The sequence below is a fragment of the Dasypus novemcinctus genome, chromosome 8, assembly GCF_030445035.2.
Source record: "Dasypus novemcinctus isolate mDasNov1 chromosome 8, mDasNov1.1.hap2, whole genome shotgun sequence".
NCBI lineage: Eukaryota > Metazoa > Chordata > Mammalia > Cingulata > Dasypodidae > Dasypus > Dasypus novemcinctus.
Window position 1 is genome coordinate 44,245,268 of NC_080680.1, and position 576,716 is coordinate 44,821,983.

Here is a 576,716-nt window from a genome sequence, read left to right on the forward strand (position 1 = left end):
ATTTTGCCATGACTGATAACTATTGACTTGTATTTTTTAAAAAGCTGCTTTTGAAATAAAACTACATAGGAAATTTTAATATGATGGTGTCATTAATCATTTGTAATCCTTTCCCTTTGCCACATTTATTAATCCTTGAACATTTTTAGAGAATGGTTCTATTCCAATGTTCTTCACATACCATCTGTTCAAGCATATTCCTTATAGTCTTACTAGATTTTCACAGATGCCGCTAAGTCGGCAAATCTTCTCGGGAGCTTCATCTGGCTCCTACCACCCACCACCCCTCCTCCTGGGAGCCCCGTCATTGCAGTAAGCCAGTGTCAGAGCAGATGTGTCATAGTCCCTGGCATATTTCCCTCCCTTGGTATATTTCTTTTCTAATGCAAATAAAGATTTTTTAAAGAAAGCTTGAACGAAACCATTTTCACCAAATGCTATAACAACTGCGGTGCTGAGGAGCACGGTAGCATTAGTTCAGCTCCTTTGGAGGCTTGGTGAGAGCCTCTTTGCTCAATACAAAAGAAACAGGTCCCTTAAGATAGAATGAGAAAGGACACTGGTAAACCAAAGGAAGTTATGGGCAAAACTGCATCAAGTCAGACAAGGATAAATTTTGTAAAGGTCAACTGGATCTGCTCCTCACTGGAGAATGAGCAAGGCTCTGGTCTGGGCAGAAGTAAAAATACTGCCTTTTGAAGGTATGTGAAACATAACTGTGACTAGTAGGCAATAAGAATTGGCGAATTGAGAAATTTTCCATGGTATTGGATCAGTGAAGGCAATTTGTGCAGATAACTGATTCTCACTTTAGTAAAAGACAGAATTGAATATTTAAATTACTCAAAAACATTCCTTTCAGACATACAACTTGCTTGTTCCACACAGACACAACTTGAAAGCCAAAAGTACATGCAACAATGCTGCAGCAATGTCAAGTTAGAAGGAAAGGGCACTGGCCCTGGAATTGGGAGAGCAGGGTTCTAGAATCAGGCGTGCTACAAAGCAATTGGCAACTCAGTTTCCTTAACTGAAAAGTGAGTGACAAGATGACTACTTGGGTCAGGCCCCATTTCAAAGAAGCATAGTGCCTTGTTGAGCAGGTACCTTCAATTTATGTTGAATTAGATTGAATCTACTTCCAAAGGAGCAATAGTTATAAGATCTGTTGCATCAGCTGTGGCAAAAGGAAAAAAAAAATGGCAGACTGTCTATGTGTGTCTAGGAGGAACACAGAAGTCAAAACTAAAGTTTTCTAAGTAAAGGACATCTGGGTAGGAGCTGCCTATTCTAAGAAAGTGCCGGGAGTGTCAGGTGGACAAGTCCTAGTTTCCAGATCCAGCTCTTCAGCAACTCACTGAGCAAAATCAGGGAAGAAACCCCATATCTGAATCTCAGATTCTTTATCTAAAGCAAAGGGAATTAAAATGGATGGGCATGCTTTGAAAAAGGGGATGCACCCTCCAAATTTAGTTCTGATTATAAGATATTGGTGAAAAGAAGGTTTACTTACAGCCTTATCTTCTCCCTGTCACTCACTCTTCCTTTTTCCAGACTCAGCCAACTGTAATTTTGTCAGCAAGGCTTTCAAGTGATGAGACACTTAGCAATCAATCCCTCGTCCCATTCATTCTACATTTCACCTATGGCTAGACAGGCAAATTTAGACAGGAGGTGGACAGACACCTACCTATTGGAAGAAATTCAGCTGGCTTAACGGAGCCTTTGGAAAGCCAACAAGAATGTTTCAGAAACCTACTCTTTTTTTCCCCTTGGGAGTTAGGATGATTGCTTTTTTGTAACTTCTTAGCTTTGGCTTGGGCTTGAATTATCCAGATGCTGATCTTAACTCCCCAATTTACAATTAAAAGATTAGATATTTACTGATAGCGACTTCAAAGGCTTGAAAGGAAATGCCAAAGCTCCTCTCCCATCTATGACTTTCAAGTCTAGGTCTGGGTAAATTTGCAGAGGTGTTTATTTTCAGCCCCCTTGCTCTTCCTAGCACTTGCCTTAGTTTCCCCCTTTTAATATTACTCTCTCCCAAGCCATCCTGCTCTGTTCTGAAATGGTCTTATCCTCAAGCCTCTCCTATGCTTACTCAGAGGCTTTTGCTCACCTACAGGCATCTCAGGCCTATTGGGCAACCGCATTCATTGTCCTACCAAAGTTACTCTGTTCCTGTCTCATTCCTTTCAGTATTAGAGTGGTAGGTGGGTTTATGCTGGCAAACTCATTTGACTAATATCTTAAAAGTTTACTGCTCTTAGGGCACAGCATTTGTTTTATTTTTTAAATTATCTTTCTTTTTTTAAAGATACATAGATCACACAAAAAGTTACGTTAAAAAATATAAGAGGTTCCCATATACCCCCACTCCCCTCCCCACCCCCACTCCTCCCACATCAACAACCTCTTTCATCAGTGTGGCACATTCACTGCATTTGATGCATACTTTTTGGAGCACTGCCACACAGCATGGATTATAGTTTACATTGTAGTTTGCACTTTCTGTGGTTATGGCAGGATATACAATGTCCTGTATCTGTCCCTGCAATATCATTCAGGACAACTCCAAGACCCAAAAATGCCCCTATATCATACCTCTTTATCCCTCTCCCTGCCCTCAGCAACTCCCATGCCCACGGTCTCCACATCAAAGATACAGTTTCTTCCATTGCTAGAGTCACAGTAATTCTATAGTAGAATACCAGTAAGTCCACTCTAATCCATATTTTATTCCTCCATCCTGAGGACCCTGGGGTGGTGATGTCCACTCCACCTCTAAATCGAGAGGGGGCTTAGATCCCACATGGCTGATGGATGGGATTCTCCTGCTTGCAGTTGTAGACTCTCTTGGTTCCCTGGTGTGGTGGTTGACCATCCTCACCTCCCTGTTAGCGGACCTGGGTAAGTCCAACAAACTGAAGAGTAGGTGTTACAACTCTGCTGAGGTTTAAGGGCCCAGCTGGCACATGGACGGTCCAGAGATTCAAGTCTCCTGAGCACACACTAACCCCAGCACCAACCACAGGTTCAGTAAAAGTGACAGAAGAGGCATGTGTAGAGAGGTCACATCTGAATCCAACTAAATCACACTCAGGAGCACAAGTGGAGCACTTCATTTTAAAGAGTCTGATCCAGCCAGATAATACCTTAACTTTGCCCAGACAGGGAGCCATGAGCCACACGTGGCTATTTATGTAAGTTAACTAAAATCAAATAAAATTTAAAATTCTGTTCTTTGGTGGTAGTAGTCACATTTCAAGGCTTCAGTAGTTAAACACATTCCATCAACATAAAAAGTTCTATTAGTCAGCACTGCCCTGATATTAATATAAAGGAAATAATCACAAATAGCTGTGAATGTGAGTATTTCCATGCTGAGAAACTCCACAGGTTCTAACAGTGAACATACTTGGGTGTTGTAGATTAAGAGAAGAAATAAAATGAAATGGAGTTAGTAGGGCTAAGAGACTTAAAATGGAGATGGGAGGCCATTCAGGAAGTGACTGTTATACACATCTCAGCCAGGTATCACAAATTACCAAGGTGTGCAAACCAAAAGCAACAATGTTTCTCAGTACATCTGGACACCTTGAACCAACCACAAGATTAAGAAATCAGTAAACTATCCAACTTGAAGGACATTTGAAAATCCCCCAAATATCCCCAAATCATAATTCTTTACAAACAACTTTATGTAATTTTTTGAAAAAAAAGTAAAAGGAAAAGAACCCTTGCTTGAAAGCTGTGAGGTTGGGTAGAATAGGAACCTAAGGAGAAGAGGCAGAAAACCTAGTAAATTTCCATACAAACACCATCCAGTAGAAAAAACTGGAGTGACATCCTTATGGACTCAGGTAGTCAGGTTATCAGAAGGCAGCTGCTGCCTGCTAACATGCACCAAGAAGTTACGAGAAGGAAGCTTATGCCTGTTAATGTGATGGGCATGCAGCTTGTACAATTCACCCATCAGCTGCAGAAACACCACCAACAGCAAGTGCTCGTTGACAGCACAAACAAGTCATGGGAATGCAGCTTGCAATGTCCACCCCTCAGAAAAAGGAGATAAACAGGATATTCCCACTCTACCGACTATTTCCATAAGCCTCACCTGCAGCAATTTCCAGCAGGGCTCAAGAGCAATAGCCAGGAGCCAATCACCACCAGCCACCAACTTCTGAAAGTCAAACTACCAATAAAGTTCCCACACTTTGTCCTAAATATTCCAATCATTGTCCTAATCAATCCCCAATGTTAGCTAATAAGGCCAGAAGGCCCTAGAGAGGGAGCACACATCTCACCCTGTAACACACCTGCACCCAAGTCTCAGGTCGCGGAGTATCTCTTTTCTTGTTTCTTAACAAACTCTTTACTCTTTCCTACCCTATGGTGTGTCCTTAAATTCCTTTATGGGACATAGCCAAAAACCTAGACACCATCACCGATAATAGCTCCAATATAGGACACGTTTGGTTTACTACCTGTATCTGTGCTCCCCAAATTGCAATTCTAATACCTCAAATAAAAGTTTTTGTTGCCTTGCTGCTTGATCTGTGATTCCTTGGTTAACAAGGTCTATAATCAGGAATTGGGGCAGAAGGTGACTGGATGCTGGAGGGAGGACTGTATTTTGATGAGTTCTGTGAAGTGAATTGCTATATCGTATGTCATGGGAACACAGGCTCAGGCACAACAGAAACTCAGCAAATGCCCAGCACAGAGGGTCCAAAAGCATGGGAAAGAGATCACATCACAGCCGGTCTCCCAACTGGCCAAATGTTAGGGTCAGTGTCAGCGGACAGGAGCTTGGCAAGCCTGGCTTCCGTATCAGAGAGGAGAGACAAATCTGTGCCACAAGGGCAAGGTATTTATACAATTTGGGGGGGGGGGGGGGCGGCAACATACCCTGACACAGAGAGTTCTTGCCCTAAGCAGCAGCTGGGGCTGCCTGTTCCAGGTTTCCAGGTTTAAGATATGGGCAGGCCTTTTCAATAGACCTAAAAACTCCCCCGGGGTGTGGGTAATGGAAACATTCTGAAACATCAGCAGACAATTGTAAAGGAGGCTTGGGTGGATGGGGGCTGGGGGAATCCCTAACTTCCCCAGCAAAAACCTTTCATATACCAGGGTTTGGGTAAAGATAGGCAAATTGAAGATAAAGCAGAGGGGCATTCTCTTTTTATATTAGCAGGAAATCCTTCAGCAACCCATTTCACAGGTGATAAAACTGAGACTAAAAGATGTTAAAGTAATCTTCCCAAAACGTTGAAACCAAAGGTTCCAAAATCAAGTCTGTTTGACCTCAAATGCTCTTTCTACTGTACATGCTGCCTGCATTAGTCTGCCAACGGGGTGCCAAGGCACAGTATCAGAAATCTGTTGGCCTTTATAAAGGGTATTTGGGATAAAATCTTACTTACAAGGCCCAAAAAAGTCCAACTCAGGTTTGTTTTCTCTTCAGTCAGTTGCCACATGTTTTGAAGCAAGATGGTCGCTGATCTCTGCCTGGTCTCTCCTTCCTAGGTTTCCTCTTCCTCTTGGCACAGGGCTTGTTTCTTTTTGGATTTTCTGTATCAGTCTCCGGTCCCTTCCCAAGGTCTGTTGTAAGCTATCAGGCAAATAGCTCATCTTGCTTCCTGAGGCTTCGGGATCAAAAATGACAGAGCTCTCTCTCTTTCCATGTGTCTTCTCGAGTGAGTGTCCATTTAACATAGGCCCCCCAAGGGGGCGGGGACTCCACCTGAGTCACGCCTTCCAAAACCCTAATCTTAACAGGTAATTTAACCAAAGGGTATCACTGCCAGAGGAACAGATTAGTTTATAAACGAATCTTTCTCTTTTGGGGATTCAGAAACATAATCTCAGACTGTCATACTGCCTATAAATCTCTGTCACCAAAGCAAGCAGGTGGGACTCCCAGCTCTTCTTCCTCAAAGCTCAGTAGTTTCCCTCCCCTTCAAAGTGACTTTGAGCTGTGTTAGTACAGAACAATGAATATTATTTTTTTGCTCTTTATTTTGAGATCATTGTACATTCACAGTTTTAAGAAAGAATATGAAGAGATCTTACACATTCTTAGATAATTTTGAAAATCTGGTATGTACTAGCCCCTGTACTTGGTGCTGTGACTACAGAGACAAGTTCACCCTTACTTACCTTTAAAGACCTGACAGGTTAATGGGCAACATGTAAATGAATAAGTAATATGGAGTTGCAAAAATGCAATGCTATTTTCATTTATCATTTGCAAATAATATTATGCCAGCTAATTTCCTGTGAAATAGACTTCCATACTTTGCAGGTGAGAATATAAAGTGAGATAAACTGGGAAGCAAGCTGGCAATATGCATCAAATATTTCAATCTTTTGGCTGCTATTTTTGGAGTGCCTGCTATATCCCAGGCACTGTACTGGGTTCTGGGAAGAAAATGGTGAATGAAGTGAACTCTGCACCCTCATGGAACACAAAGTTTTGTCTTATTTATTGGCAGATAAGCTGGTGTGAGAAGTGCTGTGATAGGTAAAGTAAAATATTTTATAAAAGCTCAGAATTCAGATTTAGGTAGTAGGGAAGCCTATCCTAAAGGATAAGAAAAAAGAAGAGTTAGCCTTCCATCTATTAAATGATAAATAGGAGTTAGCCAGAAAAAAAGTGTGGAAAAGGGATGTCCTAAACAGAAGGGACATCATGAACTGCACATATGAACACTCAAAATTGACAGAGAGAGAACAACTTAAAAACTGGCAAAACTCTTTCAAGGAATAATCCAGAAGACACACACACTAAATTTCATGCACCCAGAATTTTGTCATGTTGGGCTTTTATCCAATTTTCCAAATTAGAGAAGTTGTAGATTTACTGAAAAATCACGTAGAAAGTACAAAGTTCCCATATACCACCCTATTAATAATACTTTGCATTAGTATGGTACCTTAGCTACAAAAGATGAAAAATTTTATTATAATTATACTATTACTACAGCCCATAGTCTACATTCGGGTTTCCTGTTTGTGTTGTACAGCCCTATGGATTTTTAAAATTTTTTATTCTAGTAATAAAATTTTCCTTTTAATCACATTCAGATATACAATTAAGTGGTATTACGTTCACAGTGTTGTGCTACCATCACCACCATCCATTACCAAAACTTTTCAGCATCCCAAACAGAAACCCTGTACCAATGAAGCATTAATTCCCTATTCCCTACCCCCATGCCAACTTCTGGCAACCTGTATTCTAGTTTCTGAGTCTGTGAATTTGCTTATTTGGATTATTTCATATCAGGAATATTAGACAATATCTGTCCTTTTGTGTCTGGCTTATTTCACTTAACATGATGTCTTCAAGGTTCATCCATGTTGTCGCATGTATTGGAACTTCATTCCTTTTAACTGCTGAGCATCACTCCAGCATATGCATATACCACATTTTGTTTATTCATTCAATGGTTGATAGACATGTGGGTTACTTGCATCTTTTGGCAATTGTGAATAACGCTACTATGAACACAGGTGTAAAAAATACCTGTTCAAGTCACTGCTTTTAATTCTTTTGGGTAGCTACCTAAAAATGGGTTGCCAGGTCATTTGGTAATTCTTTACTTAACTTTCTGAGGAACCACCAAACTGTTTTCCAAGTGAGACTGCACCATTTTGCATTCTCATAAACAATGAATGAGTGTTCCTATTAATCCACATCTTCCCCAACACTTGTTATTCTGGATTTTTTTTAATAGTAGCCATTCTAATAAGTGTGGATGGTATCTCATTGAGGTTTTGATTTGCATTTTCCTAATGACTAGTGATGTTGATCATCTTTTCATGTGCTTATTGGCAATTTGTGTATCTTCTTTGGAAAGATGTTTATTCAAGTCTTTTGCCCATTTTTAATCAGGTTGTCATTTTTTGCTGTATATTATTTTTTATAATACTGTAAATTGAAAAGGTTTTTTTCAATAAAAGATTTGGTTAAGTTCTATATGGTACACTCACAATATTTCGTAACCATCCAAAATAATGTTTACAAAGAGTTGTTAAAGATATTGAAAATGCTTATGTTAAAACATTGAATGAAAAGGACAGGATACATAATTTTATATCCAATATTATTACATCATGTAAAATATACATAAACAATAACTGAAAGGAGACCACATTAAAATATTAACAGAAATTGCCTTTGATGTTAGGATATATATATATTTTATAGCATGATGGTTAGTCTGGAACAAGACCCAGCTCCACTATTTACTTTTTTTTTTGAAGGTTTATTTTTTATTTATTTCTCTCCCCACACCCCCACCCCCCCCCCCCCAGCTGTATGCTCTCTGTGTCCATTCACTGGGTGTTCTTCTGTATCCGCTTGCATTCTCAGCAGCACTGGAAATCTGTGTCTCTTTTTGTTGCATCATCTTGCTGCCTCAGCTCTCCGTGTGCGGCACCACTCCTGGGCAGGCTGCACTTTTTTCACACCGGGTAACTCTCCTTACAGAGTGCACTCCTTGCACATAGGGCTCTCCTACACAGGGGCACACCCATATGGCACAGCACTCCTTGCACACATCAGCACTGCACATGGTCCTGCTCACCACACGGGTCAGGAGGCAAATTTGAACCCTGGACCTCCCATGTGGTAGGCAGATGCTCTATCTGTTGAGCCAAATCCACTTCCCTCCACTATTTACTTTCTGTATAACAACCTAGAACAATTTCTTTGTGCCTCAGTTTCCTCATCTGTAAAAATAGGAATAATAATAGCACCTATATTATAGGGTTTTGTAAGCATTAAACATAGTACAGTATCTGGGCATTCCAGCTTCTACTATTATCAGTATTACTGCTGTATCTCTATTTTTAAATTTTTCTATAATGCACTTACCTTTTATAACAGGAAAATTTTTAAATCACTCAGTTAAAATAAGCACCTCATGTTGTAAGCTAGTGGTATGCTGCTCTCTTATATGAGATTACCGAAAAGGGGCAACTAGCTCATCTTGGGGAAACATTGAGTGATATCAAAGCAGGATCACTGAAAGAGAAGGATGATGCCTAAGCTGACTTTTGAGAAACAAGGATTTAGAGAGAAGAAAGAAAGAAGGGAATTTAAGACAAGTGAACACAAGCAAATACCTAGAATCCTAGTAATTTAAAGGTAGCAGAGGACTTGAAGATCATTTATAATTAGTAGCACTAATATATGGGTATGATAGTGGTTTGTTTTTTTGCTGTTTTTCTTTTCTTTTTTTTTTTGGGGGGGGTAATGAAAATGCTCCAGTATTGATTGAAGTGATGAATGTGCAACTCAATGATTATACCAAATGCCATTGATTGTGCACTTTAGATAAACTGTATGGTTTATGAACAAAAAATAGTAAAGTGGGTTGGGGGATAAATACACCAATTGTAAGATATGGCTATAGTTAGTAGTAATACTTTGATGATGCTTTTTCACAATTTGTTACAAATATTTCACAACAATGCAAAGTATTTGTGGTGGGGTGACATATGAGAGCCCTGTGTGATGTTATGTATGCTTGTTTTGTAAGTTCAGAACTTTTACTATACACTTATTATGAATGATATACTTCAATAAATTGTTTTTAAATCAAAAAATAATTTAAAAATTAACCAGCATATCATTTTTCCCTTATAAAATTGGCAGAGATCAAAAAGTGTGATAATTCACTCTCAAACACTGATGGTGGAAAAAAAAAACAACACTGATGGTGAGTTATAAATTGGTAGAAATTTATGGAGGGTAATTTGTCACTATCAATCAAAATGACAAATATTGAGTCTTTGAACAATTCCACTTCTAAGAATGTACCTAGGTTTTTGCTTGTACATGCTTAGAATGTTTTTGGAAGGGTAGCTAAAAAGTAGTAAGAGTGGTTGTCTCCTTGGAGGTATATTGGCTGGTTAAATGTCAGGGCTGAGAGAGAAAAAAAACACTCCCTACTTTAATTTTTGTACTGTTTGAATTTTTTATCATGAACACATACTAGTTATTCAAACTATATGGAATTTTTTTAAAATACCCAGCTCAGAGCAGATCCCTTCCTCTTCTCTACTACCTCCATGTTGCTTATTTACCCCTTCCTTGTGCTGACATATTTATATCCCCTACAAGACTGTGAGCTCTTGAGGACTGCAGCTGTGTCTTAATTATGTTTGCACCTTCAGCATCTAGCACAGTGCCTCCAACATGAAAAGGCATATTTTTTTCAAGTCTTGAAGGACCTTGGAAGGAAGTCTGGCTACTTGTAAACATGTCCTAATATGGCACTTGAGCACAGCTGCAAGGCCCTAAGAATCTCTTCCAATCAGTCCTGGCCAGCTAGTCCTGGGATTCTACCTTGAAACCTGCCACTATCCTTTAAGAGAGGGAGGGGGAAAGAAGGAGAAAGAGGAAGAGAAGGAAGGAGGGAGACAGAGGAAGAGGAGAGGGAAAGATGGGGGAGAGAAGGAGAGAGAGAAAGAGATGGGGGCGGGGAAGGGGGCAGGGAGAGAGACTTCAAGATCAGACTGGACTCCAGAGCAGTGCTGCTAAGGAGAATCCATTGGAATAGATGTGCTCTTGTGAACGGGTGGGAGGGAGATCACTTGAGATCTCCTATTATCTAAGCAGAGTTATGCTGAGAAGGAAGCTGGTGTCGTGAAGTCAGCTTCTTCTCTCGCTGTTTGTCCTGCCTGTCAATGGTGGGTATATCCAGGGCAGAGGCCGCCATCTCCACCATTAAGCATAAAGACACGGGCATCCACATTCATCCCGGCACTCGCACACTGAGCACCTCCAGAAGGCAGGTCGGCCAACATTTTTATTAGCAGTAATCTCTCCCTTGTGATTATCTACAGATTTAAGACACGTAATCTCCTCCACGTCACAGAGTGGAGGACGAGGGGGGAGGGAATAGGCTAAGAGGCTCTCAATCCCTCCTAACACTGGCTTCTTCCTGATCAGCAAGATCAGAGCAATAACAGCCATCTGCGTATGCGTTTCTGCGTGCGTACCCTGCACCCAGGCCCAGGGCCTGAGGAAAGGCAGCTCTGAGGGCGACGCCTGGGACCCTGCATGTGACGGTCAAGGCTGGCCTCTTGAAAACAGAACACGGGCCGGGATCCCTCATCCTCCTGGCAGTGAGTAGGCCAGGATCCTACCACAGCCAGGGAGGAAAAGCCATGCTGAAACAGAGCGCGAGGAGGCTGTCTCGGAGCTTCAAATCCTGGAATCCCACGGAGAGCGAGGATGCGCCCCCAGGAGACAGCCAAGGCCGCGGGAGCTCCCAGGCCAGCATCCCACTCTGGACCGCGGGCACCTGTAACTACTACATCGAGGAGGACGAGGACGGGGAGGAGGAGGATCAGTGGAAGGACGTCCCAGCCGAGGAGGACCAACAGCCCCAGCCGGACGGCTGCACGGACCGGGCGGCCCCTTCATCCACGCTGAACGTGAACGTGGGCGGCCACACCTACCGCCTGGACTTCCGCGAGCTGGCCTGCTACCCCAAGACGCGCCTGGGCCGCCTGGCGACCTCCACCAGCCGCAGCCGCCAGCTGGGCCTGTGCGACGACTACGAAGCGCGAAAGGACGAATACTTCTTCGACCGGGACCCTGCGGTCTTCCAGCTCGTCTACAACTTCTACGCGTCCGGGGTGCTGCTGGTGCGCGATGAGCTGTGCCCGCGCAGCTTCCTGGAGGAGCTGGGCTACTGGGGCGTGCGGCTCAAGTACACGCCGCGTTGCTGCCGCATCTGCTTCGAAGAGCGGCGCGACGAGCTGAGCGAGCAGCTCAAGATCCAGCGCGAGCTGCGCGCACAGGCGCAGGCGGAGGAGGCCGAGGAGCTCTTCCGCGACATGCGCTTCTACGGAAAGCTACGGCGCCGCCTCTGGAACCTCATGGAGAAGCCTTTTTCGTCGGTGGCCGCCAAGGCCGTACGGGTGGCTTCCAGCCTCTTCGTGCTCATCTCTGTCATGGCGCTGGCGCTCAACACCGTGGAGGAGATGCGGCAGCAGACGGGGCAGGGCACGGGCGCAGGCGACGCGCGGCCCATCCTGGAGCACGTGGAGATGCTGTGCATCGCCTTCTTCACGCTGGAGTACCTGCTGCGCCTCGTCTCCACCCCCGATCTGCGGCGCTTCGCGCGCAGTGCCCTCAACCTGGTGGACTTGGTGGCCATCCTGCCACTCTACCTGCAGCTGCTGCTCGAGTGCTTCACGGGCGAGGGCCAGCAGCACGGCAAGGGCTTGCCGCGTGAGCACGACCTCGACACGATGGACCGCGTGGGCAAGGTGGGTCAGGTGCTGCGTCTCATGCGCCTCATGCGCATCTTCCGCATCCTCAAGCTGGCGCGCCACTCCACCGGCCTGCGCGCCTTCGGCTTCACCCTGTGCCAGTGCTACCAGCAGGTGGGCTGCCTGCTGCTCTTCATCACCATGGGCATCTTTGCCTTCTCCGCAGCAGTCTACTCCATGGAACACGATGTGCCCGGCACCAACTTCACCAGCATCCCCCAGGCCTTGTGGTGGGCCGCGGTGAGTCCCACGGCCCTCAGGCCTTCCCACTCACCTCCCCAGCCCCACAAACTGACCCACCCTTTTCTTAAATATCGGCTCCTGGGACGAAGGCCTGATCTTTTCCCTTGCTTTGCAGAATGACCACTATTCTCTGTACTCCATATTTGCCTCCAGTTTACAAACCAAGAGGGGCAGTGCAAGTGCTGTCAGGGGCACTTCTCTTGGAAGCAGCAGTGGTGTTAAAGGGTTGGCAAAGCATAGACACTCTAGTCCAGTAAGTAATTGAATCTGTTTGGATCCTAGGAATCTCCAAATCTAGATTTAGTCGTAAAACCTTTGATAGGTGCATTTTAAGGAAGATGATTATTCACGTATGTGGGAAGCTTTATCATCATTGTCTTTTACCACTAACTGAGTGCCTTTGTGCTAAGTAGCTTATAAAGCTTCTTGCAACTCAGCATCACCACCTTTGCCGTGGTTACCATTGCCATTTAAAAATCAGGGAACAGCCAACTAGAAATGGCTTCAGTTTTTTTGAAGAAAACTGGAGTCCAGGGAGGGAATATGACTTGTCTTGTCCAGGGTCACATTTCAGTAGTAGATTAGGCAGAATAAGAAGTAAAACTTGGTCAAAAATGTTAATACTAACTGCAAACCTACTGCCCCCACTTCTAGCTAAACCTGAGTGTGGAAAGAAGCATCTAAAGCTGAAAATTGCTCCAACTTTATTAAACTTCTTTCAGGACCAGTTATTAGGACCCTATTTTACAGTGAGAGGAATTGAGGTACAGACAGTTTGAGTGTAGACATGCAGAGGTGGTGGAGCCAGGATTGAAGCTGAAGTCTGTCCAACCCCCAAACCCATGCCTTTTCCACATCCTTCTTTTGCATGCTTTGCTTAATTTTTACAGTTATTGTATCAATAATATATTTGTCGTTATTTTCTTTGACATTTGCCCTTTTATAATAATTTATGCTATTTACTCAACTATTCATATTTCTGGTATGCTAGACTGAATCCCTGGAAATAAGATGTTGATTTGGATCTTTTCAAATCAATGATTAAGTTGTCATGTGTGCACAGGAAAAAAAAAGGATGTATTATTTCTTTTTCTTTTTAAATCTAGATTATTTGTACTTTAAAGACATTAAACAAATAAAACCAGTTTTCCCATCTTAGAAAGTAGATGTTTTCAACATTAACATTGCTATGTCAGAATCCACAGTTCGGAGTGAACTTCTGACACAAACCAACCCACGGTTATTCACAGTGCAAGGGAAGATTTAGAGCACCTAGATTCTAGTCCCAGAACTGCCGGTAGCTAACCGTGACCTGAGTAATTTACTGTGACACCTCATCCACCATTCCCCGTCCTCAGTCTCCTTCTCTCTAAAATGGAGGTTGGCCTTGTAGACCTCAGCTATTCCATGAGTCTGCCTTCCTTGAAAGCAGAGAGCTCCTATGTCCACCAGGACTTAACACACTTTTTTCAGAGACAGGGTGACATTAAGCTCCTGCTAAAGACCTACCCCAAGTGCCATTTCTCTGATCATATTCCAAATGGCAAAAGGTCATCCCCACAGTAGATAAACTTTGTCTACAGCTGATGGAGGATGATTTGCCCCAGCAATGACATTTACTTTGGAGGTGAGTAAATCAGGAAAGGAAAAGAGCAAATCCACATGCTAACAATATAATACAAAGTTTTACGGAGTCAAATTTTCATTCATCAGAGTATCTTAAAAGACTAGCATATATAGACATTGGACCTTGTGAACTATTTAAACTCTTTGAACTACAGTTTTAACCTGTAAATTTTTTTACTTTTTTATATTATATAAGTATTTTGATAAGAATTCTATTATGAATATTGGGTTTTACTTTTAAAAATATATAATTTCCTGAAGTGAATGCCCATTGATCCCATTTAATTTCTTGATCTTTTTAGCACACAAAAAGTTTAAAACTTCCCTAAGTTTACCCATTTTTATTTCAACCAAAATCATTTTACTCAAAATAAATGTTTTCCATAGATTTTATCACCAAAAATTGATTCACCATTCAGATTTTATCTATAACAAATTTTGCCAGTTATAGCTTTTGCCAGCATGAGTTTTCTTTTGAGGCCATTATCTCTATCAGGCACAATTTTCACAGGCCAAATTGTGCAATTCTAGCCTTCACCCATTTCATTCTCTGAGAAGTATTTATACAAGTAAAAGGTCAATAAAAATAGATAAGAGAGTGCTCACTTGGGCACACATATACTAAAAGTGGAACTACACAGAGAAGATTAGCATGGCCCCTGCACCTAAATGACACATGAAACTTGTGAAGTGTTCCATATTTTAAAAAATTAAAAATATATGAAAGACTGATGATTTGTATTTATTTTAAACTACTCTGTTAGAACAGTAGGAGAAATTCCTCTAGAATATTCTAAGACTGCCCAATCCCCAGGACTGATATATTATTACTCCAGTTCTTCTCTGAACTTCTGATTACATTGCATATTGTGTAGTAAGGGTCTGTAAGCTCAATAGAACAAAGAGAAAAGAATACTGACCGAATGATATGGACAAAATGTCTTGTTTCCTATATATGGATGCAAAGTGAAAAGATGCAAAATATTAGGGCCAAATCCTCATGTAACCCACCAAAATCCATCTTATTTATTCACTGAGCAAGAAATTTTTTTGAGAACCTCCAGTATGCTAAGTGGTGTTCTAAACACTAAGGATACAGAACAAAGAAAAACATGAGTGAGGTTCCTTCCATCATTGAGCTTACATTCTTGTGGAGAAAAACCAATAATTAATAATTTCAGAGATTGGTGTGTCATTTGTAGGATAATAGGATAGAGAATGACTTGGATGGTAGAAATCTACCTTTGATGGGATAAATAGAGAGCCTTCTTGGAGAAGATGACATGTGAATTGAAATTTGAAAGATGAGAAGAAACACATCTGAATATGCAAGACTAAATAGACATGAAAATTGGAGAACTGGAATTCTGAAAGTTACTCTCACCCAATGGTATCCAACCATTTTATTGATCATACACTTCATAATGTAGAAATTTCAAGTACACACCCATAATAAATATAGATCAGTTATTTATAAACTGTATAATTTATCAGTATTTTATTGCCACAGTAATGCTGCATCACACCCAAAAACTTGGGGGCTTAAATGTTAAGCATTTATTTATTTTTTAAGTTTATTTATTTTTTATTAAAGTTAATAGATCACATAGAATGTTACTTTTTAAAAAAATTATTTATTTTTTATTAAAGTTAATAGACATTAAACATTTATTTAGCTCATGAATTTGCAAGTCAGCAATTTAGGCTGGGATCAACTAGAAAGTTCATCTGATTTGGCTGGTCTCACATGTCTGGTGGTAAGCTGACAACTGGGATGAAGCAGGAGATGGGACCACATGCTTCTCATTGTCCAGCAGGCATGTATCTGTGGCAGTGGTAAAAGGCAAGAGAGAGGGTGAAGCCCAATTATGAAAGCACTTTATAATCTTCTGTTCATGCCATTTGCTCAACCCATTGGTCAAAGCAAGTCGTATGACCAAACTCAAGGGGCAGAGCATGTTAGCCTATCCACTATAGGAGGACACTGGAAAGTTATATGACAAAGAGCTTGAATAAAGGAAGATATAAAGAACTGTATACAGTAGCCCAACCATTGTACTGCAGTAGTACAGTACTGCTCAAATACATTATGCACATCAGAAAACAAACTCTCATAAATTGAAATTTTAAAGATGAGATAAAGAAAAACATGATTGGTATTTTCTTCTGTCACTCTAGTGCTAGATCCATTTAGAAATATTCACCCTACATTGAAGACAGATTCTCTAATTTATTCGTATATGTTTTCAGTACTTCGTTTTTAGTATTATTTTTCATACTTTCAAACAATTCCAGATCTCATGTGCTTTTCATGATCTCCTCTATCTCTACGTCAAGGATCCTGCAACCGTCCGCTGTAATTCATATCAGGATTTTAAGAGAAGTTTTTGCGAATTTCCCTACAGCTGCAAAACAAATCCCTCATGGACAGTTATGTCTGCAACAGCTCATGCATTAAAATATAATCTTACTTGTCTGTCAAGTGGAGGTTATTTATGAGCATAAATGTAATAGGAAACATATGTAAAATGCTAGCTTGTAGTATGTCCACCATGAATAGAGGCTACCATATCTGAGTGGTTGATAGTCCTTATCACATGGAAGCAATAACCTTTGCTTCCAGATTCATTTGTGGGGAAAATAAAACAGAAGTGATTCCTTCTCTACTGGTTAAAAGAGAGAGACTGTAATAAATACAAAAGGGCCAGCTGTTCTGCCTTGGGAGAGCCTCTGAGTGTCCAAACAGGCCTATGCCTGGAGCAGATCCAGCTATGGTGGGGCTGCCCAGCTTGCATGGGGGTGGGAAGTGCATGGCACAGCTCAGCAAGAACAATTGGCTCTATGATGAAGCTGTAATCATTGGCCTCCTGTGTGGGTATGTTTTGAAGTAGAAAAGGGCAATTGGACTATTCAACAAACCACTTCCTTCTGAGCTTTCCAGAACAAGTTAAAGCTGTAGTAACCAAACAGGAAACTATGCCATGAATTCATTCCTTCAAAAAACGAACAAAAACTCTTTTAAAAAATTACCTTTAGCTGAGGCATCAGGTACTTGTGCCCCAAAGACCTTTCTACCATCTAGTGTTCCTAAAGTATGTTATTATTCCCTTGTAAATAGGTGACCCTTACAGGATTACTGCAATACTTTTTTTTTTCAGTTGTTGATTGCTTTGAGAAGACCCATTTGAAGGTCAATCTATCAGGTTACAGTCAGGAGAAAAAAGTAATAAAACTAGGTGTTTCAAACAGGGAATTTAATACAGGGAAATAGATACATAAGTGTTAGGCTGGAAGAGTAAAGGGGGCTGAGATAACCAGATTGGTAAATGCAGGAAATAGCTATCAGCCCTAGACTCGAAGGAACAGAGAGAAAGGGTAGTGTTAGCAGAACCAAAGAGCACAGAGGAGAAGCCACTGCGGAGCTGCTGCCGGGATCCCTAGGAGGGACCCATGAGGCTGGTGCTGGTTCTGCCAAAAGCCGCCTGAGCCTTAGCTATATTCTGTTATTGGAGGGGTGATGGCAGAAACCAGAAGCGGAATGGAGACCCTTATTTCCTCTTCTGGTTTCCAATTTCCTAGCCCCATCTCCCATTGGCAGAACATAACCAGAGGACAGTGGACAAGGGAGTCTGGGAAATGTAGTCTGCAGACCTGTGGTTGCAGAATTACAGGAAAGAGTACAGAAGGATGTTGGATGTGGGATGGAAGGAAGACAGATAAATACCTGGCAAAGGAGCCATTAAAATTCTGGCAACTTCAGAAATAGCACAGGAGCTATAAATGCAGCATGACTTTTGATCTAGTAAGATCTGGATTTTGGGGTGGCTGCCTTTTATCTCTTTAAATGATGCTGTTCCTGTTGGCCCAGGCAGGATGGAATTGTAGAGGGCAGAGAGAATTACCAAATAAGCTGACTGTATCATTATTGTTTACCTTGCTATGAACAGATTAACACATCCCCAAACTTGAATTTGTGGTTTTGCCTTATTTGCACACTTCCCCCTTATGGTGCCATTTATGTCAATGCAAGGTCTTTAAGATATAGATGAGGGTTTTCACCCATCAAGGTGGTCACACATCACCTCATTTTAAGAGTGCTTCCAGTGATCAAAAGATACTTGGAATTCCACTGAGGAATTATCTTCAGAGCCTGTGACATGTCCATTTGCTTCTTCTAAATCTTTACCTTTTTTGAGGATGGATTCAATATTTTTTAATTGTCAAAGGCCAATTGAATTTAAGATTGACAGCAAGAGTTAACCATCAAGGTGCATAAGACCACTTGTATCAAGGGCATGTCCTGCACATGAATCTTCTGTGCAGATTATAGTTCACAAGAAGAATTCCAAAAATATTTGTAGCAACAACAGAATGGATAAGTAAAGCCTTTGCAACTGAATTCTTTGAAGGACAGTGTGCATTTAGGTGTGTAATAATTTTAGCTGAATTTATCAATCTTTACCATCTCAAATTCTTTGGGAAAATGAGGAGGATTATTCGCTATTTTTAAAAACTCAGTTTTATTTCCTAGAATCATAATTCCAAAAGGCATGGGCTGCTGGGTGCCAAGACTTAATCTCGCCTAGTTCATTATGAGGGAAACAGACATTCCTTGTTGCATGAGAAATTCAAGAGTATTTATTCTAAAAAGTTGGAGAAAAATTGGATTCTTGTCCTCCTTGTAATGTTTGGCAGGCCAGAATTTGCTTATTAGAACTGGCTTTTGGGACACAAAGGCTGGGGGAAATATTTAAGTTTTCAACCAAATGGTACATTTCTAGTTTACAGAGTAGTTGAGCCATCCAGTTTTTTCAGAGTATTAAGATGGATTGCAGAAATTTTGCTCATGGTTCCAAACTCAGCTCCTGCTAATAGGGAACTCACTCTGTGAGCTCACTTGGATCAGCCTGGTGCCTTCCATTTTTAATGCTCATCTGGGGAGAAATGGCTTGGCCTGTGGAACATGGGGAAAAGGTTCCTAAAACCAAAGAACCCTGACTTCCTTTCAGAGCTAAGGAATGAAAGCAGATCATTTGTTGAGTCCACAAAACAGACAATGCATAAAAAATCATTGGGAATGAATTCTGGGGACAAGTCACACAGAGCCTCCTAGCAGAAGATTTTTTCTCGAAAGCAGAGAAGAAATCCAAGATGTACAAAGATTTTTAGACCATTCTCTGCAGGTCAGATATTTACTATTCTTTAGGCCAGTTCTCTTTGCTTTTGGCTTTTCACTCAAGGATCAGAAGAAAAAAAAAGAAGTTGGGCTTGGAGGTAAAGTGAAGCCAGTGTGGGGTTTGACCAAAATTTTAAAAGAGGCACTGTGGCAGTTTGATATGGTTATGAATTCCAAAAATAGGTATTGGATTATGTTTATAATCTAGTCTGTACCTGGGCAAGATTAAATTATAATTAGAGCTTTTATTGGGCCACATCATTAGGCCCTAATAAAAGACATGGCAAAGGACAGAGTTTGAGGGTTTTTGATATTGGAGTCTTGATGTTGGAGTTTGATGCTGAAGCCTTAAGCTGGAGCCCCAGGAAGTAAGCCCACAGAGGAAAGAGAAGCAAGCCCCAGGAAGAGAGGAACCCTGAACCCAGAGAGAAGCAAGACCTGGGAAGAGAGGAAAGCAGGAAGCCTGAACCCTGGCAGATGTCAGCAGCCATTTTGCTCCAGCACATGAAAATAGACTTTGGTGAGGGAACTAATTTATGCTTCATGGCCTGGTACTGGTAAGCAACTACCCCAAATAAATACCCTTTATAAAAACTAGCCAAGTTCTGGTATTTTGCATCAGCACCCCTTTGGCTGACTAATATAGGCACTTTGTCTTAATTATTTTCCTTCCTTTCTATCACCCCTTCTACCCGCCCACACACATACACATCTTGGACCCTTGAGGGGCAGGCTTGCTCTAAGACCTCTATTTTGACCTTTCATGAATGCCTCAAGTTCTAAAGCTACCCATTCTTGACATTCACCCATATCCAAGCTCCCTTTGGGCCTCTTCCAGAGAAAAATAGGCTGAACTAAACATTTGTACCAAGGTGTCAGGGATGGTGTTAGTGATATATGAAAGCTATTATTCAGCTCACACATCTGGACAGAAATCTGACTCGGGTTCTTTTTCTTTGGGTGGTGGCCAATGAAACAGGCATGTGCACACATACACACATACATAAAAGTGCAAACAGATTTTGAGGTTAACCTATAATTGACTTTATCACTACCTCTCATCACTCTTTGGTCCAGACTGTAGGAAAAGGAGATTCTCTACTCAAGTTCTAGGGCATCCCACCCAATCTCCCTCACAGCATTGGGCAGTAATCAAGGAGGAGCCTGCTTCCAGAGCCTGTGGATCTAATAAGCATAAGAACTAACATCATTGCTCACACTCCCTGTGCTAGGCTTCCTTTAATTGCCATAACAATCCTATGAGGTAGGTACTATTATTTCCCCCTCATTTCAAAAGTAGAAACTGAGGCATAGAGAATTTAGGTGATTTTCCCAAGCCATATAGCTGGGAAGTGGATTCCGACCCACGTAGTCTAGTGCCATACTAAATCCCTTAACCTAGTCTTCAGCATCCTGCCTCTCTTTGAGGCTTGCTTGTATTCTACCACCATGGGAAGAGGTTGCACATCCCGCAGTAGGTCTCTTCCCAGAGACAGAGCAGTGAGAGATAGGGTGTCATCTGCCCCAAAGAGGAAATGCAGCCTTTCCCTGTTTATGGGCTAGATGTAGCTGTGGTTCTTATCAGGTCCACCAGATGGGCCCAGGTAGCTCATGTCTCCATTCTAAGCACACTTATTGTCAATCATACTTATTCTAAATTTAAACTTTCATCAAAACAAAAATGTTTACATTTTCAAGCTAATGGCCATTATGGTACTGGTCAATATGGTGACTTTGTACACTGCCATCTGCTGGAAAAGTCTGGCAATAACTAAACAAATCAAAGAAGCAAATAGTGCCCCCTGGAGTTGGGCAATGCACAACTGTTGTAAACAACAGCTCTGCTAAAGGCTTCTATTAATTTGGCCAACAGTCTGGGACCAATGAAATCTTAGTACATGAGGCATTAAAATCAGGCCCTGAGGGATTCTCCCAGGGTTTTCTCTGACTCCGCTGACTGACTAGTCCCTCTGGTAACTGCATTTTAAAACAGAAGTTTGTTAATAAATCTCTAATTAATGGAGTTTAAAGCAATGGGCCTAGAGCAATGGGAAGAATTTCATGGGAGTGAACATCTTTTTTGGTCAGCGATGACTCACAAAAGTCCCTTTGCAAAAAAACAAGTGTGTTTTTCCAGACATTTGCAATTAAAGCACCTTCGTATAAAATATTTCATTTCAACAGCATAATAACTCTGGGGAGTATTATAATTATTGTTTAGTGGCTTCTATGTGCTTGATACTGTGTTAAGTGCTTTATATTCATTGTCTTATTTGGTCATTATGAAAATCCTGAGAGTTTGATATATCATCCTGCTTTAGAAAGAAATCAAGGCTTAGAGGTTCTGATGGTTTTGGACCAAGGCCACTCATCTGGGAAGAGTCAAAGTTAGGAATTGAACAAATCTGACTTATTCTAAGCCCAAGCTCTTTCTAGGGCATATATCATGTAAATAAACCCCAGAGACCCGTCCTAAAGCTGTCTCCAACTGAGAGGAAGCAAGGACCAATGTTAGCAAATTCTTTACCAAGCACTTTATATGTGTTACCTTATATATTCTTCACAGCAACTCTTTAAGTAGGTATTATTTGCCCTAAAACATTGTATATAAGAAAACTTATAAAGGTTTGTCAGGATTTAAATTCAAGTTTTCCAGCTCAAAATTTTATGTTCTTTCCATGGTACAAGGCCTGCAGATAAACTTTCTGATACCTCCTAAACTTGGCTCCATGAGGAGCTTTATACAACCCACATATATACCTTCAGAGAGAAAGGCAGTTCCCTTTTCACTTCTCCCTCACTGCGCTAACAGTTCTGTTCTGCCTTCCTTCCTATACAGGTGAGCATCTCCACCGTGGGCTACGGAGACATGTACCCAGAGACCCACCTGGGCAGGCTTTTTGCCTTCCTCTGCATTGCCTTTGGGATCATCCTTAATGGGATGCCCATCTCCATGCTCTACAACAAGTTCTCAGATTATTACAGCAAGCTCAAGGCATATGAGTACACTGCCATACGAAGGGAGAGGGGGAAAGTGGACTTCATGCAGAGAGCCAAGAAGAAGATGGCTGAGTTCTTGGCTGGAAGCAACTCACAATCCACCCCAAGGCTAGAGAATTAATATTTCATAGGACACTTAGATCCCATGAACTTTAAACCTGCCTCGTTCTCTCTTTTTTTATCCTCAGGATTAGCAGTTGAAACATACATGAAAAAGACATACATAAAGGGCATTCATATGGCAAAGTTCTACCACTAGAAAAGCTCATTTTAGGGTCAAACTCACTCTCGTATTGTTCTCAGCTGTGTTGTATGTGCAAGTCTAATCTTCACAATGACATTGAAAAGTCCTTGACGGGAACCACATCTTGGAATTCTTTTGAAACATCTCACGACACCTAGCTCAATAAATATTTTTGGATTTGCATTGACTTGAGACTATTTACCTGGCTTTGAAGAAAAAAAAAATCTTTATTTTCCAGAGAGAGGGAGTGTTGCAGCAAGAACTCTTTGGGCTTTGGATTAGGTCAAACTTGATCAGAATCCCAGATGGACCAGCTATACAATTGGGGCAAGTTACTTTAACACTCTGAGCCTCAATTTCTTCAACTACAAAATGTAGGGAATAAAGCCTACTTTATAATGTGATTATGAGGATTGGAGGTAATATTTGTATAAATGCTCAATAAATGGTAGCAGTTAAAATTATTTGAATGGGTATTGTCTAGTTGATTCTCTAAACCATGAGGTGATATTGGCCCCAGGGAACATTCAGCAATGTCTAGAGACACTTTTAATTATCATCATTATGGGGAAGTGGTTGGGGGTGCTGGCATCCATTGTGTAGAGGAAGGGATGTTCCTTAACTTCCCACAATGCACAAAACAGTCTTCCCCTCCACCCCAACTTAACAAAGAATGATCTGACCCAGATGTCAATAGTGCTGAGGTTGAGAAACCCAGATCTAGACATAAGCCAGGAGCCCCCAGACTTGACTATGAAATAGTCCAAAGTGTGCTATTCCCTCCTTCCCTTGAAAGGAACTCCCGCATTGTCCTCACCTCTTAGTACCCCTTTCCAGGAGGAAAACCCTGTATTTTGGACAATTGCTCTGGGCCAAGCACTGAACAAAGAATCACTTAGACACATTCCTCTCTTTGTTGAGTACCCCTTGTTTGGCCACAGCTATTATAGATTCTGTAACACGTTACCCTCCTCTTGTCCCTTCAGACCTTGGAGTGGGAGTAGTCTCTACTGTTGCTAGTCACTAAGTATTTCATCACCCCTTGTTGGTTCCCTTAATCCTGACCACACTTCTGTAAATGGAATCTTTATTAGTATTGCTTCAATTAAAACCTTTGAGTATACTGTCTATTTTCTGTTGGGAGCCTGATTAATACACTTTGTCTATCTTAAGAAAACATAGTGCTTATAGTCCCTAAGTCACTGTAAAAAAAAGATGAAACACGTTTATCTGAAAATTCATGCCTCCCCAACATACCACCCCAGACAGAAATAGAGTCCCCATGTTTATAAACCAAGAGGTGTCATCGGCACAAAGACTATCAAATGATTGATAGGGCAGTGATGATTGGTACCCTCATGTGCCAATACATGACTTATTCTTCCTGTCAAGGGCTTCCAAGCTTTTTCCACTCAGGAGCAATTTTCAATGGCTCAGTCCGTTAAGTTGCCTTACCCAACCCCATCCCAACATACAAATGGATTTTCATAAATACATGATGGAATAGTGTGCATAAAATAAGTTGGAAAATATGCAGCAAGGAACAGAAGTCAGTGCTTTCTGAGAACCTCAAGAAATTACCTTGTCCAGGCTCCGGGCTTCATCCAGGCAAGGTATTATTAACCTTATTTTATAGGTGATATAACCAAAACTCAAAGATGTTAAGAAAAATGTCTAGAGACAGCAAACATCTGTTTTCCCTTCTGCCACCCCGCTTTCTATGCCCACAGCAGACATTGTTCATCAATCACATTACTCTTTCCTATGGAAAGTCTTCTCATACAGTTCTCCAGCAGCCAATACAAATCTATCAGAATTGAGACTCAAAACCTATTTGCCATCTTGGCACATGCTCATACTTGAAAAATCAGTAAATGGGACTAGAATTTAGGTTTCTAGTCTCTTAGTGCATTGTTCTTTTTGAAGGATTTTCCTGTAACTCCAGAAAACCTAAGCATATTATGCCTATATGTCCTTAAAACATACTAATCCTTTGTAAGTCAAGTTCCCTGAGCATTTTTTCCACATTATAATGTGGAGAGCATTAAGACCTTGCAAAGACTTCTGACACTAATTATCCAGAATTAGGCAAAACTTCACAGATTAAGGGCACAAGACTGCCCTCGCGTCAGACACCAGTCACAAGTTTGGGCATTCCCAGGGCCACCTTCACCTCTAACTGGTTATGTGCTCAGGAATTCCCACTGCTGCCTAAGGTTCAATAATTCATGAGAACACCTCACAGAACTCAGGGAAAGCACTATGCTTATGATTACAGCTTTATTGTAGCAAAAGGACACAACTGAGAATGAGCCAAATCAATAGACACCTAGGGCAAGGTCTAGAGCATCCCCAAATATGAAGTGTCCATTGTCCTTTTCCTGTCAAGTCAAGATGTATCACCTTCCTGGCCTACCAATGTATGACAATAGTCAAAGGGCATTACCAACCAGGGAAACTCACCAAGCTTTTCATGTCAGAGTTTCTGTTGGGGTTCCATTAGATAGATATGATGGATTGAATCATTGCGTACATGGTTGAACTTGGTCTCCGGCCCCCTTCCCTTCTCTGGAGGTCAGGTTAATTCCATGTGGCTCAAAGCCCCAACCATCTAATCACATGGTTAGTCTTTCTGGAGTTGCTGCCTTCTACCCTAAGACCACCACTGTGGCTACCCCACCCTGAGTCATCTCATTAGCATAAATTATCAAGTGTGGTAGTGGTAGAGGGCACCATACAGAGGAACTCCTACCACTCAGGAAATTTCAAAGATCTGAGGTTACAAGGTCTGAACCTCCTCTTAGGTGAGGCCAAATTCCTTATCATACAGACTTCCTTGTTGGGAGAATTAACACACACACACACACACACACACACACACATATATATGGATGCAAAGTACCTGCTACAGTGACTCTCATATAACAGGTGCCCAGTTCATGGTAGCTCATATTATTCATTCTTTAAGACTAGAATGCCAGTGATATTCACCAACCAGCACATGCCTTTCCTTGGTCATCATTAGGGTCCAAAGTCATTAGGCTTCTCACAAATATTTTAATTTTCCTGGAACATGAGCCTGGTACATGGCATTTTCCCACTGATTTGAAGTTATGTGTGACTAACTGACTTGTTTTGGCCAAATAAATGTAAGCAAGAGACATGTAGTACTTCTGGATGGAAGCACTTAATTGCTACTTCTCCATTCCACTCCTCCTTTTTTCTGTCTTGGTAATTGTGGAAACAGATATCAAGATGGAACATCCATCAACCAAAGGCCCTGAGTGACACTGTTGAGCACAGAACTACAGACACTGACCCCGCTGGACAGGTAATGTAAGTGAGGAATACATCATGATTGGGTAAATAATAATAATGCCTTTCACTGTGATTTTGAAGTTGTTTCTTACTGCAGCATACCTTAGTCCATCTTGATGGATACTTCTTTCTATATCAAGGTTCCAGGAAAGCTGAAACTTCTCTATCTCATAACAGAGAGGTGACCTGAAATTGTCACATGTCTTGAATGTTCTGGTCCCCAAAATTCATTTTCTCTTTGCTACCCAATGCTGGATAATAATTCATCTTATAATGTATTGAATGCTACTTATGTGCGAACCATTGTACTGGCCATTTTGTGAACTAATGTGCACACTTAGCACAATGATGCACAGTAAATGATCAAATTCATGCTTGTTATTGTCATTACCATCATTGTTGTTGTTTGTTATTATTACTTATCTCTAAATCTTACAACAAACCAGCGAGGTAGTGTCTATTATTATCTTCATTTAATGTAAGAGGGAACTAAGGTGCAAAAGTGGTGAAGTTACACTTAAGAGGTTGAAAATAATGCAGCCAGGAATTGAAACCAAGTGGGCCTGAAATCAAAATCCTTGTCCTTCCCATGCTGCTATATTTCCCAACAAAGACTGCCAAATTCTGAGTAGTGCACTTTCTGGGACATCTCTGCTTCCCACTAGTGGTGGAGAAGGGTGCCCCAACATCAGAACTGTGTTCCAGATTCCACCCTTTATAGCCGTTGTATGCTAATACACTTAGGAGGGAGAGAAACTGGGCTCCCCTAGGCCAACCCATCCACGGAAATTAAAACCTGGCTTTCAGGAAGAGGATTCTTTTTTCTACAAACTACAAGAGCAGTCTTTTCACTCCCAGTGGGGCTTCTTCCCACCTCTTTCATGTTTCTCTAAATCTCTAGGCTCAACTGTCATTTATTTCTATTTCTGAAGTCATGTACGTTGAAGGGCCAGTGACAAGCTTGCCCCACCCTACCCTGTCCATTCCCCTAGAGCTGCAGAGGCCAAAATGGGAGGGAGAGAGGGATCCAGACACAGACAGAGCCACCATCCAACTTCTCACCACGTCTTCCCTCAGGCCATTTATTTCATTAAAGCACAGGGTGCTCAAGGGAACTTCGGGAGAGGGGGCAAGTTCATTTTCACACACCTTGGAAGTTAAAACTCTTTCCAGAAAATAATTTGATTTGTTCTTTAAGACAAAATGAGAAATGAGGCCAAGAAGTGAGAGGTAAGAATGTGAAAGGCAGAGAAAAGAGAAAGTGACATAGAATAGGGGAGGAAGGAGATAAAGCTGGAGAAGGACGGAAGAGAAAGCAGAGCAAGAGCAAAGTAGTATGGCAAAGATGGGGTCTGTGCCTGTATCGGACCAGCAATCCATCTGAATTTTCATCTTTGTTCAAAATTTAATTTGGTACTGTGTTGCCATTTACCCAGGTTTGGAGTGTTTAGGGAATCCCTCTGCCTTGCACTCCCATCCCACACCTTCAGAAAAGCCTCTAACTCACTGTCTCCCCCAGTCTAGCTCCTAACTGTGGTTGTCCGGAATTGTCCTGAATTGACCTGAAGTAATGAGTAGGAGGGACTTCCCATTCCAACTGTTCAAATCACAACCCTAGCATATTTCACTCATTCACCAAATACTTATTGATAACCATATATGTGTCCCAGGCACAAGGGTTACAGCAATGAAAAAAAAACTCCTTGCCTTCATAAAGCTTCCATTTTAGAGAGTCTTTTTAAATGACACACACATGTTTTTAGTGATGAGAACAATGGAGAAAAATAAATCATGGAGGAAGATAAGGAGTAACAATGATGGACTGAGAGACAATTTTAAATAAATGATCAGGATAAGCCTCCCTATGCAGGAGTTCCCGCCAGCAAAGACTTAAAGATGTGAGGATTTAACCATGCAGGTATCTGAGGGAAGAGCAACTACAAGTGCAAATCCCCTTGGGTGAGAGCACATGTGGTTTGTCCAGGAACAACCAGGAGCTACACATGGGATGAGGAACAGGAAAAGGGTAGAAGGAGCAATGAACTGTAGGTCCTGATGTAGCCAGAGAATTGCTGGAGTTCACATACTGGAGGGAGTGAATGGGAAGGTCAGAAAGTGATGATCAAAAAAGGAGACTTTTGAAACCGACTTTAGGGGATAGTTGTGTTTCCTTAATGGTGATTTCCATGGAAGTATCATCTATGGAGAGATTAAATCACCAAGAAATAGATGGAGTGGTACTGGAGAAAATGACAGTGAGCCAGGTCCTAATCTTCAAGGAATGAGAGAGAGGATCTGGAGATCAGTTGATGATTGTAATAAGCCTTGCAATTCAAATTTGGTTTGGAGCACTTAGGGAGGAGGGAGGTGGAATGGTCTAGAAGCCGGAATGTGGAGCAGAACACCTGCCGAACTCCAGGCTCCGGCAGTAAGGGTTGTTGGAGAGAAGACAAACACTTGAGAGGAACAGGGCCCTCAGGGGAGAGCCAGGTATCAGATTCATTGCCCTGTCACTGGGAACCACAACTACATTTAGTGGGCTGGTGGACCAAAAATGCTGCATGTCCTACAAAGCATAGAATAATCCCATAAAATTAAGACTGTTCCATTCAACAGTACTCCCACTGCATAACGGTAACACAGAAAGTGAAGGGAAATTCAATACTCAAAGGAAGAGGGAGGCAGCACAGACTGGAGTTTGGAGTCAATGTTGGGCAATGGACAGCCAAAACCTGGAAGAGGAGAGGTGAAATCCCTGAGATGGGAGAGAGGGAAGCCTGGATTCTGCAAGTAGTGTGGCAGAAATTTAATAGCATCCTAATCAGGCTCAGGTAGAAGTAGCTGGGAGGACTGCTGCTGGGAAGGTGTGTTCAAAGTTTTCATTTCTCTCTATAGCACCTTGACTTTCACAGCTGCTTTTACATCCTGTAAAGTCAAGGGCACCAAACCTTATGTAGAAACAGCATGTTGCATTTTTTTCCATCTTGCTCTTGGCTCAGAGTACAGCAAGGCCACCTGCTTGAGCCACGGTCAGATAGCACTTGAGTCAAGGTCACCCTCTGCACAGGTGTCCCTGTAGGTCATGCCACCCTTTTGATGTGGGGTGTTTGGCAGACTGCCTTGCCAAACATTGTGGGAGGCTGGGATGAAGATACCTTCCATATGGTGCCTCCTGCTTCGCTTTACTCTCAACTTGGCCTCCAAATTTCAAACCATCATTTTCCACAAATTCCTTGATTGACTCATGGCCAATCATTCAGGCAAAACTGGTTGCAGATTTATTTCCTCTGTGAAAGGGAATAATCCTGATGGCATAGGATTGTGCGAATCATAAGGATAATATATGTAAAATCCTTGAAATGGTGGTGGTGGTGGTAGTGCTAATAATACTATAGAAATAGTAACATTATAAAGATAACAGATAAGAGACCTTGCAGCTAGCCCAGCTTTAGGCAGTCCTTAGGTAGATAGCAAGGAGACAAGAAAACACTCCAAACCAACAGTCGTAAGAAGAGTGTTCTGGTCCCAACTTTGCACAGACTGCTTGGTAATGATGGTTTAACCTCCAGGCCTCTGCCTTTGTTTCTGTATCTATCAAGTGGGGAAATTTCCATCCACTTTAGAGGAAAAAAACTGCATTTGGAAGGGTCCTTAGAAAACATCTACTCCAAACCCTTTCTCCTCTGCATGTTATTTTACACAGGTAAAAATTGAGAACAAGAATGTACAGCAGCCTACCTAATTAGTACAATCAATACTGTTTCCAAATCAATAGAAGCTTGGTTTTTTATTTTTACTTTGTTTTGTTTTGTTTATTGCTATAGGCTGGGGGGGGGGGCGGAAGAGGGATTGAGGGGGAAGGAAGAAAAGGATCTGGAAATGTGAAATTCTCTTCCTTTGAGTAACTTTTGATTTACCAGGAAAACAAGAGAAACTCATGCTTAAAAAATGTTTTTTAAAAGGAGATAAAGTATGAGAAGTTCTATGGAAAACAGAAAATGTTTGTGTAGACAAGTGTGGTAGCAAGCCTGCAAGATGGCCCCAATGAACTCGTCCTCTGGTCTTCACCCTCTTTTGTAATACTCCCCCACATTGCACCAGGACTGGACTGGGTGACTAATTGAATAGGGCCGGAGTGAAGGTGGCCACTTCTGAGACTAGGTCATAAAAGACTGCAGGTTCTGTCTCAAGCAAGCTCTCTTTCTCGGACCACTCACTGTGGGAAAAGCCAGCTGCATGACGAGAGGACCCTCAGGCAAACCATGGAGGGACCCACGTGACTAGAAACTGAGGTACCCAGCCAAGGGCCAGAGAGGAAATGAGGCCTGACAAACGACAGTGAACTTGGAACGGAAGCAGGCTCTCCAGCGCAGGTGACTGTAGGCCTGGCTGCCAGCCTGCCTGCAGCCTCCTGGGAGACCCTGAACCGGAACCATCCAGTTACATCTCGCTGGATTCTTGCCCCGCGGGAACTAGGAGATAATAAATGTATGTTGTTTTAAGTTGCTGGACTTGGGTAATTTGTTATACAGCAATTGTTAACTAATACACAAACACAGGCCATCATCATTCTTTATAGAGCACCTACTGTGTGCTCAGTCGTGTGCTCCCCGAAGAAGAGTAGGCAGTACAGACTGAAGGCAGAAACTCTGGGAATTTTTCTACCTTGGGCTGAGGCTTCAAGGAAGGAAAGGAGGTAGAATGCTGAAGGGGTTGCCTATCAAAGTAAAGCCATGGCTTGTATAACAGTCTGAAGCTTTTGTGAATCCCAGAAAAGATCATGTTCTTGGAGCTAATCCATTCTTGGGGCGGGGGGGGGGGGGCCGGGAGCGGAGTACCCTTTGTTTGGATTGAATTCAGGAGGCCTTTGATTGGAGTTCTTCAGTGAGGTGTGATCAGGTGGGTCTCAGGCCCCTTGCTGAAGTCTTACATGAATGGAGAGCTGAAAGCAGAAACACACAGAGAAAGAGAACTGTAAGCTTTGACCCTGCCATGTGAGAGAGGACTCCAGGATTGCCTACAGCTGCAGAAAGAGAGAAACCTTCAGAGGCTGAGAGAGAGGTTGGAAGCTGGAATCAGCCAAGCAGCCTAAAGCTGAAGCACCTGTCTGGCTGCCCACAGCTGAGCTCAGGGAGAAAGTGAGCCTGGAGGAGAAGACAGAAACCACACAATTTTGCCTTGCCAAGGGGCAGGAGGCCAGGATCGCCAGCTGACGATGCCTTGATTTGGACAATCTCACAGCCTTAGAACATTAAGATTTTACCCTAATAAATTTCCACTATAAAAACCAGCACATTTCTGGTACTTTTGCATTGGCAGCCTGTGGCAAATGAAAAAAGTTTGTTTCCAAAATTGAGTTCAGGGTCTTTCGTGTGTGCCTGTATAGATGTTTCTGAGAAAGAAAAACATGTATGTGTGTCAGGATGCCTTCCACCTGGGCTATAGAAGGAAGCAAGTCCTAAGAGGTCCCCAACAATCCACAGGATTCAAATGTTTCCTCTGGAGAAGAGCTTTGGCAGCTCCCATGAGAGGCCTGGCTGCTTCTGTGAATTAGGTTTCAGTCTCACCTACATCACATACTGTGAGCAAGTCACTTCCCCAGGGCAGAAAAGAATCTATCCTCTCTCAAAGGGGTATGGGGAAGATCAGATGAGAAAATGCTTTGCAAACTATAAAACACAGCAAATGTTAAAAATGGTAATGAAGATAAAATGAGATCTTGTATATAAAGTCAAGAACAGGGCCCAGCAATAAAAGCTTAACAAATAGTAGTATTATTGATAGGCTCCATCTCGGGTAGAATGAGAAAGAAGTGACAGCAGCAGGGGGTTCCTGACTTCTGGCCTGTGCCCAGATACCACTTTCCTCCCATCAATGCCCAGGGCCCCCCACTGGACCCGCCCAATGGGAACGGGCAGCCTCTCCATAGCTCTGCTGGGTACAGTCAGGATTTGAATCACAAAGCAGGGGGCAGCAGGCCGGGAGGGTTTGACAACTTCCTCTCCTTGGGATCTGAGGAGGCTGGGGCAGCCTAAAGGCATCTGATGGAGCAAGAAGGAACAGGAAGACTGAAAGGGCAGGCAGAGAAACACAAAGGTTCCTTTTATCCCTCTGCCCACAGCCTGGGGACTGATTTCAAACTCTGGAATTAATGAGGCAAGGCAATACACATTGGCAAACTGGTGTGTTTCTGGCCTTTAAGGTAAGCACTAAAATCTGAGGACTTTGGATATCATCAGCACAAAACCACAGAGCCTGGCGCACTCAGTTTGAACCTCTACACTGCCACTTACTAGCAGCATGACTTTGTGTCACTTACTTGCCCCATTGGGCCTGAGGTTCCATTTTAAATATTTAAGATACATATATTTAGATGTATATATAAATATAGATCATATATAGATACAGATTTATGGATATAGATATATAGAGACATAGCTATATCAATATAAATTATATGCATAAGGATATATAATTCATATACCTGACAATAAATATATCTTAAGGATAGTTGTTGAGAATTAAGCAAAGTAACAAATGCAAAGCAACCAGTTATAATGCTTGGCTCAAAATAGGTTATCATTAGCAGTGGTGACAATTCAACTCAAATTCCCTCACCCTTCTAAGTTACTCTGCTCCTCCTAAGGAAAACAGAAGGCCACCATCCTACTACTTTGTGAAAACACGGAGTGCTATGAAAGCAAAAGGCCCCAAGACCTGGCTATATTAGTTTTCTTTTGCCCTGTTTCAAGTGGCCACATATGTCATGGCTGAAAACAATACCCATTTATTGACTCACAGTTCTGTTGTTGTGGAATTTAAGAGAAGTTCAATTATTCGAGTATAGAGAGGCCAGGACTCAGGAATGATTTTGAGAAGGAAAAATTGGTTTATTGACGGCCGGCCGGACTCGGGAGCTTTCTGTTTGAATCCCGAGCCCGGAACAAGATTTTCAAACGTCTTTTATACAGAGAGGAAAGGCCAAATGGTCCCTTTGTTTCAGTTCTCAATAGGCTTCAATTAGCATATATCTCTTTCACATCTTAGGTAAGCTTTTAGCAAGGACTCCAGACATTTTAGATAAGCCTTGGTTTTTGCATTTCCCCTAAATACTTAAAGTTTATAGCCCTTGCTTTGTTAAACATTTCCTGGGACTGGAGCCTGCTGGTCCCTAAGAGCAGGACTGCAGCCTCTTACCGTTTCACACCCACAAGTCAAACAACTTCGTTATCTCTGAAGAGACAAAGAGCCTTCCACCCATAGCCCACATCACTGTAGGTCAGAAATCCATTTGTGCTTGGCTGGGTTCTGTGTTTAGAGTCTCACAAGGCTGAAATTAAGGTGCTGGCTGGGTTGAACTCATACCTGGAGGCTCTGAGGATCAGCTTCTTCCAAGCTCGCTCTGGCAGTTGGCTCAGTTCCATTTCCGGCATGTGTAGGACTAAGGCTCCTGTCTCCTTCCTGGATATTAGCCAGGGGCCAGTCTCAGCCCCTTGAGGCCAGGCTCAAGGTGGTCCAGTTGCCCCTCTCTCTTCAGCAACAGAGTGCCTCCTTCCTGTCAGAGGCCCCTTATGTTTTGACTCTTTCTGATTTCTTTTTCTGCCACCAGCCAGAGAAAACTCTCTGCTTTTAGCATGCTTGTGGGATTGGATTAGACCTACCCCAACATTCTCTCTCTTGCCACGTAATATAACATAACCACAGGAATAATTGCAGAGACAGAGGTCACAGGGGCCATTTTGAATGTCTGCCTACTGCACTGGGTTCTTTTCCTGACTCTCCCATTCTATGCATGAATAACTTTGGATGAGTACCTTCTCCTTTCTGGACTACAATTTCCTTTTAACTCTAATCATTCGGTAACTCTCCCCATGATGAAATCCCATTTTCCTAACTTCTATAAGATATGTATCCCTGCTCAGGGATTACAAAGAAGTTTAAAAGAAGCCTTTGCTCTCAAAAATGTTTTGCCACTGAAATGCAGCTTGGGTCAACCTTGAATGAAAATGAGAATCATCTGGGAGAGCTTTAAAAATACTGATGCTGGAGGCGGGGCAAGATGGTGTCTGAGTGAGTGCACCTCATAATCTCTCCTGCAAAGAAGCGGCTGAGTAGGGTCGGAGTCCTGTTGGAGTGGGCTGTTTCAGGGCTTGCAGGGCAGGAGGTGTCGGGACATGGATTTGGTGAGACAGTGACAAAAGAGATTCTTGCAAGAGGTAGAATTTTGGGTTTCTGACATGGAGGTCAGAAGTTGTGGGCAGGACCCTCCCCCTTAGGGCTGGCAGCCTCCCGCCGCGATCCCTGAAAACTTTGTTGTGCTGAGGTGATCCCAAACCCTGAGCGGGCTGTTTAGGGGGATTGCAGGGCAGAAGGAGTCTGGGTGTCGATTTGGTGAGACAGTGACAGAAGAGATTCTTGTGAGAGGTGGAATTTTGGGTTTCTGACACAGAGGTCAGAAGTTATAGGCAGAAACCCTCCCCCTAGGGCTGGTGGCCCGCTGCGGGATCCCTGAAAACTTCATTGTGTTGCGGTGTTCCCAAACCCTGTGTTTACCAGATGCGTGGTTCCCAGGTCTGTATCCCCTAAACCCTGGTAGCCCACGCTCCAGAGACTTACATACCTTGAGTCTGCAATATCACGGACTTCCCATTCCCAAATCCACTGCGCCCTGAAGTTCGTCTGAGGTCCTTGATTACCCTAGCCCTCCGCATTTTTTAGTGTTTTTTTTTTTCCTCCTTGAGCTTGGAGGAGTGTACCAGCTGACTTGGGGAGAGTCTGGGAAGAAAGGAGAGGCGAATCTGCTGAGAAAGCCCAATTTACCTAAATGTCCTGGGATAGGAAACTTCGTCTGGGAGAAGGTGGAGTCAGAAAATCAATTAGCCCTCCCCTAGTACACCTAAGGGGGAGGGACAGTAGGACGTGCTATCCAAGCTTCCAATAGCATATTTAGGGTTCTGGTGAGGTGTAGGTGCTCTCATGCTGGAAATAAAGAGTCACTGTCTTCTGTGTTGAGTTGGTTCAACAAGGACCCACTTGGATCTCCTACCTCTCAGGCAGCTTTCCTGCTGCCCTGGGAGAGAGAGAAGTGAGGGAGGAAGAAAGGGAGAAGGTCAGATCCCTAAGCATTTTTATTTAACTGCAAAGAAGATTCCTAGCTTGAAACGTTTGTTCTTTTGTTGATGTTGTTGTGGTTGCTACTATTGCATTGTCTCCTGGTCTTTTCTCCCATTTTCTCCCCAAGGTCCTTTTTCATTTATTTAGTTTTTTTCTCTTTTTATTTTTCTTGCATGTTTCCTCCCTTTTCTTTGTCCCCCCTTTTTCTCTCTTTTTTTTCTCCCTCTTTTTCTTCTTTTTTATTTGATTTTCTTTATATAATAGGTGCTGCAGGGAGCGCCTCACATTTGCTGTGTTTCCTCATCCTGCATTTCCACTTTTCTGCATGTATTGATTTTGACCACCCGCACTATTCCCTTTCCCCTATATCTTTCTATCTTCCATCATCTACTGTTTCTCTTACATTCCACCTCCCTTTCTTTGACCCCCATATTGTCTGACTTTTTATTTCTAATACCTTTGTTCTATTTTCTTTTACCCACTTCTTTTATTTTTTATTTTTATTATTTTTTTAAGATTTATTTTATTTATTTAATTCCCCCACCTCCCCCTGTTGTCTGTTCTCTGTGTCTATTTGCTGCATCTTGTTTCTTTGTCCACTTCTGTTGTCGTCAGTGGCACAGGAAGTGTGGGCGGTGCCATTCCCGGGCAGGCTGCACTTTCTTTCACGCTGGGCGGCTCTCCTTACGGGGCGAACTCCTTGCGCGTGGGGCTCCCCTACGCGGGGGACACCCCTGCGTGACACAGCACTCTTTGCGCACATCAGCACTGCGCATGGGCCAGCTCCACATGGGTCAAGGAGGCCCGGGGTTTGAACTGCGGACCTCCCATGTGGTAGACGGACACTCTAACCACTGGGCCAAGTCCATTTCCCCTTTTACCCACTTTTGATATTATTGTCTTTCTTTTCTCTTTCCCTCTCTCATGAAAACACTGGCCTTTTAATTCATAGTATATTCCTCCACATATTCAGTTGATTGTCTCATTATAGGTACTCTACTTACTGCTATAACTCTACACAACTTACATGACTCTAATATCCATTCTCCTAGATTTCACACTGTTGCTCTGTTAACATTTATTACCAATACTACTTTATACATTTTCTTTTCTTACTCATTTTGCTTTCCCTGGCCCTAATATTTTCCTTCAAAGTGAACTTAGCCAGCAACAAGAAAATAGAGTAAGAAGAACAAAGTGACAAAGAGAAGACATAACACTTATGCACGGACAACAACTACTTGAACCCCAAGACTAGACAAAAAAGCTAAGGAACTGATTGAACCCATCAAGATAAAATGATGACCAGACAGCAACAAAAAACTACAAACCAAACCAATAATCAGGAAAACATGCCCCAATCCAATGAACAAACTAAAAATCAGGAAGAGGAGGAGAACATTGGACAAAATTAAAGATCTCAAAATATATTAGAGACCAACTTAATGAAGTAAAAGAAGAGATTAAAAATATGAAGAAAACACTTGGAGAGAATACAGAAGAAATTGCAGTCATACACAAAAAGATAACAGATATGATGGTGATGAACACCACAGTTCAAGAAATCAAAAATACACTCTCAGCAAATAAAAGCAGATTAGAAGAGGCAGAGGGGAGAGAATTAGTGAGGTAGAAGACAGTACATCTGAAATCAAACAGATAGTAGAACTGATTGATAAAAAGATAGAAAAAATCCAACTGGGACTTAGGGACCTGAATGACAATGCAAAATGCACAAACATATGTATTATAGGCATCCCAGAAGGAGAAGAGAAGGGAGAGGGGACAGAAGGGATGTTGGAGGAAATAATGGCTGAAAACTTCCCAAATCTAGTGAGGGACTTGGATGTACATGTCCAGGAAGTAAAATGTACCCCAAACACCATAAATCCCAAAAGGCCTACCCCAAGACATAAACTTGTCAAATTATCCAATTCTCAAGACAAAAAGAAAATTCTAAAAGCCGTAAAAGAAAAGAGAGCCATCACATACAAGGGAGGCTCCATAAGATTAAGTGCTGATTTCTCATCTGAAACCATGGGGAAAAGAAGGCAGTGGTATGATATAGTCAAGGTACTAAAAGAAAAATATTTCCACCAAGAAATACTCTACCCAGCTAAGCTAGCATTCAAAAATGATGGAGAGTTCAAAATACTCACAGATAAACAGAAATTAAAAGAGTATGCCAACAAGAAACCTCCCCTTCAAGAAATACTAAAATTCTTCTGCAGGAAGAAAGAAAAAAACAGGAGAGGCAGAGTTGGAGGATAGTTTAAGAGCAACAAAAAAGACAAAAAGAGAAGGAAAAAAACAAACAAAATATGACAAATGTAAATCCAAAGAAAATATGGCTAACATAAATAATTCCTTGAATGTAATAACACTGCATGTCAATGGATTAAACTCACCTGTCAAAAGATTCAGACTGGAAGAGTGGATAAGGAAATATGACCCATCTATATGCTGTCTACAAGAAACACATCTTAGACCCAGGGATTCAAGGAGGTTGAAAGTGAATGACTGGAAAACAATTTTACAAGAAGACAATAACCAAAAAAAGGCAGGAGTCGCTATATTAATATCAGACAAAATAGGTCTTAAATGTGAAACAATTGTGAGAGACAAAGATGGATACTACATACTAGTGAAAGGGATAATCTTTCAAGAAGAATGAACAATCACAAATATATATGCTCCTAACAAGGGCGCCTCCAAATACATGAGGCAAATACTGGAAAAACTAAGTGAAAGAATAGATGCCTATACAATTAAAGTGGGGGACTTTAATATACCACTATCAACTTTGGACAGAACATCTCGAAGGCCCAAAAAAGAAACAAAAACTTTGAACAGTATATTAGAGGAGCTGGACCTAATAGACATATGCAGATCATTACACCTGAATACAGCAAGATATACATTTTTCTCACGTGCACATGGATCATTCTCCAAGATAGACCATATGCTAGGCCACAAAGAAAGGCTCAATGAATTCAGAAAGATCAAAATCATACAAAATAATTTCTCTGACCACAGTGGAGTGAAGCTGGAAATCTGCAAAGGCCAGAGGCCCAGATTTCACACCAGGATGTGGAAATTAAACAGCACACTCTTAGAAGAACAGTGGGGTGAAAAGGAAATCTCAAAAGAAATTAGTAACTACCTTGAAACTAATGAAAATGGTAACACAACATACCAAAACTTATGGGATGCAGCAAAAGCAGTACTGAGAGGGAAATTTATAGCCATAAATTCATACATCAAAAAAGAAGAAAGAGCAAAATTTGAAGAACTAACTGCATATTTGGAAGAATTTGTAAAAAAACAACAAAGTAAACCCACAGGAAGAAGAAAGAAAGAAAGAACAAAGATAAAAGCAGAACTAAATGAAATAGAAAGTAAGAAAGCATTTGTAAAGATAAACAAAAGCAAGAGCCGGTTCTTTGAGAAGATCAATAAAACTGACAAACTCTTAGCTAGACTAACAAAGAAAAAAAGAGAGAAGATGCAAATACACAAAATAAGAAATGAGAAAGGAGATATCACCAGTGACCCCACAGAAATAAAGACTATCATAAGAGGATATTTTGAAAAACTATATTCCAAAAAAAATGACAATTCTGAGGAAATGGACAAATTCCTAGAAAAACATAAGCAGCCTATATTGATAAAAGAAGAAATTGACAATCTCAACAAACCAATCACAAGAGAAAGAGAATCAGTCATTAAAAATCTCCCAACTAAAAGGAGCCCTGGACCAGATGGCTTCACAGGTGAATTTTACAAAACATTCTGGAAAGAACTAATGCCAATCTTGCTGAAACTCTTCCAAAAAATTGAAACAGAAGGAACATTGCCTAACTCATTCTGTGATGCCAACATTAACTTAGTACCAAAGCCAAACAAAGTCACCACAAGAAAGGAAAATTACAGACCAATTTCTCTAATGAACTTAGACACAAAAATCCTCAACAAAATACTTGCTAACCATATTCAACAACACATTAAACAAATTATACACCATGACCAAGTGGGATTCATTCCGGATATGCAAAGATGGTTCAACATAAGAAAATCAATCAATGTAATACACAATATAAACATATTGAAGGAAAAAAAATCACATAATTTTATCTATAGATGCAGAAAAAGCATTTGACAAAATACAGCATACTTTCTTGATAAAAACACTGCAAAAGATCAGAATATAAGGAAATTTTCTGAACATGATAAAGAGTATATATGAAAAACCTACAGCCAACATCATTTACAATGGTGAAATCCTAAACTCTTTCCCTCTAAGATCAGGAACAAGACAAGGATGCCCACTATCACCTCTTCTGTTTAACATTGTCTTAGAAGTAGTAGCTCAAGCACTGAGGCAAGAACCAGATATAAAAGGCATTCAAATTTGAAAGGAAGAAGTCAAAATTTCATTATTTGCAGATGACATGATCTTATACATAGAAAACACTGAAAGGGAAGTGGACTTGGCCCAGTGGTTAGGGCGTCCGCCTACCACATGGGAGGTTCGCAGTTCAAACCCTGGGCCTCCTTGACCCGTGTGGAGCTGGCCCATGCACAGTGCTGATGCGCACAAGGAGTGTCCTGCCACGTAGGAGAGCCCCACACGCAAGGAGTATGCCCCGTAAGGAGAGCCGCCCAGTGCGAAATAAAGTGCAGCCTGCCCAAGAATGGCGCCACACACATGGAGAGCTGACACAACAAGATGACGCAACAAAAAAAAAACAGATTCCCAAGCTGCTGACAACAACAGAAGTGACAAAGAAGAACACACAGCAAAATGGACACAGAGAACAGACAACCTGCCATTGTTGAACCTCTCTGTGATCCAAACTTCTTCAAAAATGAAACCCAATATATTGACAGGTTCCATTAATAGTAAAATGGAATATAGTGATGAGTTTAAAGGTTAGATATAGAATACATATTAATTTAGAAAAATTAATGTAAAAATAAATTGGGGTATCAAAAAATTAAAACATGTAAAAGCTTTGTTTTTGATGTTTTGCCCTCCATCACTGCAGTAAGTGTTGCTCTGTATGCAAATTGCCAAGGCAACTTCTTCCATCTTTTCCTCAGTGTCTACATCCTTTCTTTTTCTTTTTTTCCCCTAATTCTTAAGCTTGTCTTCACAAAAGTTTTAGATCACCGTAATTCATATATACAATATACAGTACTCCCACATATCCAACATAAAACCCTTTTCCCTTCCACAGCAATAATCTTTTTACATGTTCATACTATATTTACTGAAACTGATGTACAGATATTGAGACAATAGCTTTCAAACAAGGTAACATTTGTGTGTACATTGTGGTTTATATTTTAGACTATACAATTTTCTAAATTTCTAGTTAATGTGTTTTACATTATGATTTACATTTTAGCCTATCAACCCCTATACATTTTTGGTGTTTTTAACATGTCTTATATCCATATTTGCGTTATCTTGTGGAACACTTCTATATCCCTCACAGTTACATTGATCCCATCGATTCAATACCTCTTTCCCCCTCCCCTCAGGGCCCACAGTGACAGTCAATCTTCATTGCTTGAAGGGCCATGTTCAGAGATACTTGCAACAGTGTTGAGGGCTTGACATGCTCGACTGCCCTAATGCATTGGGAGCCACCATTTCTCTCGAGAGATACAATTCCCTCCATTTGAGAACATCAGTCCTCCCCAGGATGTGGGCATAACTTCACTCTCATTATATGGGTCTCTATCCAACCATATAACCCACTATGACAAAATGAGCACTCACACACTCCCGAGAAGCCTGTCCTGCATCAGATTATCCCCTTTAAGCATCTTAAACAGGTAACCTTCCTTATTATATTTTTGAAAAAGTTTTCTTAGCATTATACTCTCAATCAAATACCTGACAATCTCCTATGTTTGTATGTTCCCCCACCATCCCCCCAATTTCTTGGGCAATATTACCCCTCCTCCCATCTCTAGCCCCCCTGAAGCCTGCAAAGCCCCACCCAAAGGTAACCCTATGCCCCCATTTTACCCCTTCCTTGTACAAATACTTACCTCCAGCTTATCATAGATTTCACCCATGTAGGTGTCAGCTTACATCCTTCCTCTACCCCCCAATTTCCTTTAAGCCTATCATCCAGTCTCTAGCTCTCTGAGGCAGCTTGGTTTACTTATTTCATATCATTGAGGTCATGTAGTATTTGTCCTTCAGTGCCTGGGTTTCTTCACTCAACATAAGGTTCTCAAGATTCATCCATGCTATCAGGTGTGTTTGTAGTGTATTCGTTCTTAAAGCTGAGTAGTATTCCATTGTATGTATATACCACATTTTATTTATCCATTCATCTGTTGATGGGCATTTGGGTTGATTCAACTTTTGGCAATAGTGAACAATGCTGCTATGAACGCCGGTGTGCATATATCGGTGTGTGCCCTTGTTTTCAGTTCTGATGGGTATATACCCAGCAGTGAAATTGCTGGGCCATAAGGCAAATCTATAGCTAGTTTTTTTAGAAACTGCCAAACTGTCCTCCAGAATGGCTGGATCCTTCTGCATTCCCATCAGCAGTGGATGAGTGTTCCAATTCCTCCACATCCTCTCCAGCATTTGTAGTCTTCTGTTTTTTTCATAGCTGCCAATCTTATGGGAGTAAGATGGTATCGCATTGTAGTTTTGATTTGCATTTCCCTAATAGCTAGAGATTTGGAGCATTTTTTTCATGTGCTTTTTAGCCATTTGTGTTTCTTCTTTGGAGAAGTGTCTGTTTAAATCTTTTTCCCATTTTTTAAATGGGTTGTTTGTCTTTTTATTTTCAAGATATAGGAGTTCTTTGTATATGCAGGTTATAAGTCTCCTATCAGATATATGGTTACCAAATATTTTCTCCCATTGTGTAGGCTCTCTTTTCACTTTCTTGACAAACTCCTTTGAGGTGCAGAAGGCTTTAATTTTGAGGAAGTCCCATTTATCTATTTGTTCTTTTGCTGCTCGTGCTTTGGGTGTGACGTTTATGAAGCCATTTCCTATTACAAGGTCCTGTAGACACTTCCCTACACTGCTTTCCAAAGTCTTTATGGTCTTGGCTCTTATATTTAGGTCTTTGATCCATCTTGAGTTGATTTTTGTATAAGGTGTGAGTTGGTAACCCTCTTTCCTTCTTTTGCATATGGATATCCAGTTCTCCAGGATTTGTTGAAGAGGCCATTCTCTCCCAGTTGAGAGGGTTTGGTGGCTTTATCGAATATTATATGACTATATATATGAGGATCTATATCAGAATTCTCAATTCAGTTCCACTGGTCTGTGTGTCTATCCTTGTGCCAATACCATGCTGTTTTCACTACTGTAGCTTTGTAGTATGTTTTGAAGTCAGGTAGTGTAATTCCTCCAATTTCATTTTTCTTTTTCATTATGTCTTTGGCTATTTGAGGCCTCTTTCCTTTCCAAATAAATTTCACAGCTAGTGCCCAACCCACACACTGCAATGCAACATCTTAAGCAATTCAATGACTAAAATGAAATGTAGTCCTACCAAAACAAAACATTTGGAAAAATTCAATGGAAAAAATATTTTACACTGGCTCTGTTTTAAAATTTAAATTAATTAAAATGAAATAAAATTTAAAATTCCGTTCTTCATTTGTACTTGCCACTTTTAAAGTGGTCCATAGCTAAATGTGGCTAGTGGCTACTGTGTTGGTCAGTGCAGCTCCAGAGTTTAGAAAGGAGAGAGGAGAGCTTTGTAGAGCTATTAGGAGGTGTGGACCCTGAGAAGAGGGAGCAATTGCTAGAGAGGATTTTAAAGTTCTGTTTTGCTGAATTAGCCTCACTTTGCTAGTCCCCCAGGAAAACTGACAGAAAATTGATATATTTTTCAAGGACCTTAGAATCAGATCAGTGATTTCATTTAGTTATGCAGACCCAATAAGGACAGTCATAAAATTTTATTTTAGTCACTTACTATGTCAAATATTAGAAGTTTTGTTTTGTTTTGTTTTAAAGAAGTTTGCTGTAGTCCCAGGGTTTCTAACAGGATTGATTGATATCTTTTCAGCACAGATTCAAATTAGCTAATATGTAACTGAATGTTGCTTGCTCTTAATCACCATATCCCCTAACTAATTTCAGGTAACTCTTGTACTTCTGGTTTAAGCTCAGTCTTAAATGGGAAAATACTGATGGGTTTGCATTATTCTCTGCCTTGCTCTCCTCCTAGAGGTGACACCTGGGCTCACAGGAGGCTTATATAACACCATGGCATGGTAGGAATGGGAGCTAATGTGGGCATCTAGCCAGGGGTTCTTTCTCTGCTGGTGTACTCTGCTGAAGTAATTCATTCCATCTGTTCTTCACTCCTCATCAGTTTTCCTCAAGGTATTCACTGCTCAAGTGCCCTTGGCCTTGGAGTCTCTGTCTCTGGTTGACATAGGTTGCTCTGTACCTCCCTCATCCCCACAACAAAACATCTCTGACAACCCACAGTCATTTTGGCTGCAGTCCTATTGTCACAGGAGAGCTGATCTAGGGTGTAGACATAGCTTGGAGAGATTGCAGGCTTGGTTTCAGACCACAGCAATAAAGTGAATATTGCAATAAAGCAAGTCACAAAGATTTTTTGGTTCCTCAATGCATATAAAAGTTATGTTTACACTATACTGTAGTCTATTAAGTGTGCAACAGCATTTTGTCTAAAACCAATGAACATACCTTAATTTTAAAATGCTTTCTGCTAAAAAAAGAATGCTAACCATCATCTGAGCCTTCAGTGAATTGTAATCTTTTTGCTAGTGGAGGGTCTTGCCTCAATGTTGATGGCTGCTGACTGATCAGGGTAATCGTTGCTTAACGCTGGGATAGCCATGGCAGTTTCTTAAAATGAGACAATGAAGTTTGCTGCATTGATTGAGTCTTTCTTTCATGAAAGATGTCTCTATAGCCTGTGATGCTGTTTGATACCATTTTACCCAAATTAGGACTTCTTTCAAAATTGGAGTAAGTCCTCTCAAATGTTGCTTTATCAGCTAAGTTTATACAATATTCTAAGTCCTTTGTTGTCATTTCAACATAGTTCACAGCATATTCACTAAGAGTAAATTCCATCTCAAGAAACCACCTTCTGGGAGCAGAAGTTGCTCAGTGGTTGAGGGCCTGCTTCCCATATATGAAGTCCCAGGTTCAACCCCCAGTACCAAAAAAAAATTATATATATATAAAGAAACCATTTTAGTTTTTCATCCTTAAGAAGCAACTCTTCATCTATTAAAGTTTTATCATGAGAATGCAGCAATTCAGTCAAATCTTCAGGCTCTACTTAACTAATTTTAGTTATCTTGCTATTTCTACCACATCTGCAGTTACTTTTTCCACTGATGTCTTGAACCCATCAAAATCATCAAAGAAGGTTGGAATAAACTTCTTCCAAAATCTTGAGAATGTTGATATTTTGACTTCTTCCTTTGAATCATGAATGTTTTTAATGTCATCTGGAATGGGGAATCCTTTCCCGAAGGTTTTTAATTTACTTTTCTCCAATCCATCAGAGGAATCACTATTTATGATAGCTATAGCCTTATGAAATGTATTTCTTAAATAATACACCTTGAAAGTTGAAATGACTCCTTGATCCATGGGCTGCAAAATGGATGCCGTGTTAGCAGGCATTAAAACAACATTCATCCCATTGTACATCTGTTTCAGAGCTCTTGGGTGACCATGTGTATTGTCAATGAGCAGTAATCTTTTGAAAGGATTCTTTTTTCTGAGCAGTGGGTAGGTCTCAACAGTGGGCTTAAAATATCCAGTCAACCATGTTGTGAACAGATAAACTGTCATTCAGACTTTGTTATTCCATTTATAGAGAACAGGCAGATTAGATTTGGCATAATTCTCAAGAGCCCTAGGATTTTCAGAATGGTCAGTGAGCATTGGTTTCAACTTAAAGTCACCAGCCGCATTAGCCCTTTACAAAAGAGTCAGCCTGTGCTCTGAAGCTTTGGAGCCAGGTATTGACTTCACCTCTCTAGCTAGGAAAGTCCTACATGGCATCTTCTTCCAATATAAGGTGTTTTGTCTACCTTGAAAATTTGTCGTTAAGTGAAGCCACTTTCATCAATTATCTAACTAGCTCCTCTGTATAATTTGCTGCAGCTTCTCCATTAACACTTGTGACTTTGCCTTACTCTTCTATATTATGGATATGGTTTCTTCCCTTCAACCTCATGAACCAACCTCTGCTAACTTCAAACTTTTCTTCTGATGCTTTCCCATCTCTCTCAGCCTTCATAGACTTGAAGAGAGTCAGGGTCTTGCTCTGGATTAGACTCTGGCTCAAGGGAATGTTGTGGCTGGTTTGATATTTTATCCAGACCATTAAAACTTTCTCCATAACAGTAATAATGATATATCTTCTGTGACCTGGAGTAGCACTTTTAGTTTCCATCAAGACTTTTTCCTTTACATTCACAACTTGGCTAAATATTTGGTACAAGAAGCCTAGCTTTTAGCCTATCTCAACTTACAACAAGCCTTTCTCACTAAGCTTAATCATTTCTAACATTTGATTTAAAGACCCACATCTGGATAGGTGTATACCCTCCCGGAATATCAGGACTTGACACCAACAGTTGTTTAAGGCCACATACATCACCACCTTTGCTTGCATTTCAGGCTCACAAAGCAGCTTTCTGATCATAAACTGCTTTTTGTCTGGCATTTCTACTGGGAGAAAATAAACAGACCAACAGATGCTAACTGTGAGAGGGCAGAGACCCTGTTTGTCTTGTTTACTGCTACATTCCCAACATCTGGTGCATTCATTAGGAGAGACTAATGAATCTTCATTAAGGCACTGAACACAAGCTATGATCTGCTTTACCACTATATATTCATGATACGAATCAGAAGTTGGTATTATGGCTTATGCACTGGGCTCAGTGAGCTTTGTTAGCAATCAGTTGGAGAGATCAACAATGCTCTTGATAATGGCAGAACTGTGAAAATCATGAACCTTTCTGACATCACCAAGGTCATGCCTCACTAGTGTCCCCTCTTGGTCACAGGCTGGCCTCCCTCTATTGCTTTTCTATTTGCCTCATTTCTCAAACTGTTAGACAGGTCACCAAATGGCATGTTTACCTTATTTGCATTTATTTGTATGTGTCAAAATAATTTATTTTGATAATTTTTAAACTTTTTTTTGCTAATGTAGGAGACTCTGAGAAGAAGGAAAAGGTAATTTGTGCCACTCTTCTCCTCCTCCAAAGTAGGATACTAAACATTTGTTTCTTGTTATTATTACTGTTTATTATTTAAGTTTTATTCTCTTGAGGCTATGGATTACTTATGACATTTTATTTCAGGATCAAAATAAAGAATTGCCAACACGCTCAGCACACAGCCATACAGGCTTTCATTTTCAAGTCAAGGAAGTGCAATTATACTGGGACCCAGAGAGGAAGAGGATGAAAGCTGGTGCTTTTAAAAAGGTGCGACTGGTTAGTGTGGTGGGGAGATAACTTCCTAAGAGGTTTGGGAAGAGAGTGAGTCCTGTGTTTCCACAATTCAGTTCCTGCATGCAGAGTCTAATGGGGGTCTCCTATGGAGTACTTATAACATGTAGGCTCTTAGCACTGAATCTTGAAAGCAGCTTTAAAGGTCAGAGTGGAGGTCTGCTGAAAGCAGCCTCCCTGGGCCCCCTGCGAGAGTAGAGCCCATCAGTCAACAGAGCACTGTGCTCAAAAGCACCACTCGCAACAATGGTGACCACTATGGGCCTAGGACCAGGATCTTCCCTAACTCTGCCATCATGTTAGTTGAGGAATCTTATGTGAACTCAAAGTTAAGATCACAGATCCCTAATAATGGCCAAAATAAAAAATCTTGTCTACCCTAATAACTGCTTTAATTTATTTTAGGAAAAAATATTTCTTACAGTGTTGCTCAGATTTATTTCCACCACGTTGTTTAAACAACCCAGTGTGTGGTATTTGTGAAAACAGCTCAGGAAAACTAAGACGAAGATGATAAATGTTGAAAATGCATGATACATGAGGGGTTCATTTTATTATTCCCTCTACTTTTTATATATGTCAAGTTTTCTATAAAAATATTTATATATTTTTATAATATTTGCATAAAATCTGCAGATTAAAAGGTTGAACTAATATGTCACAAAAGACCCTGACATTCAAAATTATACATTCCTGGGTGGCTTCCTACTTACACGACCTCATTGTCCCTAAAAAAAATTCAATGGCAGGAGCAGATATGGCTCAAGCAGTTGAATGACTGCTTCCCACATGGCAGGTATCAGGTTCAGTTCCTGGTGCCTCCTAAAAACAGAAAAACAACAATAAAACAAACAAAAAAATGAACTCACAGGAGCCAATGTGGCTCAGTGGTTGAGCACAGGCTTCCCACGTATGAGGTTCTAGGTTCAATTTCCCAGCTCCAGTACCTAAGGGAAAAAAAAAAAAATTCAATTGCGTGAAAGATTTTATTTCTTCCTACTCTTCCAAGAAAAGGCAGCCAAATCCAGTGTGACTGTGCATGGTCTTTATCAGCCAAAGCAAGATTAACAAGACAGAAAATACTTGACATGGTCACTTTGAACACATTTGCTTAGGTCTGGAAAACAAAGGTACAAGTACACTTGGGGTCAGAATTATCCAGTTAATTCCTGAAGAACAATTTAATCAGAGAAAGATGGAAGGGCATTGGGGAAGATGGAGTAAGGAGCTCCATCTGATAGTCCTTTTATCAGAACAATTATTAAATAGGCAGGAAGTGTCTGGAAAAACTACTTTGAAACTCCAGAGGCCAGAGTAACACTGTACAGATTCCAGGAAAGTGTGGGAGGAAAAGGTTGATAAATTATGGTAAATAACAGTAAACTGCTCTCTCCATGGCAGCAAGTACTGGTGCCTATCTCACACTCTCATGGCAGGCCGCCATGGGGCCCAGCCCCTGGATAGCTTGCTGGTGACAGAAAGGGACATAAAAATCATCTTCCCCAAGATCAGGGGTGGGCATTGCCAATCACTGATGATGGCTTTTGATAAGCAATTTCAGATTACTGGGGGCCAGGTGAGGTGAGGCAGGCTAAAGTCTGGCTGGCAAGCATAGCCGCGCCCAGTGGGGGATATGCGCAGCCCACCACGCGGGTGTAGGGTGGCTGGAACAGGCGCACTGCCCTCGGCCCCGCCCAGGCAACCAACACCAGCTTGCTGATAGCCAGCAGGAGCTGCCTACGCTCACATCCCCCCTCCCGCGCCGTCAAGCCGCAGCACAAGCCGCACCATAAAAGGCAAGGAACTAGTCCCTACCAATCACTCCCAGCCCCGTTCCCCTTTCCCTCCGGTGCCACCCCTTCACCAACCTAGAATCTGCCTCTTCCCCCACCAACTGCTCGCCACCGCCAATCCAATCCCCCTTTGGCCACAGCCAATCAGTCCCCTGCTCACTCCCCCATAACCCTATATAAACACATGTACTTCCCTTAATAAATTAGACCTGCGTGCTCACCTCGTCTCCGTGGTGGTTTCTCCGCCACGCGCCCTCCACGCCTGCGAGCCCCCGCAGGAGCCTAGGCCTCTCCTGCCCCATCGTCCACCGGACAGGACGTACCGACCGCAGCCAGGCTCTGAAGGCAGTCACTGTTTCAACTCATTCTAGATAAAGGCACCTGCAGTCATTGTTTCAACCTTTTAAGGAGATTTAAAGACACAACACTTAGGGCTCTTTGGGACAGTTAGTGAAGGCCTGCATTTGCTGGGCAGGCCAAGAAACTCACCTTTGGGGAACTATGGAAGTAGTTCTTGGTACCTCTACTGATCCGGTCCCTGGGGCACTTTGGAGCCAGTCTGTGGCACCTCATGGGTCCCCAGCCCTGTTTAAGCTAGAAAGGCTGATGTTGGAAAGTCTTCTCTAGAGTGCCCCTCTTCCTGGAATTTGCCCTCCAGGCAAAAGCAGCATGAGCAATAAAAGGATTATAAGAAACTATAGAGGTGGACAATCTGGGACAAACCTTGCCAGCTTCAAACAACAGGAAGTGGAGGTCTGTTTCCTGGGAAACAGAGGGGACAATCAAACTCCTGTAGAGAGGGGAACTCTTAAAAAACTAACAAGCAAAACAGGACAAAACACAGGCCCAGAAAGACAGGGAAACCCCTGCAAACTGCATTTGCATTGGGCAGAGCTTCCTGACAAGAGGCTGAAGCTCAAGAAAACCTCTGCTTTATCACCAGCCAGCCCAAAATCTAGAAACAGATATCTCATGGAATAAATTCCAGCGCCAACATTTTAAAATGTTAAAATGTACACTGCACAACAAGAGTACAAGACAACAACAACAAAAAAGACACAAGACATAATGGTTTATGGGTTCTAGTACATTTAATTCAGAAATGTGTGGTTTTATTCAACTGTGTTTTCTTTTTAGTTTTTAATTGTTTATACTTTCAATTATTAAATGCACAAAATGAGGTTAAAAAAAAAGAAAAGAAATAATGGCGCATCCAAAGAAAGAAGATAAAAATCCAGAAAAACAACAATGAAGAAGGCCAGAATGTGGACATACCAACCAAAGCCTTTAAAAATATGATCTTAAAAATGCTCAAGGAAATGAAGGCAAATACAGAGACAGAATTAAAGGATATCAGGAAAACAATTAATGAGCAATATGAAAGTCTAAATAAAGAGACAGATATTTTAAAAAGGAACCAAACAGAAATACTAAGTCAAAGACCGCAATAAATGACATGAAAAATTACCAGGAAGATTTCAAGAGCAGATTGGAGCTGGCAGAATAAAGAATCAGTGAACTTGAAGACAAGATACTTGAAATGAATCAGGTCGAGGAACAAAAATAAAAAAGAAGAAAAGCAAAAATTGCTGAAGACACTGGGGCACCATCAAGCATACTAATATACACATTATGGAAGTGCCAGAAGAAAGAGAGAAAGGGGCAGAAGGAATAGTCAAAGAAACAATGAAAGAGAATTTCTCAAGCTCAGCAAAAGATATGAAGCCCAAAAAACAAAAAGGATAAACATGAAGAAAAATACACCGTGTCATAAATTGATCACACTATTGAATGCAAAGGAAAAAGAGAGAGTTCTGAAAACTGCAAGAGAAATGCAATGTGTTACGTATAAGGGAACCTGCTTAGATTGAAACCCATTTTTCATCAGACACTATGGAGGCAAGAAGGCAATGAGTTGAAATACTTAAAGCCCTGAAAGCAAATAACTCCATCCAAGAATTTTATATCCAGTGAGTTTTTCTTTCAAAAAATAAGGGAGAGATTAAGATAGGTAATCTCTCCAGATAATCAAAATAATCAAAAGCTGAGAGAGTTCATCATCCCTAGACCTGTACTACAAGCAATGCTTGTAGTTCTTCAGACTGAAATGAAAGAATACTAGACAGCTGTTCAAAGTGGCATAAAGAAATAAAGACCTGTGGTAAAGGTAACCATTTGGGTAATTATAAATGCCAGTATTATTGTATTGTATTGTTTTATATTTAACTTTACTTATTACTTCCTACAGATACTAAAATGCAAATGTATAAAAAAGTAATGATACATCTATGGTTTTGGTCATAAAATATACAAAGATAGAAGTGGTAACAAGTACAAAAAATGATTGGGGGATGGAGCGGTATAGGAAAGTATATGTGCATCCTATTGAATTTAAGGTGGCATCAAACTAAATAGGATTGTGATATATTAAGGATGTTAAATTTTAACACAAGGTAATCACAGGAAAATAGGTGAAAAATATGTCCAGATAGAAAAGAGAAGTCACTTAATATGGTACAACCCAGAAGATCAAATAAATATAGAAGTAAGCTTTAACAGAAGAATTGAGGAACAAAAAAGACATAAGACATATAAAGGTTTATGCAAAATGCAGAAAAAAGTCCTGCATTAACAGTAGTGATGTTAAATGTAAATGGATTAAACTCTCCAGTCAAAAGGCAGAGATTGCAAAATGGATAAAAACAGAACCCAACTATATGTTGTTTACAAGAAACTCACCTTAAATTCAAAGATGCAAGTAGATTGAAAGTGAGAAGTTAGAAAAAATATACCATGCAAGTAGTAACCAAAAGAATGCTGGGATTGCTAGACTAATATCAGATAAAGTAGACTTTAAGTAAAACACAGTTGAGCATGTTGAAGACAATCATTATATACTGATAAAAGGGACAATTCAACAAGAAGATGTAACAATTATAAATACATATGCACCTACCAGCAGATCCCCCAAATATAAGAAAAAATACAAACAGATTTGAAGGAAGAAATTGATGGTTCAATATTAATAGTAAGAGGCTTTAATATACTACTTTCAATAATAGACAGAACATCTAGACAGAATATCAATAAGGAAATACAAGACTTAAATGATAGTGTAAACCAATTATACATAACAGACATATAGAACACTTTACCCAACAAAAAGAGAATATAGATTCTTCTTGAGTAAACATGGATCATTCTCCATGATAGATCATATGCTGGGTCACAAAAAAGTCTTAATAAACTAAAAAATATTGAAATCATACAATGTATCATCTCCAACCACAATGGAATAAAGCTAGAAATCAATAACAGAGGGAAAAAGGGAGAATTCACAAATATGTGGAAATTAAACAACACACTCTTAAACAACCAATGGGTTCAAGAGGAAATCACAAGCAGAATTTGGAAACTTCTTGAGGTGAATGAATATGAAAATACAGCATACCAAAACTTATTGGATACAGCAAAGGCAGTGCTAAGGGGGGAATTTATAGCTCTAAATGCTTACATTAAAACAGAAGAAAGATCACTTTTAGGTCAGGCCCTCAGGAAAGATGGCCACAGTGCAGGGGACTAAGGTGAATGTGGATGATGATGAGCTGAAACTGAGCAAGAAGTGGTCATAATCATTAGTCCAGGGTATTCTGCCATGGTGATACAAGTGGCTCTAAGACTTATTAGGAGGTGCCTGTGCCAAACTTCCTGGGCATAGTGAGATAAGAGGAAGCTATGAATGAGTCAACTTACTCCCTTCAAAATGCTTCACAAGGACAAGCTACTTTCTGATAAAAGAAGTAAGCTAAAGAGATGTCTGAAAGCTGAAAAGAAAGTAGCAGAGAAGGAAACCAAGCAGAAGGAGCTCAGTGAGAAAGAGCTAGGCCAGGTTGCTGCTGCCACCACCAGCCACACCAGTGATAATAGTGTGGGTGCTGAGGAGGAGAGCCTGTACCCAAATCAATACTATAAGATCTACAGTCAAGACTTTAACCAACTAAAGGTCAATGAGGAAGACCTGTATATACAAGTCCTATGTGCACATCTCACTCACTCACTTCATTCAGGTGTGCAATCACCTGCTGCCTGGGGACCACCTGATTGACATCACCATAAAGGTGGCAGGTAGGATCCATGCCAAAAGAGCTTCTGGGGGAAAGTTCATCTTCTATGACCTTTGAGGGGAGGGGGTCAAGTTGCAAGTCATGGCCAATTCTAGGAATTATAGATCAGAAAAAGAATTTATTCAAATCAATAATAAAGTGCATCAGGGAGACATAATTGCAGTTCAGGGTAATCCTGGAAAAAACAAGAAGGGTGAGTGAAGCATCATTCCCTAAGAGATCAAACTACTATCTCCCTGCTTGCATATGTCACCTCATCTTCACCTTGGCCTCAAAGACAAGGAAACAAGATATTGTCAGAGATACTTGGACTTGATCCTGAATGACTTTGTGAGGCAGAAATAATTATCTGTTCTAAGATCATCATATACATAAGAAGTTTCTTGGACAAGTTGGGATTCTTAGAGATTGAAACTCCATGATGAACATAGTCCTAGGGGAAGCTGTGGCCAAGCCTGTCATCACCTACCATAATGAGTTGGACATAAACTTATATATGAGAATTGTTCTAGAACTTTACCATAAGATGCTGATTGGTGGTGGCATTGACTGGATATATGAAATTTGACACCATTTCCAGAATGAAGGAATTTATTTGACTCAATCCTGAGTTCACCACTTGTGAGTTCTGCATGGCTTACACAGACTATAATGATCTCATAGAAATCACAGAGGAGATGATTTCAGGAATGATGAAGCAATTATAGGCAGTTACAAGGTCACCTACCATCCAGATGGCCTGGAGGGTCCACCCTATGAGATTGATTTCACCCCCACCATTTCAGAGAGTCAGCATCGTAGAAGAACTTGAGAAAGCCCTAGGAACGAAACTGCCAGACATGAACCTCTTTGAAACTGAAGAAAAATGCAAAATTCTTGATGATATCTGTGTAGCAAAGACTGTTGAATGCCCTCCACCTTGGCCCACAGCCAGGCTCCCTGATATGCTTGTTGGGGAGTTACTGGAAGTGATTTGCATCAATCCTATATTCATTTGTGATCACCCATAGATAATGAGCACTTTGGCCAAGTGGCATCACCCTAAAAAAGGTCTAACAGAACACTTTGAATTCTTTGTCATGAAGAAGGAAACCTGCAATGTCTACGCTGAGCTGAATGACCTCATGCAGCAGCAACAACTTTTTAAAAAACAGGCCAAAGCCAAGGCCACTGGTGATGATGAGGCCATGTTCATAGATGAAAACTTCTGCACCATCCTGGAATATGGCTACCCCAACAGCTGGGTGGCACATGGGCACTGACTGTGTTATTATGTTCCTCACGGACTCCAATAACATCAAGGAGATGCTTCTGTTTCCTGCCATGAAACCCAAAGACAAGAAGGGGAATGTAGTATCTGCTGATACACTGAAAGTACAACAGTTGGCATGTCAGTCTAGAAATTAATAATTTGCAAGTCATGTAACTCAGGCATCTTTGCATTCTGAGAAAGGTCAAGGTCTGTAAGAGAATTCTTGTGTATTACAATCCATTTGATTACCACAGTTCAGTTCAGCCACCAGAAAAGAGGAAAGGAATTAAGAATTCCTTTTTATTCCTTGCCATCAAGTAAACCAGTTGTCTCTAAAAAAAGAAGAAGAACAAAGACTTCAGAGATCTAACTTCAAAACTGGAAGAATCTGGGGGTGGGGGGGTGGGGGGGGTGCAGAGAGCAAACTAAACCCAAAGCAAGCAGAAGGAAGGAAATTACAAAGATTAGAGCAGATGTAAACAACACAGAAAGAAAAAATTAGAATCAACAAAACAAAAGTTGGTTCTTTGAAAATATCAACAAAATTGACAGACCTTTAGCTAGACTGACAAAAAAAAAGAGAGGATACAAATAATGAAAATCAGAAAAAAGAGGGATATTAGTACCAACCATGCTGAAATAAAAAGGTCTATAAGAGTATACTATGAACAACTTTACACCAATAAATTAGATAAGCTAGATAAGCTAGATGAACTGAACAAATTCTTAGAAAAACAAAAACTACCTATATTAATTCAAGCAGAAATAGATTTCAACACACCCATTACTAGTAGAGATATTGTTAGTAATCAAAACTTCACAACAAAGAAAAGTCCAGGACTAAATGGCTTCACAGGGGATTTCTACCACACATCCCAAGAAGACTTAGCTCCAGTTCTGCTCAAATTCTTCCAAAAAAAATTGAAGGGAAGGGAAGACTTCCTAATTCATTCTACAAGGCAAACATCACCCTCATACCAAAGCCAGATAAAGATACCACACACACAAAAAAACTACCAACCTATATGTCTTATTAATATAGAAGCAAAAATCCTCAACAAAATACAGCCAACTTGGGGAGCAGGTTTTGCTCAATGGTTGAGTACCTTCTTCACAAGTAGGAGGTCCCAGTTTCAATCCCTGATACTTCCTAAAAAAAATACCAGCAGACTGAATCCAAATGCATATTAAAAGAATTATACATCATGATCAAGTGAGATTTATCCCTGATATGTAAGGTTGGTTCAAAATTAGGAAATTTTAACGTAATATACCACATTAACACAAGAAAGGCAGGAAAACACATGTTCATTTCAATTGATACAGGAAAGTCATTTGACAAGTCCAGCACCCCTCTTGATAAAAACACTTAGAACACTAGGAATACAAGAAAACTTTGTCAACATGGTAAAAGGCATAAATGAAAAGCCCACAACTAACATCCTTCTTAATGGTGAAAGACTGAAAGTTTTCCCTCTAAGATCAGGAACAAGTCAAGAATGCCCACTGTATTAGCCAGGGTTCTCGAGGGAAACAGAACCAACAGGAGTTGTCTGTAAATAGTATGAGATTTTATAAAATTCTCTCCTGTGACCATGAGGCTCTGATGAAGGGCCTTCATATCTTTCCTGGAGGTGCAGGCTGTCTGAAGGAGTGATGGGAATTCTCTCTCTAAATGCTGAAATCACTTCTCCTTTTATGGTCTTCAACCAATTGGATGACATATCACTCATGGCTGATGGCAATCTCTTAGCTGATTGTAGATACAACCAGCCATCTCTGCAATCAAGTCACCAATGATTAAAGTCCATGAAATGCCCTTGTATTACAATTAGCCCAGTGCTTGCTTGACCAAACAACTGGGCACAATTTCCTGGCTGAGTTGACACATTAGCCTAAACATCACAGCCACTGTAGCCACTGTTATTTAACATCGTACTGGAAGCTCTTGCCAGGACATTAAGGCAAGAAAAAGAAATAAACGGCATTCAAATTGGAAATGAAGAAGTAAAATCTTTCCTATTTGTAGATAACATTATCCTATATACAGAAAATCCTGAATAATCCACAGCAAAGTTCCTACAGAAAATAAATGAGTTCAGCAAAGTAGCAGGGTACAAAATCAACACCCATAAATCAGTAGTGCTTCTATACACAAGCAATGAACAATTAAAAGAAGACATCACACACACACAAAAATTCACAATAGCAGCTAAAAGAATCAAATATCTAGGAATAAATAAAACCAAGGATGTAAAAGACTTGTATACAGAAAACTACAAAACATTGCTAAAAGAAATCAAAGAATGGCGGCGGACTTGGCCCAGTAGTTTGGGCGTCCATCTACCACATGGGAGGTCCGCGGTTCAAACTCCGGGCCTCCTTGACCCGTGTGGAGCTGGCCCATGCACAGTGCTGATGCACGCAAGGAGTGCTGTGCCACGCAGGGGTGTCCCCGGTGTAGGGGGAGCCCCACATGCAAGGACTGTGCCCCGTAAGGAGAGCTGCCCAGCACGAAAGAAAGTGCAGCCTGCCCAGGAATGGTACTGCACACACACAGAACTGACACAACAAGATGATGCAACAAAAAGAAACACAGATTCCCGTGCTGCTGACAACAACAGAAGCGGATAAAGAAGAGCAACAAATAGACACAGAGAACACACAACCGGGGTGGGGAGGGGGAAGGGGAGAGAAATAAATAAATAAATCTTTAAAAAAAAAAAAGAAATCAAAGAAGACCTAAATAAAGGGAAGAGCATTACATGTTTATGGGTTGGAAGACTATCAAGATGTGAATACTACTCAAAGCAATTTATATATTTAATGAGATCTCAATAAAATTTCAACAACTTTATTTTCAGAACTGGAGAAGCCAATCATCAAATTTATATGGAATGGTAAGGGACCAAATTGCTAACATCATCTTGAAAAAGAAGAGTGATGTGGGTGGACTCATACTTTCCAATCTTAAAACTTATTGTAAAACCATAGTAATCAAATCAGCATGGTACTGGCACAAGGACAAACATATAGACCAATGGAACAGAATTGAGAGCACAAACCTCACATCTATGGTCAACTGATTTTTGACATGGGGGCAAAGGTCATTCAATTGGTAAAAATTAGCTTCTTCAACAGATGGTGCTAGGAAAACTGGATCTCCATTTGAAAAAAAATGAGGACCCCTACTTCATACCTTATACAAAGTCAACTCAAAATGGATCAAAGACATGAATATTAAAAGCCAGAACTACAGAATTCCTAGAAGAAAACACAGGGAAGCATCTTTGGGATCTTGTGTTGGGCAATGGTTTGTTAGATTTTATACTCAAAGCAAAAGCAAAAAAAAAAAAAAAAAAAATAGATAAAAGTGATCTCATCAAAATTGAAAAGTTTTGTAGCTTGAAGGCCTTTATCAAAACAACAACCTACACAACAGGAAAAAATATTTGGGAACTTAATACCTGAAAAACATTTAATATTCAGAATATATAAAGAAATCTTTCAAACTAACAACAAAAAGACAAACAACTCAATTTTTAAAATGGGCAAAAGAGTTGAATAGACATCTCTCCAGAGCAGATATGCAAATGGCTAGACAGCACATGAAAAGATGTTCAACATCATTAGCCATCAACAAATGCCAATCAAAACCACAATGACATTCCATTTCACATCCATTAGAATGGCTATTACTAAAAAACAAGCAAAAAACAGGAAATTACCAATTCCTGTGGAGAAATAGGAATATTCATCCATTGCTGGTGGCAATATAAAATGATGGAAGCACTGTGGAAGAGAGTTTTCTGGTTTCTCAGAAAGCTAAATAGAACTACCATATGACCAGGCAATCCCAATAAGGTACATACCTAAAGAATTAAAAGCAGGACTTGAACATATATTTGCACAACTATGTTCATAGCAGCATTATTCCCAATTGCCAAAAGATGCAAGAAATCCAAGTGTCCCCTGATGAATGGATAAACAAAATTTGATATATACACACGATGGAAAATTATTCATTTGTAAAAAGGAATGAATTCCTGATACATGTGACAACATAGATGAACCCTGAAGATGTCATGGTGAATGAAATAAGCCACACACAAAAGGAAAACTATTGTATGCTCTCACTGATTTTAAAATAATTGAAATAAGCAAACTCATAGAGTCAGAATCTAGAATATTGGTAACCAGGGGCCAGGGAGGGGACAGGGAATGGGAAATTAAGGCTTAAAATGTATTTGGAGTGATGGAAATATTTTGGTAATAGTGATGATGATGGTTGACAACACTGTAAACATAATTAACAGCACTGAAACATATATCTGAATGTGATTTAAAGTGGAAATGTTCAATTGTATATAGGGTAACAGAATAAAAATTTTAAAAAAACACATCATGGAAGTATACTACACAAACAGTGAACCCTAGGTTAAACCATGGACTATAGTTATTAGAATTATAAAAATGTGCTATCATCAATTGTAGTGAACTGTTTCACACTAATGCATGTTTTTATTCACAACAGGTTGGTGTGTAGGAATCTTGTATTTTGTGCATGATTGTTCTGTAAACTCACAACTTCTCTAATAAAGTAAAAAAAAAAGAAGGATATGAGCAAGGACCCAGTCAATGAGAGCATGCCTTGTCATTCTCAGTCCATTTTATAATAATACATGATAGAGTTCTCACTACCATCAAAACATTGCCTGCGACTAACTTGGAGTCACACCTCCCTTTACAGACCATGAATCTCGTTTTGCAGCCTGTAACAGCCATTTAGAACTAATAACCCCTTCATTGCTCAAGAGGAATGAGGCATAGGAAACAGCAAGAATAATTTTGACCAACAGTGGCCAGGCACATTGCAACTTACAAAGTATTTTCCATTGGAGAGTTTGGTTCATCCAAGATCACAGAAGGAAGAAGTATTTTTTTTTTTCAGTAATATATTTTTTATTTTTTAAAGATACATAGATCACACAAAATGTTACATTAAAAAATACAGGAGGTTCCCATATACCCCACTCTCCACACCCCTTACTTTTCCCACATTGACAACTTCTTTCATTAGTGTAGTACATTCATTGCATTTGATGAATACATTTTGGAGCACTGCTACACAGCATGGATTATAGTTTACATTGTAGTTTACAGTCTCTCCCAGTCCACTCAGTGGGTTATGGCAGGATATATAATGTCCTGCATCTGTCCCTGCAATGTCATTCAGGACAACTCCAAGTCCCGAAAGTGGCCCCATATCACACCTCCTTTTCCCTCTCCCTGCCTTCAGCAACTCCCGTGGCCACTGTCTCCACATCAGTGATATAATTTAGTCGATTGCTAGAGTCACAATAATTCTAAGTAGAATAGAGTAAGTCCACTCTGTTACCTATTTTATTCCTCCATCCTGAGGACCCTGGGATGGCAATGCCCACTCCACCTCTCAATTGAGAGGGGGCTTTGATCCCACATGGCTGGTGGATGGGACTCTCGTGCCTGCAGCTGTAGACTCTCAGGGATCACAAAAGCAGGACATGTCTTAAACACCCAACCATCTACAGGCAGGAGCTGTGTATGCACAACTCAGAGATAGAGGCCACAGAAGTAATGTTTGACCCTCTTGGGGCAGTATATATCAAGAGTTACAAATTTACACGTGTTTTCCTCCATTGCTGCAAAAGCTAAATTGGATTGCTTATGCTCCTGTTATTTGCAAAAAGTAAGTTGAGTAACAAAACATTGATCAAATGTTCAACAGGAAGTCATGGATATTAAGTAACAAGTGCTAGTATACTGGCCATCTACGTGGAAGAGAATAAAGTTAAACCCACTCTGTCACACCCTACAAAAATTTCCATAAGATTAAATACCTAAATGTAAATATTTATTGAGTAAATAAATATAAATTGTTTGAAAAAAATCTTGTGAGAAGATCATGATAAGTGCGCATACAACTGTTTGTTCTTCAATCAAAATTTAAATGTGAAAACTGTAAGAGGAAAGATAAAGTAATCAGACAAATGATAAACAAAATAATATGACAAATGATCCATTGAGAGAAAATTTTCAGAAACCACCTATCTGATAAGGGTCTGATCTCCAAAGAGCATCAGGGAGACCAGCGCTGTGTGTGTGGAGCAGAGGGAGGAAGCGGGAGGGCGGGCTGAAGTCAGGGAGGGAATGGGCTGGGCGGAGGGTTAAAATGTAGAACCTTGTAGGACTTGGCTTTTATTTGGGGGTAAAATGGGAGCCACTGCAAGATTTTGAACAGAGAATAACATGATCTGACTTATGTTTAAAAGGATCATTCTGGATGTTATTTGAAAATAAACTATTATTCATAGTGTCAAAAAAAGAGGAATAAGATAAATGTTCATCAACAGGGAAATGATTGAGTTATACCCATTGACTGAGAAGGATTTTTAGTGAGGTATTGTTGAGTACCTGTTTCCTCACCCTAACAGCTTTCTCACAAAGAGCAGCCCCACTGGACTAATGGGATTTAAATTCTCCATCATATTACATATTAGTGTATCACTCTACAAACCCTCTGAGGGAGGCTGGGCAAGGATTGTTACCTCTCTTGTAGTAGGATGGTGAAGAGTAAATTATATTTTGGTAAAACAAATAATAACCACCAAAGTGTCATATATGCTATTTGGTATATGAGGGAAGAAAAGAAAAAGGCAGATAAAAATAGACTACATCTTTTTTAAAAGCAAGCATGATATAGTCACATATATATTTTTCTGCTAAAATATATATCTTTGTATGTATATGAAGAAAATTTTGAAGTAAAATAAGGGCAAGAAAAGACCAGTTTATTATCTATGGATAGTTGATTTCACAGGAAGAGAATGTTGATTTCCTAACTCCGGCAAAAAATGAAAAGCCTACAGGAGCCTAAATTTGAGATATTTGTTCAATCAATGAAAGAATGAAGATTATCATTTTTCAAATAAGAAAACTAAGGTTCAGCCAGGGCATTTATCTTGCCCATGATCACATGCCTAGTAAGTGGTAGAGGCAGACTTTGAAATGGCAGATAGTATCCTGTTTTCACTATACCATGCTATTTGACTTTCAAGAGGTAAGTCTAAAGGTCACCAGAAGTGAAATAAGAGGTCTAAGGTAATACTACTACCTCTTGAAAGCCTTTGTTAAATGCCAAGTGAGGGAAGCGGATGTGGCTCAGGTGATCGGGCTCCCATCTACCATATGGGAGGCCCCAGGAATCAAACCTGGGTGAAGGCAAGCTGACCCATGCTGCGGAGAGCTGACAGCCCATGCCGGGAGAGCTGGTGCAGCAAGATGACACAACAGGGAAACGGACTTTGGCCCAGTGGTTAGGGCGTCCATCTACCACATGGGAGGTCCGCGGTTCAAACCCCGGGCCTCCTTGACCCGTGTGGAGCTGGCCATGCGCAGCGCTGATGCGCGCAAGGAGTGCCGTGCCACGCAAGGGTGTCCCCCGCGTGGGGGAGCCCCACACTCAAGGAGTGCGCCCTTGAGGAGAGCCGCCCAGCGTGAAAAGAAAGAGCAGCCTGCCCAGGAATGGCGCCGCCCACACTTCCTGTGCCGCTGACGACAACAGAAGCGGACAAAGAAACAAGACGCAGCAAATAGACACCTAGAACAGACAACCAGGGGAGGGGGGGAAATTAAATAAATAAATAAATCTTTAAAAAAAAAAAAAAAAAAAAAAGATGACACAACAAAGGGAGATGCAGAGGACAGACAGTGAGAGATGTGGCAGACCAGGGAGCTGAGGTGGCTTAAGCGACTGAGTCCCTCTCTCCCAGGTCAGAAGGTCCTGGGATCCATTCCCAGTTCCTTCTAAAGAGAAGACGAGAAAAGAGGACAAGCAGACACAGAAGAACATGTATGTAGCAAATGGACAAAGAGAGCAGACAGAGAGTGCAGGTGGCAAGGGGTGGGGTTAACAAATAAAAAAATTTTTTTAATTAAATAAACTCTTTAAAAATATTGCCAAGTGAAGATCAGAGGATTGCTATGGGGTTGAGATGGTCAGTGGAGGCTGCCTGGAGGAAGTCAGGTTTGGGCTCTTAAAGAACGGATAGCATTTTGCATAGCAAAGATGCAGCCTTATCCCCCACCTCACATGCCCATATACAGCCTCTCGAGTGTGGACCCCCATATCTCCTGCAAAATTAGAGATGTAATCAGTGAGCGGTGAAGAGGATGTGATGATAGATCCATGGTCAATGAGTTCAGAGTTACTGAAGTGCTTCTAGGGGGAAGAGAGGATATATATATATATATATATATATTTTTTTTTTTTTTTCCCCATGTCCTATGATTCTTTGATAATCATTTGTCTTTCTGAATATTATTCTCCTAATATATATTCACATGTAATAAACATATATTCACAGATTATTCTCATGGAATAACGACTTTTAAATTACTTTTCTTTAATTCATAAACTCTGTTTCCAACAGTCTTTATTTCAAACTGGTGAGGAATTATGGCTGTAGGCCAGGTCCAAAACTGGCCAGCATGAGACTGGCACCTCTCCCTTCCATGAGACTTTAAGGAACCAGTGGATTCTGAACAAACCTTGTAGACAACCCACTAATAAGGGCACCAATTTCTTTTATCAGTTATAAATTACCAACATTCAATTACCAACCAGAGAACAAGCCATTATTTTTCTCTCTCCCCCTCCTCCTCCTCTCCCCAGGGGCAAGGAAGGGATGGAGAGGAAGGTTTGTTTAAAGTGACAGCTAAGCAGTTAATTGCAGTGCTTATCAGAGGCCTCTGTTTTACTTAGGCTTGTACAAAAGTAAAAACAATTCCACTAGTCCTAATGCTTATTTGCTCTCAGTTTTGGTGGGTGACTTTAACTAGAGATATCAACTAAAGATCAAATGAAGATTGAGTACTGCAAATTGGTTAGTCTTTTTTTTTCCCTTGCAATGTTGCATCAGTGAAGTAAGACCTTCAGATCATGAATGGCTGATAATATGATGAAATTCCACAAGTCTGATTCAATTTCATGTCCTGCATTTCACAAGAAGTCTTGGTAATGCCACTAATAGTATCTCACCTGTGTGAAACACTCAGTTCACAAATCTTTCATGTGCATTCATTTTATTTCATTCTTAATGTAACTCTGAGATATCGGAAGAGCATGCATTACTATTCCTACCTGTCAAGTCAGAAAAGCAAGGCTCAATGGGCTAAAGTAGTTTGTCCAAGGCCACGGAATCAGTAAGAAGCTAAGGTGGGACTGGAATCCAAGAATGACACCATTTTGAATGGTACAGCCCTTGATTGGCAACTGAGGGACTTGTTTGCATAGGTCTTATTTTCAAGTCCTTCTCACATGGTGTAAGGAGGATGTGGGAAGTGAAAAGCTAGGTGAGTAGATTAAGTCAAGGAACAGGATTTTGGCTATCAGGGCAATGGCTGCTCTCAGAACTCTGGGTTCAAAGCAGAGACAGAGGTGCATCACTAGCAGATCAGGAAGAATGCATTTGTCAGATCGTGATTTCTAACCTGAAGCGTTCCTTACACTTAAAGGTGAAAGCAAATAAGAAAAATGATTAAATAAAAGAGCAATAATTCTCACTAGGAAATCATGGAGAACAGGTTCAGTATAATGCTTACGATCTTGGAGGTCTTTACGTTGATGCAGCTAGAGCAGGAATGAACATAGTAAGCATGGAATGTTACTCCAAGGAGGTTACTACAGTGTTACAAGTTTCAAGGAGATTTGAGGGATTGGGGTTCTCACCTGAAATTCAACCTAATGGAAAATTGGATCTTTATTATTATTATAGGAGTTGTAGTTTTATGGAAAAATCATGCAGAAAGTACAGAATTCCCGTATATTTCATACCGAGACTGGGAGAGGGTGGGATGGGGACTGCAAAGGCTTTATGAGTGCCTGTCACCATTCTTCAGGATAAATGTTCTTGATTCACTCACCCAGTTACTACAACACTTTAACTGCTTTCCAGGGTTTTGAGGAAGATGGTTTTTCTAGTTGTTCAAAGCTTCTGGGGGGGAATGGAATTCTGGGGCATCTTACACTGCCATCTTGGTCCAGAAAGTTGGACCTTAGTTAAGAAAAATATCTAAAAGAAGGAAAAGGAGAGTTACACGAAACGCTAAGAGTATGTTTTGTTAGGTGGAAGCCATAGACCTAAAAGCAGCCTCATAGTAAAGAGCCATTAGATGAGGCAAAAGCATAGAAAAACAAATTCTGCCAGTAAGATTATGCTTATTATCAAAAAACAAGTACTATTAGGAGAGATACAAATCTCAAGATTGGAGAACAGAGAGGGAGAGGACTCCAGTTTCTTTAAATAAGTCCAGGCCTCTAGATCCATAGGAAATGGCAGATCTTTTGAGGTGGGGATGGGAGAGATCAACGACTGTTGACAAAATTGCAAAAACCACGAAAAGCAACAAAGGATGGACAAAATTCCAACTCCAATAGTTTCCAATTTCTCAAATGGCTCATATACAAAATAATCTGTGAAAGTGATGAACAAGTGCATACAGGCAAGTTGTCAGACAGGGGAGAAGGGCAGACTCCAAAAACAATAGACCACTGGTATGCATTAAAAATCCTACCCTGGAGTATTTAGCAGATGGTTTGCCACTAAAAATAGAAAGCAATGATTTTCTAAAGCCAGCATGAGGTCACTAATATTAAGCTTTGACACAGTGACCTCATTTCTACTGACATTTACTGGACAAAGCATTGCGATACTATGGACTTGCTCTTAGCAAAGTTTCTAATACTCTGTTATGATTTGGACAAGGAAGAAATATGGGCTGGATGTTAGTTTAAAGAGGGAAATCTGGATAGTGTTTTTCCAAAGGGTATCAATTCATGCCAACTTGGGCAACAGGGGAGAGTTCTCTAGTGGCTGCTTCTGGCTTGGTTCTTAGTCTGATCTTGATCGAAATTTTTATTAATAACTTAAATAAAGGCATAGAATCAGTGGTGTACTGAATGAAGCTGGCTTGTGAGAGCCAATGTTAAATTTTCAGAAAATTTGTGAACCAGATGACATCACATTGTTAGCTTGAAATTGGCCAGGATGGGAGTGTTTAGAGTAAAGAAATGAGCAAGCACTGCAAATCATGGTCTTTCTTTCTCCTTTCCTCCAGCAACTGTTGTTACCACCATACCATGGCATGGAAAACAGGTAGTTAGGACTCTCGACTCAAACTAAAATTGATTTAAATAAAAACACCAGTAATTTGTTGCTTCAAATACCTGAAAAGTCCAGGTTAGGGTTGGCTTTAGGCACAGTTGGACACTGGACTCAAATGAGGTCACAAAAACTCAGTTTCTCTCTGCATTGCTCAGTTCTGCTTTCATCCAGGTTGGCTTCATCATGGAACACCAGGTTTTCATCTCATCACCATAGCAACCTCAGTGGAAGGAGAACCCCCCTTTCCCAATAGTTTAAGCAAAAGACCTGGTCACTTGATGTAGAGGAAATAGAATCCTCTGATTGTTCAGTCCTGGTCATGTTCTCATCTCTGGGCCCAGAGACAGAGTAGCAGGGAAAAGTGGCTGGCCAAAGAAAAACCATGCCGCGGTGGCCAGAAGACAGGGGCGGGTGCTGAGCAGGCAAAGACCAAGCTCTATGACGAATGTTGGAAGAAAGCAGAGAGAAATGCTTTGGAGAAAATGACGTCTTAGGGGTATACAAGAACTTTGTCTTCAAATACTGAAAGCCCCCCTGAGTATCTAGAGTAGAACGAGGCCAGGTGAGAAGTCAGAGACCAGCTTTCTGAATCAGGACCTGGCCCAGGTGGCAGTATCAGCATAACAAGAGGAGCACGTGAGCGAGCAGGCTGCTGGCCTGATAGCTGAGGCTGGTAAGAGTTTTCTTTTCCTTTCTTTTCTCTGAGAGATGTGAATCAGAACTATTCACTGCCAACTACCTAGCAATTTCAGTCCCAAAGACAATGCACTGTCTTCCCCGTCCCTTCAGTCAGCGGCCTAACAGCAGCAGCACTCAGCCCGAATGCAACATCTATTCACAGGCCTTCTCATTTCCCGGGAGCTGCTGCCCTGCTCCCTTGGCAGGGAGGGGCAGGGATTGAATTCCTGAGAGTAGGTTTGGGATCAAGGGTGGAAGTCATAGCAGGATCTTCTCCGCCGAGTGTAAGGAAGAAATTTCTGAGTGAGGGGCTCCTCAGGAAAGAGAGAGCAAACACCCCATTACCAACAGGGTACAAGCCGAGGGGCTCAGCCACCTAAGGGGGATGAGTAAATGAGGAGTAGTGCATCCCAGGTTGGGGGGACACAGATGTCATCTAAGTCCCTTCAGCTCTGACATCCTCTGGGTCTAATCCAAAACTCAAAGAAATGCTAAGAGCAATAATCCCATATAAGGCATCTTTTCAGCTGTGTCTTTATGCCAGTTACTGCTCAACAATAAATTCCACTAGAATATCTCCTGCATGATGTTATTCAGGGCAATTAAGGGAGATTTTGAAGTTATTTTAATGTCATTTAAATTCATTATCAAATGCTAATTAAAAGGATCTATTTCTCTGTCACCAAGGAAAATCTTGTTAGGAAAACAGATGAGCTGAAGTGCACTCTGTGTTACTGAGCTGGGAGCGGATGCAGCTTACAGCACCAACAGGCCTAAGTCACTGACAATTAAGGGTGAGGGACAATTAAACTGGTGGTGTACCGGACCAGAAATCAGAAAAGCCCTCAACTCACAGCTGGAGACCTTCCCCTGTGTCCGTGCGTGCCACCTTGGGGTAGTTAACCTCTCCAGACTGGGTTTTGGGTTAGATCAGTGGATTCACACTGGAATTCTCCAGGTAACTTTTAACAATCTAGATATCCAGGCCCCACCTCAAATGAATTAAGCAAAAAATCTCTCTGGGGAGGTAGGTCCCAGACGTCAGTATTTTTAAATCTCCTTAGACAATTCCAGTGTGTGAGCAAAATCGATTCTCACTGCACTTGATGGTCTTTAAGAACCCCTCCAGCCCTATGTCCCTGTGTCCCTCCTCAGCACAGACTAATTGGATGATAAGAAATCATTTGCTTTGTACATCACTCTCTCACAGACACTGGTGATAATAAGTCTGTCTCAACTCAATCTCTGTGGGTATCACTGGAAGGTAACTGATGTTCATTTATGGTCTATGTATTTAATATTATTGTATGTGCCTAGCACACTGGAGGTGCCCAATACCCTTTTGAAGAATGAATAGAGGCCAACAATTCAATTTGCCATTTACCGTGTCGCTCTGTTCACTCTGAGCAGCATTTTAGCCATTTTACTGGGCATTTTTGTATCATCTAGTTCAAAAAGGTGAGGTACTGAAAATAAATAATATATTAGAGTCATCTTTAATAATAGAATAGCCCAAAATGGTAGTGGCTTAAACAAGAGAGAAGTTTACTCCTCTAACATGAAGCAGTGACATTCAAAAGGTGGTCTCTAGATCAGCAGCATCACCAACAGCAGCACCTGGGAACTTACTAGAAATGAAAATTCTTGGCTCCAAACCAAACTCATTGAATCAGAAATTTAGGGGTGAGGCCCAGCAATCGAGAAGCACTGCCAAAAAGAGAATTTGAGTGCTAAGCAGTCCAAGGCTGGTGCAGCAGCTCCATGCTCCTTCAATCCCTAGGTACAGAACCTTGGGCAAAATCCAAGATGGCTGTGGAAGTTTCAGTCATCAAATCCAAGTTCAAAGGAGTAAGGGTGAAGAAAAGATCAGAGAAGGGCATCATTCTCTTTTAAGGTGCCTTCTTGCCTAATACAACACTTCTTCTTACATCTTATTGGCAAAAACGTTTCTGTGGAGAAGGCTGGAAAATGTCTTTCAGCTGGGCACATGTTTGCCCAGATAAAAATCATGGTTCTGTCACTGAGATATTGAGTTAGGAAATCAGTTCATAATGATGGTATTGAGGAAAACTAAAACTTGCAAGTGTTTTCTATGTGTCCAGGCACTGTACTGAATACACTGTATGACAGGATCTTGTTTAACTTTCACAACTCCATGGGTAATCGTTATTCTCATTTTGTAGATGAGGAAACTGGGTTCTGTCTCCACAGCCATCTCTCTCCCGTGTCCAAATGTCCTCTGCTTACAAGGACTCCAGTCAAGTTGGATTAAAGCCCACCCTGATTCAATCTGGCCCCATCTTAACTAACAGGATAATTGAAGATCCTATTTACAATTGGGTTCACGTCCACAGGATCAGGGCTTAGGACCTGAACATGTCCTTACGTATGATTCTGTCCCAAAACAGGGCCTGCAAATCCTCCTGTCCCCAGGCACTTGTGCAAACAGAATGTCTCAAATGCCTCACTGTTGTTCCAATGTACATACCTGATGTTTTAAATTGTGAAATGTATCTTTAAAAGTGGTAATGAATCATGGAAGCTTCTATGTAATTTCTTAGTAGATGCTCAAAAGCACAACTGAAATATTTGGAGTGGCAGGGGTCCCTGAAATGTTTGATAATAAAATCTCAAAGATGGGAAACTTCCTTGCTTTCAAAGTCAAAATGTTCAGAGTTGGCACAGGGCCTTTCCAGCAGTGTCCAAATCTCTTGTGATTTTACAAGATTGGCCTTGGAAGTGAGCCCTGTGTGCTGGGCCCAAGGTATAAGTACTTTATGTAGAGAAACCATTTAATCCTCACAAATTCACAGTGAAGTGTGTACTATCTTCATTTTATAAATGAGGAAACTAAAGCAGAGAGACTTTGCAACTGGCCTGAGGACATCCAGCTACAGAGACCAGGCTTCAAATCACAACACTGTTCCAGGGTCTACTCTCCTAGTCACTTCCCCATCCTGTCTCTAAATTTACATGCTTTTCATATCCCAGTGAGGTGTGATTTGCATGCAAATGTATAGCAAAAAATTCCTCATGCTAACATTGCTCACCTCTAGAAGGGGCCAGTAAAAAACAAAACAAAACAAAAAACTTTTGAGGGGTAAAATGCTACTACAGAAAAGTAAACCAGGATTGTACGGGTTTTGAAAGACTAAGGTGTGTTAATTTCCTGGTTGCTAAAACAAATACTATACAATGGGTTAGCTTAAAAAATGGGAATTTACTCACTCAGTTTTGAAGCCAGAAGTCCAAAATCTAGGCATCGGCAAGGCAATGAATGCTTTCTCCCAGAAGATAGTGGCACTCTGAAGCTGGCTGCCAGAGATCCTTGGGCCTTAGCTTTTCTATCTCTTGGCAATGCACATGGTGCCTTTGTTGACTTACAGCTTCTGGATGCTCCCATGGCTTCCTTTCAGTGTCCAATTTCCCTTGCTTAAAGGAGTCCAGCCATATTGGATTAAGGCCCAACCCTATTCAGTTTGGGCACACCTGAACTAATAACATCCTCAAAGGTTCTATTTATAAATGTGTTCACAGCCACTGCACCAGGGTGGGACATGAACATGCCTTTGGGACATGAACATGCTTTTTGTGGGGAACATTCAATCCCCAGCAGAAGGGAAGAGACGGGATACTGTATTTACCAACTGGAACATGCCTTGATGCTAAGACCCACCATTATTTTAAGTATCATTAAGAAAGTTAAAAAAAGGTATTAATCATGGCCATGCTAAAATGTCATCAACTCTCAGATGCATCCTTTCAGATCTGTTAAAGTGTGAAAAAAAAAAAAGAGACATGCATTTTAACATCAATGAAATACGGTAGCAGGCAGGTAGGCAGCTTCAGACCACGGTCCAAAAAGCTTAAGATCCCAGGAGAAATGAGAGTAACTTTCATGATTTCTCTCCCAGAAGGCCCAGATTTCTAAGTGCTCTGGTTTGGTCCTATGTCAAATCCTGACTTGATGTTACGTATTAATCAGAGTATTCCATTCATTAACTAATTACTGTGGCCAAAGAAATGATGTGCTGTGATTTGGGAGACTTGGGTCAAGTCCCCGTGGTAAGGCAGGTTATGTTGGGTTAACCTCTCCCAAACACGATGACTGTGCCATGTGGGAGGAGGGGAATCCCCAAAGAAAGAGGTGTCAGCCAGAAAAACATATGCCCACTAGGTTATTATTACCAGGACAGTGAATCCTGACAGATTTATATTTAGAACTACACTTAATAAACAATACAGATCAGGCAGAATAGTTGATCTGGTAAGAAAACAAAACCCAAGTTTTGACCATTTTCTCAGAAGTGCTTTCTTGCTGTTACATAGATCTGCAAGATTCACATTTCTCCTTCACTGCCTACTGTTGACCACAGTAATAGCAAGTCAGTACGTATTTACTGGTAGGTGAATCAGTATATATGAGCTTAAATGCAAGAGGATTTCTATCTAAATAAAAAGTCTGTTTTCAAGCATCTTAAAACCATTAAAACTATCTATTTATTATGCCTAATTATAGTCATCAAGAGTAGAGTCAGATGATATTCACTACCTTACCAGATTCCTATTACCTTTCACTCAAGTGGTTGTCACAATCGTTTTCCCCCAAGATATAATGAGAATGAGAGAGCATGGACCAGAATCTTTCATTCCCGCATTTTTGCAGCTCTATTTGTCCACTTATATTTAGCAGTGGGCATGCACCATGTTTAAAATTTGGATAAAATATTTGATTAATGATTCCAAACACCTTCCTTTATAGGGATGACAGTAGAAACAGCAGTGGCATCTTCCAAGGCAGTGTTTTGGGTACCTGTATGTATACACCAATCAGTTTCTGTCTGCACACTTTAGAACAGAGAAGTCACTTTAAAATTATTCATAAAAGACTTGCAATCCAGTGAGTATACCGTATCTCCTAAGAGTGTTGATTTTAAAACCGTAGGAACTTTCAGGAAAAAAAGATTAGGAGCTCTGGGGCACTTTGGTGGTATTCTTAAGTTTAGAATAGAAAGAAAAGGAAAAAGTGATATATGAAGTGTTACTAGGTTTCTTAGATTAAGCAGTATCATGGAGAAAAAAGCACAAGTAACAGATTTTTGTTTATTTAGTTGTGGTCTAGAAATAACATAATAACACAATAGCAATCGTAGGATTACTGCCTCAAAATTAATTGCTGCTGCTTGAGACCTTGTGTTCCCTTAACCATTATTCTAAAGGCATACACACACACACAGACCTTTGTGAGACTTAAGAGTGACTAATTTGCTATAATTAGGATGTAACCTTTTTCAAAATTTCATTGGAAATAGAAATAGAAGTGCCATCTCATATTTTAAAGAACCCTTTGAGTTCAGTCATGCAGGCAACCATATTTTCTGAGGCCCTTAGTTATGCAAACGCTTATTACATCACTTAAAGGTAAATGAGGTTTCTCCTTCTTTCTAAGCAACATCAGACCACTGGGGAAACAGGGATGGTGCAAATCGAAAACTACAATAAGCAAGATTTAAAATTAAGGACATTTTCAAATCCAGTAATGATTTGAAAATGAACCCTACATTCAGCCAGGAAGGTTGTTTTCAATTTGGTTAAAGCCACTGTAGACTTTGCCTAAATCTGGTGTATTGAACAGACGAGTTAATCTCTACTCCCAAAAATAATAATATGAAAAACAAAAATGGTATAAACTCACAAGAAAAAAGGAAACAGAGAATCCTAAGAGGTTGGGTAATAGCAACAAATTTCTGGAAGAAGAGGAAATAGTAGAAAAAGCAGAGTCGAGAAAGTTGAATACCAAGCACATCCAGGGAAGCCAAGCCAATTCTCAACATGATTCACCAAAAAGTTCCAGGAATTAGAGGTACTTGGTCCTGGGGAAGGCTGGGCTGAGCCTGGGAAGGAAAAACGGAGAACTGATTGAAATGCTAAGCAGGCAGGCTGACTACTTCTCCCCACCATGGCAGAAGGCTGTTTATTTTGTGGACCCATCTGGTTTAGTTTCTCCAGATTAGGGGGCATCAGGTATGAGAACTCGATAGAGAGGCTTTACTAAAAATGGGAGTTTATTTTAGTTATTTATTTTTAAGGAGGTACTGGGGATTGAACCCGGGACCTCACACGTGCAAAACAGGCACTCAACCACTGAACTACACCCACTCCACTGAAAACAGGGGTTAAAATCCTGCATGCCAAGTGTTGAGCGCCCCGAACACTGGCTGCCAGGTAGACTCCTCTCTGGAGGCAATGAATGGCCCCAGTGAAAAAACCAATAGATACTGACATCTGGGGGACCCCAGTGAATCCACACCTGAACATCTTGTACACTTAAGAGTCAACAGGAAAGAAATGAAAGGCCTATAAGTATCTTAAATGTAAGGTGAGCTTCAAACATGAGAGAGAGACCAAAGCAAACAGAATGGACAAACAACAGAAGAGAGAGACAATGCAAAGTAAAGTGAATCAAAATAATAAAAAACATGTAAAAATAAATTATCCCCAGAGACATAAGATATATTGCATCTAGGAAACAAGAAAAGGACATTTCAATGGAAGTGCTGGCAATGAAAGTGGAGGAAATACCTCATCCAGAAAATAAGACAAAAAGCCAAAGAAATGAAAAACAGGAGAAAAGAAAGAGGATTAAATTGGCATTCAAAATATGAATAATAAGAGTTCCAAAAAGAAAGAACAGAAAAAACAGATGGGAAAAACAATCAGAAATAATACAAAAATATCCCTCAGAACTGAAGGGCTTGGTTTTTCTAAAATGGTTCATCAAATGCCCAGCATGAAGAGTGAAATATGACATGCACAGCACATAATGTATAAGATTCTGAAATATGAACAGGCTGGGGATTAAAAAAGTCCTGAAACCTCTGAGAATCCTCTTCCAGCCCTCCTTCCTGTCCCCCCAAAAAAGCCACAAAGATTGAGAATAAGGAGAACATTGGACTTCTACAGCGACTTTACAAGCCAGACAGTATTGACCAATGCTTTCAAAATTCTAAGGCAAAATTTATTTCAAATTAGAATTAAAAATCCGTCAAACTAGGTACCCAGGTATGCAATGATAGAATAAAGCCAATCAGACTTGCAAGACCTATACAATTTTACCTCACATGCCCTCTTTCTCAAGAAGCGACTGGAGGTTGTGCCTCATTCAAGAGGGTGTTAGGCAAGAAAGGGGAAGTTTCCTAGAAACTGGGGCCTTCCTTCCACAGGAGAGAAATGAAGAGAAGATCCAGGATGACAATGATGGTTTGTGTAGTTCTGTGGGATGTCCAGAAAGTCAGCCGGCTCCAGGGATGTCTTCAGGAAAAAAAGGAAATGCTGGTGACCTTTATGTGAGAGTGTGGAAATCAGTCTTCAGAAACGTCAGTTTACCAGGTTCTTGGCTGCCAAGTTTCTAAAGACCCAATCCAAAATGGCCTAAACAATAAATGGGTGTTTATTCTCTCCATAAGAAGTCCAGGAGGCTGGGGCAGCTGGGGGTGGGGTGTGGGGTGTGGGGTGGGGGGAAGAAGGATTGATTTCTTCAGCAGTTCATCATCAAAAGTCCAGATTCTTTCCACCCTTTTACTTGGCTGTCCTCAGCATGCTTGCTTCCTCAAGGCTCTAAAATGGAGCAACAGCTCTGGGCATCTGATCTGCACATACCTAAGTCCACTGGCAGAAAAGAGACTCTTCATTGCATGTCTAAGCCCAAAGAAACCTTTCCTAGGCAGGAATGCTTCTTTCAAGGTTCATGGGTCAGGCTCCTTCCTAAATCCAGCACTGACTGAAGAACAGGCCCTCAGGATTAGCTCACCTCCACCAGTACTCTTTTATATGAAACACACATGGGAAATAACTTTTAAGACCTGGTGGAGAATGAATGAGGCTGCTGGAGGCCAGAAGCAAGCAATCAGTCCAGGATTGCCTCACTCAAGGTCCCCTGAGGGCTGAGGTGGTTAGTATCTTAGCATCTCTATGACCCATCCAAGGCACATTGGTAAACCCTGTGTCCATCCCTTTAAATGTGGCTCAGAGAAGCCCTAACTGGTATCACTAGAATAACCTGAGAGTCTCACCAAGCCAGGGGAGATGGCTATTTGGTGGCTGCCAATAGTGCCTGCTAGAGAAGAGTTTAGGCAACTCTAGTGAAAAGTGTAAGAAAATGAATAGGAATGTAGAAAATGAAAATAAATGAGACAATAATTAGTTCCAGGGTAAATAAAATGGTATCAAAAATGTAATTGGAGTTTACCACTTGATTCTATATTTAAAAATTTATGTAGGCCAAGTACTATAAACCCTGAACATGGATTTATTGAAAACAAAACAATCCTATCAAGAAAGGAAATGTGGAAATGATAGTGATTAAAGTTCTAAGTATGTATTTTCCATAACAGGGAGTCCAAAGAAAATGCTTAAAACTGACAAATGGGGAGGGGGGGGGGGGCGGGGGGAAATAGCTATATATTTAAAATTTAGCAGAGCTGAAAGAATTGGAAGTAGTTGCTATCTGAGGATGGTAAGGGAGGGGTGTGAAAGATAGAACAGAGGATTGCTTTTGTTATGAGCTTCATAGTACTCTTATTTTTTTAGTTTCCAAGATGGAATCACAGGGTTCCCTTCCTAACAATGGGTCCTTTATATGGAAAAGACAAGATCACCATGTATCATTGGTTAAACAAGAACAAGCTCTAATGTCCCCTTCCCCCCATTCACCCCGTCTTACCCCATCCCCAGTTCCCCCAACTGTTCCACTCCTACCCTTAGACCCATTGGAGAACCATGCCAAGAGTTGCAGGTATTAGCTCTCTTGCACTCTGGGGAGGATTCAGTGCATCCCAGCAGGACAGAGGGCTGGAGTCCTGGTAGACTGTAGGTTAGGAGTAGTCCTGTGAATCTGTGGACCAGGGTGGCTGTCCTGTCATATCAGGTTTCTTAAAGAAAGGACCGGTGAGCAAGGACATAATCAAGGCTCTGCATGAAAATCTGTCAGCTATTCAGACAGGGTTACTACAGCCCAGCTGATCTGCTGCTGGAGGCTGAGTCAAGTCCCCCAAGAGACATGTTCAAGTCATAACCCCTGGGCCTGTGGGCGTGAACTCTTCTATAAATCTTTGAAGATCCAATTAAGAAGCCAAACTGAACCAGGGTGGGCCTTATAAACCTAGCTGGAGCCCTTATAAATAAAGGAAGGTTGGACATTGAAGTAGAAGCCACAGGAAGAGACTAAAGATGACAGATCGCCATGAGTCAGAAGCAGAGACTGAGGGCCATCAGGCTACCACCAGAACATCACAGACTTTGGGAAACCATGGCTGCTGGTACCTTCATTCTCTACTTTTTGCCTCCAAAACTGAGACAACAAATCCCTTATGTTTAGTCCACCAGTTTGTGATGTGTTATAGCAGTTTTGGCAAACTAAGATATCTACCAATCTTTTTCAAACAGCCTATCTGCATTTAAATTCAAACTGCTGCACTGCAACAAATTTGCATCTTCTTTCTTCTAATTCAAACCCTAGAGGCTTAAACTACTTTGGGAATAGTCCCAAGGGAGAAAGTCTCACCACAGGAGCCAATTACTCAGACAGATTTTCCCAGTGACCTGCCCCTATACTGATACCTACTAGATCCCCTAATTTATCTAGCATGTTTTCCCCTATGAACCTGAATTGACTAAATGTGGCTTTCAAACAAAATCTAGCATGGACCCAATCCAGAGGGAGCCAGGAATGCAGGTGCCCTGGTTTTAGGGTTTCCCTTCCCTGTGCCTATCTAAGGTACTAAGCCTTCCTAACGTGCAGTGCAGAACCACTGACTTCCACCTCATTGCTCCCACCAAAGACTCCCCCCAGCTCTTCTTTTCCACATCCTGCCTTCCTTTTGTGGTGCTGTCAAATCCCACCTCCTCCATGAAGCCTTCTCAGAATAATGCTCATTGGAGACTGCTTCTTCCCCCAATTTATATAACCACACTTTATTTCTATAACCTGGTTGGTCCCCTCCCCATATGTGATTGTTAAATCCTCCACATTACTGCCTTACATTGTCATGTCCTACTACTCAATACAATAAGAGGAGCCTGCTGGAATTAAAGAAGAAAGAAGACCATTTTTAGAAACCAGTTTATAAACAGATTCTTACACAAAGAAGAAACACATATACAGAGCACCCAAATTGCCAGAAAAGTGGATTCTAATTCTTCTTTCCCACATTGGGAAAACAGACCAGAACCTGAAAAATGATTCCTTCTTGTTCTTAACTGTTTTCCACCTATGCTGTCAGCTTTTCAAGAAGAGTTTCTATTCCTTTGCTGGTGTTTTTGTTTTTTTCCAATGTGGGAATGAGGCTTTTCAGTCCAGCTTTGACTTTATTTGCAACTTCTTGATCAGAACTCTGGAGAAGACTGAAGAGCAAGGGGAAAAAAAGATTAATGAAAAATTAATCAAATTTCATAAAACTCCCTTTTTGATTATCTACAAATATCACCTATAACCGCAGCATAAAAAACTTATTAACTTGTGAAACAAGTCTTGTAACTATGAAGATTTTGTTTTCATTCACTAGATGATGGGGAACCCAGCAGCTCGTTATTCTAAAGCCACACAGAAAACATCTTAGAATCTACTAACAGCCGATGGACTCACTCCAGACATTCGTAGGACCAGCTCTGTTCCACACAGGCCACACCCTCACTCTGCTTATGTTAGGACTTATTTACATCTGGCCTTGGAATCATTTACTGGTCGCTACATGTATTCTATCTTTTCTTCCCCATCTACAGCATAAGCTCCAGAGTAGAGACTCTGTGTTTTTTCTTTCAGGCCTCATGGCACCATATGCACAGAGCACATGACCAAGAAACGCTTTGAGTGACTGAATTTAAACTGACTGAACAGGAACACAAAGTGGTAAGTAGAAGGCATGACAGGTAAGCAGTTAGTAGTGGCCTTTCACTGAACTCTGTAGCTGTGGCATTTAGTGAAGGGATGAAGAGCTTTACCTTGGAGCTTAGCTGCCTTGGTTTGAAAACCACCTCTGAATGTATAACCAAGAGTATGCTGTTTAACTTCTCTAAGACTCTGTTTTCTCATCTGTAATGGATCAAAAACATCTACCTTTTACCTTCAAAGGTTGCTTGGAGGCTTACATGCTCTTTTATCTGAAGCAGCTAGCCAGAGCCGACACTAAGTGCTCCATAAACATTAACTGGTAAACAAAATACTCGCAGCCTCTGTTTTCTGAAACTCTACCTGGGTGCTCCATCACTGTAAGTGAGCAGAGCCCTGGAGGCTGGTAGCAGGCTCGTTTCCCTTTTTAAACACAGGCTGGGTGACAGGTACTTGACCACAGAACACCAAGTCTGACGTTCCTGTTCTTCCTCCTGACCACATTCAAATACAGCTCTGAAAACACATCCTAGGAAGCCATCACTTGGCATTTTCTAAAGTCCTTGGCCCCAGTAACTTCGACCATGCCAGTAAAGAGAACACATTGTTAATATCAAGCAGCATTAGACTGTTTGTGGAAGACAAGCAACAAGTACCACTTCCCACCTGCAATGATGAAAACAGAGAAAAATTCCCTTTTAATAGATTTGTGACTCACCAGGTGTTATTTTACACACCTTGGCTACAGTCACATAATGCAAAGTAATAATAAAGTTAACATTTTTTAATGTTAGCTTTAGCATTTGCTATATATTAGACATAATGCTAGGCATTTTGTATGAATCACCTCATTCAGTTTTCCTAACAACCCTAGGATTATCACTGATCTCATTTTACAACCAAGGATATTAAGGCTCAGAATATATGAATGATTTGTCCAAGGTTCAACAGCGAGCCAGGACTGGAATCTGGGCAATATGTCTAGATTTTTTTTTCTTCTGAGGTACTGGAGATGGGGATTGAACCCGAGCTTAAATGTGAGATGCCAGTGCTCAACCACTGAGCCACACTGACTCTCCAGAGTTGTTTTTTTCGTTTGTTTGCCTGCTTGTTTTTGGGAGGCACCAGGGACTGAACCCAGGACCTCCCATGTGGGAAGCAGGTGCTCAACCACTTGATCCACATCCATTCCCCAGAGCCCATGCTTTTTAATGCTAGAGTATTCTTGCTTTCCTGAGTGATTTCTCAGACTGTGTGAAAATTTCTCAGCCAATTTTCTCTTTTCACCCAGAATGCTTGTGTGCCTGTCAAAAGGTTTATCCTAAATAAATAAATTAAAATGCATGTTTTAAATAAAATATAAACAAGCAAGGAATTTTACCAAAGACACCAAGCATATTACAGTATTCCAAAACCACACAAAAACAAATCTTGTATTAATCATCTATGGTTCAGCTTCCCTTTGTAACCTCAAATATTTTATATATTCCTGTTTCAATTCTAAGTGGTGCTTCATAGTAAACCTATGGTTCCTCGATTATGTTTGAAATTTACCCAAGGGTGGATCTGATTGATGAGCAATCTTTATAAATTAATTTCACGGCATCACTGAAAATTTTAGTTAACTGAGTCTAATGAAAGAATTTGTCAGTAGGTGTGAACATTGCAAATGCCTCATAAAGAAATTCACATCAAGAAAGTTCATGCTTTAGCTAATGGATCCTGGCTATTCAACATCAACTGAAAAATTAACTAATTTTTAAAGAAATGAACAAAATGATCTGCATTACCCACATATTTGGGGATATTAATATACTTGAAGAAATGATTGCTTATGTGAGTGTGTGTGTGTAATTGTGAGTCTACTTGTGCCAGTTCAAATTATACAGTGATGAAACATTTAACATAACAGATTGAATTGCACAGCTTGTTGCACAAGAAATATTGTGGGAAATTCAAAATAGGATTGGTATCTATTTTCTGGAACCTGCAATAATACAACAGGGAGAAAAATCAACAGAGATATTTCAAAACAACACATAAATCTATGTGAGCTGTTTTTAATAGGAAGATTTCATCTATGCATAGAGAGCATGGAAATTTCAATGACCTGCAGATTATATATTCAACATAACAATGTCCAGATAATACTATACAAATATGCCACAATTCACACATCATCAGTTTTCTACCACTTTAATTAGAAATAAACCACTAGCTGGCAGACTTCAGCAGCAAATGCTTTTCCTCTGAAATGGACTCTTAAAAGGAGAATAATTTCAGAATACTTGAAAACAATGAAAGAAAATTACATGTAAATTCAGTCACATTTAAAAACCAACTCTGTCAGTTTTCATAGGGAAAAGATCATTAAAAATAATACAGATGAGTTTTGGTCAAAACCATAAGTGTGGTGAACAATCATATGAAACCTTGTGAATCTCATAATTTTAAGATCCTTGACATCCAAAAAAAAGAGGGAAGTTGAAAAAAAATTTAAGAACCAATTGAATTATATGGGGACCATGAGTGACTGAGTGTGATATTGGGACACTAAGGACAAATATTAGAACTGGAAAATAAATGCCAAGGAAGTGTCTTTCGTATGACCAGGCACTCAGGACATGGACCTTGAGCTGAGAAAGGCACAAGGTATACATACCTAGAAAGAATAATGGCACCTCGATTTACACTAGCCCAGGACTTCATCTTCTTTATTCCAACATGCTCTATGAGTGTTTTTGCAAAACAACCTGTAAAATACATTGAAATGTAGTGAACATTATATACCAAGATTTAAACCCCCAACCCCTCTCTATTGCCTTAAACCTGCAGTTGTTTTTTTTTAACTAACACAAAAAATTTCAGCTCAGGTTTACATAACGCATTTTTAATACAGTCATTTCTTTCAACTTTGATCTAAATCCTAAGCCATGGTAGCAGTAATTAGTCAAGAAAAACAATGAATCCTTATAAAACCCCCAGTTGGTCATGTTTGCATTTCTTTGTACTATTCAATTATTTAACCCTGACCTGAGAGCTATTCAGGAAGTAAATGTTTGACAGCAACACCTTGTGTTTGGCTGAAATCAAGCTCTATCTCAAGGAGGAATGCTCGCCTCACTCTGAAGTTGCCACAAACACAGCTAGTGGCCAAAGCATGACCATTCTAGCTTGCCCCTGGCAATTTCTCTCTATAGTACTGAACGACCACTCATCAAAAACACCATACATTTTTTTATTATTCCAGTACTTCTGATTCCTAAGGACTTAATGTTTTATCTTGTTCATTGTGCCATGTTAAGGGTAACTAGGTTCTTGGAAAAAACAAACTGAAGGCTAGAATTTAATGCAGATGGAGGTGGGCACAACCCACCTGGAAGGCAAACGTTTTGATCTTTTATAAACTAGCCTCCCTGCACCAAGAAACAAAACCCCAATAATAACAAAATATTTTCCCTTTAAAGTAAATTTGGGAAGAAATGGGGAAAAATTATAAATCTAAATGTAAGGATGAAACAAAGAGCCAAAAGACCTATGGCCATTCAGTACTTCATGGTACCTGCTAAAGAGGGACATAGCTGAGAAGTGAGACATACTGTATTTTCCAAAGATGACCACAGCATTATTTCCTATCCTTTGTGCTCTTACAGAATACTGGTACTCCTTCAACAAGAGGTGGAATCTATGCCTTCTCCATTTGAATCTACATTGGTCTCTGTGACTGATTTGACCAAGAGAGTAAAGTAATCAAGAAAATAACTTGGGAGCAAATGTATTTAATAATTCAGTGGTTGAGCGACTGCGTCCCAGGAACGAGGTCTCGGGTATAATCCCTGGTGCCTCCAAAAACAAACAAACAAACAAAAACAAAAAAAAAAACCTTGGATCTGCCTTGTTCTTTGGGGATGCATACCTCCTGGAGCTCAGATACCATGTTGTAAAGAAGTCTAAGCAGCCTAAGAAGAATTGAGGTTGTTGGATCCTAGTCATAGAAAGTAACAACTTGCCTGCCATGGGAGTGAACTATTGTAAAAATGGGTCCTCCAATCCTAAGCTGAGTAGACCCAGATGACGCTAAGTGAAATAGAGACAAGCTACACCAGGTCCGGACCAAATGGCTGTTACATAGCGGCAGATAACCAAAACAACTAGACACGCTCATCTGATGTGCCATGAAAATGACAAAAGACACTAGGACCTTTATGGTATGTTTTAGGGCATTCAGGGCATTGTAATTAAGAAAGAGAAAAATCACTAGAAGATTCTTTGGACCTTAAGAGTAAGCCAGACAACTTTTGTTGAAATAAATTTGGCTCAACTATGCATCAACTTATTAATGAAAAAGATGATTCAAAACATTGTTGTTCAATGCTTATCACAAGCTCAGCTTCATCTTTTACAAAAAATTAATAGTGAAAAATTGCCCCAAGTCCCTATCCTTAAGGGGAGAGTAATAAGTGACAGCTCTACTGCTACACTGATTGCCTTACTAGCCTTTAGAATCGCAACTTCCCTCAAGACAAGAATTCATGATCTGCCATCTTTTGTAGAAACAGTAATAAAAAGCCCAATTGTTTCAATTCAACTCAGTGGGGGGAAATTGTGTTAGTGACTAAAATACCAGATGTAGTTTGAATTTAGTTAGACAGAGTCTGGTCAAAGACAGACTGAGAGTGCAATGGTACACAACTTTTCAATGAGATAAAAAATGCTGTCCTACTTGTTTGAAAGTTGAGTTTCCAGGGAGCTGCTCTAAATCTAAAAACGAAAGGAAGGAAGGGAAGGAAGGGAAGGGGAGGGAGGGAGGGAGGAAGGAAGCCCCAAGGACTGGCTTGCTTTTTGGTCACATGTATTTCAATGCCAAATAAATAAGACACCAGCCCAAAATTCTCTGAGGAGGATACTTCTGCTTATCCTTTACTCAAAACTGGAGACAAATATTGTGCATTTCAATTGAGGTAAAGATACTTACAATTAGACTCCACCCTCCCAAGCACACCCTTACTCTCACCTTCCCCAAGGATTATTATGGCATTTTAGGGACTTGGCCAAGCCGAGTTGGAAGTGTGAAGTCGCAATGTAGGGAGGGAGTATGGGAGGGAAGAGAGGTGGGGAAGAGGAATAAAATGAAAGGATTCTAGGACAGAAATTTCAAAGGGAATAAGAATGATTTGCTACTACTGAATCATCTCTAAATCCTTGACAAAATTTCATTTGAACTTCAACAGGCAACATAAAGTTCAGGGAAACCAGGCATATCTGAAATTCTACATAAGACGTGACCAAAGGTCAAGTTTCACAGCCTACCTTCTTTTCCATTTTCTTTCATCTTTTCATCTTGCTCTATTAACCACTTCAGAACTAGATGTCCTGCAGGGTGTTCTGCAATATGAAGCTATGAGATAGGAACACATGTATTAGTTTAAAATGCTTTTCTTATCCATGTCTTGGTCTATAATCCACTCCACAGACAGGTAAGTACCCAGCCAAGTTTGATGTTCCGCAAGTGTTAAGGATTTGTCTAAAATGACCACTACACTCAGAGGGACCAGAGGTCTATTAAAAAACTCAGACTGAAATGAAAATGGTTATGCAAGATAACGCAGCCATTGAAAAGCAGTTAAGACTCAGCTGCCAGTTTGAATGGCTCACAGAGTTATGACCTTAAGATCATGCCAACCACTTTAAGATTGTGGTATGTAGTTCTAAGCACAAATAAACCTATAAGAGATAGAACACCACAGCAAACATTAAAACCTAATTCTGAATGATGTTTAGTTACATGTGAATGTAATAAGGAGAACTAACTGGTAGGCAGGCCAAGAAAGCAACTCTTCAACTCAACCTCACTCCTTTTCAAGGGCCATGTTTAGGGGCTAGGGTCTCTCCTTATTATGTACAGGAGACAAAGAATCCAGTTTCCTTATAGGGAAAATTTTCATTATACACTATCTTTCTAATAAACTGCTTCATGAGATCCATAGTCCATATCTCTTTCTCAATTCCGTATATCAGAAATACCTATGGCACTCAATATTTGGTAGTGATTTTATTCATATATAAATATATGTCTGTGAAAACCATTTCTGAGGCAATGCTTTGACCCAGATAGTCAGAGGGAATCAAAGGTGAATAACATAATTGCTACAGTAGAAAAGGCTCTTGATTGTTTATTCAATAGAGATCTTCCTGCCCCAGCTTTCTTCCCAGCTGAATACCTCCTTCCCCTCAAATTCAGTTGCTTTCAAAAGGGTCCTCCCCAACCTCAGGAAATACATCAGATTGGCCTTAGCCAGGTCAGGTAATTTTGTTTTGCCAGTGATTGGTGCAGGAGTGAATACAGGACTCAATTGTGACCAGTAAAATGTAAGGGAAGCCTGTCTGGAGGTTTTCTTCCCAGTAACAGAGGATATGTGGGACATTGGTGAAGGGATGTATGTCTAAGGCTATGAAGCCAGCTTGAGACTATAACATGACAGTCACAAAGACAGCCCAGCCAGAAAGACAGAGCAGGCCAGGAAGCTAAGAGTGCTGAGCTGCCGCACCACATTTGGAATCATCTACCACCATTTTTCTTATTGTGGTAAGTAAACATCTTAAATGCTACTATTAGGAGTACTATTATTAATATCTGCAGCCAAAGCATTCCTCACTATCATAACTGTCCACAGTAATATAGTTAGAAGACCTTAGATTTGGGTAAAATTCATGTTTCCACTTAGTTCCCTCTGCATCCTGATCATGATTTGTTATGTTGTATTGTAATGCCTTGCTTGCATGTATCTTTTTGATGGCCCAAGTCCTTTAAGGCAGGGACCCTGTCATTTCATCTCTGAATACTTTTGTAAGTATTCAATAGGTATTTATTGCCTTTTTCATTAATGAATGAAAGGCATGGAACTTGAATAAATGATTACATATCCTCAAACTGTAACAATGGGGTTAATGATGAAAGGTTCTTGTGAGAATTAAATGAGATAAAGAAGTGAAAGCCGAGGCTGTGCTATCTGAGAAAATAGTAGGAACTCCATGCACATGTTTGTCAAGCTTACAAGCCAGTGTAGGACCAAGGCCCAGTGTGACCTGGCCTCTGCTTTCCAACCCCCTAAACCTTCTCCTCTCAAATATACCGAGATCTTTCCTACCTCAGGGCTGCTGCACCTGCTACTGCCTCTGCCTCTAATGTTCTTCTACCATCTTCACTGAGCCACTAATCCGTGGGGTTCCAACTTAGTGGTCCCTGCCCCAAGGAAGGCTTCATTTGGATAGGCTGGCTCCAACTCTTATACAATCTCACAGAACTTGTAGTTTTCCTTCACAGTACTTATCTCAATTCTAACTTACATACTAGGGTAAATATTTATTTAAATACTCTTCTCCCAAAGATGGTAAGCTTAGATGACGCAATGGTGACCAATGTCTAGCATGCACTGGGAGCATAAATCAATGAAATTAAGATTCAAGGCAGAATAATATGAGGCCCAATGAAAACAGAAAGGAGCTATCAGAAGAAGCAAATATATTTTAATGAGTGTAAATTAGGGAAGGTTTCACAGAAGATTCTGAAGACACTGAAGGATAAATAAGGCTATCGACAGATAGAGAACAGGGAACTCGAGAAATGGGCAACATTCTAGGGTGAGGGAACAAGTATGTGCAAACACAGAAAGGTGCAAAAGTCCAACACTAAGCTGAAAATAGAGTTAAGAGAACAGAGGAAGAATACGCTAGAAAGACAGCTGGGACCAATCATGGACAACTGAGCCACGTTCAGAGGATTTTGGTTTTACTTTGTAACTAAGATAGAATCACTGTAAGTTTTTGGAGAGACAGAGATGTCATGACATCGTATAATGATCTGATGTGGGGATGGGGTGAGTTTTGAGATAATTATCATTAAAACTCTTTACAGGGAAGCGGATGTGGCTCAGTGGTAAGGCCTCAGCCTATCATATGGGGGGACCCAGGTTCAATCTCTGGGGCCTCCTGGTGAAAAAGAAGAGGAAGCATGCTTGAGTGGCAAGCCAGCGCCTGCATGGCAAGCCAAGTGCCCACTCAGCAAGTCGACTGCCCATGTGGGTGCCTGTGCAGCAGGCTGAGTGCCCACATGGTGAGGCAAGTGCCCCATGGTGAGGCAAGTGCCCAAATGGAGAGCCAAGTGCCCAAATGGAGAGCCAAGTGCCTGCGTGAGAGCCAAGTGCCCACGTGAGTGCCCATGTGGTGAGCCAAGTGTCCATGAGTGCCTGCGTGGTGAGCCAAACGCTCATGCAGTGAGCCAATGCCCACGCAAGCAAGTCACGCAAGATGATAACACAACAAACAAGAGACAAAGGGGAGAGTCAAGATGAAGTGCAGCAGAGACCAGGAACTGAGGTGGTGCAATTGACAGGGAACCTCTTTCCACATCAGAGGTCCCCAGGATCAAATCCCGATGAATCCAAGAAAAGAAAGATGAGAAGAGAAGACAAAAAGAGAAATAGATACAGAAAATCACACAGCAAATGAACAAAGACAGCAAAAACAGCAGGGTCGGAGAGAGGGAAAGAAAGAAAAAAAGCTTACAAAAAAAAAAAAAAAAGATTTTTAAAAAATATTCTCTTTCCAGCAATTTTCTGACTAACTGGGGATTTGGTAGACACTGCAGCTTCTCTGCCTTGCCTTATAGTAGCACAATTACCTGTCCATCCTTGCCACCAGGATGCAGTTCTGCTGCTGCCATACTGGCGATGGCACTCATGGCAGGCTGAATGTCTCCAATGGCAGATCCAAGAATGGCAGTCACCAACACACAGGCCGACTTATCTAACACCACCTCTTGGGCATGTCCTTGCAAGTAGCTTAACAAGGCTGGGGAAATGGATTCTAAGAGCTCTCGCCGGCGGATCTCTGTGTCTTTCTTGCTGTCAAAATATGTTGGGTATTGTATTAAGGAGAGAGAAATGGGAAAGGAGATATGGTGGTCTGAGGTCAGTAAAATCTGTGTTATATTCTATTGTAATTATCCACCTTTCTGATGTCCATGTAAATGGTGAGTGATGATGATGGGCTCTGTCTGGCTTTCATCTTTGTGTCCCCAGAATCTGAACAGTGCCTGGCACAGAGCAAGCACTCAGTAAGCACAGCTTGCCTTACATAATAAATATAAAACAAAAAACAACCAACACCAAACCTCAACAATAAGAATCCCATGTTTAGAACAACAAGAGAACACATGTTTAGAATACTTTAAGGACTCTACTGTTTATTCTTTAGAATATTTTTTACTTGGGAATGGTAGCTTTAAAAATTAAGAAAAACAAACAAATCAGGGTATGGACCTGAATGCCTACTATATGCCAGGTACTCTCAGTATTCTTTTGGCATGACACTATTTTTATTTCCTTCTCAATATAAAACTTTAAGAACTACCAAAACTATAGGCTTAAAAATGAAATTCATCTTTTGGGAAATTTTAGAGGAGCACGAGAGAGAGAACATGATGAGTGGACTTCTGGAAGCATGTGCTACTCAAGCCAATGAGCAAATCAGAACAGAGGAATAAGGGATTCAAGCCGTTCTACTTGCTCTTACCTGTGTGCATTTCCATCTCCTTTCCGCAGAACTTCAATGATTTCTCGAACCGTATGTGAAGGGTCTCTGGGGCACAGTAAATACAACAGGACCTTCCTTCCATATTTGTCATTTACTATGTTAGGCAGGGAACTGATAATTTCCTGTAAAATCATGCACACAAAAAATTATATCTACATGATTAAAATAAAACAGACTTGGGATATGAATGGTAAGAAAGAATACTGAACTATTTTCCCCAGTATATGTAATGAAAAAATGTGGTGCTAGTTCTGAAATCATCTCACTAAAGCCCAAAGAGATTTACACTTGTAACAAATAATTGATTCTCTACTGACTAGCATTACTGAACAATCCATTTATTTTTAACTGACCAAGCTCAAGTACTTAAAAAAAAAATGTTTAGGGAGTTATTTTCCTTCATTCAAATACTTCTTGGGCCACTCTTATTTCAGATATTGCTTGCTGGCATCACAGAGCACATACAGTTAATGTGCAGCTGCACTTAAATGTATTACCAGGCGATGAAGAACTTTTCTTTTAGAATGTCCCCACTGGGATGTATGTGAGGAGAGATAAAGAAACTCTGTTAAATAGAACAAGTGGCTAAGGCTTTTAAAGTTAGGTTGCTTATTCATAGCAAATAAAGGCCGTTCAAGCGTTGCGTTGAAAAACAAAAAACAGAGGGGGAAGGGAAAATAAATCCAAAAAGACCTTACTGAGCAGTTACCAATTATACTATACGACATTTTCAATCAACTTATCCAAGAACAGTAACCTCCTTTTCTAATTGTTTGAGCTTAAGTGACAAAGGCAATGTCTTCCCCACCCCAACTAAGACCTTGTGTACATTTGCTGATGCTTTCAAAGACAGAAAAGTCACTGTTTAAAAATTCCTTTATTTCTAATAAAGAATGTATGTGAGAAAATCAGTTTTTTTCCTGCTCTAACACTTCAATTTCTTGTCACAAACCTTACAGATATTCAAATGCACATGTGTCTGAGCACCAGAGATTCTTTAGAACTGACTGGGAACACAGAAAATTCAGGTGCACTCCCTAGGTTTACAAATGAGGATTCCAGAAAGGCGAGAGATGGCTCACCCGATGACGTACAGTACCAGTGGCAGGGCTCCAACTAGTCCTGATCCCTTTACTCCCAACCCAGTCTCTTTCCAATAAAATACACAACCTTCTCTTAAGGAAAGAAATTCTCTATGAGATGATGTACGCAGACTTTCTATCCTTTAAAGAAATGCTCTCATTTTTATGAGAAAGGAAATCTGAGTATGCACTGAACACCTATAAATGGCTGCTCTTTATTTTTATTTAAACATTTTTTCCCTTGTTATGAGGAAAAGGGAGTGGCACGAAGTGGGTAATACATTCCTCAATGTACTTAACTGTCATTGTGAGGACTATTCCAACACATATGGCTTGGGCAGGAATGGTTTTGCCTTAACAGGAGAAACTGGGACTTCAAGACACACATAAAGGACTCGCCCTCGAATTTACCCAACTTTAGTGCATGAGAGTTTGTCATTAAGGAATTCAGAATCACTACTTATCTTTACTTAAGTCTTCTAAAAGAGCACAATGTTTGTAAACTAACAATTTTAAGGAACTGAAAATGTTTATTTAAAAATGTAATGTCATTTCATTCTTTTTGGGAGTGGCCCCTTCTTACCTTTGTGCCAGCTTTCCCCTCCCATCCAAAGCATACATCTTTGAAAAGTAAAAAATAAAAGGAAAAAGGATGAGAGCTGCTGTATTATGGAGTACTAATCCATCTCTCTTTAACCTGGGTTACAGAGGAAAGGGAGAGAAATCTAGATACCACCTGTAGAGTACTAACAATTACAGAAACATGTAGGAAGAGGTTAAAAGGCAGCTATTGTATAGTAGATTTGTATAGTAGATTTTGTGCTCATTTTGGTCTCTGGAGTCTTGAGTTCAACTGTATAGCTTTTGGCAAGTATTTTAACCTCTCTGTACACCAATTCCCTTATCTGTAAAAGGAAATTACATGCCTACCTAAACTATGGGAAATTACCAGGAGCAAATAAAAAATGCACATTGTAAACTGTAAACCACTAGAAAATAAATATTTTCAAATTAAAAACTGGTCTTCTGCTTCACTATCCCCCTTACAAGAAAAAACTTGGAGAAAATCACATCAAAGACAATTTGTTGTAATTAATTCCTGTGCTCTACAGCAGGTATGTGAACAGAAGCAGCACAGGCGGAACAAAAACTTGCTTTCTGAGGATATTTTTGGCCAGTTTTGACCTCCTTATGTTAAGCCCTGGCCAGACTCCTTAGCATTCGTGTTTTGCCAACCCTCTTTTAAAAAAGAAAGGTAGGTCCTGCCCATATCAAGATGGAGGTGTGAGAAGCTTCAAAGCTCAGTGCACTTCAAGAAGCTTTTTTTTCCTTCATTTTTTAATTATCTTTTTTTTTCCCCCTCCAAGAAGCTTTGAACTACCAGCAGGCACTGGCAGAAACATCTTGCTCAAACACAGTTACAGGGTGAATACCGACTCAAGAAAAAGGTCACTTAAAAGTGGCAAGATCTCATGGGGTCCTGGAAGTCTCCTCCACCACCCCTCACCAGCTGGGTGCCGAGCTGGCCCAACACGCCCAGTGTAGGTTCCTGCTCCCAGTTCCAGAGGGAGAAGAGTATCCCCCATGGAAATACTGAGAGAATGTATGCCTGGCCCAATGTATCTGGTGGCCTAAGGGACTTGTCCCAGAACTTGCCTGGCAAGTTCACAGAGCTCTCCTGCAGAATGCTGTGGGACAGCAGTCAAGTGAGTGCCTGAGGCAAGGGACTGCTGACAGCAGGCCACACAGTGCAGCGCCTAGCACAGCGAGGAAATGGTTTCCTAGGGTAGAGGGAACATTCCTATCTGTATAAATAGGGGAATTTCTAGGGCCAAACATGCTTGCCCAAGATAAGTTACAGCTGCAGTAAGAACCAGGGAGGCCCCTACACTTTGGTCTAGAGTTAGTCTCTAAACTCACTAGTGTATGGTTAAGCCCTAAAGGACAGCACACACACACTCGGGTCAATGTGTAAAGAATGGGAAAGGTGGTTTCTATTTTTCTTCTTTTTTTAAAATCTCCTGGCATTCAAAGATAGCTCTGTCTTAATAATAGCTGGATACAAGCTTAACAAACAGATGCCTCAGAATTTAAATTCCAGTAATAAAATATCAAAATGTCCAGGTTTCAAGAAAAAATTACAAAACATACAAAGAAACTGGAAGTGATGGCCCAGGCAAAGGAGACGATTAAAGCATTAGACCATCAATGAGGAAGATCAGACCTGGGACATTCCAGACAAAGACTTAAAAAAAAAAAAAGTCCTAAGTATGCTCAAAAAACTAAAAGAAAACATGGACAAAGGACTAGAAGAAATCAGAAAAATGAAGAAAAAGAGAATATCAACAGAGAGATGGAAAATATGAAAAGGAACCAAACAGAGCTAAAGACACAGTAAAAGAAATTAAAAATTCCTGAGAGCAGTTCAACAGAAAATTGGGGCTGGCAAAGAAAGATTTGGAGAACTTAAAGGTAAGACAACTGAAATCTAGTCTAAGGAGTAGAAAGAAGAATGAGGAAAAGTAAATATAGACTGAGGACCCTGTGGGAACAACATCAAGCACACCAATACACACTGTAGGAATTCTAGAAGAAAGAAAGAATATTCGAGGAAATAATGGCTGAAAACTTCCCAAATTTAATGAAAGACTTGTCTATACACACCCAAGATACTCAACAAATTCCAAACAGGGTAAACCCAAAGAGATCCACACTGTTCCATATTCTAATCAAATTATCAAATGCCAACATAAAGAGAAAATTCTGAACATTGCAAGAGAGAAGCAATGTGTGAGCTACAGGGGAAGTGCAGTAAGATTAATTGTCAATTTCTCATCAGAAACCACGGAAGCAAGGTGGCAGTAGGAAGACATACTTAAAGTGCTGAAAGCAAAAGACTGCCAACCAAGAGTTCTATATCCAGCAAAAGCATTTTCAAAAATGAGGGAGGAATTAAATGACATTCCCAGATAAACAAAAACTGAAAGACTCTGTCACCACTAGACCAGCCTATAAGAAAATGGTAAAGGGAATTCTGCAGATTTAAAAGGACACCAGACAACTGACTGAAACCATATGAAGAAATAAAGATCTCAAGTAAAGACAAAGACATCGATAAAAATAAGTACCAGTACTACTGTATTTTTGGTTTGTAATTCCACTTTTTTTACTTTACAAGCTCTAAAAAAACAAATGGATAAAATGTAATGATAAAGCAGTGGTTTTGTATAAACATGTTAATTTGTGACAACTACAAAAAGGTGGGGTAATGGAGGCTATTAGGAACATAGGGTGTGCATGCTATTGGTATTAAGCTGGTATCAAAGCAAACAAAACTGTTATAGATTGAGGATGTTCAGTTTAAGCCCCAGAATAATCACAAAGAAAATATCAGATAATATGCAAACTCACAGACACAGAAAGTAGAGAACAGACTACCAGGGATAGGGGGAATGGGCAACGGGCAGTTAACACAAAATGAGTGTACGGTTTCTGCTTAGGGTGAAGGGAAAGTTCTAGTAATGGATGGTGGTGAAGGTACTGCAACATTGTGAATGTTTTTAATCCCACTGAATTGCATGCTTAGGAGGGGTTGGGACGGAAAGATTAAAGTTGTTTATGTTTCCACAATTAAAAAAAAGAAAGAGAAACTAAAGAGAGGATGAAAATTAAAATGCAATATACAAGCTGGATGTGATCAAAGAACAGAGAAAAGATTCAAAAGGATATTACCGGGATATAAAATAAGGTGGAATATAGTATGTAAGTTCTGTATCAATGTTAAATTTCTTGACCTTGATAGCTGCTCTTGAGGCAATTACCTAAGAGAATATACTTGTTTGTAAGAAATGTGCAAGGTAGTATTACACATTCAAGGAGTATGATGTGTGCAACCTGCTCTTGAATGCTCAGAAAATAGACAAATAGAATAATATGGCAAAGGTGGCAAAATATTAAAATTGGTAGATCTGTGTATCTGGCACAGAGGGAGTACGTTGGATCTCAGTGTATGGGGTTCATATTATTTTGCAATTCTCCTGTAAGGATGAAATTATTTCAAACTAAAAAGTTTTAAAAAATAAAATAAAGGTGCACTCAGGAGGGTTAGTGTGTTCATGCATTGTCAGGAGAACATAGAAATGCAAGAAGCTGCACACATTTACTGAGAACCGAGCCTACAGTGTACACACTTCCATGGTAGGTTGTGTGTGGGGACAGAAAGAAACACAGACTGTTCGTAACTTTAAGGACCTAAAATCTAGCAGAAGAGGCAAGACAAATTTAATGAAAAGTTAGAACAAAATAAAAATATGAGACTTAAATAATGGCTAATAACAGAATTGCAGAGGGAAGGGTAGATAGTCACAAATCGGCAGTGAACACTGGCCTCTTGTTTTAAAAATAAGGTGATTTTATAAAAAATTCCACCTCAAAAAATTGCAAGTCCTATCAACAAGGAGTATGCATATGCCCAGAGACTGGACACACATGGTTGTTGCCACCTTCAAAAAGGTACATACCTGCTTCATTCCCCATAGCTACCCCACCCCCATCTTCCACTTGGCCTACCTCACTCACCTTACCCACCTGGTCAAAGGGTGTTTCTGAGTTTGTGAACCATGGTCAGATTATTATTAACTGCTAAATGAACGGATGGCAAAGACAAAAATTACAGGACCTGAGCAGATGGGGAAATTGGGCTAGAAGACCAGAGCATGCTATCTGGAAAATGAACTGGAAGCTGGTCTAAAAGACAAAAGGGGTGTTTATCAGACTATGATGTCAAACTGACATTTCCAGAATCCAGTTACTCTGAGTGGAAAGCTTAGCAACACAAAACTTTCTTGGCTATTTTTAAAAGCACTGTATAATGCAACAGGTTTTGTAGCGGCTGGGTAGGAAATAAGCACACTTGACTCTATAAACGTGCAGAATATTTGGTAACCCAGCAACTCTGTTAACTAAATGTCTTAGACAAACTATTAAGTTGTGCACAAGGAGACATATGCAAGAATATTCATAGAATTATTTGAAATAGCAAAAAATAGTAAAATAATGTTAACATTATAAACAACTTGAACGTCCATTAACAGGGAAATGAAAAGATAAATTATGGTATTCTCATATAGTTGAATACAATTTGGTATCAAAAAAGGAATAATTTAGAATAGCAGTGGGCAAACTCTGGATGGGTCAAATCTAGCCTGCAGCTTGTACATCCTGTGAGCAAAGAATGGTTTTTACTTTTAAAGGATTGCTAAAAAGCAAAAACAAAACAAAAAAGAACATATGACAGAGAAAAACAAAACAAACAAGAATATGGCCTATAAACCCTAAAATATTTACTAACTGGCCTTTTGCAAAATATATTTGTCTACTCCTGACAGTGAAAGCAGCAAGCTGCAGAAGAACACATACCACATAACATCACTTGTACAGATTGTATAGACAGGCAAAATATTACATACATCTACATGTAGTTGAAATAATAAGGTAATGCATGCAAATCAGCACAGTAGTTAAGGGGTGGGTGTGGGATCGTGATCAGGGACAGGGAAACAAAGGACTTCACTGAACTTTAACTGTATTTGTATTTGTTAGGTTTTATTTCCTATCTCATGGTGGGAAGCTGAGTGTTCACTATATTATTCTTTATACCTTTGTATATATTTTAACAACAATACATTAAAAAATATGTATCAATATTTATTCACCCTCAAAAAGCAATGGATTACCATACTTATTTCAAGTGGAACACAGCTCTAAATAAGCTGCATCATACCAATGATTTCAGGGTAAAATGGATCAAATTTTTAAGTATGTTTATTTTGGAAAGAAGGCAGTTAGGAAACTGTATCCATTATGAAAGGTGAAGGCTCAGCTGATCAGGCTATAATTTCAACTTGCATTTTCGAGAAATCTAGTTGCTCTGAACAGAATGCTTATTAGCAACACTAAGCTTTCTCAGTTATTTTTAAAAAGCACTGTACAATGAAACAGGTTTTTTGGTGGGTGGGTGGGTGGGAAAAAAGGCAAGAGCAACCAACATTCTAGAATTATATCACTAGCTACATAGTTTAATGCTGATACACGGAACTGGCTGAGCTTCTGTCAGTTAGAAGAGAAATATCAGCAATGCAGATCATTAAAGGAAGTCTGTCTTAAGTATGAGAAAGTCATTAGGAATGTGGGTTAAATAGTTGTAGGAATAAAACTCCCAAGCAAAGCAATGCACAATTAAAACTGCTTTAATAGTGACTTTGAATAAGATAAATCTTGGGTATAAAATTAATCTAGTAGACAACTGTGGCAATCCTAAAGGAAGTTTGGGTTTTCTTGATATCCATTTGGAATACTTCTGCAAATTTTAGTTGTAGTGAAAATATCAAACAAAAGCCAACTTTGAATAGCACAGCCTGTCTCCATTTTCATGAAACAACTTTATTCATTAGCTAATTCTATGGCCTCACATCTCTGTCACAGGAATGAAAAACAATCATTATTGATTGGAGTCAAAAGGGTAATAAAGTCACAAGGAACATGTCAAAATACTCAGTCTGTGACATGAAAGTTTTGCCAACTTGTTTCTTCCCACAATCCTATCCCAAAGAAAGTCATCACAATCTCAAAATAGTCAAGGGCAAAGTTGGGAAATGACAGCAAGGGCATGAGAAATTCACACACACTGGGACCTGGAGCTGGCAACTAAGAAAAAGATCTTCCTCTCTGCTGGTGGATATGCTTTTTCTACTACACCTGTCCCTCCTGGTCCAGATAGGCTACAGAGAGGCTACCAACAAAACCACCTGACGACAGGAAAATTCTCTTCCTGCATTATTTATATGCTTGTCCCTGCCAATGACTTGAAAGCAGTGTTTTTCACTAAACTTTTCTTAAGGGGCCCACCCATGCAGAATTTTTAAATGAGTAAACTGTGTCTATACAGCTTATGCCACTTTCAAAACAGAGTTTGGTTACTGCTACCAATACTGCAATTTCTTTTTCTCACCATGCAACGCCTATCCTATCTCCAAAACTACTTGCTCACTAAAAAGAGAGGACTACAGAATCAGAAGTCAGAAAAAGGGGTGTTATTACAAGATGAAGGCAGCATTTCAGAATGTAATTTTTAATTTTTATAATAAATTTTAATCTGACTCTGCAGAAGCTTTCATGAAAGCATTAAGAAGTATGACCATTGAGTGAGTTGTATCAGTTTTGCTTCTCCATCAGATGTATTGATATGCAGGGCAATCATGCAGAAAAACATGTCTCTCCACAGGAGCTAAGAGTTAAAAGCTCCTGGATATCCTCTGCCTAGACACAAGCTCCAGAATTTGCGATTACTATATAAATTAGCTTCTGGCCAAATCTAAACACTGCTTTGCTCATTTTTCATTTCTTTAGTATTCCATATGGTCTAAAGAGCCATAGTATCCTACATATAGCCCAATATAATAATGCAAAAGTCTTAATTTAACCACAGTCTTTTAAATATTTAAAACAAGTCACAAGGTTATGGTTTAGCAAATCCCCACAAAGGACTTAACTGAAGCAACTAAAAGGTAACAGAATATACCAGGTAGAAAGCATATGTGAAAGTCTTTACACAGAGGTACTTACAATTAGCATAACAATTTAACTTAAATTAGGACCACCAGAATTACTTACTGATATGATGATCTGCTTGACAAGTTTAGTATCATCAATACAATCAAATGCTGCCAGTAAAACCAAATGGGAATATTGGCCCTGTAAGAATCAGAAGTCAGTAAATGTTTAAAAAACAGAAATAAAATTGCATAGATTTTCCCTTTTATTCTGCCCATGGAGTCACGTTATAAAGGCTACAAACACTGACAATTTGTCCCACATATAAACGAGATGGATAAAAGCTGTTCAAATGAACTTGTTCTTCTATTAGGACCTAGTTAATTGTATTCTCAAGGCAAGACTGATTTTAAAAAAGGGAGAGTAAGAAAGTTTTTAAAAAGCACATTCTTCAATAACAAATAGCTGAGCCTAATTTTTTAAAAAACGAAACAGGGTATAATATCTTACCAAATAGCTATCCTGCTAATGAACAGATACTTTAAAATTAAACTCAAAAAAATTCAAGCAGTAAGGCTAAGGGAAAAACAAAAGAACATTAACTACAGGGTAGTAGTCCAATCATGAAAAAGAAAATATTCACACATATATATGTACAAAATATATTAAATACTTGATTACAGAAAATCCTGGAAGGAAAAACACTATAACAGTCATCTCTAAGTTGAAGGATTACAAATGACTTTTCACTTTCTTTTGTATATTTAAAATTTTCTTAAAATGATCCTATACAATGAGAATATTAATAATGAAAAAATAAACTAAAGACTATATTATGAAAATGAAGGTAAAATTGCTCTAAATAAAAATTAAAAAAAATAAGTTTTTGGAGCATGTTACTCTTTTTAATATCTTGGATGATAAGATTTTTTTTGAGGGGATTTGATTTTTGATAACAGCCAAAACTCATTCACAGAGCGAGATCTGATGAATACAGCAGGTAATAAAATTTCAATTAGAAACATGAGGTAAATGTCAGTTATAAGGTCAAAAGACAACACGCTGGAGAAAAGTAACAAAGAGCTAACTCTCAATATATAAAATCAACAAATGAATAAAAATGGGCAAGAATATTAAGAGTCAGTTCACAGAAAAGAGAAGCACAAATGGGTTTAAATGTATGAAATAATGCTTAAACTCATTATTCATTAATTAAGGACACAAATTAAAATGAAATACCATTTTCTACCTCTCCTACAAAGAGGAAAACCTTCAATAAAAGGTTGACAAAAAAGTCTGAGAGAAAACAGTAGCACTTTTACACTGTCAGTGAAAGCGTAAAGTGGTTCTTCTTTGGAGACCACCTGACAATTTAAAATGCATGTACTCAATGATCTAGAAATTCTAGTTCTAGGAATGTTTCCTACAGGCATACTTCCACGTAAGCACCTAAGCACAATCCCCTACATATATAAGGATATTAACTGAAGTACCATTTCTAAGAGCAAAAAGGTAGAAAATATGCAAATGTCCAAAGATAGGGCACTGGTTAAATGAATTATGGTACATCCATATAATAAAATAATTATAAAGTCATTAAAAAGAGGGAAGTGGATAGAAGTGTATGTATTGAAATAAATTTAATTTAGTGAAAAGCCAGGGAACAAATACACATAGTACACAACCATTTGTTACATAAATCCATATACACAAGTAAGCTCAAGCATAAAACATCTCTGGGTAAATACAGAAGAAGCTGGTAACAGAAATCAACGGGGAAATAGACAATTCCAATATCAGAGGGACATTTTAACATGCCTCTCTCAGCAACTGATAAAAGTAGACAACATCTTACTGCCCTGCCAGAAATCAAATTAGTAAAACAATGGCCACCTTGATCCAGTTGACATATACAGGTACCACACTCAACAACTGCACATTCTTTTCAAGTGCACATGGTACATTTACTAATATAGACCACATGCTGAGACATAAAACAAGTCAGTAAATTTAAAAGGACTGAAATAATAGAGTACGTAAATAAATCCCCAATATTTGGGAAGTATTCTAAATAACCAATATTCAAATCCATGGGTTGTTTATCTCTACCCTTTAAAAGCAACCCCTAAGATTAAAAAAAGACCTTGCATTTCTGTCACCATCACAAAGCCTTTTTGGGACTAGGTTCTCAAAAATTTTACTGCTGAATTACCAGACATAACCAAACTGTAAAATTGAAACAATGTAATTAATGTTATGACTTAAAAAATATCTTCTACTATTATTACATTTTAGACTTTCCATTAGCATTGTAACTCATTTTTAATTTAAAATATTTAAATTAAAATGTCATTCTTAAAGATTTACTTAATGAGAATTATGAATTGTAAAATATTATCACACCATGGAAACAACTCATTACAGAATCCCCTATTTCACTTTTTTACAGATGTTAGCCACCTTCTCAGTGGTTTTATATGAAATCCTCTCCTAGTCTTCAACCCAAACAGAAGAGGTATGCATATAATCTTTGTTTAAATTAGCATTTTCTATAGTAACTGTTTACCAGATGCTAGTAGTTCTTGCTGGATTTTTCAAAGGAAAATTTCAGTATTTGATACCACTAATTTTAGTTCACTAGCAAATTAGAAGCTGTCAAACTTAATACATAAAATATAACTCAAAAAATCAAAATAATGATTACTATTACATATACTCTAGTTATAGTACTCCATAGAAGTACTCTGAAAAACTATTTAGTATTTAAATACATAGAAATGATATTTTGAGGCAATTAATTCTTCAGCAAAAACTTGTGTCCTATTTCATCAGGAAAACTATTACTGGATCTCCAAAGGATTTGAAAGATAACAAAGCCTAACAACCAGAATTTTCTGTGATCATACTACAAATTTATTCTAAGAAAATAAGAGACAAATTTCACTTTCTGATATATCTTTGGTGGTAATGAAAATTGGTACCAAGTTTCTGAAGTACAATCTTGTATTACTTACCTGGAGGCTAGAACATATATGATACACCTTAATTAGGCAGTTATATTTCTAGGACAATAGCCTACAGAAATAATTTTAAAAATGCACAAAAACAAAAAAACTATATTCAAGGTTTTCAGTAAAATATTAGAATAGTAAAAAAACAAGTAATTTCTATTTTTAATAACAGTTGACAGATTCATTAAAGCAGCTAGTAAATATAGGGTTTTTAAAACATATCAAAAAATGGAAAATCATCACAATACAATGTTAAGTTAAATATGGAGAAAAATATATGGTATGATTCCCATTTTGTATAAATTTAACACATTATAAAAACATGCATAGAAAAAGACTGCAATAAAATAAAATGATAATTTTCTTCTTTAATTTCCTGAATTTTTCCAATTTTTAGAATAGTCACAAATTAATATTAAAAAATGTGTAATTATATTATACTTACATTAGCCACCTTTTCAATATAAGATTTCATTGTTTTCACAATCACTTTCCTGTCCTTAAAAAAGAGAAATACTGCCTCAATGAACGTTTAGTTATGGATTTAGTTAAGGATATTTCATAGTTGAAAATTTTATATAAGATAAAATTATCATTTGAGTGGTACACTTTTGATTAGAGAAATAAATGATGGAGCCAGAATAAATAACTACAATATATATTACAAGTCCTTTTAGAGCAGGGGTTCTTAGCCATTTTTGTTCCATGGACGTCTATGCCAGTCAGGTGAAAACCACAGACCCTTTACTAAGTCCACGCTACACTGTGTATTATTTAATAAATTTATCACACCCTCACTGACACATCCCCACAAGAATGTTATTTTGAATTTCAATTCAAGCTCATGGACCCCTGGCTAAGAGGCCCTGTCTTAGAGCTATTATTAATCTTAGACTTGAAGAGATCCCTCTTCCAGTGTCTCAATTATCTTTGAATGTATTCAAATAGACTTTGAAATACAGGATGAAGGCTTTCAGTACATATTTATTGAATAAAAATTAAATTAGAATAAAAAAGTAGATAAAGTTTGTCTTTTAAGGTAGAATTATACTCATCAAGGAAATGACTATAATTTTTATTTAAATTTCTGTGGTGAATATAGATCTTTACCTTTGCCTTAAAAATACTTAATACCCACAAAAGCAATTTGTCCATTATCTCTTCCTCCTGCCCTCTTCTCTCAGCAAGATCATTAAACAAAGAACTAAAGACCCTAATGGTACCAAAACATCTATAAACTTAAGCCAAACACAAATATTGCGTTTACTTGCTTGACAGATCTCTTATCATACTTCCATGAAAGTACAGAACTCAAGGTTTCTCTCAAAGCAAAGAAAAACTAGGCCTTAAATAGCTAATTCCTGTGAGGTCCTGAAACACAACTCTGTCAAGATAATATTTATGTACAATGGAGCAAAGACCAAAGGAGCCTGAAAGTCTAAGGAAAGCCTGCAGATAAGGCGGCCCTGCGTGACACGCTTCTACACGGAAGCTGCTGAAGGACATACCTTTGGTGTGCCATGCCAGAGGCAGTGCATGGCCACTCTGGCGCCATCGTGTGTATGTGCCAGGTACACCACTGCATCTCGGATGGCTTCGATCATTTCCTAGGGAATAAATGCTGTCAGGGCTTTTGTTAACTTTTTTCTTTCTTCCTGCCTTTTTACTTTCTGTCTTTTGGGATGGTGGTGGTAGTGGAGGAGAGAAGATATACACAGAGAATGAAAGGAAGAGACCACAGGTAGTAAACAAGCTCATTTTTAATTTTGTAGACAATCACACAGAAACAATCTCTTTCCTGACAACAGCAGCAAACACTGCTGGCAGACAATTTCTATTCAAGAAAAGACTCGATTTTACCAGTCTATTAAAAAAAAAATGTATATTTTAATAGTATATTTTAAATGATTTGCCAAGAAAAAGGCTAGGAGGTAGCTATAGTAAGAAGGGAATTTTTAATAACATGCTTCCCCCCTAAAAGAGACAAATATATAATGTGCAGAGACCAAAATACTAAGTTTGGCTGAGGTTTCCATTTTTGAGTTTACCACTGGATTACCTCTGGAAATCATATTAATTCTCTACCTTGAAAACATTTAAATAACATTTGCCTAAGCCTACAAAGAATTTAAAACTACCAGGATGCTAAATATTCTTCCCCGTTTATTAATTTTCAGCTTAGGTTAGATACTCGCTGGATTTTAATTAAAATATAAAGATCCAATGGAATTAATAAAAGTAGAATAGTTTTCTTATAAACACGTAAATGGAACTGGCATACTTGTTCATAAGGAGTTTAATAAATTATCTTCTCTGAATAAAGCAGCAGCCCTTTAATATTTTCAAAAGATAATGCACATCAAAAGTAGTGTTTCACAAGTCTACATGGCTCATCCTCTATGCCTTGGCTTAAAAATTAAAAGAACTTACTGATCTTAGTCTTGGGGGTGCATAGGTAAAAAAGTCCAAGAAAACTTTATGAACCAATGAGTGCTTAATAACAGCTTCCCTGAAAACAGGAAAAAGAAAAAAAAGAAAAAAAAAAAAGGAAAACTATCAGATCTGACGTACAGTAATATAGAGAGGACAATCCCAATTGTTTTTTAAAATAATTCAAACAAATGTATTTTGTCATAAGATACATTGCATCGTTCAGCAATACTAAATTTTTAAAAACCTTATAGACTGCAAAATTGATTTACTGCCATTTACAGCAAAGACCAGAGTAATAAATTTCTAGTATTTAATCAGCAAAGATGAAATCATTACTCAACATATGCTCCATCCTTTTAAATAAGAACACATAATATAATGGGTCACATGATTAGAAATCCATACACGCGGACCTATTTTTTTAACAGCTGTTTTTTGTTTTCTGTTAAGTATCCTTTCACAATGCACCAGTTTCATAAAATAACTAAAAGAATTAAAACGTGACTAGATCAAAGTAATATCAACAACTGCAATGACTCCTAGTGGATCCAATCCTTCTAGCATGACAACTTGGTGCACTCAGATAGAGGCTGTTGGTTGGATATCATACTCCTAAAAGTTCACGTGGCATATCCAAGGAAAAAACAAAAACTTACATTGCTTTTGCCATGGCACTGTTAAGAGTATTTTAGAAGTGCCCCAAGCACGGGTTTCTAATAGGCCTTACAAATCTATCTAAGCAACAGGCTATATTTGTGAAACTATTTAATATAAAGGGATTCAACATAAGATTATGAGGGAAAAAAAAATGTTCACTGTCTTAAAACGTTTATAAACAATTTTAGATGTTCATAAAAAGCATTTTACAGTATTGAATATCAGAGAAAATAGCCCCTTTTTATATCAAAGAATGATTTCAAATAAAATTTTCACAAACTCTTATTTAGGACAGGTTAATAGTAAGGAGGAAATATCCACATTTTCTATGAGTTACATAAAACTTCCCTCCTTCAAATGCCACTTCTTAAAAAAAAAAAAAGAACATCTTTCTTACTTCTGAGCCATTGGAGTCAGTATCTGTTTCATTTCATCCATAATGAGCTCTAGTTTCTCTGGCTGTATCTCTAACACTTTTTCCAGGGTTAGATGATCTGCTGACTGCAAGAAAAGAAAAAGCAGAACCCCTCTAAATTTCATCAAGGTTTTCAACTTAGAACAAAGAAAATCAATTACAGTCAGTTTAAACAAATTGAGTAAATCTGCATTTCCCACAGTTACCTAATAAAAGCCCTGCTATTGGGAGTAATTCCTAACAAGAACTAATAATGGGGCAATTCTTGATTATCTGATTCTCAGTCCGTACATCCAGCAATGTATCTTAAGAGCTAGGCTAACCAACCGAGTCAACTAGCCAACAGGTACTTTCAGGGCACAATTTCCTTCAGATAAGCGTGTGAATTTGTGTGCTATAGTCTGAAATGGACCCTTTATCTGCACTAGTCCCATTACTGGCTCTTCTCAGATTCAACCACTGAACTACACCAAGAATTGGTGTCTCTATTCCCATCTTCTCTGGATACAATCTGGAGAAGGGAAATGCACACCTAAGAAAAAATGTGAGTTGCAAAGCTTCACTAGCTAGTAAGAGCCCTTTACCATGGCCTGACTGACTGTAAAAACAGAAGTACTGAAGTGTTACATGCAGAACACTCAGGAGAGAGTAACAAAAGTAGTTTAATTAAAAGGGATCTAAAGAAGGTGCTCTGGCAGAAAGAGAAATGTTAAGTATAATCAGTTGCACACTACACCATAGTCAAAATAATCTAAGAGAATAAAAGATATAAGATGGTCTCTTAAATGACCAGCCAAAGTAAAACCACATCCTGAAACTAGGACATTGGAAGAAGTAAAGGAAGAAAGAGCACAAAGAAAGAATAAAAAGACTTTCAAAAAATCTTGAAATGTCACCTTGTAAAGCTGAAATGTATTCCCATAGAGCTCCTCTGTCAGCATGTTCCTCTGCTCCAAAATGGCTTTGTCATTATAGGCATATTCCACGATGGCCGATGCTTCTGTATGCCGCAGCATCTTCCTCACTTGCCCTCTAAAACTTTTGATTATCTCAGCAATCTGTGGCTTACTTCTAAATGCAACACAATCACGAAAAAAATAAATGATGAAAGAAGAAAGCTGTGTGGCAAACAAAAATAGTTTATCTTTCCTGAGAAAAACTCATGAATGTGTGTGGAATGGCTCCCACAGAGAAATGCTTATGAGCAGAAAAATCCAATTGCCTCTATTTCCATGTCAAGCGTTCTAAGCTACTCAGTAGGCAGCCTGCCTGGGCGCAAAACCTGGCTCTGCCTACCAGCTGGGAAACCTTGAGTAAGTTATGTAAGCTCTCTGAGCCTCAGCTTCCTCAATCATAAAATATAAAGAATAAGGCTGTTTTGAGGATAAAATGAGTTAGGATGCACCAAGAACAATATATGGTACATGGTAAGCACTCAGTGTCAATTCCTATTATGAAACTCCTTAGCTCAAAAAAAAAAAGTAGGATAATGGGGAACAGACATAGCTCAAGTGGTTGAGCGCCTGCTTCCCATGTACAAGGTCCTGGGTTTGATTCCCAGTACCTTCTAAAAACAAACAAACAAACAACAAACAAATGAACAGAAAAAAGAACCAAAACAACTCGCATTGGAGAGCAAATGTAGCTCAGTGGTTGAGCACCTGCTACCATGTTTGAGGTCCTGGGTTCAATTCTAGTACCTCCTTAAAAAAAAGTCGTATAGAACATGAAATAAGAAGAGAGAAGATAAGTCAAAGATGCAGGGAAATATAATATGAATATATTTTTTGAAAATTTTGCCAATTGTTTGTTTTGTACTTTTCTGGTTTTGGTTATCATATTCTTACATAGTATTACACCAAAAAAGGAAAATCAAGGCAAGTATCAATTCCACCTAATTTAGAGCATCCTCCAATCTCAGCCTCTCTAACCCTCTACCCTCTAAATACTGGAAACTAATTATAGGCTAACTACTCCATTTCTCTTCTTCCAGAGCTTCAAGATATGATAAAAACATATCACTAAGAATGGTGATGCTAGTACCATAATTTCACATTAATTTCAATAATTGTTTTTAAGTTTACACTTCCTGGAAACATTATAAGCATTTGCTTAGGGCTATTATGACAGGCTGTATAAGTAGTATATGTATACCACCAACAACCGCTCCTTTCAAATAAAGAAACAAATATACTGTTTAAAAAAAAACCAAAAAACTTACCCATACATGAGAAATTTTTTAACAATATTTCTGGAATATTTGGCCTTACTTAATTCAACCAAATTATCTGAAAAACAAATCACAGTGATATTGCATTCTCATTTCAGTCCTCCCAAAACAAAGAACTAAATTTAAGGCAATATACTGGGAACATAAATAACTCTCTGCTTTATTTGCCCCAGACAAAGAACAAATAAAACCAAAGAAAAAAAAAAACAAAGAAGGCCCTGCAGAGGACACACTGCTTTATCACAACAGAGTTATTTTCCAGGACAGTCTAGGGTATTTCAAGAGAAAGCAAGTGACTTATTACAAATGATTACAACAAATTTTCAACTACAATATATAACAAGTACCTCGCAATTCTTCAAAAGCCTCTTTTCTCTGTTCTTCATTACCATACTGAATGTAACACTGGATGACACGTGTTGAATCATGTGCAAATGCAATCTGTAGGAAAAACAGTTTGGGCCTTTATACTAATTTTCTCTGAAGATTTATAATCCCCTCTTATTACCTGTTTTATTTCTACTTCTTTCAGAATTCCCTATCAGAAGGAAAGTAGGGTCTTCATGAATAAAATCAAATTTAGATTACTTGGAATAGAAATAAAACTGGCATTCTTTGGTTTTGCTACTATTACATTTTATAGATACAGTTAATAATGGCATTTAGACAGGAATAGATTTAACCATTTCACAAGATTCTTATCATTATAATTCAAACCAAACCCAAGACTGTCTAGCAATATGCACTATACCTCTCATTTGTCTGAAAGTTATTGTCCCTAAAAAGAGAATATTTCAAGTTAAAAAAAAAAAAGACTTAAGAATGTCTGACTTTGATAACTAATGGTACAGATAAACATTAATTAACCAAAAAAGTCCTGCTATATATTTTTGATACACACACTGACAATTACATTGTCACTCTGTTTCTAATATTTTCATTATAATCCCTGTACATACATCCAGTTAGTCCTATAATAAAAAATCTATTGTATTTCAAATCAGATTCTCCAATCCATTCCTCCCTTGCAAATATTAGGATGGATAAGATCTTCATTCAAGGTCTCACTGACCAATTTTCTATAGCAATAACCAGATAATCAATCATGCAAAATTATTTTTATTATGCTACAGTACCTGTCTATTTCAAAAGAGATTACTTGCTGCTCACTCTGTTTTTGAATTTTTATTTTTAACTACAAGTCAGAAGGTGAAAGCGGATTTCAGAAGAATTTCTCTAAGGTAGAGTTGTTCAAATTTCTTTGATGAAACGTTTTAAAAAATAAGGCTCTTTTTTGTGAAATGGCTATAAAATCATTTCACTTGTTGACCATTTTTACTCACAGTAAGATAAAGTAATATCAACATTAGAGGTAAATTTGTTGGCCTTTCTCATACATCTGAGGTTGGGCTACATTCCCTGAAAGATGGCCAAGTAGTGCATGTGCATTTGTGCACATACTGAGCATCTCCTATAACCAATGTAAGTGCTTTATATATATATAATATATATAATATGTTCCATTTTAAGCCTCAAAGCAACCTTAAGAGTGAGGAGTTACTATTCCCACTTTACAGACAAGAAAAGTGAGGTTATGAGAAGTTAAGGAACTTGCTACTCCAGTATCCCTGGGCAAGAAATTCAACTTAACGGAGCCCCAAATGTCTCACATGTACAATCAGGATGGCGGCATAAGTTACATGAGAAAACATACACACTGGATAACACAATTCCTAGCATATGATAAATAATCGATGAATGAATTGTTATTGTCCAGAGGCACATATATTTTAAGTGCAGAGGCAGAATTTGAAGACCCAATTAATTCCCACATCTTTGGTCATGCGGGAAAATCTAAGGAGAGTTGGAAAAGGATCGTGAGTATGAAATATCTGTAAATTGAGGATAACGTAACAAACTACTGCTACAGCTGTAGCTCTATCTTAAAATCAAAAGGCAGCTCTATCTTAAAAAGATGGCCCTGGATTTATAAGAAAGCAGCCAAAAACTTTCTGTTTCAAGACATTCCTTCAAAATGCAATATGGTATACCTGGTTACAACTAAGCACACGGCCTGATGTACCTCCAGGGTTCCGGAAGCTACTGGAGTATGTTGTCTTGCAAGTTTACAGCCATTAGGTAGTTATCCAAATTAATAAGACTCAACGGAAGTTTATTACAAAATAGGGTTAAGTGGGAAACGGACTTTGGCCCAGTGGTTAGGGCGTCCGTCTACCACATGGGAGGCCCGCGGTTCAAGCCCCGGGCCTCCTTGACCTGTGTGGAGCTGGCCCATGCGCAGTGCTGATGTGCACAAGGAGTGCCGTGCCACACAGGGGTGTCCCCCGCGTAGGTGAGCCCCACATGCAAGGAGTGCACCCAGTAAGGAGAGCCGCCCAGCGTGAAAGAAAGTGCAGCCTGCCCAGGAATGGCGCCGCCCACACTTCCCGTGCCGCTGACGACAACAGAAGCGGACAAAGAAACAAGACGCAGCAAAAAGACACAGAAGACAGATAACCGGGGGAGGGGAGGGGAATTAAATAAATAAAAATAAAAATCTTTAAAAAAAAAAACAAAAAAAACAAAATAGGGTTAAGCAGTAACAATGAAAATTACTAACATCCAAATCTAATATATTTTAAAGATCTTTGTATGAAAAAAATTAATCAAATGTTTGTACCACAAAAACAAAGGCCAGCAATTTAAAACATGGAGCTCAGAGCAGGATTTTCAAATAAATACTACTGAATTAATAAATTCCTCAAGATACCTTTAATAGAACACTGATTTATATTAAGTAAATTAATAAAAAATGACAGCCAAATACTTCATAGTGTTTTTACAACTCCCCCTCAGAAAACTTCCTTTACTATTAAATTTTTGGTCAAATACATTTGAAACAATGAAAATGGTCACCCTTCACTGTGGGTCAATTATGACTGCTTAAAACTACAACTATGAAAATGCCCTACTTACAGTTTTAATTTTCCCTTGAATCAATTTCTGCAAATCATTCATCAACTTTACTCTTTTCTCTTTGTCACAATCTTTTCTATAAAAAAGAAAGGAGGGAAGAAACAAACTTAAGTAATTACTTTCAACCATGCTAAACTAAAAACCATACTGTTATGTTTTCACCCAGTTCAGCATGATTTTCTTTTTTGAAGGCAGTAAACCTCTGACATCAAAATTACTACTCCAGAGCAGCCAGAGAAAAGTAATTTTCTCAAATGCAGAAACTCATCTCATAAGGTATAATTTTATGCATCAATCTAAATCTTAACAGCCAGAACTTCAGAAGTAAAGAAAATAATAAAACAAGTCCAAGACACAAACTATCTAGTAAGTATCTCAAAACCCAGCTGATAAGAAATTGTCTTCATTTTCTCAAAAACCTCTCAGAAAGGAAGTCAAATCCATTTTAACTCTCATGCATTGTTCATAAACATTCAGACACTTCCTGAGGATTCCACACTGTTTCTTCAATGGGCAGATATCCAAATATCAATGCCTTTCCTAGGGTGTTGTAAATACTCCCTAAATAACCCAAGTGCCATGTCATCTATTTTAGGGTAGCTCACAAGGTGCATGAATACTTTCCATTGTTTCCAAGGGACAAATACCCCTAGGCAGCATTACCTTCTTAAGATCTCCCAAATCTGCTTGGCCCGAACAACAATGTCATAGTTGGTTTTATCACTGAGTTGCCTGCTCTGCTTCAGCTCTTTCTTCTTCTTTTTGAAATCGTCCCATTTAGGTTTCTTGGCTGCAGATCCTAATTGTTACAGAAATGATTTTCAATTACATTTATCTTTCTGCGTTGCCATAAACAAATACAAACTAGGTACACAGGGTTATCACTTATCAAGGTGAGTACTTATTGTGGAAGCTAGAATGAGGAAAATATCATCCCTGTAAATGTATACCTTATTTTGCTTTCTGAACAGTTTGTACACTTTAAATTTAGTTAAAACCAATCATTTATTCACTCAACAGTTATTTATTTTCAACAGGATACCTACGAGGAGGAAAAGGAAATTAAAAGGACTAAAAAAAAAAAAAAGGGAAAAAAATGGGAAGTTTTTAAGGATCTCTTTCAATTGTACAATAAAATTCTATTTTAGAAACTTAAGATCATTGGGCTTTAGGTATACTGAGTTCTCAATAATAAAAATTATTTCAAATTAGAAGAGGAAAAAGAATTAAAGCTACAATTTGCTGCTCTGAGTGCTGTTATGGATAAAGTCACCTAATTTCTCGCAACGATCCTATGAAGTGGGTATCATCATCTCCCCTGGGGAAACAAAGGCGCCAGGAAGTTAAGTACTTCATCCAATGCCACACAACTCCTAAGTGGAAGAGGCAGGATTCAAACCCAAAGACTATCCTCTTAAATACTGCATGCTGTGCTGCTTCCTACTCATATAAAATATGCAGTCAAAATTTCTACATTCTCTATAAACAGACTAATGCTATGTAAGTTGAATATCTTGCTATTACTATTTTTTGTTCTCAAAATTTGATAACTTACCAATTGAACCAAAAACCCAATGAAACTAAACAAAGAAAAACTTAAATAAAAATCCTCAAATAGAAATATCCAGTGACATTTTACTTCCTTATTGCTTTTTCTAAGCATGCTTAATTTATATTACTCATTTTTAGAAATTATCTTACTGTCTTTTCACTTATTATATAAGCCTTTCCATATGCAAGTACTTATTCATCAGGAACATTTTTTATGGCTTTACATTATACTCCAATCTATTTAATTTTCCTATTTATTTCCTACCTGGTCACACAGAGAATTATAAGCAATGGATTGTCTGTCATCAATATTAGGGAATGACTGCCCTATACAGCAGAAGATAGCTCCAATCCAGAGCTAAATAGATTCCACAAATATCTGGGCACCCATGCCATGACTTCTGCTACTCTAAGTTGTAGTAGATCTATCAATTTTGGGGAGTCCTAGTATCCAATCCCTCTCAGTTGCTAGAAAATATGAAGAAATAAATTCAGAGTTGCATTTTGAAATGTAAGAAACTCATCTCCCAAAGAAAGAGGAACCAGAGCTACAGCAGGACAGGATCTTTTTTTTTTTTTTTTTTTTTTTTAAAGATTTATTTATTTATTTATTTAATCCCCCCCCCCCCCCCCCCCCACCGGTTGTCTGTTCTTGGTGTCTGTTTGCTGCGTCTTGTTTCTTTGTCCGCTTCTGTTGTCGTCAGCGGCACGGGAAGTGTGGGCGGCGCCATTCCTGGGCAGGCTGCTCTTTCTTTTCACGCTGGGCGGCTTTCCTCACAGGCGCACTCCTTGCGCGTGGGGCTCCCCCACGCGGGGGACACCCTTGCGTGGCACGGCACTCCTTGCGCGCATCAGCACTGCACATGGCCAGCTCCACACGTCAGGGAGGCCCAGGGTTTGAACCGGGACCTCCCATATGGTAGACGGACGCCCTAACCACTGGGCCAAAGTCCGTTTCCCTCAGGGCAGGATCTTAATGTAAGAATATGCGTGTATATGTTCAGAATGCAAATGTCAAGAACTTCAGTTGGGGTGAAAAAGGTTTAGGACCTATTAGAGAGGCTAGCTAAGAGTAGGAAAGAGAAGCTGAAAGAGAAATTATTAGGGGTGGAGGAAGGAAGGAAAGAAAGAAAATCCTAAGAGAAAAGATGGGAGCTGGAGTGAGAAAGGAGGAATAATGACGTTTTCTCTTCCTTTTTCTCCCCACCCCATCTTAAGCTGCCATCCCTCCAGTGAGCAGCACTGAAGAAGAACAGAGGGCAGGGACCAGGGCCAGGGGAATGGACTGAGAAGGCCCCACGGCAGTGGTCTCAGTTGGCAGCACAGGAGCAGTGTCAGAATATGTCATATTGAGAAAAAGAGAATGAAAGGCACCAAAGAAATTCTCACAATGTTACAGAGAAGGAATATGTATGTCAGCACAAGTAGCCTGGAAGCTGCCTGTTCCAGACCAAAAGAGGACAATGCACAACAGAGCAGAGCTCTGACTTAGAAATGACCCTTTGGACATTATGATGAAGAAATTAGTTTGTTTCAATAGGTGAATATGAGCCCTGCCAACACGTCCAATTATTCAGCAATTTGTACTGAACCAGTTAAAACTAAATCACATGCCCACTACACCTTCATTAGAACTGCTTACTGGATCTAAGCCATCTGACAGGCTTATTAAATAGACTGGTCTACGCTGCTTTTTTATTTATGCCAACCTATGGCTCTCCCACCCCACCCAAAACACGGCCTGCTAAGGAAGCAGAACAGGAGGTCCCTAATGGACTTCCAGAGTTCTTGTTCACAACGGTTCAGGCAAAAGTTCAAACAGGACAAGGTCTCTGCAGAATATGGGAACAGAATAAGCACTTACCTTCACTTTTACTGTCTGGCTGGAATTTTCTCTTGTTGAATTTATTTCCCCGTTGGAATTTGTTCTTTGGTACTTTATCTCCTGGTTGCTTACTCTTGAACTGCTTCACACCTTTTTTCCCAGGTTTTGTGACACTTTTCTCAAAATTCTTAGAGGTGATCTTAGGTCCACTTTCCTTAGCAACTTTCCTTGGGAATGTTTTTGAAGGAACAGAATCTAGTGACAATAATTATTAGTTCAATGATCCTGGGCCTAGATCTGTTTTATCTACTATACCGTATTTGTTACAGAAACTTACACTCTCCTTAATGAGACTTACTTTGTCCTACTCTCAAATATTTACTCTTGAAAAATGTGGGATTTTTAAAAAAATCACAACAAAATATATTCTTTCCATGATTATAAAATTACTATAGGTTCATTATAGCAAACCTAGAAAGTAGCATAATAAAACCTACCCATAATTCTATCATCTAGAGAGAATCAACCACTGTTGACAGTTTGATGTATTTCTCTAGCTCTAAGCATAGATGACAAATCAGAAATTATTTATATACCTTTCTATTCTACTTTAATGACTCCATTTCATTAAAGTCTTCACATAAAATTGTCACTGGTCGATAAAATAATTGGATTCTGAGAATAAAATAAATACTCAAATTTTATATAGTTTATCAAAGACAATGCAAAAATTCTAGTTTAGAGAAAAAAATTTTCAAAGCCTAAAAGTAAGTTATTTGGCAAAAACCTTCTTTGGTCAACAAAACTTGCAAAGTACCTAACAAATGAGATAAAAACTGCAGATAGCTATACCCTAAGACTACGACAAGAAAAAAACAAGGATTGCTTAGGAAACATATAGTCATTTACAGTCCCTAACTCTTCTATTTTACAATACTGACACCTGATGGAACAATGAAAACATCACAATCCTGAAGCTAGAAGTATTTAGTTAACCATCCCAATTTACCAAACATTAAATAAAATGCTGTAGTAAATTAGCGTGAATAAAATGAGGCAGCAGCATCACTGGCTGAGACAGGGTCCTTTGTGAATATCATGTATAGCATTCCCCAATTATTCTGGCAATTTTCAAACATGTAAATTTGAGAGAACTGTTAACCCATATGCATTAACATATACTACTACCTACTACTTAAATACTAATCCTAGCTCATAAACATATTTTGAACTGCTATAGGTCCCCTCGCCACCCCCACCACCACCCACACTCCAATCATAATAGCTCAAACAACCATGCTATGAAAAATGTTTTGCTATGAATGTCTTACCACTGCTTTTATGAAATTTACGTTTTTCTTGGGATGGCTTTGTACCCTTTCCTGTGAATTTTTGTTTCCCTTTGGCTTCCATCATAGTTACTCTGGAAAAAACAAAGAAACAAGGATCACTGAAGTGCTCCTTATGAAAGAACAGTTCCCAAATGGAGTTTAAATCACCTGCGTAGAGCATGGGCACCCACACAAGTCTAGCAATTACACTTACTGTAATTTTACCATTAATTTTATTCTATGACTGTAAAATTGAAAATGAACACACTATCAATCCAAAACCTAAGAATATACAAACACCTTGACTAATGTGATGTATCTGGAGGCAACACCTCAGCAGTAATACTGGATAAAAATAATACTGGTCATTATTTACATTAAGTTTAGCATCAATGTTTGTATTTCATATAACTTGGGGAGACTTCATGAAGAATAACTGACAAAATTACCATTTAACTTTTTGGATACTGTCCTAAAAAGCCAGGTACAAACAATGGATTGCTCTTACCACATAATCAAATATAATGAAATACCACCACAGTACCTTACATAACTATTTCATCATTCTACAAATTCCTGTGCACTTCCTTTGTAAACAATTCTTCCCACCACCTCTAGCAACCACTTACCTGTTTTTCAATTCTCTAGTTTTGCTTTTTCAAGAATGTCACATAAATGGAATCACATAACAAGTAGCCTTTGGGGTCCTGCTTCTTTCACTTAGTAAAATGCATTTGCTTGAGGACCCTGTACCTTTATATCCACCATCACATTCCACAATGACTCTCAGAATTTTCCCCTTTTTCCTGTCTCTTTCCTACCCCTTGTTGCTTCCTGCTAAGACTGTTTTGCCTTTAGATGTAACTTGTGATCCACTCCCTACTGCATGATTAATCTTCCACCACACTTATTTTCATGCCATTTTCCTGCTCCAACAGTTTCAACAGTATTCCACTGCCTACAGGAAAAAGTTTGAATTCAGACTGGTATTCACAGCCATTCTAAGGTTGGCCCTAACATACCCCACTCACAAACATCACCCTGGAACCAAATTTACTTCCTCATTATTCTTTTCCAGGCTCGAAACTTTAAAGCCATTCTCTTCACCAATGGAAACCCTGCCCAGCTTAAATGTTATTTTCTCATAATTTCCCCTACATATGTCCCTCCTCTTTACTAACTAAATGATTCTCCTTCTAATTCCTATGATATGCCTTTTTAAAACTTAACAGTTTGGGCTTTATATTTAAGTTACACATGAATGGTTCCATCTCTCTCCCACAGAAACTTACTGAATAGCCAGCTATTGAGTGTTAGGCAGGTATTGGGTTGAAAAAATATTTTTTAAAAAATCAAGGTTTGGTCTAAGAAAAGAGACAGATAAGCTGAAAATTCAAAACAGAAGCATACACAAAACATTAAGGGAGTCACCCAAGCTGAGAGAGATCAATTCTGCCTTGTGAAGGGAAATATCAGAGATGTTCCAGAGATACAGGGTTATGTGACTGATCCCCAAGTACAGACTTAGTACTGTACTTTGAAAATAGTAAACAATTAATATTCAACCTTTAAATGTTGGTATTCCTCCATTCTCTGTCCTAGCAAACTTTCCTTCTCTTTCCACACTTCTCCCTAGATGATCTCATCCAATCTCACCCTTTCTATGCTGAGGACTTTCAACTTATTTCTCCATTTCGAACTTATCCTTGGGTTCCAGGCCTGTGTATTCACAGCCTACCTGACACCTCTGCTTGTGTCTAACAGGCACCTTACAATGACTATGTCCAAAACTTAATTCTTTAACCATCTCTCCACTGCCACCTATCCCCAAACAATACCCAATCTACTTCCTATTACCCTATTCTTTCTCATCTCAGTCAAAAGCACACCATCCACTCCACTGCTCAAGAAAGAAACCCAAGAATTAGACTTGACATTCCTTTCTTCTTTGTCTGCCACATTCAATCCATTAGTAAGCCCCCTCATGTCCCTCTTAAAAATACCTCTAACCTTCCAACTTCTACCTCCACTACTACTAACCTCTTAACTGGACTTCTAAACTACATACAGTAAATTTTCCTATCCCATTTCTCCCTTACTTACTTATAAGCTTTCAATGGATTCCCACTGCATAAAAATAAAATTGAGACTACACCACCATGGTCTTCAAGCCCTACAGAACCTCACTGCACCCTATCTCCTTTTGCTTCACCTTTTACTGCCGTAGCTCTAGCTCACGGCACTGGGCCCCTTTCTATTGCTCCCACCTCAGGAACACAACGTTACTGCCTCTGCTCCTAGAACTCAGGGTTGTCTCCTGTTATGCTTTAGATCTCGGCTTAAAGTACTTTCCCAGCTTCCCTTATCCTCTATCGCCCAGTTCATTTTCTTCCCAGTCTTCCATAGTCTAATTGCAAATGGCTTAATTGCAAATTGCTTACAATCTGCAATTAGACTACACATTTCGGCTGCAAAGTCTGAGGAAGGTGAGTAGTCTCACCGCCTCGCTGACTGGCGCAGAGTGGATTTTCTTCAAACATCGGGATAAATGGAATGAAACTTGCAGGGGCCCGGATTCTAGAGGGTGAAGCTAGCAGCACAGTCCAGCTCTTACTGGACAACGTAGTGAGAAAAGAAGTTGTAGAGTTAATGCCTCACCCACCTCGTCAGGCTCCCGTCAACCCCTAACTCCCAGGATAGGAACCCTTCTGACAAAAAGTCCACAGAAAACTGCCCAGAGGATGAAATGGCCTGTCAACTCCTACCCTCTCCAGAGGCGCCGCGAGACCCTTCCAGGTGCTGCGCCAGGCTGAGGATGAACCCCTCCTCTAAGCCATCACTGAGCCGCCGCACTCACCGCACACGTGGAGCCGCCGCACTCCTAGGTCTCCGCTCCACTACCGCCGCTTCCGCTTCCTCGTCTAGCCACGCCTCCGGGCCCTCTGCGGAAGCCGCTTATTTCTTCTTTCCGGAGCGGAGTTGGGGTTAAGGGGTGTGGATTAGGAGGAAAAGCGGAAAAGCTGGGTTTCTATTGGTCCATTTCTGTTATACCATCCAGAGGCACGACGGAGGCGCCGCATGTGGATTTTGGCCCTTGAAAGGATCCGTCGAGCCGAGAATGTGTAGGCGGTCTCTGAAAAAATGCTGCCATTAACCCTGTAGTTTCCTCACGGAGGTCGTCTCCGCGAGCCCGGTGGGTAGCTGGATGGTGCGTTGTAATCCTGGCTTTTCTGCTTACCAGCTGTAGTGGCTTTGTGAAATTTGCTAAATTTCTCTGAGCCTCGGTTTTCTAATCAGTAAAACAGAGATGGCAAAGTCATACATACAAAGCTCTTAGCACAGTTAATGAGCATGTTAAGCGCTCAAGTGTTTGCCATTATAATCCCTGTACATTCCTCGACTGCGGATATGCTCATTTTCCGCTGCAGGAAGTAAGACTGTTCGGATATTTCCCCCATTTTACAGATGAAGAAACTAAAGTGCAAAGAAGTCAGTTGGCCAAGAATATCAATCTGGAAAGTTGAGGAGTTGGGACTTGATCCCAGGTGTGTCAGCTTCGTATTTCACTGCCTTCTAAATCACGCCGCTTCTTGCCCTTTCCTCCAGTATTCTTGAGACGAAAATGACCAGAAAATGCAAGGGCCATCCTTGCTTTCCAGGCACCTGTCCCACTACCTAGCACATGATAGACATTTGTTAAGTACTTGTTTGCCTTTACTGTACTTCACATTGCCTTCACATTGCAGCTCGTTTAAGTCTCATGAGAACAGTTTTTGAGGCATGGATTTGCCTCTCAGGAAAAAAGGGGAAACCTACAGTAGATTTGATCTGGTGAGCCTGACTCAAAATTCATGACTTTTTCATTATGGCAGCCACTGGACTGCTTTCCCTAAGCAATTAGTTTTCTAGTAAATACTCATGAGAAGCTAATAAAGAACAAGACTTGCATGAGGGTAGTGTGCAGTGTCTATCAGGCAAATAGCATAGTAGTGGGAGTATTGACACCTAGACATGCCTGACTACTGCTGTCTCCCTTTTGCTGGCAAATGTTTGCAAAATATACCACACCACACAGTCACTGAAAAGAATATATTTGTATTTTCAACTCCACAGATAGCAGCACATATCTTTGCAGACACATCCAGATAGCTGTCTTAAGCATAAACATCAAAATTATTCATTTGCTTTTCTCCAGAGAAAGAAAAAATTCATCACCTGCCAAAGTCCTAGATTATTATTGTTTTTATCAAAGAAAATGTGCTGTCAAAAAAAAGTGTATTTGTTTAAAATGAGTTGAAATATCTTGTTTTGGAGAACAACAATAAAAGTTTATCCTGTAATTTTGTAATTTAACCAAGTTAAGCCTATTAATTCTTCAAATATCTAAGGATGTAAATATAGAACACTATGTAGAAGGATAAGATGCAATTCTTGCATACTATAATCTACAATTTAATCAGAGCAATTAGACCTGCACAAATCCAAGATGTTAATAACAGTATTGTAGCAATGCAGTTAAGTGCATTGACATGGGGATGAAGTGAATCTGGCTTAGAGTCCAAGCTCTGTGGACAAGACAGTTAACTTCTATGGACCTCAGTTTCTACATGTACAAAGTGGGAATAATGACACTTAGCTCTTGGGGTTGCTGTTTGGCTCAAAAGTGAAAATATATGTAAAGTTCTTAGCCAAGAGTGAATGATCAGTGATTCACAGCTTGGGAGAAAGAGAAAACCAAGGAATATTCATTAGGAATGCTTTTGACTGCAAGTAAAGGATAGCCCAGCTAATAGTGGCTTGAGGAAATAAGCCTTAATTTTTTTCACTTAACAAATCTTCTGAAGGTAGTTGGTTGCTGTAGTTCAGTGACTCAGCAATGCCATCAAAGATCTAAGGTCTCAAGGAGTGCGCCCCTGTAAGGAGAGCTGCCCAGTGTGAAAGAAAGTGCAGCCTGCCCAGGAATGGTGTCGCACACACGGAGAGCTGACCCAACATGACTCAACAAAAAGATACACAGATTCCCGGTGCTGCTGATAAGGATAGAAGCAGTCACAGAAGAACACAGCAAATGGACACAGAGAGCAAACAACTGGGGGGGTGGGAGGGTGGCGGTGTGGGAGTGTGGGGAGAGAAATAAATAAATAAATCTTTTTTTTAAAAAAGATCTAAGGTCTTTTATTCTCTGAGTTCTTCTATCCCCTCCCCTTCCCCAAATGTTGACTTTTCATTTTTACACTTGTTACTTGCAGGTTGCAAGATGTATTCCTCAGTTCCAGGACTTATATTAGAGTTCAAGGTTAGAAGAATGGAGAAAGAGATAAGTCTTTTTTTCTCCTCTTTTTGGACTCTGTCCTTTTATCCCAGAAGGAAAAGACCCCAGTAAAGTTCCCCTTCAATTTCAGTACCTAGAACTAGGTCTCCTGACCACTCCCAGGATTGGAGGGCCATCTGATGTAACGTTAACCAGACATTCGGATTTCACTCATTTTCCAAAACGCTAGTAAAATTAAAGTTCACGTGGCAAATGTGCTTCTGTGCAGCAATAGAGATTTAATTTATAATGTAAACCAATTTGGTTTAAATGTGTAAGTTAAAACTAGAAATAACTATAGTATCCAAGATGTTGGTTCTTAACTTTGGCTGCAAATCAGAATCACCTGTGGAGTTGTAAAAAATTACTAGTGATTCTGATTTAATTGGTAAAACCTGGGCATTGAGATTTTTGGAAAGCTCCCCAGGTCATGCTAATATACAGCCAAGGTTATGAGCCACTTGTGTAAGGGAAGGGGTTCAAGTTGTTGGTTTAATATAATTTTCTGAGGGTTAATTCCTATAACCCCTGGTCCCCAGATGATCCTTTTATTGCTATCACCAGACTTAAAGGCTTAGATATATATACTTGTTATCTTGGACATAACTGTATCATTCGTCTTGACCCAAGGTCTCCTTTACTGATTTAACATCATTATAAATCAAAAATGGTTGACATTTGTCTCATACACTTCCAAATATATCCTGGAAAATGTTTGCTGTTTGTTTTAGTTCCTCATGATTTTGTGCCATTTTTCTCTCTTTCATAAAAATAAAGTATGTTATATGTCAGCTTCCACAAATCTCCCCTCCCCAAAGTCAGTCCTTTAGAGTTCTAATTAGTGGATTTTTAATGAATTGGGATTGTTTTTCTTTTCTTGACTGCATAAGCAGGGATAAAGGGCATATTACTGATATAAAGCATAAGTACGATTTTGGCAAAGACTTTATTTTTAGGACCTATTAGAATCATAAATCATAAATCCATGGAAACGGAGCAGTTGCCAACTCTTCCTTTGGTGAAAAAGAATTGTTTCTGAGTATCACGGATTATATGTTCCAATACCATAAATTTTCTAAAAGACACACTAATATAATCTAAACCTTAATTAAGCATTCATAACATTCTGGTCGATGTTAGTAAACACAAAATTGACCTTGTCCTAATTTATTTTCCTTGTGACATGCTTTGGAGCAGCAGAAAAGATATGACTGCAGTCAAAGTTTATTTGACTGTGGGATAAAGTACCCCCTTTAATGAAAGGTCATGTCAGCATGTGTTGTAGAAGTAAAAATAAACATTAGTTATCATCATTTAAAACTTAAAGTTATTATCACCATGATTTATCACTTATAAATAAAGAAATTATCAATACACTATGGTTTTATAAGCCAAAATCCCTCAAGTAACATACCAGCTTTGGGTTTTAGCTAGAATGAAAACATGCCTGTGGTTTAAGTTTTGTTTTGTATTATTTATTTATTTATTTTTTGAGTTAGGCCAATAATTTATTCAGGTAGGGAGGGAAGAGAAATGGGAGAAAATAACAGATCAGGGGCCCCAGGTAGAGAGGAAGGAGTTGAAAAGTGATAAAGCGGGTTGATTTACAGTCCACAATTCCCCATTGTAGATTATAAACGCCCAGGTTTACTTGCGTGGCCACATGACAGAGGAAAAATGGTGAGAGCAGCGCACAGAGAGGAGGACAGAGGTCCACAGGCGAGAGAGCCAAGTTTTATTTGTTTTCAATTTGCTTTTAGGCTTGCTAAAATATATTTCCTTGGGGAAATAGGGACAGTTTTTGGCTTATGATTTCTTTAATTTATGAGCAGTAATGACTTGATAGCAAAGCATGTATTGTTTGAGGTGGAGAATAAGAAATCTGTTTGTTTTAAATATAAATAAAGAGTAATTAATAATTTTCTAATTATACTTCCCATTTGACTTTTATAAAACTATAGAAATTTTAAATTTGGACTTATAAATATAACCTAGTTCTACTCACCTACCTGATTCCCTCCTCCTTTTAACATGAAGAATATTTATTGACTTTTCCAAACCCATCACATTAGTTTGAATTCTGCAGGAAGCAAATGCCAAAAAAGAAGGTGTGGCAATTTGAGATTATTTATGAATCCCCAAAAAAGAAAGATTATGTTTATAAACTAATCTATCACTCTGGGTTTGATACCCTTTGATTGCACTGAATTCAGCTGAGATGTCTTTGATTAAATACATGTTAAGATCAGGCTTTTTGATTTGACTATGTCAGAAGGCATGACTCAAGTTGAGTCCCCACCCCCATGCTGGATCTGATATAAACAGACACTCACTCAAGAAGACACAGAGGAGAGAACTTTGTCATTTTTGACCCGGCTACCTCACAGAAAGGAGAAGGTTCAAATAGCTAAAGCCCAGGGAGAGATGGACCATTTGCTGCATAGTTTACAGCTGACCTTGGGAAGAGAGCCCAAACTGATGCAGGAAGCCCTGAGAGACAAGCCCCATGCCAGCCTGCAGCTGAGATCAAGAAGAAGCTGGGCCCATGGAGCCTCGAGAGCAGGGGTTCTTCAGGGGGTCTGTGAGTTTGAATTGAAAAAAAATCAACGTATCTTTATTTTTTCTGACCTTTCACTGAAATCAAGCATTTCCTTCACTTATGAATGTATGCAATAAATAAATTACAGTAATTCATTTCACCTGACTGGCATAGGTGACTGTAGAACAAAAAAGGTTAAAACCCCTGCTCAAGAGGAAAAGGAAGCCCAGAGGGGGAGGTTGGCAGCCAGATTGGTAACCATCTTGTTCAACACACGGCAACTGACTTTTATGAGAAAACAACCTTGAGTTTGACTTTTTATGGCCTTGTAACTCTAAGCTTTTACCTCAAACAAATACCCCTTATAAAAGCAAACAGATTTCTGGTACTTTGCATTGGTACCCCTTTGGTGAACTAACACAAAAGGGCAAGAGATTTACTCAGGGAAGAGGCCTGAGAAAGACAAGAGGGAGAGGGAACAGGGGTTAAGTGGGGAGAGCCTCAAAAAATGATACTGGTTTGACACTCATGAAGAGGGAGAGAATGATGGAAGATTTGGCAGAAAAAGATTCAAACTGCATTACAAATGAGAGAATCTTGGCGAGGCCAATGGGGAGTTCCAAAGCAAAGATTGCCCATTAAAAGAGCCAGCATTGGGCAGCAGACCTGGCCCAGTGGTTAGGGCGTCCATCTACCACATGGGAGGTCCGCAGTTCAAACCCCGGTCCTCCTTGACCCGTGGGGAGCCGGCCCACGGGCAGTGGTGATGCGCACAAGGAGTGCCCTGCCACACAGGGGTGTCCCCCGCATAGGGGAGCCCCACGCGCAAGGAGTGCGCCCCATAAGGAGAGCCACCCAGCGTGAAAGAAAGCACAGCCTGCCCAGGAATGGTGCCGCACACACGGAGAGCCGACACCACAAGATGATGCAACAAAAAGAAACAGATTCCTGTGCCGCTGACAACAACAGAAGCAGAAAAAGAAGACACAGCAAATAGACACAGAACAGACAACAGGAGTAGGGAGGGGAAGGGGAGAGAAATAAATAAATAAATAAATCTTTTTTAAAAAAAGCCTGCATTGGGTAGGAATGGTCTACCTCTAGTATCCCTGTGGTGCTCGGTCCTTGACTGGAAGCAACCCAGAGAGAACAAGGCCTCAGCATGAAGGCTGTGGTAGATACTGAAGGTTTGGCAGCTGGACTACACCTCTCACAGCAGGATTTCTCTTGAAAGCAGATCAGAGCGCTTTACTCCTTCAGCTGCCACAGCCCACCCCTTGCACAAAACAGACCTACTTCTTCATCTTTGTTCTGGGATCAGCTCCTCTAAGGCTCCCATGGCTCTGTCCTCCTGAGGGGAAAGTTACATGAGAGAGATTGGTGAGTTGAAGTATAGTCTCATTGGGGTTGCAACTGGTACTCATCTTCCTCCATTACCCATTTTAAATTTGGCTCACCCTCAGTTCTCAACTTGGAAGAACATGGTGGTTTACCTGGTGGTGTACCTTAAACCCTTATTCCTCAGGGATCTGAGACCCTGGTAATCAGACCTTCTAAGGCAAGTTGCTTCTCTTATGTGACAGTTTGATATTATTTATGAACCCCAAAAAGAAAAAATTATGTTTGTAAATTGGTCTGTTCCTCTGAGTGTGAGCCCCATTGATTGTATTAGCTTCACCTGAGATGTTCTTGATTAAATTACTGGTTAAGATTAGGGTTTTGATTTAACCACCAGTAGGGCATGACTCAGGATTGAATCTCTGCCCCCTTGGTGGGCTGATATAAATGGACAGTCACAGAAGAAGATACACAGGAAGAGAGAGAGCTCCATAGACACGGCAGAGGAGAGAACTTTGATCCTGAGGCCCGGAAAGATAGATGAGCCATTTGCCTGAGAGTTTGCAGCTAAGCCTAGAAAGAAACAAGCCCTACACCAGCCTGTAGCTGAGGGAGAGGAAGGCTGAACCCTCTCGGAGATCATCTGCTATCTTGCTTCAAGACATGGCAACTGACTTGGGTGAGAAAGTACCTCTTATGGTAACTTGAGTTGGACTCTTTAGGGTCTTGTTACTTTAAGTTTTTACTCCAAATAAATAACCTTTATAAAAGTCAACAGATTTTGGGTACTAAGCATCAGCACCCCTTTGGCTGACTAATACAACATGTCCATTTACAGTTACAATGGGGACAAAGGAGTACTAAGACGTATCCAAGTGGGTCATTTGGAAATTCCTCCATGCCCCCATTGTATAAAAGCAACCCTGCCTCTCTTACTGATCCAGGCTAATCACCCCTGCCAAGATGGTGACTCCTCTTCTCATCTGTTGGTCCCTGGACTCAGGGAATCTAAAACATCCAGGTGACTTTTGTAATTCAATGGAACTCTTGCTTGTTCCCTGGCAGGAGTGTGTCCCCTTTGGGAACAAGGACCTCTAACCCTGCAGAGCCCAGAGTTGTGGGAATGGAAATTGCAAAGTCTCCCAGAGATGTGATGGTAAGTAGGGCCATTCCTGCTCTGGTCCTTAGTTCCCAGCCCACCTCCCCCCATGTGTTCTTATCAGGGCATAACACCATCTAGAGATCTCTGATTTAGAGCATAATCTGCATCATGGAGGACTGTACCTTAATTTTGCAGACTGGCCTCAAAGCTAGTGCTTCAGCCTAGCTTTTGACAGTGCAATACTGTTGGTTTGTCTGCTTCTGGAGGGTGCAGCAGGCTGTGACTTTTGGATCTCATGGCCATTGGTCTATTCCTGTATCTTCTTTGCAGTGATGTTTCCCTGCTTGGATGTGGTTGTATAAGATTTCATGCCTCTGGTCAGGTACTCCATAAGCTTCTGTGGGCAGGAAAGGCAAACTCATACTTGGAATAGGAATCTATCCCTGTGAGGACAAACAACTGACCCTTCCAGGATGAAAGGAATCAAAATCATCAAGTTACTGCCATGTGGTCTCTTGGGGGGACCAGTGCCATCTCAGGGGCTTAGCACTGGTTTTTGTTGCTGGCAGCAGTAGCTAGACTGGCTTTGGTAAGTGGAAGTTTAAGCTGTTGGGCCATGTGTAACCTCCATCTCTACCACTGTGGCCCCTCCATTCATGTGCCCATTGTATTAGCCAGGGTTCTCTATGGAAACAGAATCAACAAGAGATATCTGTCAATAGTATGCAATTTTATAAGAGTCTCTCATGCAGCCGTGGGGATGCACAAGTCCAGGTTCTGCAGGCAGGCTGCAACCAGGAGCTCCAATGAAAGTCCAATGAAGGTTCTCGACGAGTTCTGAACTCTGAACACTGGCTGTCCAAAGACGAGCTGGGAAATTCTCTCTCAATGCCAGAATCACTTCCTCTTTTAAGGCATTCAACTGATTGGGTTAAGTGTCACTCACTGTTGATGGCAATCTCCCTGACTGATGTAATTATACTAAGATATCTATGATTTACCACTGAAGTAAAGTCAATGGTGACTGAAGTCCATAAATGCCCTTGTATTACAGTTAGGCCAGTGCTTGCTTGACAGAACAATTGGGCACAATTACCTGGCTGAGTTGACACAATAGTCTAATCATCACGCCCATTGTGCCCAATACTAAAGGCTGACTAATGTCAACTGGCTGAGACATTTTTGTCTGCTCAGTTGTTCAAGGCCTCTTCCTCAGTGTATGATTTTTGATGGTCATTAACATATGGTACAATTTTTTTTTACACTTTGTGTTCACTGCCATATGTTCATCCATATGCCCCTACCAGGACCTTCCATCTTCTAGTACTTTCACTTTTAGGGCCCTGACTAACTGGCCAAGTTATTGGCTAAAGATTAGAAGTTTCTAGATATTCTCATCATGGGGCACTTCTTTCACAGTAAGTGGATGACCAGCTGCACTGCTTGCAAGTCTGCCTGTTAGGAAGATTTTCCCTCTCTGTTGTCTCTCAGCCTGAATAAGGCTATTTTCAATTTGCATCCACACGCTGAGCCAACTGTCCATAATTCATGCTTGGGCTTTATCCTCCTCCTTCAGCTGGTCCTATATGGCCATAGGTGGAACTGAGGGAAGGGAGCTGGTAAAATTATGTGGGTGATTTGGAGGTCTGGGCTCCTGTTCACCAGCTTACTTGTGTCCTCTGATCCTGTTTGACCTCAGTCCCTGATATACCATTTCCATCTTACAATGGATTACCACTGGACCTGTCTGACTTTATGAATTGGCAGGTCTTGCAGAAGTCAGTTAATAATGGACAGTTTTGGATGCATAGTTTCGTGGTGCTGTAGAGTCAAGCGTTCTATCTCTATCATGGCTCAGTAACATACCAAGAGCTGTTTCTTGAAATGTGTATCATTCTCCACTATAGATGCTGTGATGGTTTGAAGCTATATGGACTCCAGAAAAGTATGTTCTTAAAGCTAATCCATTCCTATGGGTATAAACCTATTGTAAGTAGGGCCTTTTGATTAGGTTACTTCAGTTAAGGTGTGACCCAGGGTGGGTCTTAATCCTCTTACTGGAGTCCTTTATAAAAGAATGTAATTCAGAGACAAAAGAGGAAAAAACATGGAAGTCAGAAGCTGAAAGTAACAAAACCTGGAAGAGAAGGGAGAAACCAGAAGATGTAGCAATGTGCCTTGCCATGTGACAGAGGAGTCCAGGATCACCAGCAGGAGGTCTCTGGGGAGAAAGCACCATCTGATGATTCCTCGATTTGGATTTTCACAGCCTCAGAACTGTAAGCATGTAAGCTGACAAAACCCCATTTTAAAGCTGACCCATTTCTGGTATATTGCTTTTGGCAGCCCAGCAGACTAACACAGATGCCACGGCCTGGCTCACCTGTGGCCCTGGGTTATGATTCTCTTACTTGACCTTGCCATAAACTCGATACTGCATCTTTTCCTACCATTGACACCTCCAGTACCATGAGATATGCCACATAGTCTGGTCTAAGTGGCAGGGCTGCAAATGAAACTGCTATAGACACTTTCCTGATCCAGGCCCCACTTAAAGGTGCAAGTCTTCCATTTCCCATGGCATATGGACCACAGCAGTATTCCTAGATGTAGAATATGTTGCCTCGATAACCTGAGGAGGTCCACCAAGCATTGCACCTCTTTCTTTGAAAGCAGGGATGCAGGATGTAGCAATGTGTCTTTTACTTGGGAGGAAACAATCTGGTATACCCCTGACCCCTAGACTCTTAAAATCTTTGCTGAAGTAGACTTTCTGAATCATATAGTTTAACTCTTGTCCTCTGGCAAGGTCTCCAGCATACTAGCGATCTCTATTTTATTGATATTTTTTATCAATATGATATTCCGTGGACTAGCCAGATGAACCAGATCCCTTTGGGCTATATTAAGAAAGAAGATAGCGGAGTTAACATAACCCTGGGGCAAAACTGTAAGTGAATAGTGTTCATTCCAAGAAATGTGAACTGTTTCTGATTCTCTTTTCCAATTTGGCAGTCACCAAATCTATGACTGCATACCATGACCGGAGGCCTCATTAATTTGCTCTAGCAACAACACATGTGTGGCACAGTAACTGTGATCGGGGTTCCTATTTGGCCAAGCTTACAGTAGTCTATAGTCACTCTTCAGGATCCATCTGACTTCACAGTGGCCAGGCTGGCAAATTAAATGTAGATATGACAGGGACTGCCATCCCTGCATCCTTTAGATCTTTAATGGTGGCACTAGTTTATGCCATCCCCCCATGGATGCAATATTGCCTTCGATCGACTATTTTCACTGGGAGTGGGAAGACTAGCTTCAGAGGCTTCCACTTGACTTTCCTCACTTTAATCTTTTTAACCTCATAGGCCAAGGAACCTGTGTGGAGATTATTCCTATTGCCAAGTGAGTCAATTTCAATAATATATATGGGATGTGAGAAATGACCACTGTTGGGTCTGAAGATACAGTGGATTTACTGGCAGCCAGATTTTAGCCAGGACTCTATTTATTACCTAGACCCCACTCATGTTCATTCTGACAGGAGGGCCATGATAAGGCTTTCCAGATGAGATAGTAAAGTCAACTCAGACCTGAATCCAGACCCTTAAATGTGTGGGAATTCCCCTTTATCCACAGATGGCCTGAGTAAATGGCCATAGATCCCTGTGGGGAAAGACAGGAAGAGTATTTATGGTGTATCTATGCTGTGGTCCCATGGGGTTCTTCCTCCTGAGAAATTGACCACTTCTTCAACCTATAGAGTCTAGATCTGAAATTTGGCTCAGATCCAGGAACTGAGCACGAGATTGAGATTCTTTATCGGATAAACTACTCTCAGTCTCCTGCTCCTTCATCTTCATTTTTTATTATTTCTCATTGTAGATGTTAAGCAGCTTGCTAATTGGCTGCCCATCTACTGTGCTCCTAGGGCCCTAGGGACACTGTATCCTTTTACCCATCTCCACAATACACTATGGGTCAAGCCCATAGGTCAAAAACCCTTGCCAGTTGTTATAGTAAATGCTGATCATGCTTCTGGAGGTTAAGTGCCACAGTCTGGTCTCTATTACTCTAGACTCATCAACCCCATCACTGCTAACAAGCCCAGCTTCGTGACCACTTCTCCTACCATCATTCCTGGTCAGCAGAGGAGAGCCACCACTAGATATTTTAGAGATGCTGGTGCCTTCTGTCCAGTGCATTCCTGATGGCCTTGGAGAATGGCATGGAATATTATCCTCTGGTGAGTCTTCTGATACCCTTAATATATGCATCCAGCAGGCCCGCTTTCCCAAGCCTTTTTATTCTAATTTCCTCAACCATTTGACTCGGTAACTAGAGCATTTCATTTTCACTCAATAATGGGACACTGCTTTCTCCAGTTTTCTGGAAGTCACTTAGCAACATAGTTGCCCCATTATTTGGGCTCTTCACCAAAATGATAAATCCCATGTCCTGAGAAAGTAACCTCAAGTCAATGTATTCTTGTGTATCCACTTTTATGTTCTAACCTCTTGGTCAGGCACCCTCATAATCCAGTCCTAGATTACTCCCCTGTTCTTGCCTGTCCATGTTGGTTAATTCTTGCGGGTCCTTTCAGATGTAATCTTTTCTCTCCCTGTGGCATTTTGAGGTTATTTTTGTGAATTCCAAAAAGAGAAAGATTATGCTTGTAAACTAATCTGTTCTTCTGGGTGTGATACCCTTTGGTTATATGGGATTCAGTTGAAGGGCCCTTGATTAATTACGTGTTAAGATTGGGGCTTTCGGCAGTGGACTTGGCCCAGTGGTTAGGGCGTCCGTCTACCACATGGGAGGTCCGTGGTTCAAACCCTGGGCCTCCTTGACCCGTGTGGAGCTGGCCCATGCGCAGTGCTGATGCGCACAAGGAGTGCCGTGCCACGCAGGGGTGTCCCCCGTGTAGGGGAGCCCCACGCGCAAGGAGTGCGCCCCGTAAGGAGAGCCGCCCAGCGCGAAAGAAAGTGCAGCCTGCCCAGGAATGGCGCCACACACACGGAGAAATGATACAACAAAAAGAAACACAGATTCCTGTGCCGCTGACAACAACAGAAGCGGACAAAGAAGACGCAGCAAATAGACACAGAGAACAGACAACCAGGGTGGGGGGGAAGGGGAGAGAAAAAAAAAAAGATTGGGGCTTTGGGGAGAAGATGTGGGTCAAGTGGTTGAGCACCTGCTTCTCAAATGGGAGGTCCTGGGTTTGTTTCCTAGTGCCTCCTAAACAAAACAAAACAAATATCTTGTTAAAACTTACAAAATTGTATGGGAGAAAGTGTAAACTACAATGTAAGCTATAATCCATGGTTCATGGCAATGCTCTAAAATATGTTCATCAATTGTAACAAATGTACCCCAGCCCTGGTACCTCAAAAAAAAAAAAAGAAAGAGAGAGATTGGGGCTTTGATTCAACCATGTCAGCAAGGCATGACTCAGAACTCAGGCTGAGTCCACACTCCCTTGGTGGGTCGATACAAACAGACACTCACTGAAGAAGACACATGGGAAGAGAGAGAGCTCTGTCAATTTTGATCTTGGGGTCCCAGGGAGAAATGAGCCATTCACCTGATAGTGTGCAGCTGACCTTGGGAAGAGAACAGAACAGCTGAGAAGGCCCGGGAAGAAACAAGCCCTATGCCAGGAGAGAAAGCCCTGAGAGACAAGCCCTATGCCAGCCTGCAGCTGAGAGAGAGGAAGCCCAGAGGGGAAGGCTGAACCTTCGCAGAGATCAGCAACCATCTTGCCTCAACATGTGGCAACTGACTTTGGATTCTTTACGGCCTTGTAACTGTGAGCTTTTACCCCAAATAAATACCCTTTAAAGAAGCCAACAGAGTTCTGGTACTTTACATCAGCACCTCTTTGGCAAACTAATACATACCTTTATCAGATCCAGCATGTCACCAGATGGGTTATGCTGGAATTGAATCCTAGTTATTGGCCTGGCAGTCAGGAGAGAAAATGGGGTAAAAAATGGGGACAGCTTTTGGAGAGGGTGGACATGTGCTGCCTTGTCGAAGAGTCCTCTGCAGTGTTTTCCTGCATGATGGAAGTCTAGCTCTTTAAAGAGAGTTGTGGGCCACCTCTGCAAGCTCTGTATGTTCAGGCAAGTCAACAACGCCAAAGTCTTTGAGGGCATCCTCCCCATATCTCCATTCCATATTTCAGGGTCACAGGTTTTCCCAACCAGGGCACTGACCTTACTGTAAACACCTTAGCTAAGCAAGTAAAAGACTCTGGAGGTTTATGACACTTTGAAATCTTGTGATTGCTCTCCATGTTGTCTTCTTCCAGTGCAGAAGACATGAACCTCTTTGTAAACTACCAAAGGGTCCTCTGGGGTTCACACTTAGCCTTTAACTATAATGGTTAACTATATGTAGTTTCCCATCACTCTGCAAGGAATTTTTCAACTCCACTGTCCTCATATGTATTGTAACCCCCACAACTTTCAAATGCCTGAACCACTGCACTGGCAAGAGCATTCCTTTCCACCAGATGTTTCCAAGGTCATCAATGGTGAATTTTTTAGAAGTTGGGCAGCTATCTTGTGCCAGGGACTATCTTTGCTCTTGGACTGTGTCCTCCTACTTGGACTGTGTCCTCCTTGCCAGCTGGTAGTGATCCAGTCTCAATACCCTAGTTTAACTCCTGCTTTTTAAGAAGCACTCCTGGAACCAACTCTATTATTTCAAGTTTTCAGGGAAGCAGAAGCAAATTAGAAATGTAAGACATGTATCCAGGGAATCGCCTATGAAAAATAAAGGGAAGAGGGAACAGGGTAAGTGGGAGAACCTCAGACTGTGATGCAGTGCACTTCTGAAAAAGTTTGGCCAGGCTGAGGGGGGACCTCCAGAAGAGGTCCCCTCCAGAAGAGTCTTGAATTAGATAGGAATGGCCTGGCTCCTATAGCCTGCCCATTGGCTTGGTGTAGTCCAGGGAGAGCACGGTCTTGGTTTTAATGCTGCTGAGCCATCCTCTCCCCACCTGCCACACTCATACAGCTAGATTAGTGACAAGACCAGGATTAAAACCAGAACCATCACCAGGGTTTTAGAAACCTAATCCTCTGTCATTTTTGCTCCTTTTTTGGACAAAGTTGATTCCTGCCATTTATGCTTGGATGTATTTAATCTAGTATTTAGCAACTCAATGCAATAGGTCCCCCCAAAATCTCCTTGGATGGTAAATTATATAAACTATTGAATCAATATTAGTTTCAGCTTTGAGAGTAGAAGTTAGGATTTGAGAAGGCAATACAATCCAGTGATTGTTTTAATATGTTTTATTGTTGAGATTTAGTATCTCTGGAGATAAGATACTCTTGATACCTGTTCTCAAGACAGGTACACTAAAATAATAATCTAGGATTTTTAATTTGGTGGCTGAGAATTTCATATATATTAACACCTGTATTTTTCTGTCCTAATATCATTTCCCTGGAATGTAGCCCTCTGAGAACAGGGATATTGTCTTTTGCTTGCTGTAATATCTCCAGGGTCATGAAGATCACTGAGCACATATTTGTCTGTCAATAAATATTTGTCAAGTGAGTGCCACTGCCAAACTATAATTCCCCAAGTGTAGATACCATGTTCATTTTATCCATTTGCCTGTCATATAGGAAGAACTTAATTCAAGAAATTCAACAACTATGCTTATTCAGTGGCAAATCTGTCCCAGGTACTGTTCTAGGCACTTGGGATATGCTAGTCAACAAAACAAAGATTCCCTGCCAACGTACATAAAGCAATAAACAATTGATAAATACGCATGTGAGAGAATATGTTAAGAAGTAATACAATTGAAAAGAATAAAGCCAGCTAAAGAGGTTGGAGAACAAGGTTGGGTGGATGGGTTGCAATATTAAACACAGTTGTCAGAATACGCCTCTGTAAGGAGATAAGATTTGAGGAAGACTTGGGAGTTTGAGTTCATGGAATATATATCTGGGGGTGGGGTCTGCTAGGCAGAGGGGAGAGCTAGAGCAAAGGTCCTGAGGTAGGGGCATGAAGAACAGCAAGGAGGCTAGTGTGGCTAAGGGAAAAGAGTAATAGGAAAGTGGGTCAGAAAGGTGAGGGCAGGGGTGGGCGGGAGGTGTGGCAGATAGTGAGAGGAGTTTGAGGTCCTTTTAGGGACTTTGGTTTTCATTTTGAAAGGAGGAGCCTTTTCAAGATTTCGAGTAGGGAAGTAAAATTTACAGTAAAGCAATTGATTTTTGTAGAAGGAATGAATCTGAGAAGTAGATATAGTCACGCTATTCTGTTATTCAAGAGCTGGTTCTACAAAACTCAGTGTAAATGATATATATGTAATTTTTCTATTATTTCCTGATATTCATATTCTTTATCTTCCATTTTCAGCAGGAGCAGGCGGAATTATTTATCCAACACTTAAAAATGACACATTTTTATATAGCCTTTTATGGTTTTTAAAGAATTTTTCACATTTATTTTTTCACTAAAATCATCATGGCTTATGATCTTGTTATAACTTCATGGCACAGATGAAGAAATGCAAGTTCAGAAAGATTACATGTATTGCCCAAAGTCACCTGTTAATAACTGGCAGAGTTTTGATTTTGCCTCCTTACCTAAGGTCTGTAGGGTTTTATTCCAGTTCCTAAAGATAGAAAGAGGTTTAACTACCCTAGGAGGAGTTTACAGTCCTGGTGGGAGGCCAGGATCAAAATAAACGTAAAATATGGGAAATGTTGGAATAAAGAAGTAGAGGCAAAGTACTGAAGTTGTTGAGTGATCAGCACTGAGCTCCCAAACAAGGGGACAGTTGTGATGGTTGGCAGCTTTAGATCTGCCGAGAGGGGGAGGCATCCAGGTGACGTGGTGCCAGCAAATGTGTGGAGTCAAGGTGAGAATTGTGTCCCCTGGGAATGCGTGAGTGGACTCAAATGATTCGCACCTTCACTTTGAGTGGAATTTGTAGGAAACAGGATTAGAGTAGGTAGAAAAAAGGCCAGAGTATGTAGGATCTCCACTGGAGATTATTTCTGAGCAGAGGTTTGCAAAGTAGGTAGTTTATTTATTTTTATTTTCTAAGAAAGAGCAATACAACAGGACTGTGTTTAAATGGTTTTGTGGGAATAGACATGAGAGGCAGTGTCTCAGCCTGGGTTCTTTTGGAAGCAGACCCTGAAACACAAATTCAAGTGCAAATAGTTTATTTTGGAGATGATACCAGGAAACACCGGTAGAGTACCAGGGAAGTAAGACAGGGAACAGAAGGCAGCCAACAAAGTGTTCCCTAGCGAGCAATTTACCGTTGTGGGGAAATGTAGTTTAATCTTGTTGGGGAACTCGGAGCCAGTGTGGAACACAGAGCTCAGAGGTATTCCACCCCAGGTGTGCAGGAGCAGGGTGTTCTCTCTCTGAACGCCCACACTCCTTGGTTCAGGACTGCTTCTAGGGGCAGGTGTGGTCGCTCCCCAGCACTCCCAGCCTGCCACATGGGCATTAAGGTGGTCTCTTAGGGGTACCAGAGACAACCCTCAGGCAAAGCTGCATCTGCCTGGCAGTGGGGGTCTGGCCAATGTGCAGAGGTCACGGTGGGAGATGTGAGCAGGGTGCTGATAGGATCTGCTCCAGGCAGGTGTAACAGTGGATTGTTTCAGCCCCCAAAGTGTAAGCCACATGGATCTGCACCAGTGTACTGACAGGAGGGACTGAAAGGAAGGAAGAGAGTCAAGTGCCATTATAAAGGAAGAATTGCAGGGATTGGTCTTATAAGGCTGGCTGCAAGTGACATTGACCATTTAATGACTTTAGAGCTAACCTCTAAAAAAAGTTGGCCTGGTCTTCCAGGTATCCTTTAACACATTGAGGGGGAAAATATTCATAATACTATTGTTAAAACTTCTTATAAAAATATATTTTAGGAGGGGATCTGGGGAAAGTTGGAATAAGGCTTATCGATACTATAATTGGATAGTAGTGCAACATATATTCAAAGTCCAGAGTTGCTCATTTTAGCTAGAATATCTTTTTCATTGAAATAAAAGAAAAGAATTAAGGAATACTGCAATTCCAGAAACAGTACTCAGGAACAACTGAGATTTGAAAAAGAAGATTAAGTACAACCTAACACTTTATTCTAATATTTTAAGCGGGAGCTTTTGAGAAAACCCACCAAAGTCTGAAAATCAGAAAATAGAACCATTGTAGAACTAATTTATTGAGTCATTGATTCAATCTTATTCTCAGAGCTGTAAGTAGAAGAACAAGATGTGTCTTCCCTTTTGTTACCATGTTCTTCCCCCTTCCCACAAAGAACAACCAAAGGCTGGCTTCTCCCGCTCGTAGGCAAGGCATAAAAGACTGTTGAAGAAAATAACCTGGACTCCTAGAAGAATGGGGCTGAAATGTCAGAGAGGGATAGCATTCCAGGTGTATGAAGGGCAAAGTGATGTGGTGTTAGGAGGTAGAGTGAAGAGAAGGTAAGGGAGGGTGGCATTCCAGGAATGTAGAGGACTACCAGGTGGGACAGGCTGCTGCCTTTAGGGGGTCCGTGGGCCTTGGGAAATGAGCATTTTCTTGGTATTCTCAATAGATTAACGTTTAAAGGTTCCTTTCCTTGATTTCTTGGGCTACTAAAGTCCCTAAAGACTCTTTTTTTCAAAAATTTTTAAATTTTTTGTGTTTTTTTCCCTAAAGACTCTTTATTGTCCATGAGCAAGAAAGAGGTTCCCACAAACACAACTGAAAATATTCTACTACCTCTGGTGGGTGGGAGTTCAACTAAATCTCTCTGCTTTAGAAAGAAAAAAAAGTGCTGTGTCTTGCTCCTCAGTATCAGAGAGCAAATTCTTACCGGCAGTAGAAGCAATAACTAAGACATACCCCTTTCTTTTCTTTTTCTGTCTGCTTTGTGCAAATTATGTCTGAGGAAGCACCATTTTGAGATTCATATGGGATGTTGGGACGTAGTGAGTGCCTTTGGATATGTTTGTCCTCCACATGACATGACTCTTTGCACACCTTTTTGTCGGCGTAGGTCTCTAGATACTGACATTCTCATGGCATGACAGGAACTGAACGCTTCCCTCTTTTAAATTCTTCTTTTCCTTCATCAGAATTTAATATGGGAGCAAGAATGGATACATATAACCAAGAGCATGGAGAGCTTTGAAAAGCTCATACTGAAAGGAACAGAGTAAAAAGGAAGGGAAAAAAGCAAAGCAAGGGAACAAGGAGAACAAGTGAGAAAATGAAGTAGAAAAGGAGAATGGGAAAGGAAAGTGGAGAAAAAAGGCAGAGTAGAAAGCCAGAGGAAGAAGAGGCAGAAAGGAGAGAGGGTGGTCGAACTTCTGATCCTTTTGCCTCAGCCAATATTCTTATCTATGTCTGAATATACAGTGCCCTTACCTTCTATCATGAGAGACACCCCCAAAGTGCCTTTAGCCAACTTGGTTACTTAAACTTTTATAGATGTAGGTGAAATAGCAAAATGTCTACTTTTAATATTTAATTTATTAATTTAGTGACATATACATATTTAAAACTGTATTTAAAATAATATACAAATTTAGAAATGTTTGTAAAGAACTGGACTCAAAGACTATTTCCCCTTTTTTCTTTGATGTATAATCCAGGCATATATGGTACAGTTTTTCTAGATGAGAGAATGTTCTGTCTCAAGACTAGGGCTGATTAATTTTAGTTTAGGTTATCCCCAGGATTCCTTGAGACCCACATCAGACTTGAGAAAAACTCCAACTGAATTAGGCAAAAAGAATGCTTTTTGGAGGTTACTGCAGCTCCCATTGGGTTCTGGCCCATCTACCAATTGGCCCTTTTTAGAGGCTGTGTCCTGAGAATGCCAGCCCCACCTGTTGACAGCAGTGGTTCTCAGTGGGGCACATTTGCTCTTCCTACCCCCACTCCAGGGTCATTTGGCAATGTCTGGAGACATCCCCGCTGCTGGGGATGGGGGTGCTATTGGCACCTCAGGGGTAGAGGAAAGGGATTCTATAATCCTACAATGCATAGAACAATCCCCCACAGCAAAGAATTACCCAGCCCCAAATGTCAACAGGGCATCCGTGGAGAAGTCCTGGTCCATTGGCTCTAGTCAGAGGCTAGGGAATGTGACTAAACCATCACTGATTGGAAGTGGTGGGATTTTTCCAGTTTGTGGGGCACCATCAGAACCACCTGGAAAGAAACTGACTGGAGAAAACATCTTAATGAAGATCAAACTTCCCTTCTCTTACCATTTTGACTTGCTGTGAAAGAGAGTTATTCCATTGAGACCCACTTATGCCAAGCCTGCTGGTTTGGGACTTCAGAGCAGACATAAATTTATTTTCTTCATTCTGCTGCTTCAGCCAATCTTTCAGCTGCAGAAATGATCTGGGAAATAAGGAAAGAAAAGAGGGTTCCTAATGACCTGGGTAAAAGGTATGCTGAGTTGATCCTGGAGTAGAACCAGCACTTGAGTGTAACCTGCACAGGGCAGTGCAGCTCTACGTTAGGACAAGGACATGAAATTACCAAAAATTTGCTGAGAACAGTAAAGCAAATGGACCAGTAGTGTAACAGTCCATTGCATTCATTCATTCAACAAATAACTTGTGAAGGGGCTACAATGTGCTGGGCTCCGAGTGAATAAGGTGGCCTGGTCTCTGCTCTCAAGGGGTTTTACAGTCTAGTGGAGAAGAGGAGATTGAACTGGAAATAAATTAGAATACAACATTATTACAGAGTAGTTGACATGGCTATGAGAGCATATTCAGCCTTATTTACAAATGACTTTTGCTTTACTGTAGTGGGAAAGAGCCCTGGGTTTTTGATCAGACCTGGAGTCAAGTCCCAGCTCTCAAACTTCCTGACTGGACAAGTCAGTTACCCTCTTGGATCTTCAGGTTCTCTCCTGTAAAATGGGAACAAAAATACATCCCACCTCTCACACAGAACAGCTGTGAGGTACAAACATGATAATGCATGGAAGTGCTTTGTCAGCTGTAAAGTACTAAGCTAGTGTTTCCCAACACTGGCTGTACATTGGAATTGCCTTGGCGGCTTTGAAAAAATACCAATGCCTAAGCCACCATCTCAGACTATTCGGATCAGAATCTCTCAGGGGAGGGGTACAAGAATTGCTACTTTTTAAAAAGCTCCAAAGGAGAGGGTGAAGTGCAGCCAGAATTGAGAACAATTATGCAAAATTTGTAAATTTGTATATTGTTACTTCCCGAGAAGTAATCATCAGAGAAAAAACTTGCAATTTAGAGTCCCAGAGTTGGGTTGAAATTTGACATGAGAGGTAGACCTGGAGTCATTCTGCTTTTTTGGGGTCTTGTTCTAATGCTTTAACCAGGAAAGAAACCTGCCATAGCTCAGAACACAATAAAAAATTATCCAGTGATCCTCATGGGCCAAGGAAATCCAAGGGGGAAGATTGGACTGCAAGCACAGGACAAGAATGTCCATCCAACAGGGAAAATGTGATCTCCTGACAGCAGGAAGTATGAGACATTAATTCATCCAACAAACATTTGATTTTTTGCTCCATAACTGGCACTTTTGTTTAGATGCCCAGGATACTACAGTAAACTGAAGAGACAACAATCTCTACCCTCACAGAGATTGTGTTGTAGAAATGGGGAGGAAGAGAATTATGTAAAACACATAAAACGTTAGATACAAGTGTAGGTAAGTACTTTGAAGAAAAATAAAAGAAGGAGTTCAGTATCTCTGGGTCTGTGAAAACAGTGAGAGAATGAGCCATGTTGGCAGTAGGAGGAACAGTGTATCAGGTAGAGAGAATAGCAAGTGAGAAAAGCAACACCAAGGAGATGAGTATTGCTCTTGAGGGTGATTGTAATAAAAGATGAAATCAGAGAGTAATATGAGGACCTGATTACTGGACCTGTAGGGTACTGCGAAGACTTTTACTACTTGTCTGAATGAAATGGGACAAAAGGAGGATTTTGAGTAGAGGAGTTGTACAATCTCACTTGTGTTTTAACAGGATCGCACTTACTGTCACGTGGATTGAGGGGGACAAAGAGACCAGGTAGGAGAAAATTGCAATGGTCTGAGAGGAAGGCTGGTGGCCTGGACCAGGGAGTAGCCATGAAGTTGTGTGAAGTGAACGAGGAGGGGGTGAGAAATGTGTGGCCCAGGTGAAGAGCCAGCAACACGAGTTCTGAGTAATGGCAAGTTGGCCATAACACGGATGAAAACCCAGGGGCAGTGTGTCAGAAGCCAGAGTCCACAACATCAAAGTCACTTGAAGCCTCTAGACAGAAAGACAGACTTCTAACCCAGTCCATCTATTTCTTTGAGCTCCTTGCAATTGAAACGCTACTGCACATTGACCATTTTTGAAACCTTGTGAGAATTGTGATTCAACTGTTACCAAACACTGCCCCCTGCTGAAGATTTATAAAAAGGAAACATAAAATGTAATTCTGCAGAATCTTGAGTATTGACTTGAGTGTTACTGTGCACTGAATCAATAAAATCTGGACACGTGTGACGGAAAGAAGTAGGGCCGAGCTATGAACTGATCCTTCTAAATAGCAATGTATTTCGCTGTGACTATTTCTAATCGTAAGGTACAGGCTGTGCCCTAGAGTACATCTCTGCCGCCAGATGGCACCATTTCTCCTAGAATGCCAGACGGTTCCCAAACCCACAAAGGTGGACTACCCCTGAGATTTCCTAACAGGCTAGAAAGGAGAGTTGTGATTATTATTAACATCTCTTCCGAAGTCAGGTGCATGGAGCTCTAAAGGCCAGGGGTGAATGTGATCCTGCCTATCCTTAGGCAATTCTGAGGCTCCCTGGCTTGGGCCCACTGGAAGGATTTTGTTTTTTTCCAAACATGCTCTTGATAGGGGCTAATACAAGGGTTCTTAACCCTTTGGCAGTCTAATGAGCCTTCTGAACTTTTCAACATTGTTTTTGTAAATGTATAAGATAAAGTGCATAGGATTACAACGGAAACCAATTATATTGAAATGCAGTTATCGCAATATTTAAGAAAATGTATGAGACTAATATTTGTGCTTCTTTATTTGATACAGTAAATAACAAGATCCAATATCAGACCTCTTACCCATCCAAAATTTTATAGTATTGAAAATAAAACATTATTTCAAGATATGTGTAACAACTTTAATGTGATGCTTGTAGACTATATTTACATTTGATAAATTGCTTAATTTCAGTTAGCAGTTAGTGAAAATAAAAATGTAATTTTTTTCTTTTTTTTTAAAAACCATTCAAGCTCTTGAACTTTCTGAATTTTGTCCAAGAACGTTGAGATTGGAAGACCCTAGGTTAATGTTCCCTGGTTCCCTTTTTAATGAGTTCATCACACATTTTGCCAACTGAAGGATGCAAAGCCTTCCTCCAGCTAGCTGCACACAAGCTCATGAAAGAAAGGGTTAATCACATCGATCTGACATTCCTCTTTGTTTCCTGCCTCCTTTCTGCCATTGTCCTTCCCTCATCCCAGTACCTCCAGTTCACAACCGTAATTCTTCCTCTCCTGTCTTCCTTTCTGTGCCATACCACTGAAACATGAAGTTGTTGTGTTTTTTTTTTTTTTTTTGTTCGTTTGTTTTTACTACCTTCTCTTCTTTGAGATTAGCCTTGCTTCTCTGGAAGCTACAACCAAAGCCACTGTCTAGATCTTCTTACTACTTCCTCTATTTCTTTTTTCTTTTTATTAACAACTTTATTTCAAGTTCACAAAAATCAAAGAACAGATAAAGGCAGCTCAGCGAGTTATGGAAACATTACTTCTAAAATGTTCTTTTACAGGCACTTTTATGTTGTCTAATTCCAACTGCTAACTCAGTTGTTCCTCTAGTGTTCAGAAAGATATATAGATGAGCACAGATTAGTTAAACGATATAGTCAAGATCTCCTTAATCAAAAAAGTGCTTAATTGTATTCATATCGCACAAAACCAAGCCCCATTTTCTTTCTTTTTGCCTTTAGAATTAACATAGTACCAACTTTGCTCTTGCTACAAAATCATGACGATGTTGTTGTTAACTATATCTTTTCTTTTTTTTTTTTTTTTGGAGGTAGAGGGGCCAGGGACTGAACCCAAGGCCTCGTAAATGGGAAGTCAGTGCTCAACCATAGAGCTACACCCATTCTTCATGTTGTTAACTATAGTCTATAAATTACATTAGTTATATTTTCCCATGTATCACCATGTTCTTAACACCCTGTAGTAGAATATTCCTGTATTTATATTATTAATCACAATCCTCATCTATTTCCAAAATCATTTCCAATGTTATCCTCCAGCTATCTATCAACTAACATTAATCTCCCAACTACTCATTTCAGCCACTATCATATCCATAAATCAACTGTGTTTGTTACATTCATTATAATGTGTTACCATCAATTCCAACCATTACCACATAATTACATTTGACCTTTTTAAACCTTCTACATATATCCAGCATCTTCTCCCCCTTTTCATCCCACATTCCATCTAGTCCTGTATTTCTTTATTCAAAACCAAGCTTCGACCCATGTAATCCCAGAAATACCACTCAGTTATCTGTACTTTTCTTTTCTTTCCCTTTCATCTCCCTCCAGAGGTGGAAGAAGAGAGAGCATATGGTGACTGATGAAAGCCAGCAAAGCCTACCAATCAGAGTAACGGAAAATATCGCTGCTTTTGGATTTCTACATCATTCTACCTAAAAGAGCCTCCTTCCCTCCCCCCATTACTCTCTTATTTCCTACCCTGCTTTACTAGCTTCATAGCTATCATTATCTGAAATCATTTATTTTTGTGTTCACTTAATTACTGTCAATTTCCCCACTAAAAAGAAAGCTCCACAAGTGCAGGGATTTGCCTTTTTCACTTTAGTCTTCCTGGTGTTAGAACAGGGCTGGGTGAGTAATGGGAATTCAGTTAATATTTGTTAAATGAATGAGCCAGATTGGAATGGGATGGGATTGCAAATAATTCTTGAATTTTAAAATTTGCAGTCTGTATTAGTCAGCCCAAAGGGGTGCTGATGCAAAATATCAGAAATTGGTTCGTTTTTATAAAGGGTATTTCTTTGGGGTAGGAGCTTACAGATACCAGGCCTTAAAGCATAAGTTACTTCCCTCACCAAAGTCTATTTGGAACAAGATGGTTGCCGATCTCTGTGAGGATTCAGGCTTCCTGGGTTCCTATGTTCCTGGGGCTTGCTTTTCTCTGAGTTCAAGGTTCCTTTCTTCCTGGAGCTGGCTTCTCTTTCCTCTGTGAGCTTACTTCCTGGGGCTCTCACTTAAGTCTTCAGCATCAAACTCCAACATCAGAAACCCTTGTATCAATCAATGTAACTGTGTAGGCAATAGAAGTGTTCCACAAGATTATGCAAGGATGGATATAAGACATGTTAAATTACACCAAAAATATATAGGGGCTGATAGGCTAAAATATAAATCATAATGTAAAACATAAGATAACTAAAAATTTAGAAAATTGTATAGTCTAAAATATAAACCACAATGTACACACAAATGTTATCTTGTTTGAAAGCTATTATCTCAATATCGGCACATCAGTTTCAGTAAATATAGTATGAACATGTAAAAAGATTATTGCTGTGGAAGGGAAAAGGGTTTTATGTTGGATATGTGGGAGTACTGCATATTGTATATATGAATTACTGTGGTCTAAAACTTTTGTGAAGATAAGCTTAATAATTAGGGGGAAAAAGAAAAGAAAAAGAAAGGACGTAGACACTGAGGAAAAGATGGAAGAAGTTGCCTTGCCAATTTGCATACAGGGCAACACTTATTGCAGTGATGGAAGGCAAAACATCAAAAACAAAACTTTTGCATTTTTAAATTTTTTGAAACCCCAATTTATTTTTACTTTAATTTTCTAAATTAATATGTATTCTATATCTAACCTTTAAACTCATCACTATATTCCATTTTACTATTAATGGAACTTGTCAATATATTGGGCTTCATTTTTGAAGAAGTTTTGGATCACAGAGAGGTTCAACAATGGCAGGGGAGGAATACTGGTGTGGGATGTTATTGATAGGGGACACATCGTTGGCAGGGAGTTCTACAGGGCATATATCCAGGGTACTTAAAAATGTTTGGATATTTTCATAGTGGTTACAATTAAAAACAACAACTGAGGGAGTGCTGAGTTCCTAGCCAGGGGGAGTTCTATCACAGTCCCTAAAGGAACAGCAACAACTCCCCAAGTGCAACGGCAAAGACCAAAAAAGAAGGAAGGTCCAACAATGAGTACTTGATACTAATGACTATGCTTGTAAGCCTGTGCACCTGAAATAAGAATAAGGCCTAGAGCTGCAGGGTGCCTAAGAGTTACCTCCTGAGAGCCTCTATGTTGCTCAAATGTGGCCAGTTTCAAAGTCAAACTCAGCATGTAAATGCATTGCCTTCCCCCTGGTATGGGACATGACTCCCGGGGATGAGCCTCCCTGGTGCTGAGGGATTACTACCAAGTACCAGCTGATGATGTAACTAGAAAATGACCTTGAATAAAAGGGTCAACTCAGACCAGCAGAATATCTCAGTCTACATAAAATCTACATATAATACCAGGAGTTAAAAATGCATTTTGGCCTGAATAAAAGGGGGAAATGGAAAGGACAAATGAATTTATATGGCTATGAGTCTCCAAAAAGAGTCAGGAGATTATCAGAGGGGTTGCCCTTATGCACACTTCAGCAGAGTTCCAGAGACAAATTAAGTAGATACAACCCAGGTATTGGTTCTCCTGAGGGCTACAGAGACCCACAGGTTCTATGGTCATGGCAGATGGAGTTCAGTGCCATGTCAGTTGGCCCCACTTTGGAGTTTGTGTTTCTGTGTGATGGAACTGTACTCAGATGTGATGTTTGTCCACAAGCCTCTCCTGTTACTTTTACCAGATCTGTAGTTGGTGCTGGGGTTTAGTGTATACCCAGGGGACCTGAATCTCTGGATTGACCATGTGATAGCCAGGCCCTGAGTCTCAACAGACTTGTAACTCCTACACTCTGGTTTATTGGACTTACCCACTCAGCTAACATGGAGGTGAAGGTCAACCACCACAACAGGGAGCCAAGAGTGTCTATAACTGAAAGCAAGATAATTGCATCCAGTATCCATGTGGAATCTAAGCCCCCTCTTGATATAGATGTGGAGTGGACACAACCATTCCAAGGTCCACAGGATGGAGGAATAGAGTATGGATTAGAGTGGACTTACTGATATTCTATACATGAACTATTGTGATTAGTAATAGAAGAAAATGTGGCACTGGTGTGGAGAAAGTGGCCATGGTGGCTGTTGAGGGTAGGGAGTGGGAGGAAGAGATGTGATGTGGGGCATTTTCAGAGGTTGGAGTTGTCCTGGGTGGTGCTGCGGGGACAGTTACCAGACATTGTATGTCCTCCCATGGCCCACTGCATGGACTGTGGAAGAGTGTGGGCTATGGTGTGGACCATTGACCATGAGGTGCAGCAGTGCTCAGAGATGTATTCACCAAGTGCAATGAATGTCTCATGATGATGGAGGAGGTTGTTGTTATGGGGGGAGGAGTGGGGTGAGGGGGGTGGGGAATATATGGGAACCTCTTATTTTTTTAATGTAACATTAAAAAAATAAATAAAGACAAAGAAAAAGAAACCCTCGCATCTAAAGCTCCAACTCTATCCTTTACCATGCCTTTTATCTGTGAGTTCCCACCTACCAAGGAGTGGGGCCTGGGTGGGGATTCCAAGCCCTAATCATAACTCAATCATGCCCAGGTACAAATCAGATTACAAACATAATCCAATATTTCTTTCTGGAATTCATCAATTATATCAAACTGCTACACAGTCTTTTTATTTATTTTTTGACTGTCATTGTATTTCATTGACTCTAGAAATACAAAACCACCTGTGAGAGTTTCACTGTGTTACATTAACAGAGTGGAATGGTAGTCTGTAAAGAAGTTAACTTTGTAAAAGTTATAAGAGCAGGGGAGTGGATATAGCTCAAACAGTTGAGCACCTGCTTTCCATGTTTGAGGTCCTGGTTTCAATCCCTGGTTTGTCCTTAAAAAAATAAAAGTTATAGGAGTAAAATAGAGAATAAACTTTGAGAATCTTTCTTTCTTTCATGCACAATATAGATTAGGATACTTAATCATTATAACTTTGTGTCTCTTGGCCCAGGCAAATCAAGGTGCAGCTTACTGAAAGGACATGTAAATGAGATCCCTGAACTGCTACTGGTGGGCTTTTTGCAACCTCGTGGGCAACAGGGGAGGGACAAGAAGACTGGAAGTGGGTATGTATCATTCAAATTTTCTAAAGAGAGTAAAACAAATTCTGCAAACCTCAGGCTGAGGAGTTCAGTGTCTGTTCTAGAGACCTGATGCCAGTAGGTGGAGCCAGCAAGCAGTCAGGAAGGACAAATCACAGCGGTAACTTTGTTTCCTTTTTCAGAGTCTACTAGACTGGACCTGCATATCAAGACAATGCATGAGTCCTTTTTAAGACATCTGAGGACCTCACTAATGATATACCTTCTGACAAGTGGAGAGATGTAGGTTGACTACAAATTAGATGAACTTGGAGCATTTAAAAATCAGATAATTGGCCATTTTCATGTCTTAAACTGCAAAATACCACTGCTATCCCTCCCTTCTTTTTGATGATCAACCAACCCTCTAGATTCACACTGGCATATATACTGTTCTCACCAAATGAGTTATTAAGCATAGGAAGGTTGATTTATTTGGGAAATTTGAGGCTGCATTGCACCAAGAAGTATAATGTCCAGAAGTCCAGAATAAGGTTTGGCTGTCCTCTGGGCTAGCAGAGTACCCAGAAAACAATAGTCAGTTTGGAATATCACACTATCAAAGTAGATGGAGAGAAACTGGAACACTTCAAACAGTGTGACCAGGATGCTGAGGACTTGGATATGAAAATGAAACTCATCTAAGAGACCTGAGATGTTTAAACATGAGGAGGAGTGGGGGTCATGGGGATGGGAAGGAGGGGGATGAAATATGTTGCTCAATCCTGGAAGCTGACAACTCGAAGAGTATACAGGCCGTGCATTCGCTGGGAGTGGGTCTTGGACCAATAAATGAAAAGGGGAGAATTGGAATCAGGTTCAACAAACCAAAGAATGGTCAAACAGTCACAGATGTTCAAAGCTGAAGAGATGTCAGTAGGAGGTAGCGAGTCCTCATTTGCCAGAAGTGTCAAAGCATAGACTATAGCACCACCTTGCACAACTTTGGAGAGTGGTAGACAAGGTCAAGTTTCACCAGCTAGTCTAGGGATTGGGGCCATTGCATTATAAATTTTGTACTAAGTACATGAAAAGACATAGGCAACATGATTTATAAATCTAAGTTAATTCAATATAAAGGATCATCATTTATCTTGGTGTTATTTTCTTCACATATTTTGAGGGTGAAATGCCATTTTTTTAATGAAATAATGGTAATGATAGATAGTAGTAGGTTTTCAAATATAATTTACTGAGCAAAATAAAAAGTTTGGTAATCCTATTCGGAGCTCTCTGGTTTTTCTTGAAACTTGATAAAAGCTGAAATGAAAAAAATGAAAGTGCTCTTTATCTTCATGAGTTTTAAGGTTCCTTCCAACCCTGTGCTGCTATGATTCTGGAAACTAATTGTTCAACACCCTTAGGGAGCAAATTGTCTATACTTGGTTTATATCCCAGTGAGCCTAGAATGGTATTAGCATGTTAGGCCAGCCCTCCACACCTCTTTTATGCTCATCACTTCCTTGTTTTTCCTTCACACTTTACCACATAAGTGTGTGTCCCCAAACTGTAGTCTAGTTTTTGCCGTTTCTGGCCTTTACAAAGATGAAATCATAGCATACCATTTTGTGTGTACCTTCTTTTGCTCCATATTTAAAATTAGGGAAGTGGAGTTGGCCCAATGGATAGGGCGTCCGTCTACCACATGGGAGGTCCGTGGTTCAAACCCAGGGCCTCGTTGACCCGTGTGGAGCTGGCCCATGCGCAGTGCTGATGTGCTCAAGGAGTGCCCTACCATGCAGGGGTGTCCACCGCATGGGGGAGCCCCATGTGCAAGGAGTGCGCCCCATAAGGAGAGCCGCCCAGCACGCAAGAAAGTGCAGCCTGCCCAAGAATGGCACCGCACATGGGGAGAGCTGACACAAGATGACGCAACAAAAAGAAACACAGATTCCCCGTGCCGCTGATAAGGATAGAAGCAGTCACAGAAGAACACATAGAGAATGGACACAGAGCAGACAGCTGGGGGGTGGGGGGTGGGGGGGAGGGGGAAGGGGAGAGAAATTTTAAAAAATCTTAAAAAAATATATAAAATTAATGTTCTATACAAATTGCCATGCACAGCTGCCATTTACTGAGTTTGGTTGCTGTATGGTATGCCACTGTATACGTATTCCACAATTTATCACTTTTTCTCTGATGGTCATTTCCCCCCAGACTTTTGTCATTGAATCATGAAAACATGGTTCTGCATATTCTTTTCCATATCTCTTGATGCACACATGCAAAGAAATGTCTAGGAGTAAAACTGCTAAAGAAAGATGCATCTCTAAAGCTTTACTAGAGACGCCTAACTAATTTCCAATGTGCTATACAAATTTATACTCCTACAGCGGTGTGTGTGAGGTTTCATTGCTCCACATTTTCATTGGTGCCTGATGTGAGACCTTTAAAATTTAGCCAATCTAAGGAATATACAGTGGCATCTCATTTTGGGGTTTTGTTTTTTTCTCTGCATTAATGAAGGTGAGCACATTTTTATTTGGATTCCCTAGTTTATTAGTGCCTATGTCTTTTGTCCATGTTTTCTCCTGAGTTGATTTTTTTAAAGGACGTACCAGGGATTCAACCCAGGACCTTGTACATGGGAGCAGGCACTCAACCACTGAGCTAAACCCTCTCCCCATGATTTATCATGTCTTCAAATGGTCTAGATAAAAGCCCTTTGCCGGTTACATGTGTTGCAAATATCTTTTCCCACTCTGTGGCTTGCCTTTTCATCATTTTAATGGTATCCTTTGATTAATAGAAGATTTCATTTTAATATAGTCCAATTTGTCAATCTGTTCCTTTATTAGTTCTCTGTGTGTTCTGTTTAATAATTTCATACCCTGAGATCACAAAGAAAATCTACTATGTTATCTTCTAAAAGATTTATTGTTTTGCCTTTCACATTTAAATCTGTAATCCCTAGAGTTGATTTTTTATGTATGATTGAAGTAGGGAACAAAATCCTTCCCTCCTTCTTCCTCCTTCACTCTCTCCCCTCTTTCTTCCTTCCTTTCCTCTCCTCCATTTTTACTGACTATAATTGTTGCAGCATCATTTATATAGAAGACTATCCTTTCCCTGTGACTTTGCAATGGATTTTTACATATAACTTTTTGGGTCTGCATCTGAGTGTTCTATTTTGTACCACTGGTTTACTTGTCTCTCCTCGCACCAGTACCTCACTGTGTTAATGATTATAGCCTTATAATAAGACTAAATTCTGATAGTTCAAGTTCTCAAATCTTATTCTTCTTCAGGAGTATCCTGGCTATTCTTTGTTCTTTGTTTTTGCCCTCGGTCTTCAGTAATGAAAACTCAGATCTATTTAGTTTCATATCTCTGCCCCCTCTTCCCATGTGTTGTTTATTCCTAGGAAACCTTTCCATCCATATCTATTTCACAACAACATACTTGCTTATGTAATTCCTGTTTCTTTCTTTTAGGCACAGAAGATACGAATTATAAAACAACTGTCTCAATTTTTTTTTCATTAAAATATACTTTTCCTCCATATTACCAGGATGGAAAAGAGAATATAATATATACTCCTTAATGCCTGAATATCTCATTTACAAATGAACCCAATGGGTCTTTCAGCCTAACTTTGCATTTCCTGTGAGTTTCAAGAGATGCTGAACAGCAGAGTGCCCAAGCGCCACAATGCCTTCTTCCTCATCACACTGTGTCAGCCCCTTTGTTGGTCCCAGTCACCTCACCTTTCTCTCTTCCAACCTCCTCCCCTCCCCCCCACTTTGGTCCTGTCTCCCCAGGCACCTAGTGTACTTGTGCTTTCCTTTCTAAGTATTCTGTTAAAGTTTAACCCTAAAAATCTATATTACCAATAAAGGCCATAACTGTCCCAATGATGGTTGTGTTTAAATAGCTATCAAAGACATCAAGCAAAATTTTATAAGTCTAAGTAGTACTTATATGCTGCCTTTACAGAAGAACATTGACATAACTTAGTATTAGGGAAAGTGGGGTAAAATTTGCAGGAGCCAGATGTGCTTTTCTATGAGTCAACCCAAAAGAAGGCTACACTTCAGTATATATGTTGTGCATCCTTAAGGAGGTCTTGACAGATAAAAGGAACAAGGAGATACAGACTCTTCTTCCCTCAAAAATAATGTCACATGAAGCAAGAGAGAAATCTCTTAGGCATTAGAGATCTCACTAGGCCAGGTAGTAAAGAAGCTTAAAATAAAAATTATATTAATGAACTTGATTTGGTAAACACTTCTAGCAATGGAGAGGTGTGGGTGGGAAGGACATACCAAGGGAAGAAGATGTGGTTAATGACATATCAGTTATGTCACATAAAGCTAGTACTATAACCATGAAATTCAGAGCTGCTGTTTTTTGCTTAGGTGTACAATCCTCTCCAAATTCCCCAGACCTATGTAGTGGGTTTTAGTAATGGACTTCTTCTCCCAGGATATCCTTATCAGTGTGAACCTCTTCCTCCCAGCCATTTCCAACAAGGCTCTAAGTAAGGTGGCAAAAGTCAATGGAAGGAAGCCTCTGCACCAACCTGAAAAGTCTGAGAGGAAACAAGGTCTTCCCGGCATTTCTGAAGCCTCTATTACTTGGGCAGTGGCCCACCCCTTAACCCTTCTGTTCAGGTTTCTTATATGTTTGGCCACCAGTATTGGTTGGGTCCATATTTTACCAGTTCCTTCACAAAAGACTGGGCTGGGGGCAAGTAAGAGTTATTCAAGGGAGGTTGAATTACAATTTGGAAAACCAGAGAAAATATATTTTACAGATGTTCTTACCATTCTAACTGCTAAAGCCCCCATCTGCTCACTCTTGTGTATTACTTGGATAAGGCTTTTCCATGCATCAGCAACCACCTGCTCCAGAGTTGTGACAGAACAACTGGATTTGAAAAATTTAGCTAGAAAAATGAACTACTTGTTGATCATTGATAATTTCATAGTATTTCAGGAAATGTATGTCAGACTCACCCAAAATACCTGTGATTAAAGACCCAAGAAATTTATAGCAAATTTATTAGTGAATAGAGAGCTAACTAAGCTCAAAGCCTTTATTAAATGCCTTGATAATGGGGGATGGAGGTGGTATGGAAACTGTATTTTCGCATAAATTTTCTGTAAACCTATAACTTCTATTGAAAAAAAAAGGTCCTTGAGCTCTGAATTGCATTGACTGCTGCTAATCAGAGACCTACCCTGAGTGGCTTCAATAGATGAGGGATATTCTGACTTAAAAAGGCCAGAGGTAGGCAGCACGAGGCTGGCATGGTGACTCACCACCATCAGGGATCCAGGTAACTTCCTTCTTTCAGCCTCACCATCCTGGGTCATGGCTTGTATCTTCAAGGTGCTACCTTGTGATCCAAGAGGGCTGCCAGAAGGCAATTGGTCTTCTTGCAGTTTAGGAAAGCCTGAGCTAAGGAAAGATGGTGATGAGTCACAGAATAGAAGAGATGGCAAGACTTTGCCTTTGAGGGCAAGAAGAGAGGAGAAGAGGTGGAGGAGATTTCCCTTGACAGAGCAAAGTTTGAAAGTCAATGGGTGTCATAAATATTTGTCCACATCTCTGTATAGATTTCTGGACTACCAGTAGGTCAAAAGGACTTTGATTCATATCTTAAAATTGCTTTCCAGAGAGGAAATCAGCAATGTATGAGAGTGCCTTTCGCAATGGCCCTCACCAGAATTGAGTAACTGTTTTCCATCATTTCCAGTTTGGGGTTAAAAGCAGTATTTTATTGCCTCATTTTATATTTATATTATTACTAAGAGGCTTGAACTTTTTAACATTGGGCTTTAAAATTTCTACTGGGAATTTTTGCTCACATCCTTTGCGTGTTTAAAAATTGTAGTTAATGTTTTATTTTCAACTTACATGTGTTTTTTATATATTAAGGATTTCAGCCCATTACCCATCATATCTGTTACAAACTGATATCCCAACACACTGATTAATTCTTTAGCTATAGCCATCCTGTTACATATTCCACCTATTTAATTCTTTATTTTAAGTATTACATGTTTTTCACTTTGTTCTTTTTTTTTATTTCTTGCTCCTGTTTCATGTAACTAACATCTTCCCTTATAGCAAGAACTTTTCATGTTCATTCAAAATTCTTGGTCCATGTATTCCAGCAATCCCCCTTTAGATGGACTATGAGGGGCTCTTCTGTGTGAGTTCAGGTAAGTTTAAGGAGAGGGGAAAGATAAGTCCTAGGTGGAGCACTTGGCACTGGTGACCACTGTCACTTGTGGTCTCTGGTTATGGTTGCACCTTTAAAAACTTAGGGAGAAGTGATGCTGGGGGCAGGGATTCTCCTCTCTAGGTAATAATCAATACTTCTGGGGATTGGAGGGAGCAGAAGAGGGAAGAGGCCACAATTTTCAGTCCTGGCCTCTTTTCATTCAGTGCCCTCCTGCTGCTAAGCTCTTAGGTCTATCTCCGCAATTGTCTGTAGACACTGGCAGAGGAGGTCCAGGCAATTGCAGGGATTTTTGTGGTGAAGGGGCAGTCAGTGATTGCTCTGAGTTACCAGAGGGACAGGTAAGTACAGAATTTATTAAGTTGCCCTCCACTTCTCTTTCCACTATTGCTTCAGGTCGCCTTCCTTTCCCAGCAGCAGCCACCCACTAGTCCTACCTCAAAACAAGACAGCCTTCTGTCTCTTCGGGGACAGCGTGCATTTTGATCACTAATTTCTGGAATCCTTGTTTTCCTTTTGGTTCTAGAGTTTCTCCAGGGTTGATTTTGCAGGAGCGAGCCAGCAGCCTGGCTTGTTGGCTTTTGTGGGAGAAGCTGAAAGCTCCAAGCTGATTCACCTATACCTGTTTTCATTACTCCTCAACCAATGGCATGTGCCTGCCCTGACAGTACCCTCACTTGTAAAACATTAATTCTTAAGCTCAGAGACCAAATTCCCCTGGTAGACAGTGAAAACTCCTTCCGTCTCGCTCAAGTGTTCAGGAGGTCACAGGAACTCTTGTTAAGGAGACATAATTTCTCAGTCTGCCTTGGAGAAAAGCCAGTCATCTGTCCCGCGCCCTTCGACCTCTTCTCTCCTCTGTCAACCTTAATAGAGACTTAATAGACATGCCTAGCGGGGCCAGACTAGATAAAAATCTATAAGCCATTAACCATAGCACTATTAAACCAATAAGAATCAATCCCCACACTTGCCTTCGAAGCATGCTGGGTTTCAGAAGTGACCTGAAAAGGGCAGCTGGACTTGCGATCGGACAGGACTGGCTAGGAGCAGTCAGCTCCCCAGAGTTTACAAATTGTTGCCTTCGGGAGAAGGTTCTCTGGCTTGACTTAGGAGGATGATTCATCAGGAGTTGAGGCCATTCCTTAACGTGGAGAGGGAATGAAGGCCCAGGAAGGATTTAGCAGGGAATTAGTAATGGCCAAGCTCCTGACATAATTGGGCTTTGAAAATCCCAAGTTTTGCTTTTCTAAATGGCTCCGGGTTGCATTATGTCTATTGATCTTCCTGAGCTTTCATAGACTGTAAATGATGAGCCTTTTACTGCACTCCATGACTGAAGGGCACACAACTGTGAGAACAGCTCATTTCATTTTTTTCGATTTATACAAAAGATGCTGTGGCCCAAGCGCTCTAGGCACCCATCTCAATACATAAATATGCCAATTAAGTTAAATGAAAATCCTGCAGGTTAAAAGTACCTCATAAAAGAAGGAGGCTTTTTTCCAAAGCAGAAAGTTTATCCACAGAGGAAATGCAAGATCAACAAAACTGGGTTTGTGCCAAACTTTTAAGGTCAACAAAAATCAAAAGAATTCTGGGATCAAAAAAAGAAGAAAAAGACTGGTTTTTCTTTGTTTGTTTGGCATAAGAAATGTGGAAGAGCAGCTTTAAGTTGTGAATTCAGGATTCTAAACAACAGTAATTACTAATTTTTTTACCATTGCATTTTCCAGGTCTTGGGCAGGAGATGCTGGGTGGGCACAGGGAGATAACCAGTCTGAAAGCTGACCTGACAGCAATGGTGGGCGTGGGCAAAACCAGTGAATACCTAGCCTCAAAGTGTGTTCATAGCCCAGCAGCACTGGCATCACCTGGGCGTTGGTTAAAAACAGACGTTCTTAGGTCCCATCGCAGAAAACTGAACCAGAATCTCCACTTTTGACAAGATTCCCCCCATGATTTGAGTGCATGTTCAAGTGTGAGAAGCCCTGAGCTATAGTAAACAACAATTCTGGTATCACCAGGTGTCTCTCCATCCCACCCCTGCAGAGCTCAGGCTATTTCTGTATAACCAATAGTACCTTGGAGTCCAGGTCTGGATCCAGGTAACAGGTGAGGGGAACAGACAAATGGGCTTTCATCCAGCCCTCGGTCAACTTGATTGTAAGAATCTCAGGTGACCCTCCCAGATGGACTCCCAGGCTCACCTTTGCACGGCTCCAAATCCATGATGATCCATTTCAACCAAGAACTGGCCTTCCTGGGTCTTCTCTAACACCTTCTCTTAGGTCTTATGCAATTGTAAGACACCCAGAAAAATCCAGGCAGCTTAGAGTGCCCCAGATGGTAGCAAGCGGAAGGATTTTTAGTTGATGCTCTTCTGGGTCTTCTAATGTGCTTTTTCTGGCCAAAAACATTGTATAATGCTCCCACTTTGACCAAAAAGACTTATAGATGCCACAGACTCAACAATGTCAACATTATCAAAATCATTTAATCAAAAACTTCACTCATGGGCTCATTTGCTCACTCTGTCATTCCTTCATCTATTGATTCAGTGAGGATTTATCTATCATCTAACTTAAAATAAACCTGTTGTCCTCAGATTGCTGCTCTCCTCTCCTTTCTTTTCCTGCCAAACTGGTTCTCTTTATTTTTCTGTTCTCTGTCTCTATCCCCACTTCTCCCCAGAAACAAGCTTGATAGTCTCCTGTATCTATCTGACAAATGCAAGAAAGATTCTTGAATATCCACTAGAAAGAGGAATTAAAGATAACACTTTTTCGATGGTTTCCATGATACTTTTATTTGCTCTCTTACTCTTGTGACTTCTTTCTCCCTTTGCTATCTCTATTTCCTCTAATTTCATATCTTCCCTAGGTAGAGAGAATAATTTAGATTTTTCAATTTCCATCCACAGACTGATAATAGCTACCACTTTTGAGTAGACATGATGTGGGGCAGGCACTGTGTTGGGTACGTCACATATATTCTCAAACTCACAACATCCCATCAAGTACTGTTTCTCATTCTCATTTTAAAGATAAGAAATGTGGGGCTCAAAGGAATTAAATAACTTGACTACGGTTACAGAACTGTTTAGTGGGAGAACGCAGTTATACCCAAAATATGGCCAGAAGGATTTTGCTACCTTCCAGATAAATCCAGAATAGTGGGAACTAGAAGTACTGATTGAGCCTTTGGGCAAAAGGAGTCCTGTATGGAAGGAGCAGTTATTGGAGAGGACTGGAGAGAATGCTGGGCGACGGGAAGAGGTTAAACAGAAGAGCTATAATTAGGATTGTTAAACGGATGGAAAAATCTGGGAAGGAGAGCTGCTTTATGGAAGCTCACATCAAGATACATAAGACTAAGGGGAACGAGGTTTCTCTTCAGGGTAATGAAAACATTCTAAAATTGATTGCGATGATGGATGCACAATTTTGTGAACACAAAAAGCCAATGAATTTTAGACTTAAGTGGATAAATTATATGGTATGTGAATTACATGTCAATAAAGTTGTTTAAAAAAATGTCAATAGTGTCATTTTACGATAAGCTTGTACCTAGAGATAACATCTTGCTTGTCTTACCTATAAGCCAGCCCCCGTGGTCCCATTTACCAATTTTAAAGAAGGTGTTATCACAATGGTTCAGTTCATAATGGTTCAATGTTTCAGTTCTGCGTCACCTGGGAGATGACGTCTGGGTGCAGAAGGGGCAGAATCACACTGGTTTTAGTGCCCCAGGTTTTAATATTAGATAGATGTGAGTTCAAGTCAGGCTCTGCCCACACCAGCTCTATGGCTTCGTGTGGATTATGCTCTCTTTGAACCTCAGTTTCCTCACTTGCAAATGGGGAAGAAAATAATGCTTAGCTCATATGATTGGTGTGATTTCTAAAGAGATCCTGCATGCCAAGTACTTAACTACATAGAAAACCTCCCTAATATGTGTGCTTAGGTGCTGGGGAGGGAAGGGAAGAAGACACAAGCTGTGCCCTCAAGGACTTATAGTGGTACAGGGATAAGGGGTGGAAATGGACCTTCAAATGGGTTAATCATCTAGCCATATTTATCTCATTGGATTCTCACTGGAAACATTTGTTGGTTAAATGTGTGAGAAGACAGATTCTATCTTTATCACACAGAAGGGCAAAATGAAAAAAGAAAGAAAAGAAAGTAGTGGGGGAGCAGATGCCAGCTTACCCTAAGCAATAACTTTCAAACCATGAAAACTGTTAAACAGTGATGAAGGAGCGAATTTCCCAATGTTGGCATTATTCAAGTCAAATATGGATAGACCCAGTCGGAAATGCTGTAAAAAGTTTTCTTGCCCTCAGTGGAACGAAAGACTAAATTTACACAGTTTGCCTTTACCTGTCTGCCTGGCCTTTATGCATTAGAGATACTCAAGGATAGGTTCTCCTCCTCTTCCTCTTTTCTTTCACCCACTTCCACTGACCACCATCAAACTTCTTTGTCTGAGGTGTGTGTCTGGAACTCCAGGCATTTTATCCTGTTGCTGACTGAACCTGAATGGCTCCAATTCCCCAAGTCTCAGAAGGAAGCTGTGAGCTTCCCAGGACAAACCCTGGGCCTCCTCCAGTCCTGAGCACAGCCTCAAAGTCATTTCACAGGCACTGGCACTTGCATAGGCTTTCAAAGGAAAAGCGAGAGAAGGTGCTGTCAGTAGAGGGAGATGTCAGATAAGAAAAAATCACGTAGGCACTGACACGATACTTTTTATTCTGGTCTTTTAACTCATAAAAGCATTTTTTAAAATGTGCTATTTTTTGTGCTCTGGAAAGATTAATTTTGCTGTTTTATGACTCTTGACAAGGTCTTTTCTGTAGTTAGGCAGGTTCTTTCTGTTAATTTGTCTTATACAAGGGAAGCAATTTTTGCATTTGGTTTTTAACATATACCATGCTTGCAAACACACACAGGTAGCCTACTTTCCCCTGTCATCCACTGTATGGAGGTGTGACTGAGTCCAAGCAAGAAGCAACCAGAGAGGAAAATCTGAAAAGGAAGATACTGGTCACAGGCCAAAACCCAGGTTTAGCAAGATGCTTGCTTTGGTTCTGTGTGTCACTGCCTCCCACTGTTTCAGCCAGGCCCTTAGAGAGGCACAGCCCTCCAGCCGCAGCAGAGTGTGGCCAGTCCTGCTCTTGGCTCCACTTCCCCCTATCCTTGTGTTTCTTCCTTATTTTTCCCAATTTTAATTTACATTATATAATCATATATAATTCATCCTTGGGAACTAATTTAAATCCTTTTGGAAGGAAGCAGGATGATTGAATAGATGGGTGGATGATAAATAGATGGATGGATGGACAGAGAGACAGACAGACAGATATCTTGAATCTCTGCCTAGGAAAAGAACTTTTGTTAAATCTTTCCTATTTTCACACTTTCCTTCTCTTCTTTTCTCTCTTTAATCCAACTTCTGTTTGTACTCAATCTCTCCTACCTCCTGTGCCTCATCTCTAGTCCTAGCCTCATCTCTGGGCCAGGATAGGGTTTGCAGAGGAGCAGGTTAAGGATGATTAGGATTTTCCAGAGGGAGGGTAAATCCCCTCAACTGTGTCCCAGTACCATGAGGCCAGGATTAATTTCATTGGCAACTTCCCCTACCTTGTTTCATTCACTTGTCAACTCTGTTCTGGGGAGCTCTTCTTTGCCTTGTATACTGTCCAGGGTGCCCTGAGTCTGGCTTTCTCCAAAAATTTAAATCAATTTTTTTCTTGAGACATTTGCATACAACTATAATAAGATCAATAAGAATTCCAGAGAGTGGGGAGTCTTGAGCAAAGAACTATCAGAGAAGAAAGAATTCCAATTGGTTGCTTATGGTGAGAAGGATGACATGTGGGAAACTTCCATTAATCTAGGAATAAAGTACTAATGCCATGCATACACACACACTCACACAATCAGACTCATCATATTTTAGGGATGCCATGTCCCTCACACATTCTCACATGTTGAATCTGAAGTGGGGAGAATGAGTCTTTCGAACAACTCAGCTCTCATTTTCTCATCAGGACAACGGAGAGTTCATGTAAAACAAAGCCTACCAAATTAGTTAGTTCAAAAGCCTCATTGCACTCTATGTAAAAGAACTTTCATCCAGTAAATACTGAGTATCTATTATGTGTAAGGGAAACTGATAGGCAATTGGAGTGAGGGTGAGGAGTGGAAACACACAGATATATTCAAATCAGTCTCTTAAGAGTCTTTGCAGAAAGCACAACAAAGAGAATATTTGTTCCAAACTGGCATAAATTAGATTTGCCAAATCATGGTCTTGCCTAGCATTCACTGCCAGGACACTAATCAATCAATCATTTCACAATTCATATAGACACATTCAGTTCTTTAAGACAAAAGATGGTAATCATGAGGTCCTTCCAGGAAATGCGGTTACCATCAATCTTAAGTCCATTACTAAGTTATCAACACCTAGGCAACCTTTATTCCCAAATCACAGGAAGAGAGAACAGGTTGGATGGAGAGTCAGTTAGCATGAGTCAGGGCAAAGGGGAAGGAAGCAGCAAAGGGCAGTTTCAGTGTAGATAAGTATCAGGTAATCACCTCTAAGAATGTGGCCATAAAAGAAGCTGGGTAGAGAAGCCCAAAATATTCTGCTTCTTTTCTTTTGGTTTATCGGGGGCTGCCAATTTTACACACAAAGTAAGGTATTGCCTATATAATAAGTGAAATGATAAACAGTCTACTCTAGCCAGTTGTTCAACAGTGCTCAGTCTTGAAAACTTTTTTGCAGGACTTCAGTTTGCTGGATTCTCTGCCCCCCCAATGTATGTCTGTCTTGAATTGGCAATCAATTCCTTTTACCTCTCTGGGTTTGACATTAATAATGGTTATTCTTTTGTGCTTCACTCTGTGGCATGCTTTTGATAATGCTGTTTGCAAGAACCTGTCGGTTTCCCTTCTGTTTCTAAGCTTAGGAGGTAAAATAATCCAGTTTTGTTCTCTCTTTGGAGCCACCATCACTCACTAACATATTATGACAGTGTACATAAAAGTACTTTCCAAATAGTAAAGCAATGTACAAATGTTAATTGATGTGATTATAAGTGGCTGTTCTAAGGATCTCAAGTTGATTTCCAATCACAATTCATTCCTGTTATCAGGTCAAATATGAAAGAAAATTGCCCTCCTTGCTTCTGTGATGACTAAACCATCCAAGCACGAAGCTATTATGACAGCTGGGAATCATTTGAAAATGAGCTTCATTCACTTGGCATGTCGGAAGGTAATTTTAAAAACTGGATCCTATTTTTTATGCTCAAATTGGTTTCACATTCAAGAGGCACATGGTCCCAGGTTGGACAGGGGCTCAGGCATGTAACTGGTAGTGGGACATCAAGCCATAAGCTTGGGGACCCGGTTCAAAACAAATCCTGATGGAGGCCATCCATGAGGGAGGAGTTTGGAATACGATGCCAATTTTGACCAGGGACAAATGGTGATTCTGGCAGCTGATTAACCTTAGAGAAAGCCAGCCAAGGGCCCGAGGGTGTATTGGCAGGAGGGCAAAGCCTTCCCAGAAGTGCTGGAAGGGATGGGGTGATGGGAAGCAAACATATCACTGATCATTGATTCCAGTGTTCCATGAATGACCCTGGGCAACTTGTGTAAAAATGCTTAAACACGAATGTTCCATTTCTTACGTTTATTCTCCCAGGCACCTTCCACCTTCTCATTGGTCCACCACATTCAACAGATACTCCCAGGCACGAGACCCAACTAGACTCATTTGATCATACCCACTATTAAACAATTGCTTCCCTAAGAAAGCATGAATTCAGTGACTGCTAGGTGAAGCTGCAAAAATCCTCGCTTCTACATGTTGTCAAATTCCTGGCTTTGTGGAGGCAGAAAAGTATGTCGGGTATAATACCATTTGTGCCAAAAGATGGAAAGAGGGAAGAAAGTATATGCATTTGCTTGTCTGCATGGAAGAATGGACAAGAAACTAATTAGTTTACTTTGGGGAAGTGAACTGGAAAGCTGCGGGATGGGGGTGTCATGGAGACTTCATAGTATATCCTTTAACATTTTGAATTTTGAATCATGTGAATGTATTGACACTTCAAAACTTAAATTAAATCATTTCCAGCATTGTGATGGTCTGTAACCATGGTTATAATGACTGATAATACGATGAGATCTCTGGTTTACTTTCCTGTGATGGCTCCCCTTTTTGGGGACCCACTTGTCATTAACTGCCAATTTCTCTCCCTTTGTCTCTCTCTCTCTCCCCTAGGTCTGTTGTTTACTATTTGTTTATTAGGAGATTCTGATAGTTAAAAATTTGTCATCTGAGTGGTGGCAGGCAATTGTATAGCCCAGCCTTGGGGCGAAGACTCAAAAAAAGACTCCAACATGGGAACGGACTTTGGCCCAGTGGTTAGGGCCGCCGTTCAAGCCCCGGGCCTCCTTGACCCGTGTGGAGCTGGCCCATGCGCAGTGCTGATGCACGCAAGGAGTGCCGTGCTACACAGGGGTGTCCCCTGCGTAGGGGAGCCCCACGCGCAAGGAGTGCACCCATAAGGAGAGCCGCCCAGCGCGAAGGAGGGAGCAGACTGCTGAGGAATGGCGCCGCCCACACTTCCCGTGCCGCTGACGACAACAGAAGCGGACAAAGAAACAAGACGCAGCAAAAAGACACAGAAAACAGACAACCGGGGGAGGGGAGGGGAATTAAATTAAAAAAAAAAAAAAGACTCCAACATACAGGTAGACAAAATTGGAACCCAAGGGTTAGAGGGAATGAGGTCTTATGCACATAATCAAGGCAGAGATTCAGATCAGGGACTCAGCTCCCACCCTAGTTTTCTGCTGTTCTCTGCAGTGAAATTCCTGGAAAGAGCTGTCTAGATATGCCTCTTCCTCTTTCTCCTATCCCCTTTACTCTTTAGCCCTGAAATGGCTCTTATCAAGGTCACTGATAACTTCCATGTCACTTTTTCCAATGGCCGAATCTCTGTCTCCACCTTATTTGACCTCATAACAATATTTAACACAAATTGTTCATCTTTCCTTCTGGAAGTAATATCTTCTTTTGGTTCCATCTCTCAGCATTCCTTCTACCCCACCCCCCATCCCCTGCAAAGTGCTCAGGCTCCCTTGCTGACCCTTTCTCCTCCCTCCACATTCTAAATGTTCGAGTTCACTATCCTTGGCTCTCTTCTCTTCTCTGCACTAACTACTAAGGGAGTTCCCCCAGTCCTATGCTTTATTTTTTCAATTCTTTAAAAAATTGTCTTTTTTAAAAAAAGGATACACAGATCACAAAAAATGTTACATTAAAATATATAAGAGGTTCCCACATACTCTACCCCCCAGCCCCCAATCCTCCCACATCAACAGCCTCTTTCATCATTGTGACACATCCATTGCATTTGGTGAATACATTTTGGAGCACTGCTGTACCACATGGATTATAGTTTGCATAGTAGTTTACACTCTCCCCCAGTACATTCAGTGGGTTGTGGCAGGATACATAATGTCCAGCAACTGTCCCTGCAATATTTAGGACAACTCCAAGTCCTTGAAAATGCCCCCAACATCACATCTCATCTTCCCTCTCCCTGCTCTCAGCAACTACCGTGGCCACTTTCTCAACATCAAGGCTACAGTTTCTTCCATTACTAGTCACAATAGTTCTATAGCAGAATAGCAGTAAGTACACTCTAATCCGTATTTTATTCCTCCATCCTGTGAACCCTGGGTTGGTGATGTCCACTACACCTCTATATCAAGAGGGGGCTTAGATCCCACATGATTGATGGATGCGATTCTCCTTCTTGGAGTTGCAGGCACTCTCAGTTTCCTGGTGTGGTGGTTAACCATCTTCACCTCCGTGTTTGCCGACCTTTGTCGCAGTCTCTCCAGATCAATGTGCAGATACCTCCTGCTTTGTAGGTTCCCAAAACTGCCCGCTCAGGCAGGATTCTGTCCTCACTCAGCCAGTTTTTTTGCAGAAGAGATGACAAGGGTGCACTCACTCAGAGGCCATCTTCCCTGCCTCCTCCAGTCCTATGCTTTAAGTATCATCTGCCTACTCCCTGACTTCCCTGACCTTTTCTCCACACATGGCCCTCTCAGAGCTCCAGGTACCTATGTGAAACTGTCAGCTCCACTTAGAATTGAGTGGCCACCCCAAACCCAACATGCTCACAACAGAACTTTTGATTTTTCCCTCTCAAACCTGCTCCCCCTTTGTCTTTTCCATCTTAGCAAATGGCACTGAGATGCTCAGATCCCAGATCTACCGAGTTGTCCATGATTTTTCTTTTCCTCTTGCACCTACAGCCAGTCTAATTAGCTAGTTCTGTTACTACTGTCTCCAAAATATATCCTGAATCTGATCACTTTTCAGCATCTTCACTACTTAAAGCCAACTCCAAACACCCATCTCTCGTTCATTCTACTATAATAGCTTCCTAATTGATTTTCCTGCTACCACTTTTGCCCACATACAGTCTGCTTCTCAAGAGCAACCAGATTTACACAAGATAAATCCAATCATAAATCCTCTGCTTCAAACCTTCAAATTGCTGTGCCTTCTGCCTTAGTTCCCTTCTCTAAATCTTCATGGGGCCACCTTCTTCACATCAGCTCAATTATCTCCACTTTAGTGAGGTTTCTCTGAGCATGTCACCTAAGTAGCAACCCCTAAGCCATGCTTCATTCCATCTACTGGTATTATTTTCTTCATAGCATCCATCAGCTTCTAATGTTTTGTATATTTATTTGCTATATATTTATTGTATGTATATTGCATGTACCACTCCTGCTAAAATGTAAAAGAGAGGGCTTTGTGTATCTTGCTTACTTCTATATTCTCAGTTCCTGAAATGGTGCTCTATTGGTTAGAATAGGCTAACTAGGGATGCAGTAACAAACACCCAAAGAACTCAGTGGATTAAAAGAGCAAAGATTTATTTTTTGCTAAAACTACATGTGTATTACAGGTCAACAGGGGAATTCTGCTGCTCATAGACACTCAGAGACCCAGGCTGGAGAAGGCTTTACCATGTTACAACATTGTCATCTCAAGAGTACTTCCACAATCACAAAGGAAGAGGGAAGAGAAGGCATGGAGAATCTCATACCAGTTTTTAACTGCTTCCTTGTGGAGTATCAGATCACTTATGCTCATATTGTATAAGTCAAAGCAAGACACCAGGCCATGCTGAACTTCAAGGGGTCAAAATGATGCAATCCTCCCACGTGCACAGAACAAGAAAACTCGGAATTACTGGGAGGAGGTACTGAGATCTACATGGAGGCAAGGTGACAGTAAGCACTCCACAAATGTCAGTTGAACAATTGAATGGGAAAGTTAGAGACCCACTTACCAGATGCAGGTATGAGGTGGAGACTTGGGTTTCATGTGCAATAAAATAGTTTACAAAAATTGGAGCATCAATCACAGGGCAAGCAGTACAGCTAACTTGGTACAGAGTTACCACACACATTGGATTAGGGTTCTTTAAGCTTTCTAGTTAGGAATAGAACTGGTTTCAAGGACTAAACAAACAAAAATACATGTAAATGTCAGACTGTCAGATTGATTTCCTGGACCAGGGATTAGCACTTACTACCCAATGACGTGCCACTTGATGAGCTGATGTATTGAAGATGAAGAATATTTGTGTCTATTCCGAAATTATAGCTCTGGTGCTCAGAATTAAGACAATGCAAGTGCTTTGAGAATAAAGAAAGAGAGCAAGAGAATAACGCCAGAAAAAAAAGGGATGTAATAGAAGTCATGAAGGGAGAGTTCACCAGAGATACTCACTTGCCAATCAAAAGTGTGGTCCATGGAGAGCAGCACTGGCATCTCTGGGGAATTTGATAGACATGTACAATCTCAGCTGCACCCTGGACCTACTGAATCAGACTCTTCATTTTAACAAAATCTCCACTTGATTCACATGTACATTCAAGTTTGAGGAGTAGAACCCCAAAGACCAGTGGCATCTCCTGCACTAGCCCAGTGCCATCTTGGCTAACACACCTTTAGGGCCATTAATGCTAAATTGTAGCATGCCTGCTCCTCCTTTACAACTGTCATGCAATGAGCTGGTGATGCAATTCCAACTGCACCAAAACAACCCTTCACAGGTTTTGCCAATTAGACCCTTAAATCTGGAGTGTCTGATTCTAAAGATCATAGTGTTAGCCCCTCCATTTTTTTTTTTTTTAAGAACTTGGCACTGGAGTTTTTATCTTGATGAAAACACTCTTTCATTCTAATTTCTAGGTATTTCCTATTACCTGGGAAACAGTGCCAGTAGCCTCTGGTGCTTCCAATGTATACTTTCTTTTGTCGTGTTCCCCAAGTTACTTGTATCCTGATAAATTATATATAGGTAGGAATGCTATAAATTACTTTCCTTATTACATAATTATAACAATAATGAATTATCTTTTTAATGGCAATAGTATTCAACAAATAGTAATGTGCTTTTTTTTTCCTATCTGGTAGTGTCATTGTCTTTTTGGTGCATCACTTCCCCACCTGGGGGCCTATGCCTCTCTGCTCTGTGCGGGTCTGGAATACTTTTTTCTTTTTCTTTTTCTTTTACTAAGAATTCCCAGGATCGAACCTGGGTCCTCCATATGGTAAACGGGAGCTCAAATGCTTGAGCCACAGGCACTTCCGAGTATATTTTTATTTCTTCCTTAAATCATCATCCTTTAGTTCTTACTTTACATGGGCTTTTTGACCCAGAATAAGGAAGGGTGAATGAATGCAAGAGTGAATGAATGAACCAATGAACGAATGAGAAAATCAGTAAATGCCCTCTTCAGCAAGACAATATGCTTTAAATTAGGGTAAGAACAGAAAGTGGATTTTTCTAAATTCATCAGTGGCCCAGCTGGTAATTCCCTCTGCCAAGTAGATAAGATGCTATTGCATACTTGGCAGCTAGATTTTGAGGCTTCTGACCTAAGGTAGAATAAGATTATAAAGCAGGGAAAGTAATAAATAGCCAGTCCTTCTACCCAAAGGAATTGTCCAGAAGGGGGAGACAGGTAGGTAGTTGGGTGTGGTCAGACATGTGACCCCCAAGCCCTGGCGACTTGTAAGAGCAGCAATTTCAGGAAGGGTATGAATATGACCCTGGGAAGAGAAATCAATAAGGACTCATTTCATATGATAATAATTATAATAACCATATTTAATGAACCTGGCACTGTGCTAAGTGCTTCATATATATCTTTTCACTCAACCCTCACGAGAGCCCTATTGGTGTTACTTTGTTTTAGCAGGGAAGGTGAATGAATTTCCCACGTTCCTGTATCTAATAAGTTGCCGAGCCAGGATTTCCATCCATATCTCTTTAGCTAAAGATCGCAAGCCTTTAACCACTGTGTTACAGTGTCACTTTCAGTAACAGCTGATGTTGTATTTAGTTGATCTACCTATCTAGAGTCTTTACTTTCTCCAATCTTAAAATATTCTTTAAATATTAGTGGAAATGTCAAGTCATAATAAAAATGTGACATTAATGTCACTTCCAAGGGTGGTGAGTGCAAAACACTAACAATTTAATAAGTTTGGGCTTTTTTCATTGACCTATGTTAATGTGTGATTTCAGGCTATTTTGCATAGCAAGGGGAGTTTCTCAGGATTCATTTGATTGCTAGATGAATGTGAAAATATATTATCTGTCTGCTTTGAGCGTGGCCAACTGTTGACCTCTCCAATTAAGTAGATTGGAGAATGAAAATCAATTAAAATGAAAAATGTTTCTTGAACACTTCCAACGTGCATGGCCCTTTGCCAAATCCTATGGGGAATATGCAGATGTTAGAGATTTGTTTCTATATTCAGAGTGCTTACAAGCAAGTGGGAGGAGGTAGAGACAAGCAGATGGGGGCCTATGGTATAACATGCTATCTTACCTGATGAGAGCAGAAAGAAATGGAATTAGTAGAGAAGCAGGACTGTTTGTTGCAGTTTCTTATAACAGGCATTGTTGGTTTCTTGCCCTACCTCCATTTCCCTTTTTTGGGAATAGAGATCTAATTTTCTTTAGGATCTATCTCTTGAGAAAGATGAGCCTACCCTAGCTCAAGGATAAATTCTTCATTGGTTTAGCCCCTTATCCCATGGCCTTTGTCAGTGACTGGTTTAGAGGTAGGCATGTGACTCAGTTCTGGCCAATGAAACATGGCAATTCTCTGAGTCTGAGAAAAGTTTTCTTGGAGTGGAGTGTTGTGGTTAATTAAGGGATAGACTCTGAAGTCAGACTACTTAGGGTTTATATTCCTGGCTCCACCACTTACTAACAGTGTACCATTAGGAAAGTTACTTAACCATTTTGTCTCCATTTCTTCACCTATTAAATGGGGTTAATACCTATTGTACTGAATATACTATTAAGTAAGTACCTAATAGGGTCGTTGTAAGCATCAAAAATAGTTAATATTTGTAAAGCTTATAACAATGCCTGACACGTAATTATCATTTTCATGATTTTAAGAAAAGACACAAGAAGTGGTCCCCCATTTTTATGACTGGACATTGTTGTGTCTGAATGTGACTCCTGAATTTCATGGATGCCTTGTGCATATGAGGGAGCTGGCCTGTGGATGGCAGAGCAAAGGGAGGGAAGAACCTCGGTCTTGATGAAATCATTCAGTCACCAAGTCATTTGTCCCGGAGTCCACTTCTGGACTTTTGGTTATGTTATATGGAAACCTTTTTATTATTCAACATACATTCGGTCTGCGTTGTCTATTACTGGCAACCTAAGCCATTCTAAATAAGTTGACCTCTACAGTGACTTCCCAGGGTGTGTCTTGGAGCTCTGCAACCTGTGTGGATTCCGAGTTGCACAGATGTCCCAGCTGCACTCCAAGATGTGGTGTATCTTAGAGCAGGCCCTGACATTGGTACTGATCAATTTCCTGCCCTTGGTTCTGGCCTTATCTTAATTATGACTAGATAGCTTGATGAAAGGTAGATTGACATGTCTCTCCTAAAGTCAGAGTCTATCCTTGATATTCATGAGGGACATGCTTTGAGGTAATTTTCAGATTTGCAAATACTGCAGTGATGTAATCTTCCTACACAATACAATGAATCAACAATTCAGTTAGCAACCCCTGCCCCCCTTGCTTTTTAAACTGTATTTCAACTTTAAAAAATAACAGACTAAATGCAGCTTAACAAGTTATGGAACATTGCTTTACAAAAACTCTGTCCAGGCAAACATCTCCTTTGTTTCTTAATAATACTGTAGTTACAGGACCAAGAATAACTGGGAAAGTTACTAAAATAAACTAAAACCCTATATAAATAAAAAAAAAAAAAATCTTATATAACATTGTCATTCTTATGGTAACATTTATTAAGAACTTACTTAAATTTCAAAACACAAGATAAAGATGATAAGTAGCAATTTTAATAAAATACCTCAGGAGCATAACTGCTTGTATGGAGACGTATCTCCTGGAGTGATAGGTTCACTGACGTGGGTTCATTTGCAAACAATGACTCACTCCTCCACACCCACCTTGTAGCATATATCTATATCAAAATTGTACTTCAGCAAAATTACAAATTCATAAATATTACAGGTCTGTCTTTAAGATTGTTCAATGATAGGGAATTTTTTTCAGTATTTTAATCCTTCAGAGTCATGAGTTTCATCTTTTGTGCTCAATTTTAAAGACTGATAAATGGCTTACCAGTATAGGGGGTTGAAAAGGATTGTGAGACCATATCAGGGTTTATCAGGTAGGTGTGCTGGGATTGATTATGCATGTCTGCCCTGAGGCAGTGGTGGCAGCCATATCCTGTTTCTGCAATCCAGGGTTTACATAATTTCAGTTTACCAGATTTGATAGGTGCTCAGATTCCTTAATTCCAGTTACTCTTTCAGGATAAATTTCATTTAATCAATATGTACATTGATTGAATATCTTTAATGCAGAAGGCACATAGTGAGGTATTACAAAATGAACTGAACACAGATCCAACCCAAAAAGAACTTAAAAGCCTACTAGAAGAAAAAGAGGTGTTTAGGGTATGAAGTGATAAAATTGCTGAAAGAAAGGATGAGATAAGGGGGAAGACAGGAGGAATCCAAGGTGAAAAAGGGTAATTTTGGTGAGTGTGGATGGTGGTCAGCAAGGCACCTTGGTGAGTGCATAATGGAGCAGGACCTTGGAGTGAGGGAAGTGTGTAAAGTTGTTAGTGTGGATGGAAGGGAGAAGACTCTTTCAAATGGAGTGGCCTGGAGGAACCAAAGCAACAGAGTGGGAAGCTGAAAGCTCTGGGTGGCTGACGACTGAGGAGAATACGTAGTTCCTGTTTATTCCCATTTTCCTCACAGAACAAGCATGTTGCCTGTTGGGCTTCGTTAGACTGTCGTGCTGATGTGACATTCATTTTCATAAGCGTTGTTTGGGCCAGGGAAAAACCTGCTCCATGGAAAGATCATCTTTTGTCACCATTTGACACAAGGCATACAACAAATGTCTTCAAGTAAAGGAGAAGCCTCGTTGGTATCTCACACTGATTAAGTTTCCATATTAATTTGCTTAATTACATAGACTCATCAAAGATTTCCAATGAAGAATATTTCTGACATCATATTACAAGAATAAGGCAAAAATTCCTTAATACATTGCTGAGCTAGGAACTAGCTGTTGATCTGTTGAAAATATTTGCAAAAACAAGTCAGATTAAAACTGCAAATAGAGGATCACTCCTACCATGCTCCTATATCATGTCACACATACACACACATACAAACATGAGGTAGGGTTTTGTTAAATTTCATTTTAAAAGACCTTGAAAGTTACAGCAATGCTATTGGCTTTACTAAAATAATAATACAAATAAAAAGAAACCCAAAATTAAAAAAATTGTTCTTCAGCAGCATGCTGAAAGCTGTAAAGAGCCAGTCTGAGAAGTGCCAAGAAGTGGATGTGTCAATAAAATTAACATGCAGATTTCAGATAAAAAAAGAATTTAAATAAACCGAAAGAGCCTTGTAAAATTAAGCCAGACTGCATGGTTAGAATATGAAGTACGAACTTGGATGTCGAGGGACTTCACAGGCATTCCTTCTACTTATTGCCTGGCTTGTCACTGTCTTCTAAGCAAACCTAAAACAGAGAAGGTGATTTCTGTGACACCGAAATAAAATAGGTTCTACCCATACTCAAACCTTTAAGCAAGCAAGTTCTGCTTGCATGTCCTTTCCTTCCCTTCCTCTTCTTTTCCCTCTCCCCTCCCACTCCCATCCCTGGAGTTTTTATGGGCAGCCTTAGATCTATATTTAGTAAGTTTGATTATGCATAGCCTAAATTCAGATCCGAAACGATGATCCAGATTTTCCTTCACTGAAAGAAAATGGTTTATAACAAAGACAACAGCACTGGCATATTTCTCTTCTTGGCACACCCTAGGTTCATTTTGCCTTAAGCCCAGGCCCTTCCTGTTCTCCTCTGGAAGGCTCTGCTTGGCTACCTGCCCACGTGGGTTCTTTGCAGTTACTGAGGGCTTCACTCAAATGCTGCCTCTTCTGAGAGGCCGCTTTGACCACTCAATGCAAATAACACCCACCTCCTACTTTCCTGGCCCTGCCACTCTCTAGCCTATCACTCTAGGTGGTTTTTTTCCTGCCCCATCTGTGAGCCATCTGAAATAGTTTCTTTAAAAAGAAACTTAAAAGTTTTTATGTGATTTGATTTTTTTTTTTGTTTTGGGTACAGTAAAATTCACTCTTTTTAATGTATAGTTCTGTGAGTTTGACAAATGCTACAGTCATGTAGGACCATCACTACAATCAAGATTTAGAAAAGTTCAATGACCCTTTAGAGTGAACACTTCCCCCAAACCCAGCCTCTGGCAAACCCTGATCTGTTTTCTGTATCAATAATTTTGCCTTCTCCAGAATGTCATACAAATGTAATAACATAGTCTGTCTCCTTTCACTTAGTGTAGTGGATTTGAGACTCATCCATACTGTTGCATGTATCAGAGTTTCCTTTTTATTGCCCAGTCTTATTTCCACTGTGTGGATGGACTACAGTTTGTTTATTCATTCTCCATTTGAAGGACATTTAAACTGTTTCCAAGTTTTGGTGATCACAAATCAAGCCATAATAAACATTCACACGCAGTTTTTAGTGTGAACTTAAGTTTTCATTTTGCTTGTGCAAATACCTAGGAGTGGGATTGCTGGGTTATTTGGTAAATGAAGGTTTTACTATGTAAGTAACTGTCAAACAATTTTCTATCATGACAGCACCATTTTGTGTTCCCACCAGCCATGACTGAGAGTTCTAGTAGCAACATATCCTGACCAGCCCTTGGTATTATCAAAATTTTAAATTTTATTTTAGCTATCCTGTTGGTGGGTAGTAGTATATTGTGGCTTTAATTTGCATTTCCCAATGTCTAACAATGCTGATCATTTTTTCATGTGCTTGTGTGCTATTTTTATCTTCTCTGGTGAAGTATCGATTTTTGTCCATTTTTAAATTGAGTTTTTTTTTTATTGTTGACTTATTTAGAGAGTATTATATTGAGATTATATTCTGGATACAAGTCCTTTTTTAGACATGTGATTTACAAATATTTCCACCCAGTTTGTGACTTGTCTTTTCATTCTCTTACTGTACATTTTAAAGATCAGAATTTCTACATTTTGATAAATTCCCATTTATCGTTTTTTTCTTTTTATGAATTGAGCTTTTGGTGTCATATCTAAGAAAGCCTTGTCTAAACCCAAGGTCACAAAGATTTTCTCCTATGTTTTCTTCTAGAAGTTTTATAGGTTAGGTTCTGCATTTAAACCTATGATCCATTGTAGATGGCATGAGATACAGATCAAGGTTCATTTTTTTGTATACTGTTATTCAATTATTCTGGCACCATTTTTGAAACTCTATTATGTCTCTATTTCTCCTTTGTAGAAAATCAATTGCCTGCATATGTTTGGTCTATTTCTGACCTTTCTTTACTGTTCCATTGATCTATTATATATGTCTATTATTTCATCAATACCACACTCTGTTGATTACTGTAACTTTGTTGCAAAGTCTTAAAATCAGGTAGATATTACTTTGCTTATCTTGTTCAGAAAACTTGACTATCTGAAATGATCTTATTTGTTTACTTATTTGATGATTATTGGGAGACATCAAACCATGAGACTTTCTAGAACCACAAAATCTATTTCATTCTCTGTTATTCCCCAGCCCCCAAAACAGAGACCAGCACATACTAATTGCTCCATAAATATTGGTTGAGTAAAGGCAGGAAGGTATTTAAATGAGGGAATTCAGAGAACTTAGTGTTTTGGGGAAAAAAGATCAAGTTGTTTCATCAGACGCTTTGACTATAACAGATCTCTTGCTCATGGTGCTAGCAGAGAAGATTAAATAATCTTTGGTACAGGGCCTTGTGATCACAAGTTTATCGCTTTTAGGAACCCACCAGGAATTCCATCAGGTGCATATTTATTTACTCATTCGTCAAACATTTATCCAGCACCTATTGTGTAACACTGTGCTACCAAGAGCAGTAGACAAGATCCTGTGCTCACGGTATGAAAGGTTGCAGGCAAGTAAAACAAACTTTGAACCTGGAGTGAGCGTCCTCACCGTGGTGTCTGCACAAGGCTCTCTGAGTGATGTGGGAGAGGCATCTAACCCAAAGGTCAGGCTTGTTGAAGCTTTGCAGAGGAAAGAAGCTTGATTAAGATCTTAAGTTCGAACTGGAAACTTTGAGCTCCATAGTCCCTTTAAAGGGACAATTTATAACAAAGTACAATAAATTTATCCTTTTGTTCTGAGGCAGCTTCAGCTGTGTTTCTGAGTTTGGGGTACTGTTAGTGGCTGTTTTCCTGGATTAAAACTCTGCTGTGGGTTATGTCTCCCAATAAAAACTCTCTTAGCACCCTCTATTTCTCCTTCATGGCATTACTACTATTGCGATGATGTAATCAATTCTGCAAATAGCTCTGTAATGCCTGCCTCCTTCCCACTAGAATGCAAGTTTCATGAAGGCAGGGATTGTCTGTCCTGGTCACTGCTGTTTCTCTGCTGCCCAATACAGTAAGTGGAACAGCTGGGAATGACCTAGGCCAAGTTTCTGTACATCCGGGGACATGTTTTGTTGAACTTGAAAGATGAAGGACTGGGCTCACTGTTCTTGGAAAATCTGCTGGGTTATCAGAGAGCTTTCCCTGTCTGATAAAGTAGCTCTGTCCTTTAGTTCACTTTAAGTGACAGCTGTTAGCTCTTTTATTTTCAGATTACCTTAAAATAATTAATATTCAAAATAAAGGTTTCTCCCAAAGGAAAAACAAAGTTTTGCATTATATATAACAGTGGATGCTCATGCTTTTAGTAACTAAATGCTGATCTTGTGATGTTCTTAGTATGCCCATTGATGTTCTGATGATATCAGATGGCAAAAAGCAAAAATGAATAATCTTGTCTTTGTGTGTCAGTAGGTTCTGTTGTGCCCCCCGAGTGGGTAGAATAAAAAAAACAATGAGGAAAAAAGTTCTTTATTTTGGTGCTAAATTACCAATAATTCTTTCAGGTATTACCATTTACTTTAGTCCCACCATCCCCACTTCACATATACATATATATTTATGCTGCTTATAGGTTGTTGTGGTAGCAAATCCAGGTTGGAACTGAATGGGGGTGGGGGCAGAGAAGGGCACTACCATGTGGAGTATTTAACCAAGCATCTACTATATCCTAAGCACTCTTCAAGATTCTGTCATTTAGCCCATAGCTCCATTGAGCACAATGATACCTAGATATCAGTGAAGGGTTGATGAAGAAATATAATTAATCCCTGGAATTCTAAAGGGAGTCACATTTTTAAGCATCCTCCTCAGCTTAATTTGTCTGCCCATTTACCTTATTAAGAGAGTAAAAGGGAGGAAAATAGGAGGATGAAAGAAAATGTATTTTATTGCATTGCATATATTGAGCACCAATTATGTGACCTGTGATGTACTTGGACTTGTTATGCTATCCTGGCAGCATCCCAGTGAAGTATGTGTTGTTTTCCCATTTTACAGATGAGAAAACTGAGGCGTGGACAGGTTAAGTAACTTGTATCAAGTGGTCACTATGTTAGTGAGTAGTGCAGCCCTTTTTATCTCTGAGGACAAAACCTGTGCCCTTTGCTCAACAAGGCATGACTACGTACGGTGAGAATGAGGAATTCTCCTTGCCCTCAGAATGAAAGATCAAATCCATATCCGTAACTGGCAATAGTTTTCAAAGAGTCACACCATGTGTGACAACTTGCACTCATAACGTGCAATTATCACAGTTTGCCTGTTTTGTTTGTTTTTTTCCTCTCCTGCTTCAAGGGCAAAATTTCATTTTCCCGTCTCTGCCAAGGTATTCTTGGTTTAGTTTTCTGAGTTTCTTTTTCTGTTCAAGCTTTTCAATACCATAGAGACAGATTTTGAATAAAAGCTTGGGGGAGACATGACAATATGAGGGGAAAAAAATCTCTTTTTAATAAGGAAGTCAAGAAGGACAGTGGCCAGTGGTTTTATTTGTGTAGTTGACATCATGTGGAGTTTTAATTGGCCATTTTGAATAGACGTAAAGATGAGGGGGTCCCTCCAGAAGCATTTGCTGTATCCATCTCATTGTGGAAAGTTCTTTGCATCAGACAAAATCTGTACAGCTTCTAAAGAGAGGTATATTTTGACTTACATGATTTACATGCCAGATGAGACTTAAAAATGTATTTAAATGGATTCATGTTTTAGATGCACTTGAGTAACTGCTACATAAAGCCCTCCCTTGGTGAAAGAAGGTCAAAGGAGATCATTGTTAAACCCCACATTTTGAGACGAGAAAACCAAATGCCAGAGAGGGAAAAGGGCTTTGTCCGAGAGACAAAGCGAGTTATAGCTCAGCTAGGATGAGAAATCACTTCTCAGAACTTTCCAGTACTTTTTTTTCATACTAGATTTTATTTATCGAATTCTGTTTAATGGAAGGTAATTAAATGACTCTACATCAGAATGCAAGTTTCCTTAGAGAGAGAGAGAGGACTAGTAGATAACTTTTTTTCCTTGTAGGAAAGATGAGATTGTTCTGAACCCCTTTACCTGGTCATATGGTCAACTGAGATTTTAAATACGTAGGTGAGAAATGGCTGAATTTTCTTACCTAAAGAAGGGATTCTTTAGATCAAGGATGTTCCCAGACCTGAAGCCTGTCTGGTTCACCAGCGCCACAATCTGTACATCATAGCTTTGTCTGTATTGCAGAGAAAAACACATGATCGCACAGGCTGGTTAGCTAGTCACACACACACCTTTCACACAGGCCTCCTTCAGGAGGGTATTGAGAGGACGTGTTTGCTTATTTGGATGCCATTTATATTGGCAGAGGCATCTGAAGACCTGGCTTATTTGTTAAAGGCGGTTGACAGAAACAACTTCTTGATCTAAACATTTCAAACATAATGGTCCTTCTGGAGGGTATAAGGATTTTTTCTTTCTTTCTTCGCTTTTTTAACTTTTTTTCGGTGGTTGGGGCTCTACCAACACCCATGATAGAGAATGGCTTTACGTATCAGAGACACTTGATGTGTCATCAGTGAGATACCAAAACAATCTTAATCATGGAAGGATTGGCTGAGCTAAAATCCCCAATGATCATATAACAGCTAACAAATGTGACTGATCTTTGGAGGCCCGAAATGAAGGCTCATACAATTACAGTGAGAGGAATTGGCTGAGAAGAATAAGCAATGTCATATATCTCTGATGACTAATCAGAAGGGGCCAAGTTTGTGGGGCTTTTTAAAAAAATCATTCTTAAGAATATTTACATTTCTTCTGATTTTAAAAGTTATATATTCACTGTAGAAAAAAATGGAAAATAAGGAAAAAAGAGAAAATAAAATTATCCATATTGTCACTAGACAAAGATTCTCTCAGCTAACATTGTAGAATATTTCTCTATGTTTTTTTCTCTATATATATTTATAGATGTAAATTTTAAAGAAAATGATGTTTAAATATTGCTTCTGATCTTGCTTTTATTTTATATTATAGCAAGCATTTATCTCATGTCATATGACAATTCTCGAACATATATTTCTAATAGTATTAGTGATGATAGTACATTTAATAACTATTGTTGAATATATTTTATAATAACACTATTTTTATAATAACAAAAACTGAGGTTTTCACAGTAATGATGCAAAGGGTATTCTTATAAGACAATTTTATGTCCCATCTATGATTATTTCCTTGGGATAAATTCTTAGAGTTATGTTAAAATAACAGCACTGAAATATATATATGAATGTGGTAAAAAGGGGGAAATGTTAGGTTGTAAACATAGTAATAGTATAAAAAATATTTTAAAAATCCATGAAACTGCACCACACAAACTGTGAACCCTAAATTAAATCATGGAACATAGTTAATAATATAGTTGTAAAAATGTGCTTTCATCAATCATAACAAATGTACCACACCAATGCAAGGTGTTAATAATAGGGTAGTATAGGGGAATCCTGTATTTATGCATGATTGGTCTATAAATCCACAATTTCTCTATAAATTTTTTAAAAATTCCTAAAGCTAGACTCACTGAGCAAAAGCACATTGACATAATTAAAGTTCTTGATTCTTATTGCTTTTAGAATGTTTTCCAGGAAATTTACCAAATTACACCTCTACTACAAAGATGAATGTGCTAATTTCACTGCACACTTTCCAATCCTTAATATTTAAATATTTGGGGTTCAAATGTTACTGATTATTTTAATTTGACTTTGATTACTAGAAAAGATGAACTTCTTTTTAAAATTCCAAATACTAGTGAGCAATGTCTGATGAATAATAATGGCTATTTCTCTATCTCCACTCCCACCCATCACTGCTAATAGTGGCCTGGATAGAACTGAATATCACGTCAGACCTTGTGAAACTAACTCGAGTTCTAGAAGTTTTTGGGGTCAAACCAAGTAAGGGGTAAACACATCTGCAAATTTTAAAAAATCAATCATGGGGAGCAGATGTAGCTCAAGGGGTTGAACGCCTGCTTCTCACATGGGAGGTCCCAGGTTTGGTTTCCAGTGCCTCCTAAAACCAGAACAACAAACAAGTAGACAAATGAAAAAATCAACTCAGGGGAGCCGTTGTGTCTCAGTGATTGACCACTGGCTTCCTACAAAGTAAGTCCTGGATTCAATACCCAGCCCTGGTACCTCAAAAAAAAAAAAAAAAAAAAAAATCAATCAAGATTATGTCTAATTGATCCAGATTATGTTTTGTTTTAAAATTTTTCTTCCATGATCCCCATATCCTATAGTTCATTGCACTGTTGATACTTGAAGGTGGATTCCAGGGACACTAGACATTGAGTGATGTCCTCCTCAGGAGAGGGTCAACACTTACTGGGATCATAGCAAGGCTGAGAGATCACCCTGGTAAATCAGTTGGGGAGAGACAGACCTACACATTTTGCCAAATGGATGATGCCTTCTTAACAATATCTGAGGTAATTAATATAGAACCTAAAGCAGAAACTGGGTACTCCACAGTAGGTGTGAATGTGTTGTTTGAGGAGGCATATATGAATCAGATTTGTCACAAATAAGAACTGAATGGTTCCTGCTGAGACTGAGAAGAACAATCAATAAATTCTTTCTATAGGGCCTTCAGAAGGCTCTTTTCCATAATACTCAGTATAACATTGCTAATTCATGTTCACTTTTCAAAGCCCACTCCTCTTCTTTACCTATCAAAGCCCTATCTTCTGTAATGGAAACAAAAAATAGGGAGCATCATGGCTCAATTTGTCACTAAAATGCTGAGAATTGTTCCCAAAATCTCTTTAATTGTCTGGGGTGGGGGGAAGCAAGGGAAAAGGAGAGGGGAGGGTTCACTTATCTGATCATGACTCACCTGACCAGGAAGAAAGTGTGCACACCTAAAACTACAGTTAGATGCAATAATTTCTATTGGGGCTGTATCATGCTAGTGCCAATATATCCAAAAGGCCAACCCCAAGCTCAATAATTGATGTGCAATGTTTATGAAGCAACCAATAATCAACAATCTTCCAAGAACTGTGTCTACAGGACCCTAAATAATTATTAACTCATCTATATCAGGTATTTGGCAATGTATATTAAGAATATCTATTTTTTTTGCCAGCCTTATTCAATTTAAATCTTATAGACAGAGCAAGAGGCATAAGTAAGGACATTACCTTAGTTCTAGGATTAGATACAAGAGACAAACATTTCTTTTGCAATATCAGGAACTTGGGAACGAAACATGCAGATCATACATGTTTTCCCAGAGAATGTGGTAATTCATGATAATTTCATCTTACAGAAAACAGAGGATACAATAGTGGGAACTCCTTCACTAGACTTAATGTTGGTCATTGAGGAAGAATGAGATGAAGAAACAAGGTGGCAGGAAGCTTGAGAAAGAATGATCCAAGTCACTGAGGGTTACCTAATAGATAAAAGGACCATTCAGCAGAGAATGGTCTCTAGACTAGTGTTCTTCAAAGGGGTTTGCATGTGCCCCAGAGTGAATGTGGGACAAGACATTGTGGTATGGGAAGAAAATACTGAACTATGATTTTAAAATTTTTAGTCAATATACCAAAGATATTTTGAATACTAGGTGAATGCTGGATTCTAATCAACTGAGTCAAGATTTTAATTTGGTTCATCTACTTCCTCAGGTTTTGCAAAGGGGAGATTGTTCAGATAAGACTCTAGTTATTTCTTAAATAATGTGGTATAACATAGTGTGTAAGTACCAACAGTATGATAGGCACATGGGTCACAGCTAGAATAATCTGAATAACACTACATGACAAAGAAATATCATTTAAAGCTGCTACACTGGTACATACTATTACTTCACTGCACCTGATCTTGTAAAATAATTTCTTCCCATAATTCCTACTGATGTAGCTGCTCAAATGAATGGCCAGTGAAAGTGTTCATTTATGTGAAATCCAAGGCAAAGCAGTTTAGAAATGGTCATTAGGCTAATGCTTGAAGTGTCAAAAACTTTAATTGCTTTATCAGCATTTCTTACAGTTTTTAAACTACATAGGTCATCAAACTCTCTCCATGCCAAATTCCCTGGCAAACCTGGGTATAGTAGGTCTTCATAGAGGTTCAAACATTTTCAACAATCAGCCTATATCTATTTTTTTCAATTCATCTTTAAAATTTTCTATTTTAATCTCTTATAAAATAAATAATAGGCATATATATATATATATATCTACTGGATGTCTACAAGAGAGTCACCCTACATGCTAGGACACAAATAGGCTGAAAGTGAAAGGTTGGAAAAAGGTGTTCCATGCAAACAGTAATAATAAAAGAGCTGGAGTAGCTACATTAATATTGGGCATAACAGACTTCAAATGCAAAACTGCTTTAAGAGACAAAGAGGGAAATATAGATTAATAAAAGGAGCAATTCATGAAGAAGAAATAACAATAATAAATATTTATGCACCTAACCAGGGTGCCCTGAAATACATGAAGCAAACATGGGCAAAACTGAAGGGAGAAATAGCTATTTCTATAAAAGGGGTTCTTAAAAGGGGTTCATGAGTTTTAAGAGAAATTAAAAATAACATTATTGTTATGGGAATGTGTTGGTGTAGGTGTGATATATTTATTAAATAGTACACAGCATAGCATGGTAAGGGGTCCATAGTTTTCACCTGACTGGCAAAAGGGTTGTGGAACAAAAAAGGTTAAGAACACCTGCTCTACAATAATAGTCGGAGATTTCAATATACTACTCTCATATTTGGACAAAATATTTGAATAAAGGATCAATAAGGAAACAGAGAACTTGAATAATAAGATAAATGAACTAGACCTAACAGACAAATATAGAACATTGTACCTGAAAACACCAGGATATACTTTCTACTCAAGTGTTCATGGATCTTTCTCCAGGATAGACTGTATGTTGGGGTACAAAACAAGTCTCAATAAATTTTTAAAAAATATAAGTCATTCAAAGCACTTTCTCTGATCATAATGGAATGAAGCTGGAAATCAATCACAGGTGGAGAAAAGGAAAATCACAAATATAGGGAGGTTAAACAACATACTCTTAAATAATCAGTGGGTCAAAGAAGAAATTGCAAGAGAAATCAATCAGTAAATATCTACAGATGAATGAAAACAAGAATACAACATATCAAAACTGATGGGATGTAGCAAAGGCAGAGCAGAGAGGGAAATTTATATCTTTCAACGCATACATTAAAAAAGAAGAAAGAGCTAAAATCAATGACCTAACTTAACACCCGCAGGAACTAGAAAAAGAACAGGAAACTAATCTCAAAGCAAGCAGAAGGAAGGAAATAACAAAAATCAGAGAAATAAGTGAAATTGAGAATAAAAAAACACAATTAGAGAATTAACAAAACCAAAAGTTTGTTCTTTGAAAAAATCAATAAAGTTAACAAACCCTTAGCTAGACTAACAAAGGAAAAGAACAGAAGATACAAATAAATAAATTCAGAGACGAGAGAGGCAACATTTCTACTGACCTCACAGAAATGAAAGAGACCGTAAGAGGATACTATGAACAAATGTACACCAACAAATTAGGCAACAGGCAGAAAATGGACAAATTCCTAGAAACACACAAACAACCTACTCTGACCCTAGAATAGAAGACCTCAACAAACCAATCACAAGTAAAGAGATTGAAACAGTCATCAAAAACCTCCCAGAAATGAAAAGCCCAGGCCTGGATGGCTTCACAGGTGAATTCTACCAATCATTCAAAGTAGAATTAATGCTAATCTTGCTCAAACGCTTCCAAAATATTGAACAGGAAGGAATGCAACCCAATTCATTCTATGATACCAACATCACCCTAATACCAAAGCTAGATAAAGATACCAGGAAAAAAGTAAATTATATACCAATTACTCTAATGAATATAGTGCAAAAATCCTCAATAAAATATTTCTAATTGAATACATCAGCACATTAAAAGAATTATACATCATAATCAGGTGGGTTTTATCCCAGGTATGTAAGCATGGGTCAACATAAGAAAATCAATCTATATAATATACCATGTTACTAAATCGAGGAAGAAAAATCACATGATGATTTTGATTGATACAGAAAAGGCATTTGACAATATCCAACATCTTTCTTGATAAAAAGACTCTGAAAGATAGGAATAGAAGGAAACTTTCTCAACCTGATAAAGTACATATATGAAAAACCCACAGTTAACATTGTACTCTTTGGTGAAAAACTGAAAGCTTTCATGCTGAGACTAGGAACAAGGTAAGTATGCTCGATAACACCACTATTATTTATTATTGTGCTAGAAATTCTACCTAGAGAAACTGGGCAAGACAAAGAGATAAAAGCCATCCAAATAGGAAAGGAAAGAGTAAAACTTTCACTATTCTCTGATGATACGATCCTATACGAGAAAAATCCTGAAAAATCCACAGCAAAGCTACGAGAGCTAATACCAGTTCAGCAAAGTGGCAGGATACAAGAACAATATGCACAAATCATAAGATTTCTATAAACTACTAATGAGCAATCTGGGGAGGAAGGAAAAATCCCATTTATAATAGTGACTAAAAGAATCAAACTTTTAAGAATATATTTAACTAAGGACATTCCATGTTCATGGATTAGAGGGCTATATATCATTAAGATGTCAAGTCTTGCCAAATTGATTTATAGATTCAATGCCATGCTAATAAAACTTCCAACAGTATTTTTTACATAATTGGAAAATCCAGTTATCAAATTTATTTGGAAGGGTAAGAGGCCCCAAATAGCCAAAAATGCCTTAAAAAAAAAGAACAAAGTTGGAAGTCTCTCACTTCCTGACTGTAATGCATATTACTTAGCTACAGTGGTTAAAAACAGCATGGTACTAGCATAAAGATAGGCATATTGACTAATGGAGCCATTATTGAGAACTCAGAAATAGACCCTCACACCAATGGCCAAGTGATTTTTGACAGGTCTGTCAAACCCATACAGCTGGGCCAGAACTGTCTATTCAAAAACTGGTGCTAGGATAACACCTTATAGAAAAATTAACTCAAACTGCAACAAAGACCTAAATATAAAAGGGACAAGAATAAAATTCCTAGAAGAAAATGTAGGTCTTCAAGACCTGATGGTAGGTAGTGGTTTCTTAAACCTTATACCCAAAGCATGAGCAATGAAAACAAAAACAGACAAATGGGACCTCCTCAAAATTAAAGACTTTTGTGCTCCAAAAGAATTTGTCAAGAAAGTAAAAAGGCAGCCTACTCAACAGGAGAAAATATTTGGAAATATATCTGATAAGGGTTTGATATCCATTTATATAAAGAGATCAGACAACTCAATGATAAAAAGACAAGTACCCATATCAAAAAATGGGCAAAAGACTTAAATAGACATTTTTCCAAAGAGGAAATACAAATGCCCAAGAGCTCATGAAAAAATGTTCAACATCACTATCTATTAGGGAAAGGGAGATCAAAACTACAATGAAATATCATTTCATACCTTTTGGTATGGCCATTATTTAAAAACAAAACAAAACAGAAAACTACAAGTGCTGGAGAGGATGTGGAGAAATAAGGACATTCCTTCACTGTTGGTGGGAATGTAGAATGGTGCAGCCTCTGTGGAAGATAGTTTTATGGTTCCTTAAGAAACTAAATATAGAACTGTTGTATGATCCAGCAATCCTGTTACTAGTAATACATTCAGAAGAACTGAAAGCAAGGATGCAAACTGATATTTGCATACTGATGTTCATAGCAGCATTATTTTCAATTGCTAAAATATGGAAACAATGCGGGTGTCCATTAACAAATGAATGGATACACAAAATGTGGTACATATATACAATGGAATTCTATTAATCTGTAAGAAGAAATGAAATCGGGATGCATATGACAACATGGATGAATCTTGAGAACATTGTGTTGAGTGAAATAAGCCAGACACAAAAGGACAAATACTGTTTGGCTCCACTAATATGAACTAAATACTGAGTCAATTCATGGAGGTAAACTCTGGGGTACAGGTTACTAGGAGACAGAATGTGGGTGGAGATGGGGGAGCTGCTACTTAATGTATGTAGAATTTTTAATAAGGTTTATTGTAACATGTGGAAATGAACAAAGTTGATGGTAGCACATTTTATTATCTATAACTAACACTAAGGATTTATAAATGTGATTGTGGCTGAAAGGGGGTAGTCTAGGTATGTAAATGTCAATTGAAAGGAAGCTAGAGGATAATCGATGGACTGTATAACAGTGGCTTGGTGGTGGATAAAAATTGTGGTTAATAATATAAACATAAGAATGGTTTTCTATTACAAAATATTAGGAATATGGTGATACATGGGAAAATTTCAACTAATTTAACTTTTGGACAATAGCTAACAGTAATATTGTAATAGTTTTGCAGCAATGGCAAAGAAGATACTCTATCAATTCTAATGGTCAACAATATGGGAGTATAAGGGAGAACAGGATTCCTTTTTAAGTAATGAAAATGCTCTAAAACTGACTGAGGTGATGACAGCACAATTTGGTGATAAAAATGAGAGCCACTGGATATGTACTTTGAATGGATTGCACAAGGCATGGGACTGTATAACACAGTGAATCCTGTGGTGGATGATGGACTGTGGTTAACAAAACAAACATGAGAACATTCTCTCACAAACTATAACAAATATATAATACTAACACAGGTTATTAATAATAGGGTGGGTTGGGAGAAAAAGTCATCAAATGTAAGATATGGACTATAGTTAATAGTAATATTTTGATGATGTTCTTTCATCATTTGCAACAAATGGTCCACAACTAAAGCAAGGCGGTGGTGGTGGGGTGATGTATGGGAGCCTGGTATGTTATACTGGTTTGTTTCATATGTTCACATATGAATGATATATTTAAATAAAAAATTTTAAAATGAAAAAAATCTAGCCTATATTTTTTCAATTAATTTTTAATCTGTTTGTCCTATAAAATACATAATATGTAAATTTATATATACTAACACACAAATGTGTACATAAACACATTTACGTATATACACACATATATGTGTATGTATGTGTGTATATACATGCATGTGTGTGGATACAGAGCGAGAAAAGCGACAGAGGGAGAAATCAGTACCAAGCTTTCTATATTATTATATCATCATTGCTATAGAAGTACACGTATATATTTAAAAGATAAATATTCATATACTTGGGAGGACACACAGAGTATTTTACTCATAGATGCACATGATTACAAAGCTTTGGAGACCATTTATGTGAATTTTAGGGCCACAGATTTCATAAGTTCATAAAAAGATTGGTTCTATTTTATCATCCAGAGCAATAAAGGATAGCTCAAGAGTGATGGGAGGCTGTCAAAAACAAAATGCTACAATACCGTCCTAAATGGTCATGGCAGGAAAGTAAGGGGCAGTCATTTTCACACTGGAGTGACTGCACAGGGAACTCTCCCAGGAGTTCAGAGTTCAAAGGAATATTTGAGAGTAAAGAAGGAGGAGATCTTGAGCCAGTGCAAAGAGATAGCACCTTACTGAAAAAAATAGTGTGAAAAGGGCCAACATTGAATAAATGCTGAGGTTCTTGAGAAAAACAAGAAAAACCATAATTTAAAAAATCTCGAGGCGGTAGACTTGGCCCAGTGATTAGGGTGTCTGTCTACCACATGAGAGGTCCACAGTTCAAACCCTGGGCCGCCTTGACCCATGTGGAGTTGGCCCATGCACAGTGTTGATGTGTGCAATGAGTGCCGTGACATGCAGGGTTGTCCCCCACATAGGGGAGCCCCATGTGCAGGAAGTGTGCCCCGTAAGGAGAGCTGCCCAGCACGAAAGAAAGTGCAGCCTGCCCAGAAGTGGCGCTGCACACACAGAGAGCTGACACAGCAAGATGACGCAACAAGAAACACAGATTCCCGTGCCGCTGACAACAACAGAAGTGGACAAAGAAGACGCAGCAAATAGACCCAGAGAACAGACAACTGGGAAGGGGGGTGGGGAGAGAAATAAATAAATAAAAACTTAAAAAAAAAAGAGTAATCTCCAGAATAGCCTCTGGATTCCATTAAAAAAAAAAAATCTCAAGAGGCACACAGGGAGGAAGAAGTAAAATGAGGGAAGAGGAAATGGAACTGAGATTTACTGTGGTCCTACTATGTGCTCATCACTATGCTAGGTTCTCTCCTTTAATATTTGCAAAAGCCTGGCAAGACAATTATTTTAAATTCTACTTTGTAGATGAGGAATTGAGTAAACTGGGGTGATAGGGAGATGAATTAATGTGCCCCAGGTCACTAAAGTACTAACAAGCATGTAGAAAAGACATCAAACCAGAATATATTGGACTTCAAAACCTTCTCTCTTTTCACTGATAAGATAAGATAAAGGACTTCTGGGAAGTGGACTTGGCCCAACGGATAGGGTGTCCACCTACCACATGGGAGGTCCACGGTTCAAACCCCAGGCCTCCTTGACCCATGTGGAGCTGGCCCATGCGCAGTGCTGATGCGCGCAAGGAGTGTGCGCTGTAGGGAGAGTCGCCCAGCGCGAAAGGAAGTGCAGCCTGCCCAGGAATGGTGCCGCACACGGAGAGCTGACACTGCAAGAAGACACAAGAAAAAGAAACACAGATTCCTGGTGCTGCTGATAAGGATAGAAGTAGTCACAGAAGAATACACAGCAAATGGACACAGAGAGCAGAAAATGGGGGGGGGGGGGGCGGAGGGAAGGGGAGAAAAATAAATAAAAAATAAAATCTTAAAAAAAAAAAGATAAAGGACTTCCTCCCTCACTCCCTTTCTTCCTCCTACGAAGTTTTGCACGCCTATGGTATCTTAGGCTGCGTTTTTCAAATGCGCTAGACTCTAGTAAGTAAAGGGTATCAGCCAATGACTTATTTAATCAGTTATTCTACAATGTAACTGGATTCTCGAAATGTGTTAAGTGAGGAGATTAGAATAAGACTCATTCCCTCTCTCGGGAAGCTCGTATATAGAAATAATGGTAATAAACATGGGTGCTATAATAAAGGCTGTAGGAACCCTGGGAGTCGTGAGACAGGTGTGTGTGAGGAAAATGGTTTGTTTCTTTCTTTCCTATCAGAGGCAACAAAGGAGGTAAGGGTAGAAAATGTGATAAGAATGAAATCTAAGATGTGTCAGGAAAAGGTAATGTGGCAATCAGATAATTTAAATTTCCTTACCTAGTTCCAAATTAAGATACCTAAAAAAGAAATGAGGGTGGCGGACTTGGCCCAGTGGTTAGGGCACCCGTCTACCACATGGGAGGTCTGCGGTTCAAGCCCCGGGCCTCCTTGACCCGTGTGGAGCTGGCCCATGCGCAGTGTTGATGTGCGCAAGGAGTGCCCTGCCACACAGGGGTGTCCCCCGCATAGGGGAGCCCCACGCGCAAGGAGTGCGCCCCGTAAGGAGAGCCGCCCAGTGTCAAAGAAAGTGCAGCCTGCCCAGAAATGGTGCCACACACACGGAGAAATGACACAACAAGATGACGCAGCAAAAAGAAACACAGATTCCCAGTGCCACTGACAACAACAGAAGCCGCTGACAACAACAGAAGCAGACAAAAGAAGATGCAGCAAATGGAGAGAACAGACAACTGGGGTGGCGGGGGGGAAGGGAGAGAAATAAATAAATAAATAAATAAATAAATAAATAAATAAATAAATCTTAAAAAAAAAAAGAAACGAGTATTTGAAGGCAAAAGATTATCTTTGTTTGCAAAAAGGGGGAAATGCAAAAGCCCAAAGTTCAGGCAGATGTTGGCTAAAATAGTCTTAGCATATTTTTAGAACTGGTCATTAAACAAATTTATGAGTATTTAGGAAGAAAGTGGTAACTTCAGGATGAACATGGTATAGATCAGCATTTCCCACTTTTTCCCTGGAAGCCATCCAGAAACAAGGAGAATGAGAAAGACACTGCAGATCTCATTTTCTGTGAAACCAGGAAAAAGATAAAATCTGTAGTCTCCAACATATGTTTAAGGGCTGCTGAAGCATTTGAGGTTGGTTAGAAGCCACATGGAAGAAAGCCCAAAAGTACAGAGTGGAAAGAGGGCCCAGGGGCAGCAGGTCTCAGAAAGTGCCAGAAAAAGTACACTATCCAAAGGTGAGGAGCACTTTCTGAAATGCAAAGTTATATTCCTTGTTTGTAAGGTCTTCTGTAGGAACTGGGCTGAGTAGGGCGACTGGTAGAAATTCTCCTGGATCTGGGGTTTTTTCAGAAGAGCAAAGGAAGAGGAGCTAATTAAAGAATCACAAGGGAAGCCTAACATGCAGAAAAAGCACTGTGGCTCTGTGGCAGTGTAGATGGAGAGAGATTTTGGGTTGAGAAAAACAGATATCATGTAGATTATCGCATCTCTATTTTAGGAACATATTCCTTATAAATAGCGATCCATGGGAAGCAATCTTGGCCCAGTGGTTAGGGCATCTGTCTACCACATGGGAGGTCCACGGTTCAAACCCTGGGCCTCCTTGACCCATGTGGAGCTGGCCCATGAGCAGTGCTGATGAGTGCAAGGAGTGCCCTGCCACGCAGGGGTGTCCCCTGCATAGGGGAGCCCTGTGAGCAAGGAGTGCACCCTGTAAGTAGAGCCACCCAGCATGAAAGAAAAGTGCAGCCTGCCCAAGAATGGCACCGCACACATGGAGAGCTAACACAACAAGATGACACAACACAAAGAAACACAGATTCCCATGCCACTGACAACAACAGAAGCGGACAAAGAAGAACACGCAGCAAATAGACACAGAGAACAGACAACTGGGGTGGGGGTGGGGGGGGGGAAGGGGAGAGAAATAAATAAATAAATCTCTAAAATAAATAAATAAATAGCTATCCAGGAAAGTCCCATTAATTTGATAGTGAACAACCATAGCACCAATATAAAGATTTTAGAAAAAAGTAGTAGTGGAAAAGTAGCAAAATTTAGCCACAGATGAGAATAACACATTAGATAAATGATGCCATGGGGCAGATAAAAAAAGTGCATAAATATTTTGTCAGAGATTTAAAAAGCCATACTGAAGCCCTCAATGCTGTGAAAGAAACAATCATTTTTATGAAGGAAGACCATGATGGACGTGAAAATATAGTAGCTCAAGGAATAGAATAAGAAAGACCTCAAAGTACTGATATGGAAATATCTGAGATGTATTATTAAGTGAAAAAGTTAAGATGTAGAAAATGGAAATAAAATGTTAGGTATAAACAGGGGTTGTTGGTGGTAGACTATTGCTACAAATGCAATATGTGCTGATTAGATATCCAAATGGAACTCAGAGGATATGTAAGAAAGCAAGAGCAGTGGTAATATGAGGGGTGGAGGTGGGGGAGGGGATGGTGAGGGCATGTATTAGTCAGCCAAAGGGGTGCTAATGCAGAATACCAGAAATTGGTTGGTTTTTATAAAGGGTATTTATTTGGGGTAGGAGATTACAGATACCAGGCCATAAAAGCATAAGTTACTTCCTTGACCAAAGTCTATTTTCACGTGTTGGAGCAAGATGGGTGCCAATGGCTGCCAGGGTTCAGGCTTCCTGGGTTCCTCCCTCCCAGGGCTTGCTTCTGTTTCCTCTGTGAGCTTACTTCCCGGGCTCCAGCTTAAGGCTTCAATCTCCACTATCAAAATTCCAACATCAAAAACCCTCAGACTCTCTCCTTTGCCATGTCTTTTATGGGTGGGGACTCAACACCCTAATGACTTGGCCCAATCAAAGTCCTAATCACGACCAGGTACAGATCAGATTACAAATATAGTCCAGTATCTATTTTTGGAATGAAAAACCATATCAAACTGCTACACTCCACCCTCTGAATTCCAAAAAGACATTACAATATTCAAAAAAACCTTAAATCAAGAACAGTGTAAGTACTAAATCATATCACAATCAATTTAAAGAAATACAGTTTGTCTTGGGGCAAAGTCCTATCTGCTATTAGACCTCTGAAACTTATAAAATAATTTATGTTTCCAATACACAAATGGACAAAGTATAAACATTTTCATTACAATAAGGAGAAATTGGGAGGGAAACATGAGTCATGGGTCCTCTACAGTTCAGTAAACCTGCAGGGCATCCTCCATTCGACTTCAGTCTGAGAGTCATTCTTAAGATGATGGTTTCTTCTCTTTGGTGCCTTATGGGAACACACCCTTTCCACATGCTTGCCCTATGTCCATTTTCTTGGTTCCACCCTCATCAAGCATCTGGGTGTCGACCAAGCTCCAGACCTCACCCTCCAAGAGTGTTGGGGGTGATTGCTACACCTTACTCAATCTTGGGTTAGAGTCTTAACCCCCCTAGTAAAGTGATGTGAAGACAACATACCCCCTAACCTTTGGCAAACAGGCTCAACCCTCTAAGAGCAATGAGTTGACCACCTGGCCTTCCCTAATTCATGGGGGACAGGTCCACCCCTCTCAGATCTTTGGGGTGCTGACCTTAGCCACCATAATCCTTGGGGAATGTGTTCCACCATCTCTGTACCCTGGGGCAGCAAAACTCTCCCAGAACATTAGGTGTGACCATCCAGCTTCTTCAACTGCTGGTGCAAACTCACCCTCTCTGTACACATGGGTGGGATTCCTCATTTGGCCCAAAGTGATGTCTTAATTCTGGATCTCAGCTCCCATGGTTTTCCTCTTAAAGCTGTTTCTCCTTCAATCTCTCCTTTCCATGTCCCTTTTATTCCAGGCTGACGGTGGTTTTGTTCACACAGCTCTCTGAAGAAATCTGTTGGTTTAGCATGCAGGAAGCAGGGGTCCAGGCCATCAGACAGTAATACTTTCTGCAAGTCTTTCCGAGATAACTGCATCTTCAATCCTGACTTACAAGTTCCAAATTTAGTTAAGTCCTCCAATGGGGTACTTTCTTCTGCGAACTTGATTTCCAGAGGCTTGGAATTTCCGGAATTAATTTGTTTTCTTTGTGCCTGACAGTTCAGTCCTCGGTATATTTTTCTCATCTAGCATTTTGCTATAAGCTGCAAGCAGAAGTCAAGCTGCATTCTCTGGGTTTACTTTGGAAATTTCTTCAGCTTAATGCCCAGGCTCACCATTTTCAAATTCTACATTCCATAAAGCACCAGAAGTTAATCTTGCTAAGTTCTCTGTATCTTTAAAACACAGATTGCCTTTCTCCAGTTTCCAAAAATAGTTTTATCATTTACTTCAAAGGCATCATAAAAAGTCTCTTTAGCATCCATATTGCTATCAACAGTCTCTTCAAAGTGATCTAGGCCTTTTCCACCAAGCATCTCACAATTCCTCCAAAAAATACCCCTTACCCATTTATAAAACCTTTCCACCATTTCAGTAATTGCAAAAGCACTTCCCCACTCCTCAGTACCAAATTCTGTATTAGTCAGCCAAAGGAGTACTGATGCAAAATACCAGAAATCTGTTGGTTTTTATAAAGGGTATTTATTTGGGGTAGGAGCTTACAGATACCAGGCCATAAAGCATAAGTTACTTCCCTCACTAAAGTTTATTTTCACATATTGGAGAAAGATGGCTGCCAACATCTGCCAGTGTTCAGGCTTCCTTGGTTCTTCCCTTCCAGAGTCTTGCTTCTCTCTGGGTTTAGGGTTCCTCTCTTCCAAGGGCTTGCTTTTTCCTGGGCTCAGGGTTCCTCTCTTCCTGGGGCTTGCTTCTGTTTCCTCTGTAAGCTTACTTACCGGGGCTCCAGCTTAAGGCTTCAGCATCAAACTCCAACATTAAAACTCCAACATCAAACCCTCAAATTCTGGCCTTTGCCATTTCTTTTAACACCCTAATGATATGGCCTAACCAAAGCCCTAATCATAACTTAATCATGCCTAGGTACAGAGCTGATTACAAACATAATCCAATATCTATTTTTGGAATACATAAGCATATCAAACTGCTACAGGGCCTGAATGGCGTCCAGCAGTGAGAAGAATTTTCGCTGTTAATCTTTTTATGTTTTTATTGTGAATAGTGTGCCTCTATCATCTATTTAAAAAAAACAACAACTATATACCTCTTTAAAGAGATAGAAAGTTATGGTATAGATCTGGCACAGTTTCATTAGGGAAATAAATAATTCAAGCTATGTCCAGATGGCTTCATTTCTCTTTTTGGCAAGGTTAGAATGGGCTATGAAGTTGAAACCAGAGATTAGGCTTCACTGGATTTCACAATGGACAAAGGTTGTACCATATTTCCTTCTGGCCTAGAATGGAAGACTCTGGGTTGGATATGAATACAGGCAATATATTAGTCAGTCAAAGTGGTGCTGATGCAAAATACCAGAAATCTGTTGGTTTTTATAAAGGGCATTAATTTGGGGTAGGAGTTTACAGACACCAGGCCACAAAGCATAAGTTACTTCCCTCACCAATGTCTATTTTCATGTGTTGGAGCAAGATGGTTGTCAGTGTCTGCCAGGGTTCAGGCTACTTGGGCTCCTCTCTTCCCAGGGTTCATTTCTTTCTGGGCTCAGGTCCTCTATTCTCTTCACAAGGTCAGCTGCAGACTATCAAGTGAATGGCTCTGTCTCTCTCCCTGGGGCTTCTGCCGTGTCTATTGAGCCATCTCTATTCCTATGTGTTCTTATCCTGTGTGCTTACTTCATAGGCTCCAGGATCAAAACTCCAGCATTAAGACTCCAACATCAAAACCTCCAACATCAAAATCTCCAACTCTGTCCTTTGCCATGTCTTTTATCTGTGAGTCCCCACCCACCATGGCCCAATCAAAGCCCTAATCATAATTTAATCATGCCCAGGTATAGATCAGTTTACAAACATAATCCAATAGATATTTTTGGAATTCGTAACTATATCAAAGTGCTACAGGTGGGTAGATTTTGAGCTATTTCCATGACCAAATCCAAGGGGTATGAATTAGTTTGGATCTATGCTAATTTTGAAGACAGATTACATCTGTGGGGTTTTTTGCTTAATATTTTTTTAAAGAAAAATTTGCCTATTAAATTTGCAAAAGATACCAAGTGGTAGGGATAACTAATATGCTAAACACAAAAAATTAAAAATGTAATAGTCCACTGACTAGTATGGTTTCATACTAGTGAATGGAATAGGTATAAAAATTTGTACTAAGGCTGGCAAAAATCAGCTTCACACTAAGATATGGGAGAAATCTGACTTAAGAGAAGATCATTTGAATATACATATATTGGATTTCATTTACCATAACCCTAATGTGGGTCAGGTAAAATGACCTCCAAACCTACTTCAAGCTTAAATTATAATATTAGAGGTATAGTATTCAAAACAGCAGTGGTCACTTTTTCTCTGTACCCTGCACTTACCAGTCCTCTATATAGTTCTGGAAAAATATATTAAACGAGGACATTGATAATCTGGGTATTTCCAGGGTAGATAACCTAGGATTTCAACTATTTCAAAATCACTCTTGCAGGAGGGAAGAACTGGGGATGTTAGCCTGAAGGCAGGAAGAATGGAAGGAGAGTTGATAGAACTCTTCAAATTTTGAAATCATTACCACTGGAGGTTGGAACATACCCATTCAGTTTTGAGTTCAGAAACAAATAAGAACAATGGTTAGAATTTACAGGGAGTAAGATACTGGATCAACAGCAAGGATAACTTTCTGATAGAGATGTCTAAATTGGAAGACATATGACCATATGAAAAGAAAACTACCCTTATCAATAATTAAAGAGATGGTACCCAAAGTAATAAGATGTCATTTTTAAAATTATTTTTTGATCTATCAGGTTGGAAAAATTATAGATAACTTCCAATTAAGGAAATATGGGAAGAAATGGACACGCTTATCCATTGCTGGATAAATGGCATAAATTGTCGCTACCATCTAGAAAGGTAGCATCATTCAGAGAGTAACATGTACATTCCCTTTGTTCTAGCCTCTCCAGGTCTAAGCATCTCATTGAAAATGCTCATGTAATCTTCCAAGCCAAATGTAGTCGTTTGGCAATATATACCCCAGAAAACAATGTTCTTAAACTTAATCCATTCCTGTGGGTATGAACCAATGTAAGTAGACATTTTGATGAGGTAACTTCAGTTAAGGTGTGGCCACCTCAATCAGGATGGGTCTTAATCCTATTACTGGAGTCCTTTTTAAGCTGAATGAAATACAGCTAGAGAGAGAGAAAGCCATGGGGAGTAAAAAGGTGAAGGTCAATGGAACCTGGAAGAGAAGGGAGAGGCTGCCACGTGCACTGCCATGTGACAGAGGTGCCTGGGACCAAGGATCAATGGCAGCCAGACTGACAAATTTGGAAAGAAAACATTGTCTTTACAATACCTCGATTTGGACTTTTTCCTAGAAACTATGAGCTAATAAATCCCCATTTTTAAGCCAACCCATTTCATGGCATTTGCTTGAACAGCCAAGGAAACTAAAACACTATATGTTCAGGGATACTTATTGCAGAGTTTTGGAATGGCAAAAATAAAACAAAAACAAACAAAAAGCACCATAAGCCAAACCAAATGGAAGCACCTAAATATTAATCAACCAAGGATTTTTAAAAAAGACATTAAGGTATATCCCTACACTGTTCTAGACCACTACACATCTATTAAAAAGAATAAAGCAGATCTATCTGTAAAGATCCAGGGTTTATTACTAAGTGAAAAACTTAGTTGCAGAATGTAGTATGCAATTTTTTAAAAAACAAAACCATTTTGTTAGTATATGCACAAAAAATCTCCTGAATGGATATGGACCAAACTCTCAGATCAGGGGAGTGGAGCAAGAGCTGGGAGTTGGGGTGAAATCTCCCTTCTGACTATACCACTTTGGTATTCTTGAATTTATATGTGAGTATGTTAGATTTTTGCAATTAAAGAAACAAAGACTTTAAAAATGGAAGGGCTAGTTTTTGAGGTGGTGAGCTCCCCATCACTGGAGTGTTCAAGCACAGGCTCAAGGAAGGGTGGGAGGGAGGAAAGGAAGTTGAGCAAGATGACCCCTGAGTGCCTGAGAGTCCTTGGCCACCTCACTTCTCCTGCGTCTAACTCCCCCAGCATAAGCTCCAACACAGTGAAAGAAATTTTTCAGTGAGCATAGGGAAGTAGTCAGTGCTGCCTGACACATCACATATAACCCCTGCAGTGCTACTTCCCCTGCAGTACGGATGGGTTTTATTGTTCTGAATTTAAGGGAGTGTGGCTAGACAGATGTAAGTCAGTCCAGGAAACTGGTCTGGGGTTTAAAGCACTTGATAATCCAAGTCTTTGGCAAGAGTTCCCTTGAGCTGACGGATTTTTTTCCGTTCTCCGTGGTCAAGTAGAACTCAGTGTCCTTAATTTTTCTGAAGCCCCTCTTCCCTGCCACACTCAGTGGGAAGGTGAGCTTTGTCCTACAGGGTCGGTAGTGAAGACCACTAGTGCAAGCTCAGCCAGGCCTTTGTAAAACTCGCTGTCCAATTTTAGGAGCTGAAGTCTCGGGTGCTTGCCAGTTTCCCCTCATTCTCACCCCTCAAGGCCCAGAACACAGAGGTGAAATTGTGTTTATATTTTCCTACTTACCGTTTATTGGCTACAAATAACACTTTCCCTGAGAGAGTCTCCCCTTCCTTGGCAAAGAGAGGAGTCTGAAGAAGGCACCGGACTTGATACCAATGAGTCAGAGGTTCGGTTGGGGCTGTTGACAGCCAAACAGTTACCCTGTGGGGCAAGACAGAGTTAAAAGCCGATTACGTTCCCAACCCACATTTAAGGATTGGATTAGGGACTTAGGTTGATAAGTGATTTTCTTTTTTTTTAACTCATAGAAATACCCCCTCCCCCACTTTTTTTTCAATTAGAGAAAGAAAATATAGGTATACAGGAAAATCATGCAGAAAAGATAGAGTTCCCATATACCAGCCCCCATTATTAACATTTTGCATTGGTGTGGTACATTTCTTGTGACTGATAAAAGAAATTTATTATAATTGTATCATGTCCATGGTTTATATTTAGGGTTCACTGTGCTATATAGAACTAAGGTGTTTTTCTTTAATTTTTCTTTTAGTAACACATATACAACATAAAATTTCCCCTTTTGACCACATTCAAATATGTAATTCAGTGCTATTCGGCCACAGTGGGGCTAGGGAATGGAGAATAAATGCTTAAATTGTACAGAGTTTCTTTCTGGGGTGATGGAAAAGTTTTGGTAATGGATGGTGGTGATGAGGGCACAACATTGTGAATGTAATCAACATCATAGACCTGTCTCAAGGGCAGGATAGCTTGATGTATTGAGCAATCATCATGTGGTAAGTATTGTACTAAGAGCTTTATGTATGTTATTCCAAAGTAGGACCAGAAAGGTTAAATAGTTTGCCCAGGGTCATACAGAGAAAACTGGGGAGCTGGACTACAAACTGTGGATCTGACCACTATGTCAATCTGTATCTCTCAATCAAAGTTTATAAGATGCCCAAAAGTAAAATGTTTACCTTGGCACCCGTTTTGTTTGAAAAGTTGTACAAGGTGAGAAGTCTGGAGTCTGACCTCTGACTATCTCATCCAACCTATTCATGAATCCAAAAGGAGCTTCTGGAAGCAAAGAACTCCTAGAGTGGCTAGCCTCTACTGTCCCAGCTTGGACCTCCTGTGGCACATGTGTATGTTTAAGAAGCAAGAACACCTTACTATGCTAACACCCAGGTTTCTTGCCTGAGGTCGGCAGTGATGTTGACTTGTGGGGAGCAGGGGGCCCACTAAGCATAAGATAAATTCCTAGAGGGTCAGTTTTGACTTGAAGAGGAAGGGTTTATATATAATTTATTTTCGAAGTGATGTAAACTTTTATATCAAAATTACTTGGAGTAGAATGCAAAATTTCTACAATTTTTTAAAAAAGATAAAGCATTTCACTTCAAAGAAATTTCTCCCTCAAGGCAGGCCACTTCAAGCTCATCTCCTTTTTCCCTCAGTAGGACTGAATGCATTTACTTGGGTACTACTGGGGGAAAGTCTGAGAAACAAATGCACAGTTCTCTGAATCATATTCCCTTTATGTGAAGTAGGACTGGCTTGCACATCATTTTCTGTCTTTCTGATTGTCACACTGGGCCAGGCTTCTAGGGGCCTGCAATCTCTGGATCCCCGCAATCTCCTTCAAGCACTAGCACAGACCCACAGGCACTCCCTTCCAAGCAGGGGTAGTGATGAGTTTGGATCCCAAGGAGTAGAGCAGTATCTACTTTAAAAACTTTCATTTTGTCTGGTCATGTGATCCAGATCAAATCTCTTTGCTAATAGGAAACCTGGGAAGAAACTAGGGATGTCAGGAGGAGAGCAGAGATTTGGGGGTTGTGGGAGTAGAAGGCACAGACCTGTTCTAATTCCTCCAAATCCTAATCCAATTGGTTTAAGAGGTTCTATGGTATTTTACCCAGAGTTGATTTGATACTATGTGTGATGGTTAAGTTCTTTGTCAACTTGGCTGGGTTATGGTGTCCAGTTGTCTGGTGAAGCAAGCACTGGCCTGTTTGTTCCTGTAAGGGTATTTCGTGGATTTAAATCATTAGTCAGTTGATTGCTCCTATGTCTGATTACATCTACAATCAACTAAGGAGATTGCCTTTGGCAGAGAGAGAAAAGTCTCATGCAATAAGCAGAGGGCCTTTCCCTGAAGATGATTCCACCTGTGGAAAGAAGAATTTCTCTCTCTATTTCAGCCAGCTTCTCCTGGGGGAGTCATTGAAACCTTCACTGGCATTCCCAACTTGCAGCCTGCCCTATGGAATTCAGACTTGCCATTCCCCATAGTTGCATGAGCCAACTCATAATAAATCTACATACACATGCACACACACATGCGCACACACATCTACTGTTGTTTCTGTCTTCTTGGAGAACACTGACTAATATACTATGGAAAACCATCTCATTTTCACTTCACCCTAAAATCTAAAAGTAGCATTAACACCAGTGCTTATTTAATTGAAAACTGGAGAAATAACCATTATTGTTGTTGCAATTAATTTTTAAAGATTTTTAAAACAGTGATTATGAATAGTAGAGAATAGCAGGGGGATAAGGTAGCTAAGTAGGGGAATGATACATACAGAGATCCCACAAAGGCCACGTCGAACCAGAATGCCAGGCCATGAATGAGGCCGGACTGTGCCATCTGAAACACAAAGGGAATTTCTACTCTGCAAGGAAATAAAAAAAAGAAAGAAAAAGAAACAATTGAACTTTTCCTTCTTTGACAGCTAATACTAGACAGACTTGTGAAAGCAGTGTACTGCCATTTTCTATTAAGCACTTTTACCGTGGTAGCAAGGTTTTCTGAGTGTGTAGGTAATGCTAGGGTGACAGAGCCCATTGCAGAAGTTTGTGTTTCTTGACAAAACCCTGCCAGGACACTCTGCTGTTCTGTGAGGCCCCACAACTCCACGGGGCAAGCGTAGCACCTGGAGCTGGGTTTGACTCCTAAAGAGGAGGATCACTCAGCATACAGGTGACAACCATTCTTTAAGAAGCCAAAACATGGGCTGTGGCAGCTCCCCGATGCAGCTGTTCAGAAGGAAACGACTATTCAGGTGTCTACAAAATAGAATGGATCACAAGGGGACTGCCAGGATGAGAAGGTCATTGTTATAGTTCATTTATTTTCCAGGGAGGCAATTTAACATCCCATTAGGCTGCAGAGTAATGCAGAAGTGGCCATGGTTTATGTCAGATGCAGAAAAAAATGGGAATAGAAAAAATATTGGCAAAGATGAAAATAAAATCTTGATGCAGGACTTTTTTTAAATTTAGCTGTTGAATCTCGGAAAGTCACTTAATTTCTCTAAACTTCAATTTCCTAATTTGTTAAAAGGGGACAAAATCTCTCTACTATTTCCCTCACAGGGTTCTCATGCATGCCATTGTGCTTTGCAAACTTTAAAGTGTTTCACAGTTAAAAGTAGGTATTATTGGTTCATTGCTGGGGCCATATCACTCTGAAAAAACTTATTTTAGTCAGTGTTCTAGAGGTTTTCAAGGGGTTTATTTGCATTCATAGTGTCCCCAAAGGCCTAACCTTCTATAGTCTGCAGCAATGAGAATACTTACAGATTTTTCCATTGTATCTATCACATTGAATTTATTATTATTGCACTGTAATAATTTCTTCCCATTTTTGCATCCCCTAACTATGAACTCCTTAAGAACAAAGACTTAAAAATTTATTTCTGGTACCTGTGCAGTTAGTACCGCCACATAATAGGATGTGGAGGAGGATGTGAATGAATGATGCTTCTGGAAAGTGAACATAGACATAATATTCAAAAAATTCCCTGGGACTCAGGAGGTAGCCCAGAAGCAGCAAATAAAGTCAATGGAAGTCTATTTTATTGGGGTCTGTGGTAGTTATAAGTGTTGTTCTCAAATGCCAGTAATTTTGTTCCAAGCACAAAGAAGGATTTCATTTCCACCAACTTGACTTAGGCACGGCCATATGATTTATCAATTAAACGGGAAGAGAAGTGACTTGTGTCATCACTTTCAGGCAGAATCTTTAACTGCCTGTGCATACTTTATGAAGCTTTGTTTTTCCTCGGTGACCAGTTTGTTCCAGATAGGTCCATCTTTATCAGCATGATTATTGGAGTGGATGACACCAAGTAGAGCTGAAGCTGGACCACAATAGATAAACAGTGTCGGGAAAAAGACACCTGTGTTATTACAAGCCACTGAGATTTCTTTTTGTTAGTGCAGCATGTTCTAGCTTATCCTGATTGATATAACACTCTTTGTCTGTTGTTATCTCAAGCTTTGAGTAGGACAGCTGTCCCTGCTTCCTCTGTATATCCAAACAAATCATAAAGTGGTCTGTCTTAACTTTCTTAGCCAGGAAAAAAATACCTATATTGATCTTCTCAGGATACCAAGGGCAAAATGCTGGTGAAAGGTTACTCAAAGGGGATTGCCATCTAAGAAAGGAGAACCAAGTCAAGGTATGATTCCTCATTTCAGGGTCTCTTCAAGTGGCAGAAAAGAGGAAAAAACTAACATTTATTGAGGCCCTCTTCAAAAATGAGTCAGTTCCTCAAAAACCCTTTGTACAACACCCAGTATAGAATAAGCACTCAACATATTGTAGCTTTTCTTTTTTTGTCATTATTATCACACACTGGTCTGGGTGCATTCATATGTATACTCTCACTTGAGCGGCCTTACAGCAGAGTGGTTAAAAGTCCAGACTCTAGAACCTTCTAAAGTCTCCATTCCTTCCTCTTAAATATTTGTTAATTATGTGATCTTATGCAACTTATTACGCTACTCTGCCTCATTTTCATCATCTGTAAAATGCGGATAATAATGGTGCTTTCATCATAGGATTGTGAGGATTAAATAAGTTATTAAATAAGAAGAGTATTTAATTTTTTCTCATCCAATTCTTAAAACAATCCTGTGAAAGAGGCATCATTCTCCTCATTTTGCAAAAAGTGGAACTAGTATTGAAGCACTTTTCATTCCTGTATGTGACTCACACCTAAAATCTCTCCTGTCTTGAAGTTTTGGGGCTGGGAGATATTGAAATGAGATTTTGAAAATCAGCAGCAACCCTGATTTGTACGAACCTGTGCAGATCTTCCTCTTCTGCATTCATAAAGTTTACTGTGTACTTGACTGTCCGAGCCAGTAAAATCCTAATGTCAAATGTGTCCTTCGGAAAAAAAATCAAAGATGTTATCTCTGTCAGTATAAACTGAACTCAAGCAAGATTGTAGTCGAGTTTTTCTCCTGGAATTTCAAGTCAACAAGGATTTAGGAGGTAGGAGGCATGAATTTACTGATGATAAAAATTTTAAAAGCTAACATTTATTGAGTGCTTACTATGTATGATGCATGGTGCTAAGTGTTTTAGCTGGTTATTTCATTTATTCTCACAACGTCTCTGGCTTTTTATTTTTGACCATCTAGAATTCATTCAGGTGTGATAATTTACTTCTTCCCTACCTTCTGTCCACAGGAGCTTAGTCCACTCTCAAATCGAGGGCTGTATGTGATCTGGCTTCTCAATAAGAGCATTAGTTTCCCCTCTGAAGACAGTGATTGGCTCACAAAGGGGCACAACTAATTACGGGGCCTTTGCCTAAGGAATTAGAAAGAGGCAGCCCTTCTGTGTGACTTAAAGTGCTGAGAATTCGAGGCAGGAAAGGGGAGAAACTGTCTAGAACAGAAGTAAATCATAGGAAGTGGGGACAACTGTTACGGATAGAAATCCTGATGACATTGTTTGAGCTCCTGCATTAGGTCCCTGAAGCAAGTCTCTCTCTGGAATTTGCAATTTTTGAGGGTCAGTAATTCCATTTTAGCTTAAGCCAGTTTGAGCTGGCTTTCCTTCTAATTACAACTTAGGATGTAGACACTATTATTTTCTCATTTGAAAGATGAGAAAACTGAGGCACAGAGAAGTTAAAAACATTTCCACTTACAGCCCAAATCTTTTTGACAGCAAAGTTCCTGCTCTAACAGTGCTGCCTCTTCTGTATATGCTTTAGGTCACTAGAATAACAGGAGGATGAAGATTATTGAACATATTTGGGGGCTGAGTGTACACATGCGGTGGTACAAGGCAGTGGGGGAATTAGAAGTTACTTATTGAAAGGTTTTTAGGAAATCTCCTTGTTCATTCTCTGACAATTTTCTTAATTGATTGGGAGATCAGAGTTGGAAGAAGTGAAAACCTGGTGTTCCAAGGAGCCCCTTCTCTTCTGACAGTGCCTAGCACAGAGCTGGGCAGCAGAGTTCATACCAGGTGAGTAAATGAGTGAGTGACTCAATACACAAAGACATGGGGAGAAAGCCTGTAAAAAAAGAAAGCACACTTACCACTATTGGCTGTCGGAAATACTCATCCACTGCAGCACCCCGGAGACTGGACAGATTGACCCCATAGAAGCACTGCTGGTACCTAAAATAGCACAAAGCACGCTGCTGAATGGAGCGGCTCACTGTGCACCTTGTCCTGCACCCAAGTCCATGCGAACCACCCACATCCCACAGCTGTGATGTGCTGTGAGCTGCTCCATGGGGCCTCTAACTTAGACCTGGAGTGAGTTAGGACCTTTGAGGACTAACTGGTATGCAGGGAATAGCAGAGGAGGAAATTCTCTCTGAAGTATTCGTAGAGCTGTACCTGACCTGAGGTAGGGTGAGAGAGAGGAAGGTGGTTGAACTGAAGGAAATTACTTAGGAGATTTTTGAGAAGGCTGTTTGGGGGCAGGAAGGGCTTTGAGCTTCCACCCTTGACCTCAAGCCCCTCAGGTCACCGCCTGTTCTGTGCCATGCTGCCCCAGTCTGAAATACCATTGCTTGGCCCTCTCACTACCCCAACCCAGAGCACAACTTTTGATCTCCAAAGCCTCTGAATGCTCTTGCTGTCTGAAGAAGAGATTTTTCCTTCCCTGCTCTTCCCTAGCCCTTGGCCTGCACCTTCATGATGGAAAATGGCAGGCGGTAGAACACAAGTGACCAGGGTGGAGTGCGGTGGTGACCTGGAGCCAGAACATTCGGGCTGGTCAGAGCTGACTGTGCACACCTCTTCCCAGGTCCACATTCAGTGTATCACCCTGATAACCAGACATCAGCCATGGTCGAGAGAATTTATAGCACAGAAATGGGCAAATATTTTAAATCAAGGTTATTCTCTGTTTTTCTCCTAGAGACCTAGATACAAAACACTTACCAGCACACCACTGGTTGTGTCTTACCTTTAAGTACCTGCCACAATTCAGACCGTGTTTGAAGCACAGCAGGTACTCCAGGTCAGCTTGGTTAACAGACCTGGATGTTTAATGAGATATAGTATGTGGGTAAAGAGTGGTGTTGAGTGGAGGTCGCGGGAGTCTTCGCCCCACGCAGAGCTGGCGTGGCGTTTCCCCATGGCTAGAGTGGAGTTCCAAGTCTCCCACAGCATTCTGAAATTTTTTGGTCATTGCAATGATCTTGATAGGGAGATGAGAAAATGCTTAAAGAATGAGTACGTGGCAAAGAGAACCAAGAGCAGGGAGCATGGCAATGCGATACGACAGAGACTTAATTCTCCAGAGGAATTTGAAAAATAAATTGTATTTCTACAGGATGCCTTGCCTGAGAGAAGACTTAAAGATTCTTGGTTGATAGCTGAAAAATCTTAGTAGATCTCTGTGATCCTTTGACTAGACAGTGTGTCCCATTTTTGAACCATGGAATAATATGGGATCCTACACTTGCCTGTAAAAGTAATAGTATCTCTCCCTCCTACTAACAGACTCTATTTCTAACATGTTCCTTACCTTTGTTTGTAGCCAATTCACCTCTAAGTAACTTATCTCCCTCAATAAATTAATATATTTTGGAAAAAAAAAAAAAGAGTGGCGTTGATTCTGGCTCTGCCACTGACTTGTTATGTGACCTTCACTAAGTCACTTAAATTCTCTGTACCACATTTTCCTTATCTCTAAAATGGAAATAAATATAAATTTACTTTATAGGGTGGTTGTAAGGGTTAAATGAGTTAATACAACTTGAGCATGCTGAATAGTGCCTGGCATTTTGTAACTGCTATGTAAATGTTGGCAACTGTTCTCTGAACTTTATCTTCTTAGAGCAGCACTGGGGCCTAGGGCAGCAGTTTCCACTATGACTGTGCCTCAGGATTACTTGGAAAAGCTTGTTAAAAATGCAAAATCCCAGGCCTAATCCAGTTGTATAGTAGGAACTCAAGTCACATGTCACCTACCTCCCGCTTCCATACTCCCATCAACCTGCAGGAAAAGGAAAAGGCCATGCACAATAAGCAATAAAAACTTGAGGTGCAGACCTCAAAGGACTTTGTGTAAAAAGGCAGCCAACTCAATGGGAGCAAATATTTGGCAATCACATATCCAATAAGGGTTAATATACAAAGAGATCATACAACTCAACAATAAGGAGACAAACTAGCCAATTAAAAAATGAGTTAAAAGTCTTGAAAAGACAATTATCTAAAGAAAAAATACAAATGGCAAAGAAACACATGAAAAAATGTTCAACATCACTAGGAATTAGGGAAATGCAAATCAAAACTATAATGAGATATCATTTCACCCTATTAGACTGGCCACTATTAAAAAGTCAGAAAACTGTAAATGTTGGAGAGGATGCAGAGAGATAGGAATGCTTATTCATTATTGGTGGGAATGTAGAATGGTACAGTCACTGTAGGGCACTGTTTGACAGTTACTAAAGAAGTTAAAGATAGACTTGCCATGGGACCCAGTAATACCATTGATAGGTATATACCCAGAAGAACTGAGAGGAGTGACACAGACACCTGCACACCAATGTTCATAGCAGTGTTATTCACAATAGCCAAAAGTTGGAAACAGCCCAGGTGTCCATCAACTGATGAATGGATAAACAAATTGTGGAGTATACACATGATGGAATACTATGCAGCGGTAAGAAGAAATGAAGTTGCGAAGCATATCACAACATGGATAAACCTGGAAAACATTACGTCGGGTGCAGCAAGCCAGACACAAAAGGACAAATACTGTATGACTGTGTTATTATGAACTAAATATTTTGTGTAAACTCATGGAATTACTAATTAGAATATAGGTCACCAGAAAATAGAAAGAGGTTAGAGAATGGAAAGCTAAGGGTTAATCTGTGCAGAACTGGTAAAAAGTTTGTTTGTAAATCTTTGGAAATGAATAGAAATTGTTAAAGCATATGACAATGTTTAAAACTAGCAATGCTATTGTACAGGTATGAAAGTTGTTGAAAGGAAAGCTAAGGTCATGTATATTACTAGAGGGAAAACTAAAAACGTGATATGAGACTGTATAAGATAGTAAAATCTCATGTAAAACACAAATATGGGTGATATTGAATAAAAAGACAGTTTTCACAAAATATAAATACAAATAGAGAGAAGGAAAAAGAAGATCAGTATGTATGGTAGGGGAAGCATAGAGAGATTGAGAGGTGATGAGTTTTGGTTGTTTTTTGTTTTTATTATAGTTACTGGAATAATGAAAGTGCTTTAAGAGTAACTGAAGTGATGACTGCACACATATGTGATTATGCTTTATTAATATGTATCAATAAAATAGATTTAAGAAAAAAAATTGTGGTGTAGTCAGATTTTGATAGAAGGATCAGCCAAAGTAAGGCTCTAAATTAGGAGTCAAAACCTCACATACTCTCATGGGCAGCTGTGAAGCAGGACAGGTCTAATAATTTTAAGATAACAGCCGTGTCTTCAATATGCAAGTGAAACTCAAGCCCCACTCAGCTCCTTGAAGAATTCTGAAGGACTTGTACCTTTTCTCACGGCAGAGCCCTTGGTTGATTTTCCCTCTGCCTAGAATCCCTTGTACTTCTTTTGCTCTGTTAATTGCTACTCAGTCCTTAAGAGCAGGCTCAAGCACTTCCATTTAAAAATTAAAAACCCATGTTACAATTAAATATTTAAGTTTCACTCATTTAAAAGATGACTTTTTAAAATTTCTCAGTGTATATTTGGTACTTAGTGTGGAATCTGGAATATTATTAGGACTAAAAATATCTCTTCATATTTATTATTTAGTGAATTAATTATTCAATGCATGAACTGGAGGACTTGGTATACTAAATAGCTCCATGTGTTGGCCCAGGTGACTCTAAGAATAACAGAGAAAAGGGAAATCACTCATCCACGTTTCTTCACTTCCATTACTTGCTTCATAATCTTGTCCTTCCGACAAGGACCATAGTCAAGTTGGCCCAAAGGTAAAAACAAAACAGTATCTGCATATAATTTTTTTTTTTTTAGGTTTATTTTACTTTTCTTATTCTCTCCCCTCCCCGCTCCCCCATTGTCTGCTCTCTGTGTCGACTCGCTGTGTGTTCTTCTGTGTCTGCTTGCACCCTTGGTAGGACTGGGAAACTGAGTCTCTTTTTTTTGTTACGCCATTTCTCTGCATCAGCTCTCTGTGTGTGTGGCACCACTCCTGGGAGGGCTGTGCTTTTTTCACGTGGGGCGCACTGCTTGCGTGTGGGGCACCCCCCGCGGGGGCGCCCCTGAGTGGCACGGCACTCCTTGAGCCCGACAGCTCTGCACATGGGCCAGCTCACCACACGGGTCAGGAGGCCCTGGCTATCAACCCTGGACCCTCCCACATGGTAGGCAGATGCTCTAACAGCTGAGCTACTTCCGCTTCCCTGAATATAATCTTATAAACACAAATACTGAAACAAGGCTCCTATAATCTTAGAAAAATTCTTCAAAACAGAACATCTTAGGTTTAAGCGATCTTTTCAGTATTTAGAATGAGAGTGGGGATGTGTTTTGGAGAAATAAAATATTGTCACAAAAGCCTAGAGAGAGAGAAGGGGAGAGGGAGGGAGAGAGAGAGAATGAATTTCCCAAAGAGCCCAGATGGTCTCAACTTTCCCTGTACTTCAGAGAAGTTTTTTTAAAAGTCCTAATGCCTAGGATGTATTCTCCCCAAACTGGGGGGACTTATTTGACCTGAGGTGGAGCCCCAGTGCCTGTTAGTTTTGAAAGCTCAACACTTGATTCCAACGAGCAGCCAGGTCTGCATATACTAAGTTAGCTGCTCTAAAACTCCCGGCCAAGTAGGTGAAAGAAAATCCCAAAGGCCAAAGAAAGCCCTCCATCTGGCAGTGACCCAGGTCGAAAACTGCTCTCTATTCACAGATTCCAACCTCAGCTTCCAGGGGAGAATTAGTCTGTGCCATTTACTTTGTGTGTTGGGTATCATTTAAAACCTAGCAACCACAATCAGTTTTGTGCATGTGGTCACCATTCCTGGGGCAGACGGGAGAGCTGTGGAAAGAGAGCCCACTGCCTGGGTCTTAAAATTTTTCTGGCTGCACCACATTTCTAATTTCTAGAAATTTGAAGTCTCCTGATCTGTATCATAAAATAATTAAAGCGTATGGAAGCTGGCATTTTTTTTGGGTATCCTAAAATATATTGTAGGGGGATGGATCAGGTTTGCAAGTTGGGATAATTTTCTCTGTTCTCATAGTATGTAGGTTTTATTTTCTGCGTTAACTTAAAGTCTCTTTTATGAGTCCATAAGAGAAAGAATCCATGCATGTTTTTTTTCCCCTTGACTTCACATTTCCAAATGTACTACCCTCCCTCCTGCCCCCTTTAATGTATGCAGCATCTGGTGAGGTCTGCAAATACAGTCCAGGAGGAAAGCAATTTTAGTATTGGCTACTCCTAACAGCACTCAGAGGATAAGGAACTCATTTCCCATCACATTACCTTCCCCACCCAGAACCTAGCTTGCAGGGACATCCACGGGAACCCTCCCTCTCTGGTCTCTTTCCTTCTTGTTCCTTTCTTCTGGTTCAGCTTGCTCTTATGTCTCCTCCTCCTCCTTAGGCTTTGTTGTAGAAGTAAACATTGGTCTGCCAGATTCAACAGAGGGGAGCTTTCAACGCAGGCACACCTCTCTCTAGCTAATATGAATTCTCTTATAGAATAACTCAGATTTCTTACTTTAGTAAAAAATCTGCATCTTCATTCTATCCTAAAAAAAACCCCACTCATCCCCATTAAGAAGATTCCTTCCTTTAAAAAGGCCAAAAATCAATCAATAAATGAAGAAGGAAAAATAGATAAAACAGTAAAGTGAAAAGGAGGTAAGTGAGCAAATATATGAGAGGAACAGAAAACCCCATTATATTTATTCAACAATTAAGCACATTTGTGTGTCTTAAAGTATGTTCTACTAGAATTAACAACCAAGTGTACAGAAACCTGATGAAAGATTTTACATATATGTATAGGTATGTGCATGTGTGTGTGTGTGTGTGTATTCCCAAGAATTAGGAAAGGTGAGGATGAAAGAACACACCCATCCAAGCCACAATGGTGCTGAAGATGCAGACTAAGAGTGTGGTTGGGATGACCTGGTAGGAATTCCTTATAAGAAAATGTTGGGTATCTAGGAAAAATTGTATCTTTATTTGATTATTTATACATTCCTTATATATAGTAGGACTTGAGGCTTAGGTTTTTCTGACAATTTTCTGCATTAGCAGAATTCAGAACTATCACTGTATAAAGTATCTGTGTAAACATGCTCAGCTCATTATGTCTATGGTTTTTCTAGTTTGAACACCAGAAGTGTGGCTTATGTTTTATATGTGTTATGGTTATAACATTTTTGTATTCATAAAAATACATATTGTAGTATAAAGGAGAGGGGAAAATGGATAAATAGTCCTTTAAAGAAACTCAGTTTATGACTGTGTCTCCTTTGTAGGAAATGAGGGAAAGTTTGTGATTTTGTAAAGGAATTCATGGAGCATCCCTAGGTGTGCCAAGCTAAATCTAGAGTTAGTGGTTTCCCTAAGAATTGGACCTATGGAAACTTGAATCAGAGGGAAAAGTAGATTAGTCAAGGCAACTGTGGTAGGTATCTCTTGTTTGTTCTACCCGGCAAATGGTTGCCCTTCTTCTGGAGCAGCTCTACTTTCCCACTCTCAGTCATGTGGTTTGAATGGTCTTGACTCTATCCTTGGCCCCAAGGGTCAGCAAGTGGCTCAGCTGCAGCCAATCAGGTTAACTCAGCACCCTGGCCTCAGTGATGGACTTGGGATTAAGCATCCGATTGAATGAACGTCAGGTCTACAACTTTTGTTCTAACTGTTGTGAAAGGGAGGTGGACTTGGATGCTGGGGCTATAAACGTGTTTTTGAAACTGCATTGCTGCCAGGAGGGGCCTAGGTAGGAATGGAGCCAAGCTGTGGGACAAAGAGAGACCAGGACCCAATGACAGTTTCTGTGTACCAGAATCTATCTGTACCTGAGAAGCTAAATATGTCTTTGGGCTTTCAGATAATGTTTTATTTTCCTAGGCTGCTTAAAGCAAATACCATGAAATGGGTTGGGTTAAACACTGGGAATTTATTTGCTCACAGTTTTGAGGCCAGGAAATTCCAAATCAAGGCATTATCAAGGCAATGCTTTCTTTCTGACCAGCTGCCAGCAATCTTTGGCTCCTTGGCCACATGGCAAGGTACATGGTGGTGCCTGCTAGTCTCCCTCTTTTTCTGTCTCTTCCAAGTTTCGCTAATTTCAGCTTCTCACTTTTGTGGCTTTCTCTCTCATGTCTGAATTCATTCCATTTATAAAGGACTACAGTAATAGGGCTAAGACCCATCCTGATGGAGGTGGGTCACACCTTAACTGAAGTAGCCTCATCAAAAGGTCCTACTTACAGTGGGTTCACACCCACAGGAATGGATGAGATTCAGGAGCCTGTTTTTCTGGGGTACATATAGCTTCAAATAATTACAGATAAATTAGTCAAAATGTGCCTTTTCTTAAGCACATTTTCTTCTGAAAAGAAAATGAGTGAGCCTGCATGTATATATGCCGTAAGTCTAATTCTGAGAGAACAGTTTTGCCTAATTCTATGAAGTCCTAATCCTCTGAGGACTTCTAAATTATTATAAGTCAGAGGGTATGGAAGGAGGACAGGAGAAAGTTTGTTGGATGTCTGCTAGCCTTGGCAATTCTGCCCCAAAATGGGCAGCTCTGATGCCAGAAGGATCCAGAAACTAAAACACCACATCTCTGACTATACAGGCCTGGATGAATATGGGTCCAAGTGCAGAATCTGTGGGAAAGCCATGAATCTGACATAGATTTTAAAAAATATATGAATACAAAAATTGAGGTTTGTTCTGCAGTTCGAGAGCTGTGGATATAAATGTAGATGCAGAGGAAATGTCAAGAATGAATACTGGGTAGCTGAAAGACTGAAGTCCGAGGAATCATTGAAATATAAATGAGACAATGACATGTGTGCATGAAAATCCAAACATGATCGTGTTGGTCATGGCAGTATTCCTGAAAAAGTCCTTTCTCTTTGATACTTTGTGCTTTATACTAGAGTTCTGACAAAAAAATTGAGGTATATCACATGGTAATTGGAAGCGTTCTTATTTGGTCTATGAACCAGAGACTCTCAGGGACAAACATATTTTAGAAGGCCTAACACTCTAACTAAGAAAAAGAAACTTGAGTAGGAATTTCAGTATTGGGGACATAATTAGCCTAGGAACAAACCACCCATTTCCTTCACAGTATAATTCAGTGGCTTATCCATCAGTTGATTGGATTTCCATAAAAATAATGTATTTCTCAGCAGTATTGCAGTCAACAAGGTATTTAGCAGACTCAGACTGGAAAGGTGCAAAAAGGGAGTGTTCTACTGTCTGAGGCAGAATTCTGCTTATATTCATCTTCATTTATCTCTTAAAGATGGTCCTGAGAGATCAAGCAATCTCTTGGCACTTGAGTTTGTGAATGCACCTTTGCATTAGCTCTCCCTTCTTCCCTGCCTCACTTTCCTTTCTCCCAATTCTTGCTTTACTGGGATGTCATTCCCTAGGAAATGTGTAGCTCATAAGCTTTGCCTAAGTCACTGCTTTATAGGGAACCCAGGCCAAGACAACTGATACCAGCTCTAGCCCTATAAATGTACACTCTCAAGGTGGGATTACTCACCAGTTTTTCTCAGTGCATCCAATAGGTTCAAATACCTGCTCTGGGGTTATTTCCCCAGTCCCTGAATGTATAATTGTGGTAGTTATGTTCAGCAGTTGACAAAACCCTCACGTTGGTAGCCTAGACTGTGAAGAAAAGCTTATTATGTAGGAAAGTACAAGTAGAAGTCCCATCTCTGAAACTGAAACTGCCCCCATCCCCACCCCAAATGAGATAGCAAAACAGAAGCAATATTATATACTGGGGACACTTAGAGAGTACTGCTACCCTCAAAGACTTAAGGATGCAGGGGTAATGGGAGCTAACATATTCCTTTTCAGATCACCTACCTGTCTGGCCCCTGAAAGAATCAAATGGACTATGGTAGATTATGGTGGACTAGTGTAAACTTAACTGGGTGGCAGTTAATCATTGTTGCTGTACCAGATATGGTATCATTATGAAGACCACAACTCCTAGCATCTACGGTTATTGTTCTGTACAATGCAGGTTTTCTCTCCATATCAGTAGAGAAGATCAAAAGCTGTTTGCCTGCTGATGGCAAAGACCAGGTCTTATTTACTGTCTTGCCTCAGAGCTGTTAACTCTCCTGCTCTCTGCCAATATACAGTCCACAGGGACCCTGATCATTTTGACATTCCTAAGAGCATCACAGTGGTCTGAGACATTGATGACATGCTAACTGGACCTGGCATGTAAGAAATGTCAAGTATCTTGGGCACTCTAGTAGAGTGGTTCCCAACGGGGGGCAAGCTTGCTTCCCAGTGTACATTTGGCAATGTCTGAAGACAGTGCAGCAGGGTGTGGGAAGGAAGGCTACTGGCATCTCGCTGGTAGAGAATTATAAGGTCCAAAATATTAATAGTGCTGTTCCAATAGGACACATCTGGGACAGAGGTGGCAGATAAGCCAAAGAAGATTCAGTGACCTGCTACATCGGTGATGTTTTTATGGCTTCAGTGGCCTGGGTGTATTGAGATATTTCCTCTAAGGTCATATCTCCTACCACTAAGATGGAGGGAGATGGGAACCAGCAGATACATTCCTTTTCTTTCCTACCTCTGGATTGCTTCACCATAGACTATAGTTCAAGAAGCCTCTCAGAAGGTTGTTCTGTGAGAGCAAGGAAGCAAGGACTCATTTGCTTTTTTTTAATCTTTTTTTTTTTTAGGGATACATAGATTACACAGAATGTTACATTAAAAACTATAAGATCAATTGGTAGCCAGTTTGGCAGTATGATCCTATATTGGCATTCTCTTCTTCGCTGCCTTATTTTCCTTTTCCCCGTCCCTGCTTCACTGGGATTGTCTTCTTAATTAAGTTGTAACACATAAGCTTTTGTCTCAAGCTCTGCTTTCTGTGGAATCCAGGATAAGACAGGTGGGTTTGCTGGGCAACTTGAAGGCATTTGTAATTCTAACATGTAATATCAGTACTTAGAGCTAAAAGACTATAACACTTGCTTTGTACCAGTTAGAGTACTAAGCTTAGTTTTACATGGGTTATGTCATTTAATGCTCGCAATGACAGTCTGAAGTAGGTAATATTATTATCTTCAATTTATGAAGAAATTGTATCTTTGAGAGATTAATTTGGCTAAGGTTTTACAGTCCGTAATTAACAGAACTGAGAATTCAACCCAATTCAGCCAGGCTCTAGAGACTTGTTCATCTAGCTTTTAATTACCATGCCACTCTGCTATGCTTTCATGTTCTATAACTGTAATAACTGTGATATGGCAAACTAGTCCCATCTCAAACATCTTGAGAATATTTGGTTGCTCTTCTTAATTGATGCTATCTCTATACAGTTGATCCTTATTATTTGCAGATTCTGTTTTTGCATATTGGTCTACTCACTGAAATTTTTTACTTGGACCCTCCAAATCAATACCCATGGGTGCTATCTGAGTCATCTGCGGACACGAGTAGAGAGGAGAATAATTTGAATCACCCAATGTGCATGTTCCCAGCTGAGGTTGAGCAAGGTGACACTCTGCCTTCTTGTTTCAGCTCTCAGGCTGTAAACAAGTGTCCCTTTTGTAGTAAATTTAGTGCCACTATGTTTGCATTTTTGATGGTAATTTCACTATCTAAAATGGCCTCAAGTGTAGTGTTATAGTGCTGTCTAGTGTTCCTAAGCACAAGAAGGCGGTGATGCGCCGCATGGAGAAAATATGCATGTTAGATACGTGCCATTCAGGTATGACTTACAGTGCTATTGTTAGTGTGCGCAATGTCTCAACAAATCAATGATATATACTAAGTAAGGTATTTTTAAACAGAAACACACGTAAAACAAGGTTATGCATTGATCAGTTGATGAAAACGTTTGAACAGAGGCTCTCAGGAACCTAGCCCTATATTGTCCTCTGCGAGCAGTGGATCAGTGTTCACTAATTGAGAGTTCATGGTGACTTTTTAGGGCATAACTGCTGTAAAATAGCAAGGATCAACAGTACTTGTCTTGATATGGGAATCCATTTAAAAACCATATTTAAAGGCTTTGGTTTGAAAATGCTGCACTGATTATTTTCAATAATGCCCATGGTAGCCACAGCATAAAAAAGTTTTACAGCTGGGAACAATGAAGCTTTATAAAGATAATTTTGGCTGCTCTTTAAAAAGAGGAAATTAGTTAGGAAGCTATTACAAGACTCTAGGAGAAGCAGGGATTTTATTTTATTTTGTTTTGTTTTTGTTTGTTTTGCAAGGGTAGGCAGGGGGATGTGTGAAGCAGCAGCATGGCTTTTTTACATTTGTTAAATGTTAAATGTGAGATGCCTAATAGACATCCAAGTAGAGATGTCAAGTAGCCGGTTGGAGATCCAAAGTCTGTGGTTCAGAGGACAGGTCTGGGCTGGAGTTGTCACGGTGGGAGTTGTCAGCATAAAGTCAATCTGTGCACCCAAGGGATCAGTAAGGAAGTGAGTGTGGTCAGAAAGGAAAAGACTTCGAAGAGCTAAACCTGGAATTACTCTATTGGTAAAGATTTGAGACAGGAGGAAGAGTCAGCAAAGGACACTTAGAAATAGAGGCCAATATGGTAGGGGGAAAACCAGGGTTAAGCTCCAGGGTGACATGAAGAAAGAATCAGCTAATCCAGTGTTGTTACTCAGAAAGTCAGGTGAGGGCTGATGACTAATTTATATCTGATGGTTTTATTCAGGCTGTTGGTTATTTCTCCATCTCTGAGCTCACTCACTCCAAACTCACCCAAACCCTTTTTTTTTTGTACCTCCCTCCTCCCAGTCAGCCTTTCTTAGTTTTTGCTTCTTCTAATGGAAATCAAGTTTCCTGAGATTCTTTCAATGCTCTTCCCCACCTGTTTCCTGGGTCAAAGCAATACAAGGCCCAAATGTTAGCAGTTCAAAGCAGAAATGTCTTTAGAAAGGGAAGGGGATTAGAAAGAGAGGGAAGGCTGTGAATTTTGATAACTTTATATATACACACACACACACACACATATATATACAATATTTTTTGTCCTTGTTTTGTTCACTAAAATTAAAACCATTCAAACTCACCAGCTATCAAAGAAATACAGATAAAAAACAAACTGGCCCCCATTTCTGCACATCAGATTAGCATTTTAAAAAATATCCTGTATGGGCAAGACTCTGTATATACCACTGGGGGAGGTGTTAAGTGGTAAAACTTTTCTAGGGGGCAATTTGGCAATATATAATTTTTTAAAGTTCCTACTTCACACCTTTTGGTCTAGTAATTGATTTCAGCAATTTATCTTAAGGGGATAATCAGAATGCACCCAAAGATTTCTATAAAAGGATGTTTACTGTTATTTCTTACAGAAAGTAATTAAAAGAGTTTCATATCTGACATTAGAGCTTGAGTCAATAAATTATGACACAGCCACAAAAGAAGTCCTGGGTAGCTAAAGAATATTTTGAACGGGAGGAAGAGATGAGATGTGGAGGCGTTTTCGGGACGTGGAGTTGTCCTGGATAGTGCTTCACGGACAATTACGGGACATTATAGATCCCCCCAGGGCCCACTGGATGGAACGTGAGAGAGTCTGGGCTATGATGTGGACCATTGACTATGGGGTGCAGTGATGCTCAGAGATGAACTTACCAGGTGCAATGGATGTGTCATGATGATGGGAGAGAGTGTTGCTGTGGGGGGAGTGGGGGGCGGGGGCGGTGGGGTTGAATGGGACCTCATATTTTTCATAATGTAATTAAAAAAAAATAATTAAAAAAAAAGAATATTTTAAAGATATAAGACCATGTCCACAAAGTACTGTCAAATTTTTTTAAAAAATCAGGTTATAAAATTGATTTATAGTAAGATTCTGATTTTGTAAAGAGAAAGAATAGAAAAATTGGAAAGATAGTGAATAAAATCTTATTTCCACACATGCTGGAGACTACTTGTGTTTTTATTCATTCAACAAGCATGTGACAGGCACTGTTCTAGGAACCTGGGAAATAGCAGTGAAAACTGACAGAATCCCTGTCCTTGTGATGCTTCCATTCTATCAGGAGGAAGATGATAAGCAATAATAAATAAAGGAATCATATATCTTTTAGAAGGTGGTAAGTGCTAGAGGAAAAGCACAGGGCAAAAGAAGAGGGACAGACAGTGGGATGGTTGCAATATTAAATAGGGTTGTCACACTAGGTTTCATTTAGAAGATGGCATTTAAGAAAATACTTTATGGAGGTGAAGGCATTAGCCACATAAATATTGTAGAAAAAGCATTCCAGGTAATGCAAAGACTCATAGTGGGGAGTGATCTGATGTGTCTGAGAAGCAGCAAGGAGGCTAGCATGGCTCGAGCAGAATGAGTAGTAGGATATGGGTTCGACTACGTAAACCATGATAAGCTACTGTAAGGACTTGGCTATGTTGAAAATAGGTTAGGAAGCTATTACAGTAATCTAGACATGAGATGATGGTGTTAGGTTCATGGTGGTGCAGTGAATGTCATGAGAGTTGGTTTTCTTGATGGTTTGGATATGGGGGACAGAGAAAGAGAAGATTCAAGGTTTTGGTCCTTGAAATTAGGAGGATCAAGTTGTTAGCAACTGAGATTGAAAGACTATGAGTAGAGCAGATTTGGCTTGGGGGAGGGGGGAAATCTGGAGTATAGTTTAGGACGTGATAAGTCTCTCCAAGGGGCGATGGCCAGGAGGTAGGTGGCTATGAAAATAAGGAGTTCAGGGGACAGGTATGGGTGAGATACACACTTGGGAGTCATGAGCATATAAATGGAATTTGAACCCATGGGAATGGGTGAGCTCACCAAAGGAGTAATTATAGACAAAGCAGAGAAGAGGTCCAAAGACTGCATCCCAGGACTCCAACCTCAGGAGGTCAAGGAAACCAGTAACAACTAAGTGTGGTGGAGAAAGAGGCCAGTGAAGCAGGAATAAAACCAAAAGAGTGTGGGACTAAAAGGTGTTTCATTGGATAATTTGACAAGTATATGTCTTGGGGTGGGCCTGTTGGGGTTTATGATGTTTGGGGTGCGTTGTGCTTCTTGGATATGTATATCTGTCTCTCTCAGTAGATTTGGGAAGTTTTCAGCCATTATTTCCTGCAACACCCCTTCTGACCCCTTTCCCTTCTCTTCTCCTTCTGGGATGCCTATAATACATATGTTTGTGCATTTTGCATTGCCATTCAAGTCCCTAAGTCCTAGCTGGATTTTTTCTATCTTTTTATCGATCAATTCTACTATCTGTTTGATTTCTGATGTACTGTCTTCCACATCGCTAATTCTCTCCTCTGCCTCTTCTAATCTGCTGCTATTTGCTGCAAGTGTATTTTTGATTTCTTGAACTGTGGTGTTCATTCCCATCATATCTGTTATCTTTTTGCGTATGTCTGCAATTTCCTCTCCAAGTGTTTTCTTCATATTGTTAAACTCTTCCTTTACTTCATTAAGTTTGTCTCTGATATATGTTCTGAGATCTTTAATTATTTGTCCGAAGTTCTGCTCCCCTTCCTGGTTTTTATTTGTTCATTGGATTCAGCCATGTTTTCCTGATTACTGGTTTGGTTTGTAGTTTTTTGTTGCTGTCTGGTCATCATTTTATCTTGACAGGTTTAATCAGTTCCTTAGTTTCTTTGTCTAGTCTTGGGGATTAATTAGCTGTTGTTCTTGCATAAGTGTTATATCTTCTCTTTGTCACTTTGTTTTTCTTATTCTAATTTCTTGTTGCTGGCTGAGTTCACTTTGAAGGAAAGTATTAGGGCCAGGGAAAGGCAATTGTGTAAAAAAGGAAAATGTGTAAAGTAGTATTGGTAATAAATGTTAACAGAGCAACAATATGAGATCTGGGAGGATGGATATTAGATTCATGTAAGTTGTGTAGAGTTATAGCAGTAAGTAGAGTACCTATAATGAGGTAGTCGACGGAATATGGGAGGAATATAGTATGTATTAAAAAGCCAGTGTTTTCATGAGGGAGGGAAAGAGAAAAGAAAGACAATAATATCAAGAGTGGATAAAAGACAGAAAACAAAACAAAGGTATTAGAAATTAAAAGTTAGACAATTTGGGAACCAAAGAAAGGGAGGTGGAATATAGGAGAGACAGTAGATGATGGAGGATAGCAAGATGTGGGGGAAAGGGGATTGTGTAGATGGCCAAAATCAATTCACACAGAAACGAGGAAATGGAGGATGAGGAAACCCAGCAAATGTGAGGTGTTCCCTGCAGCACCTATTGTATAATTAAGATAAAATAAAATAAGAAGAAAAAGAGGGAAAAGAAAAAAAAGAGAAGAAAAGGAAAAAAAAGGGGGGGGGGCAAAGAAAAGGGAGGGAAACAAGCAAGAAAAAGAAAAGAAAAAAGAGGAAAAAAAAAACCCTAAATAAATGAAAAAGGACCTTGGGGGATACAATGGGAGAAAAGACTAGGAGATAACGCAATATTAGCAACCAAGACAATAAAAAAAAAAAAAGAAAAGAAAAAAGAGAAAAAGGAAAGAGAAAAAAAAAAGGGGAAAAAAATGCAAACGTCGAGGGTTAGGACAATCAAGGACCTTAGATGGACCTCAGGGCGTGGTGGATTCAGGGATGGGAAGTCTGTGATACTACAGACTCACGAGGTGTGGGTCTCTGGGGTGTGGGCCACCAGGGTTTAAGGGACACAGACCTGGCAACCTCAAATCTGGTTAACAGGGAGCCTGGGAGCACCTCAGTGCAACACAGCCTTCAGGGATCCCTGCAGCTGGGTGTCAGCCCTATGGGGGGGGGTCACATCCACAAACTCTGACCTCTGTGTCAGAAACCCAAAATTCCCCCTCTCATAAGAGTCTCTTCTGTCGCTGTCTCACCAATTCGACTTCAGGACACCTCCTGCCCTGCAAGCCCCTGAAACAGCCTGCTGGGGTGCCTCTATATTGCAACCAATTTAAGGACGCTGCAGATCAGCAGCCAGCCCTAGGGGGCGGGGCTCTAGCCAGAAGTGCTGATCTCCATGTCAGAAACCCAAAATTCCATGCTTTGCAAAAGACTCCTCCCGTCTCTGTTTCACCTAATTGGCTTCCAGACACCTCCCACCCTGCAAGCCCCAAAACAGCCTGCTGGTGACGCCTCTTTATTGCGACCAATTTAAGGACCACTGCAGATTGGCAGCCAGGCCTAGGGGGCGGAGCTATAGCCGGAAGTGCTGATCTCCGTGTCAGAAACCCAAAATTCCACGCCTCGCAAAAAACTCTGTCTCTGTCTCAGTCTCACCAAATCAGTTTCCAAAGACTTCTTGCCCTGCAAGCCCCTGAATAGCCCGCTCAGGGCCTTCTTACTTCCTTCAGGGTTTTTTTTTCTTTATAGATAGACTAAGTAGCAGCATGTTTGTATGCTGTTAGGGAGCCTGGTCAATCTAATGTGATCATTAATACCCTGAAGGAAGTAAGAAGGCTGTGGATAGAATTGTTGAAAGGTCACACAAGGACTACCTGTATAACAAATCCTCTCCCACTAGTCTGGTCTACTCCATTGCCTGAAATTCCTAAATCTCCAGGCCATCTATTGGCTCAGGAGGTCATATTTAAAATATAAACATTTAGGGTCAGCATGACCTCACAGAGCAATGATCCTTATTATGTTCAGCACCCCCCACCCCACACACCAAGAGGCCATTCACCCCCATTGGAAAATGTCTGTGGCCTTGAATCTGAGAATCAGAGAAACTATCAAATGCTATGAATCTGTGGTAGAAAAGCCTAGTTTGTGAGAGAAAATCAGGGAGAGAGAAAAATCTTCACCCTCTGACTCTATTCCTGAAAGAACTTAACCCAGGAAACCAAAGTACCTCCTATTTGCTGTCCCTTCACCAAGGGTATTAGTAGGATTTCAAAGGGCAAAGCCCAGAATTTAACTTTGTACATCTCTGCTTTTCAGGAACCAGTATATCTAAGTCAGAACCCAAAACTTAAGTTTCCACCTCCATTCTCACCTCCCTGCCAGTAACATTCCCACACGGATGGTATGTGTTCTCTTTCTCCCTCCCAATATCCTCATTTTCCTTCCCTCCTTCTCTTTATAAAACCAGTTCTCAGAAAAAATTCCCAGAAGGAATGGTGGTTTAGAATGGACAGGAGTTTTCTATTAGTACTCATTTTACAGACGAAGAAATTAAGTCTCAGAGAGGTGAATTGCTCAAAGGCCAATAGACAATGTGTGGAAAACTGCAAAAAGGATTTGATCAGCTCATTTACATTGAGATATAATCATTAATATGTTGTCTGTCAAAGGCAGGTTCTAACAGAAGCCATTGGCCCTGAGTCAAAGGAATGGATGGTGAAAGCTGGAAAGGGAGGCAGGGGAGGACGCCATTCAGCAGCAGGCAGGCCTTTGGATGTCTGATAACTGCATAAGCAGCTCCCTGACTTGTCTACCCCAGTGGTTCTTGAGTGGGGGCAATTTTGCCCCTAGGGGACATGAGAATATCTGGAGGTATTTTTGGTTATCATGACTTGGGAGGAGGGTACCATCGGCATCTAGCAGAGAGAGGCCAGGGACGCTACTAAACATACTACAATGTACAGAACTGCCCTTCCCTCTGACATTACCTCGTCCCAAATGTCATAATGCCAAGGCCGAGAAACCCTGTTTTAATCTGAAGGAAAAGGAAGGAAAGAGAGGAGAACATTACCAAAAGTTGGCTCTGGAGCAGTGTTCCATGTAGAGCTGTTCGTCGGAAAAGGGGGCCAAGTGGATGTCGCCAAATGTCGGGAACATCATTCCTAATTGCAAAAGACAACAGACCCAGAAGGTGACTTCTATTGCCTTTTGATTGAAGGTGACACTTACCTGCTATCTGAGACAAGTTCACTCTAATTTCATCTTATTTATTTTACAGCAAGCTGAAATAGAATTTTGCCTCAATGCAGGAAAAAGAAAATTAGGTGTAAGATTGGAAGAGCTAGAAAAGACATCAACAACATCAAAGCAAGTCGGAAAGCTGTTTGCTGATGACATGTGGACGGTCTTAGGTGTGGCCTTTAACCTGGCATATTTACCTTCTCAACTCTTGACTCTTTTCCTTTACGTATGTCCTGTGCCTGGAATTCCAGGCAATCTCTTGCATTTATTTTTTTCCTCTTATTTATTGTAAAAACAAATTAGCTTTGAAGTGAATGAAAATGTTATCATCCCATCATATGATTATTTTTATTCCCTGTCTTTGTCCCTGTATAACCAGATCGACTATTTATCTTCATACACGTGCTATCAGAATCTAGGCCTACATGGAGGCTCCCCTATTCCACGCTGGAAAGCACATACATGTGTTTTGTTCCTGGCAACTGTGATCACGTGGGGGAAAGGTGGATTCATCAGTGAGCAAACAAGCAGTGAGATCGGCAGGCCTGAATTCAGGACTTTCTTACCAGGTACAACTGGTAATTGGCATTATTATTATTCTTGTCATTTTAGGGACACCCTTTTTTATAGGCATTTATCATATTGTACATGAAAGAAAGGCTAATATTAACCCTATTTCAGATAAAAAGAAGATGCCAAAAGCTTCCAGAGGAGAAAACTACGTCATGCTAAATGATCGTAAGAATGGAAATGTACCTCTCAATAGCAATACTAGAATCCAAAAATTTTAGAAAGATGCCTTAAAAATACTGAATAAATACTGTTTTCAAGTCAGAATTTTCTACCCAGACAAATGATAATACAAAGACTCAATAAAAAGTAACTTCTCGAAGGGTTCTCCAGATTATAATGTATTTCACTGAAATGCTGGTGTAAATGACATAAAAGGAAGATAAAAGAAGGGTGATGGAAAGTCCAAGGAGAACCGCCATGCAACAGATTGAAGAGTGAGCAGGCCATGTTTGGAGGAGGACAGAGGATTACAGGAGTTCGGCCCCATAGAATAATTATTGATAGGCATCTGTCAGATCTGCGGGAGCACGGAAACAATTAGCTGTGCGTGTACAGAAAATTAATGAAAATATGAGGCAATTAACTCTTGGGGAAAAAAGATTTTATGAGAAAATAAATATAATCATAGTATATCACCTGATACCACTGAAAAATAGTTATATTATCATAATAAAGTAAACATTGATTACTGATTTAACTGAATAATGATATAAGTTCATGTTTCATTATCCTAATTCTGAAATCTGAAAAACTCTGAAATGCAATAAAATGCTTTCTAAGTTTGCAGCAACATCATTTGATGGCAAAAACTGACCTGGACTGACATGAGACTATTTATAATCTTTATTTATCCTCCTTGGTATCAGTATTCATATGTTTTGTTGCCAAAATAAAATGCATTTCATTAGAGAGTGTTGCCACAGATCCCACTGAAGACAGTAAGTAATGTATGGTGAATGGTTGTATTACCTTCCTGAAGTCCTCCAAATTGTGAATTCTATAAAGCATCTGGCCCCAAGGGTTTGGATAAGGAGTGAGGACCTTCTCAATATACTGAGAAGAATTGGGGTGGGGGGGGGTGGGGAGGGTGCATCAAAAAGGAAAGGAGTTGTTATGTACAGTTAAATTCTCAATCAGAGAGTGACTAGAATAGCAATATTACAATTTTGTATAGAAACATGTAGGTAAATAATAGAAGAAACAACAAAGAGTTCAAAGTGGTTGTCTTTGGGAAGCTGTTTGCGAATGGGGAGAGGTGTGGCAGAGGGTTACTATTTTTCACTGTAAGCCTTTTTACTATTATTTGATGTTTTAAACTATGTCTTATTTTGATGGAAAATAAAAATAATTAGGAAAAAAATCAATCATACCTTCCCTCAGGAAGGAATAGGTTAAAAAGCTGATTAAATCAGCATTCTACTTGTCTAGTTAAAGATACATAGCTCAATAAAAATTTTCATATCCATTTCAAACCTCAAGGAATAAAAGGATGCCCAGATATTAAATCTAAATATTTAGCTCAGAGGGGCTCAGTGGATACACATTAATTAACCATATTCAAAATCCCATCATATAAAAGTACCTAAACATCTTAAAATTTCCAGTAAAAAATGCCATAAAAATCTTCCCTGGGGGCATTGAGGAGGAAATCCGTGCAGCTTTGTTCCTTTACTTTCATCTCCCACATTTCAATTTTATCTCATGAACACAAGGCTTCCAAAATCATACTGGGCTGTTTTATAATGGGAATGCTAATGAAGTTCTTGACAGTAGGTAGACTTGGCCTGAGTTTATTTATTTATTTTTGGATGAGTTTTTGTTAGTGCCTATTTCCTGAATGCCTAAATTTTGAAACATTTCTGAAATTCGAGCTAAGTCCCAAGTTTTATTTAGCTGCATATACCTCATAACTTGGTGTGTAGGTATGAATTGCCCTCGCTTGTTCTAGTTTACATTGGATATCAAGGTAGAGAGCTACAGCATTTGTAAACTTAAAGTACTTAGGATTTGGGGGAAGAGCTGCAATTCTCACAAGGGAAGCAACTTTTTAAGTTGACTGGTTGCCTTCCTTGTAGTAACTAAAGAAATGCGCTATTGAAACATACCCACTCTCTCCGGTGAGTGGACAGCTGGTGTATGCAGGGGCCTTTAAGTGTCATTTCAGTGTCAGACAGTCCTAGGACAAAATCTCTGCTCTATCACTTATTAGATGTGTGTCTCTGCTAACTACCTCCTCTCACTAGCCTCAGTTTTCTCTTTATAAACTGGGGATCATAATAGTGCTTTTTGCAAACCTATGTTCCAGTCTCAGCACTATCAACATTTTGGGCTGGGTAATTCTTTACTGTGTGGGGCTGTCCCCCACAATGTGTCCATTCAAGATGTTTAGCAGCATCTCTGGTCTTTGCCCACTAGATGCTGGTAGCAATCCCTCCCCCCAGTTGTGACAAATTCTCCAGACATTGTCAAATGCCTCTGAAATGGGGACGCCAAAACCTGTGAGTCTCAGTACTCATTCTTCAAATAGCCTAAAACCATCTGTTCTTCAGATTTTATAAGAATGTCATAAAATAATTTATGCAAATTGCTGAGTACATGCAGACACTTAGTAAGCACCTAAAAAATATTGGATTTTATATTATTATCTTGGTTATATATAGTGATCATAAGAAAGGGGGAAGAAACAGGAAAAGAACATACCAGAAAAGACAGGAGGATCCCAGGGAGTTTCTCACATTATAGAAGGCCAACACTTGAAAGGGTGTTAGAGGTTATTTTCAATATACAGATGAGGACACCAAAGTCAGAAGGCCAAGCGTCAGTCAGAGTTTGTTAAAAGAAAGTGATAGCACCAGGACAAAATCATATCTCTGAGCTGGTGCTCTACACGGTATTGATACTGTGCCTTGCACTGCTACCTGGGCTCTACTGTTTGGACACTAGCTCATTGCTTATGGAAAAGCAAGCTGAGAAAATCAAAGAATTGTATGTAACAGAAATGTTCTCTCCTTGTCCAGAATCAAATGTGGAGGAGAGAGGGCAGCAAACTTTTAGTCAACGTTTTGCCTGTTTTCTTAAACTACGAATTAGCTAACTCACCATTGGGTTTCAGCCATTTTTTGGAATGCAGGTAACTCTCCAGCATTCTTTCATTGAACAGCATGTATCCCATTGGTTCAGAAATGATCATATCTACAGCTTCAGGAAGTGAGATTTCTTCAATTTTCCCTGGCAAAACAATGATCTTGTCTGAAAGGTGGTTATTCTTCACTAGAATCTGAAAAAGATAAAAATAGAATACCAGTACTGTTGTTATAAGAATCTTCTGAAAAAGAAATTATATAGATTATGAGTGGGGAATGTAATAGGGATGGGGGGAGTGATGCATTTGTTTCTAGAAGCATTTTTAAAGAAAATTAATTTATTTTTCTTATTGTACAAATATTGCATGCTTATGACAGATAACCTAGAAGATACCAATAGGAGGCAAATAAAAACACCTATAATCCTACCAAATACAAATAACTTAGTATTTTGATGTATAACCTTCCAGACTTTACACAAATAGACACGTGTGTGTGTGGTTTGTGTGTGTATGCGTGTACATGTGTGTATACATTTTGATAGATTGTTATTTATTAATGTTTTCAGTTCATTTCCAATTTTTCTACCTGCTGTAAAAACGTCACACAGCTGTGTTCAAATTACACAACTTAATGATCCTGATCCTCATTAAATTATCCTTTGGTTTTTTGACTTCCAAAATAAATAATACCATGTTCATTAACCTTTCTTTAGAAGTTCCTTTGTACAGTCATGTACTCACTTTCTTTGATGAGCTCTATATTCTATTTAATAACTTTGAACTCTCTTAAAAGAGAGAACCTAAAGAGAAATTTATTTATTATATTTCTGATACATTTCATAATATATTTCTAATGTTTCTAATATATTTCTTCTTAAGGCTATATATGACAAGGTAATTGCATCATTACATTTATGCCTTTCTAGTGCCTTAAAAAGATTTCCTAATAAACACCTTATATTCACCAGCATAAAAAAACACAATACATTCCTTTGCAAGTTGTAGCTCCCTGAGACTCTTAGACATTTGCCCATTGTATTTATACATGGTCAGAGTATTTTCATAATTTGCTTCCTTTCTTCAACCTAAATGCAGTACACCATATGTTTGTTATGATTCAGTAGTAATTTTTCCACTTCTGGTCACATTTTCAGATGGCTAAGGTACTTTTTACATCTAAGCATCATCTAAGGTGCTGCTCACTATCATGTTACCTATAAGCTTATTAATGTCTTTTCTACTTAAATAGTATAAGTGCTTCCTTAGATCAGAGATCACTAAGGAAGAACAATGAAGAAAACCATTTGAATATGTCATCAACTTTCAACTTTTACCCATGCACAAGGACTCTTGGAATTCCATTTGATCACCATTCCATACTTGCAGAAGCAAAGTTTATGGGGTTCTGTGGAAACAAAGTTTAAGCTTTTGATACCCTACTTCTTTCTCTACACTCTCTTCCCAAGAGTTGATTCAGCTATTCAGCTATAAGGCTCCATTGTGGATGGCGGTCCAAACTTCATCTCTGGTTGACCCTCTCACTGAGTTACAGCCATCATCACCTACAGCTTCCACCAATGTGCTTTGACATCTCCTCGACATCTAGCAGTAAAGAGCCAAACTCTGCTTTCTAAGGAAAACTAACTGTTCCTCTAAGTTTCCCTTTAGAGTTTTGTATACTCTTGTGTGTCCATGATTCTGTTCTGGTCACTAAAACTACAGTCCTTAGTATCCTGGAGACAGAGTTACTTTCTACAGATAACCAATCATGTGTTTTCTTTTTTCACCTTTCATAAACATCTCATTTCCACCTTTTCCTTTTTTTAAAATTTATTTTTATTTTTTGTTTTTGTTTTTAGGAAGGAAAAGAGGGTTTATTTGCTGGTGGGAGACCAGAGATGTAAAATCTCAAATCAGCTTCCTCTATCTTCAGAAATTCAAATATTTTATACCACTGGGTGCTAATGAATAATTGGGGCAGATCTAGACACAGGTTCCTTCATTAATAAACACTAAGGGGCTGAAAATGATGGGGTGGGTACCAAACCAGGGTGAGTACAAAGTTACGATCACTTTTAGAGATCAAGGTTCTAGGGTAGCAAAGTACAGAGTAGAGGTCAATGACAAGGCTTTTCATATGGATATTAAACAGGAGGGTGGAACAGTTACCCTCACAATGGCAAGTGAGCCTAGTTCTGAAATAACTGTAAACAAAACTAAGCTCAGTCTAGAATTACCATCACAAAAGTAAGTATACAGGATTAGAGGCTAAATCTAGAATAACTATAAACAGGGATAAGAACAGTTTAGAATGATCATCATAATAGCAGGTCTATGTTAGATCCAGTCTGTTTCATCAATTTCAGATACTAACCTTCTGCTATTTTATAATATAAAGGTATCTACCTAATGATTTTATAATCATAATTATATGGTAATTCTTAACTCTCTTACAATTTCAGGCTTCGTTTTCACTGCAAAATGGGGCACTTTTGTTTATGATCAAAGTAACTAAACCTATTTTAACGTTAGGTAACGGAAGACAGGACTGCCTCAATGAAGACCCTGGTGTTCGCAGAAACCAAGGTGGGGATGGATTTAAATTGCTGTGGTTCAACTTCCCCTGGAATAGTATGATCCACCAATGTTGGGGAAAGGGACAAAGATCACTCTTAACTGCTTCCTGCTGGCAAGGAGCAATGTTAGGGGACATTTTCTGGTGAATGGTGAGACCCATGCAATGGCAATACTTTTGGACATTCCTTTTCCCCGGGCACTGGTCTGGAGAGGCTGGTATGCTACAAAGAGTCCAGTAGCCTGCAATCATACTTTGACTCACGATTCTCACTCCTTTGGTATGGTTGTCTTCAGGTTTCCCATCATTTCACATCCCTGGAATTGACTGCTTTTAAGATCTCCTTTGGAATTGTGTTACATGTAATGTGCAAGCTCTTTCTTGGAAATACCTTTATATATATAAAAATTGGAGAAAAAGTTATTTGGGTATTATTTGGTTAACAGGTTTTTTAGCAAGGAAGCTATATTTAGAAGGCTTTGCTTTAAATATTTGGTTTTTTTTTTTTTTAAAGATTTATTTATTTATTTAATTTCCCTCCTTCCCCTGGTTGTCTGTTCTTGGTGTCTATTGGCTGCGTCTTGTTTCTTTGTCCGTAGTAAAGCTCCCCTTCCCTTGGGCCTTTTCATTTCAGGTTTCTGTCTTCCATCTTCTCCTTTCTACCTGCATCAACTTGTCCAGTTCCTAATATCTTCCAGTATAGAATTTATTAAATGAAATGAAAATGATAAATGAAAATAATAATAGTAATGCCTACTTTATAGAGTTAAGAACATATTAAAGGTTTTGTAAGTATTAAAAGTATTATTGTCATATTATTATTAAAGAATACTATTCACTTAAAAGGAGAAATTCAGATTAAAAAAACATAAAAATGAAAAATCACTTGTATTCTTGCCACCCAGATGTTGGTAGAGTATACTTCCAGCAGACACTGGAGTGTATCTCTGTTTATAAAATATATATTTTGTAATAATATTTCATACTTTTTCACTTGTGTTTTGAATCTGTTTTCTGGGCATTTTATACATTATGACTTATGTAAAACACATTAACTCACACTGGGGTGAAAAGAAAAGGCTCCTTGTGACCTGAGACATTTGACCCGGGAGCTCTGCTGACACCAGGCCCTCCCCAGCTGCCACAAGGGCAAAAGGCATCAATATCTCAGTACCTGGCACACTTTGGAGAAAAGTTCTATTTTGGACCCTTTCCATGAATTGTTCTACAACATGATTTTTATTTGCTGTACAGTTTGACATAGATGTACTCTGATTCATTTAATCAATCCCCTCTTTTTGGACATTTTGGTTGTTTCAATTTTTTCATTATTATAATAGCCTATTGATAATAATGTAACTAAAGCTGGAGAACACTTGTCACTATTTCCTTCAAAGTTAAAATGTGTGGAATTATTAAGAGTTTCTGATACATACTGCCCCACTGCCTGCCAGGAAAACGGCTGCATTTCTAAATTTCAAGCCCTTTCTAAATTCTGTTTATGGGTTGTGAGGTTGTCTATCGCAAGGTACAAAACAGTCTATATCCATACCCTCAGCAACTTTTAACAGGACATTGGAATGGGAGCTTTACTCTCTCAGCTTTGTCTGAGGACCCGATATGCTGCGATATCCAAGTATTGGGATATCCAAGTTGAGTGTGAGATAGACCTTGTATGTAGAATTTACAGAGATAATCCTTCACTTTTGAACTCCTCAGGGAGATCAGAGATAAAAGGTTTCAGAGAGAGGATTTTATGAGCTATGAGAGGGTAATTTTGTTTCACAAGAAAGAATTTTTGAGCCTCATTGTTCTCCTTGATAAACAAGATGTTCCACATATCTGGAAGAGAGCAAGCAGGCCTGCTTACAGGATATCTCATCTTGTGATTTCATCTACTCTTTGACTACTTTCAGAGGGCACTGGGTTAGAAATCTGAAGATATGGATTCTAGTCCTGCCTTTAGCACTAAATGGCTGAGTGATCTTGGATAAGCCATTTAAACCCTCTAAATTTTGGTGTCAACCCCCCGCACAAAACTAGGGCTTAAAATTGGAGCTATTCTAAGGCTCCTTACAACTATATTTTATGATTAGAAGAAAGTAAAATTTCCAAAAATTTGTCATAGACGTTCAGGAAAAGAAGGGCTCCATGATAAAATAATTCTGGAACTTCATTCTAATATATATCCTTCTTATAAATTCAAAGGGCATTAGCATTTTAGTATCTTTGAGGAGTTGTGCAGAAAAGTAAATCCTTTGGCTTGGTTAAATTTAAGGACATCCAAACATATTGAATACCTAACAGTTTTTTTTTTCACTGAACATCTATCTATCACAGATCTTTAAGAAACAGTAGAAATACTTCTTTGATAATGCTAGGTTTGATTATAATTGCTTAACAAAGATATTTGAAAAGAGGACATAAACTGATCCAACAATAGCTCTAAGACACAATGGCAACTAATTCCAGATGGAAGATATACTCTTTTCTTTGATTCATCTTGCTGTCACCACACCGTGGTTTACAACATTCCCAGTATTATAGAAAAGACAGATCATTTTTCACTAGCCTCTCACCTCATGTACTACCCTAAAAATCTGTAACTCAGTGGAGATATCCTTTTCCAGGAAAAACAGGAACCTTGACATGTCCTCCTGGTTCCAGCAGAGGTCCATAACCAAGAGCAAGGGTCCCACCATCTACCACATTCATTGCTGCACTGTGACTTAGTCTCCAATTCAATTGGGTTTCTAAAGCCTGTGCCAACAGTAGAGCATCTCTCTATGGCTTAAACACACACAAACTTAGGTGGCGGCAGCAGCAGAAATTAATCCTTTTAAGTCCCAGGGTAACTGCCAAAATCAATTAGGGCAGCCAATACACCTCATATGCTGTAGTTCTTGTCTCATTTGGGAAGTATTTCATTGAATTAAATGTGTTAAAAATGTACTGTTTATTTTTTCTTATTCAATTTAGAAGTTAAATTGGGCCTAGATCGAGGCTCTGCCATATAATACAGCACTTAATTATATTCCATTTCAAAGCAATGAAAAGAATAAGCGTTTTGAAGGTGAAAGACCTGGGTTCCAGTTGTACTAGTTAGGGTTCTCTAGGGAAACAGAACCCACAGGAGGTATCTGCAAATATTATGAGATTTTATAAAATTGTCTCATGAGACTGTGAGGATGAATATGTCCAAATTCTGTAGGGCAGGCTGCAAGCTGAGATTTCTGATGAAGGTTTTTGATGAATTCTCTAGGAAAAGCATGCTGGCTATAGTAGAGATGGAAATTCCCTCTTCTGACTGCTGAAATCATCATTCTTCTTTTAAGGCCTTCAACTGCTTGGATGAGATGTATCTCATTGCTGAAGGCAATCTCCTCACTTGAGTGTAGATGTAATCAGCCATAGATGCAATCTATTTACTAATAATTTAAGTCTACAAAAGGTCCTCCCAATAACAATTAGGCCAATGTTTGCTTGACCACAGAACCGGGCACTATTACCTGGCCAAGTTGAGACATGAGACTAGCCATCACACTAGTCTAGATCATCTGCTTACTAGCTGTGAGACTGTGCCCAAGACAGTTTCTTAAAAGTCCATTTTTTCCTGTATAAAATGGGAAAAATAATAGTACCTACATTTGAGGGTTATTTCAAGGATTAGATGAAATGAGAAAGCATAAAGCAACATATAAAATAAAGAAACGATAGATTCAATAAAACCGAAGTTCAAAGACAAGGAAGATAAAGCAATAAAACTGAGATTAAAAAGATAAATTACATTCAACATGATGTCTTCAAGGTTCATCCATGTTGTCACACGTATTAGTACATCGTGTTGAGTGAAAAATGCCAGACACAAAAGGACACCTGCTGCATGATCTCACTGATAAATAATTAGAATAAGCTAATTCACAGAGTCAGAAATTAGAAAAGAGGTTACTAGGGACCTGGGTGAGGTTAGTATATAGGAAGTTAATGCTTAATTGGTTTGGAATTTCTATTTGAAGTGATGGAAAGTTTTGGAAATGGATAGTAGTGACGGTAGCACAACACTGTGAATGTCATTAGCAGCACTGAATTACATATTTGAATGTGGATGAAAGGGGAGAATTATAGGTTGAATATGCTACCAGAATAAAAATAAAATAAACCCACAGGACTGTACAACACAGTGAACGCCAATGTAAATTATGGGATATATAGTGCAATTATAGTAATAACATTCTTTCATCAGTTGTACCAAAGATACCACACTAGTGCAAACTTTTGAAAAATTTATTGAAGTATATCACTCACACATAAACATACATAAACAATAAGTGTATATAATAGTTGTGAACTTACAAAACAAACATACATAGCATCATAGAGTACTCTCATAATACCAGTACTTTGCATTGTTGTCTAACATTTAAACTAAGATTAAAAAGCATTGTCAAAATATTATGATTAACCAAAGCATTTTCCCCCAACCAAACCTATTATTATTGTCATCTTTATATCATTTATATGTGAACATACATAAACAATAAGTGTATAGTAGAAGTTGTGGACTTACAAAGCAAACATGCATAACATCATACAGGGGTCCCCTACATCAACCCTCCATCAACACCTTGCATTGTCATGAGACATTTCTTACAGATTATGGAAGAATATTGTCAAAATCTTACTACCAATTACAGTTCTCATCTCCTATTTGGTGTATTTCCCCCCAATCCACCCTATTATTAATTTTTAAATATATTTTTTATGACAGAAGTTGTAAACTTATAAAACAATCATGCACATGTGCAGAATTCCCAAACAGCTTTCATTTATCAACACACCACACTGTGCTAGAACATTTCTTACAGATAAAATAATATCATCTGATTGTTACTGTGTCCATAGTATACATTTAGCACACATTCTCCATACTGCTCCATTATCAACACAGTACAACTTTGGCATAGATGCAAGCGTATTACATTATTACTGCTAACCACAGTCCATAGGTCACTCCAGTTGTATTTTCCTCATGCTTCTCCACATTCCCACCACCCTGCAGTAGTGATGTACATTTGCTCTAGCTCACAAAGGACACTCTTACATCTGTATCATCAACCACAATTCTCATCCACCTCTTGGTTTACTGTGTTATTCAGTTACTAGATTATTCTCTAGCATTCTGTCAATTGGCATTTACATCCCTAGACTACCATTTTCAGCCACATCCCATTTATAAACTAGCTGTTACTGTTACCATCTGCTCTATACATTTCCACACTTTTACATCAAAGCTAATTAAAACTTCTACATACATTAAACATCAGTAGTCCATCTCAGTCCTCCTCTTATCTCTTAAGAATCCACCACCTACCACTAGGGCTTGAATATATTTTCCTACAATTTCTTCTAGAAGCCTTATTGTTCTTGCTTTTGTATTTAGTTTTTTGATCCATTTTGAGTTAATTTTTGGAAAAGGTGTGAGAAAGAGGTCCTTTTTCCTTCTTTTGGCTATGGATATCCAGTTCTTTCAGCACCATTTGTTGAATGGACTGCTCTGTCTGAACTGTGTGGGTTTGATAGGCTAGTCAAAATTCACTTGACCATACATGTGAGGGTCTGTTTCTGAACAATCAGTTTGGTTCCATTGGTCTATGTATTTGTCTTTATGCCAGTACCATACTGTTTTTACCACTGTAGCTTGGTAATATAATTTGAAATCTGGAGATGAGAGTTCACTTTTCCTATTTAAGATATTTCTGGCTATCCAGGACCACTTACCCTTTCAAATAAATTTGATAACTGTGTTTTCAATTTTTAAAGAAAATGCTGGTGGAATTTTTATTGGGATTGCATTGAATCTGTATATCAATTTGAGTAGAACTGATGTCTTTATGATATTTAGTCTTTCAATCCATGAGGATGGAATGTTCTTCCAGTTATTTAGGCCTTTTTAAAAATTTTAACATTGAGTTGCTGTTTTCTGAATACAAGCGCTTTACATCGTTGGTTAAGTTTATTCCTATTTGAGTTTTATCTGTGATATTATATTTTCCCCACTCTTTTGACACTTTTAGTTACTTTTATTGATATAATCTTCATTTCTAGACTCTCTTCCTGGCTTTTCTCTCCTGTCTTTGCTTTTCAGGCTCTAGCACATCCGTTAGCATTTACTTAAAATCTGGTCTCTTAGGTAGAAATTCTCTCAGTTTCTGTTTATCTGTGAATATTCTAATCTTGCCCTCATTTTTGAAAGACAATCTTGCCAGATATAAAATTCTTGGCTAGAAGTTTTTCTCTTGTAGTATCTTAAATATTATTATACCACTGTCTTCTTGCCTCCGTGGTTTCTGGTGAGGAATCAGCACTTAATCTTATTGGGTATCCCATATCTGCATTGCTTTTCTCTTGCTGTTCTCAGAATTCTCTGTCTTTGACATTTGACATTCTGATTAGTATGTGAATCGGAGTTGGTCTATTTGGATTTTTTCAGATGGGAGTACATTGTGCTTCTTGGACATGGATATCTAGGTCCTTCAATAGTGTTGAAAATTTTTCTACCATTATTTCTTCAAATATTCCTTCTGCCCCTTTTCCCTACTCTTCTCCTTCTGAGACACCCAAGACACGTATGTTTGCATGTCTTTTGCTGTCTTTAAGTTCCCTGAGACCTAGTTCAATTTTTTCCATTCTTTTCTTCATCTGTTCTTTTGTATGTTCTTTCAGAACCCATTTCTTCAAGTTCACCAATCCTTTCTTCTGCCTCCTCAAATCTGCTATTATATGATTCCAATGTTTTTTTAAATTTCATTTATTGTGCCTTTCATTCCCATAAGATCTGCTATTTTTCTATGTATGCTTTCAAATTCTTCTTCATGCATACCCAATGTCTTCTTAATATCCTCAATCTCTTTAGACATCTCATTGAATTTATTAAGGAGATTTGTTTGAACATCTATGGTTAGTTGTCTCAGCTCCTTTATGTGATCTGGAGGCTTATCTTTTTCCTTTAACAAGATAAAAGATAAAGATATGGGTCATATCTTCCTGTTTCTTGGTGTGGATTGTAATTTTTCATTGGTGTCTTGGCATCTGGCTTACTAGAGTATTTATTCTGGGTGTAGTTCTCTTTAGTTCAGGGCTTCCTGCCCATTCTCCCCTGCTGATTGTACAGTAGGAGCCAAGAATGTAATTGGTGCTGTAAGCTGTGGAGGCTCAAGCTGCCCTCATTGCCCCAAGGACTGATGAAGCTCCTCCCAACTTTCTCCTTTGCCAGGGGTAGGACAGAGTCACAGCTGTGTGGAAATAATCCAAGTCGTGCAGGCCTAGACTGTAGTTACCCAGAGAGACTGATGAGGCTTCAAGCCTCTTTCTCTCCTGACTGGGGTGAGGATGGAGCTTAGGTGTGGGCTTTAATCTATGCAGTGCAGGTCCAAGATGACCACAGCTGCCCTGGTAGACTTCCGATTTTTCAGTCTGTGCCAGCAAAAAGTACCTGCAGTTGCCTAGATAGGCTGGTGCAGTGCCCACCAGCCTCCTCTCTGCCAGAGGTAGGGCTGAAGCCTAGGCTAGGGCTGCGGGCTGACCTGGGTGAAAGAAAGCAATTCCTATTGTTACTGTGATTTTCAGTCCTGGCTTCCCCTCAGGCTGGAGGCGGAGCCAAAGTGGCAGTCACCAGTTTCCCTCTGACTCGGACAGATTCACACCTTAGCTGTTCCTAGGATCACACCTCAGCCAGCCAAGTCCACCAATCAGCAGCCAAAATCAGTGGCCAAACATCTCCTCCCCTGTTTTTGGGAAATGGAGCTTCCAATTCCACCCACAGAATAGCTCCTGGGGCAGCTTACACTGCCAAAGTAGGACAATCACCAGCCTCTGCAGGTTGGCCAGTAATTTCCCAGAGAGGCTGGTGCAGGTTCCCCCAGCCTCCTTCCTCCTGGAGGTGGGGCTGGGGCTTAGGTTAGGCCTGCAATCTGATCTGGATGGAAAGAAGCTGGTTCCTACAGCATTGTGATTTTTCAGTCTGCCCCACTTCCCCTCATGCCAGATATGGAGTTAAGATGGCAGCTACTGGCTTCTTTCTGACTTGGACAGTCTCAAACTTTAGCTGTTCTCAGGATTATACTGTACTCATCAGGAGCTGAAGTTGGTGCCCAACCGTCTCTTCCTCCCCTGTTTTTGGGAAGTGGAGCTTCCAATTCCGGCCGCGGAATAGCTCCTGAGTGGCTTGTGCCACCAATGGAGGATGGTACCGGCCTCCATGGCGTGGAGTGCTCTACTTACGAAATCTTCTCTGCAGATGGGTAATCTCCTCCTTCCATTTCTTCAAGGATGTGGCAGGATGCTCTTCCGGTCTCCTGGCCTCCAAACAGGTGCTTCAGCTAGCTCCAGAGAGCTCTCATTGTTTACTAACTGCCCTGTAGCAGCAGCATACTCTAGGAGTGCCTTACTCTGCAGCCATCTTGCTGGTTGTCTCCAACTTTTAATAATAGAGTGTGCTATATGTGAACTCTGTGTTTTCTGCACTGTTTTCCTATAAACCCACAACTACTGTAATAAAAAATATCATATTTAAAAAAAGGTAAATTACAGACCCAAGGACACAAATCAAGAAGCAAAGCAATATAATTATGAAATAAAACATAACTGTGGTAGTTTGATAAATTTCAAAAAGAAATACTAATTATGTTTGTAAACTGGTCTGTTCTTCTGGGCTAGTGATACCCTTAGATTGTATTGAATTCGGAGGTTTCACTTTTACTTGATTAAATTATGACTAGGGTTTTGATTGGTCCATGTCAATGGCATGTCAAGTCCCCACTCCTTGGTGAGCAGCGACTTGCAGAGAAAACAACATGGCAGAGAAAAATGTTGGATTTTTAATTCTAGAGCTGTGGGAAGTAAATACATAGAGAAGTAGATAGATGAGGAAAGAGAGAAGGCTCCATTAGACACAGCAGAGGCCCAGGAAGGGAGATAAGCTGTTAGCCTGATAGTTTACAGCTGGCCTTATGGAGCAAGCAGAGCAGCTGAGCCCAGAGAGAAGCAAGCCCCTGGAGAAAGAGGAGACTTAGCCTAGCCTATAGCTGATATTGGAAGAAGGTGGAACCAGGGAGTCTGAAGAGAAGAGGAAGGCTGGACCCTTCCAGACATCAGCAGCCATTTTGCTCCAACACATGGCAACAGACTTTGGTGAGGAATGTAACTGACACTTCATGGCCTGGTAACTGTAAGACTCTACCCCAAATAAATACCCTTTATAAAAGCCAACAGATTTCTGGTGCTTTACATCAGCACCCCTTGGCTGACTAATACAATAACCAATATCCAGGATGAGCATGTATGACATTCAAATTGTGTAAAACCATTTTGGAAAACAATTTGGCATTATTCAGTAAAGTTGAAGATATACTTAGAAATACCACTCCTAGAAATACACATTCTAGAGAAATTTTGGAATCTGTGTCTCTTCTTCTTGCATCATCTTGCTGTGTCAGCTCTCCGTGTGTGCAGCACCACTCCTGGGTGGGCTGCGCTTTTTTTGCGTGGGGACAGCTTTGCTTGCAGGGCACACTCCTTGTGTGTGGGGCTCCCCTATACGGGCCAGGAGGCCCTGGGTTTGAATCTTGGACTTCCTATATGGTAGGCAGACGCTCTATTGGTTGAGACGTATCCGCGTCCCTAAAGAAATTCTGGAACATGTACACTAGATAACCTGTACTACAATGATTACAGTAGCATTGGTAGTAGTAAAATAAAAAATTTAAAAAACAAAAAGTAACTCAATTATTGACAGGGAAGTGAGTGAATAAATAGTGGTATCCATTGGGCAGTGAAAAAGAAAGACATAACAGTGTATGTATTAACTTAGATATATTTCACAAACAGAATTTTAAGGGAAGTAAAAGCAAATTGTTGAAGAATACAAAGTATTATTCCTTTTATAAAAATGGTAAAAAATATTCAAAAGTAATTTGAATTGTTTAGGATATAGTAAATTATTTTTAAAAACTCTTTTATGCTCAATATAAAGCTCAAGATGTTGAAAACCTGTGTAGGTGAAGGGAGGAGCATGGGATCTTACAGAAGCATATAAGAATTTTAACAAAGTTATATTTTTCTGGTTCTTAAGTGGGGGTTCTAGGAATATGGATATTTACTTAGTTATTTTCTTCATACCTTATGTTTATGCAACCTATATTTTCTGTGTTCGAAATATTTTATAACAGAATTTTAAAAATCATACTATTAACCAAAAAGTTTGAGAAAATAGTATGAATGCAGATTTTAAAAATACAAAATGATTACTGCAATTAGGAAAAAAGCTAATAGGTTTGGAAGACATGTAAAAACAATGCAGCATAAAATTAATGTTTCAAAAGTATATAAAAATGGAATAGAAATATCAATCAAAGATATATTAAAAGAAAATTTCCCTAAAATAAACCACTGAATCTGATCACTGAAAAAATGCATAGGGATCACAGGGAAATTTGGCACTGTACTAACAAGACAGAAATATATTGTTTTCAAGATCTTGAAATTAAAGAATAATGTATACACAGACATTCCTCATCTGTACAGACAGAAAAATAAATTACTTTCAAAGGAAATGAACTTGGCATTAGACTACTCCATATTCACATTCATTTCTTTTAAAACAATGGGAAAAAGTGTCTACAAAATTTAGAAGAAAAAAAAAGTGTGACCAGAAGAATATTAAAACTCAGATTAGGGGAAGCGAATATGGCTCAACAGATAGAGCATCCACCTACCACATAGGAGGTCCAGGGTTCAACCCAAGGGCCTCCTGACCCATGTGATGAGCTGGCCCACGCACAATGCTGATGCATGCAAGGAGTGCCGTGCCACACAGGGGTGTCCCCTGCATAGGGGAGCCTCATGCGCAAGGAGTGCGCCCCATATGGAGAGCCACCCCATGTGAAAAAAGTGCAGCCTGTCCAGGAGAGGCACTGTACACATGGAGAGCTGATGCAGCAAGATGATGCAACAAAAAAAGAGACACAGATTCCGGGTGCTGCTGACTAGAATATAAGCAGACACTGAAGAACACACAGCGAATGGACACAGAGAGCAGACAACTGGGGAGTGGGGAGGGGAGAGAAATAAATAAAAAGTAAATCTTTTAAAAAAACCCAAAAAACTCAGGTTAGGTGTCATTCTTGCATAAAGGCAATAGTGTACATGCTTTTGATGTGAAAAAAACTGAGGGTATATAGCACACAGAAGCCCTTCTTCAAAATATACTTTGTCCCAAAGAAAATGAAATCCATGCAATTAAGAGAGACACATCTAAACTAAATTAAAAACTTGGTAACACAGAAGCTATAATAAAAATACCTATGGTAAGAAATGAATCTATTTAATTACAGAATACTAAACAATTGCATGCATTTTTGTCATATACCAATAAGAACACTACATCTTGACAGTATAAAAACAATATATAACTAACAGAAGAAAAAAAAGGAAGGAAAAGGTATGAGAGTATTAATGATTGCAGCTCTTTCATAAGAGGGAATAAATTTTTATCATGAGGTAAAAATATAATTATAACTTTTAAATGTTTTTCGTAACTTTAAAGCGATATTTTATAAGGTAGTATCTTTTCTGGTAAAGAAATATTTATTTAAAGTTTAGCAATCCCTTCTCTTTTATCTCAGTTTCTGTTACTTCTGTTAAACCCAATACAATGTGATTTAATTTAATACTTTTTATTTAAAGTATCACAGATCATATGATTCCATTTTTCTAAAAGTATTTCCTTCTAGCCTCTTTTCTTTCTGTATATTTGCATGGAAAAAATATGTGGAATTATATTCACCCAATATTAGTGATAATTATTTATGGTGGTTTATAAATTTTTCTTCTTTGTTAGTCTCTGAATTGCATCATTACATTATAATATGGTACACTTTTTACAAAATCAACAAAGTGATATTTCTTTAAAGAAAAAAATTAGTAATAATGAAGGATCTAAGCAAGCATATCTGCCTCCTATTGTTTTCAAGGTTCCACAGAAATACAGGAAATTATATAAATCAGAAAAAAACCTTAACCTGCATGAACAATAAAAAGAGCTAGCAGGGGAGTAGAAATTTTGAGGGCACTCTACAGAGCAGAAAGAAGGTTGAATTGATGGAGTAAAAAGAGCACATTTTGCTCCACACTAAACATCAGAGTTAAGGTAGGTTCCCTGTAAGGGAGTTTGGGAGAAAAATCCAAAATTTGGGGACAGCAAATGCCAAGAACAGAAGAAACCCAGGTCAGTGTGGCCCCTCTTCCCCTTCCTTGGGTATTTGGAAAATATGAGGCTGACATCACTAGGTTTTATCCCCACACAAAAGTTCTTAGCCCTGTTTTTTGTGATATGCCTTAGGAAAGATCTTAGTGTGGATACTGAAGCTTGAAAGGGAAACAGAGAAGAGTTTCAAGTAAGTTTTGGTTTGGACTTCAGACTTAGAGAAAAACAGTGAGGCAGCGCCACCCAAAAGTTTACCACAGAGAATGAAACTCTTATTTTGGCAGTAGTGAAGGGTCTCAGGCTACCAGAGAACTACACATCCGTGTATTTTACAGAGAAGCCTACTTAGGAACACACCCTTCTTACTTTGGTGAAGGCTTTAGTCAGCTTTTACCTTTAGAAAGAGGTTTTTTGGGAAAACAAACCCACACTAGCTAGCACCACTAAGCAACCTTAGTTCTTTATTAACTAAGAACCAGTAACTGAGATCACCAGACATTGGAGGAAAACAAATAGCATGAAAGAGAAAGTTGGAGATTAGCAAATGAACAAATATCTCCAAGGGAAACAAAAGACACATATTTTGTTTTCATTACTAATCTCAGAGAGTTAGGAGAGATTTTGTAGCCATAAAACAAGAATAGGTTGCTATAAAATTATAACTACAATTACTGGGAAATAATTCAGTTGGTGAATTGTCAAAGATAAGGTCAAGATAGTAATCTGTAAAATAAATTTGAGGAAATCTGAGAAAGCAGAGCAAACTCAAAGAGATAGAAACCATAAAAGAGTAGGTGACATGAATATATAGTTAAATAAGTAAAAGGAAAAAAAATTCCCAGAACTCAAGAAGGCATGAGAGTTCCCTTATAAAAGCAGTGGCCACCAGAGGTTCTGAGGAGAGGGAGAAGGAAGAATAGGGTAACATGGGGGCATTTTCGGTGTCCTGTGTGACATTGCAATAACAGATACAGGTAATTATATATTTTATCATAACCTACAAAATTGCGTGGGGCAGAGTATAAACTATAAACTACAGTCCATGATAAGTAGCAATGCTTCAATAAGTGTTCATCAATTGAAACAGATGTACAACACTAATGAAGGATGTTGTTAATGTGGGAGTGAGGGGGGAGGGAACAGGGAATATGGGAATCCCCTATATTTTTGATGTAACATTTATGTAATCTAAAGCTTCTTTCAAAATTAAAAAAAATGACATGAGTAGACTGAAAAAGCATACTGAGTATGGAATGGAGTGGATAGTTTAAAATTAGTCAATATGTAGATATTATCATGGCAATATTTGATAACCTTAGGGATAAAGAGAAAAATCTTCAAAGTTAAAAAAATCAAATTACCCTCAAATAAATAAGAATCATACTGGATAACTGAATTCTCATTAGCAAAAGGACATTGGCAAATAATGAAGCCATTTCTGAGGCTTTGAGCCTAAAATTCTATACCTACCTCAAAATTTATAAAGTGTGAAGGCATATAAAACATTTTCAGACATAAAAGGCCCCAAAAGTTTAATGGTGTGTCACAAATGACAAAATACAAAATACAATGACAAAATCAGTCAAGAGGAAAACATATAAGTAAGTGGATAACAAAGATAGAAGAAATAGTTGCAACTGAGTGGGACTTTGAAGAAGTGAAGCAATCTGAAAAGAAATAAAAAGTTTATCCATTGGACTTTGATTTATAGAACATTCTTTTTGGAGTGGCAAGAGTTCAGTGGTACAAGGTTACAATTTCCTTTCTATGGGTTCAGTGAAACTACTTGGTGCCATGGTAAAAAATATTTAAAAAATAATTTTATTTAATATGGTTTTCTGGGTTTTTTTTAGAAGCAACCTACAGACAAAGAAATACAGACTTAACAAATGTGTTCTAAACCTTGACAACCTAGAAATAATATAACCAAGCAAAAGTGGGAGAGGCACCAGAAGGGACCAAGTGGACTACGTTCCTCCTTTATTATACTATGAGGCAAAAATAAATCAAAGTTGATAAATCGGGGAAGAGTAATATGGGCATTTTTGTTATAAAGGTATCATGAGAGTCAGTCTTCCAGTGGCCACTGCCTCCACATCAATGACAAAAGTTCCCCCATTGCTAGAATCACAGTAAATCTATAGTAGAATACCAGTAAGTCTATTCTAGTCCATTGTTCATTCCCCAATCCTGAGGTTTCTGGGATGGTGATGCCCACTCTGTCCATAGTTGAGAGGGAGCTTAGATCCCATGGGGCAGATGCATGGACTATCTTGCTTGCAGTTGCAGCCTCTCTCTGTTCCTTGGGATGGGTGTTGTCCATTATCATCCCTTTATAGTTGTCCTGGGTGAATCCAAAGAACTGGCGAGTAGGTGTTGCAACTCTGTTGAGATTCAGGGCCTAGCTGGCACATGAACAGCCCGAAGATTTAAGTCTCTTGGACACACACCTATCAACTCTAGTACTACCTACAGGTTCAAATATAAGGGGTAGAAGAGCCATGTGTATGGAAACTACACTTGAGTCTAACTCTGTCACACTGGGGAGCATAAATTGCCAAGTGGGGCCCATTGGCAGGGCACCACTGAGCTGTGGTGGTGTCTGCCCTGTCTATAGTGTCTCGATGTCTCCAGAGCCCTCAAAAACCCCACTCTATGGGGCAATATTTACTTCGGTAGTCAATGAGATCCTGCTTATTGTAATTCTAGTAATGGAAGAACTTTTTATCATTGATGTGGAGGCCATGGCCACTGGAGGTTCTGAGGGGAGGGAGAGGGAAAAAACAGGTAAATATGGGGGCATTCCTGGGACTTGGGAATTGTCCTTAATGACACTGCAATGACAGATACAGGCCATTATATACCTTGTCAGAACTTACAAAATTGTGTGGGAAAGAGTGTAAACTACAAAGTAAACTATAATCCATGCTTAGTGGCAATGCTCCAAAATGTGCTCATCAATTGTAATGAACGTACCACACTAATGAAGGATGTTGTTAATGTGGGAAATATAGGAGGGATAGGGAGTGGGGCATATGGGAATCCCCTATATTTTTTATGTTACATTTATGTAATCTAAGTTTTTTTTTTAATTAAAAAAAAAAAATATATATAGAGAGAGAAAACTAAAAACCCCAGAAATTTTTCAGAGTGGTTAACACTGAGGAACATGATTGGGATGAAGTGGGATGTGACTTTTTATTTTAGACCTTTCCTAGACCAGATATTTAATTTAAAAGAAAAAAAATGTCCACTAGCAATCTGCCAAACATCAGGCTACCTAGCCAATCCTTTTATTCCCTTCCTTCAAACCCCATTCCTTAATGGATAATTCAGACTATAAGCTTAAACATTTATAAAAAGCAACATTAACCTTGCTGTTAAAAACTTAATGGCTTTAATTTACTTAAATAAAATGCTTATGCTAAAGCTCTTTGCTAACTACCTGCTCTAACCCTCTCATTTTATCAATGAGGAAACCTGGGTCCTAGGAAGGTGTTTTAGTCTGCTGGGCTGCTGAAAGCAATATACCGGAAATGTGTTGGCTTTACAATGGGGATTTATTAGTTTACAAGCATACAGTCCTGAAGCAGTGAAAATGTCCATATCAAGGCATCATCAGGTGATGCTTTTTCTCCAAAGATGGGTTGCCAGTCATCCTGAACTCCTCTGTCACATGGCAAGGTACATGGCAGTGTCTGTTGGTCTCTCCCTTCTCTTCTGGGTTTTGTTGCTTTCAGTTTCTGGCTTCCATGGTTTTCTCTTTGCTTCTGTGGCATTTGCTCTGTCTGTCTCTCTGTATTCATCCCATTTATAAAGGACTCCAGTAGGAGGATTAAGACCCTGGGCCATGCCTTAATTGAAGTAACCTAATCAAAAGGCCCACCCACAGTAGGTTCACGTCCACAGGGATGGACCAGCTTTCAGAACATAATTTTATGGGGATATATGCAGTTTCAAACTACCGCAGAAAGTCAGTGTCCAACCGAAGGATATGCCACAAGGCAGTGGTGGACTTGGAGGAAAGTTACACTTACCAATGTGTTTAAACAAGATAAGTTCATAAACATTACTGGAGACAGTAACATTATGCTGTGGCTATTTTCTTTTCTTTTTTAAGATTTATTTATTTCTCTCCCCTTCCCCTCTGTTGTCTGCTCTTTGTGTCCATTCGCTGTGTGTTCTTCTGCCTCCACTTGCATTATCTGGTGGCACTGGGAAACTGCATCTCTTTTTTGTTGCATCATCTTGCTGCATCACCTCTCTGTGTGTGTGGAGCCACTCCTGGGCAGGATGTGCTTTTTTTTTTTCTCCTTATGGGACACTCTCCTTGCATGTGGGGCACCCCTATGCGGGGGCATCCCTGCACGGCACGGCACTCCTTGCATGCCATAGCACTGTGCGTGGGCCAGCTTACCACACAGATAAGGAGGCCCTGGGGATTTAATCCTGGACCCTCCATATGGTAGACGGACACTCAGTTGAGCCACATCTGCTTCCCTTGGCTATTTTCTAAGAATGGTATGTAGGGGAAGTATATGTGGTTACTGTCTACCTTTTTCCTCCCTGAGGGCACACCTGCCCTCCTGCATGTAATTAAGGTGAATGCTTCGTAGTGCATATAAACCACTCTCAGGCCAGTGGAGCTTAATCATCCATCAGTGTGCAGAAAATAGAAAATGAAGGAAAGAGTAAATGAGTCCCTAGGAGAAACTATAGGCATAAGAACTAGTAGCCATGGCAATGAGGACAACACAAAACAGAGTGAGAAAGAAAGAGGATGACAGATGAGACAGAGATAGAAGTGAGGGAAAGAGAGGCAAAGAAAAAAACTTATACTCCATTTCTCTTTAGGCTGACTCAAGGACAGAATTTGAGGAGTCCAGAAGGCTTTCTGTACTGAGCAAGTGTATGCTTCTTGATCACTGTAGAATCTCCAAAGGGGAGAGATGGAAGTCACCTGAAGCTTTTATAAGGGAAATCCTGCCAATCTTATAGTTTGGCAGCCAGCAAAACCCACATTGGCAACCTTAATTCATGGAGTGCTTTTCCTCTCATGAAGTTCCAAAATGCTCACCTGGGGAAGTAGAACATCAAGGAGGCACACAAGCTGTCTAGGCTTGGGAAGAATGCTTTGACCAAGTTAAAAAGAAGCACTAAACAATATTTAAGGTCCACAGAAGCAATTCACACACGTTGTGTGGTAGGAGGAGGGAGGGCATACATCTATGTATATTCTATTGACCTACTTATTTGGACGTGAATTTCCCACCCCACACTGTAGACTGTAAGTCTCTGAAAGCAGACACTGTGTCTACTTTGCTTATCTAGCAGAGTACCTGGCATGCCAAAGGCATCCAATAAGTATTTATTAATTACCTCACCAAAGGTGAGGGGCAGCTCATGGAATTCAATTCCACGTTAGTTGGAAAAGTTATTATCAACATACTGGGGACAGTTCAAAGAGAAAAGACCATTCTTTGCCCTTCCCTTACTCTATGCCAGTCCATAAATGGAGTCGGTAAGTAGGTAAAAAGAATTTCTGAGATATTGTCTCCCTAGTATATGCTGGCATCCCTGGCAAAGGGTAGAGGGTAAATTAGGTGTGTCAGAAAAAAATATTAAATTTTGAAAGAATTTGAAGTAGACAGAAGAGATTCTTGTGTGTCCTGTCAAGCACACCCTTCCAGGCTCTCTTGGCCTTTTATCGTCTTAGAGCTATTTTACAACTCTGTAAATTGTGAAAAGCTAATGGAATGCAAATGATTCTAATCCTTAGAAATGGAAATGAGCTGTGTCAGGTGAAATGCAACTGATCATTTCCTTGTGTAGAGATCAGTTTTGTATATATTCATAAATCAATTTCAGCATTGCTTATTGCCTATATATGTATGTGTGTGTGTATCTCTTCGAATTTTCCTTTGAACACACTGTAACACCTTATTGGTTTCTTTATTAATGAATGAGTTAATCTGACATGTTCATATTTTACACTTGCATGAGTCATAATTTTACCTTTAAAAATTATCCTTGAACATTTTAATATATAATTTTTCACTTTTGTTTAGGACCTTAGTTTATTCTGTCACTTATTCATGACTCTTCCTCATCCTATCTCCTTCTTTGTGTGTATGTGCACGTGCATGCATGCTATACTCTGAGGCAGTGGTTAAGTGTTTGCTTCTGAGAAAGACCTGAGTTCATGTCTGTGCTTCTTTGCTTCCTAGTAAGTGTGGACAAGTTAGTTAACTTAAAAGAGCCTCAGTTTTCATTTGTTTAAACAGGAATAATATTAGCAACTTTGGTTGCTCTGAGACTTAAATGAGAGAATACATATGAAGTGATTACACATTGCCACTTTGCTTGGAAAATAGTAAATACAAAATAAATGGTAGCTATAATTTCTCCTTTTTATCCTATGGTAGGTGTGTCAGATTATTAGTGATCAGCTTCCAGCAGGAGTGGTAGTATGGATACAGATAGGTAGCAGCCATCTTCCTGGCCATGTTTTCCTTTCCAGAAAGCCCAATGTTATGACGAAAACCAACAGCCTATACAACATTCATTGTTGCCTTTTTTCTTACTAACAAAATCCTTCTATTACTATGGTTAACAATGTGACAACTAAGATACTACATTTCCCAGCCTCCCTTACAGCTAAGTCTGATGACTGATGACAATGACTGATGAGATGTAAGCATGAATTAACAGGAGGGACTTTTAGATAAGATCCTTGGAAAGGGGAGAAAAAAGTAGGGAAAGACATTTTTGAGTCCTTGCTTCTTCCTTCTTATTGCTTGGAACATGGATTGAAACTCTAGTAGCCATCTGGGAGCTTGAGGTGACCTACAGGATATAGGCCTTAGATCAGGATACTGGAGTAGGAAATGCAAGGAGCCTGGGGCTCTACACATTTTGTGGAACTGCCATATTGCCTTAGATTCCCCACCTATAGGCATGAGAGAAAAAAAGCCCCCTTGCCTGTGAAGCTACTGTTATTTTCAGTTTTCTGTTACATGTAGCTGGGGCCTCCAACCATGATAAACATATCAGAATCATGTGGCTTGAGAACTCAGATCAATTTCTGTCCTCCGGCTATCTGTGTATCTATATATAATTGGGCTATGTGTGGGCTCTAAGGGAATAAGCTGTGCTGGAAGGCTAGGTGACACACTGAAGAGTCTCCTCTTTAACCTACACTTCCCCTTGATGCAAATGTATAAATTTCCCCACTGGGAAGTTTTTTCCCATTCATGAGCAATCTTCAAGGTGTAGAGAGTCATGAGTCTCCAGTGCAATTATGGGTTTAGAAGAATGCTAATATTAGTACATGGATAAAAAATTAATTCCTTATTTGCCTCTTATGGGCAGATATATCAACAATACATGGTATAGTTATATGGTCATATTTTGGAGGCTTTGCTTTGGTAAAATCTACATTTTTAGAATTTTTTCTTTCAAAGAGTATGTCCCATTTATTATTTCTTGCCTATCCCACAAATAGCACTGTGAGAGAGGCATTATTATCATCCTACCATCTCTACTTTATAGATATGAAAACTGAAATTCAAATTGATTAAGTAATTTTATCAAGGTCATCCAGTTTCTTTATTGTAATTTAACCTCTTGACTGAACTGAGGCTTTTTTCTTTATAGCAAAGGTAATTTAAAAATTTAAACCAGAGAACTAACTGAAGTTTGAGTTTTCAATGTATATAAACAACTGGCAAATTTTAAGCTTGATTTTGCTGGCTTGGTAGCTATAAAAATAATGCAAGTAAACTGGCTATAGGTAAAAATAGAATGAGCTTTGTTAAAAAAAAATCTGTGTCTATGAAATAATTCTAATACAGCAACATTGTGACAAATGTATTATCTGGATTTCATCATCCACCCCAAATCATGTGAGTATAAAACTGGCTCAGGTTTTACCAAACCTCAAATGTTTTATCTTCTCAAATGGCTTCTCCTCATATCTCAAATTCAGCTAATTAGCTCATCCCTGGCTTTAAGGGCAACCAGAGATTTGGGAATTTCTAGAGGCAGTATCCACAGCCAGCTTTGCAGAGCTGTGTTGAGACAGCAGCTGAGCAAATGGAATTGCTCTTCCATAGTGAGAGATGATAAAAATGCGTATGCCACAAAAATGCAGCCAAGGCATTCAGAATTTTTTGTTTCTCCAGATCCTTCTTAAGAAGAAGAGTATCTAGTTTAAGAAAGCTGCTCATGAAAAAAAGACCTGTTTCTGAATGGTCAAGCAAGTAGTGTTCTTTATTAATGGATGGAAATATTCATGACAATTAAAAACATCTAAAAAAAAGTGTAAGCTCATGCAGAACTCCATTATGAAGTGACTGTAATTAGGGACTAATAGAATAAACACATTGGAACAGCAGGGCTCTCATAAGAAATTTTATCTGAGAAAAAATTTACTTTAAGTTTTAAATAGGATAGACTCTTTGAGTCTGGGTCTTAATGTTTAGTCTAGCTGTGCTCTTCCTCCATCCTCTCAACAACTCCCTCACATTTCAGGGATTATTTGGTTAGACTAGAGGTTTCAGAATTTCTTCCACATCTTTCTGCTTCAGAGAAATTCCATCACTCCTTGGGCAGGGTGACCCAGATCATTTTACACTTCCAAAGAACCTTTCTTCCAAGATGATCCAAAACACACATTAGCTCAGTTAAGTTTTGCCAAAGATAATTTCATCACCACTCAATGCCTTAATTGATTTGTTGCCATTCAGACTATTTCCAGAAAGATCAGGTTGAAAACTGTCCTGGTGATGTATTTTCTTGAAGATTCCACAGCATATGTTTCTGTCAGTTATCAATGACTTGCTGGTAAGAAGCTCTGTTGAAAGGTGAAGTCCATGGATGCTTTTCACTCTTTGCATTTCCTTTGCTCAATTTCTGTTTTACTCCAAGAATTCACAAAGACACACATTCACAATGGCAATGAAAAGTCTTTGAACTTACATATGGGAGACACCTCTTTGCCGAGCCATTCAGGTAATTTCTCAGTATTAAGAAGTAGAGTTGACCTTGCAGGTCTCTTGTTTCACATGGCTTACTTGGAAAACAGGATCAGGGTTTCATTCAACCCTGAGTCCAGTTTGAGACATAATTTAGAAGACACAGATATTGCCTCCAAGCTCCAACAGAATAATTGAATGCTGGGTTGTCAGACCCTAGAGTGAATGTGACTGTCGACAGAAGACTGAGGGTCTATAAGTTACAAAATGTGACAGAGGAAGTGAAAGTATACAGGGGACAACAACCTGAATATACAAGAAAGGAAAAGGAAACTGAGGCCACGGGAAGTGGAGTGACTTACTGATTTCATAAAATCAATAAGCAACCCAGCCAAGGCTAGAGCCAAACCCACTGTGCCCCAGGCAAGCGTTTTCTCCTTCTACCAACAGACTCCCACATGGAGATGACCTCCCCTGTTGTTGAAATAAGAGGAGGAGCCGAGGGTACTGGATCATTCAAGATTCAGACTATGCCTCATAAATTTGCTGAATTAACAATTGCCTTTTTTTCCCTTGTCCTTGCTTGATGCAAAATAATGCAACCACGTTTTCCATCATTAGCTGCTTTTCAAACAAGCTGAGGACTTCCCATGCTGATTTATTGGTCTCCATTGAGCTGTGTTCCACATAATTTTCAAGCACAGGAGAAAAGAGTTCCATCAGCTAGGAAGTTGCATGAAGCTCAGAGGTTGAAACAACATCTCCCCTGAAAAATACATTTAAAAAGTCACCCAAAGTATGCTATTCAATCTGGCACCCAGATTTGAATATTGCCAGATGGCCCACCCAGGCCTCCAAGGAAGAAATATCACATTGCTCTTCCCTTCTTTTTCCTGCCTTTCACTGATAATATCACAACTGAGTAAAGAACCACAGAACTTCAACATTCAATTATGCCAGTAACTAAAGGTAAGATGCTCAGGCTGAAGACTTTCTCTATACCTGGAGACAAAGCAACATTTGTATAAGTAATACCAAAATTCCCTTGGCATTTCTAAGAAAGCCGGAAACCTCAGGGAGAGAGCAAACATGGGAGTGGTTTCAAATTCCTCCCAGACAAATCTTTGGGGCCCACCTAAGTGAATGGCCTGAGAAAGTATAATCTATCAAATACACTATCTCACAAATGCAGGTAGAATTTCAATTCCAGCCCCAGCCCCAGTATCACTCTGAATTGCCTCTGCCTTATAGCTTTATCAATTCAATTTCAAGATTATGTATCAGGGACACAGCACTCTGCTAAATGCTCTGTTATATATGAGGCGATGCCATTATAAATATGACTGAGCACAGTCCATGCCCATAATAGACGGGTGAAGGAGACAGAGATGCCCAGAGCCAACCAAAATGAACACCAAACACCAACGCAGGGTTCATTTATTCATGCCCTGTCTCACGTGCTTTACATGTATTAATTAACTTAATCAACAACCCTATTAATTAGGCTATATTATTTTCCCATTTTACTAACATGCAAACTGGAATTCCGAGAGATTTGGTAATTTGCCAAGGGCCCCTGAGCAGTGGAATCAGAATTCAAACTCAGGAAATCTGGTACCGGAGTCTGCATTCTTAACCATTTCACTAAACTGCTTGTACTACTTAAAGTATTAAGCTATGCACCATGCATTTCCCTAGATAAAAGGCAGAATCTGAGAAACACATGGATGGACATAAAAACTAAGTGAGTTCAAAGAAGGATTTTGACCAACTCAATTCAAAACATTCATTGAATGAACATTGATTGAGAACTCACTACTCAGGATATTCAGAAAGTACAAAGACATGTCTCTATTCATATGGAACTTAATAATCCAGTTGGATGTCTGAAGAGCTAAATTAAATGTACTCAGTTAGGGAGGTTTTTCATCAGAAGTAACATGTTAGTAAAATCTGGAAGGAAGTGGGAGCTCACCAGTTACACATGGGGGCAGAAGGGCATTTTGAGGAGAGAAAGTAATGTCACAATATCATGAACCAGGCAAGACAGCAAGACAAGAAAGGGAAAGACCCGAGTTTGAATAAATCACATACGATGGAGTTAATGCCCATTCTATGTCAGTCCTTGACCTACAAACTTATAGAAGTCAGGCATTGGCTGGAGCCTGCTAACTCCAGAGCCCAGTTGCCATTTTCATTCATCGTTTCTCGCTCTTGTCTTCTCTGGTGCCTGAGTCCCCAGATCTAAATCTCAGCTCCTGATGACCATCTCAAGCCTGCCAAGCTTTTCACCCCCTGCTCGGGAGTGCTGCTTGGCTTTGTCATTTGTTGTCCCTTGGCATTTGGGGAGGAGTGAGGATTTGGTTCTTTCCTCTGGCTTCTTGCATCTGGCAAGTACGGCCCTGGGTCACCCAGGCCTGCCCTGGATTAGGCAGTTGAGGGAGGCTCAGAGGCCAGGACACCAGTCAGGGTAAGAGGAGGGAAACCCGTGAGAAGGAAAAGGAAAGGGAAACATCTGTCAGTGAACCCTCACCACCATGGAGGCAACTATGGTTCTTGGAATGAAGTAAAGAACAAGGGACTGGGCCATTCTGGATGTCAGCTCTGGGGAAAAAATACCCTTAATCAGTTAAGGCTCTGGGAAGTTGATGCTCACCAAGATATGGATCCCATATCACAGTGCTCCACTCTTGCTAAAATGACGGAATCCTGTCACTTCAGGACTGTTGCCACAACAAGGTTAAGTGTAATCCCAGCACCTCCCACCACTTTTCTCACAAGCTGTCATCTACCACAGTTCCAGCTGAAGACCTACAAGTGCAGTGCTGATTGCGTAGGTGACATTCATTAACACAAGAGTAACCCAGTTGGTCCATCAACAAAGGAAGGTGGCAATTATTTCTTTTTTCCTGTTTTGGTCTGAAAAGCAGGAGGTATTGAGTGCTGTAAGTGGGAACAGGGGTCACAACAGAGGGGGTGTGCATGTGTCTGTGTGTGTGCACGTGTGTGCATCTGTGCATGAGGAGATGATTACAGGAGTGGTGCCTGGAGACATAGCAGTTAGATTTTTAAAAAATTCTGCCTAAGATTGGCCTTATTTACCTTCAACAGGGTAGTTCTGGAAGCATTTTGGTTGCACTCACACATGCAAGCCGCCAGGCTTCCAGGGATTTATGAAGATTTCGTTTGTGACTTCATTATAAAGGCACTTTCTTCCCAAGGGATCCATTCACCGAGGTATCACGGCAGTGTGCCTCTTGCCTTTGGCCTTGCCGTGAAAGCCCTTTCAAACAACTGCGCACAGCTGCAATGCAGAGCATGCTGCCTCCAGCGCAGGAATTAAATTAAACATCATTCGGTTAAGTAGGAAAAACAGACTGTCAAGACATCAGGAGGAAAAGTGAAAAATTCAGTCAATTGTCCTGGGCCTGCCTTGACATAATCTGCATATCTGGAGCTTTGGGGATCTGGTTGGAGTAGAAAATTTCTTTGAGACGGGCTGTCTTATTCTTCTAGAATACCCCCTAGCACCAAGCCAGGGACAGAGTAGCAAATAAATACTGCAGAATTCTTCATATTAGAGCTGTGTAGTAGTTGTCATCCTGTAGATGCAGCCACATTCCTAAGTAACAAGCACCACTTCTGGGTTCAATACTAAACTGTTTTTGTCATTGACCTACTCGATTTGCTGGTAACCTCCTGCCTATTCATTGCAACTTTACACTCACCTAGCTAAATGTGTGGAACAATAGTTGCCTGACACCAGCATTAAGTTACCCTAGTAAATAATGTAGTTTTTTATTCAATTTGAAAGGAATAATTACAGCAATTAGCATTGGGCAATGCTCTACAGTTAACAAAACGCTTTCCCATGCTTTCTCTTATTTAGAGTGATAAAGTGAGGTATGTAACTGTGCGAGCCCTCTGCCGATTTCACCTGTGCAGGATCCTTTCTTCCTCTGGTAAATTCTTACTCCCCCATTCTGATCCTGTCATGAGGGTAAGGCTGCCGATTACAGCTGCTGCTCCCTTACCCCAGTCACAGAAGGGAACATGTGACTCAGGTCCTGGCACGCACAGTACTCCCCTGGCAACAGTGATTGGTTCAGGGAGGCACCAATCAAAAATTTCCCCCAGGATTTTTTCAGTGTGTGCCTGGAGGAGAAGGTAACTTGTTTTCAGAGTCATGGATCAGACAAGATGTGATTCAGGGGCTGCCAATGGTCTTCCCCTCCATTTGCAGAAGAAAGACTCCAACATAGAGAAGCAGAGCTAAGGTAGGGGGGGCAAGAGAGGGAGTGAAGATAATTTGCTTTGAATCACCAAAGTCACCCATCTTCTGGACTGCCTTGTTATCAAAGCCAATAAATCCCCCCATTTTTTTTTTTAAAGAAAATGTGAGTTATCATTTTATGATATGCAACCAAAAGAAGTCTGACCAATAGACTGTTTTTGAAGATGAGGACACCAAATTGGTAGCCTACTGTTTATAAATACTCCCTTCTACCTTCCTGGGATAAAATTATATTTTCTTGCCCAATTCACACTCTTGGTTATGTGACTTGCTCCAGTCAATAAAATAAGTCCTAGGCTCATATATGTCTGAGTAAAAAATAAATCTCTTGTTACAAGCCCTGAGAAGTTGGAATCTTTTATCACTGCAGCATAACCTTGCCTATCCTGACCGATATACTCATTTAAATGCTGTAGCCCAAAAAGCAACTTAGGCTGTCTGATTCCAAATTCTACAATTCTTGTGCATACCACACCAGGCTGTATCCCTAAGAGCTCCAAGTTTTCCAGGGCATCTCTGAAAAAAAAAAATCATATCATCAGAAATAAAACAAAACAAAAAACCATGGCTTCATGAAACCCTAGGTAGTGTCAGGATGACTGATGTAAACTAAAACAGTAATAGCAATTAAATAACAGTAACAACAGCTAATATTAATATTCACTAAAAGATAAACTTTAAAAGAGCAGGAACCTAGGATGTCTTGCTCTCTGTTACATTCTCAGAAATTAGCACAGTGCTTGGCATATTGTAAAGCTCAATACATATTTGTTAAGTGATAAGGAATAGTTACTATTTGCCAGACACTATGCTAAGGTTTTACTGCACTCTCATTGTATTCATTCACTCAGTAGACATGTATTGCACACCTCCTCTGTGCAGGCACAGCTGTAAACACTCGGACAACACAGACCAGATACCGGTCCCTCTTTCATACCACACACAGTCTACAGTGGGCTTTCTTTTTTTTTCTTTTTAAGATTTATTTTTATTTCTCTCCCCTTCCCACCCCTGCCCCAGTTGTCTGTTCTCTGTGTCCATTTGCTGTGTGTTCTTCTTTTTGTCCGCTTCTGTTGTTGTCAGCAGCATGGGAATCTGTGTCTCTTTTTGTTGTGTCACCTTGTTGTGTCAGCTCTCTGTGCATCTGGTGCCATTCCTGGGTAGACTGCACTTTCTTTTGCACTTGGTGGCTCTCCTTATGGGGTGCAGTCCTTGCACATGGGGCTCCCCTATGTGGGGGGCACCCCTGCATGGCACGGCACTCCTTGCGCGCATCAGCACTGCACATGGGCCAGCTCCACACGGGTCAAGGAGGCCCGGGGTTTGAACTGCAGACCTCCCATGTGGTAGACGAAGCCCTATCCACTGGGCCAAGCCCGTTTCCCTACAGCGGGCTTTCTTAATCTCAGCATTATTGACATTTTGAGGCAGATGATTTTTTGCTGGGGTGGGGTGGGGATGCCCCATGCATTTTAGGACATTTAGCAATATCTCTGGCTTCTATTCATCAAATGCCAGTAGCACCTCTTTTCCTGGTTGCGACAAGCAAAATGTTTCCCGATATTACCAAATGTGGGGTAGGGGTGGGGGCAAAATCACTCTTGGTTGTGAACCTCTGGGCTAGTGGTAGGAGACAGAGAAGCAGGTTATTAATTTGGATTACGTCAGGTATAAAAGTGCTGTAAAGAAAAGTAAAGGATAAGGGAATAGGAAATGATCCAAAGGATGGCTGCTTTAGAATGGGTGGTCAGAGAAGACCTTTCTTTCAGTTAAGGTTTGACGAGAACTGAATGAAGTGAGTGCTAGCCCGGTGCTTACTCGTGGGAAGAACTTTCCCTTAAGGGGCAACCATTAGAGCAAAGGTCATGAGGGCGAAGAATGCTTGCTGCTTCTGAGAGTGGCGATAAGGCCAGCAAGGCTGGAGAAGAATGAGCAAGGGTGATGAGGGTAGGGAAGGCCATGCCAGAGGGATGCAAAAATAATGGCTATCTAATTCTCTAAAGAAGACAGCTTAAAAAGTTCAAAATTAACAAGAAGACTATTTGAAATACATAGTTACACCAAATATCATTAAGGGTATTTTTGTGCTAATTAAAAGCACCAGGATTTGCGAGACATTTAAACAACTCAGCATCTGAGACATGAGGATCAACTTTTATAAATTTTTGAGCAATATTTAAAGTTACACATTACTCAATCCAATTCTTCATAAAATTTCTCCAAACACTGTAAGCCACTTTTGAGATTCCTTACATAACAAAAGGTAAAAGCCACACGTCGATGAGAAATACTTGTTCCTCCCTTTGTGGTAAAAATGGCTGAAATAATAGAAGGAAATGGTAGAGAAAAAATGAAACTATATTCATTTGTCAGCAACTGTTACTGACAATACAGAGAAAATATTGATGATTTGTGAAAAGAATTTAGAAAAATTATGTTATACATGTATATTAAGAACATGTTTCTAACACGTGTTATGTTATATTCTAGGTTCTGTTTCAATAATAAATACCAGAAGAACTGCTTTTCTGTGAGCCAATAAAAGAAATGACGTATTGGAGAAGATCACATAATCTTTAATAAGATCAGTGCTTCATGGGAAAACTGTATAAATGTAACCCACAGATGGAGCAGTTGCTTTAATGGGAATTTTAAAACTTTTACATAAAGAGAAGGTTTCAGATATAGAGACACGTGAAATTTGTTCACAGTATCATATATCAGCAAGTTATTAGGGGCAAGTAGTTTAAGTTAGAAGTCCACTTAAGGTGATGGGATGTCACCAACATGGTTAACTTTACATGTTAAAAAGGACCTTTAAAGGATAGTTTATAGTGCTTTGTAATAACATGGAAATGTCCTTGAAATTTTTGTGTTTTTTAAAATATATTTTTATTATAGAAGTTGTGAACTTAGAAAAAAATCATGCACATTCGTGGTATTCACACACAACATCCCTTCATGAACAACCACACTATTGTGGAATATTTGTTACAGATTATGAAATAATATCATCAGACTATAAACACTAACTATGGTCCACAGTGTACATTTGGCATATTTTCCCCATACCCCCTATTATTAACCCAGTACATCTTTGGCATTGATGTAAGGGTATTATAGTATCACTGTTAACTACAGTCAATAGGTTACATTAATTGTATTTTTCCCACACTTCTCCATATTCCCACCACCCTACAATAGTGACGTATATCCTGTCCTTGAAATTTTTATAGCAATGGGTCTTTACTACTTACTTCAGAGCAAAGTATTTGTAAGAGTTGTTTCACTTATAGCTGAATCATGGAATTTACTGGCTTAATAAAACACAAGAGTTGCAATTTTAAAAAATTTTTTGTGATGACAAGTAGCTGTTAGAATGATTTCTAACTAGCAGGTATTTTTGAAAAAATAAACTTAATTTGCTCTCCCAAGGTAAAAATAACTTTTGGTAATGAAAGAGAGGAACCATTTTTTAAAAAAAACAAAACCATGTTATGGAAAGAACATTTTGAAAATGGTTATTTGGGACTGTTTCATTGTTGTGTGATTTTGTTGATGAAAATGATATAAATTCTCATATCTGAAAAATTAAAAAAACTTGGAAACACAATTTTCTAACTTGTTAAAAAATCTTCCAAAAAGAATTTTAATAATTTTAAACCCATTTCTTAAAAATATAAAAATGCAACACCTGATTGACATAAGGGAAAAGAAACATTAACTGAGTTTTTAGTATGTTGTATCATTGGTAGATGGATTGAAAAATAAGCATAATGATTTACTTAGCTAAATCCATTTGCCTTTCTTCCCTTTGAATTTACATATCTTTCTGTGTTGTTGTTCTCAGCCATGACAGTCCTCATTAACCAAGTATCAAAATAAACTTCACATACAACTAGACCATTTAATCACATTATCACAAAATATTAAGTCAACATTCTCAGTCACATAACTCTAGGTTTTCATGTGCCACTAGTGAAAAATATATATTTACAAATACTGTTGATTTCATCTTTATTTCATCTTTCCCTCTTTTTCAATCTTTTTATCTTTTTTTTTGCATTACTGCATTGATTTTGTAGTGTTAAAGAGAAGTACACTTGTCTTTTAAAATCATCTTTACTGAGATATAACTTACATAAAATGAAACATGCATTTTAAATGTATAGTTTGATGTGTTTTAATAAATATATACACCCATGTAACCACTACTGCAATCAAGATGCAGAAAATCTCCATCACCCCCAAACTTACTTCATGCCTCTTTTCGGTCAACCCAGACTCCCATCCCCTGCTCACCACCACCCATCCTCAGGCAATCACTGATCTGCTTTCTGTCTCCATAGATTAGTTCTGCTGTACTAGAATTTCATGTGAATGAAATCATCCAGTTTATGCTCTTTCGTATCTGGCACCTTCCACTCAACATAATGCTCCTGAGATTCATCCACATTGCCAAGTGTATCAGTAGTTCATTCACTTCCCCCACCTTCAGGCTTTTTTTGCTTGCTGTCTGCTCTCTTGTGTCCATTCACTGTGTGTTCTTCTGTATCTGTATTTATTTCCCTGCCCCCCTTGTGGCTTGCTTGTTGTCTGCTCTCTGTATTCATTCACTGCACACTCTTCTGTGTTTTTGCTTTGTCTCCCTTTTTGTTGCGTCACCTTGCGGAGTCAGTTCTCCATGGCGCTTGAGAGCCGGGCAGCACTCTGTGGCATTTATGGGTGAGCCTGCCTTCACAAGGAGGCCCTAGGATGTGAACTCAGGGCTTCCCATATGGTAGATGGGAGCCCAACTGATTGAGCCACCACCACTTCCCTAGTTCAGTGACTTTTATTGCTTAATAGCATCCCATTGTTTGGGCACACTGCAAATTTGTTTATCCATTCATCTGTTGATGGGCATTTGGGTTATTTCAAGATTTTCATATACAAATATGTGTGGAAATATATATTTATTTGTCTTAGGTAACTCCCTAGGAGGGGAACTGGTAGGTCATCAGGTAAGTGTATAGTTTAACTTTAGGAGAAACTGCCCAACTGTTTTTAAAAGTTTGTCATCTTACATTCGCCCAACAGCATACAAGAGTTCCACTGGTGCCACATCTTCGCCCACTTGTTATTGTCAGTCATTTAAATTCTACTCTTTGAAGAAACACAGTGGTATCTCATTTTAACTTTGAAGGATATCTATAATACACATAATGTGAGAGGACAGTAATATATATATACATACATACACACACATATATATGCATATATAATATATATATTTATTTATTTATAATTTCCAAGATAAATCAATGTAAATATTATGGTGGGATAACCAAAAATGTTTACCCATCATGATACACAACTAAACCTTGTAGATGCATATAATCAGTAATGACCAGGTCATTGCCTGAAGTGCTTGGCCCTCCAATATTTAGGAAGTGGCTTTTTTAGACACTACGTTACAGAGGTTTTGAGGTTGCAAATGTTATATTTTTAAGAGTTTAGGGAGGAGAGAGAACCATTTCCTGCATTCAGTTCTAAGTCTGGTACCTGTTGGAAGAAGCTGCCTTACCTTCGGGGCAATGAGGAGATGGAACAGCATCTTTGTGGCTTCTGTGTTGCGTGCCCTGTAGTGAGAGCTTTGGTTTCACCTATGATTGAAGTCCATTTGCCCAACGGAGATCTTAAAGCAAAACACATCTCCCCTTCCAACACTGCACTGGGAGGTGGTTGGGCCCCAGAAGTTTCTTGAGTACTTTACTTGCCATTCCCACTAAAGTTTATGGATGCTCGCCTGTCATTTCACATCTCCTTGGCAGATCAGCAGCAGTGCCAGTACCAAAAAACCTCAGCAGTAAGTCAGTTTCAAGGAGGTCAGGTGCCCAGTCACATGCGCAGTGTGACAGCTTAATCAGAGAATTGTGAGGTATTACTGCTTCTGCTTAAGAGGAACAGAACTTTTTTTTTTCTTTTCAAGAAAGCACTTTTCAGATAGTTATGAGGTTGTTAAATGAAGAACTGCACAAAAGAAATGCCAGCTCCTTGTGGTCTTCCAGATCATTAAAAAGTAACCCAGGTGGCAAAACCAGTTATCATTTCCTCAGCTACAGTAGATGAAAGAGCAAGCTTGGATACTAATTTGATGCTACATGTCGGCAAAACCATCAGCCAAGAGTGAAAGAGGATTCATCAGTTCAGTGGAAAATAAGGAGTCAATGTGATTAGTTGGCATTGTGAGGAGATGCTAACCTGTTGATTTGATTGAATTTTTTGCTCTCCAGACTTTGGTCTCGTCTGAAGGAGTCTCACATAGCAAAACACATTGATCTTGGTTTTTTGGTTTTGCTTTGTTTCTTGCAGGACCTGCCACAGGGTGAAACTCTTGAGATACCCAGAATTCACTGAGAAAGGTAAAATTGGGGGTATATGAGGCAAATTCTTTGCTGGGGTGAAGAGAATTCTTGGACATCACTGGCGATGCTTAGTAATCGACCATCGGAATGCTTTTTAGTTTCATTCCCTGGGAGAACTCAAATGGTGCCTTCTTTATTTGGTGTGTTTAAATTATAGTCTATTGTACCTTCCCTGATTTACTTGCCAAGAAAATGTACGGCCTAATCACAATTTCCCTAAGAAGTCTAGCTGCTGGTGACAGAAAAATGTTTTGGATCAACAAGCACTTTCTCTGAATATACTGCTTCTTTTTGCTAATGCCCGGAATCAAACTGGGGGCATTATTCAGTGCTGGGGGCAATAGGGTAACCAGAAGAACTAGAAGAGGGGGAGGAAGCTGTGAGTAAAGACTTTGCCTAAAGAAAAGTGGGTTTCTGAAACATAAAAAGTGAGCTAAGAAGTAGCTTGAATTATGGCTTAAATATCCAGGTGATAGACAGCCAGGTTTGGAAGTGAAGACAACTTTCCACGACAGAGGAAAGGCAACGGTAGATTTGGACAAATCCCTTTACTTTTCTAGATACCTCCTCTGTAAAATGAAGAAATCAGACTTGGTTTCAAAAGATTTTCTGGTCTCCATACCTCTTCTTCAAACAAAAGTTGATCCAGAAGGCTGATGTGTAAAACAGATAAAAGGGGTATTGCTCTTACTTTAGGGGCTGGAGGAGGTAGGCTCGCTTCTGGTGAAGTGCCCTGTACAATCTGTTCAAATGTGCTCTGCATGGCCCCATCCTCCCCACTGCCACCTGGCAATTCCCTTCCTAGGATGCACATTCAATTGATTTGTAGAGACACAGATGAAATGAAGTAACCACGAGGGCCAGGATAACAATAGTTAGAGAATATCAGGCGTTGTACTATAATTTTTATACAGATTTTCTCATTTAATCTTCATAATATCTTATGAGGTACTATTATTATCCATAATTTATAAGTGGAGAATATGAGGTAGAGAAAGGTCAAGTAATGTGTGGTGGGCAGAATGATTCCCCAAGGACATCCACGTCCTGATCCCTGAGATCTATGAAGATGTTACCTTGCATGGCAAAAGGGACTTCAGAGATGTGATTAAATTAAGGATCTTGAGATGGGAGATTACCCTGGATTACCTGGGTGGGTCAATGGAATCACAAGTGTCCTAATAAGAGTCAGGCCGGAGGGTCAGGGTCAGAGAAGGAGGTGGAACTACAGAAGCAGAGGTTGGAATGGTGTAGCCATAAGCCAAAGAATGCAGGCAGCCTCTAGAAGCTGGAAGAGGCAAGGAATGGATTCTCCCCTCAGATCCTCCAGAAAGAACTCAGCTCTGGGACATCTTGATTTTAGCCCCATAAGATCCATTTCAGAATTCTGACTTCCAGAACTGTGAGGTAATAAATGTGTGTTATTCTAAGCCACTAAATTTGCGGTAACTTCTTATAGCAGCAAGAGGAAACATAAAACTTGTCAATACCATACAGCTAGGTCATAGGGCAAATTTATAATTCCAAGCTGTCCGATTCCAGAACCTGCATATTCAATTCTAATCCTAACTTAGGTGTTTAGGGCCTACCTAACAGTGAAATGAGTGTTGAGTAAAGACTCTCTCCCAGGCTGTGTTCTTGCAAATTCACCAATCCAACTATTACAAGGGCTCTTCTTTGCTGGGAGAGATTTTGTGGCAAACCAAGAGGCATTCCATACAGACTACTTTAATTGCTCCTCTGTTAAGTACATTAAAAGCTGAATTTGGCAATGAAGGCAGGTTTCCTTCTTACACAGCAGAACTGTCTCTTTGTTTAAGTGCTTCATAACAGGTTTCTTGATAAGAGAAAGGTGCTTTTTCCTCGCCCTTAGATTAACTACTTAGAGAAGTAAGCGATCCAGCATCCTGGTCAGATGCATTCACCTCTATGCTCAAAGGAAACCCCTGCTTACCTTGACGGAGGTAGTGAGGCTTTGTGTATTACAAGCTGTGTCTCTTCTCCATGACCTCACTTCGTGAAGGTTCTGTAAAATGGGGGCGGGATTATTATCTTCCTGAAGATTTAAGAGTTTATCCCTACGGAAATGTATCTAAAGTTCTAAAACCTCAGCTCTGCAAAATGCTTATTATTGTTTCCTTAACAGATTCTCTAATGCCACCTTTTAACTTCTTTTTCAGTGCAACACTAAATAGACTTTCATAACTCAGGCATTTGGCGTCTGTGGGAGAGTGAGGAGGAGGTAAAACTATCAAGAGGAGACACCTAAGAAATTGGAGAAAAACCCTAGCTTGAAGAGTTGAAATTAGGATAAATTCATAGGAGGCAACTAGAAAATACATGCTCTTTCTAGTGATCAAGATTAATAATCAGAAATACCTTTCCAATAACTGGCCTTCACAGCATTTGTGGAGAGACTATAAACACATTAATGGTGGGGAATCCAATGGGAATCTAAGGGCATCAAAGTCTCACTGTTGGCAGTAAAAGGTGAAAAATGAAAGAGGAGCATTTCATAATTTCTTTTCATCCCTCAGGATCCAATTCAAGTTCCACTTCTTCTTTGAAGGCTTCCCTACCCAGTCCAGCCCAGGAGAACTGTTCCCAGCGCTGGTGCTTCTCATCTCTGCCAGCCATTTGCAATTAGCAATCACCATTTTGTGTTAAGAATTTCATTTGTTTGAAGTCCACTTAAAATCTACTTGAAGGGAGAGATCGTAGCTACCTGTGCTCTGTATGTCCTCACAGGGCTCAGAATAGTAAGGAGCACATCAGATCAGGTGATAAACTTCATTTCTATAAAATTTGTGCCCACATCTAAAGCATCCCTAACAAATTGGTTGCTGACCCTGGTCTTTCCAAGCTTCTAGTATCATCCCACTTGCTCCCTCATTCCAACCCCCTTCCTTTGATTTACTATCACATCTTTACCTTTATTTTCCACCAGCTTCCTGTCTGTAGCCCAAAGTCAGGATCCTGAATTTTAACCCTGTAGTATGCACTTTGGCATATCACATGGATCCTTCTTTGATGATGAAGCACTCATTCCCCCAGCTGCTGAAAAACCTGGAAGCTGATGGCTCTCAGCCATGTTCTGAGAACTGCTCTCAGCTTCAGAGAGCCATCTGATCTAAGGTCACACCCCTTCCTGGGGGAGTCCGCATAAAAAATGTGGAACATGGAGGCCTTTGCCTTAAGATGGTTCAATTCGGAATGGCTGTTCCGGCTCCAGAACTTCTTGTGACTGAGGCCTTCATTATGACTATACTCAACTTCTCCCTTACCCAAACTTGCTTCCTTCACTCCCCACCAGGGGAGATGCCCCAGAACCTCCTAAATTAATTTCCTGCATGCAATTCTCTGCATCAGTGTTTGTTTCCTAGTGCAGATGTCATGCATAAAGAAATGAAGAACAAACAATGCCCACCCAAAGAATTGGGGAGCATGGCCTCACCTCACATCAAGCCAGTCCGATCTGGCCATGGCTGCCAGTTCCTGGCAGTGAACCCAGCCATCAACCTGGCAATCATATGCCAGAAAAGTGTCCTGTCCATCACCATAGCCCAACAGAACCTCCTGCACGGATGGACATGTTCTATATCTGCACTGCCCAATATGATAGCCATGAGCCATATGTGTTACTAAGTAAATGTGCAGGGCAACTAGTGCAAGTAAGGAATTGAATTTTTATTATAAATTAATTTAAATGTAAGTGTAAATAGCTACATGTGTCTAGAGACTACCAGGTCAGACAGAGCAGCCTTAGATGGTAAGGACAGCAGGTCTACAGAGGCAGCATCATAATAGCTCCCATTCCACCTGTCTTTCCCTCCTTTTACTTCTACCACCCCTTGGCCCAGAAATAGTTGGTTTGACTACTTAAAAGTCATCCTCATGAGGCATACATAGGAACTGTGTATTAAAGTCAAATTATCAAGTGGCACAATTACTATAAGCAGTGCCAGAGAACTTGGTTGTAAGTTTAAGTTGCTTATAACCCATGGATCTATTTACTAATATCACTCACCCTTGTCTCAGTTTCCTGGGGTTTCTGTAATAAAGAACCATGAGCTGGATGGCTTAAAACAAAAGAAATTTATTTTCTTACAGTTTTGGAGGTTAAAAGTCTGAAATCTATAAGGGAAAATCCTTCATGTCTCTTCCAATCTTCTGGCAATTTGCTAGCAATTCTTGGGTTTCAATCTCTGTGTCAGTCATCACATGGTGCTCTCCCCTGTGTCTCTTTGTCAGGGTCCAATTTCCTATTCTTATAAGGATACCAGTCATATAGGATAAGGGTCTACCTTAATCAAGTTTGGCCTCATTTTAACTAATACAATTGTTTTAGTTTGCTAAAGGCTGCCAAAGCAATATACCGGAAACGGGTTGGCTTTTACAATGGGGATTTATTAACTGAACGTTTACAGTTCTGAGACCATGAAAATGTTCTAAACAAGTGTTTATCAGGTGATGCTTTTCTTCACAAGGACTGGCTGGTGGTAGTCCTGGATTCCTTATATCTGGCCAGGCACATGACGAGGCACATGGTGACATCTGCTGGTCTCTGTCTTCCCCAGACTCCATTTTTCAGCTTCTTGCTGCTCTGTGGCTTTCTTTCTCAGCTTCTGTGAGTTCCTCTCTAGGCTTGTGCCTTTTCTCTCTGTTTCTCTCAACAAATATTCATCCCTTTTATAAAGGAGTCCAGTAAGAGGATTAAGCCCCACCCTCGGTCATGTCCTACTGAAGTAATCTGATCAATTGTAATATAGGTTGAATTGTGCCCTTCAAAAACACATGTTCAAGTCCTAACGCCCCAGGACCTGTGAATATGATCCTGGAAGTAAACAGGAACTTTGAGGATGTTATTAGGTAAGATAAGGCCAAATTCAATTAGGTTTTATCCTTTTAAAAAGAGGACAATTAGACCCAAACAGAGAAGAGATGTCCATATGATGGAGGCAGAGACTGAGTTATGCCACAAGGCAAGGAACAGCATGGATTGCTGGCAAGCTACCACCAGACGCCGGGAGAGAGACAGAGCAGTTTCTTCCCTATAGACTTAACAGGAAGCACAGAATTGCAACACCTTGATTTCTGACCTCTAGCCTCCAAAACTGTAAAACAATAAATTTCAGTTATTTAAGGCAACTAGTCTGTGGTACTTCATTACAGCACCCTTGGCAAACTAAGACAATATGCAAGAAAAGAAAAATGAAGAAAACAAGAGATAGTTGCCAGTTCAAGTTAGACGGGCTCACAGGCTGGATACCCATGAGGGACATTTAGTTCTGCCCCGTTCCTTGGGCAGGAATGTCCTCTTACTATTGGCCCATAAATGTGATATAGGGCCCAGGGTGAGAGCACGGGGCTGCACCAGGGTGAGTTCATTACCACTCCTGCAAAAAAAACGACTTGCCCTCTAGACAAGGAGGCATTTGCATCATCGGGCCATTGGAAGACCAGCCCTTACAAAATCAGGCTGAGCTACGAAGTGCAACTGGAGTTGAATTCAAGGCAATTTGAAAATATTCTGTTTACTTACAGCCCAGAAGCCTGGTGTGTGAAGAAGAATCCAGGCGATGGTAGTTAAATTTGTACATTTTTCTTTCTTGTTGCAATTTTATCTTTCCTGAGCAATTTAATGAAGACTCCAGAGGAAAGAATTAAATGTCTGGTGGGTCAATTACCAAATAATGAAAAGGTCGAAAGGAGCACCATGTGCTGTGTGCTGAGCTGCTACAGAAGCCTATTCTTAGAGTGAAACTGTTGTGTGTGCTGTTCACACCCGCAAATGCTGCAGATGAGTGTCAGCGTTAGAAACAGAAGCCCGGAGCTGATACAGCTCATGCTCGGCAAGGGCGAAAGGCCTTACGCACCGTGAGCGTCCTCATCACGCACGGCAGGAGCACGGGCATGGCAGAGGCCACGGTTTTCATCCCGAGAGATCAGGCTGTTCTGAAATCGGCTCTTAGAGGAGATCCTAATCATTCTCGGCCCTGAGTACATTTTAAACCCGCCTGCCTGTAGGGGCAAACAGACTTCAAGGACTCCCTGCAGACCCGACAGCATTTGGAAAGCAACTCCTGCCCCAGCCTGCCCCAGCTGTATACAGGAAAGAAAGATTACTGAACCACAAGCTTCCTCTACAGAAGCTAAAACCAATGATAAAATTAATTAGGGTGCTTTGGAATTCCTTAGAACACTGGCTTTAATGCTTTTAATATCGAGACTTCCTGGAATACTGTGCATGAGAAGAGGCTGCTAAGTGTAGACTCTTCTAACCTGAATGCTCATGACAGTGTCTCTTCACTCACCTGGGGCTTCCCCTAACACCCACTCATCACTAACATTGGAAGACTCTAAGCACAAGTAATTGTACAGTTCTTTTTCATCTTTAATTTATTCTTAACATTAAGTTAAATATTTATTTCATATTTATTTTTAATTTATTAATTTATTCTTTGGTCATGTAAGAGAATAACCCTATTCTTAGGAAACACACACTGAAATGTTTAAGGGTAAAGGGTTCAGTCATATATAACTGACCTTTAGGGAAAGAAAAGTGTGTGTGTGTGTGTTTGTATGTGTGTATGTGTGTGTGTGGTGAGAGAGCAAACAAGAGCAAATGATAAAGAAAATGAGGCAAAGCTTGTCAACAATAGGAGAGTCTAGGCAAAGGGAATTTGGAGAATCTTTGAACTAATTTAATTTTAGCAACTATTGTGGAAGTTTGAAATTATTTCCAAATAAGTTTTTAAGATTTTAAGTTCTCTCCCTTTTCTTCTTTTCTGTCTTGGCTTATTATGAGAGGCCCTTACTATAAAGCAGGCACATTCTGGGTAAAAATGTCCACAAGGGTGGTCCCAAACCGTGAGAAGGTGACAATCCTGCAGACGTGCTAAACAGGTTGAGAGTTCTCTTAGAGAAGCCAGTAGCATGCATAACTCTAGTACAGCTCTTCCTGTGTTGTGCTGCTAATTATTAAGAGTTTTTGTTGGGGTTGCAGATGGGATTATGGCTAGGGAATAAAAAAATATCTATAGCTAATTTCTTCCTCTGTTCTCTTAAAATACTATTGGATTTTTAAGGGTTAAAAACCAACTCTTTTGTGTCTCAAACCACCTTAAAATACATGAGAGAAAAATTAAATTATGCCCTTCTTTCTTTGGTCTCTGGTAATAGATAACAGGATCAGTTCCTTATATAGAAGTTCTTTGTATATTCCTTTATATATTCCTTATATATTCCTTTATATATTCCTTATATAGAAGCTCTTTAAATACAAAAATAGAATGTAATCATCATTTTTTCCCCTATATTGTCTAACAACAGAATTGTAGAATATAATGAAATGAAGTTATAAATAAATGAGCGAGCCACATTGGCAAAAAGTCAAACTCAATTCCATATCCTTAAGTACACATTTTAAAAGCTATTAAGATCTAAGTAGAAGACACTTTTATCTGTGGGTATCTCTCTTTTTTTTTTTTTCCTCATTTTAAATTTTCTTTAAAAGACAATTGACTATTTCAAACAAAAGATATCTCTCTTTATAAGTTTACATTCTCCTCTTCTCTAGTCTTATTTAGAATTCCATATTTAAAATTTATTAGTACACAAAGAGAAAATACCAATTGGGAGAATATATTTGCCACCTATATAACTGACATAGGATTAATATCCAGTATATATAAGTCATTACTATGAATAATTAGAAATTGACAAACAACTCAAAAGAAAAACTGTCAAAAGACAACAGGCATTTCAAATAATAGAAGACACAAATGCCCAAAACACTTGGAAAGATGCTCAAATCATTAGTAAATGGAAAATACAAATTAAAACCCAATGAGATATTTCATAAATACCAGATTGGCAACTATTTTAAAGTCTGACAGTATCAAGTGCTGACAAAGATGTAGAACAATAGACACTCCCATATACTGCTGGTGGGAGTGAAAATTGGCACAATTACTTTGGAAAATAAATACACAGCAAAGTTTGAGACATACATGCCCCATGACCCAACAATTCTACTCCTAGGTATATACCTGAGTTACTCCCGCAAAGATGCAGCAGGGGGTGTGTGTAAGAAAGTTCATAGAATACTTTTATCATGGAAGCCATCCAAAATCTGTCAACAGTGCAATGGACCAACAGCTTGTAGTGGATCATACAATGGGGCACTATACGACATTGAAAATGAATAAACAACAGCTATGTGCATCAACAAAGATGACTCTCAGAGACACAGTTTTGAGCAAGAAAAGAAAAGGAAAGAATACATATATTATGATTCTATTTATAGAAAAGTCATAATCTATTTTTAGGAGTAGAAACATAATTGCTAACTATAAAGAGCAATAAGAGAATGATAAACAAAAGTTCAAGGTAGGGATTACCTTTGTGTAGGGAGGAAAAGAGATATATCAGGATGAGGCGCATGGGCCTTTAAAGGGATGCTAATGGTCTATCTCTTTAAAAGGGTAGTGGGTATAGACATTGATTATATTGTTATTCTTTACATTGTGCAAGTTTTATAAATATTCTCTTGTGTATACTGATATTTAATAAAAACAACTTTAAACAAAGGATGAAGAAGCAAACAAGTGAAAATATTTTTCCCAAGAGTTTGTTGAAAGAAGTTAAGGGAGAGAAACAACATTAGGCCCTGGCGCTCTCCCTCCAAACCCAACATGCCAACTCCTTTTGCCTCCTCTTAGCTCATTCACTCCAAAACCAACTCAGAGCTTCAGATGACTGACTGGAGGAAAGTTCCATGATGTTTAACAGGAGAAACAGTGAGGCTTACCTCTCTGTCATCTTATCCCTAATTAAAATTCAGACCTCCTCCAGGTATGAATGACAAACCTGTTCACATGTGCGCGTGCATACACACATACACACATTCAATCTCTGCAGCTTGACTGAGTTATTATTCTATCTAAATATTACTGAAAGCTATTATTACCTGGCTCTTTGACTTCTCTAATATTTGTGCACATTTCATAATGATAATAGAGCACTATATTTAAAACAAAGCATTTCCCTGTCCTCTAATCAGATGCTGAATCTGAAAAAAAAAAGCCCCTTGAAACACAGAGGCCTATCTCCTCATCTGACCACAACCATGGAGCAACAGACCCCAAGCCAAAGTAACATTTAAAATAAGTAGTGCAGGTACAAGCAGCACAGTACTTAAGAAGAAAAAGAGAAAGCTCTAGCTCCAGTGAATCTGACTCCTCTGGTAGGTCATTAAAGAAAATAAACATTTGCCAGTTCCACGTACCATTTAGTGGACAGGGAAGAACACAGTTTTGCTATATTTTTCCGTATCAGGGAAATTTTCAATTGTTTCCATATTAATCACCACAAAGAAGTTAGAATCTTTCAGCAGCAACATTTGAACAGAAAAATGTATAGCCTGGCAAAAAAAAATTTCTTGAAAATGACCTACCTGGAAGAGTCCACCACTTGGTACCCTGACAGTACCCTGAAGACCTAATAAACAGCTCCCTTAAAATCCAACCACTCACCTGAGCATACTGTGCTACCGAACTGGCTTCAACGGCATAAACTCTCCTAGCTCCAGCTTGTACAGCAAAAAATGACAGTATTCCTGATCCACAACCAACATCTAGAACCACCTGGAAGGAAAGGAGAACACAAAGACAGGGGTGAAAATAAAAGCCAGAGCTCAGCTGTTGGCATCAGGCCAACTTTGGGCCTTAAAGTCAGACCTAATTAAACACTAGCTTTGGTGTTTCCTAGGGTGTGATCTTGGCTAAGTTACGAATCTCTGAGAGACATTTCATTCTCACGTGTTAAATGGGGTTAATAATGCCTGTTTCTGTAGGTTTGCTGAGGGATTAAATAATATGAGATTCATGCAGGGCACCTGAAGGAGTTCCTCAAACCACTGCTATTATTTTTGTTGTTTCTTTGTAACATGGGCTGCTTTTAGAACATTTAGGATTAGGAAAAGTAGAGTGTCATTAATGAGTCTTCTCTAGCTAATCAGCATGAACAAGATGGAATCCATCTCAAATAATGTATGGATCATGTGTTCAGAAATGGCCAAAAACAAAATTCTGAAAAATCCAAAAGGAAGGTATATGCTTTTTCACCATGTCTCCTCCACCAAGTCAGGAGGTTTATCTGAAGGGTTTATCTGGTCTGTGTTCAGACGTAGGACATAAACCAAGAAAATCACTATTTACTGGCACAAAGGAGCCAGTAATTAGGACTTACAAGTTGAGAGGCAGGGGGAGGACAGGGTATACGGGGTCCCTCTCCCCAAGTACTGCTGAAGTCAAGATCTGGTTGGTCACTGCGATTTCAGGTTACTGCAATTTTCATCTCCTTGGTCACTTTTTTTAAGCACTAACTTTGAGTCACATGTTTTACTTGGCTTTAAATCCTCAAAATAACTCTGTGAGTAAATACCATTACTGTGCCCACTTTATAGATGAGAGAGCTGAAAGTCAGAGCCATTAAACCACTAGCCCAAGTTTAGCTCACAGTAAGCGAGATGGAAGTGTGGGGAGAGGCTAGAAGCTGCCTTCCAAGACCATGTTCCATATAATCATACCTTATTTACATTTACCCTCTATAAACCTGGCATTTCAGCACAGCAATGTCAACAGGCAATGTTTGAAAAATAAACAAAGTATATTTTTAAAAGAAAAATTAGATAAGTTTTTTTTTTTTTTTTTACTCTGAGGACAGGAAACAAATTTCCAAAAAATAGGAAATGAGAGAGAGAGAGTTTTAAACACAATATCACACTGTGCTGACACAGATACTGTGCCATTATTCTAAGAGAACCTGCTGTTAGTAATGGGTTCACAGTGTTCACTTATATTAATTCTAGAGCTGTGGCTATATTCCATATTGTTTCCTAGGGTTTGGGTAATTAATTAGGAGCATTACCAATTTAAAATGTCACCCCATCTCCAGAATTGGCTGTCAGGCTGTCTATACTCTCAGAAATACTAATATTCACTTCTCATCTCCCCCAGGAAAACATCTTCTTCACATGGCCATGGCCCATTACAAGAACACAAAAGTTTGCCAGTCAGTGGAGGTGGTTAAGTTGGAGAGTGCAATCTGGAACCCAAAGAAAGATGCACCAAGTTCAGAAGAACCTTTCCAGAGCCTTTTTCAATTGAAAACAAATTGCTTTAGATTCCATGTTTTACCCAGGATATGGATGCAAAATGTACAGATAATGGAAATTGCACCTTGGTGCTCTGGTGACAAGTGCCCTAGAAAAGCAAGATGGGAAACTCTTTGCCTATTTTAATAGTATGAATAAAGCACATCTTAGAGCAGTGTTTTAAAATTCTCTTTACCCTGCAGAATCCAAACCAAATAAATGTTTTACCTCTGAGAGAGAAAGAGGAGAAAAGGAATAGGAGTAAATGAAAAGGAGAGAGAACCTGAGGGGGCTTAAACTTTGGCTAACTTAGTCCATAGAATTGGAAGACAAGTTTCCAAACCCAGAGCATATTTAGAGAAGAAGTAAAACAACAACAACAAAAAACCTACACAGTGAAGCAAGCTTCCAAAAAAATCAAGCCAAAATAACATTATTTGACTACATCGAAACAGAGCTTAGACCTTGAAAAAGAATCAGATCTGTTGTTAGTATTATCCAGATAATTCCACCAGCTTCATGCTCATGTGTGTATTAAAAAACTTATCATGCTGCAAAACTGCAGAGCCCTAAACATCCTAACAGCAGCACAGGGAAGAAACTCCCTGCTCCTCAAGGAGGAATGCTGCTTCTATGTAAATTACTCCAGTAGCATCTTTGGCACTCTGGAACAGTCCTAGACAACATTTGAAACCTACAAGATGAAGCCTTTCAACTTCAGGGGATGTAGCCTCTGGAAGCACCTAGCTTTTCTCACTCCCATGGTCCAGTGTGTCATGGCTGGCCCCCTTTTTGGGGCCATTTACCACCGTTTTCTTTATTCTTTCAGTAGGAACATGTATCTTCAAAATTCTAAGTAAGTTTATTTCTTCCAGAATCAATACCTTCCAGAACAATGTATTATGCAGGGATTTCATTCAGTTCCAACCACAGTGCTGGACCTGCCTTCCCTCAACCTCAATAGAATAGCCAGAGAGTTTCATACCCTATCAGGCAGGGACTCATGCCCCTAACCAGCAGGAAGCAGCTACAGAAGAATGACCATCACCCTTCAGCTCCTCCTGAAGAATAAGGATGTAGACTCTTTAAGGGGGACTTGAAGCAGATTAGTTTAGGAAACAGGGAAGGCTCCTGGTCTGAACATAGTCACATGACCCCACCCAGAATCCCCCTAAGGGAAGGCAGCTGATTGAGAACAAAGCCATGACCATTCTAGCCAAAAAGCCCATGAGAGACCTGGCCACAAGGTCCCATTTGAAACTCCCAGGCTCAAAAGAAGCCCTGGATAACTCCATACAGAAAGTCTTCCCACTTGTTCCCTGAAAGCTGACTGATGAAGGTAGAAAGGCAACCAATCAGGACAGCAGATAGCTGAGATCCTTCATTAAAAAGGAGAAGGGGAGGAGGAAAGGCCTTAAAAAGGCCTATTCCAGGGCCCCAAGTATGCCTTTCACCCTATAGCATGGTCCATACCTATGTCTTGAGTGTGTAGGTTTTCTTTTTCTCATTTCTTAATAAATTCTTTACTCCCTTGTCTACCCTATGGCATGTCATTAAATTCCTGTATGTGGTATAGCCAAGAACCTAGAAACTCAGAACCCAGAATACTCTGCTATCACAATCAATTTTCCACCTTGCAAAACTCACCTTAAACTTATTGAGCCCAGATCCCAAATTTTATAAATATTTCACTTCTGATTTCCCCTTTTTGAGACACTAAGACTGTTTTAGGATAATTTCTACCTTATTGAAGCTCCAATACATTCAGCTTTATTAACAGATTGTTCAGTGATATTTGGGAGAGTTTAATACCTCCAAACCAACTTGCCCAAGAGAGAATTCAGGGATTCCCCACACAAATTTGTCTGTCTTTTGGTGTTCTCTATTTTAATAAACCCATTAATATATCTAACTTTACAAATAAAACATTTATTGGTCTCTCTCTTCACTTACTTGTCTTTGATTCCACTACATTGTTTTGCTTTACCTTTCCAGTAAATATTACTTGAATAAACAAACAAGGTAAAATTTGTAAAAACAAACAAACAATAACTTTCCATGTGAATTTTCAGTCATGGGACTGGGAACAGAGGGTAAGGAGGTAGAGGGATATTTTGCCTGTCTATGTAAGCCAAGAGACCTTGAAAACAAAGCCTAGGAGGGTAGAGAATAAATTTTATAGTGAAAACCAACAGCCATAATGGAAATACACTACCTTACCTCTTTCCAACTAGGGTTTCCAAAACTGTGGGAGAAAAGAGGACCCTAAAACAGATAATTTCATTATGCTTTTTTACATGGCATCTGAGAAAGACTTGCAGCTATAACACTACCTGTGATTGTATTTCTTTGTTCTCAGAGAAGATTTTATTGAACTCATATTTTAATTCTACTGCTGGCAGACCATCACAGAACTAGGAATATTTTAGGGCCTTGAAAGACATTGTTACACTTTCATGACTTGGGGGAAAATAGCTTCCCTCAGGCAGAGACAAAACAGAATAATAAAAATACCCTTTTATCCGCAGAATAGTTTTCTAGCTTCCAAAGGACATTCCCCTGACACCGTCTATTTGATCCTCACACCTCCCTGGAATGGAGAGTACATAGATTTGTCCCTATTTTATTGATAAGGAAACTGAGGCTCAGAGAAACTAAGTAGCCAGCCCATAGTAACATGACTGGTAAGTGGCAAAGCTGGGCAGAGAATCCAGTGCTGTGTTCTCTGCACTACTGTGACCCTCTTTTTGTGAAGCAAAAGATGAAAGAAAAAGGCAGACTGTGCTGAGATGCAAATCTGATCATATCCCACCTGCTTAAATAACTTAGATGGTTCCACAGCTAGAGGAAAAGGCCAGATCTCTTTGGTTTAATCTTCTCAGTCCTTAGCAATCCAACAATGACCACGCTTTCTTCCTCTTCTGTATTCCACTCATTCTTTTCTTCCCATGTACCCTTGGCTCAGCAACTACTTCCCTCTCCCTGATTTCATGCTCCCTCATGTGCGATTCCCTGTGGTACAGACAGGTAATAGCCTACCAAAGGTTCATGCGCCCTCACTGTAAAGCTGTTGGGAAACAGATACCAGCCAGGAGTACATTTTCCCCACCCCACTTGTAGCTGTGGTGGCAATGTGGCTAGTTTGGTTCTGGCCAATGGAGTGTGAGTGGAAGTGATGAGTGGCACTTCCAGGCCAAGATGACTCACCCTCTCTACTTAGGCAATGACATTGGAGACCACCCACTGAAGATGAAAGAAACCTGGGTCACCATTTTGGCAAGAACAACTGACACCATAGAGTTGGCATGGGCAAGAAGTAAATTTGATTATACTAAACCACTGAGATTTGGTAGTTTTAGTAATTAGCATATACTGACCAATGCATTTACATTGGGTGAAATTTCTGTTCTCATTTCTCTATTCTGGAAATTCACCCTTTATGATCTGGCTCAGATATTACCATCTCAGAAAAGGTTTCCTTGACTTCCTTAGACAGTGAGCTTCTCTCAAGGCTAGGATTGCCTTGTATGTAGCTCTCTAATAGAACTTGTCAAAGGACATTACATGCATTTCTTTACACGTTTATCTTCCCTTTTAGAAGATGAGCTTGCTGAAGATAGGAATCACATTTCTATCTTAGCAACTAGCACAGTGGGCACATATAAATCATTAATAAACACTAGTTGACTAAAGGACTGAATGGATGACCCAAAATGGCACTCTCCTAATTCAACACTGAAACATCTGGAAAAGGCCTATGAGTTTTCCAGCTGTTTGGAATCTGGGAGTGCTCTCACATTATAAAGCTATCATCCAAAAAGGATGAGCTGAGGATTTTCTTGCCTTATTCAAAAAGTATATTCTTAACTATTTCACTCAACCTTCTTTGTCTTTTGCTTCCTGGCCCACTTCTTATCTCTTGGCCTCCAAGTTACCTCACAGTCCTAATACTTTTTACTTGTCCTGCTCAATGAGCTCCACCCCTCCCTGACTGTGCTCTGAACAAGTCCCTTGGGTCACTCTCCTCACTGTCCGAAGGAGCCTTCTGCCATGCCACAGGCCTTCTTGGAACACCCCATGCTGCTTCCTGCCATACACTACTTCCTTTTCCTCAGGTGCTATCACTGCTCCTCAATGGTAGATGGTGGTGTGTTGCTTTATCCTAGTCAATGCCTATTGTGCCAGATACATGATATTTGTTCCTTCATGTTTACTCTCTGCTACTCACCCTGCTGGAGGTGGGCTTCCACAGGTTTCCACCATCCTCTATGGGCTTCCTTACCATTAGACATTAGTTGGGATCATTCAAGAGAAAAACCAACAGGTGGTCAGAGGGAGTGGGGACATTGAGGTGAGGTGATTTATTTCTTGGCTTCTTCCTTCCCGGGTCTTCATAGATTGGTTATGTTTCTTATACCAGGGGCCACAGCTCTGATTAGATGGCTCTATCCTACAGCTATGACTGTCTCTTAGGGTTCCAGTAACCACTCCTTCCTCCTGCCTCTTTGGGCTTGGGGGTGGTAACAGGTCCCCAGTATTGCTGGTCCAAAGAAGTCACACCACCTTTTGTTGTTTTCCCTTAACTCTGCCCCACCTTTGTAAACAGTCCTGTTATTTAACTCTCCTAAAATATTCTGTTGTATATTCCCCTCTCTTTCCTGCAGGGACCCTTACTGGTACACCACTTCATCCTTTATATCTCAAATGTCTTGCTCACAATGTTCAGAGAGAGAATTCATCTTCAGTAGCCCACTGGATACACAGGGAGTAACTATAAACATGGCTAACTTGGGGATTAAATGGAAAAGTACCAGTAAATGGTGTGAACTCCCTGCAGGATTAACAGGGAAAAGTCAACAATTGATCCATGAAACAGTGGTCAAATGTTCTGTGATTTTATTTGTAAAGTAATTTTTAAAAATATTAGAAAGACAGCATGTTTTTCACTTGCACAGATTATTCTGATTATGTACTCTTGTGGTTTCCTGAGCAAAGAATTCCAGCAAAATGTCTGGACAGGGCTAATATACCTCCAAGTGCATTCAAATTTATGAATTTTTTTTAAAGATTTATTTTTCATTTATTTCTCTCTCCTTCCCCACTGCCCCTGTGCCCCCTTGCCCCCGTTGTCTGCTCTCTGTGTCCATTCGCTGTGTATTCTTTTGTATTGTTGTCAGCGGCACCTGGAATCTGTGTCTCTTGTCCTTGCGTCATCTTGCTGTGTCAGCTCTCTGTGTGTACGGCACCACTCCTGGGCAGGCTGCATTTTTTTCATGCTGGGTGGCTCTCCTCACAAGGTGCACTCTTGCACGTGGGGCTCCCCTGCATGGGGGACACCCCTGCGTGGCATGGCACTCCTTGCGCGCATCAGCACTGCGCATGGGCCAGCTCCACATGGGTCAGGAGGCCCTGGGTTTGAACTTTGGACCTCCCATGTGGTAGGCAGATGCCCTATCAGGCCAAATCTGCTTCCCTTATTTGAATTTGTTAGCTTAAAATTAGAAGGAATATACAGTTCCTTATGGATATGTGAAACAAAACTACCCTTGAAAAATAGAGTAAAAATAAGTATCTACCATTTGTTGTATACTTACAATGCTCTATGCCCAGCTAGTACTTTTTAGGAAAAGCATGACTCATGATGATAGCTCTACAACATGGTGGCATTGTTTTCTCTATGTTTTAGATAAGGAGGCTGAGGGTCAGAGTAATGGATTAAGGTCATGCACTGAATAAAAGGCAGGGATGAGGCTTTAAAATTTTTTCTCTAATTCAGACTATGCCCTTATCTACTCTCTCCACCTTCAATTCAAAGTTCTTTGTACTGTTCAGTCTACAATAATATTGGGCCACAGTTAACCTTCTTGCACCCCAGCATTTTTATAACTGTTTTCAGATATCAAGGGCTTGATTACCCCACAATCAATTCCTCAAGTTAGAGCAGGTGTTTTTTATTCATTGTTACTTTATTTGCTTGAGCATATCAGCAGCAGCTCTGAATTATGCCAGCACAAGTCCAATGCCCCAGTTGCCATTTTTGTATGCCTTATACATCAATATTTTATGCCCCACCCACACTCCCACTTTCACAGCCTTTACTGCTTCTTCCAGCCATCATTTTGTTATATCTATCCTCACCTTCCCTGGCCTGTCCATTTGTACCTCTGCCCCCATGCTTTTGTACACTGAACTCAATCATCATTGTTACCTACCTCCATCAACTACACTTACCTCTTCCAATTTCCAAATTATTGACAGGTTGTTTGACTGAGCAGCTTCTAGTTAGTAACAAAAGGGATACACATGCAGCTGCGCAGGCTTTTGCAGCCCCCATTATCTCTCTTACTTGGGTTTTTTTGTCAGAGAAGAAAAAATGTTTAGCATTCTCAAAGTCTGCACAAGACATTCCCTTTATAGCCTCTGCAGTTTGGACTTCAATCTTGTTCAGATAATTGGCACTTTCATTAGGAGAATTCTGCAGTGATCGCTCATGGTAAGACAGAACTCCACATCCGCTATGCAGGGAAACTTGCTTTGAACTAGAGGGTTGCCTGTATTTAAATAATACAGAACTAATGCTTATGAGCACCTGTGTTTCATTCTCCTTGGTGATCTGGCAGATGACCAACAATTTCATCACTGATATTTTGACCACCCCTTTACCAGTTCTCCAACTATTTTCCTCTACAATTAGGGAATGAAGTATGTTGATCACTTTTAGCTTGCCTCTCCATGATTACCCCCCTCCATGTGCTGCCAATAGACTCAATCTCAATCACCCTGCCCTACCCCCCTAGATCCTCAATCATCCATCAAACATCTATTAAGTGCCTCCTGTGTACCAGATGTGCCAAGCACTGCTAGGTGCTGAGGATGCAAAGATGAATAAAGCATGACCATCTGGTAGGGAGAAAGAGACAAGAAAGAAAGAAGAGACATGGCAGAGAGAGTTCAGTGAGAAAGAAGTGCAATAACATGTTACAACTGCAATGACAGAATTATATAAAAGACACAATGAGAGTATAAAAAAGGAATAGAAAAACTTCATGCAGGTGACTACTATAGAGAGTCAATGTTAAGACAGTTGAATTGGGGGAGGGAATTCCAGGAAGACAGAGAAGTATGAACTAAGGCATCTTAGGATGACAGAGCCAGTCATCTTTGGGAGGTAGCAAATTTCCTCAGGAGTACAAGATGTGTGTCAGAGGGAGAAGTGAAGTTGTGGTTGAGGCATGAACTGGCAAGGGTAAAAGTGGAAGAAATTGGCAGATGCTTGATCACTGAGGGCCTTGTATACAGTACTGAGGAGTTGGACTTGATTTTTAAGCAAAGAAGTATCGTTGAAAAGTTTTAAACAGAAGAATCATACTGTGTTTGCATTTCAGAAGCACCATACTGGCAGCATGGATTGTAAATGTAAAAGTAATTTTAAAAAATATTAGAAAGATAACATGCATTTCACATGCACAGATTATTTAAATTATTTTAATTATGTGGTCTAGTGGTTTCCTGAGCAAAGAAATTCAGCAAAATGTCTGGACAGGGCCACAAGATCAGAAGTAGCAAAGTAGACCCTGGTGGTTCATAACCAACATCTCCCTTCTCCCTTCCTTTTTCCTATCAAAACATCAATTTTATTGAGATATCTACCCTCTTCCACATGATTAACCCTCCCCAATATCAGGGCATTGCTCCAGATTGGTCTAAGGCAATCATAGCTTAGCTTTATCTCTAAAAACTCAAAGCATGGTCCATTGCCTTAACCACTTGGTTTCAAAGTGTCAGGAGGTCATTCCAGAGGTTATGCTTATGCACATCTCAGGTGACTCTCACTAACTGCCACAGCAAACAAAGCCTCAACAGGGAGCTCCCAAGGCTTTAGAGCTATCCCAGCACTATAGACAAGGCACACAACCCCATGAAATCAGCACCCTGTCAGTGGGCCTTACCTTGGATTATATGACAACCTATTTCCCCAGTGTCACAGAATCATTTATAATTTCCCTATACAGACATGTGCCAGCTGGGCCCTGAGCCTCACAGAGTTGCAACTCCTACTCTCTGGTTTATTGGACTTACCCAGGTCAGCTAACAGGGAGGTGAAGATGGTCATCCACCATACCATGGAACTGAGAGAGCCTACAACTGCAAGCAGGAGAATCCCATCCATCAGCCATGTGGGATCTAAGCCCCCTCTCAATATAGAGGTGGAGTGGACATCACCATCCCAGTGTCCACAGGATGGAGGAATAAATATGGATCAGAGTGGACTTACTGATATTCTACTATAGAACTATTGTGACTAGTAATGGAAGAAATTGTAGCATTGATGTGGAGAAAGTGGCCATGGTAGTTGCTGAGGGCAGGGAGAGGGAAGAAGAGATGTGATGTGGGGGCATTTTCGGACTTGAAATTGTCCTAAAAGATATTGCAGGGACAGATGCTGGATTATAAATACTGCCATATTGCCATAACCCACAGAATGGACTGGGAGAGAATGTAAACTATTATCCATGTGGTGCTGCAGTGCTCCAAAACGGATTCACCAAATGCAATGAATGTATCACAATGACAAAAGAGGTTGTTGATGTAAGAGGAGTAGGATTGGGGTGGCGTGTGGGGTATATGGGAACCTCTTATGTTTTTTAAAGTAACATTTTGTGAGATCTAGTAACTTTAAAAAAAGATAATTAAAAAAATTTTAAAAAATGTCCCTACATGATTCTTCTACCCCTTTTATTTTAACCTATAATTAGCACTATACCCATTAAATATGTGTCCCAGAGACTTAAATATTCATTTTGTTCCTATGCTGGTTGAGCCCTAATCTCAGCAGAGTTGCAGCCAACACCCACTCTCCAGGTCCCTGGACTCACCCAGGACAACTAAAAGGATGATGATCAACAATGCCCATTCCAAAAAGCAAAGGGAATCTACAACTGCAAGCAAAACAGTTTCTTCCATCTGCCCCATAAGATCTAATCCCCTCTCAATCAGAAGTAGAGAAGGTATCACCATCCCCAAATACTCAAGATTGAAGAATGAACAAACATAAGGGGGGAGTGTTACTATGGACTACAGTAAACTTATTACTATTCTAGTAATGGAAGAACTTGTAACACTGATATAAAGGCAGTGGTCACCAGAGGTTCTCTGGGGAGGGAAGAATAAGAAGAAATAGGGTAATCTTAGGGCACTGGAATTGTTTTGCATGATATTGCAATGGTGGCCACAGGCCATTACACATTTTGTCGAAACCTATAAAATCATACAGCGCAAAATGTAAACCAAAATGTAAACTATAGACCATGGTTAGTAGCAATGCTTCAATATTTTGAACAAATATTGAATTGTAACAAATGAACCACACTAATGTAAGATATTATTAATAGGGGAAAATGTGATAGAGGGAAGGGTGAGGTATTTGGGAATCCCCTGTCTTTTTGATGTAACTTTTCTGTAATCTAAACTTATTTGAAAATAAAGTCAAAGCCTAAACACTAACATTTTTATAGTTGAAAGCCATAAAACCTATTTTCAGCGGTGGATATATAGTTGAAGGTCTGTCTCCGATATATGGATATACAATATATGTCTATATTTCTCTATAAGTAGGTGTTGTATTTCTTCTTTTAAACCTTGCTGCAAAAAATTATAGATAACTTTCCATTTTTACAAGTAAGAAAAGTTAGGGACACTGGAAACTAACTAAAACACACACACACACACACATACACAAACTTCTTGCCAGTGATGGGTTTAAGCTTGGGCATGTGGTACAATTTTGTTAATGAAACCTGTGGGGAAATCTGTAGGGGGTACTGGGAAAGATTTCTCCCATTCTAAGAGAGACATACTAGAAAAAAGCCTCTTCTTTCCTGGGCATGGTTAAATTTAGATGTGATGCCCAGAATGATTGGATTAAAACACCCTGGAGATACACTCTCATTGCCTTTTTTTTCCATATGAGATGATGATGAGTTTCCTTCCTGTTACAGCTAATTTGAGCTTAGATTTTCTTCTATTTGAAGCCAAAGACACCTTGGCAGTTACAGGCAGTGGAACTAGTTGAGAGACCTTTGCAATAATCCAGGAGAGATACAATAACAAGAACTAAGAATTAGCTGTGGGGACAGAGAGGAATGGAAGGGTTTCAGAAATGCTCAGTTAGTATCCAGTGACTTCTAGTTCCTCATATTGCTTGTGGGCAAAACAAAACAGTGCACTCCTCACTCAGGCCACTTACTTACTGTGCTTTGCCTCCTACCACAGCTTCCTTGCTCTGCTGAGGCATGAAGCAAGCACTTTGGGGCCCACTTGGTGCCCCGACGTGCTAGGAGGTTAAGACCCCAACTCTTTTTTAACTTTTTTTTTCCTTTATTTTCTTTCAAATGTTACATTTCAAAAAATATGAGAAGACCCTAACTCTTAACTCAGCTTACGTGGACCAATGGGAGATGGTAGTTCATGGATAAATTGTTCTCCTTTCCTCCCCCTGGATGAACTACATGAAGATGTAGTGGCTTCATGTCTCTTTGAAGATGCCCTGTGACACAGAAATCAGTTTTGCAAAAAAGCTATGGCCAGCTCAGAACTGTCCTTCCTTGTATTCGCTCTCCCTCCTGCCCTGCCTCACTCCCCTTTCTCTTACTGCAGCTTTCACGAGACTGCACTCTCTCATAACGTATTACCCCATTAGCACGGAAGCCCTTGCCTCATGCTGTGTGATTTAGGGAATGCAGGCTAGGAAATCAATGGTAATTATAGGAAATTCAACAGGATTAATTGACAATTTTCCATGATCATTTTTCAGCATTTCTAAGAATGTCTAAATCCTAAACCAAAGCCACCGCTCTGAGCTGAGTGACTGTGTCAATATCTCAGACTTCACTGGGAAATGAAAGGAAGAGAGGATTTAGGTAAATGCTCCAAGTTCATCCAAGCCAAATGCCTGGTTCAGTGCTGGAAAAGGTCATGCCTTATTCATTACATCCCCAGGTGCACTACTTTGAACTGCTTTTTAATTGATTGCTTTGCCCAATTTAACTGCCTCTTACTGATCTTGTCTTCTTTATCTACTTATAGTCTCATTCTAGGAAGTGGATATTAAAATAGTCATCTACTTTAGAAGTCACTGTTGCCCAGGGTCCTCTATATAAGTCTTTAGCAAAGTCAAAAGCTGGTCCCAAGTTGGCCCTTGATGGCAGGAGGGGCATTAGATGTTTTAGAAACTCAATCCTAGGAACTTCCTAAAATGCCTGGCATTCAATCCACCAGGTGTAAGTTAATGGTTAGTTAACCAGTAAAACTAAGTAAGTGAAAGAGTACCCCTTCAAATCCCTTCTTTACTTCCTTGTACCCTCCCATGCACAGTGAAAACATCACCTTAGCAACTAGCCCCTCTAATGAGTTTGCAAAAGTGCCATCTGCTGTGATAGTCACTGGTGCTGTTTACCAAATATTTCTGGTTCTCCTTGTGAGCACATGGTAGAATTGTGCTCCCCTGTGCTCTTGGAGTTAGGAGTGATCATATGACTTGCTTGACTATGTAATATAATCAGAGTAATAAGAGTCTGTTTTAGTTTGCCACAGGGCTGCTGATGCAAAGTACCAGAAATGTGCTGGCTTTTATAATGGGGATTTATTTGGGGTAAAAGCTTACAGTTCCAAGGCCATGAAATACCTAAATCATCAGCAGAGACCCCTTCTCACCAAAGTCAGCTGCCACATGGTGAAGCAAGATGGCTGCAGAGCTCTGCCTTGGTCTCTGGTCCCCTCCGGCATCTACCATCTCCCAGAGCCCAGCTGAGGGCAACCAGGCATAGCGCCTGTCTCCATTTATATCAGATCCAGCATAGGATGGAGACTCAACCTGAGTCATACCTCATTGACATAGTCCATTCAGAAGGGTCTCATATTCACAGAAAACAATCTTTCTCTTTGGGGATACATAAAAGAATTTTAGAATGCCACAGGGTTACTTCCAGGTGGAAGATTTAAGAACTAAGTATATGATTTTCCATTTTCTCCTTCCTTTTGCAACACAATCTAGTAATGTTTCACCTGGAGGATGTTCCATCAGCCTGGGTCCCACAGTGAGAATGATACAAAGCAGAGGCCCTGCTTTATATGTGAGTGAGAAATAAAGCCCTGCTGGGTTAAACTACTGAGACTTGATTGTTACAGCAGCATAACTTATTCTATCCTGACTCACAAGCCACGGTAAGCCATATCTTTGAAGCTCTGATGATTTACTTATTTAGACTCCCCAGTTATGTCCATGGCACTCTGTACCTCCTAAATTCTTAGAGCAACTATTTGGTTAAGTGTTCTTGGCCCCAATTAACCTCGAAAAGACTAAGGTCTCATGCCACATATGTAAGGGGCAGAGATGGGTTTTAAAGCAGATAATTTGATGAGAAATCCACCTATTGCCACTATATCCTAAAGTCCCCGCTTCTTCTTTCCCACATGCCCTAAAAATAGTTTGTAGTCTTTGCTTATTCACCATCTTCTTGGCTCTCCTTGAAAGCTGCACTTCGCTAATGTCACCAAACAAGGATTCTGCTGTCACCAATGTATGGACGATACTCAAAGTAAGAAGTAGAGGGTTGGGGTGGTGGTGGTGACAATATCAGTTATAGTTAGTGTTCCAGCTATGACTGTAGCATAACAAGAAGTGAAAGGTTAGAAGAAATGTAAGGAAGCAAGAGCTGTTTCCTCTCACACAGACAGGACTAGGCAGCAGTCAGGGTTGAAGCATTTCTTCTAGCCAATGATTAGTGTGCCCCATTAACCCAGGGTGCACAGTGTTTTCAAGTGGGAGGAGCTCTTCCTTCCAGCAGGATTAGAGGCAGACTCAAGGGCCTTTGACCAAACTGATGAGAAGCTTACACCAAAGAAAATTCGCGTATGAGGAACCTGAAGCTCAGGCTCTGCAAATCTGAATATCAGCTGACAATCTGAACATGTTGCTGTGCATGTTTGTTGTTATTTATGTTTTTTTTAAAGCCTTCCACTCCCCCAATCCCTTCTGCCTAAGCCAACATCACATTTGGATGCACTAAGCAGCTGTTATGACTGGGGAGTCTCTCTTCTGTGGAAACGCTGATTTAAAAAAATAATCAGCTCTCAGCTCCTGCTTACTCTCACAAGTTTCCAGCAACTGGTGCCCTGACAAATGAAGTGTCAAAACATATCCAAATTAAAGCCCCACAGCTCAGGCAGCCCCGCACCCTCAGCAGGATGGACCTTCCCTGCTTGTACCCAGCACACACTTGAAGAGACTAAAAATAGCCAGATGGCAATTAACAGAAACTCCAAGGAGGGGAGATGGGGTGGGCTCCAGCAGGGGCAGTTTCCTGGATGGATTCCAAATGGAGTTCTCAGCCAGCAGTGCTCGGGCCAAGAAAGGATTTTCATTAAAACTGCATGGAGAAGGCAGAATGAAAAATCAAGGTTTGAAAGATCTAAAATTACAGCAGAGGTGGAAACGACAGCACTATCTCCAAGGCCATCAATAGCTGTGACACTTACAACTACTTCTGAGTTTATTTCATAGGCACTTCATGCGCCTTGTATCATCCTGACCTAGCAAGGACTCTAGGAAGTAGCTGCTGCTCTTATCATGACCCCACTCTTAATCTGAGAGTTGAGGAAAACGAAGCCCAGAGGCAGTGGATAACATGCACAGGGTCTCCAGAAGAACAAGCAGATGGTCTGCAGGAGGTTCACGGTAAAGCCACTGAACTGGGATTTGAATGTAGCTCTCGGGCTCATGAACACATCCACTGTGTAACGCTGCTTCTTGCATGCCCGGTCACAGTCACGCAACCAAAATGTTTTTACCACATCCTCAGGCTCGGAGAAACAAGTTTCCCTTAGCCATTTCAGCCATTCCGGTCACAGGCAATGCCTTTCAGGGGTAAGGTCTGTAGATTTGCAACGTAAATGAGCCAAAGATAGCCTCTATGTAGTGGCCCTGTGTGTTGTTTACTTCTTCAGAGTAGCCTGGGTCTGTTAAGAGTCCAAAGGTGCCAAACCCAAATTCCTACATCATCTTATTGTTTTATCTAAAATAGCCTACATAAGCCATTTTTAGCCATAGACTTAGCCTGCTCTGCATCCCCCACACAACTTCACCCAGCATCTATACTCAGTTGATAAGACCCTGCACTTATAAGACCTCAAGTCACTTCAGCCCCTTGGTGGTCTCCCGAGGCTCCCTGCTGTGCTGACTCAGCACCATTGCCTAGATACTGAAGCACACTCTTCCTTTCTCCTCCTCTCTACCATGAGTCTGGGATCTTCCATTCCTTGTTACGGTGGCTCTTTTGTGTGCTGGCTTCTGGAAGGTCTTCTGTAAGGGCCTCCCCCTCTCATGCAAACCTGTCAAAGTGATGCCCCCCAAAAAAGCACTTGTGTGTTAGTGCCTTCTAGTGGTCAGATCTTTGGTCAACCCCAAAAATACTTGAATTCAAACTCACTTAAAGGATGCTAAAGAAAGACAACCTGGGTTCAAATCCTGACCTATTTACTAGCTGTATAAAATCAGGTAAAATATTAAACGTCTCAGACTATAGTTCTCTCATCTCTAAAATGGCAATAATAATAGTAATTATCTCATGAAATTACAAGGAAGATTAAAGGAAATAATGCATGGAAGTCCTAAGCATGGTGCTAACATGTACTAAGTACTTCAATAAATAATAGCCATTGGCAGTTTTCATTCTAAACACTTCACCTTTTGGGTAATCAATTTTAACAAGAAAGAAAATAAGGGTTTAGGGCAAAGGTTGCTTCCTCCACAGACTCACAGGAGTTATCCTAGAATGGTCTCCAGTAAAATGAAAGCAAACAAAAAAGAAGTAAAAAGATTTTATACTTATGGAGCTGAGGAATTAAAGTGACCAACCATTTTAGTTTGTCTGAAATTAAGGAGGTCCCTGAAACCAGAGGGGAAAGGATATTGACTTTCAAGAGAGGGTAACTCCGGAGCTAAGAGTGGTCATTGCTTCTTCTTTCCTGCCTGTGGCAGGTATGACCCATCTGACTGGTAACACTGGGAAATAAGATGGAGTAAACATAGTCCAGGCACCTGGAAGAAGCCAACCTTCCCACTCAAGGATGTGCTCGTGGGAAGCAGGCTTTGGACTTGTCTGGGGAGAGCAGTTTTCAGCACACAAATGGGTAGAAAAGTTCAGTTTAGGGAAAGAAGGAGTAGGAAGAGTTATTTGGGCACGGATCCAAGCCCTGTTCTTCAATCAGCCTTCCCAACAATAAAGCTGATATTGTGATTTCTACCTGACATCTGTGTCTATTTCTAAATTGGTTCAGAACTCAGAGGGGAAAGGGATATAATTAATTATCAACCATGTGATTAATTATCACCTTCATAAGCCCCAACAGATGGATGCCTATTTTATTTCTTTGGCATATAAACCCATTTCAGGCTTGCAGGAAAAGGGTATTTTGTACACTCAACTGGGAATAGAGCTGAAAATGACCTTAAAAAATTATCTGGTCCAATAGCTTCATTTTTATAGATCAAAAGTTATACAAATGAAATGATCAAATGACAGAATCCATATGAAAATTCTGTGCAAGTATCACCTGCAAATCATTAGTATGAAAAGTAGTTTGGGAACTGCTTTTTGGAAGCTATAATCAAAATTAAAAAAATAGATTATAGATAATATAGAAAGTAGATCATTGATTAAAAGTAAGCCCCCACATTTTCAGGACTTGGAGTTGTCCTTAATGATATAGCAGGGACAGATGCTGGACATTATATATCCTGCCATAACCCACTGAATGGACTGGGGGAGAGTGTAAACTACAACATAAACTATAATCCATACCATGTAGCAGAGCTCCAAAATATATTCACCAAATGCAGTGAATGTGCGACACTGATGAAAGAGGTTGTTGATGTGGGAGGGGTGGGGGTAGGGAGTGGGGTATATGGGAACCTCTTATATTTTTTAACGTAACTTTTTGTGTGATCTATGTATCTTTTAAAAAGAAAGACAATTAAAAATTTTGCTAAAAAAAAAAAGAATTCATAAAAAAACGAAAACAAACAGTAAACCCCCACTGAAGGAGAGAAATTTCCCTAAATTAAACTATACTTCCAGAAAATGTCCTCAAACTATGAAGAAACAGTCACCAATCGATGGTTCAGGGCTGATTTTTTTTCTTAATTGGAAAGAAACCTACCTTAAGTCAACAAGACTGCTTACTCACATCTTTGAAGGCCCAATAAGATGTCAAGAGAAACCAGCTGTTCCTTTCCACCCTCATCCTACCTGCCTATCATTACCAGATGGTGCCATTAGGAATGTTTACTTTACAATTATTAACCAAACATGACTCACTGTCAAACAAGGCTCCTGGGCACCTTGAGACATCCACGCTTCAGGTCTAGCCTTGTCGCTCTTACCCCTTACTCTCACCCAACACAGTGCCTGGATCTGGTTTTTAGAAAGCCCTGGGTAAGTAGGAGTAACCCCACCTCACTGTCTCTCATACTGAATACACTGGAGAAAATGCATGGAGCAGCTATTTGAGGACTCCCAGAAGTAAATTGCAGCAGGGTGGACTGGGGACGGAAGAGCTTCAGGAGGCACTCTTTAGTTCTGGCTCTAGCAGGGGGAAAGGGAGAGCCAAATGTTCAGAGACAACATGGAAATCCTCTGTCTTCCTTTTTCTTCTCCCCTTTTCTCTTTTCTTTTCTTGCCTCCTTTCTTCCACGCTCCAGCCCCAGGCAATCTTGTGGTCACAATGTAGCTAGAATGAGGCACAACTCTGAGGGAGAGGAAGCTACCTCTCTATTCGGTGGAGCTACTGTTCTCAAAGACCTGGGCTAAGCCCATTGTCTGGTTTTCTTTCTCTCTCTGTCCTCTCTCTCCTTGGCCAATGTGCAGAAAAGTTGTAGATTTGTGAATTTTTTGGCCACAGGTGGAAAAGTGGAGGGCCAGGGAACTAGAAAGTATTCAAGAGATAGTGGCTCTAGAGGGAGGAGCTTGGGAAAGTAACCCCATTGAGTTTTTTAAAAATTAATTTCTGGACTCACATTCAACCTGTACATGCACAGATATGATCTTAATTAGCAGGTGCCAGACTGACCACTGGGTAGCACATATGCACAGGGTGGGGAGGTTGGGGGGCAAATACAAATATCACTGCAGAGTCTTTGAAACCAGAACTGATATAGGAACTGCCGTCATCAGAAGACCACTGGTGGGTTGAAACTTGCAACCTGAACGCTATCAGATCAATGGCCTACTATTCTCCATAGAATTTAAACAAACTCTACAGTCTCATTACATAATATTAAAAATATTCAGGATAAAATAAAAAAACTTCTCAGCATATGAAGAGGCTGGAAAATCTCAATTCTGATGGGAAAAAAGACAATCAACAGATGCTAATAACATATATTAGAACCATCTGAAAAAAGTTTTTATCAAAAAGCTCCAACCAGGTGCTGCAGTCAGGGAGAGGGAAAAAGAAGTGCAACATGGGGGCATTTTTAGGACTTGGAATTGTCCTGAATGACATTGCAATGACAGATATAGACCATTATATGTCCTGCCATAACCTACAGAATTGAGTGGGAGACAGTGTCAACTACAATGTAAGGTATAATCCATGCTTAGAGGCAATGCTCCAAAATGTGTTCATCAATTGCAATGAATGTACCACAGTAAGGAAAGAAGTTGTTAATGTGGGGAAGGGTAGGAGGTGTGGGGAGTGGGGCACATGGGAATCCCTTATATATTTTTTATGTAACATTTTATGTAATCTAAGTATCTTTTAAAAATAAATAAAAAATATACTTTAAAAAAAAAGGGTTCCAATGAGCAATCATTAAAACCCCTGAAACTAAAAGAACAATAGAGAGTCTCAGCAAAGAAACATGACATAAAAAGAAGCCAAATGGAAATTTTTACATTTGAAAAATGGCCTTAATAGCAAAACGTAAATGATAAAGAAAGCCATGGGCAAATCAACTTCTAGCTAGAGGCCTATCTAACACTACTTTATCATGCATCTTTCGTTCTGTTTCAATTAATTAGTGCTGTGTAACAAAACACTTCAAAATATAGTGGTTTAAACCAGAAATGACTTATTTCTCACAATTCTGTGAGATGGCTGGGCAGTTTCTCTGCTAGCCTTGCCTGGATTCATTCATACTCTGGCATTCAGCCAGACAGTTGGCTGCGCTGGCAGGTCAAAGATGTAGCAGTTGGTGCTGGCTGTTGGCTGGATGCATCAGTGTTCCTCCCCGTGTCTTCTCGTCCTCCGAAAGCTAGCCTGAACTTCCTCATGGGATAGCAGTCTCAGCAATAGGGTTAGAGCAGAAATCACAAGGCCCATTAAGGCCTGGGCTCTGGAACACATAAACTCTCACCTCGGTCACAATATATTAGTTAAAGCAAGTCACAAGGCCAGCACAGAGGTAAGGGGTAGAATAGACTGTGAGGCTCAGAGAAGTTTAGTGTTTTGCCTAAGATCACATAGCTAGTTAAGGGGGAAATATGAAACCAGATCCCAGGACTGAGGAGTCTCCTGACCAGTACTCTTGCCTCTGAGATGAGCTGCAGAGTATTTTGAACACTTCAGCTATTTAACAGGTAGGAGAATAACGGACCGCCGTGGTAAAAATGTATTAGCAATCATTCATATCCATTTTTTGTAGGTGTTAAATGTATGCACTTGTCAAGTCTAAGAAGAAATTGGAAGTAGGGTGTCTCAGGAAGAGCTACTCATTACGTAGCAATAAAGTTCTTGACCTGTTCTATGCATCCAGACAGAGTGCCTGTCTTTTGAGTTCCTGGTGTGCAAAGCTTAATTTTGACTCTGGGTCCTCACAAAGCTTTTTAAAATGGTGTGAGATTAATTAATTGCTGCCAGCATTACCTTGTCTTTAAAGTCAATGTGGTTCTGAAGGATGGCTCTGTGGTAAGTGGCTGTCCTCACAAAATCCTGCATCATGTTCTGCTGCTGGGAAATGCAGCCGTAAAACTGAAAGGGAAAGAGGAGAGCGAGCATAAAGAACCCACCAAGCAGCATCTTTATGAGCATCTGGTGCTTACAGCTACCTTGGTCAGGCAGGTAACGTATTTAACACACAGGAAAGCTGAGGCTCTGAGAGACACAGTAATGTGCCCACCATGGCCCAATCTTCTGACTGCGAGTCCTTATAGCTGATTCAGGTTGGGATACAGACAGGGTGGGTGCCCAGGGTCCACTGCCAAAGCAAAAGGCTATGAGCAAGGACAGATCAAGACTAATAGGATCCAGAGAGGAAAGAGCCAAGGCCAAAGAGAGGGTCTGCCCTGACAAGCCCATCAGGCTTAAGAAGAAAACAAAACTTTGCTAAATCCTGGGCATGGAGTGGGTTTGCCAGCAGGTAGAGGTGGTGGTTATCCCAATAGAAACAGGCAAGTCAGTTGGGTGATGTGGTGCGTTTAAATCCATGAGCAACCACAGTTAATAAGAAATAGCATCATTATCATCACCATCATTTGGTAAAGTTTCCTATGGGCCACGATCCATGCTATATGCTTCTCGTACATTATCTAAGAAAGCTAAATCACCACAATTAGATGTGTTACATTCCTTGCTGAAAAAAACTGAGGTTCAGAAGATACAGCAACTTGCCCAAGTCCTGATGACAGGCTAGATGAGAATTCCATTCCAGGCCCTTCTTAGCAAGGTTGGGAGTAGAGTGAGGCAAGAGAGGAACATTGGGTGCCAAACCTGAGGAGCAACTCACTCTCAGTGTGTGCACCTCATCCTTACCCCAGCCCCGTTTATTACATTCTGAGATGGGTGGTGGCCAGGAAACAGAGGGTGGAACACAAACTTTAGTGTACATTAGAGTCATCTGGAGGGCTTGTTAAAACCCAGATAGCTGGGCTCTCCTACAGGGTTTCTAATCCAGCAGATTGGGATAGGGCGTGTGTCAGTTTGAAACAAGGAAATTTCTCCTTAGGGCCACTTCCTGACCTGGAAGTATTGTGCAGCTGAGGCCTCTTCAGTCCGCTGGCTGAACACTGAGTAGTCCTTTTTCTGATTCTGACATCTTTTCAAGGTATTTGAAAATGCACTGAATTCTGCAAGGAGAAGAAACAGATCCACATGTACATCTGGGAAGGCATAAAAGAACTCACCAAAGCATTCTTAAAAATATTTCAACTAGGAAAATATTAGGAGACCAAAATGGCATGTTTTTCCTTGAACAAAGGCATGAGAAGAAATGGCAAAATGGAAATGGGTACCACTCAGAGGTGTGACACCCTTATTTACACTTGTCAGACATATTTGCATTTGGAAATGTCAAGTGAGAGAGCATAATGGAACACAGGCAGACAGTGGACTCATGTAATTATCCTGACGCTGCACTCACAAAGCTCACAGACATGCATAGAATGTGCCTTGGGAAAGGTGATTGCTGATGAGAAGGTAAATATATATTTAATTAAAATATAGATAAAATGAGTATGCATGCATACATATATTTACATATATAATCTCATTTTATCATCCTAATAGCACTTTCTTTTCACATTTAACACTCTCTAGATTTAAGAGATAAGGTAAAGTAACTGGGGATATATGAAAAGAAGGAAATGCTTTCTATGATTTAAGGAAAAAATAGAGAAGTGGGGGGTTGAAAACCCCAACGGGTGACGTTACTGATAAATAACACCATACACATAGTTAGTAAATTCAGGGACTTCTACACAGAAATGTCTCTCAGGTCCTGCCCAAATAGTCTCCCTGCCTGTGGCCTCTTCCTTCTCCACCACTGCTGTGGTAACCAGGTTGCTCCCTGCGGACCGCTGTTGGACCTTCATGTGCACACACTCTTTCTCAGAAGGTGCTCCAGCTCCTCACGTTTGGGTTTCAGCTTTTCATGTTCTGCTGCCCCTGCGCACGTACCCTCTAAGCCCTCTCTTCCTGCACTCATTCATCATGTTCCCACCATGTTAACCACGTACAAATGCCCTGATCATCTTGGTACTGGTCTGGCTTCTTGACTTCAGAACCACTACTTCTGCTTTGACTTCAAACATCTATTCATTCCCCAAGATTCAGCTCAACTAGCATTTCCTCACTGCTGAATTCTGGGACACTCCCAGGCAGAAATAGTTGCTCCAATCAGTGGGTCTCACCACATGGCCATATATTTTATTTTTTAATTGTGTCTGTTGGACCTCACCTTGTAATTCAACTTTCTGGGGATGGGGGCAAGGTATCTCCTTTTTCCAAAAGTCTCCAGGGTTAATTCTCATGTGTAGCCAGGGTTAGGTGAGAACCTTTGCTCTAATCTCATGCTCTCAGTTTACCAATGTGTTTCAGGTTTAACTGAATTTGTCAGTTTTTTTAGGTATCCATCTCACTACCTAAATTTAATTTTTTTAGTGCATGGTTGAGGGGTTCTAGTCTTGTTCATCTCTATTCTCCAAAATGTAGAACTAATGTAGCAGCCACTCAATAAATAGGTCTGAACTGTAAACCCAATATATTTGGAGAAATGACTAATCAACTTGGTGAAACCCTTTACAGTTGGTGAGGCTGCCCTGTGAGGGCTTGGGACCATCCCATGTGAGGATAAATAGGTTGAAAAGATCTCACTGGAGGAAAAATAGGTAAACATACCAAAGCACAGGCCCTCCTCCTCAAAGGAATGCAATCTATTCCAAGGAAACTTGGACTTAGATAAAGAGATGAATTTTTAGAGGAAATATAAATCAGGATTTAGATTTACAATATATTCTGAACAATGAATATTTCACCCACTTTAAAGGGCTCATCCCAGTATATAAGCCTTCATCTAGGTGGCATTTCTACATGGATCTCTCTTTTATGACAACAGAATAGGACTTTGGTTAAATATTCATCTTCATTTTAAAATTTTCTGTCAAAATCTGTATCTTTTGCAATTAGATCCTTATAAAGGAAATTCTGTAAATAAGTGATCTTAAAATAACTATAAAATCAGCACATGAAGAGTACATAAAATTTAGAAAATTCAACAAATCAAAAAGATAAAAATCACATGGAATCCCACTATTCATGCAATTAATCATTAACATTTTGGTACATGTTCTTTTGGTCTTTGTGTGTTTGTGTGTGTACAAACTCCTCTTACTTGCAAAATTTCATCATATTGTTTTGTAGCCAGTTCTTTTTATTTAAGGTACTATGAATAACTTTCCAGGTCATTAATTAGTTTCCTTCATCTCACCATGAATGGATAGATGTTCTTGACTTTTATGGATGTGCCATAATTTAACCAGTTCCCTATGGTTGGATTCCCAGCCCCACTCCAGACCTACTGTATGGTGTAATCCAACAACTGATTCTAGTGATAAGACAGTTTGGAGAACTCCAGTCAATAGAATATCTTAACATAGGATTGTGCTATATAATAATAATATAATATAATAATATTCTTCTATAAGGTGTTGAGAATATGGTGATATATGGGAAAACATAATGTAACTTATGGACTATAGCTAACAATAATATTGTAATATTTTTGCAGCAAAAGCAAAGAAGGTAGTGTATCAATGCTAAAGGTCAAAAGAAAAATAATATGAGATTTAGTCTTATGATATGAATATGATTAAGCATTTTTTCTTCATTTTCTTCATTAACAAGGAGACCTTGATCATGTCACTTAACCAGTCTCTGCTTATCTGTATATCTTTCTGAACTCTCAAGGAACAATTGAGTCTTTCATAGGCTTAAATGAGGCCTGGACAGAATTTTTTGGAGTAATACATCTATAACTTGTTGTATTACTCAGCCAAAGGGGTGCTGATGGAAAATACCAGAAATCTGTTGGTTTTTATAAAGGGTATTTATTTGGGGTAGGAACTTAACAGTTATCAGGCCATAAAGCATAAATGACTTCCCTCACCAAAGTTTTTTGCCACATGTTGGCGCAAGGTGTTGCCGATGCGAGGGTTCAGGTTTCCTGGGTTCCTTTCTTCCCAGGCTCAGTGCCTCTGTTTCCTCCACAAGGTCAGCTGTAGACCATCAGGCAACTAGCTCTGTCTCTCTCCCTGGGGCTTCTTCCATGTCTAAGAAGCCATCTCTATTCCCTGTGTTCTTCTTCTGTGTTTGCACTACCCAGGCTCCAGCTCAAAACTCCGACATCAAAACTCCAACTCTGTCCTTTACCATGTCTTTTATCTGTGAGTCCCCGCTCCTTGGTGGGTGGCGACTCAACACACTACTGGGGAAACGGACTTTGGCCCAGTGGTTAGGGCGTCCGTCTACCATATGGGAGGTCTGCGGTTCAAACCCTGGGCCTCCTTGACCCGTGTGGAGCTGGCCATGCGCAGCGCTGATGCGCGCAGGGAGTGCCGTGCCACGCAGGGGTGTCCCCCGCGTGCGGGAGCCCCACGCGCAAGGAGTGCGCCCGTGAGGAGACCCGCCCGGCGTGAAGGGGGGGAGCCTGCCCAGGAATGGCACTGCCCACACTTCCCGTGCCGCTGACGACAACAGAAGCGGACAAAGAAACAAGACGCAGCAAATAGACACCAAGAACAGACAACCAGGGGAGGGGGGGGAATTAAATAAATAAATAAATCTTTTAAAAAAAACAACAACACCCTACTGATGTGTTCCAATCAAAGCCCTAATCATAATTTAAGCACGCACAGGTACAGACCAATTTCCAAATATAATCCAATATCTATTTTTGGAATTCATAATTGTATTGAACTGCTACACTTGTTAAGCTGTCTTTTGTCTCTTATTTTATTTTTTTAAATTTAAAATAAAGTTCATTTTAAAAAACATTCATATAAGAACTCCACATTACAGTTAAAGAGACACCAGTCCTTCACAATATCCTTCTAACTTGAAATTAATATATTAATCAAAATCTGTATTCTTGGGACTTTCTTTTGCAATTTGAAAAAATACAACTTGTATGTAGCTTAATCATATAAAATTTAGAAATGCAGGAAAGGAAACAAAGAAAGAAAAGTACATCTCAGATAAAACCACTAATAACATATTGGAATATAATCTCCCAATAATTTTTCTTCACATATTTATATCTACCTTTATGTTTTTTACAATAATAGGATTGCACTTTACCCTGTTATAGTTAAATTTTCACTAAACAAGGTATTGCTAACTTTTTTGGTGTCAACGCTTTTTTCGTAGAATCATTCAACTACATGTAAAGCTACAAACCACCTTAATTGTACTATCGTTTTGCTGTTTTCCTCAGTTTGTTCTCAGAGCAACATCCCAAACTCAGCAGATCTTAACTTCAAGAGGGTTTTGACTATATTCTCTCAAATTCTGTACCTATTTATTTGCTTATAAAATTTTACTGGGAGGAGGTAAAAAATACCAAGGCTGTTCAACTACAATTTCCTATGTCCAATTTTTCTCCCTGAAAAATATATGAACAATATTTACCCATCTCTAGCCTTTGGCATCTCTCCAATTCTCTCTGAGTTCTCAAAGATTGCCAGCCGTGTTTTTTAGTCACCCATCTGTGAGTTCTTTGAGTCCTGGGGATCTCAGATGTTTAAGCTTTCAAAGCCTCTGGTAAATTCATTTGTTCAACAAACAGTCTTTTGAATATTCTCTATGGTAGCAAATCTCTGTGCTTGGGGGGGAAATTGAGCTTTTTTTCCTTTTTTAAATCAATTTTATTGATACATATTCATAAAGCATACTATCCATCCAAAGTGTACAATAAATGGTAGTATAATCACATAGTTGCACTCATCACTTCATTATAAAAGCATTTTCATTACTCCACTAATAATAATAATAATAAACAGACAAAAAAATTCTACCCCTTAATAATCACCTCTCAATCTCTGTCCTTCCCCTGTGGTACATAGCTGCTATTCTAGTTCCATCTCTTGAAATTGTTTGTATTTATATTTTGTATAGATGGAGTCAAAACAATATGTAGTACCTTTGTCTATTTTGTTTCACGTCATGTATTTCCTTTTCATCTTACTCTTAATGGAAGATTATTAATATTACTATATACTACTGTCCATAGTTTGCTTTGGTTGTATTTTTGCCTGATATTAATATCCTGTAACATTAACGTATATTTGTTCAGTTTCAAAGAAAAGTCGGTCATATATGCAATATCACCCAAATACTTCACATCTGAGGTATCGCTATGCTATACAGTCCCATGTTACATTTTTTAGCTTTTCTTCTAGTAATATACATGACCTTAGACTTCCCCTTTCAACCACTGTCATACCTATATACTAGCACTGCTAATTACAAACACTAAGATGTGCTTTCACCATTTCTATTCATTCCCAAAGATGTATGAACCTTTTTTTTTTTTTTTTTTTTACCATTTCTGCAGAGATTAACTTTCTATTCTATAACCTCATTTTATTTTCTGGAGGCCTGTATTCTAGTTATTAACTCCATGAATTTACACAATATATTTAGTTCATAATAGCATAATCATAACAGTATTTGTCCTTTTGTATTTGGCTTGCTTCACTCAACATAATGTCTGCCAGGTTCATTCATGCTGTCATGTGCTTCGCGACTTCACTTCTTCTTGCATAATATTCCATAATATATCCATTCATTGCTTGATGGCTACCTAGATGGTTTCCATCTTTTGGCAATTGTGAATAATGCTGCTATGAACATTGGTGTGCAGATGTCTCTTTGTATCTCTGCTCTCAGTTCTGGGTATATACCTAGCAGTGGTATTGCCAGGTCACATGGCGAATCTATATTCAGCTTCCTCAGGAACTGCCAAAGAGTCCTTCACAGTAGCTACAATAGTCTACACATTTTCACCAACAGTGAATAAATGTTCCTATATTTCCACATCTTCTCCATTTTAATAGTGACCATTCTGATAGGTGTGACATGTCTTATATTATAGTTTTGATTTGCATTTCCCAAATTGCTAGTGATGTTGAATATTTTTCATGTGTTTTTTTGCCACTTGTATTTCTTTGAACAAATATCTATTCAAGTCTTTTGCCCATTTTAAAAATCAGGTAATTTGTCTTTTTACTGTTGAGTTGTAGCACCTCTTAATATAGCATGGAGATTAAACCCTTTTTGGATGTGTGATTTCCAGATATTTTCTACTATTGGGTCAGTTGCCTTTTCACAAAGTCCTTTGAGATACAAAGTGTTTAATTTTGAGGAGGTCCCAAAATTTGTTTTTGTGGTTGCTCGTGCTTTGGGTGTTAGGTCCAAGAAACCACCACCTACCATAAGGTGTTTAACATGTTTCTCTACATTTTCTTATAGTAGTCCTGGCCTTCATTTTTAGGTCTTTGTCCAGCTCCCCAGAACCATTTCTTGAAGAGACTATTTTGTCCCAGTAATGTGGATTTGGTAGGTTTGTAGTACTGAGGGTCTATTTCTGGACTCTCAATTCTATTCCACTGATTAATGTGTCTATCTCTAGGCCAGTTCCATGTTGTTTTGACCACTTTAGCTTTGTAATCTGTTTCAAAGTCAGGAAGTGAGAGGCCTCCCACATTGCTCTTCTTTTTTTAGGATGTTTTTGACTATTCAGGTGCCCTTTTCCTTCCAAATGAATTTGATAGTTGCCTTTTCTATTTCTGGAAAATAGACTGTTGAATTTTTATTGGTATTCCATTGAATCTATAAATTAGTTTGGGTAGAACTGACATCTTCAAGATATTTAGTCTTCCAATCCATGAACACAGATCGTCTTACCATTTGTTTAGATCTTCTTTGATTTCTTTTATCAGTGTTTTGTAGTTTTCTGAATACAGGTCCTTTATATCTTTGGTTAAATTCATTCCTAGGTATTTGAGTCTTTTTGTTGCTGTTGTAAATGATTTTTCCCCTGATTTTCTCCTCAGATTTTTCAATATTGGTATAGAGAAACAATACTGATTTTTGCATGTTGATCTTGTATCCTGTCAAGTTTCTGAACTCATTTATTAGCTCAAGTAGCTTTGTTGTAGACATTTTGGATTCTCTAAATATAAGATCATGTCACCTGTGAATAGTGAGAATTTTACTTCCTTTTTTCATATTAGGATAGCTTTTTTTTCCCTTGTCTAATTGCTCTAGCTAGGACTTTTGGTATACTGTTAAATAACAATGGTGACAGTGGGCATCCTTGTCTAGTTCTGCATCTTAGAGGGAAAGCCTTCAACCTTTCCCCATTGAGTACTATGTTAGCTGTAAGTTTTTCATATATGCCTGTTATCATATTGAAGAACTTTCCTTCTATTTCTATCTTTTGAAGTGTTATCAAGAAAGGATGCTGGATTTTGTTGAATACTTTTTCTGTATCAATCAAGATGATCACGGTTTTGGGGTTTTTTTTTCCCTTCAGTTTGTTAATATGGTGTATTACAATACTTGATTTTCTTATGTTGAAACGCCCTTGCATATCAGGAATAAATCCCACTTTGGTTATGGTGTATAATTCTTTTGATAGGCTGTTGAATTCTATTTACAAGCACTTTGTTGAGAATTTTTGCATCTATGTTTATTAGAGAAATTGGCGTGTAATTTTCTGTTCTTGTAGTGTCTTTACCTGGCTTTGGTATTAGGGTGATGTTGGCTTCATAAAATGTGTTGGGTAATTTTCCCTCTTCAATTTTTTGCAAACATTTAAGCAGAATTGGTGTTATTCTTCTCAAAATGTTTGGTAGAATTCACCTATGAAGCCATTTGGTCCTGGACTTTTCTTTATTGGGAGATTTTTGATGACTGATTCAATCTCTTAAATGTGATTGGCTTGCTGAGATCTTGTATTTCTTGTAGAGTCAGTGTAGGTTGTTTGTGTGTTCCTAGGAATGTGTCCATTTCATTTAGGTTGTATAATTTGTTGGCATATGGTTTCTCATAATATCTCCTTATAACCTTTTTATTTCTGTGGGGTCAGTCACAACTTCCCCCTTTCATTTCTGATTTTATTTATCTGCATCTTCTCTTTTTTTTCTGTTAGTCTTTTATTGATCTTAAAGAACCAACTACCGGTTTTGCTGATTTTTCCTATTGTTTTTTAGTTTAGTTCTCAATTTCATTTATTTCTGCTCTAATCTTTATTATTTCCTGCTTTCTCCTTGCTGTTCTTTTTTTAGTTCTTCCAGGTGTTCAGATAGGTCTTTGACTTTAGTTCTTCCTCTTTTTTAATATAGGTATTTAGGGCTGTATTAGTCAGCCAAAGGGGTCCTAATGCAAGGTAACAGAAATCTGTTGGGTTTTATAAAGAGTATTTATTTGGGGTAGAAGCTTACAGTCACAAGGCCCTAAAGAGTCCAACTCAAGGTACCATAAAAGGTACTTCCTCACTCAAAGTCATCTGCCACATGTTAAGTAAGATGGCAGGCGATGTCTGAGAGGGTTCAGCCCTCCTCTTCCTCCTAGGGCTCTACGGTCCTAGCTTCTCCCAACCTCAGCCCTAGGCTGAGATAAGTCTCTTCTGTCTCCCAGGGCTCCTTTCTCTCCGGGCTCAGCTATTCTGCTCTCTCCACAATGCCAGCTGTAAATTATCAGGGGAAAAGCTTGTTTATCTTCCCAGGGCCTCTGCAATGTCTAATGGAGCCTTCTCTCTTTCCTCATGTATCTGCTTCTCTGTATTTACTTCCCCAGGCTCTAGCATCAAAACTGAAACTCTCTCCTCTGCCATGTTGTTTTCCCTGTGAGTTCCCACCCACCAAGAGGGCAGGGATTCAGTGTCTTACGGACATGGCCCAAAGCCCTAATCATAATTTAATCAAGTAAAAATGAAACCTCTGAAGTTAATACAATGTTATATGCACAGAGAAACAGACCCAGTTTACAAACATAATCCAATATCTATCTTGGAATTCATAAACAATATTAAACTGCTACCAGGACTATAAATTTCCCTCTCAGCACTACCTTTACTGTATCCCATGCGTTTTGATAAGCTGTGGTCTTGTTTTCATTTGTCTCAAGATATTTACTAATTTCTCTTATAATTTATTCTTTGATACACTGATTGTTTAGAAGTGTGTTGTTTAGCCTCCATACATCTGTGAATTTCCCCCTTTCCCATCTATTATGGATTTCCAGTTTCATTCCATTATGATTTAAGAAGGTTGTTTGTATAATTTCAATCTTTTTATATTTATTGAGACCTGCTTTGTGACCAAACATGTACTCTATCCTAGAGAAAGATCCATCAGCACTTGAGAAGAATGTACAATCTGCTGATTTGAGATGGAACATTCTATATATATCTGTTAGGTCTAGCTTACCAACTTGTTCAAGTTCTTGGTTTCCTTGTTGAGCTTCTGTCTCATTGTTCTATCTAATGAGGTGAGTGGTGTGTTAAAGTATCCAACTAATATTGTAGAGATGTCTTCTCCCTTCATTTTGCCAGTTTGCCTCATGCATTTTGGAGCAACTCAGTTAGGTACATATTTATGACTTACTACTTCCTGGTAGATTGTCCCTTTTATTAATATTTAATGGCCTTCTGTATCTCTTATAACTTTTTTTGTATTTAAATTGTCTTGTCTGATATTAGTACAGCTATCCCTGCTCTTTTTTGGTTACTGTTTGTATGGAATATCTTTTTCCTAATCTTTCACATTCAACTGATTTGTATTCCTGGAGATAAGGTGAGTCTCTTATAAAGAGCATATGGATGGCTCATGTTTTTTTATCCTTTTGTTAATCTATACCTTTTGATTGGGGAGTTGAATCCATTCACGCTCAATGATATTATTGTAAATGCATTATTTACTTTGCCCACTTTATTCTTTGGCTTTCATATGTCATATCTTATTTTTGTCTGTCTTTTTACTCTTTTAGTTATCCTTTTTGCTAGTCTTCCCTTCTACACCTTCCTTCAAGCCTCTCTCCTATCTTTTCCTTTCAGGCTATAAGTTTCCCTTTAGTGCTTCCTGCAAAGCTGGATTCTTATTTACAAACTCTTAGTTTCTGTTTATTTGTGAATATTTTAAACCCACTTTCATATTTCGAGTACAATTTTGCTGAATAAAGAATTCTTGGCTGGCAATTTTTCTCTTTCAATATCCAAATGATATCAATTTCTCTCTCGCATAGGGATTTAGTGGTGGGAGACTACATGTATTGCCATTCTTTGATTCTTGGTTCAACCAATTCTAGCTCTTTAGGATTGTCCCTGTTCATTTGCTGAAATCAAGGCCATGGACCCAGTAATGGGTTGTAGACTCACTTCCAATCACCTTAGGGAGGAAGGCTTTAAAGGTCCCCAAAAAACCTATTATATGTGTTTACTTTTGGTTTCCTTGCATGCACTTCTTTGGTCTGCCAGCAGATGGTGAACTTTACCAGACCTCTCAGTTCAAACCCTCTTTGGAATGTGTTTGCTGTAACCCATATCACAACGATATGACAGAGCTTTCTGCCTCAGGGCTATTCAGAGCCTCAAAAATCATACTTTCTCAGAAGCTGTCCTCCTCCCTTTGCCGACATCCCCTTACATCTCCCCAGGTAAGAAACAATTCCATTCCCTCTGTGTCCTCAACAACCAGACGTGGTCAGTAGAGAAAGAGACTGAGCCGGTAGGATCTCTTTAGCCCCTACTGGCTCCCAAGAAAAACTGGTGCAGCACCACCCAGCCTGGAAGGGCTCATGGGACAAAGCAGAACAAATTTGTTGGCTAAAAGCTGAAACAGCGTTAGGCTGTGTCCCTTTTTCCCCCCTTTCCTGGAGAGGTGGAACTGTGGCCCCCTCTGTCTGCAGCCACTGGATAGAGGCTGGAGGGCTCAATGCTCTCTGCTCCAAGGGTGGGTGGATGGACACTGACACATGCAGCTGCAGCTTTTACTCAGTGTTTTTCCATCAAAATTCTTTTCCTTTATTTGTCCTTCTCTCTTCTGAGTAGTGTTCACCCTTCATCTGGTATTCTAAACCCTAGAACCTTTTTCCAAGCCATTTCTATATGTACTCTAGCTATTTTTCTGGGAAAGTAGTGAGTTGTGTCTCTCTAATCCTCCATCTTCAAACCTGAGCTTTGAGAAAGGACAAAAATGATGGTTGTCTAATTTTGTAAATAGAGCATATGGAAAGTCGAAAAGTATAGTTTTTGGTTAAAAAACAAGATTTTGACTATCACATAACACAATTGGTTTCCTCATGTGGCTCACCAATGATCTCTTAGTGTGCCAGAGCTGCCATGGCAAATACCACAGACTAGTTAGCTTAACAGGAATTTATTGGCTCACAGTTTTGAAGGCTAGAAAGCCAAAATCAAGGTCTCAACAGGCCATGCTTCTTCCTGGAGTCTGTAGTATACTGGTACTGGCTTGTTGAAATCCCTGGGGTCCCTTGGCATGCACCTCTGCCTCTGTCACATAGCTGTCTTTCTCCCTGGTCTCCTCTTGTGGCTTTCTCTAGCTGAGTCCAAATTTCCTCTGCCTTCTAAGGCCTCCAATCATATGGAGTAAGGCCCACCCTGATTCAGTTTGGCCTCATCTGAACAGGATCTTCAAAAATCCTATTCACAAATGAGTACGTACCTTAACTAATAATAACATCTTCAAAGAAACTATTTACAATGGGTTCATGCCCACAGGAGCACAGACTAAGATTTAGCATGTCTTTATGGGAGACAAGATTCAATCCCCAACCATTCCCAAGAGAAAATGTAAAACAGAAGCTTCAATGACGTTTTGTGTAACACCAGCATCTGTGTAATATACAAAAAGCCTGCCAAAATAAAGACTAATCTGGATAAGCTCCACTTTGTGCGTTATTTTTAAAAATCCAGTCTTACATTATAGACACTATGGTCCCAACACCTTATAATTCTGGCACAAGGACCATATTTGACAAACCAAAATTCAGGTCCTCTTGGCTAAGAAGTTTGAGACATACTTAAGGAATAAATACTATAGAATTTAGGAAATCAGGAGTATCCTGGAAAGTACAGGACTCCTCATCAATGAACACCAGCCCATGGTGAATTCTGCCATGGTGACTGTCAGGAGAATGTTTTCTCCACAATTCACTCTTACCTTTATTTTAACAGTGAAATAAATGTGGGTAAATAAAGGAAATATCTGCATTTCCCCATGGTGCATAAAGATGCAGAAACATACACTTTAAAATGGCAAAGAAGCTTAAATGTTGATGCTGTTGATTTCTCCTCTCTCCGAAGCCTCCAGAATAAATAACTCTGGTAGCCACAAAAGATACTCTAAAAGGAGACTGAGCAATAACAACCGATCTTCCTCTCTTCCTCAGCAATCCAGATGGGGTTGGCGGTGGGGGTGTGAAGTGGGGTGGGGCATGAACAGTAGGGAGATGGGAGAGTGGTAGGAAGAGGGGAATCAATACATCCACTCAGACCCACCAGTTTATTTTTTTTCTGTTACTTCTAAAAGACCATCTTGAAGGGATCTGTTTTTTGTTTACTTCTCCTAAATAGCTGCTATTTACAAGCAATACTGTCTGTGGTGCTTTCCATTCAGAGAGTTTATTTACCAAGATGCTAGCATCTTTCTGCGCCAGGAAAGGGTATTACCTGTCTGACTGCCTCAGCTGTTCTGACCACATGTCCCAAAATTATACCAGAAAATGCAAAACTGACAGTATGACAGTCACGATATGCATTACCAAAAAAATAATGTCAAACTCTAGACAGTGTTGCAGAGGTGCTTCTGGGCTATCTTGAATAATTTCTAGGCAGCCCATTTCAACTCTCACTAGTCCATCAGCTGGAGTTTTCTAAATTACACTCTCTTTATACCCACACATAAAGAAGAAAAAGAGACCTCATTTTCTGTAGCTAGTATACAATGAAGAGAGTAACCTGACCACTTGCCCCATTTCACTCTCCTTCTCCTGGTTTCATGTGGGGTGTTTTACCCCTCAGGATGGATGTGGCCTAGGATAGAATGTTTTCAATATCTGTATTTCCTATGTGGTTAGAGCTGGAGAAATGGAATTGCATCTTGGGGTATCATTCAAACAGGATGAATGTGCCATGTTAACAGCTGAAATGATCGGCTCTCTGTCAGCCTCTTTTAGCTTTCTGCATGATATGGTGGAATATTATTTTAGTTATCTAGTTACTTTAAAATACTTCACTGTGGGAAACGGACTTGGCCCAGTGGTTAGGGTGTCCGTCTACCACATGGGAGGTCCGTGGTTCAAGCCCCGGGCCTCCTTGACCCATGTGGAGCTGGCCCATGCGCAGTGCTGATGCGCGCAAGGAGTGCCGCGCCACGCAGGGGTGTCCCCTGTGTAGGGGAGCCCCATGCGCAAGGAGTGCGTCCCGTAAGGAGAGCCACCCAGTGGGAAAGAAAGTGCAGCCTGCTCAGGAATGGCGCCGCCCACACTTCCCGTGCCGCTGACGCTGACGACAACAGAAGCGGACAAAGAAACAAGACGCAGCAAATAGACACAGAGAACAAACAACCGTGGGGGGGGGGGGGAATTACATAAATAAATAAATAAATAAATCTTTAAAAATAAAATAAAATAAAATACTTCACTCTGGTAAAATACATACATACTATAAAAATTTTGCCATTTTAATTGTACAATTCAGTAGCATTAATTACATTCACAGTGTTGTACAACCATCATTACTGTTTGTTTCCAAAACTTTTTCATCATTCCAAACAGAAATTCTGTACACATTAAGCAATAATCCCCCATTCCCCATGTCCTCAGCCTCTATTAACCTCTAATCTATTTTCCATCTCTATGAATTTGCCTAGTCTAGAAACAGGTATCTATGTTGTGGAATTATACAATATCTGTCTTTTATGTCTGGTTTCTTTTACTCAGCATGTTTTCAAGGTTCATCCATGTTGTGGCATGTCTCCGAACTTCATTTCTTTTAATGACAGAATAATATTCCATTGTATGTATAAAACACATTTTGTTTATTCACACATATGTGGATGGACACTTGAGTTGTTTCCACATTTTTGCTAATGTTGCTATCAACACTGTTGTACAAGTATCTGTTTGAGTTCCTGTTTTCAATTCTTTTGCGTATGTGCTAAGAGTAAAATTGGTGGGAGTGGAATTGGCAGGGGTAATTCTATGTTTAACTTTTTGAGAAACCACCAACCTGTTTTCCATAGTGGCATTCCCATTCCCATCAGCAATATACAAGATTTTGAATTTCTCCACATCCTTGCCAACGCTTGTTATTGTCCATTTATTTTTGATAATAGCCATCCTAGTGGGCATGACATGGTAGCTCATTGTCAGTTTTCATTTGCATTTCCCTAATGACTAATGATGTTAAGCATCTCTCGTGTGCTCATTGGCCATTTGTTTGTCTTCTTTGGAGAAATGTCTATTCAAGTCCTTTTCCCATTATTTAATTTGGTTATTTGTCTTTTTGTTGTTGACTTGTAGGAGTTGTTTAAATATTCTGGATATTAAATCCTTGCCTTATCATACATAGTTACTTTTTAATTCTGTCTTGCCCAATAGAATGTAAGGTCCATGAGTATACAAAAAGACTTATTCCTCTTTGAATCCTAGTGTTTAATACAATACCTAGCATCCAGCAGGTATCCAATAAATATTCACTGAGTGAGTAAATGAATGAACGAAAACATTCATTTTGGGTTTCTTTTTTCCACTTTCTTTTTTTTTCCCCTTGCATCCTGTCCCACTCCCACCTCCTAACTGGTCCAGTACTCAGAATCAGGGGTTTATTTTCTCACTGACTTATTTCTTCTCTGATGAGAGATATGTGAATTTAACTACTTGCTCTCAGTTGCTCTATCTTCTTCGCAAGAGAAGGTTAATCAATAATTAGTTAGGTATTAATGACAAAACCAAATTATCTTTGATCTATGGTGCATCTAATCCAAAATCTATTCACTATCTGAACTCCCCAAGAGTTCAGTATGATTTTGTTTCTCTTTTTTTAAAGGAGAGGAACATAATACTTGCATTAAAGAATCCCTATACCCAGGCTGATACTAGATTTATATTCCTCCCAAATCCCAAAGTTAGATAAAAACAAAAGGAATTTTAAGATATACCATGCATATGTATTTCCAGAGAGTCCTAGCTATCTCAGATGGTAAGGGTAGAAGTGAGTTAGGAAAATGAATATACACAAACATATATAAATGCAGGTATCTCTGCTGCTGATTGGAATTCAACATAAGGATAGCCCATCTTATACCTCACATAAGTGTGTCTACTTAGTACGTAGCAAAAGGATTTTGATATAAGGCAGATTCTCTGAGTGCTCAACATAAATAGCATTATTACAAGATATTAGAAAGATAGAAGATTTTATAAGATTTAAGATAAAGAAATTAGAATAGAACATTATTGCATGCATGAAAAAACTACAAAAATGCATGGTTTTGCCAAACATCCAGTTAATTCCTCCCTTTTCTTCCTTGAAAGTAACTGCTAATTGACCTCTTTTAAAACAAAGATACTTATGAACTCCTAAAAAACTGAATTATGATTTGGATTTACTCTTCTCTCAAAGCCTTACAATTAACAAACAAACCTTTAATTCATAATTCATATAATGCTTAACTAACATTATTTTTATTCAATCAAAAGATTGGAACAAAGCACTGGGGATGGGTACTGAGGAGTATTTCATGTATTTTTCACATCTCTAAATATTAAAAATCATATGCAAAACAATTGGACCAAACCATTTGCAAGTCAGGCCACAAGTCTTATCAAATTTCAGAGACAATCTTCATACCTGGCTTTAAAACCAATTAAACACTTGTAAGTGATAACCAGTAATGACCTAAACTTCAGTAAAATAGTGTGCTTCAGCATTTATGAATGGAAGAGAGCTCATTTATTTGTTTGAATATTGAGCCAGGTCCCTAACACCTATAGGATCCAAGTCCACAACTCCACCCATCAATACAAAGCTCAATATCTAAGAACTGTGTGGTCTCAATGAGCATCTGGATCTGAGGCAAATCTAGAAAGAAGCCTCAGCCTTGGACAGTGGGATAACTGGCTGATCCAGAGCAGAAACAAGATTTGAAGGAAAGTATATTAGTCCTGACTTGTTTTTGTTTGTAAGTGCTGGAAAACTCAAATAAATGAAATAGGTACTTTATAGTTCATGTGACTGAAAGATCCAAGATTAATTCTGCTTTCCAGAATGGCTGTGTCCAGGAGCTCAAATAATGTTGCTAGGTCTTGGTATTCCTTGGTCTCTCCTTTCCTCCCATTCTCATCCTTCCCCTTCCTTCCTTCTCTAACTTTAAGACCATGTAATGTGGGGATTGTGGGAAGATGGCATCAGATCAGGCAGGCAAGGCTCAGCTCTTTTCCAAAAATAATGGAGAAAAAGCTAAAAGTTGTCTGAGAGACCTGCTTTAGGAGTCAGCAGACCAGGACAGTGCTTCCAGGAGGGTGAAGGAGAGAGAGATGAAAAACCAGAAGAAAGAAACTGTGAATTACTAAATCTCCCAGCTGCCAGGAACTGCTCCCCTCCCCTACCCCCAAGATATTAAGGGGTATGTGTATGTGTGTGTGTGTGTGTAAAACCCCTAGCTTGTTTTAGCTGACTGAAAGGCAAGCAGATGTCTTCCACCATGTCAGGTGTTACAAGGAAAAAGAGAAGGGGAGTCAGGGGGCTTTTCTTCAGTAAATTCAGTCAGCAGAGCCCACTTTGAATCTCTGCTCCAGCCAGACCAAAAGAAAGGAAAGCCCAGAGAGATACACCTCTGTGGAAAGGTGTGTCAATGAGCACTGTCTGCTGGTCTATCTGGAAATTACATGGACAAAAACTGCACTTGGGTCTCTCTGTTCTCTAACTTCTGGGAGAAAATCTGTACCCCACTAGTGAGCCCCTGGCATGATTTTGATAATTTAAGTTGGGCAATTTTAAAGACTTAGAATAAGTTGATCCAAATATCAAAGAACTGTGAAAAAATAATAACAACAGGGAAGAGAGAGAAATTGGCCATCATAGTAAATTCACCAATATATTCAGATGCCTAGACATAAGCAAAAAATTAAAAGACATACTAGGAAATAGAAAGAGATGACCCAACCAAAGGAACAAACCAAATATCCTGAAGAGATACAGGATTTAAGACAATCATTAATAATCATACAAACCTCCTAAATCAAAAGAATTGAAAGAAAATATGATAAAAGAGACAAAGGATAGTAAGAAGACACTGGGTGAGCATAAAGAACAATTTGAAAGCCGTCTTCAAAAAAAAGTAACAGACCTTATAGGAATGAGTCACAGTGGATGAGATTAATACATTAGAGGGAAGTGGCTGTGGCTCAATCAGTTGGACTCCTGTCTACCATATGGGAGGCCCTGGGTTTGCATCCCATGGCCTCCTTGTGAAGGCAGGCTTGCCTGCATGCTGGGGAGCACTGCCCAGGCTATAGACACTATGGAGCACCGCCTGACCCACAAGCACTGCAGAGCCGCCCAGTCCGCAGACACCATGGAGCACCACCCGGTCCACAAGTGCCATGGAGAGCCAACTCAGCAAGGCGACGCAACAAAAAAAGGGAGACAAGCAAAAACACAGAAGAGTGTGCAGTGAATGGACACAGAGAGCAGACAGCAAGCAAGCTGCAAGGGGGGAGGGGAAATAAAATAAATAAAAACAGACACAGAAGAATGCACAGCAAAAGGACATAGAAAGCAGACAGCATGCAAAAGCCACAAGGGGAGAAGGGGATAAAAAAATATATTAGAGGCACGTAAGAGCAGATTTGAATTGCTCAAAGACAGAATTAGTGATTCTGAAGACAGAACATCTAAACTAGAAAAGATAGGAGAACAGAAAGTAAAGAGAATGGAAAAAATGGAACAGGGTCTCAGAGAATTGAATGATAATGCAAAATGCAAAAACATGTATTATCAGTATCCCAAAAGGAGAAGAAAACAGAAAGGGAGCAGAAAGAATATTTGAGGAAATAATGGCTGAAAACTTCCCTATCCTTATGAGAGACACAAATATCAATATCCAAGAAGGAAAATGCACCCCAAACAGAATAAGTCCAAATAGACCTACCTACTATTCAGAATGATAAATATCAGAGATAAAGAGAAGATTCTGAAAGCAGCAAGAAAAAAGCAAGGCATCACATACAAGGGAAACTCTGTATGATTAAGTGCCAACTTCTCATCAGAAACCATGGAGGAGAGAAGTAAATGGTATGATGTATTTAAGGTACTGAAAGAAAAAACTGTCAGCTAAGAATTTTGTATCTAGCAAAACTGCCCTTAAAAAATGAAGGAGTTCCAAGTCTTCACAGACAAACAAAAATTGATAAAACATGTTACCAAATGACTAGATTTACAAGAGATACTAAAAGGAACTCTGGAGACTGAAAGGAAAAACCAAAGGTTAGAGTCTTGGAGAAGAGTGTAGAAATGAAAACTATTAGAAAGGGTAAAAAGGTAGACAATAATGTGATATGAAAACAGAAAGCCAAAAGCCACAGTGGATGAAGTAAGTAATGCCTTTACAGTAATAACATTGAATGTTAATGGATTGAACTTCACAATCAAAAGACATAGAGTGATAGAATGGGTAAAAAATATGAGCCATCTATATGCTATCTACAAGAGACTCACCTCAGACATAAGGATACAACCAGATTAAAAGCAAAAGATTGAAAATGATATTCCATGCAAACAGTAACCAAAAAAGAGCTGGAGTAGCAATACTAGTATCAGACAAAATAGATATTAAATGCAAAACTGTCGTAAGGGATGAAGAAGGTCATTATGTATTAATAAAAGGGGTAATTCACCAAGAAGAAGTAACTATACTAAATATTTATAGACCTAACCTCAGTGCCCCAAGATACATGAGGCACACACTAGTAAAGCTAAAGGGAGAAATAGTTTTCTCCACAGTAATAGTTGGAGACTTCAATACACCACTCTTGGTATCGGGTAGAAAATCTGGACAGAGGGGATAAACAAACAGAGACCTTGAATAATATGATAAATGAACTTGACCTCACAGAAATCTATAGAACACTGTACCCCAAATCAGCAGGATATACATTCTTTTCAAGTGCTAATGGATCCTTCTCCAAGATATACAATATGTTGGGTCACAAGACAAGTCTCAATAAATTTTAAAAGACTGAAATTATATAAAACACTTTGCTTGATGATAAGAGAACGAAGCTAGAAATCAATAATGGACAGAAAAAGGGAAAATTCACAAATACATGGAGATTAAACAACATACTCTTAAATAATCCATGGTCAAAGAAGAAACTACAAGAGAATTCAGCAAATATCTTGAGATAAATGAAAATGAGAACACAATATATCAAAACCTTTTGGGGGAGTGGAAGTGGCTCAAGCAGTTGAATGCTTGCCTCCCACATGGGCAGTCCCAGGTTCGGTTCCTGGTGCCTCCTAAAGAAAACAAACAGACAATAAGCAGAAAATGAGCAGAAACAAATGAGCAGGGAATGGATATGGCCTAAGCAGTTGAGCACCCACTTCCTACACAGGAGGTTCCAGATTTGGTTCCTGATGTCTCCTAAAGAAAAACATACAGACAATGAGCAAAAACAATGAGCAGAAAATGAGCAAAAAAAATGAGCAGGCTATGGGCAAAAAGTACTAAAAAAATATTGAATTGTACACTTTAAATGTGTGAATTAGAAGGATTGTGAACTATTTGTCAATAAAATTATTTTTTTAAAAAAACCTATGGGGCGCTGCAAAGATAGTGCTGAGAGGGAAATTTATAGCCCTCATTGCTTACATTAAAAAACAAGAAAGAGCTAAAATTGAAGCTCTAACTGCACACCTGGAGGAACTGGAAAAAGAACAGCAAACTAATCCCAAATCAAGCTGAAGAAAATAAATAGTAAATATCAGAGCAGAAATAAAGGAAATTAGGAGCAAAAAAGCAGTAGAGAGAATCAACAAAAGTTGGTTCTTTGAGAATACCAACAAAATCAACAAAACCTTAGCCAGACTAGACTGACAAAGACACAAACAAGTAAAATCAGAAATGAGAGGGGGGACATTACCACTAACCCTGCCAAAATAAGAGAGATCATAAGAGGACACTATGAACAACAGTATGCCAAAAAACGAAAAAGTATACGAGATGGGCACATTCGTAGAAACACACAAACCAACTACACTAACTCTAGAAGAAACAGAAGACCTCAACAAACCAATCACAAGTGAAGAGATCGAAAGAGTCATCAAAAATCCCCCAAAGTGAAAAGGCAGCCAACTCAATAGAAGAAAATATTTGGCAAACCACATCTGATAAGGGTTTAATATCCATGATCTCTAAGGAGATCATACAACTCAACAATAAAAAGACAAACTATCTGATTTTAAAATGCGCAAAAGACCTGAAAAGACAACTGCCCAAAGAAGAAATACAAATGGCAAAAAAACACATGAAAAAATGTTCATCGTCACTACTGATTAGGGAAATGCAAATCAAAACTACAGTTAACAGTTCACATCTATTAGACTGGCTGCTATTAAAAAGCCGGAAAACTGTTAATGTTGAGGATGTGGAGAAATAGGAATGCTTATTCGCTATTGGTGGGAATGTAGAATGGTACAGCCACTATGGAGGGCTGTTTGGCATTTCCTAAGGAAGTTGAATATAGACCTGCCATTGGACCTGGCAATACCATTGCTAGGTATATACCCAGAACTGAGAGCAATGACACAAATAGACATCTGTACACCGATATTCATAGTAGCATTATTCACAGTTGCCAAAAGTTGGAAACAACCCAAGTGTCCATCAATGGATGAATGGATAAACAAATTGTGAAGTAGACACACGATGGAATATTACGCAGTGGTAAGAAGAAACGAAGTCATGAAGCATATGACAACATTGATGACCCTGGAGAACAATATGTTGAGTGAAGCAAGCCAGACACAAAAGAACAAATACTGTATGACTGCCCTATTATGAGCTCAATATATTATGCTAAATATAAATACTATGTGAAAAATGAATATGGGTAAAATTGCATATATAAGACTGTTTATCTCTGAATCTAACAAATGTAGGTTAATACTACAAAATGTCACTATCAGACAAAAAAAAATTATACTAAGTGAAGGAGACCAGACACAGAGTACTACATATTGTATGATTCCATTTATATAAAAACTAAATATAAACCAATTCATAAAGATGAAATTAAATTAGTGGTTATGTAGGGCTGAGAAAGGAATGCTAAGGAGTGTGGACCCTTTCTTTTTGGAGTAATGAAATCATTCTAAAATTTTTGAGATGATGAATGTACACATTGTGATTATACTAAAAGCTATTGACTATACACTTCGCATAGATCATATGGTATGGGAATATATCTCAATAAAACTGCTTAATAAACAAATAAATAATTGTGCAAGAACAGCCAGAAATAGCAGCTGTGTACAGTAGGGAAAAAGAGAGAGAATGAGAAGTGAGGAATTTCCTTGTTTGATTGTTTTTTATTATCATTGAAATAATGAAAATGCTCTAATAATGATTGAAGTAATGAATGTACAGCTATGTAATTATACCAAATACTATTGATTGTTCACTTTGGATGAATTGTATGGTTTATTAATATGTATCAATAAAAATGATTTTTTAAAAAAAGATCATATAGTCAGAGGGTAGCTGGCCATGATGGGACAAGTGCAAGAGGAAGAAAAGGGCGCTAAGGGAGATGGGGAGTTGGGGCATAAAATTGCAGATAAAGGAGACTATGCAGTACCTCAAAGCTGGGGAAGGAATACCTGCTTCCCCACTGTGGTCCCAGGAAAATGTTTCTCCTTCTTAAATGCTATGGAATATTTCCTTATAGTTACTTTCCCTTTTTGGTTTGAGCTACTTTGTATAAGCAAAAAAGGAACAGAAGTTCCCCCCAGTTTGCAAGGATGGATTTGATGGCTGAGTTGCCTGTTTACTGAGGTTTACTGGGTGTTTCCTTTTTTTAAAATGTGTATTGTTTTGGCTTTTTTTGTTGTTATACTTCTTCTGTTTTAGTCATTTCAAATACTTTTAAAATCTGAACCATGCTTTTCTTTCCCCTTAGATGAATGGGCCTATTTACAATGGGGCCTATTTACAATTATGCTTTAATTCATTATAGTGAAGACTCTCCCATAGTCACACTACTTGGGACCATAGAATAAATTCCAAAACTACCTAATTGTTTGAAGGTCACCAGATTGCAGAAGGACAAATGTTGCCTCAGTTCACTAAATGAGGCCAGAATGCACCTTCTGGAGCATTTAGCATATATTCACAGGGGGACTAATTTACTGACGTGGCAGCATGAGCCATTATTCAATCAGTTCTTAGAGCTCTCCTAGGCCTCTGCCTGCCTCACAGCAGTAAAGAAGCACAGGTGAACTCCAAACAGGAGGCAAAGAGGCACAATTCCAATTTGATTTGATTTGATTTACACTGTTTTTAAAACGATGTTTGACACCTGAAATCAACATCTTTATGGCTTATCCATGCCATGTTCTCTATATTCTCAAATCAGCTAAGTCTGGCGAAGCTTTAACATAACCCAACATAATTTTCTTTACAACTTGAAATAGCAGCCTGCACCTTCACTACATAATGTTTGGGACATTTTATTTTGTCATGTAAAAACTTAGCAAAATAGGTTAACATAAGACTCTCTCTGGGCTTGCTCTTAATATATTATCTCTAAATGGATGCGTTTAAAACATTCAGCTGAGAAGTCTGTACCTGTTGAAAGGCAAAGGAAAGAAAGCAATTTGTACCTGGCAGATTTGAGATTTTATTACATAAAAAGACCACTTTGGATGAAAAGTAGTAGCTCTGTTGACTTTGCAATACAATTTCTAAGATCTAGCACTCTTCCTCTCCAAACATGAATTTAATAATAATACATGATTGTGTTTCATAAACCTGAGAAAAATTAGTCTTGTTTTAATTTTTCAGGTAGCAAAACGCACCCACTGTAGTTCTTGATGAAAAAGAATCTATAATAACTGGCTAGAAGCCTTGCGTGGTCCTTCTTAGCTGAATTTCTTTGCTGGTCTCTCACTTTCTTTCTCAGATTAATATAGGTGGTCTGATGGTTGCAAAATGCCTGAGCAGAAGCTAAATCCAGCCCACAAGCATGTTTTAAATTGCCCATCATGTGTTTTAAAGATCAGAAAAATCTCACAGAAAATGTGGATTTCTGGCTTAAATGGTAGAAGATAGTACACTGGGTTCTGAGTTTGTATGATAACATGAAGGAAGTAGCTGCTGCCACCTTTTGAATGGGCATGAGACTCCAGTTCACCCATAGTTGCTGCTATTCTCTACTCTTCACAGTCAGCTCATTTAATGCATTTCTAGGACCTGCCTGGCCCTTGGAGCATTTGAAACTGTGCCCCCAGGAACCCAAGGCCCTTTTACAAACTTTGATGCATAACAAGTCTGCAACTTAAAATATCATGTACTTTCTTCTACTTCCAAGCACCATGAATTCATTACTTAATCAGGTAAAGCTGTTGTGTCAGCAGGGCATTGAGTCCCCGCTCTTTGTTGGGTGGGGACTCACAAATAAAAGTCATGGCAAAAGGAAAAAAAAAAAAAAGCTAAGGAAAATAATGGCCAAATACACTTTATCATGCTACCTTTTCATTCAATTGATACTTTTATTTTAAGCTTACAGAAGAATACCAGTCCAAGAAGCCACTAAGTTTTTTGGCAATGACCTAATTTGGCCATTTTGGTGCAGATTGTCATTAACTAAAAACTGGGTTTTATTGGACTATCTACCTCCCTTAACCTTCCCTGTAAACAGCGATGATCTGTGGGACCCAGGATTGTGGCATCTATAGTTAAGGAGAAACTCCATTCAGGAAGGATGCCACTGCATCCACAGTGTTATTTCCCTAACAAACCAATCCAACCACCTACTCCCATGACAAGCAACCAATGGACTCTGCAATAGTTGAAATAAGCTTCCTGATTAGAATCCATCTGCACTTTTCCTCATATGGAATGGAGCATTACATGGACAAAATTCAGGAAATTAAATTCATATGTTGGTTTTCATTCACTATTTTTATAACTACATCCATCAGTTCTTTTTATATGGATGTTTTACCTGAAGCTTTAACAGCAACCCAGCCCTGAAATGAGTGTTAAGTCTAGAATCCCCTTGATACTCTCGTATGAAGGTATAGATATTTCATATCTTATTGGGAACACACATGAAAATTTTTCTTCAGATCTAAGTGTCAAGAGAAGTTTGCTTGATATATTTCACCCACCTTCCCCTGCTCTGTTACTTAAGGACACCGGGAAGCTTATAAATTGACAGTGATTCCCCCTTTTGCTTGGGTGTCAGAATACCCAGAATCAAACTTATGGGTCAGTGATAATATTTGTGGTTCCTGTAAAATGCATACCCATGCTTTAACTTCCTCTTGGCCTCAATCTTCTCTGCTTTCTATATTTCTCCTGGTCTTAAATTTTACCTATCTATCTATTTATATTTTATTATATAGATGTGTGAGGAAACTCAACTTCTCTGTGGTAAAAGTTGTAAGATGTATGTATGTATGTATGTATGTATGTATGTATGGACGGACAGACTTAGAGATGGATGGATAGTTAGATAAATAGATTCCATCAATACTATGTGAAGATTTTACAAAGACTGGTTAAACCACGCATTTGATCTGCCTCACTTGCCACACAATAACCCATCCTGCTCTGAACAACAAACACAAGAACTTTGGAAGCAACAGCCTTGGTCCCATATGCTGAAAGCAGATGGAAGCTGCACTGCCTTCACAGTAGCAGCTGCCCAGGAACTGAAGTGAAGAGGAGGAGGCTGAGGGGAAAGGAGCATGAGGGGAGAGAAACGCAAAAGAGCAATCGGGAGAGAAGAGGAGAAATCCTTTTTGCTACCAGTCCCAGGCATGGTTAAAAAGCAAACACACTGTTATGAAATGCTCTAATTTATCTTATTTTCACATTTATGGTATCATTTAATTCAGTCCCCACCACAGGAGGTATGATCTCCACTGCACAGATTGGGGAAGAGATGCAGATACAGTTTGCTCAGAATCAAACTAGGAAGTCTGGTAATCACCCCAGGACCAACATCTGTATTCCAGACAGTGGAAAAGTATAAACCATAGGAAATCCCTAAGGGGCGTGCTCTTCCTCGGAATCATTTGTCTATATAACAATCAAAGAAGGCTGAGAAAAGGAGCAGAAACAAAATTACGAGTAACATATTGATATAACATGAAAAAAAGGGAAATAAATGTCTTCAGCTGCAACCATAGAGATTGGCTATAGAGGAAAATGCTGTTGATTCCAAGTTTTACAAAATCATGACTGGGAAAGGTTCTCGGTGTGTAGCTGCTGAACTTCCTTCTTTGGAGATTTTTCTTTGAAGACTAGTATCTATTATGTTAAGCTGGCAAAATTTGGTCAGAAATTTATTTTTAAAAATTCTCTCAATGTCCTCACAAATCAGGTACCTATTACTTATACAATAGATATTTGATCAGAGTAAACCAAGAAGAGCACCAAATTTATATAATATTACTGCACCTTAAAATTGTTTCCTGTGTTGTACGCATACACGTTTGCACACACACCTACAGTCACACAAACAAGGACACAAGTAAATCTGAAAGATACAGTGTGGAAGTACACAGTGTGGAAGACAAGAGCTTAGACTCTGGAAGCAGCCTGCCTGTGTTCCAATCTCGATTCTAACAGTTGCTGGTTGTGTGGCCTTGGACAGGTTGCTTAGCTTCTTTGTGCCTCCGTTTTGTCATTTGTGAAATAAGGATGGTGCTTTAGTTTCCTACGCTGCTTAAAGCAAATACTGTGAAATGGTTCAGCATAAACAATGGGAATTTATTAGCTTCAGCTTTGAGGCCAGGAAAATGTCTAAATCAGGGCATCATCGAGGTGATGCTTTCTTCCCCAAGACCAGTGCTGATCTTTGGCTCAAGGTACATGGCAGCATCTGCTGGCCTCTCCCTTTTTCCACCTCTTCGGAGTTTCATTTGTTTCAACTTCTTCTTGCTTCTATGGCTTTCTGTCTCATGTCTGAATTCATTCTATTTATAAAGGACTCCAGTAATAGGATTATGACCCATCCAGATCAAGTTAGGTCACACCTTTATTGAGCTAACCTCGTGAAATGGTCCTACTTACAATTGGTTTATACCCACAGGAATAGATTTAAGAGGATGTTTTTCTGGGGTACATACAGCTCTAAACCACCACACATGGCAATAATAATAATCATACCTAACCCATTGGGTTGTTGTGGAATTATAAATGTATATCAGACACATAGTAAGTACTAAGTGTTAGCTTAGACTGGAAACTTTTATTTTGCTGAAGGAAAATAAGTAAACATAGGTGTGAATTTTATTCAAGTGGCCCCCAGGGCTCTTCTCTGCTGGGGATCTGTTTCTTTCACAATTACCCAAGGGTAAGATGGTCCTTTCTGAGCTATTCTTTGGAGGTCTAGCATTGAAATTCACACCAGCACTACGGAAGGAAGCCAAGAAAGCCAGCTTTTCTTGGAAGGCTGCATGCCTCACAACAACCTGAACCGAGGGGAGCCGCAGTACTGGCAGTGAGTCAGCTCCTTATTAAAAAAGCATTTATTGATCACCTGCTGTGTGCTAGGCACGGGTAGTGGGAAATAAGGAGGGGGAGTTACAAACAAGATTATACATGAGGTTCCACCTTCAAGGAATATTTGAGTAGTGAGAGAGAGACAAACCAGCGCACAGAACTACAAAGCACGCATTGTTACACACGAATGGTGTAGGCTGGCCACATCCAAGATCCAAGAGGCCAGAGCACCAAAAATGCCACCACAGAGGACTGCTCAGAGGAGGGGAGCTGTGAGCCCATGGGAGGAGGAGGAGGAGTGGGGACCAGCAGAAAAGCAGGCAGAAGGAGCAAGGTAACGGCCGAGGTAAAGCCTCTCACATGGAGATGTGAGTCTCCCTTGCAGGCAGGTGGGGAGCCAGAAGTTGTTAGCACAATTAAGGAGTTACAGAGAAAATTAAAGCTAAACAGAAAGGCTGCTTGATGATGTAGTATTCACTGGGGGTTGGGTTTGTCATCTCATGCAACTGGTAGCCTGCATGGGATTTTGAGAAGGACTGGATGATGACAACTTTAACCATTTTCCTTGCATTGAGCTTTGATCCTGTCTGTGGATAGCATAGTGGAGTTTTTGATCCATTCCACCAAAATTCATTAGGTTGGAACTTCCACAAGGGAAGGAAGCCTGTTTCTGGCTTATTCATTGTCACCAAGGACAGTGACATTGTCAGAGACAATCACTCTTACAGTGAAAAAGTAAAATTCTCATATTTAACAATTAAATGAATTAATACATGCAAAATGCTTAGAAGAGTGCCTACAAAAGAAGAACTACAAAAGTACTTGCTACCCCCCCACACACACTTCTACCTCCTCTTTCTTTTCTTCTCTTTCTCCTCCTCCATCTTAATGACTACGGCAGGAAGTGTCATAGAGTGTGCTCCACAGCCTCAGGGGGTCCTTTCCCTTGGGCCAGGGCAGCGGAGTATCGCCATGTAGCCTGTCCTTTGCACAATTCCAGAAAACACCTTTCACAAGACCAGGAAGAGAAGAGCATTCCCTGGAAGTGTGTTACACAGCAGCCCTGCACAGGCAAACTTTTCCATTTACAACCAACTTGGAAGTTCCTTAAATACTTCAAAATTATAGAATAACCTCAAAAACCCTTCTGCACCACAGAAGGCAGATCAAATAGTGGACAGAACAGAAAGAAACTGAGAAGCATAAAACTGAGAGAAGTAATTCCTGAGGTAAGTGGCAGTGGCGGCAGGTGTTCTTAGAGTATGTTGGTAGAAAGGTCTCCTCCTAAAGAGTTTGCAAAAAGGGAGAATTGGAAGATGACTCCTTTGAAAGCTTGAATTTGGAGTAGCTGCAGTCAAAGACACAGAGAAGGCTCTCCAACTGGGATACAGTAGCTGATGCAAGATAGCAAGAGGACAACTTGGAATGGAGCCACATGGGGCACGTGCAACGTGGGACACAAATGGACTGCAGGTGATGGAGATTCAGGCAAACTTCAGGAAAACAAACAAAAAGCATCAGGGCTGTTGCTAAGAGATTTACTGATTCTTTCTGAGGCAGGATCAGCTGTTAGTATCTGAACATCACCATTTATTAATAGAATCTCAGAAGTGCGTTTGTGATTTACACATTATATAAAAGAATATAATTTATGAAACTATATGCCATTAAAACCATACGGCAGTTCTAGTCATTCACGATGAGTTCCTTTGGTACTGAACTAAAGAATTCCATAACTCAAGACAAGGTCACCTAGGGGGGCCCAGGTGGTGGAGCCAGTCAGGATTCTGGTTGGTGGCAAGGGGGGAGCACAGGTGAACAGTGCCCTTTCAAAGAGGGAAGGGTAAGATTGGTTTTTGAGTGAAAGCTAAAATAATACAAACACATAAAAACACAAAATGCCGTTATTTCTCACACCTCACTTGCAAATATACATGTTTGTATAAATAAATTTACGTGTTTGATTAGAATGTCTTCTATTTAGTAGAAAATTGCCAATGACAAGGCAATATCTGCTGTCAGCCGCACTGGGCTACCTTACAATGGACAGAAAGAGGAAGTTCTAACTTTTCAGCTGCTGAGAGACTATAAGCAGAGGATAAGCAGGGGGACTGGCAAGGGACACGGGGAAGCTGGATTTCAGATGATGTGGCACAGTTGTGGGCTGCAGGGGATTAACAGAAGTGCAAGGATTGGCCTTGCTGTGGCAGCTCCAGGTGGGTGCTTTCTCTCTGAGCAAATGCCTGAGCATTCCAAAGCACCAAGAAGTCGTACAGCAAACAGCGAAGTGACAAACGGGTGCTGCTGTGCCTCTTCTATGGCCACCATGGTCGCTCTGCCTTATGTGACAGTTACTAGGGCACCCAGCCACCTTCTCACTGGCCTCCAAGCTGCTGGAGAGTACAGCTGCGTCTGGGTCATTTCTGCATCCCCTGTAGTGACTAGCCCAGCAAGCAGCTCAGAGTCAATCCTGGCAGTGCGCTGGGCTTAGTACATTATATCCATGGTCTCATCTAATCAACCAGCAACCCTCTGTAGTAGGCATTGGCATTTTCCTCATTTCACAAATGAGGAAGCTGAAGCTTAGAAAGAAGAAATGTCTGAAGTTGTTACACTCTTCATTGGTGACAGCACCAAAAAAGCCAGGCTTTTAACCACCACACTAGATCAGGGGTCGATGAACTCTGGCTGGTGAGCGAAATCCAGCCCCCTGCCTATTTTTTTTTAGCCCATGAACTAAAAATAGTGTGTACATTTTTACATGGTTCAATAAAACAAGACAATTTCATGACAAATGTTCGTAAATTGTTATTGGAACCCAGCCGTGCTCTTTCATTTATGTTTCGTCTATGGCTACCTCCATGCCACAGTGGCAGAGTTTAAGCTGTTGCAACAGAAATCCTATGGCCCACAAAGCCTAAAATATTTACCATTGGCCCTGTACAGAAAAGGCTTGCTGACTCCTATTTTAGTTACTTAGCTAAGGAGCAGGCACTCTTCTCGGCCCAGCTGTGCAGGCACGTTGGCACCCAAGGCTAGAGAAAGCGTGGAGTGATGAGTGTCAGGTCAGCAAGGAAGCACCCCATCCTGAAGGCCATGGCTACAGTCTGGCCACACCTGGAAGAAGAAAGCAGGCACCAGGTGCTTGGCTCTGGTCCATTTGCTGGCAGAGAAGGTAGAGCTCATGTAGCTCTGTAGGTCAGTGAGAGTGCGCAATAAACCGTTGATTGTTCTGCCCAACTTGCAAGCAGTACAAACACTGCGGATGAATGAGCTCTGCAGATGACAGGAAAATCACATTTAGCCTTGAGTCAGCAACCTCCTCTCTCGCTGAGCCCTCAGCAGAGCTGCCAACAGTTTGACAGATTCGAGTCTCACCACCCTCTGCTAGGGATGCTAACCGAGCAGCTACATAGCCAAGAGGCAGAGAGAAGGAAGGGAGAGGGGTGCAAGCTGGATGCTTCCACGGTCCTGCACCTATGAAATGAGAAGGGTCTGGTTGAGCCTTCTTTCTCCCCAGCCAAGAGAACTCAGTTGAAGCAGCGAGAGGGAAGCCTGACGGAGGATGCAATAGAATAGAGGAGATACTGGAAAACATTCTCAGAAAACAATGTGGTGCAGTGAATAAAGCATAGGATTTGCAGCTAGAAGCCCCAAACTTCAGTTTCAATACTGACAGTATTTGCTGTATGATTGTTGTCAGGTCACTTAATTTGTCAGATTCTTGGTGAACTCCTTTGCAAAATGAACTAATAGATTTAGGTTTGTCTGCATATAACAAAAAAAATCCTGGCTTAAGCAAGATAGTGATTTATTTTTCTCTCACATAAAAGAAGTCCAGAATTAGGAAGTTCAAGACGAATGTAGCAGTTCCACAGTCAGACGACACAGGTGCCACCTACCCTTCTCTGATGTGCTTAGAGCATACTTCCCATCTTCAGAGATGCATCATAGTCATAAGGTGGCTGCTGCAGCTCTAGCAATCATGTCTACATTTCAGGCAGCAAGAGGCAGGAAGGGAAAATGGATAAATGTGGATAAATGGCATGCCTCCTATCTGAGTCAGCACCTGTTAGGGAGACTCCCCTAAAGCCCTACCCAACAACTTCAGCTGCCATCTTTATTTGCAAGAAGGTGTAGATTTTAGCTACACTAATTGCCAGTTCTGATAATATAAGACTTCTGTTAGTGTGGAAGGAGGAGAGAAGGGAATGGGGAGGCAACTAGCTGTGTCAGCCACAAATGCTTACCTCAAATGGTTAATGTTGTTTCCAATTAACCTAGCATATACGAAAGGACGTTGCAAAGCTGCAGAGGGCAGTTCAGATAAGACCCACTCTCTTTGGCTTCCCAGGCAAGGCCCTTTGTGACTGGGTCCCATCCCACCTGATTATTTCCTCCCACTCCCCCCCCCCTTCCCCTTGATCTTTCTGCTCTCCATAGTAAACTGCTGGTAGTTCCTTGCCATGTCTTACTTTCATGCCTTTGATCACAACTTTTTCACTTTTCTTTGCCAAGTCCCAGTGTCTTCTTTTTCTGGAATGTTCCTGGAGCTCCATTTGGGCTGTGCCCCTCTGCTGTGCTTCCACAGTACTCCATGGACATGTTATCCCATCACTCTCCTCATTCCCTTGAAATCCTCAGTCTAAGCTCCTGCCTTCCCTGAAGATCTGGGCAGTGCAATACAACAGACACCAGCCACTCACGGCTACGGAGCCCCTGAAATGTTACTAGTCTGAATTGAGATGGACATAGTACAGAAATAAAGAATGTGACCTATCTCAGGAATAGTTGCTATATTGATTTCATGTTAAAATGATAATATTTTTTATATACTGGGCTAAATAAAATGTATTACTAAAACTAATTTCACCTGTATCTTTTCATTTTTTAAAATGTGGCTACTAGAATATTTAAAAATATTTATGTGGGTAAATCCACAAAGATGAAAAGTTTAGTGGGCCAGAGGGGAGGGAGTATCTGGACTGACTGCTAGTGGGTACGGGGTTTCTTTGGAGGCTGATAAAAACCACCTGGATTAAATGGTGGTTGCAAAACTTTGTGAATATACTTAAAACCACTGAATTGTACACTTCACTAGAGTGAATTTTATGGTATGTGAATTAAAAATTATACACGTGGCTTTCATTTATAACTCACATTGTATTTCTATTGGCCAGCACTGTCCTCGAGTGTAAGCTCCCGAAGGGCAGGTGTCTCTAGCACCCGTATGATGCCTGTGTGATAAGTGTTGGCTGGACGAAGTCATACACAGGATAAAAGCCTTGAGACAACATGGTGAAGACAGGCAAGAGGATAGATGATAGCAGCAAAGGATGAGGACTGGGGAAAACCAAAGTGAGCCAAATTTGGGGATTTGGAGAGCTGGGAAGAACCAGTGTGGCCACTGAGGAGTTGTGGCTGGTGCACAGGGATAGTATTACACGGAACATGGTTCAAAGCCTGGTGCTGCTACTAACCAGTGAATGACCTTGACTACTGACATGTGCTGAGTTTTTTCATCTGTAAACCAGTGATGATTATAGCACCTTCCTTGTGACCCTGAGAGGAGAAAAGTGTTGGTGAGATGCGTGTCACAGTCCCTCCAGCATAATGAAGGATCAATAAATGTTACCTCTTTTTACTAGCTTTTATGGGCCTGTTGTGAAGGAAAAGTAATTTTTAAAAAGTTGCCTGGAGCCAACCAGCATTAAACCATTTCCCTGCTGAATATTAAAAAAGAATTTTTAATCTGAGATGACAAAAATAATTTGAGCTGGCAGATGGCAGAGTGTTGTTACCCACTTTGTTGCTTGGAATTTAATGGATTATACATAAATACCACTGAACTCTTTCCTTGCTTGGAAAAGCACCAAATTCCAAGACCTGCTGTAATGCTTGGTGGTACAGGAAAAAGCCAGGAATGCAGACAGGTGGACTGGGCAGAGAGGTGGACAGGGCAGACAGGTGGACTGGCCCCACTGCCCAGATCAGACAGGACAGTCAGGTTATGCTTCATAACACAAAATTGCCAAATCTCAATGGCTTAGAACAACATGTATTGCTCATTTATGCTCCATGTCTGTCACAGGTCAGGGGGTGGCTTGAGTTCATGTTATCTTACCTAAGGACCCAGTCTAAAAGTGTCCAGAATTGCAGCAGCGAGGCAACAGGAATCTGAGATTCACACTCTGGCTTGTATCCTTTAGAAGTGACACATCTCTCTTCCTCACTTTCATTGACCAAGGCTAGTCCTATGTCCAGGCCTAACTCCCAGGGAGCAGGGAAATGGGATCCTACCACCTGACTAGAAGGAGCAACTGGAATATCCGAACAGTTGTGATGACTGCTGCCACCTGAGTCGACAGTCTCACAATGGTAGAGAGGTGATGTCACGCAACATCCTAAGATCAAATGCTGGCATTCTCATTAAATATCCCTCAGTTGCACATCAACAGAGAGCAGTGTACTGAAAATTAAAATTAAGTACTATTTTTTAGAAAAGCTAAATTTAAAAAATGTTTTTTTCAAGCCTACAACATCCAATTTTTATAAGGGTGCAGTGAAATGATGCACTCAAACACCGCTGGTGCCATCTTAAGTCAGAATATGCATTTGGTGAAGCAACTTGCCAGTACGTATTAGAGAAAAAAAATGGTTCATATCCTTTGATACATTTGTTTGACTTCTGGGGATGGATCTGAATGAAACCATCCAAAAACTATATATTCAAGGACATGTATTTATTTATGACACAATGAATGTTGCTATTACTAGTTATAAGAGCAAAAATATATCTTATAGTAACAAAAATATGGACATAATATGAATCGATAGGGAATTGGTTTGGTAAACTACAGAAATTCATTTGTGGAATATTATTCATATATTTTCAATGATACTTATAAAGTATAACAAACATGGGAAAATGCTTAGGATAGTGTGTTAAATGAAAAAAGCAGATTATAAAATGTGTAAATAATGATCATAACTACTCAAAAGTGACTACAAAACAAAAATACTGCAAATAAACCAAAGTGCTCCCAATAAACCTTAAAATGGAATCCAAACAAAGCTAAAAATGACCTCCAATTGAGAGCAGGTCTCTGAAGTAGATGCTTGGGAAGAAATTAAATTTAGAACACCATCTCCATTAGAGCAGAGATCTGTAATAGCTCCTGCTCATAGTAGGTGCTCAAAAACATTTATTGTATAAATAAATGAAAACACTGGGAGAAGAAAAGGAAGAGAAAAAGGAATACATGGATACTGACCTGAGAACAGAAAAATGGAGGCACTGTCTTTTGAGGAATCCTGACTGGAATAACTATGACCACTAATGAGAGGAGCAGTTTCAGGCCTAGAAGGAAGAAGCTCCCAGGAACAGCTCTGCGCAAGTGAGATGGTTCTAGCAGCCACAGACACTCTCTTTCCTTCTTGATGTCACCACTAGGAGCCACCTCTGCCTTCAACTACCTCTCCCTGGTTTCTGCCCCCTCACCCCCAAATCTGATCCAGGACAAGGTTTGAGTTGGAAGAGATGCTTACTAGGAAGAACAGATGAATTTCCTTAACCAAAGTGAAGATAAGGTAATGAGGATCTCACGCTGCTCTGCCCTGTTTTTTAAACAATCTGCTCTAAACTCATATCATTTATTGATATGTGCAGGAAAGTCTAAATCTAGGTTTCCCTATGGAATAAAGACTGTACATATTTGAATTAAATATGCAGGCCTGCCATATATAGTTGTGCAGGATGCACCCTGCACAACCCTGAGGCAACATCATTTAGCAAAAGCATCATAGATTTGTTTATTTATTATAGCTGTCCCAAAATGAGTCTACCACAATTCTCTGACAGATGAAAGAAAAGGTATCTTAGGGTAGGGACATTGTTGGCTAATTTGTACAAAGTGCCAAATGGATTATCGTGGCTCTGATGTATGTTCAAGAAGCATGTACAATAGTCCTTGCCTACCCTGCATGGGCTACCCTCAGAAGGAGTAGCACAACCAAATTCTTCTGGGTTTGTAAGTGGATGACGTGGACTAAGCATGTGCACCTTTAGAAGGTGGTGGGGACTACACATAACTAGAATGGAGAGTACATGCCTAGTTAAATGCCTTCGAAGTTAATTTTAAAAAACCATGCTGCAGGCCAAATATAATTCATCTTTTGGTAAATTCATCCATCTGTCCATCAGCTTGCAACTTCTGGCTTTTGGTCAAATAAGTGATAAAGGAAAAGAACAGGCTATAGCTTATTTATCATACCATAATTCTCCTACTCTTTCCAGAAGTCAAAACACACAAGAATCTCAAAAGGTTTCTAAGTCAGTGGTTATTAACCAAGGACAATGTTGTCCCTCAGAGGATATTCAGCAATGCCTGGGGACATTTGGTTGTCACAACGTGGGAAAGGGATGCTATTGGTATCTAGTAGGTAGAGGCCAGGATGCTGCCAAACATCCTATAGTGCACAGGACAACCTCTCTCAACAAAGAATTATCTAGACGATCTTGTCACAAAGATAGGAAAAGAGAAAGGAGACTATTAGCCTTGGTGTAAAGAGAAACCTGAAACCATAGGCAGTATCTCTGGTAGAGAGGAAAAAGAGCTAGCCAATTTCTAGACCCAGCATAGTAAAAGGGGGAGCCTGAGACGTAAGCAAAGAACATAGGTATCCCTAGGCAAAAAGCTGTTTCAGCCTCTCACTTGGAGAACCTCCAGAGTCCCTGCCCCCAGAAGCACTACTCTGCCCCTAACCTCTCTCCTGTCCACATACATGTACAATCTCATATACAGAATACAAGAGACCATTATTTTATCTGTGAATTGCTGGGAAATTATGTCAGTATCACATGGACCATTTGAGAAAGTGTTTTGGCATCTTAATTTCTTTCCTCATAGAAACTCTGGCAGTTTGAAGCTTTTGTGGACCCCAGAAAATCCTGTTCTTAAAGTTAATCCATTCCTGTGCAAATAAACCTATTGTAATGGGACCTTTTGATTAGGTTCAGTAAAGCAACCTTCCTTTTGATTAGATCACTTCAGTAGGGCACGACCCAGGATGGGTCTTAATTCTCTTACTGGAGTTGTTTATAAATGGAAGAATAAAAAGCTGTAGAAACTGGAAAAAAAGTTGTGGAGACAGAGAGAAGCCTCCAGAAGTCATAATCAATGAACCCAGGAACAAGAAAAACCTCAGACAGAGCAGCCCAAAGCTGAAAGCAACAAGGGCTGGAGGAAAGAGGAGAGGGGAGAGATGAGTGGACAGGGCATGTGTCTGATCACCCACAGCTGCAGATTGGGGAGACAGCATCTTCTTGATGATCCCTTGAATTGGACCTTTCATGGCCTCAAAACTATAAGCTTTTAACCTAATAAATTCCCACTGTAATAAGCCAACCCATTTCTGGTATATTGTTCTCAGGAGTTTTCAGCAAACTAAAACAGAAACCTTTATCCACATTATAATTCATGCTGCTAAATATAGACATTATACTCTATTCATAAAAGTGTTTACTATGCTTCAGGTGTGCTGTGACATGCACAGCATGGTCTGAACATTTACCACCTGTAAGTTACTGCAGTGGAGAAGTGGTTTCTGAATTTCAAACTACCAGAAGGAGATTTTAACTCTGTTCTGATATAAGGTTGGCATTTATTACACAACCTATTAAGTCTGAAGTTCCTATAAATGGGCAAATCATCATAATGTCTCACCAATAAATATTTTTTATAAAGAGTTTCCTTCACTGAGATAGGTTCAGTATAGCACATGCCTGTTTCTATATGATTAGTGGCTCCATAAGGATACATTAGAATCACCTAAGAAGCCAAGACCCAAAATGGTTTGAGGGCTTCACTACCTTACCTGGGAACCATAGGTAGGTTTGAGTACAAAGAGAAGGTGAGAGGCTGGGGGAACACTTTCCTGGAAGCAAAGTGCTCAAAAATACAATATCAGTAAAAGGAAATATTTATATCACCAACACCTAGTGTAATACCTGAGTGGCTGGGGGTTTTAAATGCTGAATAAATATATTTAACTGGATTAGAGAAGGTATAACTTATATTCCCATTTAAAAAAATTTAACTTGACAGTATACCTTGAAATTCTTTATATAAATTCATAAAGAGATTTTTTTTTTTTTAAAGATTTATTTATTTATTTAATTCCCGCCCCCCCTCTCCTGGTTGTCTGTTCTTGGTGTCTATTTGCTGCGACTTGTTTCTTTGTCCACTTCTGTTGTTGTCAGCGGCACAGGAAGTGTGGGCGGCACCATTCCTGGGCAGGCTGCACTTTCTTTTCACGCTGGGCGGCTCTCCTCACGGGCGCACTCCTTGCGCGTGGGGCTCCCCCACGCGGGGGACACCCTTGCGTGGCACGGCACTCCTTGCGCGCATCAGCACTGCGCATGGCCAGCTCCACACGGGTCAAGGAGGCCCGGGGTTTGAACCGCGGACCTCCCATATGGTAGACGGACGCCCTAACCACTGGGCCAAAGTCCGTCTCCCAAGATTTATTTTTTTAATAGCTACATGATATTCCAAATATCTTATAGTCTAGTGATGGGTGTTATGTTTTCAGTATTTTGCTATTACAAACAATAATTTAATGTTATTATTTTTTAAATTTCATTTTTCACACTTATGGATTTTTTCAGAGGTTAAACTCCCAGAAGTGATATCAAAAGGCAAGAACATTTAAATTTTTAAATATATTACCAAATGACACTTTACCAAGGCTGTAACAATTTACACTCTGTCAGGAAAGTATGACCATGCCTGGTTCCCATACCATCACCAACACAGTAAACTGACAACTTTTTTATGAATAAATTTAAAAGATTTTTATATTGAAACATTTTCTTTTGTGTTAATGTATTTTATGATATAAGTTCTAGGCATTTCCAAGAAAGCTAGGCATACGAAATCACTTTAAAGAAGAGTGAGGGGAAAATGTAAATGCTAATGCTGAGCACCATTTGTCTATAGCAAATAACTATATTCTGTTTTGTCTATGAGCCACTGGCCAAATGCCATAAAACCCAAACTACAAAGATTCTCAAGTCCTGTTGCACAGCCATCCCAACTTCCTGCCAATTCTTCTTACTGTCATAAATGTAAGAGCATACATCAAGGCAGCTCCAAACTCTTGATGAATATGCCTTAGATAACCGGCAGATTAATAAACTTGTAGATAAATGAACTTTGTTTCCTGGGGAAAAGTTAGTAGCACCTGATACTCCCAATCTGATTTTTATAGACTCTTATATTCTATGTCATTTTTATTTTTAGTATGGAAATTTTCAACGTACATAAAGTAGATAGACCAATATAAAGAATGTTCATCACCAAGCTTTAAAGCTTATTAAGATTTTGCCAAACTTATTTCATCTCTGTTTCCACCTCATTTTTGCTTTTTGGCTGGACATCCTAAATCAAATCCCAGACATCATGTCATTTCATCCATAAATATTTCAGTAATGTACAGATATTTTGTGCATATGTTCAGCAGGAAACAGGAAATAGAGAATATGACCCTACAGTAAATACTGAGAGTAGAGAGGCATGGAGCAGCCACGCTCTGGCTGGATTTAAGTGAAGCATGAGTTTCCCCCATAAGAGAAAAAGATTGAAAAACAGCTCCTAGAACTTTGGAGTCTTAACTTGTTGTTTTCTTGAGCCATCTCTGAAACATAATCAGAACTACATTCAATGTGACACCAACTTTCATAAGGCAAAGGAGTATAAGATATAGACAAATGTATCTTGGAGATTCTAACTCTCCTCTCTCAATAATCTATAGAATAAGGCTAAGAATCATTAAAGATCAAACTTAATCTAATCAATAGCATACCACCCAGCAATAGCAGAACATGCATTCTTTTCAAGCACATATGGGACATTCACTAAGATTAATCATGTCATGGGCCATAAAACAAACAAATTAAAAACCACTGATATACAAGCCATGCTTCAGACTACAAAAGAATTCAACTAGAAATAGTAACAGAAAGGTATCTGGAAAATTCCCAAAATACTTAGAAATTAACAATACACTTCCAAATAATCCATGGATTTAAAAAAAAAAAAAATCCACTGACCAAAGAGCAAACATGGAAAATTTGAAAATATTTTGTACTTTATGACAAGGAAATACAACGTACCAAAATGTGTGGGATGCAGTTAAAGCAGTGGATAGGAAGAAATGTAGAGCATTAAATACATGTATTAGGAAAGTAATTTAAAAGGTGTTCAAAGTAATGATCTAAACTTAGACCTTAAGAAGTTAGGGAAAGAAGAGTAATAAAACAAAAAAAGTAATCAGAAGGAATGAAATAACAAAGACAGGAGGAAGTATCAATAAAATAGACAAATGGGCAAAAATAGAGAAAAAGTAATGAAACCAAAATGTCTTTCATTTAAAAGATCAATAAAGTGGATACATTTCTATCTAAACTAATTGATTAAAAGTACAAGAAACCAATAGAAAAAAAATGAAAGAGAGGACATCAATAAAGATTCTATAGACATAAAGGAATATTATGAACATTAATGCAAAATAATTTGACAACTTATATAAAATGCACATAATCCTTGAAAGATACAAACAAATAAAGCTCATACAATAAATAACAGATGCATTAAATAGCCGTCTATCAAAGAAGTTGGATTTGTAGTTAAAAATCCTCTTACAAAGAAGACTAAAGGTCATTTTGGCCTTAATGTTGAATTCTATCAAATATTTAAGAAATAAGGCCAATTCTATATAGTTACCAAAACTAAAAGATTAGAGGAAAATGTCTCAAATCATTTCTTGAGGACCACATTACTCTGATACCCATGCCAGACAAAGACCTTAAGGAAACTACAAAGCAATACCTAATGAATATAGACACAAACATTATTTTCAAAATTTTAGCACATCTAGTCTAGTAATATATATGAGAAGGATAATACATCATGGCAAATCAGATTTATCCCAGAAATTCAAGGTTGTTTTAACATTTAAAAATTGACCAATTTAATTTACCATATTATCAGACTAAAAAGTTTTTTTTTAATCTCCTTAGTTTCAAATATAACCATCTCCATAGTTTCAGAAAAAGCATTTCACAAAACACACATTCAAGATAGAAACTCTCAGCAAAGTAGAAACAGAATGGACCTTTCTCAACCTGTTAAAGGACATCTACAAAAAAACAGCAGCTGACATGGTGAAAGGCCGAATGCATTCCCTGAGATCATGAGCAAGGCAAGGACATTCACTCTCATTTTTTTTCTGCACAACATTGTACTAGAGGTTCTAGCTGGAGCAGAAAGGCAAGAAAAAGAAATAAAAGGCATACAAATAGGAAAGGAATAATGAAACTATCTCTAATCACAGGTGATATAATCATCTATGTAGAAAAATCTAAGAATCTACAAAAAATACAAGAACTAAGTGTCTTTAGCAAGGTTGCAGGATGCAATACTTCCATAGCAAAAATCAAACTTATTTTGAAACCAATGGCTAATAAATGGATGCTAACTTGAGTGGGTAAGGGGTGGTTTGGTGTGTGATGATAAGGATATTTGCATGGTTTCAAAGATAGCTCATTAGTTATATCTTAATCTGGAAAAAGGGTAATTATACACAGAGAAACTGGACAACAGCTTGACCTGGTGATTGACATGGCCACTGAAAGGAAGATGAAGCTCAGGAGCTCCCTGATGTCATATGCTGAGAAGGACACAACATCACTTAGATAGTTTTCTGGCAGGCGATACATAACTTGAATCTTTTCATGACAAAATATCACAAAAACCCAAATTGAGGAATAGTCTGCAAATTAACTGGTCCATATTCTTCAAAAATTTCAACCGTCATGAAGGAAAGGAAAACGATCAAGGAACTGTTCTAAATTAAAGAAAACTAAAGAGACATGACAACTAAATGCAATACATGATCCTGAACTGGAACTCAGTCCCAGAGAGAGAAAAAAAACATATTAAAGGATACTATTTGGACAATTTATGAAATTGGACTATGGGCTGAAGATTAAATATAGATATAGTATAGATGATAAACTCCTGAATTTTATATCTCTACTGTGGTTTTGTAAATGAATATGGTTTCATCCCACTGCCAGTCCTCAATGCATTCTCTGCTCTAATGTCATCATATCAGTGAGGCCTGCCCCCATAACTTACCTACAAATGGTATGCACTGGTTTATTTTCCTTTAGGCACTTATCCCACACAACTTACTCTGTGTTCATTTGTTTATTGTGTGTTACTCCCTCAAAATGCCAATATATGATTGTAAGAATTCCTATTTGTTCAGTACTCTATGTTCAGATATAAGTACTTAGCACATAATAGATGCTAAATAAGTATTTGTAAAAGAATGAATGCACGAAACAGAAATAACCCTTGCACATTATCCGATATCTGCATAGTCGATATTTCATAGATATCACTATAAATCTTTTTTACTTAAAATTTTTTTCCTTGCTGACAGCTATCATTATTAAATATCTCCCAATCCTTCTAAAATTCAATGAATTAGGACAACTAGCAAGATGGCAGTGGAGTAAGGACCTCCTAGAGTCAGCTCCTGCACAGGGCAGTTAGTAAACACCCAAAGCTATCTGGAGCTAGTTGAAGGACCTGTTTGGGGGCTCCAGGAGACCAGAAGAGCATCCTGCCACATCCTGGAAGGAATGGAAGGAGGAGATTGCCCATCTGCAGAGAAGATCTGTAAGTAGAGTGCACCATGCCACAGAGGCCGGTGCCCTTCCTCCACTGGAGGCACAAGCTGCCTCGGGAGCTGTTCCATGACTTAAATTGAAAGCTCCACTTTTCAAAAATGGGGGGAGAAAGAAATAGTTGGGCACCAACTTTAGCTACTGATGAGTAAATTCAGTGGGCTAAAGTATAATTCTGAGAAAAGCTAAAGTTTGAGCCTGCCCAAGTCAGAACGAGGTTAGAAGCCACCATCTTCAGGACCGGGCTGTTTCAGGATTTTTGCTGGTCCGGAGGTGTCTGGACATTGATTTGGAGGGAAGGTAACAGAGAGGATCCGTCTGTGAAATATATACGGACATCCCAGCTACGTGTGGAGGATTCCCTCCTTGGGTAGGCGGAGCTGAGGTGTCTGGCGCTGCAGTGGCGGGGGGAGCCGGGCCAAGCCCGGCGGCGGGGTTTCTGTTCTTTGTTTTTTGTTTTTTGTTTTCTTTTTTGGAGGCTCTGCAGTACTGGGGAGTTTGTGGGCCCTGGGAGGCCTATTGGGGGTTGGTGGGAAGGGAGGTGCTTGCGGACCCATTTGGGCAGACAGACGGGGATTTTAGGGCAAAGTGGGGGCAATTTTTGATTGCGGACACAAACAATAGCGTTACCGCCTAGAGCCACACCCCCCCCCCCCAAGCCCGGCTGCTGACCTACAGCAGTCTCAAAGGGATAGCAACAAAGAGACGCTACCAGGGTCTCGTGGGGTGGCAGACGTTTGGAAGCTGATTAGGGGAATATTTTGTGAAGCGTGGGAATTTCGGGTTTGGACTCTGTTATTAGCATTTCTGGCTGGAGCCCCTCCCCCGGAACTGCATATTGATCTGAGTCATTAAATTGGCTGCAGCCTAGAGGAGCCCCCAGGTGGACGTTCCCGGGGACCACAGGGTGGGAGGGATCCTGAAGTCAATTGGTGATATATCCACACAATAGACCCTAGTAAGTAAGTGAATTGTAGAACACAGAACACAGGATAGAGCTTGTGGATGAGACCTCACCCATAGGGCTGGCACCCAGCTGCAGGGATCCCTGAAGGCAGTGATGCACTGTGGTGCTCCCAGGCTTCCTGCTAACTGGACTCGAGGTTGCCAGGTCTGAGTTCCCTGGACTCTGGTGGCCCACATGCCAGAAACTCACACCTCTTGAGGCCTCAATACCTCAGACTGTCCATCCCTGAATCCACCATGCCCTGAGGTTCATCTGAGGCCCTTGAATGTCCTAGCCCTCAATGTTTGCATTTTTTCTTCTTTGTTTTATTTTGTTTTGTTTTTATTTTTATTCTATTTCTATTTTTTATTCTAGTTTATTAATGTTCTGATTCCTGGCATTGCATTATCCCCTAGTCTTTTCTCCCAGCGTATCCCCCAAAGTCTCTTTTTTTTTTCCTTTTTTTCATTTTTTATCCTCTCTTTCTTGTCCCTGATCTTCTTCTTATTCTATTTTATCTTAACAATACAATAGGTCCTGCAGGAAACACCTCACATTTGCTGGGTTTCCTCATCCTCCACTGCCTCATTTCTCTGTGAATAGATTTAGGCTATCTACACTATCTCCTTTCCCCTACAACTTGATATCCTCCACCATCTGCTATCTCTCCTATATTCCACCTCCCTTTCTTTGACCCACAAAGTGTCTAACTCTTAATTTCTAATACCTTTGTTTAGTTTTCCATCTGGTATCCGCCCTTGAAACTATTACCTCTCTTTTCTCTTTCCCTCTCTTACGAAAACAATAGCTTCTTAGTACGTACCATATTCCTCCCATATTCAGTCGTCTACCTCATTATAGGTACTTTCCTACTACTATAACTCTACACAATTTACACGATCTAACCTCCATCCTCCCAGAACTCATATTGTTGCTTTGTTAACATATATCACCAATACTACTTTACACTTTTTCCTTCCTTACACAATTGCCTTTCCCCAGCACTAATACTTTCCTTTAAAGTGAACTTAACCAGCAATAAGAAATTGTAATAGGAAGAACAAAGGGACAAAGAGAAGATATAACACTTACGCAAAAACAACAGCTAATTAATCTCCAAGACTAGACAAAGAAGCTAAGGAACTGATTAAACCCATCAAGAAGAAATGATGACAAGACAGCAACAAAAATCTACAAACCAAACCAGTAATCAGGAAAACATGGCTGAATCCAATCAACAAACTAAAAATCAGGAAGGGGAGCAGATCTTTGCACAAGCAATGAAAGATCTCAGAACATTTATCACTGACAAATTTGATGAAGTAATGAAAGAGGTTAACAACATGAAGACAACACTTGGAGGGGAAATTGCAGACATGCGCAAAAAAAATAACAGATATGATGGAAATGAACACCACAATTCAAGAAATCAAAAATACACCTGCAGCAAATATCAGCAGACTAGAAGAGGCAGAGCAGAGAATTAGTGATATGGAAGACAGTACATTGGAAATCACACAGATAGTAGAAGTGGTCAATAAAAAGGTAGAAAAAATCCAGATAGGACTTAGGGACCTGAATGATAATGCAAAACGCTCAAACATACGTATTATAGGCATTCCAGAAGGAGAAGAGAAGGGAAAGGGGTCAGAAGGAGTGTTGCAGGAAATAATGACTGAAAACTTCCCAAATCTACTGAAAGAGACAGATGTACACATCCAAGAAGCACAGCGCACTCCACTGGTCATAAACCCCAACAGGCCCACCCCAAGACATATACTTGTCAAATTATCCAATGCTCAAGACAAAGAGAAAATTCGAAAAGCAGCAAGAAAAAAGAAAACCATCAAATACAAGGGAAGCTCCATAAGATTAAGTGCTGATTTCTCATCTGAAATGATGGAGGCAAGAAGGCAGTGGTATGATATAGTCAAGGCACTAAAGGAAAAAAAATTTCCAACCAAGAATACTCTATCCAGCTAAACTAGCATTCAAAAATGATGGAGAGTTCAAAATATTCACAGATAAACAGAAACTGAAAGAGTATATCAACAAGAAACCTCCCCTTCAAGAAATTCTTAAGGGAGTTCTGTAGGAAGAAAGGAAAAAACAGGACAGTCAGAGATGGAGGAAAGTGTAAGAGCAACAAAAAAGACAAAAATAGAAGGGGAAAATAAAATACTATAAACAAAATATAACAAACACAAATCCAACCAAAATATGGCTACCACAAATAATTCTCTGAATGTAATAACACTGAATGTCAACGGACTAAACTCACCTATCAAAAGATTCAGACTGGGACACTGGATAAGGAAATACGACCCATCTATATGCTGTCTACAAGAGACACATCTTAGACCCAGAGACTCATGGAGGTTGAAAGTGAATGGCTGGAAAACAATCATACAAGCAAACAACAACCAAAAAAAGGCAGGAGTAGCTATATTAATATCAGACAAAATAGACTTTAAATGTGAAACAATTGTGAGAGACAAAGAAGGATACTACATTTTAGTGAAAGGGACAATCTGTCAAGAAGAATGAATGATCATAAATATTTATGCTCCTAACAAGGGTGCCTCTAAATACGTGAGACAAACGCTGGAAAAACTAAGTGAAAAAATAGATGCATCTACAATTATAGTGGGGGATTTTAATACACCACTATCAAATCTGGACAGAACATCTCAAAAGAGAATCACTAAAGAAACAAAACATTTGAACAGTATACTAGAAGAGCTGGATCTAATAGACATATATAGATCATTACACCCAAACACAGGAGGATATACATTTTTCTCAAGCGCACATGGAACATTCTTCAAGATAGACCATATGCTAGGCCACAAAGAAAGGCTTAATGAATTCAGAAAGATCGAAATCATACAAAACAATATCTCTGATCACAGTGGAGTGAAGCTGGAAATTTGCAAGGGACGGAGGCCCAGACTTCACACCACGATTTGGAAATTAAACAGCACACTCTTAGAAAAACAGTGGGTCAAAGAGGAAATCTCAAAAGAAATCAATGACTACCTTGAATCAAATGATAATGATAACACAACACACCAAAATTTATGGGACGCAGCAAAAGCAGTACTGAGAGGGAAATTTATAGCCATAAATTCACATATCAAAAAAGAAGAAAGAGCAAAAATTGAAGAACTAACTGCACTTTTGACGGAATTAGAAAAACAACAACAAAGTAACCCAACAGGAAGAAGAAGGAAGGAAATAACAAAGATAAGAGCAGAACTAAATGAAATAGAAAATAAGAAAGCATTTGAAAAAATAAACAAGAACAAGAGCTGGTTTTTTGAGAAGATCAACAAAATTGATAAACCTTTAGCGAGACTAACAAAGAAAAAAGAGAAAAGATGCAAATACACAAAATAAGAAATGAAAAAGGTGATATCACCACTGACCCCACAGAAATAAAGACTATCATAAGAGGATACTTTGAAAAACTATATTCCAACAAAAATGACAATTTAGAGGAAATGGACAAATTCCTAGAAACACATAAGCAGCCCATATTGATGAAAGAAGAAATTGAGGATCTTAACAAACCAATCATAAGCAAAGAGATAGAATCAGTCATTAAAAATCTCCCAACTAAGAAGAGCCCAGGGCCAGACGGCTTCACAGGTGAATTCTACAAAACATTCCGGAAAGAACTAACACCAATCCTGTTGAAACTATTCCAAAAAATCAAAACGGAAGGAACATTGCCGAACTCCTTCTATGAGGCCAACATTATCCTAGTACCAAAGCCAAACAAAGACACCACAAGAAAGGAAAATTACAGACCAATTTCTCTAATGAACCTAGACGCAAAAATACTTAACAAAATACTTGCTAATCGTATTCAACAACACATTAAACAAATTATACACCATGACCAAGTGGGATTTATTCCAGGTATGCAAGGATGGTTCAACATAAGAAAATCAATTAATGTGATACACCATATAAACAGATTGAAGGAAAAAAATCACCTGATGATATCTATAGATGCAGAAAAGGCATTTGACAAAATACAGCACCCCTTCTTGATCAAAACACTCCAAAAGATCGGAATACAAGGAAACTTTTTGAACATGATAAAGAGTATATATGAAAAACCTACAGCCAACATTGTCTACAATGGCGAAATCCTGAAATCCTTTCCTCTAAACTCAGGAACAAGACAAGGATGCCCACTGTCTCCGCTCCTATTTAACATTGTCTTGGAAGTACTTGCACGAGCACTGAGGCAAGAACCAGATATAAAAGGCATTCAGATTGGAAGGGAAGAAGTCAAAATTTCATTATTTGCAGATGACATGATCCTATACATAGAAAACCCTGAGAGATCTACAACAAAGATTCTAGAACTCATAAATGAGTTCAGCAAAGTCGCAGGTTATAAGTTCAATGCGCAAAAATCAGTAGCATTTCTGTACACCAATAATGAGCAAGATCAGGAGGAAATCAAGAAACAAATACCATTCACAATAGTAAATAAAAAAATCAAATACTTAGGAATAAATTAACTAAAGAGGTAAAAAACTTATATACCGAGAACTATACAAGACTGTTCAAGGAAATCAAAGAAGACCTAAATAAATGGAAGAATATTCCTTGTTTGTGGATAGGAAGACTGAATATTATTAAGATGTCTATCCTACCAAAACTGATCTACACATTCAATGCAATCCCAATAAAAATCAGCACAGCCTTCTTTAAGGAACTAGAAAAACTAACTATGAAATTTATTTGGAAAGGAAAGAGGCCCCGAATAGCCAAAGACATATTGAAAAAGAAAAACGAAATAGGAGGAATCACACTTCCTGACTTCAAAACATACTACAAAGCTACAGTAGTGAAAACAGCATGGTATTGGCATAAGGAGAGACACACAGACCAATGGAATCGAATTGAAAGTTCAGATATAGAATCTCATGTATATAGCCATATAATATTCGATAAAGCCACCAAACCCTCTCAACTGGGAGAGAATGGCCTATTCAACAAATGGTGCCTGGAGAACTGGATAGCCATATGTAGAAGAATGAAAGAGGATTACCATCTCACACCTTATACAAAGATCAACTCAAGATGGATCAAAGACCTAAATATAAGAGCCAAGACCATAAAGATCTTGGAAAGCAGTGTAGGGAAACATCTACAGGACCTTGTAATAGGAAATGGCTTCATGAATATCACACTAAAAGCACGAGCAGCAAAAGAACAAATAGATAAATGGGACTTCCTCAAAATTAAAGCCTTCTGCACCTCAAAGGAGTTTGTCAAGAAAGTGAAAAGGGAACCCACACAATGGGAGAAAATATTTGGCAACCATATATCTGATAAGAGGGTTATAACTTGCATATATAAAGAACTCATAAATCTTGAAAACAAAAAGATAAACAACACGTTTAAAAAATGGGAAAAAGATTTAAACAGACACTTCTCCAAAGAAGAAATACAAATGGCTAAAAAGCACATGAAAAAATGCTTCAAATCTCTAGCTATCAGGGAAATGCAAATCAAAACTACAATGAGATACCATCTTACTCCCATAAGATTGGCAGCTATGAAAAAAACAGAAGAATACAAATGCTGGAGAGGATGTGAAGAAAGGGGAACACTCATCCACTGCTGGTGGGAATGCAGAAGGATCCAACCATTCTGGAGGACAGTTTGGTGGTTTCTCAAAAAACTAACCATAGATTTGCCATATGACCCAGCAATACCACTGCTGGGTATATACCCATCAGAACTGAAAACAAGGTCACAAACAGATATATGTACACCAATGTTCATAGCAGCATTGTTTACTATCACCAAAAGTTGGAATCAATCCAAATGTCCATCAACAGATGAGTGGATCAATAAAATGTGGTATATACACACAATGGAATACTACTCGGCTGTTAGAACAAATACACTACAATCACACGTGATAACATGGATTAACCTTGAGAATCTTATGTTGAGTGAAGCAACCCAGGCATTGAAGGACAAACACTACATGACCTCAATGATATGAAATAAGCAAACTGCCTCAGAGAGCTAGACTCTCAAAAAGAGGCTTACAGGAAATCGGGGGGTGGAGGAAGGATGTGAGTTAACGTCTGTAGGGGTGGAATCCGTGATGAGCTGGCGGTAAGTATGAGCCCAAAGAAGGGACAAAATGGGGGTAAGGGATTACCTTTGGGTGGGGCTTTGTGGGTTTGAGGGGGGCTGGGGATGGGCAGAGGGGTAATATTGTCCAAAAATTGGGGGGAGGGTGGGACAACATACGAACATGGGAGAGTGTCAGGTGTTCGTTGAGAACAAAATGTTGAGAAAATCATATCAAAGTATAAGTAGGAGGGTTACCTGTTTAGGATGCTCAGGGGGTATGGTCTGATGCGGGACGGACTCTGGGCGAATAGCTGAAGGCTCATTTTGCCAAGGTGGGTTGTACCATTGGCAAGAGACCCAAGAAGTGAGAGTTGGGGTGTACCCACATCCTGGGGAGGACTAATGCTGTCAAATAGAGAGAACTGTATCTCTAGTGAGAAAGGATGGCTCCCAGGGCATTAGGGCAGTTGAGAAAGTCAGGCCCTGAATACTGCTGCAAGTATCTCTGGACATGGCTTCTCGGGAAATGGAGATTGGCTGGCGTTGTGGGCCCCAAGGGGAGGGGAAAATGGATGTGGAATGGATGGAACCAAGGTAAATATGGGGGCAAGAGAGGAGTTTTGTGAGAGTACACGAAGATGAATATAAAACATGTAATATTACACCAAAAACATATAGGGGATGACAGACTAATAATGTAAACCATAAGGCAAAACATAGGATAACTAAAAAATTTAGAAAACTGTACAACCTAAAGTATGGACCACATAATAAGTACAGATGTCATCTTGTTTGAAAGCTATTGTCTCAGAATCTGTACATCAGTTTCAGGAAATATGATATGAACAAGTTAAAAGATTATCGCTGTGGAAGGGAAAAGGTTTTATGGTGAATCTGGGGAAGTACTGTATATTGTATATATGAATTTCGGTGATCTAAGACTCTTGTGAAGCTGACATTATGTTGGGATTCACTTTACAGGAAGTTTTGGATCACACAATGGTTCAACAATGGCAGTGGAGGAATAATGATATAGGATGTTATTGACAGGATATATATGGTTGACAGGGAGTTATACAGGGCATATGCCCAGGGTATATAGTAATGTCTCGATATACTCATAGTGGAAACAATTAAAAACAACAGCTGGGGGGGTACTGGGCCCCTGGCCGGGGGGTCACTGTCGTGGACCCTGGGGGAGCAGCGGCAGTCCCCCAGGTGCAACGGCAAGAACCAGAAAGGAAGGAGGGCCCAACAGTGGGCTCCTGATACTAATGGCTATGCTTTTGAGCCTATACACCTGCAATAAGAATAAGGCCTAGAGTAGCACAGTGCCTGGGAGTTTTCTCCTGACAGCCTTCATGTTACTCAAATGTGGCCACTCTCATAGCCATACTCAGCATGAAGATGCAGTGCATTCCCCCCAGTGTGGGACATGACACCTGGGGATGAGCCTCCCTGGCACCAAGGGATCACTACCACATACCAGCTGAAGATGCAACTAGAAAAGGACCTTGAATTAAAGGTTCAATATGGATCAGCAGAATATCCCTGTCTACATATAATAACATGACTTCAAAATGCTGTTTGACCTAATGTAAGGGGGAAATGGAAAGGAGAAATGAGAATATAAGGCTATGAGTCTCTAAAAAAGAGTCTGGAGGTTGTCAGAAGGAATGCCCTTATGCACAACTGAGCAGAGTCTGAGAGACAGATAAAGTAGATACAACCCCAGGTATTGGTTCTTTTGAGGAATAAAGAGACCCACGGGTTCTATGGTCATGGCAGACGGGGTTCACTGCCATGGCAGATGTCCCTTCTTTGAGCTGGTGTTTCTGCGAGATGGAATTGGACTCAGAGGGGATCTCTTTTCACAAGACTTGCATACTACTTTATTGGAATTGTAGTTGGTGCTGGGGTTTTAGATATATTTAGGGGACTTGAATCTCTGGACTGATAATATGACACCCAGGCCCAGAGCCTCAACAGACTTCAGCTCCTACACTTTAATTTATTGGACTTACCCCACTACAACTGAAAGCAGGAGGAGTGCATCCAGTATCCATGTGGAATCTAAGCCCCCACTTGACATAGATGTGCAATGGACACAACCAATCCAATGTCCACAAAGAAAATGTGGAATGGGTGTGGGAAGGGTAGCCATGGTGGCTGCTGGGTTTGGGGAATGGGAGGAAGAGATGAGATGTGGAGGCGTTTTCGGGATGTGGAGTTGTCCTGGGTGGTGCTTCACGGACAATTACGGGACATTGTAGATCCCCCCAGGGCCCACTGGATGGAACGTGGGAAAGTGTGGGCTATGATGTGGACCATTGACTATGGGGTGCAGTGATGCTCAGAGATATACTTACCAGGTGCAATCGATGTGTCACGATGATGGGAGAGAGTGTTGCTGTGGGGGGAGTGGGGGAGTGGTGGGGTGGGGGCGGTGGGGTTGAATGGGACCTCATATTTTTTTAATGTAATTTTTAAAAATAAATAAATAATTAAAGAAAAAAAAAAGCCACCATCTTAACTCCATGCCTGGCATGAGGGGAAGTGGAGTGTACTGAAAATCACAGTGCTGGTGGGGACTGGCTTCTTTCCATCCAGACCAGATTGCAGGTCTAACCTAAGCCCTAGCCCCACCTCTGGGAGGGAGGAAGCTGGGAGGACCTTCACCAGCCTCTTTGGGAAATTACTGGCCAAGCTGCAGAGGCCAGTGATTGTCTGACTTTGGCAGTGTAAGCTGCCCCAGGAGCTATTCTGTGGGTGGAATTTGAAGTTCCATTTCCTCATAACAGGGGAGGAGATGGTTAGCCACTGATTTTGGCTACTGATTAGTAGATTCAGCTGGCTAAGTTATAACACTAGGCACAGCTAGGGTGTGAATGTGTCCAAGTTGGAAATAGGTGGGTGCCCACCATTTTGACTCCGCCTCCAGCCTGAGGGGAAGCCAGGACCAAAAATCACAGTGAAGGTAGGAACCAGTTTCTTTCACCCAGATCGGCCTGCAGCCCTAGCCGAGGCTTCAGCCCCACCTCTGGCAGGGAAGAAGCTGGCAGGCTCTGCACCAGCCTATACAGGCAAGTGCAGGTAACTTTGGCTGGCACAAACTGAATAAGCAGAAGTCTACCAGGACAACTGTGGTCGTCTTGGACCCCCACTGCATAGATTGCTGCCCACACCAGCAACTCCTTCCCTGCACCAGGAAGGGAAGAAAGGGCCATGAAGCCTCATCAGTGTCTCTGGACAACTAGAATCTAGGCCTGCACAATTTGGGATTATTCTACACAGCTGTGACTCTGTCCTATCTGGCAAAGGAGAAAGCTGGGAGAAGCTTCATCAGTCCCTGGGGCAATGAGGGCAGCTTGAGCCTCCTCAGTTTATAGCACCAACCACATCCTTGGCTCCTACTGCACAACCAGCAAGGGAGAAAGGGTAGGAAGCCCTAAATTAAAGAGAAAAACTATACCCAGAATAAATACTCTAGTAAGCCAGATGCCAAGACACCAATAAAAACTTACAATCCACACCAAGAAACAGGAAGCTATGGCCCAGTTAAAGAAACAATATAAGCCTCCAGATGAGGAGGAGCTGAGACAACTAATCATAGATGTTCAAATAAATCTCATTAATAAATTCAATGAGACAGCTAAAAAGATTAAGGATATTAAGAAGACACTGAGCACAAAGAAGAATTTGAAAGCATACATAGAAAAATAGCAGATCTAATGAAATTTAAAAAACATTGGAATCATTTAATAGCAGATTTGAGGAGGCAGAAGAAAGAATTTGTGAGCTTGAAGAAATGGCCTCTGAAAGTGAACATGCAAAAGAACAGAAGAAGAAAAGAATGGAAAAATTGAACAAAGTCTCAGGGAACTGAAAGACAACAAAAGATGTACAAACATATGTGTCATGGGTGCCCCAGAAGGATAAGGGAAGGGAAAAGGGGAAGAAGGAATATTTAAAGAAATAATGGTAGAAAATTTCTGAACCCTATTGAAGGACATAGATATCCATGTCCAAGAAGCACAACATACTCCCATCTGAAAAAATCCAAATAGACAACTCCGAGACACTTACTAATCAGAATGTCAAATGTCAAAGACAAAGAGAGAATTCTGAGAACAGCAAGAGAAAAGCAATGCATATAGATAAGGGATACCCAATAAGATTAAGTGCTGATTTCTCACCAGAAACCATGGAAGCAAGAAAACAGTGGTATGATATATTTAAGATACTGCAAGAGAAAAACCTCCAGCCAAGAATCTTCTATTCAGCAAGTTTGTCTTTCAAAAATGAGGGTGAGATTAGAATGTTCACAGATAAATAGAAACTGAGAGAATTTCTACCCAAGAGACCAGATTTTAAGGAAATGCTAAGGGTGTGCTAGAGCCTGAAAAGCAAAGACAGGAGAGAAAGGCCTGGAAAAGAGTCTAGAAATGAAGATTATATTAATAAAAGCAATAAAAAAATGTCAAGAGAGTGGGGAAAATAAAATATGACAGATAAAACTCAAAGAGGAATAAACTTAAATGATATAAAGCACTTGTATTCAGAAAACTGCAACTCAATGTTAAAGGAAATAAAAAAAAGCCAAATAACTGGAAGAACATTCTATATTTATGGATTGGAAGACTAAATATCATAAAGACATTAATTCTATTCAAATGGATACACAGATTCAATTCAATCCCAACAAAAATTCCACCAGCATTTTATTTAAAAATTTGAAATATGATTATCAATTTATTTGAAAATGTAAGGGGTCCTGAATAGCCAGAAATATCTTAAAAAGGATAAGTGAACTCTCATCTCCAGATTTTAAATTATATTACCTTGCTATAGTGGTAAAAACAGCATGGTACTGGCATAAAGACAGACACATAGACCAATGGAACCAAACTAATGGTTCAGAATAGGACCCTCACATGTATGGTCAAGTGAATTTCGACTAGCCTGTCAAACCACACAGCTCAGGCAGAACAGTCCATTCAACAAATGGTGCTAAAAGAACTGGATATCCATATTGAAAAGTTGGAAAGAGGACCCTTATCTCACACTTATCCAAAAATTAGCTCAAAATGGATCAAAAACCTAAATATAAAGGCAAGAACCATAAAACTTCTAGAAGAAATTGTAGGAGAATATCTTCAAGCCCTGGTGGTAGTTGGTGGATTCTTGAAGAAGATAAAAGAAGGATTGAGATGGACTACTGATGTTTAATGTATGTAGAAGTTTTAATTAGCTTTAATGCAAAAGTGTGGAAATATACAGAGTGGATTGTAACAAATAGTGAGTAAGAGCAAGTTTACAAATGGGGATGTGGCTGAAAATGGTAGTCTAGGGATGTAAATGCCAATTAACAGAATGCTAGAGAATAACCCAGGAACTGAATAGTACAGTAAACTAAGAGGTGGATGAGAATTGTGGTTGCTGGTACAGATGCAAGAGCATTCTTTGTGAGCTAGAGCAAATGTACATCACTACTACAGGGTGGTGGGAATGTAGAGAAGCATGGGAAAAATACAACTGGAGTGACCTATGGACTGTGGTTAGCAGTAATAATGTAATATGCTTGCATCTATGCAAGTTGACAATGGGGCAGTACGGAGGATGTGTAACAAATGTACACTATGGACATGGTAACAATCAGATGATATTATTTTATCTATAACAAATGTCCCACCGCAGTGTGGTGTGTTGATGGATGTTGTTGAGGAATTCTGCACATGTCCATGATTGTTTTATAACTTTACAACTTTTGTCATAAAAAATATATTTAAAAAATAATAATAGGGTGGGGAAAATACACCAAATGTAAGATAAGGACTATAATTAGTAGTAATATTTTGACAATATTCTTTCATAATCTGTAACAAATGCCTCATGACAATGCAAGGTGTTGGTGGAGGGTTGATGTATGGGACCCCTGTATGATGTTATGCATGTTTGCTTTGTAAGTCCACAACTTTATATATTTATTGCTTATGTATGTTCATATATAAATGATATAAAGATAATAATAATAATAGGGTTGGTTGGGGGAAATACTTTGGTTAGTAGTAATATTTTGACAATGCTCTTTTATCATTTGTTTAAATGTTTAACAACAATGCAAGTATTTGTGGTAGGGTGAGTTATGAGAGTACTCTATGATGCTATGTATGTTTGTTTTCTAAGTTCACAACTATTACTATATACTTATTGTTTATGTATGTTTATGCGTGAGTGATTTTTGTTTAAAATTTTAAAAAATTCAATGAATTAAAGTTTCTTTTGTATTTAGGATTTCACAGTGGTCTTTGAGATCACTGGAGATTATCTGACATGTCATCAAATCTGGCTTGGCAATCACTATGTCACAATTCTGAAAAAGGAAGGGAGGGAAGGAAGAATAATCTTGACATAGCCATAACTGGGTATTTGATTATTTCCCAGTGCTGCCCTTTCATTATCAATATGGATCAACTCCACACACACATCCCACCCAACCCTGCAACTGGATTTTTTCTTACCCAAGTTACAGATACTTGGCAGCTGCTCACTTATGTCTAAATATAAAATAGCAGCCTCATATTTCAAACTCCACATCTTTTCATTCCAGGAAAGCAGAGCACATTTCAAAAACTCGGCAATTGTGTCTGACGGGCAGTGGCACAAGTAGACAGTTTTCTGTCAACACCCAGGCTGACAAATGACAATCAAGATCCACTGCCACCTGGGATCTGGGCCATCTGGGACCCTCTGAGTCACAGCTGGCTTGTTCCTCACTGCCACCCATTTCTGCAGCTGTGGGCTCCAGTCCTTCATGTCACAAACCTGCCCTGACAGATCCATGACGAGGGATCAGCCGCTTGGCTTGTTCAGTGTCAGGGCTAGGAAAACAGACATGCAACAGACACTCCAGGGACATTCATTGCTTTTGAAAACTATGATTAAATTAAACCAAGAAGGACTATCAATGTGCAAACATGTACGTTTATAATTTCTTTGGTGCTGGGATTCATGCAGTAGAGATCAAGTGACAGAATGAACTCCAGAATAGAAAGATGTTATGAAGGATCCTTGGGAAAATTCTCAAGTAGAGTCTGAAATTCCTGGCATCAATTACATTTCCTTCTAGCAAATTAGACAAATAGATTGCAGGCATACCTCATTAAATTGTGCTTCACTTTATCATGTTTCACAGATATTGTGCTTTTTTTCCCACAAACTTAAAGGTTTATGGCAACCCTGTCTAGAACAAGTCTATCGGCACTATTTTTCCAAAAGCATGTGCTTACTTTGGTCTCTGTATCACATTTTGGTAACTCTTGTTATACTTCAAACTTATTCAATATTATTATTTCTGTTATGATGATTTTGATCTGTGATCTTTCATATTATTATTGTAATTGTTTTGGGGTGTCATGAACCGCACCCACATAACATGGTGAACTTAACTGATAAATGTTGCATGTGTTCTGACAACTCCACTGACAGGCTGTCCCCCCATCTCTCTCCCTCTCCTCAGGTATCCCTATTCCTTGAGACACAACAATATTGAAAGTAGGTCAGTTAATAACTCTGCCATGATCTGCAAGTGTTTAAATGAAAGGAAGAGTTGCATGTTTCTCACTTTGAATCAAAAGCTAGAAATGATTAAGCTTAGTGAGAAAGGTATGTCAAAAGCTGAGATAGGCTGAAAGCTAGGCCTCTTGCACCAAACAGTTAACCAAGTTGTGAATTGAAAGAAAAAGCTCTTTTTTTAAAAGATTTATTTATTTATTATTTCTCTCCCCTTCCCCGCCTCCCACCCTGGTTGTCTGTTCTCTGTGTCTATTTGCTACGTATTCTTCTTTGTCCACTTCTGTTGTTGTCAGCGGCACGGGAATCTGTGTTTCTTTTTGTTGTGTCAGCTCTCCGTGTGGGCGGCACCATTCTTAGGTAGGCTGCACTTTCTTTCGCACTGGGCAGCTCTCCTTACGGGGTGCACCCCTTGCGCGTGCATCTCCCCTACCCAGGGGGCACCCCTGCGTGGCAGGGCACTCCTTGCGTGCATCAGCACTGTGGATGGGCCAGCTCCACACGGGTCAAAGGGGTCCGGGGTTTGAACTGCGGACCTCCCATGTGGTAGACGGACGCCCTAACCACTGGGCCAAGTCCACTTCTCAGAAAAAGTTCTTGAAGGAAACTACAAGTGCTACTCCAGTGAACAACTGGCTGATAAAGTGAAACAGCCCTATTGTCAATATGGAGAAAGTTTTAGTAGTCTGGATAGAAGATCAAAGCAGCCACAACATCCCCTTATGCCAGAGGCTAATCCAGAGCCAGGCCCTAACTCTCTTCAAGTCTATGAAGGCTGAGTGAGGTTAGGAAGCTGCAGAAATCAAGTTTGAAGTTAGCAGAGGTTGGTTCATGAGGTTTAAGGAAAGAAGCCTTCTCCATAACATAAAAGTGTTAGGTGAAACAGCAAGTGCTGATGTAGAAGCTGTAACAAGTTAGCCAGAAGAGTGTAAGATAATTGATGAAGGTGACTAAACCAAAAAACAGATTTCCAAGATAGATGAAACTTCTTAAATTGGACTAAGATGCCACCTGGGACAGTCTATGCTCCATAAATGGAACAACAAAACCTAGATGGGAGTACATGTTTACAACATGGTTGGCTGAATATTTTAAGTCCACTGTTGAGACTTACTGCTCAGAAAAAAAGATTCCTTTCAAAATATTATTGCTCAGGCTTCTGGGAAGATGACTTTGGTATAGGTAGGCAGAGTTCAACTCACTCACAGAAACAATGGAGGAGGGGCAAAAAGCTGTCTGAGGAAGCTCCTTTGGAGATCTGCAGACCAGGAGAATGCTACATATCCTTGAGGTGAGGGTCAGAGAGATGAAGAAGCCAAAATGAAACCATTAGTTACTAACCGTTGTGGTAGGGGAGAGCATCTAAGAAGAAAAAGCACTTTTTGGACTCTCTTGTCCCAGATTTCTTAGATCTGATCTGTACTCCATTAGTGGGTCCCTGGTTCTATTTTGATAACTTAAGCTGGGCAGTTTTAAAGACTTAGAATAAGTTAAGCCAAAAATCAAAGAAGAGCCAAGAAACAAAATCACCAGGCAAGAGAGAGATATTGAGCATCAGAGTAGATTCATCAACATAATCAGACATCTAGACATCAGTAAAATATTATAAGGCATTCTAAGAAACAGGAAGAGACAGCTAAGCTAAAGGAAAAAACCAATAATCCTAACAAGATACAGGATTTAGGACAACCAATCAACGATAATCACAAAAATCTCCTAACTCAATTCAAGAAGTTGAAGGGAAATATGACTAAAGAGAAAAAGTATAGGGCAGTGGATGTGGCTCAAGCAGTTGAGTGCCTGCTTCCCACATGGGAGGTACTGGCTTTGGTCCCTGGTGCCTCCTTAAAACCAAAGACAAAAAAAGCAAACAAATGAACTGGGGTTGCCATTGTGGCTTGGTGGTTGAGTGCCAGCTTCCCACGTAAGAGGTCCTGGTTCAATTCCCAGCCCCAGTACATAAAAAAAGAGAGAGAAAGAGAGAAAGACAGAGAGAGAGAGAGAAAGAGATAGAGAGAAAGGATATTAAGACGACACTGGGTAAGCATAAAGAACAATTGGAAAGCCTGCATAGAAAAGTAACTGAGTTTTTGGGAATGAAAATACAATGGATGAGATTAAAAGTACCTTAGAGTTATCGCAATCTACATATAATACCAGGAGTTAAAAATGCTTTTGGACCTGAATAAAAGGGGGAAATGGAAAAGGCAAATGAGTTTATATTGCTATGAGTCTCCAAAAAGAGCCAGGAGGTTATCAGAGGGGTTGCCCTTATGCACACCTCAGCAGAGTCCCAGAGACAGCTAAAGTAGATACAACCCCAGGTATTGGTTCTTCTCAGGTTTACAGAGACCCACAGGTTCTATGGTCATGGCAGATGGAGTTCAGTGCCATGTCAGTTGGCCCTACTTTGGAGTTTGTGTTTCTGTGTGATGGAGCTGGACTCAGATGTGATCTTTGTCCACAAGTCTCTCCTGTTATTTTTACCAAAACTGTAGTTGGTGTTGGGGTTTAATGCATACACAGGGGACTTGAATCTCTGGACTGACCATGTGATAGCCAGGCCCTGAGCCCTAACAGACTTGCAACTCCTAAACTCTAGTTTATTGGACTTACCCCACTCAGCTAACGTGGAGGTGAAGAAGGTCAACCACCACACCAGGGAGCCAAGAGTGCCTACAACTGAAAGCAAGAGAATTGCATGCAGCATCCATGTGGAATCTAAGCCCCCTCTTGATATAGATGTGGAGTGGACACAACCATTCTAAGGTCCAAAGGATGAAGGAATAGAGTATGGATTAGTGTGGACTTACTGATATTCTATTCATGAACTATTGTGATTAGTAATCAAAGAAAATGTGGCATTGGTGTGGAGAAAGTGGCGATGGTGGCTGCTGAGGGTAGGGAGTGGAAGAGATGGGATATGGGGGCATTTTCAGGACATGTAGTTGGCCTTGGTGGTGCTGCAGGGACAGTTACCGGACATTGTATGTCCTCCCATGGCCCACTGGGTGGACTGTGGGAGAGTGTGGGCTATGATGTGGACCATCGACCAAGAAGTGCAGCGGTGCTCAGAGATGTATTCACCAAATGCAATGAATGTCTCATGATGATTGAGGAGGTTGTTGTTATGGGGGGAGGAGTGGGATGAGGGGGGTGGGAGATATATGGGGACCTCATATTTTTTTAATGTAACATTAAAAAATAAAGACCAAAAAAAAGGAAAAAAAAAAGTACCTTAGAATGGAAATATGAAATACAAATGAGTTTTTATGGCTAAGAGATTTCAAAGTGGGTCATTTCAGAGGTTACATTTATGCATGTCTTAGCAGGATCTCATTGACTGCCACAGTAAATATTGCCTCAAACAGTGGGGTTCCTGAGGGCTGTCGAGACATCTAGATACTATAAGCAAGTCAGACAAGCTCAGGAATTTGGCACCCTGTCAGTGGGCCTTACTTGGGAATATATGCTCCCCAATGTAACAAAGTTAGACTCACTTATAATTGCTCTACCCATGACTTTTCTACTCCTAGTATTTGAACCTGTAATCAGCACAATGCTTGTTAAATACATGTCCCAGAGATTTAAGTCTTCAGTCTGTTCATATGCTGGTTGAGCCCTGAATCTCAGTTGAGTTGCAATACCTACTCTCCAGTTCACTGGATTTGCCCAGAAAAACTAACAAAAGGATGGTGATGGAAAATTCCCATCCCCAAAAAACAGAGTATCTACAACTAGAAGCGAGACCATTTCATCTATCAGCCCCATGGGATTTAAGTGCCCTCTCAATCAGAAACAGAGTGGGCATCACCATCCCAAAATCAACAAAGAGAAAAACTGCCAGCCAAGAATTCTTTCTCTTCCAAAACTGTCCTTCAAAAATGAGGGTGAATTTGAAGTCTTCAGAGACTAATAAAACCTGAGAGAATATGTGTAGCAGTTTGGTATTGTTTATGAATTCCAAAAATAGATATTATGTTTGTTAATTGGTCTGTTCCTCTGGGCATATTCTATTGTACTGGATTCAGAGGTTTCACTCTTCCTTCATTAAATTATAATTAAGGCTTTGATTGGGCCATGTCAGTAGGATGTTGAGTCCTCACCCCCTTAGTGGGTTGGGACTTGTGATGAGGCAGAGGAGTTAGATAGAGTTTTTGATCCTGGAACCTGGAAAGTAAGCAGCAGAGACACAGATAAGTGAGGAAAGAAAGAAGGCTCCATTAGACACAGCAGGAGCCCCAGGAAGAGAGATGAGCCCTTCACCTGATAGTCTACAGCTGGCCTTGTGGAGAGAGTGGAGCAGCTGAACCAAGAGAAGAATGAGGCCTGGGAGAGAAACAAGACTTATCCTAGCCTACAACTGATACTGGAAGAAGCTGGGACCACAGAGCCTTAAGAGGAAGAGGGAGGCTGAACACCTGCAGCCATCTTGCTCTAACACATGGCAACAGACTTTGATGAGGGAAGTAACTTATGCTTTATGGCCTGATAACTCTAAGCCTCTACCTCAAATAAATACCCTTTATAAAAACTATCCCAGGGTCCACAGGACAGAGGAATAAAATATGGATTAGAGTGGACTTACTGATATTCTACTATAGAACTATTGTGACTAGCAATGGAAGAAACTGTAGCATTTATGTGGAGAAAGTGGCCACGGTAGTTGCTGAGGGTAGGGAGAGGGAAGAAGAGATGTGATGTGGGGGCATTTTCAGGACTTGGGGTCATCCTAAATGATATTGCAGGGACAGATGCTGGACATTATATATCCTGCCATAAAGCACTGAATGGACTGGGAGAGAGTGTGAACTACAATGTAAACTATAATCCATGTGGTGTAGCAGTGCACCAAGTGCAATGAATGTGCCACAATGATAACAGAGGTTGTTGATGTGGGAAGAGTGGGGTTGGGGTGGGGTATGGGGTATATGAGAACCTCATATATATATATATTTTTAATGTTTATTTATTTCTCTCCCCTTCTCCCCCTGCCCCGGTTGTCTGTTCTCTGTGTCTATTTGCTGCATATTCTTCTTTGTCTGCTTCTGTTGTTGTCAGCGGGACGGGAATCTGTGTTTCTTTTTGTTGCATCATCTTGTATCAGCTCTCCATGTGGGCGGTGCCATTCTTGGGCAGGCTGCACTTTCTTTTACGCTGGGCGGCACTCCTTGCGGGGCACACTCCTTGCGCGTGGGGCTCCCATACACAGGGACACCCCTGCGTGGCAGGGCACTCCTTGCACGCATCAGTACTACACATGGGCCAGCTCCACACGGGTCAAGGAGGCCCAGGGTTTGAACCGCGGACCTCCCATGTGATAGACGGATGCCCTAACCACTCGGCCAAGTCTGCTTTCCTTATATTTTTAAATGTAAGATTTTTTTGTCATCTATGTATCTTTTTTTTTAAGTCAATTAAATTTTTAAAAATTTAAAGGAAAAAATTAAAAATTTTAAAAATTAAAAAATAACATTTTCTGGTAGTTCACATCAGCACCCCTTTGACTGACTAATATGATATGTTAACAAAAAACTATATTTACAAGAGATAATAAATAGAGTGCTACAGCCTGAAAGGAAAAAAGCAAGGACCTGGAGAAGAGTGTAGAAATGAAGATTACTAATAAGTGTAACTTAAAGGGAAAAAAGAAAGACAATCATTAAGATATGACAATGGAAAATCAAAGGATAAAATGAACAAAGTAATTAATACTTTTATAGTAATAACACTGAATAGTAATGGATTGAATTCCTCAATCAAAAGACATAGACAGAATAGATAAAATCTATGCGCCATCTATATGCTATCTACAAGAGACTCACCTCATATGTAAGGACACAATCAGGTTGAAAGCAAATGGTTGGAAAAAGTTATTCCACACAAATAGTAACCAAAAGGGAACTGGAGTAGCAATGTTAATATTGGACAAAATAGATTTTAAATGCAAAACTGATATGAGATGAAGAAAGATATGATTATTAATAAAAGGGGCAATTCACCAAGAATAAATAACTATAATACTTATTTATGCACCTAATCTGGGTACCTAAAGATGCATGAGGCACACACTTGGCAAACCTGAAGGCAGAAATACGTGTCTCTACAATAATAGCTGGAAACTTCAATACACCACTCTCAGCATTGGATAGAACATCTGGACAAAGGATAAATACAGAGTCTGAATAATATGATAAATGAACTAGACTTAACAGACATTTATAGATCATTACACCCCAAAACAGCATGATGTACATTTTTTTCAAGTGCTCATGGATCCTTATCCAGGATGGACCTTATTGATTCACAAGACAGGTCTCAATAAATTTTAAAAGACTGATATTACACAAAGTACTTTATGTAATCAAAATGGAATGCAGCTGGAAATCAATAATGGGCAAAAAAGGTAAAATTCACAAATACATGGAGATTAAACAACACACTCTTAGAGGGTCAAAAAGGAAATTTCAAGAGAATTCAGTAAATATCTTGAGACAAATGAAAATGAGAATACAACATATCAAATCCTATGCGTTATAGCAAAGGAATGCTGAGAGGGGAATTTATAGCCCTCAGTGCTTACATTAAAAAAGAAGAAAGAGCTAAAATCAAAGACATAACTTCATACATGGAGGAACTAGAAAAAGATCAGCAAACTAATCCCAAACCAAGCTAAAGTAAAGAAATAAAGATCAGAGCATAAATAAATGAAATTGAGAACAAAAAACAACAGAATCAAGAAAACCAAGAGATGGTTTCTCAAGATTATCAACAAAATCAATGAACCTTTAGCTAGATAGATGAAGAAAAGAGAGAGAAGATGCAAATAAATAAAATCAGGAATGAGAAGAGGGGACATTATCACTGACCTCACAGAAATAGAGACCATAAGAGGATACTTTGAATAACTGTATGCCAACAAGCTAAACAATGTAGACAAAATGGACAAATCCCTAGAAAAACACAAATAACCTACACGGGCCCAAAGAAATAGAAGACCTCAACAAACCAATCAAGAGTAGAGATTGAAACAGTCATGAAAAACCTTTCAAAGATAAAAAGTCTAGGACCAGACGACTTCACTGGTGAAATCTCCCAATCATTCAAATATGATCTAATACCAATCTTGCACAAGCTCTTCCAAAAAATGTAACAGGAAGGAATGCAAACATCTCATTCTGTGAAGCTAACATCATCCTAATACCAAAACCAGATAAAGATACTTTAAAAAAATAAATTACAGACTAATTTCTCTAATAAATATAGATGCAAAGACCCTTAACAAGATACTTGCAAACCAAATTCAAAAGCACATTAAAAGAATTATTCATAGTGAATCAAGTAGGTTTTATCCAGGTACACAAGGGTGGTTCAAAACAAGAAAATCAATTATTGTAATAAACCACATTAATAAATTGAAGAAGAAAAATCACATAATCCTCCCAATTGATGAAGAAAAGGCATTTAACAAAATACAGCATCCTTTCTTGATAATAATACTCTAAAAGATAGGAATAGAAGAAAGCTTTCTCAAAATGGTAAAGTGCAAAATGGTAAAAAAAAAAAAAAAAAAACACCACTAGCATTGTACTCAATGGTGAAAGACTGAAAGCTTTCACACTATAATCAGGAATAAAAAGGATGCTCACTGTCAGCACTGTTATTCAATATTGTGCTAGAAGTTCTAGGTAGAGCAATTATACAATACAAATAAATAAAAGGAACTCAACTAGGAAGGGAAGAAGTAAAGTCTTCACTACTCATAGATGATATGATTCTACACCTAGAAAATCCCCAAAAAATCCACAACAAAGCTACCTGAACTAATAGAGAAGTTCAGCAAAGTGGCAGGATACAAGATTAATATGCAAAAATCCATAGTGTTTCTATACACTGTTGGTGAGAAATCTGAGGAGGAAGTCAGAAAAAAATATAATACTGAAATGAAGAACTCACTGGCCAAGCTTCACAGAAGAATAGATACCGTGGGGAAGAAAGAAATCAGTGACATGAAGACAAAAAAATAAAACCTATCCAAACATAAACATAAAGAAGGAAAACACTGGAGAAAAATTAATAGAAAAGTCATGACCTGAGGACCACACAAATTGGTTTAACATATATATAACTGGAGACATAGAGGAAGGAGAGGGACAAAAAGAAGAATACAAAGAAATCAAGGTGAAATTTTTTCCAAATTTGATATAAACTATAAACTCTCAGTGAATCCACAGAATAAACACATACACTCTTTCCTTCACATAAATCACATTAAAACATGTCAAATCAAATTATTCCAACCAGTAATAAAGAACAAATTTTAAAGCATCCAGAGAGAAGAGGAAACAGATCAGAATAAGTTCAGACTTCTAATCTGAAATTCTACAAGCCAGAAGAAAATGAAACAAATCCATTAAAGTGCAGAGAAGAAAAAAAATTATCTATGAATCTAAAGTCAAGTAAAAATATCATTCAAAAAGGTAGATGAAATAAGGATGATTCCTGACAAACAAAAGCTGAAATAATTCATCCCCAGCATAAATAAACCATAATAAATATTATAAGAAAGTGTTCAGTGAAAGGAAAATGATAACAGATGCAAATTAGAATCTACCCAAAGAAATGAAGATGGATGGAAATGGTAAATATGCAGGCAAATATAAAAGACACTTTTTTTCTTACCTACAAATTTTTTTACTAGAAATTTTTGTTTAAAGCAAATATTTACCAAAGACAAAAATAACAATATAGTCAGGATTTGTAAAAGTAAAAAAATGTATGTAAAAGTGAAAAAATGTATGACAATAAAAGCACAAAGGACAATTTGGTAGCATACCAGCGTAAAGTTCTTACATTGCACATGAAGTGGTATGATAGTTATTGAAGGTAGAGTGAAAAGAATAAGGAATATTGTAAAGTAAGAAGTTGTAAAAATTGTAAAAGATTAAGCAAAAAATTATTGTAAATCCTACCACAACCAAACCAAAAAAATTAAAACAAAGAAACAAAGAAAGAGAGAAAGGGAAAGAAAGAGGAAAGAAGGGAGGGAAGAAGGGAGGGAGGAAGGGTGGACAGGAATGGAAAATAGAAGTATATCAGATGAGCAAATAGTGGAGATAAAATGAACTACTAAGTACATTATTGATTTAATAGAAGGCAGAAGAAGAAAGAGAGAAAGAAGAAATGGCACAAATGGAAAACAAATAGCAAGATAGATTTAAACTCAACTACATTAAATATAAATGGTCTAAAAACACCAAATAAAAGAAAGGTATTGTCAGACTGAGTTAAAAAAACAAGCTCCAACTAGATGCTGTCTAAAAAAACCTTTTAATATGAAGATACAGATAGGTTAAAAAAAATAAAAGAATGGAAAAATTATATCCTGTAGACATGGATCGTAAGAAAGCTGGAGTGACTATGTTAATATTAGACAAAGTAAATTTCAGGACAGAAAATATTACCAGAGAAACATTTTATAGTTATTAAAGGACAATTTGTGAGGAAAAACCACATAAGAATCCTAAAGAGTTTTAAAATATGTGGAATGAAATGTTAGAATTGAAAAGAGAAGTACAAAACTTACAGTTGGAAATTTAACATTTCCCTTCTAGGCACTGATAGAACAAATCAGTAGAATAATAGCAAGGATACAGAACACCACTATCAACCAACATGACCTAATTGACAGTTATGGAACAGTCTGCCCAACATCATAGTAAACATTCTTCTCAAGTGCACATGGACGGACATTGTAAATCCTCCCAGGGCCCACTGGATGGAATGGGGGAGAGTATGGGCCATGATGTGGACCATTGACCATGAGGTACAGAGATGCCCAGAGATGTACTTACCAAATGCAATGGATGTGTCATGATGATGGGAGTGAATGTTGCTGGGGGGGGAGTGGTGGGGTTGAATGGGACCTCATATATTTTTTTTAATGTAATATTTTTACAAAATCAATTAAAAAAAAGTGCACATGGAACATTCACCATAATAGACTATTTGCATGTCAATAAAATGAATTCTGATGAATTTAAAAGAGTTGAAATCATACAAAGTATGTTTTCTGACAACAATAAAATTAAATTAGAAATAAATAACAAATATATTTGGAAAACTCCCAAATACATGGAAATAAAATTACTTCACAATATCTCAAGGATCAAAGAAGTAATCAGAAAAGATGTTTAGAAGGTACTTGGAAATGAATGATAATGAAAATATAATATTTAAAAATTTGATTATACAGTTAAAGCAGTGGTTATGGAAATTGTTTGCTTTAAGAAATTATACTAGAAAAGGATAAAATAATAAAATAAATTACTGAAGTCTCACTTTGCAAGAAGTAAGAAAAAAGTGCAAAGTAAACCCAAAGAATGCTGAAGAAAGAAAATTATAGAGGAGAAAACAATGAAATAGAAAATAAACTGCAAAAATCAATGCAACCAAGTGCTCATTTGTTGAAAATACTGATAAAATTTATAAACTGGTAAATAGGTTGATCATGAAAAACAAGAGGTAATATTAATAACCAATATCAAACAAGGAATAGAATAAATTATTACAGATACTACATTTAAAGGATGATATGCAAATTTTGAACTATTTTGCCAGGAAATTCAACATCTTAGTTGAAAAGGAAAAAATTCAAATAAAGTATATAAAATACAAACTAACATAGAAAGAAAAAAAACCTGAAGAGCCCTATATCTACTGAAGAAAGTTTAAGCCCAGATAACTTGACAGGTAAATTCTATCAACATGTAAGAGAGAAATAATACCAATTCTACACAAACTATTTCATTCAAAGAAATTCACCAAATTTACAGAATAAAGGAGAAAATACAATATGATAATGTCAATAGATTCAGGAAAATATTTGGCAAAAGTAATCACACAATTATGACTTGAAAAAAAAAAAAACAACTTCCAGCCAGTTAAGAAAAGAAAGCACTTATGAAAACCAAACAGCAAGTATTATTCTTAATGATGACATACTTAACTTTCCCCTTAAAATCAGGAAAATGACAAGGATAACTACTCTCCCTAGGTCTACTCATCATTATGCTGGAGGTCATAAAAATTGTAAAAAGGCAAGGAAAAAACATTAAAAAGGCATAAGGTCAAAAAGCAGTTTTTAACACCTGCTATTACATGTAGGCTGAGATATTTTGTTGATCTGAACTGAACCTTTTATTCAAGGTCTCTTTCTAGTTACATCATCAGCTGGTGTTTGGTACTAATCCCTTGGTGCCAGGGAGGCTCATCCCCTGGAGTCATGTCCCATGCTGGGGGGAAGGTAATGCATTTACATGCTGAGTTTAGCTTAGAGAGTGGCCACATTTCAGCAACATGGAGGTTCTCAGGAGGTAACTCTTAGGCACCCTGCAACTCTAGGCCTAGTTCATATTTCAGGCACACAGGCTCATAAGCATAGTCATCAGTATCAAGGGCTCAATGTTGGACCATCCGTCTTTATTGGTCTTTGCCATTGCACTTGGTGGATTGTTGCTATTCCATTGGGGAATGTGATAGAGCTCCCCTGGCTAGGAACTCAGCACTCCCTCAATTGTCATTTTTAACTGTAACTACTATGAAAATATCCAAACATTTTTATGTACCCTGTATACATGCCCTGGAGAATTCCCTCCCAACTATGTGCCCCCCATCAATAACACCCCACACCAGTGTTCCTCCTCTGCCATAGTTGAACCTCTCTGTGTTCCAAACTTTTTCAAAAATTAAGCTTAATATACTGCCAAGTTCCATTAATAGTAAAATGGAATATAGTGATGGATTTAAAGGTTAGATATAGAATACATACTAATTTAGAAAAATTAAATGGAGAAAAAATAAATTGGAGTATCAAAAAATGAAAAAATGAAAAACCTTCATTTTTGACATTTTCCTTTTCACCACTGCAATAGGTGTTGCCCTGTATGTACAGTGGCAAAGCAATTTCTTTCATTTCTTCCTCAGTGTCTACATCCTTTTTTTTTCTTCTAATTATTAAGTTTGTCTTCACAAAGCTCTTAGATCACAGTAATTCACATATACAATATAGGGTACTCACACATATCCAACATCAAACACTTTGTCCCTTCCCCAGCAATGATCTTTTTACATGTTCATATTATATTTGCTGCAGCTGGTGTGCAGATATTGAAACATAGCTTTCAAACATGGTTCCATTTGGGTTTACAGTACCACGATGATGAAAGAGGATGTTGATGTGGGAGGAGTGGGGTGAGGGAGGTGGGGGATATATGGAGACCTCTTATATTTTTTGAATATAACATTAAAAAGAAAAGGCATAAGGAATCTAAAGCCAAGTACTAGAACTAATAACTGAATGCAAAAGGATACAGGATCTAAGGTTCAAATCAAATTAATTTTTATTATATACAAGCAGCAAACTATTGTGAATTTTCAAAATTTTATTTATGTGAGGTTATAAAACATAAAATATTTAGAGATAAATTTATCAAAAGTTGTGCATGACCTCTACACAGGTACTATGTGAAAACTACAAAAACTTTGTTGGAAGACCTAAATAAATGGATTGATACACCATATTACTGGACTGGAAGCAAGGAATGCTGATAAATGTTTAAAAGCTGGCTCTTTAAAAAAGGGGGTGGGGGTGGGGAGTAAAGGCCTTGGTTTTGGAATTGGACAGTTTCTGTGGTGTGAATTCTCCTGCCCTGGTCAATTTGAAGCCACCAAATTCCTGAAAGTTCAATACTTAACTCTCATGGCATGAGCCACCTTCAGCCTACCAATGACTGGTTGTTAAGTGGCAATAGTTAAAATGACAATTCCGGCGGCGGACTTGGTCCAGTGGTTGGGGCGTCTGTCTGCCACATGGTAGGTCCGCTGTTCAAACCCCGGACCTCCTTGACCTGTGTGCAGCTAGCCCATGTGCGGTGCTGATGCATGCAAGGAGTGCCGTGCCACACAGGTGGTCCCCCGGGTAGGGGAGACCCATGTGCAAAGGGTGCACCCTGTGGGGAGAGCTGCCCAGTGCTACAGAAAGTGCAGCCTGCCCAGGAATGGTGCTGCACACACGGAGAGCTGACACAACAAGATGACGCAACAAAAAGAAACACAGATTCCCGAGCCACTGACAACAACAGAGGTGGACGAAGAAGACGACGCAGCAAATAGACACAGAGAATAAACAACCGGAGTGGGTGGGGGGAGAGGAAAGGGGAGAGAAATAAATAAATAAATCTTTAAAAATAAAATGACAATTCCCACCAAATGGTCAATCCTAATCATAATTGGACCAAGTACATTTTTAGAAACTGGCAACTTATTTATAAAATATAGAGAGAAATGCAAAAAGATAAAGCAAAAAAAACCCCAAGATTATCCACAGTAATCATGACAAAGAACAAAGTTGGAGGACTTAAGCTATCTGACTTCAAGCATAACCATAACAGTAATCCAGACAATGTGGTATTAGCATAAGGATAATCAATGGAACAGAATAGAAAGCTGAGAAATAAACATTCTTATACAGTCTTTTGAACTTCAAGTCTTTCCAACAAATGGTGCTAGAATAACTATATATCCCTATGGACTAAAATTAATACATGATAGCTGCATCAGTTTGTTATTATTTATGAATTCCAAAAATAGATATTGGATTATGTTTGTAAACTGGTCTATACCTGGGTGTGGATAAATTATGATTAGGGCCTTGATTGGGCCACGTCAGTAGGATGTTGAGTCCCTGTCCCTGCCCCTTTGATGGATGGGGACTCAGAGAGAAAACTACACAGCAGAGAAGAAAGTTGGAGTTTTGATCCTGGAACACAGGAAGTAAACATGCAAGAGAAGCAGATATGTGAGGAAAGAGAGAAGGTTCCTTTAGACACAGCAGAGGCCCTTGGAAGAGAGGTGAGCCATTCACCTGAGAGTTGACAACTGACCTTGTGGAGGGAGAAGAGCAGCTCAGTCCGGAGAGAATCAAGCCCTAGGACAGAGACGAGACCTATCCCAGCCTACTGCTGATATTGGAAGAAGCTGGGGCCATGGAGCCTTAAGAGGAAAAGGAAGGCTGAATTTTGGCAGCCATCATGCTCCAACACATGGCAACAGACTTGCGTGAGGGACATAATTTATGCTTTGTGGCCTGGTATCTCTAAATTCCTACCCCAAATAAATCCCACAGATTTCTGGTAGTTTGCATCAGCATCCCTTTGGCTTGGCTGACTAATACAGAATTTGGTACTGGGAGTACCAAATGCTGGAACGGTTTTATAAATGGGTAAGGGGTAAATGGGTAAGGGGTGAGGGAGGAATTGTGAGATGCCTGGAAGAAAAGACCTACAGTGCTTTGAAGAGACTATTGATAGTAATATGTATCAAGGGACTTTTTATGAGGACTTAGAAGTAAATGATGAAACTATTACTGGAAACTGGATGAAAGGCAATTCACGTTTTAAAGTCGCAGAGAACTTAGCAAGATTAACTTCTTGTGTTTTATGAAAGACAGAATTGGAAAATGGTGAGCCTGGGCATTTAGCTGAAGAACTTTCCAAAGTCATCTCTGAGAATGCATCTTGGCTTCTCCTTGCAGTATAGCAAAATGCTGGATGAGAGAGAGAAGCAGAGGACTCAACTGTTGGGCACAAAGAAAACAGAAACTGATTCTGGAAATTCCAAGCCTCTGGAAATCAAGCTCCCAGATGAAAGTGCTCCTCTGGAGGACTTAACTAAAGTTGGAAATTGTAAATCAGGATTGAAGATGCAGTTATCTCAGAAAGACTTGTGGAAAGGTTTACTGTCTGATGGCTTGGACCCCTGCATGCTAAACCAACAAGCTTTTTGAGAGCGCTGTATGAACAAAACCACCATCAGCTTTGGATTAAGAGGGACATGGAAAGGAGAGAGTGAAGGAGAAATAGCTTTAAATAGAAAACTATGGAAGCTGAGATCTGGAATTAAGATGTTACCTTGGGCCAAAAGAGGACCCCACCCATATGTATAGAGAGGATAAGTTTGCCCCAGCTGTTTAAGAGGGTGGATGTTCCCATCCCATGTTCAGGGACAGTTTTGCCACCCCAGGGTACAGAGAGAGTAGAGCACATGCCTCAAGGATTTTGGCAGTTAAGGGCAGGACCCCATAGGTCTGAGAGGAGTGGACCTGTTCCCCATGGATTAGGGACATCCAGGTGGTCAACTCATTGCTCTGAGAGGATTGAGCCTATATGCCAAAGGTTAGGGAGGATGTTGTTTTAATGTCACTGTACTAGGTGGGCTCTAACCCAAAGACTGGGTAAAGTGTGGCAATCATGCCAACGCTCTTGGAGGGTAAGGTCTGGAGCTTGGTCAACACCCAGATGACTGATGAGGATGGAACCAAGAAACTGGCCACTGGGGAAGCCTGTGGAAAGGGTGGGTCCCCATGTAGCCCCAAAGAGAAGAAGCCATCATCATAAGAATCACTTTGAAATCAAATGGAGGATGCCCTGTAGGTTTACTGAACCATAGAGGACCCATGACTCATGTTTCCCTTCCAATTTCTCCTTTTTGTAATGAAAATGTTAATCATTTGTCCATTTGTGTATTCGAAGCAGATAAATTGTTTTGCAATTGCAGAGGTCTATAACCAGGCAGGACTTTGCCCCAAGACAAACTGTATTTTCTTTAAACTGATTATGATATGATTTTGTACAGTAGCATTGCAACTGAAATAAAGTTGTTTTTTTAATATTATAATGTCTCTTTGGAATTCAGAGGGTGGAGTGTAGCAGTTTGGTATTATTTATGAACTCCAAAAATAGATATTGGATTACGTTTGTAAACTGGTCTGTACCTGGGGGTGATTAAATTATGATTAGGGTTTTGATTGGGCCACGTCAGTAGGACCAAGGAGGCAGGAACTCATAGATAAAACTACACAGCAGAGCAGAGGAGTTAGTCGGAATTTTGATGCTGGCATTTTGTGGGGCTTTTTTCATTTTCTTTTCTATCTGGTTGCATCATGATCTTTTTGGCGTGTTGCTGTCCCATTTCTCCGTGCCTCTCAGGGGCCTGCACCTCTCTGCACAGGTCTAGGATTCCTTTCTTCTTTTTTTACCAGGAAGTCTCGGGGATCGGACCTAGTCCTCCATATGGTAAAGAGGAGCTCAATTGCTTGTGCCATGGTCACTCCCTGATGCTGGAGTTTTGGTGCTGGAGCCCAGGAAGTAAGCACACAGAGGAGTAGAGCAGCTGAGCCAGGAAAAAATTGAGCCCTGGGGTGAGACAGAGCCCGTTGCCTGAGAGTCTACAGCTGGCCTTGTGGAGCAAGCAGGGCAGCTGAGCCTGAAGAGAAAAAAAGCCCCAGGAAGAGAGGAACCCAGGAAGGTTTGGGTTGCATATGTCAGCAGCCGTCAGCAGTCGTCTTGCTCCAACATGTGACAATAGACTTTGGTGAGGGAAGTAGCGTATGCTTTAAGGTCTGGTAACTTTAAGCTTCTAACCCAAATAAATACCCTTTATAAAAGCCAACAGATTTCTGGTATTTTGTATCAGCACCCCTTTGGCTGACTAGTACAACCTCATATATCACACTATATATAAATAATTAAGATGGATCATATACCTAAAATATAAAGGCTAAACTATGAAACTTCTAGAAGAAAATATAGCAACATCATCCATTATTTGAGAATAGGCAAAGGTTTCTTAGGACACAGAAAGCAATATACAAAGAAAAAGAAGGTAAACTAGACTTTTAAAACCTCTGTCAAAATAAGACATTAATATGGAAATGAGTTAGCAAGTCATAATCTAGATGATAACATCTGTAAAATACATCTCTGACAAAGGTTTGGTATTCTGGATATATAAAAAACAATTTCAATTAAAAAAAGGCAAATGATTTGAATTCATAAGTACATAAAAAAGTACTTACCATCATTAGTCATCAAGAAAATGTAAATTAAAACCACAATGAGATACAACTGCATACCTACCAGAATGCATAAAATTGAAAAGACCAAAAACCAAAATGTTGATAAATTATGTGGCACAACCAGAACCCTTATCCATTTCTGGTGGGAGTGTAAAAATATATAACCACTTTGGAAAAAATTCTGGCTATTTCTTGTAAAACTAAACATGCACTTACTCTATGACCGAGCCATTTTACTCCTAGGTATTGACCCAAAAGAGTGAGAGAAAAAATATGTGTACAAAAATAGTTTATGAGAATATTTATATCACCTTACTCATAATAGCCCAAAACTGGAAAGAGCCTCAATGTCCATCAAAATGAGAAATGATAAAACTGTGATAAATTTATAAAATCATGACTTTTCTTTAGCAATAAAAATGAATGCACTACTGGTACTTGCAATACCACCAATGAATTTCAAAACACTATGGTGAGTGACCTTACTTAACAGAGTACTTACTGATTTATACCATTTATAGAAAGTTCTAGATGTGACAAAGTTAACATACGGTGGTGGGGAAAAATGAGGACAGTGGTTACCTCCAGAGAATGGGAGTGGGAAGTGACAGGGAAAGTATATGAGGTAACTTTAAGAAACAATAGTAATATTAAGATTTGTGTATTTCAAAATATGTAGCTTTAACCTCAATAGAAAAAATAATCATTAACAAATTTTAAATTCTAGTTAATGATATGCAGGTTGAAATACATGGGAATAAAGTGTGCTGATTACTATAACTTACTCTAAAATGTATCAAAAAATAAAATGGATTAACAGATGGATAGTAGAATGGACAGTGGGATAGATATGTAATATAACAAGTTCTTATTTGACTGACATAGTAAATAATAGAGCCAATCTTTGGAGGCACAAGAAATCAGTGTAAGTTCTTTATCACAATTTCAATAATGAAACAGCTTGAGATATTTTGGCTCACTAATGTAAAGTACCATTGATAATACTTTACATTTAGCTGCATTAACATCATTAAATGAATAATCTATATCAAAGGTTAAAGAAATGACAACCAGCCATCTAAAGTAGACCTAAGAAGTTGTAGGGCTTTATTTTCTTTATTGGCCTGAAAATCTAGGGTGATGCTTCTAGTGTGCCTTTTTAGTCCATTCTTAAAATACTTCTACTTTTACTTTAGTTTATCTCCCAGATGTTTGACATTTATTGTCCAGAGTCTAAAAATGCTCAACAAATAATATAAAGTCAAAAACAGGATGAAAGCATGCTAATCAACACTCAAACTGAAAATCAGATTTCTGCAACCAAGTTCATCTTCAAGAGAATCAACAACAGTGTTGAAGAGCTTGGACAATCCTTGGTGGCATCTCCTGTAGCTTTGGATGAAGGGGGACCAAAATAGGGTGGAGCTTAGAATAAAAAGTTCTCACGCTAGGGAAGGCCTGATTGTTCTATAACCACAGAATCAAGTTAGCATCAAAATTAGTTTAAAATCCTTCCATCAAGGGCTGACAACTTGTATCGGGAAGCATGCTTCCAAAAGCCAACCAATCAGTAACAGGTGAACATCAGCCAATTAGGAGAGTCAAGGTCTTCAGAAAATAGAGGGGGTCAGGATAGATTATAAACTTACCAGCATGAGATTCAAACTTCAGCAAAGCACTATTGTACCCCAGCGTAATCAAGATGGACTCTTTTCCCACACGACAACATTCAGTGTCTCTGCTGAGTAAGCATTTAAAGATACAAACGCCGTCAGCTATAATGGGTAAGAAAAAAAAAAGGATTAGGAGAATTCATTTTGAGAATTGTAAAAATATTCATGAATGCCATTCCTACATGTCTCTCACGATCTCAAGGATGCCTTCTGTCTTCTGGGACATAAGTGAATAAGAGGATTAGAGATAAAAAAGATGAATATGCCTATGGCCAAAATACCAATTCACTGCATGTGGGTTAAGGGCGGATTCACCACTGACTCTGGAGTTTGGCCCTTGTCTGCATGTACAGAGCCCCATTCCCTACAACTCCTATATTCCCCCAAGGCAATTTTGCATCTCTTGTCACCATCCCCGGAGAGTCCAGGTAATACCCCTCTGAGTAATTCTTGAACACCTCCTACGTGCCAGGGATATTTCAACAAACCTCCGTTGCATTACCAACACCATGCTCCTAAGTGATGATTACAAGGCAGCGAGTTTAGGCACAAATATGCACAGCTAATAAGTGGCAGAACTGGAATTTAAAACCTGGTAAAACAAGGGTTTTGGAGTCAAATTCTACCACAGAGTGCTGAGTCAAGTGCAATGAAGCCAGAATTTATTTTCAGCATGTAGGGCCCGTGTTAAGTGGCCGGGTACCATTAGGATCATCCATAGATAAATGGGAACTAACTCACGAATCCTTTTTTTATGGGCCACAGAAGCTTGAAGCATTGGTCCAGCTGAAGTGTAGTAGAAAGAAAGATGTACTTGGGATTTTGCTTTCATCTTTGATATTTACTACCTGAAGAACTTCAATCACTGAATCATACTGTTGCATTGTTTTCATTATGTAAACTAAAAATATTAATATTTATTTCACAGGCTTTGTGTGAAGATGGGATAATAGAGGTAAAATAATCTCATAAATTCTAAAATATTGTTAAAATAATAAGAGACTAACATTTTTTTCTTTTATTTTAAAATAGGCATTAGGTTCCTGTCCTTCATGTACCCTCTTCTCCTTTACAAAGTCAAATACAGTAAATGCATTGACTTAAAAAACATAATTGCAAGTAAAACTCTGTTGCCATACATGAGCATATGCACATTCATGCACACACATTCAACACACACATACACAGTTAAAATGATGAAATATTTTCAAATATTTCCATCCATTACATCAAATGAATGAATACCTCCTGATGGAAACATTCACAAATATTTTTCACAAAATGTCTTGGCTTGTTAAACAGTGCAGATGTTTTGAAAACATTTTCCTGGCATAAAAGAAGATTACAGGTTTAATTATTAGAGCCATTTCATGTCTCAAAGGCATCAGTGCCTCCTTACACTGAGGTAACCATGAATACTGATGCAGAAGAAAGGTACTGGGGGTCTTTTAAACAATCTTCTCTCGGAATCTCAAGAAATATTTTTCAACAAATTCAAATTTTTATCATTTTACCAATTGTTTCTGTCATGGTTTAGAAGTGGTACAAGGTAGACTGAAGAAGAAGCATTATAGGTTTCCACAGTCCCTGCACATACATGACTAGTAAAGTCCGAGAGCTCATTGCAGACCAGGGAAATTTTACTTTATTTTTGGAATCAATATATCCCATCTCTGAAATGCACAGTGTCTGACGCTTAATAAATTTTATTTTTTATTGAACCAGTGAAAGCATTTCTCCATGTGCTGATTGAATAGCATCTCAAAATAGATAAAAAGTTTCAAAATTTGTCTGGATCAATCCTCCTTAACCATATCAGCTCAGAGTTTTTTGTTTCGCTGTTTGTCTGTTTTTATGTATGATTTGACTAGGGTGTAACTGAGTTGCTATTTTTACTGTTTTTATAAATTATGAAATGGTCTGGCCATATATTTTCTTTTGATTCGCCCACCATTAAAAATGGGTGGAAGAGGTCTTTTTAAGCATGCTATAAATTCCATAAAATATTGGTTACTACTCAAAATTTTATAATCTGCTTATGGTAAAAGAAAATTTAAAATGCCTTAAACAAAATTGAAAAGTAACAATAAGCTCAGACAACATTTGCAACATACATAACAAAGCCTTAGTATTCCCAATGTCATTGCAATGAGTTCTAAAAAAATAAGAAGAAACAATAAAGCATCTCTTTTTAAAAATTAGTATAAGGCATGAGTAGACTACTGGAAACTAGAAAAATGATGAGGAAAAAATGAATCTCAGTAATAATCAAAGAAATATGTAATAAAAGAATGTGATCTATTTTTCTTGCTTTGTCAAAATTTCAAAAGCTTTATTAACAATACCAAATGTTGTTGGAGGGGTATGAGAAATGCTGAATGACCACCAGCAGACTATAAACCTGTCTATTTCTGGAATGTATTCTGCCTGTATAGTTCAAAATTTAAAATCTACATACTTTTGCTAGATATTCTAATTGTACTAATTCATTCTAGATGTACTTTATCAAATGTAGATGAATGTATATTCAAGGATGGTCATCTTAGAGTTATTTACTGTAGCCAGAAAATGTAAAGAAGCTAAGAGACCATCACTTTGGAAGATTTTTACGGTAAATTATGGTCCCTCTACTTTCAGGTTGCAGAACAGCATGTTTAATACCATCGTAGCAATTTAGTGTCATGTTTACCTTTATACAAAGCTGTCTAAAAAGATTCTCACCAAAGTGTCATCAGTGGGATTCTCTGGGTGGAGAAATTTGGGATCATTTTTATTTTTGCTGCATTGCTTGGATTGTCCATGTAATTATTTCTTTATATAATCAGAGAAAACAACAAAGCAATTTTCATTTGCTAAAAAGCAATTAAACAAAAAACACACTACCATTATTAATGTATTAATTCATGTCCTCATTCTTGGTGGGTTTTATCATTCTTTTAAAGGTTTTCAAATTAAATAGGAATAAAACGGTACTTCATTCACTCAAAAATATTTATTGAGGTTTAACTGCATCCAATATCACCATTGTCTGAATTCTCAATTTTTAAATTATTCATGGAAATGAATATGTTCCCATGGTTTTGTCTGTTTGCTTGCTCATCTTGTAACTTTTTACATTGATTTCCCTTCCTGTCCTTTGACCATGTTAGTGCATAAAACAAACATTTTAAATGAATTCTGTTAACTAAAAGATTATTATTAAAGTGTAACTTTTTCAGGGGAGAAGGCCTTATTAACTGAGACATGAATCTTTTTAAAGAATTTACATTAGAAAAATGAAAAATTATTTTTTACAAAGCTGTTGAGGAACACACATAAATCAAGAGGAGGAAATGCAGGAACATTGGTGGAGAGCAGGGGTGATATGGCAATAGTTTCCTATGTCTGATGTACAAAGGTAAAGGGCATCTATCTTTACATTAAGTTATTACTGCCACCACTACTGATAATAACTACATTTGTGGAACACGTCGACTCCCTCTTAAAAATGTCTCATTTGATCTTTTCAGTGACCCAGTTAAGTTGACTCATTCTATGGATTTACTATCATTCTGCTTTAGAACTTTGCTCTCATAAGTGACACTCTTTGCTACTTCTTCAAAGAGCAAGTCCTGAGATGCTGGTAGCATCAAAGGAATAGAATTTTGTAACTTTTGGAAAGTCAGACCATTATCATTTCCTCCTTAAAGAAAAGCTACTTGTTCCCCCAGAGGTCTTTCAAAAAAATTATGTTGGTGGATCCAGACACCTTCTCTAACCTCCTCCTCTGCCTCATCTGACAAAACTTCCAAAGGTATGCAAAAAAAAAAACAAAAACCCAGATGTACCCATTTTACATGTGCAGACAAGGAAACATGAATGATGCCATTAGTTAAGGTCAAGAGAATTGCCCTTACCTACTGCACAACTACACCCTTCCACCTTATTGTAGATTTTACCTGTATGGGCATCGGATTTTTTAATGTAGCATTTATGTAATCTAAAACTTCTTTAGAATTTCTGTAATTAGGAAATTAATTTTTTTTTTTTTTAAATGAGAGCTGCCACAGCCAAGAGGAGCCTAAGGAGTCATGATGACCAAATGTAATACAATATCCTGCAATATAGGATCCTAGGACAGAAAAAAATCATTAGGTAAAAACTAAGAAAATCTGAAGAAAATAAAAAAAGAGAGTGACAGAGAGAATTGCCCTTGGCTCTCTTAATAGCTACTTCTCTGCTTTTCCTCAGATACCCTCACCCCCTCCTTTGCAGCCAACACAAATGCAAAGGCCCAGTTACCATAGGAAATAGACAAGATTAGTTGACCAAGAATATTAGATACTAGGCACGACCTAAAACAAAGTTCTGGACTACATTTTACATATGAATTCCTAGACAGAACAGAATTCATGACCTAATAATATGTTATCTATGCCAATAATATGCTAAGTGACTCTTACTTTTTATTAGCTAAAAATAGGAAGTTAGTCTACCAAAGGAATTATTTTCTAGAGATCGGTCAGTAAAAAATGGTTAGACAGCTAGCACCTACATGGATGGAGTAAAGTGTACAGACAACTGTGCAGCTGACTTTTTAAATAAACAACCAGATAAAATGAAAGTTAAGAAAAAGGACAGGATTATGGAACCCCAAGAAACCTAATATTAAAATAAAGCACCAATACTGATCATATGAATGATACAATTTCCTCTAAGATATTACAAAACAGCAATACAGGATACAGTCACAGCTTCTTTACCTTCTCTACATGGTAAGGAGAATTTTTTGTCTGCTTCTTTACCTTCTCTACATGGTAAGGAGAATTTTTTGTCTGCTTTCTGGAATACGGGTAGTGGGGGAAAAAAGTGAAAATGGACTAAATGATTGAGTTTGAAAGGGGTCAAAAGTTCAAGGTGGAAGAGAAACGGAAGAGGACAGGAAGGTAAGCCGGGAAGGAGGAGTGGTGGACAGACGGAGCACCGCGGTGAGGGTGTGTCATGCTCGTGGTCTGGTCTGCACCCTGGTAGGTGTGGGCTCACTGTAAGGAAGGTCTCTTTACGATGTCACTTCAGTTAACCCGTGGCCATCAGAGGGCCATCAAGCTGGGCTTTGAGACAGAGTGCTGGAACCCCTCAGAGCATAGTGAAAGTCAGATGATGAGAGAAGCCACGGGGAGCGGTCAGAAAGTGGAAGTCAAAGATACCTGGACAAAGGAAACTGCATGTGCACCGTCATGAGACAGGAAAGCCAAGGGCCAAGGATCGCTGGCAGCCTGCCCTAGAACGCCACAGTCATCAGGGAGAAAGCATCATCTTGCTGATGCCTCAATTTTGTACTTCTAGCCTCAAAACCATGAGCCAATAAATTCCCATTTTTTGAGCCAACCCATTGCTTGGTATTTGTGTTAGCAGCAAGGAAACTAAAACAGAAAGAAGGGGATTTGGAGGAGATTTATGGGTTTAGAGTTGGGGTAGCTGCCATAGGTGAGAAACAGAGACACAGAGAGATGGAACTAGGTGCTTTCAAAAAGCATACATCAGTCTCAGAATAACAATAATAATAATAATACTATCACCACCAATTATGATTACTGAAACAGCTGTTTGATTATCATTTTTTCCTCTTTAAAAAAATATTTTTGCAAAAGCTAATACTTTTCCCCTCCATTTTGTTTGAGTAATACCGTATCTACATTCTCAAATCATATAGCTATTACATAGTATAAACATTCCCTTTTAACCCTCCTTTAGTAACTCTATATTGACAAGCTCACCACCAGTCCTTACGTAGGTATTTCTCTAGTCATTTTGGTAGCCCAAAGCCTGTCTCTAGTAGAGCCCTTAGGAAGGGCTTACTGAAGAAAATTATTTAGTAGATTCCTTACAAAATATCAGGGAAACACTCTTTCTGAAGTTTTCTATGTCAACCATCTCTTGGCCGTGTCTATTATGCATTTGCAGTCAAAGTGGGAGCCGTTAGAGGATGGGTCAGACCCACAGCTTTGCTCATTGCCAAATGCCTAAAAGCAGGGTGTGCCCCTGTATTATTTTCCTAGGGCCGCTATAATAAATTACATAAACTGAATGGCTTAAAAACAACAGAAATTTATAGTTTCACCATTCCGGAGGCTAGAAGTCCAAAATCAAGGTGTGGGCAGAGCCCCATGTTCTCTGAAGGCTCTAGGGGAGGGTCCTCTCTGGTCTCCTCCTAGCTTAGCGGTTGCCCTCAATCCCTGGCAAGCCTTGTCTTGTGGAAGCGTAACTCCAATCCCTGCCTCCACGTCCACATGGTGTTCGCCCCTGTGCATCTGTATGCCTGTGTCCATATGTCCCTTTGCTATACTGGACATATTGTCTCACACCTGCCATATTGGATTATGACCTCCTTTCAACTCATTACCTCTGCAAGGACCCCATTTACAAGTAAGATCACATTCACAGGTTCCAGATATGAATTTTAGAGCGACACAATTCAATTTGGTGTATCCCATTATAATAATAAAGTCCTGAAGTTCTTACATAATATAAAGCCTGGGGAGACACATAAGAAGGAAGTTTTTGATAATGTCATTATAAAGAGCCTCAAATGATGTGACAATATTTGAATGCTAAATTAGTGAAGCTAATTGTATCAGCTACTGTTATTTGAGGATCACCTGAATGAGAAGCAGAAGGAAACTAAAAGTATATTGCTTTAGAATGCCTCAACGACTCAAGTACTACACTGGGTACTTTATATAAACAGTTTATGTGAGCTAAGTCATAATATCACAGTATTACAGGTCAAGAAATGGAGGCCCATGCAGATTTGTATAACTTGCCCATGACCACAAAAAAGATTTTTTTTTAAAGATTTATTTTTTACTTATTTCTCTCCCCTTCTCCCCCTCCTCCCCAGTTGTCTGTTCTCTGTGTCCATTTGCTGCATGTTCTTTGTCCGCTTCTGTTGTTGTCAGCGGCACGGGAATCTGTGTTTCTTTTTGTTGCGTCATCTTGTTGTGTCAGCTCTCCGTGTGTGTGGTGCCATTCCTGAGCAGGCTGCACTTTCTTTTGCACTGGGTGGCTCTCCTTATGGGGCCTTGCACGTGGGGTTCCCCTATGCGGGGGACACCCCTGCGTGGCACGGCACTCCTTGCGCACATCAGTGCTGCACACGGGCCAGCTATACACAGGTCAAGGAGGACGGGGGTTTGAACTGCGGACCTCCCATGTGGTAAACGGATGCCTTAACCACTGGGCCAAGAATGCTTCCCGACCACAAAAAGATTGATGGAAGTTGTGAAGATGCCCCTGGCCAAAATAATCACATCCAATCTGATGCCTGAAATGCTACCATTAAAATTTTAGTTTTTCATGCTGTCATCCTTTTAAAAGACTTTTGTACCTACAATGCAAGTCCACTCTTCGGGAGGTAATACTTTAATACCTTAAGCCTCGGGAGAAGGCTGATGTGTAAAAGAGCAGAAAATGTAACTGACTAATTGCCAAAAGAAAAATGGATACACGAGGAGAATAAATTGTGGGGGGGCGGGTAGTAGAGGGACTAAAAAGAAACGAGAAGCTTCCAGGATCACGCAGGGAAAGGATATTCCCTATGTGCCCTACCATCCTGGAATGTCAGAGTTGTAGGACCTTAAAGAGAGCCTAGCCCAGTCTCAGACTAGGGAGAGTGGGGTTGAGTTCGATAAAAGCTTCTGGGAGCAATGCCCAGAAAAGGGTTGACTTTCACAATGGGAATTTATTAGGTTAAAAACTTACAGTCTGAAGCTGTGAAAGTATCCATATCAAGGCATCATCAGGAGATCCTTTCCACCTGAGCTGCAGCTGTAGGTACCTGACAGCATCCACTCATCCCTCCCCTTTCCTCCAGGTCTCACTTCTTTCAGCTTCCAGGTTCCTCTCCGTCTGAGCAGCTTTTTTCTGTGCCTGTAGCTTTTTATTCCTCCATTTATGAAGGACTTCAGTAAGAGGATTAAAACCCACCTTGGGTCACACAATTTCATCAAACGCCCTTAACTGAAGTTGTTTAATCAAAAGGTCCCACCTACAATACGGTACATGCACAGGAAAAGATTATCTCTAAGGACATGATTTTCTGGGTTCAAAGCTTCAAACTGCCACAGGGACACTGTGTCTGGAAGATATGACCTCACTTCTCTTGGATCAGAAACCAATGCGTGGTAGAAAAAGAATGAGACAATAAGCCACTAGGGTCATTGCTTAGTACGAGTCTCTCTCAATCTCATGGCTATCTCAATTGCTTTATTGTACAGAATGATATCTGTTCTCTTACATTTGCATAGATCACGATTATAGCAAAGTCAAATGCAGGTGTTATATGAAAGCCTCTATTATTTGGAGGGTAAAATACTCTATTCAAACCTTAGTTCAGTAACATCGATTTTTTTAACTAAAATTTTTATCAAGAGAATTGCTAAGTCATATGCAGTTGTAAGATATGATTTAAAGATTCCTAGGTATACTTAACTAAGTTTCCCCAGTGGTAACATTTTGAAAAACTACAGTATAACAAGTTGGATATTTACATTGTTACAATCTGCCAATCTTGTTCAGATTTCTCCAGTTTTACTTGTACGTGTGTGAGTATGTTTGTATTTAGTTCTACATAATTTTATCACATGATGAGTTTGTGTATTCACTGCCATAGTCAAGATACCGAAAAGTTCCATCACCAAAAGGAGACTTCATGTTGCCCCTTTACAACTATACCATCTCCTCCCCCTTCCTATCCCTAATCTCCCTCCAGCAACCACAAATCTGTTTTCCATTTTTTTAAAAATCGTCATTTCAAAAATGTTACAGAAATGGAATCATATAGTATTTGAATTTTCAGGATTGGCTTTTTTCACTCATCACAATTCCCTGGAGATTCATCCAAGTGGTTAGATGTATCAATAGTTCATTCCTTTGTATTGCTGAGCAGTATTCTACAATACAGGTATACCGCTTTTTAACCATTCACCTGCTGAAGGACTTCTGGGCCATTTCCAGCTTGAGGTTATTACAAATAAAGTTGCTATGAACATTCATGTACATGTTTCTGTGAACATAAATTTTCATTTTTTTGAGATAAATGCCCCAAAGTGCTATTGCTGAGTCATATGGTAAATGCATACATAGTTTTATAAGAAACTTTCAAACAGTTTTCCATGGTGACTCCTTCATTTAACTTTCCATAGGCAGTAGACAAGTTATCCAGTTCCTCTGCAACCTCATCAGCATTTGGTGTTGTCAATATTTTCTATTTTAGCCATTCTGATAGATGTACAGTAATATCTCATGGTTTTAATTTGCATGCCACTGATTGTTTTTGATGTTGAACATCTTTTCATTTGCTTATTTGCCATCTATATATTCTCAAGTGAATTTCTGTTCATGTCTTTACCCACTTTGAAATGGAGTGTTTGGCTTGTTTCATTACTAAGTTTTAAGAACTTTTCATATATTCTATAAGCTAGTCTTTGTCATAAATGTGGTTTGCAAATATTTTTTCCCATTCTGTAGTCTGTCTTTTTGTCCTCTTAACTGGGTATTTCACAAAGCAAAAGTTTTTATTTTGATGAGATCCAAATTTGTCGATTTTTCATTTTATGGATCATTCTTTCAATATCAAGTCTAGGAACTCTTTTTCCAAGCCCTTCAACTTTGGCCATTCCATGGTCTCATTACATATCAGCTGGATCACTGTGACAGCTTCTCCACTGCTATCAGTGGTAACTGATAGCTAGTCGAGAGGACTTCCAGTCAGAGGAGCATGGGGTCTTTTTTTCTTTTTTAAATCTCAACTCTTCCTATCAAATACATGTCTACTGTTCCCAGCAGCACACTCAGCACCCTGCAAATGATTGATAAATGCTTACTGAATTAAACTACTGCATCTGTAAAGCCACAGAAGCCTTGTTAGCTATCTGAATCACATAAAAATAAAGGGAATAAAACCTCAGGCATTATAGATACCAAAATGTCAATGAAGAACTTAATATTTAGTTGATACTTTTTTCAACTCCAGCAATTGCTTTCAGTCATCGGTTTATAAAATGTCTTTGCAGTTATGATTTGAAACTAAGAAAATGTTTACTTCCTCAGTTCTCCATAGGAATGTAAAGTGCTACTTTCTGTGAAGATGATGTTACTATCAAATTTCATTTCATTTCATTGTAAATATCTCTTTAGGGTGACCAAGTGTTACATAATCTACATCCTGTCTGGAAAGAGTTTTCTCAGATCAGCTTTCTCCTTGTCCTTTCCACAGACTCTACATAATCTTCTTGTAGCTGTTCAGTCAGAGATAATTGTTCCACTGGGGATTCACCAGCTATAACAACAAAATTCAGGTCCAATAAAAGCAAAATATCAATGTTGCTGTCAGGAGCTGTTCTAGAGGCTCATTTTGTTTTCAATCTGCTGCAGATGTTGTAGAACGGGCATCTGTAAGCCTTGGTTTGGCAAGTCATTCACACATGTGCATGAAACTAACATTTATTTTTTTTTAAAAGATTTATTTATTTATTTCTCTACCCTTCCCCCTCCTCCCAACCCGGTTGTCTGTTGTCTGTGTCTATTTGCTGCGTCTTCTTTGTCCACTTCTGTTGTTGTCAGTGGTACGGGAATCCATGTTTCTTTTTGTTGCGTCATCTTGTTGTGTCAGTTCTCTGTGTGTGCGGCACCATTCCTGGACAGGCTGCACTTTCTTTCCTGCTGGGCAGCTCTCCTTACGGGGCACACTCCTTGCGCGTGGGGCTCCCCTATGCGGGGCACCCCTGCGTGGCATGGCACTCCTTGTGCGCATCAGCACTGCACATGGGCCAGCTCCACACGGGTCAAGGAGGCCCGGGGTTTGAACCGCAGACCTCCCATGTGATAGACAGACACCCTAACCGCTGGGCCAAGTCCACTTCCCTGCATGTAATATCTTTTTCCATCTATTCATTTTCCACCCGTTTGTGTCTTTGTGTTCCTGGGCAGGCTTCACTTTCCTTCGTGCTGGGTGGCTCTCCTTACAGGGTGCACTCCTTGCAAGTGGGGCTCTCCTACACGGGAGACACCCCTGCGTGGCAGGGCACTCCTTGCACGCATCAGCACTGCACATGGGCCAGCTCCACACGGGTCAAGGAGGCCGGGGGTTTGAACCGCGGACCTCCCATGTGGTAGACAGATGCCCTAACCACTGGACCAAGTCCACAGCCGAAACTAACCTTTATAAGCATCTGCTATAAAAGCCCAGTTAGTGGGAAACTCCAAAAATAAATAAAAGCCTCAGCCTTGAGGGAGCTCACAGCACAAGGACAGGAGGTCTGCTCAGAGTACTATGGCACCCCCAGGAAAAGCAGCAACTAAATTTGCTTGGGTGAGCCCTAACGGAGATATATATACATTGAACCTAATACTTTGACGAAAAGTAAGAGCTCACCACACAGAAAGGAGGAAAGGTCAAAGCAGGCAGCCTATGGAAGCCCTCAGGGCATGAATGCACCTGACAGACCAGCAAATGAGCAGTTGTTTTGCATGGTTTGCTGGTGGAGCTATGAGTATTGGAGATCAGACTGCACAGAAATATTGGAGTGATGCTTATAAAAGGTTTTGATCCTGTCACAATTTAATTAATGTTCCCATTTTGATTGCCAATCATTTCTCATATTAATAGGGAGAGAAATGAGGGACCTGGGCAGTTAGTTACCATGTGTTTGGCACTTTCAAATCCTTTATCTCATTTGCTCCTCAAAGCTGTGTCACTAGGTGGGGTAGCTCATACTCAGCAGAAACAAGGCTCAGACTTATGGGAGGGTCATCTAAGATGACCAATTACTATGTGGTAGACCAGAAGTCAATCCCTGACCCGGACTGTTGCAAATTCTATTCTCATATATCTGCATTATGTAGCAGAGCACATATGACAAGTAAAAAGAAAGGACAGAAAAAGGGATTTCAAAATTTATCAGTGCACGAGCTCTGGGTCTTGTTCTCAAATGAACGTTTTGTTTATAACTGGCTATAAGAATGTCCCTTTCTCTCACCCAAATCTTAACCACTCCTAAAAGCCCATTTTACCCCTCACCTGTTCCGGGGGCTGGAGGTCACTCTAGCCCACAAGGATCACCCTTTCTGAGAATCAATCAACCACAGTCCTCTTGTATAACCTTCATTTCTTGCCACACACTGTTTACTTCCCTTTTTGAATCAGTCTTATCTCCCTTTTAATTGGCAAGCTTCTTAATGTACCTTACTCATCTCTTTACCCCCTCCCCCCCGACAGCCCAGTCAATACACTGTGTATAATATATTTCAATATATTTCCCTAAGTGTAGATCAAGACTTTTCAGCTTGGCTCTTAGAAAAATTTAAATGGCTCTGTAGAACTTCCTCTAAAAGAATGATGGAGGCCAGGTGATTTTACAAGCAATATGTTATCAAATATTTATGGAAAAGGCCATTTTTACATTACTTAAACTGCTCCAGTACAGAGGAAACGATGGAAAGCTTCCTAGATGAGTTTACAATGCCAGTACAACCCAATAATAAAACTTGACAAAGATACTCCCCAAATAAAGATTAAATTCCATTATGAGTCTGGGGGTAAGGCAAAGAGGACCTGAGTTCCAATCTTGGTTAGATCACTTATAAGCTTTATCTCCTTGGGAATATGATTGAATCTTTCCAGAATAATGCTTTTTATTAATGATAAAATAGTAGTACATTATGACAACCTATGGTTAGTTCAGATTCAACAACAACAAAACAATAATGATGCTCATATTTCCTGTGGGACTGGCACTCATCTCAGTCCTTTTTATACATTAACACCTAATCTCTGCAACAATCCTGAGGTAGGTATGACTCTAATCCTCACTCTACACATGAAGTATCAGAGGCGCCAAGACTAGTAGTAGTACCACAGCTACTTAGTTTGCATCTGGTAGAGACAGGATTTGAACACAGGCGGTCTGGCTGCAGATCCCACACTCTTAGTAACTCCACTAGTCATTACTATATAAATATCATGTTATCAGAGCAAAGGAAAACCATGTGATATATTTTACTGATGCAGAAAGAGGGGGAACAATTGTTCTTAAGAAAAAACAAAAACAAACTTCTTAATCTCGAATAAATCCTCATTATAAGAAAGATGATTTATGTTGAACCAAAAGATGATATGAGGATTAAGTTTGAATTCCATTTAAAGTCACAAGTAAGTCCAAAGAGTTTGAACGATTCTCTTCTAATCCATAAGCAGATGGGTGACTGTCACAGAGAAAAAATTCCAGAAATGAAGTTTTACAAGAATTAAGTATTTGATAAAGGTGGCACTTTAAGTCAGTGTGGAAAACAAAAGGTGTAACAAAACAATTCACAAAGGTTTTGTCCCATGGCAGAGGGTGCCCAATGCCTACCCAAATCTACCCTCCCCTTACGGGAGTAGAACCTCAATACTGACCTGGACACATGGTTGCCCAGTTAAAAGACCACATTTCCCAGCCTCACCTGCGACTAGGTCTGGCCACTGGACTAAGTTACAGCCGGGAAGTCTTTTTTTTTTTTTTTTTCTTTAAGAGAGATTTACCCTTCTTCTCCCTTCCTCCATTCTGCTATTTGGAAAGCAGTTGTGATGGCTGGAGAGCTATCAGCCATTTTGTCCCCATGAATATGAGCAGTTGAGTGGCAGAATAGTGAGTTGAAAGGAAGCTAGGTACTTGATTTCCTGGAGCTAGCTGTGGACTGGTTGCAGCTGGATTTCTTCGCATGAGAGAAAAGTAAACCTATTTTTTTAAAGACATATTGTTTGGGAATTTCCTGTTAATGCAACTGAACTGAATCCTACAGGATATAGATTCCTACCTAAAACTTAACACCAACATACATTTGCTTTTAAAAGAAAAAACAGTCACTTTAAAAATAAGCTAGATTACAGAAAAATATTTCTGAAATCTTAGAATGGAAAAGCCTTAGCTAAGGGTACATGCAAAGGCAAAATATATAAAGAAAAATTGACCACACAAGAATTAAATATTTTATAAATATAAAAATTAGAAAAATATAAGAGCAATGGTAAATCTGGGGAAAACATTTACAAAAAAGGCATTCAAAATATATTAATATATAAACAGCATTGTCTAAATCAACAAGAAAATGTGCCCCAAATAAATGGACAAATATATTAATAGGCAATTTTTAAGGAAGAATTACAACTGTTTTTTTAACATATGAATCATATAAAACATTGGTACTCAAGAAATAGAAATTAAATCAAGATAGTATTTCACCTATAAAGCTGCCAACTATTTAAAATATGTCTAATACACTGGATAAGAGGGGATTTGGGGTATACATATAGTACTGATACAGAATAAATTATTACAACTTTTTCTGAGGAACAATTTAACAATATCTGTCAAAAATCTTAACAATATTCATGACACTTGATCTTAAAACTTCATTTACAGGATTTGGTCCTAAGGAAATCATTCATTACAGTCATTTGTTAGAGTGAGACAATTTTCTGTGACAATGTATATAATAGCGAAAATTTGAAGCAACTTATATGTTCAAAGGACTAGTGAAATAAAGGTGGCCCTTTCACAAGAAAGAACACCATTTAACCTTTAGAAATATGTAATAAAAAAGTGTCATGAGAAAATATTCCCAATATCTTTGAATATAAAAGAAAAAATAGCAATTTACTTATTTACAGGATAATCTCTTTTTATGTTTTTTTTTTAAAGTAGTATATACAAAGCATATCAAGAAGTAGTTATCCTCAGGTTGTCTGCCCTGCCTATAGTGTTGAGGTCTCTAGAGCCATCAGGAGCACCGCTGCTTGAGGCACTGTTGACTGCAACAGTAAGTGAGAGCCTCCTAAGATATTCATATGTGCAACCTCTGGAATGATATCCTGACTCACATGGAAATCTCTTAGCCATAAAAACTCATTTGTATTTAATATTTCCTCTTTTTGGTCAAGGCCTTTTTTCAAATGCATCACTAGATGGCACTTGTTAATAATTCCTAGGTGTCACAGAGGCTCATCCCTGGGAGTCATGTCCCATGCTGGGGGAAAGGTAGTACATTTATATGCTGAGTTTGGCTGAGAGAGAGGCCACATTTGAGCAACAAGGAGGCTTTCAGGAGGTAATTCTTAGGCAATATAAATACTAAGCTAAGTTTCAATTTCACAAGAATGAGGTTCATAAGTACAACTATCAATGTCAAGGGGCTTGTGTACTGGCCTGTCCTCCTTCACTAAGCACTGTCCATTACTCTAGAGATTCTACTACTGTATGAGAGAATGTAGCACAACTCCCCGGGATGAGAATTCAATATTCCATTGGTTATTGTGTGGATCTCCACCCACCAACACAATACCTTATGACCACCTGAGCACATTCATATTCCACAGAGGCCTCCCCAGGTGCACACCACCCCACATATCCCCTCACCACCAACAGTCTGCATCATTGATCCTCCCTTGCCACAGTTGAGAATCTTCTGCAATCCAAAACCTCCCCAAAAACAAAGCCAAAAATTAAAAAAAACAAAATAAAATAAATAAAAACAAATTTTTGCATTGTGTCTTTCATCCCATAAGATCTCTTATCTTTTATATGCAGTGGCAATTTCTGCATGTTGCCCCAGTGTCTTATTTTTTTTTTTTCACTATATTTTCAAAGAGGCTTTAAGTTACAGAAAAGTCACATAGAAAAGATAGGGGATTCTCATATTCCCCAACCCCTCCTCCTCTCACATTTTTCCCTATTAATAACATCTTACATAAGTATGGTATATTTGTTACTATTGATGGACAAGGATTGAAGCATTGCCACTAACCGTGGTCAATGGTTTGCATTACGGTTCACATTCTGTACTGTACACTTTTACAAGTTCTAACAAAATGTATAATGGCCTGTATCCATTATTGCAAGATGATTCACAACAATTCCAATGCCCTAGAAATGCCCCATGCTCCATCCATTCTTCCTTCCCCCTCCCCTTGGAAACCATGGTAACCACTAAGTTTCAATTTTTGAAGAATAACGTTCTTAGTTACATGCATTAATATTGATTTTTTGACACATTAGTTCATCTTCTTTCATTAGGTATTGCCTATATTCTCAAGAGACTCTTGCCCTTCAATTTGAGAACACAGCAGGACCCCCTAGGTGAGAGTTTAATAGTGGGTCTCCCCCCTGCAAAAACTCCCTATGACAAGATGAACATTTTCATATTCCAAAGAAGCATGCCCCAGGCACACCCTTTGCCACATATCCCCCACCCCTGACACCCTGCACCAATAACCCATCCCTGCAGTACTTGCTAAAAGAACATTACCACCACTGCAGGGATCTAAGTTCCTTCTCAATCAGAGGTCGAGTGGCCATCACCATCCCAAAATACTCAAGATGGAGGAATGAGCAAACATAAGGGGGAAATGCAACAATGGACTAAAGTAGACTTATTATTATTTGAGTAATGGAAGAAACTGTAACACTGATATATATACAGTGGTCACCAGAGGTTCTGAGAAGAGGGTGAGGGAAGAATAGGTGTAACATGGGGCATTTTGGGAACATTCTAATTGTTCTGCTTTACATTGCTATGATGGATACAGGCCATTACACATTTTGTCAAAACCTATAAAATTGTGCAGTGCAAAATGTAAACCATAATGTAAACTATAGACCATGGTTAGTAGCAATGCTTCAATACGTGTTCATCAACTGTAACAAATGTACCACACTAATGAAAGATGTTGTTAATGGGGAAAAGTGTGGGAGGGGTAAGGGTAGGGCATATGGGAATCCCCTATATTTTTGATGTAACAGTCAAATAATCTAAAGCTTCTTTAAAAACAAAATTTTAAAAAGAAGCAATTTGGGAAGCAGATGTAGCTCAAGCGATTGGGCTTCCATCTACCATACGGGAGGATCCAGGTTCAATCCCTGGCGCCTCCTGGGAAAGGTATGCCTGCGAGGCGAGCAACACAGCACGATGATGATACAACAGAAGAGAGATGCAGGGGAGAGTCAACGTGAGATATAAATATTATTTATAATACTTATATAATATTATATATATAATATAAATATAAATATTTATAATAAAGTTTTAATAGCAACAGAAAAAGAATACTGAAAGTCTGAAGTGAGACTGGCAATGAGGGTCTTGCGCTAGATCCAAATATTTATCACTAAGATTGTGTATTATTTTCCTAGGGCTGCTGTAACAAATTACCATAAACCAGATGGCTTAAAACAACAGAAATGTACTCTCTCACAGTTCTGGAGGCCAGAAGTCTGAAATCAAGATGCCCTCACGACCAGTGCCTTCTGAAGGCTCTAAGGAAGAATCCGCTCCTGCCACTCTCTTCTAGCTTCTGGTGGCTGCTGGAAATATTTGGCTTTTCCTTGCCTTGTGGATATATCACTCCAATCTCTGCTACTGTCTTCATTTGGCCCTTTCTTATGTGTATTTCTGTGTCTTCTCTTTTTTCTTCTCTTTTCTGTCTCTTATAAGGAATCTTATCATGAAATTTATGACCCAAAATTATCTAGAGTGATTCTCATCACAAGATCCTATTTCCAAAGAAGGTCACACTTACAGGTATTGAGGGTTAGGACTTGGATACATGATTTTGGGGCCCCTATTCAACCCACGATAGCCCAGGTGGCATATTTGTATTGAATTAGGGTAGAGCATGGCTCTTTATTTCGTAAGTTTCTTTCACTGACAATCAAAATAATGTAAAAATTTTTTTAAAGAGTTCAGTTTCCACTTGTCCCTCAAAGTACTTCTCTGGTATAAAGTCAAAGGAAGGGATGGAAAGTGAAGGAGTAGCTAGGATTGCAAATCAACAACTTATTCTGTGAGCAGAACGTATGCTCAGGCAATAAACTGCCTGAGTTACATCAAAGAAGGAATGCCCTTTGGTGTGTAAGCATGGAGGCATTTGACTGATATTCTTGGATCCAATACCCACTCAAGTCTAAAGGCAGAGGAAATTAAATCTGACTGTCAAATAATAAATGATATAGCACAGTTCATCCTAATGAAAATTATTTGCCAGAGGAATCCTTCCAAAGCAAGGAACCAAAAACTAATCACCTGATGCAGGGTCAAATCCAAAGAGCATCCTCCGTGGCATCATTAATAACATCAATAAAACCATGCCCAGGGAGCTAGAAGGAAGAGAAGTAAGTATACACCAAATGTAAGGCATGCAAGAGATGCTTAATGCAACCAAGTCACACATTGCTGAGAAAAATCAAAGGAGCTAGGAAGGAAATTCTGCACAAAAACCAACAGAACAGATCAAGATTCTCAGAGAAGGAACAAAGAAAAGGAAGCTTTCTTGTGGAGGTGAAACAATTGCACAAAAATTTAAAATAGTACTGCATATCCAGGGCAAGATTCAGATGAGGAAGAGCTGAGAAAAACGGAACAGCTAAACTCAGGTTATTTTATTTTTTTATTTTTTAAAGATTTATTAATTTTTATTTATTTCGCTCCCCTTACCTACCCCACCCCTGTTGTCTGTTCTGTGTCTATTTGCTGCATCTTCTTCTTTGTCCGCTTCTGTTTTCAGCAGCACCGGAATCTGTGTTTCTTTTTGTTGCGTCATCCTGTTGTGTCAGCTCTTCGTGTGGGCAGCGCCATTCTTAGGCAGGCTGCACTTTCTTTCGCGCTGGGCGGCTCTCCTTATGGTGCACACTTCTTGCGCAGGGGGCTCCCCTACGCGGGCTACACCCCTATGTGGCACGGCACTCCTTGCGCGCATCAGCACTGTACATGGGCTAGCTGTACACGGGTCAAGGAGGCCCAGGGTTTGAACCGCGGACCTCCCATGTGGTAGACAGACACCCTAACCACTGGGCCAAGTCTGCTTCCCTAAACTCAGGTTATTTTAAAGGTCTAAAATAAGTTGGACCAAGAGTCAAAGAAAAGCCTTAACACAAAGCCGATCAACAATAAACTCCTAGACAAGAGGGAGAAACAGCCTTTCAGAGTTAACTCATCCAAGTAATGAAATGCCTCGATATCAGCAAAAAATTACAAGCCATGCTACAAAACAGGAAGATGTGGCTTAGTCAGGGGAACAAATGAAATTCCTCATAGGATACTTAGAAGTTGAGAAACTAATCAAAGATGTTCAAACAAATCTCCCAAATCAATTTAAGGAGATAAAGGAAAATATGGATAAAGACATAAAGGATATTAAGAAATTGTGTGAGCATAAAGAATTTGAAACTATGAAAAGAAACATAAGAAAAATTATGGGGATGAAAGGCACAATAGTAGAGATTGAAAATACTCTAGAGGCATAGAAAAGGAGATCTGAACAGGCAAAAGGAAGAATCAATGAACTAAAAGACACGACAATTGAATTCATACAGTCCAAAGAACAAAGTGAAAATAGAAAGAAAAAAAAAAGGAACAGTGCCTTTGGTATTTGAGTGACAGCATGAAACACAAAAACATATGTGCCATGGGTGTTCCAGAAGGAGAAGAGAAGGGGAAAGGGACAGTAGGAACATCTGAGGAAATAATGGCCAAAAATTTCCCAACTCTTACGGAACACATAAATATGTATATTTAAGAAGTGCAACCTACTCTTAGACACATACTAAACAGAATGTCGAATGCCAAAGATAAGGAGAGAATTCAGAAAGCAGCAAGAGAAAAGCAATTTGTCATAAACAAGGGATCCTCAATAAGAATTAAGTGCCAATTTCTATGAGAAACCATGGGGATGAGAAGGCAGTGGTATGATATATTTAGGGTACTGAAAGAGAAAAACTGCCAGCCAAAAAATTCTTGATCTGACAAAACTGTCCGAAAATGAGGGATAGTATTAAATATTCACAGATAAATGGAAACTGAGAGTGGTTGTTAACAAAAGAGCTACCCTACAAGAATTACCAAGGGGAGTTCTGCAGGTTGAAAGGAAAAAACAGGAGACAGTGGCTTGGAGTAGTGTGAAGAAATGAAGATCATCACTAAGGGTAACTAAAAGGATAAATGCAAAATGCAGTAGTATTTGTATCCTCAATATACAACTCTACTCTTTAATTCCTATAAGAATAAGAATACATTTTTTAAAAGGCATATATCATGATAATATGTGTGCAAAATATAAAGTGGTAAAGTAGGAAGCGAGCAACATAAAGAATGGAAACACAGGATATGGGAGCACAGAACATGTATAGAAGCCATGAGGTGCAGCAGTGCTCAGAGATGTATTCAGCACTGGCCCATGCGCAGTGCTGATGCACGCAAGGAGTGCCTGCCACGCAGGGGTGTCCCCCGCGTAGGAAAGCCCCATGCGCAAGGAGTGCGCCCCATAAGGAGAGCCGCCCAGCGCAAAAGAAAGTGCACCCTGCCTAAGAATGGCGCCGCCCACACAGAGGGCTGACATAGCAAGATGATGCAACAAAAAGAAACACAGATTCCCGTGCCGCCGACAACAACAGAAGTGGACAAAGAAGACTCAGCAAATAGACACAGAGAACAGACAACCGGGGTGGGCAGGGGGAAGGGGAGAGAAATAAATAAATAAATAAATCTTTAAAATAAAAAAAAAAAAAAGATATTACATTCAAATAGTAACCAAAAAAAGAGCTGGGGTGGCTATAGTATTATCAGACAAAATAGACTAAGTCAAAAGCTGTTACAACAGATAAAGAAAGACACTATATATTTAAAAATGGAACAATCCACCAATAAGAAATAACAATCATAAATACTTATGCAACTAAACATGATGCCCCAAAATACTTGGGGTAAGCACTAGCAAAACTGAAAGGAGAAATAGACACCTCTATAATAATAGTTGGAGACTGCAATACACCACTCTCAAAAATGGACAGAATATCTATCAGAAGATGAAGGAGAATTTTTAAAATATGATAAATGCACTAGACCTAACTAGACCTAACAGACCTATACAGAACACTGCACCCCCAAACAGCAGGATATACATACTTCTCAAGTGCACGTGTCATTCTCCAGAATAGGCCACACGTTGGGTCACAAAACAAATACATATAAAAACATTGGAATTATACAAAGCATCTTCTCTGGCAATAATGGAATGAAGCTGGAAATCAATAACTGGCAGAGAATGGGAAAACTCACAAATAAATGGAAGTTAAATAACACCTTCTTAAAGAATCAATGGGTCAAAGAAGAAATTTCAAGGGAAATAAGTAAATATTTTGAGATGGATGAAAATAAGAACACAGCATATTAAAACTTACGGGCTCATCAATTTTAACAAATGTACCCCACTAATGAAACATGATGTTAATGTGGGAAAGTATGGGAAGGGGGGATTATGGGAATCCCCCAATATTTTTGATGTAACATTTATATAATCTAAAGCTTCATTAAAAATTAAAAAATTAAAAATAAAAAACCTATGGGATGCAGCAAAGGCAGTATTGAGAGTGAAATTTATAGTCCTAAATGCTTACATAAAAAAAAAAAGCGCTAAAATCAAAGACTTAACTGAACACCTGAAGGAACTAGAAAAAGAACAGCAAACTAACTTCAAAGCCAGAAGAAGGGAAAGAAAGAAAAAAAAAGATTAGAGCAGAAATAAATGAAATTGAGAACTTAAAAAAAATAGAGAAAATTAACCTAACCAAAAGTTGGTTCTTTGAAAAGACCAATAAAATTAAGAAACCCTTACCTAGACTGACAAAGAAAAAAGAGAAACGCAAATAAATAAAATAAAAAATGAGAGGGGGGACATTACTACTGATGCCACAGATAAAAAAGAATCATAAGAGTGGAAGAGTTTGTTGATGTGGGAGGGGTGGCATGGATGGGATGGGGGGCATACAGGGACCTCATTTTTTTTAATGTAACACTTAAAAGAAAATAAAGAAGAAAAAAAAATCATAAGAGGATACTATGCATAACTATATGCCAACAAATGACACAACCTAATTGAAATCAACAAATTCCTAGAAAAACACAACCTATACTGACTCTAGAAAAAAATAGAAGACCTCTATAGACCAATTACTAGAGATTGAATCAGTCATCAAAAACCACCCAACATGGAAGCCCCCTCTCAATTAGAGATGAAGTGGGCATCGCTATCCCAGAAGCCTCAGGATTGAGGAATAAAATATGGACTAGAGTGAACTTACCGGTATTCTACAATAGACTTATTGTGATTCTAGCAAAGGAAGAAATTATATCATTGATGTGGAGACAGAGGCCACCAGAAGTGCTGAAGTCAGGCAGAGGGAAAAAGGGGTGTCATATGGGGGCATTTTCAGGACTTGGAATTGACCTGAATAACATTGCAATGACAGATACAGGCCATTATATACCCTGCCATAACCTACAGAACTGAGTGGGAAAGAGTATAAATTACAATGTAAACTATAATCCATGCTCAGTGGCAATGCTCCAAAATGTGTTCCTCAATTGCAATGAATGTACCACACTAATGAAAGAAGTTGTTAATGGGGGGGGGGGGGAATTGGAGGTATGGGGAATCCCTTATATTTTTTTATGTAACATTTTATGTAATCTAAGTATCTTTTAAAATAAATTAAAAATATATTTAAAAAATTTTAAAAATCCTTCCAACAAAGAAAAGCTCAGGATCAGATGGCTTTACAGGGACACTTTGGGGAACGCTAATCTACAAAGGATGGTCATATCCTTTGGGGCACCCAAGACCTTCCATGGCCTGTGGCAGTGTACCTTCTCAGGCTTATTCCCTATCATCCACCTTATGTTTTAGCCAAATCCATTTCCAGAATATACCAGCACTTCCCATATCCAGGTCTGGCCTCCTGAGATTCCTTCCATCCTTTTTTCTCTTACTTTATCATTCAGGTCTTCTCTGTCTCTTTAAGTTCTAGTTTTTCATCTTTCAGCTCGCAAACTGTAGAGTGATTTGATTTCAAATCAGGACAAGCTGCTTATATTTTCTATCATAGAAAATACTTAAATTAGCTTGAAATGCTAGATGGGTATTTATATTTCTGCCTCTTTTACTTTTATATCCTTTAAGCCCAACCATTAAACCTTACACTAGATAAAGACTCAATAAACAAAAGGATGATCAGAAATTACAATTGTTAATAAATAATGCAACCTCTTCACTCATATTTTTATCTCATTGCTCTTTATATATCTTTGCAAATCATCTTAAATCATTATTTAAATGCAGCAGGTACTAAATTAATACCTACAATAAAACTGATTATATGGAACATGTTTGATGAGGAAACTGAGTCTCAGGAGACTTAACACACTTTTCCTCAAAGCAGAGAAGCCAGGATTAGAACCTAGTTATCTAGTCTCACTCCAAAGACAGTGCCTGTTCCATTTGGATGAACTAACTTACCAACACTTTAACAACTTCCCTGGCTATGCTATTCATCCATTTTCAAACCAATAACTGCAGTCTGGCCTAAAGCTGAAGAAGTTCTAGAAGCCCAGAGAGCCTTTAAATATAACATAAAATATTCTAAGGATACAAGGGAAAAAGACTTAACAATTAATCACCTTGATTTTTCTATTGGTCCATCTAGAGGAAAGGCCACACCTAGAAATTCTTCGCCACATAGTGATATTCTGACATTTACAACTTATTAGGTAAATAATCATAATAATAATATCAATAACTGTCACAGAAGCAGTGAAAATCTCCATTGTTTGAGTGCCTAATATGTGACAAGCACTTCACATATATTAGATTAATGATTCTCATGGCAACCATTCCAGGTTGACATTACTTTAGAGATATTAGGGCTAAAAGTGGTAAAGCAACTTGCCCACAGTTACAACTGGAAATTAGGGGATCCATATTCATCTCCAAGCCTGGATGACCCCAGATCACATGCTCTTTTCATTTCATTTTGCAACACTGTCCTCCATCTGTTTAAAATGCCCAATACCTTATATATATAATCCATTACAATCCAAAACTTACTGAACATCTCTCATGAGGGCTGTGCTAGGCTGTGAGCATGTTAAGATAAATAAGGTTTGGGTCTTGCCCTCAAGGAACCCACAATTTAGTAGATTAGTCAAAACCACTGCATATGATTACACAGGCTGTGCACACACAACGTCATGAATTACCATCTATGCAAATTTCAAGATGCCTGGACCTTGAACTGGAAAAAAAAACAGTACTGAGAAAGATAAATCCATATACAACCAACTTAGTTCATTATGTTGAATGTCCTTGCAAAGAGCCTCCTTTAATATGCCTTAACCCATGTTCATTAACCAAAAGAAGAGAAGAGACTGACTAAAAATTGGGGGCAGTGAAGACAAGTCTAGGCAGAGGATCTACTTCTGGGCAGACGTCCATACACCCACTCAACCTTTTCTGAAAAAGCTACTCCAAAGAGAGAGGTAAAACTGTAAAGAAATTTTCCTCTTTTCCGATACCATGATTCCTCCCCTCTTATGAGATGGTTATTTAAACACTGAATTCCAGCATGCCCTTTCTTAAATACAGAAAGGGGGGATTAGTCATTGTGGGGAGAGGGAGAAATTTGGTAATTTTCTTGTTATTCATTTATTCATTCAAGAGGGGAATATATAATTTATAAAATTTGAAGAGTAGAAAAGAATATAAAGTCAAAGTAAATCTCCCTTTTGCTTTTGTCTCCCAGTTCTCAATTCCTCTCTGCAAAGATAACCATTCTTATTGGCTGAGTAAACTAGAGATTTGTTATATACATACAAATGCATGTTTGACTATATTAACAATTATCCATTGGGTTTAACATTCACTCTAAACTGTACCTTGTTATATTTCATCCTTAAAAAAATACTGTAGTCTCCAACATTTTTTTTTACTTAACAATAAATCTTGGCAACTATTTCTTATTGGTACCTATACAACTGCCTTGTTCTTTCCAGTGGCTGTATCATTGTACATGTGCATCCAGGTTTTTTTTGTCTTTTCCTAGCTACAATGAATATCATGTTATATATATTATTTTGTACATCCATGACGTGTTTTTTCCCCTCTTACATTTCACTTACATTGGACTTACTTTCTCTTCCTATTTGGTTTCTGTAGTTTTGCTATGTTTCATTTAAAGGTGAATTTCTTTTTATTTGTTCTGCTTTGGATCCATTGGGCTTACTGAATCTATTGATTTACCTTCAGCAATTCTTGAAAATTATTAGTCATTTATCTCTTCATATATAGCTGCTGCCTCATTTTTTCTTCTTCTCTACTTCTGGGACTCCAATTAGCTCAATTAGCTCTATACTACCCTCAATGTCTTTTGTAACCTGTTATGAATTGTGGACTGTAGTGTAAAGTTCTCGGGGCTCAAGCAGATGATCCTGATAAAGACTAGTGGTACCTGACACATAAAAGAGAATAGCAAATACTCTGTGAACTAGGAATGAAAAGCAATGAAGAAAACTCCTATCTGTTCATGGTCAGTGGTATGAACAAACAAATATAAAACATCAACCACAAAATACTAAAAAAAAAAAAAGAAAGAAAGAAATCAAGCCTGTGCCATGTGTGGATGAGATCCAATTTTACACAGAAACTCCAAGTCAAGGAATTAATAACAACAACAAAATGTTTGATTAGGATCACTGAAAAACCCAACGTCACAGGAAAAACAAACAAAAACTACTCTGTGGGAATAATTACAGCACTTCAGACTCCCTTCCCCAATACAAACACATATATACACACACACACATGTAAAACCAGCACTGCAGATGAATTCACCAAAAAATAATTATGAGCTGGAGAAGCTAGTAAACTGTTGAGAGAAATTCAGAAAACTCAAAACATTAGAGAATTAGTCCAGATGGCAAAAAATACAATAGTAAATAAATGTCTTTTGAATGATGAAAGACATGCAAGAAAAAGTAGATACAATAAGGAAAGGACACAACAAATGAAGGAAGCACAAATGGGTTTGAAATAGAACCAGAATGAAATTTTGAAATTAAGAAGGTAAAACTTAACAGATGAGTCTAAAAACAGATTAGACACAGCTGAAGAAATAATTAGTGAACTGACACTGCAATTTAAGCAATCCTCCAGAATGTATCAGAGAACTAACGAAAGACAAAACATAAAAGCAGTTAAGAAATGGAAGAAAGTACAAGAAGATCAAATATATTCCTAACAGGAGTTCCAGGTGAAGTAAATAGAGAGAATGGGGGTGGGGTGGGGTATAGTACTTGAAAAGATAATCATGAGAATTTTCTAAAACTGATATAAAATATGAATCAAATACTATACACATAGTTACAATCATGAGAGAAGAAAATAAACTCAACATTTAGATACACTGTGGTGAAACTTCAGTACATCAAAGCAAAGAAAAAATTATGAAAGCAACCAGAGAGTAAAAATCAAACTAGAAAGCAATGATAATTATATTGACATTGCCAATAGAAAGGAGGTCGATCATATTATAAATGATTTTCAGAAACAGAAATCAAGGAAAGTATTTTTCATGTAGAAAAAAGCCAAAGTTTAAGTTTTACATCAAGCTATTTTTAAGAAATTATGGCATTATTTTATGAAATTAAAGCTGCATAGACAGTAGCGGTCATCTAGACCAACTCTGTCATTTCACAAATGAGGACCTGAAGCCCAGGGATTAAAGTGATTTACCCAAAACCATGTGCTCACTTGGTGGCAGACCTGGAACTAGAACTTTAACATTTATTAACCTCCTTGCAAATGGAAATATGCAAAGTTGGGGTTTTCCTTAGTTGGTGGCATTTGCTTTAAAATTCTTATTCAGAAAACCTTGAATTATCTATTAAAGTACTCGTGCACATTTACATTCACACATTTTCTTTCATGCTCTAAAGGATACCATAGATCAGAGAACAGACCGAAGGATGGTGAGGCCTTCTGGTATAGTTTGAATGGCTTGCTGCAGAGACATTCCATGGTAACTGTTCTGTTCCACTCAATCTAGAAGGCTGCACAAATCTCTGCAACTTCTTGCTCTGAACCACTAAAGTTATATCACCTCTGCTGTAGTTTTAGCATTTCTGCCTGGAGACATCTGAGAACTGACTATTAGCTTGATTATTACCTTCAGGAGGAAAGTAATTTCTTTGTGGGTCAAGATTCTGGGTATGAACATGGATGATTAGCCCATTGAAACCAAAGTATATTTTGAGAAATTAAGCCCAAGGTATTTCTTTACCAATTAAGAGAGGAGTTTCTTATTGTTAAGCCTAGAATTGTAGAGCTGAAAAAGAAATCAAATATTTATAAATATTTGCTACTCAAGGTATGGTCCATGAAACAGTAGCTTTAGCACCATCTCGGAGCATGTTAGAAATAAAGAAACTCCAGATATTAAATCAGAATGTGTATTTCATTAAGATCTAGGGAGATTCACATGAACAATAAAGTTTGAGAAGCATTGCTCTAACCTAACCAAAAGAGAAGGTTATCCCTCCTATTTTTTATAAACCATTATCACACCACATATTTCATTTCCTTGTTTCCTTTTTCATTCCTTTATAACACATATGCCTATACTTTTGGCACCACCGCTAGTTGAAAAATAAATTCCTGAAAGTGAAAAGTAAACCTCAAAATACCATTAGTGTTATTAGGCATTAGACTCAATCTTTATTCTCTTCAAGAATAATTTCTAACCATTAAATTAAGCATAATGCAATGATTACTTCAATAAACCTTAAAAAATATATAATTTTTTGTTTTTTTGTGAAAAGAGACAAAATAAGAAAAATTCGAGTCAGTAATTGAATGAATTCAGCTCTTTTCCAACAGCTTTGATAATAATCAATGACTTAGGAGGCATGTCCAGTTTTCCCTAATGGTATTAAATTTTAGAGAAGTGCAGAAGCAGCTAATGTTCTCTTTTCCAAAGTGGTTACTGGACAGAGATAATCCAGCTAAAACTTAAGAGTGTGAAACATTCTTACAATTAGGGAACAATTATGAAATGCTTTTCTAGGGCCTTTTCAATGAAGCAGGTCTTAACTACCCAGGCTTGGGATTTCCCAAGAAACCTCAGGTTTGAAGAAAGGGTGATGAGATTACCATATCAGAGGAGGATCAGTGGCAGTCAAACAATTTTCCCCTCTGCCTTTATTTTATAATGGAATCTAAAATGAATGGAATTTATAATGGAAGACATTAGGAAACTTGATCTGATAAATACAGTCTCTGCATTTTTACTTCAGTTACAGAAGGATGCATAAATGTTAGATAAGCAAGTTTTTTATAGAACTCAATACAAGTTTTCCAATAATGTGAATTATTTAAGTGGGGACAGGATGGTTTGTCAATAATTATGTTAAGATAACTAGATACACATTTGAGGAATAACATAGTTATATATCTGTCTCTCTGTCTCTTTATTCTAAGTAATTATCGGTAGATTAAAGATTTATCTGTAAAAGAATGAAACCATAAAAACAATAGAATATAGGTAAATTACTAAGTAAAACAGTGCTGTGGAATATTTGTGTATGCTTCCCATGCATGGTATCATAAGCAGGGGACATGAAGAAAAAATAAAATATGTTTGAGTATATTCTTAAAAAGCACACAAACTTAAGTCAAATGACAAATTGTAAAATATATCGCAATATAAAGCAAAAAAACAATACCTTTAAAGACCTATAAAGAGATCATTTTTGTCTATCAAATTTGCGAAGATTTTAAACATATTAGTAAGGGCTAAGATGCACAGAAATGACCCTTTATATTGAGAAAGTGTAAATGATACAATACTTTGTAAGAGCAATTTGGTTACATGTATATATATATGTATATACATATATCTCAAAAGCTTTTAAAATACTCCTGCTTTTTTGACCGGGTAATTTGTTTGGTAAGTTGTTTTAGTCTCCCAGCTGCAAAAATAAATACCCTTAAGTAGGTTAGCTTTAAGAATGGGAATTTATTGGTTCATGGTTTTGAGGCTAGTAGACAAAGTCGGGTGACAGCAAGGTGATGCTTTCTCCCTGAAGGCTGGCACTCTAGGGCTGGATGCCTGTGATCCTGGGTCCTTAGCTTTTTTATCACATGGTAATGCACATGGTGGTGCCTTCTCCTTTCTCTTCTGGATTTAGTTGATTTCCCCATGGCTACTCCCTATGGGGTCTCCTCTTTGTATCTGATTTCCCTTGTTTATAAGGACTTCAGCATAACTCAATTTGGGGACCCCTTAATAATGAGTTTACATCCACAGGACCAGGGGTTGAGACCTGAACATGACTTTGGTGGGGGGTGTGATTCAATCTCCAGTATGAGTTTAACCTTATAACATACTAAAGATGAGGTAGGAAGACAAAAGACTTAATTACAACTCTACTCATTACAAGACTATTTGCATTTTGAAAACTGAGAAAAATTTAACTGTCAAGCAAGAAGAGATTAATTAAATAGATTACAATACCTCCAAAGAAAGGAACACCATGAAATTGCTAAAAAATAATATTAACATGGAGAGTTGTTCTTTACTATTTCAAGAGAATAAAATGTATAACCCTGATTTTAAAAGGAAAAAATTATTTGCTTAAAGAAATGCCTAAAAGGATATACACAAAAGTTCTAAGAGTGTTTTATCTGGAAGGTAGAATTACAGGCTATCTTTTTGCACGTCTCCATTTTTTAGTTTTCCAGTAATTAGCACACATTGCTTTTTCAATAAGAAAAGACAATAAAAATTATTGTCATAAAAAGGGAGAAACATAGCATAAGCCTTGAAGTGGTAACAACAACATAGTTATTCAAAATAGACAGCCAGAAAAAATGAATCATACAAATGCATAAGACAGTACCGATTTTGAACTCTAGGGAATTATTAGAATGCATTTTAACTCTGAATTGGGTAAATGCGTCACAGAGAATGAGCGCATCAAGGATGAGTGTGCCTGTCTTCCCACATTTCCCTTAAAAAAAAATCACATGGGTTTCTGAAGAAATGAGTGTAAAGTTCATAAATAGTATGGTATGTATACATGTCTTCCAAAGTAATGTTCAATTAAAAAGAGCATGCTGAATTCTGAATTGAAAGCTTTCCTAATCAGACCACCTGCCTTCTTTTTTTCTTAAGTCATCTTTACTTGTTTAACTTCTCTGGTAAATCTGACTTGATACCTGTGCACAAATGAGAAACCCTGAGTGTTCAGCCTCCCACAGACAGGCCAAAATTTCTTTGTCCTATTTTCTTTCCTCTGAATATTTCTAATTTTTAGCTTTCATCACTGCAGCATCTTGTGAGGCCACGCTGCTCAAATAGTAGATTCTCAACATTTTAAATACTTCCCCCTAAAAATATATATATATATTTATATGCATAAAAATATGCAATGTATGTTTGTGAGTTTAAAGTAGTATTTGACAATAAAGAGAAAATAATAATTTTGAATGGGTTTATCAACCAATTACCAAAACACACAAATTTTTTAACTTGGGTCCCCTTAATTTATTACTGACAATACTGTCTGTATAAATAGATTAAAATATGCCCTAATTTTGCCATATTTGCAATTCCATGGAAAATATTTCCCATTATAATGAGGCTTTAAATTAACCTGAAGAGTTTACTTAAATTAAGAAATAAACGTATTTTATAATGGACCTAAAAACAGCCCCAGTTTATTTATTTTTTTAAAGATTTATTTTTTTATTTATTTAATTCCCCTCCCCTCCCCCGGTTGTCTATTTTCTGTGTCTTTTTGCTGCGTCTTGTTTCTTTGTCTGCTTCTGTTGTCATCAGCTGCACGGGAAGTGTGGGCGGTGCCATTCCTCGGCAGGCTGCACTTTCTTTTGCGCTGGGCGGCTCTCCTTACGGGTGCACTCCTTGCGCGTGGGGCTCCCCTACGCGGGGGACACCCCTGCATGGGGCAGCACTCCTTGCGCGCATCAGCACTGCGCATGGGCCAGCTCCACACGGGTCAAGGAGGCCCGGGATTTGAACCGCGGACCTCCCATGTGGTAGATGGACGCCCTAACCACTGAGCCAAAGTCCGTTTCCCAGCCCCAGTTTATTAGTTTCTTTCCCTAACATATACAGTAGTGGTATTTTCATTTACTTTCCCAAGCTGGTCTTTAGTCATTATATAATGTAGAAATGCTCAAGGCATAGGTTCAATTCTGAAAAGCAAGCACTGATGAGACCCTATAATCTGCCAGCCTCTACTAAGGAAGAGCATAACAAAGGACAACAGGAAGGGGCTCCTTCTTCAACGGGCTGACAGCCAACTTAGAAGTCAAGTGTGGCAATTTAATGCAGGGTTATGTTGACAGTGTGCACCTGCCCAGGCTGGGAGAGGTGAGTGACTATTCCATGAAACATACAGAAGATGACTTTGAACTAAGATTTTTAAAACGATTAGGCCGAGGAGTGAGAAAGAAACAATCTAGGCAAAAGTAACAGCAGGAAAAAAGGGGTGAAAGTATAAAAAGTAGGGTAAGTGGGAGAAACCATACCAGTTTGATAAACCTGGATCACAAAGGGGTGGGGAAGGAAATAGGAGGAGGAAGTTGGCAGGGCATTGTACGACAGGCTCGTTAGCAGAGATTACTCTAACTAGATCAAGCAAAATGAGATTTAATATAGAGAAATGGGCCTTAGAAAATCATCGGGGGAAGCAGACTTGGCCCAATGGTTAGGGCGTCCATCTACCACACGGGAGGTCTGTAGTTCAAACCCCGGGCCTCCTTGACCCGTGTGGAGCTGGCCCACGCACAGTGCTGATGTGCGCAAGGAGTGCCCTGCCATGCAGGGGTGTCCCCCGTGTAGGGGAGCCCCATGCACTAGGAGTGTGTCCCATAAGGAGAGCAGTCCAGTGCAAAAGAAAGTGCAACCTGTCCAGGAATGGGGCCGCCCACATGGAGAGCTGACATAACAAGATGATGCAACAAAAAGAAACACAGATTCCTGGTGCTGCTGCTAAGGACAGAAGCAGTCACAGAAGAACACACAGCGAATGGACAGAGAGAGCAGACAATGGGGGGGGGGGGAAGGGGAAGAGAAATACATTTTTTTAAAAAAGGACCAAACCCTGGAAACTATGCTGCACTTGCTTCTAAAAAATATAATATAAAAATTGAAATGTTGTCTATCAAATATTGATAGACAAACAGAAGGGAATCTCTTCAATTCTGGCTTTGAAAAGCTGCTGCAGATCTATAGCCTCTAGCATGTACTAAGGCCTGAAAACTATGGTCTTCACCAGATCATGATAATGAGCCTGGTTTCATCAAGATTTTTTTGTTGTTGTTGAGATATAATTCACATACCATAAAATCACCATTTTAAAGTGTACAATTCAGTGAATTCTGCATAGTCACAAGGTTGTGAAACCATCCTAATTCCAGAACATTTTCATTAATCCCAAAGGAAAATGCATACTCTTTAGCAGGCACTCCACACTCTCTTCTTTCTGTTTCTGTGGATTTGCCTATCAAATGTATTCATATGCATGCAATCATACAGTATGTGTCTTCTGGTGTCTGGCTTTCACTTAACATAATGTTTTCAAGGTTCATCCATGTTGTAGCATGTAGCAATCACTTCATTCTTTTTTATAACTGGGTAATATTCCACTGTATGGATATACCACATTTTGTTTATTCATTTATCAGTTGACATTTGGATTATTTCCGATTCAGGGCTATTATGAATAATTCTGCTATTTGAAAAATACCATTATGCACATTCATGTATAAGCTTTTGAGTTTACACAGGTTTTAAATTCCCTTGAGTATATCCCTAGAAATGAAATTGCTGGGTCATATGGTAACATATTTAACTTTTTCAAGAACTGTCAAATTGTTTCCCACAACGGCTACATCATTTTACCTTCTCATTAGCAAAATGTGAAGATTCTAATATCTCTACATCCTTGTTATTGCCTTTTTAAATTACTGTAGCTGAACTGCCAGGTGTGAAGTGGAAACTCATTGTGATTTTGATTTGCATTTCCCTAATGACTAATGAGGTTGACCAACCTTTCATGTGCTTATTGGCCATTTGTTTTGCTTTGTTTTTTAAAAAAAGTATATTCAGATCTTTTGCCCCTTTTATATTGGGTTATTTGCCTTTTTATTGTAGAGTTGTAAGAGTTATTTTTATATATTCTGTATACTAGACCCTAATAAGATACGATTTTCAAATGTTTTCTCCCATGCCTTTTCATTATTTGATCGTATCATTTCACATGCAAAATTGTTTATCTAATTTTTCTTTAGTTGCCTTAGGTGTCATATCTGAGAAAATTTTGCCTAATTCAAATCATGAAAATTTACACCTTTTCTTCTAGGATTTTTATAGTTTTTGTAGTTTTAACTCTTACATTTAGGTATTTGATCCATTTTTAATTTTTGTAATTCATTCATTCAAATCTGGATTTGTTGTTGTCCCAGCATCATTTATTGAAAAAACTATTCTTTCCCCTATTGAAATGTCTTGGCACTCTTGTTGAAAATCAGTTGATCATAGATGTATGGGTTTATTTCCAGAACTTCAACTCTAGTCCATTGATCTTCGTGCCTATCCTTATGCCAGTACTACACTGCCATGATTACTGTAACTCTGTAGTAAGCTTTGACATTGGGAGATTGAGTCCTCCAACTTTGCTCTTTTTCAGATTGTTTTGACTATTTCAGGTATCTTGCATTTCCAAATGGATTTTAGCATCAGCTTGTCCATTTCAATAAAGAGGCAGATGAAATTTTTACAGGGATTGAATTGAACCTGTAGATCAATTTGAGGAGTATGACCCTATTAATGTTAAGTCTTCCAAAACATGAACACAGTATATCTTTCCATTTACTTAGGTGTTAGGATTTTTTAAAAAATCTTTTCAACAATGTTTTGTAGTTTTCAGTATACAAATCTTGCACTTCTTTTGTTAAAGTTATTCCTAAGAGTTGTATTACTTTGAATGCTATTATAAATGGAACTGTTCCCCTAATTTGATCTTCATATTGTTCAGTGATAGTGTACAGATTCTTATATACTGAAACTTGTTAAACTTGTTTATTAGCTGTAACAGTTTTTGTGTGGATTCTGTAGGATCCTAATTGTTATCTACAAATAGAGATAACTTTACTTTTCTCTTTCTAATATGGAGCTAGATATAGGGATTGGTCATGGATTAAAATCTACTAGCTCTCAGTATAAACTCCCTAGTTTCTCATAATCACTGAGGTGCCCATTATTCAGTTACCAAGAGAATCAGAGTTCTGCAGAATGCATTCAGTAAATACTTTCCCATAAATCAAAATGATTTTTTTCATTTGTTTCTCTTTAATTTTTTTAAATCATGCTTTTCTGTAAGTTTCCTTAATAATAAAAGTGATACCACATTTGAAGTCATTGAATTTACTTTATTTTTCTAATTTTGATGAAAATGGACATTTTAAAGAAATAGGTCCTACTGTTTAAATAGTGCCACCATGAAAAGCTGCAGATGAATTATTAATCAGTTTATAGCAAATAATTCCCATATAGCATATTCCCTAATTCAGTCACTTTGGTTCACATTTCTCAAATACTTAATCTTGGAGAACACATCAAGAGGTTGCCCTCCTCAAGTCTAGCCCTCTGGTGTTTTAATGAGTTATGGCTGTGATAGGTATTTGGTTGCACCTGCTTTAATAATTTTTCCAGTCTGAAATTTATGTGGTCATGCTACATGGAGTAGAACTCTTGGTCTTGGTCTGTGTACATTGACTCTGTTAAAACAGACGGAAATTTTTTCTTATAATAATATTGATCCTGCCTTGGTCAGCAACCCTGTCCCACACTTCACTTCCAAGCAGAGTATATGTGCATGAGTGCACAGGTAAGCAGTGGGATAAGGCACGGAGACTAGTTTTATTCAGAAATACAACCTTCTCCCCATCACCATATTTTTGTAATAAATGGCAACTCCATCCTCATCGTAGTTGACAAGTAAAGCATGTGACTCTTCACTTAGCTCAAATTATACAGAAATAGAACTTTGAACTCTCTACTGCCCAATATCTATCAAACTCTGGGCTAATGGTGATAATAGGAAATATTTACTTCCAGCCTTGACATTCTAACATCTTTCTCTGTGTTTACCCATCAGAAAGATGGGTATCACATGCCCATCCTTTTCCTTGCATCCTTCCCCCGACATATTTTAAGAAGACTGTGAATTTTTCCATCTTCATTATTCTTCAACTATTCCAGGCTTCAGCGTGCTATGGTCACTTTGGAGTGACCCCAAGGCATATACATCCTTTCTCCTCATCTGTTTCACCACCAATGTCCAGGATCTTTGCCTCAAATGTTATCTGTGGCTCAGGACCATCGAAATAATTGTTCCATCCAGGAATAGAACCAGGGTCTAACCAATGAATTTACATAAAATTTCTCCCTCAACTGATCCATTGCAAAAAGATGGGGGGAAGGGAGGAGGAGAGGGGGATGGAGGAGAAGAGGAAGGGGAAAAGGGGGACTAGGGAAAGAGGAGGGAGAGGGAGGAAAGACAGCGAGGAAGGAAAGGGCCATGTTCATTTTACTGACTGAACAAATTGTTTGCCTGAGTTATTAGATTTTAAAGAAATCAGTTACCAAAATAAAAAGAAAACCCAAATCATTTAAAACATTATTGGTTAACACTACATGAAATAAATGCAATAAAAATTTCATTATATACTTTTTTATATAATGAAGTATATAAACTTCTTAAATTAAGGTATACATGCTTACATGGGAATAGTAAAATATTTTCCATGTCCAAAATGTTTTAAAAACACTATTTCACTTTAAAGAGCTAGTCCTGAAAAACATCTTTTCATCTATGTTCCAAGTAAATTCAAAGTATAACATACAAAGGAAAAGGAAACAAATTGTCAGTGTACAGCTCAGTGAGTTTTTCACAGAATAAACATGTATCCAGCACCAAGATGAAGAAATGACCCATTCAGCACTGCCACCAGCCTACCCTTACCCTCTCTCAATCACTAACTCCCCCTTACTGTTCAGATTGCTATCACCACAGTTCTTATTACCTGTCTTACACTACATATAAATGGAATTGCCTAGTGCATCTCTTTTGTATCTTTTTTCCCCCTCAAAACTAGGTAAGATTTACTTATGTTGTTATATATAGCAATATTTAGTTGCTTCTTATTGTTGTATAATATTCCATTGTATGAAAAGTTCACAATTAATTGATCTATTCTACCGTTGATGGACATTTGGTCTGTTTCCAATTTGGGGCTATAATAAATAGCATGCATTTTATACATGTCTTTGATATATATATCTGTTGGGTAAACACCTGGAAGGTAGACTACTGAGTTATAGGATAAGTGTATGTTTAACCTTAACAGCTACTAACAGTTGTCCAAAGTAATTATATCAATTTATACTCAACAGAAGTGTATGAGAGGTCCCATTGTTTCAAATGATCAACATTTGATATTGCGTGTTTTCAAAATATTGATGCTGGTATACATATAACAATGATGTTGTTTAATTTTCCATTCACCTAATAACTAATGAGATTGAGGACATTTCCTCCTATTTATTAGCCATTTGGATAGCCTTCTTTGCAACGAACCTGTTTAAGCTTTGTCCATTTTTCTATTGACTTGTCTGCTATTGGAGATTGAATCATGCCACCAGGAAAGACATATTCAAATCATAATATGTAATCCTGTGGGTGTGAACTCATCTGTAAATAGGACCTGTTGAAGATGTTATGATCAGTTAACATGCGGCAAAACTGAAACAGGTGCTCTTTCAGCGTGTGTAACAAACACTTTCACAACAATGCAAGGTGGTGGTAGTGGGGAGATGTATGGGAACCCTATATGAGGATATGCACGTTTGTTTTGGAAATTCACAACTTTTACTATACACTTATTGTTTATGTATGTTCATGTATAAATGATATACCTCAATAAAATTTTATTTTTAAAAAATTGAATAGGGTGGGTCTTAATCTGTATAATTGAGTCCTTATAAAGGGAGGAAATTCAGACACGGTTAATCAGAGAGACAGCTGCAGGAAGAAGGCAGAAGACAGCAGAAGTCAGAAGAACAGCCCCAAGGAGAGAGAGATTACCATATGACAAGATGGTTGCAATGCTACAGACTTTGGAGAATGCAAGACCTGCCAATACTTTGATGTTGGAAATCTTGCCTTCAAAACCATGAGACAAATTCTTGTTGTTTAAGCCAAATAGTGTGCAGTGTTTGTCACAGCAGTCATGGCAAACTAAGATGTCTGCCTTTTTCTTACTAATTTGTTGGATTGTTTTACATACTCTGGATAAGAGGTCCTTACTAGCTATTTGTATTTTAAATACCTTCTGTACCACATGAGAACATTACTTAATATCTCTGTAAATGATATTTATAAAGATTGACTGAAATAATAAAATATAAGGCCTTCACACAAGACATGGTATATTATAAACACTCAATAAATGCAAGCTGCCATTATGATTATCCTAAACCTAATTAGGGGTGCTATGCGGCAGCCGAGAAATCTGGATTGTGAGTGGTATTTCTATAGCAAACAACTTCATTTGGCTGCAATTTGGTAGTAATGAAACTCAGGCCATATGTTGGCATCCTCACTGGGCTAGTGTCTTCTCATTCTTTTTCACTGTAATAGGTTTTAATTCTTGCTAGCTGCCTTATAAATGAATATAACTGGTCATAAGCTCCATGTAAGTAAGAGTATATATGATATGAAAAATATGTTTCTATTATTGGAGGAAAAATTCTAAGAACATGGCCTATCAAAAATGAGACATATATTAAAAATAATATATAACTATGTGGAACATGACAATTAAGGCACAAAAATTAGGCACTATTCTTTTCCACAGTTGCTAGAATACTTCTATTCAGACTTTCAGGTTTTGAGAAGCACTGAAGAAATTACATTGAACTTGTAAAGATCAGTTAAAACTAAAAGAAAATCAAGTGGCTAGAAAACTGTACCCATATATTGTGATAATACTTTCCCATCAACAATGTAGTAAAAAAAATATGGTTTGCACTCATGATAATGGCTGATTAAGTTCCTATATATTTTTCTCACAGAGAACTAAAACGTTAGACAAAATAAAAAAATATCTATCAAAAGGCAGTGAAGAATGAAGGAAAAGTCAACAGAACACATAGTTTGACCCTTAGAAGAAGAGAATGGCACTGTTAATTCCCTATTTTCAAAGCTTCCAGCCTGAAAATAGGCTCCATTCTATGCCATGGAGGTGCTAAAACTATTAAAGTGCAACTTTTCTGGCCTGAAGAACCAGAGGACAGGATTTAGGGCAAACAAAGGCTGCCAGAAATTGAGGGTAGATTCCCAAAAAGATGAGCACCAGAGGGTGGAAATCAATTCTATGGATAAAATCTGTGCACATGTCTAGTGTCTTCTGAACCATGCATGTATGAATAAATTCTACAGAGCTTAGTTGAAGCAAAATGAATTATACTGACATTTGGGTTTCTAAACAAGAAACAATGTGTGTGGTTTGAGTCCAATTAAGTCACCTCTTGGCTTTTAAAAAAATGCATTTTGTAAGAGTATCACAGAATCCAGAATCTCTACAACATAAAATTCACAATGTGCAGTTACAACCCGAAATTATTTGACTTACGAAAAAAACAGGGATATGTGACCCACTTTCAAAGAAAGAATAATTATTAAAAATGCCACCAAGATGATCCAGATGGAAGCATTACCAAACAAGAATTTTAAAGTGACTATTTTAATATGCTCAGTGACATAAAGAAAAATATCAATGTAATGAATTAGGAGATAGGAAATCTTAGCAATTAGAAACTATAAAAATAACAAAATGGAAATTCTAGGAAAAAAATCTTAAATATTCAAAAAGTTAGAAGAAAAGCACAAAACAGAATGAAATGATGCAAGAAACAGTCAGTGAACTTGTAAATAGACCAACATATTCAATATGGAAAAATATTTTTAAATATTAAAAAGTACTTTGTGATGCATGTGGAAAGTATGAAAAGATCTATCATACATATAATTTGAGTCCTATAAGGAGAAGAAAGAAAGTAGAGGAGAAATTGAATTTGTTATTAAAAATAAAAAACCTTTCCACACATAAAACTTCATCCCCACATACTCAGATAGTTTCCGTGGTAAATTCAATGCTGAACACTTAAAGAAAAAGTAACACCAGTCTCACACACAAATTCTTTCAGAACATAAAGGAGAGGGAAGCTTCCCATGTCATTTCTGAGGACAGCATAACTAATACCAGAACCAAAGAAGTAATAAAAATATAAAATTATGGGCCAATATCCTTCCTGAACATAGACACAAAATTCTTTATCAAAATTTTAGCCAATTAAATACAATTATCTGTAAAAAGGATAATACATCATGATCAAGTAGGGCTCCCCAGGAATATAAGGTTGGTTTAACACTCAAAAACTAATCACTGTAGGGAAGCAGACTTGGCTCAATGGATGGAGTGTCTGCCTACCACATGGGAGGTTCACAGTTCAAACCCAGGGCCTCCTTGACCCATGTAGAGCTGGCCCACGCATGGGCTGATGGGCACAGGGAGTGCCAGGCCATGCAGGGTGTCCCTCGCGTAGGGGAGCTCCACGCACGGGGGGGGGGGGGGGGGGGGGGGTGCACCCTGTAAGGAGAGCTGTCCAGCATGAAAGGAAGTTTAGCCTGCCCAGGAGTGGCAGTCGCACACGCAGAGAGCTGGCACAGCAAGATGATGCAACAGAAAGAGATGCAGATTCCTGGTGCTGCTGACAAGAATAGAAGCAGACACAGAAGAATACACGGCGAATGGACACAGAGAATAGACAACTGGGGTGGGGTGAGAGGGGAGAGAAATAAATAAAAATAAACCTTTAAAAAAAAAAAAGCAACTCCCAAAAAACCCTCCCAAAATGGCAAACTATTTGAAACGACAATTCGCAAAAGATACATGCATGGTGACAGACTAAGCATCTAGAAAAATGCCAAATATCATAAGTCATCAGAAAAAAGTTAAATTAAGACTATAATGAAAAAGTACTATACACCTACCAGAGCAGCTAAAATTAAAAGACTGACACCACCAATGGTGAGGATATGGAGCAACAAATACTGTCATACCTTGTAGGTATGTATGTAAAATCGCATAACTACATGGTATAAAAGAAAAGGTCTGGCAGTTTCTTAAAAAAGTCAACATACACCTACTCTATGACTCAGTATTTACAATCCTAGGCATTTTCCCAGGAGAAATTATTTATATATATATACATATATATATATATATATATATATATATATATATATATATATCCCCAAAAGGCTTGTACAAGAATATTTATAGCAGCTTTATCTGTAAGAGTCCAGGATTCAGCATTAAAGGGATATTAATACAATGGAATACAACCTAGCAACAAATAGGATAAAACTCCTAGTACAATAGCATGGCCGAATCTCAAAAATACTATGTTGAGTAAAGGAAGCTTTACACAAGAATAAATACTGCATGAGTTCCACCTATAATACAGGCAAAACTAATCCATGGGATAAAATATCAGACTTGTGGTCACCTTGGGAAGATGACTAGGTACAAGACAGAGAAAGGGAATAAGGAAATTTCTGGGGCCAAGGTAACGTTCTCTATCTTGATAGGGGTTGGGATTACAGAGCCTATTTGACAAAAACTCATCAAACGGCCCATGTAAGATTTATACATTTCATTTCATGTAAATTGTACCTCAAAAGAAAAAAGTATAAATAAATAATGAATTTTAGTTAATAGTATGCACTCTGAAATAGTTAGAGGGAAGTGTAGTCATATCTAAAAGTTACTTTGATGTGAAACAAAAACAGAAAGATGGATTAATGAATGGATAGAAAAATGGGTTTATAAATAGAGATGTGATAAAGCAAGTTTAGTAAAATGTTAATAATGGAATCTAGGTAGTGGGTATATGGATATTCACTCACAATATAAAAATTTTATATTAAAATGTTTGAGGGAAATTTTGGTGAAAATATTTGAAAATGATATTATCTTTTAAAATTAGGGATCTGTGGACATCCTAACTACTTTCATAAAGTCAAAGCATATTAATCTGAAATCTAACCTAAATGGTATATTTTGATATAACTGTGCTTCTATTATCTGATATTTTATTATAACTGCAGCAGAATATCCAAGCTGTATCTACACACAGAATATAATTTTGAAAGGGGTATTTTGAAAGCCAATTATAAATTGTTTTTGAGTAATTGTCTTTAAAAAAGATAATTATTTACTACCACTCAAACTTTTTTTTTTTTAATCAGTATGTGTCAAGTTCTAATCATCTGGGAAACATAATGGTTTTCTACTTTGAATTGTTTTGATTAAAGCTACACTATTCAACTTTCTCTACATAGGCAAGCAAAGAAAAAATACATTTAAATTGAAACAGCTATGTTAAGGTAGAACTTCTAAATGGCTATTTTAATCAGTAATAATTCTATCAAGACGGAATACAAAATTTCTACCTCTTCAGGGTTTTACATGTGACACATATTACGAATACCTTGAAATTACTTTTTTGTAAGGATATAAGAATTGTATGTAGCACCTTCAGATATAATCTGTAGCTCCTCAGGACTGAGAGTTTAAAACAGGATGACAAATATATGGCACTCATTTATTCAGTACACACCGTATTAATCCATCAAGGCACCACCTCCCACTGAGCCCACTGTGGCCCTAGAATTATTCTCAGTACAGTGCTGAGCAGGCATCACTAACTGGTAGAGCTGACATGAAAGAACTTTAGTGTTCTTAGACCTGTCTTTGGGTCCTGGATGTAGCAGTCACATTACTGGGGACTCCAAACATGACTTCATAGTCACAGAATTGAATTCTGCTGACTGTGGAGTACTTTCTTTGGAAAAGAAGGCAGGGTTGTGTAGGAATTTTCAAAACTCAAAGGCTGAAAAATTCTCTGATGCTAGAGGCAAAATAAAGCTTATGCATTCATCAAAACTAATCTGTATAGGATTGAAAGTAATATACACAAAGAAAGCCAAAGTTTGAAGACACTGGCAAGTATCATATACTAATTCATAATTTATATTCTACCTCATTCCCAAAAAGTTTTGAGTGTCCTTAAGAAGTCTACAGTACAAGAAGTTTTCTTTTTTTCTTTCCTGTGGTTTTTAATGAGGAACCTCTGGTTAAAGATGTTGGACCCAAGGAATTTTATTTTCATTTGCCTCCATATAAATCCACAGGATGGCGTTGTGATAAAAAAAGAACTAGGGGTGAGTTTTGAATACATTTAAATATAGACCAGGACTCATCAAATATGAAAAACAATGACATTGAGTTCCTGGATCCTGTTATGCCTGAAGCAAGTTCATTCTTGGAATTTCGTTAGTCTTTTTACTTATTACAGTTTAAGATGTATTTCTGACACATACAATTAAAGGGTCCTCAGAAGTACACTGTGGTTCTAATAAAAAATGCATATATAACTTGATAAAATAAAATTGTAAACAATGGTGGGACAGCAAAAATAATCTAACATTTATGGAGAATTACATGTGCTAAAAACTTAATTCCTTTACACATGGTACCAAATTCTCACAACAAGCCAATGAGAAAATTACTATTTCTCCCTTCTACAAATAAAGAAATTGAGACTCAAATAATTAAGAAATTAACCTACCCAAGGTCACAAAGTTAGTAAATGGGAGCACTGGGATTTGAACCCAAGTTTTCAACTTCGGAGACCACATTCTTTAATCAATAGGCAATATCACCTCTCTACTTTCAGGTAGAATCATAGCACAGACACGAATCTCACAAAGTCTTATGCATTTGCTATACATGGGCAATAAATTTGTCTTAGAGCTCCATATCAACCAATACAAATAATTCAACACAATTTGTTCCTGGCTCACAGTATCCAGAGACAAATACATGCCAGTTACTTGAGGAAAGCAGGTATGCATAAAGGAATTTCTTCTCTGGATTTTCATGAGGAAACAGAATGATGTGCTGGACAACCTACAGGGACCCTAAGGGTAAGTTTCATACAGCTGCTACTTATGTTTTTCAGCTGAAATTAAAGATTTCAGGATAAATTATAATTAAATGAAAAGCTCTTCCACTAGAAAACAAAATAATGATCTTTGGTCATAAATGGGCCTAGTTTTATCCAAGAATATTTTACATTGTTGAGTTTTGTTAAATTTGGGACGGCAGATGGTTGTATTATATAGTCTGTCTCAGGAGACTAGAGTGCCTGTGTTCTTGTTGCCAAAAATGGGAAGAGCTACATGCTTTGATATTGAAAACTGAGAAGTCTAAGCAGCATCCTTGCCCAAAGAATAAGCCACCCCACTTCACATGGATGGAACAAAGAAGCTGATGCAAGGCCAGTGGATACATAAACATACACACGGAGAAACAGCTCTGGATGTTTTCTCACTGAAAGGGAGGGAAAAGGATGGCAGCCTCATACTTCTTTCAAACACAGAATGGATTTGATATTTTTATCCTGAAAATTTTCAAAATAGACATTATGGATTGTAAATGATATAACTTCCTGGTGAGTCCTCCAAGATGAATTAGTTGCAAAATTAACCCTTAGGCAACTCCATGGTTACTGAAAGTAAACCAATTAAATATCTCAGAAAAAATGTCCAAACTAATGATTTTGGTTGAGGAATAGTTGATTGTGGGCCACATTTTGTTCCAATAGTAATTGGATATCAAGCAGGACCAGCTGTCATTTGAGTTCAAGCCTACTTTATGGCAATAAAACCATATCTGTTACATTTTTCTTCTCTGTTTAAAAGAATGTAATCCAAAAATTGTTTGACATCTTTAAGCTCAAGTTATGAATAAGAGAGAAAGTAGCAAAACTTTTCCCAGTTTTACAGCATGAGGAATTATTATTTTCTCTGTCAAGAGCCCTTTCTCTGCTCATTCTGATTTTCTTAGGGTAAATTTCAAGCTCTGTGTAAACATCTGTAGACAAAGTTTTTATTGAGGTTAAGCAGGTTAGGTAGTTCCTGTACATGGGGTCAAAGAGAGGAAAAAAGCAATAAAAATTCTGGAAAAACATATAATTCCTGAAAGACTTCCCCATATGTTAGGGTTAGTAGTCTGATGTACATTATGTCTACCTACAGCCCACTTGCAGCTCAAGGTGTAATAATCGACAGCCAACAAATATTGACCTCATACCATTTGATAAGTGATGTTCTAGATTCTTTAGATAGGTAATGTTATCCTTTAAAATCATTGCCTTACCACAACCCTGTAAGTTATATCATAACCCAATTTACAGATGATGAAACTGAGGCACAGAAAGATGAAAACACTTGCCCCAAATCACATAACTAGTAGGCAGTATGACAAACTTCAAAGCCAGGTGGTCTAACTGCAGAGTCATGCTCTAACCACCTGCAGCAGCAGTTTGATATTATTGATGAATTCCAAAGAGAAATATTGGATTATGTTTGTAAACTGATCTTTTTCTCTGGGCATATTAGATTATATTGGATTCATAGGTTTACTTGATTTAGTAACTATGTGAATCTCTTGTGCCAGTAGGGTGTTGAGTCCCCACCCTCTGGTAGGTGGGGACTCACAGGTAAAAGGCAAGGCAAAGGACAGAGTTGGAAGGTTTTTGATATTGGAGTTTGATGCTGAAGGCTTAAGTTGGGACCCCGGGAAGAGAGGAACCCTAAGCCTGGAAAGAAGCAAGCCCTGGGAAGAGAGGAACTCAGGAAGCCTGAACCCTCACAGACATCAGCAGCCATCTTGCTCCAACACGTGAAAATAGACTTTGGTGAGGGAAGTAACTTATGCTTTATGGCCTGGTATCTGTAACCTCCTATCCCAAATAAATAGCCTTTTAAAAAACCAATCAATTTCTGGTATTTTGCATTAGCACCCCTTTGGCTGACTAATACACCACCACACTGTGCCGTACTATTTTGGCCCAAGAAGCACAAATTCGATTTTTCAAGGAGGCTTGGAATAAAATCTGGACAAGATGTCTAATAAACTAAATGCATCCATACTTTGATGAGAGGATGGTTACATAAAATTGTCCTTTAAGTAAAAATCAACAGAATGTACAAGGGTACCATACCAATCAGGTTCTATCCCATTCGGCCTGTAGAATGAAACAGACAAATTGTAAGCAATCAGGGTAGAACTTGAAGAGTTTTGGAGATGGAACATCCTCACAGAGTGATTTGACCATACTAGTTGTGCCCAAACAGAAGGCGATCTAACTCCTAGGAATTTCAGGCTGGCCATTTACACTGAGAATATAAAGCTGAAAGAAGCAAACCTCTTGGGGTCAGGTGGCATATGGGCTCCCGTAATCCTCACACCTGAAAACTATCCCATGGGAACCTGAACTGACATCCTGGCCGTGGCTTCTCACTGCTGGGCCTGGGTCCTCCCTTCCTAAGGACTCTTCTAATTCAGACTCCTTAGGGCAGCGACAAGTGTGAAGTGAGATTTAAATGTAAAACTATCTCTAGTGGCTCATCCTGAATTCCACAGCACACAATGCCTCTTTGACTGAGCTATTATCCATAATTAACCTGGGGGAGAAAAGGCAAATGTTGTGGGAAACTGGCTTACCTGTTCCCTATTTGTTGCACTTGTCCCCAATTATTGTAAACATTGCTGTGCTGATAAGAAACAGCTGCTTTGGATTCCTAATAAATATGATGCAGAAACTAGGTCGAGGCTCTCAGTTCCAGAAGCTGTGAGCCCCCTGGTTCCATCCTTGGTTCCTCTCTCGTGTTTCCTTCTGTCCTTTATTTCTGTAAGTTCTGCGTTGCCTTCCCTTTAAGCAAACCTATTGCTGAGCTGGTTCTCAGCAACTAGCGCCCAAGGTGGGGCTCAAAGGAAGAAGGCTCACAGCAGGCAAGGTTGCTTTTCCAGTCATCTAAGTATATATGACAAAAAGCCAAAAGGCAGCCATTTCTCTGTGCAAAGAAAAATGACTGACTTTAAAATAACTGCAACCAATTGAACATGAGACTGTTAGTCCTGTTGTTTAGATTCTCTGAGACTTGGTTTCTCCACTTCAAAAGTAGTGATAATAGTACCTACTTCATAGGGTTATTGTGTAATTTAAATAAGAGCTAGCATAGTGCCCAAGATGTAATGCATACTCAATTAAAATGTATTTTTCAGGCGGCGGACTTGGCCCAGTGGTTAGGGTGTCTGTCTACCACATGGGGAGGTCCGCGGTTCAAACCCCGGCCTCCTTGACCCGTGTGGAGCTGGCCCATGCGCAGTGCTGATGCGCGCAAGGAGTGCCATGCCACACAGGGGTGTCCCCCCGCGTAGGGGAGCCCCACGCGCAAGGAGTGCACCCATAAGGAGAGCCGCTCAGCGTGAAGGAGGGAGCAGCCTGCCCAGGAACGGTGCTGCACACACGGAGAGCTGACGCAACAAGATGACGCAACAAAAAGAAACACAGATTCCCATGCCACTGACCACAACAGAAGCGGACAAAGACGATGCAGCAAATAGACACAGAAAACAGACAACCAGGGTAGGGGGGAAAGGGGAGAGAAAAAATAAATCTTTTTAAAAAAAATGTATTTTTCATCTCAAAGAAAACACTTGGTTACTAAGATAATCATATAACATTTCCAACTAGTCCTATTAAATGACTGTTGAGTTAATTAGTATTTTATGATGGGGGAGGATAGCAGTCCTGAATTTAAGTGAAAACATTTGATAAAGACATAAAAAAAGAGGGAAAAGAAGGTTTTCTGAAAAGGGTGCTTGCAGAGCTTACAGGGAGGAGCGCTGGTTCATGGGACATGCACTCTGAATCTCAGATTCTCCAGCCAACCAAAGCAGCTCAGCTCTCACAGTGCCCTGATTGAGTGGATCCTGCTCTTTTTGGCTGCCTCTGATTTGTCTTTTCATGGAAAATCTGAGATTCAAAAATTAATGAGGTTATATTTGTTTTTTTTAAAGATTTATTTATTTATTTATTTCTCTCCCCTCCCCCCCCCCCCCCCCCCCCCCCCGGCTGTCTGTTCTCTGTGTCCATTTGCAGGCCTTCTTTTGTCCGCTTCTGTTGTTTTCAGCAGCACGGGAATCCGTGTTTTCTTTTGTTGCGTCATCCTGTGTCAGCTTTCCATGTGTGCGGCACCACTCCTGGGCAGGCTGCACTCTCCTTTGCGCTTGGTGGCTTTCCCCACGAGGTGCACTCCACGCACACATGGGGCTCCCCCGTGCCGGGACACCCCTGTGTGACACATCAGCACTGCGCATGGGCCAGCTCCACACGGGTCAAGGAGGCCCAGGGTTTTGAACCGCGGACCTCCCATGCGGCAGACAGACGCCCCAACCACTGGGCCAAGTCTGCCGCCCCCTTAATTATACTAACAAAGAAATGAGGAGAGAAGATGCAAATAAATGAAATCAGAAATGGGAGGGAACTTCACCATGGACCTCAAAGAATTTTTAAAAAGATCATAAAGGATAGTATAAAAAACTGAATGCCAGCAAGATAGACAACTTAGATGAAAACCAAGAATTTCTAGAAACAAATGGACACTTTACATCCACAAAAGAAAGAGAAGACATCAACAGACAAATCACAAAAAACTAAAACCAATGCTACTCTGGTGTGGAGAAAGTGGCCATGGCAGCCGCTAGGCGTGGGGAACGGGAGGAAGAGCTGAGATGCGGAGGCACCCCTGGGACCCGGAGCCGGCCCGGACGGTGCTGCAGGGACAACCACTGTAGGTCCTCCCATGGCCCACCGGCCGGAACGCGGGAGAGTGCGGGCCACGATGTGGATCACCAACCACGAGGTGCAGCGACGCTCAGAGATGCACCCACCAAACGCAATGAACTTCTCATGACAATGGAGGAGAAAGCCGCTATGGGGGGAGTAGTGGGGTGAGTATATGGGGACCTCATATTCTTCCAATGCAACATTAAAAAAAAAAGAATAAAGACAAAAAAAATAGAAAAAAAAAATTTAGCCAAAGGAAAAAACAAAAAAACAAAAAAAGCCCAATGCTACTTAAAGTTGACCAAAAAATTGAAAATTGAACAGGGGGGTGGAGATTGCCTACTTCATTCCACGAAATCAACACCACCCCAATACCAAAGCCAGACAAAGATGCTAAAATAAAATTGCCAATCAATCTCTCTAATGAACTTAGACGCAAAAATCATCAATATAATAACTTAGAAAAACTAAAGTAAAAAATAAATTGGGATATTAAAAATGAAAAATATCATAAAACTTTGTTTTTGACATTTTGCCTTTCATCACTGTAATAGGTGTTGCCCTGTATTTACAGTGGCAAGGCAATCTCTTATATTTAATGAGGTTATATTTGGAAGGTATAATATATTGTTGGTGGTTCTAAATAGGTGAGAAATCATCAGGTGCGACTGACGTGGGGACTGTAGTATTTGACACAAGTGATGTGTGTTCAATGTGTCCTTCTTTCGCATAGACCCAAAGGGCTCAGGATACCCAAATGGTAAGGCTTGGATTTTCAGTCATGACAGCCGCACTAGACTGACTACATAGATGAGCTATCTGACTGAGCTAGAAATCAGTGATAAGAAAAAATAAAACAGGAATTCTATTATTTAATCATGTGAACAGATACTAGTCTCATCTGTGCTACTTAGTTGAGTTACTCTGTGCAGGACAGTTAACCCTCTGTAAGGCTAGTATTTTCCCCATAAAATAGAGATTTAGCCTGCATTTTCTCTTCTTATGGTATTTTCACAAAACCTGTCAAGTAATATACAGGAGGAAACCACAGAGATATTTAAGCTATACTGTTGCATGAAGAGCAAAGACTTCAAAAAACTTTGCCTGGTGCCACCATTTCTAATATACATTTATGGATCATCTCAGATATGGAATAGCCAAAATGAGCTTACTGAAATTGGTAATCCACATTGAAAAATTCCTTCTCGTTTCAAGAGAATATTCTCTAAACTTATTCTAGTTCCATCCTGACCTGAAACATGGAAATTCACAAATTTTTACAAATTTAAAACAAATGGATACTTCTGGGGAAGATGGTAGAGTAGGGAGCTCCAGGACTCAGTCCTTCCACCAGAACAACAATTAAACAGGGAAGAACTGTCTAAAACAAATATACTGAAACTCTGGAGGCCAGAAAACACTATACAGCATCCAGGGAAGAGCAAGAAGAGGCTGATAAATCACAGTAAAGAACTGTAAATTGCCCTTTGCACGCAGCAGCTATTGGAGCCCATCACCCACCTTAGTTTCAGACTTCTGCAGGATCCAGTCCCTGGCTAGCTTGCTGGTGATAGAAAGGGACATAAAAATTCTCTTCCCCACAACCAGAGGTGTGCGTGACTGCTCACAGATTGTGGCTTTTGATTAGTGAATTTGGGTCTTGATTCTGAAGGCAGCTGCAGCCATTGTTTCACCCCTCCCTGGACAGGGGCAGAGGCCGTGGTGATTTAAACACGCAGGACTTCCTCAGGGCTGCAGGGGAAGTTAGCTGAAGGGCTGCATGAGCTGGGAAGCCCAGGAAAGCTCAGCTTCCAGGACCTAGTGGTGAAGTTTTTGGCACCCTTCCTGACCCCCACTACTGGGCACTTCGGGGCTGGTCTGCACCCACTTCGTTGGTCCCTGGCCCTGTCCCCTGGCTGGGAAAGACTAAACTGGAAAAGTATTCCCCAGGGTAACCTACCTTCCAGAATTTTCTCTCCAGACAAAAGCAGTGTGAGACAATGAAAGGAGTGTAAAAGCTATAAGGGCGAACAGTCTGGAAAACAGTCTGGGTGTCTTCAGACACCCAAGAGAGGAAGCTTTGGCCCCTGGGAAACAGAGGGGACAACTAAACTCTTGTAAAAAAGGAAAGTCCAAAATAACTAAAAAGCCAAAGCCTAGGACAAGACAAAGGCCCAGTAAAACAAGGAAAACCCTACACAGTGCATTTGCCTTGGGCAGACCTTCCTGATAGGAGGGCTGAAACGCAAGAAAATCTCTGTCTTATCACCAGCTGGTTACAAAAGGAAGAAACATATCCCATGGGGTAAATACCAGAGTTAACATTTTAAAATATTGCAAAGTACAGTGTGAAATAAAAGAGTAAAAAACAGTCAAAGAAACAGGAAATAATGGCCCTTCCAAAGAAAGAGCATAAAAATACAGAAAACACCAATGAAGAATACAAGAATGTAGATATATCAAAGCAAAGCCTTAATAATGATCTTTAAAATGCTTAAGGAGATGAGGAAAGTACAGAGAAAGAACTATAGGGTATCATCAGGAAAACAATAAATTAGCAATATAAGAATCTATGTAAAGAGATAGAAACTTTAAAAAGAACCCAACAGAACAACTGAAATTGAAGACTACAATAATTGAGATGAAAAATACCCAGGAGGGTTTCAAGAGCAGATTAGAGCTGGCAGAAGAAAGAATCAATGATTGTGAAGACAAGACACTTAACAATCAGTCAGCTAAGGAGCAAAAAGAAAAAATAATTAAAAGCTAAATAGCCTAAGACAGCTCTGAGCCACCATCAAGCACACCAATATATGCATTATGGGAGTCTCAGAAGGAGGAGAGAAAGGACATAAAGAACATTCAAAGAAATAATGACAGAGGTGGTCCCAAATTTAGTGAAAGATGTGAATACATACATCCAAGAAGTTTGGAGAACACCAAACAGAATAAACATGTGGGAATATATAGGCTATCATATATTGATTACACTATCAAAGGCAAAAGACAAGGAGAGAGTTCTGAAAGGTGCAAGAGAAAAGCAAAATTTTGCATATAAGGGAATCCCTATAAGATTGAGTGCTGATTTCTCAACAGAAAGCATGGAGGCAAGAAGGCAATGGGTTAAAATATTTAAAGTGCTAAAGGGAAAAACTACTAGCCACAAATTTTATATCTGGTGTAACAGTTTGATATGGTTCATGAATTCCAAAAATAGATATTGGATTATGTTTGTAAACTGGACTGTACCTGGGCATGATTAAATTATGATTAGGACTTTGATTGGGTGTTGTCAATAAGGTGTTGAGTATACCCGCCCCTTGGTGGGTGGGGACTCATAGATAAAAGACATGGCAAAGGACAGAGTTGGAGGTTTTGATGCTAGAGTCTTGAGCTAGAGCCCTGGGAAGTAAGCACACAGAAGAGCTTGGTTGTGAGGAAAGAGAAGGAAGCTCCAGGAAGAAAGGAACCCTGAGCTGGGAGAGAAGCAAGCCCTGGGAATAGAGGAACCCAGGAAGCCTGAACCCTGGCAAACATCAGCAGCCATCTTGCCCCAGCATGCAGCAGTAGACCGGAGAGGGAAGTAACTTACACTTTATAGCCTGGTTAACTGTAAGTTCTACCCCAAATAAATACCCTTTATAAAAGCCAACAGATTTCTGGTATTTTGTATCAGCAGCCCTTTGGCTAATACATCTGGTGAGACTCTATTTCAAAAATGAGGGAGAGGTTAAGACATTCTCAGATAAACAAAAGCTGAGGGACTTCATCACCACTAGACCTGCCCTATAAGTAATGCTAAAGAGAGTTCTTCAGACTGAAATGAAAAGACACTAGACAGTGATTCAAAGCAGCATAAAGAAATAAAGACCTACATTAAAGATAATCATTTGGGTAATTATAAATGTTAGTAATACCTTATAGTATTGTTTGGTATGTAACTCCACTTCCTACAGGTGCTAAGATGCAAATACCTAAAAATGTAATGATAAGTATATGTTTTTGGGCATACGATGTACAAAGTTATAAATGTTAACAAGTACAAAAAAATGGTGAGGGGACAGAGGGATGTAGAAAAATATGTGTGTGCTATTGAAGTTAAGGTGGCATCCAACCAAATATAATTTTTATATATTTAAGATGTTCAATTTCAATCCCATAGTAACAACAAGGAAAATATATGGAAAATATATCCAGTTAGAAATGAGAAGGCACTCAATATGGTACTACACAAGAAAGCAAATAAATATAAAAATAGGCTTTGACTGAAGTTAGGAACAAAACAGGTATAAGACTTACAAAGACTAAATAGCAAAATGCCAGAAGATATGGCAGCGGACTTGGCCCAGTGGTTAGGGCATCCATCTACCACATGGGAGGTCCGCGGTTCAAACCCCAGCCTCCTTGACCCGTGTTGAGCTGGCTCATGCACAGTGCTGATGCGCGCAAGGAGTGCCCTGCCATGCAGGGGTGTCCCCACATAGGGGAGCCCCACGCGCAAGGAGTGCATCCCGTAAGGAAAGCCACCCACCGGGAAAGAAAGTGCAGCCTGCCCAGGAATGGCACCGCACACACAGAGAGCTGACTCAGCAAGATGACACAACAAAGAGAAACACAGATTCCTGTGCCGCTGACAACAACAGAAGTGGACAAAGAACGCACAGCAAATGGACACAGAGAACAGACAACTGGGGCTGGAGGGTAAGGGGAGAGAAATAAATAAATAAATCTTTAAAAAAAGTGCCAGAAGATACAAAGATATTATCAGTAGTGATTTTAAATGTAAATAGATTAAACTCTCCAGACAACAGGCAAAGACTGGCAAAATGGATTTTTTTTTTTTTAAAAAGCAAGACCCTACTATACACTGTTTGCAAGAGACTCACTTTAAAATAAAAGATACAAATAGGTTAATGGTGAATGGATGGAAAAGATATATGCCATACATGTAGTAACCGAAAGAGAGCCAAGTTAGTTTTTCTAATGTCAGATAAAATAGACAGGGACAAAGATGGTCATTACATACTGATAAAGGTGATAATTCAACAGGAAGATGTAACAATTATAAACTTATTTTTATATATGAACCTAACAGCAGACTCTCAAACTATGAGAAGCAAATAATGATATTTGAAAGGAGAAAATGAAACTTCTACATTAACAGTAGGAGACTTCAGTACATGACTCCCAATAATGGGCAGACCAGCCAGTCAGAAAATCAATAAGTAAGCACAGGACTTGAATAATAAACTAAACCAACTAGAATTAACACATAGAACACTGCACTCAAATAAAAGAGGATACATATGGATCATTCTCCATGATAGAACATATGTTGGGTCACAAAACAAGTATCAATTTCAATACCAATATTGAAATGATACAATGTATATTCTCCAACCACAAGAGAATGAACTGAGAAATCAATAACAGAGGGAGAGAGGGAAAATTCACAAATATGTGTAAATAAAACAACATAATCTTGAACAACTAATGGGTTACAAAGAAAATCAGAAGCAAATTTAAGAATTACCTTAAGGCAAAGGAAAATGAAAATGCTACTTACCAAAATTTATGGGATGCTGCAAAGGCAGTGCAGAGAGGGAAATTATAGCTCCAAATGCCTACTGTAAAAAAAAAGAAAGACTTCAAATCAAAGACCTAATCTCAAAACTAGAAGAACTAGAAAAAAAGAGCAAACTAAACCCACAGCAAGCAAAAAGAAAGAAATAACAAAGATTAGGGCAGAGATAAATGAAATCGAAAACACAAAACTATAGAGAGAATCAATAAAACCAAAAGTTGATTATTTTAAAAGGTCAACGAAATCAACAAACCTTTAGCTAGACTAGGAAAAAAAGAGAGGATACAAATAATTAAAATCAGAAAGGAGAGGGGAGACATTACTACCAAGCCCCCCAAAATAAAAGTACTATAAGTGGATACTATGAAAAACTGTACGCAAATAAATTAGCTAACTTAGATGAAATGGGCAAACTCTTAGATACACACAAACTACCTATACTGACTCAAGAAGAAAGAGAAGATCGCAACAAACCAATTACTAGTAAAGAGACTGAATCAGTAATGGAAAAACTCCCAAACAAAGAAAAGTCCAGGAACATATGCCTTCACAGGGGAATTCTACCAAATACTGCCAAGAAGAATTGGACTCCAATTGTGCTCAATTTCTTCCAAAAACTGAAGAGGAGGGAACATCCTCCAAACTCATTCTACAAGGACATCACCCTCATACAAAAGCTGGGTAAAGATACCACAAGAAAACAAAACTGCAGACCAATATCTCTTGTACATATACATGCAAAAATCCACAAGAAAAAACTAACAAAATGAATCCACAGGATATTGAAAGAATTGTACACCATGATTGAGTGGGATTTATCCCTGGTATTCAACGTTGATCCATACTAAGAAAAAAATTAATATAATACATTACATTAACAGAATGAAGAAAAAAACAAGCAATCATCTCAATCAATGCAGAAAAAGAATTTGACAAAATCCAGCAGCCTTCTTGATTAAAAAAAAAAACAACTTAGAACACTGGAAAAGAAGGAAACTTCCTCAACATGGTAAAGGAAATATATGGAAAGCTCACAGCTAACATCCTACTTAATAGTGAAAGACTGAAAGCTTTCCCTCTAAGATCAGGAACAAGACAAGGATTCCCATTGTCACCACTGTTAATCAACACTGAACTGGAAGTTCTGGCCAGAGCAGTTAGGAAAAAAAAAAGAAATAAAAGTCATACAAATTGGAAAGGAAGAAGTAAAACTTTTCCTATTTGCAGATGACATGATCCTATATAGAGAAAATCTGGAAAAATCCACAATAAAGTTCCTAGAGCTAATACATGAATTCAGCAAAGTTGTGGGGTACAAGATCAACACCCAAAATCAGTGTCTCTGTACACAAATAATGAACAATCAGAAGAAGAAATCAAGAAAAAATCTCCATTCACAATAGCAACTAAAAGAATCAAATATCTAGGAGTAAATCTAGCCAGGATGTAAAGAACTTGTACACAGAAAACTCATAGCATTGCCAAAAGAAATTTAAATAGACCAAAATAAATGGAAAGATATTCCAAGTTCATGGATTGGAAGACTTAAAATAGTTAAAATGTCAATACTACCCAAAGCAATTTACACATTCGGTGCACTCCCATTCAAAATTCTAACAACCTTCTTTGCAGAAATGGAAAAGCCAATCATCAGATTTATATGGAAGGGTAACAGGCCCTGAGTAGCAAAAGCCTTTTTTTTTTTTTTTTTTTTGAGGTACTGGGGCTAGGGATAGAACCCTGGACCTCATATGTGGAAGGCTGACCTCAACCACTGAGCCATATCAGCTTCCCTGAGTTGGTTTTTTGTTTGTTTGTTTGCTTTGTTATTTGTTTGTTTGGTTTTTAGGAGGCTCTGGGAACTGAACACAGGACCTCCCATGCGGGAAGCAGGCATTCAAGCATTTGAGCCACATCCACCCCTCTAAAGCCATCTTGAAAAAGAATGAAGTTGGAGGATTCACACTTTCTCATCTTAAAACTTATTACAAAGCCACAGTAATCAAAACAGTATGGGACTCACACAAGAACATACATATAGATCAAAAGAAGATAAATGAGAGATCAGGAAATCAACCATCACATTTATGGCCAACTGATTTTTGTCAATATGAAACAGACCACTCAAATGAGAAAGAATAGTCTCTTTGACAATGGTGCTAAGAAAACTGGATCTCCATTTGGATAAAAAAGGAGGAGGATCCCTACCTCACATCATACACAAAAATCAACTCAAAATGAATAAAAGACCTAAATGTAAGAGCTAAGAGTATCAAATTCATAGAAGAAAATACAAGGAAGCATCTTCAGGACCTTGTGTTAGGTAATGGTTTCTTAGATCTCATACCCAACGCACAAACAACCACAGAAAGAATAGATGAATGGAAGCTAGTCAAAATAAAAAAAAAATTTTTTTTTGTTCCACAAAGGAATTTATCGTGAAAGTAAAAAGACAACCTACACAATGGGAAGAAATATTTGGAAACCACATATCTGATAAAGATATATATATATGGAAGTAGACGTGGCTCAAGTAATAAGGCCTCTGTCGACCATATGGGAGGACCCAGGCTCAATCCCTGGGGCATCCTGGTGAAAAAGAAATAGAGAAAGCATGCGTACATGGCAAGCCAAGTACTCATGTGGTGAGCTGATTGCTGACGTGGGTGCCCCCATGGCAAGCTGAGTGCCCATGTGGTGAGCTGAGTGCCCACCAAGTGCCTGCGCAGTAAGCCAAGTGACTGCATGGTGAGTCAAGTGCCCATGTGGTGAGCCAAGTGCCCACACAAATGCCCACATGGTGAGCCAGTGCCCGCATGGCAAGCCAAGTGGCCATGTGGTGAGCATGCCCATGCAAGTGAGTTGCACAGCAAGATGATGACACAACAAAAGAGAGACAAAGGGGAGAGAGTCAAGGTGAAGAAGCACTGTAGAGACCAGGAACTGAGATAGCACAATTGACAGGTAAACTCTCTCCACATCAGAGGTCCCCAGAAACAAATCCCAGTGAATCCTAGAGAAGAAAGGCAAGAAGAGAAGACAAAAAGAGAAATAGATACAGAAGATCACACAGTGAATGGACACAGACAGCAAATACAGCAGGGCAGGGGAGGGGGAGGGGTTGGGGGAAGAGGAGTAGAAGGAAATAAAAAAGAAGTAATATATAAAGAAATCCTACAATTTAACAGCAAAAATATAAACAACACAATTTAAAAATAGGCAAAAGACTTGAACAGACATCTCTCCAAAGAAGATATACAAATGGCAAGAAAGAACATGAAAAGACACTCAACATCAGTAGTTATTTAGAAAATGCAAATCAAAACCACAATGAGATAGATTTCATACCCATTAGAATGACTGCTATTAAAATCATGGAAAATAACAATGTTTTGGATGTAGAGAAATAGATATACTCAGTCAATGCTAGTCTCAATGTAAAATGGTGCAGTCACTGTAAAAGACGATGGTGGTTTCTAAGAGAGCTAAGTATAGAATTACTATAAGACCCAGCAATCCTGCTATTACACATATACACAAAAGAATTGAAAGAAGGGATTCAAACAGATATTTGGACACCAATTTCATAGTGGCATTATTCACAATTGCCAAAAGATGGAAGCAACCCAAGTGTTCATCAACAAATGAATGGATAAATAAAATATGGTACATATATATATACAGTGGAATACTATTTAGCTGTAAAAAAGAAGGAAGTTCTGCTACATGTGACAATATGGATGAACTTTGAAGACATCATGGTGAGTGAAATGAGCCAGACACAAAAGGACAAATATTGTATGACCTCATGGATTTAAAACAATTAGAATAAGCAAACTCACAGAGTCAGAATCCAGAATATAGGTTACCAGGGTTGGGGTAAGGATAAAAAAGGGAAGTTAAGGTTTAAAATGTATGGGGTTCCTACTTGGAATGAAGGAGATGTTTTGGTAATGGATGATGGTAATGGTAGCACAGCATTGTGAACACAATTTTAACAACACTGAAATATATATTTGAATATAATTAAAGGGTGAAATGTTAGATTGAATATATGGTAACAGGATACTTTAAAAACCCATGGAACTATATTAGCAAGTGAACTAAGTTAAACTATGGACTTTAGTTAATACTGCAATTATAAAAATGTGTTATAATCTATTGTAACAAATGATTCATACCAACGCAAGGTATTGGTGATGGGGTAGTATATGAGAATTATGTATTTTATGCATGATATTTCTGTAAACCCACAACTTCTCTAATAAATAAAAATATGTCCAAAAAATGGCCACCTTAATTCTTCTTTATTAGATATTTTATAATAAAGTCCTTGGTCTAGTTTCCATCTCAGAATATACAAATGGATAGTTACAGGTTTTATACTTAAACAAACCTTTAATAGTATGGAACTCTGAAATTAAATCTTTATTAACAAAGGGATTAAATTGCTGTGGCAGTTTGAATTCCAAAGAGAGAACATGAAAAGATGCTCAACATCAAGAAATAGACACACAGAAGAAGTACACAGAGGAACAGAGAGAGCACCACAGACAAGGAAGAGAAATGAACTTTGATCCTGCAGCCCCAGGAAGAGAGATGAGCCATTTACCTGATAGTCTACAGCTGACCTTGTGAAGAGACCTGAGTAGCTGGGCCCTGAAAGAAATAAGCCCTCCAGCCTACAACTGAGATCGGAAGAAATTGAGCCGATGAGCCTTAAGAGGAAGAAGGCTGAACCCTCACAGACATTGGCCGTCATCTTGCTTCAACACGTGGCAATAGACATTTGATGAGGAAGTACCTTGAGTTGGACCCCTTAGGGCCTTGTAACTGTAATCTTTTACCCCAAATAAATACCCTTTATAAAAGCCAACAGATTTCTGGTACTTTGCATCAGTACCCCTTTTAATGACCAATACAATTATTGTCTTAAAATACTGTGAGCTATGCACTTCAGTGAGGAAATGCTATGACTACATTTTATTCCCTTTAAAAAATCTTTGTCTATACCCTAATGTTGTCCAAATAAATACCCTAAATCATGTAAGTCATCAAATTACCAAATTTTCTCAATAAATAGCTAATTAGAAAAATCCATAAACAGTATGCTATAATTCTTATTGCATATGGTATAATGCTGATTATATTACCACTCTAATAATGTGTTCAAATTCAGCCAGACCAAGATTAGCACATCAATAAAGATTATTACAGGAGTGTTTTGAAGAAGGAAAAAATACTCGAATCTCCAAAGCATGCTCTCATATAGTTTAAAAACAGACAAAAGCATAACACAACTGAACTAGTACAGGAAAGGGAAAAGTAAACAATGATTTTATTGCAAACCTCATTAAAAAAGGAGGGGGTAATACAAAATACCATTTCACATAATAGAGAAAGCTTGAAATATAAGTGAATTGGACTTCAATATCAGTGTTTACTATCTTATGGCTGATTCACTGTCTTTGATACGAATTAGATCAACCTCCTCTGTTCTCCTGGAATCCAAATGACAGGCATTCTTAGTTGTAGCAAGTCACAATTTTACCTTGACAACTGTTTCTAGAATGTTCTAATACTGCTGAACTCATGAATATATTTAACATGTCACAAACCAAAAGTGGAAATCGTTACATGACTAGACTAGATGTAGAGGTTCACGGTGGATCAACTCTATCATGGAACAGGTTATATGGGAGAATCAAAAATGGTAACAGAACATTCCAAGGAACAATTATTCAGCCAGAGTTCTTGAGTAATCTTGGGGAAATCCCTCTGCCTTTAACAACTAGAACACTGGGATTTCAGCAACTTTGCATGTATTTCCATGTTATTTGATGAAACAGTAACATGAACTACACAAAGCAAAATCCTAATTTAGGAAGCCAGAGTAATCCAAATTAGTAGAATCCTCTCCATATTATATTGAACTATGAAGGATGAGGAACTCAGTAAGCACCTTTTCTATATACAGAATTAAAAAGAAAAGAAATAGAATATAGCAGATGGGACAAGCCCCTGACTGTGTGCTATGAAAAGCTCCTTCTGAGTTATCCTTAAAACATCCTACAAGCCCTGTACAAAGCATTTAAAAAGTTTACAAAATAATTACTCTCTCTGTAAGGATAAGAGTAAAAAATGGACCTGGGCCTGTGAAATTATTTTGAAGTATAAGAAAAGCATGGTAATTGTAATGCTCATACATAAAGGAGTCACCTTTCAAAAAAAAAAAAAGATCTATTGTAAGGAAAAGATGTTTTACCTGTAAACTCCTGTTAAAAGTTCTCTATTAAATAAAAGAATAAATCATGTCTTTAAAGTTAAGCAGACTATGATAAGAAGGGTATAGGCTAAGATTTTTAAAAAATTCTTTATGAAAATTACACATGTAACAAATGAATTAAAAACATTGTTTTTTTTACCTTAGATTCATATGAAATCTATTTTGCAGAGTGGTGTGAGGTAAGGATTTAACTTTATTTCTCCCAGCAAAATTTGCTGCATAGTCTTGTTTTCTCACACTAATGATGACAAAATGAATCATATACTAAATTCTTCTAAAAACTAAATTCTGTCCTGGGCTATCTACAAAATCATAAATGTACTGTCCAATATTGCTTCAGTAAAACATAATTTTTAATTTTGGGAGTTTGACAACACAGCTTGATATCTAGCAGGGCAAAGTCTTCCCTGAATCTTTCCTTTTCAAAATATTTTTAAACTATTCTTATTGTTCATTCTTCCATAACATATTAGAATCATTTTATTAAATTAAAATGAGCATCCAACATATCCTATTGTGATTTCTGTTGAAAATGCATTAAACTTATTTATTAATTTTGAATATTAAATACATACCTAAAGAGATCTGGACGGAAAGACACAAGAATATTAAAGATGATTATCTTCAAGTGATGAAATTATGGGTCATTCCAAATTTCTTCATACCTTTTTGTGGATTTCAGACTTTTCATAATAGACAATTATTACTACTATAATCAAGGATTATTTCCCTATAGCATTATAGTAAATAACAGACTTTACACTTGCATAACTGAGCCATAGAAATATGTGACTTATTTCTAAGATGCTCCTAGAACCCAGGTAAAAACGATAAACTTCATGATAATTGATAATGGGATGAATTGTGGGGACTGGGAAAATATGACATTAATTCCTTTATATTCCATAAGAGTCAAATGTTACTATATTTTCTTTATCTTTAATGATCAGATAAATGAGGATTAATAATACTTAAATCTTAAGGAAATATTAATGGTAACATATCAGGAAAAATCAGGATGCCTAACTTCCAAATCATAGTATGTAGCCTACATGTGATGTATCAAAAAATGGTGGTAAGTGCTTTATACACATACGCTCACTTAATCCTCAAATGAACTTTATGGCATAGCAATTATTATCCCCTCATTACAAGTGAGGGAAAATAAGAGTAAGCAGAAAAACTTAGCAGATTTGGGCTTTGAATCTATGCCTGTCTGATTCCACAGTGCATTATTGTAACCTCCATATATATGCCCTCCACAATAAAATACTGAAAACAAGATATTGTTGATATAGGAAAAGAATAAAAATAAAACAGCAAGTAAATATAAATAAGCACAAAGTGAGAGGAGGGTAGTTTACAGATTTCTAAGAAATGCCAAAGATTCTCAAACCGGGTTAAAAAGGAAATGTGAACAAATATGTCTCATACGCAATATATGTAAAAATTATGCAGAAAAGTTAGTGGCAAAAGGATAAACAAAATATGAGGCAAATATGAAAAAAAAAGCCAGTAAAACATTATGTATGATTTTGTTATTTTTAGTATTTTAATTTTGAAATTTAACTTTTTATTCTATCTGGAATTGATTTTGAGATATAGTGAGAGATAATTCTCTAATTTTATTTTATGTCTATTAATCAGTTGTCCTAGCACCAGTTACTAATTTTCAATTTCCCACAGTTGGTAAAATTGGATACTTACGTCTATTTCTGAGATATTAATTTTCTCCCACTGATCAATCTGTTGATTATACTTTACAGCAAATTTTAATATCAGCATTTTATAATAATGAAATTTTCCAGTGTGAAACACAATATGTATCATCATCTATTCAAGTTTTTCATGGTTCTCTGTAAAGTTTTTAAATTTCTTTACAAGATCCCTAGACACTTGTTAATACCATTCCTAGGAACTTTATGTGCACACCAACTATTTAAACAGACTTTTTTTCTATTAGAGACTATCATGTTTTTTTCATCCGTGATAATGGTACTTACTTTTGTATATTTGTTTTGAATTCTCTAAATTCTCAATAATTCTAATATTTCAATTGTTTCTCTTCACTTTGTCTAGATAGACAAATATCTGTAGATTTCATTTCTTCCTTTAAAAAAAAAACAAAACAACTTTGGGTGCTTGTCATTGAATTGGTTAGAAATTTCTAGAACAATAATTGTTATAGCAGGAAAGCCAGAACCAATTTTCAGCCAGTTTACTGGTGTGGCCATACATGCTAGTAAAGAGCCATGAAACAAACCCTTCTTCCCTCAAAGTAATGACTCCCAGAGCAAGGAGTTTCAAGCAATTCTGCTCTCACCATTCTGACCCCTACTTGGTGCCTGCGCTGCACTCACCAGTAATTAAAGCTTCTCATATTTTGTCATTATGAAATAGCTCTTGGGTGAAGAAATACACCCCTAAAAATATTAAGAAAGAATCCTTCTCTTCCTTAGTTTAATAGCATAAAGATGTGATGGATACTCCTTAATACCATACCATAAATTAAAACTGATAGTTGGAGAGTTATATTTAGCACGGAAAATTGCTGTTATGACAAATGAAAAACCAGACTATCAATTTTATATGCATTATAAAAAACAAATGTATTTTTTACAAAGCTTAAAACAAAGAAACTTGGAAACACAGAATGTATTAGTGATGACTCTTTTATGGGGTGGTTTTGGTTTTAGTTTCCTTTACAAAAGGAAAGTAGTTTCCTTTTTTCTTTCATAATAAGTTTGTAGTACTATGCAGAAGGAAAAATACCTGTAAGCTGAAAAATGAACATAAATCAGTGCTTTCAAGAACTTTGAGACAATTTGCACATGCATGAAATAAAATGAAAATAATTACCAAGCAACATGTAGACCGGGGGAAAGGGCAAGAAGTCAGTATAACTGAAGAACAGAAATGCAGCAGAAGTGAACTATAAAGCAGTGTACACAGGTAGTAGAAATTATTCATTTATAATTTACACCTCTACTTATTTCTGATAAGAATTTAAGGCTCTTTATAAGATTCAATGAGGTCAAAAAATGGAAAAGTTCTGACAAGCCCTCCCTAGAGAGTACTGGTCAACCCAGAATACATCAGCCACAATGCATTAATGATGTGCTGTTTTCCTGAGTCCTGTGAATCCCCACAACTCTTCGAACTGCACAGAGTTCTGAGTCAAGGCAATGTTCAATGCTGACAGTATTCTGAAAGGAATGATGGTGCTGCGCCAGAAAAACAAACCAGCACTGATACTTGACATCTCTTGAACCCACCTATTCAATTTACTTCCTTTTTAGAAAGCCTGAAAAACAATGTCTAATGAACCCCTTTCTTTCACCGTTGATCTGCAAGTGCTCACTGAAAGAAATAACAACTTCAGACTTTTAAGCCGCTTTCAGGTATAATAAAGGAAAAGAACTGGGCCACTCTCCATAGCAGAATCACAAAACATAATTGGCGAACAACTCCAGCCATCCACGCATTTGGCAAGCTGTCACTTTTACTTGGTCATTCCACACTGATGGATCCATTAGCAATCCAGCCCCAAAAAGACTCTTATAAAACAAAAGTCAAATTTTACCTGGGGTCCAGGACATTCAATTGGACCCAAGTGTGAATTCATCCAATAAAACTCAAGCAGCCCCACTGCAATTTAAATTAGTACAAAAATCTGGGCTATAAGACTACAAAAGTATACTTGTGGCTGAAGAATCTATTGCCATATATATATCATTATCATTTCTCCAAATGACAATCAAGTAGGGATTAGCAAAGTAAGTTTCCTAAGCAATTGAGAACAGCTCTTGAGACTTTGGAGAAGTTATTTCACCTATCTAAATTGCAATTTCCTCAACTATAATTTGAAGGTGATGAAGATGATGATGATGATGATGATGATGATACCTTCTCATGGGTGGTTTGGAGGCTTAGAAATACTAAAATGATCCAAGTGAAGTCATAGACACAGTACTGGTGCCCCCTCAGTCCTCTCTGAATGTTGTATGTGAACACCCTACACCATTTAACACACTCAGGACCGTGGGAAACAACTTCCTTGGTGGGTCTACAATCACTTTGGATAAAGATGTACCAGGGTCTGCCCTTCTGGAGATCATTTAAACAAACTACTACAATGCCAGCCAGTATATTTAAAAACAGGCAGGGAACCAGCTTAAATCCAGCATTCCTGCAAAATCATTCTAAATTATTGGAAAATGGCCGATGAGCCTACCCAGAAAAATCGAGAGTATAGCAGAATCCAGAAGCACTGCTCACTAACAATCAGCGGGAACCTTCAGCTGGCATGATACACTTAAACTGAATGGAGGGAAATAAATGACATAATTTTTAAAATGCCAATAGGAAAATGGGAAGCAAATGTATGGAATGGACAAAATAGACAGGCTGCACAATGTTTCCAAATCATGTATTACTTAATCAAATGATTCTAAGAAAAGTTTATTTATACTCCCGTGTAATTGTGTCCAACTTAACAATAAACATTTATCAAATGAGCTGACAGGACTCTTTCCTGACCATCCCATTTTAAGTTTTTACTTACTTCATTAAAAACCAGCACATCGACCCAACAAAAGGATGGCCCAGTTATTGTCCCAGTTAAAGATTTGAACTAGAACGATGGGCAAATTAATGAATTGGGACTCTAGTTCTTTACCTGTCAGGATGTTCTGCCTCAATGAAACTACTAGCAACTGTGAATGCAGGAAACTGTGAATTTCCATAAATAACCCCATTTGAATTTCACACCTCATAACTTTCAGATAAAAACCCTAGACTCTTCTAGGTTTCTTTGTTTCTCCGTCTTCTTTGTGGTTCATCTATTAGTACCCATGAATGAACACATACGTGGGCTACCAAATAATTCTCCTTCATTTCTGTGCAGTAAATTGATGAATACATTTGAAAATTCACAGACTGTTAGCGCTGAAAGGGTCCTTAGAGATTCCAGTTTGAATCTCTAATTACCCAGAGGAGGAAAAAAAAAAAAAAATAGGGACACAGAGAGGCCAAGTCACTTGATCAAAGTTGCATAGGAGAGTCATTTGACCCGAGGAATCAGCTCTTTGATTCTCAGTTCAGTGCTGGGGTTTGAGGTTTTTTGTTTTCGTGGCACTTTTTTTTTTTTTTTTTTTGCTGCTGTTTTTGTTTTCAATACTAGTGATTTACAAATGGACTTCAAAGCAGAACCTTTCTCATTATTTCTAAAATGAAATCTTACAGAGACCTCCAGTGTACATGGATTAGCCAGAGGAAACTGCCAAAGCCGGAACCCGCAGGGCTGGCCCAGTCTCTCCTGCCCCTCTTCCCATTGTCTTACCTCCCTCACTCGCACCCTCATCCCCACCCAGCCCTGACCTGCAGGACAGCTCTGCAGAACCTTGGAGTTCAGGGAGCGCATTCTGAAATCCTAGCGCATACCTCCTTTTCCTGCTGCAATGTCAGGGCTCCTTGTCTGCACCTGTGCTCTCAGGCTATGCCTCTGTAATCACTGGGTGCAGCCCCAGGGCCACAGGCTCCCAGTCTCCCAGCCCCTGGTCCTTTTCCTTCCCTCTTGCTGCTACATGAGCGCAACTTAATTATTTCCCCTAGTGTCTCTGCCGCTTTCGGGCCATAGATAATGGACCAGTAAATTAACTGTTCTGGGTTTCTGAGCAAGTCTTATTTTAAAATGTATCAAAGCAAAAAAGAAGAGATTTTTTGGTCCAGATTGTCACTACTGTTTTATAGTTGGACCCTTCCTTCTTAACTTGGCAAGCTATTGGAAAGAAAAAAAAAATTAGAAATGTTTGTCCCTGGGGTTTCCATCATTCTGACAGAGTGCAGGTAGACTCGTTCCCCCAGGTGCTCTCATTCCCCCAGGTGCTCAAGAACCCCGAGCCTCGCAGACAGGCACTTCAAAGCCAGGACCACAGGCTTTGAGAAAGTAACGGCATTGGATAAACTGGCCTAGTGCATTTCAACATGGAGCAATAGGCAGAAAAAGAATGTTCTTGTTAATTGCCTTTATTTTGATAAATCAAACCTTTTTTCTTTTTTCTTTTTTTACCTCCACCCTATAGTATATACAGAACAGAAATATCACTCCTAGAATACCTTATTTCCCCTCTTTTTTCAGTGCTTTTGAACAGGGGCATCACTGGCATGCAAGAAAGGAAAAATGTTGACGTATGGAAGTATCCCATACATTGCAAGGCATTTAGCATTATTGACCCCCACTCGCTTACAGGCCACCCAGCAATCACTGTGACAACCAAAATTAATGCCACACATTCTCACATACCTCCCAGTGGTTTAGAACCATCTCTGCTTGAACACCAGTCCCTACTCTTCACCGCCTCCAGTATTCCCTTCCCGCTTGTCCTCAGGCTAGGTTAGCTGCTCCTTCTGATGTTCCCAGAGGCCGGGGCATTTCTCTAGCACTGTCCTTAATACAGCGCATGAGCATTATCCATTTCTGCATCTCTCGTCAGGGCTTGTGGCCCCCTCTACAAATATCTTGGTTGTGGCGATCACACCTGAACCGCAGTGAAAATTGACTAAAACAGACACAAAACATATACAGATAACTGGGTCTGTGCCAAGGAAAAAAAGTGAGTACATTTTGAAGCATGCAAAACTTTGGAAAGTCTATCCTCTCCGCTCCCCAAAACTACCTCAGACTTTATAATTTCAGAGTAACTTTGCAGAGACTTTTTTCTTCTTTGGAATAACCTGTGCTCTCAGCTTCTTCCTGCTTTCTAACCTCTCAGCTACTGTCATTAAGAGGAAAAAATGTGATTCTATCTCCAATCGCAAACCCACTCAAACCAATTAGTGAAATCACACCTACAATACTTGAATACTCAAAATAGTTGCTGAGAGAGGAATAAAAACCTGAGGGGAATTTCAGATGCTAACCTCAGACATAAGGGACAGAAGAGGGACGCAAAGTACCCAACCAGATGTGTGAATTATAAGAGACACACCTAAAATACAGGGACACGGGAAACATGCACGGAAGTCTGCTTGTATTAGGTTTTTCACAAGGTTAAATGTATTTAACTTTCACTATTTAATCCCTTGGGAGCGATACTATTACAATCCCCATTTTACAAATCAGGAAAGTAAGTCTCTAAGAGAAATGAAGCAGTCTCCCCTGAGTCACAAGGATTCAAACTCAGGTCTGACACACAGCCAACTTCTTAATCGCCATGCTCCATCATCTCCCACAAATGAAGAGTTAACCATACTTCTCACAGATTGAAAGGCATGGCATAAATAATAAATTGTAGCACTGCTTCAAAGTCACACATCACACGCTAAGTCTTCCTGTGGTACCACTCTGACATCAAGGTCATCTTCTCAAGACAAAAAGGAAGAAGAGGGAGGAGAATATATATTGATCCTTGCAATGTGTCAGGTAATGGGCTTTACAGTGGAATCTTAGGTAATCTTCATAATAAATATATTTTCTGTCTTCAAATAAGAAAATTGAGATTCCAAGGTTAAGTCACTTGCCAAATGTCACCATTCTCTGAAGTCACACAACTAAGGAAGATTTAACCTGGGATTCCTTGCAAGAAAATCCCATTACTCCATACTGCTAACAACATCATTTTTAAAAATAAAGAAAACATCAAATTCTTCCATAAAATGTGTAGAAATATTGGCTTAGGGGTTATGTACAAGAAGCCAAAACATCAAGTAAATTCACTAATACCAATTTTGATAAGATGCTCACTTAGGTTGCTAATGAATACCAAATGATAAAACCTTTCCCAAAGAAAAAGTGAAGGTGGGATTTTCCACTAAATTTAGTTTTGTGGCTTTATGGTATTTAAAAAAATCTAAAGGGGGGTTTGTTGACTGATAGTCTTCATCTTTAAACAAATTTTGGCCCATCGGCCCATGCTCAAGAAAAAATTCACAATTGATAATTACATTGAATTATGAAGACAGAGCTGTAATTCTCATCTGACTATATTCTGTTTTGTATAAAAGCCTTTTCTAATCAGTAAAGATTAGGTACAATATGTTTTGTATCAGTAATTTAAGAACTGACATGGTTTTTAGTACATTTCATTATATTTTCAAGCGTCAGTCTCTCAGGTTATTAGATTAGACGTGCCACCACTGAGGAACCTGGCAGTTTTTCCTAATTAACAATGACAAAGGGAGATAAATGGAAATACTGTTTCAGGGCTCAAATGTATTCAGAAGGGAATATTGTCTAATAAGCTTGTTGTTACTTGTGGAAAACACACACACACACACACACACACACCAGGCTCCACTTTCACCAAACAGCACAAAACAGGCGCTCAATAAAGAGTTCTAGCTGAAATCTCTCTTGCAGCCTACATGGGCTTTGGATGCTATTTTAACACAATTACAATCAAAGTGATCACTGAAGAAAATGCTATAAGTTATAGGTGGGCACCAATGGAAAATCAATAAAGCTTCTTAACAGTTCCAATGAGAGAAATTATATATAATTTTACCTTCAAAACTCAATGATGCTTGAAATCTTTATCTCCTTTATGCAAGTGTGTCTTAATAGTCGTGACTTGGAAAAGGGGATTTTTATAAGCAAAGTTGCTGCTACTGCATGTCTGCCTCAACTTACAGGACAGGAGATATAGAGGCAATGCATTTAGGTGCTTGGCTCATGCTTTCTTAGCCTACACCAAAATACAATGTATAGGGTCCTCATGCTATTCAACAGGGGTGAAAAATGGGAAGAAAAAAGTTATCCTTTATACAGAGATTTTTAACTGTATCAGAAGTCTTTCTAATCCTCAAAATTACAGTTTCAAAGGAAAAAAATTAAGAAAATCATCCAAAAACTATATTCTGTTTTGTATAAACCCACACCTTTCCAATATAGAATGACTTTCTTAGACATACCACTAAACATAAATATGGGGAAAATATTTACACTTAAGTCACTGAAATATATACACACACACATATACACATATCATTAACTTTTCAATAGGAAGCCATTATTTCTAGAATAATATCAATAGCTAACAATTATCATCAGGATATATGTTAAGCACTGTTTTATTTATTTTTTCTCTGCAGTATCATTTATTTTTTGTCTTTATTTTTTTAACATTACATTAAAAAAATATGAGGTCCCCATACACCCCCCACCTCCCTCACCCCCCTCCTCCCCCTATAACAACAACTTCCTCCATCATCATGAGACATTCATTGCATTTGGTGAACACATCTCTGAGCACTGCTGCACCTCATGGTCAATGGTCCACATCATAGCCCACAGTCTCCCACAGTCCACCCAGTGGGCCATGGGAGGACACACAATGCCTGGTAACTGTCCCTGCAGCACCATTCAGGACAACTCCAATGCCCGAAAATGCCCCCACATCACATCTCTTCCTCCCACTCCCTACCCCCAGCAGCCACCATGGCCACTTTTTCCACACCAATGCTGCATTTTCTTTGATTACTAATCACAATAGTTCATGAATAGAATATCAGTAAGTCCACTCTAACCCTTACTGTATTCCTCCATTCTGTGGACCTTGGAACGGTTGTGTCCACTCCACATCTATATCAAGAGGGGGCTTAGATTCCACATGGATGCTGGATGCAATTCTCCTGTTAAGCACTGTTTTAAATGCTTTTTCTTTTTTTAAAGATTTATTTATTTATTTAGTTCTCTCCCCTTTCCCCCGCCCCCCACCCTGGTTGTCTGTTCTGTGTCTATTTGCTGCGTCTTCTTTGTCCGTTTCCGTTGTTTTCAGCGGCACGGGAATCTGTGTTTCTTTTTTTGTTGCGTTATCTTTTTTTATGTCAGCTCTCTGTGTGGGCGGCACCATTCCTGAGCAGGCTGAACTTTCTTTCATGCTGGGCGGCTCTCCTTACGGGGCACACTCCTTGCGCGTGGGACTCCCCTACGCGGGAGACACCCCTGCGTAGCACGGGCACTCCTTGCGTGCATCAGCACTGCACGTGGGCCAGCTCCACACGGGTCAAGGAGGCGCAGGGTTTGAACCACGGACCTCGCATGTGGCCTAACCACTGGGCCAAGTCCACCGCCTTAAATGCTTTTTATACTAATTCATTTAATCCTTACAAGATAGATCCTAATATGATTCTCATTTATACAGAGGCTAAAAACTAGAGCACAGAGACTTGCCCAAGGTCACAGAGCAAGTAAGCGTAGGGGTCAGGATAAAATCCCAGGCAGTATGATCCCCGAGAATGCAGGCTAAAGGCAAAAGCTACTTAGCACAGCCCAGAGGGCAGGACGGATCCTGCTGGTGCAGATGTCTGCCATTCTCCAGCCTCTTCCTCCAAGTCCTCAGCTTTGCTCTCTCTCAGTTCTAACCACACCAACCTCTTGTAATCCATTCTACTCCCTATCCCAGGTGCAGGGTCTTTGCACATACTCTTTACTCCTGCTGGATCACGCTTTCTTCCTCTCCTATTTAGCCTCATGGGCCACTTTCCCAGAAGCAGCCCTCCTTGACCTCTCAAACTACTTACTGCTCCGATGAGCTCCCCAGCAAGGCCTTTCTCCTTCAGAGAACAATATTACACTGTCAGTTTACCCCCACTAAACAATCAGCTCTAAATTTTTAAGAACTGGGTCTGCTTTTGTATATCCCCAATAGTCAAATATAGTATGTATCAAATGAATGGAGGGATAAATGGATGGCTATCATATCCTCTGAGCAGATAAGTCTTAAAGGAGAGGTTTTCTGAATTTGAAGAACAAAAACTGTTCAAGTAGGAAAGAGGGGTAAAAGGAGAGGGGATGTGGCAGAGAAAGGAGAGTTAAAGAAGTGTGGAACATGAAGCTCATTCTTCTGTTTAGCGAGCAATCACTGAGCACCTCCCCACCAAGTATCAAGCAATGTGTATGTGATGATGAGGACAGTTCTAAAAGAAAACAGTTTCGTAACAAATAGTTAAACTAATGCAATACAATTTAAGGGCAACACACAGAAGGAGGAAGATAGAGAGATGGACCAGATCAACATGGATAGCCATAAGGAATGGCTTCAGCAGGTCCTGAGCCTCAACAGACTCCAGCACCTACAATCTGATTTATTGGACTCACCTCACTCAGCTAAGATGGAGTTGAAGAAGGACAACCACCACATCATGGAGCCTAGAGTGCCTACAACTGAAAGCGGGAGGATTGCATCCAGTATCCATGTGGAATTGAGCCTCCTCTTGACATAGAGGTGCAATGGACACAACCAATCTAATGTCCACAGAGAAAAGGTGGCATTGGAGTGAGAAAAGTGGACATGGTGGCTAACGGGTATGGGGAATGGCAGGAAGAGACGAGATGTGGAGGCGTCTTTGGGACTTGGAGCTGCCCTGGATGGTGCTTCAAGGGCAATCACCAGACACTGTAAATCCTCACAGGGCCCACTGGATGGAATGGGGGAGAGTATGGGCCATGATGTGGACCATTGACCATGAGGTGCAGAGGTGCCCAGAGATGTACTTACCAAATGCAATGGATGTGTCATGATGATGGGAATGAGTGTTGCTGGGGGGGAGAGTGGTGGGGTGGGGGTGGTGGGGTTGAATGGGTCCTCATATATTTTTTTTTAATGTACTATTTTCACAAAATCAATAAAAAAAAATATTTGTTAAAAAAAAAAAAAGGAACAGCTTCAGTGGCAAAGAGATCTTTAGCTAAGTCTTGAAAGAAGCGCATGCATTTCTCAGGCTGGTGCAGAAAGGGTAGATAAAATCTCAAGTTCAAAGTTGGTAACATACGTCTCATGACAATGCAAGGTGCTGGTGGAGGGTTGATGTATGGGACCCCTGTATGATATTATGCATGTTTGCTTTGTAAGTTCACAACTTTTACTATACACTTAATTGTTTATATATGTTCACATATAAATGATATAAAGATAATAACTGGATTGGTTAGGGGAAAATACTTTCAGTAGTAATATTTTGACAATGCTCTTTAATCATTAGTTAAAAAGGTTTAAAAACAATGCAAGTTATTGGTGGTCGGGTGAGATGTTACATATGTTTGTTTTGTAAGTTCATAACTATTACACACTTTATGTATGTTTGAGTGATATATTTCAATAAATTTTTTAAAAATTAAAAAGTCATAGTAACATGAACACAGTGTTCAGGGGATTACAAAGGAACTGGAAAAACAGGAGTGTACAGTATAAGCTCAGCATTGGTGGAGAGGAGGTGGTTAAGCAGTGGTCAGATCCTGAGGAAATTGTATGCCATGTACAATAGTTCTGACTTTTTTCCCCGTCTCATTTCTCTGTAAAAAAAAAGTCACAATGTTGTGTGCTTAAAAGTGGGTTTTGAATGTTGCTGCTTATTACTTCCATCTCTTTCTTCCTTATTCCCCAGTCTTTAAATACTGGACTCTATCTACTCAGCTATCCAGCAGTGTTTCAAGATGGCTTTTCTGGAAAGTTCCTACGGTGTAAGACTAAAGTAGGTAGTTTGTGTGTGTGCTGATTACGTGGTTATAATAGATATGCATATCAAAGCCCATACCAATATCTTCCTGTATTCCATATCAGATTGCAAAGATGGAATGTTGCTATTTTCTCAGCAAAGTATTAAAATGCATTTACAAACTATTCTTGGCTTCAGTTATGAATAAACATTTGCTATTTGCAATTTTAAAAGAAAGAGGAAACTTTGAGTGATTATAAGTGTAGGACAAGCATGATATATAAGGACACATATTTTTCTTCTATGGCCACAGTGAGTCTATTAACTTCACAAATTATTCTTTCCACATCTGAGGCTTCAGGCATCCCCTCCATTGACCCGATTCCTGAGATGTTTTCTATAACCTTGTATTCTTTCCTGAGTTTTACTCCCACACCTCTTACTTCCATCTGGGCATTCTGTCTTTGTTATAGGATTCTCTTGTCCTAACTCCCTAGTAGCTCCACCTCATGACTTCCCAGTATGTATTAATAATATAATTTCACTCAGGATTGAAGCCTCAAACCCATATCGCCATGTCCTGTTGAACAAGTAAAAAAGTTATGCTAATAAATATTAGAAGAATCTTGCTGGTAGCAAAGTAGAAATTATATTCAAGTGGGAATTGGGGTGGAAGCCAGAAAGAATACAACCACTTGGTCTCTCCTTCAAACCACCCCTACAGCGCTCTACAAAAGTGAACTCTAGTCTGGGGAAGACCCTTCAGTTTTGGATGTGGGTAGGGACACCATATACAGGTGTGTTGATAAGAACTGCATGTTAGTTTCCAGCCAAGGGGTTTAACATGAGCTAAATCCAGCCCACATTCTGTTAGTCAAGTCTTTTGTATCCAACCAGAGAGAGGTAACTTTTTCCAACTCAACAATTGCCCTGGACATAGAAGTCTAAGAGACAAGTAAAACAAAGTTAAAGATAACTCTGGAACCACACAGTAGATTATGCAAGAGGAAAACAGGAAAGATCACTCAGCCCAATAACAAATACACTGAAGCATTCAGTATCTTTGGTACTTGAAGCAGAGGTCCCCAGGCTGATTGCCTGCTCTACATCCAGAGTCTAAAGTGAAGCCTGCCAACTAATATGCCTTGCCCTTTTACACAGCACCTACTGTTAGGCTTCTCCCTGAAAAGCAAAATGTGTTAAGGAAACAGACTCAGAAATGCAATGATAGTGGAAACCCATGCTGGCTTTACAGAATTAATCCACACACAATTGCATAGGGAAGCCAGCCTTGTACACTAGTCAATCCAATCTTTAAAAATATATAAACAACTTAAGATCACATGATATTTAAGGAAAATCAATGGCATGAAAGAGAATAGCCAAGAGAAATAATCAGAACAATTGACACCAGAAGAAATAGAAATAATTTAAGAAACAGAAGAGGATATTTTAGAAGGTTTGATATGCACAAAGTTTCAAAAGGATATTGCCTCAAAGGTTAGCAATGACTGAATCTAGGTGGTGAGAATTTGGATAATCATTGCACTTGCCTTTGAACATTACTCTATGTTCAAAATTTTTTCTTATGCTGGCAGGCAAAAGGATATTTTGCACCTATAAAACAAAGACAAGTACATGGTAATATAACTGATGAGGGGAAAACAAGAAAGAATTCCTGACAATTTAAAATATGATATCAAAATGAAAAAACAAAACAAAAGAAATGGAATGGGTGGTTATTAGGATGAACAGACCTAAAAACAAGAAATTTGACAGGTCACCAGTTACTGGGGAAGATTAATTTTTATCTTTTAGGAGGTATCAGGAATTGAATCAATGACCTCCTATGTGGGAAGCAGGCACTCAACCACTGAGCTACATTGGCTCCCCAAGGAGTGTTGGTTTTTTCATTTGTTTTCGTTTTTAGGCAGTACTGGGGACCAGATCTGGGACCTCAAATATTGTGAAGTTTCTGAATACCAAGTATAAAAAAATAGTACCTACTAGAGGGAAAGAAAACAGATTACCTATAAAGAACGAGGTCAAACTAAGAAAAGACTTAACACAACACAGAAGATTTGAAGACAAAGGAAATATCATTCTTAACTTTGAAGGAAAATAATCTTGAAATTAGAATTCAATAGGCAGCACAGATAGAAATTAATTTAAAGGCAAAAATAAAGACATCTGGAGTCATACAAGACTCAGAATTTACCATCCATGCACCCAACACAAGATGCAATGGAAGCCAACAATGACTTAAAAGTAGAAATTAAAGATAATCTATGGGACTTTCATGTTTGAGACATTCGCCCTCAAGTAGGAAAGATTTAAAGATGTGGAATTACATTTCTTTCTCTATAAATGCTAATCAGTGGTTCTGTTTTGAGTACAATTTAGATAATCATAATTCTGTGCTATTTTGTTAAACCTATAGACAAAACAAAGGAGACTTAGACATGTGGCACAAGGTAAAAATGGTACATCAGTAATGTGAAAAAAATATATGTGCTTAACAAATCAGTGAACAAAAGGAGAAATACGGTGGGAATAAAACTGCACTAAATTTCTCATCTTTCATAGCAAGACCAACAGTTTCAACACCAGTGGATAACAAAGAAAAGTATATCCTTTGGCATTATAAACTATTAAAAGTGGCTAGGACTTGGCAAATAGGACAGAACACATGTGAAGGTAATTCTTTTAAGATGGTAGAGCCTTGATCACAGTCCACTTTGTAAATTCTTATTTAAAATGTATGTGTAATAAAATAAGCTTACATAAGGTGACAATAAATGTTCCTTTACAATTACTTTCTCTTTGCTATTTTTCATCCTCAATACAGGAGCAGGTGTATTTTATATAAATGACCAAAATGTAACAATGTAAGTATGCCTTCCATCTTGATCTCCATCTGTTTCCCTGTTAGAAAATTAAACAGACTTGCAGCAGATAATTCTTTCACAAGTTATTCTTTCAGAAGGCCTGTGTGTGTGGCATATTCATTTGATCCTTACGGCTCTTAAAAGTTAGAGTGACCTCTTTAGGCTCCACCTCTTGGGACATCAGTGTTTTTCCAACACAGACTCTGTCTCTATATTTTGCCATATGACTATGGAATTCATTTGACTACAGTGAAACATGGCCTTCATGAGGAGTTCAGGAGTTAACTGCTACTGAAAAAAAATCTGGGGGAGGGAAAGTCTGTCATGGTTAATGATATGATTTATTGCAATTACAGAAAACTACCCTGATTGTTCAAATTGCCGTCTGTAGGGCTCAGCCAGATTAAATGCCAGGCTGTGACTAGCATAGGGGAGGTAATCAAATAATTGCCTCTCCTAAATAACACTCTTCTTAATTCACACAGAAAACGTCTCAAAGTAAAATTGATATGACATGATGAAGAGTAAAAACACCAGGATTTTTAAAATTAGATTGTACAACAAAAAGTGGACCTAGTGTTAGCCAGCCAAAACTGATTTTTAAGGCAACTTATCTTCAAAGATAGTTGAAGGTTGGAGAGTATTATGTACAGCACAAGATTTCACACAACCTAAGAACTATATCATACAAATATAACATCTGCCATTTAAAAAGTCAAAAGCTCATTGTTCAAGAAATCTGAGGAAAAGAGAAAATCTACAAAATCAAGGAGTAAAGACAGCTTGGAAAGAAAAAAGAAGAAAAAGCAAAATAAATATAATATATATGTTCTCAACTATTACACACTCGGAGGACATTCTGCTAGAACTAACAGATTTGAAAGAGAAGAATGAAACAGCATTTTTAGATGTCTGTCAACAGTCAACAATGAATTTGTTCTAGTTAAAAAAAAAAATCTGGTCACTTAGGTTGTAAGTGATAGATGTGGATGATCAAAGAGGCCGTGGTGGTTAAATAATTATGGACAAGAGTTTTTCAGTCCTCAAAGAAAATAATGCAAAGGATGATGATAAGTGAATACGGTGTCCTTCCTATGTGCAGAATCTTCTAAAAACTCTGTAAGAACAGTTTTTATGTAACTCCTTAATAGACCTAGCATGTACACCTTTAGGCATTTCCAAAAAACTGCTAAAAGTATACTAGTTAGAGCTCACAATGAGGGCACCGGAATGAGAACAAACTAGTCCAGAAAAAGACATTATTCATTAAGAGTGTACATCAGAAAAAGTTTGAGAGAGATGTGGAATGGCAGAGGAAAGATTCAAAATGCAGGTGTCCTAGCCTCTTGTGGAATGCTGGCCAGGTATGTGGCTTGGTATCAGAGGAGGGTGTCTGCAGGAGAAGCAAGGAACTGTGGGATCCCCTCAGGGAAGCACAACCTGAGGTCTGCAGTGAAGCTGAGGGCAAATACCAAGCACCAGAATAATGGCTAGCAGGAACCAAAGTCAAATCAGAGTTTTTAAAAAAAAAAAAAAATGATAGAAAGATGAACGAGTGAATGGATGAATGACAAAAATCAGAAACAAGAAACGAATTACAGAACAAAATCTTGGAAAGATAGAGAGAGAGAAATGCGAAATTAATTTCAACGGTCTCACTGGCCATAAACAGTTTTGAGGGACTGAGTTTTTCATTCTCCCAGCCAGGCATTTAATTTGGCATCTATTTGGCTTGTTTTTGTGATCCCCTTGTCCCTAAAACTCAACATTCATTAGAGGCAGGAACTGTGACAAGACAAAAGAAAGCCCTGGTTGTCTTTAGAAAGTTTCTGGGGTGAAAATCTGAGGTTGGTAACTTTTCTCAGAAATGTGTCTTGTTCAGAAAAAGCCTGGTGATTATTTCTTCATTTTTCTTTAATATAACTATATTTATTTGTCTCCAAAAGGATTTGTTTCTGTTCTTCTGTGTCCTGGCTTATCACTTACAGCTTTTTTTTTTTTTTTTAATTACTGTTCTTCTTTCATTCCCTGAAATACTGTCAGATCATTTACAAATACTGTCAGCTGTTTTAAAATTGCTGCCACTAGTGAATAACCAAGAGTAAATATTGAGAAAATGTATACATAGAAGGGAAAAACAGAAAATTTTTCAATACAATATCAAAGTAACAATGTGTCCAGTTTATGCAAGTAATGAGGTTGCTGATAGAAGAGGTAAGTTTGTTTAGTTAAATGTGCTAATTATATTGAGATATATCTTGATGAACCAAACAAAATACCTGAGCTTAGGATGTAGAAAGCCACAAGGGAATAGCACCCTTACCCTAACAATACGAGGTCGGTTAGTACAGAGAAACGAGAAGAGGAGCCATAACATGGCCGACAGGCAACATGGCCAACAGGGCCTAAGACCCTGACTGGAAATTACTGCTACTAAAAACAAAGCCCGGGCACCCCCACTGAGACCTTGACCACAAAGTCCCAGTTAGGACTCTTTCCAAGGCCAAGAGGAGGCTCCAGATAATTCCAAATAGGCCTCCCTGTTGGTCCCAAATAACCCCAAACAAAAGACCTCACCATCGGCCCCCACCTTTGGTGGGATAACCAATAACAGCTGAGCATTAGCAAGGGGAGAGTAATAGTTTAATAAAGGTAACCACAGAAGCCAAATCACGCTCTCTGCCTAGAGGAACCCACATCAAATCTCAGTGCTTGTTTCCATCCTTCTCTCCCATTTCTCAGCAAGCTGTTCTTTTCCTTCATTTCTCAATAAATTCCTTTTACTGGCCTAACTGGCATGTTCTTAAATTCTTTTATATGACACAGCTAAAAACCTACAAGAATCCAGCACTTCCCTGTCTTCAAATATATATTTTAGCCCTTCAAAGTGTTGAGATTACAAGGCAGTTAAGGAACTGAATTTAATGGGGTGACAACCTCCCTTCAAGAAAGATGAGAGACACAAAACTCTTTCATTGTCCACAGACTATGGGAGAAAGAGATGTCAACTAAAAACAGAGGGAAAATAAACCTTGAAATTTTAATGAATTTTTAAAGGTTGAAGATGGACTAGCATGATAGTTTAGAATCCCTGGGAGCCCCTGTTCTTTTATCCCATTAAGATATGGGCTTGGAGCCCAGGTATATATAATTTTTATCATGTTAATGAAATACAAAGTAATGCCTATTTGATTGCTTTAATATGAATGGTGCTGAATTTTGACAAATGTCTTTCCTCTATCTATGGAAATCATACAAATTTTTCTCCTTAGCTTTATTAAAATAATGAATTAAGTTCATCGATTTCCTACTATTTGTAGAATAAACTCTTACTGGTAATATTTCTAAATGTTCTTTTGGAATCTTTTCACTCATTTTTATTTTATTTAAGATTTTACATCAATGGTCAATACTAAAATTGCCCTATAAAAGTTTTTATGCAATCTTTATCACTTTTGGGCATCAAAGATATATGTTTCATAAAACAAATTCTAAAAATGTATTTTTGTGTGCTTTGGGATAATTTAAGTATTTTAATATTATATTATCTGGTCTTTAAAAAGTTAAATTTCCCCTGTGATACCATCTGGGCCTGGTGCTCTTTTTGGAGAGGTCCTTTAAATATTTCTTCAATTTTGTTCTATAATCAGTCTGTTTAGAGTTTTGCTTCTAATAGAGTCAATTTTGTAAGCTGCATTTTACAAAATTATTCATGTTATTTGAATTTTCAATTTTATTTTTATAAAGTACAACATAATGTCTTATTTTTTTATAATTTCCTTCTAATATCTATTTCTCCTTGCCAATTTTAGTTTTGTGCTTTCCACTATTATCCTAGCTTAGATTATGATTTATTACTATTATTTTCCTCCAAGAACAAGATTTTGAAAATAACTTCAGTTTTTTAACTAACTCACAAAGTTTTAACTTTAATTCCTTCCTTCTGTTTTCTTTTGGTTTGTGTGTTATTTTTCTAACTTTTTATTTGGATATTTAATTTAGGCATTTTCATGTTTCTTTCTACTGATACAATAATTAAATACTATTCTTTTTTGACAGCTGTTTTAGCCATATCCCACAGACTATGTTGTCATATTTTCATTTTTATAACTTAAAAAAATTAATTTTGTTTAGTATTTTCATATGACCTCAAAGTTGTTTAATAGCCTGATTGGTTTTAAATTTCTACGGGAAAAAAAGGCTCTTTTTATGATCTTTCAATGGAACTGAGAGTGATGAAAAGAAAAAAAAATATGAAAGTTGTGAACATTTGGATCTCCAGAAGATAAAAAATGAAGCAAACAAGAAGTGGATTTTTTTTTAATTAAAAAAATTAAAAGGAAGGAAAAAGAAGTCAAGGGGCTAGGTTCTTGAAAAGATCAAGTGGAAACTTGAAGGTCTACAGCAAATTTGGAAACCTAAAGGCCTAAGGAACAAAGAGATAGTTTAAATGCTCAAAGAGAACTAGAGAAAAAGAAAAGAACAAAATGCCATGATAAATAATAACTGACCTTTGGTCTCAAGATTAAAGAGACAATAGAGACAATGAGAGACAACAGGAGATAACCAGGATGAGGCAACCTGGAGAAGCACATTTCCCATTTGAAACTGAGCAGTGCTTATTTTATTCTAGCCACACAGAATTTCAGGCCCAAAGTTGTAAATGTTCCAATTTTTAAAAAGAACCTGAAAGTCCAGATTTTCATGCTAGATCTTTCCATTTTTAAACATTGGCTATAAATTCAATTCTAAGTTTTAAACACTTGTTTAAAGAAAGGGAAGAGTTTGGAATTAGATAGTGATATACTGAAGCTTTGAGATTTCAGAAATGGAATATTTCTGGTAGATGAATTCTAGAATGTGGCCAAGCTAGTGCATGGCCAAACTGAAATGAAAGTTTGAGGTCTAGGAGGATTTTTTTAAAAAATGCAATAAAATCACCATGATAACGAGAGGCCATGAATTAGAAAGAAAAACTGTGAAAAGTTACCATAGTCTTAAGGACAGGTTGGCCAGCACAGTGCCTCCAATAGGCATAGTTGCTGAAAATGGGGATGGCAAGTTCTGATAGAACTTCTAATTGGCCTCAAGGTGAAATATGGAACCATAGTGAAAAGCTGCATGATTGATTACACAGACGGTTGGGGGAATTGGCTCCAAGTTCCGAATAGATCACGGGGGTACTGTGTACTGCCCCCAAGAGACCACCACTCTAAATCCTTCCAAGTCATTCTTTCAATGGTTTAATATGGGAGTTTTCTAAATATCAAGATCAAGTTGACCAATCTAAACCAAATTAGGACATTTACCCATTACTAACCATTTGTTACCCTGTGACTCTCTGCTTTGCATAACTGAGGATAACCAAGGTCAGTTCAGATTTCTTCTCATTCTCCCAGAAGCTAGGCTATTCAGACCTGGAGACAGGCTTATTTAGAAGAAATTATTTAGGTTCAGAGGTTCTTAAATTTTTTTATGCTAGGAATCTCTTTGACAGTATGATGAAACCTATGGGCTTCTCAGCATAGTATTTTAAATGCATAAAATAAAGTACTTAAGATTAAGGAAATCAGTATTGAAACACGTTTTTCAAAATTCAGTAATATATGTGCTTCTTAATTAAGAAATAATGATCTAGCAGTGTTTCTAACAATCACCATAATTTTGAAACACCAATATTCATAAATGATATTTGGAGGCAGCTGCAAGTATTATAACATGGTAGGAACATTTATTTCTATTAGCAACAAAATCTAATGTTCTTAATACTGTGGTTTGTTGCCACATTCAAAATTGAAGAAAATACTACATTTCAGCTACAGATCAATGAAAATAAAGATGTAATTTTTTCCAATTCAGGTTCTTAGGCTCTGAGTTCTATTCATTGATTGCTTGGGAATCTAGAAATTGTAAATTAAGAACTTCTGAGAGCTGAGATTTTTCCATCTTTCCTCTATGTGGAAATTCTGGTCTCCTTTATTAGCAAATAGAGAAGTAAAATAGGTAAGAGTCTGCTTTCTCTGATTCCGATTAACAATGAATCATCTACCCAAAGACACTGGTCCACATAAGCAAATATTTTTAAAAAATAAACTTTTCAGTTTTACTTTTGTTTCCCCATTCTCAAAGAACACTAGATTGCAGAATTTCTTATAAATTTCCTATAATTCTGTATTAGGCAATTATTTATCCCTGGTTATCTTTCAATTTTTTTTTTTTTTTTTTAAAGATTTATTTATTTATTTAATTTCCCCCCATCCCCTGGTTGTCTGTTCTTGGTGTCTATTTGCTGTGTCTTGTTTCTTTGTCCGCTTCTGTTGTCGTCAGCGGCACGGGAAGTGTGGGCGGCGCCATTCCTGGGCAGGCTGCACTTTCTTTTCACGCTGGGCGGCTTTCCTCACGGGCGCATTCCTTGCGCGTGGGGCTCCCCCACGCGGGGGACACCCTTGCGTGGCACGGCACTCCTTTGCGCGCATCAGCACTGCGCATGGCCAGCTCCACACGGGTCAAGGAGGCCCGGGGTTTGAACCGCGGACCTCCCATATGGTAGATGGACGCCCTAACCACTGGGCCAAAGTCCGTTTCCCCAATTTTTTTTTTTTAAGATTTATCTTTCCTTCCCCCCAACCCCCCACCCCTGTTGTCTGCTCTCTGTGTCCATTCACTGTGTGTTCTTCTGTGTCTGCTTGCATTCTTGTCAGCAACATGGGAATCTGTGTTTCTTTTTGTTGCATCATCTTGCTGCTTCAGCTGTGTGTGTGTGCAGCGCCACTCCTGGGCAAGCTACACTTTTTTCAAGCGGGTGGCTCTCCTTGCGGGGGTGCACTCCTTGCGCATGGGGCTCCCCTGCATTGGGGACACCCTTGCATGGCAGGGCACTCCTTGCACGCATGAGCACTGTGCATGGGCCAGCTCACTACACAGCCCAGGAGGCCCTGAGTTTGAACCCTGGACCTCCTATGTGGTAGGCAGACGCTCTATCAGCTGAGCCAAATCTGCTTCCCCCCTTTTTACTCATGATCCATTGAAGTCTGTGCTAGAGTTCTGCATACAGTTACCAGTCACACAGTTTTGTTTTATTTTATTTTTTTTAAGAGGTACCAGGGATTGAACCCTGGGCCTTATACATGCGGAGCAGGCACTGAACCACTGAGCTACATCTGCTACAGTCTTCTAATGATGTCATCTTTTAGTTCTTCATTGGAATTATATGCAATCATATGGTCAGAATTATGCATTTTTAATATCTCAAACATGAAGTACAATCTTCCCGTTTTGAATCTTGGATAATAGTTAAATACCCTTCCTAAAATCTAAAACATACTTCCAAATGCCCACGGTTCTCCCTGGCTGTACTTTGGCTGCTTTGATCACTTTAATGTCTCTAAATAAGTCTTTCTTGATGTGTAGAACTGGATCAATTATTTTGCTTTCTACAAGAAGAACCTGTTAATCAAAGAAATCAAGCATGTATTCAATGCAACAGCTTTAACCCACATCTGACAATTCAAGTCCCCCACCCTCAGGGGATGTACTCATGATGGAAACACCTCACTCTTGCTGTTGCTTGGTTATGCCTAAATGGTGATCACTGCCAGGCATGAAGCATTCCACCTATGTCTTCCACTAGGTCAGGAATTCCACGACACACTCACAACTTGACATCTTTCCAGCTCTTCTATTTTTATCTTCAGTCAAAAACTTCCATGGTACTAATCTTGAGTTTATATGTTTCCATAAAGGCATGCCTTCCCGATACTCAAAATGACTCAACTTCCTTCTGAACTGCTTATCTATGTTAGAGATAGAAGTGCCCTTCCAATTCCAAATAATCATAAGTAGAAGTGATTTATAATCTTCAAACTTCTTGGAAAGAACCCAGAAAAATCTAACACGACCTTTAATTTTGTAGAAATCCAAATGAGCTGACTCGCAATCTGGCAGTCTTTCCAATATGCCATGCTGTCTTATGTAAAAGTTTAGAGAATTTAGTTTATATGGTCTCAAACTATTCAGTCAACCTTTTTATACTACAAAATTCCCAGGGGTTATCCCACACTCAGAAACTTTTTACATGTCTATCACAAGGCGAGGTATTTTATTATGACTAGAAATTCTCATCTGAGCAAATATTTCTTAGACTTCAAATTCAAGCCATAATCATTAAGTGATCTATATTTAACTCCAAGATTCAGAAGGATACTGAATTACATTTTTATTCATTCTCAGAGAAAACATAATTATATTGACCATAATGAAAGTGAGACAATAAAGCACAAACTCTCTGCTGGAATGCGTTGATTGTATAGACTCAGAGACAAACAGTTGTTAATTGTAAGAGCTAATTATCCAGATATTTTAATCTGTTTTTAAATAATCACATCCAGATAATTTCAAAATATTAATGTAATAATATTTTGTGTATTAGTGTCCTAGAGCTGTTGTAACAAACAAACTGGTGGACTTAAAACAACAGAAATTTATTGCCTCGCATTTCTGGAAGCCAGAAGTCCAAAATCAAGGTGTCCGCTGGGCCACACTTCTTTGGGGCCAGTAAGGGAGAATCCTTTCCTTGTTTCCTCCACTTTTGGCGGCAACTGGACTGACATTCCTTGGCTCAGACCACATCACTCCCATCTCTGCCTCCGAGGTTATACTGTCTTCTTGTCTGCCACATGTCACTCTGCCTTACTTTCTTAAGGATCCTTGTGGTTAGATTTAGGGTGCACTGGGATAACCCAGGATAAACGCCTCCTATCAAAATCCTTAACTTTATCACATCTTTTGCCATATAAGGTAATATTCACTCTTATCATATGAGGTAATATTGACAGGTTCTGGGGGTTGGTCTTGGACATATCTTGTGGTACCACTATTCAGCCCACTACATTTTGGCTTCTATAATCCATGAAATATGAATAAGGAAGGTTTTTTTCTTTCTAAAAAGAACTAACAATCTCAAGAAGTTAAGTTATTATCTTGATAGGAAGTTACTGTAAACTACAGTAGCTTAATGTCTGATTTTCTTCAGGGTAACTAAGCTGATCATTCATAAAAATATACATTAACATGTTAAAACTGAACAATCAAAACATGTTTTTTTCCTGCCTGCTTGAACATTGTTCTTGCAGATTATATTATTTACCTCTAATTCATCAGTATAATAAGAAAAGAGTTTAATATTTTCCCACTAGGACATTTTTTTTTTACTTGTAAAAGTACGATTACAAGATAAGACAAAGCATGATACATTTAGGCTACTTTCATACCATCTGAGTTAATATTTATTTGTAAATATTCTGATCCAGTTTAAAGAAAAGATGTATGAAGAGAGCAGCTTTCTTAAAACATAGCTCAAAATCTCTTAAATGCTGTATTTTTATCTAGTACTGTTATTATTTTAGTTATTTATTGCCATCTTCAAAGAGTGATTGTCTAAGATATTGATCAGGTACACCACAGATCAAAGTGTTTGAATCAGATAAACTCACCTGTCCCTCACTACTTTTATTTTTTTATTTTTTAAAGATTTATTTATTTTTATTTAATTTCCCCCCCTCCCCTGGTTGTCTGTTCTTGGTGTCTGTTTGCTGCGTCTTGTTTCTTTGTCCGCTTCTGTTGTCGTCAGCGGCACCCGCTTCTGTTGTCGTCAGTGGCACGGGAAGTGTGGGCGGCACCATTCCTGGGCAGGCTGCTCTTTCTTTTCACGCTGGGCGGCTCTCCTCACGGGCGCACTCCCTGCGGAAGTGTGGGCGGCACCATTCCTGGGCAGGCTGCTCTTTCTTTTCACGCTGGGCGGCTCTCCTCACGGGCGCACTCCCTGCGCGTGGGGCTCCCCCACGCGGGGGACACCCTTGCGTGGCGGGGGACACCCTTGCGTGGCACGGCACTCCCTGCGCGCATCAGCACTGCGCATGGCCAGCTCCACACGGGTCAAGGAGGCCCAGGGTTTGAACCGCGGACCTCCCATATGGTAGACGGACGCCCTAACCACTGGGCCAAAGCCCGTTTCCCCCTCACTACTTTTAGAACACCATTTTCATCCCTCTCCTGCCATTTCCTCACTGATGGCCACACCTCTGATTCAGAGTATCTAAGGGCACTCTTCTCCTGAAACCTCTGTGACTTTCTTCCTGAGCACAAATTCCCTTATAACATGAAGGTAACCAAAACAAGAGACAGCATAGATTACTTCCAAGTTTACAGGGGTTCAATATCAGACTTTCTCTTCTCAACTTGTCCCTCTCAGAGAACTTATTACGCTTATGCTATTTGAAATCAAGTTCAATTTACTTATCTGTTTGAATTCTAATTTAAGGCTTTCCTTCCATTAATGTTCATTTTTTTCATTTTGAGTATATAAAACATCAGCATAGTTCCAAAGGTCAAAAGTATTTTAAGTAGTTTCAACCCTCCACAATTATTTCTACCCTTTCCTTCCTGATCCCCATTCCCTACTGAGGTCTCTGATTTATCCTTCCTTTGTTTCTTTTTGGCATAACTCTGTAGATGAACATATATTCTTATTTCCCCTTCTTCCTTACACAAAAGGTAATGTATAATAGATACTCTTTTCCACTTCGCTTTGTTCATTTATTCTGGAAATCACTCCACAATAATTCATTGAGCTCATCCTCATTCTTTTTTAATATATATAATTGCGTAATTGGCCACTGGGTGGATCTCTTATGTTTGAGCACACAGGTAGTTTCCAATATTGTACAATTGCAAATAATACTGTGATGAAAAACCTTGACCTGTGTTTTCATATTGTTAGAAAGGTACCTTCAGGATAAATCCTAAAAGTGAGAGTGGGATGCTGAATCAAAAGGTAAACACTTTTGTAGTTTTTTAAGACATCATAAATATTCATAAAGATTGTGCCAAGTTTGCATTTCCACTACCCAATCCATGAGAGTGCCTGTTTTCTAACAGCCTCAAAAATAGAATTTGCTGTTATGCTCTTTATTTTTGCCAATCCAACAGACAAAAAATGGTATCTGCAGGTATTTTTCAATTTTTCCTACTAACATGGAGTAGAACAATGTTTCATATGTTGATGGGATATTTTCTATCTTTTTAAATGAATTTTCTGCTTATGTCTTCTGTACATTTTTCTCATTTTAAAAGATATTCTTTAAATTAAGAATATTAGCACTTTATGTGTGATACATTACAAATATTTTTTCTCGGTGTCAGTCATATTTTAACTTGCAAACATTTGTTTTTAATGTATTAAAATGCTCTAATACTTTTCTTTATTGCAGTGAAAATTTCACTCTTTATTGAAGTGAAAATTAGAAAGCGTTTTCCTTCAGATAGTGAAAGAAAAATTTATGCATGTTTTCTTCTGATACTTCTGTGATTTTATTTTTTCTTTTAGATTTCTGATCCATTTGGAGTTTATTCTTGTGTATGATGTGGTATTTGGATCTAATTTTACCTTTCCCCAAGCAACCAGTTTTCTGGAACCATTTATTTAAAAGTCCATTTTTGCTCTAATGATTTGAGATGCAACTCAAATCTAATTGTCTGAGATACAGTTCCATATGTTCTTGGGTATATTTGTGGACTTTTTATTCTAGTCCACTGATCTATCTCTTCTGTATTAATTATAAAAGCATTATGGTATGTTTTAATATATGGTAAGGCTACTTTGTCTCACACAGCTTTTTGTTTTTAGTGCTTCACTGGCAACTAATGTTTCCATATAAACTCTAGTATTAACTTACCTAATTCCTTTTTGAAAGAAAAGTTTGTTGGTATTTTATTGAGATTGTATTAAATTTGTAGATTAATTTGGGGAGTATTGCCATCTTTATCAAGTGAGTTGTTCTTTTGAAGGACAGGAGACAGGGCCTTTTAATATATTCATGTACTTTCATGTTTTCAAGAGTGTTTTGAAGATTGCCTCAATGTTTTTGTAAATTTAATGTTGAGTTTATTTTTAAGCATTTAATCTTTGTTACTATATAAATGGAGTTTCTCTACCATTTTATTGTGTTTATCATTTCTGTAGATGACAACTAGCGATTTCTTTATGTTAATTTATATTCTGCTACTTTACTGAATTATTTTATTGAGCAAGTTTTATCACGTTTTCCTTAGGGTTTTCCCAGCACATGATAATATCATCTGCAGCTAGAGGTAATTTTATTTCTTATTTTCCAATTCTTATCATTCTAATTGCCTTGGATAATTCTTCTGGGACAAGTTTGAGAAATAGTAGCATACTTTGCTTGTTTAGTAGAAGTGCTTCTAAGTGTTTTCCCATTAAATAAGATGCTGGTTTTAAGACTAAGTTGTATCTATCATGTTAAGTTAGATTTTGTCAAAAGGTTTTTTTAACTTCTTTGGAAAAAATCATATGATTTTCTTCTCCTTAGATCTGTTATATGGTGAATTATCTTACTGGATTTCTTAATCAACCAATCGTGCATTCCTGGAATAAATATCACTTGATCAAGGTTTATCAGGGTTTTTTGTGTGTTGGACTCTATTTGCTAATATTTTATTAATACTTCTACATCAATATTATAGGTGACACTGGAAATAATTTTATTTCCTTTTTACACTGTAAGTAGTATACTTCTTAAAAAGATCTTCAATTCTCTGTCATAAGTTATAGAGCATTGTGTCAATCTGGTCTTCGAAGGTTTCTTAGAATTCCCCTTGGAAACCAGCTGGACTTGGTGCTTTCTTGTGCAGTAGCGCTCTTCTAATTTCTCTGTTTCTTTGACGGAAATTTGTCTGTTTAAACTTCTGTAGCAGAGTTGATTTCTTTAGGAAATTATCCATTCCTTACAGTTTTTCAAATTTATTTGCACAGATATTGACAAAACATTCTCTAATTTTTAAAAAAAATTCTTCCATTTCAGTGATATTGCCCCCCACAATTCTTATTTTGAATATTTGTGTTTTCTTTTATTTTTAATTAGTTAGTAGTTTGTATAGTTTGTTAATTTTTTAAAAAAAACTAGTGCTTTATTAATTAGATCTATTTTTGTTTATAATTTCCTTCCTTTTGCTTTATTTTGGTTTATTTTGTTTGACTCTAGATTTTTGAGTTAGGATTTTCTAATTTTCATTCTACCATTTTTATTGATGAATGTGTTTAGGAATTCTTCTCTAGTTGCTACTTTAACATAGAACACATATCACATAGCATATTCTTCCATCCTCAAACCCACTTTTTTTTTTCTCTCCCCTTCCCCTCACTGGTTGTCTGCTCTCTATGTCCATTCGCTGTGTGTTTTTCTGTGACCACCGCTATCCTTATCAGCGGCAACAGGAATCTGTGTTTCTTTTTGTTGTGTCATCTTGTTGTGTCAGCTCTCTGTGTGGGCAGTGCCATTCTTGGGCAGGCTGCACTTTCTTTCACGCCAGGCAGCTCTCCTTACGGGGCATACTCCTTGCGTGTGGGGCTCCCCTAAGCAAGGGACACCCCTGCGTGGCACGGCACTCCTTGCATGCATCAGCACTGCACATGGGCCAGCTCCGCACGGGTCAAGGAGGCCCAAGGTTTTGAACCGTGGACCTCCCATGTGGTAGGTGGATGCCCTGTCCTTTGGGCCAACTCCACTTCCCCAAACCACTTTTGTACTCTTACATTAATGTATATATTAATGTATTAATTAATGTATAATTTAATACATTAAATTCTCATAAATCTTTTGCTGAAGCTCAGCTACTCATTCTTAGTTGAATTCTAGAACATTCTCAAGAAGGGCTCATGGATTCAAATCCCTGAACTGCATATTTAAGAAATACAACAACGCTGCTCTATTTTTGCCACACTTTACATGTTGTTTTTGAGAAGTCTAAAGCCAATCTAATACTCTAGCTATTGCAAGTTATTCTTTTGCCTTGTAGCTCTGAGGACCTTTTTTTTTTAATCTTTAAAGTCTAATAGATTTACTATGATAGGTCACAGAGTTGCTCAATGTTCCTTGGTACCCAGTAAGCCCTGTCAAAGGGTTCATTCTGATTTTTTTACTTACATAAAAGAGGTTTATGGATTATAGTATTAAATATTATGTTCCATCATTTCATCTATCTTTTAGGGACTCCAATTATACCTAATCAGATCATTTTGCCTACATTTCCATTCACTTTCTCTCTTATTTCTTAATCTCATTTTTATTCTCGGTTGTTTTCTTGATTTTCTTCAATGCCCTTACTAACTTTTCATTTGAATTCCTTATTCCTTAGGGTTTAACTTAGTCTTCATTTCTTATATGACTTTTTCTTCTGTCTTTCCTAAATTCAATCAACTCTTCTTGTTTTGTGTTCATTTCTGTGCTTGACTTTTGAATTTGTTTCAAGGTGTTTTATTTTTTTCATATCCTAAAATGTTTGTTGGAGAATATTTAATTTAATTTAATGGGTAGAGTTTTCATCAACTGAATTAACTTGATTCTCATTCTCATTTTCTGCCATATTTTTTATAGTAGTTGTATATAAATGAAGATTGCATGTGCCTCTGCATCTCTATGTAGAGGGCTGGTATTGCTGGCACTGTATTGAGATTGTGTTTATAAACTAACTTAGAATTAGGAGTGGATTAAGAGATCCCAAGTGAAAGAGTGCACTGTTCTATCAGGATACTGAAATGTGGTCAATTTACTGGATGGCACTTATTTTTGGAGATGGGGGACTGTTTGTTCTTTGATTTTTTTTGCCTTGCAGGAAGCTACATTTGCTCTCTTGCTTCTATTTCTCTTCAATGTGTGGTTTTCTAAGGTGCTTCTCCCTTTAAACCTTCTTCTCCCCTGAACTGTTAAATTTCCATGACTGCCTCTCCACACAGTGTGCACTTTTAAGTTTCTTCCCATTGTGATATTTCTGATCAGATCACTTTTTTCTTCCAGTAATTTTCATTCTTACAGTGGACTTTCTCCTTGCAGTGATAACTTTATATCACTATCTGGCCTGCTGCTAACTCTTCCTTCTCTATTCCATATAATTTTTTAGGCAATGTTCTTATATCCCAAAATGGCTTGCAGCAGAAGGATGAAAGGTAATTCACTGGGATTTAGTTTCTATTTTGTATTTACAAGTATCTTGAAGTTTGAACATTATTTGTCTTTTTGTTATGCTGAAAGTATGAGTTGTATTTGTCTTCCTGCTATTTTTGTTTGGGGAAGGATATGTTGGGAGATTAAGATTTACATTATGTCAGCTACTAAGCAAATTAAAATGTTTAAAAATAATGTTTATGTGCCACCACTTAAAATATTTCTGCTGACTGTCAGCTGTGAAAGTCCTAGTTTTCCATCCTTGTCGTAATATATATCACACGACGTTTGCTAATACTCTAGTAAAGGGCTGGTATATACGAAATGACATAAGATGACTGGGTTTCTCAGAATCGTGAAGACTTATGTGCATTTGAGGATCTGTCCACAAGTATGAATCCACCTGGTAGTTACCCAGCTGAAGGTGAAAAGTGTGTGACAAAGAGAAAGAGCAGAATGTTAGGGGCCAGTTATGTGTTACACAGGTCCAAATAGGAGTAGAAAAGGTGAGATCTATTAATTATTCTCTTAAGGCTATAAAAAAGGAATGGACAGGGAGTGGTTGTGGCTCAAGCAGTTGAGCACCTGCTTCCCACATAGGTTGTCCCAGGTTCAATCCCCTATGCCTTCTAAAACTGGCAACAAAAAAACAAAAACCAAGCAAACAAATGAAAAAACCAACTCAAGGGAGCCCATCTGGCTCAGTGGTTGAGCACTGGCTTCCCACATACAAGGTCTGGGGTTCAATTCCTGGCCCAGTACCTTAAAAAAAAAAAATGGTTCTTTCTAGCAATCACTATTCAACCACTCATGCCTCGGTTCCTCTATGCTTTATATCTCTTATTCAATTGCTACTGTATTATTAGCATCTTGAATTCTACTATTTTAGGAGATGGTGGTCTCCACAATGTCAACCAGGACGACCAAGTTAAAACCTTTAAGGGCAAGAACGTATCTTTTCCTAAATTTGGGAGCTCTTGTATCCACCAATTACTGACAACAATTTTGTCAAATTATCAAAAGTAAAAATTACAAAAATAACTGGTTATTTTTTCTAACTGATAAGGTGGTATGATGGTACAGGCACAGAACTGCAAATGAATGGACACTCAGAAATAATGAAAATGACTACACCATTTTATAATCTTGAAACTTGCCAATTACAAAATATGCTGCTTTGAAAAATTTATTTAATGGTTAATGTTCTTCTTCAAACAGCATAATGTCTCTTTGCATGGGATCAAATCTCCATGGAGAAAAGTGACGTCTCTGGCTTTCTAAGGAACTGGATTTGTTAGAATCACAGGATTTTTTGAAAGGTAAGTATTACCTACAAATTTCAGATATATTTTGTCCTCTGTGGTTTGAGCTGAATAAAAGCATAATAACACATTTAAGAAAGAAGCCCTGAAAAAAAAAAAATGGGAGAAGCTAAAGATTATTTCCAAAACACTGACACTTTGTTGCTTCCCTTCATTTGTCTTATTGTTTGTCTTATTACTATTTTAAAGTTCAGGTACACATTCTGATTAGAAAGAGTTTGGCTCAAGAGGAATGAAATTAACTTAGAAAAGCAAAGAGGACCTTGATTCACTTACATGAGAGGTTATAGATAAATTAGTTCACTGCAATGGCTGGGTAATTTTGGTATGGATTTTAGGTCCATATATTCCAAGGAAAGATTAAACTTTCTGCCCTGGAAGCTGCATAGAATTAGACTCTACTGTACTATCATCCTAGAAAGCAGGTAAGTTTAAGACAAAATGGCTGCACTCAAGAAGTTCCTATTTAAGAGAAGCAGAAAGGGCCACTTCATAATTTGGGAAAACGCAAAGAAAGCAGTACATTGAAAGGTGTCAACACCAGATAATTTATTACCATTCTAATTGAAACATCAAGGCATCAAAAGCTTTGTTGAAAAAATAAAACAAAACTTTGTAAATGAAAAAGAAAAATCACAACCATTAATGGAGATAGATAAAAACCATGGGAAGCAGATGTAGCTCAAGCAGTTGGGCTCCCATCTACCATACAGAAGGTCCAGGGTTCAATGCCCAGGGCCTCCTGGTGAAGGCAAGCTGGCCTGTGCAGCGGGTTGGCCCACACAGAGTGCCGGCCCATGCAGGAGTGCCACTCTGCGCAGGAGTGCTGGCCAATGCAGAGAGCTGGTGCAGCAAGATGACGCAACAAAAAGAGACACAGAGGAGAGACAATAAGAGACAGGGAGCTGAGGTGGCACAAGAGAATGATAGCCTCTCTCCCACTCTGGAAGGTCCTAGGATCGGTTCCCAGAGCTGATTAATGAGAATATAAGCAGACACAGAAGAATTCACAGCAAATGGACACAGAAAGCAGATAACAGCAGGGGACAAGAAATAAATCTTTTTTTAAAAATCATAAGTGGGTTAAGAGAAACCATTCTAAATATTCCCTATGGAGACAAGTGGAAAAGGGTCTTAATTGGGCATTGGTCCTCAGCTCTAGCTCTTTAATGTACTGACTATAAATTTATTTCATTTTGGAATCACAGTCTCTTCGAATGATCTTGTTCTACAGATTCAAAAACTACTATTTGTTACCTATATTTCTAATGTTCTCTGTTCTTCTGATATGATATTCCTGAAATCTATGAAACAGAATTTGTATACTGCAGTCCTAGCCATCTGTGGAAACAGGATAATTAAACTTCTCTGAGGAAGAAAAAAATATGAAATCAGAAATGAGTTTCCTGAAAAAATCAAAACCACCATTAGATACCACTTCACACCCTCTACAATGGCAGTTATTTTAAAAAAATATTAAATAACAAGTGTTGGCAAGGATGCAGAAAAATAGGAAACCTCAGGTATTGTTGGTAGGAATATAAAATGGTGCAGTGACCATGGAAACAGTTTGGCATTCCACTTCTAGGTATACATCCAAAATAATTGAATACAGGGACTCAAATGGATATTTGCATGCCCATGTTCATAGCAGCATTATTCACAATGGATAAAAGGTAGAAGCAAGCAACTGAAGTATATAAACAAAAGGCAGTATAAGCATACAATGAAATATTATTCAACTGTAAAAAGGAATGCCGTTTTGATACATTCTACAACATGGATGAACCTCAAGACCTCATATTGAATGAAATCAGCCAGGCACAAAAGTCAAATATCATATCCTTTCACTTATAAGAAATAAGTAAAATAAGCTTTAAAGAAAGAGAAAGATGTATCTCTCAAGAGAAATGGTGGCTCCCAGGGCATCAGGGCAGTTGAGCGGGTCAGGTCCTCAGCACTGTTGCAAGTATCTCTGAAAGTGGCTCCTCAGGAAATGAAGATTGACTGTCACTGTGGGCCCCAAGGGGAGGGGGAAATAGATGTTGAATAGATGCAACCAGAGTAAATGTGAGGGCAAGGGAAGTGTTTCACAAGAGTACACAAGGATGGATATAAAACATGTAATATTACACCAAAAACATATAGGGGACGACAGACTAATAATGTAAACTATAATGTAAAACATAGGATAACTAAAAAATTTAGAAAACTGTATAGCCTAAAGTATAAACCACAATGTAAACACAAATGTTACCTTTTTTGAAAGCTATTGTCTGAATATCTGTACATCAGTTTCAGTAAATATGATATGAATAAGTTAAAAGATTATCTCTGTGGAAGGGAAAAGGTTTTATAATGGATATGTGGGACTACTGTATATTGTATATATGAATTACTGTGATCTAAGGCTCTTGTGAAGAGAAGCTCAATAATTAGGGAAAAAAGAAAAGAAAAAGATAGGATGCAGAATTTTTCCAAATCAATATATATTCTATATCTAACTTTTAAACTCATCTCTATATTCCATTTTACTATTAAGGGAACCTGACATTATACTGGGCTTCACTGTTCAGGAAGTTTTGGATCACAGAGTGGTTCAACAATGGCAGCGGAGGAATACTGGTTTGGGATGTTATTGACAGGGGACATATGGTTGACAGGGAGTTATACAGGGCATGTGTCCAGGGTGCATGGAAATGTTTGGATATACTCATAGTGGAAACAATTAAAAACAACAGCTGGGGGGGGTACTGGGTTCCTGGCCGGGGGTGGGGGGGCCTCTGTCGTGGTCCCTAGGGGGAGCAGCGGCAGTTCCCCAAGTGCAACAGCAAGGACCAGGAAGGAATGAGGGTCCAACAGTGACCCCCTGATACTAATGACTATGCTTGTGAGCCTATACACCTGAAATAAGAACAAGGCCTAGAGCAGCACTGTGCCTAAGGGTTCCCTCCTGACAGCCTCCATGTTACTCAAATGTGGCCAGTCTCAAAGCCAAACTCAGCATGTAAATGCAATGCCTTCCCCCCAGCGTGGGCCATGACACCGGGCATGAGCCTCCCTGGCACCGAGGGATCACTACCAAGTACCAGCTGATGACATAACTAGAAAATGACCTTGAATTAAAGGTTCAATGCGGACCAGCAGAATATCCCTGTCTACATATAACAGGAGTTTAAAATGCTGTTTGACCTAAAGTAAGGGGGAAATGGAAAAGACAAATGAGTTCATATGGCTATGAGTTCTCTAAAAAAAGAGTCTGGAGGTTGTCAGAAGGATTGCCCTTATGCACACCTGAGCAGAGTCCTGGAGACAGATAAAGTAGATACAACCCCAGGTATTGGTTCTTTTGAGGGCTAAAGAGACCCACAGGTTCTATGGTCATGGCAGATGGAGTTCACTGCCATGTCGGTTGGCCCTTCTTTGGAGCTGTGTTTCTGCGTGATGGAGCTGGACTCAGAGATGATCTCTTTTCACAAGCCTTTCATGCTACTTTACTGGAATTGTATTTGGTGCTGGGGTTTAAGATATATCTAGGGGATTTGAATCTCTGGACTGACAATATGATAGCCAGGCCCTGAGCCTCAACAGACTTCAGCTCCTACACTCTGATTTACTGGACTTACCCCAGTCAGCTAACATGGAGTTGAAGAATGTCAACCACCACACCATGGAGCCTAGAGTGCTTACAACTGAAAGCAGGAGAAATGCATCCAGTATCCATGTGGAATCTAAGCCCCCTCTTGACATAGATGTGGAATGGACACAACCAAGCCAAGGTCCACAGGAAGGAGGAATACAGTAAGGATTAGAGTGGACTTAATGATATTCTATTCATGAACTATTGTGGTTAATAATCGAGAAAATGTGGCATTGATGTGGAAAAAGTGGCCATGGTGGCTGCTGGGGGTGGGGAATGGGAGGAAGAGATGAGATGTGGAGGCATTTTCGGGACTTGGAGTTGTCCTGAGTGGTGCTGCAGGTACAATTGCCAGACATTCTATGTCCTCCCATGGCCCACTGGATGGAACGTGGGAGAGTGTGGGCTATGGTGTGGACCATACGCCATGGGGTGCAGTGATGCCCAGAGATGTACTCACCAGATGCAATGGATGTGTCATGATGATGGGGGAGAGTGTTACTTTGGGGGGAGTGGTGGGGTGGGGGCGGTGGGGGTGAATGGGGACCTCATATTTTTTGAATGTAATATTTTTTTAAAAAATGAATAAATTGAGTAGAATTTGGGAAAAAAAAAAAGGTAAAGCTCAGTTATACATAAAAAATAAAAAAATAAAAAAAAGGAAGAGAAAGAAATGAGTTTCCTTGTAAGAAAAACTCAACTTAGGCCAAAGGAAATTCATGAAGCAATTGCATGGAACTTTGCTCATCCCAGTACAGCGAAGGATTATGAGAGCTCAGACTCTAGACTAGACGGTTGGGTTCACATGTCAGCTGTGCTCTTTGAAAGCAGATGTCTTAGGTCAGTTTCTGAACTGTGCCTCAGTGTTTTTCCAAGTGCAGCACAATATCTCTCATTAATTTGCAATATCCACAAATATCTTGGGATCTCAATGTCATTAGCTAGACTTGGTTACGCTAAGATCATTGCACACAATTTTGATTCACTTTCTTCTTCCCTATTCTACTTTATGGGTTTTTATTAATCTTTAATTTCCTGATACCTGAGATCCAAGGCATTCTCTCAAGCCTTTACAGAGTCCATATCCATCTCTTTTTCTTTTTACATATTTTTAAATTTTATTGTGGCAACATTATCTATAACATAAAATTTGCCATTTTAACTTTTTTAAGTACAATTCAGTGGTATTAATTAATTTGAAATGTTGAACTACCATCACCACTATGCAGTACCAAAACTTTTTCTTGACCCCAAACAGAAGCTTTTTATCTGTTAAACAATAACTACCCATTCTCCCTCCCTGGACCCCTTTATCCATTTTTTTTTTATTTAGCAAATTTATTGTCTTTTTTTAAAACATACACAGCTCACACAAAATGTTACATTAAAAAATATAAGAGGTTTCCATATATCCCACACCCCACCCCCTCCTCCCACATCAACAACCTCTTTCATCAGTCTGATACATTCATTGCATTTGGTGAATATGTTTTGGAGCACTGCTATGCCGCACGGATTATAGTTTACATTGTAGTTTATACTCTCCCCCTCTCATCTACTTTCTGTCTCTATGAATTTGCTTATTCTAGATATTTCAAATAAGTGGAATCATATACTCGCTTCCTTTTGTGTCTGGCTTCTTTCACTTAGCATTACATTTTCAAGGTTCATTCATGGTAGCATATATGAGTACTTCTTTCCTTTTTAAGACTGAATAGTATTCTATTGTTTTATTTTGTTTACAATCCACAATATTTATTTATTTTATACCTCTTATTCCATGAATTCACAGGGGATATGTTCCAGTAGCTCGGGCTCTTTCCCATTGGCTCTCACAAAGTGTGCTCCTCTAGGTGGAGCAGGCTGGCACGTCAGGTAGACCCAGGTACCTTTCTCTTGGCTTCCTTCTTTTCTGATCATTTTCCTTCACCCATTTTAGGAAGCTATCTCAGCTCAATATATACATTAATTGTCTTGGCAAGAATCTTGCCTAAGCTGTTTACCACGACACCAACAGCATGCCGGGTAACACTGTAGACTCTTCTGGTTTTGCCATGGTAACATTTGTGGGGTTTTCCTTTTTGAACAGTGCCCAATCCCTTTATGTCCACGATAGCACCTTTCTTGTAGATTAATATATGTGGCCAAAGGGGCAACTCCATGTTCTAAAAGCCTCTCCTCTTTCTCTGTGTCCATCATTTTGGCAAATTACTGCAAGATGACGGTTCTGGCCGAAAGGTGTATTCTATGATTTGATGATTAATTTTACATGTCAATTTAGCTAGGTTATGGTCTCCAACTGTTTGGTCAAATACTGGCCTAGTTGTGGAGGTATTTCATAGATGGGTTTAGCACCTACAATCAGTTGACTTCAAGTAAAGGAGCTTGCCCTCTAAAATGTGGGTGGGCTTCATCCAATCAGTTAAAGATCTTAGCAACAAGAACTGAGAGTTCCAGAGGGTGGAAGAATTTCTACCTCAAGACTTCAACATCAACGCTTTCTGAATTTACAGCCTGCCAGCAGCTTTCCCTAAGGAATTTAGACTCAAGACTTCAACATTACTTTTACCGGAATTTGCAGCCTGCCCTATGGAATTCAAGCTTGACAGCTCCCGCAATCAAGCCAATTCCTTATATCTATAGATAATATAAAGACATAAATCTCCTGTTGGTTCTGTTTCTTTGGAAGATCCTGATGATACAGATTTATATACTGCATTTTGCTTATCCATTTATCTCTTGATGGACACTCAGGTTGTTTCCACCTTTTGGTTATTATGAATAATGCTGCTATGAACATTGGTGTGCAAGTATCTGTTCGAGTCCTTGTTTTCGATTCTTTTGGGTATATATCTAAAGGGAGCTCTATCTCTTTAAAAATATAAATCTTGAACCCATAACTAGGTAGATGCCAAGGATTGTGAAATTACTTACAGCCATAAATATGGCTAGTACAGTTGATAGCAATATCCAAAGAGTGTCCCATCTATCCCCTAAAATGTAGCAAATCCACAAAACCAGTGTGAAGTCTCTAGCTTGCTTCCCTCTTCTCTCTTTCACCTTTCTATCTTGTACAGAGTTCTTTGTTTCACCCTATAAAACCTCTCTGTAATTTCTGAAATTTGAAATAGCAGCTCACTCTTTCTCCCCTGTGAGTGGCTGTATTAGCCAAAGGGGTGCTGATGCAAAATACCAGAAATTGGTTGCTTTTTATAAAGGGTATTTAATTGGGATAGGAGCTTACGAATACCAGGCCATAAAGCATAAGTTATTTTCACGTGTTAGCACAAGATGACTGCCGATGTCTATGAGGGTTCAGGCTTCCTGGGTTCCACCCTTCCAGGGTCTTGCTTCTCTCTGGTTCAGGGTTCTTCTCTTTCTGGGGCTTGCTTCTCTTTCCTCTGTGAGCTTACGTTCTGGGACTCCAGCTTCGGTTTCAGCATCAAACTCCAACATCAAAACTCAAACATGGAGAACCCTGAACTCTGTCATTTACCATGCCTTTTATCTGTGAGTCCCTTACCACCAAGGGGTAGGAACTCAACGCCCTAATGACACAGCCCAATCAAAGCCTTAATCATAACTTAATAATGCCCAAGTACAGACCAGATTACAAACATCATCCAATATCTATTTTTAGAATTCATAACCAAATCAAACTGCTACAGTGACTTAATAAAAGTGCTCTGAACAGTGCCTGAACCCAAGCACAAGGCAAAGTTTATCTTCAAAACATCTCTTCTCCACAAAGATAAAAAGCTAGCTAAGCCTCCAGGCAAAGTAGTTGATGAGGCAAAGTGAACTGAAAAATTAAATAGCTATTACCACAACAGTATCTGTCTTCTTCATTAACAGGGGCCTCTTCCATCCAGCTAGTCAAAGCAGAAGGAAGGGCCTCGAAGCCCACATCACACTGGATCTGGTTTTCTGTTGCCTTGATCACTGCAGCTCCGCTGAGAGACTTCATTATACTTTTATATACATGTGTTAGTTCAGTAACTCACTTCAAACACCTTCAGGTTTCAGGCAGGATTATACCTGATTCCTAATGTAAAAAAGAAAGGTGCTTCATGTGGTGTTCAGCAATGAATCTGTTAAAATCACAAAGTGTATCTTTCTCAAACAGGCCTATAGGGAGCCCAGCACAGACAAGGATCCCGACGGCTTCTAAATGGTACTAGAACATAAACTTTGTAAAAAGAGCTTGTTTTGCTCATTGCTCTAGGCAGGCAGATTCTAAGGTGGCCCCCAGGATCCCCACCTCCTGACGTCCATGCCCTTGTGTAATCCCTTCTCCTAAATTGTGGGCTGGCCTCCTGACGAACCAAGAGAACATGGCCAAGGTGAGGGGTGCCACTTCTGTGATTCAGCTACATAAGACCAAGATTTCTATCTTGCCGTCGGGCTCTTGCTGGCTTTGACAGGGCAAGGTGACATGTTGAGCAGGTCCATTTACCAAGGAACTGAGGAAGGCCTCCAGGAAAGAGCCAGAAAGGAACTGAGATCCTCAGTCAACAATCTTCGAGAAATGAATTAAGCCAGCAACCACACAAGCGAGCTTAGAAGAGGATCATTCCCCAGTCAAGTCTTCATAGGAGACCTCAGCACTAGCCAGTACCTGTGAGAGGACTCAGCTAAGCCATTCCCAGTTCCTGATCCACAGAAAGTATAATAAACCGGTATTGTCTTAAGCCTCTAAATTTGTGATAATTTGTTACACAGCAATAGATAACTAATACACTTCTATGTCCTTAGTGTCCAGAATAGTGCCTGCCACATAGGTGTGCAATAAATATGAATTCCATGGATCCAAATGAAATTAATTCTTATAACTTACTTATGAGGAGAGTTATGGAAGAAAGTTAGGCTATTCATCATGGTGCTCTGCACAACTTACATGAATAAACTCAATTTCCTACAACAAGCATTCTATTAAATGCAATTTCCTAAAACAAATATATAGTAAGTGCAATATCCTATAACAAGCATGTTAAACAAGCTTCTCAGTAGTATAGTAGCCTCAGGGTTGACATATTTTCTAGGAGAAAACAATAAACTTTCTATAGTGTAAAACAAATATTACTAAAGACCTTTTTACCCTTCTTAGCAAAGAAAGTAGCCAGGAATTCAATTTTATGATGACAAAATTCAGAATATGCATGGCTCTCATCCAAAAAAAGTACTTTCACCTGACCTAGCTAATGCTCTTTATTTTTTATGGCTTTAAGGTTCTCGACTGGAAAATGGGCTTCAACCTTCTCCTTCACATTCTCAAAGCATTTGCTCAACCTCTTCCCTTCCTCTCAAGGCCTCTCATTAAATACTCATGAGATCTGTGACCTATGATTCCAACTTCATTTTTAACCAAGGGTGAATCAAAAATGTTTTTACTTCTTGTTACAGGTTGTGGTCCTTGCTATGAAGGAAAGAGGGCTGAGCTCCACAGTGGCGGGAGCAGCAGGACCATGGGAGTGCACACAATGAAAAGCCCTTTCTGATAAAGTGTCTTTCAAACTCTGAACTGAAGGGCGAGAAGGACCAAATAGGCCAGGAGTTGGGGCGGGGATATGGACACAGAATAGCATTTTCAGCAAAAGAAAGAGCACATAAAAAGGCCATGAGTTGGGGAGTGGGTGTAGCTCAGTGGTTGAGCACCAGCTTCCCATGTACAAGGTCCCAGGTTCAATCCCCAATACCTCCTAAAAAAAAAAAAAGCCTTAAGGAAAGGTTCCTGTGATCTGGTTGACCCAAACCCATGCCAGCCAAATCATCATAAAATTTCAAATAGAGGTGAAAGTGCTGAAGAGCAATTAACAGGAGAAGGTCATGTACAATTTTATTTAGATGATAGGTCTGGGGATTTTTTTAAAAACCTCTATTCTGTCTAAAATATGGCAAAAGGTCACTCAGCACTGTCAGTCAATCTACACTCTCACTAGGAAGGTCTCTAAGTTCACTGAAGGATCCAGCTCCCTCCAAACACAAGGAACAAATGTTTCCTCATTCTATGGACAAACCTAGTTTTGAATTTGTGGCTAAAAGTCCTTCACTGCATGGTACCAAATAGGCATAATGGAATGGGGCAAGTAGTCAGGTTTTGAGGAGGACAATATACCTGGGGAAAAAAAGGCCAGTCAAACAATGCCAATATTCTCTATTCTTCAGGTTCCTGCAAGGATTAGAGAAAATGTGTCTGGCACCTACCACGAAGAGTAGCTTAGCCAAACAGAGGTAAATATTACGACTACAAAGTGATTTGGGATACTCGGAAATCTCTGAGATCTGAAGACCATATTCAAGAATTTAGTCATTACTCTAATGGATTTGTCTCCTACTAAAACGCAAATGCACAGGGGGAACCTAAGTCTTTCAGCTTTCATTAGCATCAAATAAACCCTGGCTGTGTTGGAGAGGCAAGTGAAGAGGATGGGAACAACTCCCGGGCACTGGGCACTAGGAATTTGTAAGGGAGGAAAATCATGGGGGAGGAGGAGAAGGATACTGATGAGAGAATGCACCCATTTCACCCTTTTTTTTCAGACAGCCAGGGGTAAGCAGGCACATTTCACCTCTGATGAATGGAAGGATGGACAAAGGGGATTTTCATCTTCTTGATGGCTCTAACCTGGTACATTTTTATAAATGTCATCTTTTAAAGTAATTCTCTCATATGTGCTGTGGTCAACCTCTACACCAAGTACAAATATTGTCTGTGATATTTCCTTACGTCAGTGGCCTCTTTGTTTCAAGTGCTGACTCTAAAAATTAGAAGAGAGAAGCGGGCGTAGCTCAACTGATAGAGTGTCCGCCTACCACATGGAGGGTCCAGGGTTCTATACCCAGGACCTCCTGACCCATGTGGTGAGCTGACCCATGCACAGTTCTGCCACGCACAAGGAACGCTTTGCCACACAAAGGTGCCCCCGCATAGGGGAGGCCCACGCACAAGGAGTGCTGCCTCATGTGAAAAAAGCACAGCCCACCTAGGAGTGGAGCTGCACACACGGAGAGCTAATGCAGCAAGATGACGCAACAAAATAAAGACACAGTTTCCTAATGCCACCTGAAAATACAGGCGGACGCAGAAGAACACACAGTGAATGGACACAGAGAGCAGAAAAATGGGGGGGAAGGGGAGAGAAATAAAATTTAAAAATAATAAAAATTAGAAGAAACAATGCCATGTACAGTTTATTCACAAGATCCCCATGCCTCTTCATTCGTCCAAGTAGCATTTGATAGAAGTATCAATCAGTGGATTGCCTATCTTTGAACTGGCTTATTTACCAGTACTGAGTAAGGAACGGCAATGAAATACAACCATAGAAAATGGGGAAAGAAAGAAATTTTAAAGGGCCTTTGGCCAGGAAATCAAGTCTTTTCATCTGTTTTGACTATTGGTGACTTTAGACTCAGCCACACAAATGTCTTGGTTTTCCGTTTATCATTTATTCAAGGTATGATTTCTGCCTGATAGAGAAAAGAAACTCTTTCCCTTCATTATGCATTCCATAATGCTGGAACACAAATACAAAAATCTCAGTTTAGTCACATTAAGCATCTTTCCTGTAAAGTTATAATGAAGTCTCGAAAGTACTGCTCTTGGGAAAACAACAGTAAAAGAAAGGAGTTACTTGGTTACTTGGCAGGATTCTGACTGTATTCCATATTTTTAATAACTCTTCAGTACAACAAAACACCTAAACAGCTGCTAGGGTTAAATGGTTGGATTTGAGTCTGCGTGCCTGTGCACACACACACGTGTGTACTTGTGCTGCTTGGGATAGGACATGACTGTGCCAAAGATGAACGTAATACTTTCAGATAGTTGGGATGGAGGCGTGTTAAAAGTGCATTCCAAGTTAGTGATTTTTGGGGGCAATGATGCATTTCTCCTCCCTCACGTGTCCAGGAGGGAGTTCTGCCAATGCATGGAGGATGTTCTTCCTTTTCACAGGTACTGGAGAGGATTAGCGGGCACTGTGAGCGTTCGCTGCCAAGGGGCCAGGGACACTGACATTCTGCAATGTCCCTCACAATGAAGAATCCTCCCAGACAAATGCTCTGCCTGCCCTCATTGGGAAATACTGTGTTCCAGTAACAATTTTGGCCTCTCTACCACCCCCACCCACACCTCCTGCCCCCAGAATTCTGACTGGGAATTTGGGAGGAGGAAGGCAGTGAGCCTGGCTGACTCAGGTCCCTCCCTCTCATCACCTGGCAGGTCTGCCTGCAGGGCTGTTTTCTGGGGTGCTTGCCCAAAGGTAGAGGCCTATAATATTTGGGGGTAGGGGTGGGGAAAAGATCATGGGGTACACATCAAAACCCAGACTTTTTGGTCATTGTGCCATTCTCCATTTATCTATCTCCTGTGCCAATTCTTAGCTAGTTTCCAATTCAGGATAGAGAGTCATATCATTACAGTACCTCTGAATTCCTATTACTATTGTCCCTCTGACAATTAGTGAGTATGTGTATATGCATATATGTGTAGATATCTTAATTTGTCAAGAGGAATTTATTGGCCCACAGTTTAGAAAGCCAGAAGTCCAAAATCAAGGTGTTGGCAAGATTGTTTCTTCCCAAAGTCTGCAGCACCCACGGGCTGGTTGGCTTTGGGGTTCCTCGCTCACAGCTCTGCCTCCCGTCACGTGGTGACCTCTCTCTCCTGGCGTCTGCTCGTCTGGTCTCTGCTGACTTCTGGCTCTCCCTGGGGCCTTCTCTGACTCCCCACTTCAGGTTCCTTCTCTTTTTGAAGCCTCCAGCAATAATCCACTCGATGCCACAAGCAGCAAAACAATCTCCTGGCCAAGTCCTGCCTGAGTCCTAACGCACAGAATCGGAAGCATGATAAGATGGCTATTTTAAGTGACCGAGTTTCCGGCAGCTTGTTAAGCTACAGTGATAACTGGAATGCTAACTATAACTCTTATTGTCCCCCAGTCCACCAAGCTCCAGCTACCACTGGCCATCTCAAACACGTCAACTCCTTCCAGGCCTCTCAACCTTTCTACCTGCTAATCCTGTGCCCAGAATATTTTTCCTCCAGCTCTTTCTTTCGCTGCATCCGTTCACCTTGCTGCCTCAGATCAAATATTACGTCCTCGGAGAGGCTGTCCCTGACCAGTCTCTAAATTGGCCTCCTTCCCTCCAGCTCTTTTTCTCAACATTTTGCTCTTTTCCTTCAAAATATTTATCTCAGTCTAAAATTATCTTGCTTGTATCCTTGACTACTGTCTTCCCATGATTAAAATATTAGCTCCACAAGGGCAAGTCTTTGTCTAGCTCATTTACCAGTCACACAGAAATTGGCACTGAATATACGTTCAATTACTATTTGTTGAATGAGAAGTCATGAAGCTTATACCACATGCAGGTGACTGGCTGCAGGATCCCATCCACAGGCGTTGTCTCAGTTTCCAAGGCTGCCACTACAGGGTACCACAAACTGAGTGGCTTCAAACAACAGGAACTCACTGAGACTAAAAGTCTGAAATCAAGGTGTCAGCAGGCCATGCTCCCTGACACCTGAAGGGGAGAGTCCCGCCTTGCCTCTTTTAGCTCCCGGCAATCACCAGTGATCCTCGGCATTCCTTGGCTTGTAGCCACATCGCTCCAAACTCTGTCTTCACACGGCCTCCCCCCTGTGTCTCTGTACCTGTGTCTCTGCTCCTCTTTTTGTAAGGCCACCTTCGCTTGACCACATCTGCAAAGATCCTGTTTCCAAGCAGGGTCACATTCATACCTACTAAGGGCTGGGACTTCAACGTAGCTTTTGGGGGGACACAGTTTAACCCACAACATCCCTCTAGATTGTAAGGAAAGTCAGTATCTTACCTACCTTCGGGAAATGCTGATTCTGTCCCCTCAGTGCTCAGTATCTTAAGTTTATTTAGGAAGATTTAAAAATTCTTGATTTAACGCACTGATTTACTCCAGAAACATTCACTGGTATCTGATGTATACTAGGTATTATGGAAGGAATTAAGCTTGCCCTAAGGCATACTCATAGCAGGGCAGTAACTCAAAATATATTTAAGAAAAGATAGAGGCAGCGGAGTTGGCCCAGTGGTTAGGGCATCCCTCTACCACATGGGAGGTCCATGGTTCAAACCCCGGCCTTTCTTGACCCATGTGGAGCTGGCCCATGCGCAATGCTGATGCACGCAAGGAGTGCCCTGTCGCGCAGGGATGTCCCCTACGTAGGGGAGCCCATGCATAAGGAGTGTGCCCCATAAGGAGAGCCGCCCAGTGAGAAAGAAAGTGCAGCCTGCCCAGGAATGGCGCCGCACACATGGAGAGCTGATACAACAAGATGAGGCAACAAAAAGAAACACAGATTCCCATGCCACTGACAACAACAGAAGCGGACAAAGAAGACGCAGCAAACAGACATAGAGAACAGACAACCAGGGTAGGGGAGGGGGGGGGAAGGGGGAAGAAATAAATAATAAAAAATCTTAAAAAAAAAAAAAAGAATAAATGAATGTCTTCAGAATTCACAGGCTAGACGGCATTACTTGCTGGAGCCCTTGGTGTGCTCCCTTCATAAAATCTTCACCCATTTTGTAGTGTGTAAGTCAAAATAAACTGTTTGCTCTATTCCATTCTTTATATGACAAGCTATTGACATAGGAATCTAAAAGATTAGCCAAAATTTCCGTGTTATCTGCCAGATTTAATAGAGTCTCCTTTGGAAAGTCTTCACAAAAACACAGCCCAGTTACTCCTCAGAAGAGTGGAAGGAAAGTGTTGCTTTTGGTATAGAAAGTAAATATAATATTAATAATAGTAACTAGCACTTTTTGAGATCTAAATGCATGCTAGTCATTGTCCTAAGCATGGTACATGCAATATTTCTTTTGATCATATTACGACTTTATTATGTATCCTTCTTTTGCAGGTGAGGAAACTGTAGCTTAAAGAGAGTGAATAACTTGCTAAGTGTAACACAGCTAGCCACCATCCAGAGGAGTCTAGTTGATGGAATAGTAAACAAAAACTCTGCAGTAGTTTCTTGCCAAAAACTCTTTGTAAAAGAACACTGAGCTTTAGTAAGTGCATTAATATATAGAGAGATTCTCAGGACTCAGACTGTTACTAGAGTGAGTTCTCTGCTTCCTTTCAGAGAATTTTTCCCAAGAAATTAATCAAAATCATGTGTCAATGATTGTCTGCCTTATCTCTGGTTATTCTTTTCATTTCCACTGTGTGGTCCAATCAACCAGTCAATCAATCACAAAGGTCATCCCTGGACTTGATTAACTATGTTTAGAAGGAGCTTATTCTTCTCATACAATAATTATGTATTCATAGGTCAGGCATTGGGTAATGTGTTGGGGATTCTACAACTCCAATCAATTGAATCTCAGATATTGCTTCTCTTAATACACACATTTGTGGGAAAGAAAAATCACAGGACACCCAGTAATGCCTAAATCTCAAATCTGTTTTTTTGTTTCTCTATGGTCACAGAATAAACAAAATTCCCACAATAGGCAAACTGAATTCTTTTCCCGCACCTTAAAGTTCTGAATTCCCAAGAGAAACACCAAAAGCTATTCCTTTCCCCTTGGCATCCAAAAGATAAGTCAGTGAGTTGCTGAGTAAGGGTTTTGATAGCTTGCCAAGTCTTAAGTTTCCTAAGACAGTAGCGAAATGGCATTTAATTTTTTAAAAGACTCTAACCTGCCTATCCCCAGCCTAGTACAAAGGGAGAAGAGACATTCTAAGGCTCTTTCACTCCCCATTAAGTACTTATTAAGTACCTACTATGTGCCTGGCACTGTTCTAAGGCCCCGAAGATGCAGCAGTGAACTTGTAGCTTATTGTCCCAGAACAAGAGTACCTGCCAGGGATTTGCAATTCCCACAGGAACCAAACCACAGTGCAGAGCAATTTCAACCTGCTCAGACTCTCCACGTTAGAGCTGGAAGAAACCCGGGAAGTCCATGCCACCCTCGGGGGGCTCTGCTCACTACACTCACTAGGATAGGGTATTTAACACGAGCTGTGGGGGTGGGGCTCATATTTATATGCGAAGTCTGCGCACAAGTATGCACATGTCCTGAGACCAGGGTCCATGGGCTTCCTCCAATTCTCAGGAGGGTCCAGATCCTACGAAGATTAGAAGTATTCCCCTGACATATAAATAGCTCACGGAGCTCAGGGAGTGGCGCTTGCACGTCCTCGATAAAGGTCACCTGTTGAACTAAAAAGTAATGCCCAGGCGGGTGCGCACTGGCCTCCACGGCCTCTCGGTGTGGCGCGCGCCTGGCTCCGTCTTTTCTATACTTCAGAACTTCTCCACCAGAAAGCTTTCAGGTATAACTGAAGTGGCCCCGACGTCTTGAAAAGGGAACCAGAAACACACAGGCCTGGAAGCACCTAGAACTCGGTTGCCGTCCTGTTCTGCCCCTGAAAAAGGTTCCCAGCAGGAAATGCGCAGCCTCTTTTCCTGGAATCTCACCTTCCGCATCCATAAAGTTTTCTTCCCCACAAATGTGTGTTAAGAGAAGAAATATCGGAGGTTTAAGTTGGCTTGAGTTACAGACTTGCCAATATTTACCCAGTGCTTGGATCCAAGGCTGGTGCGCTTGCAGCTGCAAAGCTGTCTCGATGAAGGCAGAACGGGATGGGTGGGGGTCTTTCCCGGGACAGGGGAGGGGCTGGGGACCTGGCCAGCTTTTCGCGCTAACGAGCGGCTGGGGCTGCACGACTGCTGAGGGCGACCGGGAGTGCGCAACCCTGGCTCCTGTGCGCGCGCCGGGCACACACCCGCGCCCCTGCCGGCCCAGCCATCCCAAGCGCACATCTCTACACCCGCGGCCCTATAGACGCGCGCCGGCTGCACTAAGCCGCACTTCCCCCCACACGCGCGCCGGGCCTCGCACGTACTTGAGACACGCCGCCGCCCGCCTACACCCGCGCTCGCGCACGCAGGGGCCCCAACTTCCGAGCCCGACTCAGCGGGCGTCGGTCGCGCCCAGTACTTCACCGTCAGTCACCGTGGCGTCCGCCTCCTGCCCTGCCGGGCGCACCTCCAGCCGCAGAGGTTTGGGGTTGGGGGACGAGAGCGGCACTGTCCCGAGGAGCTGCTCTTCGGTCACGAAGTGCAGCTGCACGCGGTACTGCAGGCGTGTCGGGACCTCGGCCGCGTCGGGGGCCAGGGCCGGAGCGGGGGCCGCAGCCATGGTCCCAGCACCCCCTTGCCGCAGCGCTAGCGGTGCCTCCGCCGAGGTCCTCCCAGCGCTGGAAAACTGCAAGGGAAAAGGGGAGGGACGTGCACGCACGAGCTGCCCTCCCCACCCCAGCTGCAAGTTCAGTCTCCGCCATCGGAGACGCGCGCTCACTTCCACCCGCACCTGCCGCCCTCCCCCCGTCGGGCGAGGGGACGGAAGCGCGCGGACCCGCCGCGCGGGAGCGCGCAGGCGACGTGCAGGTGCGCGCAGGCCCCTTGGCCCGGCTGCAGCTCCGAAGTTTGGAAAGAGCGCGAGGCAACTGGAGGCAGCTGGGGTTTGGCAGCAGAAGGGTGACACCTGCTGTTCGCTGGGACTCTGCGGGTGTGGGCGTGGGCTTGGAAACCGCCTTGGCCAGAGCTCTCTGCTAGGTGGGCACTGGCCTTTGGGGGGGATCTGGGGCTAACCCCCACGTGTGAACAATGTTCCCCTGTACCGAGTCCTGTCGTCGCGACAGCAGCAGCGAAGCAGTGGGGAAGCCGAAGACGTTCGCGCGAGACTGCACCCATCACTTAATCAGAATTGAAAATTTGCTTTTTTCTGGATTTGTGAACACATTTCCCCAGGATAAGTCGGGAGGGCCAGTAACTCTTGCCCTAAAGCTCATGCTTGACGCCCAGCAACTACCTAGCCGGGGCGTTTGTCTCCAACGTAAACTGGCCTTCTGCAGGGATTAAGAAAAGGAGCCACCGTTTCTCTTGACCAGAATCCCCCAAATTCATAGGCTCCTGTGACATATAGGGGACTTTTCTTTAAATTCAGAACCAACTTCTGGAAGTCCTCATTCTGTGGCCTCCTGACAGAATGGACTGGGGGAGAAAACAGGTTTTATAAATCCATTCTGATTCCATGAAGATACCGTCTTCATGAAGCAAGCTGACTTCTGGAGATCAAGCTTCTCTAGAGGCCCTGGGGTCTGTGAATTCCCGGGTTTCACCTGGGGGCTGTTGAGGTCGGCCCTGCTTGGTGAAATTCCAAGTCTCATTGAGTCCCCTCATTGCCAGTGCTCTCCTAGCTCCTGATCCAGCCCCTTTCTCTCACCTCACCCACCTTCTCTCTCTGAACTCTCTCTGTCATCTTTGTTCTAAGTACCCTGCTCTTCCTTTCTTTTATCATATTCTCACCTCCTGCTGCCTTATGCCTTTGATGGTGCCCTGGAAGTACCTGGGAATCAGATATGTTTTAAAGAGTTGGCACTGGGGAGAAGGTAGGAGGTGTGAGGGCCTCACAATGCCTGCCTCCTGCCTCACTCTACCCTAACTGTATCGCTCTGCCTCTCCTGTCTCCAGCCTCCCTGAGACTTTCTTCCCTGCCTTCTCCATTACTTCCTGAGTTTCCCAAGCCCCCCCACCCCACTAAATGGCACTGAGTACTTTCATACTACCCAGGATCCTTCAAAGTAGCACTTGGACATGTTTATCCTCCCTTCAGAAAAGCTTTTCGGCCTCCATACGCTGTCGGCTGGTAAGCTGGAAGGTAAATTTAGGGGGAAAAAAACTGTTGTACTAATTTGTTAATGATGAAGGTGGCTGTAGCAGTTTGATAGTATTGATGAATTCCAAAAATAAATATTGGATTATGTTTGTAAACTGATCTTTTCCTCTGGGCATATTAGATTATATCGGATTCATAGGTTTACTTGATTAAGTAATTATGTAAACCTCTTGTGCCAGTAGGGCATTGAGTCCCCACCCCCCAAAGGGTGGGGACTCACAGATAAAAGACGTGGCAAAGGACAGAGGTAAGGGCTGTTAATGTTGGAGTTTTGATGTTAGCGTTTGGTGCTGAAGCTGGAGCCCTGGGAAGCAAGGAACCCTGGACCCAGAAAGAAGCAAGACCCTGGAAGGGTGGAACCCAGGAAGCCTGAACCCTTGCAGACGTCGGCAGCCATCTTGCTCCAACATGAAAATAGACTTTGGTGAAGGAAGTAACTTATGCTTCATGGCCTGGTATCTGTAAGCTCCTACCCCAAATAAATACCCTTTATAAAAACCAACCAATTTCTGCTATTTTGCATCAGCACCCCTTTGGCTGACTAATACAGTGGCTCACAAGGCGCCTCTAAGAGAACAACATCTTGACCATACAGGCATTTCCACCATACTCCCAAGAAATCTGGATTTCTGTGGCTTAACAATAAAGGAATGTCAGTTTTCTACCACATGGATGCAGGGGACAGAAATCCAACTTGAGCAAAAATCAAAATGTTGTGATTCACCACAAAGCTGAGAAGTGTAAGTTTTGGTCATGACTAGATTTAGGGTCTCAGAGAAGGTTGACCCAATGGTCATGCCTCTTTCTTATAGAAGTCTTAGTCACATGCTGAAATATGGTCATCCACAGTCACCAATTTACAAACTTTCAGCCATGAAAAGACCCCTTCTTCTCTAATATCATATCAGCTTGGATCATAAGAAGGTAATTGGTTTGTCATGATAGGTCTTCCCAGGAAGGACCATGGAGACTGGAAGCCTTAACAAGTTCACATAATCTGAAAGAGGGATGAAAAGCTAACCAAAGGGAGGAGGTAGCTGGAATGACAAAACAAGTTATAAGCAAGACACCTAAGACTCTTGGAGTGCTTCTTACATGCTTGATTCTGTTCTAAGCACCTTACATACATTAATTAATTCATTTACTCCTCCCCAACACCCAGTGAGACAATTATTGTTCCTAGTTTTACTGATGAAGAAATGGAAGCACAGAGATTAATAAACTTGTCAAAAGTCACAGTTTAGAAGTGGAGTATGCTTTCCATGTCAGTTCACAGGCAAAGATAAGTCCATGATAGCCCCTAATACCACTTCTCAAAGATAGAAACTGGCACAGTCATTTCTTTGAATTGGTATTCCAAATGGATCCAGCTCAGGACCTTTATGAATTTGTGGAATTATGAGCATAAATGCCACCTATGTAGGAAAGCCTTCACCTATAATACTAGCCTAAGACCACATGAAAGAAATCACAGCCAAAGAAATCTTAGCAACGTCATCTATGTGGAAAAGCCTTCACTTGGTGTTCTGTTCTGAGACAAGAGAAAACTCACACTGGAGAGATACCATAAAAATATCATCTATGTGAGGGAAACCTTAATTTTAAAAGGCTTGACTCCCTTTGTTCTCCCCTCCTCCTTCCCACATACACAAGAATAAGAATTTTTTGCCCTTACCCTCTCAATAAGTGTTTCACCTTCCACTAATTGTATTTACACTTGATGGGCAGTTTTTGCCCTGGCACAAGCACTAGAAGCAGTTTCATGAATCATTTCTTCTTACTTTTATATGGAGTATAAGGTAGACTTGGCCCTCATCATCTATCTGATCCACCAATGAACTTGGCTGTCTATCTTTGAGGTGTCACAAACTTCTATATTTGGTCCAACAGCCATCACTCTCTTCTACCTCTTTATTTGTCACCAGCACTTTTTTTTCAGGGCCATTTCATCAAAGAACTAAACTTTTTTAAAAAAATCAATTCAGGAGAGTTTACTGAGAAAAAAGAGATGCTCCTGCCTGCAGTGGATGGTTGATTGTGAGCAGCTGGGCAGACTTGTCAGCTGAATTCTTCTCTCTGGTCATTCAATCAGCATGCCTTTGCCAGGTGTTTGTAGAGAATGAATGGAAGACGGAGTCAAACTGGGGAAGCCCCAGTCATGCTCCTGATCGTATTCCTCTTGCTTATTCTTAGCTGACTTTTACCATTTCCACCGCCTGATATTGCTTTGTTGTCAGCCAAGTGTCAAAATCATTGACTTTTTTCATGCGTATGACTTGTGTCCAAAGCTTTGATAAGTTCTTTCCATCCTTTTCTTTCCCCCAAGTAATGCATCAGAAGGGCCTCTGGTGAACTCTATTGGCAGAGGCCTGTGGCAGCCAGCTCAGCTCAGCTTCAGTTTCCATAGGGATATCATCAGACTAGTGCTGAGCAGAGAGAGAAGAGGGAACTAGAACTGGGTGCTTGCCTGAGTAAGCATTTACTCCTTTGTCTATCTCCTGACTTCCACAGGGAGCAAGCAGCCCAATCTGTCAAAAGACTGCGATCCAAAACATTTAAGTCTAGACTAGGCTTTTCAACCTCTGAGGTGTTCTTCCACTTACTTGATAGCAGGAGCCATCTTCCAGTCCAACATTGCTTCAGAGATGGAAACAAGAGTGCCCTTCTCTTTCCTTCCTCAATATCAAATCACATGATCATCAGCAATATGACAACTTCACTACATACTGTGGTATTTAAAAAATAATCTGTCCCTCAGCCAAATGACAAATTTCTACATGTCATGGAGCTTTTAAGGGCATTCACAAGTAAAGGAGAATGTAATGGCTGCATCTGATCTAGCCCATTAAACAGTTGTTTATAAGAACTTTGTATTTTTGACAGTATTTGGAAAAGAGAGTTCTGTAAGTGCCAGATAATCTCTCAGTGTAAGTTGAGAGCCCCTGACATAACCAGAAAGGATGTCTTCTTAATGGTAGATTTTTAGGCCATGTAGGCAGCGGTAAATGAGGTAGACGAGGCCTATGGACTTGCCAGTCTTTCAGGTCAAACCTCACACAGTGATCCATCTGTTCTCCCTGGACACAGGTCAGGACCTGGTCATAAAAATGGGACGCTGACTCAACATTATGGTCTCTAATACTTGTGGAGACTCCAACACATGACTAACCATGACCTTTCTTGATTTGGAGCTAGGCCCTTTCACAAGTACAAGTCGCTCAGAATGGAAGGTGCTTCCTTAAGGACCTCTCAGATCCTGTCACTAAGGAGTTTATAGCCCAGAAGAAAACAGGCTCATCCTGAAAGGACTTCATTTTATTCTGAGGTTCCTCAAAGCAAATCCTTTACAAGATCTTTATAATGTTAACATTATTGAGAGTGAAACTGGCTTCTGGTATTTCATTTATCCTTCATTTAGATGTCTGCATTAGTTTCCTAGGGCTGAGAGAAACCTTTACGAATTACCACAAACTTGGTTGCTAGAAACAACAGAAACTTACCCTCACAGTTCTGGAAGCCAGCAGTCCAAAATCAAGGTGTCAGGGTGGCCATCCTCCCTCTGGAGGGTCTGGGGAGAATCCTTTCCTGTGTTTTCCAGCTTCTGGTGGCAGTTGGCATTCCTTGGCTTCTTTGGAGGCATCACTCCCATTTCTGCCTCCTGGTCACAATGCCTCCTCCTCTGTGTGTATCTGTGTCATCTTCTGTTCTGTGTCTTATAAAGACACCTATCATTGGATAATCCCAGATGATCACATCTCAAGAGCCTTAACTTAATTCCATCTACAAACACCCCTTTTCCCAATAAGGCCACATTTACAGGTTCCAGGGGTTAGGCTGTAGACATTTCTTGGGGGGGACCATCGTTCAACTCACAGTAATGGTCATTGGAAGTATCAGATCACTCCTGTTACCCTCCAAAACATTCTTGGGAGGAGAAAGTCCTTTAAAGATATCATTTCAAAGTTTAGTCCAAACCTTGTGTACCTAAGAAGTTGATCTATAGGAAGTGATTTGGCAATGGGCCCACTTCCAATTTCTGGTTAAAGTAAGAGGGGACAATTTTAGCAAGGGGACAGGAGAGGGGAGGATTTAGGTTGGGGAATGTGCATCATCTTCCTTAGAAAACAAATCTGTATTGTTTCTGCAAATGAATATTTGCCTGGGAGAATAGTGTGTGCATGTGTGTGTGTGTGTGTGATTGAGTGTGAGATCGAGACCAGTTACTCTCTACACCAGTGCTCTTCAAGCACAGGTATGTGAAGACCAAGCATGGACCATTTTAAGGGAGTCGATTTCCAGATCTTCTACTTCTGGGAGAGGATCTGAGAAAGGCCTATAAGAGAGATGCTAATTCTTCTTTCCTGTAGTTCACTTTGTTAAGGAAAGGCATACCTCTCATGCATACTACAATTTGCTATGGCTAATTGCACAAGGTATAAAAACCTCCAGGGCACCAAACACAAGGAAAAAGGTACATATAATAAGAAATAAATCACGTTTTTTAAAACAGGGTTTTGTGGGCAGAGACTTTTTAAACTTGCATTTAAATTTACATATATGTTTAGTTGCAGAAATTATAAGATTAGAGTAAAAGATTTTTGGGTATAAAATATGTTACAACTAGAATAATAAAATTCTAAGGGAAATGTACAACTGAAGTAAATTTTGAGGGAGAAAAAAAATGTATAATTTCTGACTATAAAAGAAGTGATTGTTCATGTATTTTTAAATGAATGTTACTAAATATCAAATAACCATGTTGTTTAGAACCACCGGATTTACTTATTAAAATATACTGGATATTATATTCTTGCAAATATTCAAATTAATCACACATTTCATTTATTTATTTTTTATTTTTTTTTAAAGATTTATTTAATCCCCCCCCCCCCCCCCCCCGTGGTTGTCTGTTCTTGGTGTCTATTCGCTGCGTCTTGTTTCTTTGTCCGCTTCTGTTGTCGTCAGCGGCGCGGGAAGTGTGGGCGGCACCATTCCTGGGCAGGCTGCTCTTTCTTTTCACGCTGGGCGGCTTTCCTCACAGGCGCACTCCTTGCGTGTGGGGCTCCCCCACGCGGGGGACACCCTTGCGTGGCACGGCACTCCTTGCGCGCATCAGCGCTGCGAATGGGCCAGCTCCGCATGGGTCAGGGAGGCCCGGGGCTTGAACTGCGGACCTCCCATGTGGTAGACGGACGCCCTAACCACTAGGCCAAAGTCCGTTTCCCTATTTATTTATTTTTAAAGGTTTATTTTATTTATTTATTTCTCTCCCCTTCCCCCCCACCCCTCTGCCCCGCTTGTCTGTTCTCTGTGTCTGTTTGCCGCATGTTCTTCCTTGTCCGCTTCTGTTGTTGTCAGCAGCACCAGGAATCTGTGTCTCTTTTTGTTGCATCATCTTGTTGTGTCAGCTCTCTGTGTGTGCGGCGCCATTCTTAGGCAAGCTGCACTTTCTCTTGTGCTGGGCAGCTCTCCTTATGGGGCGTTCTCCTGAAGGGGCGCACTCCTTGCGCGTGGGGCTCCCCTACGTGGGGATACCCCTGCATGGCAGGGCACTCCTTGAGCCCATCAGCACTGCGCATGGGCCAGCTCCACATGGGTCAAGGAGGCCTGGAGTTTGAACTGCGGACATCGCATGTGGTAAATGGATGCCCTAACCCCTGGGCCAAGTCTGCTTCCCATAATCACACATTTTAGATATCTATTTTTAAATGTGAGGCAATCTCTTAATTTATAAATTTCATTTAGGGTTTGTACAAGCAAAAAAAAAAAAATTGAGTGACTCTACTGTAGAGAATGAGAAGAATACAGAGTTGTGCCAAGATCTCCCACCAGTGGGGGAACCTTGAAGTACAGCATTTTGTCCACCCTGCGCATCTCAGTGGTACTTGGAGTGCTGGATTACCCTAGACAGTCCTACTGAAGTCATTGGGTCAGATTCTCATCTGAATAATGCAGACTTGGGTAATGGTCTTTTGGGGAAAAGGGAATGAATTTTGAGGTAAAACCATCTCCTGTGGGTAAGGTCAAGTTTTCTCGATGAATGGGGATGGCCCAAGTTAGAATCAGAAGGTGATCCAGTCTTGCAAAGAGAGGTGAGCCTGAGATGAGAGAAACCAAGTTAGGGCAGGGAACATCCTGAGAGGAGTTGCCCTTAGATTATGAGGAAAGTCTCATTTGGCATACGGTTTTTCCCATCCCAGCTTCTACTTTCTTTTAACAACCCCAATTTGATGGTATAGTGTGTTTGACATACCTCTGCAGCTTTGTGTGGTGGGGTATGGGAATAGTGACACAGAATAATAGAGAGGAAGAGGGCCTGGCTCACATGTGTGCCTCCGCTGGCCCATGGGGAGGAAGCAGCATTTCTTCTAGAGAACTGGGTCTAGAATCACAGGTCAACAGCAGCAGGAAGGGAAAGGAGCCCCACAGGGTTGGGAGTTCGAGGAAGCAGCAACCTTGCTGGGGAGCGTGCTGTCAGGCTTCGGAGGAGACAGGCTTGGGGTCCAATTAAGCTTATTACCTGTGTGACCCAGGTATGTCTGTTAGATGCTTTGAGTTGATAGAAGCTTTCACAGTAAAGCTGCAATAATCCTATAAGCTTAAATGGCACTATATAGTAAGCACTGACTATGTAGTGGCCATCATTAGTATTATTACTCATTAAAGAAAATATAGAAAGGTAAAAAGACAAAAAGCTTACATCCACCATATTCCATCACCTTAAGGCAACCACTGGGATTATTTTAGGTTATTTATTCATAATTTTTTTTCTTTTCTTTTTTTTTTTAAAAGATTTATTTATTTATTTAATTTCCCCCCCTCCCCTGGTTGTCTGTTCTTGGTGTCTATTTGCTGCGTCTTGTTTCTTTGTCCGCTTCTGTTGTCGTCAGCGGCGCGGGAAGTGTGGGCGGCGCCATTCCTGGGCAGGCTGCTCTTTCTTTTCACGCTGGGCGGCTTTCCTCACGGGCGCACTCCTTGCGCGTGGGACTCCCCCACGCGGGGGACACCCTTGCGTGGCACGGCACTCCTTGCGCGCATCAGCACTGCGCATGGGCCAGCTCCACACGGGTCAAGGAGGCCCGGGGTTTGAACCGGCGGACCTCCCATATGGTAGACGGACGCCCTAACCACTGGGCCAAAGTCCGTTTCCCCATAATTTTTTTTCTATAAGCCATTTCATCTCAGCATTAAGTCAGCTTTTTTATTGAAAGAGAAGGGGAAGAAGAGAACAGAAAATAGTGTGAATACCCACATGTATGACAGACATATACAAGATTTAACTCAGTTTTCCCCTGATAAGAGAAAAACGGCTTAGGAAGGCATGTGAGTTTCGGCTTTTACTTGTTGTTGTTGTTCTTTCATTTATTTATGGCTTGTGATTTATATTGTACTCGTGCCCAGAGGCACATTGGCATGTTTTGTAAATCTACCAAATAAACAGATCCTTTTGTATGGAGGTGAAAGTGAATGTAAAAAATAGACCAGGGAAAACAAGCTGGAAAATTGAGAAAACGGGTGGAGGGTGAGAGAAGCGTCTTGAAAAAAATAGTATGATTCCTATTAATCTGCCAATGCACATTCCAATCTAGGGACAGACCCCTTCTATAAACAGTCACATAGAAATTATTTTGCTAATCATCAGGTTGAAGTTCTCCCCAGACAGGTGATACGGTTACATGAGATCTCTGCACACTTTCTCAGTGTTCTTTTCTTGATCTTCAAGCAGGAATTGCAAGGCAAACACAGAAAGCTATGGGTCCCCCTCTTTTTCTCTCAGCAACTGACCTTAAACCAGAAAATACTTGATTATCAGGTTTATCGAAGAACAAAGACTAAAATAGATAATGATACAAAAATGCTTCTTCACTGAGGCACTCAGTCTTTTCACTTTCTTCATGTTCAAAAGGAATTTGTTTCCTCAGTCAGTGTTTCCTTCCACTTCTAATATTCTATATATGTAGAAAATAGCTAATATTTATTCATCCTTCTACCTGGATCAGCTCATGTGTAAGTATCGCACAGTTGCAGGTTTGTCTTTAGGCTAGGATTACTACTTGCCCAAATTCTGAAGGACATTTTGCTGGTCAAACTCCATCATGTAGAAGAATCACCTGGAGAGACAGTTAAATGCAGCTTGCTAGACAGTGCCCCCAGCGATTCTGATTTAGCAGACCTAGTGCAATGCCCAGGAACTTATTTCTAACTCTGGTTCTAACAGGGTCTTGGGCAATTCAACTCTGGCTGATCTGCCGCCTGTGGACTGCACTTAGAGTGGCCAGGGAGGTGTTGCCCCAGAAAGTTAGGCTGGGTATTCCAACCCACTGCAGCAAATCCAATAAGCTGATAAATTGCATACAGATAAGGGACGGTAATTGTCATGCAATTACAAACGTGCAGTATTTACAAAAGGAGTTGGTTTCGCCACAGGCAATTTGAAACTATTTTCACAATGTTTCAAAGCTGTACTAATAGCCTGTTTGTCATGAGGACAGATTGACACAACAAAAAGGGGCAAGTAAAAGAGAAAAGGATTGTTTTAAAGAACCCTAACTCTATGCTTGTAAACCAACCAATCAGCACTTCCCTTTCCTTGATATTTAATTGTTAAGTGAGCATGGGATGGGAGTCGGGGGCGGATATAATATTAAAAGCGCCTTAACCTCTTGCATGTTTCTCTTTCTACATCCGTAAGGCATGTTTGCTAACACCTCTATCAACATATTGATGTAAAGATTAAATGAATAATGTGAATAAATGCTACAGTCTTGCCCAGGGAAATCACCCCTGAGCTGCCCACAGGTCAATCTCCCTTCTCTCAGGGAACCTCATCCTTCTCCTTTAGAGCACTCAGCGTAAGTTTTAACTATATATCAGGGGGCGGGGTGATGTGATGATTTCATTGATATCTGTCTCTCCCAAACTATTATAAGTCCCATGAGCATCTGTTTTGTTCACTCTTGATTCTATACACCTAACCCAGTTCCGGTTCATAGTAGGCAACTAGAGAATATTTGCTGAATGAATGATGATGTCTGCCCAGGTAAAAGCTCAGTAAATGTCCATTTAAAATGGAAATATACAAAATAGTAGGTTCGATCAAAATGAGACATTAGGAAAAGGAAGACATTCGTAATAATTAAGAACCTGGTGTGACACCAGCTCTGACTGCAAAGCTAACACGGCATTAGCCAGGGACTGTTGAGGTTTCTAGTTCCTCCCTGCAACTGAAAGCAAAGACTGGCCACTCTTGTGTTTAAGAGTAGGGTGGTTACTTTACTGGAGACAACCCGCTGAGCCAGCCAGGGATCTCTTGGGTCTTCCTATTGTTGTTGTTGGTTAAGAATCCACTTCGTCTCTGATTTCTTTAAATGCATTGCCCATGTTTTCAGCACTCTCCTTATTAATGGAAAATTTAAATCAGTGATAAGCATAGAATCTTAGAATTTACAAGCACAATGCAGATTTGCTGCTCAATAGCGCCTATAGGTCTGCCAAATTTGTCAAATTTATAATAATGGTCTGGGGGGAAAATTGCTCAATTAGATTGCTGAGAACAGTGACACACACAGAGCACATAAATTTTTACCTTTCAAAGATCAAAATTAATTTTTGGTATGAGGACATTATTAGTATGACAGTTTTACTGTACAAGTTAAAAATAGGAATTGCATAATAGGACAAAGACACTACTATATCACTGCACTCTCAGGAGAGTGCATGGCAATGTATGTTTTCTTGGAGGAAAGAGAAATAAACAGCTTAGATCCTGAGGCAGCAAGTTGCACAAGGAGACAACACAAGCAAGCTAATTGCAGACAATAAAAATAAATCTTAAAACAATTTTTATATTCACTTAAATGCAAAGTAGGCTGTCTTAGACAGCTTTCCTAAGCTTTGAAACCAGAACTAAACCTGCTCTGCTTGTGCTGTTTGTCAAATACAGCATTAACTTGGGAAGCTATCAGGACAGAGTCAAATCTTGTGTAGTCTTGCATTAAAGATCTGCTCTTCTTCAGCCACTAATTTTTATACTTGGGAAATTATGCAGAACTTAAGAAAAGTGCATGCTGAGGAGATAACATTTTCATCTATATCTATTTCTCAGTTTATTAAGGAGGGTTGGAGTCAGCAGATCTGTGCTTCCTCTGTCTCACTCATTTGCAAGTGAGCACACCTTCTTAACCTCTCCATGCCTTATTTCCTCATATCCCTTAAAAAAGAGGCCAATGAATAAAGCCAGTGTCACAGGGGAATTATCGCCTTCATTTTTATTTATTTTTATTTACAGTTTACTTTCCATTCCCCAAACAGTCGTACCTTTCTAGCATAAGGTATGGCAATAGAAATGAGAAATGCAAACGTGCTTAGTAAGACTAACCCCTGCACAAATAATTTACTAATGTTATTTTACATACCTTCCCAAATAAGGGGAGAGCACAGCTGCTGCCTGTTGGTTGAAAGTGCCCCAAAGGGTCATTTGTGGGCCGAGTCTCCTGCAGGTTCACTGAGCCCAGGCCTCGTTATGTCTTTCAGAGTGGGCAATGCTCAGCGCTTCGCATCGACCTTCGGTGGTACCTGCCAATTATCTTCCCCAGGAACCTGCTAAGAGGGGCTGCGCTCTAGAGCAAAAATAGAAAACCACTTTAACTTATGTAGGCTTAACACAAGTGGGAGTAGAGAACTACCTCAACCTTAGCACTACCAAAGATTTTTCTCCTTTTTTCTCTTAAAACAATCTCGGTTTTTTCCTTCAAATACGAATGAATTGTTTTTCTGACAGAAATGAATCTGTAAAATAGAACATTTATTCGTAACCCAGCTGTAAAGAAAAATGAATTGCTGCAAACTTTCTTAGTTTTTATGGTGTGTGTTTATTTCTACAATTGCTTGCAATAATCAGCCTTGGAGATAATTTGCAAAAATCATTTAGTCCACAAGACAAATTCACAAAAAAAGGAAATGCAGATGCTTCTTGTACATAAGATAGATGCTCAGTCTCATTCGATTTGGGAAATGTGAAATAAAAATCCCTTTTTCACTTAGTGGAATAGCAAAAAAGTTTAAAAATTGTATTCGTTAAGGGGCAGAAAAATAAGCATCATACATAAGTATGGATGGATACGTAAATTGGAAACTCTCTTCAGAGGATAGTATCTTTAAAAACTCAAAATACTCAAGCCTTATCACCCAGCAATTTCACTTCTAAAAAGGGGCCACAGATGGACTAGAGTCAAAACTTATGAAGAAGCTAGAATTTAAGGTCAAAATCTAAGCAAAAATCACAAATATATCCTTAAATCCCTTCAACCACCCTCAAAGTGTAGCACCTTCTGCAGAGTTATGAAGTAATCCACATGTAAGAAATATGCCAATGTGTAGAAACATCTATGCACAATATAATTGTACAGTATTTCTTTCATCATCACTGAACACCTGAACTAAAGAGACAAAGTTGAATGCACTGATGAATATAGTAATGGGCAGCTATGACGGTCAGGCAGAATTCCTCTGCGAGAGCAACTCTCAGCTGCTTTTACAGAGCTTTGCCTTGAAAGCAGGACGTTCAGGTGAATTTTCAAAGGTGTGAGTCGGCTGACCTTACCTGTGGAGTGTGATTGCTCAGTGAGATGTCACTTAAACGCGAGCTGATTGGCTGCTCAGAAGGGGAGGGCTGGCACCAACTGGTTGGCTTGTAGAAGCACTTTCACAGTATTGAGCCATCGAACAGGTTTGTAACCAGTTCTGGTGGCTCCTTGTCATCATGGCTACAGAAAATTCAATCATTTCTTAAATGTGTGGGAACTTTTTTGTTTTCACTAATACCAAAGGACAGGGAGTGAATAGACTTGAGTTCACAAGTGTGCTTCTGAGGCACCTCTGTAGTCACACAAGTGCAGGAAATGGATACAGAAGGGTATTCACTGCCTAAAGATTGAAAACAATTTAAATAAATGAGGTGATCAAATAAATTCGGTTCATCCATACCATGAAATATAATTGAAACTGTTATTAAAAAGAGGGAGATTAATCTCCAAAATGTGTTGATAAATTTGAAAAAGCAAGGAGCGGAACAGGTTCTTATACATACATTGAACTCTCTGAAATGATAAAAGGGAAACTGATTTTTTTTTTTTTTAAGTATTTACCTCTAGAAAGGAACTGAGAGTCTTTAGCAGGGGAGAGTGAAGAGACTTACCCTTTACTATAGCCCTTATAGATTCTCGTTTCCAGGCTGTGTTCCCCATTCTCATCCCACTACATCAGTATATTTCAGTCCTGGCTGCACGTTGCAATTGCCAGAGAAGTTAAAAAAATACCATTGCTTGCATACCATTCTAGAGCAGGATTTTTGAGGGTAGAGTCTCAGCATGGGTGTTTTGGGAAAGCTCCGCAAATGATGGAGTTCATCACAGCTGTCAGTAAGGAACAGCAGTAAATGAGATTGGTGAGCATTAGCCTAAATGGAAGGCGAAGCAGCAGAGTGGTTCAGGGTAGCTTGGGCTACCTGAATGCTTTGTCCCCTCTGTTACCCAGAACCTGCATTTTAACAGTCACCAACCACGAAAACGGAATCTCCTGGGCATTTATACACATAACCTAATTTGATTTTTACAACCACCATTCCAAGGGACTGTTTCCCCGTTTCTCTAGCCAGGGAGAATTAGGTTCACAGAGAGCTCTTACAAGTCAGCGGTCATCAAAACCAGGCCTGCAGGGTTCCGGAGTCCCTTCTCTGTCCGTCCCATCAGGCTACTTTGGTTACCGGCACCCCCACTGTACTCTTCAAAAGTTCTTTTGAAAACTTATCACATCACACCATCAGCCAAAATTTCCTGTCTTATTCATCCCCATTCACTCTGCTGAGTGTTTTCTCAAGATTCGGCAAACTCTGCAGCACAAATCTCTGGGCAGGGATTCCCTGACCAGAAATCTCGGTCATACACTTGCCACCCCAGCCCCTGCTCCATACCCTCCTCAAGCGGGCCTTGCTTACTCACCCTTTGGAATGCTCCCACTGTTTGCGTTCTTCAAAAACTGGAAGCCTGTTTTCCCATATCCCCTATTTAGTCGGTGCCAAGTTGACAAGTTGACGTATTCACAAGGATTTCTTTCAACTGCCTCCTCAGTCAGTGCCTCCAGGGCCCCCGAAGTACTTCCAGCAATCTTCTCTCAAATCTCTCCAGCCTCTTGCATGCAATCAAGAAGCTCAGAAGCCAACACAGTGAGCCAGGTGTGGTCTCCAGAGAATGCCATGGCAATTATTACTGCAGTGAGAAGAGAACTCATTAATTCAAAATAAAATAGAAGAGGAATAAAGTCCCGTCAGAATGACTGAAATTTCTAGGGCTGCTGGAGTAGTGGTGGGGGAAGTGAGACCAGGATAGCAATTAGCAAAAGAAAACTGACAAAACACACTGTTGACCTGATGTGAAACCCATGGTCAGATTGCTAAATGTGATACAAGAACAAAATATTTACATGGGCTGCATTTTTTTTCTCTTGAGTATGAGGGGTGGAATAAGTAGGTGTATTTATTCATTTTTATTTAACTTTCAGCAATTACACTGTATTCCATGGGCACTGGGAAAAAGTAGAAGCCACATACAGGTGAAAAGAAGCAAATAAAGGTGATGATCCATGTATCTGGGGACAATCATTGTTAGTATTTTGATGCATGTGCTCCAGAGAGTTTTCTGTATATATCTATAAAGGATTAAAATTGTTTTTAATCTGCATTTGAACTCAATAATGTATCATGAACATCAAATATTTTTCATAACGTTTTTAATCATTGTAAAGTGTTCTCCATTGTATGAATTTCACCTAATTGTGAGACATTTGGTTTAGCGTCTTCCACCACTCACTGTTTCATACCACTGTAGGTAGCAATGGTTTACCTAACATTATCTTCATTTTGTGTGGTTGGGTGCCCAGGGATGGAGAAGTTAGTTGTTTATTTGTTCTTGTTTAATGGAAAGAGGGGTCTGCTATTTGGAGGACTGCTTCTGAGAGTGGAACTTGATTATTTTGCAAGAGACTCCTTTTGTTTAGGAAAAATAATCAAGATTGGCTCTTCATTTACCAAAAATTAGAACAATAACCACGGATGTTTTGAAATGAGAAGTTACCTTTAATTCTGAATGTAGGTGCTGCATATTTTTAAGATAAGCACCTAGTTAAGCATTAGACATGTGTCATATCTATAGCTGGACTGTTTTATTAAGAGTTAGACAAAGTTTTTTCCCACCAAATATGGCTTTAGACTGCAGAGTGGGTATTCACCTCATGGTGGTGCTGAGGACTGAAGGGCCCCGGCTTTGGGAAGTGTAATGCTAATTTTTCAGATGGTCTCGTCTGGACCATGGAGGCCAGATTATACTCTGAGAGTGGACATAGAGCTCCTCATCAAATAGGTGACTGTTCCTTCCACCTACCATAGCAGCAGGCTACAGTTGTAAAGTAGAAGAGATGCATCTATTGTCTCCAAACCCCCTGGCATCTGGGAATCTTCCAGATGCTGAAAACGGACATCAGAGCGCCACAGGAAAGGGTCCTTGCTCTGAACTAACTATAGACAACTTGTAGCCTGTTGCCTCTTGTCTGCTGTCTTGAGAAGATTATCTCATCTCTGACATAAAGTTTCCACACAGTTATGTGGCAGCACACAGGTGTCTGGCAAATTGAGTGCCAAGGTTTAGGGTAGCCATGGCCCCTGGTTTATTTGCCTCCAGCCACGAGCAGCCCCATCCGACACTGGGCAATAATTATCTCTGTATGTCATGACATGGAAAAGATTGGGAAGCACTAATTAAGCTTCAGTTTCATCTTCTGTAAATTGGAGTTTAGCCCTGGGTTTGGCCCAATTTGTTCATTGTTTTCCTGCATCTTCTTGTGTGAGTGTTTAATGTGCCTGGACCTGAGTTTCCATGTCAGTGAAAACAAGGTAATTAGACCAGATTACCTCCAGGGCCCTTTCCAACTCCACAATTCTGCCGCAATCACTAATGTTGAGGAGAAACAAACTTTATGTTGTGCTCAGGTCCAGAACACGTCAGGAACACTTTTATTATGTCACCGTGGAGGGTTAAAAACAGCCAGTAACATTTTTCCCTGCACAATTGAATTGGTAACATCTTAAGTGATTGACAAGAGGTATGAATATGAGTTGTTACTAACTCTGGAACTAACTATGTTTTATGACAATGCAAATCATTCACATATCCAGTCACTTACCAGATATTTGCTGATAACCTGTTATGTACCATGCCCTGTTCTGTACAACCCTACATTCTAGTGGGGAAAGAGAAAATAAACAGCATTTACTTGTTCACTATTGTCAAGTAAAAGAATTGTCAAATATTGTGAAATTAAAAGAAGTCCAGACTTGGGAAGGAGAGACTTTATTTGAAACGATTATGGCAAAGGAGGGGAAGGGCCTATTGCAGTAGGGGAGGGGACTGTTGAACTAGAAGCCGCACTCTGAACCCAAAATAAGCTGCTGAAGTTAGGCAGAAAGGGTTTTTCTTTTACAGAGAGGAGTGAACAAGGCTAGAAGAACCCGGTGTGGGGAAGAGGGATGAAAGAGAGGAGTGATTTTTACTGAAGCCCACCTATTTTCCGGAGGGGCCCTTCAGGAGGGACTGTATCCTGACTTGGGCTGAGGGGTGGTTAAAATTCTGAGGCCCGGGGGGAAAGAGAGACTCTTAGTCAAAGTCTGACTAACGAGCGTGTGCTACAATTGATCGGCGAGTATAAGCAGTTCAGCTAATCATTTATGAGGCAAAGAATGGGACTTCGGAGGGTCTGGGTCTGACTTTGTCATAAGTAAACGGGGGCATCAGGCAGGCTTGGCAGAGTCACCTGGGGAAGGTGATTCTCTTCAGTAAGAACGCTTTCCAGAACACACAGGTGGGGGGCATTTCTTGGCCTTTGCTGTTTTCCAGGATCACAGGATAAATAAAGCTCAACACTGTTGATATTAGGTGCTAGAATGTCGGAAGGGCTGTGGAAAAAAGATTAAGGCAGGGTGAGACAGATGGGGAGTGCGGAGGCGCTGGGGCAGGTGGTCAGGGAAGGCCTCTGCTAACACCCGAGCAGAGCTGACGTGTGTGAGAGTGAGCCACCTGCTACCAGGAGATAGTGTTCCAGGACAAGCCTCGGCGTCATCAGGTTAGCTTTCACAATTGACAGGGCATTAGGAGTTCACATAAATATTCATTACATACGAGTAAAGTATAGATAATACTAATAAAACAAACATTGATACACCCACTGTCCAGCTTACTTTGGTAACTATGAGACCCCTCATGTCAATGTTTAATTTTTAAAATATTTTTAAAAAGTAATTTTGTAGAACAATATTAAAGGACAAGGGGGAAATAGCCTATATTGTTAACTGAAAAAGGCAGGTTAGAAAAGAGCCATTACAATATGTTCCCATCTGTGTAATGACAACACAAGAATGCAACGGCCAATATGTCCTCGGAGGCACTTACGTCCATAGCTTTCAATGTGTGTACATATGCATGGATTTGTTTACGTAGTGAAGAAATACACTAATTTTTTTTTAAATGGTTCTCTCTTGGTGCTGGCATTCTGGGCATATTTTGTTCTTTCTTTGGTCTCCTGTATTTTCCAAATTTCCTTACAGAACGTGTATTAATTTGTAAAAATTAATAAAAGATGGTTTAAATAAGCAGCTATTTTAAAAACTTAAATCATGAAATTTCTTCCTGAAAGGAAACTCAGAAGGAAAATGATCCCAGAAGACAAGTCTGAGATACAAGAGATGGTGAATATGTGGGTAAGTCTAAAACAAACATTGGACCAAACAATGATAAGAATGCCAAATGCGTGTATATAGAAATACGCGAGAATGAAAATGCTGGACGCCAACAGCATTTTCCTTGATCAGGGCCACCACATCATACAACTTCACAGGCAGCATTCACATCATGCCCAGGGACTTGGGGGATGACAAGACAAACATGGGCAGTTTTTGGTAAGTGCTGCTCTCAAGCCATTAAATTTAAGAGAGAGAGAGAAAAAGATAGTTTCTGACTATATCTGAGGCAGCCATCTCCACAAAACACAAGATCAAGATTTATATTTTAAGAGATAAAGACAGACTTAATACGTCTTTAAGAAAGGATTTATCCTGTAGGAACTTAAGGTCAGGACAACAAAGGATGGTAATCACCTGTAAGTAAATAAGGTTTTGGCAATTAGACTAGTTCAGCTTAACAACTCCAGCTAACTAGTTTCTATAGCTCACAAGGTATTCGTAAATTTTCCAGATCAAAGCACTTTATTGTATGGAACACCGGCCAATAAAAATGCAGGGAAAGTGTTTCATCGTTTCCCCATAACTTAATGTGCTCTCTTTTTTAGGGAGGACTCATATTTTTAGTTTCACATTTTTTTCTGTTTCCATACTAAATGTGAGTCTATATATTTTGGTTCCTAAATCCATCATATACTTACTGGTAGCTACCTTATGGTGAATTCAGCTAACAAAAATTGTCAATCATGTTTACTTTGTCCACATGCTAAATATCCAGGGACATGAGAGAAAAAAGAGTAAATAAATCCTTGAATAAGGCAAACCAATGGATCCCCTGAAATTAAAAAGCATCCTTGGAAGTCTCTTTATAGTTAATGTGTACTGAATTGCTATGCAAATGATTTGATGGTCATGCAAACAATTAAACTCCTTGATTGCTTTCCTCTCTGTTCTGTCAGCTGGTTCTGAGCAGCTGCAGAGGTGTTCCATGTGGGAGGTTTTCCAAATGGCCTCAGAAGCTGGGGCCTCACCAGCCTCGGTTCTGCCCAGCACGGGCTCCACGGGCCCTTCCTAACTGGGAGCGAGTGCTGCGGGCTGCTGAGGCCTCGAGCCTGCAGTGGGAGCTGCCCTGTCCCAGGCCTTGGCACCCGTCCCATCCAGCACCCGTGTGCAGCCTCGCAGCCAGGTGTCAGCACGGCAGCACCTGATGAGGCTTCCACTGGCTTCCTAAGGCCTTGCCACTCAGCCAGGAGCTGCTTACCTGGCCTGTGGTGGAAGTCAAGCTTGTGAAGAGGAGAGGTGCCAAAACTTAGAGGAGAAAGCACAAAGCCAAATATTAATAAAGAGGTGAAAAATGACTCTGGTAACATGGGGACAAGTTTGACAAGATGCTTCCAACCAAAGCTAGACAGTATGTGTCATGGGAAGCGCCCAGAGCTCAGCTCTGACAGTTCATTTCCTTGGGCATAAATCAGGACAATAAATACAGGGTTATCATGGCAGAATCCACGAAGCAGTGTACGTCAATATGCTTTGAAGGTTGTAGACAGATGTCTGCCCTCAGTCTGCCATTTACCTATCGTGTGATGCAGGGCAAGACTTGGCCTTCCTTCTGTCTCTCTCATCTTAGTGAAGAGCTTGAACTATGTGACCTTTAAGACTAACTTGATTTAATAGATATCTGGTATTTGTAAAATTTAAATTTGTTTTGCATATTAGAAAAAATAGAAATACATTGAAGAAAGTTTGGAAAACAAATAAAAGCAATACTTCATAATCCCACCATTCTAACATAACACCTCTTTCTAGTTTTTGCATATCTGTGTTTACAGAGGTTGTAGTCATTTAATAATTTACTGCAGTTTAAAGTGTCTGCTTCTGCTGGATGCTAACGAACTGCTATTTATTTGATTATTTTGCTGGAGATGGGAGCTCCTTATTTCCTGACCCTATTTCACGCTCCTTTGTCTCCATCAGAGACATTGCCTAAAATGGTCTTTGAATTCAGTGGGTTAAGTCTCCAGTCCAGAGGTGTGTACTGTTCTTTACTTTGTCCTGGCCAAGGCTTTTAAAATTAAATAACTTCTAAGAAGAACTGGAAGATATACTTAACAAATTTGGGCAGAAGATAAACAATAGAGAGTAAAGTTTAAGAGACTTAACATATACTTAGACATGGTTTCTCAGTCTGAAAATGCTTCTTTAATCAAGCAGGAGAGATAAAGATAAAGCTAGACATAATACAGAGAAAACCATTGAACATACGTAATTTAGAGAACATCTTAAGATCTAGTGGAGAAAAAAAGAAGTTGCTTACAAAGGAACTACAGCTAGATGGACAATCTTATCAGCCAAAATAGATGCTAGAAAATAATGGTAATTATTTTAGTAATAATAGTAATATTAGGTAAAACTAATATTACACTAATATTAGTTAATAGTAATATTAATAATAACATCAAGGATGGGGAAAAGTAACTATCATTCAAGAATGAGGGCAAAATTAAGATTTTCCTTTAGATGCATAAAAATAAGAGTTTGTATCTCACAAATATCATTGAAGGACATGTTAATTATGTGATAAGAAGAATAATGAAATCAGAGGGAAAACATTAGTACAGAAGAAACTGAAAAATAATCCTGCTACTTTAATAATAAACTATTGACTAAAGAAAACTTCTTGTGTTCTAGACAACAATAACAAGATAAGATAGTGTTCAATGAGTAGGGAAAATATCCTCTGACCAATATCTTGTTCAGGAGGAAAACTGAAATACAGAATAGCTTTAGACTCTTTAGACATATATATATATATATATATTTATATATATATATATATTTAGTATATATGTTAAATAAAGTTATAATAACCAAAAAAATGAAAATATAAGTTTCACAGGAAAAATGGCAATGATAAAAATATGTAATACCAAATAGACAGCAACAGAAAACAAAATAAAAGGTAGAAATAGCCCCAATGGTATTTGTAGGCCTCATAATTATAAAGAGTTTAAACTTATCTACTATAATTCAGAAATTAGCAGAATGGATTATTTTTAAAGCTTTGCACTTTTTAAACCTAGAAAAAAAAAATGAGAGAAAGAAGAGAAAGTCTGTAAATGGAATAGAAAAAGATATACTATTCAAGTTCCAAATCAATGAAATCTATTTTCATATTAGTTTTCTAGCTGCTAAGACTAATACCAAACAATAAACACAAATATATTGGGTCACAGTTCCAGAGCTAGAGGGCTTGTTTTCTCCTGAATTCTTATCTTCTGGCTAGCCTGGACTCCTTGGCTTTTCTGTCACAGAGAATGCCATCTTTCTCTTCCAGGGTTCTGTTGAGTTCCAGCTTCTGGCTGCTTCCCAAGGCTTCTCTTTCTGTGTCCCATTTCCTTCGCCTATAAGGACTTTGGGCGTATTGGATAAAGGCCCACCCATTCAGTTAGGGCACACCTAACTAATAACACCTTAAAAGGTCCTATTTGCAAATGGTTCACACCCACAGTTCCAGGGATGGGGACCTGAACATGCCTTTTTTTGGGGGTGGGGGGTGGGGCATGATTCGATCCCCAACAGCAACTATGTTTCATGAGGATAAAAGCATAAATAGTATTTAACAAGAACGCTACATCACAGTAAAAACAGTAAAAGTAACAATCTACCAAACTATTTAACAATCAAACTTTTCCCTAATATCATAACTTCAAAACATATAAAATTAAATCTAAAAAGAACCTGATAAAAATGGTAGCTTTTAAGAACCTTCTATCTTCTACTAATAGATCACCTGATGGATTAAAAACTTAAGCTAAAGGTCCTTGAACAATAAAGATTTGAAAATTTAATAGATAAAAATATATATGAATATACATTTGATCAGACATGTATAGAACCCTGCAATCAACAAATTAAAAACACATACTTTTCTAAATATTTTGAAATAGTTACAAAAATTCACTGTCTACATCACAAAGCAAGTTTCAATAAATTTCATAACAAACTACCTTTTCTCACTACAGTGGAATTAACTCATAAATGAACAAATATCTTTTTAATTTTTTTGAAACTTAAAAAATGCATCCCTTAATTCATCATGGGTTTCAAAAGAAATCAAATGGATACTACAAAAATATTTAAAAATGAGTAATGAAAATACTGCATATCATAAAATGTGGGAGCCTGTAGAGTAGTTCTTATAAGTACTTTTATAGCCTTCGACACATTTATGAAAACACAAGAAAGACTAAAATCATTGAATTAAGTTTCCAAATCAAGAACAACAACAATAATGAAAGTTTTAAGTAAATAAACTAAAGAGAAAAGATAGCAGAAATTAATAAAATTGGGAGCAAAAAAAAGAGAGACAGTAATAGAAGCATAAGATAATACATTTGTAGGCTAAATACATACAACAGAGACCCGAAATAGCAATGGTATAAACAAGAAACATAATTTCATTGCTCGGCTTGCTCATGAGTGACAAAGTCGTCACCCTCTTTTGGAGTAAACTTCCCAACTAGCCTCTTTACCCTCACTCCTGTTTTGTCATCAGGTTCCATACGTTCAAGTTCCCAGGCTCCTCGGACAATTGGGTATGTCAATCAGCCCAAAGAGTGTTACACTGACTTGAAAGAATCTTGAGTTAGGAGTTACACACATTTCCTATTTTTGTCTTGGCCTGGTGGAGTGTGTTTTGGGGGTTTAAAAATCCATTTTGGTCTATTTGAACCTTTGTATTCAAGTTCATCTTTGGGCCGAAAGAAAAAAAATTATGTAGTCAAATTTGAAGAATAGCCTTTTCGTAACAGATGAGCTGCGAGGAAGGCCCTAACCGCAGGCCTGGGGCGGGTCTGTCGTGGCCTTTTCCTCTCCAGCACCCTCTACTGGTCCTTCAGTCCAGCAAGGAGACCACGGGGTCATGCTCCCAGTGCTCACTTGCCTTGACGCCGCAGACGAAACAGCTTCCTTCCTTCGGGTTTCCTAATAAACCTGACACCCAAATGTTAGGAAAATGGAAACTTTGGGTACACATTGCACAGTTCATAAATTCACCTGTGTTAAAAACCATTTTTAAATTCTATTTTCAGCTCCCGTTTTGCTGGTTGGCAGAACACGTAATCTAATTGATTCCTGGTACAGTCAGGAATTTCAAAATGTTCTCATTCTTTTTTGGATACAAATTTTTTCCCACCAACTGGGTATCTAACTTGTGAAAGCTTTCGTGGCATCTGACATCAGGAAGAAGGCCCTTGCTCAACCTCTGTCCATGCATAACAATAGGGTAGTAATCTTAATGAAAGCAAATATTTATACTTTGCTTAGTAAAGATCTTATGTAATTTCTCATTTACTCCTCACACTGCTACTTTTATTAGCATCCCCATTTTACAGGTGAGGAAGCCGAGGCAGAGGGAAGTTAAGTGACTTACCCAGGGTAATAAGGCTCATTAGAGAAGGTGAGATACAAATCCAGGCCATCTGACTCAATAGTCAGGTGCTTATTGCCCACTCTTTTATTTCTCTTAGCATGTTTTTGTTTAATTAAATTTGTACCAAAGCGGGAGGAAGGGCAAGGAAAGAGAGGAAAAGTACAATTCAGATGTTGGTTTTGTTATAGAAGTGATAGAATTGGATCCCATGCCTGTTTTTGGCCACTTGGCCCATTTACTTCCCAGGCTATGACCCTGCTTGAAATCTTGATTCACTCCTTCCTGCAGGTCTTCTCTGCAAACTAAAAACATATTTTTAAATAACTCCTATCTCTTTGCTTTTTGTTTTTCATCTCACTTTGCCTCTGCTTTATAATCTTGGGCTTTAGATGATAGTTGACTCACTGCAAGCCCTTAGTTTACAGTGGGGGGCGGCGGGGAGTGACTTGCAGGAAATTGAAGTACCAGATTCGCCCCAAAGCTCAGACCGATCCTAAGCTTTCTGCCCCAATCCAGGGTTCCTTTCCCTAAAACCCCATAGAAATATGAGCAAAGGGTCCAAACATGATATTCAATGAAGCAGCACATATGATCTTTTTTTTTTCTTTAAGATTTATTTTATGTATTTCTCCCCACCCCTTTGTTGCTCCCACTGCTGCGTCTCTTCGTCTTGTGTCTTTAGGAGGCACTGGGAACTGAACCTGGGACCTCTGATGGGGAGGGAGGCGCCTAATCACTTATGCCTCCTCCATTCCCTGCTTTGTTAGGTCTCATTATGTTCTTCCTCCCGTGAATTTTGTTGTGTCATCTTACGTCAGCTTGCTGCTCCTGCCTGTTGTGTCAGCTCACTGTCTTGCCCATCTTCTTTAAGGAGGCACAGAAACCTCTGCTCCCTGCTTTGTTGTGGCTCTCACCATGTTTTACTTCTTGTGTCTCATGTTGCATCATCTTGTGCCAGCTTGCCGTGCCTGCCTGTCGCACCAGTTCACTGTCTTCTTTAGGAGGCACGGGGAACTGAACCAGCAACCTCCCATGTGGTAGCAGGAACTCAATTGCTTGAGCCACATCCACTTCGCCATATATGGCCTTTAAATATAGAACAATACATTCATCCTTACTAATAAGAACACATGCCAATTTGTACGACATAGTTTTGACTATCAAATTAACCAAAGCACATAAAGGTTTGGCAAAGTGTGGGGAAATATGCATATACATATACTGCAAATTAGAGAATAAAGTGATAGAGCAATATATCAGACAAAATTTATATATTACCTAGGATTCAAATTTCATCTATTTCTCCTCCTAGAGAAATATTAGTACAAGAATATGAATATTATATAGATATAGACATGGATAGAGATGTTTATCGCAGTTTCTATAAATTCCTTTATGATTTTTTTAAAATGTCCCCTTTTTCATTCTTGCTATTGGTAATATGGGTCTTCTCTCTTCTTTCTGAGTAGCCTGATTAAAATTTTTATCAGTTTTATTGCTTTTTTCAAAGAACCCAGTTTTGATTTCACAGATTTTCTCTATTGTTTTTCCATTTATGTCTGTATTGCCTTTATTATTTCTTTTCTTGCTTTGTTTTTAATTAGCTCTTCTTTTTCTCATTTCTTAAAGTGAAAGTTTAGATCATTGATTTGAGATCTTTCTTCTTTTCTAATATAAACATTTCATGTGATAATTTTTCCTTTAAGATACGTTTTAGGTGCATCCCACAAATTTTGGTATGTGTGTTTTCATGAAAATTCCATTTAGAAAATATTTTCTAATTTCTCCTGTGACTTCCTCTTAGACTTATTGACAATTTAGAAGTGTACTGCTTAAATTGCAAATACCTATAATTTTCTACTTCTACTCATTCCTGTCATTGGTTTCTATTTTAATTATGTTGAGATTAATGATTATTCTTTGAATGATTTCAATTCTTTTAAAATTATAGCTTTTTTATGGCCCAGAATATAGTCTATCTTGAGGAATATTCCATGAACTTGAAAATATGAGTATTCTACAGTTGTTGGGTGGATATCAATATGAATTAAGTTGGTTGACAGTATTGTTCAGATTTTCTATATTTACTAATTTTATGTATACTTGTTCTGTTTTGTGAATTTATCCTTTCAGTTCTATCAGATTTTGCTTCATGTATTTTAAATTTGTTTTTTGTTTACAAGGGAAATTAGGAAATATCTTGAGGCAAGTGACAATGAAAAAAAAACATATCAAAACTTATGGGAAACAGCAATGGCAGTGCTGAGAGGAAATTTAGAACTTAAATGTTTAATTTAAAAAAGAAGAAAAATCTTAAATCAGAGACACAATCTCACAAGAGTGGTTCTAGAAAAATAAAATCAAACTAAACCCAAAACAGGCAGAATAAGGAAATAACAAAGATTACAGGATAGATCAATGAAATAGGGAAGAAACAAATAAAGAAGATGAAGAAAACAAAAAGCTGGTTCTTTGCAAAGATCAATAAAATTCATGTAACTTAGCCAGACAAAGAAAAAAATGAGAGAATGTAAATTACTAAACTCAGAAAAGAAAGGAGGGCATTACTACTGATCCCACAGAAATAAAAAGGATTATAAAAGGATACTGTGAACACTTTATGCCAACAAATTAGATAACCTAGATGAAATGGACAATTTACTAGAAACACACAAACTACCTACACTGACTCAAGAATTAGAAGTTCCCAACAGACCAATAACAAACAAACCAGTAATCAAAAGCATCCCAAAAAACAAAGAATAACCTAGGACCAGATGGGTTCACTGATGAATTTTAGAGGACATTTCAAGGAGAAATAACACCAAATCTTGCTCAAATACTTCCAAAATACTGAAGATGAAGGAATAATTCTGAACTCACTCTATGAGCCTAACATAACCCTAATACCAAAGCCAAATAAAGATACCACAAGAAAGAAATTACAAGACCAATATCCCTTGTGAATAAACATACTAGCAAGCCAAATCCAACAGCACATTAAAAAGAATTATACACAATGATATTGAATTTATCCCAGGTATGCAATGGTAGTTCCAACATATGAAAATCAATTAATGTAATATACTACATTAATAGTATAAAGGGGGGAAAACCCCAATTGATTATCTCAATTGAAATAGAAAAGGCATTTGACAAAATCCAGCACCTCTTCATGAAAAAAAAATTCAGAAAACTAGGCATTGAAGGAAAATTCCTTAAACCCTATGAATAACATCATTCTCAATGGTGACATAGTGAAACCTTCCACCTAAGATCAGGAATATGACAAGGATGCCCACTTCACCACTGTTATTCAACATCGTATTGGAAGACTAGCTAGAGGAATTAGGCAAGAAAATGAAATAAAGGGTATCCAGCCTGGAACAGAAAAATAAAATGTTCCCTATTCGCCAATGACATGATCATATTATATAGATAATCCTGAAAAATCCACAACAAAGCTACAAGAGCTAATAAATTCAGCAAAGTGGTGGGGTTCAAGATCCCACAAAAATGAGTAGTATTTCTGTATATTAAAAATGAATAACCTGAAGAGGAAATGAAAAAAAAAATACATTTACAATAGCAACTAAAAGAATCAAATATTGAGGAATAAATTTCACCATGGATATAAAGCCATGTTCATGGATTGGAATACTAAATATTGTTAAGATGTCGATTCAGTTCTACCAAAGCTATTTGCAGGTTCAATGCAATCCCAATCAAAATTCCAGTGGCCTTCTTTGCAGAAGTGGAAAAGCCGATCATCAAATTTATATGGAAGGGTAAGAGGCCCCATATAGCCAAAACCACCTTGAAAAAGAATGGAATTGGAGGACTCTCACTTCCCAATTTAAAACTTACTACAGAGCTACAGTAATTAACACAGTATGGTAGTGGCACAAGGATATATAGACCTATGGAATCAAATAGAATGTTCAGATAAACACTTGCATCTAAGGCCAAATGATTTCTGACAAAGATAAATAGTCTCTTCAACAATGCGGTGCTTAGAAAACTGGATATCCATAAGCAAAAGAATGAATGTATACCTTACACAATATGAAAATATTAATTAAAAATGGATCAAAGGCCTAAATATAAGAAATGAAACTATGAAACTTCTAGAAGAAAGCATAGGGAAGCATCTTCAGGACCTTGTGTTAGGCAATGATTTCTTAGACTTTACACCAAAAGCACAAGCAACAATAACAAGAAAAGATACATGGGATTTTGTTAAAATTAAAAACTTTTGTGAATCAAAGGGTTTGACAATCCATTTTAAAAAGAGCAAACAACTTGAATAGACATCTCTCCAGAGAAGATATACAAATGGCTAATAAACAAATGAAATAATGCTCAACATCATTAGCCATTAGGGAAATGCAAATCAAAAGCATGCTGCAATATAATTTCACACTGACTAGAATGGCTACTATTAAAAAAACTGGAAAATAAGTGTTGGAGGGAATGTGTAGAAATAAGAACACTTGTCCATTGTTGGTGGGAATGTAAAATGGTACAACTGCTGTGGAAGAGAGTGTGGCAGTTCCTTAGAAAGCTGGCATAGATGACTAGAGGCTCCAGATATCCCACTTCTAGGACTATACTCAAAGGAACTGAAAGCAGGGAGTCAAACAGATATTTGCACACTGATGTTAATAGTGGCATTATTCACAATGCCAAAATATGGAATCAACCCAAATGTCCATGAGAAGATGAATGGATAAACAAAATGTGGTATACACAATAGAATAGCTGTAAAAAGGAATAAAGTTCTGGTACATGTGACAACATGGATGAACACTGACACCATGCTGAGTGGAATAAGCTAGACAAAAAGGACAAATAGTGTATGATCTCACTGATATGAAATAGTTAGTATATGTAAACTCATAGAATCAGAAACTAGAGGGAAACGGACTTGGCCCAGTGGTTAGGGCGTCTGTCTACCACATGGGAGGTACGCGGTTCAAACCCCGGGCCTCCTTGACCTGTGTGGACCTGGCCCATGTGCAGCGCTGATGCGTGCAAGGAGTGCCCTGCCACGCAGGGGTGTCCCCCGCATAGGGGAGCCCCACGCGCAAGGAGTGCACCCTTAAGGAGAGCCGCCCAGCGCAAAAGAAAGTGCAGCCTGCCCAGGAATGGCACCGCCCACACTTCCCTTGCCGCTGACGACAACAGAAGCGGACAAAGAAACAAGACGCAGCAAATAGACACAGAGAACAGACAACCATGGGGGGGGGGGGGGGGGATTAAATAAAGAAATAAATCTTTAAAAAAAAAAAAAAAAAAAGAAACTAGAATACAGGTTACCAGAGCTGAATTGGGGTAGGGAATGGGGAGTTAATGGTTAATTTGTAGAGTTTCTGTTTGAGGTGATGCAAGTTTTGGTAATGGATGGTGGTGACGGTAACACATTTTGACTGTAATTACCACCACCGAATTGTCTATTTGAATATGGTTAAAAGTGGGAACTTTAGCTTGATACTAGAATAAAAACAAAATGAAACAAACAAACAAAAAACACCACAACACCCTACCAGACTGTGCAACAGTGAACCATAATGTAAACTATAGACAATCTTTAATAGTATAATTATAATATTGTTTCAATAACTGTAACAAAGCTGCCACTCTAAAAGAAAGTGTTAATTGGGAAAACTGCATGGGCGTGTATGTGTGTGTGGGGGGGGTATATGGGGATGCTGTAATTCCTGCAGGATTATTATCTAAACTTCCTTCTTTAATTAAAAAACAAACTTGAAAAAAAAATGGCAGAATTATATTGTAATCAAGAAGTAAAAACACTAATTACAAGATAATATTTTAAAGATCTCAGATTTCAAAAGGAAACCAATACAAAAGAAAAGTTAGGAGCAGTGAACTTTTTTGTGGATGATCCAAATAATCTGATGAGTACTTACGGCTGGAACATGAAAATGCCCAAATTGGTCAGATTGTTTTAAAAATATAGTATTGTCTCTAAAAATATAGTATTGTCAATACTATATTTAAAAATATAGTATTGGCTATAAATTTGTCTAGGTTTCTTTATTAGATATCATGACTTGGATACATTTCTATGCACATATACTTAGAATGAATTTGGTGTTTCTGTGGGCTATGATGTCAATATTTAAGTTTTAAAAGTAACTTTGTCTGATGTAAGGAAGCCCCATGCTAGAGATTTCCAAAGGAATCTGTCTTGCTTTTCTTTATTTTAAAGAAACCCCAAATGAATTGGCTATTCCATAATCTGGAAGGAAGTCCTATATATTATGATTTGAAAAACAATTGAATATTTGCAACGTTAAAAACAAATTTAAACCTGACTGTGGTGGTGATTACATGACTGTGTATGCTTGTCAAAACTCACAGAATTGAGCTTTAGAAATGGTGAATTTCCTGTATGTAAATGACATCACAATTTAAAAGGATACAAAAAAGTTGGGTAAGCATATCTCCTTAAGTACATTACAGTGAATTTTAATAAGCAATTTTAATCTAAGCAAGGAATTTGGGTGCCAATTATCAATGTGAAGTGACATAAAACAAACACATTAAAAACATCCAAAAATCTGGATTTACAATGGAAATGTTGACAGCTACTGAAATTAAACAGCACTCAATCACTAATTTTCTTTGAGGGTAAGATTTGTACCCTGCTGGGCTTATAATTTTGTTTTCTCTTTTTGTGCTGTTCAAGTGTAAATATTGCCAATTTCATTTGACATAAAAAAGGGAAACAACTTAATTTTGTTTCTTAGTGAGTGAATGGCATAAAGACTTCCCTCTAGATGAGGCAGTGTAATATGACTTTCCTGGCAGTGATTTGAGGGGGAAAAAACAAGCCATTTCAAATGTATTTGTAACAAGGAAACAAATTTATTGATTTTAAAAGACAAGACACAATTTTGTTTTGAAAAACACAAGAAAGCTAGCCTGAGTTCAAGTCTGAAATATTCAGAAAAATCCTACTAATATCTTTAGTATGTTCCAGTCATTTGTTTAAACAACACACTAAAAGTTAATATATTTTTTATAATTATAAAAGTTCCCCAGTTATTGTACAGTACACAATACAAATTGCCCACAAACTATTATTTAGCTCCTGCCAATTTTGAGAGGACATGATATACTAAAAGATTTAGCATTTCTCACAAAAATCACATCAGGAAATACGTATTTACAAAATCAAATACATTATACAAAAACCCATCACGTTATTCGGTAAAGATGTTTTTAAATAATTAAAAAGTTTATTCAACTGTAGTCCAAAAACTGGAAAAGAACATTACATTATCTCACACATACAATCTCTACAAAAGTTGCTTACCTCATTTACATAATATATTCAGTCGATTGTAAAATAAAAGTTCAAATATTTCCTAGTGTTACTATGTTTCTGTGCTTGTGGGACTGAATAATGTAATCTGCCACTTACTAAGTGAAATTTAAATGATGGCACTTAAAAAAAAATACAGTATCTTAAAAAAACAGAATGAAGAAGTTTTACCTAGAAGGTACGAAAGCCCTGAGTGATAGTAGAATTACTGATTGGTAAGCACTACAATTAACCTAATTAAAAGTTTACCACCTCAGGCACAAATTTCCAAGTGTTCTCAAGGCACTCACTTAAAGTTTCTGTAACCAACGCATTGGTTGCCACCATAGGTCCAAATTGATGATGGAGATGAGTAGAGAAAAAAATTTGCTTTGGTACAAAAGATGCTTTTTAAACGAATAAAATTCAATACCTCTTTTTTTGGGTCATTTAAAATTGTGTTTAGCAGGTTAAAACAAGGCAATCATTCATTCAAAGGTACTAATTTGTTGAAGGAAAAATTTACTTGGTTGTCAACAGTCAATGGGAGGTGATTTTTGTTTGTTTTTTTATCCCTCCCCAGAATATAATGCTTCTAACACAAAGATTTATTGTCTTTATTATTGAGCTATATAAACAATTCTTACCAAAGATTTCATTACTCAGGGCTTCCAATCCCAACATCATAATTTATTTAAAAACAAAGTAAAGAGGGTAAAAAGAATCAAATACAAGAACCAAAGAAAGAAGAGACAAAACACATTTTAAAAAAAGACATATTATCAATTACTTCAAACAAAAAGGAAAAAAAAAAAACAACCTAGGCAGTCACTTTGTAAGTGGCTTTTACTATTTAAGTAAAATTGGTAAACTAAACTCAGGTCTACTGGCACATAAAAATCACTAGCAGCAATGATCAAGGCATGCAAACTGAGAAGCATTTACAGTAAATCATCATGAAGAATTCAAAAGAAGAGAGTTAAATTAAAACCCTTTGAGTATTGCATGTTAACACATGAATAATTTGCATGGTTTGACTTTCTAAACTGCCTAAAAAGCAATGTTCACGGCATACTTGCACTATGCTATGATGTCCTTTCACTAGACATCGGAATAGGTTACACTCTTATTTGCACCCAGCTAGGGCAGCGCAAGCAAATCTGCAGACAACACTGCTCTCATGTTCGATCGCACAGGGGACAAAGGGGATCAAGTGCACAAAGAGTAATCCCTTGAACAAAATCAGCAATCGAGTAAGCAGACTGACATTTATAGATATCAGAAACAGTAGTCATAGCATCTCCTGACAGATGAGCTTAAAATCAAGTGCTTTACTCTCCATTCTATCTATATATAATTTTTGACAAAATATTAATGTTTTAGAGCATAGAGAAGATTATGCTCTGTATGAAATTCCCAAATAATATTTTATGGGAGATCTAACTCCAAATAGCCTAACTGTTCAAAAGAGTTCAGTTTTTCTTTATCCACTTGAACTCATTTCTTCCTAAGGCTTCACTTATACTTGTACTCTCTAAAGCTAAATAAATGAGATATTTTGCTTTGTTATGGAAAAAGAAAAAAGAATCATAACTCTTTTTTTATGTTACCTTTTGAAGGCAATCTAGGTACTTTCAATGTGCAGAAATCAGTTATGACATAGGTCTACAAGCCCATGTATTTGTCCTCCTTTTCTAGAGAGTCATGATGTGATGCTAGAAAAGTTGATTTTTTTTTTTTTTTTTGTAAACAGTACACTTATTTAGATGGCAGTGAATATTTGGGAATAAATATATCAAGCCCTCTTGAAGAAAATTAAGAATTGTATATAAAATGCAAGTGTTTAGCATGGAAACACTTTCTCTTCCTACCCCCCCATTAAAAAAACAGCATAATTAGACATTTGGATATAGAGTATATTTTACCGGTCTAGTCTAAATAAATGATCTGAAAGGCTTTTGTCCCCCATTGTATATCTTACAATGCTCAAAGGGTTAATACAAGGCATTACATCAAAGGGGTTTTCTAATACTAGAACTAAGCACTGAATTAATGCTTCTATTCCAGTTTTCTTTAAATCACCAAACTTGCAGAAATACTAGGATTCCATTAATTGATTTGTTCTAACCATATACATGGAGGTTGTTCTGACCTAGAGAAGCCCAATTTTCAATAGCACTGCATGCCAATCCCTCCCCCATGTTCTGGTGTGATTCATACAGATCACAAATGTCCTGATTTCAATTATTTTGATGATTGTTATTTTCTCACCATAAAATTTGGGGAGAGGGGTATAACAAAGTTCAATTTGCGTATATAACCACTGCCTCAAGTTGTTCACAAAAGTGACTGGCCAAATTTTTTACTTTCTCCATGTGTCCACACAGGGAGGACCAACATCACAGTGATGCACATTTTTTTTTTCTTCTATGCTAACATTTCAAGCACAGCATTATTTTAGACATTTCAAATATATCATCTGAAGAATTTTAAAAATTAATTTGAAAACGCATATTGTTTCGCACTTCTAGGGAGTGTGTTCCTGTGAAGAGGTTCATGATTATGGTATTGAAACCTTACTCATTCCTGAATGACTTTTACAGCATTCTATAAGAATGTGTTTATTTTCACTCATCTGCTACAAATCAAAGGCAGTCAATGTTGCACCCTACTAGCTTTAGTTATGCAGTGTTAAAACTGTTTTCTAAAATTTACTTTTGTTTTAAAGTACACCATCTAAAGAGAGGTGCATGAACCGTGCTATACAGTACAAGAAAGAGCACAAAAAGGAAAGCGGACTTCTGAAAAGGCAGTAAGACTTACACAGTTCAGTCCAAACACAGTTTGGATGAAAATCCTGAAAAAGTGACCAGAAACTTGATATCCACAGAAAAATTTTAAAATCAGGCCCTATGTTCCAAGGATATGGTTCACCCATTTCACCCTATTGTTCACTGGTTTCATGAACACAAATCTTTTTCGTGTGATGTTCCAAGTATATATGAAGATAAATTATATTGATGAGGCTCAATTCTATGATATGGAAATATCTTTTCTGAAACCTAAGATAGCCAATACAACTTACTTATATTCCTCCCTCAATGAAAGAATATCATTTGGTCTATATAGACATTTTCATGACTAGTGTTTGATTACAATGCCAGAAAATATTGAAAAAGTCCTTAAAATGTGTACTTGCATCACTTGCCAATAAATCTACTCTGAGAGCATGAGTGTCTAATATTATTTAGAAAGAGTTTCAAAGAATGAGGAAAATGGGAATAAAATGTTCAATAAATGAAATAAATGTCATGATTGCGCTAATTTGCTCAAATGTGTAAACTGTTTCCATTTTCAAATATATTTCACAAGTTAAAATCAAAGTTGGTTAAAATGTTTGCATGTAAGTGTGTGCACGTCTTTGTGTCTATATGTCTTTCTAAGGACTATCACAAAACTGGAAGTTTGGGAGTAGGTGTAGCTTAGTGGTTGAGCATCTGCTTTGCATTTATCAGGTCCCAGGTTCAATGCCTGGTACCTCCTAAAACAACCAACCAACCAAATAAAAAACTGGAAGTGGCATAAACAGTAGATATTTTCTGGATTGATCAGAGCTATCTATACTAGTCACAAAAAAAATAACACTGCTGACTGTGTTCATAAAGGAGATTAGAATATTTGTATTAAATTGAAATATAGTAATATTTCTTAATTCTTAATCTTTCTTACTTTGGAGCAAACCATGAACAATCGGAAGAAAAGTTGAATCTTGCGGGTCCCCAATCCCTAACTCTCATCAATCTAAATTTTTCCATTATTATCAGATCCCTCTAATGATACAAATACATCCAACATTAAAATGAAAGGACACAAGGATAATAAACACATTTAAAACTGTTCAATAAACAAGATGAAATCAGTAAATACATTTGGTCCAATACAGATATAATATAGTTCTGGGGGGGGGGGGGGCGGGGTAGAGACAGGAAACTGAAAAAATTCAGAAAGGAGAATCAAAGGAAGAGTGATTTTTTTCATTTTTTGATTTTACTTTTACCTGTAAACATTTTCTAATGCACAATGAAGTAGATACATGGTCTTTGCAGCTTAAGTTGTTTTGTTTGCCTTTTTGTGTGTGTGTGTGATGGTGCAAATTCATTGCCTTTTTGGGAAGAAAAAAGGGATGATCATTTAAATGATATTTAGACGAAGGTGATGCTAGGATGCTAGTGAATACTTTCAAATATATGAATGATTTGTATAATAAAAAATTTGAATCAAGTTTAAAAATCACAGCTAAAACACTTAAATTTTACTTATGAAACTTCGTTGATCTTAGTTATTTGAGTAGTCTAAGGCAATCAAGCAACAACAGTTTAAATACACTGTATATTACCTGATAAGCCATTTGGTATTTTTAACTACACAGATTGGCTCACCCTCTTCTTTCCAACCCTCCCACCCCTCACCCCAATAAAACTGGTAAGATAAACATCTTGAGTTTAATATAGGCCTCATTAATAATCTGTAAATCATTTTGTGCTTTCCCTCTTTTTTTTTTGGCTTTACTTTTGCTGATTAGTTTTTTAAAAATAATTAAACGAATGGATGTGCCTGTTTTTAAAAAATAATTGAGTGCTTAAGGAACCTTGGCTTTTCATGTAAATTAAAACAGGGATGGGTGTATACTTCTAGGATCTCACCTTCTGACTTTGTAGCAGACTCCTGCCCCAGGGGCACTTGTGTGTGTGTGTGGACACACAGACACACAGACACACAGACAAACATTTAGACTGAAAAGATGCACTTCAATAAGTACCTGCTTATTCTGTTAACTTTCTAAAATTATAACTAGATAAGAATGGTCTAAAAGATATATGATTTTATGTAACAAGTTGATATTTAAAACTAGCCTGCTATTCCACACCCTTAAGCAATCTGATTTGTAATCAAGTAATATTCAACTCTAAGAATAAAAAATAGGTTCATGGTCACTCAAAGAGAAGAATTAATTTTTGTCTTTTTGCTTTTCCTAAATTTCCTTTGAAGAACATGTAACCTGTCCTTACTTCGGGAATTTGAAAATGACAGGCACACCTTGTCAAATGGATTGAAGAGTTATTCACATGAACAAAATAAACTTTACTAAACTTTAGCTTCAGTTCTGTTTTAAGGCACCATGTAATAGCCGAGGTACGATGATCCCTGATGTACATTCTTCAATGGCAATGGTCCATCCAGCCACCTATCCAAATCCTACAGAATTGGGAATAAGTAACGGTGAGGTGTGCCAGTTACACTGCCTTCAGGTTCTGTTTAAAATTTAAATCCACATACTTTAGAAACCAGGAAATAGTTTTGAAGGAAATAACGATATGCAGGTTGCTACATTCCTTGCATTTTATAAATTTTCTTTTATAATAGCAGCATATTGAACTACTATTAGGAAAAAGACCTGGAATAAAAGAAAGTCATCCAAATGGAATGGTTTCCTGTATGTCCAGCTCAGCATAAGTAGCATGTACACTTAAAAAAAAAAGTCAAGTCATTTCTCTCAGCTTCAGTATCTAACTATAACAGCCCCACTTAACAGCAGAATGCATCTGTGCAGTGGTCCCAAATACAGATTCAGTAGTCTTTAAACAGAGGAATTGGTATGCAAATAATAGTTAAAATTCAATGTTTAACGGAAGCTTGCATTGTTAATGTGGTTTAATAATTATGTACACAACTTATGTACATATTAGCATAATCTCTTGTAATTGTTATTTACTTTGAACTGATAAATGCACAGCTCAACTTTTTCTTCAGAGAAAAATAGATGACCTTTCCAACCCTCTAGCACTATAATAAAAACGTTCTGTATTTTCTCTCCATACTCCAAAATGTTATCAAAATAGTGTTTTATGGTTCTGTCCAAAGAAAAGCACCTTTCAAAAGCAAATTTGATGCATCTGCTGCCAAATGGGCATGCCTCCAGTGTAAATCAAAGAAATACATTTCTTTTGATATTTCACAGAAGTGCATCTAATTAAAAACTTACACATGAAATCATACACCAAGACTAACAATCAACAATAAAATATTTTAAGCTACAAAAATGTAAATTACTTTTTAATTATAAGAAAACAAAAACATTGACATTAAGTGTTGCAAAAATCCTTCCTGATACTTGAAACTAAGGGGAAAAAAAACCCAACTCTTATTATTAAGAGGCAAATAATTTGTTTACATTAAAAAAAAAAAAGACCCGGCAAAATACATACACCCATTCCATTTCACAACTCCGAAAAGGTAATGTTCAGCACAGATAGAATTTGACAACAGTTGACCTTCAGGCTTATTAATTTTTCAACTTAAGCCCAATATCAACAGGGTTAATGTAAGCTGGAAAAATAGGCTTTAATATTCATTAGACTGCAGTGTAGGTATTTCCTGTAGCGCTGCACTGTCGGATAGTCTGAGTACTTGTGACGATGTGCTCGCTGTGAATTGGATTCAGGAGGCTTGGTTGTACACCACTTTCAAGAACAGGCTGCATACAGCCAACCTGAAATGCCTGGGTCAGCTCTGTTTTCTCTCTTTTGGCTTGAGGCTCTGAAGAGTCATCCAGTTCTTCATCCATTTCACTTTCCACTTCACTGCCTTCATCTGCACAAATAATACCAAACCTATTACTATATGACAAATTGGAAAATGGCAATCAACACCTACTTAAGAAACACTTGAATACAATATGCTAAGTAAGCAACTTCTTAGCTCTTCTCAGGGGACAAAGCTTGTAGGTTTTCCTTTCAAAGGATTTTACTTGTATCAGTGCTCTTTTTGGTAGGTCTATAATTCTTTCAAACATAACAGAGATAATTTATTTTTGGCTAATTTTTTACTGATGCCTCTAATAGTTATTTTAAAAGACCTTTTGGGAATTTCCTAAAAAAGAGGGGGATAATTTATGGCATGATAAAGTAATCACACTATGGTACAGTCTCCTGGCTATTGGGAGAATGTATTGAGTTAAAAATGCTAACCAACTAACAATAACAAAAAGTAAATTCTAGGTCTCCTCCCAAAATGTCTGTCTACACCATACATAAATTTCATCTGTGTTGGTATTAATATAGGTGAGCCCTATTTCAATTCACAAAATAACTAATTGCATATTTGGAGAATGAATCATGTTTGCTTCAAAAGACATGTTTAAGTCTTAATCCGTGTTCCCATAGGTGTGAACCCATTTGTAAGTAGGACATCTGAAGACGTTATTATTAATGTATGGGCTCATTTGTGAATGGGATATTTGAAAATACTATTCAGGTGTGGTCAAATTGAATTAGGGTGGGCCTTAATCTAAAAGATGGAAAGTCTTTTAAAGAGAAGAAATTCAGATGCTGTCAGTAGAAGCCAGAAACCAGAATAAACCAGATGGCAGAGGACAGAGAAGAGACAGCAACCACTATGTTATGGAGGACTGACTGCCATTAGCAGAATGCTACCTACTCTGGGAGAAAGCATGGCCTTGACAATAACTTGATTTTGGATTTCTAGCCTTCAGAACTGTTTGGCAATAAACTGCTATTTAAGCCTACCCATTGTGTCAAAGCATTTTGTTATAGCAGCTGTGGCAAACTAAGACAAAATGTATAAACAAGTAGGGGCTATTGTACAGCCTTTGAAGTACACATCAACACTGTAGATAATGATATTAAATGAGCCCTTAATTTTTATTACAAAATTTATGAAGTCTGAGGTGGCAGTATCAGATTAAAAATGCACAATGAATTTCCATTCTTAGTAACACTGATACTCACTGTTATAATTGGTATTCCTTTCTGGAAATTAAATGTATTAAACAATCACTGTTACTCCTGAATTTTATACACTTCATATTAACTAAAAACATGACTACAAAGGAGTAGCATTATATTTTTCCCACCATGCACTATTAAAATTCAGAAATACAGTAAAACAAGATAATGCTCAGAAATAACTTTACCACTGTGTAAGTAAGATTCTCTCCAAAAGACTGCAGATAATACCTCTTCATAAGTGATGAACTTTAAACAGTGGGGATATATTTTTGCCTTTCTACTTCACCTTTTAAACACTGAGGAAATATTTCAACATACTTTATAGTTTACCAAAAAAGGAGATATCCATATAGTCAAGGTCAAATAACTCATCCATAGCTAACAAACTTATGGTGAGATTTTTTTTTTTTTACATCTTACAATGACTAATATAAAGAGAGTCAACTCTTCATATTATATTTTATGGCTTGTCACATACAGTGAGTGTGCAACAAAGTATCTCTTCAATCAGATTAAGCTGAACTCTTTCTAGATGGCACTGAGTCTAGTTTTACCACTTGAGGCATACCCGCAGCAGAAATTTCAGTTAATATAGCTCTCCATAGAAAGAGATTCCCTTGACTTTTCTTCTCTTATTATTAATTTGGGCAAAGATGGTTCCAGAGAAGTGATGGGGAGTAACAGGGTCTCCATATACAGTTGTGGAGGTTGAGTAGTTGCTGGGAGAAAGATGTCCTAAGAAATGGTATGTGTGATTAAAAAGGCTGAGATTAACTTGTATTGACTAGAAATGATGTCTGTAATGCAATATTTAGTGATAAACAAAGAAGTGCTCTCAGATAAAGCAAAAGACATCTCAGCCCGACTATTTTATCCAATTACCTTTGTGCCTCTGGAAAATGAACTTGATATTAGTTTGTCAGAATAGTCACTTTATAGAGCTGAAGGGAGCTGTGAGGGGAGTAGACATCTGGTTCCTCAAGAGGATGGTATAATTGAAAAATGTGTGATACTTTTTTGTTTTACATCTGTTTATACACACACACACATACACAGAGTGTCTGGAAGGATTCTCACACCAAACTCTTAATGGTGGTGGTCTCTTGGGGTTGTGACTATGAAGCCCCATTTTTTACAGTTCCTAATTCTCTGTATTATTTGAAATTTTTTTTTTTTTTACAGAGCCAGTATTACTTGTATTATCAAGGAAAAAATTCTCATTTTTGAAAAAAATCTGCAAAGACCTACTTAAGCTTTCACATTCAATCCTTAGGCCAGAACTTGCCAGTTTGGCCTTATCTCAAGAAGATCAGGTCTGGGAGTGAATGGGACCAGGAGGCCCAGCCAAGGGAGTGAAGGGGGAGGGCAAATCACATTGCTCCCTCTCCACCAACTTTTTTGTGCTTGAGAAAGTGTCAAAATGATTTTAAAAAGGCAACATTGAAAGGAAAAAAACACATCATTTTAAGTAGGGGAAAGATGAGAGAAATATGAGAACAAACAAAATCTTTTTATCAATGATGTAGAATAACAAAACTTGAGTGTTCCAGGCTAATTTAAGTAGGTCCTCCTGTGGGTGACAGGAATCCTTTGCATAGGTTACAAAGAATTTCCCCAAAGCAAGTCATTTCTCAAAGTCCTACAGGCAACTTAATATAATTCCACAGACATTTTATGCTCCTATAAGGACTCAAAGCTATTTCCTAGGAACCTACTTTAGATCATAGAGATCTGGTATACAAAAAGTAAAAACAGGTATTCCTGGAGTTTACTGAAGACTTTGGTTCAGCACTTTATGAAGAAGTCTGGCTGTCATTAAATTTTGGGTTAAGTACCAATGCTCCTACTGAACCTCCCAGTATCCAAGAATGAAATCCCCAAATTTAGGTTATGAGTCTTTGTTAACATTGCATCATCAGCATTGCCTTATGTTGGACAGGGATTTCAATTGCCACTCTTCTTGCTATGAATTTACAAACCATGATTATTGAATTATTTTTCTGAAGGCTATTTAGTTAATCCTATAAAGTGTACATTGGCAACAATATTTTGGGCTATGGTTTTCTAATTTTCTTGCTTTGCTGTTAGATATATTATGAAAATGAGAATCAGCTCATGTAAAGTTGCTAAATAGAAGGCTGATGTGAGTTTAAAATGGGAGAGATGTTTCATACATGACTCCCCCTAGCACATGAATGTGTTCTACCACCAAGGCCCAAAAGCTGAACACTAAGTATTCTAGTGCAGTGAGTTCCCAAGAACGGTGCTGCACATTCCCCAAGATTTTCCTCTTGCCTCAGTTTGCCCACTGGCTCTGTCCTGGAAGGGCTAATCTGGTGGTTCTCCCCAATCTTTGTGCATTTTGTCCTGTTTCCATAATGCAATAGCGATAATGATTCCTTATAACCTTTACCAGAAAGATGTTTTCACTTTTATTTTTTAACAGAAAGACTGATATTTACTTTAGTGTTTACTTATTAGGATTTTAACTTATTTTCTAAAATAGTGCTGGCATTTTTACCAGGACTGTCCCAGATTTCTTGGATCTGATATGTGCTCCATTAGTGTGTCCCTGATTCTATTTTAATAATGTAAGTTGGGCAACTGAAAAGACTTAGAATAAGTTGAACCCAAAATTAAAGAAGAGTGATGACACAAAACCACTAGACAAGAGAGAGAGAAACTAAACATCAGAGTAAATTCACCAACTTAATCAGATGCCTAGACATCAGCAAAAAAAATGACAAGCCATATTAAAAAACAGAAAGAGATGGCCCAGCCAAAAGAATAAATCAAAAATCCTCATGAGGCATAAGATTTAAGACAACTAATCAATGACAATCACACAAATCTTGTAATTCAATTCAAGGAGTTGAAGGGAAATATTACCAAAAAGAAAGGATATTAAAAAGACATTGGGTGAGCTTAAAGAACAATTTGAAAACCTACAAAGAAAAATAGCAGAGTTCATGGAATGAAAGACATAATGGATGGGATTAAAAATATATTAGAGGCATAAAATAGCTGATTTGAAAAGGCAGAAGAACAAATAAGTGAAATTGAGGACAGAACATGTAAACCTAAAAGACAGGAGAACTGACAGAAGAAAGACTGGATAAACTGTACAGGCTCTCAGGGAATTTAATGACAACATGGAACCACAAACATATACATTATAGGTGTCCCAGAAGGAGAAAAGAATGGAAAAGGAGCAGAAAGAATATTTGAGGAAATAATGGCTGAAAATTTAACAACCATTATGAAAGGTAGTAATATCAATATCCAAGGACAATACACCCCAAACAGAATAAATCTGAATAGACCTACCCCCTAAGATACTTACTATTCAACATGTCAAATACCAGAGATAAAGAGAGGATTCTGAAAGCAGCAAGAGAAAAGCAATGCATCACATACAAGGGAAGCTCAACAGGACTAAGTGCCAGTCTCTCAACAGAAAATATGAAGGCGAGGAAGCAGTGGTATTCTATATTTAAAATACTGAAAAAGAAAAACTGCCAGCCAAGAATTCTGTATCTGATGAAACTATTCTTCAAAAATGAGGATGAGTTTAAAGTCTTCACAGACAAACAAAAAGAGAGAGAGCATACTACCAAAAGACAAGATTTACAAGAGATACTAAAGGGAGTGATGCAGCCTGAATGGAAAAGACAAGGGTGAGAGATTTGGAGAAGAATATAGGAATGGAGATTATTAGTAAGAGTAACTTAAAGCATAAAAAGATCTACAATAGTAAGATATGACACAGAAAGCCAGTAAGTAATGCCTTTACAATAATAACATTGAACCTTAATGGACTGAAATCCCCAATCAAAAGACAAAGACTGACAGAATGAATAAAAAATATAAGCCATCTATATGCTGTCTACAAGAGATTTACCTTAAATGAAAATAAACAATCAGGCTGAAAGAGAAAGGTTAGAAAAAAATATTCCACACAAATAGTAACCAAAAAAGATCTGGAGTAGCAATAGTAATATTGGAAAAAATAGATTTTAAATGCAAAACTATTATATAAGATAAATAAAGTTATGATATATTACTATAAGGGGCAATTCACCATAGAAAAAGAACTATAATACATATTTATGTACCTAACTTGGGTGCCCGAAGATACATGTGGTACACCCTGGCAAAACTGAAGGGAGAAATAGATATCTCTAAAATAATATTTGGAGATTTCAATACACCATTCTCAGCATTGGATAGAACATCTTGTCAGAGGATCAATAAGAAAACAGAGAGCTTGAGTGTTATTATGAATGAACTAGACCTAACAGATATTTGTAGAGCACTAAACCTGAAAACAGCAGGATATACATTCTTCTTAAGTGCTCACAGATCTTCTCCAGGATAGGCCATATGTTGGCCCATAAAACAAATCTTAATAAATTTAAAATGACTGAAATTATACAAAGCACTTTCTTTGATCATAATAGAATGAAGCTGGAAATCAATAATGGGTGGAAAAAGGGAAATTTTACAAATATATGGAGATTAAACAACACACTCTTAAATGACCAGTGGGTCAAAGAAGAAATTGCAAGACAAATAAGTAAATATCTTAAGACTAATGAAAATGAGAATACAACATATCAAACCCTATGGGGTACAGCAAAAGAATGCTGAGAGGGAAATTCATATCCCTCAATGCTTACTTTAAAAAAGGAGAAGGAGCTAAAATCAAAGACCTAACTGCACATCTGGAATAACTAAAAAAAGAACAGCAAACTAATCCCAAACCAAGCTGAAGGAAAGAAAGAATAAAGATCAGAGCAGAAATAAATGAAATTTAGAAAACAAAAACAAAAAAGAGAATCAGCAAAACCAAGTTTGTTTTCTGAGAAAATCAACAAAATTGACAAACCCTTAGCTAGACTGACAAAGAAAAAAAAAAAAAGAGAAGATACAAATCAGTGAACTCAGAAATGAGAGGGGGGACATTACCATTGACCCTGCAGAAATAAAAAAGATCATAAGAGGATATTATGAACAATTGTACACCAACAAACTAGACAATGTAGATGAAATGGACAATACAAACAACTTACACTGAACCTAGAAGAAACAGAGGATCACAACAAACCAAGCACAAATAAAGAAATTGAAAGTCATCAAAATCTCCCAAAAATGAAAAGTGAAATCTGCCAATTACTAAAAAATGATATAATACCATCTTTCTCAAGCTCTTTAAAAAATTAAACAGGAGGGAATGCACCAAATATTCTCTGAAGCCAACTTTACCCTAATACCAAAGTCGGATAAAGATGTTGAGAAAAAGAAAATCACAGACCAATTTCTCTAATGAATATAAAGGCAAAAATCCTCAATGAAAAACTTGTAAAGCAAATCCAAAAGCACATTAAAAGAATTATACACCATCATCAAGTATGTTTTTTCCCCAGGTATGCAAGGGTGGTTCAACATAAGAAAATCAATTAGTGTGACACACCACATTAATAAATTGAAGAAGAAAAATGACATGGCCATCTTGATTGATGCAGAAAAGGCAAGTGACAAAACATAGCATCCTTTCTTGATAAAAACACACCAAAAAACAGGAATAGAAGAAAGCTATCTCAAGATGATAAATGCATATATGAAAAATCCACAGGGAATGTTGTGCTCAATGATGAAAGGCTGACAGCTTTCTTGCTGAGATTGGGAGCAAGACAAGGATGCCCACTGTCACCACTGTTATTCAATATTGTGCTAGAAATGCTAGCTAGAGCAATTACCCAAGAAAAGGAGATAAAAGATACTCAAATAGGAAAGGAAGAAGTAAAACTTTCTCTATTATTCACTGATGATATGATCCTATACCTAGAAAATCCTGAAAAATCCACAACAAAGCTACTAGAACTAACAGGCAAGTTCGGCAAAGTGGCAGGATACAAGATTAACAGACAAAAATCTGTAGCATTTCTATACACATTTAAGGGGCAGTCTGAGAAGGAAATCAGAAAAAACCTCCATTGATAATAGAGAAAAAAAGAATCAAATACTTGGGAATAAACTTCACTAAGAACATAAAGAACCCATATATTGCTAAAAGAAACCCAAGAAGACTAAAATAAGTGAAAGGACATTCAGTGTCATGGATTAGAAGACTAAATATCATTAAGATATCAATTCTACCAAATTGATTTACAGAATCAATGTAATCCCAATAAAATTGCCAAAAGCCTTTTCTGCAGAAATGGAAAAGCCAATAATCAAATATATTTGGAAGGGTGAGGAACCCCAAACAGCCAAAAACATCTTTAAAAAGAAGAATAAAGTTGGAGGACGTTTACTTCCTGACTTTAAACCATATCTTTTAGCGACAGTGGTAAAAACAAAATAAAACAAACAAAAAAACACAACAGCATGATATTGGCATAAAGACGGATATACTGACCAATGGAATCGAACTGAGAATTCAGAAATAGACCCTCACATCTACAGTCTAATGATTTTTGACAAGGTTGTGAAACCACTCAGCTGGTCAGAACAATCTGTTCAACAAAGGGTGCAGAGAAGAACTGAATAGCCATATATAAAAGAAAGAAAAAGGACCCCTATCTCACACCTTATACAAAAATTAACTCTAAGTGGATCAAGGACTTAAATATAAAAGTGAGAACCATGAAATTAGAAGCAAATGTAGGGAAACATCCTCAAGCTCTTGTGGTAGGTTGTAGCTTCTTAAACCTTACACCCAAAGCACAAGCAATGAAAGAAAAAATAAATCAATAGAACTGCCTCAAAATTAAACACTTTTGTGTTTTTTGTACCTACTTTGTTAAGTAAGTAAAAAGACAGCCTACTCAATGGGAGAAAAATTTTTCAGAAACCACATATTTGATATGGGCTTGATAGCCAGGTTATATGAAGAGATCCAATAACTAAATGATAAAAAGATAAGCAACCCAATTAAAAAATGGGCAAAAGATTTGAACAGATATTTTTCCAAAGAAGAAATACAAATGGCCAAAATGCACATGAAAAAGTGCTCAACATCACTAACTATTATGGAAATGAAGATTAAAACTACAATGAAATATCATTTCAAGCTTTACAGAATGACCATTACTAAAAAAAAAATTACAAGTGCTGAAGAGGATGTGGAGAAACAGGAATACTCCTTCATTGTTAATGGGGATGTAAAATGGTGCAGTGTCTGTGGAAGACAGTTTGGCATTTCCTGAGGATGCTAAATATAGAACTGCCATATGATCTAGTAATCTTGCAATTAGGAATATATTCAGAAGAAATGAAAGCAAGGTCACAGACATTTACATACTGACATCCATTGTGGCATTATTCTTAATTGCTAAAATATGGAAACAACCCAAGTGTCCATCAACTGATGGATAAACAAAATTTGGTATATATATACGATGGAATACTATTCAGCTGTAAGAAGAAATGAAACTGGGACGCATATGACAACATGGAAGAACATTAAGGACATAATGTTGAGTGAAATAAGCCATACACAAAAGGACAAATATTGTATGGTCTCACTAATATGAAGTAAATATGATGAGTAAACCTATGGAGTAAACTCCAGAGTATAGGTTACTAGGAGACAGAATATGGGTTGAGAAGGGGGAGCTGATATTGAATGCATGTAGAATGTTTAATAAGGTGGACTGTAAATATGAGGAAATGGATAGAGTTGATGGTACACAATATAGTGAGTATAATGGGGTAGTCTAGGGAGGTTATTGTCATTTGAAAGAGGATAATCTAGGGACTGTGTAACATAGTGATTATGGATAATGATTATGGTTAATACTACAAACAGAAATGTTCCTCTATTACAATATTAAGGTTATGGAGATACATGGGAAAAATACAACTAATGCAATGTATAGACTATACTTACCAGTAATAATGTAATATTTTTACAGCAATGGCAAAGAAGGTACTATGTCATGGTAAGAGTCAATAATGGAGGGGTTTTAAAGGGTGTGGGAATTTTCCTTTTGTAGTAATGAATACATTCTGAAATGACTGAGCTGATGTCATTTCTGTGATGAAACTGAGAGCCACTGAATGTACACTTTGGATGGACTGACTATGCAAGGCAGGGGACCATATAATATAGAGAACCCTGTGATGAATGATGGACTGTGGTTAACAGGACAAACATGAGAACTTTCTCTCATGAACTATAACAAATATTCAATACAAATAAATGGTAATAATAGGATGGTTTATGGGAAAATATATCAAATATGATCTATGGACTACAGACAGAAATATTATGATGATGTTCTTTCATCAATTGTAACAAATGTGTCACAACTATGTAAGGTGTTGTTGGTGGGGAAATGTATGGGAATCCTGTATGGTATGCATGATTTTTTGTAAACTCATAACATCTCAAATTTTAAAAAAGTAACAACAAATCCATAAAATTTCATGTAAAAAAATGTGTGGTCTGATTTTATCACTTCTCTCGAGGACTCTGGAGAGGTTGAGAAATAATTCCCTGTTATTTATTGCAATGAATTTCAAGACAATAAGTTAAGTTAAAAAGAATTTGAAACTGTACTTAAACTCAATTCTGCCTTTAATATACCCCACATAAAGGAGGTATAGGAATAGAAAGAAAAGGAGAAATAATGAGATTCCAGAAAGACATAACTCATATTCATCTAGGATTGTATGCCACTTTCACAAAATACAGTGCAATGGATATACATTACTTTTTAATGAGAATTTCTCAGTCAAAAAAGTTCTCAAAAATGCACATTTTCAATTCTTACCTTTATCCAGATTTCCAGGTGACACAGCATTTAAATCGCCAAACTGCAAAATAGTCATTTGTGCAATAGTTAATATCAGGCAGAATAAAATAATAGTCTATTAGTCTGCAGTAAATACACCCCACTATGGCTTTTTAAACCTGTAAACTAGTGACCATTCTGACCTTTAACCACATGGGTCACATAATTTTCCAATCAAACTTGAATTTAAACAGTTTAAACTGTCACAATTTAGCTGTCTTAGCCTTTTTACAAAAGGATAACAATTTTCTCTGCCTACTATGTTCCATTTTACTTTTATTACTTCAACTTAGCAATGAAGAAATTGGGGCACCTTAAACGAAATGACCTGGATGAAGATAGATGTGGTAGAATAAATTTGGGAAAGTCCCACCTGACTACAATGCATCAGCTCGATCCCCCATGCTCCAGTCCACCTGGAGTCTCCACATTACAGAATTATGGTCTGGCCTTTTGGTTGAACTTAGTTTTAAAAGCTTTTATTAGTAAAACTGAAAAACATATTAGGAGTCTCAAAGTTCAAAGTACTTATTTTTACAAAATCTTTAATGTGAAAACTTTCTTATAACTTATTCTTATATGCTAAGGTGATAGGGTCCCACTTTAAAAAAGAAAGGCATCTTGATTGCCACTAATGCAAATGATAAGAGTTTAAAACAATACAAAAATAATTAAGGAAAAAATAACCTTCAGCTTAGATGTTTTTTTCTTCTACCTTGGTTCAGTAGCTTGATGATAATTTTACATTGAGAACAAAGATGGATACACTAAATAAAAAATTGAATAGCAGAAGTAACAAAGCTAATCAGGAAAAGGTGAAGCGAAACCTCAAAGCATCATTTTTAAAATGATGAACCTTAGTTTTTTTTTAAAGCTGAAGATTCAGAATAAGTCATTTTAGATATCAGATTTCTCTATAGGCTTAGAAAGGATGAGACAGAAATTCTACTTACATTCGGAAGTTTGCTTATAAAGAGTTCCATGATAGGAGTATTTTTTTCATCTACAAGGAATGTCTATAAAGTAATAAAACTGATCTTATTTTGCAAACATACACACATTTCTTTTCACCTAAACAAGTATTGTTTTTCATAGTAGCTACCTAGGGAGCATATACATTTATTCCAAGGTCCAAAGATCTGGAATTCCTCTTTGACAATCAATTTCAAGAGTTAGTTTATGAGTAGCCCTCAAAAAAGCCCATCTTGTTACTTTAGATCCCACTGTGACTCCAAACAACGTTCTGAATTTGATTTACTGCACTTGGTCATGGAACGATTTTCTGACTACTTCCCAAAATCAAATTCACCTTTGCCACAATTCAGGATATTCAAAGCAATGTGTTATTTTACTCTTTATTATTTCTTAGCAGTTCAGAAGCAATTTAAAAAGAGGCATTCTACAACATTTTGGGCCATGGCAGCATTTCTGGAACAAATGTGTAGCCTTCCTAGGTGACTGCTTTGAAGAGGACAAGAGCCTCCTGGACATATAACATCGAGTAGGCTGTTTGAAAGCCTGTCCCTTTACTTTATGGTTACATCTCAGTGGGCAACAAATATAAAATTATAAATACTGAAAAGCTGTTTTGAAGTTGTTCCTGCTCTCATGGGTCAGAAACTTGTATTATTCTACATAAAAATCACCATATAACTTATGCAAGATGTCTTAAATTTAAGAATATAACTTAAGGGAAAAAAATCCAAAACAACTATTTATCCATTTTTGGTATTATGTAAATATATTAGAACTATAAATACAAAATGCCCAAAGCAGAAGGATCATTTAGAAACTATTTCTAATTGACACAATACAATAAGATTTTAATGTATTTTATATGAATACTTAAGGAAACAAGATCTAATTATGGAAACAAATTGGCAGTGATGATTCTAAATCCATCTCCATCCCTATAAAAATAAATATTACATTTATTTTTGAAAAATATCTAAAAGTTGTCCATGACTAAATTACTCTTGTCATTGGTAATCAATAATATAACACGAAGTGGCTAAAATCAAATTCGGATATATTCGAAATTTTTCTTCCTGAGAAGCATTGTTTTTAGAAAGAAACATCATTTGTAGTTGTTACCTAATCCTGAAAAAGTAACAAACTTCCTCAATACAAAGATTTCCTTAGAAAGTTTCTGTATAATCTGAATGAATACATCTGACATTTAGGATGCAAAAAATAAAAATTAAACTGAAATCTCAGTGAATGTCATTATCATTACCAAAAATCCACTTACATACTAAATGCTGTGTACTTGCAATCATGCACCAAAGAATCTCAGAGACATTGTCAATGCCTCTAGGTATTTACAGTTTGGGATCAATGACTAAGTTCTACATGTATAGCAAACAGAGAGAGTAGTTTTAAAATAAAAATTCTTTAGAATAAGAGGAAAAATTTTGATATCCTATGAGGTGCAAAACCGAGGTTTTACATGCATTTCACAAATTGCTAGATGTAAAAGCAAAGGAGGAATAATTCCAGATGAGGATGGTTTTCAGAGTGGGCTCATAAATGGGGAAATGTCTTGTGAAGAAAGGAAGTACGAAAAAGTCATATACTGGAAGTAGAGTCTACAATCCACACACAGAAGTTTTTTTTCCCAAAAATGGTCACATTTGCTTAAGACCATTTGACATTAATTTTTGTTGTTGTTGTGAGTATTGGAGGAAACATACCTCACCAGATCAATCTGTTTAGAACATAGTAACCATTTCCTCAATTTGTTTGTTTTATGTTCTTCACTGAAGAGTGAGGAATATAGGACTCGATGCATCTCCGATGATAAATTTATCACTTCAGGCATTTGTATTTTATTTTTCACTTACAGAATTTGAATTATATACCACTTCTTACCAGTATAAAGTTTTTTTACAGGATGCATTTCAAGGTCTACACTTGCTGATACCACACATGTATCCAAAGTAGTGAGGTTAGAATGGCCCTTAGCTCTACAACAAAATGAGAGCCTATCAAGCAACTCTAATGCTAAAGGTTTATTTTGTGGAATAGGACACATCCTGTTCTTTGGACAGTTTCATCTGTATCATCAACTGCATCATAAGCAGCCCCCATGATCTCAGAAAGCATGATGGCTCTGGGAGGGTCCAAGCTGTACAGAGGCTGCCCGCTAGATGCCAAGATGCTAGCATGCAATGAGCAGCAAGAAGTGAGTACAGAAAGCATATATAGAAGAATCGACACTGTAAACTTTACTACGTCACCCAGGCAATTCTAATGACCTGGGGACCATGATCAGCAGCAGGTGACAGGTCAAATAGTTCAAAGCTTTAAGTAGAAAAAAATGACTCCCTTTTGGGGCAGTCTTTACACAGACTCAGAATAATGTTATGCTCTGGTCTCATATTGGAGAACAGCTGTCAGCAGTGGTAACTTTTGATATATGTATGTAGGAAAGAATATATGTATGTACGTATACATTTTGCCAGTTTCTGCCAATGAGTCCCTTGCTCTAGGAAAGATCTTTAAGACTATCACAAGCACTAAGTACAGATGACCATAAAATTATTTGAAATAGTTTCTATCTTACGATTGGAATGTCTTCTTTGCGACTTGCTTTTTTATGTAATGTATAATTTTCTACATAAAGCCTTTTCCACATTTCACAAGTACCTAAAAATCTTTCATTCATCACTACTAGTTAAGATTTAATTCGAGTCTAGCTCTGAATATCTAGTAAGACCTAATTCTGTTTGTGTTTCCTCCCTATTGCTTTCATTTTTTCAAATTGACTTTTCTCCATTCTATTTTGTTAGTTGTGTTTTTCAAAGCATTGAATTAGTTTGCCCCTGATTACCACTTGGGCTATTCTTTGTAATTCCATGAATCATTTGACTCAACATTCAAAAACTGTCTATGGGTAATGTATCCCCTTACAATACAGTTTTATTTAATAATTAATGTGCCTTTACTTTATCTGTTTTATTTGAACTTCTAACTTCATCTTGGTATGGTCAAAAAAGTCATGAAATGATGGTCCCAATTGTACATATTATTAGTATTATCTGAGTAGAATCAATTAAAAAAAATCTAGCCCAGAGTAGGAGGCAATTAAATACAGTTGCCCTGTATAATATACACAGCTTCAGATATTTATATACTTATGGAAAGGAAGGGGGAAGGAAATGGAACTCACAACAACCAGGTACCTACTATGTGCCTGCCTGTTTACTCCACCTACCTACCTGTTCACCTATCAAATTTAATCGTCATAAAGGCCCTGTGCAGAAACCATCTTTATCAAGAGGGTATGTAATTTGTAATTTGCAGCCCATTTAATAGGCTGCAAAACTATTAAATGGGAAGCATGGAATTTAAATTCAGATGTGGAGCATGGTATAGGAGGAACACAGGTTGTGCAGTCAGCCTGGCCTGGGTTTGAATCACAACTCTATCACTATCACTTACGTGATCCTGGACAAATTAAACTCTTGAGCCTTGGATGTCCTTAGATATGAACAGAGAAGAAATGTGCTCCTGATTGCAAAAGGACTGAGAATCATACTTCCATCAAGTCATATTGCCTTCAAAATTCAGTTTTCAAGGTAAGAATTTTACACACAATGGTACAAGTATCACTGATAAACCCTAGAATTCCAATCAACAATAAGATCATAGAAAAGTATTTCAAAACCAAATGCCTCCAGTAGAGTGGGGCTACAGTGGATTCTGCCTGGGAATGGAAGGGTTTCTTACTTAGTCTTTGACTTAAGGTAAGGTTGTTAGCACTATAAAATCAATCTAGGACTGGTGTTAGAGGTGATTTATATACTGACCGATGTTTATGACTCAAATAGCAAGGACTGTGTGTATGTGTGTGTGTGTGTTTTGTATATTTGGCAGGATGAGGGCAATCACATAACTAGAAATAGCTGAGGAACTCAGATGAACATCAACCTGGAGACCCTGGTCTAGACAACTGTTTTTCTTTGCTTCTCTCTCTGCTCTTCTGAGAAGCCAATGAAAGAATGAGGCCACTTAAAGTTTTCCCCTCAGAAGTAGTAAGATTATTTAGATGCAGATTTGGAACTTCCTGACCCAATCCTCGTCTTTTCAGCACTTTATAGTTAGCCTGAATTTGTAATGTTCTGAACTTCACAAATCATGTATAGCTGGGCATCTGCTATATAAGGATTAAGTAGCGGCAACTATTTTGGATGTTTTTGATGGTGGTGAGGAATGAAACCTCTTTCAACTGTAAGAGGTTTCAGAGCATTATTACTTTCTTTAAATGTCTTGCAAATAAGAACCAAATCAATCAAAATATTTTTGACTGAAGAAAAACAGTTACTGACTTTAATCTCCAATTTTATAAAATTTGCAAGCAATGTTAACATTCCATCTGATAAAACCTTGTGTTCGCTGTTGTTTTTTTTCCCTACAAGTTTACTTTTCTGTGCATTACAAAACAGCATTTATTAAAGGCTGCTAAGAAAGCCAAGATTTCCGGCAGTTTGTTTTACACCAAGGAATAGCCTCCCCTAAAATCACTGTTGGTGCTGTTCCTTGGGGCCAGCCAGCTCTCCCGGTGATATGTGCTGTTGGACCCTTGTGTACAAGGCAGTGTATTTTCATCAAGGCCCTAACTGCTCAAGTTTTTTTTTTGCCATCCTCCCTTCTCCTCCCAGAACACAGCAAGGCATGTACTTTTATATTGGTTTTAAAATATCTAAGAAGCACTCACACATGAGAAGTGTTTATGAAATAAGAATATAGGCCTTAGTTGCTTTTGAGGAGAAGTAATTTCAAAATCTGCAGCATTTAATACCACCCGTAGGCCTAAGTAAGAGCCAGGGCCTCTACCCTGAGCTCCACACTTCTGAGAGCTCAGCTCTGGCTTTCCTGTGGCCATGGCCACAGCATGAGTTCACAGGGCCACATGGATATGCTCTCTTAGATCTTTGCCCTCCATTCTCAGATGATACTCCTGTTACCTGAGACCCTAAAATTCCCTTTCCAAAGGTCCTGAGTTCACTTGCAGGCATGTGCAGATCTCTTCTCTAGGTCTACCTTTCAAGGGAAAGAATGGACAAAAAGGGGCAACTTTTGTAGAAGCTGGACAAAACCTGAACATTGGGCTGAGGTGACCCCAAACATGAGCATGAATCTAAGCATGTCATGGAACAAAGAGTGAGGTGTAAGAGAAGAGTGGTGGCCTAGGGGCCTGGGGCTGGCTCTATATTGCCACTTTCTGGCATGGACCTTGGAGGAGCCTGAGATTTTAAAATTCAAATCTGTCTTCCAAGTTGTTATCAAGATATATATATATCAAGGTAGGTGGAGAGACAGATCTGTTTGAATTGTAACTTTTAAATATTTGGACATATGGTACCTTGGGCCCTGCAAATATCAGGCTTGGGCCTGCCAACATACACTTTATGTAAATAAAACTGAGAGTAGAGGAGAAAGAACTTTGAGGCTCCTAACTTAAGAATGCCTTCACTTGGGCCACCTGCATTAGCCTATAGAAAACCATGGGACTAGTTTATTATATCAAAGGAGCACTTTTGAATTTCTTAACAAAACAAAAAAACAAAAGAAACCTCCATTTTTGGAAATCATTATGAATCTACCGAAGTAATAATAAGGGTATGAGTGGAAACATCTTCTGTTTGTACCAAGAAAACCTTTACAAACATGTATCAAGTTTGAAGTACTTTTATTACCACCATACAAAGCCCATATTCTTATAGAAAATCTTTACTTTTTATGACATATTTTATAGCAGTGCAGTACAGTGACAGTATTAAAGTAAAGCAGAAAACAATGCCTATGAATTTAGGAACTTGTTCATCTCAAACAAATGCTATTTTTTTTTTTTTCCCTATCAGCAGGACTAGCAAGCACCAGCTTCAACCGTGGCCACAAGCAAAATATCAAAAAGTCTCAAAGTCAGAGCAGCCACTTGGGCTAGGAACAGTATAACAGCATGTTAAAAAAAGAGGCCAGCATAGGGTGCTGTCATGCTTAACCTATGCCAGGGAATCTACACTTCTAGCTCTCAGGTTGGGGCTACCCAAGGAACAAAGCTACCAGTTACTCTTTTTTTGTTGGTTTTAAACAAATAGCCTGGGGTAGACTTTGCTGAAGAGGACTGTGTGCTGAGATTTCTGTCTTGATGCCATCAAAACCCAGTTTAATTCTTGAAATGTTTTAAAAACTCTTGGACTTCTATTTTCTTCTTTTTTCCCACTTCCAAACTCTAGGAAAACTGTTCTCTCTAGTTGTAAGCACTTGGAAACCAAACTTTGTGCAGAGGTTCTCTGAAGTATTTCTGACAGGAACATTCTGGGGAGAAGGTTCACTTTTTGGTCTAGAAGCTTTATTTTCCTGAGTAAAGAAATCTGGTGTATCTATGATGAAATTCAATGAGAAGTCCTATAAAATGGTAATCTGTACTTTCACCATTCTTTCCTATTTCCTTGCATGAATATTTTTTGGGCACCCACTGGAGGACTATGTTTGGACCACAGTTATAAGCAAAACTTTCTCCATTCCCTGAAGAGGATGAGGACAGGGTAGGGGCTGAGCAGGTGGGGAAAGAAACCGATATATGAAGGTTTATAATAAGCAGGTATTCCAGAGGGAAAGGGATGTAGCCCCAGGCTAGTGAGTCAATAGTTTCTTTTCTCAAATGCAAGGAGAGAAAGGAACAGAATGACAAACCAGGAAATAGGAGGACTCAATGGGAGAGCTCCTACAGAGTCAATTCTTAGGAAACAGAAGGATGAAGGGGCAGGAGAACGGACTTCTACATCTCTCCTCCAGGGGTCACTTTTATCATTTACTTTAAGTTTTCAGAAACTGTACCAATACACGGGAGAAGAGCTACAGCTAAAAAAGCAAGCTACAAATTCTAGGAAAATTATATTGACTTACGTCTGATCTCTATGTGGGTTCAGAAGAGTTGAAGGGTGTAATTTGTTGTTTTCTGGCAGATTTATTTTTCCAGTTACAATTTGCTTAGATTAATATTCCTTTTAGCTTGTGTATTCTTACTATCTAACAAAAAGTGGAAGGGGAAAAGGGTGGTAGCACTATCAAGATGCATCCTATAAGGTAGAGGAAAGAAGCCTTGGAACAAAATAATGAAAGGTTTTATGCTAGGCACCTGGTTTGTATATGATTATGAGTGTGTGTGTGCATTTGGCAGTGTTGTACAGTACAGAAAAAATAAATTGGCCTCTATTCTGAAACTTTCTGTAAGTAATTTGCATAGTAAAAAGTTAAAATGTGGATTAAGCTTATTTGGCTATTTAGTATAGACAGTTTTATGTTCTAAAGTTAGCTCTACCACTTGCTAGTTCTGAGTTTGGGCAACTTTCAGCCTCTGTTTTCCTCAATGGTAAAATGGGGATACTCATACAATTTTTGCAAGGTTTCAGGGAATATTAAACAATAACATAAAATACCTAGTACAGTGGTTGTCATAAGGCTAGTCCTCAATTAGAAAAATATTAACACAATAAAATAATAACCTCTACTATAAAAGCAATAAACAATAAAACTTTTGCCAAGTATTCCTTTTTACATTACTATTGTTCTAAGACTTTTTCCCCCTGCAAATGATCTTACCTTGTGATGCAATTCATTCCTTTTAAAATATTCTATAACAAGTTTATTATTATTCCAAAGGCACACTTTTCCATGTATTCCCTAGCTGCACTAGAAAAATGCTCCCTGAAAATTTTCTTTGGTTTGATTTTACTTTAAGCATTAATGTTTATTTACCACAATTGTACTTCAGTGAAGTACAAAATGGAACTACTTCACTGAACTTTTATCCCAAAAGCTTGCTGGCTGTACTGTTATTGCTCTTCTCCAGTTTTCAGATTTTGAATATTTTTTCCTTCTATTTGAATATTCGTTTTGATGAATACTAGACATTTTTCCTGTGATGGTATAAAACCATGAGGGTTCTTTAATTTTTCCCCCTGCAATTTTACTGAAGTATTATCTTTCCCATATTCATATTCACAATTGAACAAATAAAGAATCTTTGGTCTTATTTTTTATTTCAAAAAGCTGACTATAGAGGTATAGCTTAGATAAAATATTAAAGTAAGATAGTTAAATAAGTGTAATAATCAAATTATGATAAAAATGTAAATACAGTCAATAAATAAATATAAAAATGTTTGTTAGAGAAAACCATTTTTAGAAAGCAATACATTTCATAGTTTCAGTGAATATATTAATGGACTATATTGGAATATATATAATGGAATATATTAATGGACTATAATGGAGATAAAGCACATATACGATAAACTCTCAATTAGAAATATTCCAAAAAGCTGTATAATTCAAATATAATGATATTTTTCTGCTCAATTCTTCTTATCAGAGTTACATAGTAAGCCTTATGATTTTTCCTTTTAATTTAACTGGTGTGCAAACAGATGCAAATTGTTTATTTTATTTTATTCCTACTCTTAAAATTTCAACACTGCCAGAAAGGCTATGGGCACATTTATAATAGTTAAATAAAAATCCAAAAAGTTACATACTTCTAGCAGTAAATAAATACTGTTTTCTTTTTATTATTTAGGAAAAAATTTAAAAATGAAACTCTGGAATTGCAAATGCTTTAAATAATTTACTAATCAACATTAATATAGTAGCATTGGAAGGGCATTTAGAAGAAAATTTTGGGGAACTTTAATACTGTTTCCAACCTGAGGCCTCCATTATATGTCAGTTTTCATTTCAACAATTTAAATGATAGTGTTACAGGCATGAAAAGATATTTGTCTGCTTACACACTTTGTTTACATGTTGAATATGTTGACCTCACATGTCTGCTCAAATAATGTTAATTTAAAAACTTATTTACTGAGTTCAAATGAATGAAAAGACATATTAATTGTACTTAACTTACTTTAAAAGGAAAGTCCTTTTCCTTGTTGCTGGCCATTTTTAGCTGTCTGATACTCCTCAAAAAAACACCAATAAAGGTAAAATAATTGCCCATTAACATTTATAATTGTTTCTAGGCTTCTCCTCAATGATTTCTGAGCTGTTTTTTGCTCCAATCCTACCCCATATTTGAGCAGGTAATAAGGCTTGTGGCTAACAGGAAGGACTCTGGTGCCAGATGTTTAGTTTCAGAATCAGATTTCACAATTTGGTTGCTATGTGATCTTGGGCTAGTGAGTTGATGGCTCTGAGTCTTACTTCATCCCCTCTACAACAGGGATAATGACAAGTATCCACTCATAGGGCTGCTGTAAGTTATTAAGTTAATATACATAAAGCATGTAGAACTGTGCCTGGCATATAACCACTACGTAGGTGCTAGCTATCACTTGAACTGGCTTTCTATCCTAATCGAATTATTATTTTTTTCTTCTTTTTAATTACAGAAGTTGAAGAAAGGCCAATTCTGTCCCTTGTCTGTTGAATCTGACAGTTTATAACTGGTTTCCCTGGTGCCAGAACCTCAGGTTTCCCATGAAAACTCCCCCTTTGCTATGCTCCCTCCCATCTCGGGCAGGACCTGTGCACATTTTCCTGCCTGCAGCAAGTCTCCATCCCTTATCTTCAGATTCTCACTATTTACTAACAGTTAACTCCTTTTTCAGATCTCACCTCAAATATCCTGTCCTTGGGGAAGCCTTCCCAGACCGCTCCCCCCCACCTGCCAGATTAAGTATCTCATGATGTAGGCTCCCTTTAATTTTCCGTAATAGCACTTATCACACTTTTAAATTATGTAATTAGGTGATTATTTAATAAATATGCATCCCATTCTAAAATATATGTTCCTTGAAGGCAGGGTCAAAATCCATTTTCTTCATCATTATATCCCAATCATTATAGTGTTTGATCTAGAGTAGGTGCTCAACAAATATTTGTTAAATAAATTAATAATTTATATTCAGGGATGAAAAATCTAGTTTTCAACATAAGTGAACATGATTTGCCCAAGATGTAACACGATATATAACAGAACTAGAAACAGAATTCCATTCTATTATTTCCACAGGAAGGTAGGCATTAAATCTCCAATGATACAAATCATACAAAGAATCACACAATTAATATTACATAGGTTCTAGAATGAAAAGTAAAACTACAAATGAGCAAGCATAATAGGAATATCTAAGGTAGTCTGAGAAAATTGGATCTCCCTGAGGAACTGTTATTTAAGACTTGAAGGATAAGTAGGAGTCAGACTGGACAAGGAGAGGTGGGTAAAATGTTTCAGGTAGAAAGAACCACTTATGCAGTGGACCTGTGATCATAAAAAGCTTGATGGATAAGAAGAAAAGGCCACCATGACTGCAACAGAAGGAGCAGGAAGTGGAAGGCAGAGGTTGATGAGAGAGGCAGGGCCAGATCACATAAGGTGTCGTGTAATAAGGAACCAATTTTGTCCTTTAATAGCAAGGGAAAGCCACTGAAGGATTTTAAGTAGGAGTTAACACAATCAGCTTTGCATTTTCTTAAGATGATACTCAGTGCAATATGGGAGTTTGGGAAAGAGCAGAGATTTTGTATAAAACCAGGGTTATGACAGTGGAGATAGAGTGTGATGGATAGATTTGTGAAATTTTTACAGGTAACACCAACAGATTTAGTAATTGCTTGGTACGGGGGTCAGTATGATCAACAGGGAGGATCATGGTGCCATTTACTGAGAAAGGCTGACAGTAGATAGATCAAAAGTTAAATTTCACCAAGTATATAGTAAGCTTTCAAGAAATAGTTACAATTATTATTGTTTTTATGTTTGTTGTTGACAATGATAGAAAACCACTTACTGCCATTGAAAATAATGGTGATTTTTATGGATTTTAGCATGGTATGTTCCTCCTACTATGAACACAGGCACTTTTGGACAGCGGGTTTGGGAAAGGGAAGTCACCCAAAGGACTAAGAATACAACCGACCTTCAGCATGTAAAGGCCTTTTTTTTTTTTATCTCCAACCTGGTTTCCAGGGCAGTCTAGGATAACACTGCAAGGCGAATATAAGCAAATAGCTTTCTTTCTTGAATTTCATTTGTATTTCTTTGTATTTTCTCCAGAATAAAGGAATTTTAGATATGAAAATGTGTTAAAAGCCAACAGGTGTAAAAAGGCCAACAGGTGTATGAGGCACCAATGTTGTATGGGGAGATGGACCACTCAAAATTAGCCTTAATTGGCTTTCCAGGCTGAATAATGGATGAGTACAGGCAGCTCAAAGGATTTTCCTATAAGTTGGGTAAGGGGATAGTAAGTGAAGAAATCAATAGGTATGCTTACATCTTTGCTCTTATAGAAGGTATTTTATACCTTATTTTCTCATCCAGATTTTATTTACATCACATCTTTGCCCTTTGTGGCAATCTGTCCTATGCATTTACATTGTTTACGTGTAGTGAAAAAAAGCATGGCTATTAGGATGATGAGTTGGCAGTACTGGTTATGTAAGCCATTTTAACATTGGTGAGCCAGTACTGCCTGTCCAAGCATGTGAGGAGGTTGCCAAGCTTTCCCACTGTGTGATCAGCTCATGCCCGCTGCCTCTGTTCCCTGGAGATACAAGGGAAGCAAAGACTGCACATAGGGATTAGCCACATGGGGTTAATGAGAATCCCTGTTATCATTATCCTGTTCATCTGTGTGAAAGAAGCCCAGGAAAAGATGAGGTGGATAGCAAATGTGTCAAATATATAAAAAGCCAAGTCCATTTCAAAGTTCTGAATTCTGTGTTGAGAAATTTTATAGTACTTAATCTATATGTCAACTGGGCATTTGACACTCAGGCATCTCTAAAACAACTAAAGAAAGAGGCAAGAGAGGAAGACAAATTTAAGAAAAGTCCAAGTTTTTTTTGTCTCATGAGGTCCTGTCTACAATTCAAAATATACAGTGATTCTTGCTTAATCTCATGAAATATTTGGCATCTTTAGTTCCAATTATCATCACAGAATATCATACAAACACATACAGATTACACCAAGGGATTTTAAATAAAAGGAAAAGAGGAGTACTTCAACCGACATGCTAAACGAGTTTGATATGGATTTTATTAAAACTAGAATACTTATGGAGGTCCCTGTAAGTATTTTAATGTATCTTTATTTATACTTTCATTATTATATTTATTAAACTTGGAAAAGTATCTAATATTTATTTATAGTTCTTTTTAAGATAAACACATAGCTTAAATATGAACATTTTTTTCTTTACTGCTTAATATAATTTGGGTAATTTGTAATATTGTCAACTTGGTATAATCCAGCAAGATACGAAATATCCCCAATTCCATATAACGAAATGAGCCACTGCCAAATTCATTTGAGCATCTGCATATATCCCTCATTATATTAACCAACCCTTATTTTAGCTTTTTGACATTTGCTGAAGACATTTTGATTACTATCTAGAAATTCTGAGGAAAAAAATATTTTTATATCTTTAGTAGTTAAAAGCATAGTCTTGAAGATCAGACTGTTCAAAAGAGAGCTCCAACACTTGCTACCTTTGTAATCACTTCATTTCTCTTTGCCTTAGCTACCTGTATGAACCTCAGATGCTTAACTGTAAAACAGGACAAATAGTTCCTATCTTAAAGAGCTGTAAATGTTAAATGCTTTTATGTGAAGCACTTAGAACCATGGCTGGCACATAATAAGTGCCCTAAAATTTTAGCTATCATTATTACCAGTACCATCACCACCACTACCACTATCAATGTCACTATCCTGCTGAAATAGAAACATTCATTCTGTTCTTGGAAATTGGGGAATATTTTTTATTTTAAATACAAAATATTTTTCCTCTGTATGTCCTAGCCTTAGCATGTCTTTCTTATTTCCCACTCAATAGGGATTTTTTTTTTTTTGTTCATTGGCTCTTGAACTTTCCTTTTACAGACACCTTTATAATAAGTTAAAACATTCCATGAAAATTTACATGATCCAATCTATAACTTTAGAATCCTATGATTTAGTTAAATAAAAATGAACAGAGGGATTTAAGGACCCTTTGCAATAGCTCCACACACAGTCTTTCCAGGGTCTAAGACTCATGGGTTAGAATCACTGCTTTAATCAATAATTACTATATAGAGACTGAATTGTAATTCAAATTCTTTTTTAAAAACCCAGGGGTCATAGCTTTTTTAGCCTCTCTTACCTCGCCCATCACTGCTATAGGTGTCTCTCCTGTTGCCTGGGCAACACGATGCTCTACTAAGTAGAACATATACTCGTCGTAGAGTAGACGAATCAGGTGAAAGGAGCCAAAGCTAGCAGCACTGCGTAAGGTTAAGTCCCGAATAACCATCGAGCTGTTCCAAAAGAAAAGACACATATGCAGCTAATGTCAGTGACCGGTATTACAGATCAACCTACTTTTCCTCTTAAACTAAGTTAAGTCAGGCACCTCTAAGATTGTTTTACCTGCCCTGGGACAATTTCATTATCGAAAGAGGTTGGCTTAACTGGTTTAAAAGGGGTTCTAAGGAGGTAATCCTCACTCAGGCTGAAGCCTTATTAGAGCTCAGCAAGTTTGTATCAGGAAAGTCTTTTTACAATCACAGGCAAGTCTGCAGATTTTACTAAACTCATACATGGGTCAGAATGAAATAAAAAAGATTTTGAAAGGCCATTGCCACTATAAGAAAAAGAAACTCAAAGTGAAAATCTTATTGATGTCCTAACACTGAGTCATCTCTCAAAGATAATGAAATTTGGGGTACACTTGGGGAAAAATATGTTTTTTGCCAGGCAAAAGTTATAAAATATAGTAAGCAACATTCTCAGATGTGGAAATGTAGAATATGAGGTAAGTTACAAGCAGGGATTCTGCAAGTTGTGTTGGAAGGCAAATTGAAAGACAAATTGATTAAGTGATTCCTATTTTCTTACTGATTTTCATTTAAATTAAGGTTATTTTCCATTAGAAATAAGTATAATAAAAGATCAATTAAGATGCATATCTTTGAATACTGTGAATGTTTAACTCATAAAATGTAAATAATAACACTAAAATATGAATATATTAATAAAATACTAATTATAACTCCATTATATTCAAAATGGAAATAAATCCAAAATAAAATTTTGGCCTCACTGAAGACATGCCAATCACTGAGCTTGCCCATGCACTTCAAACCGCTTTAATATTTCTAACTTAGAATAAGAGTGATTTGTGTGTATGGGTTTCTCATCTTTCATTTAGGGGCCGTCTCTACAGATTTTTGACCTTGAACATTAAAACAATCATTTTATTCTTGGACAGGAGGAAGACAGAGATTCTCACATAGGAACAGGCTGATATTATAAACTCTTTTTTTGCAATGAAAAACTGTAAAACATCAGGCAAATTGAAAAATACAAAACTATACTTTAGTTTTTGCTTTCATTTTCAGCATTGTTTATATCAAGGCTACTATTACGTCAAACTTGTACATTTGACTCAGCAAACAATAGCTCATCATTGTATATCTGAAAATCATAAATCCTGGATTCTGATTCTGGTTCTGCATTAACTAACTGCTGACCCCAACCACGTCATTTCCCTGAGATTGTTTTTCCTCTTGGGTGACAAATGAAAGCAATATTTTCGGTCTTATCTACTTTACAGGATTCATTTTTCAGGATAAAATGAGTTAAAGGATTTGAAATCAACTTGTGAGTAAGAAGGATACTGCTCTAATATAAGTCAGCATGATTACAATATCTAGAATAGAAAAAGTTGAGCTGCTCATTCTCATTTGGTCACAGCAACAAGAACAGGGGGTTACTACATGATGATGGCAGATGACCTTTCATTTCTGTGGATTGGAAATACCAAAACAAAACAAAAATTGGTTTGGAGTCAGACAGGCCCAGAGTACATATATTGCAAACTTCATCATGAGCAAAGCATTCAACTTTTTGAAGGTGTAATTTTATTCTAATAATCACATGAGATCATACAAACTTGATCATGGTAAAGTAAATAATTGTGAAAAAGTAATGTAGGAGAAGTGTATGTGTTCTAATTATATCTCTCCCACTGAAAAAATAGAAGAAATATTTGAGATATATCCTGGAGGATACAAATGGCTAACAGACATATAAAAATACGATGACTCTTACTCAAATTAAAATAAATACAAATTAAAGTAAGATACTATATCAGCAGTCATTCTATAAAAGATTAGAAGACCCAGTGTTGCAGAGCACATGTGAAAAGAACTCTCATTTACTGTTACTGCAGGCATAAATTTGCAAAATCTTTGTAGATGCCAATTTGGCAATATTTGTCAAAATTTAAAACGCCCAAATCCTTTGACATAGCAATTCTAGTTCTAGAAATTTACACAAGTGAGCAAAGATTGTTTTAATTGCAGAGATATTTGTGCTAGTGAGAATTAAAAAAAAAAAAGAGGACTGTACAACCCTAATTAAACCATGGATTAGAGTTAAAAGTACAAATATACTAATGTTCTTTCATCAACTATAGCAAATGTACCATACTAATACAAGAGTTTAATAATGGGCGAGGGATATATGGTAACTGTATTTTAAACGTGATTTTTTGGTAAATTTACAACTTCTCTAATTAAAAAGAAAAGAATATGCATAATAAAAAAGATATACTATTAAATGAAAAATATTAAGGGAAAATATGGACAATAAGACTATGGTAAACAACTGAATCTCAATTTTATTTAACAGGAAAGGAAGTCATTTTACAACTGGTTATTTATATCTAGTAAAATTACTGACAATTTCAAATTATTCTTTTTGTATTATATGCATTTCTCAAATTTTCAAATTCAGCACAATTAATTTTATAATCAGAAAAATGTTTATTTAAATACATTATCATATAGAAAAAGAATCCTGGGTCAGATGAATGATGGTAAATCTTTGCAGAGACAAATATCACACATATAGAAAGCATTCTTTATATATTTCTTTCCTTATATATTTCTCAATTCAAATTTTAGGTCTTTATATTTCCCTTAAAATATTATAACCCTGAAATCATGTAAATGTTCATATTGACAAGATGTTCTCTGATATCAGTATAGAAATGCAAAGTCAATATTTTTTTTCCAAGAGAATTCACATTCATTCATTCAATAGATATTATTGGATTCTTTTGCTGTGCCAAGGTCTTGTTCTAGAACAAGTCAGACAAAATTTTGGTTTCAACGAAGCTCATATTCTAGTGGGAGAGACAGTCAACATACACACACAAGCAGATCTAAAATAGAAAGTTACTGATAAATCCTATTAAAAAATAAATCAGAGTAAGAGGCTAGACAGAGACAGGGAAAGGCACTTCAGTTTAGGGGTGTCAGGAAAATTCTTTCTGAGGAAGTGTTATCTGAGCAGAAACCAGACTGAAGTAAGGGAATGAACCATGTGAACAAACAAGTGAAGAGTTTGTCTGGCAGAAAGGAGAGCAAATGCAAAGACCTTGAATTAGAGCTATGTTTGATGTATTCAAAGAACAGCAGGGACACTAGTGCAGCTGCAGGATAGTGAGCAGAGAGAAGAACAGTGATGGGGTCTGGGAGGTTAGTAATAGCTGGACCATGGAGAAGCCTATAGGCCATGACAGGCCTTTAGATTTTATTCTAAGTGTTTTGGAAACTTTTAGAAGGTTAGGCAATCTAAAATGTGCATGTAATACTAAATTTTGTTGGAAATGAAAAAAAAAAACCCACCACCTGTTAATGTTTAATTATAATATCTGGTTATATATATATTTTAAACATGATAAGGCATGTCATGAAATTATTGTCACAAGGTTAGAAAAGAATCAGTTGAATTACAATATTAATGCTATGTGTACTTTATTCTTGCTGTCTTGGGCCTCTGCCCTACCTGTCAAATATTAAATGACCACAATTAACAGTAATTGGAAACCTATTGTCCAAATCAGATTTCTCTAAATTATGTCGTAAAATTGACTCTATTGAATTTCATGTTGCTCTCTAACTGTGAATTCAACTCCTTTTAAAATCAGAGTTGTAAACGTTAATTATTTTATAATGTATGAGAAATACCTCTGTGTATTTATCTTTCTAACTCATGGTGTGGAAATTGAAACATATAAGCTAACACTTGATACTCAATGCCTCTTCGTGTATTTACGGATGCATCACACACGCATCACAACCTTCCTAAGGAAATAAGAACATCACACCTGTGACCTCCATATGCATTCTCTTGAACAGTGCTTATAGTGGATTTAAAAAAGCACTACTTCTTGGAAGAGTCATACATTTTCAGTTGTAGGAAAACTAGGTTCCCTGATCCCTCTTCAAATCACTGTATCAAAGCCATACATTTTGCTCTTTAAAAATGGGACATTTGGGGGACCCTGAGGATGACTCTGAGGAATACTCCGTTTTATAATCCACAAACCACAAAAGCTGAGAAATGGCTCACACAACTTTTCCATTTCAGTCTAAGAAATGGGGTGATTGTTAATTACCTTCTAAGAAGCAAACGATAGTCATTCAAAACCAGGTTAGCCCATTCAGAGGAAAGGATATTTGCCACAACATATTAACTGCTGCTAACAGGATTCTCTGCAAGTTCATTTCAAGTATATTTCAGTACATGTAAAAATATACACAGAATTTTAGAAATTATGAAATCGATGATCTGACTTCAGAACATGAAGAACACATGACTGTCAAATTCTTACTACAATACAAAAAGCTTAAAATTCTGCTTCTCTGAGAGCCTGTGACTGTAGTTTACATTAATCAATATGTTCTTATGCCTCAGTAAAAAACAAATAAAAACCATTTCAGATTTTAAAGGCTCTTAAGTTTCTAAGTCATTGACTTTGCCTACCAGTAGGAGGTATGCAACTGTCTGAATGTGCCTTTCCTTCTGCGGACCTAAAGTGTATGCCTTCAAGTCTTTTTGAAATGAAAATAATAACCATAATAGTGTCTAATAATAACATGCCAATTATCCCCAACTCAGGGAGGAGAGAGGGCAGGCAGGTGATGATCTCCTGGGTTTGTATATCTGAAGAGAACAAGAAATATAAATAATTTTCTCTCCTTTCAAGATACCTGCACCAGATTTCTGTGGAGATGAAGACTCCAGGGGTGTATTTGTAAAATGATAGCAACTAAATATAGAAAAAAAAAACCCACACACAACACAGTAAGGAGTTAGGACAAGACTGATACTAACAACATAAGAAAGTAGTAGGAAGAAAAAAAATCTTGCTTTTGTAATATAGAGGATGGACTGCCTCTGGCCATGCAGGCTTTGGAAGAACCAGCTAGTGTGACTTCTGTTTCATCAATTGCTCATTAAGTACAAACACCATCTATATTACTTTCAAGGAAAAAAATTGATGAATAAAAATCAACTCACAAGGAAACAGGAGGAGAATATCTAAATTCTTAAAAATTTTCTCAAATTAAAATTTTGAGTTCTCTGATTACTACTGCTGCTACATCTGCTATGAGAATGCTGTGACATAATTTTCCAAATCTTCCTCATGGGTTGAAGGCAAACTTACATTTTTGCCAACATATTTCTCATGAACATCCAGATCCAAACCTAGCTCTGGCTTCACTGAAGCATACCAGTAGTTTATAGAGTGAGACAACATCATAATTAGGTGCTTCTCAAATCATATGGAATAAAGGTATTAAAGTTATAAGAGAGAAGGGTGGAATTACCCCACTACAAAACAAAATGACAATAGCAACAAAACTGACAGGCTTCCTTTCACTGCATTTGATGCTGGGTTAGACACAAGAAAGCTGTTTCCAGGACTGAAGGGTAATTTTACTCTTAATTAGACATTTATAGTGGATCTAAACCTCCTCTGCAAATTAAGAACTAAGGATTAGAGAATTGTGGGAAGATGGCAGAGTAGGAAGCTCCAGGAATCAGATCCTCCACCAAAGCTACTATTAAATTGGCAGGAAGTGTCTGAATCAACTACTTTAAAACTCTATAGTCTAGTGGAACACTGTGTAGCATCTAGGGAGGAAGAGGCTAGTAAAATGCAATAAATATCAGTGACTTACACTCTCTCTATAGCAGCTAACAACCCCCTTTTCCCAGGTAGCAGTGGGGACTGCAGCCAAGACAGGTCATAAAGACCTAGTCCTCAAACTCTGGGTGTGTGTAGACTGAAGATCTCTCTACCTTTGTTCCGCTCCCTCAGATCTCTGGGGGCCAGCTTTGAGGGTCAAAACTACAGAAACAGTTAAAGGGCAGTGCTGAATCAAGGGAAAGCAGCTTCAAAAGCCATAGAAGAAGCTCTTGGTGCCCTTGTTTCCCCCTCTCTCCTCCTTCACAATATGTGGTGGAGCCAGCTTGCAGTTCCCATTGTGGGTCCCTGGCCCTCTTCCAGGCAGAGCAGAGTGGCCCCTGTTAACTCACTGGGGTACATGTGATGGAGTAGCGGACAAACTATTGGGTGGAAGTCTGAAAGACTGAGTCTGGTTTGACTCTGACTTGCCTGCCCTGTCAGAGTTTATCCTGAGGCCTTGAAGAACTGATTGCAGATAGCTGGGACAGTGTGAGAAATAATTAATTTGAAATGGCCTGGGGCAAAGGACTACTTCCATTAAGTCACTCAAGAAAGTACCCAGAGGGGAAGCAAATGTGCCTCAGATGACTGAGTTCCTGCCTACCACATGGGAGGTCTGGGTTCAGTTCCCGGTGCCTCCTGGAAAATTTGCACAATGGCAAGCTGAGGAAATGGGCTGGCTCGGCAAGCTGACACAACAAGATGGAAGCAGTGAGAAGATGCAACCAAGAGACAGCAAGGAAACACAATGAGGGATGCAATAAAGCAGGGAGTGGAGGTGGCTCAGGCAATTAGTGCCTCCCTCCCACAAGGAAGATCCCCAGGTTCGTCTCTAGTACCTCCTAGAAAGAGAAGACTAGCACACAACAAATGGACAAAGCAAATGCAAACAACAAGGGGGTGGAGAGAATAAATAAATAAAATAAATCTTTTAAAAAAAAAGAGAAAGAGAGTACCCAGGGGAAGTGGACGTAGCTCAGTGGTTGAGTGCCTGTTTCCCATGTATGAGGTCCTGGATTCATTCCTTGGTGACTCCTAAAAACAAAACAAAACAACAACAAAACAGTACCCAGGAGTCAGAGGAGGTCTATGTCAAAGGAGTAGAGGGGATGTTCACTTGAACCCCTGTAAACTGTAAAAGGGGAATTCCTAAAGTATCTAGCAAGTACAAGCCCAGGAAAAGAAACATCCTCTGTGGCTCCAGCTCCACAGAGGCTCAGTTAAGAGAGGTCCCTACACTTAGCATTTGCCTCAGCTTGACGGTCTTGAGAGGAGGGTTACACTCTGAAGGAGACCACGAGCCAAAGCAGAGGCAATTTGCAAAGACATTGAAGGTGTTTTTTGCCTTGGTTATTTACTTAGATTAGCTTCTAACCTTCTAGACAATCTCTGTCATATCACTAGCTGGACACAAACATAAAGGACATACAACTCCAGGACTTTAAATCTCAGAGTTAACACTTTAAAATACTAAAATGTACAGCATGCAACCAAAGATTGCAGGACAAAGAAAAAGGAAATGATGGTCAAGCCAAAGGAACAATATATAAATATAAAGCCTATCAACAAAGAGAACTAGACTTTGGACTTACTGGGCAGAAACTTAAAAAAAATAAATAAGATCTTCAATATGCCCAAGTAGACAAAAGAACACATAGAGAAAAAAATTAAAGGATTTGAAGAAAACAATGAATGAACAATAGGGAAATCTCTCCAGAGAAATACTGAAGTTGAAGAACAAATAACTAAAATGAAAAATTCTCTAGCTGGTTTCAATAGCAGATTGGAAGTGACAGAAAAAGTAATCAGTAATCTCAAAGACAAGACAACTGAAATGAATCAGGCTGAGGAGAAGAAAGAAAAAAGTATAAAAAATGGTGAACAGAGCCCAAAAGACCTGTGGAACACCATCAAGGGTACCAATATATACACAACGTTAGTCCCAGAAGGAGAAGAAAGTGGCAGAAGGAATATTCAAAGAAATAATGGCAGAAAATATACCAAATTAAAAAAAAAAAAAAAAAAAGGGAGCTGATGTGGTTCAAGCAGTTGAATTCCAACCTCCCACATGAGAGGTCCCAGGTTTAATTCCCAGTACCTCCTGAAAAAACAACAATGAACAACAAACAAAACAAATAAAAAAACTAACTCAGGGAAGATAATGTGGCTCAGTGTCAAGTGCCAGCTTCCAACATACAAGGTCCTGGAGTGGAGGTGGGGGCCAGACATGAATATGCACATTCAGGAGGTCTAACAAACCGCAAATAGGACACGTAAAAGAGAACCACGTCCAGATACATAGTAGTCAAACTGTCTGTGATGGCTAGGCTATTGTGTCAACTCAGCCAGGTAATTGTGCCCAGTTGTATGGTCAAGCAAGCACTGGGCTAACTGTAATACAAGGGCATTTATGGACTTTAGTCACCACTGACTTTACTGCAGTGGTAAATTATAGATAGCTGGTTATAATTACATCAATAAGGGAGATTGCCATCAGCAATGAATGACACTTAACCTAATCAGTTGAATGCCTTAAAAGGGGAAGTGATTTCAGAAATGAGAGAACTTCCCAGCTCCTCTTGGACAGTCAGCATCTCCAGAACTCGTTAAGAACCCTCACTGGACTTTCATTGCAGCCCCTGGTTGCAGACTGCCTGTGGAACCTGGACTTGTGCATCCCCACAGCTGCGTGAGAGACTCTCAAAGAATGACAAACTATTGACAAATATCTCTGGCTGATTCTGTTTCCCTAGAGAACCCTGACTAATACAGCTGGGTACTGGGAGTGGTTCTTGAGGAACAGAGTCTTAAACATGGGATGTCTGAGGTGGTTCTTGGTGTTTTGCAATTGTCTCTCTACTCTAATTGGACTCAAGGGTACTGATGACTCCCTTTCCAATAACGAAGAGGCTGCTAACAGTCCGTGGCACAAGTTGGCAATCGAGATATGCAAAACAGCATCACTGGATTTCCCTACTTCCACACTTATAAGCAAGGATCTCGGTGAGAGTGTTTTCAACACCTTAACAGAGTTTTGTGGAGTCAAATGGTATAGTGATGTTGGCTGGCTCCTCTAGATACTCTGGGTACTGTTACAAAAGAAAGATGAGTTAAAGCCTTCAAATTTGAAACTTAAACACTGAATGGATGATGTGAAAGTATCTGTGTGCTCTGAAAGAAAACCTTGTCTCCTGTAGCCATAGGCTCAAAATATCTGAGAACCAAACTCAGACTCTTATTGTGTGAGTAGCAGAGTTACAAAGGACACTAAAATCTCAACCCTGCAGTGTTTCTGCAGTTAAAGTGAAGGCATTGATTGGAAAAGAATGGAATCCAGAGAATTTGGGTGGAGGTATATGGGATGATGATGATATTGATGGAGACACTGGAACCCTGAATTCTGCTGAGACTTTACCAGGTAAGCCTGCAACGGCCTGCCCTGTCCAGACCACACCTTGTCAACCTTGTATTATCCAGCCTCCAGCCTGTCCCAGGGAGTCTGAAACATTTTCCAGCCCTGAGGAGGGCACCAGCCAAATTGAAGCCTGCCCTGCCCAGCCTGCAGCCTGCCCCAGGGAGTCTAGACCTCCTCCCAGCCCTGAGGCACGAACCAGCCAAACTCTAGCACTGCCCAGTCTCCAGTTTGCCCTGAGGAAACTGCCTTCCAATCCCTGCCAGAAGAGATTAATCCTGTCTCACCAGAAGGAAATGCAAGGGAATGCCCTGAGGTCAGTAGTTTGCAAGGCATTCCTAATCTCTCTCCTTACTCACTCCCATCACCTCTCTTGTCTCCTCTTTGAGACCTACTATTAGACTAAAATCACAAGGAGTCCCCAAAGGTGAAATACAAAGTGTGACCCATGAGGAAGTAAGGTATACTCAGAAAAAACTGCATGAGTTTTACAATTTTTATAGACAGAAATCAGGGGAAAATGTGTGGGAATGGATACTAAGGGTATGGAATAATGGTGGAAGGAATATAAAGTTGGATCAGTTTGAATTTATTGATATGGGTCCACTAAGCAGCAATTCTGGATTCAGTGCTAATAGTTCGAGGGGTTAGAAAGGGCTCTAACAGTTTGTTTGGGTGGTTGATTGAAACGTGGGCCAAAAGATGGCCTAGCATGTCTGAGGTTGAGATGTCCAATTTGCCCTGGTACACAGTAGAAGAGGGAATTTAAAGGCTTAGGGAGATTGGAATGCTAGAATGGATTTACCATTGGGATTTACCTGGGATGCCCACCCATCCCAGGATTGTTCAGAGGACACCTTTAACCATGACTGTGAGGAATAAATTTGTAAGAATAATTCCATCTTCCCTGAAGAGCTCTGTGGTTGCTCTTCTCTGTAGTCCAGATATTACTGTAGGGAAGGCTGCAATGGAACTAGAATCCTTAAGCATTATGGGGATGATTGGATGTAAGTCTGGGAAAAGTCAAGTATCGGCAGTTAATCGCCAAAGTCAAGGTGGGTGTGGCTACCACAATGAAAGGCAGATTAAAAAAAGCACTCAAAATAGTCTGAGTTATGTAGAGTTATGGCGTTGGCTAACACATCATGGGGTACCTAGCAGTGAAACAGATGGGCAGTCTACTAAATTTCTTCTGGATCTGTATACAGAAGAGTTTGAGGTCAAGTGAACAAAACCCTAACTCAAACTACAGACGCAGAGAATCATGGCCCCTTAATCAATTCCCAGGCTTGAGACAGTTTACAGACCGAGAGCCCCTTGAATGAGGAAGAGGTCAGGTCTCCTTGGGGAAGGATTCTGTTAAACTGCCCAAAATTTATACTATTAATCTTCCTCCCACCTTTCCCCAAGGAGATCTATGGCCTTTTACCAGAGTAACTGTGCACTGGGGAAAAGGAAATGATCAGACATTTCAGGGATTATTAGAAACTGGCTCAGAAGTGACATTACTTTCAGGAGACCCAAAATGTCACTGTGGTCCACCAGTCAGAGTAGGGGCTTATGGAGGTCAGGTGATTAATGGAGTTTTAGAGCAGGTCCATCTCACAGTTGGTCCAGTGGGTCCCGGGACCCATTCTGTGGTTATTTCCCCAGTTCCAGAATGCATAATTGGCATAGACATACTCAGTAACTGGTAGAATCCCCACAATGGATCCCTGATTTGTGGAGTGAAGGCTATTATGGTTGGAAAGGCCAAGTGGAAGCCACTAGGATTGCCCCTACCTAGCATGACAGTAAACCAAAAGCAATACTGGATTCCTGGAGGGATTGCAGAAATTAGTGCCACCATCAAGGATTTGAAGGATGCAGGGGTGGTGATTCCCACCATATCCCCATTCAACTCTCCTATTTGGCCTGTACAGAAAACAGATGGATCTTGGAGGATGATGGTAGATTATCATAAACTTAACCAGGTGGTGACTCCAGTTGCAGCTGCTGTCCCAGATGTGGTATCTTGCTTGAACAAATCAACAAGTCCCCTGGTACCTGGCATGCAGGTGTTGATTTGGCAAATGCTTATGTTGTCAATGGCCATTAGTAAGGACCACCAGAAACAGTTTGCTTTCAGCTGGCAAGGTCAGCAGTGTATCTTCACTGTCCTGCCTCAGAGGTATATCAACTCTCCAGCCCTATGTCATAATATTGTCTGCAGGGATCTTGATTGTCTCTCCCTCTCACAAGATATCATACTGGTCCATTATATTGAAAATATCATGTTGATAGGACCTAGTGAGCAAGAAGTAGCAAAGACTCTAGACTTATTAGTAAGGCATTCGTGTGAGAGAGGATGAGAGATAAATCCAACTAAAATACAAGATCCTTCCACTTCAGTGAACTTTCTAGGTGTCCAGTCGTGTGGGGCATGTCTAGATATTCCTTCTAAAGTGAAGGATAAGCTGTTGCATCAGTCTCCTCCTACGACCAAAAAAGAGGCACAATGCTTAGTTAGTCTCTTTGGATTTTGGAGACAACACATTCCTCATTTGGGTGTGCTACTCCGGCCCATTTACCAGGTGACCAGAAAAGATGCTAGTTTTGATTGGGGACCAGAACAAGAACAGGCTCTGTGTCAGGTCCAGGCTGCTGTGCAAGCTGCACTACCACTTGGGCCATATGACCCAGCAGATCCAATGGTGCTGGAAGTTTCAGTGGCAAATAGAAATGCTGTCTGGAGTCTTTGGCAGGCCCCTACAGGAGAATCACAATGCAGACCCATAGGATTTTGGAGCAAAGCCCTGGCATCTTCCTTCTGCAGATAACTACTCCCAGCTTTTGGCCTGCTGGGCCTTAGTAAAGACCGAATGCTTAACCATGGGCCATCAAGTTACCATGAGACCTGAGTTGCCTATCATGAGCTGGGTATTGTCTGACTCACCAAACCATAAAGTTGGGCGTGCACAGCAGCACTCCATAATAAAGTGAAAGTGGTATATATGAGATAGGGCTTGAGAGGGTACTGAAAGCACAAGTACGTTACATGAGGGAGTAGCCCAAATGCCCATGATCACCACCCCTGCCATGTTACTGTCTCCTTCCCAGCCCACAGCTTTGGCCTCTTGGGGAGCCCCTTACAATCAGTTTACTGAGGAAGAGAAAACTCAGACCTGGTTTACAGATGGTTCTGCAAGATATGCAGGTACCACCCGAAAGTGGAAAGCTGCAGCATTGCAGCCCCTTTCTGGGACATCCCTGAAGGACAGTAGTGATGGCAAATCCTCCCAGTGGGCAGAACTTCGAGCAGTGCACCTGATTGTTCATTTTGCTTGGAAGAAGAAATGGCCAGAGGTGCATTTGTACACTGACTCATGGGTTGTTGCCAATGGTTTGGCTGGATGGCCAGGGACTTGGAAGGAACATGATTGGAAAATTGGTGACGAAGAGGTTTGGGGAAGAGGTATGTGGAATGACTTTTTAAGTGGGCAAAAAACATGACAATTTTTGTGTCCCACATGAATGGTCACCAGAGGAAGATTTGAATAATCAAGTGGATAAGATGACCCACTCTGTGGCTAATGCTCAGCCTCTTTCCTCTGCCACTCCTATCATTGCCCAGTGGGCTCATGAACAAAGTGGCCATGGAGGTAGGGATGGAGGTTATGCATGGGCTCAGCAACACAGACTTACCCTTACCAAGGCTGACTTGGCTATAGCCATTACTGAGTGTGCCCAATCTGCCAGCAGCAGAGACCCACACTCAGCCCCCGATATGGCACCATTCCTCGAAGTGACTGGCCTGTTACCTGGTGGCAGGCTGACTACAATGGACCACTTCCACCATGGAAGGGGCAGTGATTTGTTTCAACTGGAATAGACACATACTCCGGATATGGGTTTCATTTCCAGCACACAATGCTTCTTCTAAAACTAACCCCTGGACTTACCGAATGTCTTATCTACTGCCATGGCATTCCACACAGCATTGCTTCCAATCAAGTAACCCATTTCACAGCAAATGATGTGTGGGAATGGGCACATGCCTGTGGAATTCACTGGTCTTATCATGTTCCCCATCACCCTGAAGCAGCTGGATTGACAAATGGTGGAATGGCCTTTTAAAGACTCAATTATGGCACCAACTAGGTGGCAATACTTTGCAGGGCTGGGGCAATGTTCTCCAGGAGGCTGTGTTTGCTTCAGTGTCTACTCTATGGTGCTGTTTTTTCCCATAACCAGGATCCAATGGTCCAGGAATCAAGGGGTGGAAATGGGAGTGACCCACTAGGAAAAACTTGCTTCCTGTCCCTGTAACCTCAAACTCTGCTGGTCTACAGGTTTTAGTCCCAAAAGGAGGAGTGCTGTCACCAGGGAACACAACAATGATTCCACTGAACTGGAAGTTAAAACTGCCACATGGCCACTTTGGACTCCTCTTACCTCTGAATTAACAGTCAAAGAAGGGAATTACTGTACTGGCTAGGGTGATTGGTCCTGACTATCAAGGGGAAATAGGACTGCATTTACATAATGGGGGCAAAGAAGTTTTCTTGGAATACAGGAGGTCCTCTAGGGCCTAGTCCTGCCATGTCCTATGATTAAATTCAATGGAAAATTGCAACAACCCAATCCAAGCAGAACTAACAATGGCTCAGAATCTTCAGGGATGAAAATTTGGGTCACCCTACCAGGCAAAGAATCATGGCCAACCAAAGTGCTTGCTGAGGGTAATGGAAACATGGAATGGATAGTGGAAGAAGGTAGTTATAAATATGAATTTTGACCACGTGACCAGTTACAGAAATGAGAACTATAATGGTCATGAATCTTTCTTCCTTGTTTCATTATGATGATGACTGTATATGTACACAAAATAAATTTGTCTTCTTCCCAAAACTTTTCCCTTATCATATAAGAGGTTCTATCTGTTTCATGTCATAATATTTGAGGATGCCAAGTTACCCAAGAACTTGCACCCTATTTTGTATGGAATTAATGCGTTTCCAGTTGTACGTAGAAAAGCTGAACACTGGTTGGCAGAAATATATATATATGCATGTCTGTTATTGTTTTTACTTAGAGACTATGTATGGTTTAAGGTAATGTTATGGTTGCCAACTTGACAAGGGGTGGACTGTGATGGTTAGGCTATTGTGTTAACTCGGCTGGGTAACTGTGCCCAGTTGTTTGGTCAAGAAAGCACTGCGCTAACTGTAATACGAGGGCATTTATGGACTTTGATCACCATTGACTTTACTGTCATAGTAAATCATAGATACCTGGTTATAATTACATCAATAAGGGAGATTGCCATCAGCAATGGGTGATGCTCAACCCTATCAGTTGAATGCCTTAAAAGGAGAAGTGATTCTAGAATTGAGGGATAATTTCCCAGCTTGTTGTGGACAGTCAACATCTCCCAGAACTCGTTAAAAACCTTCATTGGACTTTCACTGCAGCCCACGGTTGCAGCCTGCCTGTGCAACTGGACTTGTGCATCCCGACGGTTGTGTGAGAGACTCTCATAGAACCACATACTAGTAACAGACATCTCTTGCTGATTCTGTTTCCCTAGAGAACCCTGACTAATACACTGACCAAAGCCAAAGATAAGGGGATAGTTCTGAAAGCTGCAAGAGAAAAGCAATGTGTTATGTTCAAGGGAGCTCTCTAAGATTAGTTCCAATTCTCTTCAGAAACCATGGAGGAAAGAAGGCAGCAGTACAAAATGTTTAAAGTGGTGAAAGAAAACAATTGCCAATCAAAAATTTTATATCTGGCAACGTTTTCTTTCAAAATTGAGGGAGAAATTATGATATCCCAGATAAACAAAAGCTGAGAGAGCTCAGCATCACTAGTCCTGTCCTACAAGCCATGTTCAAGGGAGTTATTCAGACTGAAAGGACAGGACAGTAGACAGTGGTTCAAAGCCCCATAGAGAAATAAAGACTTGTGGTAAAGGTAATCATACGGCAATTATAAATGCCAGTATGTTATGTAACTCTACTTCTCACTTCTTCAGGTGTGGAAATGCAAATGCATGGAAAGTAATGATGAATCGATTGTTTTAGATATACAACGAATAAAAGTATAATTTGTAACAAGTACAAAAAAAAGTGTGGGGATGGGAAAGTATAGGAATAGTGCATGTGTATGCTATTCAAGATAAGTTGCATTAAATCACATAAAATTGCTATTGAGTTAGGATGTTAAATCTTAACACCGTGGTAACCACAAAGAAAATATGTAAAAAATATATTCAGAAAGAACTGAAATGGGACTCAAAATGCTATAACAAAAGATACAAATAAATATGGAAGTAGACATTAATGGAAAAATTGAGGGTCAAAAAATGTGTATGACTTAAAAAGACAAAATAGGAAAATGACAGAAGAAAATACTGCATTATCAGTATTTACTTTAAAGATAAATGGATTAAACACACCAGTCAAAAGGCAGAGACTGGAAGAATGGATAAAAAAGTATGACTCAATTACATGCTGTTTAAAACAAACTCATTTTAATTAAAAGATAAGTAGGTTAAAAGTAAAAGAACAGAAGAAAACATGCCATGTAAATAATAACTAAAAGACAGCTGGGTTCACTATACTAACATCAGGTAACAGATTTAAGTAAAAAAACTGTTATGATGGACACAGAAGGTCATTATATACTGATAACAGGATCAATTCAACAAGAAAACACAACAATTATAAATATATATGTACCTAACAGCAGAGCCCAATAAACGAATATTGACAGATATGAAGGGGGAAATAGATGGTTCTACATTAAGATTAATATATTATATTCAATAATGGATTGAACATCTAGACAGAAGATCAATAAGGAAAGACAAGACTTGAATGATGCTCTAAACCAGCTGGACCTAACAGGTATATATAGAATAGATATCTATTATAAATATCTATATATTAACAGATATATATAGAATAGCAGCAGAATACACACTCTGTTCTACTGCATATGGATCAATCTCCAGGACAGATCATATGTTAGATCATAAAACAAATCTCAATAAATTCAAAAATACTGAAATCATACAATGTATCTTCTCTGACTGCAAATGAATGAAGCTAGAAATCAGTAACAGAAGGAGAAAAGGAAAATTCACAAATATGTGGAAATTAAACAATGTAATCTTAAACAACCTATGAGCCAAAGAAGAAATTACAAGGTAAATTAGGAAAGATCTTGAGGCAAATGAAAATTAAAGCACAACACACCAAAATTTATGGGAGGCAGGTAAGGCAGTAATGAGAGGGAAATTTATTTCCTAAATGCTTAACATAAAAAAAAAAAAGAAAGAAAATATCTCAAATCAAAACCCTAACCTCAAAAGTGGATGATCTAGAAAATAAGAACAAACAAGCCCCAAACTGACAAGGAAAGAAGTAACAAAGATTAGAGTAGAGATAAATGAAATAGAGCACAAAAAAACCACAGAGAGAATCAACAAACCAAAGTGGGTTCTCTGAAAAGATATATAAATTCCACACACTTAGCCAGAATGATAATGAAAAAAGAGGAAACAAATCACTAAAACCAGAAAGGAAAAGGAGGACATTACTACCAACCCCACAGAAATAAACAGGATTACAAGAGGAAATTATGAAAACTGTAGAGCAAAAAATTTATAACCTAGAGAAAGGGGCAAATTCTTGAAACACACAAACTACCTACACTAAATCAAGAAAAAAATAGAAGATCTGAACAAATCAATAACTAGTAAAGAGATTAAAGCAATAATCAAAAACTCCCATAAAAGAAAAACCCAGGACCAGATGGCTTCACAGGCAAATTTTACCAAATATTCAAAGAACAAGTAACATCAATACTGCTCAAAGTCTTACAAAAAACTGAAGGAACCCTCTCTAAATTCAACTTATTAGGTCAACATCACCCTATACCAACGTAAGAAAAAGATGCAACAAGAAAATAAAATTATAGACCAATATCCCTTGTGAATTTAGATGCAAAAACCTTCAAGAAAATACCAGTAAGTGAATTTTTCCCAGGTGTGCAAGGGTAGTTCAAATAAGAAAATCAATTAATATAATACACTACATTAATAGTACAAAGGAAAAAAATAACACTTGATTATCTCAATTGAAACAGAACAGGCATTTGACAAAATCCAGCAGTCCTTCTTGATAAAAACATTTAGAACACTAGAAATAGAAGGAGACTTCCTCAACATGATAAAGGGCATATATGAAAAACCCACAGCTATCATCATACTCGATGAAAAGATTGAAATCATTCCCTTTTAGATCAGGAACAAGACAAGGATGCCCAATGTCATTGCTGTTATTCAACATTATATTGGAAGGTCTACCAGAGCAATTAGGCAAAAGAAATAAAAGGTACTCAAATTGGAAAGGAAGAAGTAAAACTTTCCCTATTGGCAGATAATCAAGAAAAAAATGTCATTTATTACAGCAACTGAAAGAGTCAACTATTAGGAATAAATCTAACCAAGGATCTAAAGGACTTGTACACAAAAAACTCCAAAACATGGTTAAAAGAAATCAAAGAAGACATAAATAAATGGAAGACATGTTAATTCCATGTTAACGGATTGGAACACTAAATTTTGTTAGGATGTCAGTTCTACCTAAAGTGATTTACTGATTCAATGCAATCCCAATCAAAATTCCAACAGCCATCTTTGCAGAAATGACAAAGCCAACCACTGAATTTATATGGAAGGGTAAGGGGCCCAGAATAGCCAAAGCAACTTCAAAAATAAGACTCAAACTGTCCCATCTTACAACTTATTACAAAGCCAGGGTAATCAAAATAACATGGTACTGGCACAAGAACAGACATATAGACCAATGGAATTGGAGTGAGAAGTTTCAGAAGTCAACCCTCACATTTACGGACAAATGATTTTTGTCAAGGGTGCTGAGTCCACTCAATTAGAGAAGAATAGTCTCTTCAACCAATGGTACTAGGAAAACTGAATATTCTTAAGCAAAAGAACAGAGGTGGACCCTACCTCACATCATATACAAAAATGAACAAAATGGCCCGAAGACCTAAGTGTAAGAAACAAAACTATCAAACTCCTATAAGAAAACACAGGGAAAATCTTTAGGACCTTGTGTTAGGCAATGGTTACTAACACATCAAAAACATGAGGAACAACAACAACAAAAAAGAAAAATGAGACTTCATCAAAATTAAAACCTACTCTGCATCAAAAGAGTATTATGAAAGTAAAATGACAACCTACAGAATGGAAGAAAATATTTGGAAACCACCTATCTAATAATGGTTTAATATCTAGAATATATAAAGAAATCTTGCAAATCAAAAGACAAATAACAATTAAAAAATGGGCAAAAGACTTGAATAGACATTTCTCCAAAGAAGATGTACAAATGGCCAATAAACACATGAAAAGATGTTTAATATGATTAGCCATTAGGGACATGCAAATTGAAAGCACAACAAGACGTCATTTCCCATCCACTGGAATGGTTACTATCTAAAACCAAACAAACAGAAAACAGCAAGTGTTAGAGAGGATGTGGAGAAATAGGAACATGCATTCATTTTTGGTGGGAATATAAAATGGTTAACCCACTGTGGAAAAGTTTTATGGGTTTTCAGAAAGTTAAGTATAGAATTACCATATGACCTGCAATCCCACTTCTAGGTATATACCTTAAATAACTGAAAACAGCCTATAGAACAGATATCTGCACACTGATGTTCAGAGTCATTATTCACAATTGCCAAAAGATAGAAGCAACCCAAGTATACATCAACAGATGAAGGGATAAACAAAATGTGGTACATACATACAACGGAATATTATTCAGCTGTAATAAGAACAAAGTTCTGAACAAAGTGATAGCATGGATGAATATTGAGGACATCAAGTTTAGTGAAATAAGGCAGATACAAACAGACAAATACTGTATGAACTCACTGGTATGAAATATTTAGAAAAACAAAATCATGAAGTGAGAACTAGCATACAGTTTACCAGTGGCCAGGGTGGGGTTGGGCAGGAGGATTAAATGCTTAATTGTGCTAGTCTTTTCACTCCTACGGGACCTGATCCATGGAGCTCCTGTAGGTAATTGGTATAGAGTTTCTATTTGGGTTGTTCAGAAAATTTGGTAATGGATGGTGGTACTGTGAATATAGTTAACAGCACTGGGATTTTATATTTGAATATGGTTAGAAGGGGATGTTGGGTTCTACATGTGTTACTAAAATGGAAATTAAAAAACAAAGCAGATATATGGCTTTACAGAACAGTGACCCCCATTACAGATGAAGGATTACAGTTAATAGCACAACTACTAAAATGTTCTTTCATGAATTGTAACATATATACCACAGTAATGCAAGGTATCAGTAATAGGGTAATATAGAAGAATTCTATATTTTATGCATGATTTTTCTGTAAATGTAGATCTTCTCTATTAAAAAAATGAAAAGAAGGATCAAATCAAATCAATTGAGAAAGAAGTCACAATAAAATTTGTATGCCAACAAGATGGATAATCTAGAAGAATGGACAAATTCCTAGAAACATACGAGAATCAAATACATAGGAATAAATTTAACTAAAGGTGTGAATGACTTGTATGTAGAAAACTACATAACACTGTTAAAGGAAATCAAAGAAGACCTAAATAAATGGAAGAATATTACCTGCTCATGGATGGAAGACTAAATGTCATTAAGGGAAACGGACTTGGCCCAGCAGTTAGGGCGTCCATCTACCACATGGGAGGTCTGCGGTTCAAACCCCGGACCTCCTTGTCCCGTGTAGAGCTGGCCCATGTGCAGTGCTGATGCGCGCAAGGAGTGCCGAGCCACGCAAGGGTGTCCCCCGCGTAGGGGAGCCCCATGCCCAAGGAGTGCGCCCGTGAGGAAAGCCGCCCAGCGTGAAAAGAAAGTGCAGCCTGCCCAGGAATGGCACCGTCCACACTTCCCGTGCCACTGACGACAACAGAAATGGACAAAGAAACAAGACGCAGCAAATAGACACCGAGAACAGACAACCGGGGGAGGGGGGAAATAAATAAATAAATAAATAAATAAATAAATGTCATTAAGATGTCTATCCTACCCAAACTGATTTGCAGACTTAATGCAATCCCAATAAAAATTACCACGGCATTTTTCAATGAATTGGAAAAGCTAACTATGAAATTTATTTGGAAGGGCAAGAGGTCCTGTACAGCCAAAGACACACTGAAAAAGAAAAATGAAATCAGAGGAATCACACTACTTGACTTTAAACCATACTACAAAAACATAAAACAAACATACTTTTGACAGTGGTCAAAAGTGCATGGTATTGGCACAAGGATAGACATACTGACCAATGGAACTGAACTGAGAGTTCTGATACAGATCCTTGTATATACAGTCATCTGACGTTTGACAAGGCCACCAAGCCCACTCAACTGGGAGAGAATGACCTATTCAACAAATGGTGCTTGGAGAACTGGATATCCATATCCAAAAGAATGAGAGAGGAATGCTACCTCACACCTTATGCAAAATTAACCCAAGGTGGATGAAAGGTCTAAATATAAGAGCCAAGACCATAAAAATCTTGGCAGATAATGTAGGGAAGTATCTACAGGATTTTGTATTAGGAAACGGTTTCATGAACTTTACACTCGAACCACGAACAAAGAAAGAAAAAATAGATAAATGGGATCTTCTCAAAATTAAAAACTTTTGCACCTCAAAGGAGTTTGTCAAGACAGTGAAGAAGCAGCCTACTCAATGGAAGAAAATATTTGATAACCATATATCTGATAGGGGCCTAATAAGCAGCTTATATGCAGAAATCCTACACCTCAAAAATGAAAAGAAAAATAACTCATGTAAAAAATGGGCAAGTGATTTAAATAGACACTTCTTCAAAGAAGAAATGTAAATGGCTAAAAAGCACATGAAAAAAGGCCCAACATCACTATTAGGGAAATGCAAATAAAAACTACAATGAGATGATATCTTACACCCAGTAGACTGGTGGCTATTGAAAAAACAGAGGACTACAAGTGTTGGAGAGGATATGGAGGAATGGGAACCTTCATCCACTGCTGGTGGGAATGCAGCCATTGTGGAGGACAGTTTGATGATCCCTCAGGAAGCTAACTATAGAACTGCCACATGATCGAGCAATTCCACTGCTAGGTATATACCCAGAAAAATCGAAAGGAAGGACATGAACAGATACCTTATGAAATGGAACTCCATTTGTCAATTCCATCCTAAATATATATGGCATAAATGGAAACGTACACAGGCCCTGTTTTTAACCCTGTAGCACTCTGGTCAGTAGCTCATTCATCATTTGATACCATTTACCATGCAATCAGAAAGGCTTTCTCTTCTGGGGTTCTTTTATGTCTATAAAAACTTACATTTATATTTCAATTATTTTAGTAAAAAAATGATTCATATTATTAATTCATATTATTAAGAAGCTATGTTATTCACTGTGTAGATTATTGGTTCTTAAACTGGCTGTGCATTAGAATAATCAAAAGCACTTAATAGCAATACTGCAATATTCTTGCATCAATGCCAAAGATGTACTGTACTGATAATGGGGGGGAGGTATGGGAAAAATGTGCCAAATGTATGCTATAGACAATGGTTGGTTGTAATAGTTTGATGATATTTTCTCATAATCTGTAACAAATATTCCACCACAGTGTGGTGTGTTGGTAAAGGGAATTCTACATATGTGTACATATATAGAATTATATAGGGAATTCCACATAATTGTTTCATAAGTTCACAACCTCTTTAATAAAAATAAATTTAAAAAAATAGGGTTGGTTGGGGGAGAAATATACCAAATGTAAGATATGGATTAGAGTTATTAGTTTTTTTAAATTTCCCTCCCTTGCGGCTTTTTGCTTGCTGTCTGCTCTCTATGTCCATTCACTGTGTGTTCTTCTGTGTCTGTATTTATTTTTATTTATTCCCCCCTCCCTTGTGGCTTGCTTGTTGTCTGCTCCCTGTGTCCATTTGCTGCACGCTCTTCTGTGTTTTTATTTGTCTCCCTTTTTGTTGTGTCACCTTGCTGAGTTAGCTCTCTTCGTCGTTTGCGGGCCAGCAACACTCCTTGCGGCTTGTGGGCCGGGTGGCTCTCCGCAGTGCTTGTGGGCCGGGTGGCTCTCCATGGCATGCGGGCAAGCGTGCCTTCACAAGGAGGTCCTGGGACGGGAAACCAGGGCCTCCCATATGGTAGAAGGGAATCCAACTGATTGAGCCACAGTCACTTCCCAGTAATATTCTGATAATGGTCTTACATAGTTTGCAACAAATGTTTCACAACAATGTAAGGTGCTTGTGGAGGGGTAATATATGGGACCCCTGTATGATGTTATGCATGTTTATTCTGTAAGTCCACAACTCTTACTGTATATTTATTTATGTGTGTTCATGTATGAATGATATACTTCAATTAAAAATATATTAAAAAAAAATTCCTGACCATCCCACTCCTAATCTCTACCCCTTGACACCAAGATTTTAATTCAGTAGATTTGCAGCAGCATCGAAGATTTTTTTTTTTTTTTTAGTTATTTCTAATGTGCATCCAGGTTTTGAAAAGTTGAAGTAGGTGAAATTAAGAAATTAACTAGATGGTTCTAAGCATGCATCAAAATCACATAGATTGCCACCCCCAAGTTTCTAATTCAGGTAGATTTGGGGGTAGGGCTTGAGAATTTGCATTTCTAAGATATTTCCAGGTGATCCTGATGCCCCTGGTCTAGGGACCAGAGTTTGAGAATAACAGAATTAGAGAACAAAAAGAAGGGAGGTGCCAAAGCCTCAAGACAGAAGCCTACATAATATGTTTGATGTAGTCCTTTCCTGATTGTTCTTAAACATGTTTTCTAGTATGTAATCTTAAAAGTTCTTACCCAAGAACGTCTACGTCTTTAAGCAAGATGCTTTTTATTTTTCCTAACAGGAAGTTTATTTCCATCCATCTGGTACAATTCCATGGTGTACTCCTTGAATTGGGTAATGATAGTCACAAGGGGGAATTTCTGCAAACTAAAGTTTTTGCTTATTTCTTTTATTTTGCATGAGGAACATGTACATATATACATATTTGCAGAATATAAAAAATTAAGCTTAAGAAAAATTAAGATGTTACCTGTAGAAAGACCATTTTAACAGAAATTGCCTGGCAGCTTTAGGAAAACTGGGTCTTCCTTCATAGGGCTTCAGTGCTTGCATCATCACATTGTCAAGCCAGGCAGCCCATTGCTCCAGGGTGCTCTGTTGCTGAAGTGTCATCTTGAAGTCTGTTTCTAGTCTCTGAACCATGTTGTCATCACACTGGCATACCCAGGAAGCCTGCTCCTGGGACAGTACATAGAAACCAAAGGGAAAGTTCAACTCAGCATCTTTCATTGAATGTCAACACACAAACCATATGCACAAATGGAAAATTATAATGAAGCTTCAGACAAGTGAGTGAGTCAAGAAAATGAACCACTTGTCAGTTGTTAAGGAAACCAACACCCTTTTTATTAATTTAGGGATTTAATGATTCTCCTTACTCATTCTTGTATGCAAAAGAGGAATGTGACATATAAACATGACTTGGTTTTTCTACACCAACTAGTCTGTGGGAAAGATTAAAACGCATTATTAATTAAGAAGAATAGAAGTCTGAACCTACAGGATGCAGTCTTTCATTACAGTTATTCAGTTTTTAGAGTGACTTCAAAGTTCTTTCCTTATTCCCCAATCAGATAAAACTTTAAAAGCCAATTCATTTGAGAAGAATTAGGGTAAGTCAGAATGGATAAACAGATTAAAAAGGCCAAAGGGGTCCATCAAGATTAAAACAGAAACAAATAATGGAATGGTACAAGCATATGCTATGAGTTTTACGGATTGGAAACTGAAATCTCAAGGGCCATCAAGAGAAGCCAAATTAATTCATGGAACTGAAAACAAAAATAACAACAAAACACACTTGAGAAAATATAGACATGCTACCTGCCAAGAAATTCGATTACTGCAATTTTCTTTCTGGTTCTGCTTGGGAAGTTTCAAATTTGGGAATAGCAATGAAAACAGGAACTTTTAAGACTATTTTTCAGGGGATACCATAAGTTTTAGGATGTTTCCAATGCTATATTATATTTTAAGATTAAAAAAACACACTATTCTCTCAAGATCAAGATAAAATTGGTTATATAATATTTTGACTAAGAGTTAGAAAACATGGATTTTAACCCAGGTCCTGAATCAATCAAACTGAAAAAACAATTCATTTAATTTATGTGAATCTCAGTTTCCACAGCATAAAATTAGAGAAATGAAATTTAACAAGAATTTTTAAGTTAGAGTTCATGTGTCCAGAGTTGTTTCAAGATGGGATTCTGTGGAGGGGTGTCTATGAAGGTCCTACTTCTCTATATAAAATGTGAATATGTATGAATTTTTTCCAAAAAGAGGGTCTATAATTTTTATTCTATATGTTCTCAGAGGACAAGTTCATTCAAATAGACAATTTCAACTTCTATTTATATACTGAATAAATCTCTAATCTCCATCTCCTAGTTTCAGCCTTTCTTCTGATCCTATAGGCTTTATCCAAGGGACTATTTGAACTGGAGGCAGTTCAAATACAAAATGCCCTAAACTCAATTCATTTTATTTCTCCAGGGAAACCTATTGTTTCTTTTATATTCTCACTTGATACAATGACCCAGTATGTTCTCTTTCTTTCATCTAATTCATCAGAAAGTCTTTCAGATTTTACCTTCTAAATGTTACTATTAAACACTTTGAGTACACAAAAATATGATCATAGAAAAAAAATACAAATAAGCAAAAAGGAAATAAGATACCTAAAATACTAACAATAAGAGAGAACTAAAATATGCTGGTGTATTTATTTACCCTTCAATCTTTGCTTATATACATAAAAATATTCAAGCTAAAAGGAAACATATACAACTAGATATTCTGCTTGTTTTCACTTAATGTGTGGTTGGGAATCTAAGGCCCCTCTCAAAAGGAAGCACAGTGGGCAACACCATCCCCAACAAACATAAGGGGGGGAATGCAACTATGCAACTATTATTATTCTAGTAATGGAAGAAATTGTAACACTGATATAAAGACAGTGGTTACCAGAGGTTCTGAAGAGATAGTGTGAGGGAAGAATAGGTGTAACATGGGGCATTTCTGGGACATTGGAATTATTCTGCATGACATTGCAATGATGGATACAGGCCATTATACCATTTGTCAAAACCCATAAAATGGTGCAGTGCAAAGTGTAAACCATAATATAAATTATAGACCATGGTTAGCAGCAGTGCTTCAGGATGTGTTCTTCAACTGTAACAAATGTACCACACTAATGAAAGATGTTAATAGTGAAAAGTGTGGAAGGGGGAGAGGATAGTATATATGGGAATACCCTATATTTCTGATGTAACATTTATGTAATCTAAAGCTTTTTTAATAATTAAAAGAGAAAAAAATCATACGGTCATAATAATTTTAATCAAAGAAAAATTATAATTGAAAAAATTTAAAATACTTCATTAAAAGTTATATAGAATTCCAAAAAAACACCAAAATCAACAACGTATGGTAACCATCTTTCCACGTGGGCAATAGAGCTATATTAATTGCTAAATGACTGAAGCTGTTACATTAAATGAATATACCCCTATTTATATAACTATAATCCCTACAGTTAATTGTTTCAGTTTTTTACTATTATGAATAATGCTATGATTAACATCTTGTAATTAAGTCTTTGCTTATTTTTGCACTTATTTCTGTATGATACATTTATAGAAAAGGAACAGTTAAGATCTTTTATAATATAATGTTAAATGTGTTCTAGAAATTTTTTTACCAATTTACACTCTGATCAAGAGGCCATGAGAGGAGTATCCAGGGAAGAATTTCAAACATTAAGGAAAGGATAAGGAGGTTGTTTATTGTTTCTGTTTTTATTTTTTTATTTATTGATAAGGAGGGGGCACTTAATGGTATCCCCTGACGAATTTAACTTCATTTCTTAGCATAAATTAAAACTCGATATTTACTTGGCAATTAGCTTTTGCTAAGAGAAGATGATGATCTAAAACCCAATTTAGAAATATAGCCACAGCACATTAAATTATTCTGGCTTTTCAAGCTACTTGTATTTCTTTTTTATTACTCGCAAGATTAAAAATATATTACTAGAGTATACTATAAATATTGCCTTATGAAAAAAAGTTTGGATATTTCAATTCTATAGCTGAAAAAGCTAAGGATGAAGATTTTAAAATGTTCTTAACTTACAAATAAATTATATTCAAAATGACTAGAAGTCAGGAGCTTCATTATATGGATCTGCCCACCTTAACTGATTTAGCCCATAATGTAGATAAAAAACTACTTATAAAAACTTTACCAAAAAAATTAGAAAACAGTATCATTGTTATGCTATCAATTAAAAAAAACACAGAACTAGATAAACTGCAACAGGAAAGTAATCTTGAATGTTGGTGGCATGACAAAAAGATTTAATTACAGAACAAAGTGGTGAAACAAGATTTATGGATACCCTGAAAAGAACTTTTTAGTACTTTCAAGCTCCTTGGTGAGTACTGTAATATAGATGCTTTCACAAAATTTTAATTTTTTAATTAAAATTTATCACAAAAGCATCACCCTTTTATTTGTTTCATAGGGGCAAAGACTACTTTCACACAATTCACCCATTTAAAGTGTACATTTCAATGGCTTTCAGCATATTCACACAGTTGTGCATCCATCACCAAAATCAATTTTAGAATATTTTCATTACCCCCAAAAGAAACTCTGTACTCCTTAGCTAGCACTTCCTCTACCCCACAGCAAATAATAATCTACTTTCTGACTCCAGAGATTTTCCTATTCTGGACATTTCAAATAAATGAAATCAAATAATGGGTGATATGTTGTGATTGGCTTTTTTCACTTAACATAATGGTTTCAAGGTTCATCCAGGCTGTAGCATTTCTCTTTATTACGAATAATATTCCATTGAACGACTATACCACATTTCATTACCCACTTGTTAGTAGATGGACATTTTGGTTATTATGAATAATGCAGTTGTGAACATTCATGTACACATTTTTGTGTGGACATATTTTCTCATTTCTCTGGGGTATATACTTAGGAGTGGAGTTGCTGAGTCATATGGCAACTATATTTTACCTTTTGAGGAACTGTCAGACTGTTTTCCAAAGTGATTGCAGCATTTTACATTTCTATCATACAGAAGTGTATGAGAGTTCCAAGTTTTTTCTTACTAATACTTTTTATTATTTGTCTTTTTAATTGCATCCATTAGTGTGCGTGAAGTGGTATCTCATTGTGGTTTTGATTTTCAATTCCTTAATAAGTAATGACAAGCATCTTTTCATGTATTTATTGGCTATATGCAGACATTCTCTGGAGAAATGTCATTCAGATCCTTTTGTCTATTTTTAAATTGTGTTGCCTTTTTATTGATGGTAATAGTTCTGTATTTGCTCTGGATATAAGTCCTTATCAGATATATTATTTGCAATCATTTTCCTACATTCTGTGGGTTATCTTCACTTTTTTGATGGTCTCTTGGAAGCAAAAGGCTTTAATTTTTATTAATCCAGTTCATGTATTTTTTCTTTTGTTGCTTATGTTTTGGGTGTGCAATAGTATATTACACCCAATTCTTTTCAAATGAACAAGTATTTACTAGCCACTTATAATGAACTTTGTTCTTTTTTCTTCCCTCTCCCTCCCACCCTGCTGTTTTTGCTGTATATGTCCATTAGCTGTGTGATCTTCTGTGTCTCTTTTTGTCTTCTCTTCTCGTTTTCTCCTCTAGGCTTTGCATCTCTCTCTTCTTGCATCATCATCTTGTAGTGTAGCTAGCCGTGTGAACCATGGGAACACTTTTGCCAGGGGGTCCTGGGTATGGAACCCAGGTCCTCCCATATGGTAGATGGAAGCCCAATCACTTGAGCCACATCTGTTTCCCTATAGTAAACTTTGAAACAGAGTTTTCTTACTTCATTCAAAGTGGGACACTATTAATAGCAGAAATAGTTATCATCTATTAAATACTTACTTTGTGACTGTCACAGTGCAAAGTCTCTACATCTTACCAATTATATAAACAATATTCTAAGAGTAGTATCATTAGGTGGGGGAGGTGAGGCCCAGAATAGTTAAGTAACTTGCCCAAGACCCTTCCACAAGTAGATGAACAGTTTAATCTTTTGCTTTTCTAACATTAATGACTGCAATCTTCATTGCTATCATATATCTACTGCAAATCCTAGTGATATATTTTGTTGCCTTCTAGGACAATGAATCTAGCAGACTTTAACCAAAACAGAGGCACAGTAAAGTCCTATCTGAGTAAAATCTCCTTTTCAGGACACTGTGAATATATGTGCTCCTGTATATAGATGAAACATAGAAAAGAAATCTGATGATCTTAATTAAGAACAAATTCACATCTTTCCTCAAAAGATATGTTTTGAAAGAAAACAGAGTACCTGGACATTGGCAAAGTCAACACGGTTGAGGTCACTGAGCATCTGGTTGATTTGAGAAGTGTTCTGAAGCACTGCACGAGCCGCCTGGGCCAGGTGATTGAGCGATGTATATCTTCGCAGAGTCTGGGCAAAGGCACTTACAGCGGCAACCTATAAGGAAATCAAGTTAAACAGGGATTTTTTTCCCCTCTGGTAAAAGAAACCACTGGAATCTTCAAATCCATTTTCCCTTGCCAAATTTTAGATGCTTTCCTGACACTTATTTCAAATTCATTTGGTAAGAGAGCTCACTTGTAAATTACAGCACTTAAATCTCTAAGCCAAGTATTATTATCCTTTTGAGTAGGTTGAGGTCAAGACTAAAACAAACTCCCACATTTTAAGACGTCTGAGTGCTGAACTAATTAAACTAGACTTGTAGTAACTACTCAACCATAGCAAGAGATGATTGTCTAGAGTATTAGGAAAAATAGTTTTTTGTTTCTTGTTTACTTTCTAGAGGAAAGTCAGCTAGAAACTAGGCAAATAAAAAATCTTTTTACTTGGAAAACTGACCTATACAGTTCCAATTTTTTAACTGGATAAAAATTTATTTTTCAGAGCACTGCCACTGAGTTATTCTTATTACCTTTATTTTATAGAAATTGGGTTAATTTTGAAGTGAAACAAGAGCGTTCATAGCCTTTATTAGAAAATATATAGCTAATAAACTTATCAGAGGCAAGAAACTAGAAGAACTGGTTTTCATAATAAGAATTTCTGTAAAAAAGGGGCTACCCAGGAAGTCTCTGTTTGACCCCAAAAGCAACTTCCCATCCTTTTCCACTCTGGTCTGTGCCCAGGAATACTGACCTGAATAGACTATGTTACCTATCTCCCTTGCTCCTGGCTTCCAGTTGGGTTTGGCACTGATAGATTTGGGAGAATAGGTAAAGAGATTGGCCAGTGTATTTATTTCCCCAAAACATTTGTTCCCTCTCTTTTGGTAAAACCCACTTTCTTTCTTTAAGGCCACAGTTCTAGGGGAAGGAGAAGGTCTCCAACTATTATAATTTTCACCCTTTTGCCCCTTCAGACTTAGGGATGGTTAGGACTTCCTGCTATTCCTAGTCCTTGTATACCTCACCATCCCTCCTAGGTGTTCCTAATTCTGTTTTCCCTTTTGGAAATAGATCCTTCTTAAACTCTCTTCAGTTATGACCTCAATGGATAAACATTTGTTTCCTGTTGGCAACCTGACCCTGAATGAGCCAGGTATTGTTGAAAGAGCAAAAATAATACGAAAAAAATTCTAGGTAAATAGCTAAATGTCATGATCTCAAGGAAATCTGTTACACAGTATCTCTAATGAGCGTTTTAACATATACATAAGAATGCATGGTGCTGCATTTAGTTACTATGAGTAAATAATTACTACTCGTTTGGCTCAGTGGTGAAGGGGCTGGTGGGGCAATGGATACTCTGTCTTGATGAGATGTTTTAGGACTATGTGGAACTTTGGGGGAAGCTCACTTACCCTCATCAAAGAAAAGTTTTACACTCTCTTCCATTTGTGGTTTATATTAATAGAGCACATAAAATGTACCAGGCACTGTTAAATGTCTTACATATACTACTTTATTAAATTCTCAAAACAATCCTATTAGACATATATTATGAATTAAAGATGTTAAGTAGGTTGCTCAAGGTTACACAGAAACTCTGTGACAGTGGTGGGATTTGAAGCCAATCATTTTGATTCCAATTGCCACAGTCTTAACCTAATTATGCTCTTTCTTCTGTCAAGGTAGATTGTCTGCATTGATTCAGTGCTCAGTTGAAAAAAGGTTAAGTATCTGTAAGAGACAAAAAGCAGAAGACAACCTCCATCAAGGTAAAAAAATCCAAATTGACTCTGGAGATTAATGAGATGGCCAATATTGCAGCTGGACTGCTACTACAATCACTTTAATGAAAGTGGGAAGGAGATGCTTTCAGATATTTGAAGTGTTATTATGAATATGACTGACTTTGCAAGTTGGAAAGACTTCTGTCATAATCGAATAGTGCCTTCTTTTTTGCCCACCTCAAGATGGTACTCTAGAACAGAGCTGCCAAAAAGAATTCACAGTGATGATGGAAATGCTTTACATACATGTAGCCCAAGAGAGTATTGGTCACATGGGGTTATTGAGCAGTTAAATTGTAGCTACTGTGACTAAAATTTTAATTTAATTTAATTTTAATTTTAAATTCAAATTTAAATAGCCACATAGGAATAGTGCTACTTTATTGGACAGCACAGTTCTATAGCACCAATCTAAGTTGGACATATAAATAAAATGTTTCTTCCTCTGTGTTTTAGAGATAGAAAATCTTATTGCAAATTTTAAGCCAAAAGCAGAAAGAAGTGGGAGTTACTGGTGTTCCCAGAAGAGACCTATCAGCTACAAGAACTCATATTGAAAGCCAAAGTATATTGCTGGAGTCTGATAGTGGATATAGTCATTGATAAAAAGCCACAAATATGGGAACCCTATATTTTATTCATGATTGTTCTGTAAAGCCCACAATTTCTCTAATGAATGAATGAATGTTACAGGGATAAAAAGAGCCATAAAAATCCTAAAAGGCAAAAGAATTTTAATTTATATGAATGTTTTAGAATAACACATAAAGTAGGGGATTTTAAAAATCTAAAACTCCCTCAGATGGGATCATTTGAAAATTCTATTCTATTTTTAATATTTGAAATTAAGCAATCTAAAATATAAAGACTGGAAAAGGGCTTACAATACATCACACTTAAAATGTTTCTCTAATCTTGAAAGGAAAATAAATATCTCTTGTTCAAGTTCTTTAACAACACGGTTAAAAAATAAAAATACAAACATCAATTTTAAAAGATTCTTTTATAATATAAACTTTATACGTAATACCACTTGGTAGGACAGATGTAAAGTTCATAGTTCAGAACAATTTCCTAAACACAAAAGGCAAAGACATAACAGTGTACCTTGGTTTGTATCATTCTCTGTGGAATATTGTTCATGGCATTGGAAAGCCAACCTTCAAGGCTTTTTGCAAAATTTCGAATGGCTTGGGTCAAGGCACCTAAATGTTAAAGAATAAAAGTAGAATGAAAAAGATACCAAAGAACATTAATCTTTATGCCAGAATAAGGGAAAACACATGCACACAGCATCTGAAATAGCACAGAACTTCTATTGTCTTCATTGATAAGACTTTAACATTGACATTATTCCTAATTCTGAAAGTATCCAAGAATTGTATATTTCAGGGGCTATTTTTTTAAAAAGCTATTTTATTTCCAGATATTTATTACACTTTGTTGGGAAACAAAAACATTCAAACATATTTGCTTATAGCAACATATACCAGTTGTGAATATACTTATAGATTGTTTAAAGAATTTTCTATTTAGACAAAACACGTTTCATTAACTGTTTTGTCCTTAAAGGTTAAGTATTTTCTTTACAAATTCTTCATCTTGATTTTTTCAAGATCTTAACCTACCTTCATTTCTTTAGTTAAAAAGAAAAATAATGTAAAGCTTTCTCTCTTTCTCTAAGGGTCTATTTATACTAGAACATATGAATTGGAGGAGTTATCTACAAAACAATACAAAACATCTCTCACTCTTTGGAAAGTAAGGTAAAAATAAAAATTGTCCAACTTGAAGATTTCGGATAGCTACTCTTCATTTCACTTGGCAGGTGTAGGTAAAAAATTAGTATGATAAAATTGCTGTCACAAAGACTAATATTCTTAAAATATTCCTAAAATTGCTCATTCCATATTTTTCACATATCTGTTAAAAACCCAAATAAGAATAGGGCCATGACAGTACATTTTATCTTGGCCATAAAATGATTAGAAATATCTTCAATTATTAGGAGTGGCTATGACTATTCACAAGAAGGGATCTGCATACTGAGATTGCCTTATTATAATATTCACTTATTCAATAAGTAATCGAATCAATATTATTTCACTTCATCTATACCCAAGACTCCACATTAGGGGGCAGTTTTAAATATTTAATAATAAAGTATTTGGAGCAGGAATTTTTTTAACCAGGGGTCCAAGAGCTTGAATTGAAATGCAAAAAAACTCATTATTTTTGTGGGGATGGTTGGTGTGCATATAATATGTTTATTAAGTAATACACAGTATAGTGTGGACTTATTAAATAATAAACAGTGTAGTGTGGGTCTGTGGTTTTCACCTGAGTGGCAAAGGGGTCCATGGAATAAAAAAGGATAATAACCCCTGGTTTGGAGCAACTACAACATAAAATTAACCTACGGAGGTTGCCAACAATATAGGGATCTATAGATCTTAGAATCTGTAGCCTACTGTAAGAAACAAGTAGGTTACATTTTTGCCCAGGGCTCCCAGGTATATTAATTTTAATAATGGGTTTATTCCTTGGCTTTTCTTCCTCTGCTCAAACAAGTCTGATATGCTTCCATAACCATTACTTTTGTTAAAGCAGGGATAGAGATAATTTAGCTCATTCAAGTTATTAGCAAAATAAATAAATTTTACTATTTTCATACTACTACTACAAATTTTTAAAAAAGACTTATTTAATTGGTCAAATGACAGAAGAGATTGAGACAGCCTAAATTTTGATTAGGAAAAACACTCAAGTACAAAACAAACCCTTAACCATGAGAATCATCTATTGGAAACACTGAGTTGGGAATTTCTTGAGAACCAATCTAATTTTGAAACTTCCAAAGCTTCCTACTTTAGCCAAAAAAGAAAAAAGAAAGAAAAATATTTTTCTGCTGTATTATGTACTGGAACCATGGAGGGCAGGCATGAATGAAAATGAAAAAGAGTGGAAAAAAAAACAACTAACAACCCATTTTTGAAATTTAGTACAATTTTTTTCAAGATTAATTGGTTATTTACATTGTCCATTTTTTCATTTTTGTCTACAATATACAGTTATTTAATCTGGGGAAAAACAACTAAGAACCAATAAATGTTACTTAAAATTTTTTTTCAAATTTGGGTCTTGTTTTACCCAGGCGAACTTGATACCAGGGGGAATAAAAAATAAGAAAATATATTTTGTATACAAAGTAATTGTAAATTTTTACTTTTTAATACTAAATTACATTCTGGGCCACCTTTAATTACATTCATAATTATACACTTACGTGTTAGCTGTAGAGTCTTATATAATTCTTTACACTTAATTTTTTTCATTTTCAGATAAATTTATTTTAGAATATAGTACCTTCAGTCTGACTGTAAATTAGTGCGATGTGTAGGCTTTTTTTTTTTTTTTTGGCTAAAAAAAGGAATCCCATCTGGACAGAAAATGGTAAAATAAAGTACTAGTAGCCAGGGAAACAAATTCTTTAAAAATGTAGTTAAAGTTTTCTTTTTCTATAGGGACTATTGTTAGATCAAAATTCTGCAGATTGACCTGACAATTTTTAAAGGCTCATGAATGGATGGTTTGGAATTTAAAATCTATTCCAATGCTGACATGACTCAACCTGCTCAAGATTAATATTCGATTAATATTAAAATGCAGTAATGTGAAGACAGCTATCTAAAATACATTTTAAGCTTTATTTTATTAAACTTTGCAATAGAATGGGAATGAAATTTTCAAATTTCCTTGGTAGGGTGGAATATTAATGCATCTTATAAATTCAGAGACACTATAAAACTTTACACATTTTAAAATTTCTGAAGCTGATATGTCTGCTAAAGCTAGAGACAAACTAGCTGACAGCATATACTGGCTTTAAATAAAAATTTTCAAGTCATTAAGTTAAAGTGGACTGAACTCAGAACTAAGGGATTTAAGACAACAAAAAACTGATACAGACTAAAGCTCGGGAACTGTTTACTTCACAAGTTAAACTCTTGTGATGCTAAGGCAGAAGCAAAAGATTTTAGAATTGTTTAATGAATACTGGTGCTGTTGATGTACCTTAAGAAGAAAGCACTCACTGACATCTCTTTTTATATCTCATGAGAGAAATTGTACATTGGTAGCAAGATGTCATAGGCTAATGAGCTACCCTGTGCAAGTTCTCTTAACATCTCTAGAGATTATCAGTCAGAGCACAGGGAACAAGAGAAAACAAGGAAAATCAGATTCTGGAGCATAAAATCAGCAGAGAATTTACACATTGAAATTTTCCATGTCAACATACTTTTAATCATTGTTTAGTCAGGGAACTTGGTACAGAGAAAGTGGAAAATATTAATAATTTATAAAATGTGAGACAATGGCAGCTGCATTTTTATTATTATTTAATGATTTCTATACAAATTTATATATGTGTTCATCGATATTATATGTACGTGTCTAAAAATATAGGTAGTAGGGAATACATATAAAGTACTCATACCTGCCACTGTTGTCTATCTTATTTAGAAAAATTAAAGTAAAAATTAAAGTATAAATATACAAATGTTAATATCTTCACCTTTTCTTTTACTAAATCCCTATTTAAATATTTTCTGGAATAACAACACAAATCGTCTGGGGGTAGGATAGTTCCCAATTTTATAAGATAAAAGATTGCTTTTACTTTATTAGTAATACAGAGGAGTGAGAACTTTGTCACATTTCCTTAAAAGTTAAGGTCAATAGTATGTGCACCTAAAGATATAGGCGTAAAATCTTTTCAGCTCTCTTAACACTAGAATCCTTAGTAGCATTTATATTGGCACTTGCAGAAAATAGCTTTATTTGCTATAAAGGTAGTTTGAAGCACCATCACTTTAAAAAAGTAATCTAACTTATCTATATAATTCTATTTGCTTCATAGTGGGAATGCAATGCTTGTGCAGTTACACAGGCTTTCCTCTTAAAATGTCAGTTAATGATTGCTGTTAATGGAAACTGCATTTGTAGTTTTAACATGATGTAGGTGACAAAGTAACTGCTTTAAGGAATTCAACTTCACTGAAAACCAAGATAAATGCATTTCAAATCAAAAGTAACCATGAAAAGGGCTAGTCTAGCAATGGCAAATTTCTACAATTTTTGGCTTTCAGAAGAGGACTGTGTCTCCATTTATAACAATTTTTTACAGTGTTGACTGGCCTGGGAGTGTTCCTGCAATTAGTTTTTGGGATTGTCACATCTACTAGGTGGCTTTCTTATCAAAAAATAAATAAAAAAGATTGGAAAAGAGATAAAAAGATAAAATTGCTCCCTTTTACTTTTCTTCAAAGGTTTATGCCATAGTCTGTGTTGCAAATTTTCTAATTGGCAAATCTAAATGAGATAAAAATCAATCTAGATTGCAACGTCACTACCCAAAACTTCCTGGAATGTATGAGAACAAAAGCATCCGTACTTGTCTGCATTTAACTTACTAGGAATAGGTCTAAGGACGTCGGGGATGAGAATCTCCACCAAAGCCTGGTACATCCCATGGTCACAGTTACACATCCATTTCAGGATAGACTCATGTTTGCACAGAGTTATCAGCTTTGCTTTCGGAAGTCGACTTTCTATTTCACTCAGATTGCTGGTGTGAATAAATGTAGCAAATGAATAGATGGCAAATGAGGATAAAAAAAGAAAATGGACTTTAAAAATAGTTTTAATTTATCAAATATTACTGAGGTTAGAACTATACCACCATTGCACTGGTGCCATATGGCTGGCTATATATATAACGTTCCCCCAGAACTGCCTATGTACTTTGATACTTTCTGACGGTATGAAAGGCAGATATGATAATAATTCCATGAGGATGAAATAACTCTACCACGGTCCCCCAAATGAATAAAAATGGGAGCTATTTACACATTCTGAAACCTCAAGAGAACAGTTTGTGGTTTATTTCTAGGATGACCAATGCTTCAATCAATTCATTTAATGTTATCAGGTAAGGTTCACAACTGGTATACATGTCTCTAATTTATTAGCTTTGACATCAACTCAGTCATAAACATGAATTGAAAAGCATATTGACTCTGACCTTGATTCAGTAATGGTAGTGCCGTCTGTTGGAGTAGAGGGAGAATAGCGCCAGAATGTTTGCCACAATTTTTCTATCAGGCTAAACTGAAGATTCACAACAACGTCCAATATTGCCTAAAAACAAAAGAGCATCAGTAATACCTTACAACTTTACCTATGGGCTTGTGTGAAGAGAGAATAAAATAACAGGATCCTATATGGTAAAGGACTTCTTTGAACTCATAACTTAAAAAAATGGTAAGGACTTCAGGGTGACAAAGGTGTCAGTATAAGATGCTCTAGGGTGCCATTCCCACAAAACCTTTGAACAGCAAGCAAAACCTGGCAGAGACATCTTCCTCAACACTCTGGAAAACAGTTATATGTTTGTAGTAACTGGGTGACAAATCAAGAAAATACAGCTTAAAAATGATAGAAGCAACTCATGGTGCCCTTGCTGCTCATCCCTTAACCTCACTCCCTTAACCCCCAGCACAGTGTGGAGACATCCTACACTTTCATTGCGGGTCCTTAGCCCTATTCTGGAGGAAAAGAGTAAACCCTACATGCATACTGGGATGCCTGTAAGGCAGTGTTCATCTAATGGGTGGTAGCGGAAAAGACTGAACCAGGAAACTCACCTAGGGCTTGTCCTCTCAGAAATTGCCTTTTAGGCAGAGGCAGTTTACAAATGGCTAAATTAATAGAAGAAACAATTAAGTCAAAGAGGCTTGAAGCAAAGAATTATCTGCTTTCGGTAATACAACAGAGTGCCCAAGAGAGGGAGAAAGTCTATTTCAGAGGGAGTAGAGGAAGTATTTGGATTCTTGTACACAGGAGTATTCCTAAGGAGAAAGACAAGCAAAGCCTAGGAAAATATGCAGGCTCAACAAAAGTGGAGAGGACCCTGAACTTCCCATTCACTTGGGCTGATATTCTTGAGAGGGCTAAACTCTGAAGAGTGCACCAGCCAACACAGAGCCCATTTCCAAAGACTGTAAAAGGTAATATTTTTTGCTTTGGTTTGTTTTTGTTAGCTCTAGGCAATTAAGGACATTTGTGTCCTATCACTATGTCATATCACTAGAAGTGCACAAACTTAAGGAACAAACAGCTCAGGGAGTAAATACCAAATTCAACACTCTGAAATATTAAAATGTACAGTGTACAGCAAAAGATTACAAGACAAACAAAGAAACAAGAAATGGTGGCCCATCCAAAGGAAAAGGATAAAAATTGAGAACCCATCAATGAAAAAGATTAGATTTTAGACACACAGGACAAAAACTTAAAAAAAAAAAAGAAAATCAATATGCTCAAGAATGTAAGGACAACACAGAGAAAGAACGAAAGGCTGGGAGGAGAACAATGAATAAATATGAAAATCTCAATAAAGAGATAAAAAGTTTTTAAAAGATCCAAATAGAAATACTATAATGGAGGACCATAATATCTGAAATGGAATATTCCCCAGAAGGCTTTAACAATAGATTGAAAATGGAAGAAGAAATAATCACTAAACTCAAAGATAAGACAATTGAAATGATTCAGGCTGAGAAGCATGGAAAAGAATTTAAAAAAGTAAACAGAATTTAAGAGCCCTATTGTGCAAGTGAAATATATATGTTTGGGGAGTGTCACAGAAGAAGAAAGAGAGAAAGGCAGAAGGAATATACATAGAAATATGGGAGAAAATTTCCCAAATTTAATGATGTGAATACATATATTCAAGAAGTCAAATAAATCACAAACAGGATAAACTTGCAGAAAAACTCTCCTAGACACAGAGATGTCAACCTGTCGAAAGCCTAGGACAAAAAAGAGTTCTGAGAGCTGCAAGATAAAGCAATGTACTATGTACAAAGGAGTCCAGTTAAGATTAAGAGCCAATTTCTCATCAGAAATTAGGGAGACAAGAAGGCAATGGGATGAAATATTTAAAGTGCTGAAAGAAAATAATTGTCAATCAAAATTTTATCTGATAAGGTTGTCTTTCAAAAAGATCAGGAGATTAAGACATTCCCAGATAAAAAAAAAAAGATGAGGGAGTTCATCACCACTCAAACTGCCTGAGAATCAAAGCTAAAGTAGTTCTTCAGACTGAGAAGACAGACCACCTGACAGTGGATTAAAATGGCCCAATGAGGGAAGCAGACTTGGCCCAGTGGTTAGGGCGTCCGTCTACCACATGGGAGGTCTGCGGTTCAAACCCCAGGCCTCCTTGACCCGTGTGGAAGTGGCCCATATACACTGCTGATGCGTGCAAGGAGTGCCATGCCACACAGGGATGTCCTCGGCGTAGGGGAGCCTCATGCACAAGGAGTGCACCCCATAAGGAGAGCCGCCCAGCGTGAAAGAAAGGGCAGCCTGCCTAAGAATGGCGCCGCCCACACAGAGAGCTGACAACAAGATGATGCAACCAAAAGAAACACAGATTTCTGTGCCGCTGACAACAACAGAAGCGGACAAAGAAGAAAGATGCAGCAAATACACACAAAGAACAGACAACCAGGGCGGGGGGGGGGGGGGGAGAAATAAATAAATAAATCTTTTAAAAAAATGGCCCAAAGAAATAAAGACCTCCGATAAAGGTGACCATATAGATAACTATAAATTACAGTACTACTGTATTATACCTATTGGTTTGCAACTCCAGTTTTTACTTCTTAGAGGTTCTAAAATTCAAACTATAAAAAGTAATGATAGGGAGATGTGGCTCAAGTGGTTGAGCACCTGCCTCCCACAAAGGACATCCTGGGTTTGGTTCCTGGTGCCTCCTGAGGAAACAGGAACAAACAACAAACAAAACAAGGGAAAGAACCAACTCAGGGAAGCTGATGTGGCTTAGTGGTTGAGTGGTGGCTTCCCACATACGACCGCCTGGTACCTCAAAAAAAAAAAAAAAGATAAACTTCTGGTTTTGGATAATACAATGTATAATGATACAATGTATAATGATACAATGTATAATGATACAATTAAAGAAGTAAAAGGAAAGATTGGTGGATGGAAGGGTGTAGGAACAGAATATATGTATGATATTGAAGTGAAGTTGGTATGAAATCAATTATGATTGTTATAGATTTCAGATGTTAAATTTAAGTCCCATGAATCAAAAGAAAATATATGGAGAAAGAAATGAGAAGGGATACAAAATGGTAAAATACAAAAAATTAAATAAATATGAAAATAGGGATTTATGGAAAAACTGAGGGACAAAAAAGGTATAAGAGTTAGAAAGACCAAATAGCAAAATGGCAGAAGTCCTGCATTATCAGTAGATACTTTAAGATCTAACTATATGCTGATTACAACAGGCTCACCTTAAATTCAAAGATATAAGTAGGTTGAAAATGAAATGATGGAAAATAATATACCTTGTAAATAGTCATCAAAAGAGAGCTGCAGTAGCTATACTAATATCAGGCATAATAGGCTTTATGTCAAAAACTATTATGAGGGACAGAGAAGGTCACTATAACTGATAAAGGGTCAATTCAACAAGAAGATATAATGATTATAAATATATATGCACCTAATAGCATAGCCCCCAAAATATGAAGCAAATATTGTCAGATCTAAAGGGAGAAATAGATGGCTCTACATTAATAGTATAGAATTTCAATATAACACTTTCAATAATGGATAGAACATTTAGACAGAAAATCAATAAGGAAAGAGAAGACTTGAATGATACTCTAAACCAACTAGACCTAACAGACATATATAGAACACTTTACCCAATAGCAGCAAAATACACATTCTTCTCTAGTGCATATAGATCATTCTCCAGGACAGACCATAATAAGATAGGTCACAAAACAAGTCTCAAAAATTTAGAAGTATTGAAATCATAAAATGTATCTTCTCAGACCACAATGGAATGAAGCAAAAAATCAAAAGCAGAGGGAGAAAATGAAAATTCACAATTAGTGCATGCTAAAAGGAATCAATGGCTCAAAGAATAAGTGGTAAGGAAAATTAGGAAATATCTTTAGGTGAATGAAATGAAAACACAACATGGATGCAGCAAAGGCAGTGTTAGGAGGGAAATTTATTCCTCTAAATGCTTACATTAAAAAAGAAGAAAGCTCTCAAATCAGAGACCTAACCTCTGAAAAGGGAGATATAGAAAAAGAAGAGCAATCTATACCCAAAATGAGTAGAGGGAAGGAAATAACAAAGATTAGAGCAGAGATAAGTAAAATAGAGAATAAAAAGAAAATCGAAAGACTCAAAGAAAGGAAAAGTTGGCTCTTCAAAAATATCAATATAATTGAAAAACTTAGAGGCAGACTGAAAAGGAAGAAAATGAGAGATGATGTAAATAAAATTTAAAAAGAAAGAGGGGGACATTACTGCTGACGCCAAAGAAAGAAAAAGAATTATAAAAGGATATTATAAAGAATGTATGCCAACAAATTAGATAACTTAGATGAAATGGACATATTCCTAGAAACACACAAACTACCTACACTGACTCAAAAAGAAACAGAAGATCTCAACAGATCAATTATAAGTAGAGAGATTAAACAGTAACTGAAAACCTTCCAACAAAGAAAAGTTCAAGACCAGATAGCTTTATAGGTGAATTTTTACCACACATTATAAGAAAAATTAACACCAATCCTGCTCAAAGTCTTCAAAAAATTGAAGAAGAGAGAACCTTCCCTAAATTCACTTTATGAGGCTAACATCACCCTAATAACAGTAAGAAAAAGATGGAACGAGAAATTTAAATTATAGACCAATATCCCTTTTGCACTTAGATGCAAAAATCTTCAAGAAAATACCAGTAAGCTGAATCCAACAGTACATGTAGAGTTATACATGATGATCAAGTGGGAATTATCCCAGGTGTACAAGCGTAGTTCAACATAAGAAAATCAATGAACATAATAGACTACATTAATAATACAAAGGGGAAAAAAGCCACTTGATTATCTCAATTGAAAGAGAAAAGGCATTTGACAAAATCCAGCAGTCCTTCTTGATAAAAACATTTAAAAAACTAGAAATAGAAGGAAACTTCCTCAACGTGATAGAGGGTATATATGAAAAACCCACAGCTAACATCATACTTAATGAAAGATTGAAAGCTTTCCCCTTAAGATCAGGAACAAGACAGGAACTGTCATTATTGTTATTCGGCATTATATTGGAAGGTCTACCAGAGCAATTAGGCAAGAGAAAGAATTAAAAGGCATCCAAATTGGAAAGAAAGAAGTAAAACTTTCCCTATTTTCAGATGACATGATCCTATTTATTGAAAACCCTGAAAAATATACAACAAAACTAATAGGGTTAATAAACGAATTTGACAAAGTGGCAGGGTACAAGTTCAACACACAGAGATAGTAGTGTTTCTATACACTAGTAATGAATAATCTTAAGAAATTTTTAAAAATTCCACCTACAAGAGCTACTTAAAGAATCAAATGTCTAGGAATAAATTTAGGCAAAGATGTAAAGGACTTGCCCACAGAAAATTATAAAACATTGTTAAAAGATATCAAACACCTAAATAAATGGAAGGGCATTCCATGTTCATTTTAGTAAAATAATTTAGACTAAATATTGTTTAGATGTCAATTCTACCTAAAGTAATTTACAGTTTCAACACAATCTCAATTAAAATTCAATCACCCTCTCTGTAGAAATGGAAAAATCAATCATTGAATTTATTATATGGAAGGGTACAGGACCCCAAATAGCCAAAGCCAACTTGAAAATGAAGACTCATATTTCCCAATCTTAAAACTTATTTCAAAGTCACAGTCATCAAAATAGCATGGAACTGGGACAAGAATAGATACATAGACCAATGGAATTGAATTGAGAATTCATAAATTAACCCTCACATTTACATTTATGGCCAAATTAACTTTTTTTTTTCTTTTTCTTTTTGAGGTACTGGGGCCAGGGACCAGGACCTCATATGTGGAAAGCTAGTACGCTACTACTGAGCCACTTTGGCTCCCCTGAGTTGATTTTTTTAGTTTGTTTGCTTGTTGATTTTTGTGTCTTCTGCTTTTAGGAGGTATTGGGGATCAAACCCAGGGCCTCCCAAGTGACAAGCAGGTACGCAACTGCTTGAGCCACATTTGCTCCAGAAATGATTTTTAATAAGAGTACCAAGTCCACTTATTTGGGAAAGAATAGTTTCTTCAACAGATGGTGCTGGGAAAACTGGATATGCTTATGCACAAGAATGAAGTATACCCTTACCATATACAATATATAAAAATTAACAAAATGGATCAAAGACCTAAATGTAAAAATCAAAACTATAAAACTCTGTGAGGAAACACAGGGAAAATCTTTAGGACCTTGTGTTAGGTAATGGTTCTTAACACACAAAAGAACCAAAAGGAACAAAAGAAAAATAAATAAATGAGACTTGATCAAAATTAAAAATTAATGAAATTGTTCTAAAAATTAATGAATTTTTTTTTTGTGATGATGAGCACACAACACTGGGATTATACTAAATGGCATGATTATACACTTTGGATGAATTGTAGGAATATGAATATATCTCAATAAAACTGCTTTAAAAAATGATGAACGAAAGAAAAATATATAAGTGAAACGACCAAAATTAAAAACTATATCAAAGGACTTTATCATGACAGTAAAAAGACAGCCCTTATCTGATAAGGGTTTAACATTCTGAATATATAAAGAAACCTTGTAACTCAAAAGACAAACAACTCAATTATAACAGAAAATGGGCAAAAGACTTGAATAAACATTTCTCCAAAGAAGATGTACAAAAAGCCAATAAATACATGAAAAGAGGCTCAAAAGCACTAGCCATTAGGTACATGCAAATCAAAAGCACAAGATGTAAATTCACACCTACTAGAATGGTCCCTATTAAAAAAACAGAAAATAGCAAGTGTTAGAGAGGTTGTAGAGAAATAGGAACTCTCATTCATTGTTGGCAGGAATATAAAATTGTACACTCACTGTGGAAAACGGTTCTGTGGTTTCTCAGGAAGTATAGAATTACCATATGACCTACAATCCCACTTCTAGGTATGTTCCCCCCAAAACTGAAAGCAGGGATTTGAACAAATATTTTGCATGCTGATATTCATAGTATTCATTATTCACAATTGCCAAAAGATGGAAGCAACTCAACTGTCCATCAACAGATAAAGGGATATGCAAAATGTGGTATATTCATACAACAGAACATTATTTAGCCATAAAAGGAATATAAAGTTCTGCTAATGCAACAACATGGATGACTCTTGAGGACATCAACTTCAGTGAAATAAGGCAGACGCAAATGGACAAATATTGCATAATCTCACTAATATGAAATAATTCGAATACCAAATTCATAGTCAGAAACTAGCATTCAGGTTACCAGAGGCCAGGGTGGGAGTTGGGCAGGGGGGGCTAATGCTTAATTAGTACAGAATTTCTATTTGGGTTGAGAGAAAAATTTTGGTAATGGATATTGGTAGTGGTGGTAAAACATTGTGAATGCAATTTTATATTTGGTTGTGAGTAAAAGGGGAAATTTTAGGTTGTTTATATATTGCTAGAATAAAATGAAAAAAACCACTTAAGACACTACACCACAAACAGTGCACTGTACTGTAAACTATGGACTGTAGTTAATATTACAATTATAATAATTATAGTAACATTTTTTTCATCAGTTGTAACAAAGTTACCACACTAAATCAAAGTGTTAATAACAGGGGTGGTGTATATAGAAACAGTATTTTCTGCATGATTTTTCTGTAAATCTACAAGTTCACTAATAAAAAATGTTATTGAAAAAACCATGGTCAGATGGAGCTAAATTTTGCCCTTAGAAGTTGTAGACACAAAGAGATTTTCTGGGGGGACAAAAGGAAAAAAAATATTGAAACTCATGAAAACTTAAGCAGGGAAACTCTCTTTCTCACGTAACAACCTCATTTCCCACCTGAACTTTTCCCTCTTTTCCCTCTATTTTTGTGCTTGCTTCCCTTCCTTTCCATTTTCTTTTCTTACTTTCCTCTTGTTCCTTTACCCTCCCCGTCTTTCTGCCTTCATGATTGCTGCAACTTTCCTTTTACTAGATTGAGCACTGTACAGACGCAGATTCAAATCATATCTGTCCCTTCAGGCTCACTGGGGCAGGTTTCCATGTGCCATCCAAAGGGACAGAAATAAAGGGTATAGAGGTGCTCTTGTGTAGCAGCTGGAGTTAGGGCTGCACTTCCGATCCATGTAAGGCTGCTCTCCCGGGGTTCCACAGTATTCCAGCCAATATAGTTGTATACAAACCACCAACTCAGGCTGGCTTTTAGAGGATGAGGCAGGAAAAAGGTACAGCAAGCACTTCTCTTTGGTCATGTGATACATTCCATTTGGCATTAAAAAAAAAAAAAGATTATCTATCTATCTATCTATCTATCTATCTATCTATCTATCTATCTATCTATCTATCTATCCTACCTTTGTACACTCCCTTTAGAGAGTAGTTTTAAGACTATCCCCTGTCCTAACCTCTGGAGTGGGGGGGGGGGATGGCCTTACCTCCTCTTTTGCCTTAATATTATCTTCTAAAACCATTTGCCAGCTGCAGCAATGGCATTTTTTGATGATGCTAAAACCTGCTATTTTCCCCATTAACTTTTGATGACCATATTTAAGTTCACCCTGACATCCCAATTAGTATTTAAGTTGCCTTTTGATAAAAGCATGTATAAAACCAAAGAACAACTCATTTATGCAAAAAACAGAGGATTCCATGACTAATTTGAGAATAAAGGCCAGAAGTAGTTAGTATGATGTGCTTCATGGTATCAGCAATTAAGATGAGAACAGGTAAAACAGCCTCACTGATATCTATAAAATACTCAGAAAGATGAGATAACAGAGGGCAATCTAGAAAGTCACTCTAGGTATTTTAGGCAAAAAGAGAGCAAATCATAACTTCTTAATTCTAGACCATGTTCCACCTGTGTAGATCTGCCTCTATGCATGTTAGGGAGAATGACTGATGTTCTACACAAATACACAGTGAGACAAATTCATATACTAAATAAAATCTGTTTAGGGGCAATTTCTGGGAACTAGGAAAAAACATTGCAAGTAGTTAGATAATGAAAACGGAAGGGAACGCATTAACATACCCCTAGGTCTTTAATATTTGCAAAATTAAAAATGCAGAAGTGCAAGCCCTGAAAATAAAGGGCTTATAGCTCTCCCTCATCCCAAAGAAAACCCAAATTTCAAGGGGCAAATTGTTTTAGCTGCTTTCTCAGTTGAAGATTAGGTGACTCCTAAGAGACGGCTCCAAAAATGTGAGACAACTGTTAATAACGGATATAAGGCCCTCTGTCCATGACACTGCCTTAAGAACACTTACTTATTTATTTTCAAATTAGTTTATTCAGAATGCTTATCTTTAATAAACCAAATTTGGGATTCCAAATAATAGGCAAAGAGGTATATTAATCTTTCTTAAAAATATAAAATTTCGGAAGTTTGAAATAAAATAAGGCAAGTAAATATTTTCAGTGCATCTTAAATTCAGCTCCTCTTCAAATTAAATAATCACAAGTAACTCTTTGAAAAGAACATTCTCATCAGCTTCATTTGAGGCAGTTTCACAAATGAATAAAACATTTTATCATTCATCCACCCACTTTCAAATATGTTCACTCTAAAATATACAGACAAGTATATATTAAAATAATCCATATTCTACTGGTATAGGACAAATAACTATTTGTAGGACTGGATATGAGACTCAGGCATTTGTATTTCAAAAGTTTAGAAGTCTTACAGAAAAAATAATTAGAATTCTTTTTTATGTATATGTTGTGATGACCTATGAGAGGTTGCACGGCATGGCAACTCTGAAATCAATGGGATCATTCCACACGACTTCATTTTCCATAGAGATTAATTTATATGTCCATATTTCTTCATAGTGTATTTATTTATGAAAATTGGCATGTAATGAACATTTTGTAATCCAAAGAATATTTGAATCTTATTGGGGGAGGGGGGTTGTAATTTAGAATACTCTGACTATACATTCTTAGGCAAAAGAAATCATGCTCTAATTTATATTTTGAATAAATATGAGAAAACTCTAAAAAAATCTAAATTATATTTGTGTAGGCTGGTTAGCTGAAAGCAAGGTTCACCTTCACCTGAACTGTTTAGAGACTTTTCCCACAAATCTTTATTGCGTAAGATGGTTAAGTGTAGAAAGAAAGCCATTTTTCCCTAGAAATTCTCAAATATTGGAAAAAGCACATAGTTAAAGAAAAAATGAATAATAAGTGGTTTTCATCATACAAAAAATGTTGGGAAGAATATTGCAAGATATACTGAAGAATACTTTTGGCACATGCTATGTTAGGAGAGAATTTGCCCTTGATTTTAATAATCTAGCACCCTTGACAAGTACTCAGATACACTTAAGCAGTTCTTATTTCGGAAGTAGAAAAAAAACCTGTGAATGCTATGAGCTGAGACTTCTCACTGCACACTGCATTGTCAGCAGTCAGGAGGACTACCCATGAAATCGCAGGATTATCTTTTACTCTAAGGAAAACACAAATTCCCCTGGAATAAAGCTCCTTAAATTCTAAACAGAATCCTCTTTCAAAAGAAGAGATGCTTAATCAAACTCTTATTGCAACTCATTATCACCCTTCTACCAGGTGAGTTGCAGGTATATGAACATGCTGGTGTAGAGTGAACTTACCTCCCAGAGAAAATACAGACTCTGATGTGGGATACTCAGAGGAGGAAAAGGAGTATGAATACAAAATGCCAAGGGAAACCTTAATTAACCACAAAAACAAAAACAAAACAAAACTTCCTCAAATGATTCTGAGAAGAAACATCCAAAATGTTCTATTAAATATTTTAAGAAATTATTTTTTAATAGAAATGCATGCCCTGGTATAAAATTCAATAGCTTAAAAGTATTTATTGAAAAATTAAGTTACTCAACCTTGTCTTCCAGTCACCCAATTTCCTTTACAAAAGGTAACTACTGTTAACATTTTTTTTGTTCTTCATTCTGGAGACATGTGCATACATGTACTTTTTTACTCAATTAATAGTATGTGATACATCCATCCTGTTCTGCACCTTGCTTTTTCCCTTAACATTATATCCCAGAGACAGCTCCATACTGTGTTAGTACATTTAGGATTGCCTATTCTTTTTAATAGATGCATAGTGTTCTACTCTATAAATTGCATAATTTATTTATCCAATTCTCTATTAGATATTGAAGTTGTGACCAATCTTCTGTCATTAAAAACCATACAGCAATGACTTCTCTTCTTCCTGGCTCTCTTTACCCTTATGTAAGTATATTTGTAGGAAGTGCTGAATCAAAGGATTCATATAAGGATAGACTAAGAAGATGGAGAGTAAAATTTATTCTCTTTCTTGTATTCTTCATTTATTAATGCTCAAAGAAATGAGAATTAACTTCATCTTTTCACTAAGAATAAACTTGATTACTTTGTTTTAGCATGTGTCTGGCAAAGTTTAGCATGCATTTGTTCTATGTTTGAAAAGATTTACCTCACAGTGCTCTCGATAAAGACTCTGCAGTGACTTGATATCCTCAAAGGTAGTGCCATCTGGCAGAGAAGAGATTTCAACTTCTCCAAACTCTGGAAGTGCTCGAGATGCATCTGTTACCATGACAACACAAAAGAAAAAAAGATATTATGGATGGTGCCAATCACACATTAATGAGGGAAATTTAAGACTTAAAAGGAAAAAAAAAATTAAAGGTCAGAGGCCCAAAGAGCAAAAAGTTTTTGTATCAGCATCTTGCAAGCAAAGTTTAACAACATCATTGGCACAAAAGACAAGCTCTAACTAGATTGACCATTTATTGACATTATTCAAATAGAGGCAGTACTCCCAGAAATTTTATAGAAACTCAATTTTCACTATAATTATACTGGAAATGGTATATAACAGTGTCTCTCAAAATAGGGCCCTTATTAAAAGAAAAATACTTCAAGTTTGCTAGTATCTTTTAGTGATTTTGTGTTCCTTAAATATGTAAAAAATAAATCTAGCTTTAATCTCATTATGGTCATTTAATAGGAAACCAAAAG

At 38.8% G+C, this 576,716-nt stretch overlaps 4 protein-coding genes, 2 long non-coding RNA genes, 1 other non-coding gene and 1 pseudogene across 25 annotated transcripts in view; 4 read left to right on the top strand and 4 right to left on the bottom strand.

Moving 5' to 3' along the window:
- Nucleotides 1-11,184: 11,184 nt before the first annotated feature.
- Nucleotides 11,185-22,463, top strand: KCNV2 (potassium voltage-gated channel modifier subfamily V member 2). The gene is made up of 2 exons (XM_004457412.2): nt 11,185-12,537; nt 22,182-22,463. Exons 1-2 carry the CDS (start codon nt 11,185-11,187, stop codon nt 22,461-22,463), a joined length of 1,635 nt encoding a protein of 544 aa, XP_004457469.2.
- On the top strand, nt 14,765-14,871 carry LOC111763891 (U6 spliceosomal RNA). Its single transcript, XR_002796629.1, has one exon. It is a non-coding gene; the product is annotated as a U6 spliceosomal RNA (small nuclear RNA).
- Nucleotides 22,464-51,888: 29,425 nt separating the features above from the next.
- On the top strand, nt 51,889-53,852 carry LOC101444083 (lysine--tRNA ligase-like; annotated as a pseudogene).
- A 21,840-nt stretch (nt 53,853-75,692) lies between these two features.
- Nucleotides 75,693-114,077, bottom strand: PUM3 (pumilio RNA binding family member 3). Of its 2 annotated transcripts, none has more exons than XM_058301774.2 (18): nt 113,985-114,077; nt 111,128-111,219; nt 109,836-110,051; nt 107,084-107,219; nt 106,421-106,496; nt 103,792-103,885; nt 103,436-103,502; nt 102,111-102,285; nt 101,197-101,300; nt 100,140-100,218; nt 99,218-99,316; nt 98,155-98,208; nt 94,819-94,899; nt 86,045-86,187; nt 85,152-85,374; nt 81,782-81,869; nt 79,134-79,224; nt 75,693-75,987 (listed from the first exon to the last, which is right to left on the bottom strand). In XM_058301774.2, the coding sequence occupies exons 2-18, from the start codon at nt 111,210-111,212 to the stop codon at nt 75,855-75,857; spliced, it is 1,944 nt and encodes a 647-aa protein (XP_058157757.1). In that variant the 5' UTR covers nt 111,213-111,219; nt 113,985-114,077; the 3' UTR covers nt 75,693-75,854. The 2 variants fall into 2 exon arrangements, with proteins under 2 accessions (XP_058157757.1, XP_058157758.1); XM_058301775.2 differs by having other exon boundaries at nt 113,893-114,020.
- A 28,842-nt stretch (nt 114,078-142,919) lies between these two features.
- LOC139439496 (uncharacterized) lies at nt 142,920-147,438 on the bottom strand. Its single transcript, XR_011649395.1, has 2 exons — nt 147,013-147,438; nt 142,920-143,008 (listed from the first exon to the last, which is right to left on the bottom strand). It is a non-coding gene; the product is annotated as an uncharacterized lncRNA (long non-coding RNA).
- A 232-nt stretch (nt 147,439-147,670) lies between these two features.
- On the top strand, nt 147,671-157,936 carry LOC101443792 (uncharacterized). Its single transcript, XR_001118552.4, has 3 exons — nt 147,671-148,279; nt 155,101-155,222; nt 155,655-157,936. It is a non-coding gene; the product is annotated as an uncharacterized lncRNA (long non-coding RNA).
- Nucleotides 157,937-163,089: 5,153 nt separating this feature from the next.
- On the bottom strand, nt 163,090-466,140 carry LOC101443045 (histone-arginine methyltransferase CARM1-like). 2 transcript variants are annotated; one of them, XM_071216706.1, is made up of 14 exons: nt 465,713-466,140; nt 357,767-357,892; nt 283,234-283,340; nt 282,142-282,246; nt 261,596-261,706; nt 254,014-254,085; nt 217,561-217,738; nt 213,719-213,809; nt 195,910-195,991; nt 194,655-194,740; nt 192,147-192,236; nt 189,613-189,750; nt 170,168-170,257; nt 163,090-165,109 (listed from the first exon to the last, which is right to left on the bottom strand). In XM_071216706.1, exons 1-14 carry the CDS (start codon nt 465,906-465,908, stop codon nt 165,100-165,102), a joined length of 1,482 nt encoding a protein of 493 aa, XP_071072807.1. In that variant the 5' UTR covers nt 465,909-466,140; the 3' UTR covers nt 163,090-165,099. The 2 variants fall into 2 exon arrangements, with proteins under 2 accessions (XP_071072807.1, XP_058157759.1); XM_058301776.2 differs by lacking the exon at nt 254,014-254,085.
- Nucleotides 466,141-499,449: 33,309 nt separating this feature from the next.
- The window catches only part of RFX3 (regulatory factor X3), a 345,069-nt gene continuing 267,802 nt past the window's right edge, over nt 499,450-576,716 (bottom strand). For 11 of the 17 annotated variants that reach the window (XM_058301791.2, XM_058301786.2, XM_058301787.2 and 8 more), the window contains 9 exons: nt 576,169-576,281; nt 564,620-564,735; nt 564,009-564,163; nt 559,642-559,739; nt 556,647-556,796; nt 551,243-551,451; nt 527,769-527,922; nt 513,583-513,625; nt 499,450-503,645 (listed from right to left, as the gene is read on the bottom strand). In XM_058301791.2, the coding sequence (XP_058157774.1) occupies nt 503,407-503,645; nt 513,583-513,625; nt 527,769-527,922; nt 551,243-551,451; nt 556,647-556,796; nt 559,642-559,739; nt 564,009-564,163; nt 564,620-564,735; nt 576,169-576,281 (1,277 nt within the window). In that variant the 3' untranslated portion in view covers nt 499,450-503,406. Of the gene's footprint in view, nt 503,646-513,582; nt 513,626-514,556; nt 514,620-527,768; nt 527,923-551,242; nt 551,452-556,646; nt 556,797-559,641; nt 559,740-564,008; nt 564,164-564,619; nt 564,736-576,168; nt 576,282-576,716 lie in introns of all 17 variants that reach the window. The other 6 variants (XM_058301783.2, XM_058301789.2, XM_058301780.2 and 3 more) reach the window with 1 other exon arrangement.

Excerpts from the sequence above, each read along its gene's own strand:
- KCNV2 (XM_004457412.2), top strand. The coding sequence starts at position 11,185 with ATGCTGAAACAGAGCGCGAGGAGGCTGTCTCGGAGCTTCAAATCCTGG. Across the intron at positions 12,538-22,181 it reads AGGCCTTGTGGTGGGCCGCG|GTGAGCATCTCCACCGTGGG; the intron begins GTGAGTCCCACG and ends CTTCCTATACAG.
- PUM3 (XM_058301774.2), bottom strand. The coding sequence starts at position 111,212 with ATGATGGAAGCCAAAGGGAAACAAAAATTCACAGGAAAGGGTACAAAG. Across the intron at positions 110,052-111,127 it reads TAAATTTCATAAAAGCAGTG|ATTCTGTTCCTTCAAAAACA; the intron begins GTAAGACATTCA and ends TATTGTCACTAG. Across the intron at positions 102,286-103,435 it reads AAAAAATTTCTCATGTATGG|AAGTAAGCCACAGATTGCTG; the intron begins GTAAGTTTTTTG and ends TGTTGCATTTAG.
- LOC101443045 (XM_071216706.1), bottom strand. The coding sequence starts at position 465,908 with ATGGCTGCGGCCCCCGCTCCGGCCCTGGCCCCCGACGCGGCCGAGGTC. Across the intron at positions 261,707-282,141 it reads ACATTGACTTTAAAGACAAG|GTGGTTCTAGATGTTGGTTG; the intron begins GTAATGCTGGCA and ends CTTTCCTTCCAG. Across the intron at positions 254,086-261,595 it reads CGGTAGCACAGTATGCTCAG|AACCTTCACGAAGTGAGGTC; the intron begins GTGAGTGGTTGG and ends CCCATTTTACAG.